Source organism: Homo sapiens, chromosome 5 (genome assembly GCF_000001405.40).
Source record: "Homo sapiens chromosome 5, GRCh38.p14 Primary Assembly".
Classification (NCBI taxonomy): domain Eukaryota; kingdom Metazoa; phylum Chordata; class Mammalia; order Primates; family Hominidae; genus Homo; species Homo sapiens.
The window spans coordinates 40,824,351-41,304,309 of NC_000005.10; the positions used below are offsets into that span (position 1 = coordinate 40,824,351).

Genomic DNA, 479,959 nt, shown 5'->3' on the forward strand with positions numbered 1-479,959 from the left:
CTTGGCCTCCCAAAGTGCTGGGATTACAGGCGTGAGCCACCACGGCTGGCCCAAGGTTTACTTATTGCAAAGAAATAAGAAAAACTTGGTTAGTGGGCTAAAACATGGTAGTTCATTACATACATATAGTGCCTGTCTATGCTTGCATCTACAGATTTTCAACATTGGTCTGAACTCAAGACGTTGAAAAATGCCAGAGGGCAGAGTGTGATACTATCCTTAAATCTCCAGGTAGTACATCTATTCAGACCCCAAGAGTTGTCTGATAAATATGAAATCTATTCAAAATTTAACTGTTCAAAAATTTTAAAACTTTTGAGGATTTTACTCCACAATATGTGCTCTTATAGAACCTTTCTTGTGGTTGTGGGGGGATCAGAAAAGGGCAGATTTGATCTAATCAGAATTACTGGAAAATGGCTTGCTATTACCTCTTAGATGAGCTAACCCAATGCTAAAATTACTATTATTGAGACAGAGTCTCACTCTGTCGCCCAGGCTGGAGTGCAATGGTGCAATCTTGGCTCACTGCAACTTCCACCTCCCAGGTTCAAGCAATTCTCGTCTCGGCCTCCTCAATAGCTGGGACTACAGGGGCGCGCCACCAAGCCCAGCTAATTTTTGTATTTTTTTAGTACAGACGGGGTTTCACCATATTGCCCAGGGTGGTCTTGAACTCCTGACCTCGTGATCTTCCCGCCTCAGCCTCCCAAAGTGCTGGGATTACAGGCGTGAGCCACCGCGCCTGGCCCAATGCTAAAATTATATGTGAGTGGTGTCTTAGATCTCTGTACTTTATGGCGTATGATTAGCACTATCATAGTATGGATCCTTATCATAGTATGGATATGGATATGGATCCATATCATAGTATGGATCCTATTTAAGACAAATTTGCTGCAAAAGTAGTATTTCATTGTACAATATCTTTATTAAAGAAATGCATTCCAGCAACACTGTCAGCATCTTTATTACCAAAGAAATACATAACTTTAACAGATAATCTCTGTATCTTAGTTTTTGCCTTTGCAAAACAAATGGAGATATATCAACTCTCATACAATTCTAAAAGCATTGTGCTGTGCTGCCTCACAGGGGTACGTTCCCAGAGGTTTCTCTCTCTAGAGCAATCCCTAATAGGACAATTGTTCACTCTGAGGCTTCTGGCTTCTTATCTCTCCTCTCTTGGGGAGCTGCTGCTTCTCTGTAGGTTGCTTCCCTGTGACGCAGGGACCATAGTTTCTGCTCTAATAACACCTTTTCCACTCTGACGTAGCTGAGCCATACACTACATTGCCTTAGTCCTGTTCACCCTTTGGTGATTCTGTTCCATTTGCCACCTGGCCTCTTCCTCCTCAGTCACTTTTTTCTTTTTTTGAGACAGTCTCGCTGTCACTGAGGCTGGAGTGCAGTGGTGCAATCTCAGCTCACTGCAGTCTCAACTTCCTGGGCTCAGGTGATCCTCCTGCCTCAGCCTTCGGAGTAGCTGGGATTACAGGTGTGTGCCACTGCACCTGGCTAATTTTTGTATTTTTAGTGGAGACGGGGTTTCGCCATGTTGGCCAGGCTGGTCTCAAACTCCTGACCTCAGGTGATCTACCCGCCTCAGAGCCTCCCAAGGCGTGTGGGATTACAGATGTGAGCCTCCGCACCCGGCCGCTCCTCAGTCAATTCTAAACAACTGTCCTCACTTGAGGAAGCTGGCCTTTCTCCTGTACTGTTTTACCAGTTGTCTTTTTAAAAAATAACTTTCCTCCAAATAACTTACTAATTTTATTCATATAACACTCCTCAGGAGTTCAAATAATTTTAATCATTTTTAAGGCAAAGAAAATACTTTTTACATTTGCTAGATGTTTATTTGCAGAGCTACATAAATATAACCTTATTAGAATGGGATTTTTCCTACTTTGGGTAACTATCAAAAGTCTCACACACACACACAACCCAAAGAAAACATATCCAAGAACGTGGTCAGTTTTCAGTTTTTATCATTATTTATTATTTTATTTTTTATATCCCAGCCCTCCCATGTAAGACTGGTCATTTTTTAGAATCCTCAGCCATATCAAGGATACAGAAGGGGTCTAGGATAGAGACCAATGAAGAAATTTCTTTGGAGAATTGTTAAGTGCTCAATTCAGCCTTCTTGGACAAAGGAGTTACTACCTTCTACTTTGAAACCCAGTGAAAGGAACTTCAAGGAAGCCCTTCAGAGAGCTTTGAAATGTGTTTCGTACAACCATTTAGCTGGGGAGCCCAGAGAGGGCTGCTGCCATGCGATCTCCCTGAAATTGTTTTTTTCAGGCCAGGGATGTGAGAATGTTTCCTGAGGACCAGATGTGTGACACTCAGGAGAGAGCCGGCATAAAATAGCCCCCAGAGGTAAAGAAAACCTCAGGACTGAGGCTGGATACTAAGGGTTAGGAAAGAATTACAGACTTTTCTTGAGACAGGGTCTTTGTCATCCAGGCTGGAGTGCAGTGGCACAATCAAGGTTCACTGCAGCCTTGACCTCCCAGGCTCAAGCAATCCTTCCACCTCAGCTCCCTGAGTAGCTGGGACTACAGGCACATACCACCATGCCTGGCTAATTTTTTGTATTTTTAATGGAGAAGAGGTTTCACCAGGTTGCCCAGGCTGGTCTCAAACTCTTGGGCTCAAGCCAATGGCACCTCTGAGCCTCCCAAAGTGCTGGGATGACAAGCATGAACCTCCGAACCTGGCAGAGTATTTTAAATTGAGATGGGTCCATCAGATACAAGGATAACTACCCAGCAGGGAACCTCCAAAGAGGTCATACAAATGCCTGAGACAGAAAAAGTCGATTTAATTATCTGCGGGGCCCAGGGATTATGAAGCCAGCCAGCCAAGGAAGAACTACCCTATCTCCTCACTCCTCACCTTTTGTACCTCCAGTCTACACTTTAATCCCACTGAGTTAACTTGCAGCTCACAGCTCCAGAAAAGTATAAGGAGAAAGCTGAAATCAGAGGAATCGTGCCCTCCACTGCCAGCTTGCAGTTTAAAGCACACCCAAGCTATAATTAAGATTACCTTCTGACGATTACATAGGACTGCACGTTTTACCTATTGAAATAAAACTGTTTTCGCAACTAATCATGATGAAAATACTTTTTGTTATCTGTGAGTAATCTAAAAATACATGGGTCAGGTCAAGTCTTCATCCTGGGGCACCAGGGTATACTCCCACCGTATAAAGACACAAACATAAAAGCAATGTTTTGATCTGAATCCAATCCACACACGATGCTTATTCTACATACTCGTGTACATGAGAACCATTTTTCCATTGCAACTTTTCTTGTCAAAACATCCTTCTACTTACAAGGAAGATTTTGCTTAAGTCCTTCCTTTATCCTTTTTTTTTTTTGAGATGGAGTCTCGCTCTGCCGCCCGCCGTTCTCTCAGCTCACTGCAACCTCTGCCCCCCAGGCTCAAGCGATTCTCTCGCCTCAGCCTCCTGAGTAGCTGGGATTACAGGTGTGCACCACCAGGCCTGGCCAGTCCTTCCATTCTTAGTTCTTGAGGTTATGCAGTGTCTTTGCCCTGTGCTTCTCTTGTATTATGATCCAAACTCCTTTGTTTAAAAAAAAATAAAACACCTAAATATAATCCAAATGTGCTAATAAATGTGAAACAGCCTCTTTCTCTGAAACAAGTTCTTCAGTAAAATAATTCTGTAATGTATTGCTTTGCTTTTCTTACATGAAGTTATGCTATTACAAAATTAAGTTTCAATTACAGGCAAGGTTAAACTCTGCAAGCAACCCAAAACTCAAAAAGGGCTGAATGATAAGTCATTCAGGTAAAGACAAAAGAATGGCTCCTTATCATTCAACTTAACCAACCTTCTAAAGGTTCCTCCATCCCCACTGTCTATTACGCTCGTGGTATCCTTGTCTTACACACTTATCACTATCTGCAATTGTCTATTATGTCACCTTCCACAAACATACATACAGTATATACATGATTGAAATCTGTCAGGGCAGGGTCTTTGTTTTGTTTTCCACTTAAAAGTTTCTGGGCCTAGATAGCTTTTGACACATAGTAGTCACTAAATAGATACTTGCTTCATGAATGAAGGGCACCATTTAGTCAATAAAAGGGAACCACAGAATAGGTAAACTTCCAAAAGTATCTAGTGTTGTCTTTTAAACTAAACTCCCCATTCCTCACTGCCCAATCTCGTGACCTCTTGGCAAACTGGTTTTTCTTTGCTGCTCTAACATGAGAGAGGTTTATGAAAAGTAAAGACTAGCCTAAATTTTGCCAAATCCAGAATTTTAAAATATATCTTCATTCTCTTTGGCCTCAGCCACATGTGACTGAGTGCCCCCCTCAAACAATCCCCTTCCTTGGTTTGTGTGACTCCATCCAATTCTAGTTCCTGGGCTAATTCTGCAACCACTGGAGTCAGAGGGCAGAAAACACATCTGGTTTTGCTCCCACTGTATCTCTAACATGGCTTGGCACACAGTAGGTGCACCATACATAAATATGTCAACAAATGAACTTCTCCCTCTCTCCACTTCTGTCTCCAATGGACATCTCCCCAAATCTTACTTTGAGACTCTAAATTATCTTTTTGTTTTTGGAGTCTGTAAATTCACAAATGGTTTCCACCAATACTAAGTCAAGGATAGTTACTGAAGTTCATCGATGAACTCAAGCCCTCTTGCTTACTCTGACTTCTACATGCCTATCAAATCTCAGTGTTCTCATTTTCATGCTTAAATTATACAGAAATGGGAAGCTTGGAAGTTAGCTACTCACTTGCACATTCAAGTTTTAGATGTTTTCTGTAGAGAACTCCCGGACAGCCCCACAGCCACTGCCTTAGTCTGTCATGATTTTCACATGAACTATTTAAGAACCTGTTACCTAGTTTCCAGCTTCAAGACTCATCACATGCACACTAACACTTTCCACATTCATCTTGCTAGAATAACTATTCCTAACATTCTGGTTTAAATCCTCTGTAATTTCTCAAGACAAATTCTTCATAATCTGATCGCTGCTCTTCCCTGAATTCTTTTCTTACCAACCCTACACCCCATCCTTCTAACCTGACAACCAAGGTGTCCAGTTTCATAGTTATGCCCTCCTCTGACTGGTTACCATTATGTCAGCTGTTTCATTGCTGGCAAAGCCACTTACCTTCTCTCTCATCATGATTCCTTCAAGTCCTCCCTGGCTCAGCTTAAATCTTAGCCTGGCTTCACCTATTGAGTGACAAACTCCTTTCCAATGCTCTCACAGAAACTCATGCATTTATCCATCATAGTGTGTGTGTGTGTGTGTATATATATATATATATATATCAACAATATATAATTGTGTCTCAATTAGAGGTGAGGCCTCTGCAGCTCACCGCAACCTCCGTCTCCCAGGTTCAAGCAATTCTCCTGCCTCAGCCTCCCTAGTAGCTGGGATTACAGGCATGCACCACCACGCCCGGCTAATATTTTTGTATTTTTAGTAGAGACGGGGTTTCTCCATGTTGGTCAGGCTGGTCTCGAACTCCCCACCTCACGTGAACTGCCCACCTTGGCCTCCCAAAGTGCTGCGACTATAGGACGTGAGCTACCGTACCCGGCCGCCACAGATTCAACCTTTCTATTTTTGTAACTTTACAGAACATAACCAGTTACATGTGGAAACAGGTAGTCTGCTTTGACAGCTGGGGGCAAATCAACCTGACTTTGTGAACTAAGATGGGAGGGAAGTAGGGGCTGGAGGGAGGCTTTTCAGGCAGAGGACAGAGTTGAAAAGCAGATGGGGTACTTAGGAAAAATAAATTTAACATTTTTGCACACCAACATATAACACTGCAGAGAAGATAAAAGCATAATTTCTGCTGAAAAATTTAAAGTATAATGGGTATCTATACATAACTATAACTTAAGGCAGGACTGAAGTGCTGTTAAAGATAGAAATATAGACAATAGGTGGGGTGTGGTGGCTCGTCCCTGTAATCCCAGCACTTTGGGAGGCCAAGATGAGAGGATCACTTGAAACCAGGAGTCCAAGACCAGCCTGGGCAACATAGTTTAACTCCATCTCCAATGCAAGATCCACTGCTTATTTTGTTTCATTTGAAAATTTGAGTCATTAGTTCAAGGATTTTTTTTTTTTTTTGAGGTGGAGTCTCACTGTGCCACCAGGCTGGAGCACAGTGGCATGATCTCAGCTCACTGCAACCTCTGCCTCCCAGGTTCAAGCGATTCTCCTGCCTCAGCCTCTCAAGTAGCTAAGACTACAGGCACATGCCACCACACCCAGCTAATTTTTGTATTTTTAGTAGAGTTGGGGTCTCACCATGTGGGCCAGGGTGATCTCGATCTCTTGACCTTGTGATCCGCCCACCTCGGCCTCCCAAAGTGCCAGGATTACAGCCGTGAGCCACCACACCGGCCTCAAGGGTTGTTTATATGGGGGTCAGGGTACCTTCACTAGACTTAGACTTCTGAAGCCCAAACTGGCCAAACTTCACCAGCTTTACATTATACCCACAGCAACTCAGCTGTCTTTCAAGGTCATTGTTCAATCTTCAACAGACTATCTTCACTTGAAAATTTGATGATGACAGCCGGGAGTGGTGGCTCACGCCTGTAATCCTAGCACTTTGGGAGGCCGAGGCGGCGGATCACGAGGTCGAGTTCGAGACCAGCCTGGTCAACATGTTGAAACCCAGTCTCTACTAAGAATACAAAAAGAATTAGTCGAGTGAATCTCCATCTCTACAAAAAACACAAAAATTAGCCAGGTGTGGTGGTGTGCATCTGTAGTCCCAGCTACTCAGAAGGCTGAGGCAGGAGAACCACTTGACTTGAGCCCAGGAATTAGAGGCTGCAGTGAGCCAGGATTGCGCCATTGCACTATCTGTAAACAAGAAAGGCAATGGCAATTGGACTCTAACCATACATCTTTAAAGTATAGTCTCACATTTCGGGAGGAAGCCCAAGAGAGATTTAATCAGCAGGGTTTCTTTATAAGTGAATGTTCTGAAGCTGAGACCTGAAGGGTAAATTAGGAGTTAAAATACAAGATGAGAGTAGCAATTAGCTAGCACATTATAAAGCCATTCCAGGTTACAAGTAAAAGTGATACCCTTCCAAGGCCAGGTTAAGAACCTCAGATGTTATTCTAAACACAGTGGAGAATTATAATTTAAATAGCATGACTTGGCTACATCACTATTTTATGTAGCTGTTCCAGCAATTCATGTTCCCTTCAACTGCCCCTGCCCTCTCACTCAGCAGTCCAGTTGACTTTGTCCCTTCATTTTAAAAAAACAAAAAAAACCCCCAACCCTGTCAATAAACCACGAAAACTAGGAAGGCACGACAGCAAGTTTCAGTGCTTTAACACAGAAACACCCAATTACCAAGTTGAGGGCTAAAAAAATTCGACCAAGTAGTCCCACATCATTGCCTTTAGTCTACAAATCTCAGGGATTATACTTGATTTTCCTTTATTTCCTGCTCAATCTTTACTTGCACCCAAGCCCTACTTTTTCTCAAACCTATTTACATATTCTTAAGTTGACTCACACCTAGCAGGCTTTTTTCACTTAGCTAGCCACCTTACACACAGCCCACAAGTCAGGTGTGCCAAGTGAGCATTACAGATACTAGGATAAGATCATCTTTTGAAAAACAGAAGCCACCTAAACTCCTACCCATACGTTTCCAGTGGTACTCCCAAGCTCTATGTGACTAATAATCATCCCCCTAGTCATGACAGCATAGCAGATGAACATGTTGCTAAAGGTAATTTAAACATCATACTCTTTCAAATTTACTCAAACATCTAAAATACCCACCTATGCCACATGAGCTGTGCTATTTTAATCTGCTATATTGTCTTCCAGTGCCCTCTGCTTCAAGGACTCCTGGAATTCTGCTTGTTTCTCATTGCCTTTAACCGTGTTACAAACCCAGTCCAAAAGTAAACATTCCAAAACAGTCACTTAACAAGTAAATCTGATATGAAGCTAGCCCAGTCCCTAAACCTACAGTATTTCACTGATACTACAAGCCTAATTGATTAAAAATACCTTACCAAAACCAGATATGTATTTTTTAAAACCAGAACATTTATTGCATGACTAATCGTTGACATTCTTAAGATGAACTGGATGCTGCAACAGCTGCCCTCTTGGGTTTAGGTGTTGTTCCTTCACGGAATCCATGCCTGCAGGATGTCAAAAACAAGAACAAGTTACTTCAGCAACATCGATGCATACATTTTAATTTTTGTTAAACAGATTTCAATGCGCTTATCTCAGTTAAATGCTGAAATCAATACTGCATTCATATGTTCAGACATTTATTTTTACAACATCACTGATAAGCTGAAATTCTTCACTTTGCTTAAAGATACCCATTTTCGGATATAGTTAACTGCAACTGCAATAAAGGCTCAAAAACTTATTTGGCTATACTAGTCATTGGGCCAGTATGTTTGTTCATATTTGGCAAGAGATCACAGATTATTTGTGAAAATGGTTCCCTATACTGAGAATAGATCCCAACTACTTTCACTAAGCAAGGAAAAAACAATTAGCATGTTTAATGGCAGACATTTTCTAAACCAAGAGCTTTGCATTTTAACTTATTTAACATCTGTATCTACTCTAAGAAGTATCTACTCTAAGAAAGGTCAACTATCCTACTTTTAAAAGCCTGGCTTCAGTTCAAGCTCTTAACTCCTATATTGTACTAACAGACCACTCAACATTAAGCCCACAAAAACGTTATGACCCTAAATGCAAAGAAAGTTGCTTCAGCACATGAACACACCTATGGGTGTCTACAAAGCCCTGAACTGTCTTGCTATCTTTAAAACTGGACACTCCGGAGACTGAGTGGGTAGAGGCTAGGGATTCTGCAAAATATTCAATTTTGCACTGGACAATCCCACCACAAAGAATTATCCAGCCCAAAGTATCAATAGCTGAGAATTGCTGAAATAGAACATAGTAACGGAAGGAGCACCAGCTTTATAGTTAAGTCTGCATCATTCTGAATCTTAGCTGAGATCTTAGATGGGTTAATCTCTTAGAAACTACTCTTTAATATGCAGGTTCTCTCAGCTAAGTCTACGGCGGAGCTGAGATTCTGCATTTATAACTCTAAGGCCAAGACTTGAGTAACAAGAGCCCAAGGCAACAGCAGCAACCAGGGCAATTTTCTACAGCACTCTTGCCCACAGCCACTATACTAAAGGTTGAACCAAGCCTGACTCCAGACCTTATTCACTACTGTCTTGACAAATTTTGACACCAATTAAACCTAATAAATATCAACACTTTGGGACCCTAGTTCAAACAATGCTCCTGTTATTTAATTTATACTACTGTTTAGTGAAAAAACTACTAATAAAATCCAAACTAACTGATGTCAAGGTTACAGCGGCAGAAGATAAAAGCTTTCAACATCTGGCCTGAGCCCAGGAGTTCCGAGATTATCCTGGGTAACATGACAATATCCCATTCTCTACAATAAATACAAAAATTAGCTGGGCATGTGGCAGCGCACACCTGTAGTCCCGGGTACTCGGGCGGCTGAGATGAGATTACCTGAGGCTGGGGAGACTGAGGCTGCACTGAGCCGTGATCGTGCCACTACACTCAAGCCTGGGCAACATAGTGAAACCCTGCCTCAAAAACAACAATAAATAAAAAGCTTCCAACATCTCATCCCCAGTAACCATCAGGGTACTGTTATCTTTTTACAAGTAAACACGAGGGTTTCATTCAAGCCCACTGGACCAATTATGATCGAACATACAAACTGTACCTGAATCTGCGGTATACAATTTTTAGGTGCCTCATTCGACCAGTTCCGGTGGTATTTCGTCTTTTAGCCTTGGCACTCCAGTTATCTAAAACATAAGTTCAGAAAAGATTTCAAACGGTGTTCTCCCACACACCTTGTAGGTGTTGTTAACACACGAGTTTTATGCCACCTCATCGGCATACAGATGTACGAGTTTTAAGATAGGCACCAAATAAAGTTCAAACCTATGCCCCCACTTAAGTGCAATACAAACAAAAGCTAACACAGTTGGCCTGAAAAATGTTACTTACACTTTCTCTTGCGCTTGGCAGGGTAGCCACATTTGCCACAGGTCGACTTCTGAAGGTGGTAGGCCTTAGAGCCACAGCGGCGGCACAACGTGTGCGTCTTATTGCGACGCTTTCCAAACGATGACGTTCCCTTCGTCTGCACATTAAAGGAATAAATAGTTCTGAAACCTGGCAACTTCTAGATTTACTCGAGTTCTCCGGGAAACCAATTACTGATAAAATTTAAAGGCAATCGTAAAGATCGAAACTGCGGGAGAAGCCTCTTTCCACGAATGCCAAGTCAGAGACCACTACCCGCATTTCACGTTACCTAAAACCCTCCGCAAGAGTTGCAATGTTCTGAAATGCACCTTATCTTTACAGACTCCGGCCAGAGAGCATCACCAATGAATTATTTCATTGTTACACAGAGCCAAACATTCCCAAACTCCTTCCCTCGGCTCCCAACCAAGGCTAGAGCCGTGAAAGGTCTCCAAAGGTTGGACCGAGGCAAAGGACACAATGCGGCTCTAGCACCACAATTACGGCGGGATAGGTCCCCCAGGCACCAGTTAGCAGTCATTCTTCTGGCTCTTGAGGGCCACCGCATGCCTCTTTCCAGCCCACCAGTTCCCCTTATCCGGAATCTTGCCAGCCCCCCAAGCACAGCAAACAGAGAGGCACAAAGGACGAGGATGGAACGCGATTCACAAACACCACAGTCACAACTCACCATCTCGCTTCTGCGGCCGAGACCAGAAAGACCGGAAGAGAAGGCACTTCCGCTATATCACGCTCAGAAGCTTCCGCCCAGGGAAGCACTTCCTGCGGGGCGCGGTGCAGCGTTCTCGAGCGTCCGTCGTCGTAGTGTAGGTGGGGTCAAGAGGAGGATGCGGTACCAGGCAGGGCCGATCGCGTTTCAGTGCCGGAAAGGCGGGCGGGACTCCCAGTTTTCTGGCGACCGGATGGGCGAGTCTTCGTCGGGCCTGCTTAGACCCTGAGGGCCGTTTAGATTACAGTTTTGCTTTTCGTGCTGCTGTTGCTGGTGCTACTGCTACTACTGATCGGTTTCGCACGTTAGCAGTCAGATCTGTTGCTATACCGTCGATTACTGTCTTCTAGGCACATGGAGAACCTGGAATGCGGGGCTGGCCCTGCCCAGGGGTACCCGCACCGACTGAGCGTCCCCGGCGTGTAATGACCGTGTGCGCCTGGGATAATCCCTTTTAGGAGAAAGCAACTTCTCCAGCAGCCTCCTCATTCCGATCCCGGAGGCTTTTGGCCGACGCTGACTTTCCCTGCGAGAGGTCGCTAGGAGTACGGAGGCATGGAGCTGGAGCTTAGAATATAAAGGGAAAAGCAGACAGTGATTTTGTTGTTGTTGTTACTGTAGTAAATCAGAGGCAAGTTATCTGATCCCATATTTCATTGTGCCAAGGAATCACACATGGAACTTGTTCAATATAGTTTCCAAGGGCCTGGCGCCGTGGCTTACGCCTGTAATCCCAGCACTTTGGGAGGCTGAGGCGGGCGGATCTCTTGAGCCCAGGCGTTGGAGACCAGCCTGGGCAACATAGGGAGACACTGTCGCTACAAAAAAAATACAAAAAATTATCCAGGCGTGGTGGCGCGCGCCTGCCAACCCAGCTACTCAGGGGGTGGAGGTGGAGGGAGGCTTGAACCCGGAAGGTGGAGGTTGCAGTGAGCCGAGATTGCGCCATTGCACTCCAGCTTGGATGACGGAGTGAGACTCTGTCTCAAAAAAAACTGAGAAAACTAAAAATAAAATGTTGCCAGAGCTGCTTTCCGTTCTAGGAGGGAGAATCTGTTTTCTTTCCTTTCTCAGCTTCTAGAGACTGCCCAAACTCCTTGGTTTATTGCTCCCTTGCATCTTCAAAACCAGTGATACTGTAGTTCCCCCCCGTTTCTGTGGGTTAAGTTCCAACACCCTCAGTGGATGCCTGAAACCACAATACCAAACCCTATATATACTGTTTTTTCGGTACATGTGTACCTGTGATGAAGTTAAATTTATGAATTAGGCACCATAAAAGATTAACAACAACTAATAGAACAATCATAACAGTATACTGTAATAAAAGTTATGTGAATGTGGTCGGTCTCTTTTTCTCAAAATATCTTATTGTCCTGTACTCAACTATTTTTAAACCATGGTTGGCCATGGGGTAACAAACCCTGAAATCCTGCAAAGGGAAACCTTGGATAAGTGGAGACTACTGTAGTCTTTCTCACATTGCATTACTCTTTATTCTGCATCTGTCTTATTCTTTTTCCTTTCCTTTTATTTTTATTTGTAGTAGAGACAAGGTCTCACTGTTGTCCAGACTGGTCTTGAACTCCTGAATCTTCCTGTCTTGGTCTCTCAAAGGGTTCGGGTGCCCTGCCATCCTTCTCCTACTTTTAAGGCCCCTTGTGATTACATTGACTCCATCCAGGTAACTTCCTTATCTCGAGTTTCGCTAATTAGCAACCTTAATTCCCTCTGCAATTATAATTGTCCTTTGCCACATAACCTAATTTATTCGTAGGTTGAGGGGATTAATACCTTGTTATCTTTGGAGACAGCCATTATTCTGCCTACCACGGGGACTATGAGAAATGAGGTCAGTGTAGAAAAGGTAGGACAGGTGTCAACCATTAAGGAACCAAGCAGTGTGACAGGCATTATGTCAGTCTCTTTACTCCAGACATTCCCAGAATTGAAGACAGGAGAGAATTATTTTTCCTCCTCTCTCTAGTGTTCGGTGGTTCTTTTTGGTGTATGTCAAACCATGTAAATTTTGCCCTGATCAAGTAAACCCTTGGCTTTCTTTAAAGAGGTCTATGAAGGCTAGTCAGACCCTCCAATTTTCTATACAATTGCTAGGTTTAGGTCAGGGCTAGTGACTGTATCAACTTTTTTTTTTTTTTTTTTTTTGAGACAGGGTCTCACCTGTCACCTGGCCTGGAGTGCAGTGGTGCCATCGCGACTCACTGCAACCTCTACCTCCCGGGTTCAAGCAATTCTTGTGCCTCAGCCTCCCAAGTAGCTGGGACTACAGGCGCACGCCACCACCACGCCTGGCTAATATTTTGTATTTTTAGTAGAGACAGGGTTTCACCATGTTGGCCAGGCTGGTCTCGAACTCCTGACCTCCAGTGATCAGCACCCCCTCAGTCTCCCAAAGTTCTGGGATGACAGGTGTGAGCCACCACGCCCAGCCAGGACTAGATCAACATCTGAAACGGATGATCTAAGGCTGTTAGCCTAGGCATTCACCCCCTGACATTTTGCTTTTTGGCAGTGATAGAAACTATGTTAAGTCCTGCATCCATGGTTCTGATACAATCAAGTCTCTTGACCACCAGGACTCAGCACTGAGACCTGCCTCTTTTTATTTCTACAATACATGAAATTACTGTTGACTTTTGTCTTTAAAACATCACATAAATTCATTAGGAGCAATTCAAGGGAGAATTTACTGTACATTCATACCTATGATAAAGTTTAATTTATGAATTAGCACGGTAAGATTAACAACAACTAATAATAAGGCTGGGTGCGGTGGCTTACACCTGTATCCCAGCACTTTGGGAGGCTGAGGCAGGCAGATCACCTGAGGTTGGGAGTTCGAGACTAGCCTAACAAAACAAAACAAAAAAAGCTCAAAAAACAACAATAATAAAATAGAACACATTTAAAACTTTTAATCCTGTGTTATTATTCTGATTTGAGGTCTATACTTTCAATTTTGTACCTCCTGGCTATATTTTATATAATAGAGAACATCCTGGTTACACTCATCCTTCCCCCACCTCACTTCCTTTGCATTCTAAGGCTGTGGTATGCAAATTTCTGTTATTAAGAAACAATTTTTTTTTTTGAGACGGAGTTTTGCTCTTGTTGCCCAGGCTGGAGTGCAATGATGCTATCTTGGCTCACCGCAACCTCCGTCTCCCGGGGTCAAGTGATTCTCCTGCCTCAGCCTCTCAAGTAGCTGGGATTACAGGCATCGACCACCATGCCCGGCTAATTTTGTATTTTTAGTAGAGATGGGGTTTCTCCATGTTGGTCAGGCTGGTCTTGAACTCCCGACCTCAGGTGATCCGCCCACCTCAGCCTCCCAAAGTGCTGGGATTACAGGCGTGAGCCACCGCACCCGGCCATCAACAAACAATTTAAACTAGACAGCCTGGCATGGTGGCTTACACTTGTAATCGCAGCACTCTGGGAGGCTAAGGTGGGAGGATCACTTGAGCCCAGGACAGCCTGGGCAACATAGAGAGACCCCATCTCTACAAATAATAAAAAAAATATGGTTCACGCCTGTAATCTTAGCACTTTGGGAGGCCAAGGCGGGAAGATTGCTTAAACCGAGGAGTTCGAGACCAGCCTGGACAATGTAGTGAAACCCTGTCTCCACAAAATTTTTTTTTTAAAAAGAGCTGAACAGGTTGGCGCAAGCCTATACTCCCAGCTGCTCAGGAAGCTGAGGGGGGAGGATTGCTTGAGCCCAGGAGTTTGAGGCTGCTGTGAGCTATGATTGCACCATTGCACTCCAGTCAGGGCAACAGAGTGAGACTCTGTTTCAAAACAAAACAAAAGGAAAACTTGTAGAAAGAAGTTTAAATTTCAGTGCTAAGTTTCCCACTTCAAGTGAACACTTTTTTCCCATTGGCTTTGAAATCTCAGAAAGGTTACTGTGAGAAAGGAGCATATTTAGGGTTGAGCATTGGAGAGGAGACTGGTGGTTTGGGACACCTGTTATTAAAGTACCTTCCTGGTCAAGTTGAACAACAACAACAAAAAATTGGCAATCTTTATGACAGTGCCAATCAAATTGTGGACATGAGGTGGGATGCATCACTTGAAAGCCATACTTTTGAGATACATATTTTAAAACTCTTACCTAGAGTATAATGGTGGTTACCAGAGAGAGGCTGGGAGTTGCGGGGAAGGGAAGGGTGCTGGTCAAAGGATACAAAGTCACAGACAGGAGGAATAAATTATAAGTATTGAAGGTGATGTATATGTTAATTTGAGTGAATCATTCCATACTGCATACATATAAAATTACTGAATATCCCATAACTATATATGATTATAATTGGTCAAAGTAAATAAAAATTTTAAAACTCTTCAATTTTATAAAACTCTTACCTAATATTAATTTTTAATATCATATGAGGATTTTTTTTTTTAAGAGCCTAGGCTAGAGTAACTTACTACAACCTCAAACTTCTGGGCCGAAGCAGCTCTCCTGCCTCAGCCTCCTGTCCCAAGCAGCTGGGACTACAGATGCGCACCATCACGACCAGATAATTTTTAAATTTTTTGTAGAGACAGGGTCTTGCTATGTTGCTCAGGTTGGCCTCAAACTCCTGGTCTCAAGTGATCTTCCTCAGACTCCCAAAGTGCTGGGATTACAGGCATGAGCCACCTCGCCCAGCCAGGATTTTAAAATTCTTTTTTAACCTTGGAGATACCAGAATTGTATTACTCATTATCCTTGGTTCCTAATAGCATTGGTTCATGCATGTTCTGCTTTTATTTACATATTAGCTATTTACCTTTAACAATATAGTAGCCCTGATAGGCCCAACTCCTACATTGTAGGACATCCATGATCTCCTCCCCAATCCCATCCCATCCCCAAGCTCCCCATATGCGAGGTAACCATCATTCTGAATTTCATATTTATCATTCTTTGCTTTTTGTTTTGTATAATTTTAATGACTTCATGTATACTCTTAAATGTAAGGGTGTGTTTATTTTCAACTTTTAAAAAGGTTGTCATACTGTATATAATCTTTTGGGATTTACAGTTTTTCCTTACTATTGTTATGATTTCTCTATATTGTGGGTCACTGAAGTTCATTCTTTTTGAATGCCATGTAATATTATGTTATAAGAAATATCACAGTTTATTCATCCAGTATCCTGTTGCTAGTTATGCAGATCGCTTTCAGGTTCTTGTGAACTATGAAGGAGTAAATAAAGACCAACCAGGTAATTTTCTTAAAATAAATAATAATAAAAAACCAAAAATGTAAAATATTAAATAGTAATGTTTAAAGTGGAAGTATAAATCTCCCTGTAGTCATATTCTCAGAGATAACCAGTGTTAAAATTTGGGATATCTCTTGTCTTCTTTAAAATATAATGCATATCTGCATATACATATTATATACATATACTATATACACATTAAGTTTTTTAAAACAAAAATGAGATCTATAACTTGCTGTTTCCATAGCAATATATCATGGATATCATTACTTGTCAATATGTAGAGATGTACTTTATCCTTTTTAACAGTTCTTTGGTGTTTCACTGTCGACATGTCAATATTTATTCCCTAAACCCCAACTTTGGTTATTTTCAATTTTGTACTGTTGTAAACAATGTTGTAATGCAGATTCTTGTACATACATCTTCGGGCATTTGCTCAATTATTTCCTTAAGATAATTTCCTAGAACTGGAATTGCTGGGTTGAAGGATATGAAGTTTTATTTTTGTCTGTCTTCAACTTTATTTATTTATTGCTGTATATTGCCATATTGCCCACCAAATATCAATTAATAATTTACATTCTTGGCATCATAGTATAGTTCTCTGAGCAGGGAATACCTAGTCCAACCTGAAGTTCAAGAGCGACTTCTTGGAGGAGGTGACCCTGGGTCTGAGTCATGGTGAGAATTTATCAAGACTTCAAAAGAGCAGATAAATAATCCACAAGGACCCCGGATCAGAGAGTGCTCCGAGCTGGGTTGCCCCACTGTGCTTGTATCTGCACTCTCCAACACTAGGCATCATTGACATGTTAAAGCTTAGCCAAATAGAATTGTTCTTTGTCATTCTTTTTTTAACTTTTACTTATTCATTAGGATGATTTCATAATATATTTCCTGGTTTAGAGGAAACAGGAACAATGGCTACCGAGAGTACTCCCTCAGAGATCATAGAAAGAGAAAGAAAAAAGTTGCTTGAAATCCTTCAACATGATCCTGATTCTATCTTAGACACGTTAACTTCTCGGAGGCTGATTTCTGAGGAAGAGTATGAGACTCTGGAGAATGTTACAGATCTCCTGAAGAAAAGTCGGAAGCTGTTAATTTTGGTACAGAAAAAGGGAGAGGCGACCTGTCAGCATTTTCTCAAGTGTTTATTTAGTACTTTTCCACAGTCAGCTGCCATTTGCGGCTTAAGGCATGGTAAGTTGACTTTGTATACTTTTTGGGGTGAGAGGAAGGGGGCAGACTTTCTGAAAAAGAAAACAAAATGAAAGAAAATTGTTGCCTTTTATTTTTGTTAGTCTTTTTCTGGAGATAATTTTCATTGAAATATGAAATAGGGAAAAACTGGAATTTAAAAAGTTTCTGAAATTTAACATCTTATTGGTCTACTGAATCGATAATTTGTTTTTCAGACTGTACTCAAAACTTGAAGTTGTTTTAGTGCTAACAAACTGCTCATTATTCTGGCAGTAACATGCTAAAATCTCACAGTTGGAAGGAAAATACTTTAATAATAACACAATCCAGGGTTTGTTTTTCAAGTAGATGAATTCGTGGATATTTACAGTGCCAAGACCACAAGCTGTATCTTTCACTTAGTATAGCCGTTTTGAAAATACAAGGAAAATAATTTTTAACACATAGATGGCAAATCAGTAGTTTCATTTTTTTGGTGATAAGAATGCCAGCAGCAGCTGTTTTCTGGAGCAATTCCAGTGCTAATTCTTAAATGGTTCAAAGATAACTAGTAGTCCATGAAAAAGCAATTCTTCCAGTTATTTAGCAATTCTGTAAATTACTACTAGGACTAGGTCTAGCTCTTTTTCTAGGAATCTAAAAAAAAATTCAAAATTATTTTAAGGGATGTTAGAGAGGTAGAGGCTCAGATAAAAAGGTGAATGTTAGTGATACCTAATTTAGGACAAGATTTATATGCTTAGAAATTTTTCTTTTATTATTTCTAAAGCACACTATTCCAAATAGAGCCATTTGCTTACTGATTAGAAATTATTTGTGATCAGATTTCATTAGCAATGACCCCAAGAGACGTGAGTCTGTTGTGAGTCACAGTAAGTCCACAAGTAAACACTGTTCATATGATTCAAATTTTTCGTTTTATTCACTTACCCTGTAAGGTTGCTAGGAAGGACTCAAACTTTAAGCAAGACAGTGGTGTGATCTGATTTTTTTTTTTAGTGGAAAAAAGAAAGTTCTGAAAGTTGACATGTTGACATGCAAGTTATATAGGAGGTGTTAGGTATTCCTGTCCTCCAGTGAAATAAGAGGTGGCTGGGCGCTGTGGCTCACACCTGTAATCCCAGCACTTTGGGAGGCCGGGGCAGATGGATCACCTGAGGTCAGGAGTTTGAGACCAGCCTGACCAACATAGTGAAACACTGTCTCTACTAAAAATACAAAAATTAGCTGGGCATCATGGCGCATGCCTGTAATCCCAGCTACTTGGGAGACTGAGGCAGGGGAATCACCTGAACCCGGGAGGTTGAGGTTGCAGTGAGCCCAGATCGTGCCATTGCACTCCAGCCTCGGCAACAAGAGTGAAACTCTGTCTCAAAAAATAAATAAATAAATAAAAGGAGAGGGATGAAGCTTTGAGGCCTCAGGAACTCTAGCTGTTATACAGCTTCTTTTTCTTAATTGGGAAAAACAATTCTTTTCTTTGCAGAAGTTTTAAAACATGAGAATACAGTACCTCCTCAATCTATGGGGGCAAGCAGTAATTCAGAAGATGCTTTTTCTCCTGGAATAAAACAGCCTGAAGCCCCTGAGATCACAGTGTTCTTCAGTGAGAAGGAACACTTGGATTTGGAAACCTCTGAGTTTTTCAGGGACAAGAAAACTAGTTATAGGGAAACAGCTTTGTCTGCCAGGAAGAATGAGAAGGAATATGACACACCAGAAGTCACATTATCATATTCAGTTGAGAAAGTTGGATGTGAAGTTCCAGCAACTATTACATATATAAAAGATGGACAGAGATATGAGGAGCTAGATGATTCTTTATACTTAGGAAAAGAGGAATATCTAGGATCTGTTGACACCCCTGAAGATGCAGAAGCCACTGTGGAAGAGGAGGTTTATGATGACCCAGAGCACGTTGGATATGATGGTGAAGAGGACTTCGAGAATTCAGAAACCACAGAGTTCTCTGGTGAAGAACCAAGTTATGAGGGATCAGAAACCAGCCTTTCATTGGAGGAGGAACAGGAGAAAAGTATAGAAGGTATGGAAATATCTTGTATAGTTAGTTAGGCAACAACTTAATAAGTTAATAAGCTTGCCATGACATAATGGGGATGGGGGATGAAAAAGGGACAGATGTCAGCAGAAAATCAACTACTAAGAAATTCCTCGTGCCTCTCTGACCTGGAATCTCCTCGAGGTAGGTGTTGACTTAAAGGAGCTCCCAGGACCTAGGAAATGATGGACAGCATAAGCAAAAGTAAATATTGATTGTCAGTTTGTAAATTTCTGTAGTTCGTATAAGGAGTTGCCAATCATTAATTTCCCATTATACGTACGAGGAGTTGCTAATCATTAATTTCAGGCTAACCTATTTCTCAGGTTAAACCACTTTAGTTATTTTAGTGCCTTTGTGACCAGAGAGATATGGGGATTATGGGTTTGACTATTTAAGTGAAAACAGTCAGTAAATGGCTAAGATCCCAAAATATTGTTACTTGGCTTGATCCAGTCCACATAATGCCATCTTGATGAGAATTATATTTGTATCTTGAATCTGAATATTTCTTTATTTAAAAAAAATTTGTTTTTAAACAGGGTCTCACTCAGGCTGGAGTGCAGTGGCACAATCATGACTCACCGCAGCCTCTACCTCCCAGGCTCGGGTGATCCTCCTACCTCAGCCTCCTGAGTAGCTAGCATTACAGGTGCCTGCCACCACGCCTGGCTAATTTTGTATTTTGTAAAGATGGGATTTTGCCATGTTGCTCAGGCTGGTCTCGAACTCCTGGGCTCAAGTGATCTGCCCACCTTGGCCACCCAAAATCCTGGGATTACAGGTGTGAGCCACTGCACCTAGCCAAATCTGAATATTTCTTAATGAAAATTCAAAATATGAGAAGTGTTTCATTGGAGTGATATTGCCTGGGAAAACAGACATCACTAAGTTCTGAGTAGAGGATGAAAATGTAGCTACCATCTCACATTAATTTCAAATCTTGGGGACTCATAATCCACTTATGGGTAGGAAGAGAGTCATTTCTTCCTCATCACACCTTGTATCAGTTTGTGAGGGATGCTGTAACAAAATACCACAAAATCAGTGGCTTAAACAATAAACACAGATTTCTTGTCTCACTCTTTTGGAGGCTAGAAATCTGAAATCAAAGTATCAAAGTACTGACAGGGTTGCTTCCTTCTTTTTTTTTTTTTTTTTTTGAAACAGAGTCTCACTCGTCGCCCAGGCTGGAGTGCAATGGTGTGACCTTGCTCACTGTACCCTCCGCCTCCCGGGTTCAAGCGATTCACCTGCCTCAGCTCCCCAGGTAGCTGGGATTACAGGTGCGTGCCACCACGCCTGGCTAATTTTTGTTGTTTTAGTAGAGACGAGGTTACACCATGTTGGCCAGGCTGGTCTCGAACTCCTAACCTCAAGTAATCCACCCACCTTGGCCTCCCAAAATGCTGGGATTAAGGCATGAGCCACTGTGCCTGGACAAGGGTTGGTTCCTTCTGAAGGATGTGATCTGAAGGATCCTAGCTTTCCTGGTGGTTTGCTGGAAATCATTGACACTGCTTGGCTTGTGCAAGCATCCCTCTGATATGCCTTCACCTTCAAATGTCCTTGTCCCTGAGTGTGCACCCCTTTGGCCAAAATAAAAAAGGACACCAGTCATATTGGATTAGGGCCCACCCTAATAACATTATTAAAACTAATTACATCTGCAATGGCCCTATTTCCAAATAACATCACATTCTGAGGTACTGGGGGTTAGGATTTCAACATATGAATTTTGTAAGGGACATAATTCAACCCATGCCTCTTGCCCCACCCCCAAATAACTTCTTAATACATGATTATTTTGGGGCCCCATTCTTAATTTTTATTTATTTATTTTAGTTGGTGCATAGGGTTGAATTAATTAATTCATTGCATAGTATCATCATTATTCTGCAAAAATCCCCTGTTTATCTATTCTGTTTTTTTCTCCATTTCCCATTTACCTTCTTCCGTAGGTAACATTCTAATATTGCAGTGCATCTCTTACATATTGTTTGGTTTTCATGAAATTTTTTTTCTGTATCAGGTACTGACTGGGTTTCACCACGTTGCCCAGGCTGGTCTTGAACTCCTGGCCTCAATAATGCTACATAACAAATCATCTGAAAATTCAGTCACTTCAAACACTGAGAGTTTATTATTGTTCACATGTCTGTGGTTGGCTGGGCAGTTCTGCTGGTCTTCCCTGGGTTCACTCATGCATCTGTGATGAGGTGGTTGAAGGCTGGTCTCTCATCTTCAAGCAGGCTACTCTGGGCTTGTTTTCAGAATAGATGCAGTATATTCTTTTTTTTTTTTTTGAGATGGAGGCTCACTCTGTTGCCCAGGCTGGAGTGCAGTGGCATGATCTTGGCTCACTGCAACCTCTGCCTCCTGGGTTCAAGCGATTCTCCTGCCTCAGCCTCCTGAGTAGCTGGGATTACAGGTGCCCACTACCACGCCTGGCTAATTTTTGTATTTTTAGTAGAGATGGGGTTTCACCATGTTGGCCAGGCTGGTCTCGAACTCTTGACCTCAGGTGATCCACCCACCTCGGCCTCCCAAAGTGCTGGAATTATGGACATGAGCCACCGCGCCTGGCCAAGTATATTCTTATGATGAGGGTAAAGGAGAGAGAAAGGGAGAGAGAGCAAGGTGGAGGGGGGGAGACAGAGAAGTAGTGAAGGCCTTTTGAGTCTTAGCTTTAGAACGATCATCATGCCATCTATGCCATCTGTATCTGTTTCCTAGGGCTGCTGTAACAAAGTACCACAAATGAGTGGCTTTAGAACAACAAAAATTTCTTGTCTCACAGTTCAGGAGGCCAGAAGCCTGATATCAAGGTATCAGGAGGGTCATGCTCCCTCTGGAGGTGCTAGGAAAGGATTTGTCTCAGGCTTCTCTCCTAGCCCCTGGTAGCTTCGTGCATTCCTTGACTTACAGATGGCCATTTTCTCCCTGTGTCTCTTCACATCATCTATCCTCTGTGCATGTCTCTGTGTCTAAATTTTTCTTTTTTATTAAGACACCAATTATACTGATTTAGGCCCCCCTCCATGACCTTATTTTAACTTAATTACCTCTGTAAAGATAAAGATGCTATTTACAAAATAAAGCCACATTCTGCATTACTGGGGGACTTCATATCTTTTTGAGGGGGACAAAATTCAACCCATAACACCATTACTTCTGCCACATTCTGTTGACCAAAGCAAGTCTCAAAGCCAGGTTTAGGGTTGGGGGAAAACAAGTTCTACTTCTTGCAAAATAAGATAGCAAAGACTATGGATACCAGAAAGCCATTAACTGGGGACATTATTACAATCAGTCTAACATCTTTAGTAAAACAGATCAAGAGAAGTCTTAATAATAATGTAGTTATGATCTGCAATGTAATTCTAATGGCTGCCCATCCACTCTAGTTGACTGGAGGCACGTGGCTATTCTTTGTTTCTTTCCCAAGTAATATTTGTCTGTGCAGCTGAGAAATGAAAAAAATAGTTCTAAATCAAAGGAAGGTCTTCATGCTCTTTGTCATGTGAAATTTTATGTAAAAAATATCACAGTGTCACAGTCTCAGAAAGGCTTAAACTATTGCCTTGTGTGCTCTGCACTATAGAAGTTCAACTTGTATAGACAGTATCAATTGACTCTCTTCCCCCTCCAGCTTGTTGTTGGGTTCAACCATTGGGTGGAACCAATATGTTTACCTTTCCCTGTGGCCTTTCTTTTTTCCTGAAGATCCAGGTTTTCATTTTATATTATTTTCCTTTAGCCTGAAAAATTTATTTATTTTTTCTCTTAGTACAAGTCTGCTGGTGGTAAATTCTCTTAGTTTTTGTTTATTGAAAGATATTTTTATTTTGCCTTCATTCCAGAAGGTTGCTTTTGCTGGATATAGGATTCTACAACTTTTGCCTTTAACATGTTATGGATGCCATTCCTCTGTCTTTTAGCTTCCATTGTTTCTGATGCTAAATCTTCAGTCATTTTATCATTGATCCTCTGTAAGTGCTGTGTCATTTATCTCTGGTTGTTTTCAAGATTTTTTCTTAATTTTTTTTGAGCAGTTGACTCTGATGTGTCTGGGGTGATTTTTTTTTTCTCTTAGTGTTTGCAGAGTTTCCTGAATCTATACAAAAACTTTTAATCAAATTTGGAAACTTTTCAGCTGTTATTTACCGAGATTTTTTTCTTTCTCACTTCTTCTCTTCTCTCTTTCTGAGACTTCGAGTACATGAATTTTAGAGTTTTAAAAATATTGTTCTACAGGTTCCAGAGACTTTGCTCAGTTTTCTTTAATATTTTTTCTCTCTGTTCTTCAGGTTAGATATTTACTTTCTTCTGTCATCTCCAATTTGTTGTTAGCCCATCTAGTGATTTTAAACAAATTCATATATTGTGATTTTTAATTCCAGAATTTCCTGTTTAAAAATACTTTATATTTTTTTCTGAGAATTCCTATTTAATCATTCATTGTGGACTTACTTAATTTTAATTGTTTTTTTTTTTTTTTTTGAGACAGAGTCTTACTCTGTTGCTCAGGCTAGAGTGCAGTGGCACAATCTTGGCTCACTGCAGCCTCAGTCTCCTAGGCTGAGGCTCAAGCCATCCTCCCACCTCGGCCTCTCAAGTAGCTAGGGCTACAGGCACAGACCGCCAGGCCTGGTTAATTTTGTATTTTTTGTAGAGACAGGGTTTTCACGATGTTGCCCAGGCTGGTTTTGAACTCCTGGGCTCAAGTGATCCTCCTGCCTCAGCCTCCCACTGTTTTGGAATTACAGGCATGAGCCACCATGCCTGACTGTAAAATTCTTATATGCTAAATCTAACATCTAGGTCATTTTGGATTCAGTGTCCATTGAGTATGAGTTACATTTCTTGTTTCTTCCTATGTCTATTAGCTTTGGATTGTGTTCTATCCATTGTATATAATAGGTCATAGAGACTCTAGATTGTTATATTTCTCCCAAGAGTCTGAATATTATTTTAGTCTGTTTTTGTCTCCAGTTAACCTAACTGTATTTAAATTCAAAATTTAGACTCCTTTTCCATGGGTGGCAGCTGAAATCTCTGTTTATTTCTTTTTGCCTTAGCTGAGTTATTTTTATGAATTTTTAATTTATAAAATTGAGATTAGTTTCCTGATATTATTGCTTACTTTTTTCACCTAGCTCTGTGCTTAATTAGATACATCTCTGTTTTGTGTGTACATCTACTCTGTTGCTTTGATCTGCTCCATAGTGACACTGTTATTACCTTGTCGACACACCTGGCTTGGATCCTGTGGGTATTGATGTCTTTCTTTTTTTTTGAGATGACAGGCTGGAGTGCAGGGCCACAATCTTGGCTCACTGCAACCCTGCAACCTCCACCTCCTGGGTTCAAGTGATTCTCCTGCCTCAGCCTCCTGAGTAGCTGGGACTACAGGCACCTGCCACCACACCTGGCTAATTTTTGTATTTTTAGTAGAGACGGGGTGTCATTATGTTGGCCAGGCTGGTCTCGAACTCCTGACCTCAGGTGATCTGCCGACCTCATCCTCCCAAAGTGCTGGGATTATAGGTGCGAGCCACTGCACCCAGCCATGGGTACGAATTTCTGGCTGAAGAAGTAGAGAATTGCTTTCCTAAGGCAAAGTATGAGACAGGAAAAAGCAGAACTTAAAAGCTGTCCTGCAACCTATTCTCTCACTGCTTCCTCTGTGAACTCTTTCTTCATGCTAGATTCAACTTCCCCCTCACCTTTTTGCCCCAACACATATATCAGTTCAAGCAACTTTGAGACTACTCAAGGGCTTCTTATAGTTACTTTTATTAATTCCTAAAATCTATGCTTTTCTCTTATTTCTGTTGTTTCTTCAAAGCTATTTTTAAGGGTAATTTTACATTTTTACACTAGCTGGCCGTCTGTCAGGAGTAGAAAATCTAGGCTGATCTTCTCTCTCTGTTATGTACTATCTCTGTATTTATAAGATGTAGGTAGGCCAGCCAGGGTGGCTCATGCCTACAATCCCAACACTTTGGGAGGCTGAGGCAGGCAGATTAATTGAGCCCAGGAGTTGAGACCAGCCTGGGCAAAATGGTGAGACCCTGTCTCTACAAAATGAAGAAATGAAAAGTTAGGTGGGGTTGATGGTGTGCACTTGTGGTCCCAGCTACTCCAAAGGCTGAGGCAGGAGGATCACCTGAACCCAGGAAGTTGAGACTGCAGTGAGCTGAGATTGCACCACTGCACTCCAGCCTAGGTAACAGTACAAGACCCTGTCTCAAAAAAAAAAAGTAGGTAGAAGATAGTTTGGAAAATGGGAGATCAGGAAAAATTAGGTATAGCATGTAAACTCCGAGAAAAACTTTGAAGGAAATAAAATCTTCAGTTCCTGTAAACTTCAGCAAGAGATAAATTTAAGAAAGAACCAGTATCGGCCAGGTGCGGTGGCTAACGCCTGTAATCCCAGGACTTTGGGAGGCCGAGGCAGGCGCATCACGAGGTCAGGAGATCGAGACCATCCTGGCTAACATAGTGAAACCCTGTCTCTACTAAAAATACAAAAAATTAGCCAGGTGTGGTGGCACCCGCATATGGTCCCAGCTACTTGGGAGGCTGAGGCAGGAGAATCGCTTGAACCCAGGAGGTGGAGGTTTCAGTGAGCTGAGATCGTGCCACTGCACTCCAGCCTGGGTGACAGAGTGACACTCCATCTCAAAAAAAAAAAAAAAAAAAAGCCAGGCACAGTGGCTCACACCTGTAATCCTAGCACTTTGGGAGGCTGAGGAGGGTGGATTGCCTGAGCTCAGGAGTTCGAGACCAGCCTGGGCAACACAGTGAACCATCTCTACTAAAATACAAAAAAAAAAAAAAAATTAGCTGGGTGTGACGGCGGGCGCCTGTAGTCCCAGCTACTCGGGAGGGTGAGACAGGAGAATCACTTGAACCCGAGAGGCGGAAGTTGCAGTGAGCCGAGATCGAGCCACTGCACTCCAGCCTGGTGACAGAGTGAGACTCCGTCTCCAAAAAAAAAAAAAAAAAAAAAAAAACCAGTATCAACCTAGAGTATTTCTCATAGATGTATATAATTTAACATTAATAAATTTTTTTTTCATTGCTGCATGTAAATGTTAGCACATTTTTTTAAATAAAAAACCTAAATGATCATCCATAGGCAATTGTTAAATAGTTACATCCATCCAAACCATGGAGTACCATGAAATAGCTAAAATGAGTTAGGTAGATCAGTATATATGCTGACTTGAAATAATTTGCAAGGAATACCACTAAGTGAAAAGAAGCTGAAGAATCATTTGTTTAGTATAATATCATTTATGTAAAAAAAAATAGCATGGGCTGGGCACGGTGGCTCATGCCTGTAATCCCTCATTTTGGGAGGCTGAGGCAGGTGGATTACTTGAGGTCAGGAGTTCGAGACCAGCCTGGCCAACATGGTGAAACCCCATCTCTACAAATACAAAAATTAGCTTGGTGTGGTGGCACATGCCTGTAATCCCAGCTACTCGGGAGGCTGAGGCTGGGAGAATTACTTGAACCCAGGAGGTGGATGTTGCAGTGAGCTGAGATCTTGCCACTGCACCCTAGCCTGGGCAACAGAGCCAGACTCCATCTAAAAAAAAAAAATAGAATCTACTAAGTAAAACTATATATTTCTATATATGCATGCATACTTAAGTACTTGCATAGAAAAAGGATGGGAAGCAAACATACTGTACCATATTGATATCTCCCCTAAAAACGAAGCTGACTTGCCAGAATGGTGAAAGGAGACTTCCACTTTATTTATATTGTTTCAGCTTTTTGCAGTGAAAATGTAGATTAGACCGGGTGTAGGGGCTTATGTCTATCCTAGCACTTTGGGAGGCTGAGGCAGGCTGATCACTTGAGTCTAGTTCAAGACCAGCCTAGCCAACATGGTGAAATCCCATCTCTACTAAAAATACAAAAATTAGCCGGGCATGGTGGCATACACCTGTAGTCCCAGCTACTTGGGAGGCTGAGACACAAGAATAGCTTGAACCCAGGAGGTGGAGGTTGCAGTGAGCTGAGATGGCTCCATTGCACTCCAGCCTGGGTGACAGTTTTCTTTCAAACTCTGCCTCAAAGCAAAAAATAATGCAGATGACTTAATTTTAAAAGTCAGGCTGGGCACAGTGACTCATGCCTGTAATCCCAGCACTTTGGGAGTTTCGCTTGAGATCAGTTCAGAGTCAGCCTGGGCAACATAGAAAGACCCCATCTCTATTAAAAAAAAAAAGTAGCCAGGCATGGTGGTGGGTGACTGTAGTCTCAGCTACTTGGGAGGCTAAGATGGTAGGATTGCTTGAGCCCAGGGTGATGATCATGCCCCTGGATTCCAGCCTAGGTGATGGAGTGAGACTGTCTCAAAAAAAGAAGTCGATGGGGAAAATTGAAACTCTGAACATGGCATTCACTATTATCTTCTCTCCTACAGAAAGAAAAAAGGTGTTTAAAGATGTCCTGTTATGTTTGAACATGGATAGAAGCAGAAAGGTTCTGCCAGATTTTGTTAAACAATTCTCCTTAGATCGAGGATGTAAGTGGACCCCTGAGAGTCCAGGAGACTTAGCCTGGAATTTCCTGATGAAAGTTCAAGCACGAGATGTGACGGCTAGGGATTCAATCCTCAGTCACAAGGTTCTGGATGAAGATAGCAAGGAGGATTTGCTGGCTGGAGTGGAGAATTTGGAAATTCGAGACATACAAACCATTAATCCCCTTGACGTGCTTTGTGCCACCATGCTGTGTTCAGATAGCTCTTTGCAACGCCAAGTCATGTCAAACATGTATCAGTGCCAGTTTGCTCTTCCCCTGCTACTGCCAGATGCAGAAAACAACAAAAGCATCTTAATGCTGGGGGCCATGAAAGACATTGTGAAGAAGCAGTCAACACAGTTTTCAGGGGGGCCTACAGAGGATACAGAAAAGTTTCTGACTCTCATGAAGATGCCTGTCATCTCTTTTGTGCGTCTAGGATACTGTAGCTTCTCTAAGTCCAGAATCCTCAACACACTTCTCAGCCCTGCCCAGTTGAAATTACACAAAATCTTTCTTCATCAAGATTTGCCTCTTTTGGTGCTTCCCCGGCAAATCTCTGATGGCCTGGTTGAGATAACATGGTGTTTTCCTGATAGCGATGATAGAAAGGAAAACCCCTTTTTCCAAAAGCCTGTTGCTCTGGCTAATCTCCGTGGAAATCTAGAAAGCTTTTGGACTCAGTTTGGTTTTTTGATGGAAGTTTCTTCAGCTGTGTTTTTTTTCACTGACTGTTTAGGTGAGAAGGAATGGGACTTGCTAATGTTTTTAGGAGAGGCTGCCATTGAAAGATGCTACTTTGTTCTCAGTTCCCAAGCCAGGGAGAGTGAAGAGGCTCAAATTTTTCAGAGGATACTGAACTTGAAGCCAGCACAGCTACTGTTTTGGGAGAGGGGAGATGCTGGGGATAGAAGGAAGAACATGGAGGGCCTTCAAGCTGCCCTCCAGGAAGTGATGTTCTCTTCTTGCCTCAGATGTGTGTCTGTGGAGGATATGGCCGCCCTGGCCAGGGAGCTGGGGATTCAGGTAGATGAAGACTTTGAAAACACTCAGAGAATTCAAGTTTCCTCTGGAGAAAACATGGCTGGGACAGCTGAAGGTGAGGGTCAGCAAAGACACAGTCAGCTAAAAAGCTCATCTAAAAGCCAGGCTCTAATGCCAATTCAAGAGCCTGGGACTCAATGTGAGCTCAGCCAGAATCTTCAGAATCTCTATGGTACCCCAGTATTCAGGCCTGTTCTAGAGAACTCCTGGCTCTTTCCAACCAGAATTGGAGGTAACTTTAACCATGTTTCCTTGAAAGCCTCCTGGGTTATGGGCCGCCCCTTTGGGTCAGAGCAGAGGCCTAAGTGGTTCCATCCTTTGCCTTTTCAGAATGCAGGGGCCCAGGGCCGAGGTAAAAGTTTTGGTATTCAATCCTTCCATCCCCAGATATTTTATTCAGGTGAAAGATTCATGAAATTTTCCAGAGTTGCTCGGGGATGTCACTCGAATGGAACATTTGGGAGACTGCCAAGACCCATTTGTCAGCATGTACAGGCCTGCCCTGAGAGACCACAAATGATGGGAACTCTTGAAAGGTCTAGGGCAGTAGCCTCCAAGATAGGTCACTCCTATTCCCTGGATTCACAGCCAGCAAGAGCAGTAGGGAAGCCATGGCCTCAGCAAGCTTGCACCAGGGTAACAGAGTTAACTGAAGCAACTGGAAAACTGATAAGAACATCCCATATTGGAAAGCCTCACCCTCAGTCCTTTCAACCAGCAGCAGCCACACAAAAACTAAGACCTGCTTCTCAGCAAGGAGTCCAGATGAAGACACAAGGTGGGGCTTCAAATCCAGCTCTCCAAATAGGGTCCCATCCCATGTGCAAGAGCTCTCAGTTCAAATCCGATCAGTCCAACCCATCCACAGTCAAACACTCCCAGCCTAAACCCTTCCATTCTGTGCCCTCTCAACCTAAATCCTCTCAGACAAAATCCTGTCAGTCCCAGCCCTCCCAAACTAAACCTTCTCCATGCAAATCTACTCAGCCTAAGCCAAGCCAGCCCTGGCCTCCCCAGTCTAAGCCTTCTCAGCCCAGACCCCCTCAACCTAAGTCATCCTCAACCAATCCTTCACAAGCTAAGGCACACCACTCAAAAGCAGGGCAGAAGAGGGGAGGGAAGCATTAAAGAGCTAACTCCAGAGATCTATAAAGCATATCCTTTACCCAGGCCATTCCTATCATATAGTAAGCAGAAGAGTTGCCATGAAAGTAAAAGACTACTGTCATTAGCATGTAAAACAAAGAAAGATATACATGACTGAATTGGATATCTTTGTTTGTTTGTTTGAGACAGAGTTTCACTCTTGTTGCCCAGGCTGGAGTGCAATGGCACGATCTCGGCTCACCGCAACCTCTGCTTCCTGGCTTAAAGTGATTCTCCTGCCTCAGCCTCTCGAGTAGCTGGGATTACAGGCATGCACCACCACACCCAGCTAATTTTGTATTTTTAGTAGAGGCAGGGTTTCTCCATGTTGGTCAGGCTGGTCTTGAACTCCCGACCTCAGGTGATCCGCCCACCTAGGCCTCTCAAAGTGTTGGGATTACGTGTGTAAGCCACAGTGCCCAGCCCGAATTGGATATCTTTAAGATATCTGTAAGTGTTATATCCCTAACCAAGAAGAAAAATATGAAAATAATTAAGACTAGAATCAAGCAGTAGATAATTGAATCCAATCTTGGGTATTATTAGATAATGTATAACTTGCACCCAGGGAATGGGGGTCTATGAGACAACCCCACTTGGAGAAGAATGGGGTTAGGGTCTCTAATTGCAAAGTGACTGTACAATAGGACGAAAGTTGCCTCTGTGTCTGAGAAAGTATCTTAGTTGTTGGCTGCTCCAGAGGTATCTTTGTCAAAAGCTTCTGGTTCAATATCAGCCACTGAGCAGATAACCCTGCTTATTTGGTGTGGTTAAATCAACTAGCTTCTGCTAATAGCCCCAATTTGCTTGAATGGGAAAACTCTCTCATTTGACCCTTATAGGTAGAAATAATGAATTAACAACCAATAAAATTAATCATTTGGCATTAACTTTGTGAAAGATCTATGTTTGTTTCATATTTGATATGGTTTGGCTCTGTCTCCACCCAAATCTTATCTCGAATTGTAATCCCCATGTCCCTCAGGAGGGACCAGGGACCTGGTGGGAGGTGATTGGATTATGGGGCCGGTTTCCTCCATGCTGTTCCTGTGATAGTGAGTGAGTTCTCACGAGATCTGATGATTTATTTTTATTTTTTTGAGATGGAATCTCGCTCTGTCACCGAGGCTGGAGTGCAGTGACATGAACTTGGCTCATTGCAACCTCTACCTCCCAGGTTCAAGCAATTTTCCTGCCTCATCCTCCCAAGTAGCTGGGATTACAGGTGTCTGCCACCACACTTAGCTAATTTTTGTATTTAGTAGAGATGCAGTTTCACCATGTTGGCCAGGCTGGTCTCAGACTCCTGATCGCAAGTAATCCACCTACCTTGGCCTCCCATACTGCTGGGATCACAGACATGAGCCACCAAGTCCAGCCGAGATCTGATGGTTTAAAAGTGTGCCACTTACCCCCTTGTTCTCTCTGTCTTCTGTCGCCACGTAAGACATACCTTGCTTCCTCTTCACCTTCCATCATGATTGTGTTTCCTGAGGCCTCCCCAGCCATGCAGATCTGTGAGTCAATAACTTCTTTCCTTTATAAATTACTCAGTCTCAGATAGTTCTTTTTTTTTTTTTTAGATGGAGTCTTGCTCCGTCACCCAGGCTGGAGTGCAGTGGCGCACGCCGATCTTGGCTCACTGCAACCTCTGCCTCCTGGCTTCAAGCGATTCTCCTGCCTCAGCCTCCCAAGTAGCTGGGACTACAGGCGCCTGCCACCACGCCTGGCTAATTTTTGTATTTTTAGTAGAGACAGGGTTTCATCATGTTTGCCAGGCTGGTCTCGAACTCCTGACCTTGTGATCTACCTGCCTCAGCCTCTCAAAGTTTTGGGATTACAGGCGTGAGCCACCGTGCACGGCCTCAGGTAGTTCTTTATAGCAGTGTGAAAACAGACTAATACAATAGTTTAAATATTTGTAATAGTTAAGAAAATTGGACTTATTAGAGGGTCTGGTATTAATATACTAATACCTCATGATTCAAATTTAAAATGTTATTGAGTTTTCTTTTTTTTTTTTATACTTTAAGTTTTAGGGTACATGTGCACATTGTGCAGGTTAGTTACATATGTATACATGTGCCATACTGGTGCGCTGCACCCACTAACTCGTCATCTAGCATTAGGTGTATCTCCCAATGCCATCCCTCCCCCCTCCCCCCACCCCACCACAGTCCCCAGAGTGTGATATTCCCATTCCTGTGTCCCTGTGATCTCATTGTTCAATTCCCACCTATGAGTGAGAATATGCGGTGTTTGGTTTTTTGTTCTTGCGATAGTTTACTGAGAATGATGATTTCCAATTTCATCCATGTCCCTACAAAGGACATGAACTCATCATTTTTTATGGCTGCATAGTATTCCATGGTGTATATGTGCCACATTTTCTTAATCCAGTCTATCATTGTTGGACATTTGGGTTGGTTCCAAGTCTTTGCTATTGTGAATAATGCCACAATAAACATACGTGTGCATGTGTCTTTATAGCAGCATGATTTATAGTCCTTTGGGTATATACCCAGTAATGGGATGGCTGGGTCAAATGGTATTTCTAGTTCTAGATCCTTGAGGAATCGCCACACTGACTTCCACAATAGTTGAACTAGTTTACAGTCCCACCAACAGTGTAAAAGTGTTCCTATTTCTCCACATCCTCTCCAGCACCTGTTGTTTCCTGACTTTTTAATGATTGCCATTCTAACCAGTGTGAGATGGTATCTCATTGTGGTTTTGATTTGCATTTCTCTGATGGCCAGTGATATGTTAATGAGTTTTCAGTTTTAGAGTTGTAATTTTCTTAAGTTAAAAGATAAGTTTACAAAAAACATTGAAATGTTAAAGAGAACTTAAGATTCACAAAATTTATACTTTTATTAGATTCATATTATTCTAAACATTTGGGTAAATTCTGCTTGTTAGAGGCATTAAGGAAAAATAGTGTATTAAATTTAAAATATTTAAGTCACATTTAGTTAACTAGGTTTGTAAATGACATCAAATATGGATAAAAGGACACTTTAAAAGTATCTGTTAAAAGTCACTAGATTAAGAATAAAATAATAACATTTATAAATTGAACTTAATAGCTTCAGTTTGTGAATTGGCAACTCTAGTAAAATTAATATTAATTTAAAGCACTACAGTAGTCCCCAAATAGTCTTTCATATGTAAAAAAAGTACCTTCAAGTACATCAAAAAAGAAAAAGTCATATTGACAAATGAATGAGAGCTGGTCTTTGAAAAGCAATAATTAATCCTTGAGAATGGTATCATATCACAACAGATATTTTTCCTTTGTGCATGTATTAAACAATCAATATTGAGTGTGTCCATGTTTTTTTTTTTTTTTTTTTTTTTGAGACGGAGTCTCTCTCTGTTGCCTAGGCTTGGAGTGCAGTGGCACAATCTCAGCTCACTACAACCTCCTCCTCCCGGGTTCAAGTGATTCTCCTGCCTCAGCCTCCCAAGTAGCTGGGATTACAGGCATGCCCCACCAAGCCCAGCTAATTTTTGTGTTTCTCAGTAGAGATGGGGTTTCACCATGTTGGCTGGGCTGGTCTTGAACTCCTGACCTCAAGTGATCTGCCCGCCTTGGCCTCCCAAAGTGCTGGGATTACAGGTGTGAGCCACCATGCCTGGCCCTAAAGGAAGTATTTCTAAAGGGCTGAACAAGATAAAGGGAAAGAAAATGCAAAGGAGAGTGCAGTACCCTGGATCCAGTAAAAGCACTCTAGAGAGGAGAAGAAAGTGCCTTCCCCAGTCAGAAGAGCTGTATGGAAATGGTCTTAGGTCTAGTTGGTTGAGGGATACAGCAAGCTACAGTGAGTGACCTGAAGCAAATAAATATCTCCTCCCTACCTCAGGTCGGCTGCTGGTGCATCTCCTTGGCCCAACCCAATCAGAAGCCAGAGGGTAAGGTAGCCCGTCCAGGCAGCCCATGTAGACCAGCCTTTTAGGATTTAGAGAAGAATGGACAGTGAATTTGCAGGGTCAAGCAGGAGACGTCCAGCAGATTCCTCCCTTTCCATCCCATTCTTCTTTCCTTTTCTTTTTTTTCTTTCTTCCTTCTCTAACATTTATTTATTGAGCATCTATTACATGCAAGGCTTTGGAATACAAACTGGGAAGACATGGGAAAAGAATGAGAAATCCCACGGTAGTTGTGACATCCTATAAATCTCCATGTTCCCTCTTTATTATAAAACTATTTAATACAAGCTCATTATAGATAGTTTTGAAAATGCAGAAATAAGGCCAGGCGTGGCGGCTCACACCTTTAATCCCAGCATTTTGGAAGGCTGAGGTGGGGGAATCGTTTAAGCCCAGGCATTCAAGACCAGCCTGAGCAACATAGTGAGACCCTGTCTCTACAAAACAAAACAAAAAGCCAGACATAGTGGAGTGCCCCTGTGGTCCCAGCTACTTCACAGCCCGAGCCCAGGAGGTCTAGGCTGCAGTGAGCTGTGACTGTGCTACTGCACTTCAGCCTGAGTGACAGTGAGACCCTGTCTCAAAAAGAAAAAAAAAAAAAGTATAAAAATAACCTGTAGTCTTTTTTTTTTTTTTAAAAGATGGAGTCTCGCTTTGTCACCCAGGTTGCAGTGCAATGGTGCAATTACTGCAACCTCCGCCTCCCAGGTTCAAGCGATTCTTCTGCCTCAGCATCCCGAGTAGCTGGGATTAGAGGCACCCGCCATCATGCCTGGCTAATTTTTGTATTTTTAGCAGATACGGGATTTCACCATGTTAGTCAGGCTGGTCTCGAACTCCTGACCTCAGGTGATCCACACGCCTCGGCCTCCCAAAGTGCTGGGATTACAGGCATGAGCCCGGTGAACCTGTAGTCTTATAATGAAGAGTAAGTAGTAAGGTAGTCCCATTACTCATGAATAACATTTTCCTGGACTTTCTCTCTCTCTCTCTATATATATATTTACAGGTAGCCTATTACATTTTTGAGTTTGTACTAGGGTTGAATGTGTCAAAGTCAAACATAGTGTTAGGAGCAGGCAGTATAGATAGCACAAAATGTTGGTTTGTTCAGATGTATTAAGAAAGTCTGGGCTGGGAGTGGTGGCTCACGCCTATAATCCCAGCACTTTGGCAGGCCGAGGCGAGTGGATCAACTGAGGTCAGGAGTTCAAGGCCAGCCTGGCCAACATAGTGAAACCCCATCTCTATTAAAAATACAAAAACTAGCCAGACGTGATGGTACACACGTGTAATCCCAGCTACTCGGGAGGCTGAGGCAGGAGAATCGCTTGAACTTGGGAGGCGGACGTTGCAGTAAGCCGAGATGGTGCCTATGCACTCCAGCTCAGGGTGATAGAGCAAGACTCCGCCTCAAAACAACAACAACAGCAAAACACAAAAACTTGTTTATGTATGTATACATATATATATTATTTACTACATTGAGAGCATTCAAATTTGTACTTGACTATTTTTGTAAGCAGATGCCACAGTCTACTCAATGATTTACCACTTTCGACACCTGAAAATCCTATTTTCTTCTTTCTATATTGCCCAGGCTGGTCTCGAACTCATGGGCTTAAGCGATCCTCCCACGTTGGCCTCCCAAAGTGCTGGGATTACAGGCGTGAGCCACCCTGCCTGGCCTGAAAATTCTGCCTCAAACATCTCAAACATCCATTTATATTTTGTACAAGAAAGTAAATAAAATTTTTCTTTTTAACATTAAAAAAATTGTGTTCTTTGTTGAGATGCTTGAAAGGCATGCATACCAATGTGATACAAAGACTGGGCGTTGGGACAAAGTTGTGCACTTAATGAATCAAATTAACTTCATAAACCTAGGTTTTACCTGTATTCACTTGATCTCCTACATTTCCTTAGGTCTTTGAATTTTTCGTAGTCTCCTCTTGTGATTAAGGTATAATCACCTTTCCAATGTTTGCTATATAGGATTCATGGAGACAAAATATTTGGTGCGGAAGATAAATGTCATTCTGATTGCCAATGGTTCAGTCTGACTTAATAAGTGCCTTTAAGTGCTAATTAGCTAAGGGCATCTTAGCCTTTACTCTAACAAATACCAGTGCCTTTAAGTGCTAATTAGCTACTGGTATTTGTTAGAGTAAAGGCTAAAATGCTGTAGTAAAAATAAGGCAAAAGTGTAATGGCTTAAATAATATGGGAACTTATTTCTCTCTCGTTTAACACTTCAGCCTGTCTAGGTTGATGGAGCAGCTTTTCTTAGTAGGGTTAATCAAGAACTAAATTTCTTCTAGTTTGTTGTTCTTTCATCTCCTTGGCATCATCCTGTTGTGTATGAATGAAGCTGGTCTTTCTCATTTCTTTGATTCAGTTTACAAAAACATTAGAAAAGCCAAAGTTCAGAGGAACCAACTTGAGTTTAAGTTAGAGATGACTTGGAAATTTTAGATGTTTTACAATCAGCTCCCATTGGCTCAGACTTGGTCATATGGCCACATGTAGCTGCAAGGGAGGTTGGGAAATGCTGTTACTAGTGGCAAGACCATGCATCCAGGAACAAGAGGAGGAGAAACAGTCAATCACAATATTGTAGAATATCAAAAATACTAGGCTGGAATAGTGGCTTATACCTGTGATCCCAGCATTTTGGGAGGCCAAGGTGGGAGGATCACTTGAGCCCAGGAATTTGAGACTAGCCTGGACAACACAGTGAGGCCCCATCTCTACAAAAAGTAAAGAAGATTAGCTGGGCATGGTGGCACGTGCCTGTGGTCCTAGCTGCTTGAGAGGCTGAGGTAGGAGGATCCCTTGAGCCAGGGAGGTTGAAAATGCAGGGATCCCAGATTGTGCCACTGCACTCTAGTCTGGGTAACAGAGTGAGATCTTGTCTCAAAAAAAGAAAAGAAAAGAAAGAGGCCCAGGTAAAGTCAACAGATAGTATCTCAAAACAAACATTGATCACAATTTACTACTTATTATAGACTATACATTATTTTACTGATGGGGAGTGGTAGCAATTGCCTAAATTGAAGAGCGAATTTTGAATGATGTTGCAATGATGAAAAGCTTTTAGCTTATACACTCATTTGATAAAGGAACATTGCTATTGTGATCTGGGTATGGCTGCTTCTTACCCTAAAGCACACATGAAGGCTGTGAAAGTTATCAGAATCAAAATGGAGTCATTAACATTAAGAAAACACTGATAAAGGGAGTGAGGGAAAGCTATAAAGAGAGAATTCTTGGCGGGGCGCGGTGGCTCATGCCCGTATTCTCAGGACTTTGGGAGGCCGAGGTGGGTGGATCACCTGAGGTCAGGAGTTCGAGACCAGCCAGGCCAACATGGTAAAACCCCGTCTCTACTGAAAATGCAAAAAATAGCTGGACGTGGTGACACGTGCCTGTAATCCCAGCTACTCAGGAGGCTGAGGCAGGAGAATCCCTTGAACCTGGGAGGCGGAAGTTGCAGTGAGGCTGAGATCGTGCCACTGCACTCCAGCCTGGGAGACAGAGTGAGACTCTGTCTCAAAAAAAAAAAAAAAAAAAGAGAGAGAGAGAGAGTTCTCAGGCGGGCACGGTGGCTCAGGCCGTAATCTCAGCACTTTGGGAGGCCAAGGCAGGTGGATCACTTGAGGCCAGGAGTTCAAACGCAGCCTGGCCAACATGGCAAAACCCTGTGTCTACAAAAAGAGAGAGAGAGAAGGAGAGAGAGAGAAGTCTCATGTATTATGCCTAATAACAAAAAAGACTACAAAAAACACAACCTTGCACAAAGACCATCTCAAACCTTATACAAAAAGATACTACTACAAGGACATTTGCCCAGCAACTGTCTATCTGAGCTTGGACTGATGTCACCCTTGTTATTGATCTTTGTAGTCAAAGGTAATTATCTCAAAACAATTACATAATCCTCCTCATTCTTTCCTTTAAAAACCTTTGTCTTCCTTTTCCTCCCCAAATACATAGTTTACCAAGCATGCCTATTCCCATTGCACACTGTATTCCCAGATTAACATTTTCCGTTAGAGAGCCTCTCTGCTTATAATTGAGGTTGACAGGGCCATAAAGATTTCTTTATTTTTTTCATGTTTAAAAAAACTTTATTCACCAAAAACCTTGCAAGGCCCTAAAGATTTCTGTTATTCCATAAACTAGACTGTAGACTGTCTTTTCTTTTCTTTCTTTTTTTTTTTTTTGAGACAGAGTCTCGCTCCATCGCCCAGGCTGGAGTGCAGTGGCATGATCTCGGCTCACTGCAACCTCTGGGACTAATTGCAACCTCCGCCTCCCAGGTTTAAGCGATTCTCCTGCCTCAGCCTCCAGAGCAGCTGGGATTACAGGCGCCTGCCATTATGCCCAGCTAATTTTTTGTATTTTTAGTAGAGATGGAGTTTCACCATGTTGGACAGCTAGTCTTGAGCTCCTGACCTCGTGATTCACCTGCCTCGGCCTCCCAAAGTGCTGGGATTACAGGTGTGAGCCATCGCACCTGGCCTTGCCTTTTCCTTCTTTCATTTTTTTTTTTTTTTTTTGAGATGGAACCTTGCTCTGACACCCAGGTTGGAGTGCAGTGGGCCATCTCGGCTCACTGCAACCTCTGCCTCCCAGGTTCACGATGTTCTCCTCCCTCAGCCTCCGGAGTAGCTGGGATATTACAGGCACATGCTACCACACCCGACTGATTTTTGTATTTTTAGTAGAGACAGGGTTTCACCATGTTGGCCTGGCTGGTCTTGAACTCCTGACAAGTGATTCGCTCTCCTAGACTGAGCCCAGACTAGATTGTCTTTTTTTTTTTTTTTTTTTTTTTTTTCTGAGACGGAGTCTAGCTCTGTCGCCCAAGCTGGAGTGCAGTGGCACAATCTCAGCTCACTGCAAGCTCTGCCTCCTGGGTTCACGCCATTCTCCTGCCTCAGACTCCTGAATAGCTGGGACTACAGGCACCCGCCACCACGCCCAGCTAATTTTTTTTTGTACTTGTAGTAGAGATGGGGTTTCACCGTGTTAGCCCGGATGGTCTCGATCTCCTGACCTCATGATCCACCTGCCTCGGCTTCCCAAAGTGCTGGGATTACAGGTGTGAGCCACCGTGCCCGGCCCCTAGATTGTCTTTTCTAATCTGAGGTGTCAATATTTTTCATACCCTCCTGGCCCGGTGCGGTGACTCACGCCTGTAATCCCAGCACTTTGGGAGGCCAAGGCAGGCAGATTACCTGAGGTCAGGAGTTCGATACCAGCTTGGGCAACATGGTGAAATCTCATCTCTACTAAAAACACAAAAATCAGCTGGCTGTGGTGGCACGCACCTGTAATCTCAGCTACTTGGGAGGCTGAGGCAGGAGAATTGCTTGAACCTGGGAGGTGGAGCTTGCAGTGTGGCTGAGATTGGGCCGCTGCACTCCAGCCTGGGTGATAGAGCCAGACTCTGTCTCAGAAAAAAAAAAAAAAAATCTAAAGCAGTGGTTTTAACATTTGAATGTGTGTAAAAATCATCTAGGGTAGATGTTAAAATTGCATATTCAGAGCTTCACCCTTAGATTCTGGTTCACTAGGTCTGGGCTGGGCCTGAGAAATCTGCCTTTTTTTTTAAATTTAATTTTTAAAATTTTCATTTTTTTGTGTGGATACAGGGTCTCACTGTGTTGCCCAGGCTGGTCTCAAACTTTTGGACTCAAGCAATCCTGCCTTGGCCTCCCAAAGTGGTGGGATTACAGGAGTGAGCCACTGTGCTTAACCTGAGAAATCTGCTTCTTAACAGGAACCCCTGCTGAGGCAGATAGCAGGGGTTCTCCGTGAAAAAACCAGATATAGCCTGGGTGAAAAGCCTGTTTTCAGGTGCTCAGAGAAAGATATTTCCATTTAGACCAAGAATCCTGGCTGGGGTAGTCTTTTTCGTTACTCTTATTAAACTCATTATTCATCTCCTCCTGGAAAATTGGGCACAAAAGCTGGTGAAATATGTTGCAGGAAGTCAGGGACCCCAAACAGAGGGACCAGCTGGAGCCGTGGCAGAGGAACATAAATTGTGAAGGTTTCATGGACATTTATCACTTCCCTAATAATACTCTTATAATTTCTTACATGTGTCTTACTTTAATCTCTTAATCCTGTTATCTTCATAAGCTGAGGATGTACGTCACCTCAGGATCACTGTGATGATTGTGTTAACTGTAAAAATTGATTGTAAAACGTGTGTTTGAACAATATGAAATCAGTGCACCTTGAAAAAGAACAGAATAACAGCGATTTTTAGGGAACAAGGGAAGACAACCATAAGGTCTGACTGCCTGCGGAGTCGGGCAAAAAGAGCCATATTTTCCTTCTTGCAGAGAGCCTATACACGGACGTGCAAGTATGGGAGATATCACTAAATTCATTTCCTAGCAAGGAATATTAATGTTAAGACCCTAGGAAAAGAATTGCATTCCTGGGGGGACGTCTATAAACGGCCGCTCTGGGAGTGTCTGTCTTATGCAGTTGAGATAAGGACTGAAATACGCCCTGGTCTCCTGCAGTACCCTCAGGCTTATTAGGGTGGGGAAAAAAACCGCTCCCTGGTAAATTTGATGTCAGACCAGTTCTCTGCTCTCAAACCCTGTTTTCTATTGTTTAAGATGTTTATCAAGACAATACATGCACAGCTGAACATAGACTCTTATCAGGAGTTTTTGATTTTGCCCTTTGCCTTGTGATCTTTGCTTTGCCCTTTGCCTTGTGATCTTTATTGGCCTCAGAAGCATGTGATCTTTGTTTTTGCCCTTTGAAGCATGTGATCTTTCTGACCTACTCCCTGTTCGTACACCCCCTCCCCTTTTGAAGTCCTTAATAAATACCTGCTGGTTTTGTGGCTCAGGTAGGCATCACGGACCTACCGATATGTGATGTCACCCCTGGAGGCCCAGCTGTAAAATTCCTCTCTTTGTACTCTTTCTCTTTATTTCTCAGACCGGCCGACACTTAGGGAAAATAGAAAGAACCTATGTTGAAATATTGGGGGTGGGTTCCCCTGATAGAAATGAGATGATAATGAGGTAAAAATCTATAGCCCTTTAAGATTAGGGCTGTTCTACCTATAAGTTTCTGTATCTAGCACTTTTAATTTTGTCTGCAAATTTTGTACCTGATTAAATGTAAGTGACCTCCTTATATTTTTTCAACATGTGCTTCTTTCTCCTTGCTCCATGGCTAGGACTTGATTTTTTTTTTCTTAAGCCTCAATCCTTCCTTCTTCTTGCCCAGTGTCACTGGGGAATATAATATCATTCTTTCAGTGTTGAGAGAATCACTTTACGAGGGTAACATGCAGTATAATTTTTGGCTTGGGGCTTGATTTGATACTGCCATGTCTTTAGGCCTCATGGACTAGATGAATTTCTCAGGGACGGTCAAGGCAAAGAGAGTGGAGAATAGATCAAGATATTGAGATACTGGCCAGGTGCAGTGGCTCACACCTGTAATCCCAGCGCTTTGGGAAGCTGAGGCAGGCGGATCACCTGAGGTCAGGAGTTCAAGACCAGCCTGGTCAACGTGTGAAATGCCGTCTCTACTAAAAATACAAAAATTAGCTGGGCGTGGTGGTGCATGCCTGTAATCCCAGCTACTCAGTAGGCTGAGGTGGAAGAATTGCTTGAACCTGGGAGGTGGAGGTTGCAGTGAGCCGTGATCGGCCACTGCACTCCAGCCTGGGTGATAAGAATGAGACTCCATCTCAAAAACATATTTCACCAGATACTGCAACATATTTCACCAGATACTGAGATACTGAGATGCTGTGAGTTCTCCTGAAGGGCCTCGGCTCCCTAGTCCCTGTCCTTGGTAATCTCCACCCCCATTTCTGGGTATCAGGATAAAGAATAAAACCCAAAGACAGGTTTGACTACTGCATGCCTTTAATATCTGTCCTATCTCCCACAACTGAATTCAATGAAGGGATGGAGTAAGAAAGCAGGAAATACTATTAATACAAAAATATGTCAACCAATACTTGAGATATCATCCCAACACAACAGTAGCCTGGGCCTTGGGGACAGAGTGGCAAGAGTGGCTTGAGCAAGGGCAGCCTGTAATGCACATTAAGAAGTCAGTAAGCTCAATTCCCCAGTCTGGGTGAGGTCTGGGTGGGGAAGAGGAGCCCCGAGGGGTGCTGGGAAGCCCTGGATGGGGCACTTTCAAGAAGACAATGGAGACTCAGGCTTTTTATCAGATTAGGGCCAATTTCCTTACTTTTGAACAAAACCTACTTCAGGTGCTTTTAAGATAAGGAATGAGATAAATGTTTCAGAAGCTAAGAGACAGCACCATCAAAGGAGTATTCTGCTGCGTCTTTACTCTGCCTAAACTATGTTTAAAATTATTCAGATATCACCAATACAGTTTCAGTCCAGGGCTGCTTGATGAGAGTGTTGCTTCGTTCTCCCTTCACAATAGCTCCTGTGGTAAGGAGTGTGCTTGGCCGGCTGTCCCCCTCCGTGACACCTTGGGGGTCCACTCTGCAGCTTTGCTGAAGCCACACTCTCATAAGCTGCTTCCAGCCAGTGACTGGGCATGGTAGTGTAATAGAGCTGGGCCAGTCTTTGTCATGTGGGACTCTTCTACCAGGCAATCTTTGTTCTGGGGCTCTTTGTTGGCCTGGTTGAGACTTTCTCTGAGCTGTGCTGTAGTCAGAAGCTCGTCCATTCCTCCATCCCCTCTCTTTCTCTTTATAGGTATCAGCCCCGCATGGCAGTGTGAGGCTATCCCTGCCTTCTCAGGCTCTATCCTCCCTTCATGCTTCAAAGACTTTTCTTACACTTCTAATTCCATCTCACCGTCTGCTTCCCAGAGGACCAGAACTGGCACAAGATCTTTGTGAAAAGTGTTTCTTCTTTTTTCAAATGTCTGGGCGGTTTCACATACTTACCCCACTCTCCTTTTTGTGAGAATCCAGACCCAGGGATTTTTGTCTGTAACTATTGAGATGGGATTTTTCCCTTGATCTTGACCCCCTTCGTGGGCAGGAACTGGAGTGTCTCGTTTCACTCAGCCTGCAGTTCATGGACGGCTAAGTGTTAACAGCTCAGTGAAGGGTCAGGGTGACAGCCTCCTGCACCTGCCCTTTTTCAACACCCAAGTTCTTGTTCGGTGTCCAGGAAGAATCAAGTCACAGGAACTCTTTGAAAGACAATGAATGTGGAAGACTTTATTGAGCAGTAGAAGTGGCTCTCATGGAAGGGGAGCTGGAAACGGGATGGTGCAGGAAGAAGGTGATCTTTCCCTGAAACCCAGCCATCTCTGGCTGGGCTCCCCTCCAAAATCGCACCGTCTGAAGTTAGCCACATTTATCCATAGTCTCTCATGCTCAGTTGTTTCTCTGCTCACCTCTCAACTGCTTGCATCCCCAAGGCTCAGCAGCTTGTATCCCTGAGGTTCAGCCACTTGTGTTGCTCTTTTTTTCCTTTTTTTTTCTGCCAGCTGGTCTGGATTTTATGGGCACAGGATGGGGGAGGGGCTGTTGAGGCATGTAAACCAGAGCAACTCCATCTTGAATGGAGATAGGTAAAATGAGGCTGAGACCTACTGGGTTGCATTCCCAGATGGTTAAGGCATTTTAAGTCACAAGATGAGATAGAAGGTCGGCACAAGATACAGGTTATGAAGACCTTGCTAATAAAACAGTTTGCAGTAAAGAAGCCAGTTAAAACCCATCAAAACCAAGATGGCAATAAGAGTGACCTCTGGTCTTCCTCACTGCTACACTCCCACTAGTGCCATGACAGTTTACAAATGCCATGGCAATGTCAGGAAGTTACCCTATATGGTCTATAAAAAGGAGGCATGAATAGTCCACCTCTTGGCATATAATCAAGAAATAACCATAAAAATGGGCAACCAGCATCCCTCAGTACAAGTCCCTCTTTTATTCCTCTACTTTCTTAATAAATTTGCTTTCATCTTACTCTATGGACTCGCCCTGAATTCTTTCCTGTGCAAGATCCAATAACCGTCTCTTGGGGTCTGGATCAGGACCACTTTCCTGTAACAGGGTGGGTCCAAAAGGCAATCATTTGGGCCGAAAAAAGCGGGGTCAGCTGTTTTCACTTAGGGCCAGAGTTCTAGGCTTGAGGGAGGTGTTTAACTGGGAGCCCAGCCATTCTGTATCATTGTGAGAGTCTACTTCAAAGAGTAAAGTGATTTGGCTCTGTTTAAATTATTTTATTTATTTATTTATTTGTTTTTGAGATGGAGTTTCACTCTGTCGCCCAGGCTGGAGTGCAGTGGTGCTATGTCGGCTCACTGCAACCTCTGCCTCCTCTGCCTCCTGGGTTCAAGCAATTCTTCTGCCTCAGCCTCCTGAGTAGCTGGGACTACAGGTGCTCACCACCACGCCCAGCTAATTTTTCATTTTTAGTAGAGACAGGGTTTCACCACGTTGCCTAGGTTGGTTTATGAACTCCAGGGCTCAGGGAATCCTCCTGCTTCAGTCTCTGAAAGTCCTGGGATTACAGGTGTGAGCCACCACACCTGACCTGACTCTTTTTTTTATTAACTCTCTTGGGGTGGAAATCATTGACAGAAATTATTAAATCCAATCTAAAGTAAGTAAATTGATTTGGAGTGGGTGAATGAAAAAAGTTTCTATCTTTTGGTGGTGAAGCTGCCTTTGCAAAAATTGTAGTAGTAAGGGAAATCTGACATAACTGACTCCATCTTGCTTCTACCAGGCTAAATTTCCTTTTTTTTTTTTTTTTTTTTTTTTTTTGAGAGTCTTGCTTTGTCACCTAGGCTGGAGTGTGGTGGTGGAATCTTTGCTCACTGCAACTTCTGCCTCCTGGATTCAAGTGATTCTCATGCCTCAGCCTCCCAAGTAGTGGGGATTACAGGCATGTGACACCACACCTGGTTACTAATTTTTGTATATTTTGTAGAGATGGGGTTTCACTATGTTGCCTAGGCTGGTCTCAAACTGCTGGCCTCAGGCAATCCTCCCTCCTTGGCCTCCCAAAGTGCTGGGATTACAGGCGTGAACCACCACACCTGGCCTACCATTCTATCTTTAAATAAAACCATAACAAAACTTCTCTATTGCTTCCAGTGGTTTTTCTCTAGAAAGTGCTTCTCAAATTTCAGTGTGCATATGAAATCCCAAGAGACCTTGTTAAAATGCAGATTAGGATTCATTAGGCAGAGAGGAGTGCAGAGCTGAGATTCAGCTGAATGTTCATGCTGATGCTGGTGGTTCACAGACCACTCTTTGAGGAACAAAGCCCTGGAGCAGTGGTCCTAAACTTGACTGCATTATGGGAATCACCTACAGAGCTTTAAAGAATACTGATATTTGAGTGCCACTCAGATTCTGAGGTCTTTGATATGGGCTGTGGGCTTGGTATCAGACTTTTTTTAAAACCTCCCCAGGTTATGTAATATGTAGCCAATATTAAAAACTCCTCTAGCGGCTGGGTGCGGTGGCTCATGCCTGTAATCCCAGAACTTTGGGAAGCCGAGGTAGGCTGATCACCTGAGGTCAGGAGTTCGAGACCAGCCTGGCCAACATGGGGAAACTCCGTCTCTACTAAAAATACAAAATTAGCTGGACGTGGTGGCTCATGCCTGTAATCCCAGCTACCCCAGAGGCTGAGGCAGGAGAATCACTTGAACTCAGAAGGCAGAGGTTGCAGTGAGCTGAGTTTGTGTCATTGCACTTCAGCCTGGGCAACAGAACGAGACTCTGTCTCAAAAAAAAAAAAAAAATGCTCCTCCTAGCTACAGGGGCATCCTACATCATATATTTCTACAGTGTTTGAAATTTTTTCCAAATATTATGTTGCTTTGGATTTTAAGAAAAGGAAGATGAATTGGAAGAATGAGGAGAAGGAAAAGGAAATAATTAAAGAAGAAAGGGAATGAGGAAGAAGGGAAAAGAAGAAAGGAAGAAAAACCTTTCCTGGCCCTACAGCCCTTTCCTTCTCAATCAAATTTCATAAATGTCCACTTCCAAACTTCCCATTCACACCTCAGCCCTTCTCAGCCTGGCTTCTGTGTCCTTTTCTTCCTTAAATGTACTGACAATGACCACAATGCAAGGAGACACATCTGTTATTATCTTACTGATTTTTCTGACTTATTTGATACAGCTGGCTAATGTTTTTGGAGCCCCTAGGAAGCAAAAGCACTGTCCGTTATTTTTCTCTTTATATGAGAATAATACATTATAAAATGATTATTGTCACCAAGCAAAGAACAGTGTTTAATGATACATGGGAACATAAAATGCTCAATGCATGCACAAAGCTCTAGTTAAAAAAAAAAATCTTCGTGTCCACAACTGTGATTGTTTTTTACTGTTCACCATTGCTACTGATAACCCAAATGAGTGACCAAGGCAAGGATCTCAATCAATCGAGGTTTATTAAGCCAGCTTTATGGTGTGCCTGAGAAAAGCACAAGCTACAGACACATCTGTGGCTGTTCTTTCCAAAGATGTTTTCGGGAAGTTTAGTATTTCTACATTTATACAGGAGGCGAAAGCATCTAGGAAGAGGGACAGGTAGGCAGTAAGGCAAATGGCTACATTCTTGTGAGACTTTAGCTAGTGCCCAGTAAATCTACACTTTATATATGATAAGGTGAATGTCTGAATTAAAAAAAGGGAGTAAGCAAAGAATCGATTATGCAGACCAATCTGGGTGAGTGGAGGAATGATTGATCTCTTCTTGTCTTTGTTCCACATCTGAAAAGATAGGCTTGCAATTGACATTATCAGTGTAGAATTGAACAGACTTTAGTTTTAGGAGCTAAACTTAGATGGCAAATCGAAAGTTACAATTGGCGTTTCCTTGTTTATGGGAGGCCAGAAAAGAATTTACTTATGAATGATCTGTGAGGGCTGTCATTCCCAGGTGCCTGGGGTTTTTACCTTTCTGCAGGAATCTGGCAGATGCATAGTGCTAGTAACAGCTATTCATTTGGAAGAGGGCGTTGCATGACTCAGCCTCCAGGCTTTACTTTCCCTTTGGCATAAGGAGGTTGAATCTCCTGAGATTTTTTATTTTCCTTTATACTGCTATTACAGCCTGACAGGTTCTTCTTGCCAGCTGCCTGAAAAAAACAAATGCACCGAGAACAGCAGGTTTTTCAGCAAAGAAAGTTTAATTATCCCAGGGCCAGCCAAGCTTGAGGGTGGGAGAAATTTCTCAAATCCACCTCCCCAATAATTCAGAGGCTAGGGGGTGGGATTTGTTTTTTTTGTCTGTTTTTGAGATAGCGTGTCATTCTGTCTTCCAGGCTGGAGTGCAGTCATGGTGCAATCATGGCTCACTGCAGCCTTGCCCTCCGGGACTCAAGCTATCCTCCTACCTCAGCCTCCTGAATAGCTGGGACTACAAGCGTGTGGCACCACACCCAGCTAAGTTTTGTATTTTTGTATACAGATGGAGTTTCGCCATGTTTCCCGGGCTGGTCTCAAACTCCTGGGCTCAAGCTATCCACCCACCTTGGCCTCCCAAAGTACTGGGGTTACAGGTGCGAGCCACCACACCTGGCAGAGGCTACGGTTTTTAAGCGTACTTTGGTGGGCAGGGGGCTGGGGAACTGAAACAATTGATTGCTGGAGATGAAATAACAGACAATCTAAATTGTCTTCACGCCGCTGATTCAGGTCATGGGAGGGGGTCTGAAGGCCTGTTGATGTCTTCTTGGTCTGCCAAAATGCTAAATTGGAAAAATATCTCAAAGACCATTTCTTTAGGTTTTCTAATAGTGATGTTATCTATAGGAGTAGCAGGGGAAGTTATAAATATTGCAGTCTCTGGTTACATGACTCTGGGGCAGTAAGCAACTTATAGAAGAGCAAGCTAGAGGCCGGGCACAGAGGCTCATGCCTGTAATCCCCGCATTTTGGGAGGCTGAGGTGAGAGAAGAGAGATAGACTCTCTCATATTGTTTTATATTGCTTTATACTCAGAAAAGGAAAGAGAAGCGAAACTAAAGGCAGGTAGCCTGGCGCCTAGGAACCAGACCCGAAACCAAGGAACCAGACTCGAAACCAGGCCTGGGCCTGCCTGACCTAAGCCTGATAGTTAAAATTCAACCTCTGACCTAGCAACTGATGTTATCTATAGATTCCAGACATTGTATGGAAGGACACTGTGAAACCTCCCGTTCTGTTCTGTTTCACTCTGACCACCAGTGCATGCAGCCCCTGTCATGTACCCTTTGCTTGCTCAAATAGATCACGACCCTCTCATGTGAACCCCCTTAGAGTTGTGAGCCCTTAAAAGGAACAGGAATTGCTCACTCAGGGAGCTCGGCTATTAAGACAGGAGTCCTGCTGATACTCCCGGTCGAATAAACCTCTTCCTTCTTTAACTCGGTGTCTGAGGAGTTTTGTCTGTGGCTTGTCCTGCTACAGAGGCGGGAGGATCACCTGAGTTCAGGAGTTTGAGACCAGTTTGGCCAACATGGTGCAACCCCATTTCTACTAAAAATACAAAAATTAGCCAGGTGTGGTGGTAGGCGCCTGCAATCCCAGCTACCACGGAGGCTGAGGCAGGAGAATGGTGTGAACCCAGGAGGTAGAGGCTGCAGTGAGCCGAGATGGTGCCAATGCATTCCAGCCTGGCGACTGAGAGAGACTCTGTCTCAAAAAAAAAAAGCAAGCTAGGCAGTGGCAGGTCATTATTTAACTATGTTTATTCTTTAGTAAAGGTCAGGCCCTTTCCATAATTCTAACCTGAGACCTATTGTTAGTTTTCACAAATATGGTTGCAATTTTTGAAAATGATGGGGATCAGTTCAAAGAAAGGACTGTTATGGCCTCAGCACAAGAATAAGCAAAAGTGGCCAGGCATAGTGGCTCACACCTGTAATCTCAGCACCTTGGGAGGCCAAGGCAGGCAGATTGCTTGAGGCCAGGAGTTCGAGACCAGCCTGGGCAACATGGTGAAATCCCGTCTCTACCAAAAAATTAGCCAGACATGGTGGCACATGCTTGCAATCCCAGCTACTCGCAAGGCTGAGGCATGAGAATCACTTGAATCCTGAGGGCAGAGGTTGCAGTGAGTCAAGATCACCCCACTGCACTCAAGCCTGGGTGACAAAGCCAGTCCCTGTCTCAAACAAAAATGAGAACAAAAACAAAAAAGCAAGAAGATAGAATGAAGTCATATATTTATAGGCTGAAAGGAAGAAGCTAGAAAGGGAGAGGAAGGGAAAGTGTAAGACAGAATGTCATAATTGGTAGGGCAACATCTCAGAAGAGGTGGAAGTAATAGAATTGACAGCCTGTTGAAAAAAATGAACTTAGAAAAGGAAAGGGAATTTGTCTTCTGATACTGAAAGGAGGAGGAGATGGATGATAGACTTACAAGTGAGTTTGAGGGTTGGGGAGAAGGAAAGTGATGGAGTTGCCTTCTGCAGGTCTTTGCTTCCTGTTTTTCTCAGGGAAGTAAGAGGAGAGGTTATTTGCTAAAAATGAATGGGTCAAAGATGAATAATGGCTATTGAACATTTACTATGTGCCACAGAGGGCTTTGCATACAAAATCATGCACAATCCTTTTGATAGCCCTATTACAATTCTGCTATACAGATGGGCACATTGATGCTCCATTGGATTCTCCTGTGCTCAGTCTCTAGCATCTATTCTGAGGTTCCTTCTCTATTTCTCCACTTCAGTGATATCCCTCAGTGGCCTGACTGTAAATATTATCTGCAAGACTCACCTCCAGATCTACACTTCTAGTCCTGACTTGTGCTGCAAATTCCACCCAATAGTTTATCTTGCATTTCCAAAAAGGGCTCTTGATAGGAATCTCAAAACTACCATGGACAAAATAGAACTCTTCCTAACCCTGCACCCCAGCCTCCCCACAACCTGTCAAAATAATGCTAAAAATTCAGAAATTATCTTGAAAGTGTATCTTCCCTTTCTTTTCCAACTCACTTCAACCCCATCCCAAATCATCAAGAAGTCTTGTCAATTTAATTTCCCTAGTATATTTTGAGACCATCCACCTCTTTAACATCTCCACCACCACCACTAGTCTAGTCCACCAGCTCTTCGTACATGGACCACTGCAACAGTGTTCTAACTGCCATCCCTGCTTTCACTATTGCCTCCCTGCAACCCATTCTCTGCATTTCAACCAGATTGAGGTATGTGTGTATACACGGGGAAATTTAAAAACATATATATAATATAAAAAATTAGCCAGAAGTTGTGGCATGTTCCTGTAGTCCTAGCTACTTGGGAGGTTGAGGTGGGAGGATTGCTTGAACCTAGGAGTTTGAGGCTGCTGTAAGCTATGATTGCACCACTGCATTCCAGTCAGGGCAACAGTGAGACCCTGTATTAGAAAAACAAAACAGAGGCTGGGTGAGGTGGCTCACGCCTGTAATCCCAACACTTTGCGAGGCCAAAGCTGGCAGATCATGAGGTCAAGAGATTGAGACCATCCTGGCTAACATGGTGAAATCCCATCTCTACTAAAAATACAAAAATTAGCTGCGCATGGTGGCACGTGCCTGTAGTCCCAGCTACTTGGGAGGCTGAGGCAAGAGAATCACTTGAACCTGGGAGGCGGTGGTTGCAGTGAGACGAGATCATGCCACTGCACTCCAGCCTGGTGACAGAGCGAGACTCCATCTCAAACAAAAAAAAAAAAAAAAAGAAAAACAAAACAGAACAGAACAAAACAAAACCAACAACTACCACCACCACTACCACCAACAAAAACACAAAAAACCCCACACACATAAATAGAATAGTATATCACTTTTCTTTATGCTACCACAGCAGTTCCAAAAGTTATCAATAATTTCCCCATCTTTATCTATTTTCCCAATAACACATTTTCTTTTTTTTCTTTTAAGTATTTTAAAGCAAATCCAAGATATATCATTTCAACCATAAATGTTTCAGTAGATATCTCCAACAGGTATGAATTTTAAAGAGTAAAACCAGTATGGAATAATTACACCTAAAAATGATCAATTATTTCTCAATATATGCTTTGTTATTTAATTATCATTAAATTAAACACATTGCATTTGGTTGGTATGCCTCTCTAGCTTTTTTTTTTTTGTTGTTGTGTTTTGTAAGACTATACTAGTATACCCATTTTATCCATTTGTTTTTGGAAAATAAAATGTTATTTATCCTGTAGAATACTCCACTTTCTGTATCTAGCTAATGGATTCCTTGTAGTGTTGTTAAACATGTTCTTCTAACCTCCAAATTTTCTGTAAACTGGTAGGTAGAGCTTGAGGCTTAGTAAGATCCGGGTTCAATTCATTTGGAAAGAATACCTCATAGGTTGTACTGGGCTTTTCCTATTGCATGACATCAGGCGGCACAAGTCTTGTTAAGATTGATGAGTATTTTCAAGTCAAAATCATTTCTAAAAAGTTTTAAATCACATCACTTATATATTTCTTGATTAAAACTATCTAGTGGCAACTAATTGCACTTAGAATGAAATCCAAATTCTGCAATTTAATTTGCAAAACACTAAACGGGCTGGGTGCAGTGGCTCATGCCTATAATCCCAGCACTTTGGGAGACCTAGGAAGGTGGATGGCTTGAGCCCAAGAGTTTGAGACAAGCCTTGGCAACGTGGCGAAACCCCATCTCTACAGAAAGTAAAAAAAATTAGCTGGGCATGGTGGCATGCGACTGTAGTCCCAGCTACTTGGGAGGCTGAGGTGGGAAGATCAGTTGAGCTCAGGGGGTCAAGGCTGCTGTGTCATGATTGCACCACTGCATTCCAGCCTGGGTGACAGAGCAAGACCCTGCCTCAAAAAACAAAACAAAACAAAAAAACAAAACAAAAAAAAAAACAGCCCCCAGCCCCCACCCACCAAACCAAAAACAAAGCACTACATGACCTGACCTGGACTGAATGTGTCTCCAAGCAGCATCTCATACCACTCATCCCTTTATTCATAAAATCTAGCCACATTGCATTCACAGTCTTCCCAAAAGAAGACTTCCATCTAAAATGTTCTCCCCGCTGGCTGCGGTGGCACATGCCTGTAATTCCAGCACTTTGGGAGGCCAAGGCGGGTGGATCACCTGAGGTCAGGAGTTCGAGACCAGCCTGGCCAACATAGTTAAACCCCGTCTCTACTAAAAATACAGAATTAGCTGGGCATGGTGTCACGAGCCTGTAATCCCAGCTACTCGGGAGGCTGAGGCAGGAGAATTGCTTGAACCTGGGAGGCAGAGGTTGCAGTGAGCTGAGATCATGCCACTGCACTCCAGCCTGAACAACAAGAGTGAAACTCCACCTCTGTAATCCCAGCATTTTGGGAGGCTGAGGCAGGTGGATCATGAGGTCAGGAGTTCGAGACCAGCCTGACCAACGTGGTGAAACCCCATCTCTAATAAAAATACAAAAATTAGCCAGGTGTGGTGGCCCGTGCCTATAATCCCAGCTACTCAGGAGGCTGAGGCAGGAGAATCACTTGAACCCGGGAGGCAGAGGTTGCAGTGAGCCAAGAGGGAACCACTGCATTCCAGCCTGGGCCACAGAGTTTGCTTTGTTTTCAAAAAACAAACAAACAAGCAAAAACTCCATCTCAAAAATAAAAAAAAAAAAATAAAATGCTCTTCTGCTCCTATTTTGGCATGATCTGCTCCTCCTTGTCATTAATAGTCAGATAACATATTTCAGATTCATTTTTCTTGTCATTCAGATTTCCCTGACCACTCCCTTTAGAGTATCTACCCTGTCATTCTCTATTACATCACCTTATGCTAATTCTCTGCATATAACTTTCTACATTTGCCTTTTTTTTGGTTTATTTATATGCTTGTAGTTTTCTTCTCCCAACATCTCAAATTATAAGTTTCATGGGTCCTTTAGTACCCAACATGAAAACATTTATATCGTGTTTTACTCCACGTTCGTTATTTCAATCAAACCTGAATCTTGTCTCTAGATGAACTGTCACCACATTCAGATTCTTTTATAACTTGTTCAAATGTTTAGGGTCTTTTCATTTATAGTCTCACTACTCAAAATGTGGCCCTCAGATCAGCAGCATTGACATCACCTGGGAGCTTTTTAGAAACATAGACTCTGTTATAAATAAAGTTTTGGTGCCACAAAATAAATGGCACTCAAATATAAAATTTTCTTTTTTTCTTCTCAGCAAGGCAATTTACTCCTATAGAAGGGTGCACCCTCACAGATGGAGCAATGGTGAGTGCACAGCTGGACAAGGGAGGGGAAGGGGTTCTTATTCCTGAGGCATGTGGCCCCTGCTGCTGTGTCGTTCCCCTGTTGGCTAGGGTTAGACCGCACTGGCTAAACAAATTCCGATTGGCTAATTTAAAGAGTGACAGGGTGAGTGGTACGGTGGGAAAAATGGTTATGGCAGAGTGGAAATCTGAATGAGTCAGGGTGGGGAATGAGTCAGGGCAGAGCAGGTAATCAGAGTGAGTCAGGGTGGAGCAGGTAATCAGAATGAGTCATGGTGGAGCAGGTAATCAGAATGAATCAGGATGGAGCAGGTAATCGAAAAAGATTGCTTTACGAGGAAATTAAGTTTAAAAGTAGAAGGCAAAGAATTGAACATACTGACATACTGATTCTTTGAAGAGAAATTCAGAACTCATATCTAACAACTCTCAGGCTACATCCCAGATTATGATTTAAATAATAATCTCAACGTGAATGATACCTGGAGGTTACTTGTTCACCTAAAGTTTGAGAAGCACTGGCATGTAGTCAGTAACTATTAGCCCTAATCTGTGCCTCTCTGTAATGCAACTCTAATGTACCTTATTTACCTAATTTCTTTCTTTCTTTTTTTTTTTTTAGACGGAGTCTCGCACTGTTGCCCGGGCTCTAGTGCAGTGGCGTGATCTTGGCTCACTGCGATCTCTGCCTTCCGGGTTGAGGCCATTCTTGTGCCTCAGCCTCCCGAGTAGCTGGGACTACAGGCACTTGCCACCACGTCCAGCTAATTTTTTGTATTTTTTAGTAGAGACGGGGTTTCACATGTTAGCCAGGATGGTCTCAATCTCGTGACCTCGTGATCCGCCCGCCTCGTCCTCCCAAAGTGCTGGGATTACAGGTGTGAGCCACAGCGCCCTGCCTATTTACCTAATTTCTAGAGAAGTCAAATTATTCATTGATGGCCTTCCAAACACACCCAGAGCTGTACCACTCCTACCTCTGAAATACCTTTTCTCTTCTCCTTCAAATATCAAATTATTTCCTTTTATTTTAGGTGAAGACTTTTCAGAGCATCATACTCGCTGGAGACCTTTTTTTCTCTTCACTGCCTTGCACTGTTACCTGCTTAGGTAATTCTTTCCCCACCCCTTGAGGAGGGAGGACATTCTCCTGTGTGTCTTATTACCCTTTTTCAAGATGTAGGCCTTTAACATAATAGGTTTTTATTATATATGTATGAGGCTTCTATTTCATTGTTTCCTAAACAATATTATTCTAAGTCTTGGAGTAGTTCCCTACAGAACTGCATAAAATAATATTGATTGGGCCGGGTGCGGTAGCTAATGCCTGTAATCCTAGCACTTTGGGAGGCTGAGGCAGGTGGATTACTTGAGGTAAGGAGTTGAGACCAGCCTGGCCAACATGGTGAAAACCCCGTCTCTACTAAATATACAAAAATTAGCCGGGTGTGGTGGCGCATGCCTGTAATCCCAGCTACTTGGGAGGCTGAGGCAGGAGAATCGCTTGAACCCGGGAGGTGGAGTTTGCAGTGAGCCAAGATTGTGCCACTGTACTGCAGCATGGGCAACAGAGGGAGACTCCATCTCAAAAAAAAATTGATTGAATGCTTGTTACATTCTTATGTTCCAGTGTGCTGCGTACATTTAAATAATTTATCTCGTTTAGTCTTCACAGTGGTCTTGTGGGTGGACATTGCCATATGATTTCACCTACAAGGAAACGTAGACTTCAAGATTAAGGGACTTGCCCAAGGAGCTGAAATTTGTAGCGAGTTCTCTAATTCCCTACCTGAGCACATTCCATCCCCTCACGGTTCCTCTTTCTGTAAGTGTGTGGAGGTTTCCTCCTCTTGTTCCTTAGTGCTTTGCATTTTATGATCGTGCATCACTTTAAGAAAAGAGAAAATAAAAATGGGAACAATCTATATATTTTCAGATAATCTGGGTCCAAAATTTAGGAAAACATTATTATACTGCCACCTTCTGGATCTTTTGAATACTTACACATTAATAACGGATATCTGAAACCAGGTCTGTCCAACTCTTTCAAATCTCGTGGTGACATATTACATTTTGTTTATAATTATTTTTCTTTAAAGACAGAGACAGTAAAAACATTTCTTTAGTGAATTGAGAGAGTTCTTCTCAACTTAATACATATCAAATATGGAGGATAAAATTAAATGTATTCAGAGGTTGGTTATTATTTTTGTTTGTAGAGGATGGAGAAAAACGTGTACAGTTAAACTTTACTAGTAATTCAACAGCCACTTTTTTTTTTTCGGAGACCAGAGTTTTATTATTACTCAAACCAGTCTCCCTGAGCATTCAGTGAGCAGAGTTTATTTATTTTTATTTTTATTTTATTTTTGAGACCGAGTCTTGCTCTATCGCTCAGGCTGGAGTGCAGTAGTGCTATCTCGGCTCACTGCAACCTTTGCCTCCCATGTTCAAGCGATTCTCTGCCTCAGCCTCCTGAGTAGCTGGGCTTACAGGCGCCCACCACCACTCCCAGCTAATTTTTGTATTTTTAGTAGAGACCGGGTTTCACCGTGTTGGCCAGGCTGGTCTAGAACTTCTGACCTCAAGTAATCTGCCCGTCTTGGTCTCCCAAAGTGCTGGGATTACTGGTGTGAGCCACCGCACCTGGCCCGGAGCAGAGTTTTTAAGGATAACTTGGTGAGTGCGGGGAAGCCAGTGAGCCAGGAGTGCTCATTGGTCAGAGGTGAAATCATAGGGAGTGGAAGTTGTCTTCTTGGGCTGAATCAGTTCCTGGTTGGGGGCCACAAGATCAGTTGAGCCAGTTTATTGATCTGGGTGGTGCCAGCTGATCCATCAAGTGCAGGGTCTGCAAAATATCTCAAGCACTGATCTTAGGAACAGTTTAGAGAGGGTCAGAATCTTGTAGCCTCCAGCTGCATGACTCCTAAACCATAATTTCTAATCTTGTGGCCAATGTTAGTCCTATAAAGGCAATCTAGTCCCCAGGCAAGAAGGAGATCTGCTTTGGGAAATGGCTGTTACCGTCTTTGCTTAAACTATAAACTACAAACTACAAAGTTTCCCCTAAAGTTAGTTCAGCCTATGCCAGGAATGAACAAGGACAGCTTGGAGGTTAGAAGCAAGATGGAGTTGGTTAAGTTAGATCTCTTTCACTGTCTCAGTCATAATTTTGCAAAGGAGGTTTCAATCCCTCCCTTTGGGTTTTATAACAACTTAATCTTCAGGTCAACAGCCACCTTTTGGCCGTTAGGTTCAACCTCTTCCAATTACAGTTTTTAAGATTAATGTTAATAAAGGTGTGGGTATAAAAGCACATTCACTGCATGTGAGGGTATAAATTATTATTGCCTTTGGGGAAAGCAATTATATTTTATTCATAAAAAATAAAAATAAAAGCCAGGCATGGTGGCTCACCCCTGTAATTCCAGCAGTTTGGGAGGCTGAGGCAGGTGGATCACTTGAGGTCAGGAGTTTGAGACCAGCCTGGCCAACATGGTGAAACCCCGTCTCTACTAAAAATACAAAAATTAACTGGGTTTGGTGGCTCATGCCTGCAGTCCTAGTTCCTTGGGAGGCTGTGGCAGGAGAATTGCTTGAACCCAGGAGGCAGAGGTTGCAGTGAGCTGAGATCATGCCACTGCACTCCAGCCTGGGCAACAGAGCAAGACTTCACCTCAAACAAACAAACAACAAACAAAACCATGGAACTTTTGACCAAGAAAATTTACTTTATGAATTCTACTTACGTATGTTCTTTTTAATGTCTGTAAAAATGTATATATGTAAAAGATGTACAATTTTACATTGTTTATAAAAGATTAGGAAAACCCAGAATACTTAAGAAAATGATGATACTATGCTTATGCAATGTCATTCTATGCAAGTGATGTGGTTTTGCTGTGTCCCCATCCAAATCTCAACTTGAATTATATCTCCCAGAATTCCCATGTGTTGTGGGATTGACCCAGGGGAGGTAATTGAATCATGGGGATTGGTCTTTCCTGTGCTATTCTCGTGATAGTGAATAAGTTTCACAAGATCTGATGGTTTTATCAGGGGTTTCTGCTTTTGCTTTTTCCTCATTTTCTCTTGTCGCCACCATGTAAGAAGTGCCTTTTACTTCCCACCATGTGGAACTATAAGTCTAATTAAACCTCTTTTTCTTCCCAGTCTCTAGTATGTCTTTATCAGCAGCATGAAAACAGACTAATACAGTAAATTGGTACTAGGAGTGGGGCGTGGCTGAAAAGATATCCGGAAGTGTGGAAGCAACCTTGGAAGTGGGTAACAGGCAGAGATTGGAACAGGTTGGAGGGCTCAGAAGAAGACAGGAAAATGTGGGAAAGTTAGGAACTTCCTAGAGAATTGTTGAATGGCTTTGCCCGAAATGCTGATAGTGATATGGACAATAAAATCCAAGCTGAGGTGGTCTCAGATGGAGATGAGGAACTTGTTGGGAACTGGAGCAAAGGTGACTCTTGTTATGTTTTAGTAAAGAGACTGGTGGCATTTTGCCCCTGCCCTAGAGATTAGTGCAACTTTGAACTTGAAAGAGATGATTTAGGCTATCTGGTGGAAGAAATTTCTAAGAAGCAAAGCATTCAAGAGGTGACTTGGGTGTTGTTCAAGGCATTCAGTTTTATAAGGGAAGCAGAGCATAAAAATTTGGAAAATTTGCAGGCTCTGTGATAGAAAAGAAAAACCCATTTTCTGGGGAGAAATTCAGGCCAGCTGCAGAAATTTGCATTAGTAACAAGGAGCCTAATGTTAATCCCCAAGAACATGGGGAAAATTTCTCCAGGCCATGTTAGAGACCTTCACAGCTGTCCCTCCCAATCACAGGCCTGGAGGCCCAGGAGGAAAAAGTGGTTTTGTGGGCCAGGCCCAGGGTCCCCATGCTGTGTGTAGCCTCGGGACTTGGTGCCCTATGACGCAGCTGCTCCAGCTGTGGCTGAAAGGGGTCAACGTACAGCTTGGGCTGTGGCTTCAGAGGGTGGAAGCCCTAAGCCTAGACAGCTTCCATGTGGTGTTAAGCCTGTGGGTGCGCAGAAGTCAAGAATTGAGGTTTGAGAACCTCTGCCTAGATTTTAGAAGACGTATGGAAATGCCTGGATGCCCAGGCAAAAGTTTTCTGCAGTGATGGGGCCCTCATGGAGAACCTCTGCTAGGGTAGTGCAGAAGGGAAATGTAGGGTTAGAACCCCCACACAGAGTCCCTACTGAGGCACTGCCTAGTAGAGCTATGAAAAGAGGGCCACCATCCTCCAGACCACAGAATGTTAGATCCAACAACAGCTTGCACTGTGCACCTGGAAAAGCCACAGACACTCAATGCCAGCCCATGAAAGCAGCTGGGAGGGAGGCTGTATCCTGCAAAACCACAGGGGCAGAGCTGCCTAAGACTATGGGAACCCACCTCTTGCATCAGTGTGAGCTGGATATGAGACCTGAAGTCAAAGGAGATGATTTTGGAGCTTTCAAATTTGACTGCCCCACTGGATTTCAGACTTGCATGGGCCCTGTAACTCCTTTGTTTTGGCCAATTTCTCCCATTTGGAACTGCTGTATTTACCCAATACCTGTATCTCCATTGTATCTAGGAAGTAATTAGCTTGCTTCACAGGCACCTAGGCAGAAGGGACTTGCTTTGTCTCAGAAGAGACTTTGAACTGTGGACTTTTGGGTTAATACTGAAATGAGTTAAGACTTTGGGGAACTGCTGGAAAGGCATGATTGGATTTGAAACGTGAGTACATGAGATTTGGAGGGCTAGGGGTGGAATGATATGGTTTGGCTCTGCCCACACCCAAATTTCAACTTGAATTGTATCTCCCAGAATTCCCACGTGTTGTGGGATTGACCCAGGGGAGGTAATTGAATCATGGGGGTTGGTCTTTCCTGTGCTATTCTTGTGATAGTGAATAAGTCTCACAAGATCTGACGATTTTATCAGGGGTTTCTGCTGTTGCTTTTTCCTCATTTTCTCTTGTTGCTGCCATGGAAAAAGTGCCTTTCACCTCCTGCCATGTGGAACTGTAAGTCCAGTTAAACCTCTTTTTCTTCCCAGTTTTTGGTGTGTCTTTATCAGCAGCATGAAAACAGATTAATAAAACAAGTGTCTTAAAAAATGGTATAAACATGCTGGCAATAATAACTGATATTATAAGAGCTTTGTAATGTGTTTTAAATATTGGCCTGAAACTGGGAAATATTATACAAAATAAGTACCATTTTCATATTTCTTACTAGCAGATATTTATGCAGTAAAAACTGCATTTTGGTTTCTGCTGCTAGAAGAGAGATGCACTCAGATTTTTAAAAATGGAACATGAGGCAGTAAAATATAATCTTAGCTTTATAATCTATGATACAATAAATAAGATAAAAATAAATTGAGTATAAGTTGTACTATGTAGTTTCTACTTAATACAAATATGAACTAACAAAAAGAAAAATTTAGTGCTCTGTGAAATGCATGCCATGAGGCTGAATCTACTGTACAATGTCTTTTTACTTATATTCATTTCTCTATGAATAAAATTTTAAATAGTTATGATAATGATGACTGATCTAATTTATTAAATCTTTTCTACATGCCAAGTGTTGTCCTAAGTGCTTAACAGGTAATGTCACTTGATCTTCTCTATGATTCTGGAAAGACTTGTAAAGGTAATATTCCTATGTAATAAAATTGAGAGTAAGGAAAGTTAAGTGAGTTGCTAAAGATCACACAGCCAGCAAGTGGTCAACTCAGGACTTGAGCCCAAATATTCTGAATTCATATGAAACGTTTTTTCTGTTATACCAAAATGGGTCAAAAGGGAAAAAATAGTGCAAATGCTATATTAGAATGTTTGGTAATGTATATGAAGTACTTAACTCACTGTCTGGCACACAGTAAGTACTGAGTAAATGTTGACTCTTCTTCCTTCTTCCTTCTTTCTCCTTCTCCTTCTCCTTCTTCTTTTTGAGACAGAGTCTTGCTCTGTTGCTCAGGCTGGAATGCAGTGGCATGATCTCAGCTCACTGCAACCTCTGCCTCCTGGGTTCATGCAATTCTCTTGCCTCAGCCTCCCTAGTAGCTCAGATTACAGGTGCCCACCACCACACCTGGCTAATTCTGTATTTTTAGCAGACGGGGTTTCACCATGTTGCCCAGGCTGATCTCGAACTCCTGACCTCAGGTGATCCACCTATCTTGGCCTCCCAAATTGCTGGGATTACAGATGTGAGCCACCATGCCTGGCCCTCTTCTTCTTCTTATGTTGAAAGAGAATAAGGGTAGGTCTTTTTCTAGTGATGTCAACAAGCATCTTTTCTGCTCAGCCCTTTCACTGAAAATCCTGAAGGGCATTTTCATGTTTTCACACGAATAAACAGTGTAAGCCCCAAGAGAGCAGGAGATTTGTCTGTTCTGTTCACTGCTATATTCCTGAGGCTTAGACGAGAGCCTTGCTCACATTAGGTGCTCAGTAAACATTTGACAACTAGATTGAGAAACCATAACATTTTCCTGCTTCTTTTTTCATCTTTTTGACTGTGACATTATTGACCTATTCTAGGTCTGCTATCTTGCAAACTTTGTGTGCTTTAGAGTAGTACTTTTCAAGTTGTAGTGGTGAAAGAAACCTCCTTGGCACTTGGATGGAGTACACAATGCCTTATGCCTCTGTTTTAATTATTTCTTTATTACTAAAAAAATTTTTGGCCAGGTGTGATGGCTTACTCCTGTAATTCCAGCACACTGGGAGGCTGAGGTGGGTGGATCACTTGAGGCCAGGAGTTCAAGACCAGCCTGGTCAACATGGTGAAATCCCATTTTTACTAAAAATACAAAGATTAGCCCAGTGTAGTGGTGGGTGCCTGTAATCCCAGCTACTTGGGAGGCTGAGGTGGGAGGATCACTTGGACCCAGGAGATGGAGGCTGCAGTGAACCGAGATTGCACCACTGCACTCCAACCTGGGTGACAGAGCAGGGCTCTGTCAAAAAATTTTTTGGGGGGTGGTTGTTCTATCAAGTTCTTTTTTTTTTTTTTTTGAGATGGAGTTTCACTCTTGTTGCCCAGGCTGGAGTGCAGTGGTGCGATCGTGGCTCACTGCAACCTCTGTATCCTGGGTTCAAGTGCTTCTCCTGCCTCAGCCTCCTGAGTAGCTGGGACTACAGGTGTGCGCCACCATGCCCCGCTAATTCTGTATTTTTAGCAGATGGGGTTTCACCATGTTGCCCAGGCTGATCTTGAACTCCTGACCTCAGGTGATCCACCCAACTTGGCCTCTCAAAGTGCTGGGATGACAGGTGTGAGCTACCACACCCAGCCAAGTTTTTAAGTTTTTTTTTTTTTTTTTTTTTTGAGACGAAGTCTCGCTTTTGTTGCCCAGGATGGGGTGCAATGGCGTGATCTTGGCTCACTGCAGCCTCCGTCCCCTGGGTTCAAGCGACTCTCCTGCCTCAGCCTCCTGAGTAGCTGGGATTACAGGCACCTGCCGCCATGCCTGGCTAATTTTTGTATTTTAAGTAGAGACAGGGTTTCACCATATTGGCCAGGCTGGTCTTGAACTCCTGACCTCAGTTGATCTGCCCGCCTTGGCCTCCCGAAGTGCTGAGATTACAGGCGTGAGCTACTGTGCCTGGCCTTTTTTTTTTTTTTTTTTTTTTTAAGACAAGGTCTCACTCCGTCACTCAGGCTGGAGTGCAGTGGCATGATGATCAGGGATCACTGCAGCCTCAAACTTCCAGGCTCAAGTCATCCTCCTGCCTAAGCCTTCTACGACTTGGGACCACAGGCACATACCACCATGCCTGGCTAATTTTTTTAAATTTTTTGCAGAGATGGGTTCTCCCTATGTTGTCCAGGCTGGTCTCTAACTCCTGGGCTCAACCAATCCTCCTGCCTCTGCCTCTCAAAGTTTTGAGATTACAAGTGTGAGCCACCACACCTGGCCTTGCCTTGTGCCTTTGGACAGGAGTCAGCAGCAATCTGTTTGCTCATAGCAATCGGTTGTAAATGACAGAGCAGCTTAACCCATTTGATTGAACCACTGGAGTCTTGGAGATAGCAGTGGTGGTGATGTTGCAGCCAAGAAACCCTTTGCAAAGTAGATGACCAGTTCAGTCATGGCAGCAGAGTGGACTGTAGGAGAAGGTGAGGTCAGAGTGGAAGCTTTGAGAGCCAGAGCTGTTGGCATTACTTGCTTGGCCCTGCCACAGCTGAGACTGAAAGACTAATACACTGCTTAATTGCTTTCCTGTCTTTCCCTTACCCCCTAATATAGTATGGATGCTTGTCCCTTTCAATTCTCAGGTTGAAATGTGGTCACCAATGTTGGAGGTGGGGGGCCTAGTAGGGGGTATTTTGGTCATGGGGGCAGATCTCTCATGAATGGCTTGGTGCCCTTCTTGTAGTAATAAGTGAGTTTTCACACTGTCAGTTCACACGAGAACTGGTTGTTAAACAAAAGAGCATGGCACCTCACCTCTCTCTCTTGCTCCCTCTCTTGCCATGTGACATACTGGCTCCCCTTGACTTCCCCCATGAGCAAAAGTTTTCTAAGCCTTCACCAGAAGAGCAGATGCTGGCACCATGCTTCTTGTACAGCTTGCAGAACCATGAGCCAAATAAACCTCTTTTCTTAAATAAATGACTCAGCCTCAGGTATTCCCTTATAGCACACAAAACAGACGAACACTCCCCTCTTTTCTCTTTTCTTCCACATGATCAGTACTCTTTTCTAGTATAATACTTTTAAGTTGCCCAGACTGGAGATGAATTGTTGGAAGCAAAGAATAAATTGTTAAGGCTATAATGTCAGGGCTCATGAGAGAGAATAGTTAGGTCAGGGGTATCTGGAAAATATGCCTGAAAGTGCATGAAAATTTACATGGAAGAATTTTTTTTTGGTTGAAAGAGAAGTAAAAAAAGGGAGGGCAGAGGACAGAGGCTGCGTCACAGTTAAGTCTTTTCAATGAACTTGTGTTACCAATAACTCATGAGAAACACTGCTTTAATGTATTCCAAAATAATCAGGATCAATAGCACCTTTCATTGCCTAGGAGCTTAATTCATCAGTGACATTCCTCCCATGATTTTTTTTGAAGGTTGCTCTCAGATAAAATATAAAATGCTTAAGAAACCCAATTTTAGTTATAGGCAGTGTCATATTTTTTATGTTCTTGCTGAAGGGACTTAGGGTGAATAGAGGGTCAATTTTATCTTTTTGCACTAGAAGGGCACACAGGCAATTTACTCAGCAGAGTATTTATTAGTTATGAGAGTGAAAAAAGTTCCCTTGGCATAAGGTATGAGGAATTTATTGGATTAGATTATATAATAAGCTTTCTCGGAATGGGCCACATCAATATACTTTATAGCACTTTACTGGGGTCATTCATCAATAATGGATCAAGCACTAGGTAAAACCTTTCCTAGTTAGAAACTCTCTGGCTGAAGTTGCAGCCCTGAGATCTGGGATTGTGTCTATGAATGTTAGTCAATGTGCAAAATGCTATGAGAACCTACTATGGGCCCAAAGGCAGAGCATCATCGAGTCTTAAAATGCAGATTGTTTGGAGGAATGCTTACAAATGTTTGCCAGAAGAAGGGCCACATAATTTCCCTGCCATGCAAAGTGAATTGTAAAGAGAGTAGGGATGCAGTCTCATGTGGTGCAGGGTTGTTCCTGAGCAGAGGTTTTAAGATGGATGAAGGCTGGCTTTTCAGGCTCTAATTGTGAGTGGACGAGATGGGATCTGGTATACAAGTGGAGGAATTTGCCTCAGCAAGGAGCATGTGGAGTTCACCTATGGTGACAAAACGTAAGGCAGAGTATTTTGGGCACAGATGTTGGTGGGTGGATGGATAGACAATAAGAATGTGTGTAAATACTCTTGCAATGGATTCCATTTTATCAATGACATAAGAAAATTATTGGCTAAGAATGAATATGAGACAGTAGATATTGGAGATATGAGGGAAAAATGAAGTGTGAAATGGTTATCCACAGTCTTTCAGTGTAAGAATTCTTAGATTCTTTCAGTCTAAGGTATACTTATCAACTTTCCCCATCACACTCACCTATCCCTGGCATCCAAATTATCAACATTATATAGAAACCAGTGAAGAAAGATTCACTGTGATGAACAAGAGAAGAATATCACAGGGCACAGACATGCAATGGTTAAGCTCAGTACCGATTCTACTAAGCCCCATGGGGCTGAGAGGGAGCTCTGTTCCTGTCACCTAAAGTCTTGGTAGCATCAACTCACCCATCTTCATGCCCATCCCAGTGCCCCCCAAAGACATCAGCTTGATTACATGGGTAGGAGTAGGGGCAGAGGCATTTTCCTGTCTGGAATGCCTGCACAAGAGTATTCTTTTTTTTTATCAGACAGGGTCTCACTCTGTCATCCAGGTTGGAGTGCAGTGGTGCAATCTCAGTTCACTGCAACCTCTGCCTCCCAGGTTCAAGCGATTTTTGTGCCTCAGTTTCCTGAGTAGCTGGGACCACTGGCATGTGCTACACAGATAGCTAATTTTTGTATTTTTAGTACAGACAGAGTTTCACCTTGTTGGCCAGGCTGGTCTCAAACTCCTGACCTCAAGTGATCTGCCCACCTTGGCCTCCCGAAGTGCTGGGATTACGGCATGAGCCACCGTGTCTGACCCTGCTCAACATTATTCTTAACCAATTTGCTCTGATAAGTACCCCAGGAATTCTAAAGATGGAAAAGACACAGTTTGAGTCCACACTTACCTTCCTTCCATTCAGGGCCTCTCAAGGAGAAACATGAGACAGAATTTCTAGCTACTGAGTTACGAACATACAGAAGTAATTCACTGTAACAGGAAGAAAGGCAGAGTGCATTGATTCAGTGGGAGCAGGTTTAAGTTTTTTCAGTTTGTTTTGCTCAATGAAGTAGGAAAAAAGATTATTACCAGAAAGTGAGTTTATGGGAATAGGTTTAGAGAAGAAAGTGTGAAATAATCGTAGTGAATTACTCGGTGGACTAGGCAAAGTGGTGTGATTGCCACTTGAAGGTCCACTTGAAGTTCATAATCATGAATTTAAAGTAAGACCAATCACAGAGTATAGTCAGCTAACAGGTGGACTGTATTTAAATAGGGCTGTGATTTTGACATACTACATTTTGACATGTTAGTTAGCATGGTAGAGATAAATGAGGGGTGGAATGAGGATAATTAACAAGGGTAGGTCAGACTGAAAGAATCCAAGGATGCTTAGACTGAAAGACTTATGGCTGTTTCATGATTTTCTTCTCTTCTCATAACTTCAAACTCTCTGTCTCTCTGTCTCTGTCTGTCTCTCTCTCTCTCTCTTTTTCTCACTCTCTCTCTCACACACACACAAACACAAACACAAACACAAACACAAACACATACATACAGGGAGTTTGCATATACAAATTACGTGTAAGAGGAGAAATAAAAGCATATATTTGTATTTTCTTTTCTTTTTTTTTTTTTGAGACGGAGTTTCGCTCTTGTTGCCCAGGCTGGAGTGCAATGGCGCAGTCTCGGCTCGCTGCAACCTCCGTCTCCCGGGTTCAAGTGATTCTCCTGCCTCAGCCTCCTGAGTAATTGGGATTACAGGCATGCACCACCATGCCTGGCTAACTTTGTATTTTTAGTAGAGACAGAGTTTCACCATGTTGGTTGAGCTGGTCGCGAACTCCTGACCTTGTGATCTGCCCTCCTCGGCCTCCCAAAGTGCTGGGATTACAGGTGTGAGCCACTGCGCCTGGCCTTGTATTTTCTTATATTTGTATGAAAAGAACACTGAAAGGGTGCCCCAAAACTAACACAAGTGGTTACTAATGAGAAGATAGGCAGGAGGATAGAGATGGGCAGAAATGGAGTCCTTCCAATCCTTTGCAAACCCTTCCAAAAAATAGAAGAGGAAAGAACATGTTCCAACTCATTCTACGAGGCCCCATATTACCTTGAAGCCAAAAGCAGAAAAATATATCAGAAGAAAAGAGAACTACAGACCAATATTCCATATTAGTATAGACATAACATTCCTCAAAATACTAGCAAACAGAATCAAACAGTGTATAAAAAGGATTATACACCATGGCCAAATGAGGATTTATTTTAGGAATGTAATGTTGTTTCAACATGAACACCAATCAGTGTAATGCACCATATTGAGAATAAGGGACAAAAAGCACATGATCATCTGAATAGATGCATACAAAATTTTGACAAAATCCAACAGCCTTTCATGACACAAACATTCAACAAAATAGAAATAGAAGGGAGCTTTTTCAACATTATAAAGGGTGTCTATGAAGAACTCGTATCTAAAATTATACTTTATGGTGGGGCGCGGTGGCTCATGCCTGTAATCCCAGCACTTTGGGAGGCCAAGGCAGGCGGATCACAAGGTCAGGAGATCGAGACCATCCTGGCTAACATGGTGAAACCCCGTCTCTACTAAAAATACAAACAATTAGCCGGGCGTAGTGGCGGGTGCCTGTAGTCCCAGCTACTCGGAGGCTGAGGCAGGAGAATGGCATGAACCTGGGAGGCCGAGCTTGCAGTGAGCCAAGATTGCACCACTGCACTCCAGCCTGGGCGACAGAGCCAGACTCTGTCTCAAAAAAAAAAAAATTATACTTAATGGCGAAGAACTTAAAGCTTTCCTTCTAAGATGAAGAACAAGACAAAGATGTCCTCTTTCAATTTCTATCTTCTATATAATATTGTACTGTAGTTTCTAAACAAGGTTATTAGGCCAGAGAGAGAGAGAGAGAGAGAGACATCCAGATTGGAGAGGAAGAAGTAAAATTATTTCTACTTGCAGATAACATAGTTTTAGACACAAAATTATAAAGAATTCACACACAAAATACTATTATATCTAACAAACCAGTTCATCTAGGTTGTGAGATACAATGTCCACATACAGAAATCAACTTTATTTCTATACACTATCAATTAACAATCCAATTTTTTTTTTTTTTGAGATGGAGTCTCGCTCTGTAGCCCACGCTGGAATGCAGTGTCGCAGTCTTGGCTTACTGCAACTTCCACCACCTGGGCTCAAGCAATTCTCATGCCTTGGCCTCCCGAGTAGCTGGGATTACAGGCACCTGCCACCATGCCCGGCTAATTTTTGTTTTTTTAGTAGAGATGTGGCTTCACCATGTTGGCCAGGCTGGTCTCAAACTCCTGACCTCAAGTGATTTGCCCGTCTTGGCCTCTCAAAGTGCTGGGATTACAGGCATGAGCCACTGTGCCTGGCCAGAAAAAAATTTAAATTCCATCTATAATAGCATAAAACAGAATAGAATAAAATGCTTAGGAATAAATTTAGCCAAACATCTCAAAATTTATACATTACAAACTTTAAAACATTGCTGAAAGAAATTAAAGAAGGCTTAAATAAATAAAAAGACATATCATGTTCATGGATTGAAAGACTTAATATTGTTAGGATGGTAATACTACCCAATGCAACCTTAAGATTCAGTGCAATTCCCATCAAAATCAAAATGGTGTTTGTTGTAGAAATGAAATAATTGATCCTAAAATTCACATGGAATTGTATGTAAGTAACCCCAAATAGCCAAAATAAACTTTAAAAAGAAGTATGAGTTAGAAGATTCATACTTCTTGATTTCAAACTTTATTACATAGTTGAAGTAATTGAAATACTGTGGTATTAGCATAAGGATAGACATTTAGATAAATGGAATAAAATTAAGGGTCTAGGAATAAACCCATATACTTATAGTCAATCGATTTTTGATAAAAGTGCCAAGAATATTCAATGGGTAAATAAAAGTCTTTTCAACAGATGGTGCTGGGATAACTGGAGATCCAAGTGCAAAAGAATGAAGTTGGACCCCTATCTCACAACCTATGCAAAATAAACTCAAAATGGATGAAAGACCAAAAAAGAGCTATGACACTCTTTGGAAAAGAAGGATTAAATCTTCATGACCTTTAATTTGTCAATACATTCTTAGATATGAAAACAAAAGCATAAACACCCAAAGACAAATTAGATAAATTGGACTTTATCAAAATTAAAAACTTTAGTCCATCGAAAGTCTATTAAAACTTTTCTCACCAGAAAGTGAAAAAAGAACCTACAGAATGAGAGAAAATACAAGCATATTTCATTTTATTGTGCTTTGCTTTATTGCGCTTTGCAGATATTGCATTTTAAAAAATAAATGGAAGGTTTGTGCTAAACTCTGTGTTAAGCAAAACTATCAGTACTGATTTTCCAATGGCACATATTCACTTCAGTAGCATTTTTTAGCAGTAAAGTATTATTATTATTATTGAGATGGGGTCTCACTCTGTCACCCAGGCTGGAGTGCAGTGGTATGATCTTGGCTCAGTGCAACCTTTGCTTCCTGGGTTCAAGAGATTCTCATATCTCAGCCTCCCAAGTAGCTGGGATTATAGGCGTATGCGAGCATGCCCAGCTAATTTTTGCATTTTTAGTAGAGATAGGGTTTCGCCATGTTGCCCAGGGTGGTCTTGAACCCCTGGCCTCAAGTGATCTGCCCACCTCAGCCTCCCAAAGTGCTGGGATTACAGGCATGAGCCACTGTGTGTGGCTGAGAGTTTGTTATATGCTTTGGGTTAGTCATATTTAAGTTGAATCTGTTTGATGTTCTCAGATCTTCTTGTGCCCAGATATTTATATCTTCCTCAAGTTTTGGAAAGTTTTCTGTTATTATTTCTTTGAATAAGATTTCTATCCCTTGTTCTTGTTGAGCTCTGGATTTGTTCTTTTAAGGTAATTCTCTATGTCTTGTAGGTGGTCTTTGTTCCTTTTTGTTCTTTTTTCTTTTTCTTCTCTGACTGTGTATTTTCAAATAGCTGGTCTTCAAGCTCATTAATTTTTTTTCCTCTGCCTAATCCATTCAGCTCTTGAAAGTCTGTAATGAGTTCTTCAGTTCAGCAAATGTATTTCTCAGTTCCAAGATTTCTGTTGGATTTTTTTTATTACTTCAATATTTTTGTTAAATTTCTGATAAATTTCTGAAGTGCTTTTCTGTATTATTTTGGAGATCACTGAGTTTCCTTAAAAGGGCTGTTGAATTCTTGGTCAGGGAGCTCACAAATTGCCATCTCATTAGGGTCAATCACTGGATTTTTGCTTTGTCCTTTTGAGGGAGGTTGTCGTTCCCTGTTTACTGTTGTTTCTCATGGGTATAAATTTATGTCTTTGCATTGAAGAATTTATTTATTCCAGTGTTCTCTCTCTGGCTTGTTTTGGTTTTTATTGGATATATTTTCTTAGCAAGTCATTACTGCTAGGTCACTGCCTTTTTTCAGCTTTGGGTGTCACCTTAAGTCCAGGGTCTCCTTGGCTCTAGAAAATGACTGCAGTGTTACCTATCCCAAAGGAATTATCTTGGCCATGTGGGTAAGCTTACTAGGGGTGTGCCCAAAGGGACCTATGAAACATACTTCCTATAGTGTGCTGCTGCTGAATACCCACTCTAATTTGGCATTTCCTTTGGCCAAGTTATAGAGCAGAGTTTCCAGGGCTGGGGATGCTAATCTTGCCTCTACCTTTTGTCGCTGCCCATTCTTAGGTATATTTCTCCCTTCAGACAGCTACAATGCTTCTCATGGGTTAAGGCAAGGACAGGTCTCCTGCCAGAAAATCCAAGATGTTGGAAAAGCTGGTTGACCACTTCAATCTCAGTTTTTCTAGTGTGGAAACGGTGCTTTGGGGGGAGATTTTTTTATGCACTTGTTGCTGGGCAGAATGGGGTGGGCCTTGCAGATGAGGAAGAATCATCTCCTACGACCTGCTCAGAGTTTTTTTTTTTTTTTTTTTCATTTCTCTGTGGCCCCAGGATGTGTCTCATTCTCATATTTGAGTTCTGGGTTGTTGCTGGCGAAAATCTTCGTGCTGTATATTTGTTTTAGGTTTTCTTTGGGGAGTAGTGAAGCCCGTTTACTTCTACACTGCTATTTTAAAACCTTCTTCCTGGCTTATTCACAAATGAGGTAGCCTCTTCTTCATCCTGCATTGGACTACATGTTTTGAGATACTTTTTTTTGATAATAAAGCATTTACTAACATAATTTGTTTCATCTTTTGCTTAATCAAAGTTATAATATATGCAAATGTTAACTAGACCTTCTGATTAATGTGAGCCATACCATCACTATCACAATGCTAGTTGATATAATGTTCAATCCAAAGAAAAGAGTTTTGATACTTTAATAGGCTGCTGCACTCTCATTTTGGATCATGTAAATTTAAAAATAACCCTAGGTACACAATGACTGTCTTCACAAACTCATAAGAATCTAATTTCATATAGTTGGCAATTACTCCGGTAGTAATTACAGTTGGGTTCTTTCTGGACTCCTGGACTGAGTGTTTGTAGGTTGATTTAGTTGTGTATTATTGAAGGCATATCTTTGGATAAACTGTTTTTTTTTTTTTTTTTTTCAGAGACAAAGTCTTGCTCTGTCACCCCGGCTGGAGTACAGTGGCATGATCATAGCTCACTGCAGCCTCAAACTCCTGGACTCAAGCTATCCTCCCACCACAGTTCCCAAGTAACTAGGACTATAGGCATGCACCACCACCATATCTGGCTTTTTAATTTTTTTTTACTTTTTGTAGAGATGAGGTCTCACTATGCTGTGCAGGCTGGTCTCAAACTCCTGGCCTTAAGCTATCCTCCTGTCTGGGTTTCCCAAAGTGCTGGCATTATAAGCATGAGCCACTGTGTTTGACTAATAAACTGTTTTGAGACGGAAGGAGTGAAGATGGCTGAATAGGAACAGCTCCGGTATGCAACTCCCAGCGTGATTGACACAGAAGACAGGTGATTTCTGCATTTCCAACAGAGGTACCTGGTTCATATCACTGGGATTGGTTGGACAATGGGTGCAGCCCAGGGAGGGCGAGCAGAAGCAGGGCTGGGTGTCGCCTCACCCAGGAAGTGCAAAGGGTTGGCGGATTTCCCTTTCCTAGCCAAGGGAAGCTGTGACAGACTACCTGGAAAAACAGGACACTCCCACCCAAATACTGCACTTTTCCCAAGGTCTTAGCAACTGGCAGACAAGGAGATTCTCTCCCGTGCCTGGCTCAGCCGGTCCCATGCCCACAGTTCCTTGCTCACTGCTAGTGCAGCAGTCTGAGATCGAACTGCGAGGTGGCAGCCTGGCTGGGGGAGGGGCGTCTGCCATTGCTGAAGCTTGAGTAGGTAAACAAAGTGGCCAGCAAGCTCAAACTGGGTGGAGCCCACCGCAGCTCAACAAGGCCTACTGCCTCTAGACTCCACCTCTGTGGGCAGGGCATAACTGAACAAAAGGCAGCAGACAACTTCTGCAGACAAATGTCCCTGTCTGACAGCTCTGAAGAGAGCAGTGGTTCTCCCAGCACAGTGTTTGAGCTCTGAGAATGGACAGACTGCCTCCTCAAGTGGGTCCCTGACCCCCATGTAGCCTAACTGGGAGACACCTCCCAGTAGGAGCTGACAGACACCTCATATAGGCAGCTGCCCCTCTGGGACAAAGCTTCCAGAGAAAGGACTGGGCAGCAATATTTGCTGTTCTGCAATATTTGCTGATCTGCAGCCTCCGCTGGTGATACCCAGGCAAACAGGGTCTGGCAAACTCCAACAGACCTGTAGCTGAGGGACCTGACTATTAGAAGGAAAACTAACAAACAGAAAAGAATAGCATCAACATCAACAAAAAGGTCATCTACACCAAAACCCCATCTGTAGGTCACCAACATCAAAGACCAAAGGTAGATAAAACCACAAAGATGGGGAGAAACCAGAGTAGAAAAGCTGAAAAATTCTAAAAATCAGAACGCCTCTTCTCCTCTAGAGGATCGCAGCTCCTCGCCACCAACGGAACAAAGCTGGATGGAGAATGACTTTGATGAGTTGACAGAAGTAGGCTTCAGAAGGTTAGTAATAACAAACTTCTCCGAGCTAAGGGAGGATGTTCGAACCCATTGCAAGGAAGCTAAAAACCTTGAAAAATGGTTAGATGAATGGCTAAGTAGAATAAACAGTGTAGAGAAGACCTTAAATGACGTGATGAAGCTGAAAACCATGGCACGAGAACTTTGTGACACATGCACAAGCTTCAATAGCCGATTTGATCAAGTGGAAGAAAGGGTATCAGTGATTGAAGATCAAATTGATGAAATAAAGTGAGAAGACAAGGTTATAGAAAAAACAGTAAAAAGAAATGAACAAAGCCTCCAAGAAATATGGGACTATGTGAAATGACCAAATCTACATTTGACTGGTGTACCTGAAAGTGATGGGGAGAATGGAACCAAGTTGGAAAACACTCTTCAGGATATTATCCAGGAGAACTTCCCCAACCTAGCAAGGCAGGCCAACATTCAAATTCAGGAAATACAGAGAACACCACAAAGATACTCCTCTAGAAGAGGAACCCCAAGACACAATTGTTAGATTCACCACGGTTGAAATGAAGGAAAAAGTGTTAAGGGCAGCCAGAGAGAAAGGTCAAGTTACCCACAAAGGGAAGCCCATTAGACTAACAGTGGATCTCTTGGCAGAAACCCAAGAAGCCAGAAGAGAGTGGGGGCCAATATTCAACATTGTTAAGGAAAAGAATTTTCAATCCGGAATTTCATATCCAGCCAAACTAAGCTTCGTAAGTGAAGGAGAAATAAAATCCTTTACAGACAAGCAAATGCTGAGAGATTTTGTCACCCCCAGGCCTGCCTTACAAGAGCTCCTGAAGGAAGCAGTAAACATGGAAAGAAACAACTGGTACCAGCCACTGTGAAAACATGCCAAATTGTAAAGACCATTGATGCTATCAAGAAATTGCCTCAATTAACAGGCAAAATAACCAGCTCACATCATAATGACAGGATCAAATTCACACATAACAATATTAACCTTAAATGTAATGGGCTAAATGCCCCAATTAAAAGACACAGACTGGCAAATTGGATCAAGAGTCAAGACCCATCAGTGTGCTGTATTCAGGAGACCCATCTCACATGCAAAGATGCACATAGGCTCAAAATAAAGGGATGGAGGAAGATCTACCAAGCAAATGGAAAGAAAAAAAAAGCAGGGATTGCAATCCTAGTCTCTGATAAAACAGAGTTTAAACCAACAGAGATCAAAAGAGACAAAGAAGGCATAATGGTAAAGGGATCAATTCAACAAGAAGAGCTAACTATCCTAAATATATATGCACCCAAGACAGGAGCACCCAGATTCATAAAGCAAGTCCTTACAGACCTACAAAGAGACTTAGACTCCCACACAATAATAATGGGAGACTTTAACACCCCTACTGTCAATATTAGACAGATCAATGCGACAGAATGTCAACAAGGATATCCAGGACTTGAACTCAGCTCTGCAACAAGCAGACCTAATAGACAGCTACAGAACTCTCCACTGCAAATCAACAGAATATACATTCTTCTTAGCACCACATTGCATTTTCTAAAATTGACCACATAATTGGAACTAAAGCACTCCTCAGCAAATGTAAAAGAACAGAAATCACAACAAACTGTCTCTCAGACCACAGTGCCATCAAATTAGAACTCAGGATTAAGAAACTCACTCAAATGCAAAAATAGGAAGCATTCCCTTTGAAAACCGGCACAAGACAAGGATTCCCTTTCTCACCACTCCTATTCAACATACTGTTGGAAGTTCTGGCCATGGCCAGGGCAATCAGGCAAGGGAAAGAAATAAAGAGTATTCAATTAGGAAATGAGGAAGTCAAATTGTCCCTGTTTGCAGACGACATGATTGTAATGGGTGCAGCACACCAACATGGCACATGTATACATATGTAACAAACCTGCACATTGTGCACATGTACCCTAGAACTTAAAGTGTAATAAAAAAATTTATATATATATATATATATATATATATATATATATATGAAAGAAAACCCCATCGTCTCAGCCCAAAATCTCCTTAAGCTGATGAGCAACTTCAGCAAAGTCTCAGGATACAAAATCAATGTGCATAAATCACAAGCATTCCTATACATCATTAACAGACAAACAGAGAGCCAAACCGTGAGTGAACTTCCATTCACAATTGCTACAAAGAGAATAAAATACCTAGTAATCCAACTTACAAGGGATGTGAAAGATCTCTTCAAGGAGAACTACAAACCACTGCTCAATGAAATAAAAGAGGACACAAACAAATGGAAGAATATGACATGCTCATGGATAGGAAGAATCAATATTGTGAAAATGGCCATACTGCCCAAAGTAATTTATAGATTCAATGCCATCCCCATCAACCTGCAAATTGACTTTCTTCACAGAATTGGAAAAAAATACTTTAAAGTTCATATGGAACCAAAAAAGAGCCCACATTGCCAAGATAATCCTAAGCCAAAAGAACAAAGCTGGAGGCATCATGCTACCTGACTTCAAACTATACTACAAGGCTACAGTGACCAAAACAGCATGGTACTGGTACCAAAACAGAGATATAGACCAATGGAACAGAACAGAGGCCTCAGAAATAACACCACACATCTACAACCATCTGATCTTTCACAAATCTGACAAAAACAAGAAATGGGGAAAGGATTCCCTATTTAATAAATGATGCTGGGAAAACTGGCTAGCCATATGTAGAAATCCGAAACTGGATCCCTTCCTTACACCTTATTCAAAAATTAATTCAAGATGGATTAAAGACTGAAATGTTAGACTTAAAACCATAAAAACCCTAGAAGAAAACCCAGGCAATACCATTCAGGACATAGGCATAGGCAAGGACATGATGACTAAAACACCAAAAGCAATGGCAACAAAAACCAAAATTGACAAATGGGATCTTATTAAACCAAAGAGCTTCTGCACACCAAAAGAAACTACCATCAGAGTGAACAGGCAACCTACAGAGTGGGAGAAAATTTTTGCAATCTACCCATCTGACAAAGGGCTAATATCCAGAATCTACAAAGAGCTCAAACAAATTTACAAGAAAAAAACAAACAACCCCATCAAAAAGTGGGCAAAGGATATGAACAGACACTTCTCAAAAGAAGACATTTATGCAGCCAACAGACACACGAAAAAACGCTCATCATCACTGGCCATCAGAGAAATGCAAATCAAAACCACAATGTGATACCATCTCATGCCAGTTAGAATGGCAATCATTAAAGTCAGGAAACAACAGATGCTGGAGAGGCTGTGGAGAAATAGGAACACTTTTACACTGTTGGTAGGAGTGTAAATTAGTTCAACCATTGTGGAAGACAATGTGGCGATTCCTCAAGGATCTAGAACTAGAATTACTGTTTGACCCAGCAATCCCATTACTGGGTATATACCCAAAGAATTATAAATCATGCTGCTATAAAGACACATGCACATGTATGTTTATTGCAGCACTATTCACAATAGCAAAGACTTGGAACCAACCCAAATGTCCATCAATGATAGACTGGATTAAGAAAATGTGGCACATATACACCATGGAATACTATGCAGCCATAAAAAAGGATGAGTTCGTGTCCTTTGCAGGGACATGGATGAAGCTGGAAACCATCATTCTGAGCAAACTATCACAAGAACAGAAAAAAAACACTGTATGTTCTCTCTAATAGGTGGGCATTGAACAATGAGATCACTTGGACACAGGGCAGGGAACATCCACACACCAGGGCCTGTTGGGGGGTAGGGGGATGGGGGAGGGATAGCATTAGGAGAAATCCCTAATATAAATGATGAGTTGATGGGTGCAGCAAACCAACATGGCACATGTTTACCTGTGTATCAAACCTGAATGTGGTGCACATGTACCCTAGAACTCAAAGTATAATAAGAAAAAAATAAACTGTTTTGATAAAAATTTCTCTTTGGTTCACATTTACTTATGCATATTTAAAAGAAACTCATTTATTGTTCATGAGTGTGGAGCTTATATGTGCTCAAGATGATGTACTATGGTTTTTATATATCTTGAATCTCATCAATCCTATAAAAAGTTTCATTCCCTTTGTTATGTAAGAAAATTGAGGCCTATGAGGATAATACAGATAGCAGATTGTGAACTCTAAATTTGAGACAAGATTTGTTTGATGCCTTTTTTGGCAAGCCACATTTTCTTTCCAGAAACAGGCCCAAATCAGTAGAAGATGAAAAGGAGAAAGAAGAGAATGAAACCAATTTCTTTGTGAGTCTGGGTAATTTATTACATTTCGTGTATATTTAATTACATAGCAGCAGTGATGTTTACTCATATGCTCACTTTGAGAGCTTGCATTTGGAAACTTGGTCACATAAATATCAAAGAAATAGATTGGTGGTGCACTAAAGTAAAGATCTATGAATTACTATATCTACCTTCCAGACCATCCTTTTGGTCCTGGTGACCATGAAGCATTTTAGTAAGATTGCTGTTACTTTTAGTGCTATGTGTATCCCTACAGTATCCCATGATTCATTCAAATAAACAAATGAACAAACAAGCAAACAAACAAAGGACAAAGAATATATTAGGACGCTTATTCTTTTTTTTTTTTTTTTTTGAGGTGGAGTCTCACTTTGTCACTCAGGCTGGAGTGTAGTGGTGTGATCTTGTCTCACTTCAACCTCCACCTCCTGGGTTTAAGCGATTCTCCTGCGTCAGCCTCCCAAGTCACTGGGACTAAAAGTGTGCACCACCACGTCTGGCTAATTTTTTTTTTGTATTTTTAGTGGAAATGGGGTTTCATCATGTCAGCTAGGCTAGTCTCAAACTCCTGACCTCAAGTGATTCTCCTGCTTTGGCCTCCCAAAGTGCTGGGTTTACAGGCATGAGCCACCACATCCAGCCAGGATGCTTATTGTTTTGTACTTTGAATTATAAAATAATAAAAGCTAACAAAATAAAATTAAGTAATTATATTTTTAAAAAATCAGAAATACATTCATTAATGTATTAAAACTATAAAACTAGTGGAAAGTAAAATTCTTAGTCCCACCTTTTTCTATTCATTCTGTTTCCATCTCTTCACCTAGTTTCCTTCCCACATTAATCTTCAGATAAGAATTTTTATTAGTTTCTTTGTGTATCCTATGAGAGTTTTTTCATGCAAATGCAAACAAATAGAATATATATTCTTATTCTCCTCCCTTCTTTTAACCCAAAATGCTATACTGTTCTGCACCTTTTTTTTTCACCTCTAGAGTATATTTTGTAGATCTTTCCATATCAGTGCATAGAGTGTTTCTTCCATTTATTTAGCTGAATAATATTCCATTTAATGTGTGTACATACTGTCGTTGGGTGCAGTGGCTCACGCCTATAATCCTAGCACGTTGTCAGGCCAAGACAGGTGGATTGCCTGAGCTCAGGAGAGCAAGACCAGCCTGGGTGACATGGTGAAACCCTGTCTCTCCTAAAAATACAAAAAAAATTAGCCAGGCATGGTGGCGCATGCCTGTAGTCCCAATTACTTGGGAGGCTGAGGCACAAGAATAGCTTGAACCCAGGATGTGGAAGTTACAGTGAGCCAAGATGGCGCCACTATACTCCAACCTTGGCAACAAAGCAAGTCTCACAAAAAAAACAAAAAAAGTGTGTATATGCTATACATTATTTAACCAATCCATCATTGATGACTATTCGGATTGTTTCACTGTTTTTTTTTGTTTGTTTGTTTGTTTTTGAGACGGAGTCTCACTTTGTTGCCCGGGCTAGAGTGCAGTGGTGCAATCTCAGCTCACTGCAACCTCCACCTCCCAGGTTCAAGCGATTCTACTGCCTCAGCCTCTCAAGTAGCTGGGACTATGGTGCATACCACCATGCCCGACTAATATTTGTATTTTTAGTAGAGACAGGGTTTCACTATGTTGGTCAGGCTGGTCTCGAACTCCTGACCTCAGGTGATCCACCCACCTTGGCCTCCCAAAGTGGTGGGATTACCGCTGTGAGCCACTGCGCCCGGCCCAATTTTTTGTTTGTTTGTTTGTTTGTTTGAGCCATGTTCTTACTTTGTTGCCCAGGCTGGAATGCAGTGGCACGATCATGGCTTACTGATGCCTCAATCTCTTGGGCTCATGTGACCCTCCCACCTCAGCCTCCTGAGTAGCTGGGACCAGAGGCATGCACCACCATGCATGGATAATTTTTAAAATTTTCTTGTAGATATGGGGTCTTGCCATGTTGCTCAGGGTGGTCTTGAATTCCTGGCCTCAAGCAATCCTGCTGCCTTGGCCTCCCAAAGTGCTGGGATTATAGGAGCAAGCCACTGTGCCCAGCTGGATTGTTTATGATAATTTGCATACTAGTTCATATTTATTGGAGTAAGCTCACTATATTCTGGGCATGATGCTATAATTGTTGTATTTGGATTATCTCATTTAATATAATACCCCTAGGGGTCAGATAATATGATTTCCACCTTTCAGATATGAAAACAGAAAGTCAGAGAGATGAACAAACCTGCCCAAGATTTGAACCCAGATTATCTGTTTTCAGAGCACATATTTGTATAAATGAAACACAAATTAGAGGCCCACAGCACTTTGGAAGGCCAAGGCAAGAGGTTCACTTGAACTCAGCAGTGTGAGGCCAACCTGGGCAACATGATGAAACCTTAGCTCTACAAAACATATAAAAATTAGCTGAACATGGTGGCATGTGCCTGTGGTCCCTGCTACTCAAGGGACGGCTAAGGTGGGAGGATCACCTGAGCTCAGGAGGTTGAGGCTGCAGTGAGCTGTGGTCACACCACTGCACTCCAGCCTGGGTGACAGAGCAAGACCCTGTCTCAAAAAAATAAAAAAATAAAAAAAACAAAACAAAAGAAATACAAATTAGTACTCATTTTGGTTTTAGAAAAATTTTCCTCCTAAGAAGTTTCTAGTTAGGTATTTGTGAATATTCTTCCCTGGTTACTAAGATTTTTTTTCACAAACATTTTAAGAGGTTGCACAATTCAGGATTTTACTTCTTTTTTTTTTTTTTTTTGAGACAGAGTCCCTCCCTGTCACCCAGGCTGGAGTGCAGTGGCACGATTTCGGCTCACTGCAGCCTCTGCCTCCAGGGTTCAAGCAGCTGTCCGACCTCAGCCTCCTGAGTAGCTGGGATTACAGGCATGTGCTACAGGTGTGCTACCACACCTAGCTAATTTTTGTATTTTTAGTAGAGATGGGGTTTTGCCATGTTGGCCAGGATGGTCTCGAACTCCTGACCTTGTGATCCACCCGCCTAGGATTTTACTTTTTTTAACCACATTGTTTATTCTTTCTTGGCCTGTGGAATATTTAACGATGAATCTGATATTAAAACATATCTGTTTAAAGATTGTTTAAAGAATTATAGCTTAAAATTAAGGGGTGGCCTGACATTTTCTGAGTGATTGATTTTTATTTTAGGTCTATTGCATGCTGAGCTCTTGGTATGAAAACAAAAACAACTTTCCGTTTAGGCACCACAAGTTTGAAGTGTAGATCAAATAAATGACCTTGTCCTTTTTTACCCTTCCTCCACAGGACTTTACATAAGGCAGTTACAGAACCACTGAAATCTTTGTATTTTATGTCTTCCTTCTCAGAGCTGTTTGACTTAATTCAAATTTAAACCAAATGAAATGTATCTTGTACTTGCAGGCTACTGCTACAATGTGCATTGCAATAACTGAAAAACCCAGATGCCATTCAGAAACCCAAACAAATCTGGGCCTTCTCCTAAATTTAGCAAATGCCTGTCGCTATTAAAAACCATAACGACAAAACTTCTTATCTCCTCGTGATTGTAATTTGATTCTTGCCATTTGCAGCCATCGGGGTCACCAGGGCAAAAGCTTGTCCAGTGTGGAAAAGTACAACGGCACCTGTCCAGAAGTCTGTCCAGAAGGGAAGTGTGAAACCTTGTATTTCCTAATCTATTTAAACCTTAAACAACTTTCCTATGAAGAACCGGATGCCAACAGAGAGTATTAATCTAGTGGCCTCACTTTAAATTAATGCACAGATCACAGCATTTAATGCAGTGCTTCCAGCAGAGATGGGCAGCATCTTATTATGTGTAATGATAAAGCATTTAATAATCATCATTTTACTGAAATCTTCCTTTGAATAAGGCATTGCTTGGCAGCCATTTTTCATTCTCAAACTGTTCACAGTGTGACACTTTAAATGGAAAAAGCAACACCACCTGGAGTACTTATTAGCTTAACAAGCACTTGCCTGGGAGCCTAGGAAGATTCACTGTGTTTCACTCCCTCCTGAGTGGTTTAACTCCAGAGCTTAATGGTATTCTTTGACTCTAGGGCCTGGAGCAGTCTGCCACTAGGGGATGCTCTTGCTTCTTCACTCCAACTCCTGGCCGGTTCAATTCTGACCTTATCAGCCTCAATACAAGAGAGGAGGAAAAAGGAGGCTTTTACTCTTCCCCAGTGAGTTTGTTCCTCTGAAACCCCCAGAGTCAGCTAAATCTGTTGGAACAATTCAGAGCAAAATGAAATGACTAGTAAATGAAATAGCTTCGTTAAAATGTTTTCAAATATCTCCCTGTGGTGAACCAGAATTGCTTCCTGATATCATCGGTGGAGTAATAGTTTCATTAGGGTTTGGGGATGTTAACAGTGTTTGAAGAGCTGCCAAGGGAGGTGAGGGCAAATGGGGAAGAGCTGGTGTCACAGGAGATGAGGAGAGGGCTGTGCCCTTATTGACCCTTCCCCAGTCTGGCAGAAATCTGCTTTATCCTTCTACTGATTTAGCTTTGGCTCAGACACCATTTATTTGCCAAAGCATGCCCATATACCAGTTTTGGGGTTTGTTAGAAATAAAAGTCCAGGGGGTCACATGAACTTGAGAAATTCTGGGTTGAAAAAGTTAAAAAAGTTTTACTTGTTACAGAACTTTCAGAACATTTAATTTACAATGCACTGTGCTTTGCAAATCCAAGCTGGGCATTTGCTGGGAGTAATTGTTGACTGGGTTCTTCATCTTGAAATTCTCCTGAATTGGCTTGATGTTGCACTGTTTTGGTTTTTCTTCTTTTTCTGTAACCTCTCCTTTTTGGGACTTTTTTTCTTCTTACTCCTGAACAGGGGCATTTCTTGTGGTTTTATGGTTCATTATGTTCAGTCTCTAGAAGATTCACTGAAGTCCATGATTTTAGTTAGATACCTCCATGCTAGCAGCTCCACCCATGTCCCCCTCCAAGAGACATAGGTGAAGCCTGTCTCTTCCCAAAGAGACCTCCATTATATGTTGGATGCTTTCCCCAAAGTAAAAATGTCCCCTCTCCAAAACCATCTCTTCCTTTTTGACTTCTAATTTTCTTCCTCCTTTAAATTTTTCTTAAATTCTTTCAATTCTCTGAGTCAATCAGACTTGAAACCATATTTAATCACTAAACCCTGTGAATTCTTCTGCCTTTTTTGTCTTTCCTTTTTTTTTTTTTTTTTTCCTGGGACAACGTCTTGCTCTGTTGCTCAGGCTGGAATGCAGTGGTGCCATCTTGGCTCACTGCGACCTCTGCCTCCCAGGTTCAAGTGATTCTCCTACCTCAGCCTCCCAAGTAGCTGGAATTACAGTTGTCCACCATGTTGTCCAGGGGTTGTCACCATGTTGGCCAGGCTGGTCTTGAAATCCTGACCTCTCCAGTGATTCACCTGCCTCGGCCTCCCAAAGTGCTGGGATTACAGGTGTGAGCCATCGTGCCCAGCCCCTTCTTTTTTTGTTGTTTCTGTTTTTGTTTTTGTTTTTGAAACAAGGCATTGCTCTGTCACCCAGGCTGGAGTGCAGTGACCTGCTCATAACTCACTGCAGCCTCAACCTTCTGGGCCACCTCAGCTTTCTGAGTAGTTGAGACTACAGGCATGTGCCATCATGCCCAGCTAATTTTTGTGTTTTTTGTAGAGACAGCTGTGTCAATCCCTTTTTAAATGAGGCCTTGATCCCCTTGTCTAAACTACTGAAATAAATTCCAAGTCACGCTTCCTGCTTCCTTTCCTTACCTATTCTATGTAGGCTGCACACAGCTACTGTTTCAATCAATCTAAAACACTGCTTTGATTCTTTCTTAAAAACTTCCAGTGGGTGAATTCTCAGTGACTCATTGTGTGAATAAAGTCCATACAACTTATGCTAGCAGTAAAACTTCCCACAGTGTTGCTCCCACCTGCATTTAAAGCCTTTGTGCTAATGGTTCCTCCATTAAAATTGCAGACAGAAGAAATGCTCTTGTGATGTTACAGATATGAAGGTAGGAGTGTGCAAGGCAATTGGGGAAAGGAAGTTTCTGTAACCCTTTCAGAATTGAATGATCTATGGGATACCTGAGCTGAACAATTCAAGTTCTAAATTACTATAAATATATCCAAATCATCCTCTAGATTAAGGATATTCTGTAAATGGGCTAATACGGTCCTTTATAGCATGTAAAGAACAAAAATAAGGAAGGATATAGCTTAAGGCTTCTACCTGTCAAAGCTGATAGCCTATCATATTACACATTTTAGAAAATATTGATCAAATTCAGGATGAAAAAATTAATACATGCATGTATATATAAATAAAAAGCTACTGTAGCAGATGCTGTTGGTACCCTACCCATATTCCTTCATCGCTCGCCTCTAAATGACAAAGGTAAACACCTGCAAATATTGCAAATGCTACAATTCCCTGCTTGAAAACCTTTACTTATGGCTGCAGGCGTGTGCTTAGCTTGCCCCCAGGGCAAGCTGGTAGTGCCAGAGAGCCAATGGGTTCAGAAGCTACCTTCATCATCAGCGATGGGTTTCCTTACCCCTTAATTGGACTAACTCTTTTTTTTTTTTTTTTTTTGGGGGACAGGCTCTCGCTCTGTCACCCAGGCTGCTCTTCAGCAGTGCAGTCTCTTCAGTGGTGCAATCTCACTTCACTGCTGCCTCTGCCTCCTGGGTTCCGGTGATTCTCGTGCCTCAGCCTCCTGAGTAGTTGGGATTACAGGCATGAACCACCATAACTGGCTTTTTTTTTTTTTTGTATTTTTAGTAGAGATGGGGCTTCACCATCATGGCTAGGCTGGTCTTGAACTCCTGACCTCAAGTGATCCACCCACCTCAGCCTCCCAAAGTGCTGGGATCACAGGTGTGAACCACCACACCTGGCTGGACTAACTCTTAATTGCAGAGTTCGTGTGCAATGTCTTTCAGAGTTCCTCATTAGAACTGAACTCAAATTGCCCACTGGAGTCTCTTGCTTGATAAAACACCCTTTATTGACTTTCTTTTCTCCCCAATCTCACTTTCCCACTTCCAGTGGTGCTTTCTAAGATTATCTCTTAAAACAAAAACAAAAACAAACTACTTGCAATTGAATTCTTGTTTCTGAATCTACTTCTGGGGGAACCCAAACTAAGAGAGCCGCTGAAATGGAATTGTATATTGAGAATTTAAGATGAGTCTATGGCATCTGGAATTTATGCAGTTGGAGCTGAATAAAAAATATTTCTTTCAGGAGTCAGGATCTTTGTCTCTGTGACAAAATTTCTTCCACACAAATCACTAAAGCTTTGAACAAAAGATGCGGAAGCTTTGTCTCTGGAAACCACCATTAATTTATGAGGGGAGGATAGGGGTTGTCTTTATTATTCCAGTGCTTTGGATATAGGAAGAAAAAGTCATTAAAGCTAGAAAATCTTCACTAATGGAATGTTTACTTATAAAATTATTCTTAACTCAAATTTTCTTTCCCGCTTAACATTTATTCTACCTCACTCATAATGCACTAGCAGCTAGTGTTAGAATATTTGGTCCAACAATACAAATAAAACTGTAGCTCAATTTTTTTTTTTTTTTTTTTTTTGAGATGGAATCTCACTCTGTCTCCCAGGCTGGAGTGCAGTGGTGCGATCTCAGCTCACTGCAACCTCCGCCTCCTGGGTTCAAGTGATTCTTCTCTCTCAGCCTCCTGAGTAGCTGGGACTACAAGTGCATGCTACCATGCCTGGCTAATTTTTTTGTGTTTTTAGTAGAGACGGGGTTTCACTGTATTGTCCAGGCTGGTCTCGAACTCCTGACCTCTTGGTCCGCTCGCCTTGGCCTCCCAAAGTGCTGGGATTACAGGCATGAGCCACCGCGCCTGGCCAACTGTAGCTCAGTTTCAATAGGAAATCTAAAATCTTGCAAAATAAGCAGCATTTTATTAAATGTATGAAGGTGATGTTGGGGACTTGCTAGAATCAATGCAAAGCTATGGGAAAATAAAGACCTGGTAGAATAAGACAAGATAAAAAGCAAAGGAGAGAAAATGGATGTGGATAATGACCCTGAGAAGAACTTTCCAACACAGTGATCTGATTATCAAAGGATTAAGTGAAGTTCTTGAGAAAATTAGTGATGTCCTCAAATATGTTTACAAAAATTGATATTCTTTCTGATTATTCTGTGAAAGTTAAGCATGAAGGGATGACTATTGGGTTGTATTAGGCTGTACTTTGGGGAAAAATTCTACTCCAGAACATTCTATTTAGATTTTGAGTGACAGAACTGCATTTAAATATTTTCTTTCATAAAATATTTAATCTCAAAGTCTGGCATATAACACCTTTTAAGAGAATCATGAAAACATCCACTTAGTTTAGTAGATTGAAACAAGAAGGAGGCTCATCCCTTGCCTTACAGAGTCTCCTTTGGTTGAAAATCACTTAAACATTGAACTGAGAACATTTGCTGTGTTTCCTGATTTATAGATATGTTTCTAAGAAACATATCTATAACTTCCAAACAGTCCCAGCTGGCTGTAGCTAAGGCTGTGTAATTGATAAGATGCATCTGGTTTCAAGGCACAGATTAAGTACAAGGTCAGGCTCTTGCTGTCGTTGGAGAATCCGGTTGGGGTAGGAGCTAAATCTCAGGACCACTTGCTCTATATATGAGTGCCAAGATAATCTAGAGCAGGGAGAGGCAGAGAGGCAGGCAGCCTGCTGGGCTCTTCCTGCTGTTGAAAACTTACCCGGCCCTTACAGAGGAAATCTTCCTCCTCTCTTCTGCCCTGAATGTTTTCCCAAACATGAAGGTAAGACAATAAATTCATTACTTTTGTAAATGAAGCTATCTTTTCAAATGAACGGGGGTAATATAAATGTAATTTAAACGAAGAGGTGTAATACCTAACTGAAAGACATCAAATAAATAGAAGGCCAGAGGAAAATACAGAAGAAAAAGACCTGGGGGTGATGTTTAGAAATCCTTATTTAAACATATTTAACAGTTCAGCCAAAGTGAATTCCTTTTTCTTATCTTGTGGTGAAATTATAGGTCCAGAGGTCTGGGAATCAGGAATTGGAGACAATGTTTATGAAAGTCCCGATAAAGTCATAAAGAAATACAATAGTACTATTGTTATTTCTTGGGAAAAACTTTCCTCTGGTGTATTTTTTTTTTTTTTTTTTGCTTGTTTGGATTAGGAGCCATGCAGTAGGGTCCTGCGATTTATCTAAGAGCTAATAGAAAAGCAAATTTGCAGGCTTGGAACTTGAGAATTTGAAATCCTGGATGAAAGAGTCAGCATTGTGAGAATAGAAGATATGAGTAGATGGAATAAAACTAAAGGTCTACCAAGTATACATGTTGGCCCAATGCAAAAAGGCCAAATATTAAAAAACAAAACAAAACACAACCAAAAAGCTATTCAACAAAAGATAAGACCAAAGATAGAAATCGCTATCATAGACTAAATCTCTGGAATGCAAAAATAAGTTGAGATTGCTATTCAAATTTTATTATTGTAAATTTTGGTATTTAAACTTTAAAAATGTTGCATTGTAAGACTGTAGGAATAATTTCACAGATCTGTCAGTGGCTAGATTGCTTCCATAGTCACTGTATTGTCCATTGGGGCACCGAATCCAAGCTCGCTCATTATTGGGGTTAGAGGAGGAGCAAGATATGGATCTTGATTAAGCCATGCCTTCTGTGAAATTAAATAATTAAAATTAAACACAAATAACAAAGTTAATTTGTTTAAAGTTATGATGGGCAGTCATAAAAAAGAATGAAATCATGTCCTTTGCAGCAACATGGAGGCAGATAGAGGTCATTATCCTAAGAAAATTAACGCAGGAACAGACAATCAAATACCCCATGTTCTTAATTTTTAAGTGGGAGCTAAATATTGGGTACTCATGGGCATAAAGATGGCAACACTAGACACTGCACTCCAGCCTGGGCAATAAGGTGAGACTCTCTCTCAAAAAAAAAAAAAACAAAAAAAAAACAAGAAAAGAAAATGATGCTCTTCTGAAAGTTATCTAGCCAAAATGTTTTTTCCTAATATTTGTGTTAACTATTAATCTTTTACTTTATTTTACAATAAGAAATCTTAATAATTGCTTTGTGCTTAAAAACATGTTTACAATCATTATTATAATATTTTACTGCTGTAATAATAAATATACTTCTATCCTTTAATTAGTTGACAAAATATCAACAAATAAAGCAATTAATTTTTTAAAAATTTTACATATAGGGGCTTTCCAGCAAAAATTGGGAAGCCTGATAGACAAGTTCTAAAACAACTGTAACACTAAAGCAATTATTTCACTCCAAGTCGCATGTAGAGTTCTTACCTGTATTTGAAAGTGGACATTCATATTTTTACAGTAAACCTGAAGGACATGCTTTGGTGATATGTGACAAAGAAGGGACACTTGTGAAAGCCTTGGGCTATCAAGAAGCTAGAAATGGTTTCTATGTCAGACTTTTTAAGAGGAAGCAATGTTTTGGCCCCACAGCCCCCACGTGAACTAAATTCAGAGAGACAGTCACAGGATTCCCTTTGGTTCTCTCTGTGTTCTTGGATAGGAAATAACTTGGATCTGAGGTGTTGGAGAAGGATGTCAGGGACAAGGGACTTCCCTCGGAGCTGGCTGTGGCCCAGCCATTTGTTCCGTCCCTCCAGGAGAGAGCTGAGCTTGGGGCCTGTGAATCTAGGGAATGGTCGTCACAGTGCCCAAGCACAGTGATGGTCAAGCACAGTAATGTCTCAAATCAGGATTGTAGCTGGGACATACTGGAAGAAGGAGGTAGAGCTAATGCTCATTCATTGATGATAAAGAGGAGAAGATAATTCAGGGGAATGTAGTTCCAGCTTAGCTACATTGACACAGAACAAAAATACCACACACTTTTTCTTTCTTTCTTTTTTTTTTTTTTTTGAGACAAAGTCTCACTCTGTTGCCCAGGCTGGAGTGCAGAGGTACGATCTCTGCTCACTCCAACTTCCGCCTCCTGGGTTCAAGCGATTCTTCTGCCTCAGCCTCCTGAGTAGCTGGGGCTACAGGCGTGCGCCACCATGCCTTGCTAATTTTTGTATTTTTTTTTTTTTTTTAGTAAAGATGGGGTTTCACCATATTGGCCAGGCTGGTCTTGAACTCCTGACCTCATGATCCACCTGCCTTGGCCTCCCAAAGTGCTGGGATTACAGGCATGAACCACCACGCCCGGCCCCACATACTTCTTCAACCAAGCAATTCTTTTATAGAGTCAGTTCAGATGTATGTCTATCACTGTCATTCACATGATTTATTTGTGTTTGTTCTATCTCTCTTGTTCATTTATAAGGTATTTTTTCCAAAGGTAATTATCCTAAGGCTAGCCAAATTTCAAGAAATGCTTTTGGTTAGTAGATTCACTTTGTATAACATGAACAGAACTGGTCTTGTAATAAGCAGACCTTGATGGGTTATAATGAGTATGTATATGAAGAAGGTGATGACAAAGGCATCCATGATGATAAAAAGTATATTTCCTAAAATTTCATTGAAATTCTTTATTTTAAAAAATGCTTTTAAATTTGAGACAAGATCTTGCTCTGTTGCCCTGGCTGGAGTGTAGTGGTACAATTATGGCTCACTGCAGCTGCTACATCCTGGGCTCAAGTGATCCTCCCACCTTAGTCTTCTGAGTAGCTGGGACTACAGGTGCCCGCCACCATGCCTGGCTAATTTTTGTATTTTTTGTTGCAACAGGCTGGCCTCAAATTCCTGGGCTCAAGTGATCCTACCACTTTGTCCTCCCCAAATGCCAGGATTACAGGCATGAGCCACCAAACCTGGCTGAAATTATTTTAAAACACCTGTGACAGAATGTTAGAAATAATTATTTTCATTATCCACATTTTGGCTGAGAGTCAAAGGCCAAGAACAAGTACTCAAGATTTTTTGAAATTTTATGGTTTTTTTTGGAAATTTTATTCATTTAGTTATTTTATTTGTATACATTTAAGGGGTACAAGTGCAATTTTGTTACATGGATATATTGGGTAGTGTTGAAGTCTGGGCTTTCAGTGTATCTATCTTCCAAATAATGTACATTGTACCCATTAAGTAATTTCTCATCACTCTTCCCCTTTCTATCCCCAACTCTTCTGAGTCTCCAATGTCTATTATTCCATACTTTTTGTCCATGTGTACACATTATTTAGCTCCTACTTGTAAGTGAGAATATGAGGTACTTGATTTTATGTTTCTAAGTTGTTTCACTTAATATAATGGCCTCTAGTTCCATCCATGCTGCTGCAAAAGACATGGTTTCATTCTTTTTTAAAAAATTGAACAGTATTTCATTGTGTATATACTGCATTTTCTTTATCCAATCATCTGTTGTTGGACACTTAGGTTGCTTCTATATCTTTGCTATTGTGAATAGTGTTGAGATAAACATACGAGTACGGGTATCTTTCTGATATAATGATTTCTTTTCCTTTGGGTAGATACCCAGTAGTGGGATTGATGGATCCGATGGTAGTTCAATTTTTAGTTCTTTGAGAAATCTCCATACTGTTTTTTATGGAAGTTGTACTAATTTACATTCCCACCAATAGTATATATTGGTGGGAATATATACTATTCCCTATTCTCACTTATCTCTGCATTCCTACCAACAACTGTTATTTTTTGACATTTTTAAAGAGAGATGGTGTCTTGCTCTGTTATCCAGGCTGGAGAGTAATGGTGCAATCATAGCTCACTGCACCTTTGAATTCCTGGGCTCAAGTGATCCTCCTGCTTCAGCCTCCTGAGTAGCTGGCACTATCTGGGCATGTGCCACCATGTGCAAATATATATATATGTATATTTTGTATATTTATATATTTTAAGATGGAGTCTTGCTCTGTCACCCAGGCTGGAGTGCAGTGGCATGATCTCGGCTCACTGTAATCTCCACCTCCTGGGTTCAAGCGATTCTCCTGCCTCAGCCTCCCAAGTAGCTGAGACTACAGGTGCGTGCCAACATGCCTGGTTAATTTTTTGTATTTTTAGTAGAGATGGGGTTTTACCGTGTTAGTCAGGATGGTCTTGATCTCCTGACCTCATGATTTGCCCGCCTCAGCCTCCCAAAGTGTTGGGATTACAGGCGTGAGTCACTGCGTCCGACCGCCCCAAATAATTTTTTAAGAATTATTTTTTGTAGAGACAGAGTCTTACTATGTTGCCTAGGCTGGTCTCAAACTTCTGGCTTCAAGCAATCCTCCTGCCTTGTCCTCTCAAAGTGTTGGGATTACAGGTGTGAGCCATCACATTCAGCCAGTTTTTTTACTTTTTAATAGTAGCCATTCTGACTGTGTAAGATGATATCTCCTTGTGGTTTTAATTTAATTCTCTGATGATTAGTGATGTTGAGCACATTTTCATATGCTTGTGAGCCATTTGTATGTCTTTGAAAAATGTCTATTCATGTCCTTTGCCCACTTTTTAATGTTTTTGTTGTTGTTGTTTTTGTTGTTATCATTGTTTGAGTTTCTTGTAGATTCTGGATATTAGTTCTCTGTCAGATGCATAATTTGCAGATATTTCCTCCCATTCTGTAGGTTGTCTGTTCACGCTGTTGATTATTTCTTTTGTTGTAGAGAAGCTTTTAATTTTAATTAAGTTCCATTTGTCTAATCTTGTTTTTGTTGCTTGTGCTTTTGAGGCCTTAGTTATGAATTCTTGGCTTAGACCAATGTCCAGAAGAGTTTTCCCTAGGTTTTCTTCTAGTGTTTTTATAGTTTCAGGTCTTACATTTAAGTTTTCAATCCATGTTGAGTTGATTTTTGTATAAGGTGAGAGACAGGAGGACCTTCACATTTTAAAGTGAGATGCTAGACATTCTATGCAATATTACAAAGAGAGTATTCCCAAATCTGTTTGGTAACCCTTGGGCCATCCCTATTCTCAAGAGAATACAAGATTGTGCATCGGAGATATAGGAAATGCTACCCTATGCACATTTGAGAAAATGTAAAGGTACAGACCTCCTTTAGCAGAGTAAATAAACCCAGCAGTATCAGTTACAGCGCGGACATTCAGAGTTTGGCAGGACACGGATGTGTGCAGGGATCCCATGGCCCGCATATGGATGGTTAAAAGGGAACCAGATTTGGACTGTCAGAGACACTGCCTGAGAGAGTGCTTGACTGCAGGATGAAGCAACCCCAAGAAATAGCATCAGTTTGGAAAGGACCCCCAGGAAGCAGGCATGGGTGAGAATCGAAAGTGATTAACAAAGGGATGAATCATTTGTGCCAGAGTACAGTGGCTACAGAGTAGTAGGAAGACGTCCAAAGAACCACAAAAACACTGGGAGAGATAAAGAATCAGCAGTCAAACGTCTAACACATTGATTTGCCATCACCAGACTCCAACTGGATCAGTCAAGCAAGATTCTGTTTTACTCTTGTCTCTCTCATTCCTGTTGCTCTGATTTTGGAGAGGAAAGAGGCAGCTTGGGGAGGTGGGGAAGAGGAGTCAGGTGGCGCAATTTTGAAGTGGACCCACTCCTCCCTCATTACAAGCACTCAGAAACTGAAAGTAAGAGAGACAGATTTAAAATTGGAGGATAAATTGAAGTTTGAATATTATAATAGATTGTTTTCTGAAAATGTGACTAGTGGTTAATGCCTAAAAATGACTAGTAAAGCTGTGAGATAGGCTTTCCCAGGGACAAGACAAAATGAGCTGACACAGCACGGAGGAAAGCCACATTATTGGAAAAGAAAAAACACACCCCACATAGCTTATAATTTAAAACAAAAACGTCTTAAAAACTTATACGATCCACATGTTTGTTGAAGTCAGAAAAGTATTCATAGTCTCCCCCAAATAACCTCCCCCAACATTGTTCACAGTTTCCCAACTCCTTGGCACCTTTTCACCCTTTCAGATATGCTAATCAGCACAATAGGCTTAAACATTTTTAGAACTCTAACAGCCAGAAGCAGGCAGGCAGAATTTTACAACTGAAAAAAAGATACCTAATAAGAGAATGGGTTATCTAAGAAGGATAGTGGAAAGATCCAGAAAATAATGTTAAGAAGACTTTTCATAGGTACATTGAGAAAAAGAGTTTTGGGGAGTTCAGGAAGAAGAGAGAAAATATTGGGCTATTAAAATGTGAGATGATTTTAAAGTCCTTTATCCAGAGTTATAAATTGGATGCATTTGATATTCTTAGAGAATCAGTAAAGATTTGAATTGTATCTTCTCCATCACCTTCAGCTATCAGTTAAAGTAGGAAAATACATACAGTTAAAGTAGGAAAATATATAATAGAAACTACCTATAATTTGACAACCAGAAATAAACTATTATGCTTTATTATATTTCTTTCTAGATTTTGTTTTTCAATGCACATTTGATTTTTCAAACAAAATGTAATCACATTTTATGTACAATTTTGTAACCTATCAGATCCTCTGTATTTATTTAGGCTTGTGCTATCACATAAAGATGATCATAAAAGGCCTCAGGAGTGTTTTAAACATCAAACGGACCACCCACAGTACTAAAGAATAAGATGAGAGTCACTGCCCCCTGCCTACTGCTGTGCTTCAACCTTGATTACCAACTTAGGAAGCTTGGTTTCTTTTTAAAATCAGCCATTTGCACTGCTACTTCATTCAGGTTTTCTCTCCTCTTGGTATCCCTCCGGAGTGCTGTAGTCAGAGAGAACCGGAGTGGAATAAGGGATTAAAAGATGATGGGACCTTAAGGAAATGCTCGAAACCATTTAAGTCTACTGAGTATTTTCAATTTGTGTGTCCATGGCATCACCCAACCCTTACTTGTCTTTAGAGAATTCAGCGGTAGGAGATAGAGTTTGACAGGATTGTACCAAATTTTTATTTTTTTTTTAAAAAAGCATTTATTTATCTTTGTAATTTATTTCTTTTAACTGACAAATAAAAATTGTGTCTATTTATTGTGCACAACATGATGTTATAAAATATGTATATATTGTAGAATGGCTCAATTGAGCTAATTAACCATATGCATTACCTCCCATACTTTTGTAGGGAGAATACTTAAAATCTACTCTCTTAGGAGTTTTTAAGAATATAATACATTGTTCTAGAGCAGCCTGGCCAACATAGTGAAACCCAGTCTCTACTAAAAATTCAAAAATTAGCCAGGCATGTTGGCGCTCACCTGTAATCCCAGCTACTTGGGAGGCTGAGGCAAGAGAATCACTTGAATCTGGGAGGCAGAGGTTGCAGTGAGCCAAGACTGTGCCAATGCACTCCAGCCTGAGTGACAGAGCGAGACTCCATCTCAAAAAAAAAAAAAAGAAAAAGAATATAATATATTGGTATTAAGTAAGTCACCATTTTGTATGATAGATCTCTTGAACTTATTCCTTCTATGTAACTGAAGTTTTGTAACCTTTGACCAACATCTCTTCAACAATCCCCACCCTGCCCCCATGGCCCTTGGTAACCATTTTACTCTTTACTTATTAGACTTCAACATTTTTAGATTCCAAATATAAGTATTTTTCTAGAAAGAAAAATACTGAATGTTTTATTTCTGCTTGTTTTATTTCACTTAACATAATGTTATCTGGGTTAATCCATGTTGTCACAAATGACAGAATTTTCTTCTTTTTTTAAGGCCAAGTACTATTTCATTGTGTCTCTTTACCACATTTTCTTTATCCCCTTATCCTTTGATGGACACTTAGGTTGGTTCTGTATCTTGGCTATTGTAAATAATGCAGCAATGAACATGGGAGTGCACATTTCTCTTTGATATACTGATTTCATTTACTTTGGCTATATACCCTGTAGGGGATTGCTGAATCATATGCTTGTTCTATTTTTAATTTTTTGAAGATCCTTCAAACTTCTATTTAAAATAGAAACTTAAAAAGATAAGCAGAGTCACTTAGCCTTCTCCATGGTTCTTTCACTTTTTATACTGCCAAGTCACAAATCTTGACTTGTACAAATGTAATAGTTTTCAAATCATTTAAGAAATGTAAGCTAGAACTATTAATGACAACTATAGTAACACTAAAATAACTTTTCAAAGGATACACATGATGTAAATTCTGACATCAAAAAAATATAAACTGTTTGACGGGAGAGTAAAAATGTAGAGTTGTATGCAAAGTTAAGTTGTAATCACCTTGAAATAAGCTGTTGTGATTATAAGATGTTCTCTGGAAGCCTCATAATAAGCACAAAGCAAAAATCTTTAGTAGAAGCACAAAACAGAAATAGTATTCAAAGAATACCACTATTGAAAACTGCGAAACCACAAAGACAACAAGACAGAAAGAAAGAAAAATGTATCTTCCAGCCTGGGCAACATAGGGTGGCCCTATCTCTACAATAACTTCAAAAAAAATTAGCTGGATGTGGTGGCACGTACCTGTGGTCCCAGCTACTCACAAAGGCTGAGGTGGGAGCATCATTTGAGCCTGGGAGGTCGAGGGTGCAGTGAGCTGTGATCACACTACCGCACTCCAGCCTGGGCAAGAGAGGCCCTATCTCCAAAAAAAAAGTATCTACAATACCACAACAACAACAACAAGAAAAACAACAACAACAACATAACAAAATGGCAGTAGTAAGTCCTTATCTATCAATAATTACCTTGAATGTAAATGAATTAAGTTCTCCAGTAAAAAGATATAGAGTAAGTGAATGAATAAAAAAACAAGAGCCAACTATACGTTACCTGCAGGAAACTCACCTCACTTTTAAGGGCACACAGATTGAAAATTAGGCAATGGAAGAAAGATATTCCACATCAATAGAAACCAAAAGAAAGCAGGGATAACTATACTTATATAAGACAAAATAGACTTAAAGTCAAAAACTGTAAAAAAAAAAAGTAAGGACATTATATGATGATAAAGGAGTCAACTCATCAAGAGGGTATAACAATTGTAAATATATATGCACCCAACTTCAGAGAACCTAAATATATAAAATAAATATTAAGGATATGATGGAAGAGACAGATTGCAATACAATTATAGTAGGGTATTTCAATACGCCACTTTCAACAATGAAAGATAATCCAGAAAATTAGTAAGAAAACATTGGATTTGAAAATCGCTTTAGACCTAATGAATCTAACAGACACACACACACACACACACACACACACACACACACACACACAGAACATTCCATCCAACAGCAACAGAATGCACATTCTTCTCAAGTGCACACAGAACTTTCTCCAGGACAGATAACATTTTAGGGGGAAAAACAAGCTTCAGCAAATTTAAGAAGATTGAAATTATATCAAGTATCTTTTTTTTTTTTTTTGAGTTGGAGTCTTGCTCTGTCACCCAGCCTGTAGTGCAGTGGTCTGATCTCAGCTCACTACAACCTCCACCTCCCAGGCTCAAGTGATTCTCCCACCTCATCCCTTCCGAGCAGCTGGGACTACAGGCGTGCACCACCACATCCAGTTAATTTTTGTATTTTTAGTAGAGACGGGGTTTCACCATGTTGGCCAGGCTGGACTCAAACTCCTAACCTCAAGTGATCTGCCCACCTTGGCCTCCCAAAGTGCTGGGATTACAGGTGTGAGCCACCACAACTGGCCTCAAGTATCTTTTCTGACCACAGTGATATGACACTAGAAATCAATTATGGGAGGAAGCTAGGTGTCATGTTATGCACCTGTAGTCCCAGCTAATTGGAAAGCTGAGGTGGGAGGATTGCTTAAGTCCAGGAGTTCAAGGCTGCAGTAGCTATGACTGTGCGAGTGCACTCCAGCCTGGGTGACAGAAAAAGACCCTGTCTCTAAAAATAAATAAATAAAAATAAATGAATGAATATAGGGGGAATTTTGAAAAATCCACAAATATATGGAAATTAGCATGCTCCTCAACAACCAATAGGTCAATGAAATTAAAAGGGAAATTAAAAATCTTTAGATAACAAGATAAAAATCTTGTTATCTTAAGATAAACAAAAATGGAAACACAACATAGCAAACATATGGGATACAGCAAAAACAGTTCAAAGAGGAACGTTTATAACAATAAATGTCTACATCAAAGAGAAGAAAGATTTAAAATAAATAAGCTAATGTCATACCTCAAGGAAACAGAAAAAGAAGAATAAACTAAGCCAAAGTTAGCATAAGAAAGGAAATAATAAAAATCAGAGCAGAAATAAATGAAATAGAGACTAGAAAAACAATACAAAAGATAGATAAAATAAGTTCTTTTTTGAAAAGATGAACAAATTTGACAAACTAGATTAATTTAAAAAAAAGAAGATTCATAATACCACAAAAATACAAAAGATCATCAGGGACTATCATCAACAATTATACATCAACAAATTGGATAACTAAGAAGAAGTGGTTAAATTCTTCTGTTCATTTAGGTCCTGTAAAGTGTTTCTGTAAAGTGTTGTTCAAGTTGAATGTTTTCTTATTAATTTTCTGTCTGGATGATCTTCCAGCATTGAAAGTGAGGTATGGAAGTTTTCTACTGTTACATTGCAATCCATCAGATCCTGTGGATCTGAAGAAAGAGATGGGTTGCAATACAATATTTACATATTGTATAAATATAAATATCTGTTTTATATGTTTAGGTGCTCCAAAGCATACAACATACAAAGACTGAATCATAAAGAAATGGAAAATCTGAACATACCAATAATGAGTAAAAAGATTGAATCTGTAATAAAAGTTCTCCCATTAAAAAAAAAAAAAAAAAAGCAGAGGACTTGATGGCTTCATGGCTGAATTCTACCAAACATTTATTTTTTATTTTTCCTCACTGTCACCATTTTTATTCAATATAATACTGAAAGTCCTAACGATAGCAATTAGGCAAGACAACAAAATAAATGGCATTCAAATTTAAAGGGAAGAGGTCAAGTTATTCTTGCTTTTAAACAACATGAACTTATATTTAGAAAAAAATGTAGGCTGGGCATGGTGGCTCATGCCCATAATCCCAGCACTTTGGGAGGCCAAGGAGGGTGGATCACCTGAGGTTAGGAGTTTGAGACCAGCCTGCCCAACATGGGGAAACCCCATCTCTACTAAAAATACAAAACTTCACTGGGCGTGGTGGTGCACGCCTATAATCTCAGCTACTCAGGAGGCTGAGGCAGGAGAATTGCTTGAACTTGGGAGGCTGAGGTTGCAGTTAGCCAAAATGATGCCACTGCACTTCAGCCTGGGCGACAGAGCAAGACTCTGTCTCCAAAAAAAAAAAAAAATGAAAGACTACACTAAATAAATCTTAGCAGTGATAAATTAATTCAGTAAATTTGCAGGCTACCAAATTAACATGCAAAAATCAGCAGCATTCCTACATGCTAACAGAGATGGTTCTGAAAAGAAAATCAAGAAATAAATTCCATTTATAAAAGCTATAAAATAAAATACCAAGGAATAAATTTAATCAAAGAAGTTAAAGATTCTACAAAAAATACTATAAAACACTGATGAACGTAATTTAAGAGAACACAAAAAAGGAAAGATATCCCATGCTCATGGATTGGAAAAATTAATACCATTAAAATATCTATACTCCCCAAAGTGATCTACAGATTCAATGTAATCTCTATCAAGATACCAATGAAATTATTCACAGACATAGAAAAAATTCTAAAAATTTATGAAACAGCAAAAGACTCCAAGTAGCTAAAGAAATTCTGAATAATAACAGTGCTGGAGGTATCACACTACCTGCTTTTAAATTATACTACAAAGCTACAACAAAAGTAGATTATTAAAAAAAACAAAAGTAGTTTATACAAAAAAAAAAAGTAGTATGCTAACAAAAATAGCATACTACTGTCCTAAAAACAGACACATAGATGGCTGAACAGGATAGAGAACCAAGAAATAAATTCACGTATTTACAACCAACTCATTTCTGACAAAAGTGGTAAGAACATACATTGGGCTGGGCATGGTGGCTTATGCCTGTAATCCCAGCACTTTGGAAGGCCGAGGTGGGTGGATCACGAGGTTAGGAGTTCGAGACCAGCCTGACCAACATGGTGAAACCCCGTCTCTACTAAAAAAAATACAATAATCAGCCAGGCGTGGTGGTGCGCAACTGTAATCCCAGCTACTCAGGAGACTGAGGCAGGAGAATGGCTTGAACCTGTGAGGTGGAAGTTGCAGTGAGCTAAGAACATGCCATTGCACTCCAGCCTGGGTGACAGAGCAAGACTCTGTCTCAAAAACAAACAAACAAACAAACAAACAAACAAAAACAACAACAAAAAATACATTGGAGGCCATGTGCAGTGGCTCATGCCTGTAATCCCAGCACTTTGGGAGGCTGAGGTGGGTAGATCACAAGGTCAGGAGTTCAAGACCAGCCTGGCCAACATAGTGAAAGCCCATCTCTACTAAAAATACGAAAATTAGCCAGGTATGGTGGCACACACCTGTAGTCCCATCTACTTGGGAGGCTGAGGCAGAAGAAATGCTTGAACCCAGGAGGTGGAGGTTGCAGTGAGCAGAGATTGTGTCACTGCACTCCATCCTGGGCAACAGAGTGAGACTCTGTCTCAAAAAAAAAAAAAAAAAAAAAAAAAAAGAAGAACATACACTCGGGGCTTGGGCGCAGTGGCTCAGAGCTGTAATCCCAGCACTTTGGGAGGCTGAGGTGGGCGGATCATGAAGTTAGGAGTTTGAGACCAGCCTGACCAACATGGTGAAACCCCGTCTCTACTAAAAATACAGAAATTTTGCTGGGTGTGGTGGCACGTGCCTGTAATTTCAACTACTAAGGAGGCTGAGGCAGGAGAATTGCTTGAACCCAGGAGGAGGAGGTTGCAGTGAGCCAAGATCGCACTACTGCACTCCAGCCTGGGTGACAGAGTGAGACTGTCAAAAAAAAAAAAAGAAGAACATACATTGGGGAAAGGACAATCTCTGTAAGAAATGGTTTTGGGAAAACTGGGCATCCATATTTATAAGAATAAAACTAGATTCCTATCTTCTGCCATATACAAAAATAACTCAAAATGAATTAGACTTAAATGTAAAATGTGAAATTATGAAACAACTAGAAGAAAACATAGGGAAACAGCATAGATCAATGGTCTAGGCAACGTTTTTTGGGGTAAGATCTCAAAAACACAGAAAACAAAAGTAAAAATGGGCAAATGGGATTATATCAAGCTAAAAAGCTTCTACAAAGCAAACAATCAAAAGAGTAAAGAGGAACAACCTATGGAATTAGAGAAAATATTTGCAAGCTGTTCATCTGACAAGGGATTAAGAATCAAAATGTAAAGGGAAGTAACTCAGTAGCATATGTTAATAATAATATTAATCTGATTAACAATGGGCAAATGCTCTGAATAGACATTTTTCAAAAGAAGACATACAAATGGCTAACAGGTATATGAAAAAATGCTCAATATCACTAATTGTATTAGGCCATTATTTGTGTTGCTATAAAGAAATACCTGAGACTGGGTAATTTATAAATAAAAGAGGTTTAATTGCCTTGTGGTTCTGCAGGCTGCATAAACATGGCATCAACATCAGCTCAGCTTCTGGTGACGCCTTCAGGGAGATTTTACTCATGGTAGAAGGTGAAGCAAGAGCAGACATGTCACATGGCAATAGTGAGAGCAAGAATGAGTGAGGGGTCCAGGTGTGGTGGCTCCCGCCTGTAATCCTGACACTTTGGGAGGCTGAGGCAGGCAGATCACCTGAGGTCAGGAGTTAAAGACCAGCCTGGCCAACATGGTGAAACCCTGTCTCTACTAAAAATACAAAATTTAGCCAGGCATGGTAGCAGGTGCCTGTAATCATAGCTACTCAGGAGGCTGAGGCAGGAGAATCACTTGAACCCAGGGGGTGGAGGTTGCAGTGAGCCGAGATTGTGCCATTGCACTCCAGCCTGAGCGACAGAGCAAGACTCTGTCTTAAAAAAAAAAAAAAGTATGCGAGAGGGGGAAAATGTCATGCACTTTAAAACAATCAGATCTTAATGAGACTCACTATTGCAAGGATGACACTGAGGGGATGGTGCTAAACAATTTATGAGAAATCCACCCCTTCCAACAGGCCCCCACCTCCAACATGGGGATTACATTTCAACATGAGATTTGAAAGGGACATCTAAACTATACCATTCCACCCCTGGCCCCCTGAATCTCATGGTCTTCTCACACTATAAAAGACAATGATACCTGCCCAATAGTCACCCAAAGTCTTAACTCATTCCAGCATTAACTGAAAAGTCTCAAGTCTCAAGGACAAGGTCCAATCTGGAGATAAGTTTCTTCTACCTATGAGTTTGTAAAATCGAAACAAATTACTTACTTCCAAGATAGAATTGGGGTACAGGCATTGGGTAAACTCTCCTTTCCCAAAGAAGAGAAATCAGCTACTAGAAGGAGGCTACAGGCCCCATGGAAGTCTGAAACACAACATGGCAGTCATTAAATCCTAAAGCTTCAAAATAATCTCCCTTGGCTCCAGGTTCCACATCCAGGACATACTGCTGTGAGGGGTGAGCTCCACTCCACCTCTTGGGCAACTTTACTTCTTTGGCTTTGCAGGGTTCAGCCACCACAGTTGCTCTCATGGGTTGGAGTTGAGTGCCTAAAGCTTTTCCAAGCTCAATATGCAAGCTACTGGTGGATCTGCCATTCTGGGGTCTGGAGGACAGTGATCCCCTTTCCACTAATTCACTAGGCAGTACTCCAGTGGGGACTGTGTGGGGGGGTTCCAACCCTGCATTTCCCCCTTTACAGCCCTTGTAGAGGTTCCCTGTGAGGGCTCCACCCCTACAGCCAGCTTCTGCCTGGGCAACCAGGCTTTCTCATACATCTGAAATCTAGCTGGAAGCTGCCAAGCCTCCTTCACTCTTGCACTATGTGTGCCTATGAGCCTAATACCACATGGAAGCTGCCAAGGCTTACAGTTTGCACCTGCTGAAGCAGCAGCCCAAGCTGTATCTGGGGCTCACTGAGCCAAGGCTGGAGCTGGAGAGTGGCCTGCATGCAGGGATCAGTGTCTTAAGGCTGTGCAGGGCAGCAAGACCCTGGGCCTGGCCCATGAAACCATTCTTTCCTCCCAAACCTCCTGACCTGTGATGGGAGGGGCTGCCTCAAAGATCTCTAAAGTGCCTTCGGGGCCTCTTCTCCATTGTCTTGGCTATTAACACTTGGCTTCCTTTTAGTCATGCAAATCTCTGTAGCAAGTGCTTGCTCCACAGCCCTCCTTGAATTCCTCTCCTGATGATCCTTTTTCTTTCTCTGCTGCGTGGCCAGGCTGCAGATTTTTCAAACTTTTGTACTCTGCTTCCCTTTCATGTATAAATTCCAACTTTAAGTCATTTCTTTGCTCTTAAATCTGAGTGTAGGCTGTTAGAAGCAGCCAGACCACATCTTGAAATTTGCTGCTTAGAAGTTTGTTCTACTAGATACCCTAAGTTATCACTCTTAAGTTCAAACTTCTACAGATCCCTAGGGCATAAACAGAGTGCAGCCAAGTTCTTTGCTAAGACAAAACCAGGTGACTTTTGCTCTAATTCCCAATAAGTTTCTCATTTCCATCTGAGACTTCATCAGCCTGGACTTCACTGTGCCTATCACTATCAGCATTTTGGTCACAATCATTTAACCAGTCTGTAAGAAATTTCAAGTTTTCTTTCATTTTTCTATCTTCTTTGGAGCCCTCCAAACTTTTCAAACCTCTGCTCATTACCCAGTTCCAAAGCTGCTTTCACACTGTTAGGTATCTTTATAGCAATGCCCCAATTCTCAGTACCAATTTTCTGTGTTAGCCTGTTCTTTGTGTTGCTATAGAGAAATATCTGAGGCTGGGTAATTTATAAAGAAAAGAGGTTTAATTGGGTCTTGGTTCTGTAGGCTGTACAAGCATGGCATCAACATTTGCTCAGTTTCTGGTGAAACCTGCAGGGAGATTTTACTCATGGCGGAAGGCAAACTGGGAACAGGCAGGTCACATGGCAACAGTGGGTGCAAGAGATAACCCAAACATTTAAAGTAGAGCTAATACTAATCATTTTCAAACCCTTCCAAAAAATTGAAAAGGAGGGAATACTTTCAAATTCTTTTTACAAGGCCAGTGTTATCCTGATATCAAAGCCAAAGAAGCACATTACAAAAAAAGAAAACTACATGCCAACATTCTTGATGAACATGGTGAACATAGATACAAAAATCTCAACAAAATAGTTGCAAACTGAACAACCCATTAAAAGTATCATCTACCACGATCAAATGGGATTTATTCCTGAAATGCAAGGATGGTTCAACACAAATCAATAAATATGTTGTATGAGATTAACAGAATGAATGACAAAAACTATATGATCATCTTGTTAGATGCAGAAAAACATTTGACAAAGTTCAACAACATTTCAAGATAAAGACTCTCACCAAGTTAGGTACAGAAGAAAAGTAACTTGACACAATAAATGCCACATATGAGAAGCCCACAGCTAACATTACACCCACCAGTGAAAAATTGAAAGCCTTTTATTTAAGCTCTGGATCAAGACAAAAATGCCCACTTTTGCCACTTTTGCCACTTTTATTCAACATAGTATTGGAAATTCTTGCCAGAGCAATTAGGCAAGAAAAAGAAATGAAAGGCATTAAAATAGAAAGGGAAGAAGTGAAAATGCCTGTGTTTGCTGGTGACACAATCTTATATGTAGAAAACCCTACAGACTCCACCAGAAAACTGTTAGAACTAATAAATGAATACTGTAAAATTGTAGAATATAAAATAAACACTAAAAAGTACATTTCCATAAACTAACAATGAACTATGTGAGAAAGACATTAAGAAAACAATCACATTTTCAATAACTACAAAAATATTTAGGAATAAATTTAACCAAGAAAGTTAAAGACCTGTACATTGCAAATTATGAAACATTGATGAGAAATTGAAGAAGACATAAACAAATGGAAAGGTATCCCTTGTTCATGGATTAGAAGAAAATATTGCTAAAAAGTCCATACTACCACAGTGATCTAGAGTTTTAATGCAATCTTTATCAAAATTCTAACATCATTTTTCAAAGAAATAGAAAAAAATCTTAAAGTTCATATGGAATCACAAAAAAACCCAAATGGCTAAGGCAATCATGGGCAAAAAGAACAAAGCTGGAGGTGTTACTCTGCCTGATTTTAAACTATACTACAAAGCTATAGTAATTAAAACATCATGATCCTGGCAAAACAATAGACCCATCAACCAGTGGAACAGAATAGAGAGCCCAGAAATGCACCCCACATATATGGTCGATTGGTTATTTTTGCAAGGTTGCCAAGAATACACAATGGGGAAAGGATAGTCTCTTTAATAAATGGTATTGGGAAAACTGGATATCCACATGCAAAAGAATTAAATAGGACCCTTATCTAGCATTGTATATAAAAATCTACTCAGAATGGGATGAAGCCTTAAGCATAAGACCAGAAACTGAAAAATTAATTGAAAAAAATCTAAGGGAAAAACTGTATTTTTCTAGGTGGGGATTTTTTGGATCTGACTCCAAAAGTGCAGGCAACAAATGCAAACATAGACAAATGGGATTACAACAAACTGAAAAGTTTCTGCATGGCAAAGGAGACAATGATCAGTTTTCAGAGATGTACAGATTGGGAGAAAATATTTATAAGTCATACATTCAAGAAGAAGCTAATATCAAAAATATATATGGAGCTCAAACAACTCAATAGCAAGAAGACAAAAAACCCAATAAAAAATTGGCAAAATACCAGGAAAGGGAGTTGGAAGTAAAGTAAAAATAAAAAATGGGCAAGAGACCTGAGTAAACATTTCTGAAGAGAAGACATGCAAATGGCCAATAGATACGTAAAAAAAGTGCTCAACATTGCTAATCATTAGAGAAATGCAAATTAAAATCACATTGAGTTATCATCTCACACCTGTCAGAATGGCTATTATCAAAAAGACAAAAGGTAACAAGCATTGGTATGGATGTGGAAAAAAGGGAATCCCTGTACACTTGTACACTTGGTAGGAATGTAAATTAGTACAGCTCTTATAGAAAACTGCATGGAGGTTTGTCATAAAACTTAAAAAAATTATCATATGATCTAGCAATCCTACTTTTGGGTATTTACAAAAGTAAATGTTCATTTTAGCACTATTCACAATAGCCAAGTTATAGAATCAACCTAAGTGTCCCTCAACAGATGAATGGATAAAGAAAATGTGGTGTGTGTACACAATGGAATAGTATTTAGCCTTAAAAAGGAGGAAATTCTGTCATTTATGACAACATAGATGGAATTGGAAAACATTATGTTAAGTTAAATAAACCAGGCACAGGAAGACAAATAGCACGTGTTCTCACTTATATGATGTAAAACAATCGAACTTGTAGAAGCAAAGTAGAATGGTGGTTACAGAGACTGGGGTAATAGGGAAATAAAGGTCAAAGGGTACACAATCTCAGTTAGCAGAAATATATTTTGAATTCTATTGTACAGCGTGGTGAATATAGTTAAATTGGGGTATCATACATTTCAAAATTGCCAAAAGTAAATTTCAAATTTCTTTGCCACAAAAAATGTTAAATATTTTAGGTGATAGATATGTTAACTGGCTTGATGAAATTATTTCACATTGTATTGAGAAATAATAACATCACTTTGTACCCCATAAATTTATACAATTATAAATTGTCAATTTATAGTTATAAAAAGAAATGCAAGCTAAAATAATACTTTATTGTTTTTCTTCTCCAGGTGATAAGCTTATTCATTTTGGTGGGATTTATAGGAGAGTTCCAAAGTTTTTCAAGGTGAGGACTTTTTGGGTTGTGTGTAAAAATCATTAAATTTAAAAAATGTTTTAGTAATTCTTTAGTCTAATTTTGACATTGCACTTTGAATCTGTGTATCCCTCCAACATATTTTCTCTTTCCATATTTTTATAAAAGACAATGATAACAAAAGCATGTGTTTTTAATTATTATTCTTTTACTTAAAGAAGAATAATTCTCTTGTAAAATTATTTTTAAAAATTGAAGACTAAAAGTATAAGTTTTTTGTCTCAGTGCCGTGGTTTTATCTGTAATGCAGATAATCACAGTGGACTTATATATCTTAGAGCAATATTTGATCTTTAAATGTAATCCTTGCAAAGCATCCTCTGGATTTTAAAGGTTGAGAGTTTTTTAAGAAAATAGTCTTACCAAGTTCTTGAGGCCTGGAAAAAAGCCAGCATCATTTATCCAAGGCTTTGTTATGCTCTCACTGTGTCAGATTGATGAGACAGAGCCAGGTCAGTTCATTTTATGGAACTATCAGAAAATGTGTCAGGGGCTGTGCTAGGTACTGGGGATACCACAAGGAGCAAGAAGGCACTGGGAGCATGCTGGGTGATTCGTATCTTGAGCCAGTTCATTGCAATATGAATGTGTTAAGGGCTCTGACAGAAGCCTGCTCAGGGTGATGTGAGAGCACAGCAGGAAGGTCAAGCAAACTTCCTCTCCTAAGTCTCCATGTTTGGGGAAGCCCTCTCCATTTCCCCAGGACAGAGGCTAGAAAAATAACAGTAAGTTCAGATTGTTCAAGGGTCAAAAGTATTTAGGTATTTTGATCATTGGTACCATACGAAAACCACAGGTTGGCAAGATTGGCCCTGTAAAAGCAGCCAAGGCACACACTATAGAATGAGAGTCATTACTTTCAGAGTAACCTGACCCTCTTAAGACATGCAAGAATCATCTTGACTCAAGATATTGCCCAGCCGAGGAATGTGCTGGGAATCCAGAAATCAGGAATACTAGTTCTTTTATTCTTCGTAGAGCATCATTTTAGGCAAGCCTTCCTTAGTCTCTTAAAGCTGACTCAGGTAGTCTTTTCCATATGACATGGCCAGAATGTGAGCATTTTATGAGAGTCAACTCTCCATTTTCACATGTACTTTATTTTAGTGGAGCTGTTTAAGCTCAGATTGTCCTCCTTGGTTGTGTGCTTGAAAAATGGCCTAAATGAACAGGGGATGCATTTAAATAAATTCCTGTCCATTCAGCCTCTGCCAATTTTTAGTTTTCCACTTCTCATGGGGACTTTTTATAGTTTCTTGTCTTTCAGTTAAGTGTTTCTGGATAACTTTTCAACTCATCATTCAGAATCCCTTCAAAGGCCATAAAACCTTGCTCCTTTCAAAGGCCATAAAACATATTTACATATGTTTTCACCTACCCTCTTAACTCAAACTCTCCCTTATCTATATTCCCATAACACATTATATTGAATGCATTTCTGTTCTGAAATCCATCAAATGAGATATATTGTACTATGATTATTTGTTTACACATCTGTGTCTCTGTCCTTCCTTCTATCAATAGTCAATGACCTACCTCTTTTTTTTTTTTTTTTTTTGAGATGGAGTCGCCCTCTGTCACCCAGGCTGGAGTGCAGTGGTGCAATCTCAGCTCACTGCAACCTCTGCCTCCCAGGTTCAAGCAATTCTCCTGTCTCAGCCTCCCAAGTAGCCGGGATTATAGGCATGCACCACCACGCCTGGCTAATTTTTGTATTTTTAGTAGAGACGGGGTTTCACCATGATGGCCCTGTTGGTCTCAAACTCCTGATCTCAAGTGATCTGCACTCCTCGGACTCCCAAAGTGCTGAGATTACAGGCATAAGCAACCATACCCGGCCAATGACCTACCTCTTTTATTATTTCTACAATTCTAGTGTCTTTAGAACCTGGTACATAATAGATTTTGTTTTTTTGTGATGGAGACTCCCTCTGTTGCCCAGGCTGGAGTGCAGTGGTGCAATCTCCAGTAACTGCAGCCTCCATCTCCTGGGTTCCAGTGATTCTCCTGCCTCAGCCTCCCGGGTAGCTGATATTACAGGCACGCGCCACCCTGCCTGGCTAATTTTTTTTGTATTTTTAGTAGAGACAGGGTTTCACCATGTAGGCCAGCCTGGTCTCGAACTCCTGACCTCAGGTGATCTGCCCGCCTCAGCCTCCCAAAGTGCTAGGATTACAGGTTTGAGCCACTGTGCCAGCATAATAGATGTTTATTAAGTGTTAGTCTCTAAGAAAGTGGGGCTCCCTCCATTTTTATATATTTTAGGATCCTTTTAGTGTCTCTTCGGAAAAAATATTTGAGGCAACATTTAACTATTTTTGACTGTTTTCACTATTCTTTGTGTTCCCTTGCGTATCTTTCCACCTGCTTTATGATGGACAATTTGACACTGTGGCAGTGCCTCCTCTCCAGTCAACTGCCAGTGGGACTTCTATGCCCCTTGGTCAGAATGCAATGGCTGTACCAAGACTCAGGTAGGACCATGCAAAACTTTGTATTTGATTATTTATTGCAGAAATACTTTGGCATGGCCAAAATGGTATTAACTTTTGAATGTTCATTAAATAGTGTCAATATTTTTTGAAAACTATGTTTGTAATTTTGAGGGGAGAAAAGTATGACTTGTTTAATAATTAATATGGTAATAAAGTAACTTGTAATATTGTAATAAAGTAACTTGTATATTCATTTTTCTAGATCTTATCTTGGAGCTAGAAATGTATATAGGCTAAAAGTTCAAGGCAATTTACTAACTCTTTAACTATGAGAGAAATAGGAATAACATAGAATGACATTTTTAGATAATGTAAAATGTTTTATGTTCACTGAGTTCAACTTTTCTTCTCATCTCAAACAAACACTAGCAAATAGCAAAATGGCTGCTTGATTTTACTTCACAAATAGCGAACAACCATGAAAAAAATTTTGCAAAATGTCTTAAAGTTTAATTGCTAAGTAACACAAATACAATGTTGGACTTAATGTGGATATTATAAAAAGCTTCTAAAAATGTTTGTATTCCTTATTATAAAATGTTCACTGGAGAGAATACAGAAAGTTATGAAGAAATAAGGCATTATTCACAATTCTGCCTTTTTCTTTTTTTGTTTTTGAGTCGGAGTCTCCCTCTGTCGCCAGGCTGGAGTGCAGTGGCACGATCTTGGCTCACTGTAATCTCCGCCTCCCGGGTTCAAGTGATTCTCCTGCCTCAGCCTCCCAAGTAGCTGGGACTACAGGCACGTGCCACTACACCCGGCTAATTTTTTGTATTTTTAGTAGAGATGAGGTTTAACCATCTTGGCCAGGATGGTCTCGATCTCTTGATCTCGTGATCCACCTGCCTCGGCCTTCCAAAGTGCTGGGATTACAGGTGTGAGCCACTGCACCTGGCCAATTCTACCATTTAGAAGAAACAAATTATATAACAGCATTTGGTATTTATTCCCTCAGCTCTGTCTACTTTTTCTCTGTGTGTGCTTATAATTAAAAAAATTGAGATTATTTTATCATAGTTTTGTATTCTATTTTAATCTAACATTATACTATCAGCAAAATAATTTATAACAGCAGTATTATGTTCCATGATATGAATATAGCCTTCTTATTTTTCCACTTTTTTATTGTTTGATATTTAAGTTGTTTCCATTTTTGTTATAAAGAAAACTTTAATAAACATTTTTGAATGTAGATATCTGTCCTCTTTTCCCATAATTTTCTGAGGATAGTCCTAGAAATAAAATGTTTATCTTAAAGTTTCTGAACATTTCAAGAGTTAAATATTCTAGAAATAGTCCAGTTTGGGTAAAATTATATTTAAAAATCACTTTTAATTATTAAAATAACAGAATCATACCATAGAAGATAATTATTATTTTGAAGCATCATCATTAAGATCAGGTATTTATTTAGTACCTACATGAGTAGTATTTTCAAAACAAATTACATGAATAAAGAATTTGGCTTCTAGCAAGTATAATAAATAACAGCTCTGATTACAGGCAACCAGGTACATGAATAACAAGCAAAGGTCAAAGAAACATCAAACACGTTAAATATTTTTATCATTTAAAGAGAAGAAAGAACACTAAATAGAAGCAGAGAGATAGAGGGTGTTTTTTATACAAGCAATTTTTTTCTTTGAGTGAAGGTCATTATGCAATGGATACATCCTAGATTATAAAAACAAAATTTTCATTCAGAAAGAGACAAGTGAAAATGAGAAAGGGGTTGTAGGGTCAGACTTTGACAGGTGAGAAGGAGACTGTGGAGAGTGGCTGCCATCAAGGGCTCCCTGGTAATATGGAGAAGAAAAACACTTTCTTATGCAAACAACACCATCTGGGCTCTGGAACTTCACAAAAGGACACTGTTAAGTCACACATGAGCGGTATCTTCATCACTTACAAAGGGACTAAAAATGGTATCAAGAAACCTTACCGAGTTCCATTCCCCACTCATATTCCTCTGTGGCTCCTTTGCTTAAACATGATGAAAGACACCAGAGCCATGCTCAGGCTGGTGCGTACCTGCTCAGAGTTCAAATTATGGCCACTGTGACCCCTCATGCCAAGGAATTCCCACTTCTAACCCAATTTAGGATGGATGAATAAGTTCGACATTGATATGTACAGCAACTCTTCCCTGTTGATCTTCACTCAAGGTTTAAATCCTCAGGACGCTCAGTTTTGGTTCCGTTTTGTTTGTTAATGGAGAAGAGGTGAGTAGAGGAAGAGGCCTGGAAGATGCTCACTGATTGCCAGGGGTAGATCTTTCTTTTTGTTTGAATGTTAGATACATGTCTTCATAGTGAATGAGGATTAAATAAACTTTAGTATGAATTAGTTGTAAGTTTCTCATTTAGTTTGATAATTTCTTCAGTTTTCCTATATTCTTTTCCCTCAAGAGGTTTGTATTTTACGTATTCCTTTGTAGATGTAGCTTCACCTTTGGATTACTTAGGCTTCTGTTTTGTAAATTTGACTTCCATATTCATGTATTTCTCTCTGAATTGTTTTTGCTTGCCTTTCTTCCTGAAGAAGGCTTACAGTTTAGCTGAAAGGAATCACCATCACTCTTCTGAAGGTTTCCTTAACTCTGCTTCATCTTAACCCCTTTCCCAGTACCTTATCCTCTCTCCAGAAAAAGTCATTTCACTTTCTCTAATGAGCTCTTGGAACACAGATTTGGTAAATATATTAATCATTCTATGCTCTAATGTATTTGCTTATGTGTCTACCCTCTAAGCTTTACTCAGGTTACTTTCTTTTTTCTTTTCTTTTTTTTTTTTTGAGACGGTGTCTCACTTTATTGCCCAGGCTGGAGTGCAGTGGCATGATCTCAGCTCACTGCAATCAGGTTACTTTCTTAAAGATTCACTAACATCATTTTTTTTTTTTTGCATTTAATCCTGAAAGTCAATATATGCCTGGGAGCTCTCTATAAATAATAGCCAACATGTTGCTTAACTCAAGGACAAATAGGTCTGTGAATTCATTGATTTTGAGGTTTTATTTCTGTAGAACACCAGAACAATTTTCCAGACGTTGTTTTTCTAATTGTATTACTTTTTCTCAGATTTTATTACTCAGATAAAGGAAACTAGAGATTTCTTTGAAAACAAACAAATAAACAAACAAACCACTGCCTGCTTTGTGTTTAGACTCGCAGGCGGTCAGTTGCTGTGTATGGGCAGTATGGAGGCCAGCCTTGTGTTGGAAATGCTTTTGAAACACAGTCCTGTGAACCTACAAGAGGATGTCCAACAGAGGAGGGATGTGGAGAGCGTTTCAGGTGCTTTTCAGGTAACTTGTTTTCCATAGGCTCAGCATGCAGATTGTAAATTCAAACGTTATTTGGTGAACTTGCTCGTTATATATTTGTTAAATTTTACTGAATTTATATTGGCCTAAAGTTAATTCCCCCAAATATCATCAGGATTTTTGTTGGTATGTTAATCATCCACTCAGCTATCATTTTTTCAAATGCAAGGGGATGCATCTGGTAATAAACATAGGAATGCTCTTTGTCTCTTTGAATGGAACTCTAGTTACTGACAGACCCAAAAAGTTCTTGACAGTGTATTTTGAGTAAAGATGCAGAGTGAGTCTTGTACATATATTGAGATTAGACGAAAACAATGTTACTGCCTAAATTATTATATCTACAAGAAAAGCAACCCTAATGAACTGATTAAGGAGCAATACAGTTCTCTCCTATGCATGGGGTGATTGAAACACCAGTTTTGGCATAGAATATTATTTGACCAATACTCTATGTTGCATTTATGCAGTCAGATTAATGTAACAACATTTAGTAAACATTTATGATTCTTGTTTCAAATAGTGGTGAGAGTTGTATATACAAGTGAAACACATGCCTCTTCCCTCACAAATATTAAAGTTTTATGGGCAGAATAGTACATAAATAATCCCTGTGTTAGAAGTGCTCCTCAGTGATACCTGTTGAACGCTTATTTTACTTTCAAAATCCAAATTAGATAACCACTCCTTCAGGAAGCCTGCCCTAAATCCCCAACTGATAGAAGTAATTAAGCAATCACTTCCATATTTTCCTTATGCATATTGTACCATCTGTCATTTGGATGATTCGTTGGCCTGAATGTCTCTCTTGGTGAACTGTGAACTCCTTGAAGACATGAATTATATTTCTTACATGTTGACTTCTGGAGTCCCTGGTACATAATAAGTTCTCAACAAATGTTTGCTGCATTGGATTGAGTGGCAGTATAGCAGGGTACATGTCCTATAAGGACAGCTGTGCACCAAACATCCTATGAGGACATAGAGGAAGAACATGCATCAGAGCCTGTGAGGCAGCGATGGTTTTCAAGAGGAGATAATGTTTAATTTGATTCTTGAAGGACAAGTAAGAGATAGGTAGAGAAAACCCATCTAGGCAGAGAGAACTAACCAAGCGCAAGATCATTGGAGATGACAGAAAGCTTGGCCTTTTATTCATGCAGGTAGTCTGGTATGACTAGGGTATAAGAAGCTAGTAGGAGAATGGCTGGGGATGATGCTGGGGAGATAGGCAGGAACTAGATCATCTGGTACTCTCCAGTGCTTCCTTGGTACTCTAGATTTATGGCTATCATAACAATTATGATCTATGTCTTTGTAGTATTTCCTATTAGATTGTAAAGTATATGAAAAGCTGGCAAAGGCCATTTTTATTCATATTCGTATCCTAGCCCCTATTGTGCTACGGAAATGTTGAATTTTAACCTTTTGATAAAATTGTCCGGCTCTTAAAGCTTACAAATTTAAATTACCAAAAAAAGCTCAACTTTGTCATCTTAGAATGACAGAAAAAAAGTGAAAGTTGAAGGGCAGGAAGTCAGTCTATTTTCTCAGTAGTCGGAATTATATAATTTAGACAAGCTGCTTGATGATTATGGGTGAGATCCTGAAATTCTGAATTCAGATCCTATTTTCAATTTTGTGTCTGATTGAGTTAAGAACCATTTCCATGTGCCATAAAATGGAGACAAAATACTCACTAGTCCTTTCCGAGACACTCTGAGGATTTATCTCCCATTTACATTGGCGTATCAGTGCAGTGTTACAGGTAGCAGGAAAACCCTTTTTGGTCCTGGGTAGTGTTTCTCCTCTTCCCTCTTTTACATTTGCACGTGGATTTCTCTGGTGTTCAGGTCAGTGCATCAGCAAATCATTGGTTTGCAATGGGGATTCTGACTGTGATGAAGACAGTGCTGATGAAGACAGATGTGAGGACTCAGAAAGGAGACCTTCCTGTGATATCGATAAACCTCCTCCTAACATAGAACTTACTGGAAATGGGTAAGGTGCTGGGCAGCCTCCTGAGTACATCAGTGAATTGTAGTTTTAAATTTTGTTTTATTTTATAGTTTGGTAAGTCTACGAACAAGTCTTCTAATAGGCAAGATTATTCATTGGCTCAGAGCTCTTTGCCACATCCTGAGACAGTATTTTTGTTCACACATGTATACCTGTAGATACATGTGGTAGATGCAGAGTGACCCCTTGTCCTGGGATGGTCCTAGTTTTAGCGCTGAAATTCTAATTCCAAGAAACCCCTCAGGCCCAGGGAAACCTGGACAGTTGGTCACTTCATGGGGGTTGGAAGGGAGGGAGAGAGAGAGAAAAAATACTAATTCAATAATGTGGGGCTATTCAAGAGAATGAAGAGACAATAGAATGAGAACAGGATGAGAAGAGAGACAGAAGCAAGTGTGTTGTAATATCCAGGCTGAACAGCAATTGTCTAAACTAGCCAAGAACCTGTTTCCAAGTGAAGGTTGGAAAATACTGTGTTTACGTTATCAAAGAGAATTCTGAAGAATTTTTAAGGGTCATATGACTTGTTAAGGTTTCAAGACCTAAAAATAACCTATTTTAGAGTGAAAGAAGTAATTTTTCTGAAATATTTTAAAATTTATTAACAGAGAAATAGGGTAAAATTATTTGAAAGAGTACACCATTCAGTATGCTAAGAGGCAATTAGTTAAAATTTATTATAGAGAGCTCTCTCTCCTCAAGAGTAACCTTAATTGTATTGGTTTTATCTACAGATTCAATTCAAAACCAGCTGTTGCCATAGATACGAAAGAGCCATGTGTTTCCCAAATATGTTCTTAGATGGAAAGAATGTTGGATTTTCTGAGCCATTAGTTTTAGTGATTATACCAAGCAGGGGAAGCTGGATAATGTATGGTGTGTATTAGGATGCTGTGCTCTTCATTTGAACTCTCTCAAAGAAGTGTTTAAGTGTAATGCATTTTAAGAATTTGTAGAGTTCTGTAATAAACTTTTTTCCCCACCAAGTGCTATTTCTGGTTTTTAACGGCTTTTTATTTCCTCCTTCTCCTCCTCCTCCTTTTAACAGTTACAATGAACTCACTGGCCAGTTTAGGAACAGAGTCATCAATACCAAAAGTTTTGGTGGTCAATGTAGAAAGGTGTTTAGTGGGGATGGAAAAGATTTCTACAGGCTGAGTGGAAATGTCCTGTCCTATACATTCCAGGTACTTACGACGTTATTGATTTCCAATCTGGAATTGTCAGAGAGCATTATTTATATGATATTGACTTTTACGTATTTGTTGAGAATTTACTTATGGCCTAATGTGTGGTCAATTTTTATAAATGTTTTATGTTGACTTAAAAAGTATACACAGTGTTTTTGCTTTGGGGTACAGGGCAATGATACTTTTAACATGTGTCATTCAAGCTGACATATCCTTATACCTCATTTGTAACTTCATGTTCTATATAGGCCCAAGACCTTATTGTCTGTGCTGGTGTAGGCATTAAACTGAAGACCCTGTCCATGACTGGTAATGATAGTCTCCTGACACTGCTACAGTGTCAGCTCACTTAAAATGCTTTTATTTTAAAATTGTGAACTATTTCATATATACAAAAGGGTGTGGATAACATATATGTGTAATTTGAAGAAAACTGCCCTTATATGCCCACCATCTGCCTTAAGAAATAGAATATTGCCAGTGACTTAAAGGCTCCTCTATGCCCCTCTCTGATCACATCCCTCTCACTCCTCAGGCAACTACTATTTTATATTTTGTATTAATTATCCTTGTTTTTTCTATAAATGCTTATTCTTTATATGTTTTTGTCCCTAAATATAAATTTGTGATTTAGTTTTGCCTATTTTTTCCATTTGTATAAATAGAATCATATCTATTCTTCTGTTACTTTTTTCACTAAAAGTTATGGATTTGAGATTTACTCATGCTGTTGCAGGTGGCATTTTTATTGCTGTTTCCAATTTTTTCTTATGAAAATGCCTTGAACATTCTTGTGCCTGAGTCCCATACAAATGAACTAGAGCTTCTCCAGGGCATACACCTGGAACTCAAATTGCTACCTCATAGGATATGTATGTACTAAATTTTACTAGGTAAAGTATCCAAAATGGCTGGATCATTTCATACCCCAGCAGTGGGGATGAGTGGCCTCCACTTCACATGCTTGCCAACGTTGGTATTGCTTAACTTTTTAATTTTGCTTATGATCTCAGATCTCCTCTGTCTCCAGGCTTCTGTTTCTCAAAAGCTATTTCTGTCATACACACCTAAACTCACCCGTGAGTAGGTTTTGATCAACACAATACGTACTCATGCAAAACAGTTATGGCTTTAGGAAACTTTACGGAAGATTTAGAAGGAAGATAGAGGAGAGATTTTCTGTTGCAGTAATGCAAACATGTTGAAGCAATAGCGGTTGGCATCTTCTATCTTAAAACACTTCCACAGCCTCAACACAACGAAATTTCTGGTCTCATCGGGTGTTAGCTTCTTTCTTGCTCTCGTCTTTCAAGATCCCCTCTCTCACTCCTTTTCCTCCCTTTGTCCCCAAACTCCAAAAATGTCTAATTCAGCTTTTAATATTGATTACTTCTAAATTTGTAAACCCAAACTACTGAAATGTTCAGACAAAAGGGCCTTTTGCTTACCCAAATTAACCTTCTCCAGAAAGCAGCTTTGATTATAAATAGCAAACATACCGTCTTCCAATTTACCATAGAATAAGTTAGTTGCATTTAAGAGTTGTTGAGTAATATAAATGAGAAGTAAAACAGATCTGAAAAATAATTGTAGCTACCAGTTTTTGAATACCTACTGTGGCATCTACACTATTTTAGGTGATTAGCATAGGTTTAATTCTCACAGCAGCTTTGGAAAGTAAGCAATATTTTACTATTTTATATATGTAGAAACTGAGGCTTAAGAGGACTTCAGCTGACATACTCAAAGTCACCAAATTAAAAAGTAGTAGAGCTTAGATCTGGTCTGTCAGATTTCACAGCCTTTTATTTTTCCATTACATTTTACTCTCCCCATGTGTTTCACTTATTTTTCAATTCTAAATTCAACGTGGTGAATAACATGTATTACAATTTAACCTTTGGCCAGAAAGGAGAATGTAAGACAGGCATATACAGATAATTTTTTTTCTCCCTCTATACCTTAGAGAATATGTTCCTAATTCTTTCATAATTATAATGTGGAGACTTGCATGTATATTTTTGAAAGGGTCAAATTTAGAAAGTTACAGAGCAGAGAAAATAATAAGAAAGAGCGTTTCTGACTTCGTTGGAAGGTAGACAGGCAGGAAGTCTGCATTTCTGAAGAAGAGGGATAATTTATTAACAACGTGATCCTGACATTCATTTTCCTCAGCAGGGCTTGGTCTTTAGATTGACAACTGAAATGCCTTCCCCATCACTGAATGTGAAGGTGTTTGTCAGAGTAGAGGGAAATTATAGCCTGCTATAGAATGAGGAACAGAGATGTTTTGAGGAGCAGTCTGAGGGAAGTGAAGTGGAAGCCACAGGCAGTGAGTCAGCCATGCAAATGCTAAACTCAGGTGTGGACGCGGAGGTGGTGAATGTCCTCCATGGTTCAAATAAATTCATCTCGGGCCCACTGGGTATTCAGCTCTCTTTGAGGTGGAAAGTGACTTTTGGCTTATTGGAACATAAATATTAGTAGTAAATATAAAACAGAATCGGCCAGTCTCTCTTATAATCCCTGTTTCGGTTTTTAGCATCGCGGTTTATCCAGGGCAAACCCAATTTCTTGTCGAGTAAGCTACTTAACTTTGATGCTGTGCACATTCTCTGTCTACTTATACATTTTATACAACAAGGAAGGCATTTATGGCTTGGGAAGGTGCCCCTCTGCCTTGTTCAGCCTGAGAGATAGCAGAGGACTATTGTGTTTATTCTCAGTGTGTGATGAATTGCAGAAGGGAATGAATTATGATCAAGGTGGAAAAACTTCATGGCTTCTTCTGTGTTTGGTCTTGAATATACTTCATTATATATTTTGAAGAGAAATCCTAAATGCATATCAAATTAAAAACAAAAACAAATTCTAAAGGCAATTTTAATGAATGCTGCATTATCTAAGCCTTTGCTTCCTCTGTTGGTATGAGGACTAGATACCTGAGATTTCTAAATCTACCTTGTTAAAGGAATAATTTAAATGATGGTTAAAAATATCTCACATATAAGAACGCTTTGTATACTAAGCACTGTTCCAAGAGCTTTACATGGACCTATTTTCCTTATAATAACCTAAGGAGGTAGGTACTGGCATCTCATTTTACAAATGATAAAACAGAGGCAAAAAAGCTAAATAGCTTATCCACAGCATAGAAGATGACAAAGGTGGGATTTGAACTTTAGAAGTCTGGCTCCAAACCCCCTCAGAGCAGACACTATACTTACAAGCATTTTATATAGTATATATATGTATGTATATGCAGTGAATATCTCTATATCTATATGTATATCGTGTCTCATTCTATATGTGGGTGGGAGTGGGAGAGAGAGAGAAAATGAAAAAACAAGAGTGCAAGAGGAACACTTCTTTTTTTTTTTTTTTGAGAGGGAGTCTCATTCACCCATTTGCCCAGGCTGGAGTGCAGTCGTGTGATCTCGGCTCACTGCAACCTCTGCCTCCTGTGTTCAAGCGATTCTCATGCCTCGGCCTACCGAGTAGCTGGGATTACAGGCGTGTACTACCATGCCTGGCTAATTTTTGTATTTTTAGTAGATACAGGGTTTCGCCATGTCGGTCAGGCTGGTCTCGAACTCCTGTCCTCAAGTGATCCACCCGCCTCGGCCTCCCAAAGTGCTGGGATTACAAGCGTGAGCCACTGACCCTGGCCCGAGGAGCACTTTTGAATAACTGAATGAAGTTCAAACTGGCTGGATTACACAGTGAAGTGTGAAGAGTTGTAAGAAATGAGGTTATGAGTGATCGGGAAAGTAAATAAAAAAGACTTTTTTCTGGTTAGTTAAGGAGATTGGATTAAAAAAAAGAGTCAGAGAGTTTAAGAAGGGTTGCTACTCTTATGAACAGTGGAGAATAGATTGGAGGGTGGCCAACTGGGGGAAAGAACCTTGGTTAGAAAACTGTTGTAATAATCCCTGAGAGACATAAGAGCGGCCTGAGAAAACTTGGTGAGCGGCTGAATGCGGGGTATGATGGAGAGTGAGCAGTCTGGGATATGAATGGGTTTCTGACTTGGACCAATGGCCAGATGAAAATACAACCCTCTGAGATGGGTAAAGACCCATTTGCAGGGAGAAGACAAATCCAGTTTAGGTATCTAAAGTATGTCCAAGTGCTCAGGAGAAAGTGTTTGAGCTGGAAATAGACATTTGGTGATTATTGGTATAAGAATGGTAATTGAAGCCACAGAGTGGAGAACACTGTTCCTCTTGGAATTAGCATAGAGGAGTAATAGAAGGAGATGCGTAAAGGAGTCTTAGAAGGAACAGCCAGAGAGAAAAAAAGAAAACTAGAAAGCCAACAGAAGAGAGTATTTCCAGTAGGAGAGAGTGGTCAACAGTGCCGAATGATGTTGAGAGAAGTGTTCACTGTCTGGTGAAATAAGAAAGGTGCCAGCAGCATTGCTGGAAGTCAGACCATTGTAAGCGGAAGAGTGAATGGGAGGTGAGGAATTTAAGATAATTAATTATAGTCAACTCATTTAAGGTGGTGAGATGGGAAAGTAGGAAAGAAGGAATATATAGTAACAGGTAAAGCATTTCTTATTTTAGTTGGTTGTATTAGAACATGTATGTTTTGATAGAAAGGAGCCAGTAGAGCAAGAAAAATGGAAGCTGTAGGAGAGGGAACAATCAATCCATCTAATCCACCCTTTGAAGAAGTCAGAGAGAATGCAATACAGAGAAGAGAGAGAAAATTTATCCTAAGACAAAGGGAGGGACACCTATAGAGAAAAAGAAGGAAAGAAAAGTTAATAAGTTTGTAGATTTGTTAGCCAGCAGTTTAAGAGGTCTCTGAAGATGGGAGTTTTTGTAAAGAAAGAGGTAAGATCATCTTCTGAGAGTGAAGGAAGTGTCTGTAGAATCGAGGAATTGAATTTTGAAAAATTTTCAAAATTTTGCAGAATTTAAAAATAGGTACTGTAGAGAATGGGAGGAGGGAACTGACTAGAGAAATAAAGTATTGTTGGCTGGTTTTGAGGATTCTACTGAAGTTGAAAAGCACGAATGGATTTGTAGTGGCACCAATCCGTACAGTTGTGCGATTTTCTTTCTTTCTTTTTTTTTTTTTTTGAGACAGAGTCTTGCTATGTCACCAGGCTGGAGTGCAGTGGCGTGATCTCGGCTCCCTGCAACCTCCGCCTCCTGGGTTCAAGCGATTCTCCTGGTTCAGCCTCCCGAGTAGCTGGGATTACAGGCACGCACCACCATGCCCAGCTAATTTTTGTATTTTTAGTAGAGATGGGTTTCACCATGTTGGCCAGGATGGTCTCCATCTCCTGACCTTGTGACCCGCCCACCTTGGCCTCCCAAAGTGCTGGGATTACAGGCATAAGCCGCCACGCCCATGCCTGGCCTAGCAAGCCCTGGCTGGGTTTTTGCCAGGAAAACATGATAGCAGGTCATCTAGGCAAGGAAGTTAAATCCATTGGCAAGAGAATGATTGAAGTCATGAGCCAAGAAGCCTAAGCTGAAACAGGAAGGAAGTGAAAAAACTGAAAGTATTGATAGGGAGAAAGGGGGAGAATAAGTGGAAGAACATGTTTCTATAATGTGAAATAATAGATGTGGCAATAATAAAAATGAGAGTTAAAAGAATAAGAGATGTTAGAATATAGGATGGTTGAATTTGGGATTTCAGAGGAAGAATCAGTCTTGGAGAATCCAGGATCTAAGCTGGAAGAAGGAGGGTATTAATTAAAGAAAATTTAATAAGACCACACCACTTTGAGAAAGATGATTCCTGCAGCTATGTGTAGGTAGATAGGAGTGAGAAGATGCTGAACTAAAGCAGCTGAGAGGTTTATTTGTATTTGAATTGTGGATATAAAGACAGGCGGAAATAGGCTAATTTTTTTTTTTTTTGCATTGAAAGGGATGTGTATAACTTTTCTTTCTCCAAAGAGATAATAAACTAAATATTTTTTAAATCAATAATATATATGTGTGTATGTGTATATGTGTATATACATATATGTGTGTGTGTGTATATATATATACACACAGACATATATATATTCTCCCAGCCCAAGCTGAATTTTTGCATCTGACTTTTAAACAAACCAATTTCATAATGTGATGGAAATAATGCTCTAATAAAAGATTTGTTGAAATCCATCTTCTTATCTTTCTTATCTTTTTAGCATGCATATCTAATACTCAATGGGGGTAGTGATAACAGTCATATTGTATTTTCTGGTATTTTGGTGTATTTCTGTCTTGTATTTTTTGACTGGGCATATACTTGCATGATTGTGGTTAATAGCATCTTCACACTTATACCTGTCTTCTTATTTAATGTGACAACATGAATATTTTGCTTTCACAAGCATCATTTAGTATGACTGTGTAATATTGTCATTTTCTTTCCTTTTAGTTTTCAAAAAAGTATATCATTTCCATCAGTTCAATTTCCTCTGTTCCTTATGCTTGGATCTCAAACGCAGATGTGTATGTATATATAATAAAAACACAAATGCTTGTGAAAGGAGAGCTCCCAATTTGAATATTTATATAGAACAAACACAGTGAGAGGGAGTCTTCTTGCCTGATTTGTTTCATTCCCACAGGGACTGACATTTTTAGCAAATTAGTTGTCTATAACTTTAACAAATCAAGAGAGTTTTACATGAAGAGTCAAATTTATCCCTTGGAAAAAATCAGACAATTTGTCAATACCAGAACCTGTAGTTACATCTAGTGACTGTCTAGTGGATTTGAGTGTTGTGTGTCCCTTTTAGACAGGGTACGTGTTCACTTTTTCATCACCATGCTGTCCACTGGAGGTTTCCAACATTGACATTACTTGCCAGTTCCCTGTGGGCATTTCATTTTGACACTTGATCTAAAGCAAAATAAAGGATAAATGAATGATTGTCTCTTCAATAAAAGCTGAAGCTGTCACTTCTCATTTAGCTACATGTGACTAACCTATTGTCTACTTTAAAATTCTTTTGGGGTGACCCTTTCTTCTATCTAGCAAAGAAAAAAATGCAATTTTAGCATTTATCCAAGTGAAACAGAATTAGAAAATTAAATCCACTATTGGATCACATAGAACATTCCAAAACAAAGTCCAAAAGAGCTAATTGTTTCATATCACCTATTTGCATCTCTGTTCCTCTTTGTTAGATGAAAAATCAAGAACGAAATTCTTTCTAGTTCTCTGTCAGTGTAGCTTTTGTTAATTTGCTCGCTTCTGGGCCAAATGCTGACATTAAAGGAACATGGAAGTTGTTTGTACCTAAATGCATTTTGTGAGTCACTTGGGATTGCCATTGTTGGTACCATGTGTCCTGCTTAATAAAAAAATAATCGTAGAATGAACTCTTTCCTTATAATCATACTGGCCTGGTCTTAATGAGAGTCACAGTTGCTTTGTGCCAATGAAGAGCTTTTCTCTTTGGGAAGATTGCATGAAGAAAGTATGCATGATAAAGGATCCAGCATTAATTTAGTCATAGCAAAATTTTTCATTTTCTTTGTAGGTGAAAATAAATAATGATTTTAATTATGAATTTTACAATAGTACTTGGTCTTATGTAAAACATACGTCGACAGAACACACATCATCTAGTCGGAAGCGCTCCTTTTTTAGATCTTCATCATCTTCTTCACGCAGTTATACTTCACATACCAATGAAATCCATAAAGGAAAGGTTAGTATAAAATGTCAGTTAACTTTTCCATGTTTTACTTTTTTAAGTATTGCTTACATTAATAAACTTGTATTTATCAAAAGGATCAGCTTTCATATTAAAATTAGTAATAGTAATAGTACTTCCTTTAAGAGTCAATGCAATATCTTTCTCTAAAAGGTACAATATTGTCTCATTAAATCTCTTTGATAATATATTTATTTATACTGGCCAGGCACAGTGGTTCACGCCTATAATCCCAGCACTTTGGGAGGCCAAGGTGAGTGGATTGCTTGAGCTTGAGCTCAGGAATTTGGGACCAGCCTGGGCAACATAGCAAGACCCTGTCTCTATAAAAACACAAAAATTAGCTGAGCATGGTGGTGCATGCCTATAGTCCCAGCTACTTAGGAGGCTAAGGTGGAAGGATCACTTGAGCCTTGGAGGGAGAGGATGCAGTGAGCCAATATCATGTCACTGCACTTCAGCCTGGGCAACAGAGTGAGACCCTGTCTCAAAAAAAAATACATATATATATATATATATATATATATATATATATGTATATTTAGTTATAGTTTTAAACTTCTCATTAAAAATATTTGTTTTTATTTGAAGATGTTTACAAAGCCCTTATTACCTTGAAATCTTCTATTTTAAACGATCTTAAATTTCTTAAATTTGTGATTACTGGTGATACTATTTTAAGTGTCATATACAATTTTAAAAAATCTAATTAATGCTTATATATGCTTCTTAAATGCAAATGCTAGAGGCTTTTTAGATGGTGCATGAAGATAAAATACTTTAAAAACACTTTATTACTTTTGAGATACCAACATTTTTATCTAAGGAAGTTAAAAGACATTTTTAAATACTTCATTGTTTTGAAATACTAAAACCTTCCTCTTGAGAAATCTGAACAGTAGAGATGGATTGTACTAATTGATATACAGTTATGGCTGAATAATTTTTTTAGGCTAATTATTATTCACAATCTGCACATTTCATCACATCTTAAAGTTAGTAACTTGATTAATAAATCACTTAGGAAAATATAAGGAATATTGATTTTATTTGTTTTATGACTGAGAAACTGACTATGGAGCTATGAGTTGTAAAAACATTTATTGTCTCCACATTATATTGTTCACAAAGTGGGGATTTGGCAAAAGTAGATCTGTGATCTGTCTTGGACATCATTAAAAGATGCTTAGGAAGTGTTTAAAAGACTTCATTATAAAGTAGCTTCACCTGCAAATACCCTAGCATGGGAGATAAATCATACCTACAAGTCATTGTCAAGATGTGGACCATAGGGACACATTATTTTATATACTTATATTTATCAGTTGATAGATTAATTCTCTTTTTCTAGTTGAAGATGGCATAGCAACTTGGTCTTGGGGTTTTGGAGTTTATATAAGAAATTATCATATAATTTCTTCACCTGTAATCTCAGCACTTTGGGAGGCTGAGGCAAGCAGACCACTTGAGGTCAGGAGTTCAAGACCAGCCTGGCCAACATGATGAAACCCTACCTCTACTAAAAATACAAAAATTATCCAGGCATGGTGGTGCATGCCTGTAATCCCAGCTACTCAAGTGGCTGAGGCAGGACAAAGCTGAATTTTCCTGAATTAATCCTGAACCCTGAATTAATGCTTTGTTGATTTCATATTGAGAGAAGGGTCCTCACTATCTGTCCAGATGTGGGAGGGGATGGTGGCTTAACATAGCATTACTCAGATTTTTTTTTTTTTTTTTTTTGATATTGGGTCTCACTCTGTTACCCAGGCTGGAGTGCAGTGGTGTGATCACGGCTCACTTCAATCACTGCCTCCTGGGTTCAAGCGATTCTTCTACCTCAGCCACTTGAGTAGCTGGGATTACAGGTGTGTACCACCATGGCAGGATAATTTTTGTATTTTTAGTAGAGACAGGGTTTCATCATGTTGGCCAGGCTGGTCTCAAGTGCTCTGCCTGCCTCAGCCTCCCAAAGTGCTGGGATTATAGGAGTGAGCCACCTTGCCTGGCCATTACTCAGATATTATTACTATTTGAGACTCCAAATATTCCTGATTGCGTCCAGTAAGTGGGCCCATAAGAGTGCTCATCATGCGTCAAAAATAAAAATTCTTGTAGTCTTGGTTGATTGGAGATGAGAGCTGATGAAGGTATTGAACAGAGAACTATTTCCATTGCCTTTTTATCTTCCACCTAAAACTCCTTGTACTCTTTCTTCTTTCCACAGAGTTACCAACTGCTGGTTGTTGAGAACACTGTTGAAGTGGCTCAGTTCATTAATAACAATCCAGAATTTTTACAACTTGCTGAGCCATTCTGGAAGGAGCTTTCCCACCTCCCCTCTCTGTATGACTACAGTGCCTACCGAAGATTAATCGACCAGTACGGGACACATTATCTGCAATCTGGGTCGTTAGGAGGAGAATACAGAGTTCTATTTTATGTGGACTCAGAAAAATTAAAACAAAATGGTACAGTATTAAAAAATTCGTTGTCTAAAGGCATTTCTGGGATTTTAATGGGGAAATAACATGTAGTTAATGTAAGCTTTTGAGCTTTAAAATTTGACAAACAGAAATTTAAATTGCAAAGGAATCTAAAATTGCAAGAATGTATTATTGTCTACTTAAAATCTTATATGGTTTAAGAAAAGCCTGTCTACTGTTTTGCATAGTACCTTGAGCTAAATCATTATCATTATTGGCTATCTCTAGAGGGTATTGGCTGGGTTTTTAGAATGCTTTTTAAACTTTCCACTTTCTCAAACTAAACAGCATTTCTCAAGAAAAACTAAATGAGGAATTTAGCAATATTTCAGAAATCAAGATGTTTAAATAAGTATTTCATTTACCTTTGTTTTTTACCCTCTCATTCTTTTAAAAAAATCCTCTCTGAATATCATAAGTTTGTTTACTACTTAATACTTGTAACAATAGCTTAAATTGATGGGATACCTTCCTCATGACAAGTGAGTTACATGTATTAGTAATAATCCTTACTACTACCCAATGAGATGGGCATTATAATCTCTGCCCCACAGTGAGAAATAGAGACTCAGTGCTATTATGAGACTTATCCAAGGTCATGAAGATTGCAAGGAGGGTATTTAAGGCTGGGTCTAACTGGCCTCAAAGTCAGTTTAGCTTATTCCTTATGCTATGTCACTGCTAAAATTGCCTGATTTTGGTTAGAATCAGGACATACCCCTGAATTAATGCTTTGTTGATTTCATATTGAGAGAAGAGTCCTCACTATCTGTCTAGATATGGGCAGGGATGGTGGTGGCTTAACAACCACTCCTCCTCTTCAGAGACTAGCCTTGGCTTACTAATGTTCCAAGTCAAACCTTTTTTTTCCTAACTTTGTCTTTTAGCTGATGCCCACATTTCCCTCTCTATTCCAAATCCCCTCTTCAAGGTCTTTCTCTTCAGAAAAGATTCTGTTACAACCTTGGAGAAGAATAAGATCTCTTACATAAGATTCAGAGGAAGTCTTTTAGCTTTTTAAATGGGTAAACTATAATATTTTTTCATTTCCACTGAGCTATTTTTTTTTGAAGTTCTCTACTACATAAAATTTAACTAGAACTTGATCTTTTCAAATCTTATAGGTTAGAAATGAGTGCACAAGTACAGGTTTTTGTAGCAACGACAAGGACACTATTTCTTTGGAGAATTAATCCAGCAAGTAGTTTGGTCTAAATTCAGTTTTACTTCTTTTTATTGCACTTAAAAGAAATGGAGAGGATTAAAAAAACATTCCAAGCTGGTAAAATTAAATTTTTCAGTAAAAATTTTACTCTTGAGCAGTTTATGTTTTTCCTAAAATTTTTATTTAAATATAATCATAACCTCTGGGATATAGTGTATGCCCCAAATAATTGTTCTTTAAGAAACATTAAGGTTATTGTAATATAGTTAGTAAATGAGAAAATATATTTGCACATTTTAGTATTTTTCTATCCTACTTTCAAAAAATGCATTGGCAAAAAAAAAAAAACACAAAAAACTCCCCTTGATAATGAGTAGAAATGATCACATTCTAAGGGTATAAGTCATGGGAAGGAGATGTTGGAAGTCACAGATGTTAAAGATGGAGAGATTGAACCAGTAGAACTTGAATTTTAGGAGTTAATTCCTGTGGAAACAGAAGCCAGCTTTGGGAGCCTTAAGTAGATTTGCTGGAAGAAGCTGTCATGCTCCTACTTTTATTGATTTATCTTATGCCTAAGAAGCTGACTGTAAATGGGTGAAAGATATCACTCTTTGGGGTGTTCAATTTCTACTCCCTGCACCTTTTTATGTAGAAATCTCTTCTGCCTCCCCTCTGAAGCTGATAGAAGGAAAATAACAAAAGTCAATTTTTTCTGATCTTTGACTCTTCTAGAGCACTTGAAAATGTTCATATCATGTCACTCTTGATTAGATGGCCATAGTAGCAGCAAACAACCTCTTATCCCTACTCTCATATCTGAAGATCTTCAAGGAATGCAGAAATTAAACATGTCTCTTTTACATTTTCTCCCCTAGATTTTAATTCAGTCGAAGAAAAGAAATGTAAATCCTCAGGTTGGCATTTTGTCGTTAAATTTTCAAGTCATGGATGCAAGGAACTGGAAAACGCTTTAAAAGCTGCTTCAGGTAAATGGAAAAAGAGCAGTTTGCATTGCAAGCTTAACTTCTTTTTTTTTTACTTTTAAGTTCAAGGGTACGCGTGAAGTTATGTAGGTAAACTTGTGTCATGGGGCTTTGTTGTACAGATTATTTTGTCACCCAAGTATTAAGCCTAGTACCCACTAGTTATTTTTTCCTGATCTTCTCCCTCCTCCCACTCTCCACTCTCCAAAATGCCCCAGTGTGTGTTGCTCCTCTGTCTATTTCCATATATTCTCATCATTTAGCTCCTGCATATATGTGAAAATACTCAATGTTTAGTTTTCTTTTCTTGCTTTAGTTTGCTAAGAATAATGGCTTCCAGCTCCATCCATGTCCCTGCAAAGGACATGATCTTATTCTTTTTTTATGGCTCCATAGTATTCTATGGTGTATATGCACCACACTTTATCCAGTTTATCATTGATGGGCATTTAGGTTGATTCCGTGTCTTCGCTATTGTGAATAATTACAAGCCTAACCTCTACTCCAGTCTTCTATTGTTAATTCTTGATCTCCAAAGGCTTTTGAGGCTTTATCAGGGGTTCTGCTTTGTGTTTTAAAAAATCTATTTGGTAATTTTTGTCTCTGCTCTCTCTTTCATGTGTCAAGGTAGTGAGACATCACACAGGATAGGGAGTTCACCAGGTTATCTCCTCTGTATTATAAATATGTTATCAGTGTGCAGCACTTTTCTCCTTTATGATGATTGGCAAACAAGCCTAGACAAGTGACAATATCAAGAGACAGTTCAGTTTCACTTGCTGACATGGCTACTCCGTGGAGGTCAGGTTTTTGGTGCATGCTGGTTGGCAGTGGAGATGGGGGGAAGGTGGTATGCTAGTCTTTGGGTGATTGAAGGAGGACTGAAAGGGTAAACTGATCTAGACTGTGAGGGTACCATGTTAAGGAGTTTGGATTTCATTCTGATGGCTATTGGGTTCCATTAAAAGATTTAATACATGGAGTGATGAAATAAAAGTTTACCTAAGTAAAGTTGTAGAGAATAAAGAAGAATGGAGAAGGAAACATTTGGCAGGATTAAAAAACAAGAGATGGAAAGTAAAGGAGGAGTGAGGTCAACAGAGTGAAGATAAGGACCAAAAAATGTTCACTGGATTTGGTGATTAAGACTTAGTTGCTGCTTTTGAGAAGTGTCCGTTCATGTCTTTTGTCCATTTTTAATGGGGTTATTTATTTTTTACTTGTTAAGTTAAGTTCCTTATATATTCTGAATATTAGAGTTTTATCAGATGCATAGTTTGCAAATATTTTTTCCCATTTTGTGGGTTGTCTGTTACACATTGATAGTTTCCTTTGCTGTGCAGATGCAGGAACAGGAAACCAAATACTGCACATTCTTACTTTTAAGTGGGAGTTAAACACTGGGTACTTATGGACATAAAAATGGCAAAAATAGTCACTGGGGACTGCTAGAGAGGGGAGGAAGGGAGGAATCAAGGGTTGAAAAACTAACTATTGGGTACTTACTCTCACTACCTGGGTGTTGGGATCAATCACACTCCAAAGCTCAGTATCACATAATCCACCCAGGTAACAAACCTGAACATGTACCCCATGAATCGAGAATAAACGTTGAAGAGAAAGTTGCTTTTAAAGGAAGAGATTCCATAGTATGGTAGGGGTGTAAGTGAGACTGCAATGCATTGTGTGAGGCCATAGACTGAGCAGTATCAGAGTTTAAATCCTCTTGGGGTAATGGCAAAAGTGGACACTGACCCATGTGTCATGGTTCTCAGTGAAGAAGCAGGGATTCTTGGGATATTGGTAGATGAGTGCAAGAAGGAGGAAGATAAGTAGTAAAACCAGGTTTATGTACTCATTCACTTGCTTCATTCATCAACTATTTATGGAGTCTGTGGTATGTGCCAGGAATCGTTTTAGACACTCAAGATATAGCCGTGAATATGCCAGAGAAAGTGCTTGTCTTCGTGAAGTTGACATGTCAGAGGAGGAAAAGTTTTTGAATGAAGTGGAAAAAGAATGATCTGAACATAGAAATGGAAGTGAGAGCTTTGAGAAGATGTTGACATCAGTCTTCAGTTGGGCTGGCAGTTGGAAGCTGCTTACCAATTTTATTTTATTTCACATTTAACAAACACAGGGCACCTACTGTGTGCCAGCACAATTTTAAGTGATGTACAAAAATAAACCAGTGTAGTCCTCCTACCTATGTGTTAAGTATTATTCATATTCTCATTTTACAGACAGGGACACTGAGGCCCAGAAATGTTGCCCAAGATTATCGTTAATAAGAATTAGATATGAAATGCAAATGCATAAAATTTGGCTTAACAGTCTGGGGTCTTGACTTGCATTGGGCTGCCTTTTCTAGGGGAAAAGAGTTAGCTGGAACAGAGAGCTCACTGGGGTATGGAAAGGGAGGCTAAAGCCTTAAAAAAACATCATGATGGTAGAATCTGTAATTCTTTTTATTTATTTATTTATTTATTTATTTTTATTATACTTTAAGTTCTAGGGTACATGTGCACAACGTGCAGGTTTGTTACATATGTATACATGTGCCATGTTGGTGTGCTACACCCATTAACTCGTCATTTACATTAGGTATATCTCCTAATGCTATCCCTCCCCCCTCTCCCCACCCCACTACAGGCCCCGGTGTGTGATGTTCCCCTTCCTGTGTCCAAGTGTTCTCATTGTTCAGTTCCCACCTGTGAGTGAGAACATGCGGTGTTTGGTTTTTTGTCCTTGCGAACTGGATTAAGAAAATGTGGCACATATACACCATGAAATACTATGCAGCCATAAAAAATGATGAGCTCATGTCCTTTGTAGGGACATGGATGAAGCTGGAAACCATCATTCTTAGCAAAGAATCTGCAGTTCTTACATAGGTGTGCTGGCTAAGGCAGTGATTCTCAAACTTTAATATGCATGACGCTTACCTGGGGGATTCTCTTAAAATGCTGATTCCAAAGGTTACTCATTCTCTCAGATATTCTCCTGTAGGTCTTGGTGGGGACTAAGAAATCTGCAGTTCCCTCAGATGATTGTGATTCAGTAATACAGGGATGGGACGTGATTCACTGCATTAAAAAGTGTTACTGTATATATTGAAAACACAGCTAACAATGAAGACGAGGAAGCATCAGGTGATTTGTTAAAACTATTAAGATTTACAGTCACAGAAAGTCAAATATTGCATGTTCTCATATGTGAGGGTTAAAAAAATTGATCTCATGGAGATAGAATAGAATGATAATTATCAGAAGCTGGGGAGGAGGAGGGGTCAATGAAGAGAGATTGCTTAATGGGTATAAACCTGTAGTTAGGTAAAAGGAATAAATTCGACTAGGCGTGGTGGCTCAGGCCTGTAATCCCAGCACTTTGGCAGGCTGAGGTGGGTGGATCATGAGGTTAAGAGATCGAGACCATTCTGGCCAACAAGGTGAAACCCTGTCTCTACTATAAATACAAAAATTAGCTGGGTGTGGTGGCGCACGCCTGTAGTCCCAGCTACTTGGGAGGCTGAGGCAGGAGAATTGCTTGAACCTGAGAGGCAGAGGTTGCAGTGAGCTGAGATAGTGCCACTGCACTGCAGCCTAGCAACAGAGCAAGACTCTGTCTCAAAAAAAAAAAAAAAAAAGGAATAAATTCTAGTGTTTGATAGCACAGTCAGGTGGCTATAGTTAACAATAATTTATTGTATATTTTAAAATAGCTAGAAGACAAGATTTGAAATGTTCCCAACACAAACAAATGGTAAGGTGATGGATATCCTAAATATCCTGATTTGATCATTACACATTCTATGCATGTATCAAAATATCACATGCACCCCATAAACATGTACCATTATTGTGTATAAATAAAAAATAAAAAAACAAAAAAAGAACCTGTCAGGCTTTAATGATTTCTGAATATGAGTACAATATGCTTATTTTATGAAATTGCAAAATTTGGACAGTTACAAGGAAATGAAAACCACTCAAAATCCGATCTGCAAGGTTGGAAATTTCTTGTCATGACCATTACAAATGGAGATAAAGTATTTCTAAAATTATGAGGCACATAAATGGAAAAGAAGCTTCCATTAGCATTTCACACTTTTCAGAACACTTTTCATGCGTTAAGTAATAGATTCCTGTTAATTAACAGCTTATTTTATTCATTGTTAGTATACCAGATGCAATAAACTGTTTTCCTTCCAATATTTTATTATGAAAATTTTAAAACATATAGACAAGAATGTTGTAATAAATACCCATATACCCATTTCCTATATACAATTAGTATTTTGTAATTTCACTACATATATGTACATATAATATTGATAATATTGACTGATTCTTTGAAATATATATTATGTATTTAAAGTGTTTATAATATTTGCTGAACTATTTGGAAGTAAGTTTCAGATATCATAATACTTCATCACTAAATATATGCATGTAACATCTAAGAAGAACATTCTCTTGCATAATGTGATACTCACACTAAAAATATAAAGAACATGAACAATAATTCCCTAATATCATCTGCTCTCAGGCAAGAGTTGTTTTTCTTTTTTAAAAAATATACCTTAGTTTTGGCTAGGTGCAGTGGTTCACACCTGTAATCCCAACACTTTGGGAGGCTGAGGCAGGCAGATGACTTGAGGCCAGGAGTTCGAGACCAGTCTGGCCAACATGGTGAAACCCCATCTCTACTAAAAATACAAAAATTAGCCAGGTGTGGTGGCGTACACCTGTAGTCCCAGCTACTCAGGAGGCTGAGGCATGAGAATTGCTTGAACCTGGGGGGCAGAGTTTGCATTGAGTATGCCACTGCACTCCAGCCTGGGCTACAGAGTGAGAATACTGTCTCAAAAAAAAAAAAAAAAAAAAAAAAAAAAGAAAACCACCAAAAATAAAATAAATATAGCTTAGTTTTTAGAACAGTTTTAGGTTCACAGCACAATTGAGTGCAAAATACAGAGAGTTCCTGTATATCCCCTGCTCCCACACAGGCAAAGCCTTCCCCACTATCAACATCTCCTAACAGAGTGGAACATTTGTTACAATGGATGAACCTACATTGACACATTGTCATCCAAAGTCCATAATTTACATTAGGGTTCACTCTTGATATTGAACATTTAATGACTTTTGACAAATGTATAACGACATGTGCCCACCATTGTAGTATTATACAGAACAGTGTCACTGCCCTAAATATCCTTTGTGCTCTGCCTATTCATCCCTCCCTTCTTTCTGACCACAATTTATCTTTTGACTGTTTCCATAGTTTGGCTTTTTCCAGGATGTCATACAATTTGATAGTTTTTTTAAATACTTGATAGACTTTTCACTTTTCATTTGCTTTCTTCTGTATAGGAACCCAGAACAATGTATTGCGAGGAGAACCGTTCATCAGAGGGGGAGGTGCAGGCTTCATATCTGGCCTTAGTTACCTAGAGCTGGACAATCCTGCTGGAAACAAAAGGCGATATTCTGCCTGGGCAGAATCTGTGACTAATCTTCCTCAAGTCATAAAACAAAAGGTATGTCAGGCTTTGTTTAAAGCAATAGGAAGCAGTCATGTTTATTTGCATGAGGAAAACGAAGGTGGTTAAATCAAGATGGTTAAACAGACATGGCTGTAATTAGCATTTTCCGTATCCCAATTATATTTTGTAGAGTAAAATGAATGCACACATAATAATAAGAAACAGAAGGTGTGTTATACTCATATTTTAGTTGCAAATGTTAAATGTCTTGCAATTTCCAAGATAAATTAATGACAAAATTTGCATTTTTAACTTTTGATCTAAGTTCGATTATGTCTTCCTTGGTCCCTAATTCAGAGGAGTTATAAATTCTAGCAAGGGGAAGGCATGAAGTTTTGCCTTCTGTTATGTTCCTATCACCTTTCTTTGTGTGGCCATGGCTTGTGGGCTCCTGAAGTCATACAAAGTAGGATAGTAACAAGTTGGCTGGCAGAATTTTAACATGTTTTATTGTTATCATCAATTCTTTTATAATGCAACAAATGTGTTTCTAAAAATCATTGAGCTATGCAAAATTGCACAATAAAGGGCTTAAGGAAAAAAAATCAGGTTAGAGACACAGCACTCAAATTTTCATCTGTCACACTCATATGAAAAAGACAGGTGCCAATAAAAATACTTGCATGGTTTTATACATGTTAAATTATTAAAAATGTATCTATACTACAATAAGTGTGGTGCATTACCTAGAAAAAGACCTGAAGCTTTCTGGGTTTTGGAAGGTTTACGGCTTGTGAGTTACTGTGAAGTGCTAGAAGGACGCCAGTCAGAAACCCGACAGACATTTGTAACAGCAGACATGAACAGTATAGTTTATAATGCAGGAAATGAACTGACATAGATGTTGAGGGGTGTGTGAGTGTGTGTGTGTGTCAACGCACATGCGTATGCATGAGTTTTGTATATTCCTATGTGGCTTGTTTCCACTGTGTGAAGCATTTTGTGTTCACCCTGTGTTTCATGTGGACATAGTTGTACATAAGAAAATCTCAAATCTGTGCTATACTCAAAATTTTCAGTATATCAATCTCAATGGAACAAATTCCCCTTATCAAAACAAACATTATAGCAGAACCGATTCTATGATTTATTCCCTGCATGAAAGTCAATGTTCCAGGCAAAGCCTGATTTTCAGAGATACATTTCATAAACTCAAAAATTGCAATAGGTCCTCAAGTCCCCTCCTAACACCCATAAATTGCCCATTGGCTTCCAAATATGGGTGAGGGAGGGAGGGTGAAATTTTCCTAGAAAGTCTTATCTTAAAGGACCATCTGTTAATATTCAAAATGGCCTGTATTCATTGTCAGCATCCCATACAAATCTTTAGAAACTCTTGATTACATTAAATTATTGATTAGAGAAAGACACATGTTCTTTAACAGTCTCCATGTACTTTTCCACATAGGACTATAAATTATCATATTTGTGCTACCTTTTTAGCAGGGCAAAAAAGGAACAGAGAAAGAAAAGGCACTATGCAGGTACAGGTACATGACTATGCAAAGCCATCGTGTTCGCAACAGCTTGGGCTCTCAGGAACCAATGGTGCATATCTCTTCCCAGTTCAGGCATCATGGTGGCAGCCTGAAATTGGCTATGGTGAGAGCAGTTACACTGCAGAAACTGGCAAATGCTACAAAGCAGAGACATTTCTGTTCCTGGGAGAGCAGACTGTTAAAACTGAGTCAGCACATCTGTGATTTCAAGGTTGCTTTTCTTCTGAAATAGCCAACGCAGAGTAATAATGTTTACCTGTTTTAAATTTCTCCATGAGGAAAGAATCCATGATTTCCACTAAGAGATATGTTAAATCTCTCAGTCAGGAAATTTAATTCTAAATTTAATTTCACTTGCTTCTTTGCTGTAACTAGAAAATGAATGTCCTATTTTATTTTATTTTATTTTATTTTGAGATGGAGTTTCACTCTTGTTGCCCAGGCTGGAGTGCAATGGCATCATCTTGGCTCAGCGCAACCTCCACCTCCCAGGTTCAAGTGATTCTCCTGCCTCAACATCCTAAGTAGCTGGGATTACAGACATGCGCCACCACACCCTGCTAATTTTGTATTTTTAGTAGAGACGGGGTTTCTCCATGTTGGTCAGGCTGGTCTTGAACTCCTGACCTCAGGTGATCCCCCCTGCCGCAGCCTCTCAAAGTGCTGGCGTTACAGGCGTGAGTCATCGCGCCTGGGCTGGTTTTTTTTTGTTTTTTTTTTTTTTAAATCTTACGCATGCACAGAAGATATATAAAAAATTCCTCCCCCATGTGACCCTAATTTTCCCTAAGTTTGTCTTGATTTTGTTGCAAAGAGAGTGCACTGTTTTCCTTTGTATTTGCATAAGAAACAATTGTAACAAACTTGCCCGTGGCTTTTGATTTTGTTTTAATGAGAGTCGTGCCTAAACATGAAAAGCAAAATATTCTTGCCTAAATCCCTGATTACTGACTATAATGTCTTTATCTCTATAGCTGACACCTTTATATGAGCTGGTAAAGGAAGTACCTTGTGCCTCTGTGAAAAAACTATACCTGAAATGGGCTCTTGAAGAGTATCTGGATGAATTTGACCCCTGTCATTGCCGGCCTTGTCAAAATGGTGGTTTGGCTACTGTTGAGGGGACCCATTGTCTGTGCCATTGCAAACCGTACACATTTGGTGCGGCGTGTGAGCAAGGAGTCCTCGTAGGGAATCAAGCAGGTCAGTGGGGTGAATTTTCTCTAGCCACCCTGTACACATTGAAAGGGAATTACCCTGTTTCTCTGCTCCTTGAGATGCTTCTTTGTGTATGAAGAGATGAAGTCTCAAATGAATTTAGAATCCTCCTTCCCTTTCCTACTTCCAGATTATAGCTACTGTGGTTAAGGCTCTTTGCTGTTATCTCTATTTATCCATCTGAAGTAACAGCCCCACTGTGCCCTCCACTTCCCATTCTCTATTAGAATAGAGTTATGATTAAAACACCTTCATCCTCTGTAATTACCTCAATAAGGTTTTGCTGTAGCAAAGGTCTGTGGAGCTTGTATATTTGCATTGCCTAATCTTTCTGATGGCATGCTCTTTGAAACATTTCTATTTCTATTCTGTGTGATGTACTATCAATCACTCACAAATATTTGTTGAACATCTGCTGTGTGCTCTACGGTGTATATGGTGCTTCAAGCACTTAGTACAGGGCTATGTGAAATTGACTTTATGAGTAGTCAAAGTATGACTACAATCTATATACTTTTGTTTCTATATTTATGTACATGTCTGTCTCTTCTAGAACGCTCATTACTTAAGGTCAGGGCTGTTTGATTCCTTTCTTTATTCCCAGAGCTTGACAAAAGGCTTGATTCATAGAAGTCACTAAATGAACGATAAATGAATAAATATAAGACTAAACTATAGAGGCTTATATACAAGCATTACAAAGGCATCCTTATCCCTAAATGTCTCTCCAAGTGGCCTGTTCTGGTAATTAAAATTCTACGACTGTGATTCATTCCTTTGTGGCTTGGATTTCCCCTTATCTGTTAAAATGGAAGCACACTCTCCTGCTGTCTAATTAAATAGAATGGTAACATTTCCTGCCCACCTCCATTCACTGTTGTGAGAAGTAAATAAATGATACAACGTACGTAAAAGTGCTTTGAAACAGTTGTAAAATAATCAACAAATTAAGGATATTATTGCAAGAGGTTCACTAATGCAACCTTAATATGGACATTCCTAGTCTGTATGTAGAGCCATTCTGAACATTGTAGAAAACCTCAATGAAGAGTGAAGGTAATCAATATCCAGAATGATCTCTTCCTCCAATTAACTTGTTAGCAGGAAGCATAGCACTAAGTTCCCAAGCCCTCTTTAAGAACTTATTGATCAACCTCTTTCTCATCTTGTAGGAGGGGTTGATGGAGGTTGGAGTTGCTGGTCCTCTTGGAGCCCCTGTGTCCAAGGGAAGAAAACAAGAAGCCGTGAATGCAATAACCCACCTCCCAGTGGGGGTGGGAGATCCTGCGTTGGAGAAACGACAGAAAGCACACAATGCGAAGATGAGGAGCTGGAGCACTTGAGGTAATGGAGACCCGACCCCCTGGCAGTTGCATAGAACACAGTACCCTCTGCAGTTAGCATGGAACACATGATTGCTGCTGTCGAGAGATTTAGAAGTTAAATGGCTATTTTTACCAGGGACTGCTTTGTCCCTTAGCACTAGGGTGAGTTGAAGGAGCTTGCTCTGTGTGCTTCAGGTTTTCCTGAAACAAGTGTTACAAAAGGCTGGGTAACTGGGAGTAGTCCTGCTGAGTGGATACGATCATTCTCATTCGTTTTGGCCACCTACTTGCTGTGTGACCTTGGGCAAGTTACTGGCCACATCTCTAAAATTAGCATGATAATAGCAGGTAAACTGATACTAAGATTATCTGTTTATTGTTACTGTCAGAATTAAATGAGATTAAGCACCCAAAGTGATTACTAAGCATTCATTAAAGTTTGTATTACTTTTCAGATACACCATTCTTACTCATTTATTTTTTGGATTAAGCATAGAGCCAGTTGCTTGAGATGGAGAATATCTTGGTGGGTAAACCCAGTAGCCTGGCACTAAACTTCCCATTTGTCAGGACCCTGCAAAAGCCATCTCAAAAATGCTCAGTTGATGAATCATAGCCCTGGGTCAGAATTCTTTATGCCACACCCTACTGTTTTACATTGTCCTTAGTAATTTTTGCTGACTGGACTTGGCAAAATATTCTAGTAAGATAATTTGAAGGTCATGTGAGTTGAAGAAAGAGATGAGGTGCTTGGGTATCTGGTAGAAGCGTAGGGTGAATAAAGAAAAAAGAATAAGTTGGGAAGCCTTATTCCTAAATCTTTGGTGCCTTGTAATCTGGCATTAATCAGTATCTCTTGACTGAGGAAGCTGGCAAGCATGTGAACTATGGTGGGAAGAGGATGCTGGCTGCTGTGCACATGTTTCTGGGAGGATGAGGGTCTGGGAGGAGATCTCTGAGAGGATGCATTTTTCCTGCTTTTTGACATAAAGCTAGGAGGAGAGGTACATCCTAAGAAAGTCATTGAAGAGATTTTTCACTCTTGGTGCTCAGGGGAGGGGAAGTATCATCTTTCTCAGTACAAATAGGAAAATTAAACTTGCCACAGTTTCCTCAAAGTATGGCAAGATTATAAGGAACTCAGATGAGAAGGAGGCCACACTCCCAGGCTATTTGTACTGCTTTCTCTCAGATTTTGTGTCTCTAGAGTGGAGATAATATTAGTGTTATTTTGACCTTAGAGGCAGTCTTGAAAACCATTGTTTAATGACAGATGTCATCATTATCATTATCTTTATTACAGGCTCCCCCAAGAGATAGTCATAGTGATGGTAAAGTGTCAGGATTGGCACTTGTGGGATGATATTAGGACTTCTGTTCTCCCATCTTCCTTTTAGGCTTAAGATTCTTACTCCAAGCCTTACTTAAACTTGCTTTCACCAAATAATGTGCTTTCAGTTATACACGTTCAGAAAAAAATGTAGACACTAAGACTTCGTATTTCTCTATTGCCTTGTGAGAGGTAGAAGGTGCACAATTGTAGGAGCCTAATTGACTATACGTAAATCCAGCTTTGGTATTTATTAGTTCATAATCTTGGACAAGTTATTTGAACTTTCTGTGCCATTGTTTTTTCCATGTATCTCATGGTGTTGCTGTATGAATTGAGATAATGCATATATGCAGAGCAACTGCCATGGTGCCTGACACATAGTAAATGCTTAGTAAAAGGTAGTTATAATTTTGTGTTACCTCTCTTTTGGGGTCACTAACTCTAATTACCTTCTTCTTTTTTTTTTTTGAGATGGGGTCTCACTCTGTCACCCAGGCAGGAGTACAGTGGTGGGATCTCAGCTCACTGCAATCTCCGCCTCCCAAGCTCAGGAGATTCTCCTGCCTCAGCCTCCTAAGTGGCTGGGATTACAGATGTGCACCACTGTGCCCAGCTAATTTTTGTAGTTTTAGTAGAGATGGGGTTTCACCTTGTTGGCCAGGCTGGTCTCGGAACTCCTGACCTCAGGCTATCTGCCTGCCCTGTCCTCCCAAAGTGCTGGGATTACAGGCGTGAGCTGTCGCATCTCGTCCAATACCTTATTTTCAATACAGAATTAATTCTGTATTAAATGAATTTCAGAACCAAACGGCAAGAGGAAAAATAGGTTTTGAAACAGGTGACCTCTAGAAAGCAGACAGTAGTATGTTGGCCAAAGACTTTCTTTTTCTTTTCATTCTTTCTGTTTGTTTTTCATACTACTGACCTAGCAGCTATTTAAATCACTGTCTTTTGTTAGCTTGAGTTTATGTTTGAGTTTTCTACCACAGGATGTAAGCAGATATTTGGTTCTAAGAATGATAAAAATATTACACCAATGTACTTAAATGAATGGAGTTCCTTCAGATACAAAGGAGAAATCCAACGTAATGCAAAATAATTATTATACTGTGCAAATCAATCACATTAATTACATTTTTTTTCCTTCCAGGTTGCTTGAACCACATTGCTTTCCTTTGTCTTTGGTTCCAACAGAATTCTGTCCATCACCTCCTGCCTTGAAAGATGGATTTGTTCAAGTTGGTTATGAAAGATATTTTTTTCCTTTATAATGCTCTAACTTCTATCTCTCTGCTGAGCCCATAACCTATTTTCTTCCTCCATGGTGAAGCCGTGCCAAAAATATTTTATATATGCATTTTAGTTTTAGTGGTGAGGGTTTTAGTGTGTGACTTTTTTTCTTTGGCCCAAGGTGATGTGAATTCTGCAGAAGGCAGTGTATCTTCTATGGTGTGGGAAATCAACACTGCCACCCAGTGAATCAAAAATGTAATCATGCCAGAGGGCTACTGAACACTGCCACCCTAAACACCAAACTGCGAATCTACAAGCTTGCTCTTTAACTCACAGAGCTTCTCTTATTTTTGCCACTGACTTTTTTTTTTCCCCCTCATAACTGTAGGCCCTGGGATGAAGTATTAGGTTTATTCCAGGAGTCAATAAGACAGTTAGCTAGAGTCTAGTGAGATATGGATCATTCTACTTTGAGCAATTGAACCTTCCTGTTCAGGAAAGAAGAGTAGTCATCTGCCATTTGTCATTCTAGGGACTTTTGTTGTTCTTGGCTTTTGGGACATTTTCGTTAATGCTGCTCTCAGTCTTTATGACGAGGCTTTGGCCTGAAGCCCCAGTGGTGCCTCTTCATGGCTCACACAGGATATTGTTCATGAGGACTCTCTCCATGTTACCAGCACTGCTTTCCTCACAAGGGATTTTGCTTTTCAAACCCCAGGCCCTTGAACATGCATTCACTGAAAATTTACTGTTTCCCCAAATGTAGGCACTATTGGGAGATGAAAGTTGTGTGTTCACGCAAGTGTGTGTGTGTGTTTGTGTAGAGAGAGAGAGAGAAAATCAACCTAGCATCTCTACCACCCATTCTGTCCTACCACAGCCACCGTAATTCATGGAGTTCCTGAATGGAACATATGCTCAGAGAATAGGCCAAGCAAACTCATGCATGTTAGCAAACCATGAGGCTGCTGTCCCCAACTGCAGTGTGTGTGGTGTTGTTTTAGGAGCCAGGAGTCCCAAATATTGCTCTGTGGACTGGCTGCATCCGAATGACTCAGGGAACTTAAAACTAGAGATGGCTCTTTCTCACTTGTCCTCCACGTTTTCTGATTTGATAGTTTGGGAGTACAGCCTAAGAGTCTATTTTGTAATTTCTACAAGTGATTATGATATACAGCCGCATTTGTGCACTGTTGAATCAGACTTCCTCATATGAAAGTTTTTGTTTTGTTTTGTTTTTGCAAGGTGGAGGAAGGAATAGGATCATGAGTCGAAACAGAACATGTGCTCCTCCCCATTTCCCTCAAACCTCAGCATCAGCCTGGCCCATTCTGTTTTCTACTAACTTCCATGATAGAGCCAGAGTGGGCCAGGAAGCACATACTGACAATGGGAAGGAGATATCAGGAAATCTTGTTCTAATCCCTAGAGCAGAGCTGGTCAAGGCCTGAGCTCCAAGCCCTCTCCCAGGCTTGAGTTTTTCACCATCCCCTTGGGTGGAAGACAATGAGAAGGGTAAGGAAAGAGAGACCCTAAATGAGTGTGATTACCCTTCATCCATCCCCAGGCTCAGACTTCAAATTCCACCTTGCTTCGCCATGAAAGCTCGCTTCCTGCCATTATAGGTTAGTGAAACGTTCTTGAATCTGACCCAGCCCCAGCAGCATTCCATACATATAGTGTGGAGTAGGAGGGTAGGATGGGAGAAGATCAACATTATGCTTCCCCTAAAAGTTATCAGCAAGAAACTTAAACTTTCATGAACATACTAATAGGATTGGAAAATTTCTGGGTGTTCATACTGACATTTTGTAGGCAGTATGGCAGTATTGTCAATGAACAGCTCATAATACTTTTTTTTTTTTTTTTTTTTTTTTTTTTTTTAGAGAGAGAGAGACAGAGTCTTGCTCTGTCACACAGGCTGGCATGCAGTGGCACTATCTCGCCTCACTGCAACCTCCGTCCCCCAGGTTCAGGTGATTCTCATGTCTCAGCCTCCTGAGTAGCTGGGACTACAGGCATGCACCACCATGCCCTGCTAATTTTTGTATTTTTATTAGATACAGGGTTTCACTATGTTGGCCAGGCTGGTCTCGAACTCCTGATCTCAGGTGATCCACCTGCCTTGGCCTCCCAAAGGGCTAGAATTACAGGCATGAGACACCATGCCCGGCCTGGTAATACCTTAATATGAAGAGTTGACTGACAAAGATGTTCTCCAAATCTAATAAAGAACTGATTTTTCCTAAAAGTTAAAGGAAAAGAAATTATTTGGACAGTGTCCAAATAATTTTAATAGAATGTAATTTTAGTAGAATGCTTAGTATAGTCCTTGGTATTTTGGGAGCAATCAATACATTATAGACAGTGGTATTAATAGTTTTATTTCAATTAATGGTGGTGCTAGTGTTACTAACTATATAGGGGAAAATGTTTTTATAGACACTTTTCTGAATCAATTAAATGTAGCTTGCCTGATGATTATGATTTATAGACTGAATATATGTAAAGAAACGTTTTGTTAATGCAAAATAGACAAACTCTTTCCTTTTCCATCTTTTACTTTTGTTTAGGATGAAGGTACAATGTTTCCTGTGGGGAAAAATGTAGTGTACACTTGCAATGAAGGATACTCTCTTATTGGAAACCCAGTGGCCAGATGTGGAGAAGATTTACGGTGGCTTGTTGGGGAAATGCATTGTCAGAGTGAGTGGCGTCAGTTGTATATAATTTAAGATGAGAAAATTACGTGGAAGAGAATGAATCAAGATAAATAACACTCACCATATGGCCCATGTGTTGGCCTTCCTTTCCTGTAAGGCTGACATGATCCTGTTCAAGTTTTAGGAGCGACTTGAATAAGCCCTCCGCCTTCTCTAGTTGGTAATGTTCCCATTCAGTGAGGTCAATTTCATTGCAATTTAAAACTTTCTGGTGCAAATTAAAGTAGGCCAGGGAATTCTCTTTAGATGAAGACCATTAGGATATTCTTTAGAGTTCAGTTACTCAGGATGTACCACAATCAATCAACTTTCTTAAATGCTTTGCCTCCTGTTCTGTTTGGATAGAGGCATCTGAATAACAGCATCTGCATGCTGCACCACCCTAAAACTACTCTGGCTTCCATCTCTCTTGCAATATAAGTTTGTTCAGCAAATGAATAGGCCGAGCTGCAGTGATACATTTTTCCTAAATCAGTTGCTCTGTGCTATATGAGGAAAGCGCTAGTGTACACACACACACATACATATATTTCTCCCTTTGGGAATATACCTATTGTGAAATTTCTGAGTAATTGGGTATTCATACATTGGGTATACATACATTTAGATTTAGTGGAGGCTGCCAGCCTTCCAAGTGGTTGTACTGATTTACATCTCTAGCATAATCTGATAAATCAAGCTTGCTTTTGTCCTTACTAACACTTGATAGCATCAGACACAGTGGTGAGTGTATAGTGATATATATATATATATATATATTTTTTTTTTGGAGACAGAGTCTCACTCTTTTGCCAAGGCTGGAGTGCAGTGGTGCCATCTTGGCTCACTGCAACCTCCACATCCCAGGTTCATGTGATTCTTGTGCCTCAGCCTCTTGAATAGATGGGACTACAGGTGTGTGCCAACACACTCTGCTAATTTTTTGTATTTTTAGTAGAGACAGGGTTTCACTATGTTGGCCAGGCTGGTCTCGAAGTCCTGAACTCAGGCAATCCACCCATCTTGGCCTCTTAGGGTGCTAGGATTATAGGTGCGAGCTACTGTGCCCAGCCTATTTTTATATTTTTTCTAATGACTAATAATGTTAAGCTTGTTTTCATATGTTCGTTAGCCATTGGTTATATTCTTTGGAGAAATGGCTGTCTATGTCTTTTGTCCATTAAAAATAATCGGTTTGTCTGTCTTTTTCTTATTTTTTAATTTAATTTAATTTTTAATTTTAATTTTTAAAAATTTCCATAGGTTTTTGGGGAACAGATGGTGTTCGGTTACATGAGTAAGTTCTTTAGTGGTGATTGTGAGATTTTGGTGCACCCGTCACTCAGGCAGTACACACTGCACCCAGTTTGTAGTCTTTTATCCCTTACCCCCTTCCCACCCTTTCTCTCTGAATCCCCAAAGTCCATTGCATCAGTCTTATGCCTTTGCATCCTCATAGCTTAGCTCCCACTTGTGAGTGAGAACATGCAATGTTTGGTTTTCTTTCTTTTTTTTTTTTTGAGATGGAGTCTCTCTCTGTTGCCCAAGCTGGAGTGCAGTGGCACAATCTCAGCTCACTGCAACCTCTGCCTCCTGGGTTCAACATTCAAACAATTCTCCTGCCTCAGCCTTCTGAGTAGCTGGGACTACAGGTGCACACCACCATGACCGGCTAATTTTTGTATTTTTAGTAGAGATGGGGTTTCACTCTGTTGGCCAGGATGGTCTTGAACTCCTGACCTCGTGATCTGCCTGAATCGGCCTCCCAAAGTGCTGGGATTACAGGCATGAGCTACCATGCCTGGCACAATATTTGGTTTTTAATTCCTGAGTTACTTCACTTAGAATAATAGTCTCCAGTCTCATCCACGTTGCTGAGAATGCCATTAATTAATTCCTTTTTATGGCTGAGTAGTATTCTATCGTATATATATACCACAGTTTCTTTATCCACTCATTCATTGACTGATGGGCATTGTCTTTTACTTATTAATCTCTCTCTCTCTCTTTCTCTTGGAATCCTTAAGCAGAAACAAATGAAATAGAATATGAATATGAATATTTGCTAGTTGGGAGTTAATAAAGCCAAAAGTTTGTTCTTTGAAAAGATTAATAAGAAACTTCTACTTGAAGGGCTTCTTTTCCTTTATTGTGAACCGACTGATGAAATGTCTGTCTTTTACCTTGACTTTTCAAAGGATTTTTTTTTTTTCTTTGAGATGGAGTCTTGCTTATCGCCAGGCTGGAGTGCAGTGGCGTGATCTTGCCTCACTGCAACCTCCGCCTCCTGGGTTCAAGCGATTCTCCTATCTCAGCCTCCTGAGTAGCTGGGACAACAGCCGTGCACCACCATGCCCAGCTACTTTTTGTATTTTTAGTAGAGATGGGTTTTCACCATGTTGGCCAGGATGGTCTCCATCTCTTGACCTCATGATTTGTCCGCCTTGGCCTCCCAAAGTGTTGAGATTACAGGCATGAGCCACCGCACCTGGCCAGGATATTTTTATTAGGTAAGACATTCTAAGCTAGCAGTTATTTTTTATTTTATTTATTTATTTATTTATTTGAGACGGAGTTTCATTCTTGTCTCCCAGGCTGGATTGCAATGGAGTGATCTTGGCTCCAATCTTCACACCATATTTTGGCAGTTCATGTGCATACACTGCACAGACTATCACGTTCCCTTCTACACAGGTCTAAGCAATCTGACAAATGATAACTCTGTTTGTTACATAAAATATCATCCTGTATTTGGGTGTGCTGTATTTATTTTTATCCTGTATCACCAAGCATTTCCGAACATAGTGATCAGTTTTACCCTCTTGTCATCTTCTAAATTTCACTTAGTATCTTTTAAAGTAGGCCTTATTATTAACAACTTTAACAAACCCCATCCTGTGGGACAGAGACCTGCGTTTGTGGCTTGACAGAGACCTGCAGGCCCAGTAGTGCTGGGGTGGGAAAAGGGTATTATTAATTGTTTTTTGCTTTTGGTTTTCTCCAGCAACTTTACTCTGATGTCTAGGTATAATTTTCTTTATATTTTTCTGGGCTTTTATTGAACCTGTGCTTTAAGTCTTTTGTCAGTTTTAGACCATTTCTTGACCATTATGTCCTAAAACATTGCTTCTGTCCCATTCTTCCTCACTTGTCCTTATGGGACACAAATTATACATTTTTTGGACCATTATATTTTTTAACATCATTTTTTTGTTTGTTTTCCATCTTTTCCCCCTCTGTTTCATTCTAAATATTTTCTTTTTCTTTTTCTTTTTTTTATTTGAGATGGTTTGTTTTCCAGGCTGGAGTGCAGTGGTGCGATCTCGGCTCACTGCAACCTCCGCTTCCCAGGTTCAAACAATTCTCCTGGCTCAGCCTCCTGAGTAGCTGGAATTACATGCATGCAGCACTGCATCTGGCTAATTTTTGTATTTTTAGTAAAGATGAGGTTTTGCCATGTTGGCCAGGCTGGTCTTGAATTCCTGACCTCAAGTAATCTGCCTGTCTGGGCCTCCCAAAGTGCTGGGACTACAGGCATGAGCCACCGCACCTGGCCTCATTCTAAATATTTTCAACTGACCTATCTTCCAATTTATTAATTCTCTGTATATTTCTGTATAATCTCCTTTTAAGAACTCTATTATAGAGTTTTAAATTTTATCAATTTTATTTTTCAACTTAAAACAATTATATATATTTTATATATATATATATATATATATATATATATATTTTTTTTTTTTTTTTTTTTTTTTTTTTTGAGACAGATTTTACTCCTGTCACCCATGCTGAAGTGCAGTGGTGCAATCTTGGCTCACTGTAATCTCTGCCTCCTGGGCTCAAGCAATTCTCCTGCCTCAGCCTCCTGAGTAGCTGGGATTATAGACGCTTGCCACAGTGCCCAGCTAATTTTGTACTTTTTAGTAGAGACGGGGTTTCACCATGTTGCCGTGGCTGTTCTCAAACTCCTGAGCTCAAGTGATCTGCCTGCTTCAGTCTCCCAAAGTGCTGGGATTATAGGTGTGAGCCATCGTGCCTGGCTATTTTTCAATTTTAGAGGTTTCATTTGTCTACTTTTTTACTGCATAGTGAATTTTTAAATTAATAACTTCATTTTTAGAGCAGTTTTAGCTTACAAAAAACTGACTAGAAAGTACAGAGAGCGCCCATCTACTTCCTTACTTCCCGCCCAGTTTCCCTATTAGGTATTAACATCTTCCATTAATGTGGTATATTTATTATAATGAATGAGCCTATATTCTTACATTATTATATTTAAAAATATTAAAATTTTTCACTTAAAATATAGTTTTTAAGCGATGTTTTGATATGTGTAAACAGTGTGTAATAAGCAAATCAGAGTAAATAACATCAATTACTTCAAACATTTATGTTTACTGTTTTATATTTTCTAATTCTCTGTTGTAATTCTCCATCTTGTCATTTAAAAAAATATATTAATTTCAGTTGTTTCAGGGCCTGTATCTGTTAATTTCATTCTTTAGGTAAGTCTGTTACTGTAAGTCTGTTTCTATTGTTTTTTTTGGTTGGAATTTGGTCAATTCTTGTCTTTTTGAATGTTAAATTAGTTTTAATTGAATGTCAGACTTTACGTATGAAAATTTAAAAATTGGATGATGCTATCTTCCTCTAGAGAAGACTAACTTTTGTTTATGGCAACCAGTGAGGCTGGCTTATGTCTGGGTTATCTCTATTCCAAGGATGTGGCCATTAAGGGATTCCAACTGAAGGTATGGGCTTTCTACCTGGCCCCTTCTTTTTGACAGGACTGGACTCTAGTTTTTAAAACCCTGGTCCTGTGAGACTGCTAAAAGCTGTTTATCTTTTTAGCCTCTGAGCTATGGTTTTCTCTTCAGTTTAGCAGCCTTTCAGCATATTTTCTTTTTTTTTTTAATTTACAAATACCTCAAGGAAAAATGTGTTACCAAATGTAAATGTAATCACCACATTAGACTTCCCTTCTCTCTGAAATCTTGGACTTTCAAACTTGCACTGCCTTGTTAGTGCTCTGATTCTTTCAGAAATAGTTTTCCTTTTAATTTTGTACAGTCTTTCTATTTTTTTTGTCTTGGTAGGAGATTTAATGTGAAAACAGCAAACGCATTAGAAACAAGCAGATTCAATACTAGATTATGAAGTTTTGGAAGGCATAAGATGTGACTTGTACTTTGCTGTGTCCCAAGCAGTGCACAACATATTTGGCAAAATATAGGCATTCAAAAAGTGCTGTGGATTTTTGTATATATTCATGGAGTATTAGCTCAATTTTGCTACACTGATATATCTCATTGTGATGAAGTCAAAGCTTTCAGTGCATCCATCAAATGCTGTTTTTGAATGAATAAATGAATGAATGGGTTTTCTGATGACAGTGCTGTAAAGATACAGCAATACTTTGTAGAATATTGTCCAAAGTCCATTAGGGATATTAGCAAGATTTTTTTTTTAATCATGAATTCTGACTTGCTGTTTATACTATGTGTGTTTTTTCTTTTTCTCTGTTCTTTTTTGAAGTAAGCTATTTGAGCTAATGAATGTAATTGAGTAAGAAAGAATACAGATGAAAAGTCAGGGAACACTGAACACTTTTATGTCTGCAAGTTTAAAGGTGGTGCTTTAGCTGGGTGTGGTGGCATGTGCCTGTGATCCCACCTACTCAGGAGGTTGAGTCAGGAGGATTGCTTGAGCCTAGGAGTTTTTAATTTTTTTTTTAATTTTACTTTAAGTTCTGGGATACATGTGTTGAATGTGCAGGTTTGTTACATAGGTATATATGTGCTATGGTAGTTTGCTGCATCTATCAACCCATCATCTAGGTTTTAAGCCTCGCATGCATTAGGTATTTTTCCTAATGCTTTCCCTCCCCTTGCCCCCCATCCCCTGACAGGCCACAGTGTGTGATGTTCCACTCCCTGTGCCCATGTGTTCTCATTGTTCAACTCCCACTTATGAGTGAGAACATGCATTTTCTGTTCCTGTGTTAGTTTGCTGAGGATGATGGTTTCCAGCTTCATCCATGTCTCTGCAAAGGACATTAACCCGTTATAGTATTCCATGGTGTATATGTGCCATATTTTCTTTATCCAGTCTATCATTGATGGGCATTTGGGTTGGTTCCAAGTCTTTGCTATTGTAAGTAGTGCTGCAATAAACATACGTGTGCATGTGTCTTTACAGTAGAATGATTTATAACCCTTTGGGTATATACCCAGTAACGGGATTGCTGGGTCAAATGGTATTTCTGGTTCTAGATCCTTGAGGAATTGCCATACCGTCTTCCACAATGATTGAACTAGTTTACACTCCTACCAATAGTGTAAAAGCGTTCCTATTTCTCCACATCCCCACCAGCATCTGTTCTTTCCAGACTTTTTAATGATCACCATTCTAACTGGCGTGAGATGGTATCTCATTGTGGTTTTGATTTGCATTTCTCTGGTGACCAGTGATGATGAGCATTTTTTCATATGTTTGTTGGCTGCATAAATGTCTTCTTTTGAGAAATGTCTGTTCATATCCTTTGCCCACTTTTTGATGGGGTTGCTTGTTTTTCTGTTGTAAATTTGTTTAAGTTCCCTGTAGATTCTGGATATTAGCCCTTTGTCAGATAGATAGATTACAAACATTGTCTCCCATTCTGTAGGTTGCCTGTTTACTCTGATGATAGTTTCTTTTGCTGAGCAGAAGCTCTTTAGTTTAATTAGATCCCATTTGTCAATTTTGGTTTTTGTTGCAATTGTTTTTGGTGTTTTAGTCATGAAGTCTTTGCCCATGCTTATGTCCTGAATGGTATTGCATAGGTTTTCTTCTAGGGTTTTTATGGTTTTAGGTTTTACATTTAAGTCTTTAATCCATCTTGAGTTAATTTTTGTATAAGGTATAAGGAAGGGGTCCAGTTTCTGTTTTCTGCATATGGCTTGCCGGTTTTCCCATCACCATTTATTAAACAGGAAATCCTTTCCCCATTGCTTTTCTGAGCCCAGGAATTTGAGGCTGTAGTATACACTGATTAGACCTATGAATAATCACTGCTCTCCAGCCTGGGCAACAAGACAGACCCTGTCCCTAAAAAATAAAAATAAATAAATAAATAAAAGTGGTGTTTTAATAATTTCAGACGGCAAAATATCCAACTGGATGAAAGTTAATGAAACTCTCCTGGTGGAACATCACTAGAGCACATAAATAAGTGACAGCTGTGAAAAGTTTGGTTTCAACAGTAGGCTGGGCATTAGGACTCTATTGGGGTTGTTCATTTTAAGTTGTCACATTGTTTTGAGGGGAGGGGTGGGAGAGGGGGAGCTGTTTTGGTTTTTAGATATTCATGGGTCAATTACGTGCCAGGCTCTGTGTGACATGTCTTTCAGTCCACCCTAACAGTGAACTTACGTCTTCCTCCTTGTCCTCTAATATGAAAAAGCAGAACAAGTGTGTCTGCATCACATAAGACTTTTTTAAAAAGATGGTTTAGGAGAGCAACGACCCTTATATTTTGCTCTCTTTTATCTTTAGAAATTGCCTGTGTTCTACCTGTACTGATGGATGGCATACAGAGTCACCCCCAAAAACCTTTCTACACAGTTGGTGAGAAGGTGACTGTTTCCTGTTCAGGTGGCATGTCCTTAGAAGGTCCTTCAGCATTTCTCTGTGGCTCCAGCCTTAAGTGGAGTCCTGAGATGAAGAATGCCCGCTGTGTACAAAAAGGTGAGTGGCTTCCATGTCTATCCAAGGACACTTGTACCCAGGCAAGTGAGAGTCCTTGTGGCGACCTTCATGGTACTGTATCACCATAGCTGTGAGTCATTCCCTCCATTCTTGCTCCTTAAGATAGGGTCAGTTTGTAGACTGAGTAACAGATTTTCTTCACATGGCACAGAAAGACTCATGAAAGCAAGGAAAGGCAAGGATAGCCTGGTGATTCTGAAACTTTTAACTTAAATCATCCTTGTGAAAGATTAGCTTTATATCTGTTATGGTGCCAAGACAATAAAGGATTTTTAAAATCTGTTTTTTGTTTGTTTGTTTGTTTCCTCTAGATTTTTTTCCCCTGCATTTTTCATAAGTACAGAGTTGAGATCATAATTTATTTAAAGTTCTGTATGTTTCATTTTTGGGCTTTCAAAGAGTTTATCAGTATTTCTGAAATTGAAAATTTAGAAAGCATTTTCATTTAACACTTTAAAGCAGACATTATTGAAGGAAAAGTGTTGTGATTCATGAAATTGTTCTTAATGTGGAAACCCAAAAATCCAGTATTTTAACACCAAGAAAATTAAAATGGTCTTTTAAGAACCTAAGGTAGAAAGGATTTAGAAAGCCAAATTATTTCTTTTTAGAGGTAATTTTAGATGAGATAGATTTGTTTGACAATAACCCCTTATTTATTCTTTGTTTACATTTTTTAAATAAATGGAAAATATTGTATTTGTAACAAAAATGAGAATGAAGAAAAACTCACTTGCATACTATTTTATGTGATATTATCTCTCTAGTATGTGATTTTTAATTAAACGCTGAAATTTATTTTTAATAGTGAGGATGAAGTACTAGATTTCACAGGTGATGGTGTGAGGTGAATTAGATGTTTCTAACTAAGTTCTCCATGCGACAGGGTATGGAGCACTCAGATACTGATGGTAGATATGGGCTGTGATGTGAAGTGGATGAGAGGCAGAACAATAGGCAAGACACACGTCCTTGGAGTGCCCTCCCTGCCTGTCCTGATGTGCTGTTAAGTTATCAAAGCTCCATCTCAGAGGACAGTTGTTTTGTGTTCTGTAAACACTGAAGTATAAACATGAGTTTACTTGGAATATTTAAAGTCATGGACCAGTACTTACAATTCTAAAAATGAAAGAGAACAATATACAGTTGATGAGGTTGCACTTTTGGTTCAAATGAGATTGTAGACTAGTCTGTCTAAAATGCTACTTCAGCTATTTTACAGCACAGTTTGGTATGAAGTTTCATTTACCCAGTAGAAAATTCTATTAAAGTGGGTTTTAATTAAGGATGTTTTTCAGATCTGTGTGTTTTTCTGAAGATGTGAATAACAGTAACTACTTCTAAGCCTATAACAAACAAAAAAATCCAAGACTTACCAGCTTCCAAAGTTGATGTTTTAAAATGTTGGCTGTTCTAGTATTTAGTCTTTTTTTTTATTATAATAAAGCATACATAACATAACATTTACCATTTTATCCATTTTTAAATGTATGTTCAGTGGCATTAAGTAATTCCCATTGTTGTGCAACCATCACCACATTTTTTTTCATCTTTCCAAACTGAAGCTCTATATCCATTAAACATTAATTCCTCACTTTCCCCTACTGTCCCCGTAGTTAGTCTTGATGGGAATAAATTTGCTTTTAAAATAGCAAAAGCACATACTTTCGGTGGGCCTTAAGAGTGTGTTTACTTGGTTAACCAAGCTGTAAAGGCAACAAAGCTATGTTCTTCTTAAATGCAAAAATTCTTTGGGCTAGGTAATTCTATCGTTTTTTTTTTTTTCCACAAAGACATTATAATACATTTTTTTTTTTTGAGATGCAGTCTCGTTCTGTCACCCAGGCTGGAGTGCAGCGGCACAATCTCAGCTCACTGCAAGTTCTGCCTCCCGGGTTCACACCATTCTCCTGCCTCAGCCTCCTGAGTAGCTGGGACTACAGGTGCTCGCCACCATGCCCGGCTAATTTTTTTTTGTATTTTTAGCAGAGACGGGGTTTCACCATGTTAGTCAGGATGGTCCCGATCTCCTGACCTCATGATCCGCCCGCCTCGGCCTCCCAAAGTACTGGGATTACAGGCGTGAGCCACTGCGCCCGGCTTGACATTATAATAGTTTAAGCAAACTTTTAAAATCTAAAATTTCAGGATTTGTCCTAAAGTAAATTTTTAACCACAGTGCAGAACTAATTTACATGGCTTGATCATTGACCTTAAGTTTTGGTACATCTAGATTAAGGCTTCTCAACCTCAACGCTATTGGAATTTTAGGTCTAATAATTCTTTGCTATGGGAGCCTCTTCTGTGCATTGCAGGGTGCTTAGCAGCATCCCTGGTCTCTACCCAACAGTAGCATCCTCCTATGTCAATAACATTCTGCAGTTGTAAAAACCAAAGATGTCCCTAGTGATTTCCAGATGTCCCCTGGGGGACAAAACTGCCCCTGGTTGAGAAGCACTGATGTAGATAATACCATTTTTAAAAAATTTCATTTTGGAATAATTTTAGATTTCAGCAAAGTCACAGATATAATTTCTACACACCCTTCACCCATCTTCCTTAATATTAACATCTTACATAACACAACTTGGTTAAAACTAAAAAATTAATATTAGTACAATGCTATTGACTAAACTATACACTTTATTCAAATACCTCATGTTTTACCACTAATGTCTCTTTTATGTTCTAGGGTCCAGTTCAGGGTACTACGTTGCATTTAGGATAATACCATTTTAAAGAGAAGTGTGCTTTTTTTTTTTTTTTGAGACAAGGTCTCGCTTGTCCAGGCTGGCTGGAGTGCAACGGCGCAATCTTGGTTCACTGCAACCTCCACCACCCGGGCTCAAGCAATTCTCCTGCCTCAGCCTCCTGAGGAGCTGAGATTACAGGCATGTGCCACCATGCCCGGCTAATTTTTGTATTTTTAGTAGAGACAGGGTTTCACCATGTTGGCTAGGCTGGTCGTGAACTCCTGACCTCAAGTGATCTGCCTGCCTCGGCCTCCCAAAGTGCTGAGATTACGGGCGTGAGCCACCGCGCCCAGCCAAGAGAAGTGTTTTAATAATGAATCTTGTTATTGAGACTGCTGACCATGGCAGGCATACTTCACATTGCCATCATTTTTACAGGTTTATGAATGCTCACAAGATTGTAATGTCATGTCCAAGGCTCTTGAATTTTCCAAAGTAAGGAAGTATTTCATAGTTTGTGTATTCATAAAAACATATTCTCCAGATAAACTACCTTTATAGATATAGTAAATGACTATCTAGTTTTATGATGCAAAAGTGTATGGCAATGAATTTCATTGTAATAAAGCTATTACGAGGTGAAAAAAGTCAGGATGTTTTTAGATCATTCCCATTGCAATCAGGGATAGCTGAGGGGATGGCAGTCACATTATGCTCTTGTAAGTTGGACCACGGTGTTTACCTGTCAAAACTGAAATGATGACTGAATTGTCAGTTTCTATAAAACACAAAGTTATAGAAAGAATTTTATTAACGTAATGACCTCCAGACATTTATTCACTGTTGAGGGAGACCACTTAGACATTCATATGTAAGAGGTTATTGTAGATCTTCTCGGCACACCAGGGAGTTCTCCATGTATAAGGCAAGTGATGTTGCTGCTTTTTGCCTCATTATGGGCACAGCAGGCAGAATGCAGTCCAAACAACAAACAGTTTATAAGCACCAGCTTCTTGAAAGGGAGCCACTTTATTGTCCTTGGATTCAGACCAATGTAGAATTAAATGCTGCCTGGGCCAGTTTGTTAAATGTGTGAAGTAGCACCAACTTCCTAACTCTTTTTACTCTTAATTTTCTGATTTCTTAGGTGGGCATGTGTTAGGGAGGCATGAATATCCCAATGTATAAAAAGTGCATGACAAATATAAATGTTCACGAGATGGTAGCTATTACTACCAATGCAGTTATTTGTAATGTGACTCTAGAAACTCTCTATAGCTTGTAAAATGTATCACACCTTGATTATTATTACTATTGTTACTGTGCAAATGCATTGCAGTTGGAGAATACTACAGACCCTGGTCCAGCAATTCATATAATACCTTGTTTACTATGAAGAGGCTTTTCTCCTAACGACCACATCTCCCTTATCCTTTTTTAGAAAATCCGTTAACACAGGCAGTGCCTAAATGTCAGCGCTGGGAGAAACTGCAGAATTCAAGATGTGTTTGTAAAATGCCCTACGAATGTGGGTAAGTGCCGCCTTTGCTCATTTCTCTGTTTTATTTTATTAATGATAAGGGATAATTTCTTAGATAATAGTGTCTGTTGGATGGAAGGTGTAGCTTACCAAGAGTTAAGGGTCTTTGTTTGCATTTCGATGTAGTCCATCTGCTGCCTGTTATTTGTCTGGGTCACTAGGGCTGACAGCCATGGCATTAAGCAGTGTTCTAATCTGGCTAGTGGAGAAGGCTGCAGGACTACTCGAGCACTGCTTGTTTTATATATAAAATGGAGCAAAATGGCAAAACTGTCAGCTGAGGATTTAGAACTTTAGAGGATTAGAGGATTAAAACTGAAATTCCTTTGGCACATAAACTCTTAAAGCAATACTGATAGGGAAACAGCAGCTGCTTTTGTTGATTCTTGAAGCATCTTCTCTAGATTTGCATGGTTAAGAATGCCACCAACTTGAAATCATTCCATTGTAGGAGGATATCTCTGAAGTAGTTAATAGATGTCTGTGTCATGGTCCTAGTAGGATAGAGATGGCACAATTAAATTAGGACAAGAAAAGCTTTATTAGCAGAAATATTTACAAAAATGTGAACAGAGGAAAGGAAACTACAAGTCCCATGGCAGTATTCCTAGACTGCTAACAGCTTGACCGTATAGCCATACCCAGGTCCAAGGAGTAAGGAGAGGGGCATTCAGGAAAAACTGGAGACAGAGAGGGCTGTGTGGAGATGGCCCTGAGGAGGAGCTGACACTCTCATTTTAGGGACTTCAGAGGTCCCACAGGCGTGAGCCAGGGGCATAAACACCTCAACTGCACTGTCCTTCCTGCCTCGAGTCTCCTGCTAGTCAGTGCTCACCACTGATCAAACCAACTGAAGCTAGAGGCCGAGGAAGTCCACGATGTGGCCCATACATGTCAGCTTCCCAGGCAGGTGGAGAAGAGTGGAAAGTGGATCTGGGGAGGAAATAAGAAATATCCAGCCCCTAGACTTAGTGGCCATTTTTAAAATTAAAAACCAACACATGACCTGGTGCGGTGGCTCACGCCTGCACTCCCAGCACTTTGGGAGGCCAAGGTGGGCCAATTGCTCGAGCTCAGGAGTTCAAGACCAGCCTGGGCAATATGGTGAAACCCCTTCTCTACAAAAAATACAAAAATTAGCTGGGTGTGGTGACTCACTCTTGTAGTCCCAGCTACTCAGGAGACTGAGGTGGGAGGATTGCTTGAAGCCAGGGAGGTTGAGGCTTCAGTGAGCCACATTCATGCCACCGCACTCCAGCTTGGGTGACAGAGCCAGACCCTATCTCAAAAAGAAAAAAAAAAAAAAAAAAAAGAACCAAAACACTAATTACTTGGTTTTCAATGATTTTGGTTATCAAAACCGATATCCAACTTCTTGAAGCTACAGTGGGTAATTGTTATTGTATATAGCAATTTCTGGTGTGAAGAGGAATATAAATAACTAAATGGCGTGATGGAAATGGTGGTCAGCCTAGATACATTCTCATTCTAATATTCTGACTTTGCTGCTAATCTTTAATAATTATTGTTTATTTTGAGTCATTTTCATCCTCTTTCCAACTTCCCCATTTCATTTAGTTGATCTGCAGCTCGTTGTTAATAGTTATGGTATACATTTCCATGTCATTCCATGGTCTCAGATACTGGCAACAAGGTGGTATTGTAAGGTCTTTACCCTTTCAGCTGTTATAAGTAGTTCTATTTAAAGTTTCAATAAACAGATGAAAAGATAGATTCAAAACAACAGGATTTGTTTCTGTTTTATAAATAACTCCAAGTAAATGTAGCTTTTGGTAGAAAAGGAAAATATTAGAACTAAATAAAGTGTGTGAATATAGACTCTTTCTGACTCCATCTGGTATACAAAAATGCTGTGTTGTCTAAGGTTTCAGTGACAGTAATGCCCTCCTTGTCTATCAGCATTCAGAAATGTGGAGTTTTCTGATAGTGACATTTCTAAATAGCTATTTTTTTCCACTATTTTAGCACCAATGCTAATGAGGAAGGTAACACATTTTATGGAAATTTTTTTTTTTTTTTTTTTTTTTTGGGACACAGTTTCATTCAGTCATCCAGACTGGAATGCAGTAGTGCAATCTTGGCTCACTGCAACCTCTGCCTCCTGGGTTCAAGTGATTCTCATGCTTCAGCCTCCTGAGTAGCTGGGATTACAGGTGTGCGCCACCACGCCCAGCTAATTTTTATATGCTTAGTAGAGATGGGGTTTCGCCATGTTAGCCATCCTGGTCTTGAACTCCTGACCTCAAATGATCCACCTGCGTTGGCCTCCCAAAGCACTGGGATTACAGGCTCCCAAACTTATGGAAATATTTCTAAACTATTTTGTAAACATAGATACTTTTAAAAGTAGCATTGAAAAATACAGTTTCATCTTCCCGTGATGATTTAGGGTCATCCATTTTTGGACAATGCAGTTTTATGGACATGAACTCTTGGCTGTTGGGCTGGGATGAGCTCATTTCTCCTGCAATTAATGGTCCCATTTGACTATGATCACATTGAATGCTTGGTCTCCACTGGCTTTCTGTCTCCTTTGTCAGCTGTTGCTAGCAGACCTTTTCTTCTCATCTAATTTGCTGTACCTGGTCTGTTCTAGATAGAACTAGATCAACACTAGATATCTACACTTAGAAAAATTGTGAGCAAATAATGAGTAAATACAAATATCTTCATTTTGAAGACCTAAGTGAGTTGGACCTAGGAATGAAGGGGATTTGAGTTTCCACCTTTTTTTTTTTTTTACTGTGGGTGATAACATCTGGGGGCACTAAGCTCAGAGCATCACTTTTCATTTCTCCTTCTCAGCTTTTACGAACAAAAATCTTGTAAATAATGTCATTAAAAATTCTTTTCAGACCTTCCTTGGATGTATGTGCTCAAGATGAGAGAAGCAAAAGGATACTGCCTCTGACAGTTTGCAAGATGCATGTTCTCCACTGTCAGGGTAGAAATTACACCCTTACTGGTAGGGACAGCTGTACTCTGCCTGCCTCAGCTGAGAAAGCTTGTGGTGCCTGCCCACTGTGGGGAAAATGTGATGGTAAGGGGCCTTTCATATTTGTAAGTATAAGAATGCTAAAGTCACAGTACTGAGGATTTAAAAAATGTGGTTTCTAGTTTAGCAGTGGGCCGAAGAAGATACTTGAGGATGTTAAAGACTCAGACTGATTTGACATGCACTGACCTCTCCTATACCCCTCACTGGAGAAGGGCACAGATCACAGACCTCAGAGGATAAGATTCCCACATTCCTGATGTGGAAATGTTCTCCCAAACAGGGGTGATTCCATGCCACCTTCATGATTTTTACTCTGTCCTTGTATTATCCATATTGTGTACTCATTTTTTAAAAGTCTGACATAAAAATAACTTAAAAATGAAAACTTTATATCATGTCCTTAAAAGGAGGTATCACTTGCCATAAATACTAGGTAACTATAAAAGTTATATGTAATGGAACTAAATAAAGTTGTGGACTCTAGCCAGATACTGGTCCAACATTGACTATGCTGTTTCTCTGTGAGTTTAGCAAGTGTTAGAGGGGTGTTAAAAACATACTAGCACCAAGCTGACACTTTCTTCTAGAAGTAATCAGACGGATTTGAAGAGAATAAAAGAAGAAGTTACTTTCTCACGTTGTGATTCAATATTTGCTAACACTATGTTTAAGTAGTACTTACAGTGATCTTGAACTCCCCCAAGAGCACAGCAAACCTCCCATGATTTGGGCAGTACTATGAAAGTGGAATGGCTGGGTCTCCAGAGCCAAGTCACTGTCTGGGCTTCCCTATCTGTAAATTTAGGAGCTGGACTCTATGACTTGTAAGGTCTCTGTCGTCTCTTCACTCTCTGCCCTCCTGGCCTGTACCCGCTGGCACCTGTCCCCTCACTCCCTCAAGGTTTGCAGCACAGACTGATGACATACATATGTGACTCTAGCCATGTCTGGGTCACTTTTGGTTAGGTGGTCACCATTGTCTGCTGGCTGACCTTGTTACTCATCTTTGGAAGACTCCTGGCTGGTGTATTCCAACCATGGACTTTCCATGCACAGACTCCTTGCCTCCTTAACTCATTTCTGGTTTGTTTTTTGGGATTTGTAGCCTTTTGCATGCCATGCTCTCTCTCAAAGCAAGTTAAGTTCTCTTTTTTTCTCTCTCTCTTTGTTTGAGTCTTGACTTGGTTCTTTGTTGAGGGCTTCTCATTTGACCTCAGTTGCTGGCTTATATGGACAGCAGCATGTATGTAGGAGATAGTTGAAGAGCTCTTGACTTGGATAAAACCACCCCATGTGGTCTAACCAATATAAAGCCTGCTACCAACCTCAAAACCTATTTCTTTGGAGTGGAGCAAAATGCCCCAATTTCCTGGTCCTACTGCTTTTCCAGGGGATAATTTATTATGTCATTCCAGGCAGGAGCTTCTACAGCTCTGATCACCACATTATTACTTTGGAGGTGATGTTCTTTGACTCCCCGACCTCCACAATGTACCATTAAGCCTCTTTCACTTACTTTTCCAGCTGAGAGCAGCAAATGTGTCTGCCGAGAAGCATCGGAGTGCGAGGAAGAAGGGTTTAGCATTTGTGTGGAAGTGAACGGCAAGGAGCAGACGATGTCTGAGTGTGAGGCGGGCGCTCTGAGATGCAGAGGGCAGAGCATCTCTGTCACCAGCATAAGGCCTTGTGCTGCGGAAACCCAGTAGGCTCCTGGAGGCCCTGGTCAGCTTGCTTGGAATCCAGCAGGCAGCTGGGGCTGAGTGAAAACATCTGCACAACTGGGCACTGGACAGCTTTTCCTTCTTCTCCAGTGTCTACCTTCCTCCTCAACTCCCAGCCATCTGTATAAACACAATCCTTTGTTCTCCCAAATCTGAATCGAATTACTCTTTTGCCTCCTTTTTAATGTCAGTAAGGATATGAGCCTTTGCACAGGCTGGCTGCGTGTTCTTGAAATAGGTGTTACCTTCTCTGGGCCTTGGTTTTTTAAAATCTGTAAAATTAGAGGATTGCACTAGAGAAACTTGAATGCTCCATTCAGGCCTATCATTTTATTAAGTATGATTGACACAGCCCATGGGCCAGAACACACTCTACAAAATGACTAGGATAACAGAAAGAACGTGATCTCCTGATTAGAGAGGGTGGTTTTCCTCAATGGAACCAAATATAAAGAGGACTTGAACAAAAATGACAGATACAAACTATTTCTATCCTGAGTAGTAATCTCACACTTCATCCTATAGAGTCAACCACCACAGATAGGAATTCCTTATTCTTTTTTTAATTTTTTTAAGACAGAGTCTCACTTTGTTGCCCAGGCTGGAGCGCAGTGGGGTGATCTCATCTCCCTGCAACCTCCGCCTCCTGGGTTCAAGCGATTCTTGTGCCTCAGCTTCCCAAGCAGCTGGGATTACAGGTGCCCGCCACCACGCCCAGCTAATTTTTGCATTTTTAGTAGAGATGGGGTTTCACCATGTTGGCCACGCTCGTCTCCAACTCCTGACCTCAGGTAATCCGCCTGCCTTGGCCTCCCAAAGTGCTGGGATTACAGACATGAACCACCACGCCTGGCTGGAATACTTACTCTTGTCGGGAGATTGAACCACTAAAATGTTAGAGCAGAATTCATTATGCTGTGGTCACAGGGGTGTCTTGTCTGAGAACAAATACAATTCAGTCTTCTCTTTGGGGTTTTAGTATGTGTCAAACATAGGACTGGAAGTTTGCCCCTGTTCTTTTTTCTTTTGAAAGAACATCAGTTCATGCCTGAGGCATGAGTGACTGTGCATTTGAGAATAGTTTTCCCTATTCTGTGGATACAGTCCCAGAGTTTTCAGGGAGTACACAGGTAGATTAGTTTGAAGCATTGACCTTTTATTTATTCCTTATTTCTCTTTCATCAAAACAAAACAGCAGCTGTGGGAGGAGAAATGAGAGGGCTTAAATGAAATTTAAAATAAGCTATATTATACAAATACTATCTCTGTATTGTTCTGACCCTGGTAAATATATTTCAAAACTTCAGATGACAAGGATTAGAACACTCATTAAAGATGCTATTCTTCAGAATTGTTTCATTTGTATGATGTTTCATTTTAGAGAAGATTTTCATGATGAATGGTTAATGTGTTCTTGCCTGAAGTTTTATGTCTGATCCAGATCTAGCTTTTTGTATCAAAGTGTGCCCTAAGGGAAGATGCAGATATAATATGTTGAAGTTACAAGGAGGCAGGTTTCAATTGGTTAAAAACAATGACATTCAGACATTGCAACTGCATTTGTTAGCGGTTATTACAGAGTTAATTTCTACCCTGGATGGGAGGACACATTTGAACATGCTAGGCCTGGATGCAGACCCTGAGACAAAAGGTTGAACAAGTAATTCATTTGGAAGGAAATACCTCAGTATCCTTCCAATAATTTCTCCTCTTAGCTTAAGCTAGTATGGAGTTAGATTCCTACCGCTTATGTATCACCATGCCCCCTTCCTAAATAATACAGAGGATATGGTCAGCATTATCACATATCATCAGAGATTGAGGTTTGAAAGAAAGGAAATGAGTAGATGTAACTAAGAGGTTTGAGAAAGGAATTTCAGCAGAGTTATTGAAGGAGAAGTCAAGGAGAGGAGAAGGAGAGGAGCAGTGAATGTTGTCGTGAAGAGGTGTTGTCTTGAAATACTGTATTTTTTTCCTCCTTTTCTTTTCTGAACATTCTTGTGCTGACCTTTCCTCTAGTCCAACAGAGGCATTCACAATTGCCTGTGGAGAATTAGGATTGTCGCAGCAGGTCAGCAAGGAGAAAGTCATTTTTAAGATTAAATTTTTAAAAATGTTTTGAAACTTCCAAAATAAGTTCTTGAACACCTATGGAGAGGCTTTGAGGAAAGTTAAGGGAATGATTTTATACCACAAAAATAAATGGAAAAAGAATAAAGACTGTGAGAATTCCATCTTCCTGCCCTTTCCTGTGCCTCAGATCAGGTGAGGGTCATCTGGGTTAGAAGGGGATAGAGCCTTGGAGGAGGCAGAGGGCAGAAAGCATTGCTGAGATTAGAGTCATTTGGCCCTCAGAAGGAACAGACAAAGAGAAGGAAATTGGCTGGTGCATTAATCATCACTAGCTTCAGGGAGCTATGTGGAGGCCAAGGCACATCCTACAGATCATCGCTTACCACTCATGAGGACGCTACAAGTTACCTGGGCAGAGAAGGTGCCTGAGAATATTTCCTAATCGTTTTGAGAAGTGCCTTCCTGTGACATCTTATGTATTTCCTAATTGATCAAAAGTAGTGCTGCTTCTCTAAGCCCTGAGATTTAATGAGCCCCATTCAAACTGTTATTAATGTAACCTTCTTTCCCAGTGCAGGATGACTTGTAATCACCTTGAAAGAGAAGGAGGGTTCTTCGTATTCAGGTAGGGTATGGTAGGGATGTGGAGTGCCAAGCAGGAAATCTGACAAGTGACCCCCGGAACTTTGGATTACCTAGCAACTAGCCAGGTAACTGGCTAATCTGATTGAGGGTTGCCCTCTTTGCTGGGCAGATCATGGCTAATCTCAGCTTCACATGAGTCTTGTGAACCATCTAGTTGTTTTGTAACTGCTAAGAGCTGCAAGTGCTGAGCAGCTGGTTTATACAGCATTCCCTGAAACAGCCTAGTATGTGTCCATTTATGTGCCCGGCTTATTATGTGTCCACTTATGTGTCCAATTAGTAATCACTTTTTCTTTCGGTCAAGGTATGTGTATTAATCAATATTTTTTGAACCCGTCCTGTCTCAGTCTGTTTTATGCTGTTATAACAGAATATCACCAACTGGGTAATTTATAATGAGCATAAATTTATTTGGCTGCTGGTTCTGAAGGCTGGGAAGTCCATGAGCATGGTGCTGGCATCTGGCAGGGCCTTCATGCTGCATCATCCTATGGCAAAACGTGGAAGGGCAAGAGAGAGCAAGAGGAAGCAGGGGCTGAACTCGTTTTTATAACAAAAGCACCCTCATGATAACTAACCCATTCCCGTTACAACAACACAATCCATTCATAGCAGCAGAGACCTCATGTCCTAATCACTTCTTATGAAGGCTTGCCTCCCAACACGTGCATTGGAGGTTAAGTTTCCAACACATGAACTTTGGGAAACACATGCAAACCACGGCACCATGGTTTATCATTATTCTGTATTTTCTTTATGTTCCTATTCACATTTCTTATACACACATACTCACCCACCACAGGCATTTGGATTATTTGGAGATAATACACACATACTCACACATAATACACACAAACTTACTCACTTATACACACATACTCACCCACCACAGGCATTTGGATTATTTTCACAGCATAATAGCTAGTGGAAGTGGTCATCATCATAAACTTGAAGAAAACTTAAGATATTGCATACTTTGGGCACAAGATGAAGTGGGTATTCAGGGGTATCCAATACTTCTCTTTCTCTTCTCTGAAGTAGAGCGGATAGACAAAGAAGAGAAGAGAAAAGAAAAGGGGAGGCAGGAGAGATAGAAAGAGAGAGATAAATTGGGCCATTCTTAGTATGGGATTGGCAGAACTGAGTAGCCATACCAGTCCACTGAGATTTTTCTTCCTTGATGGACTAGTTAAAGCGTACTCAATACTTGTGTTAGAAACAGAATGGCTTGTTTCTTTCTCAGAACACTAAGCCAGAAAAGCGACATCAGTAGGAGGCAATTTCCATTAATGTCTGAGAAAACAGGTTTATGCCTGCCTTTCAATTACCTTGGACTTTCAGGCCATTCACACATTTGTGGACGAGAAAGCTGATGCCATGATAGGAGCCCCTGCTGTGACAACCAAAGCACCTACAATTTGTCTTTTTATTTATTCCTGTCAGGCTGTGAAGGCAAAGCTCTAGATTTACATTCAAGATATCAATCACATAGAAAAATTTGCTTCCTCAGCCAGGGGTTAACAAGACCAGATGGAAAGACTGCCGTTGTTTGAAAGGGGTGGGCTGGAGGTGAGAAGGTGGGCAAGAGAAGAAAACATGAAAATGTTCTTTTCAATTCATAGGCTGAGGACAATTTCCTGTGAAAAGACAAACATAGGAACTGCTCTGTTATCACTGTTATTTCCATGCATCTCTATGAGAGGAGACTTGCACTGAATTCCAGGGAAGGGGACTTAGTTATACGGCAGATCAATGATGTCCAAGACAGAGAAACATTGACTGAAAAACGAAGCACATGCGATGTTGGCTTGAGGGTCTATTACAAAATAATCAGCTGCCCTAGTCAACTGGGAACACAGAGAGGTCAAGGAATTTTCAGCAACAGTAAAATATAATTTTCTTATTAAAGAAAAAGTTTTGCCTGGCATCCCTAAGAGAAAATGGATTAACATGAAAGGCTTAGGATTGGTGTATCATTAGGCCATATACAACCCACGTGTGCATTATGACAGTATTTAATAAGGGGCCACAACTGAACTCTAAGTCCAGAAACTCTTTTTTGCACAGGTAGCACCAAGAGCAACTCCTGAAGTCAGGCATTATATAAAGCTGTATTCAAGCCCACTGACTGGACCCCCTTGTGACCCTATAGAATTAAGCAGCTTTGGTATGATGATAATGAGCCTTCCAAAGTATCTTGAGTCTCTTAATAATGTAATGATTGGCTGTTTAGCATGGACATGGGCACAGATTCATTAAATGTGGCAGAGAAAGGCACTTTTGAGGAAATCTGGTTCCCAAATCCCCTATAGCTTGGTGAAAATAGTGACTTATCCTCATTGCTCAGTACACTGGCTGTATATGCTCAATAAAATGTCCATTTTACAGTCACTTTCCACAGTCTCACAGCTAGTTAGCAGAAAGTCTAGTCTTAAAAAATCTCTTTATCTCCCAGAGTAGAGCTCATCCTGTTTCACTCTAGCACTGGCCCCTTTACTGTCTTGTAGACCTTGCGGATATTGTATGCTAGTCGTGTCTTGCCAGACAGCAGCATAGTTAAATGAGTCGTGTAGGGGTGGTTTCTTGCTATAGCTAGAGTGCTAGTATTATGAAATGTCAGCATAGACTTAAATAGGCAAGACATTTCTTTTGTTCCATGAGTAGTATGATCCTCCTAATTATCTTCCTTCCTTGTTTTGAATATAGATGGAGGTTTCCTGTAACCTTCCCTGTGGAGCATTGATTGAGGGTAGGGAAGTTGAAAATTGTGGTAGACAAGGAGCCAGAAGGCTTAAGGAGGAAGCTTAGCAATTACTGAGATCTAAACAATGTTGACAAATAGGCCTAAGTTTTGGAAAAGTTGATCTTGGGACTTTGGCTTATGAAGAGACTGCTAGTCCTGCTTCTAACAGTGGAGGTGACTGGAGCTAACAGTTCTTTTGGATGTATACTGGGAATTATAATCTTGCAATAAACATTCTTTCCAATTTAGATGGGAGAAAGGAGGGGACTGTCTTAGTTGGTTCAGGTCTCTATAACAGAATACCACAGACTGGGTGGCTTAAACAACATTTATTTTTCACAGTTCTGTAGGCTGGAAAGTCCAAGATGACAAATTTAGTGTCTATCAGGGGCCTGCTTCCTAGTTTGCAGATGGCCACCTTTTCTCTGTGTCCTCACATGGTGGACAAAGAGGGAGCTCTGGTCTCTTACTCTCCTTATCAGGGCACTAACATCATCAAAAGGGCCCCACCCTCATGACCTCATCTATACCTAATATCCCCCAAAGAATCTACCTCCAAATACCATTGCATTGGGAATTAAAGCTTTAACATATGAATGGGTGGGGTGACACAAATATTCAGTCTGTAGTAGAGACTGTGAACTGGTGTGATTTTTTGGGTGAAACTGTTGCTTCATTCAGTGGGTTTCTGAGGAATTTTGCTTCAAAAGCTTGCCCTTTGGCAATCCTGGCAAGTAATGCAAAGAGATCAAACTAAATTTATAAATCAGATATATTGTGTCTGCAGATGCTGGGGAGACACTTTTCTCTCATATTGAAATAGCAGTGCCTCAAAGATCTAATACAGGAGCTCAGCAACGTAGGCTGGAATTACCATCTCTTCTGAGACAGAACACTGGTCCTCAATCTTCAGATGTGTAATGCAAAGACTTGAATACCAGAAAAGAGCAATGTTAACATTTAAAGCTAAAACTTCAGTAGTGCTTATCATGTGCCAGTAAATGCTGCTAGTTGCCTAGTTCCTTGCTTCTTATGAGTGGTTGATCAGAAATATCCAATGCAGATATTTCGTTTATCTCTATTACCAGTTCATGCCATGGTGTGTAAGTGCTTTCTTTACTACTGGAAATAGAGTCATTAGCATCTTTAAACTCAGATCCAAATCAGAAAACTTGTCCTTGAAATTCTGTTTCTCTAGAACCACTCTCAGTACATAAATCTTTATTAGGGTTCTTCAGAAAAACAGAACCAGTCGGATAGATATAGATATATGATATCATATATATCCTAAAGGATATATATATATAAAATATATATTTATATAATTTATTAAGTTTTTAATATTTTCTATTTTTGTCCTCATTGTCTTGAGCATATGGAGCACATTTTTAATAGCATTACAAGTTTTAATATATTAATTCAATCAATTTTGGCATTTATGGGTCCATTTCAATTATTTTTAAAAAGTTTCTTTTGGTTAATATTATTTCTTTTTTGAATGACTTACAATTTTTTGACAAATTTTACATTGTTTCATGCTGGATTTGATCCTAATGCACAGCTAACTTACGTAGAATAGGTTAAATCTTTTAGTGCAATCAAAAGCTACCATTAATCTAGAGTTTATATTATGTCCTTCCATTCTGGTTGGTACGAAATGATCCCTCCTTATGTGAATTTTAGGAATTGTTAGGCTTTCTGGTTTCTGGTACTTCTCTCCCTCACTTGTACACAGCTCAGCTTCCAGTCAGCACTCAGCATAGATCAGCAACGGTCCCACTCTGCTGAGCTCCAGAGCTCTCATTCCTCCTTGTGCAGCTCCTTTGTCTCAGGCAATTTACTCTATAAATTCTAATGCCTTGACTCCCCAAACTGAGGTTTTAGTTCTTCAATTCAGTGAAGCCAATGGACACTGTTTGAAATCCACCTACCTGTGCAGTGGCCTGGAAATCGCCACCGGGAAGTAAGCCGTGGCAAGTCTAAGTCTCACCTCATTTGTTTCCCTTCTCTTGGGGGTCATAATCCTTCAATGACTTTTGTCAAATGTTTAAAAACCATTGACTTTCATTTTTTTCCAGTTGATTAAGGTGGAAGAGGAAATCTAATTCCTGTCACTCCATAATGGTCAAAAGCAGAAATTTCTTAAATATAATAGCATTTAAAATAAGCCTCTCATTCAAGTCCAGACATGAACTGCATGGCGGTCTGCTTCACAAAAGTGGAATGCAACATCACTGAGGGTATTTTTTTTTATTTGTTTATTTTTGAGACAGTTTTGCTCTGTCACCCAGGTTGGAATGCAGTGGTGTCATCATGGCTCACTGCAGCCTCGACCTCCTGGGCTCCGGTGATTTTCTCACCTCAGCCTCCTGAGTAGCTGGGACTATGGGTGCGTGCCACCATGGCCAGCTAACTTTTTAAATTTTTGGTGGAGATGGGGGTCTCATTATGTTGTCTAGGTTGGCCTTGAACTCCTGGGCTCCAGCAGTCCTCCCGTCTTGGCCTCCCAAAAGGCTAGGATTATAGGTGTGAGCCACCGCCCCCGGCTTCTGAGGGTATTTTCTTATTTCCATGCTGTGCAATTTTGGGAACAAGCACCTATCTTGGGAAAGAAGCAGCTTCATTTTATTATCCTAGTCATTTAAGCTTAAATTCTCAGTTTTCTTTGATTCACCCCTTTAAATCTTCCAAGCAAAATTATCTCTGTCATTTCTTTTTTCTTTTTCCTTTTTTTTTTTTGAGATAGAGTTTTGTTCTTGTTGCCCAGGCTGGAGAGCAATGGTGCAATCTCGGCTCACTGCAACCTGTGCCTCCCTGGTTCAAGTGATTCTCCTGCCTCAGCCTCCTGAGTAACTGGGATTATTACAGGCATGTGTCACCATGCCTGGCTAATTTTGTATTTTTAGTAGACATAGGGTTTCTCCATGTTGGCCAGGCTGGTCTCAAACTCCTGACCTCAGGTGATCCGCCTGCCTCTGTCTCCCAAAGTGCTGGGATTACAGGTGTGAGCCACTGTGCCTGGCCACCTCTGTCATTTCTTTATATATTTCCTTAGTCTAAAAACCTATCAGCTAGTGTCTGATTTACCAGTTTATCTACTCTGTTAATCATGTCCTACAGCGCTGATTTTATCATTTTACTATATTGATCAAGAACCCCTTTTAGTTGCCCACTGTCTTCTGAATAAAGATTAACTCAATTTGTCATTCAACGTTTGGTCCCTTTGCTATTTGGTCATCTTTATCTCTTAATAAAACTTTTCTGCTATTGTCGAAAGGGCTTCATTCTGTCCTCTGTTGAATGTAACAGATCAGGAAACTGCCACCATCAAGCCCTGCCCACAGGCCTATCTGCCCCATCCACAGGGCAGGCACATTCCCACTGTTTCAACCCTGAGCACAGCCTCTGAGGATTGGATAATGAATGGTTTTCTTATGATTCCACTGGAAGCAGAGTAAAGGTAGATTCAAACACCCGCTATTCTCTTTGAAAAATTGAAAAAGTCCTAGTTAACCTGTACTGCAGGCTAATAAGCAGTTTCCCAGGCTCTCCATCTCCAAGATAGAGCCTCTTTTGACCACTGTGCAGTTAAGAAAGTTCTAGGGTATTGACTATTTTAATCCTCAGACCCAGAATATTTGGAGGTAGTGGTAGGTAATGTAAGAGAAGGGATTTCTTATCTTGTGTTTTTCAGTGGCTCCCAAATTGAAAAAGAAGCTATGAGTCACATATATTTGGAAAGTTATATTCCCCAAATTTATCTTGCCTTTAGGATAACCACATAACTCAATAAATAAAATCCAGGACAGTTCATCCAGAAGGAATACAAATAAGTAAGGATGTTTTTGTTGGATAAAGAAAGTCTGACAAAGTAGAGGTAGAAAGCAAGTGTCCTTTTTTCAGGTCATGACTTGGTGATTTTTTACACACACAGACACACACATGTACACACACACACAAACACACACACACATACATTCTTGTAATGAATTCCACTGTCCCTCCCTCATGTTCCTCGACTCTGTCACATTTTCTGCTTGTCATGGTTTAAGGGATACCAGCAATGCATAAGAAAGAGAAATCTGAAGAAATGATAATTCCCAGGCTGCAGCTACATAAAACTGTTATCAGAAAGTTTTTCTCTGCCAGGCTCCTGATGAGCTCACAGGTTACTAGCCCTTCTAATTGACTACGCATTCTCTATTTCTATACTCAGGAAATCTGAAGGATGATGGTGGGGTTGGAGACTAACTCAAGTAAGAGTAAAAACCATTAGAAAACTTTGCTCTAATTTTAGAGCCTGGTGAGTGCTTCAGAAGTGCCTCTTTCTGTACTTTATCCTTTGAAACAGTGGCAGTAACTGGGACAACTCCAGTTGAGCAATTTCTCTGGCTTCTTTCACTGGAAGCCTATTTGTTTCTTCCTGTCTGTGATCTTTGTTCTTCTTTTTTTCTGGTAAAACTGCCTCCATGGCAGGGTCAGCCAAACTAAACAGGCCTGATTTACCAGCAGAACACTGGCTTCCACTGTTGGGTTAAAGGGCAGAGTTCTGAGTAGCAAAATAATATGATTCAGAGTTCTTCAAAGCAGTGCTTAGCCACTAGGCAGTCCATGAACATTACAAAATCTCCATCCTAAAGTAAACAAAAATTGAAAAATGATTATATGTGCAACTAATAGTGAGAAAAACAACAGGAGTGAGACTAAAAGAAATCTGTAATTTCTTCAAGAATACTTGAACATGCTTTTCCTCTACAACTCTATTTCCCTGAGACTCTCAAGTAGACTGTATTAGTCCCTTCTCACACTGCTATGAAGAAATACCCAAGACTGGGTAATTTATAAAGGAAAGAGGTTTAATTGGCTCACAGCTCTGCATGGCTGGGAAGGATTCAGAAAACTTACAATCGTGGTGGAAGGGGAAGAAAACACATTCTTCTTCACATGGCAGCCGGAGAAAGAAGTGCTGAGAAAAGCGGGAAAAGCCCCTTATAAAACCATCACATCTCATAAGAACTCACTTACTATCATGAGAACAGCATGAGGGTCATTACCCCCATAAGAACTCACTCGCTATCATGAGAACAGCATGAGGGTCGTTGCCCCCATCATTCATTTAGCTCCCATCAGGTCCCTCCCATGATGTGAGGATTATGGGAACTACAATTCAAGATGAGATTTGGGTGAGGACACAGCCAAGCCGTATTATTCTACCCCTGGCCTGTCCCAAATCTCATGTCCTCACATAAAATACAATCATATCTTTCCAACAGTCCTATCAAGTCTTAACTCATTCCAGCATTAGCTCAAAAGTCCAAGTCCAAAGTCTCATCTGAGACAAGGCAAGTCCCTTCTGCCTATAAGCCTGTAAAATCAAAAGCAATTTAGCTACTTTGTAGATACAATGGAGGTACAGGCATTGGGTAAATACACCCATTCAAAATGAGAGAAATTGACCAAAACAAAGAGGCTACAGGCCCCATGCAAATCTGAAATCCAATAGGGCAGTCATTAAAACTTAAGGTTTCAAAATCATCTTCTTTGACTCCATGTCTCACATTCAGGGCATGCTGATGCAAGAGGTGGGCTCCCATGGCCTTAGGCTGCTCTGCCTCTGTGGCTTTGTGGGGTACAGCCCCCCTTCCTGGCTGCTTTTATGGGCTGACATTGAGTGTCTGCAGCTTTTCCAGGTGCATGGTGCAAGATGTTAGTGGATCTACCATTCTGGGGTTTGGAGGACAGTGGCCCTCTTTTCACAGCTCCACTAGGCAGTACCCCAGTGGGGACTCTGTATGGGGGCTCTGACCTCACATTTCCCTTCTGCACTGCCCTAGCAGAGATTCTTCATGAGAGCTTTGCCCCTGAAGCAAACTTCTGCCTGGACATCCAGGTATTTCCATACATCCTCTGAAATCGAGGCAGAGGTTCCCAAACCTTAATTCTTGACATCTGTTGACCTGCAAGCCCAACACCACATGTAAGCCACCAAGGCTTGGGGCTTGCACACTCTGAAGCAACGACCTGAGCTGTACATTGGCCCCTTTTAGCCATGGTTGGAGCTGAAGCAGCTGGGATGCAGGGAACCCTGTCTTGAGGCTGCACAGAGCAGGGTGGCCCTGGGCCCTGTCCATGAAACCATTTTTCCCTCCTACGCCTCCAGGTCTGTGATGGAAGGGGCTGCCATGAAGGTCTCTGATATGTCCTGGAGACATATTCCCCATTGTCTTGGTGATTAAAATTCAGCTCCTTTTTACTTATGCAAATTTCTGCAGCCAGCTTGAATTTCTTCCCAGAAAATAGGATTTCCTTTTCTATCGCATCATCAGGCTGCAAATTTTCCAAACTTTATGTTCTGCTTTTTATTGAATGCTTTGCCACTTAGAAATTTCTTCCTCCAGATACCGTAAATAATCTCTCTCAAGTTCAAAGTTTCACAGATCTCTAGGTCAGGGGCAAAATGCTGCCAGTATCTGCATAGCAAGAGTCACCTTTGCTCCAGTTCCCAACAAGTTCCTCATCTCCATCTGAGACCACCTCAGCCTGGACTTCATTACCCATATCACTGGTCAGCATTTTAGTCAAAGCCATTTAACAAGTCTCTAGGAAGTTCCAAACTTTCCCACATTTTCCTGTCTTCTTCTGAGCCCTCTAAACTGTTCTAACCTCTGCCTTTTACCCAGTTCCAAAGTCGCTTTCCCATTTTTAGGTATCTTTACAACAGCAACCCACTCTCTGCAGTACAAATTTACTGTATTAGTCCCTTCACATGCTGCTGTGAAGAAATACCCAAGGCCGGGTAATTTATAAAGGAAAAAGGTTTAATCGACTCACAGTTCTGCATGGCTGAAAAGGCCTCAGGAAACTTACAATTACCACGGGAGGGGAAGCAAAAACGTCCTTCTTCACAAGGCAGCAGGAGAGAGAAGCGCTGAGCAAAGGGAGAAAAGCTTCTTATAAAACCGTAAGATCTTGTGAGAACTCACTCACTGTCACAAGAACAGCATGAGGGTAACTGCGCCATCATTCAATTACTTTCCACTGGGTCCCTCCCATGACATGTGGGGATTATGGGAACTATAATTCAAGATGATATTTGTGTGAGGACACAGCCAAACCATATCAGGGACTTTCTCACTTGAGTAACCTGCCTGTGTTTGAACTATAGAAATGAACCACAGAGGGCCCTGGGGGACTGACTGGGAAGAGAAGTATCAAGGAGGACTAGTGACAACTCTCTGAGGGGGAATGGTAGGAATATTTGTTGGGGATGAAAAAGAGATCTAAATGTGTCTCCTGTTACAAAGCCTGACTGTGGTGTACTGTATGTTATGAGAGCAAGTAAGAAGACTTTGATGGGGTCTGGCAAGAGAAACAACTATGAAACAGGCAGAGCAGGAGCAGCAGATGCTGAGCTGAGGTCTCCTGAATTAGAGGGGCCACCTCATCTTCAGTCTCCTATGAAGGGCAGCAATATTCACAGGGCCAGGAATATGGCCACATGGGGCTGAGATCATCAGCTGGGTTTATATACCAACCATTGAGTTTATGCTAATATTTGTGATTATAATGATAAATTTGCTAATATCATAATATTTATATTGCATAGTTAACAATATAAATATTGATTAAACAATGATTCTGTGCCGGGCTTCTAAATGCTTTACTTGGGCTATAGTATGAATGTTTGTGTTTCTCCCTAATTCATTTGTTGAAACCTAGTGCCCAAGGTGATGGTATTAAGAGATGGAGCCTTTGGAAGTTGATTAGGTTCCACCCTCATGAATGGGATTAGTGCCCTTATAATAGAGGCCTGAGGAAGTTTGTCTGCCTCTTCCACCATGTGAGGACACAGCGAGAAGGAACACAGAAAGAAGGAACATATGAAGAATGAGCCCTCACCGACACCAAATCTACTGGCACCTTGATCTTGGACTTCTCAGTCCCAGAACTGTAAACATAAATTCTGTGGCTTGCAGATTACTAAGATATTTTGTCTCAGCATCCTGAATGGACTAACATATTTAGTCAGATAATAATAATCAAATTATTATCCTGATCTTACAGTTGTGGAAATTGAAGTACAGAGAGGTTAAGTGGTTTTTCGAAGTCAAATGGCTAGTAAGTGGTGGAACCAGGATTTGTGAGAAAGAGAGTCTTAGAACAAGGTGAATCTAAGATAAGGGTTTAGACAGTTAAAGGTTTCAGAGGCAATGTGTGTTTTGTGTGGCCATTCTACCTACTTTCGATCAATCAATCTATGAGAAAGGCCCTATGCTGCATGCCAGGAAGGGGGCTGTGGTGGAGATATACAAATACCCAACAAATTCCTATGTGAGTGAATTTACACTCCTGTCGAGGATGTCCTATAGTTCTGTAGTGGCTCAACCCAAATTCTATTAATACTTTTTGCCCTACATTCTGAAACTGTCCTGTGAAATACCATAATTACTAGCTATACATGACTATTTAAATTTCTGTTAATTAAAATTAATTAAATATTAGGTTTGATTTTTAAAAATTGATAAATAATAAAATAATTAAAATTAGATAAAATTAAAAATTGAATTCCTCAACTACCTACATTTCAAATGCTCAGTTGATACACATGGCTAGTGACTACCATGTTGGTCACTAAAGAAAGAAAAAATGATTTCCATCGTTGCAGAAGTTATATTGGATAGCACTATTTCACAACGTCATTTGACTTAAAATAATCTGCCAAAAGAGGTCAACTAAACCCATGTCTTTTGCCTTCTTTTTTTTTGCTCTGTTTCACATATGTTGTGCTTGGGAATAGCTTCTGACTCCACTAAGAAGTTAATGAAAGCCATTACCCAGAAAATGCACCTATGCGATTCTATACAGAAATTCGTATACAACTTTGCTAGGATCATGGACTCTCTGTGTAACAGTTACCTACTGGTGCCTAGCAAATTACCTCAAAACCCAGTGGCTTAAAACACTAAAGTTTTATTATCTCACACAGTTTCATGGTTCAGGAATTTGGGAATAGCTTGGTTAATGATTCTGGTTAAAGATTCTCATTAGATTTTGCTTGAATTGCTAGATTTTGCTAATAAAAATACAAGATGCTCAGCTAAATTTGAATTCATGATAAACAAGAAATAGTTTTTTAGTGTAATATATAACTAGGATATATTTTTACCAAAAAATTCAACATTTATCTGAAATTCAAATTTAGCTGGGCAGGTGTATTTTATCTCACACTCCTAGGTTTCAGTCAATGTGTGAGTGAGCTGGGGTTTCAGTCGTCTGTAGACTAATGGGCTCTTGGGTCCATTCCGGAGATGATTCACTTACACGCCTTGCAGCTCAGTGCTCATTGTTTGCAGGAGTTTTTTGCTACCTGGACCTCTCCACAGGGCTGCTTGAGTGTCCTTAGGACACATCAGCTAGCTTCTTCCAGAATGAATGAATCAAGAGAATGCACTATTACTTATGACCTTGTCTTCCAAGTCATAGTCCATCATTTCTGAAATATTGTATTGGTTGCACAGGTCAGTTTTATTCATTGTAGGAGGGGACTTCCCAGGGGCATGAATACCAGGAAGCAGGAATCACTGGGGCTATCTGGGAGGCTGGCTCCATTTCTTGGAATTTATACATAGATTTTATAGAATATGAGCACCCTGAAGGCACAATTTTTCTATTTTCCCTCCCTGTTGTAGTTCCAGTGGCTATAACAATGCCTTATAAAACTGTAGGCATTCAATAAATATTTGTTAAATGAATAAAGAAATGGACTCCTAGTCCATAATCTCTTACCCAAAAGATTCTACTGCTCCCTAGGTTTTGTAGAAACAAAGATGTTTCCCCAAACAGCTTGGAGATGAAGATATTAGAATATAAGTAATAAAAATTTGCACGGACATTCTAAAGTAATATATTAATAATGGTGCTAATAAATGATCATGATGGTGCTTTTAAATGAGTGCCAGTATCTGTGTTAGAAACTTCTTTTTAGGGCTGGGGGCAGTGGCTTATGCCTGTAATCTCAGCACTTTGGGAGGCCACGGCAGATGGATCACCTGAGGTCAGGAGTTCAAGACCAGCCTGACCAACATGGTGAAACCCTGTTTCTACTAAAATATACAAAAATTAGCTAGGTGTGTGGTGGTGGGCCCCTGTAATCCCAGCTACTCAGGTGGCTGGGGCAGGAGAATTGCTTGAATCTGGGAGGTGGAGGTTGCAGTAAGCCGAGATCGCACCATTGCATTCCAGTCTGGGTGACGGAGAGAGACTCTGTCTCAAAAAAAAAAAAAAAAAAGAAACTTGTTTTTAGGTATGTAATTTCATGTATGTAACCTTTCACTTATGCATTGTGAAAAACAAGAAAGAATAATAATCCAGATACTATGAAGAAATGAACGCACTCACACACACACACACACGTGCTTGTGTGCGTGCATATGCACTGTTGTTCTGGGATAAAAGTAGAAAGGAAATGATGATATTTAATAGAATGCCAGACAGGTTCTTTTGTAGAAAAGTACCTGGCATACTCTTGACACATAAATTACAACCTGGGAGAGAATAGGCAGGTTAAAGTTTATCATAAGACTGATTTTAAAAAGAGGAGTGTGGGTAGTAATTCAAAGCTGGCAAAGATCTGAGAGGAAAGGGCTACATGCGGAAAATAACAGTGGACCTCTTTTTAGTGGCAGCAGAATTATGTGGGTCAAATTCTGCCGCTTTTTGATATCTGCTGGGACTTACTTTCTCAAGACAGAGGGCTAACCTAGGCAAAGCCATGTGGCTGTCACGATCCAAATCACAGGTTATCCCTGAAGTGAACTTGTGGGATTTGCTTTTTGCTAATGGAAGCCACCAAGGAGATTCTAGAGAGGAAGAAATATACCACCACTTCTATATCCCCATCGTAGGCAGCATCTCTTTCCTCAAGATGCTCCAAGTTTGTGAGGTAATAGGATGAAGACAGGAGTCAGATATAGGAAAAGCCAGCAGTTTATTTCTTGATGGCTTACAGAGGAATGCTTGTCTCTTTACACCTTCTCAGGAGGGTTTGCAAAGCAGCCTCAGCTGCTCTCTGGACACTAATACACGGATCTTGACGAAGTGCTTGGAGTCCTGAAATGGCAAGAATAGCAAATAAGTGGAGGAGGAGAGTCAGAGCCCAGCAAGAAGGGCAAACCAAGCCAAGGCCCAACTTTTTAGCACTGAGGGTCAGACCCAAGTGGGGCTCAGGTCCTCATGCTCACATTTTATCCTAAAAGGTAGGATGTGGAACTACAAGAAATGATTTTAACATTGAAATAAGGGAAGAGAAGGCCCTGACCTTGTGATCAGTAGGTTTAGGCAATTGGAAAATCGTAGTCTATTGGTGTTTCTGATGCCTGCAAAGGGCTGGAGCTGGAGATTGCTTTGTACCCTGGAGAAATTCTAGTGTCTAGAGAGCATCAGAGACAATAATTGGTACTAAGATTTTCAAGTTCTGGGCTGACGTGGAACTTAGAACAGCAATATTTTCTCTTTTCCTAAGAATGTAACAATATGCTGGGAAGAAACTAGGTTGGTACTCACGTGTGGTCAGTTGTTCTCTGTCTAGTAACTCCACATATTGGCTGGTCAAATTGAGAACAACGGCATCTAAAGTTAATAGGAGACCATGTTACTGATTTCATTATAGAGGAAGAAGCCATGAAAAGTATAGCAGGTTAGACTCTGCACCTGGTGAGAAGGTAAATGGTAGGCTGGTGAATGAGCAAACTATATGACTTCCTTTGCACCCCCTAGAATGATGTCAGGGTGACTTCTATTGGGTCCCGAGTGCCATGTCTGCAAGTAGTCACTTATCCAGAGTATTTGGCAGAGTTCACACAATGATCTTCTAAGGAGGCTAGTTGTTGTTGGGATTTCAAATGTGTGTAAGATAGGGTCTCTGTCTTCAAAAATTTCATAATGTGTTGGTGGGGGGATCATATGTATGATTCAAGAAGGAATCTTCAGATTTTTAATTTGGCCTTAAAGGTGGTGAAGGGAGTGGGCCTGTTGTCTGTGGGCTGAATTAGTTGGAACAGGCTTCAAAGTAAGACTTAGAATTTCATGATAGAAGGATCTCTAGAGATTTACTTATGTTTTATTTTATACATCAGACAGAGAGGTAACATAAAGTTAAGTCAATTTCCAGAATCACATAGCAGAGCCAGGGGCTGCTGGCCCCCACATGAACATACTTCCCACTTGTATCATGTTGCCAAAGCTCTCAGCTTGAACTGAGCTTTGGATGTTGAGTATGGGTTATCTTATGGGATGAGGTGAAGAAGTGTTTATGTAAGGGCAGCAGCTGGGAGCAAAGATCTGGGGAAAAGAAGGAGCAAGGACTTGGAGCCAGAAGGAGCATGAAGGGCTCAGATGGGAGGAGAATGAGTGTAGGTGAGTCAGGAGAGGTTATGAGTTTTCACTGCAAAAGGAAGCAGGTTTCTTTGAGGGAGGATGTTACATGACGTAAGATAAAAGCCCTTTCTGGGCTTTAATAAAAAAGTTATACCAGTCCTACTAGTGTTCATACTGGACAGCTTCTGGTCAAAGCAAAACTAGGTGGAAAAAGCAGACATATCTGGGTAGGAAATGGGGATGTGTACTCACCTGTGAGTTTGACAGCTGCACTCCTGATCACCTCCCAGGTGCTGGTGAAGAAGGTGAAGGAGTGTGTGTGGAGGATCCACAGAATTTCCTGGTTTTTCTTGGCCTAGAAGAGATGTGAATTTCAAAGAGGGCAACTGGAAAGTGAACCTTTGTGACATTTGGCATCCTATAGGTCCTCAGAACGGATTTGTAAAGGCCAGTGAGCACTCACACAGCCATAAATTAATTGGCTGAAAATTGTCTTATGGGTATTTTGATCTACATTTAATCAGGAAGCCATCAGAGTTTAAGGGATTAATCAACAGATATGAATTTTAGGAACCAAGGAGAATATATCCCAGTCAGGACTTGGGAATGGAGCAGAGGGTCCTGTGGCAGGATACCTCTATGTCACTATATCCTGTGAAATCAGGATATCACTGCCATCCTTCCAAGGCAGTTCTGGCTCTGGCCAGAAATTCCTTGCTACATTGTTTGCCCTTCTGCGATTTGTCTAGACCCTTGTCCTGCCTTTTTTGGAGGCGGCATCTATTGGACACTCACCAGTTTCACACAGAATTGCCTGTAGAAATCCCTGGCCCTTGGTAGATCCTGATCAAGGAGACGGTCTAATACCCCATAGAGCTCCTGGAGGCCCAAAAAGGGAATGCAGACCATCAAGACATCACGGCAAGCCTGGAAAACAGAGTTTTCTGCATCACAGTCCAGAACGTTAGGATCTCCTTCCAGAAGGGAAAAAATGCTGAATAGTACTGGGAAAGAAGCACTAAAAGTCAGTGGTGTGAATGGCTTTATAGTCATTGCTGGCACCTTCCCAGTTTCAAGGAAGAGTAAGCTTGGGAAGAGATAGTAAGAAGAACCTAGAATTGGAGAAGAGGTTTTCAGGTTCAGCGCTAAGGGGTGACTTTAGATCTGGCTCCTGGTGCAGCTAGACCAGGCTTATTGGTACTTCTCAGCCATGGGGAGAGCAGGAGGTGCAGGTGTCTGTGGAGAGCACTTACAACTCCAATCTTGGGGTTGGGATCCCAAAGGTGCAGAAGGAATGAAATCAGGCTCTTTTTTATTTCTTCAGCAAAAAAAATCTTCCACCTTCTTCCTGTTAGGGGTGCCAGGTCCTCAAATAAGAAGATGGCAGTCAATCTCACATCATCCTGCTCCTGTGGTGACGAATGCATGTCGTGGTGAATATCCTCTCAGAGGCCATTCCCTGCTAGCACACTCTTGGCTCTCATCCCACCCTTCCCGCTTCAGCAAAAGAAGGCTGGAACCCAGGCACTTGTCCATCATAGTCACGGCCTCTAAATGTTCCAAGAACTTGCTTTCTTTCCCTGAAGCTTTCTCTCCATACTACATGAGTTTAAAAAACCCTGGGTCTGGGGTTTATGTGATGCCAGAGAATTGATTTCTGTCTTTGAGTAGCCAGTGGGGAAGTGTGACCAGGACCACAGGAATGATACACAGGGGTACTCATAGAGAAAGCCAGGGAGGGTTTCTGCTTGTTATGTATTTTACTTGGTTGCGTTACTAGCCTAGAATTATGGGACCTCTAATCTTAATTGTCCAAGGCTTGGTACTATTCTCCATGACACCAAATATTTTCTAAAGGGATTACAGGCAGCTTGGGAATTTGGGCCTTGGTTCTCAGAGAGGTTAAACACAGAGGTGCCTAGCTCTACTCTTGAGTATGTGAAATTATGGAACTTCCTTGTTTTTGGTCCAGGATGGCAGGCGATGATTTTAGGAAGCCAAGAGAGGCCGGGTGCAGTGGCTCATGCCTGTAATCCCAGCACTTTGGGAGCAGAGGCAGGCAGATCACCTGAGGTCAAGAGTTTGAGACCAGCCTGGCCAAAATGGTGAAACCCTGTCTCTACTAAAAATATAAAAATTAGCCAGGCCTGGTGGCACGTGCCTGTAGTCACAGCTACAGCTACTTGGGAGGGTGAGGCGTGAGAATTGCTTGAATCTGAGAGGAGGAGGCTGCAGTGAGCCAAGATCGTGCCACTGCATTCCAGCCCGGGTGACAGAGCAGGACTCTGTCTCAAAAAAAGAAAGAAAAAAAAAAGAAAACAAGAGAAAGGTGGTGGTGGAGGAAGATGGCCTCCTATTACCTCATTGGAGTTACGTTTCAGAGTTCCGACAGGGAAGAAACGAAGTGAGATGAATTTCATGGAGGTTTTTTTATTTTTAGACCCAGAAAACTAGTTTAAAATACCCATATGAACAAAAAGGGATTAAAGAAAAAGCAGTCCTGAATAGCAGAATATTATTTAGATAAACAATAAAGTTAATATAGATCTTCTAAAAAATGATGGCTTGTTGGGAAGAGGCCAGAAAAGCTCAGATGTGACTTTGTATAATGAAAATGAAAGTAGAAACACATTTTTTAGATTTATTAGGAATAAGGTCAGGATACATTTTTTAAAAGATACCTCTTTAGAAAGAGGAAGCTAACCAAAAACAAGGTACCAAAAAGGTAGAGAGACATTTAGTTAAAAAAGCTTGAATTTTGCAAAATCAATGAGCTAATGATAGGTCCAGGAACAATCAACCAATCGAGATGATGAAAAATCAGAAAGAAAAAGTGGCAAAAGGATTTTGGGTGCTGGGAGAAATATTAGAGAACGTCTAGTCCAATGTCCTCATGTTCACTTGAGAACATGGAGTCACAGAGGGTAAAGCGATTGCTCAGGGTGACAGTGTGGGGAATAGTAGCAAGAAGGGAATGGAGCATGGGGCAGCAGCCACATTTTCTGTTCTACCATTTCATTCAAGTGTCACCATGTTTTGAAAAGTCTAAGAAAGTATTTAAATATTGAAAGAAACAAAGGAAGAAAACTTGGAGATTATAGAAAGCTATGCTTAATCTACATAAAAATATTGGGGCAATAGATCATAGAGTTAAATATACTTATGTAAAAATGGCATTACTGGAGAACAAATAAGAGTCAAAGTTTTGTCCAACTTTACTTTTATGCAAACGTGATGGAGTTGACACCTATTAGAGATGAGCAAGGTCTGAGCTAACAATCAGCAAGGCTTTAGCACATTTTATCCTTCTCTGATGACACTGGGCAACATTATCTTGACCACTAAATTGTTAAGTGGACTTGTGATTTACTGGAGGCTCAGATCTAAGAGAATTATTATTGGATCAACAACAATCCAGGAAACTTAACAGCTGGGGTTCTGAAGGGGTGACTTCAGCCCTGAACAACGAAGAAAAAGAATATCTTTGTTATTTTTACCCCAGTAAGCATTTTTGAGGACAAGATAATTAAAAATTGCTTTTTTTTTTTTTTTTGAGATGGAGTTTCACTCTTGTTGCCCAGGCTGGAGTGCAGTGGCATGATCTCGGCTCACTGCAACCTCTGCCTCCCGTGTTCAAGCGATTATCCTGTCTCAGTCTCCCTAGTAGCTGGGACTACAGGCGCGCACCGCCACACCCAGCTAATTTTTGTACTTTTACTACAGATGGGGTTTCACCATGTTGGCCAGGCTGGTCTCAAACTTCTGACCTCAGGTGATCCACCTGCCTCAGCCTCCCAAAGTGCTGGGATTACAGGCGTGAGCCACCATGCCTGGCCTAAAAGTGATATTGGTTAATTGGAGGAAATAGTTGGAAACAAGCAGAAAGATGTTTTCAAAGGCCAGGTCTAGGCTAGCACATAGACAAGAAAAACTGCAAAAATACGAAACTGAAGAATGCTGTGGGCATATATTACAGACTAAAATCTAGAGGTTCATATAGTTAGCATGCCAAAATCAGGAAGGGCAAAATTAAAAAAAATAATGGAGCAAAGAAATGGGAAAAGGTTGGATTTGAGAGGTAATATATCCTTAGATTCTATTCAATACTTCTTGAGCCTCATTTAGAGTTCCAACTCAGTCACAGGCTTGCAAAATATTTAATGAGCAGAAAAATTAGGTTTATGATGAATAATGAAAGAAATGAAGACTTCTCAAGTCTGCAGACTGTAAGGTAAATAGGTAATCAAATAAAGCCTTAATGTTTATGAAGAATGCACTAGAGAAGGCAACTAGCAGTTTTCCATCTCCTCTGACAATACTACATGAGGAAGCAGGTTTAGATTACAAAATAATAGGTTTAGGTTAAAAATAGATTTTTACATTGATGGCAATGAATAACCAAAAAATAAATACTAAAATGTGCTTCCTGGAAGGCATAGAGGAAAATGACCCTTCTCTGCCTAGGACTGCTGACTGATCTTTTTTGAAATTGCGATTATGGAGTACATCAAAAGCTGGCAAACGTTTTCTCTAAAAGGCCAGACAGTAAATAGTTTAAACTCTGTGGATCCTAAGATCTCTGTAACAGCCAATCAACCCTTTCTGAGGGGTGAGGAAACCGGGAAATTTATCTACAAACTCTTGTTTCTTATTGTTTGAGGGTCCTTCCTAGGGCATTTCTTCCCCCAACAATTCTGGCTCAACTAGCTTAGATCAATCATGACTGCCAGGCCATAGAGCACCCTCAGGCAGAGAGATACAGGAAGCCAACAGCTTGTATAGAGATTGTCTGCAGGTGACCTGTCTGGGGCAGGCCAAGGAATATGGGTGGGACACTGACAATGTCTTCTGTGAGCACTACCTAAACCTGTTTCTGTTCACTCACTTCTGGGGAGGGAAGTTCCTAAACAGGCTCACTTACATCTTCAAAGAAGGTCCTTGTTTGCAGCACTATTTCCTTGAAGTAGAAGCTCACGTCTCGGTCTGTCAGCAGCTCCAGGATTTTTTTTAGAGCCTTCAAGCTTTCACAGACGACTTCAGTGCGAGCTAGGTGATACAGGCCTCTGATGATAGATTCTAGCATTAACTGCTTATGTTTCTTCACCTATTTTGAAATAAGACCTCTTAATCTTGAAAATTGTTCTATGCGTATCTGGAAGAGGGTAGGAGTCCTCAGACAAGAGGACTGAAATTTTGTCAGGGTCACATGTAGTTCAACCGAAGGACTACCACTTCAGCAATGTATCTGGATTTCCAATTAATTTGTATGCAACAACTAGGCGTGGGTTATTAAATCATTATTTCAAAACTCTACTTAAATGAACCATTTCCCCTTAAAACGCCTTTTACCTTGTGAGGAGCCCCGGATGCTGTGTTGCCGAGCCCTCGGATGGCCATCTGCCTCAGAGTGGCGTTGGAGTCCCAGGCACTTTGATCCATCAAGATCAGCACATTTCGCAGATTCCCATGCTTCCAAAGGATTGGTTCCTTCATGAGCTGAAATAATCAACACACTCCTCCCGTTTAGTTAAGGGCGTGGCCCCTCCTTCAGGAGAGTGCCAAAGACATCACAAGTACAATTAAAGAGAGGACCCCACTGCTTGTGCAGCGGAGGAGGAAGCCCTCTGGTGAACCAGCAAGCCTTGCTGAAGCTGAGCTCTAGATATGAGCAGCGCACAGGTCAAGCTTGCATGGTGATGTAAACCCGGTTACCTGCATAACAGATGTCTAGTCTCAATGGAAAATGGGGCAGGGAAAACAGGAATGACTGATAGTTTTCCTTCTCTGGATTGGCTGGAATAGTCTTCAGGCCGGAATTTGAAGCGTCAGTGCTACAATGCTTTGTTTGATCCCTCACAGATTTATTGTCCCCCTTTCTCTGCCTTCTGCAAACTAGAGGGCAGGAGGTGGGTGAGGTGGTTTATTTTCCTCTCTCACCCCCTGCTTAGGTACCATATATCTGGCAGTAGCTGGTCTCTCCTCTATGAAACCCCCCCCCCCCTTGAAGTCTCTCTTCCCTGGTTCCAGTGCACACTGGGCTCCAGACCATAAGAGAAATACCCTATGGGGACCCAGTGAGTGTGCTCTGAGGGCTGTTCTCCCTTGCCTCAGAGAAGAAAGCTGCGCCGGTTATCCGGTAGTTCTCCGAGGAGGAGGTAAGAGATGAGAGCAGCTGTTCCATGATGTCCAGTATGACTCCGTGTTGCCACACTGCCATGCTCCTAGAAAATGCACATTTTAGCAGAGACATATTTTACTAAACAATGGAGGAAATCTTAGTCTGTTTGTTCATCAGGCAAGTAATTTGTCTAAAAAGGAATGCTTGGCTGGGGGTGGTGGCTCATGCCTGTAATCCTAGAACTTTGGGAGGCCGAGGCAGGTGGATTGCCTGAGCTCAGGAGTTCGAGACCAGCCTGGGCAACATGGTGAAACCCCGTATCTACTAAAATACAAAAAATTAGCCAGGCATGGTGGTGTGCTCCTGTAGTCCCAGCTATTCAGGAGGCTGAGGCAGGAGAATTGTTTGAACCCAGGAGACAGAGGTTGCAGTCAGCCGAGATCGCGCCACTGCACACTCCAGCCTGGGCGAAGAGTAAGATTCTGTCTCCAAAAAAAAAAAAAAGAAAAAAGAAAAAAGAAAAAAGGGATGCTTGATGAAAGCCCACCAAGGCTTAAATTTTAAAATGGCCTATCCAATTGTCCAATTTAAATGCAGTTTGTCTAAACAATCCCATCAAAAAGCAGGCTAAGGACATGAATAGATAATTCTCAAAAGAAGATATACAAATGGCCAACAAACATATGGAAAAATGCTTAACATCACTAATGATCAGGGAAATGGAAATCAAAACCACAGTGCGATACCACCTCACTCCTGCAAGAATGACCATAATAAAATAATAATAATAAAAAAAAAGGTGTTGGCATGGATGCCGTGAAAAGAGAATAATTTTTCACTCTTGGTGGGAATGCAAACTAGTACAACCACTATGGAAAACAGTGGAGCTTCTTAAAGAACTAAAAGTAGATCTACCGGTTGATCCAACAGTCCCACTACTAGGTATCTACCCAGAGGAAAAGAAATCATTATACAAAAAAGATACTTGCACACACATGTTTACAGCAGCACAATTTGCAATTGCAAAAATATAAAACCAGCCCAAATGCCCATTAATCAATGAGTGGATAAAGAAAATGTGGTATATATATACCATGGAATACTACTCAGCCATAAAAAGGAGTGAAATAATGGCATTTGCAGCAACCTGGATGGAATTGGAGACTATTATTCTATGTGAAGTAACTTGGGAATGGAAAACCAAACATTGTATGTTCTGTCTCATATGTGGGAGCTAAGCTATTAGGACGCAAAGGCATAAGAATGATACATTGGACTTTGGGGGTTTGGGGGAAAGGGCAGGAATGAGGTGAGGGATAAGCCTACATATTGGGTGCAGTGTACACTCCTCAGGTGATGGGTGCACCAAAATCTCAGAAATCATCACTAAAGAACTTATTCATGTAATCAAACACCACCTGTTCCCCAAAAACCTACTGAAATAAAAAAATAAAATTTTTTTTAAAAAGCTGATTAAAAAAAGTTCAACAGAATTCTAGGTATGTGAATATTAAATATTTCTTTCAAAAAATAAGTGTAATTTGTCTAAAGATGTTCACCTGAATCATGTTTCTTGAGGTGAGTGGTGTGTGTGGGGCTGATCTTACCATCTCTTCCCATTCCCTTTTCTTTCTTTCCTGTTTGTCCTCCTTCGACTATTAGTCCTAAGTGAATCAATTATGCTCAGTGAAGTTGCCTGTATTGCACTTTTGTTTGTTTGTTTGTTTTTGTTTTCTTCTTTGTATCTGGTTCTAGAAAAAGTGCACATTACCTGGCCAGTGAACATACGCCTATGTGGTGGGTACTAGGACTGCTGAGTAGAGTCCATAAGTTGTCCCCCTCATCAGATTCCTTTGCAAGGCCTTCTCTCATGGCTTGGGCTTGCAAACATTTTAAAGTAGCAGTTGAAAGCCTAAAGGAGACAGTCAGCATTACAAAACTAAGTTGACCCTTATAGGGAATTGCAAATTCCCAAGTTTGCCTTTCCACTCCTCACAATGCTTTCCCACCCCTGGACTAGGGGATGTTGTGTAAGGGAAAAACAGGCAGCCCTATGCTCACATTTTAGCCTTGGGATCCATGGGGACATGCAGATGATGTGGGCCAGTAAGTAATGCCACAAAATCTTGTCAACACTCCCCCCATAAGAAAAAATAGGCCATAAGAATAAAAAGTGAAAAATACCATATTTCACTGATTCTAAAACACGATCTCTGAAATCAGGATGCATCTTGCAGTAGATGTGTGTTACAATTGTTCTTGGCCAGACAGTACTTGTGATGTAGTTGCTATTGTCTGTACATTCACATGTGCTGCCTGGTTCAGATATAGCTCTTTATATTACCATCATTTTAGTAAAGTTACACGTATTATTGGAACTATTACTTTTAATGGTAAAAACAGCAATTACTTTTGCACCAACCTAATACGTGTTGACTAAACGGTGTTTAAAGTGTCTTTAAAAATGTTGCACTATAATTTTACATTGGAATGAAAAGTTATGCAAAATGCAGGGAAACAGAATGATGGGATATGAAATGAAAATTCATACTTCATAATCCTAAAAGAGTTCTTTTGATAAGTACAGAATAAAAATTTTAAAGTTTAAGAAAGCATTGATTCACTGCTTACTTTGGAGTTCTTTTCTGTTTTCTCAATGGTATGCAAAAAATTGCTTTTTTTCAATTGCTGAAGTCTCAGAATTTATGAAATATGGTATTTATTTTTATTTTTCTTTTTTCCCTGGTGGCCTTGAAGATCACAAGATTCCAGCCTCTCTAGAAAGATCTCAATGATAGAAACCAAAGATAATATAGTAGTTCCTCTAGGAAAGAAAGCATAGCCCCTTATTCTTTAAGTGACTATTCTGTGTAGCTACACTGGATACTGGCTCAAGAAGAACTATGGTGTCACGGCTTAGGGAGAGTAGAGCCTTGTAGAGCCTTGTTTCTTCATGGACAATGGATGCTATGACAGAAAGCACAGACCCTGACTTCTGCAGCACCACTCCTGGAGTCTGGGATTAGGACCACTGTGGAAGATGCTTCCTGATTGGCCGTTTACCTGCAGGGGTCTGGGATCTGCTGCTGTTCTCCCTGCTGCATCACATGCCGCCTATGGCTCCAGGGACAAGTGAGCATCTTCTGGCCCAGTGTGCAGCTAACCAGCTTCAGGAGGAGAGTGAACAGCTCTGGATACAAGCCGGTGACAGAGGTGCCCATTGAGATCACTTCATACATAGCACAGGCCACCTGAGGGGAGAAAGGGCCTCTTGGTCAGGCAGTCTCATTTTCTCCAAGGCCATCTTCTCTCTGGGCTGATTTTCAACTTTGTTTTCTCCACCAGTAAAAACACACAGAAAAGGGAGGGTTTATTGTCTGGAAATTTCTCAACTCAGGGCCTGCCATGTTAGTCCTGTGACTGCCAGGGGACACTAGTCATGTAAAATAAAATGTTTTCAGCATTGGGGTTTTTCAACAAAAAGGGTCCTTTGGATATCTTACAGACTTATCTAGAAATATAGATACATAGGTTTTTTGGGGGGTTGATGAGAAATTTGCTTCTAAAAATGATCAGCCACAGACAAAAGTAGAGCCACAACTATAAACTGGAGTAAAGTTAGGGTATGAGAGAAGAAGGAGGTGTCATTAATGTGACAGCACCAAGCTCCAGGTGGGGATAGATCATAAAGATGGCGCAGTCTCAGGCAAGTGATGGGTTCAGGCTGTCCAACTCACTGAAATTGCCTCAACCCTGGCGATGTCATCTTCTAACTCAGTCTCCAGTTTGTCTATTAAGGCTTGCAAGAGTTTCCCACTGGAGGCTGGCTTTTCAGCCAGCGCCTTCCACAATGTCTTTGTGTCCCTAGGGTGGCAAAGCAGGAAATTGGTAGATAAGGCACAACCCCTCGGGCTGTAAGCTTTTCCATCTGACTCACTCTAAAATCACATTATGACTAATGACAATTTCAAGGGCAGATGGACATGCTGCCATGCCTGGGGATAAGAAAGATGTTTTACATAACAATTCAGCATTCTAGCCTTGGGTTACAGAACTTTGTTAAAGTCCACTAAGATGGGAACCTCTCATGTAGGTGCATTCTAGGCCACCAGAAAGAGGAGAATATTCACTTTTTAATATTCTCTTATTCCTATGGCATATTGTTAAAAATATTATTATGCAATACATATATATCTTATATATATGAAAAGCACTTGGAAAAACATTACTTGTGATTCAAATACCAATTGTTAAATTGTTATTCAGATGAGCTATTTTCAACCTTTGTTTGCTATCTTGCTCTCAAACCGTAAATCCCTCCCCAGTGCCTTTCAGAGTGGCCTTCCCTAGGAGAAGGAATCAGTTCAATAAGGATCTACCTGTCAAAAGGCAGAGGCTTCTGTAAAAGGTTGACAACAACTGTATCCATGTGAAAGCTGGCTATCTGGGAGATGGCTTCTAGAATGAACTGAAAACTTTCTTCTTTTTGTCTGAGGACTGGCATGTGATGGTAGATTGTGCCTAAGATCTCCAATAGCTAAAGAGAAAAAAGCCAAGTCAAACATTAAGTTGCCATTTTCCCTCTATGTGAATGACTCAGAACAGGTATCTGTCGTGGATGGGCAGCTGATGAATTCTAAATAATGTTAAAAATAATAATTGATTTCACATGTGGCCTATTTCTCACTCAGGAGGATTGTTCATGAATTGGCTATTTGTTCCTAATTAAATTTAGGAAACATTTTGTGAAAGGGTGTATTATGACAGGTGCTGTGTTTGCCATTGTCGGAATTTACCAAAGATGAAAAAGATGTACCCTTTTTGCAAAATGAGTGATCCAATAAAGAATATCAATCATAGACCTAAAGGCCTGTAGTCAAGGCAGTCTATGGCAAATGGTATACATGAGGTGCATACAACCGACAGGGGAATCCAGGAGGAACTGAGTCACATTGGAGGGCCATTTGGTTTGGGTCTTGAAGCATTTGTAGAAATTTCAAAAGGCAAGGTGGAGACAGATGGTGGGAAAGGGCATCCTTGTCAGAAAGAAGAACACAGATAAAGATGTAAAGTTAAAAGACATGAGAATAGGTGGAGCACAGAGGATTTTTAGGGCAGTGCAACCACTCTGTATGATCTTATACTGGTGGATACATGTCATTATACATTTGTCAAACCCATAGACTGTACAACACCAGGAGTGAACCCTGGAACTGCAGTCCATGGAACTGTGGACTTTGGGTGATAGCGATGTGTCAATGTAGGTTTACTGATCGTAACAAATCTACTCTGGTGGGAGATATTGACAGTCGGGAGGCTGTGCGTATGTGAGGGGAGCGGGTAGATGGGAACTGTGCTTAATTTTGCTGTGAACCTAAAACTGCTCTAAAAAATCTATTTTTTAAAAATCACGGGAACATGGGCATAAGAAAATGCTGAGATTTCTAGTGTAGGAGAATGGTCCAGGTTGGAGTGCAGAGAGAATGAAGATAATAAAAGAAAGATGACTTGATAGAAAAGATGAACCCAGATCTCAGAGCACTGGATGCCACCTTTAGGAATTTGGATGTTAATCTGTTGGCAGTAGGGAACGATATCATACATTTGGATTTTTGACATGGACACAGGCATATATCTATCTTAAAGTAACTCTGCTTCTAGTAGACATTTCTATTATTTTGGATAGACATTTAAGTTAGACATTTATTTTAAATATATTTTCTCTGAATTATAATTCCTTAGTTATAAATAGCCCCCATTTATGATTACCACAGATTTCCAGGTCAATGATGCTTGGAGAGGATTTAGGTCCCTATTGTAAGCCTTTACCTATTGTGTGAACAACTCTTTATGCTATACACACAAATATATGGGCATTCCACATTTATCAATTTTGGCTGTCTCATGTCTATCCCAGTGCCTACCACATAGTAGGTGCTCAATAAATGTTTTCAAAAACACTTATTGAAAAGTAATTAGCACAGAGGTAATTTTCAATGCCCTTAACACAAAAGCTGTGCTTTGGAGAGTTTTTAAATTGAGGGTAGTTGACTGGACTATAGGGACAAGAACTTCTTTCTCTTACTCTCTTTGAGTTGCTTTCATTTAGTGAAAGATTTTTTCCTTTTTCTTTTTTTTTTTTTGAGACTGAGCCTTGCTCTATTGCCCAGGCTGGAGTGCAGTTGCACAATCTCAGCTCACTGCAACCTGTGCCTCCCTGGTTCAAGTGATTCTCCTGCCTCAGCCTCCCAAGTAGCTGGAATCACAGGTGCTTGCCACCATGCGCAGCTAAGTTTTGTATTTTCAGTAGAGATGAGGTTTCTCCATGTTGCTCAGGCTGGTCTCAAACTCCTGTCCTCAAGTGATCCACCTGCCTTGGCCTCCCAAAGTGCTGGGATTACAGGTGTGAACCACCACATCCAGCCCATTTTTTCCTTCTTATTAATGTTTGAATAACTTGTATTCTATTTTTGACTTCAGAAGAGAAAAGAGAGGCATTTCCATTTGGAGCTCTTAACCAAGCTTCCTGAATTTAAATCCTGTTCACTCTGCTTAACTCTCCAGTTGGGAAGAAGAATTGAGGACTTTCCCCAATCCAGTGGCAGCCTTGCTTATCAGACAATGAACACTATGGGGTGTGGGAGAAAAGCCTGAAGGGTAGCAGTGAAATTAGAAACTCCTGCCCTTGACTCCTGCCCTTGGTGGTTGTCTCAAAGTCATCCACATGGTCACTCTTATCCTTACATCTCTAACAACCCTGTTTTCCATCATCCAAATGGCCTCGGTTCAGAGCTGCTTCCTCTAGCCAGAAAGAGACAGTTTGAACAGCTTTTATATTAAAAGACAAGAGAGGCAATTGAGACAGGTCCTCAACGTGAGCCTTGTTGTTAAACACACAACGTAGGTCTCTAATGAGGCCTCTTGAGGTTGTGCAAGCCTTTGCATGCTGCCCATCAGTGGACAAACAGAGAAAGTGGCTGACTTGGCATTTCAGAAGTGATAGAAATCTGTTCAGTTGTTAAAACTGGCTATCAGTTCACCTGATCTTCCAGAGCAGCTCCCTGCTGCTTCAGGACAGTGATCATCCATATGCCACAGGCCTTTGTACAAGTGGGGTTGAGGCTCTCCAGACCGTCCAGCATTTCCTCTAGGAACATCAGAATTTCTTCATTTGGGATGAACTTACTGACAATCTGAAAATGCACCCAGAAAGATTCGTGTAATCAACCACCCCATTTTATATCTAGATACTTACAACATGCTGTTGTGGTTTGTTTTGGGTATTAGAAACCACTGAACTTTTCAACAGTTTTGATTGAGGCCACAGAAACTAGAGAAAATACTAGAACAGGGCATAGACATGACCTTTTATTACTAAGCAAACTTTCCGTGGAGTTGCCTTTTTTATCATTTCATATTTATTGAATCCTAAGCCTGCTAAGGCAATTTTCTCTCCAAGCCTAAAGTTATAGCATACAGCATAGGGAAAAATAATGCAGAATGTTTACATAGCAATATGTACATTATAAAGTCCTTTTACAAACATTCATATATCATAGAAACATGACTTGAATCTGCCACATAATACCTAAACCTTGAGAATTCAGGAAAATCTATCAATATGTATTAAGTACCATGCTGAATACTCAGGTGGTGGACAGTGTACATATGGAGTATGGATTATTATGAGCCTTGTTTCTTGCTCTTCCATATTTCAATATTAAGAACAGTCCATAAAAGGTCAATAAAATGGAAAAACTTTGCAATTGTTGTCTCTAGGTACAAGAAGTATACAGAATGCTTGGTCGATAGCAGTGTGTGAATTTGAGTGTGTATGTCTGTGTGTGCGCATTAATGAAAAAGGAGTAGGAAAGCAGGTGAAAATTTGGTGTTTGAATGAGTTCCAGGATCATTATCTGGGGATTTAACTAAGCAAGATGGTAATGATTATGAGTTTGTAGACACTAGAGCGTTCCTATTTACAATGGTCTTCCCTTTGCATTAAGTAGCCAGATGATATTGAGAAAATATGAACTCCTTTCCTTGAATATTTGCACATCCAAACCATTTGCTGAGTTATTAGATCAAAGGACTATACCATGGCTACCATTCTATGTAACTCCAAATGCTTGCCGGTTGTCCAAGCTTCATGGTTAGCTGTTTTGTCTCACAGTGGGATGGATGTTGATTCAGGAGCAAAGGAAGGAAGGGAACTCATGTTTTTGAGCGCCTATTATGTGTCGGGCACCTTTTAAGGCATTTGACATATTTTCCCTTCCTGTCTCTCAAATGGCTTCTCTGTCATTTGCTGATCAATTACTCATGTCTCTGCTACAGCCACCTTCCTTGTTTCTAATTGCCTCATTTGATAGCTGGAGTCTTGCAGTTTCCTACAAACTGACTTCCCTAATTTTGCTCTTAACAGTCTATATTCAAGTCTCCACATAGCTGCCAGAGTGGCCCCTCAGAAATGTAAGTCTGGTTGTGTTTTTCCTCTCAGAACCACTGTTAGCCTAGAAGAGGCATTTGCACACTAGGAATATGAGCCCCGTCCTCAAGATATTTCACTTCTCTCTGTGAGTGTATTGTCATAACGTACTGATTTTGCTGGATCCTTTACTGCTACCTGTGGAAAATTGCCATAACACCAATATAAATCTGTAATGTCTACATTATGAATGATGTTGTCTTACATGAGGGTGCCCTTTTGCATTTCAAAATTGGCATAATTATGTGTGGTGGCCTGACTCTTCTGAGAACCCTCCATTGGCTTTTGATTTCAAATAGAGCAAAAAACAAGTTCCAAACACTGCATGTTCTCACTCATAGGTGGGAATTGAACAATGAGAACACATGGACACAGGAAGGGGAACATCACACACCAGGGCCTGTTGTGGGGTAGGGGGGTGCGGAGGGATAGCATTAGGAGATATACCTAATGTTAAATGATGAGTTAATGGGTGCAGCACACCAACATGGCACATGTATACATATGCAACAAACCTGCACGTTGTAAACATGTACCCTAGAACTTAAAATATAATAAAACAAACAAACAAACAAAAAAACCAAGTTCCTTAAAAAGGCCCAGAAGGCCCTTGGATCAGCCTCCAGTTATCTCTTGGATCTCATTAACCCCTCTTTCTACACTTCAGGGGCTTTGCACTTGCTGTTTTCCCTCTGCCTGGAATTCTTTTTTCCAGATATTTCCATGATTATCTCTTTCAGGGTGTTCTTCTCCAGAGGATCACCTCTTACCTCTTCTTTATTCCCTTTCTTGACTTTATTTTTCTCAGTTATCATTATCTGATATTATGCTTATTTTTGGATTTCCTTTACTAAGATACAAGCTCAGTGAAACAGGAATTGTATTTTCTGCTTTCTTAGTGCCTAGAATAGAGCTTTACATATGGTAGGTGCTCAGGAGAAGGAAGGTAAATGAATGCATGACTGAATGAGTGATTGAATTGATTGGCCAGTCCTCACAACAACCACAAAATGGTCTTTTGTTTTTGTTTCTTGAGGATGAGGAGACTGAACTTCAATCAGTGCACACAGAGTGCATCTGATTAACTCCAAAGCTCTTGTTCCTTCCACTCCAACCCACAGCATCCCACATTTTGGGAAAGGACACTTGGTCTACAAAGTTTCCCACTATCTGAAATGATCAGTAATGAGTGTTGACTAGGCATGTGTACTCTAAGTTAGAAAATGACAGGACCACGGGTCCCTCATTCAGCTTGAATATCTATCTTCTTTGCAGTGGGGAGTATGTAGCTTACTCATTTGGAAATCAATCCAGAATCTTTACATCCCCTGGCCACTCCATATTTATTACCTTAGCTATTTTAGAAGAAATCTTGATCTGAACCTGCACGTCATCACTTTCCAGCCCTTCCTGCAAACCCTGCAGTCTTTCCACTTCCAAGTGAATGCCTAAAATCAACAAAGTGAGAAATGTTTAAGTGTTCAAAGACCTGATAGGGGTTGAAGAGGCTGGCTATATTTTGATATGACACTAAATTAGCTGCTGTCTGATGAGATGGTGAACATAAGCGCTAACACATACTGAGTGGTTTCTACATGCTGGGCACCATGCAGATACTCTGCATACAATAATCTCATTTATTACTCATAAACATTATCTGAGGTAGACTCTCCTGTTCTCGTCTTGGTTTTGCAGATGAGAAAGCGGGAACAGAGATGTGAAGACATTGCCCAAGGCACACGGTGAATAAAAATAGGAGAGTCTGAATTTCAACCCTGGTCTGTCTGACACAAATGCCCAGGTTCCAACTACTCTGCTATGCTGCTATCTCTCTTGGATTTCTATTCTTCAGTGAGCTCCCTCATTGGGGAAACTGAAAAGTAACTACTGTAATGAGAAGTTTACATCAGCAACTGTGTAAGTGATTGTTGATATCAATTTATAAATGCAGACCTAACCAATAAAGATTTTCTGTTTATTATTTGAATGTATATTAATCATGGAAACTAACACATGAACCATTCTATGGAAGGCAGCCTAGCCCAGTGGGACACACGTGGACTTTGAAGTCAGATGCCCCTGAGCTCAAAGCCCAGCTACTCTACTTTCAGTGGTCCAAGTAACTGAAAACTTCTTAATTTCAGACTCCTCATTTTCAAAACTGAGAAGTGTCCATGAGTATCGATGGGTATTTAATTTAGTATCACACTTGTTACTTGTGTCTAGTAGGTGTTTTAGTAATACATGTTCTTTCTCTCCACCAAGCTTGTTTCTTCCATCGGCGAAAATGTCGATGTAAATTATAAAGTATGGGCGTTCTATTAACAAAGAGTGTTTGAGGACCTGAATTTTTCATATTTTAGGAAAATGAAGTGGGCTAAAGGAAAAATAGGTAGAACAATAATAGAATCCAAATTCCTTTCTTCCTATGAGTTCCCTACTGGCATATTTCTGTTACTACTGTAATGTTTTTTTTTTTTTTTTTTTTTTTTGAGACAGTCTCCCAGGTGTGATCTCGGCTCACTGCAACCTCTGCCTTCCAGGTTCAAGTGATTCTCATGCCTCAGCCTCCCGAGTAGCTGGGATTACAGGCATCCACCACCACTCCTGGCTAATTTTTTGTATTTTTGGGAGACAATGGGGTTTCACCATGTTGGCCAGGCTGGTCTTGAACTCCTGACCTCAAGTGACCCATATGCTTCGGGCTCCCAAAGTGCTGAGATTACAGGGTGACCCACCACGTCCAGCCTGGAATGGTTCTTTAGTTCTCACTTCCTTAATTCTATTTTTTTCCTGACTTGGTAAAAACATATATCTTTAATCAATTATCTTCCTATATCCCAAAGGACTTTTGTACCTACTTTGACTCTGCTGAAGAGTTTTTTCTTTTCTTTTGACTGATTATCTCTTTCCCCCAACCAAATCCTACCTTTTGGCTTTAACACACTTATAAAATGTGAATATTGGAACTGCAATATCTCTGTGTCCCCAGCATTAGAACAGTGCCTGACACATGGAAAGGCACTCAATAAATATTTTGAATACCTAAAGAATGATGTGTGGAACATAGGCAGGCATAAGGTGGCATTAAGTCTAGACTGTTTCTGGCTGCGTCTACTCTGCAGAACTGCACACACACAACGTAGGGCTGTCCTTGGTGAAACATGGACTCAATTAACCTGGACAGGGAGCCCTGATTGTTGGTTTCAGCCTGAGACGGAGGTTTAAAAATTCCTAATATTTTGTGGTATTGACAGTTATTCACATGTACTTGGAGAGCAGGAGGAGCTCCTGCTCTGAAAATTTCCACAAAGTTCTGTCTCTTAGAGAGCTTTGAAAGGCACTTAGTACCACGATAATAGTGCAATTTTCTCTGAAGAAAACCATGTGATAGAGGAAGCATTGCTAATATGCCCAATTGCTTAGTGATTTAAATCGGAGACTCTCAAAACATTTTACCTACTTTAATGGATCTTTATAATGCTTCAGTGTTATTATCTCTATTTTAAAAAATGAGAAAAACAGAGCCACTGAGGAAAGATATACCGGTTTCAGATCTAGGAGACAGATTCTGTGATATAATTAAGGTATTAAAACAGAAATTGCTGAACTATAGAGGGAAGGAGAAACAGAGAGAAAGAGAGAGAGAGACAGAGAGAGATGGGGAGGGGAGAGGAGAGGAGAAAAGGAGGAAAATGAGGAAAGAGGAGAGAGGAGAGGGGAGGAGGGAGAGAGACATAGGTGCATAAGGAGAAAAGCTGAGAATAAAAGAAGATGGGTTTCTTTTCTTCATTTGTGGGTTCCCCATCTTTCCCTCACCTTTTATATAGAACAGACCAATAGTTGAGCTAGCAGCCGCCTGACGGATGGTGGGCAGGGTATCACAGGAGTGAGGAGCCAGAAGTCCAAGCAGTGAACCAATTTTAAAGTTCTCTGGTGCCTGCAGGATAAAGGAGGCATCCTATTGTGATGGGGTAGCTTGGTCATATCCCAGGATGTTCCCAACACTGGATCTCAAGTCTCTTATTTTCTCTCTGCAGGTCCTTAGAATGAAATTTGATCTTGCACTTTCTCCTAAAAGATGCCTATTTTTAAGGGCAGTGGAGAAGTAAGCATGCATGTAAAGAAAACCCAATAGCTCAATTCGTGTGAGCTGCACTCTGAAGTTAGATCTCTCTCCAAAAGTGTTCCGAAAAGCACTTCACTCTGAGATGCACGATCCATCATGCAGGAGTTTTGGATTCCAGAGATCTCAGAGATCCCTGCTGTTCACAAGCAATAAAGTCTATTCATTCTAGGGGATTACTTACCTCAATATCATTTGTCAGCACTTTCGCAGTGATCTGGAAGGCTCTTTCTCTTTCCCACTCTTTTTGTGAAACAAGCCACATTTGGAGAAGCTGTTGGTCAAAGAATAAATGTTCTTTCCTTAGTATTCTTCATATTCATCTAGTTTCATATTCTCTTTTTCTGTCTCTGCCTCTTTTGTAACACGGTGCTCACCTCCCCACAAACAATTTTTAAGTAGATGGCTGTATGTGGGGTGTGGGTGGGTCCAGCTGGATGTCTTCATGTAAGGAAAATGCAGTAGAGTTTGGAGTGGACATTGAAGAACAGATTAGGGAGAATGAGAATCAGTTTGAGTGGAGGCTCTACTCACATTAAACATTTCTTGACAGTCCTCTGCATTCACATTATCCCACATCATGGTCTTCAGAAGTTTTCCTAGGGCGTCCATGGATCGTTCATAGAGAAACTGAAATCAAATATGTGTGTGTGAGTCTCAGGCTGGGGTGAGAGAGTAAGGCCCCACTGCAGACTGTCATCCTACTTAGGCCTCACTAGTGCATACTTGAATGTGCTCCTTGTCCTTGTCTGTCTGGCCTTCACTTTTCAGATTTTCCAGAGGTGGAAGGGGCAGCAGCCTCCGAATATTCTCCTCAAGAATGTTAAGGTGGTCTTGTAGTGAGAGCTGAGGTTTCAGTTTACTGAAATGAGAACCAGGTGGAGGAATGGATATTACAGTGACCATCAGAACATACCCAGTGGAATTCCCAAGAACTGCCAATCACATCTGACCAGGCAACTAACGTGTCACATTTTCTGACACGTTGGGATGTTGAGAAAGGTGGTGACAGGAGTAGGGAGAGATGGGAACACAGAATCAGACTGCATTGGTGAGCATACTCAATACGCCTCCATTCTTTAGATTAGATTGATGAACAAATCATCACTCACTTTGTGTTCCTTAACACTATTATATGATCTGTGACAGCATTACCTACTTGTTTTCTCCATCTTGTGTGTGTGTGTGAGAGAGAGTGAGAAAGAGAGAGAGAGAGAATGATAGAGAGAGATATGTATCTCCTCAACTAGATTGTAAGTCTGCAGCAGTGACTTTTATCAATTTCACGTCTCTTTTCATGTTCTAAATAGTGACACATATACTATAGGTTCTTATGAATGCACAAGTGAATAAATGACAATGGAGTGTTTCTTCCTTTCTGCCTTTCTTTCAAATGTTTACTATAGACTTCATGAGGATATGAAAAAGTCTAGATATGACTTCAAAAAATGCACATGTTCAATACCCATGAAAAACTCCATTTACTTTTAAATAAATGTAAGTTAAGACAATAAGATACCATTAGTCAGCTACCAAATTAGCAAAGCAATTAAAAATGATGACACCATCAGAGAAATAAGATTCTCTTAGAGAGGAATAAAATTCAGTACCAGCTGGGAAAGCTCTATGTAGTCTTCTTGTCTTTATTGTCTGGCTCACTGCTTTAAAAGAAATTAATGTATCAAAGTATAATTTATGTATAGTAAGCTGCATCCATTAAAAAAATTTTGAGAGATGTTCACACTCATGAAAACACTGATGGTTATATAACCAATATGGAATCTTTCTATGATACTCTATTTTTTTTTCTATGCTCCTTTGCAGGTTATCTTTTCCTCCCCCTTGACAACCACTGATTTGCTTGCCATCATTAGAGATTAGTTTTCAAGTTCTACAGCTGTGCTGTCTCTAGCCTCATAAGCTCGTGAACATGAGTTGTGGCTGATCTGGATTAAGATGTAACACATGGGATTTTGAAGATTTAGTATGAAGAATAATATAAATTATCCAATTTTAAAATAATGAATATATGTTGAAATAGTATACTAAATATATTGGATTAAATAAAATATAATATTAAAATTAATTTAATTGTTTCTTTTCACTCTTTTAAAAGTGGTTACCAGACAGTTTTAAATGACATATGTGACTTGCATTGTATTTCTACTTGACAACACTCTTCTAGAGACTGGTTAATTCTTAATTCAGCTTCAAGATTGATTTATTTGAGCTTTCTACAAACCTCCCTCATTTTTGTTAACATGGCAACCTGTGCTTTCTCTTATCCTGCCTCTTACCACATTTGGAGAAATTATGTGGGTGCTTCTTACATCTGTTTCTCCCAGTAGGCTGAAACTCTGTCAGGGGAGGGTCATATCTTGTTCATCATTGCTCTTTTACAACCTAGTTCACTGACTGATATGACATAGATGCCACTTAATAATATTTATTGAATAAAACTATCAACTATCATACTTAAAAGTTCAGAAATTTTTTTTTGCCCAAAGGTGTTTATCAAAGTATTATTTATAGTTTTTAAAACAGGCAACAATTATGTTATAGAAATAGGAGGTTGGTTAAGTAAGATGAGACATATTTATATAAGATATTAGGCAGCCATTAAAGATATATTTGTTACCTCAATATAATAAATGACATATGTGAAAGCTTATAGCTAACATTATATTCAATGGTGAAAGGCTGAAAACATCCCCTGTAAGATCAAGAGTAAGACAAGGATACCATTTTTACAACTTCTATTTAGCATAGTGCTGGAAGTTCTAGCCAGAGCAATTAGGCAAGGAAAAATTAAAAAGGTATCTAAATTGGAAAAGGAGAAGTAAAACTATCTCTGTTTAGAAATGACACAGTCTTATATGTAGGAGCTCTAATGACTCTACCAAAAAACTGTTAGAACTAATAAATGAATTCAGCAAAGTTGTGAGATACAAAATCAACCTACCAAAATCTGTTGCATTTCTATATACAACTGATTTGTTAAGAAATGAACAAACTGAAAAGGAAATGAACAATTTCATTTACAGCAGCATCAAAAAGAATAAAGTACTTAGGAATAAACTTAACCAAGTGAAACACAGAAACACACTAAACATTGTTGAAAGAAATGAAAGAAGGCACAAATAATGGAATGACATCCTTTGTTCACGAATTAAACAATATTGTAAAGATGACTAGATCTTAATATCATTAAGAATAGATGTACAGATTTAATGTAATTCCTATCAAAATACCAAGGGTGCTTTTTGTAGAAATAGAAAAATTCATCCTAAAATTCTTGTGAAATCTCTAGAGACCCCAAATAGCCAAAACAATTTTGAAGAAGAACAAAGTTGGAGGTCTTATACTTACTGATTTCAAAACTTTTTACAAAAGCACAGTAATCAAAATAGTATGTAACTGGCATAAAGACAGACATATAGGCCAGGTATGGTGGTGCGAACCTGTAATCCCAGCATTTTGGGAGGCTGAGGTGGGCTGAGAGCTTGAGCCCAGGAGTTCGAGACCAGCCTAGACAACATGGCAAAACCATGTCTCTATAAAAATAGAAGAATGAGCTGGGCGTGGTGGTGCTCACCTGTGGTCCCAGATACTTGGGAAGCTGAGGAGGGAGAATCACTTGAGCCCAGGAGGTCAAGGTGCAGTAAGCCGAGATTGTGCCACTGCACTCCAGCCTGGATGACAGAGTGAGACCCCGTCTCAAAAAACAAAAGCAAAAAAAGAGACATATAAGCCCATGGAATAGAATAAAGAGCTTATAAGTAAACCATTAAATGAACTACGACAAGGGTGCCAAGACCATTCCATGGGGAAAGGACAATTTTTTAAAAAACAAATTTTATTGAGTATATTTAAGGTATACAGCATGATGTTATAAGATATACATAGTAGAAGCGGTTCCAAGATGGCCGAATAGGAACAGCTCCAGTCTACAGCTCCCAGCATGAGTGACGCAGAAGACAGGTGATTTCTGCATTTCCCACTGAGGTACCAGGTACATCTCAATGGGGCTTGTTGGATGGTGGGGGCAGGACAGTGGGTGCAGCCCACTGAGTGAGAGCCAAAGCAGGGCGAGGCATCACCTCACCTGGGAAGCACAAGGGGTCAGAGAATTCCCTTTCCTAGCAAAGGGAAGAGGTGACAGATGGCACCTGGAAAATTGGGTCACTCCTACCCTCATACTGTGCTTTTCGCATGGTCTTAGCAAATGGCACACCAGGAGATTATATCCCGCGCCTGGCTTGGAGGGTCCCACACCCACGGAGCCTTGCTCACTGCTAGCACAGCAGTCTGAGATCGAACTGCAAGGTGGCAGCGAGGCTGGGGGAGGGGCGCCCGCCATTGCTGAGGCTTGAGTAGGTAAACAAAACGACCGAGAAGCTCGAACTTGGTGGAGCCCACCGCAGCTCAAGGAGGCCTGCCTGCCTCTGCAGACTCCACCTCTGGTGGCAGGGCATAGCCGAACAAAAGGCAGCAGAAACCTCTGCAGACTTAAATGTCTCTGTCTGACAGCTTTGAAGAGAGTAGTGGTTCTCCCGGCACGAAGATCTGAGAACGGACAGACTGCCTCCTCAAGTGGGTCCCTGATGCCCTAGTAGCCTAACTGGGAAGCACCCCCCAGTGGTGGCAGACTGACATCTCACACGATCAGGTACGCCTCTGAGACGAAGCTTCCAGTGGAACCATGAGGCAGCAACATTGGCTGTTCAGCAATATTCACTGTTCTGCAGCCTCCGCTGCTGATAACCAGGCAAACAGGGTCTGGAGTGGACCTCCAGCAAACTCTAACAGACCTGCAGCTGAGGGTCCTGACTGTTAGAAGGAAAACTAACAAACAGAAAGGACATCCACACCAAAACCCCGTCTGTACATCACCATCATCAAAGACCAAAGGCAGATAAAACCACAAAGATGGGGAGAAAATGGAGCAGAAAAGCTGAAAATTCTAAAAATCAGAGCGCTCTCCCCCTCCAAAGGAAAGCAGCTCCTCACAAGCAATGGAACAAAGCTGGACGGAGAATGACTTTGATGAGTTGAGAGAAGAAGGCTTCAGATGATCAAACTTCTCCGAGCTAAAGGAGGAAGTTCGAACCCATCGCAAGGAAGCTAAAAATCTTGAAAAAAGATTAGATGAATGGCTAACTAGAATAACCAGTGTAGAGGAGTCCTTAAATGACCTGATGGAGCTGAAAACCATGGCACAAGAACTACATGATGAATGCACAAGTTTCAGTAGCCGATTCGATCAACTGGAAGAAAGGGTATCAGTGATTGAAGATCAAATTAATGAAATGAAGTGAGAAGAAAAGTTTAGAGAAAAAAGAGTAAAAAGAAATGAACAAAGCCTCCAAGAAATATGGGACTATGTGAAAAGACCAAATCTACATCTGGTTGGTGTACCTGAAAGTGATGGGACCAAGTTGGAAAACATTCTTCAGGATATTATCTAGGAGAACATCCCCAATCTAGCAAGGCAGGCCAACATTCAAATTCAGGAAATACAGAAAATGCCACAAAGATACTCTTTGAGAAGAGCAACTCCAAGACACATAATTGTCAGATACATCAAAGTTGAAATGAAGGAAAAAATGTTAAGGCCAGCCAGAGAGAAAGGTCGGGTTACTCACAAAGGGAAGCCCATCAGACTAACAGCGGATCTCTCCACAGAAACTCTACAAGCCAGAAGAGAGTAGGGGCCAATATTCAACATTTTTAAAGAAAATAATTTTCAACCCAGAATTTCATATCTAGCCAAACTAAGCTTCATAAATAAAGGAGAAATAAAATCCTTTCCAGACAAGCAAATGCTGAGAGATTTTTGTCACCACCAGGCCTGCCCTAAAAGAGCTCCTGAAGGAAGCACTAAACATGGTAAAGAACAACCAGTACCAGCCACTGCAAAAACATGCCAAATTGTAAAGACCATCAAGGCTAGGAAGAAACTGCATCAACTAAAGAGCAAAATAACCAGCTAACATCATAATGACAGGATCAAATTCACACATAACAATATTAACCTTAAATGTAAATGGGATAAATACTCCAATTAAAAGACACAGACTGGCAAATTGGATAAAGAGTCAAGACCCACCAGTGTGCTGTATTCAGGAAACCCATCTCACATGCAGAGACACACATAGGCTCAAAATAAAGGGATGAAGGAAGATATACCAAGCAAATGGAAAACAAAAAAAGGCAGGGGTTGCAATCCTAGTCTCTGATAAAACAGACTTTAAACCAAAAAAGATCAAAAGAGACAAAGAAGGCCATTACATAATGGAAAAGGGATCAATTCAACAAGAAGAGCTAACTATCCTAGATATATATGCACCCAATACAGGAGCACCAAGATTCATAAAGCAAGTCCTGAGTGACCTACAAAGAGACTTAGACTCCCACACAATAATAATGGGAGACTGTAACACCCCACTGTCAACATTAGACAGATCAATAAGACAGAAAGTTAACAAGGATATCCAGGAATTGAACTCAGCTCTGCACCAAGCAGACCTAGTAGACATCTACAGAACTCTCCACCCCAAATCAACAGAATATATATTCTTCTAAGCACCACGTCACACTTATTCCAAAATTGACCACATAGCTGGAAGTAAAGCTCTCCTCAGCAAATGTAAAAGAACAGAAATTATAACAAACTGTCTCTCAGATCACAGTGCAATCAAACTAGAACTCAGGATTAAGAAACTCACTCAAAACTGCTCAACTACATGGAAACTGAAAAACCTGCTCCTGAGTGACTGCTGGGTACATAACGAAATGAAGGCAGAAATAAAGATGTTCTTTGAAAGCAATGAGAACAAAGACACAACATACCAGAATCTCTGGGACACATTTAAAGCAATGTGTAGAGGGAAATTTATAGCACTAAATGCCCACAACAGAAAGCAGGAAAATCTAAAATTGACACCCTAACATCACAATTAAAAGAACTAGAGAAGCAAGAGCAAACACATTCAAAAGCTCGCAGAAGGCAAGAAATAACTAAGATCAGAGCAGAACCAAAGGAGATAGAGACACAAAAAGCCCTTCAAAAAATCAATGAATCTAGGAGCTGGTTTTTTGAAAAGATCAACAAAATTGACAGACCACTAGCAAGACTAATAAAGAAGAAAAGAGAGAGGAATCAAACAGACACAATAAAAAATGATAAAGGGGATATCACCACCGATCCCACAGAAATACAAACTACCATCAGAGAATACTATAAACACCTCTACACAAATAAACTAGAAGATCTAGAAGAAATGGATAAATTCCTGAACACACACAACCTCCCAAGACAAAACCAGGAAGAAGTTGAATCCCTGAATAGACCAATAAGAGGCTCTGAAATTGAAGCAATAATTAATAGCTTACCAACCAAAAAAAGTCCAGGACCAGATGGATTCACAGCCGAATTCTACCAGAGGTACAAGGAGGAGCCGGTACCATTCCTTCTGAAACTATTCCAATCAATAGAAAAAGAGGGAATCCTCCCTAACTCATTTTATGAGGCCAGCATCATCCTGATACCAAAGCCTGGCAGAGACACAACAAAAAAAAGAGAATTTTAGACCAATATCCCTGATGAACATCAATGCAAAAATCCTCAATAAAATACTGGCAAACTGAATCCAGCAGCACATCAAAAAGCTTATCCACCATGATCAAGTGGGCTTCATCCCAGGGATGCAAGGCTGGTTCAACATACACATATCAATAAACATAATCCATCACATAAACAGAACCAAAGACAAAAACCCCATGATTATCTCAATAGATGCAGAAAAGGCCTTTGACAAAATTCAACAGCCCCTCATGCTAAAAACTCTCAATAAACTAGGTATTGATGGGATGTATCTCAAAATAATAAGAGCTATTTATGACAAACGCCCAGCCAATATCATACGAATGAGCAAAAACTGGAAGCATTCCCTTTGAAAAGTGGCACAAGACAGGGATGCCTTCTCTCACCACTCCTATTCAACATAGTGTTGGAAGTTCTGGTCAGCGCAATCAGGCAGGAGAAAGAAATAAAGGGTATTCAATTAGGAAAAGAGGAAGTCAAGTTGTCCCTGTTTGCAGATGACATGATTGTATATCTAGAAAACCCCATTGTCTCAGCCCAAAATCTACTTAAGCTGATAAGCAACTTCAGCAAAGTCTCAGGATACAAAATCAATGTGCAAAAATCACAAGCATTCTTATACACCAATAACAGACAAACACAGAGCCAAATCATGAGTGAACTCCCATTCACAATTGCTTCAAAGAGAATAAAATACCTAGGAATCCAACTTACTAGGGATGTGAAGGACCTCTTCAAGGAGATCTACAAACCACTGCTCAATGAAATAAAAGAGGACACAAACAAATGGAAGAACATTCCATGCTCATGGATAGGAAGAATCAATATCGTGAAAATGGCCATACTGCCCAAGGTAATTTATAGATTCAATGCCATCCCTGTCAAGCTACCCATGACTTTCTTCATAGAATTGGGAAAAAGCTACTTTAAAGTTCATATGGAACCAAAAAAGGGCCCGCATTGCCAAGACAATCCTAAGCCAAAAGAACAAAGCTGGAGGCATCACGCTACCTGACTTTAAACTACACTACAAGGCTACAGTGACCAAAACAGCATGGTACTCATGCCAAAACAGAGATATAGACCAATGGAATGGAACAGAGCCCTCAGAAATAATACCACACATTTAGAACCATCTGATCTTTGACAAACCTGACGAAAACATGAAATGGGGAAAGGATTCCTTATTTAATAAATGATGTTGGGAAAACTGGCTAGCCATATGTAGAAAGCTGAAACTGGATCCCTTCCTTACACCTTATACAAAAATTAATTCAAGATGGATTAAAGACTTAAATGCTAGACGTAAAACCATAAAAACCCTAGAAGAAAACCTAGGCCATAACATTCAGAACATAGGCATGGGCAAGGACTTCATGTCTAAAACACCAAAAGCAATGGCAACAAAAGCAAAAATTGACAAATGGGATCTAGTTAAACTAAAGAACTTCTGCACAGCAAAAGAAACTACCATCAGAGTGAACAGACAACCTACAAAATGGGAGAAAATTTTTGCAATCTACTCATCTGACAAAGGGCTAATATCCAGAATCTACAATGAACTCAAACAAATTTACAAGGAAAAATCAAACAACCCCATCAAAAAGTGGGCAAAGGATATGAACAGACACTTCTCAAAAGAAGACATTTATGCAGCCAACAGACACATGAAAAAATGCTCATCATCACTGGCCATCAGAGAAATGCAAATCAAAACCACAGTGAGATACCATCTCACACCAGTTAGAATGGCAATCATTAAAAAGTCAGGAAACAACAGGTGCTGGAGAGGATGTGGAGAAATAGGAACACTTTTACACTGTTGGTGGGACGTAAAGTAGTTCAAGCATTGTGGAAGACAGTGTGGCGATTCCTCAAGGATCTAGAACTAGAATTACTGTTTGACCCAGCAATCCCATTACTGGGTATATACCCAAAGAATTATAAATCATGCTGCTATAAAGACACATGCAGACGTATGTTTATTGTGGCACTATTCACAATAGCAAAGACTTGGAACCAACCCAAATGCCCATCAATGATAGACTGGATTAAGAAAATGTGGCACATATACACCATGGAATACTATGCAGCCATAACAAATGATGAGTTCATGTCCTTTGTAGGGACATGGATGAAGCTGGAAACCATCATTCTCAGCAAACTATTGCAAGGCCGAAAAACCAAACACCGCTTGTTCTCACTCACAGGTGGGAACTGAACAATGAGAACACTTGGAAACAGGGTGGGGAACATCACACACCAGGGCCCGTCGTGGGGTGGGGGGATGGGGGAGGGATAGCATTAGGAGATATACCTAATGTAAATGTCGAGTTAATGGGTGTAGCACACCAACATGGGATATGTATACGTATGTAACAAACCTGCACGTTGTGCACATGTACCCTAGATCTTAAAGTATATATAAAAAAAGATATACGTAGTAAAAGGTTACCATAATGAAACAAATTGACCTAGCCATCATCTCACATAGTTATCTGTTTCTCTCCTGTCCACTCCCACCTCTGCCCCGTGGCAAGAGCAAAAGTAGGAGCAGCTATAATCTACTCACTTAGCAAAATCCTTAATACAATACACTATTATTAAATATACTCCTAGGTTGTACATTATTAAATCTTTAGACTTATTCATCAGACTTACCTACTACTTTATATCTTTTGACTTACATCTTCCATTTCCTACCCACCACTGAGAATAAAACAGTAGCCACTGTTTTTTATTCTCCATTTCTGTATATCTGACATTTTAAAAAATTCCACATACAAGTAAGATTATACAATATTTTTTTCTGTGTCTGGCTTATTTTACATAGTATAATGTTGTACAGGTCCACTCATGTTGTAACAAATGGCATGATCTCCTTTTTAAAGTCTGAATAATATTCCATTGTGGGTATAAATATCACAATGTCTTTATCCATTCATTCATTGACAGACACCTAGGTTGTTTCTATATCTGTGCTATTGTTAATAATGCTGCAATAAATATGGTGGTACAGATAACTTAAAATTTTTTTAATTTAAAAAGCCATAGGGGTACAAGTGGTTTTTGTTACATGGATGAGCTGTATAGTAGTGAAGTCTGAGATTTTAGTGTACTTGTTACCTAAATAGTGTACATTGTACCCCAATAGGTAATTTTTCATCTCTCAGGGAGTGCAGATATCTTTACGAGGTGGTAATTTCATTTCCTTTGGGTATATACACAGAAGATAAATTGCTGGGTCATATAGTAATTCTATTTTTAATTTCTTTTGGACCCTCCATCCCGTTTTCCATAATGGATGCACCAATTTACGTTCCCACCAACAGTGTACAAGGGTTTCCCTTTCTCTCTATTCTTGCTAACATGTGTTAGGGTTTCTTTTTGATAACAGCTATCTTAACAGGTATGAGGTAATATCTCAGAGCAGTTTTGATTTGTATTTCCATAATTATGAGTGATATTAAGTATTTTTCATTTGCCTTTTAGCCATTTGCATATCTTCTTTTGAGAAATGTCTACTCTGGTCCTTTGTCCATTTTTAAATCAGGTTATATATTTTCTTGCTATTGAGTTGTATGAATTCTTTTTAATTTTGGATATTAACTCCTTATCAGATACATGGTTTGCAAACATTTTTTCCCAATCCATAGGTTGCCTTTTCATTTTGTTGACTATTCCCTTTGTGCTGCAGAAACTTCATAGTTTGATGTAGTGTCATTTATTTATTTTTGCTTTTGTAGGCCAAGATTTTGATGTGAGGACAACCTTTACAAAAAATGTTGTTGGAAAAACTGAATATCCACATGCGAAAGAATTAAGTTGGACCCTTATGTTACACCATATGCTAAAATCAACTCACAATGGATCAAAGATCTAAATGTAAGAGTTAAAACTATTAAACTCTAAGAAGAAAATACAGGGAAAAGCTTGAAGATCTTGAATTTGACAGTGATTTCTTGAAACACAGGCAACAAAAGTAAAAATAGACAAATGGACTACTTAAAAATTATAAATTTCTGTGCATCTCGGGAATACAAAAGAGGGAGTGAGAGTGAGGAGTAAGGGTGAAAAAAACTACTTATTGGGTACTATGCTCACTACCTGGGTGACAGATTCATTTGTACCCCAAGTCTCAGCATCATGCAATATACAAACCTGCACATGTACTCCCAAATCTAAAATAAAAGTTGAAAAACAAAACGAAACAAAAACTTTTGTGCATCAAAGGATATAATCAGCAGAGTGAAAAGGCAACCTATTAAATAGGAGAAAATATTTGCAAATCATATGTCTGATAAGAGGTTAATGTCCAGAATAAATTAAAAAAAATATTATAATTAAACAACGAAACACCAAACAACTTGATTTTAAAAATGAGGAAAGGACTTGAGTAGACATTTCTCCAAAAAAGATATACAAACAGCTAACAAACATATGAAATGATGTTTGACATCACTAATCATTAGGATAATGCAAATCAAAACCACAAGAAAATACCACCTCACACCCATTAGAATGGGTATAAAAAACAAAGTTTTGGGTCACAAAAATCAATATATACAAATCAGTAGCTCTGCTATATACCAACAATAATCCCTTTTACAACAGCTGAAAAAAAATTAAATACCTAGAAATATACTTAACCAAGGAAGTGAAGGATCTCTACAAGGAAAACTACAAAGCACTGCTAAAAGAAATCATAGATGACACAAACAAATGGAAACACATCTCAAATTCAAGGAAGGGAAGAATCAATGTTGTGAAAATGCCCATACTGCCCAAAGCAATATACATATTCAATGCAATTCTCATTAAAATACCATCATCATTTTTCATAGGATATAGGAAAAACAATACTAAAATTCATATGGAATAAAAAAAGAGCCCACATAGGGAAAGCAATAGTAAGAAAAAAGAACAAATCTGGAGTCACTACATTACCTGATTTATATAAAACTATAGTTACTGAAACAGCATGGCACTGGTATAAAAATAGGCACTTAGACTGATGGAACAGAATAGAGAACCCAAAAATATAGCCAAGTAGTTTTAGCCAACAATATGAATGTATTTAACAATACTGGACTGTACACTTAAAAATGGCTGATTATAAATTTTATGTTTTATTTATTTTGCCACAATTAAACATTAACAAAAACTAAAAACTAAGAAAAGTATGATGTTTATGAAGAATTGGTGATAATGTGGAACTATGTAAGGTGAAGTTAGAAAAAGCAGGATGAAAAATCACATGCAGAGTAGAATCTCAACTCTGTTATAAAAATGGAGGACTAGAAATAAAGACTTAAAGGAATGTATTAGCGCATTTTCACAGAGCTATAAAGAAATACCCGAGACTAGGTAATTTATAAAGGAAAGAGGTTTAATTGACTCACAGTTCCACATGGCTCAGGAAGCCTCAGGAAACTTACAACTGTGGCCAAAGGCAAAGGGAAAGCAGGCACCTCTTCACAATGCAGCAGAGGAGAGTAAGCATGTGAAGGAGGAACAGCCAAACACTTATAAAACTATCAGATCTCATGAGAACTCACTCACTATCATGAGAACAGCATGGAGGAAACCACTCCCATGATCTAATCACCCCACGCCTTTGACACGTGGAGATTACAGGTCTCTCCCTCAACATTTGGGGATTACAATTCGAGATGAGATTTGGGTGGGGACCCAAAGTCAAACCACATCAAGGAAATAGACCAAAATGCTGGCAATGGGGGCACTATGGGTGGTTTTTATTATTTTTTAAAAAATTTTTGTGATTTCCCAATCTTTACAGAGGACTTCTATTTCTGTTTCTTTTTGTTTCTTCCATCTTTTATTTTAGGTTCAGACGGTACATGTGTGGGTTTGTTTTATGGGTAAATTGCATGTCATGAGGATTTGGTGTACAGATTATCTAATCAATAAGCATAGAACCAGATAGATAGTTTTTAAATTCTCACCCTCCTCCCAACCTCCACCCACAACTAGGCCCCAGTGTCTATTGTTTCCTTATTTGTGTCCATGTCTACTCAGTATTTAGCTCTCACTTATAAAATTAGTGGTATTTGGTTTTCCTGCATTAATCTGCTTAGGTTTATGGCTTCCAGCTCCATTCATGTTACTGCAAAAGACAGATTTTATTCGTTTGTATGTCTGTGTAGTATTCTATAGTGTAATGTATCACATTTTCTTTATCCAGTCGACCATGGATGGGCATCTAGGTTGATTTCACGTCTTTGCTGCTGTGAATAGTGCTGCAGTGAACATACGCATGCATATGTCTTCACAGTAGAGCTATTTATATTATCCCCTGGGTATATACCAAGGAATGGGATTGCTGGGTTGAATTGTAGCTCTCCTTTAAGTTCCTTGAGAGATACCCAAACTGCTTTCCACAGTGGCTGAACTAGTTTACATTGCCAGCTGCAGTGTATAAGTGTTTCCTTTTCTCCACAACCTTAGCAGCATCTTTGAGTTTTTAGTAATAGCCATTCTGATTGGCATGAGATGCTATCTTATTGTGGTTTTAACTTCTATTTCTTTTACTGCAGGGTGAAAATATTATTTTTAAAATATGCCAAAAAGTATTTCCTTTTTCAGGTTTATTGCTGCTAACCAACTAGAATGTGATTAGGGCTTTCATAAGATTTTAATTGAAAGATTAAAATTTGCCTGGAGGCCAAGATCTAGAAAGAAGAATTTCCTTTTGCAGAGAAATTTTAGTCCTCATATATTAATACATATAATTCCTCTGAGTAGCTCTTCAGTCTCTGTCAGTCATCAAATGACCAATTTCTCAGCCAGATCCATAACTCTTTGGAAGGAGAAAAAGCCCCAGTTTGAAGCTCCCATTAATGAACTGTGTTCAGTTTTGGGAGTGTGTACTGAAGTCTGCACTAACAGATGTTAGTTGATCAGGAGGAGGATAAGGGGGAAAATACTTTTTCAATGAAAACAACTAAAAATTATCTACCTGAGATACCTAATGGCGATTAAGGCTTTCCACCGAATAGGGCTAGCTAAGGAATCCAGGGGCTCGTCTCTAATGAAGTCCTGAAACATAAATAAGGAGATTAAATGTTTCAGAAAGGCTCAGGAAAGTTACCAGATGCAGCTGCAACCTCATCAGACCATTGGGTGCCCTGGGTCATAAACAAGGCAGAGATCTGTTATGTGGGACTGGTGAAGTCTATTCACTTTTTAAAAAGATAGCCCTGAACTCTTGGTAATGGAATACTCAGGGCCTTTCTTATTCCCTCTCTGCACACTCACCAGCATGTAACCAATCAGCATCTCCTTGTAGGAAAACTGGAACCCCTGATCCTCAGCATCTTGGACAGCAATGCCAATCTCAGTGATGCTTCTTGTGAAACTCATTTGCAGATCCATGTCCTAAAGCAAAAGCATTTACAATGCAAGTCAAGGTCTAAGACACCACACTCAGGTCTATTAACATGTGACCTAGCTTTGAAATATGTTCCCAGACAGGAGTGAGAATCTTTGCTTCCTTTGCCATCTCTACTCCAGACTAGGGTCTAAGTTGCAGGGAAAGTGAGAAACAAATGCCATTTTTCCTCCCTACCACCCACAATAGAATGAAGGTCCTCTAGAGCAGTGGCTTTCAAAACTTTTTGACCATAAACAACAGTAGGAAACAGTTTACAATTCCACCTAGTACCTGTATGCCCCAAATATGTTTAATATATAACAGAAATAATAGTTATAGTTTTTACAAGTAAAGTACTCTGTTGTTTCACTAAAGAATTTTTCTGGTTGTGACCTATTAAATTGATTTCATAGTCAACTGGTGGGTCACAACCCAAAGTTTGAACACCATTGTTTTAGTTTATAGCTCAACTTCTAAAGACCCTGGAACCAGAATATAGTTCCTTGTTCTGCCCTGGATTAGGATCATGGATTCTGACTTCAGAATTGGATTGTTACATGTTGGAAACCTTTCAATTGGAATCAAATCAAAAGGACATCTTTGCTTGGCACACTTCAGGGGGGCATTATCTATCTATCTATCTATCTATCTATCTATCTATCTATCTATCTATCTCTCCTACCTTGTTCATCACAGACATGCCCAGAACCTAAAAAAAATCAAAGGCAAAATTAGATACTCAATGAGTGGCATTGAGAGATATACCCAACCCAACAAAAGGACTCACCCATCAACCTGAAGGACAATAGTAAAGCAGGAGGTAGAGCCTTGCCAAGGGGGGTCTTGCCAAGGGGAGGGGGGCAATTCACTTCTTCCATTTTTAAAGTGAGACCTTGTACATTTGCAGAGTCTTTCCCCCAGGTAAGTCATGAGTAAGCTGCAGAAGGCAGGGTAGAGACTTCGAGTCTTGTGTTTTCAGCCTTCACAATCATTTTAAAGAGGCTCAACAGACTTTGGTAAGGAAAAAGGGTAAAGGCTCTTAGGGAAATGAGAAGCGAAAAACTATAAAATGAAAAGTCAAAGGGCAGCTAACTCTGGAACTGTGAGTACAGTGAGTTCTGCTATAACATTTGTGTTGAAAATGCAGATTTGTTCCAATGAGATTGACATGCTGTATCAGAGAATACTTTTAGTACATGCTGAATTCACATTTGCTTGTGTGCAGTTTCCTCTGTGAGAGGAAAGGTGCACAGTTGAACTGAGCCACGTAGGAATACTCAAAGCACGCACGTGCACACACCCCATGAATCTACCAGCTACCTCAGTCTACTGTGTGTTATGAGCCTTTCCCATCCAAATCTGGTATTATAACAGTCCATTAGATTTCAGATAACCCTTACCATTTCATAGGAAGTTCCAACTTTCACAACTGACTTCAGGTGTTTCAAGGTAAAATGCCATTTTTTTGGGTAGCATTTGTGTATTTTTAATTTTTTAAAAAAAGATTCCTATTCACTGGCAAAATGAGTTAATACAGAGGAAACCCTAAAAACTCCACCAAAAGCCTGCTGGAACTGATTAATGATTTCAGTAAGGTTTCAGGGTACAAAGTCAATGTACAAAAATCACTAGCATTTTCATACACCAGTAATGTCCAGGCTGAGAGTCAAATCAAGAACATAATCTCATTTACAATAGCCACAAAGAAAATGAAATACCTAGGGATACAGTTAACTAAGGTCATGAAAGATCTTTATGAGAACTACAAAACACTGCTGAAAGAAATCAGAGATGACACAAATAAATGGAAAAACATTCCATGCTCACAGATAGGAAGAATCAATATTGTTAGAATGATCATACTGCCCAAAGCAGTTTACAGATTCAATGGTATTCCTATCAAATTACCAATGTCATTCTTCACAGAATTAGAAAAAAACTATTATAAAATTCATATGGAACAACGAAAAAAAGCCTGCATAGCCAAAGCAATACTAAGATGGAAGTATCATACTACCTGACTTCAAACTATACTATAAGGCTATAGTAATCAAAACAGCATGGTGCTGGCACAAAAACAGACACATAAACCAATAGAACAGAACAGAAACTCAGAAATAAAGCCATACAGCATATGATCTTTGACAAGGCTGACAACAACAACAAAAAAGCAATAGGAAAAGGACTCCCTACTCAATAAATAATATTGCTGGGATAACTGGCTAGTCATATGCAGATAAATGAAACTAGACCTTTACCTTTCACTATGTATCAAAATTAACCCAAGGTAGATTAAAGATTTAATTGACAAGTGGGATCTAATTAAACCAAAGAGCTTCTGCACAGCAAAAGAAAATACCAACAGAGTAAACAGACAACCTACAGAATGGAAAAAATATCCTCAAACTATGCATCTGACAAAGGTCTAATATCCAGAATCTATAAGGAACTTCAACAAATCAACAAGCAAAGAAAAAACAACCCCAATAAAAAGTGAACAAAGGACATGAACAGACACTTCTCAAAAGAGGACATATAAGTGGCCAACAAACATGAAAAAATGCTCATCATCACTAACCATCAAAGAAATGCAAATCAAACCCACAATGAAATATTGTCTTATATGGGTCAGAATGGCTGTTACAAAGAAAGCAAAAAAACAAAACAAAACAAAAAAACAAAAACAGACGCTGGTGAGGCTGGGGAGAAAAGGGAATGTTTATACACTGTTGGGGGGAATGTAAATTAGTTCAGGCACTGTGGAAAGCAGATGGAGATTTCTCAAAGAACTTAAAACAGAGCTACCATTCCATCCAGTGATTCCATTACTGGGAATATATTAAAAAAATGGATCGTTTTACCAAAAAGACACATGCACTCATATGTTCATTGCTTCATTATTCACAATAGCAAAGACATGGAATCAACAATGGAGGACTGGATAAACAATGTGGGAGATACATATATTATATATACACACACACACACACACACACACCCCACATTTATACATAGATATGGTTTGGCTGTGTCCCACCCAAATCTCAACTTGAATTCCCATATGTTGTGGAAGGGACTTGGTGGGAAGTAATTGAATCCCAGGGGCAGGTCTTTCCTGTGCTGTTCTCATGATAGTGAATAAGTCTCATGAGATCTGATGATTATATAAGGGGGAGTTTCCCTGCACAAGCTCTCTTCTCTTGTCTGCTGCCACATGAGACATGCCTTTCACCTTCTGCTGTGATTGTGAGGCATCCCCAGCCATGTGGAACTTTAAGTCCATTAAACATTGTTTTCTTCCCAGTCTCAGGTATGTCTTTATCAGCAGAGTGAAAATGGACGAATACAGTAAATATACCATGGATTACTATGCAGCCATAAAAAATAATAAAACCATGACTTTTGTAGCAACAAGGATGGAGCTGGAGGACATAATACTAAGAATTAATGCAGGGGCAGAAAACCAAATAAGTGTGAGTTAATATTGAGCACATAATCATGGGAACAAGACACTGTGGACTATTAGAGGGGGACAAGGGTAAAAAAACCTAACTGTTGAGTACCTTGCTCACTACCTGGGTGCAATACACCCATGCAACAAACCTGCACGTGTACCTCCTGTATCTAAAAGTTGAAAAAAAATTCAATGGGAAATAATTTTGTTCAGATCTATGAAAAGAAATAATCTGTCCAGGAGGGGCTTCTAAACTAAAAAGAGTGTATCACTGATGGAGTTTTTTGAGTGTTATGACTCAACCTCATTTCCTCTTTATGTTTTTACCTATATTATCTTGTGTATATGTTTTGTTATAGCAGAACTAACTGTACCCTGAAAGTGTATAGTAATCTTTATTTTAATCATTCTTATTTTCTTTCCTCTTTTATTTATCTACTTTTAGAGACAAGGTCTTGCTCTGTCAACCAGGCTAGAGTGCACTGGGACTAATGGTATGTACCACCCCACCTGGGCAATTGTTTTATTTATTTATTTTTATAGATGAGGTCTTGATACTTTGCCCAGGCTGGTTTCAAACCCCTGGCCTCAAGTGGTCCTCCAACTTTGGCCTCATGAAGTGCTGAGATTACACGCTTAAAAAAAATAGTTTCTTGTAGAGATGAAGTCTCACTATGTTCAGGCTGGTCTCTAATGATTGACCATAAATTAATGTAACATAAAACAAATTTTATTATGTTTTCTATTCTCATCACTGCTTCTCAGATTTTGGGGGCATCAGAATCAACTCTTGAGGAGCATGTTGAAAATGCAAATTCAGTGATTCAACTCTGAAGGCTGTGATTCATTAGGCATCTCTATTTTTGACAGGCTCTCCAGGCAATTCTTATGCAACTAAGGTGTGAGGATGAGTACCCTATACCCTTCCACTAACATGTACTGATGACTACAATTTCATGAGTCCTTATGAGTCTATTCTTATCACATGTACATAAGAATAAATGTGAAGAGCACTTATGCATCAACATGTGGTTTGTGGAGACACAGACGAGAAGCTAAAGGAGTCCCTAACGTCAAGGTGCTGACAATCTAACAGGAGAAGCAGATGTGCACGTAATCAATGAAAGCCTCCCACATTGATCTATAAATAATCACTTGAAAGTTTTAAGCATACAGATTTCCAGAGTTTTCCCAAGACCTACTGAACTAACTTCCCTAGAAAACAACTCTAGGAAGCTACATTTTACACTTGATTCTTGTGTGATTCTTAGGTGGCCAGCCTGGTATTTGTCAGCAAAATGGGTGAATTCACAATTGTATAAAGCAATTTATTAAAGATACAAACAAAATGCTATGGAAGACAGAATGATCAGATAAATTTCAACTCAGTTTGGTGGCTCCAAAGGTAGAACATTCTTGGTATGTTTGAGAAGCATCAAGGAGGGTCAGGTTGGCTGGGATGAATGTGGAGGGGGAAACAGTGCAACACAGGTGAACTGAATAGCTTGATGAATGACATATTTTATTCACTTAAAATATGTATATGACACTTACTATTTGTGAGACACTGTTCAAGGTAGTTTGTAAGTCTTATCATATAAAAAGTTAAAGAACTACCATGGGCTAACACTTCTGATACTATTACAGGGAAATAATGAGCCAGGTGCCCTAAAATAGTACAGGAGTAACTGTTTTAAGTTCAAACAAGGGTGAGATCACTACGGATATGATTGACCTGGGACAATCACTGCATCACAGCAGTGGTAGGACATGAACCGCTCAGGGCTTTAGGAAAGAAAATAGATTACCTGATGCTATTTTAAAATAAATTTTTCTGTTCCCATATGTTCTCATTTCCCAAACATACCAGATCCTACCTATCTTTCTTTTGGCCTGTGTCCTTTGAGCCTGAAGGATGCAGCCATCCATGTTGCTGCAAAACACGTTTTATTCTTTTTTATGGCTGCATAGTAATCCACGAGACATTTACTGTATTAGTCTGTTTTCACGTGGCTGATAAAAACATACCCAAGTCTGGGAAGGAAAAAAGCTTCCCAGGGACTGAGCCCCTGCAAGTTTTAGGAACCCCAGCCTAGAAATGGAGGCAGCCATGCAACGGGCATTACCTGAGAGCACTGGCCATGAAGAGACAGGACTTGGGATATGATATCTTGATTAAGTCTGGAGAGAAGTTGCTTCTTGGGAGCATGGAGGGCCACTGCTCCATAGATGACCATGACATCTGTCTTGGTCAGGCTCTTTTTCCCAGAAAAAAGGCTCTGAAGACCAGGAAAGGGAGACATGAAAAATGTGACTGAAGGAGTTCTATTTTCTCTCATGTTTTTTTCCTAATCCTGTGGACCACTATAGGGGATAAGAAACTGGACTGGGATGATTCGAATAAGTCTAAAATGAATATACTCTCGCCTGTTTAAATGTAAACAGCCAGGATGGTCCTGTGGGATGATCAGGCCTTCAGAGAGGTAACTGGGAGAAGCTTTTGTTTATTATATATACTTATCAGGCCCCTTTCCTTCAGGGAAAGCAGAGTATGCATGAGAGGAGCTATTCATGAGGGCCGAGTGGTTGGTAGAGGGACAAACTTAGGCACATGCAGAGCGCATTTAGGATCTTCCAGATCAGCTTTAGGGTCAGAGAAAATAAAGTAGACTTTTCATATAGCTAATCATCCTATAAAGACTGGGCTTGGACAGTTCTGACCTGGAATAAGAACCTGGGGACAGGAGTAAGTATAATATAAGAAAGGATATTCACTGAAGAAATCAGGGTTGTCTGGCCTTGCAATACTGAGAATTTGAAGGAGATGATTCTTCTTACCTTACATCGATTCATGAAAAACTTTTCCTGATTTTGGAATGTTTTAAGAACTTTTAAAACAATATCCAAATGGTTCTCGGCACAGTATCCTAAAATAGATGTTATTCCCTAAAATCAGAAAAGGTATGACATTTTGAGTTTAACCATTTATTTATTCAACAAATATTTACTGAGCACCTATTATGTGCCAGGTATCCTTTAGGTGCTGGGGGTACAGTAGTTTGCAGAACATACCAAAGTCCCCATCTTTGTAAGGTATACAACCAGGAGAACTGACAGGGAAGCAACAGGGAAGTGAAATAAGTAAACACATCAATTCAGTAAACAGGTAAATATACAGTGTGCCAGATGGTGATGAGTGCTATGAAGATAAGTAAAGCAGGAGTAGGTAGTGAGGATTGGGGGAAGTTTGCATTATTAAAATAGGATAGTCAGAGATGGTCTCACGGACAAGGTGACAATGAGCAGAGCCTTGAAATGAGTGAGGGAGTGAGCCATTAGACTATCTGGAAAGGAGAGTTTCAATCAGAGAGAAGGTAAGTGCAAAGCTCCCGAAGTCCACTGAGAGGGCTGAGGGAGCAGTCAGGGAGGAGAGCAGTGCAAAATGAGTCAGACAGGAGGTGGCGGGTTCATTACAGTAGGGCCTTTTAGGCCGTCCCCAAGATTTTGGACTTGTAATCTATGATTGCTGGGAAGCTAATGGAGGTTTTTTTTCAGCTTGAATTGACTGATGCTTTTAAAGAATCATTCTGTTCCTGAAACTTTACTGTATCTTAAGAGGTTAAATTTCTGAAAGTTGGCAGTTCTTGTTTCACACTCTGAGGTTATATATTCCCTCTGTCCCCACCTCTCTTGTCCAAAGCTGATTTCACCAGAGTTCCTTCATGGCAATTTGTTCCTGAAACCTGTTATATGTCATTCAGTGGCATAACCCTGCCAGAGCCATCATGAAAACTCGTAGACTAGACCATTCTTGTAGAGTCTAGATAATAATCGTTCTAGTATGAAGCTAGAATCAGAACTCTGGCCTCACATGATTGAAAGCATTATGCTTAGGAGATTGAAAACCAAGTAGGCTCAGTGGGTTATGAAAGTCACGTGTTAACACTTTATTCATCCAGAGGTCATTTATTAAGCGACTTGAGTATGTAAGACATATTCAAGGACTTAAAGTTAAGTAAAAAAGGTATTTGAGAAGCTCAATTGGACGTCACAATTTTTATTTTTTTTATTTTTTGAGATGGAGTCTCACACTGTCAACCAGGCTGGAGTGCAATGGTGCGATCTCGGCTCACTGCAACCTCCCCTCCTGGGTTCACGCGATTCTCTTGCCTCAGCCTCCCGAGTAGCTGGGATTACAGGTGTACATCACCACACCCGACTAATTTTTTGTATTTTCAGTAGAGATGGGGTTTCACTATGTTAGCCAGACTGGTCTCGAACTCCTGACCTCGTGATCTGCCTGCCTCAGCCTCCCAAAGTGCTGGGATTACAGTTGTGAACCACTGTGCCCGGCCATGATTTATTTTTTAAAGTTTGTGAAACCCTCAGACCTTGAATGAGAGTCTTATATGCTTATATTTAAAATCAACTTACTTTGTTTCCTAACCTATACCAGAGATAAGATGGAAAAAATGATATTAGAGATGGTGCCAACAGCAATAAATGATAATATCTGACAAGAAAAAGGAAATAATAGTAATATAAAAGCAGTTTCAAAAGTTCAGTAAAGTCTAGTGGTTTCTGGCCATTTAATGTGTGAGAAAGAACCCTAAATATCTTATAATTTCTGAGGAGAAAATATAACACACTATACTTTTTTTATACTGGTGGTCTTTATCAGCTTGGGAACTATTTTTTGTTGGTTTATTTGTTTGTTTTAAAAATACACATCTTCAGCGGGGTGCGGTGGCTCACACCTGTAATCCCAGCGCTTTGGAAGGCTGAGGTGGGTGGATCACCTGAGGTCAGGAGTTCGAGACCAGCCTGGCCAACATGGCGAAACCCTATCTACTAAAAATATAAAATTAGCCGGGCATGGTAGCAGACACCTGTAATCCCAGCTACTCGGGAGAATGAGGCAGGAGAATCACTTGAACCTGGGAGGCAGAGTTTGCAGTGAACCAAGATCGTGTCACTGCACTCCACCCCGGGTGACAGAGCGACACTCTGTCTCAACAACAACAACAACAACAACAAAATACACATCTTCTCCTTCCTCCACATTTATATATACTCTATAGCCACAGGCTATGGTAGGAAGTAAGTAGAGCTTTGCAGAAGCACTTTAGGTTATCTTTACATTCTCTCTAGATTAGTCTAGATTAGTCTATAAGTAATTTCAGCTTGTAAATTCAATCATTTTGATGCTCACAATCATGCTCTAAGTCAAGCCAAGGTCTGGTTAGGTAAGAATTATTGAAATTCATTTTTCAATATTTTCATAAACTTGGTTAAAAATGAAGTATTGATTTTAAATAGAAAAGCCTAACTTTTCCGAAAAATTCTGTTAGGCTATTCTGAGTGTATTAATTGATAATTATGATTAAGTAGAACATTATTATAAAAGCTGTCAGAGGTTTTGTGGATAGGATTAGTTGTGTTGTTATCATCATAAGAGGAAATTGAGAGCAAGGGGTCCCACCTGTCTTTGATCCCCCAGTTGGTTGGGAGCAGTCAGAAACTCCTTAATCTGTGAGTTTACAAAGTCTGAATCTTGGCAGCATGCTAAGGTGGTTCCCAAGGCTTTCCAAAGGAATTTCTGGAAAACAAAAGATAAGCAACAGGATTTTAAGGGTTGGAAAGCAAGACTCTGATGAAAAGTGGAAAGAGTTAAAATAATCATCTGAAGGAAAGAAATTGGGGTGACTTAATAACCATGTACCTCAAGTATTCTCTCTTCTTGAGAGTGTTTCCTTCCTCCAGGCTCTGCCCTCCATCTGTGCCCTCCTATATTCCTCTCTACCTTGTGTCCTGCCACTAAAATATACTTCACCCCCCATTGTAATTTTTTATTTTCTTGCTTGTCTCCATGCTTAGGATTTGGGTTCATTGTAGCAGAGGGTCTTATTCATTATTTCCACTGTATAGTTCCTGATTGTTAATATGTGCTCAACAAATGCTCAATGAACATGCTCAATAAAAAGAGGGTTTTTTGTTTTGTTTTGTTTTTTTAAGATGGGGTCTCACCCTGTTTGCCCAGGCTGGAGTGCAGTGGTGCGATCTTGGCTCACTGCAACCTCTGCCTCCTGGGTTCAAGAGATTTTCATGCCTCAGCCTCCTGAGTAGCTGGGATTACAGGTGTGTGCCACCATGCCTGGTTAATTTTTGTATTTTTAGTGGAGACAGGGTTTCACCATGTTGGCGAGGCTGATCTCAGACTCCTGGCCTCAAGGGATCTGCCTGCTTCAGCCTCCTGAAGTGCTGGGATTTCAGGTATGAGCCACCATGCCCAACCCATTATTTTGAAGATGGCTTTAATTTGTTTTATAAGGTTCAAATCATTCCTAGCTATATAGTAACAGATTGGCATTTATTTAGAATCCCCATATTGTCACACACAAGAGACAAAACTGGCTAATTGGTGGTCCAGGTCAAGGACTCTGCACAGCTGGCAGGACTTTTCCTAATGAGTGGTCATTACTGACAATAGGAAAATCTGTGGAGCAGGAGGAAAGGAAATTCTAATAGACACAGACCAAGTTAAATTAGTACATTCAGGAGTAATGTGCATATCAATCTGGCTTGAAATGAGAGGGGGGCATAAAGTTAAAAAGAGGTGGAGCAGTTGCTGTTATCTCAACTCCCAGAGTGACAGTGGCCTCAATCAGAGTGAGAATCTGACCAGGTTGCATCACCCCACTTTCACTTATTCAGGCCAAAGTCCCTATAATAAGGAAATTATAGTGGAGAAAACTGTGTACAATACAGAAGTAAATACGAATTGGGGACAAAGCTGCTAAAGTCTATTTAAGCCCACCTTGGGGGAAAGACTGGAAAGAATCTGGGAAAGTCTTGTGCTGCAGAAAAAAATTGGTCATGAAGGGAAAGTTTGACTTAGGTGTAAAATGTTAGTCTTAGTGCCTCCCAGTCCTGCTGACCTGTTGCTTCTCTGTGGATTTTGGTCCAGTGCATAGTACATCCCTGCTTTAAGGCTTCACATGGAATCCAAGAAATTAGAAGCCTAGCATTGGGAGAAAATGTGGTAGAGTGCAAAAATAGCAACTTTTCCATCCTATTTCTGTCCATGTCTCCTTACTATGGGGTGTTGCAGCTCCTTCAATCAAGAAAGGAGTCTATTTTCCCATTTATGTGAATCTGGGCTGGCTTTTTGACTTGCTTTGGCCAATAGAATGTGGCAAAAATGATAATGGGTCAGTTCTGAGCCTATACCTCAAGAGTCCTTGCATGCTTTGTTGCTATCACCCTGAGAGTTAGCTTGGGCTAGCTTGCTAGAGTATGAGAGAACAAGAACAACAGAAATCAGCTGTGCTAGTTAAGATGCATCATAGGCAGGTTGCGGTGGCTCATGCCTGTAATCCTAGCACTTTGGCAGGCTGAGGTGGGTGGATCATGAGGTCAGGAGATCGAGACCATCCTGGCTAACATGGTGAAACCCCGTCTCTACTAAAAATACAAAAAAAAAAAAAAAAATTAGCCGGGTGTGGTGGCACGTGCCTGTAGTCCCAGCTACTCGGGAGGCTGAGGCAGGAGAATCACTTGAACCTGGGAGGCAGAGGTTGCAGTGGTCCGAGATCGTGCCACCGCACTCCAGCCTGGGTGACAGAGCAAGACTCCATCTCAAAAAAAAAAAAAAAAATGCATCATGTACCAGCCAACCTCAAGTATACCTTGTGAGCCTAGTTGAGATTAGATGACTACCCACCTGAGCCCAGCCCAAAGTGTCAAAGTATAAAATTGTGACCTAAATAGGTGGCTGTTATTTTAAACCACTAGGGGTAGTTTGTGATGCAGCAAAAGTGAATTAGTACATTCTTACTTTACTCTTGTTCGGTGTAAGGCTTGAGAACATCTAGGCAGCTAATTACTGAAATTGCTCTGCCTACGGGTACCACCATTATTCTAGAGTAATCTTGTGGGTCTGGAAGCTGTTGAATAAATAGCATGATATGAGGTGCACAGAGCTAGTTTGTGTTATAAGAAGATGGAGCATTACTCGCCAAATTTTCCTAATGTGTGTTGGCAGGTTTGGTAAACCCATTTGGAGAATCAGTACTCTGCACCAAATTAGAGAGTCGATCAATGAGGAGAATTTTGAAAATTACATATGTGAGTTGAAGATTGATAATGATTACTTTGTGGAAAGAAATACTGAGTACTGGAACTGAGAAACTTAAATATTTTTCCAGGAAAATAAACTTATGAATGGTATTAGCATAATAAAGACCATGATCAAAGCTACTTTTATATGGAGCACATGCCCTATGTCAAGCACTTCACCAGGGACTTTATATACTTTATCTCATTGAACCCTCAGAATACTACAACCCTCAGAGGTGGGTATTGTTTCTATTTTACTGATGAGTATGGTGAGAATCCAGAGAGATAAAATAATTTACCTGAGGCCCCACTAGTAGTAATAAGGGGAAACTGGCTTCAAACCCCATTTGGAATGGATGGCTACAAGGTGGAAGCTTAGGTAGGGGCCATTTAGAGACAGAGGGATAGAAGAACTGACTTTAAAAACATGGAAAGGAATAATGTTTGAAAAATACTTTATTGCTCTGATTTGTCCTGTTAACTGACACATGGCTGTGGGTCCTTTAATCATTGTTATCCATGGCCATACCTCTTTGTCACTGGAAATAAAAACCTATTTCTTTGGGCGCCCTTTCCTAGAACTGGCTTTTGAGTACTCTTTTAGCTATAAGCTTTTGTTAAATTGTAGTAGATTTCTTTTTGATTGCCAGCCTCACAAGACTGGCATAATGGAAGCCAGGACAGAAGCTGACATTAAGCACTGCTGTTAGCCTTCCAGTATCTATTCTTCTTCCTCCTGTAGAAAGAACCTCTGAATATTAGTTAGGCACATATCTATCTTATCTACCTCTCAGTCTTCCTCGCAGATACCTGTGGCCATATGAGTAAATTTGGGCTAAAAGTGAGGTGCAGAGAAGGTCATATTCAACTTTCAGCTAGTGGCCTTAAAAAGAGGGAACTCTTTTTTTTTTTAAATGTTCCTCCCTCCCTTTGATTGTGATACAGACAAGATGGAGCTAGAGCAGCCATTTTGGATCATAGGTAAAAGCTAAGGTTTCCCCTCAGCTGAAAAACCAACCTTCTCAGTGGAGTTATTGCTGTAACTGCCCATTTGCTGTTTGAAATCCTGAGTCAGCTGAATGGTCCAGGCCACATCACTGATCTTCCATAAGGATTCTTTGAGCAACTGTTGTAGGAAGTGGAAGTTAGATGTGAATATGACCGTTTCATGTGCTTTCTTGGCATATTTTTGGTTATTTTATCTTTTAAAAGTTTAAATATATTTTAAATAGTATTATTCCCTTTTCCATAAAATAACTAATTCCTTCGAAACTTTCCTCTTAGTTTATTCTAAAAAACATTTTCTGATATGTTCTGAATTTGCACTGAGAATAAGATACACAGAATGTGGAAAATCAACTTCCTTTTCTTCCTTTAAATAAATATTGCTAAAAGACCTAAAATATAAACTAATCCAATCTGAAACTTAAAGTTGGCATTTTTCTAGTTTCGGTAGATTTGGAAAAACTCCATTTGTTGATATTAACTTAACTGATTACATACTAAAAAAAAAAAACCCCAAACACGATGGAGATTTTTGGAATCAAGAATTAAATGTCTTAAAGAACAGGCACATTTTGATGTACAGGTACATTTCTGCAAACTTCAACTCTAGTAACTAAAGATTCCTGGTTTTACTGATACCTATGAGACAGGGTCACAATCAGTCCTTTGAACCCATGTCCTTCTTCTTTGAACAATACATAGAAAAGTGTTTTTTTTTTCTTTTGGACAAACACATTGCAATATATATATTATCTCTCCTATATTTTTTCAACTTTAAGCTTAGAAAAGGACACAATGCCAAACAAAACCAATGAAAGGATGTGTATGCCTGTTCTTAACAGGAGCTCATTCATGGGTTCTTTAAAGAAATTAAACAGTTTCGGAAATTTAAGAGAAGAAGACATGTGCAGACAGTTTTGGAAAAAAAAGACCAGAAAATATTCAAAATTGGAAGAGGAGAAGGAACTGTTGTCAAGACTTCCTACTAGAAAAAAAAATATTTTTCTCCCTAGTAAAGACAGTTATTTTAAAATGGTAGCAGAAGGAAATCTGGTAGGAATTTTGGGAGAGGGAAGGGAACATAAAAGAACCATAAATATAGGAGGAGAGGTGGATCCTAGAATTGAGGACCAGGAGAGTAGAGCAGTCACTTTCAAATCTTATACTGGATAAGAATCACTGATGGAAACCTTTAAAACATGCCAGTTCTCAGGTACCACCCCCAGAGATTCTGAATCTGGAAGGGAGATAGGAGGCAGAGGGAGTACTGTGGAGAGATCATTGAAAATTGACTCTTCTAAGAAGCCATAGGTAATTCCTAGGTAGATGCCTTTTAATATAGAAAACCTTCTATATTAAAAGCTCCCTGTCTGTGGGCTTCGTCCCTCCTGCAAGTTTCTGAAGTCACATCTTTGTAAAGCCAATGTCCACTGCCTGTCTGCAATTAACTATTTCTGGGATTTGGTATCACTTGTGGCACTGTTTAGTTGTAAAGCTCCAAGAAGTTTATGGGTGAGAGAGGAAATTCGTTTTTGGAAATGGATAAAATGTGGCCCTTTGTTTTTTGGATATTAGGAAAAAGACATTAAGCCACAAATAGAAGAGGAAATACAGTTGTGTTTAGGGGCATGGAAGTGGAAATTATATTCATCTGCTTTTCATTATGTGGCTGGTAAAAGAACAAAGTTGCAAGAAGTAAAAACTTGAAAATTAGAGAAGATTTAAGAAAGACACAGGAAAAATATTGCTAAGTAAAATCTTCAAAACTGTCTGAAACTGAATCAAGTGGATTTAAGATTGTAGTTCAAATTATGGCTATTTAAAGAACATTATCCTTGAGTGATCACTTCTAACATTCTAATTCTTTTCCAAAGAAAGGAAAAGGTTGTTTATTATCCTCAGGAATCTAGTTCCTTTAATTTAGGATGGGTAACTTCAGCTGATTTCATCATGCCATTATTAAAAATTATTCTAGAAGCCAGCCTTACCTGAAGCAGCATGGTTTCCCATAGAACGGTACTGATGTTCTTTCCTAGAAACAAAAATTGATGTAATAATCGCAAAAAAACAAAACCACCCCAAGACTCAAATTCTCCCCTCCAGGCCTCCAGTGATACTGGAGTTCTATTTTAAGCTTTCTTTTTGCTCATAATGCTTATTTGAGATCAAATTTACTACACTGGCAACTTTAAAGTGCTAGGTAGAGAGAAGGTCTTCAATCTATCATAAAAATCTAGGCTTTTTGCTAATTTTGATGACTACTGAAATGACCATATTTTGATATTCTAACATGATTAATAACTTTTTAGAACAATGCTAAAATAGAATTTCTCTAGATACAAGAAAAAGACGAGAGCAAAAGTAAAAATTCCTGCTAAGAATGTTACCTACTAGGTCTTCTTGTAGTATGAATATTGGCAAGAAACAGAACATAAGGAGTTAAGAAGAAAAAAATAGCTATCTACCTTGCATATCAAGTTCATCATTTTTATTGCCTAAAATGAGCATTAATGGCTTTACACAGAGAAACGGTGCATTATTTCTTTATGTTCTTGCCCCCTGGGTAAAGACCTGGCCCCAATCCCTTGTACCTTCCAGAGGCTGCAGAAGCTCAGGTAAACGTGTTTTCCATAGGTCTACCAATTTTGGGTGAATTATCTCAGGCAGTATCTTCAAAAGCCCTATTGCACCAGCCCCACGTAACTCCCCTAAACTGGCAGGCATAGATATTACCTGAAGGATAGAAGAGAAGGAGCTCATCAATTTCAGGGGCGTTTAAAAGCCCCACTTATTTTTCCCTTTTTACCATTGTTCCAATTCCTTTGATTTCTGCATTGGATAATCTTTTAACAAATCATCACAGTCTATTCTTATTTATTCTAGAATGAAGCTAATACTTAGATAGCCCTTCTCCCATTTCTTTTTCCCTGAGGATAAAGGTGAAAAAAATACATGGAAAGCACCAACCAAAAATAAGTGGAAAGAATTAACACTTAGATATATCAATTAATTAAATAAAGGCATGAGGAAATAGTGCTTGAGTAAATCATCCATATGGGGCCAAAGAGAGAGATGGGAAATCCAAATAACAGATGTGGAATTTGTTTAATGGTACTTATGAATGAGATTCAATATATGCTTACTTTAAAATTATAAGTAAAGTTCAACAAGTATTTCAGAGTGGGAAGGTAATCATGTCAATAATAAATATTCATGAATGTCACTAGTATAGCAGAAAATTTATTATGCCTTTTTAGTGTTTCTTTTTGTTTGGAGTATCTATGTAATTTATATTAGCACTTATTTGGAACTGAACTATCCTTATCAGCTTAAATTTGTTCTACTTTGGTTCTTAGTAACTCACTCACCAGAAGTCTGGCCAGTAGCTGCTGTGGTGAAGGAAGTTTCACTAGAAAGAGAAAGCAATTTTCATCATCACTGCAGGGGTTAGAGATTGGGGTTGGGTTTAAGGTCAAAGCACTGTAGCCTTCCTGGAAATGGATCCCTCATAATAGAAAAGCTTTTCTGTGTTTATGAATGTACAGACCAGCTCCTGTAGAGACGACAAGTGCTGTCGACTCCTTGGCACTGTGCTGCTTCTTCTCCTCTGCCATAATCAGAATTCTGATGATACTAAACAGGGGCTCCAGAGCTTCTGTGTATTCTGCAGGTACCACAAAAGTCAGGATCCTTGGCCATAGCACCTGTGGAAAACAGGGCATGATGCAAGGATTGCTTATTCTTTTCCATTATTTCTCCCTGGTCCTCACTGCATGTTTTTCTCTGATTTAGAAGCTTTTCTCCTGTTATTATTTTGCTTTTTGGGCCAAGTCAAGATGAGATCATTAAAGGAAGCCTCTGCACAGCACATTGATTTTCAGGTGTTAGCTGTAGTGAGTGTTGGTCAGTATTTCTCCATGGGGACGTTGCTGGAATGTGGGGCAGGACAATTCTTTGTTGTGAGGGACTGCTCGAGACACTAGGGGAATGCTAGCATCCCTGAGCCCCACTTACCAAGTGCCAGTATTCCTCTTGTCAATGTGACAACCAAAAATCCCCCAAGTACTTCCCAAAACTCCAGGATTGGAGTGTGACTTCCCCAGTTGAGAAGCTTGGGAGAGGATAGTGAATGGGCTGCTGCTGTCCTCTGTGCTTCAGGCTCTGACCTGCCTGCTCTGGAAGTCTGAAACATTGTGGTTTCTTTAGTATGTTTTATGTCCCTTAGAAAACTCTCTTGTCCTAATGGAAACCTTGGTGTCAACTTGTACTCTTCTCTCTTCTTTGTCATCTATATTTAATCACCAGACTCAGTCCTTTTTTCATTGTAAGATGTCTCCTGCCCTTTCATGTCTCATTTCTATTGCAATGACATTGCTGTAATTGCTACAAGTTGCATCTGATCTCCTATATAGTCTCTTTGCTCTTAGTCTACTCATGTGTGAATCTACTGATTCCCTACAATTATCGTTTTAAATGTTTAGCTCTTGCTTAAAATTTTCATTGGTTTATCAACCATAAGGTAAAAGTTTGGCATTCCAGGCCCTTTAGGGTTGGACCCTAGATTATTTTTTTCATCATTCACTTCTATATCAGAAGGTCTTAAACTTTAGTATGTATCAGAAATATTGGAACTTAGTTGATTGTAGACTTTTGGTCTCTATGTCCAGTTTTGCTGATTCAGTAGGTCTGGTGTGTGACCTGGAAATCTGCATTTTAAGTAAATATCCCAGCTAACTCAGGATGAAGCTAGATGAAGCCTCTGATCTACCACTTAAAAGGTGTGGTCAGTTGGTTGTCTTCTGGCTGTGCTATGTACTTCCGGGCACTACAGATTCCAAGGCTCTTCCCCTTGAGTTTCAAATGATCAGGTCTCCAGTGAGGCCTGAGAATGGCTGCTTTTAACACATTCCCAGGTGGAATAGGGTAAGTTTGGCATTGGTTGCTTTAAAACCACTACTTAATATTACTGTATGCATTAGAGGAAGAAGAGAAATAGTATATTAATATTATATATATAAATTGTCATGAACTATCCAGATGTAAGATACTTTATATTAATTAATTCAACATCTGTTTTTGAGGAACCACTATGTGTTGGACACAGCGTTGCAATATACTTCCTCTAGTCAGAGCATCAGGAAGCTGATGACAAATGGAGAACAAACTCATGTCTTTATTCTTACACAGGCTGGGCTTTAAGAAGGTGATCAAAGTAACTGTAAGTGGTGACAAAAGACCACTTACCTGAGGCATTCCAATGACCAGTGGGTCCAGGGTTTTTAAGACCTCAAGGCTTGTTTCTCGGACAGATTCCTCTTCCTTTTCATTCTCATGAAAGTTAGTTTTCACTGGTTTCTCCTTTAAGAAAGATCAAACAGGTGACTTGTTAATGACTCCTAAGGTTGGTCCCCTCTGACTTTCCTTGGGTGTGTTCTTAGACTCTGGAGTAGAGGATGTAGTCACTCAACTTAAGGGGCTCATGGAACCTAGATATCTTGGCCTTCAACATCTAATCCCTGTTTGAAAGGGCCCCTTGGAGGAATTAGTTGGAAAACACAACGCTTGCTAAAAGAGAGAAACAGAAATTGTGAGGCTCCTTCAACTGCAGATATCCCCTCTCTTTCTCAGGCCTTTGCCATTTTCTTCAGGGCAAATTTTTCAAAGCATGCTTCTTTGTGGAGTGAACTGTTATTTCAGTTGTGACTAATTTGCTAAAATCACAGAGATCATAAGCTTGTATTTTTCAGCCTATTTATCAAAAGAAAGCTGACCTCAATTGTGTGATCTGAGTGTTTGTGTTTTCCCAAAATTCATATGTTGAAATCTGAACGCCCAAGGTGACGGTATTAGTAGGTGTGGTCTTTGGAAGGTGATTAGGTCATAAGAGAAAGTCCCTAGTGTTTGGAATTCATGCCCTCATGAAGGAGACCCTGGAGAGCTAGCTAGTCCCTTCCACTAGGTAAGGACACAGTGAGAAAGCACCATCTGTTAGGAAGCAGGCACTCATTAGACAATCTTGGACTTCCCCGCATCTTGAACTGTGAGAAATAAATATTTTTTGTTTATAAAACATCATTTTATGCTATTTTCCTTTCTATATGGTGTTTTTAAAGGATTTTAAAAGCATGCTCCATCAGCATACAGCTTTTTCTCATTCATATAACAGATACATTTCTGTTTGTGTACAGCAAAGGGTTAGAACCCTAATAAACTTATTTATGATTTCAGAAGTGTGCTATTTTAGAAATGCACTTCATAGAACTTACTTCACTGTTCCATGGTATTTTGCTATAGCAGCCTGAATGAACTAAGACACCGTTGCAGCAAGAATTGATATCTCTATTGCTTTCTCGGAAGCAATCCAGTCTCTGTGTCCCTCTCCAGACAACCCCAATCCAAGCTTTTGGTGGCTGGGTTAACTTAGGGAAAACTGATTTAACCTATCTTGTGTTTATTATAAGTTAGAGGTGATTTTAGAAAAAAAAAAAAAAAGAACTGAGAAAACTAGAGGCTGTAAAAATTATCAATAAAAGTGATAAGATTAAAATATGACTTCAAAATCAGTTATTTAATTGAATTCCAGTTATTTTTAATTTTTTTAAAATTTATTTATTTATTTTTTACTCTACTCCTGTGACAGATTAAGGATCCTAATCATTTTTTAAAAAGAAACATAGTTGAGCGAACTGTACTTTTTATAGTGCATCACTCAAAACTGTAGCCTCTGCATACCAGATTCCTGTTCAACGTTGCAAACTGGGAGAAGACATAATCAATCAATGGCCATCCTTCCCGAGCTTCAATATAGGACTTTTCACACATGGTTTGGATGAGGAGAAGAACAGAATTTCTTACCTAGGGTAAGAACAATGCAATAGCAACATTTTACTATGTTTTGCAGAAGGGAAATTTACCTTATTTTATTCTATAATCTTAAGGATAATTAAGTGGGAACATTTTTGAAAAAGGAACATAAATTGAATAGTGTTAATACAGATTGAATAATCCTTATCCAAAATGCTTGGGATCAGAAATGTTCAAATTTTGGATTTTTTTCAGATTTTGAAATGTTTGCATTAAACTTACTGGTTGAGCATTCCTAATCTGAAAATCCAAATTCTGAAATGCTATAATGAGCATTTTCTTTGAGCATGACCTTTGAGTGTCATGTTGGTGCTCAAAAAGTTTTGGATTTTGAAGCATTTCAGACTTCCTTTGGATTAGGGATGCTCAACCTGTATAAATAGAGGGAGAAGAAAGTGAGTGATAGGTTATGAAAGAGTCACCAGAAATGCTCTCTTTAGCCAAAATCTTTCTCCTTGGCTCTCAAAGGCATATTGTCTATCACCATAGATTATGAATTGTTGGGTAACTTTGGCCTAAAACACTGCTTTGCTTTTAAAATACTCAATGAAAGATAACAGACAACTGTTTATTCACAATTTCAGAGTCCAAACAACTATGAAAACTGGATTTTTGTTTCTTAAATTTAGTGCCAACTCATTTGGTGGCAAAACCCAAACTGAACGGTTTTAAAGCTGTTTGTAATCTTATTCTATGCTGTGTGGATATGCATTAATTTTCTTGCAGAAATATTCATGGATTTCCATTATGGGTTTCTATCAGAGTAATGTTTTTCTAAAAGCTGAAAAATTGTCAATTCTGAAATATATCTGGCCCTAGAAATTAGAGTGAAGTTTTATGAACTTGCATTATAGTATATATAATAATTTGGTTTTAATTTGTTTATTGTGTTGCTTCTCTGGAGGATAGAAACATGAGAACCAATCCCTTAGTGAACAGGTCTTTGAAAAGAGAGCGGGAAGAAAAAAACCATTTTGAACAGGGAAGCAGTTATATGGTGGCCAAAACAATTAGCATAAAGACTCTCAGTAGTCTACCTAGAGAAGAGGTACACCTTTTCTCTATTTTTGCCTGGGGAGTTGGCCTTCCTCAAAGATCTATGCTCTTTATGCTATCCTAAACTCTTCTCGTAATTCTTGTTTTGTCTTTTGTCAGTTACTAGGCCAGGTTTTTTTGTATAATCACTCTATTGCTTTTTATTGCAAAGCTTTTACTATTTTAAACATAGTCACTGGCAGTCAAAGCTTCTTAAAAGAATTTATTCCTCTTAATTGGCTTCTGTCTAGCATTTTATTCCAAACAAAATGTGGTATTCTTACAAAAATATAATATTTGATAATGTTTCTTGCTTTCCCAGTATAAGTTCTATAACTTCTAACATAGAACACCTTTTTTTTTTTAAAGAGAGAGTCTTACTCTGTTGCCCAGGCTGGAGTGCAGTGGTGCAGTCTGGGCTCACTGCAACCTCCACCTCCCGGGCTCAAGTGATTCTTGTGCCTCAGCCTCATGAGTAGCTGGGATTACAGGTGTGAGCCAGCACACTTGGCTAATTTTTGTATTTTTAGTAGAGACGGGGTTTCACCATGTTGACCAGGCTGGTCTCGAAATCCTGACCTCAAATGATTCACCTACCTCGGCCTCCCAAAGTGTAGGGACTACAGGCATGAGCCACTGCACCTTAGAACACTTTAATCAAATAATCAGGAATATTGAGCAATCCGCTATGTGCATGACTTGCTCTAGGTAGAGTCTGGTTGGAAAGTAGGATGTCTATGCTAAGACCAAGGTTTAGGGATTAATATTTCCTGGATGAAGATACATTATCTTTATAATTAACAAGTAATTTTTAAACTATTTGAAGTGCATTGGCATAGTGAGATACAGTCTCTTTGCTCTTATTCTACTCATGTGTTAATCCACTGATTTCCTGCAATTATTTTAAATAAGCAAAAATCTTCTTCTTTTCACTGAGACGTCCTTTAGCTGTGTGTACTTTAGGCCTCTACCTTGATGAAGTTTATCTCTTTGGAAAAGATGGAGTTCTTTTAAAAATGGAATTGACCACAGAGTTCTTTATAAAATAGTCTCATAAGTAGATCCTTAAAGAATCAAAATAATTTCATTCATTCTTAAAGCTACCATCGACAAGAGTTTCTATTAATTCTCTTACTTTTGTACTGAGATCACCCATGACGATTTTGACTGTTCTTTCTATTGAAATGATGTGATCCCTCAACCTGGGCTCTGAAAGACAGAGGGAGAAATTGAGAGGCCTGACTCAATAGAAGTACAGTATGTTCTAGGATTGATGAAAAGCTATTAGAATTATGGCACATAATTGTGAAATCTCTTGTTTTTAACAACCTATTTGTTTTTCAATGCCCTCCCATCCTCTTTGTTTCCAAATCTTTAATGATGTCCAATGCTTTCTTTGCTTCTTATTACATTTGTTTCATTTTGTTTAAAATGTTAGGTTCCATAGTGGTTTCAATATATCATTCCTGGTGGATCAGATCTAAATATTGTGAGACTGCTTCATATTCATCTGCTGATTCTTCAGTAAATCAAAGTGCTAACTGAATGTTAAAAAACTATACCATACTATGCAAAAATGAATTTTTGTATTTTAGCAAGTCTAAGATATCACCAATTTTATCATGCACCATTATTTCATATTGCACCAAAAAATAGTGGCTAATTATAATTAAAGATTCATTCAATTGTAAGATGCATTCAGTGTTATGAAAATATGTACTTTCTGGAATAAAATATGGCAATTCGTTAAATTCTGCTTTTTTGTAAACGTATCAATCTCTAGAGAATTGTGCACTCCCTCCCACCCACCCCTTGATATTGGACCATTTAATCAACCTACAAGAGCTTCTAAATTCGAACTTTAATTCTCAAAAATTCTACTCATTCTTCTCAACTGGGTGCATCCATAAATGTTACGAAAGAAGAGAAGTAACTAAAGATGCCTGTTGAAAGGAATTGTAGATTGTGGAAGATTAAGAAGACAGAATTTCATTTGCACGTGATGTTATATAAGCATCCAAAAGACATAGGATAGGATTAGAGAGTGCATAGGCTTCAGTCTGCTTCTTGGCATGAAATAAACCATGTTGGCTTCAACCCTCTTGCTTACCATCAGCATTGACAGCCAATCTTAACAAAGTCAAGATTCCCACTCGAATGGCTTCATTATTACTTCTTACTTGTTCATCAAAAAATTCCATCAGCTCTCCAGGATTGGAATGGGCTGCAGGTTCAAGAAACACTAGAGCTGTAACTCATTTTCATCCTAGGTAAAATACTTGTGAATGGGAGGAGGGAAATTCACCATGAAGATTATCCAAGGCACTCTTCAGTTGGTAATTTGATTTTATTACGTCCATGCTTCTTCAGTATCACAGAATTAATTGAGCAGTTTTGTTCATAAGAGAGCTTGCTGTGCCTAGGCCACTTCTGTTCATATCTGTGAATGTGGCCTTATTTAAAAATGAGGGTCTTTGCAGATATAATGAAGTTAAGAAGGTTATTAGAGTGGGCCTGAATTTAATATGACTGGTGTCCTTACAGGAAAAGGAGAAGAGACATGGGGCACAGTGAGAACACCATGTGAAGATGGAGGAAGAGATGGCAGTGATGCTTCCTCTGCTGTGAGAGCTGCAGTTGTTGAAGCAAGGAGGGGTGAAAAAAGGCCTGGTTGGAGGACAGTGGTTTATTCTAGAAAGCATCAGGGGTAAGGTGAATTAGTTAGCTAGGCAGGGGTCGGGGAGAAGAAGAAAGTATAGAGACAAAGGGGCCAGTCAGGAGAGAAGTAGAAAGGTATGCATACACATGACAGAAAGATATGCAAGGAGGTAGAAGTGATGTAGTATTTGGGGGAGTGCAGAGGTCCAGGAGGTATTGGATTGCTGCTGTCCCTCCTCCTCAGGGACTGTATGGGAGCATAGTTTTGTATTCTGACCCTGGGATTTTGGTGCCCCCCGTGCATCCCATGTCAGGCCTTCTAATCAGGTGATATAATGTAAGGTCAAGATAAAAAAGGATAGAGTGAAGGACAGAGAGAGAGAGACGGAGTGACTGATGGTTAAAGAGGTGTAGACACTAAGAGATGACCAGGAAGAGAAAAGGGTGACTTTGGTTTGACACAGACTCAAATAATCTCAAATACCAAAAAAAAAAAAAAAAAAGAAATTTCCTATTTTTAGGATTGTCAACTCACTCCAGTTTTCCAAGGACTTCCTTGGTTTGAGAACTGAAAATTTTATCTCCCTGGACCTATCCCAGTCGTGGAAACCCTGGCATCATTGGCCATTCTTCCCGTCCTGCTCCTCCTGGGAACTTGTGGGGAGAGGGGCAGGCACAGAAAACTGTGAGCTAAAGAAACAGTGTGTGTGTTTGTGTGTGTGAAAGTAAGTTAATGTGACAGTTTGCCCTCCTTTTACCATTGTCATCATCATCACTTGGGGACATTTTTATTAAAAGCCTTCTGGATGCTGGTCCTACCTAGAATGAGAAAACAGCTTGAAGCTTTCATTTCATTTTCCTTTACTGGAGGCTCTGGAGCTCTGCAGATCTGAATGGGGGTGGAAATCAGGTGGTAGATGTTAAACACAGAAAACCGGTTGAAATTAAAAATTGGAGTTGACAGCATGGTCTTCTTACCTGCTGGAGTAAATTGATAAAGATGGATCTTCTCAAGCTCCTTGGAAGGCCAATGTCATAAAGAACTGCTGCAGTCAGTATTTGTTTTAGGCTCTAAAGTGGAAACTCCCACAGGTTAGTTGGAGGCTGCCAGGGAAGCAGCTGCACAGGATGTGGAAGGCAAATAATTGTGTTTTGAGAGAAAAACAAGCTTCTCATCTTCCTGCAGTTACAAGTTTTCTTGAATGATTCTGGCCCCTTCCACCCTGTTCAGTGCCTCAGCAGCTTGGAATGAATGAATGAACGAATATCCCTCCTTTTTTTTTTTGAGACGGAGTCTTGTTCTGTCACCCAGGCGGGAGTGCAATGGCGCAATCTCGGTTCACTGTAACCTCCGCCTCTCGGGTTCAAGCGATTCTCCTGCCTCAGCCTCCCGAGTAGCTGGGGCTATGGGCATGCGCCACCATGCCCGGCTAATTTTTGCATTTTTAGTAGAGACGGGGTTTCATCCTATTGGCCAGTCTGGTCTCTCAAACTCCTGACCTCAAGTGATCCACCCGCCTCGGCCTCGCAAAGTGCTGAAATTACAGTTGTGAGCCACTGAGCCAGGCCCAGAATGAACGTTCTTAATCCGTTTCTGAAGTTCCCATCATCCAGCGATACAATCTTTTTCCTACCTCATATTCCTCAAGAGATATTGAAAGTCAGCTGCCCAAACAGGAGTTTAAGCTCCTTAGGGTCTTTTGAGACTTAAAAGCCTCCCGGAGGGTTGCATGCGGGTTCTCTGATTCAGTTCCTTTAGGGTATGGCTCTTACCTGAGTGACATGGAAATCAATCTCTTTGTCTTTATACTGGTTCAGGAGCCAGGGCACCTGGCCCAGGGCGTATCCACGGAAGTCTTCCCGATGCAGCAGCAAGCTCACCGTGGGCCCGTGGGCCTTAACGATGCTCAAAGTCTGTACAGGCAGCAAACAAATACCGTTTCTGAAACTTCCTTATGTTTTTCATAGGTTTTCAGAACACCAGGAGCTTTAGGTACTCCTGAAAACTTTCCTCACTGCTTTCAGCCAAGAAATAATTCTTTAAATTCTTTAAAATCTTTAAAAAATGTTCAGGTTAAGATCATTGCATGGGACAGAGCTATATTTGTATTTACATATGTATTTATACTGATACTCATTTCAATACTTGCCCTTCTCTCCTATTTTTTATTTTATTGTATTTTTTTGAAACAGAGTCTCGCTTTGTTGCCTAGGCTGGAGTGCAGTGGCACGATCTCAGCTCACTGCAACCTCCGCCTCCCAGATTCAAGCAATTCTCCCGCCTCAGCCTCCTGAGTAGCTGGGATTACAGGTGCCCACCAGCATGCCTGGCTAATTTTTGTAATACTAGATTTTATTTTATTTTATTGTATTTTTTTGAGACAGAGCTTTTCTATTTTTTAAACCTCTCTCTAATACTCACTTTCTTTTAGTATATTAAGCAATCTAGAACTTACCTCATCTTAAAGAACCTTCAAGCTGGCAGGATGGCTCACGCCTGTAATCTCAGCACTTTGGGAGGCCGAGGCAGGCGGATCGCCTGAGGTTAGGAGATGAAGACCAGCCTGACCAACATGGTGAAATCCCCGTCTCTACTAAAAATACAAAAATTAGCTGGGCATGGTGGTGGGCGCCTGTAATCCCAGCTACTTGGGAGGCCGAAGCAGGAGAATCACTTGAACCTGGGAGGCGGAGCTTGCAGTGAGTGGAGATGGCGCCACTGCACTCCAGCCTGGGTGACAGAGTGAGACTCCATCTCAAAAAAAAAAAAAAAAAAAAGAATCTTCACCGATTCCACCTCACTTTGACCCTAACTATTACCCCCACCTGACTCTGTTTCTCTTTCCTGCTCTTGGAGCAAAGCGTTTCCAAGGTATGGTCTTTATTTGCTATCTCTACCTCTCACCTCCCATTCACCTCTCAATCCACTAGAATCTTGCTGCCATTCAGTGTGGAAAATCATCAACTTCCAGAGTATGAAATATAAATGTGATAAATTCTGATTATAAAAATGTAGAAATCACAAATGTTATGTTGAAGAAAACATAATACACATAGGACCCATGGATAAACACTGGTATATTTTAGTATATTTTTTATTTGACTTATTTCCTATGTTTTCCATGAATTTTAATTTCTTAAAAATTGACATCATTCTTATAGAGTTCTATATTCTGCCTTTTCTATCTGATGTTTGATAAATTTTTTGTATCAGCTACATTTTACAACAAATCATCTCAAAACTTAGTGGCTAATGGCAACTATCATTTATTTCATTAAATACTATGTATTAGCTGGGTGGTTCTTCCACCACACATTTCCAAGCAATGGACACTTGTCAAGATTTTTCTTGAGTGCTGTAACACTCAGGACTACATCTTTGCTTCTTGAAAACTTCTCCTTTCTAAGCTTCTAAGACCTCATTCTACTTGACTCTCCTACACTCTTAGCACATTCCCTATTCTCCATCATGAGTTCTTCTCCCTTGCTTTCCCCTTAATATTGATGCCCTCCAGAACTCTGTTTTAGCCACTTTCCCACTCTATAAACTCTTTAAACAACTCCATCTAAATCCACTTATTTGGTTGTCACTTATGCAATGATGATACCCAAATCTATAAGTCCAATTTTTGCTCTTCCTTTTTAACTCCAAACCTGAATATCCTCAAACCTACTAATATCTCCACTTGACTGTACCATAGGTGTTCAAATCAAAATGTCTACATCAAACCCATTTTGTACTGTCCCACATTTGTAATTCCTCCTCGTTTAAATTGATGATCCCAAGATCACCTGAGTCAGAAACCTAGGAAACCATCCCAGGTTCCTCCATCCTAATAAGCATCCAACTGATGCCAAGTCCTGGTCATTCTATTCTTCAGCATCTGACTCCTCTGATCAGTTCCACGAACACTATGTTAATTGATCTCTTTACCACTTATGAGCTGGAATATTTCTATAGCCTCCTAGCAGGTAGTCTTATCTTAGTCCACCCCATACCCCTCTATTGTTAATGTTGATATTAGAATGATTTTTCTACTGCAGTACTCAAATCCTTGCTTAAAACCTTTCAAGGGTTTCTTGTTTATTAAAAAAAAGTCCAAACTTGTATGTAGCAGCTAAGGCTTTTCATTATGTGACTAAGGCCATCTTTCTGGTTTCATTTCTTTCTGCCTTATATCTTTTTTTCTCTCTTCCCTTCTCCATCTCCCATCACACTCACTCAGGTGTTCATGCTTCCCCATTTTCAACCTCTGCCTCAGTAGGTTTTAGTCCCTCTGTAGGGAATGCACCTTCGCTGTGGTGAGCAGCTTCATGGGCTGCAAGGATCAATTCCAATGTCGCAGCTCACCAGGGCAGTTAAGTGCTTCCCTCTCTGTGCACCCTTGTCACTTTGTGTACCTTCTGTTCACTTGCCTGGCCCTTCCTGCAGGGAGCAAGGAGAGTAGTCGTTAAACAGATGCATTGAATTTGTTTTCCAGGTGTCTTGAAGAAAAAACTTCCCTACAGGATATTTTTAAAGTTCCATGTTGCTAACGATTTAACTACCTCAGGATGTTAAAAAATAAATGCTTTAATAGTTTAAAGTGTTGAAAAGAAACTAAACTAGAGAAAGCTGCTAAGTGTTAAACCTTTTATAATAAAGCAATGAAGAGACCTAAATAGGATACCATTTAGCCTGCTTAAAAAAACTATAGCAATTAAGCAAGATAAAGGGAATATACTTTTAAAGCAAGATACATGTGAATGCACTTTGTAATTTATTCTTTACAAGGACAAGGCACTGCAGTATTTTGAAGCAGCCAAGAATATTCTTTAGATGTTATTTTATTTAATCATGATATTCATAGACACAAGAAGCACCTGTGGACTGCTATTTTTTCCTAATTAGTGACTCAGCTCATATATGAGTTTTAATACATAAAATGTGAAATATCTAACTTTCTGGGATTTTTACTCATTTTATCTTATTGATTGTTCTTTCCACATACTGAAATGTCAATTTCATGAGTGTGGGATTTTGGTTTATTTAATTCCTGCTACAACCTCGGCATCTGGAATAGTGTCTGGCATGTCATGGGGATTCAATAAACATTAACTGAAATAATAAATAAATAGGGATTTGAAATAGGTGGGAAAAAAGAAAAAATTGATAAATCTCATAAAATACAACCAATGGCTTCCAAAAATACTGAGCCTAATTATCATGTCACAAAGAGAAGAGAAATTTCAACCAGCATATAGGGACATCCAGCTTGAGGCATCCTGAGGCCCACTCACCTGCATGGGTGAGGCCAAAGGGGCCCACTTCTCCATTATATACCAGAACAGCATGAAGATCTTGTCAGACAGTCGGTTGGCATCCAGTCTGGGGTAGGGAAAATCTCTCCAGTGGTTGACATATTTGTAAATGGCTTTGCTGAATTTCTCAAGGGCTGCATTTAAAACACACAACCACAGACTGAGAAAAATATAAGGATGGGGCAGACGATAAAATAATTTGAGAAGAGAGTGCTGATGATTAGTAAATATGTAATGGTTTTTAGATGATCTTACGACTGCATCAAATACACATATAGAAAGTGCTCAGCCACAAAAGTGAAATGCAAATTAAAAGCATAATGAGCCACTACTATCCAGAATGTCTAAAATTTAAGATAGTCAATGCCAAGTGTTAACAAGACTAAGGTGCAGCTGGTATTCTCACTGCTGGTAGAAGGGCGAATTGGTTCAAGCACTTTGCAGAACTCTTTGGCACTATCTAGCAAAGTTGAATATGCATTCCATTTGACCCAACTATTCCAATCTTATGTATATAGCCATTAGACGTGTGTAGATATGAGCACTAAAAGTTTGTACAAGAATGCGTTCATATTAGCTTTTTGTTTTGTAATAGCCCCAAACAGAATATAGCATAAATAGCTGCTAATAGGTAGAATTCTATTACATTCTATAGACATGTAATAGAATACAGAAATAAAAATGGGCGATAACTCCACAGAACAACATGGATGAATCTTACAAACAGGCAAAGCTAATGGTGTTTGAAGTTAGGATTGTGGTTACCCTTTGAAGGTAACATGAGGGGGCTTCTGGGCTCTGACAATCTCCCACTTCTTGACCTAAGTGGTGGCCACATGGGCAACTTCACTTTGAAATAACTCATCAACATGGACACTTCTGATTTGCGTGATTTTCTGTGTCTGTGTCTATGTTTTACTTCAATAAAATTAAAAAGAAATCTTAGGACTGCCAAAATACCATTTGGGCCACGAATCCATATATATTTGCATGAAATGCATAAAATAATAATATTATTTTCTTCAGCCCTTGTGTGCCACTTATTTTGCTAGATGATAAAGAAAATTAATTAGTCCATTCTTCAGGGACTCCTCACATTCACAAAATACCCTGGAAAGGACCCTGAGCATGTTATAGCTGTAGAGCCGGCCATTTATTGGCTCATTCACAGTCTCTCCAAACTCCTTATAATTTCTTTAAGAATCTCTTACTATACTTTATAATAGTTTATTTCTTGGTGTATGTGTGTGTGGCTGTGTGTGTGTATGTGTGTACATGTGTGTATGTTTCTAACTGACCTGTAAGCAACCTGAAGTAAGGGATGATGTCTTGCTGGTTCATGGTATGTGAAGCAGCCAGCACAATGTCTGCTAATTTGCTGATTGATCAAATGACTAGGTATGGATGAATGGCTGGATGGCTGAATGGCTGGATGGATAGATAGCTATTACATTTGATACCTTTTCTTTAGTGGCAGTCAGGCAAAAAGGTGATTTAAGATCAAAGGGCACTTAGATAATTTTATAACACAGAGAATTCCCTTAGTAATGTTCATGAGGATTTCTAGTTTTATTTAATTTTACATTCTTGGTTGTTAATATTAAAGGTAGAAATGCTGTTAGAGGCTCCAAAGTTTATTTGCAGGAACACAGTGTTAGCTATGATAATGAGTAGGAATAGTAAAAAGTATTGAAAGTGGGTTAGTGTAGTATAGCTGCACAGGTCCTTGAGTCAGACTGTCATAGTTGACAGTCTTGGCTCTGCCATGTACTGGCTGTGTGACCTAAGGCAAGCTGTTTGAAACTTTCTAAGTCCAATGTTCTCACTTGTAAAATGGTGGAAAAAATGTTACCCATCTCATGTGGTTGCTGTGAGAGTTAAATGAAATAGTAATCTTAAAATACCCAGGGCAGTGTCCAGGCACATAGCAAGTTCTCAATATATATCAGATAAAAATATTACTTTGATGACAGAACAAGAAGAAATGGGAAAAATGGAATGGAAGAGCCTTTGTTTCTAGGTAAAGAAGACATTCCTGACAGCGTGGGCTTTTAAATTACAAAATAGTAGTGTTAGGTTATGTTGGAAGTGGAAGGGAACGTAGCAATCACTTATTCTGATGTTTTTAGAGTTGAAACTGGGACTGAGAGAAGGGCAGGGTCACCTGGTGGCTCAGTGGCTGAGCAGAGACAAGAGACCAGGTCTCCAGTCTCATCCAAGAAACTTCCCTGTACACTGCAAACACTGCTTCCTAGGAATTCCAGGGCACGTTCTTCTCTGTAGGCTCTTGATTTCTGTGACATATTTCAGTTTGGGGTAGAGGAGTTTGTGACCACAGTTTGCTTGCCTATTTTTCTTGATTTTATGATTGCTTGTAGTTTGATTACTTTGTTTAGTTATCATTATTACAATATTACATTATAATCAGATGCCAAAATTTAACCTATGCTAAGAGCTGGTAAGTGCTGACAATCATTGCCAAGAAAGTGTCGTCCAGTTAGAGAAGGAGGTCAGTCGAAATGGAAGTTGTACAGGGCAGTGAGGAGTGTAGACTGGGTGTTCCCACAGACCTGGGTTTGAATCCCACCTCTATATCTCATTGACTGTGTCACCATTTTGGGAAAATTCTTTACTTTCCTTGAACCTCAGTTTTTCCTCTATACAATGGGCAAATAGTACTTATCTTGCAGAATTTCTGTGATGATTGAATGAGATAACTCCCTGCTGAGGACTTTCCATGTGGTAGGCACTCAATAAGTGGCAGCTATTATTATTCAAAAGGACAAGATTGGAGTTAAAGGGAAAACAAGACTTTTGCTTAATTTGTAAGACAGTTCACAGCCTGGTTTTTAAGCAAAAAGGAAATCATCGGGATACCCACCAATACAGAAAGTCCCCTTCATCCTTTCATCCTCGGCCAGCCTGAGCATGGTTTGCATGGTGAGCAGGGTCATCATCATGAAAGGAATACTCTGGGACACTGGAGGGAGAGGCAGAAAGGAGACAAGTGTTATTTATCTTCTCAAATTTGGGGTTCTGTGACTCCAAATCAACAAGAAGCATTTCAGGGCTGCACGGAGGAGGCAGATGAGGTGTAGTAGAAAGATGTTTCTATAATTCCGCCATCTCTACCCCACCTTAATACCAGGCTGTAGTTAGATAATCAAGGAAGGGCTGGTTGAAAATAAGGTTCTAGCTACACAGCCACTTGTACCTCTTGTTAAGTGGCAGTCGCTTATTTGGAAGGCAGCTATGCTCACCACTATACCACCAGTGCTGCCAGCAATTGCTTAGTTGGATAATTAATTTATTAATGTCAATCTCTCCCACCAGATCTTTCCTGTATCCCCAAAGTATATGTAAACATATGTAACAGGTGATTCCTAAATATCTGTTAAATAAAGTAGTGTGGAAATAAATGGTAGGGATCCTTATTTCATGTAAGTGTTCAGTGGTTTATAGAATACACCTTACAGAAAATGTGCTTCTGCAAATGCAAAGCTGGATGAAGGGGAAGGTGAGGATGGGAGAGTGGCCAAATTCAGAGCAGTCTGGACTAGTGGCTGGGCAGCAGAATCATCCATGCTCATTTTAAACAGCTGCCCACATCCCTCTGTCAATATTTCTTGGTACAGAAGAAGGCAGAGATGCTATCTCTTCTACCGTTTGCTCCCATTTAGCTTTTAGACAATTAGAAGTTGTCATTTCCCAGGGAAAATTGGAGAATATTCCCGCTATACCATAGCTGGTTGCCAATTCAGCCAGGGCAAGCACAACGAATTCATCTGGTAGCTCTAAGATCCTGAAGTTACTTTGTACTTCATACATCACAGAGTTGAAATCATGTGCAGCAAGAGACACCAAAACCTCACCAGCTAGCATTCTGATTTCTCTGAGCATCTGAGGAGGAAAAGAAAAATAACAATAACAACTAGAAAAGGGGCAGAGTGAGTCTATGGAGGGGAACTAGTCAGCATAATATTTATATATGCATTTATTTATTTTTAAAATTATAGATTCAGGGGGTACATGTGCAGGTTGGTCACATGGTTCAACTGTGTAATGGTGAGATTTGGGCTTCTAGTGAACCCTCACCATTCCTCCCACCTTCTGTTCTTTTGGAGTCTGCAAAAACGTCTACTGACCCCCAAATCTGCAAGAACACTATTAAAACCAGTTTTTAAAAGTGCAATCAAGTTACCTCTGCTTTCCCAGCAACTGACACCTACCAAGAATCTTTCACCATGGTTTTCTAGCAGCCTGTTCTCTACTATACAGCCACACTATTTATAAGCTCCTCTAGCGTTGGGACGAAGGGAGAACAGGCTGTTACAAAACCATAGTGAGAAACTCTTGGTAGGTGTTAGTAGCTGGGAAAGCAGAGGTAATTAGAGTGAATTTAAAACGCTGGTTTTAATAGAGTTCTAGTAAACTTCGAGGTCAGTAGCTGTTTTCTTGCTGGTTGATCTGGTACCATGAACACAAGACTTACATTTTATGTTTAAGTGATGCAAATTACTGTGGTTGAAAGACTGAAAGCAAAAGTGAAAGGAAATGGGCTAGGAATTGAGAACTTTGGTTTTGATGTTAATCTGGCCTAATAATCATGTCCAGTATTGGTGGTATTGGGAAAGATTTCTGATTTTGGTGATGGCGAACTAGGTAAATTTGATCAAATCCCCTCCTGAGGAAAATACAAAGGACCCAGATAAGATATTAAAAATATATACTCATAAAACCATCAGCAAACTCACAATATAGGTTGGAATGAATTACTGAGTTGAGGCCTGAAAAAGATTATTGATCTAGAGAGATAAGCCCTGCATTTGAGACTGTTTTGTTGCATTTTGAAGCAATAGTCAGAGTTCAGGGCCAACCAGTGGTGAGACTCTGGTCATTCCACCTCTTGTCTTTTGGGATAAGACACCAAAGGGCTGTGTTCAAATGAAAAGTTAAATTGGTACTCTCATGAATGACAATCGAATTCTAAGTTATAGAAGAGACCCAGAAATCTCAAACCCTGAAAGCAATCATAAATTGTTAGTGCCCTTGGCAGGAACAAGTAATACTTCTTTCTGGAAGAAATAACATCATCCTAGGATTCAAATTACTTCTACAAATTATTATTTTTTTGCTATGTTGTCTATCAGACAATCTAAGATAGTAGGTACATAAAGAAATAAGTCATATAGAAGCCAAGAAAATTGGTTTCTAGTTATGTTACTAGTTGTCAATAGACAGCTGTGTTACTTTGAAAAAAACATATCTCTAATGGTGAACTTCCTCATCTAAAAGGAGGTTGGATAAAATCACCTTTAAAATCATTCTTATCTTTGCCTCAGTTTCCTCATCTGTGAAGGAGTAAATATCAGGCATTATAACGATATCCAAGTTACCACAAAGAACAAATACAAGTGATTTGTGGTCCTGGCAACAGTGTAGAAGAGCTTACTGATGTCCACATGGGTGCAGTTGGGTCACATAAAGACCCTTTTCACCATCATGAACCAAACTTACATTGTTGTCTCTCATATCCTTAGAAGCATAATAAATCAATCGTTGGACAATTGCATCATCCAAGATGTCAGTATTCTGAATAACAGAAGTGAGATGACTGTAAATGTCTTCCTGTGAATATACAAAGGCATACACAGAAATTTGGCTTGCAAAAATAAAGGAATCAAATGAAATCCTAATGAATAACACCATTAAAGTAAGCAATATATCTTTACTACACAATGGATTTCATATTATATGTCTTAATTGAGGCTTTCTTTTTTTTTTCTATTTTTTAAGATGGAGTTTTGCTCTTTTTGGCCAGGCTGGAGTGCAATGGCATGATCTCAGCTCACTGCAACCTCTGCCTCCTGGGTTCAACTGATTCTCCTGCCTCAGCCTCCCGAGTAGCCAGGATTACAGGTGTGTGCCACCATGCCCGAATAATTTTTGTATTTTTAGTAGAGACGGGGTTTTTGCCATGTTGGCTACGCTGGTCTCGAACTCCTGACCTCAGGTGATCCACTTGCCTCGGTCTCCCAAAGTGCTGGGATTACAGGCATGAGCCACCGTGCCTGGCTTTAATTGAGGCTTTCTGAACATAACATGCATCTTTAGGAGTCAAAGGCTACAGAGCAAAGTCAATTCTAAAAACTATTTTAACTTGGCTATATTTCTATGGCAAGATCTAATTGACAACCAGGAGAGGCTACCTGCCATTCCATGTCTTTTGAAAATCACTGTTGTGGGACACTCAGGGGAATGGAAATGCCTGTCAGCTTAATTGCTGCCCTTACTATCAGGGAGTGATATGGTACTAGGGAACACACTGTAACTCCCCAAGAGGCTGCTAGGCTATGAAACTGGATCCTAAGGGACATTTACAGGCCCTTGTTTCATTCATGCCTCTGCAGACAGAAAGTTGTGGACATTTTAGACAGGGCCTCCAGTTGTGTGGCTTGACTAGATGCCCTGTGTGAGGAATTGTAAATCTTTTAGGTGGCTATGTGTCCTCTGGATGATGAAAGAGAGACTGGTGTACTGAAATCTCCAACAGCTTCAACATGCACCTCCAGCCACTCCACCCATGCTTAAGTTGTTAAATAGCATCCTTTGCATTACTCCTCAGGGCTGGTCCTTGGGAAGTCTGAGAATAATGCATAATTTTTCTTTGCTTTCTTCCCTGTATTTTCTGGGCCTGCCTAACTATCTCTGTGAGTCCTTTTCTTGCTCCATGTGCTTACTATCCTGTCTGCAGGCCTTGTTCTTTGGCAAGGCTACCATTTATGGAGCTCTCACCACATTCCTGGAACTGTGCCAGACTCATTATCTGGAGCATTTTATTAACGCTCACAAGTCCCTGTCTTAGGTACCACAAATATATTCATTTTATAGATGAGGAAATTGAGTCCCAGGGAGCTTAATGTAGTTAGTGTTACGTACTGATGCTACAATTTGAAACCAACAGTCTGAATTTTAGCTGGCACCTTAACCTCTTGGTTATGCTGGCTATTATTATTCTTTAACTAGACTCATCATAAAATAACTAGGAAGTGCTTGTTAAAAATATATATTCTCTGATCCCTTTACTGGAAATTCTCCTTCAATGTTTCTGGGATCCGGAGGTTATTCTCTTAAGTGATTCCCAATGTTTGAGAAATAGTGTTCTTTCGGAAAGGTGACTTCTACTGAGAGATTAATGTAATGGTTTTCAACCGTACCTAAATGTTTGGATTACCTCCAGGTGCTTAAAATGCCCAAGCTTTTCACAGACTGATCCAATCAGAATCCCTGGTAGTAGGGCCTGGGTGTTGATATTTTCCCAAAACTCTCTAAGGGATTCTAATATATGGTCAGGGTTGAGAACCACTGAATTAAGAGATAAAGGTATAGGCACTGCCCTTCACAAGGAGACAACACTGAATAATGATTAGGAACATTTTTTTTTGGAGTCAGATGGGCTTGCTTTTGGATATAGTCCTGTTGTTCTTAGTTGAGCAAGTCATGTAACTTCTCTCTGCCTAATTTTTTCTCAGTTATCAAATGGAAATAGCAATAACTACCTGATAAAATTGTTCTGAGGAGTGAATATTATACAATACACTGTTGTTTGGAAAATATCTAGCATTTTACTTCCCAGATAAGTGTTCGATGAAGGGCAGTTATTTCTTTTATTTTATAAAAGGTTGTTGAAATGTGAAAAGCCTTCAATTCTTAGGTAAACTTCTAGCTGTGAAATAGCATTATAGATGAGCAGGGAAGAGCTTTTGGGATTTTTGTAACAACCCTCAAATTATAAAAGAAACAGTCTCATCCACATGTTTGTAAGTCTGACATACACCTTTCAACATCTGCCTGTATAAAGTTATAAAAAGGAACTTTTTTTTTGCTATTTTCTAGACATAGATGCTGTGATTCTTGAAATGCCAAATATCATTGCTTAAACATTACAATGACTTTCATTACAACTGCATTTACTGAAAAATCTAATGCCATGTAACAAGCCAGAGAAAAATGAGAAAGTTGAGACAAAGAAAAATATATACGAAATGTTGCAACAAGAAGACTGAAAAAGGGAAAAAGATTTTTCTCTGTTTTCCCTACCTTGTTAACAATATCTTCCTTGTTCAGCATGCCAAGAGTGAGGTTAATATCCCCAAACATCTCTAAAACGTACAGAAAAATATGAATTGAAATATATGCTGAAATGCCCTCCTGTTAATTATTTTGTAATCAACACAGAAAGTTCATTCATTCATTTATCCTCTCTCTCTCTCTCTCCCTTGACTGCTAGCTCTTTGATGGCAGGAACTGTTTTATTCATATCCATGACATAAATGAAACTAGCAGATGCTAAGTTATTATTATTTTTGAAACCTGAATCAAATGTGAAAGGGAAGATAAAAGATGCCGGATTCCTATGTATCCCTCCAGGCAAGTGGGCATTGCCTTGTAAATTCTCTCTTGCAGGATTTAGCTCTCAGAGTCAATGAGGTGAATTTCTCACTCCTGACTTAAGCATTAGAAGGCAGGGGTGCAACATAGCTGTTTATTTTTCACTGGTCCTCCCCTCAATACCTCTCCCATCTTCTTTTTCCATACCCTTTTCAACTCCACCTATTCTCCTGTGCCTGCCAACTCCCTCTTTTGGTCACATGCTAATGAAGGCTTCCTGTTTTCTGACAATGACCTAAATGTGTTTGACTTGCATTTTCTAGGAATATATGTTTTTGAATAAAGCACTCTAGAAAACTGGAAAAAAAATTGAGTCAAAGGAATTGAGCAATTTCAAGCTACATGGCAAGTTGGTAGGAGAAATACTTTTGGAGATGAAGATTTCTTATTAACCTCCACACCAAACAACATACTCATTTAGGGCAATCTTTTTGGCAAAGTAGAAAGGCAGCCATACCTGGAAATTGGGAGAAATACTTCCAAAGGACTCTTCTAGTATTTAAAATTAAATAACAAACTGCCTTTCTTTGATATGTAGCCACTTTCTCCTCAGGTAGACTCTAAATTTTAAAGCACAACCATCTCTTAGGCTTCCAGTCTATTATTGGTCCTTCACAATCAGCATGATTTTATTATGTATTTAGCATACCATTTCATAAATCCTTTGAGGTGTACAGTCCTCCCACAATGACGCGCCACTCCCAGCCCTCATATATACTTATAATTCCACAGAAACAAAACACAGGGAAGAGCCTTGGCTTCTCAGGATCTGATGATGCTTACCTATGGATTCCTCTGTACTAAGTGTCATGTCTTGGCTGTTTCAGGGTCTCTAAAAGATAGCACCTAAGTATTAGAAATAGTAAGGCTAAAAAATCAAAGAGGCAGGTTGGCAAGTTTCTCATATAAGGTTCACATAAGCCTCTCTAAATGAAAGTGCCTCCTCCACTTGATTGGCACAATGGTCTGGGAGCTTCCAGAGATGGGCTTGCTGTTGAAGTTGATACTGTATTCTACCACTATGACATTGTCTTGCGTCTGAACTCCTGCTAACCAACAAAATGGCTGCATCTCACCAAATATTGTCCCTTTGGTGACCAGAGTATTTGGGAAAGAAGTAATTAGAGACTGGGATTCAAACCATTGTTGCAGACCAAAGGTGCTCCTCTCCCTAAACTTGAGTCCATTGATCACAAATTCAGGAATGGTTTTCAGTAGTTGCTTTACTGTCCTGATGTTGGGAAAGGCTTTATGGTGAACTCGTTGATTGTTACACTTAGTGAAAATCAGTCATATGAACTGAGCATGCTCAGTGGACTGGAATGCACTTCAGGGGCAGTTGGATGGAATGTCCAACTGACAGCAGCAAAGTGAAGACCTCTCTACCTCCCTCTCCATTAATTCCTCCCTGGCATGTTCAGGATCTTGGCCTCACTCCAGGCTCAGGCTTTTTCTCTGTCTTCAGCTTTCTTTTTGTTTTCAAATTATTTTTTATCTAGATCAATTTTCCATAATGTTTTCAACTTATCTAGCATGAATTGAAATCTGGTCCCCAACTATAAATCTATGTGATGACAATCTTCAATATATGTCCAGACTCTATGTGAATATGGAGGATGATAGAGAAAGGGAAGGCAGTACTGCTAGTCTATAGGGCTAAATGTAGAATGGGCTGAGGAGGGGAGCTCATGACAATTTTCATCTGCTGCTGCTTTTTTGGCCATCTTAACTTCATCGGTGAAGCTTATTCCAGATTCAAAGGTCAACTGCTTCCAACTAAACCTTTGAATTCATCATTCTTCTCATAGACATTTTGCACTGTATTAAAGAGATCCTCAACATTTTCCGCTTCCCAAGTCAGCATCACTTTCAGAGTTTTGTCTCCAGGTGACTTTATCATGGGATTTACTTGGTATCCTTATTTAAAATGTGAATTCCCAGGCCCCACTTCAGACCCAGTAAATTAGAATGAGGGGGCAGCAATCTATATATTTAATGTGCGCCCCTGGTGATTCTTAGGTTCACTGAACTTTGAAAAGCACTGACCAAGGTCCTTGCCCAAACATTCATTAGTGGATCAGTAAATAGCAGTTAACTGAAGAATGTTTGTTGTGGTTGGGCAAGGAGCTCTTCCCCAGCATCATGACTCACTGAAGAATAGGCCAAGTTTGGTTAGTCAGGGAGGTACTGGGGTGATTAGAGGCATCCCGAAACTCTTAACATCTATAAGATGTTAAGTCTACTTGTAGTAAATAAAACAACAGATTCCCTATAAGGGAAAAAATGATGTTAGAAATTATGTGCTCTTAGAGTCTTAAAAAACAATGTACAGCAGAATCAATAATAAGAAAGCTAGCCATTTAGGTAATTGTTACAACCATTTTCTTAATATTTTTGTGAATGGTGACAAATGATTTTTCTGTATGTCTGTATATAAAGACTTCCTTGATTTCATAGAGATTAGAGAAGTTAGGAGATAATTGATTTATTTTGACTTTTAATTTATTCATCGCTGCAATCAAAACACAACTTTTTGCTAAAATCCTTTCAGACAAAGTAAATTCACTCATTGAAACCAATACTGCAGATAGTTTTAAAATCCCCAAATCCTCAAAATAGCTGATTTGCTGTCATTTTATTTCATTTTTCAGTCGCCTGCTTGTTACATCTTCCCATTATTTCTTCCTCTTCTCATTGCATGAGGCTAACACAATATGGATTTGATTTCTCTAAGACTCTAAGAGGATCCTAAACACGAATTCTCAAAGTGAATAGGATGGCATGTGCTAACTAATTAAGTACTGTTTCTAGATATTTGTGAGGGAGCCTAAATCTAGCCTGCTAAGGAATTAGAGTGTCTCACTGGATATGTGGTAGCCATCCCCTTTCAATGTAACTTGTCAAATGAAGCTACCCAATCCCAGGCCTACTATGTTCCCACATGATGTTATCAGACAAAAATATTAATAAGGCAGTAAAGGTAAAATATAAAGCTAAAGAAGAATAGATACATAGAAATAATACAGAAACGTTATAAAAATTTAAATTTTATGGTTTTAATAGTTTAATTGTAGATGATTTTAATGTATACTACAATTAATCTAAACTTTGATATTTATCCTTTTATTCTTCAGATGACGTGTTAGATTTTTATAAAATATATTAAAAGTGAAATTAGGCTGTGTTTTGTTTGATTTGTCAGTTTCATGAGATAAGCCTAATTTCTTTTTTAAAAATTTTATTATTATTATACTTTAAGTTCTAGGGTACATGTGCACAACGTGCAGTTTTGTTACATATGTATACATGTGCCATGTTTGTGTGCTGCACCCATTAACTCGTCATTTAGCATTAGGTATATCTCCTAATGCTATCCTTTCCCACTCCCCCCACCCCCCAACAGTCCTCAGTGTGTGATGTTCCCCTTCCTTTGTCCATGTGTTCTCATTGTTCAATTCCCACCTATGAGTGAGAACATGCGGTGTTTGGTTTTTTGTCCTTGCGATAGTTTGCTGAGAATGATGGTTTCCAGCTTCATCCATGTCCCTACAAAGGACATGAACTCATCATTTTTTATGGCTGCATAGTATTCCATGGTGTATATGTGCCACATTTTCTTAATCCAGTCTATCATTGATGGACATTTGGGTCGGTTCCAAGTCTTTGCTATTGTGAATAGTGCCGCAATAAACATACGTGTGCATGTGTCCTTATAGCAGCATGATTTATAATCCTTTGGGTATCTACCCATTTATGGGATGGCTGGGTCAAAAGGTAATTCTAGTTTTAGATCCCTGAGGAATCGTCACACTAACTTCCACAATGCTTAAACTAGTTTACAGTCCCACCAACAGTGTAAAAGTGTTCCTATTTCTCCACATCCTCTCCAGCACCTGTTGTTTCCTGACTTTTTAATGATTGCCATTCTAACTGGTGTGAGATGGTATCTCATTGTGGTTTTGATTTGCATTTCTCTGATGGCCAGTGATGATGAGCATTTTTTCAAGTGTTTTTTGGCTGCCTAAATGTCTTCTTTTGAAAAGCGTCTGTTCATATCCTTCACCCATTTTTTGATGGGGTTGTTTGTTTTTTTCTTGTAAACTTGTTTGAGTTCATTGTAGATTCTGGATATTAGCCCTTTATCAGATGAGTAGGTTGCAAAAATGTTCTCCCATTCTCTAGGTTGCCTGTTCACTCCGATGGTAGTTTCTTTTGCTGTGCAGAAGCTCTTTAGTTTAATTAGATCCCATTTGTCAATTTTGTCTTTTGTTGCCATTGCTTTTGGTGTTTTAGACATGAAGTCCTTGCCCATGCCTATGTCCTGAATGGTAACGCCTAGGTTTTCTTCCAGGGTTTTTATGGTTTTAGGTCTAACATGTAAGTCTTTAATCCATCTTGAATTAATTTTTGTATAAGGTGTAAGGAAGGGATCCAGTTTCAGCTTTCTACATATGGCTAGCCAGTTTTCCCAGCACCATTTATTAAATAGGGAATCCTGTCCCCATTGCTTGTTTTTGTCAGGTTTGTCAAAGATCAGATAGTTGTAGATATGCGGCATTATTTCTGAGGGCTCTGTTCTGTTCCATTGGTCTATATCTCTGTTTGGTACCAGTACCATGCTGTTTTGGTTACTGTAGCCTTGTAGTATAGTTTGAAGTCAGGTAGCATGATGCCTCCAGCTTTGTTCTTTTGGCTTAGGATTGACTTGGCAATGTGGGCTCTTTTTTGGTTCCATATGAACTTTAAAGTATTTTTTTCCAATTCTGTGAAGAGAGTCATTGGTAGTTTGATGGGGATGGCATTGAATCTATAAATTACCTTGGGCAGTATGGCCATTTTCACGATATTGATTCTTCCTATCCATGAGCATGGAATGTTCTTCCGTTTGTTTGTATCCTCTTTTATTTCATTGAGCAGTGGTTTGTAGTTCTCCTTGAAGAGGTCCTTCACATCCCTTGTAAGTTGGATTCCTAGGTATTTTATTCTCTTTGAAGCAATTGTGAATGGGAGTTCACTCATGATTTGGTTCTCTGTTTGTCTGTTATTGGTATATAAGAATGCTTGTGATTTTTGCACATTGATTTTGTATCCTGAGACTTTGATGAAGTTGCTTATCAGCTTAAGGAGATTTTGGGCTGAGACAATGGGGTTTTCTAGATATACAATCATGTCATCTGCAAACAGGGACAATTTGACTTCCTCTTTTCCTAATTAATACCCTTTATTTCCTTCTCCTGCCTAATTGCCCTGGCCAGAACTTCCAACACTATGTTGAATAGGAGTGGTGAGAGAGGGTATCCCTGTCTTGTGCCAGTTTTCAAAGGGAATGCTTCCAGTTTTTGTCCATTCAGTATGATATTGGCTGTGCGTTTGTCATAGATAGCTCTTATTATTTTGAGATACATCCCATCAGTACCTAATTTATTGAGAGTTTTTAGCATGAAGGGCTGTTTAATTTTGTCAAAGGTCTTTTCTGCATCTATTGAGGTAATCATGTGGTTTTTGTCTTTGGTTCTGTTTATATGCTGGATTATGTTTATTGATTTGCGTATGTTAAACCAGCCTTGCATCCCAGGGATGAAGCCCACTTGATGGTGGTGGATAAGCTTTTTGATGTGCTGCTGGATTCGGTTTGCCAGTATTTTATTGAGGATTTTTGCATCAATGTTCATCAAGGATATTGGTCTAAAATTCTCTTTTTTGGTTGTGTCTCTGCCAGGCTTTGATATCAGGATGATGCTGGCCTCATAAAATGAGTTAGGGAGGATTCCCTCTTTTTCTATTGATTAGAAAAGTTTCAGAAGAAATGGTACCGGCTTCTCCTTGTACCTCTGGTAGAATTCAGCTGTGAATCCATCTGGTCCTGGACTTTTTTTGGTTGGTAAGATATTCATTATTGCCTCAATTTCAGATCCTGTTATTGGTCTATTCAGAGATTCAACTTCTTCCTGGATTAGTCTTGGGAGGGTGTATGTGTCAAGGAATTTATCCATTTCTTCTATATTTTCTAGTTTATTTGCGTAGAGGTGTTTATAGTATTCTCTGATGGTAGTTTGTATTTCTGTGGGATCAGTGATGATATCCCCTTTGTCATGTTTTATTGCGTCTATTTGATTCTTCTCCCTTTTCTTCTTTATTAGTCTTGCTAGCAGCCTATCAATTTTGTTGATCTTTTCCAAAAACCAGCTCCTGGATTTACTAATTTTTTGAAGGGTTTTTTTATGTCTCTATTTCCTTCAGTTCTGCTCTGATCTTGGTTATTTCTTGCCTTCTGCTAGCTTTTGAATGTGTTTGCTCTTGCTTCTCTAGTTCTTTTAATTGTGATGTTAGGGTGTCAATTTTAGATCTTTCCTGCTTTCTCTTGTAGGCATTTAGTGCTATAAATTTCCCTCTACACACTGCTTTGAATGTGTCCCAGAGATTCTGGTATGTTGTGTCTTTGTTCTCATTGGTTTCAAAGAACATCTTTATTTCTGGCTTCATTTCGTTATGTACCCAGTAGTCATTCAGGAGCAGGTTGCTCAGTTTCCATGTAGTAGAGCGGTTTTGAGTGAGTTTCTTAATCCTGAGTTCTAGTTTGATTGCACTGTGGTCTGAGAGACAGTTTGTTATAATTTCTGTTCTTTTACATTTGTTGAGGAGTGCTTTACTTCCAACTATGTGTTCAATTTTGGAATAGGTGTGATGTGGTGCTGAAAAGAATGTATATTCTGTTGATTTGGGGTGGAGAGTTCTGTAGATGTCTATTAGGTTCACTTGGTGCAGAGCTGAGTTCAATTCCTGGATATCCTTGTTAACTTTCTGTCTCGTTGATCTGTCTAATGTTGACAGTGGGGTGTTAAAGTCTCCCATTATTATTGTGTGGGAGTCCAAGTCTCTTTGTAGGTCACTCAGGACTTGCTTTATGAATCTGGGTGCTCCTGAATTGGGTGCATATATATTTAGGATAGTTAGCTCTTCTTGTTGAATTGATCCTTTTACCATTATGTAATGGCCTTCTTTGTCTCTTTTGATCTTTGTTGGTTTAAAGTCTGTTTTATCTGAGACTAGAATTGCAACCCCTGCCTTTTTTTGTTTTCCATTTGCTTGGTAGATCTTCCTCCATCCCTTTATTTTGAGCCTATGTGTGTCTCTGCATGTGAGATGGGTTTCCTGAATACAGCACACTGATGGGTCTTGACTCTTTATCCAATTTGCCAGTCTATGTCTTTTAAGTGGAGCATTTATACCATTTACATTTAAGGTTAATATTGTTATGTGTGAATTTGATCCTGTCATTATGATGTTAGCTGGTTATTTTGCTCTTTAGTTGATGCAGTTTCTTCCTAGCCTCGATGGTCTTTACAATTTGGCATGTTTTTGCAGTGGCTGGTACCAGTTGTTCCTTTCCATGTTCAGTGCTTCCTTCAGGAGCTCTTTTAGGGCAGGCCTGGTGGTGATGAAAATCTCTCAGCATTTCCTTTTCTGTAAAGTATTTTATTTCTCTTTCACTTATGAAGCTTATTTTACCCAGATATGAAATTCTGGGTTGAAAATTCTTTTCTTTAAGAATGCTGAATATTGGCCCCCACTCTCTTCTCACTTGTAGAGTTTCTGCTGAGAGATCAGCTGTTAGTCTGATGGGCTTCCCTTTCTGGGTAACCGGACCTTTCTCTCTGGCTGCCCTTAATATTTTTTCCTTCATTTCAACTTTGGTGAATCTGACAATTATGTTTCTTGGAGTTGCTCTTCTCTAGGAGTATCTTTGTGGAATTCTCTGTATTTCCTGAATTTGAATGTTGGCCTGCCTTGCTAGATTGGGGAAGTTCTCCTGGATAATATCCTGCAGAGTGTTTTCCAACTTGGTTCCATTCTCCCCATGACTTTCAGGTACACCAATCAGATGTAGATTTGGTCTTTTCACATAGTCCCATATTTCTTGGAAGCTTTGTTCATTTCTTTTTATTCTTTTTTCTATAAACTTCTCTTCTCGCTTCATTTCATTCATTTAGTCTTGCATCACTGATACCCTTTCTTCCAGTTGATCGCATCAGCTACTGAGGCTTGTGCATTCATCACTTAGTTCTCGTGCCATGGTTTTCAGCTCCATCTGGTCCTTTAAGGACTTCTCTGCATTGATTATTCTAGTTAGCCATTCGTCTAGTTTTTTTTCAAGGTTTTTAATTTCTTTGCCATTGGTTCGAATTTCCTCCTGTCGCTCAGAGTAGTTTGATCGTCTGAAGCTTTCTTCTCTCAACTTGTCAAAGTCATTCTCTGTCCAGCTTTGTTCCATTGCCAGTGAGGAGCCGCGTTCCTTTGGAGGAGGAGAGGCGCTCTGATTTTTAGAGTTTCCAGTTTTTCTGCTCTGTTTTTTCCCCATCTTTGTGGTTTTTATCTACCTTTGGTCTTTGATGATGGTGATGTACAGATGGGTTTTTGATGTGGATGTCCTTTCTGTTTGTTAGTTTTCCTTCTAACAGTCAGGACCCTCAGCTGCAGGTCTGTTGGAGTTTGCTGGAGGTCCACTCGAGACCCTGTTTGCCTGGGTATCAGCAGTGGTGGCTGCAGAACAGCAGCTATTGGTGCGCCGCAAATGCTGCTGCCTGATTGTTCCTCTGGAAGTTTTGTCTCAGAGGAGTACCCAGCCGTGTGAAGTGTCCGTCTGCCCCTACTGAGGGGTGCCTCCCAGTTAGGCTACTCGGGGGTCAGGGATCCACTTGAGGAGGCAGTCTGCTCTTTCTCAGATCTCCAGCTGCGTGCTGGGAGAACCACTACTCTCTTCAAAGCTGTCAGACAGGGACATTTAAGTCTGCAGAGGTTACTGCTGCCTTTTGTTTGTCTGTGCCCTGCCTCCAGAGATGGAGTCTACAGAGGCAGGCAGGCCTCCTTGAGCTGTGGTGGGCTCCACCCAGTTCGAGCTTCCTGGCCACTTAGTTTACCTACTCAAGCCTCGGCAATGGCAGGAGCCCCTCCCCAGCCTTGCTGCTGCCTTGCAGTTTGATCTCAGACTGCTGTGCTAGCAATGAGCGAGGCTCCCTGGGCGTAGGACCCTCCGAGCCAGGTGCAGGATATAATCTTCTAGTGTGCCGTTTGTTAAGCCCGTTGGAAAAGCACAGTATTAGGGTGGGAGTGACCCAATTTTCCAGGTGCCATCTGTCACTCCTTTCTTTGACTAGGAAAGGGAGTTCCCTGACCCCTTGAGCTTCCCAGGTGAGGTGATGCCTCGCCCTGCTTCGGCTCATGCACGGTGCCCTGCACCCACTGTCCTGCACCCACTGTCCGGCACTCCCCAGTGAGATGAACCCAGTACCTCAGTTGGAAATGCAGAAATCACCCATCTTCTGTGTCGCTGTCACTTGGAGCTGTAGACTGGAGATGTTCCAATTTGGCCATCTTGGCTCCACCCCCCTGAGATAACCCTAATCTCTTATACTCTAATATATAAAAGAGAAAGAAATATTAGCTGGCAATGTCATATAGAAGTAATTATGCCTTTGATGTCAGTAGACCCATTTCCTTTCTTTCCTTTTTCCTTCCTCCTCACTTTCTACTTCCTTCCTCTCCTCCTGTCTCTCATGTCTTCTCCTCTCCTTTCCTATTCCCTGGTCTCTGTTTTCTCTCCTGTTATTATTATTTTTTACTCTTTTTCCTTTGCTTTTCTACTGGTAGTAAATACAACAACAGGATAATTTCCAGTAAAATTCACTCCAGCTGAATTCAGCACACATTTACTGACTACTTAGTAGGCAAGAAGCCCATGATAGGGATTCTTGGACAAATCATAAAAAAAGAACTTTATCCTAACCTCAAGGAACTTGCACTCTAGGGGAGAAGGCAGTCCACTGGTATAACAAATGGAAAAATGAGCCAGGATAGTGATCGTTATAATAGAGGAGTAAGCAAAGGTCATGAAAGAGTTTTGAATTTTGTCTGCAAAGCATGATTGTAGGACTTGAGTTGGTCCTTGAAAGTAGAGATGAGTCCTCTTCATAGCATTCAGAGGAACCTGTCTTCTTCTCCAAGTAGAAGACTGCAGATCCTCTAATTATTTTTTCTTCTTTAGCATGAGTAAATCATAGCAATTTGTTGATTTTTCTATTTGATTTAGGAAGATTTATTTTTTAAATTTTAATTTCTAAAATTCCAATAGCTTTTGAAGTATAGTTTTTGGTTACATGGATGAATTGTATAGTGGTGATTTCTGAGATTTTAGTGCACCCACCACCTGAGTAGTATACACTGGACCCAATATATAGTTTGGTATCACTCATCCGTCTCCAACCCTCCCCACTTCTGAGTCTCCAATGTTCATTATACCACTCTGCATGTCTTTGCATACCCATAGCTTAGCTCCTATTTGTAAGGGAGAATATATGGCATTTGGTTTTCCATTCCTGAGTTCCTTCAATAAGGGCCTCCAGCTCCATCCAAGTTACTGCAAAAGACATTATTTCATTCTTTTTTATGCCTGAGTAGTATTTCGTGGTGTATATATACCACTTTTCTTTATCCACTCATTGGTTAATGGGCACTTAGGTTGCTTCCATATCTTTGCAACTGTGAATTGTGCTGTAATGAACATTTGTATGCAAGTATCTTTTTGATATAATGACTTCTTTTCCTTTGGGTAGATACCTGTAGTGGGATTGCTGGATCAAATGGTAGATCTACTTTTAGTTCTTTGACAAATCTTCATACTATTTTCCCTAGAAGTTGTATTAATTTACATTTCCACCAGAGGTGTATTAAGTGTTCCCTTTTGCAGCACATCCCCATCAACAACTATTTTGTTTTGGCTTTTTAGTAATGGCCATTCTGGCTAGGATAAGGTTGTATCTCAATGTGGTTTTAATTTGCATTTCCCTGAGGATTAATGATGTGGAGCATCTTTTTCATGTTTGTTTGCTGTTTGTATCTCTTCTTTTGAGAAGTGTCAATTCATGTAATTTGCCCACTTTTTGATGGGATTATTTGTTTTTTTTCTTGTTGATTTGTTTATATGCCTTGTAGATTCTAAATATTAGTCTTTTGTGGATGCATAGTTTGCAAATATTTCATCCCATTCTGGGAGTTTTCTGTTTACTCTGATGATTATTTCTTTTGCTATGAAGAAGAAGCTCTTCAGTTTAATTAAGTTCCATTTATTTATTTTTGTTTTTGTTACATTTTCTTTTGAGGTCTTAGTCATAAATTCTTTGCCTAGGCCAACATATAGAAGAGTTTTTCCTAGGTTTTCTTCTAGCATTTTTATGGTTTCAGGTGTTATATTTAAGTCTTTAATTCATCTTAAGTTCATTTTTGTATATGGGGAGAGATGGGGATCCAATATCATTCTTCCACATGTGGCTAGTCAGTTTCCCCAGCACCATTTATTAAACAAGATGTCCTTTCCCCAATTTATGTTTTCGTATGCCTGTAGATCAGTTGTTGGTAAGTATTTGGCTTTATTTCTGGCTTCTCTATTCTCTTCCATTAGTCTATGCATCTGCTTTTATACAAGTACCATGCTGTTTTGATACTATAACCTTGTAGTATAATTTGAAATCAGGTAATGTGATGCCTCTAGATTTGTTCTTTTTGGTTAGAATTGCCTTGGCTATTTGGGTTCTTTTTTGGCTCCATATGAATTTTATGATTTTTTTCCTAATTCTGTGGAAAATGATGTTGGTGTTTTGATAAGGAATTGCACTGAATCTGTAGATTGCTTTGGGAAGTATGTACCTTTTCATGATACTGATTCTTGTAACCCATGAGTATGGGATGGATTTTTATTTGTTTGTGTCATCTATTTCTTTCAGCAGTGTTTTGTAGTTATCCTTGTAGAGATATTTTACATCCTTGGTTAAGTATATTCTAAGGTGGTTTTTTCTTTCTTTTTGTTTTGTAAAAGGAATTGAGTTCTTGATTTGATTCTCAACTTGTGATTTACCAAGATTTAGACTGTTATTGTTTTCAATTGCTTTTTATTGTAAATATATAGTGTTCAGCTGTTACTATGATAAAATATATATTCAACATCCTTTTAATAGAGCAGGCTTCATATCTGAAATAAAAAAAGAAGAGGAGAAACAGTATGAGACTTCAAGTTCAGAAACTTGAATTACCTTTAGATTCTGCTTCAAACTAGTTTTATTACTGTGGGAAAATCAACCCAGTTGATATGGTTTGGCTGTGGCCCCACTAAAATCTCATTTTAAATTGTAGCTTGCATAATTTCCATGTGTTGTGAGAGGCACCCAGCGAGAGGTAATTGAATCATGGGGGTGGGTCTTTCCTGTGCTGTTCTTGTGATAGTGAATAAGTCTCATGAGATCTGACAGTTTTATAAAGGGAAGTTCCCCTGCACATCCTCTCTTGCCTGCCACCATGTAAGATGTGACTTTGCTCCTCCTTCTCCTTCTGCTGTGATTGTCAGGCCTCCCCAGCCACATGGAACTGTGAGTCAATCAAACCTCTTTTCTTCATAGATGACCCAGTCTCAGGTATGTCTTTATTTGCAGTGTGAGAACAGACAAATACACCAGTCCCTGGACTGATACCTGAAAAAAGAGGAGATAAGGTTAGTTGACCTAAGGATCATTTCCTCTGCCAAGCAACTTTGTTTTCACATTCTTTGTACCACTAAAAACATTTGCAATGCTCTTTCTAATTCTAAAGCAGCAAAATTATAACTTTAAAATATTGGAACCTTGCTATGCATGGTTTGAATACATCTCTCAAAGTTTATGTGTTGGAAATTTAATCCCAATGCAACAGTGTTGTGAGATGGGACTTTTAAGACGTGATTAGCTAGGTCATGAGGTCTCTGACCTCATGAATGGATTAATGTGGTTACCAAGGGAGTGGGTTCCTAAGAAAAGGATGAGTTTGTTCCCCTTTTCCCAACCCCTCTCATCTTTCTTGAATGTGTGTGCTCTTTTGATCTTTTATTTCCTGCCATGGGATGATACAGCAAGAAGGCTCACCAGATTCTCGTACTTTGGTATTAAACTAGGCGTCCAGGATATTAAGAAGTAAGTATATATTGTTTATAAATTACCCAGTCTGTGGCATTCTGTTATAGCATCACAAAATGGACTAAAACAAATCTTATGTGAATAAGGAATTTCTTACACCTTTCCCCATATAAACCCAGTATGAAGATTTCCTTTTCCCTTGCAATGACAGCAGCAGCCAGTGATGTAGGGACAGGAGGTTAGAGAACTCTCTAAGGACTGAATGCACAGCAGCCATTGCTGTGGACAATAAGGTAAGGCAGGATAATACACCTCAAAGCTTAATACAATGACCAAGCTTTGGTTAATGTTTCTTGATTAAAAATCCTCGAGAGATATAAGCTATAAATTGCTAATATGAAAGTGTAAACAATAGCTACTTTTCTGTATGTCATCAAGCATGCTGCACTTTAAAATTGAGAGAATGGTTTGAAAGTTATCCCTTTAGGAATTTAGAAAGAGCTTAAGAATATAATCTTGGCCAGGCATGGTGACTCATACCTGTAATTTGAGCACTTTGGGGAGCCTCGGTTGGAGGATCACTTGAGCCCAGGAGTTTGAGACTAGCCTGGGTAACATGGTGAAACCCCGTCTCGACAAAAAATAATTAAAAAAAAGTAGCCCACCCACCATGGTGGTGCGTGCCTGTCATCCCAACTACTCAGGAGGTTGAGACCAAGCGCGGGGTGGGGTGGGGGGCGGGGGTTGGGGAGATTACTTGAGTCCAGGAGAGAAGCTGCAGTGAGCTGTGATTGCATCACTGCACTTCAGCCAGGGAGACAGAGCGAGACCCTGTCTCAAAAGAAAAAAAAAAAATTAATCCCTCTAGAATTTGCAAATGATTTAAAAAATGATTTCACTCTCAAGTGATAGAAAATTAAATTCCCTGTGGATAAGTAATTTACTAGTATGGTATTTCTCAGAGCCTCTTTTATTAGGCATATCTAGCTTTGCTACTGACAGTTGCTGAGAAAAGAACAGCCTATCTTTATAATTTGGGGTAGTGAGAGAAATAACAGAGCCCTTTACCTCTGAGGACGTTACCTGGTGGCTTGGCGTCATGATAATTGGGGCCTTCTGCTTTTTGGAGCTCATTATACCTTGGCCAGAACTTTTAGGACTAGATTTTAAGTGTCAGCTCCTGGACCTGTAAGTCATGTTAGTGAGAAATGAGACATGAGACATCGTGTTTTTTTTTTTGTTTTTTTTTTTAACTGAAGAACTCACTTTTTATGGCAGCTAAACAATTCAAAGGAGGATACTTTCATTATCTCAACTTCTTATAATGAATGACTTGGATCTCATAATTGCCCAGGTAAATAATCTTAGAAGAAAAAGTTATTAGTATTATATTTTTAAGGATTAAAATACAATTTCATTGCCTCTGAATGATTCTCTTACATTTTGAATTTTTTTTCCTTTTTTAAAAAAGAAATAAACATGTTCCCATTGTCTTTTGTTTACTTTTATAGGATTAAAAACATACTTTTGATTCCTGCTTTTGGTAGTTTCAATGGCCTCTAGATGTGCCATAAAAATGTGAATATTCTCATGTTACAGTTAGAGACTTTAGAATCCTAGAAATGGTCATTAAGTTTTATAGAAATACTTTGTTAGGTGAAACTGTTCAAAAACATTTAAATCAAAAAGTGATAGTAAAATATTAGATACAGTTTCAAATAGTAAATTTTCTGGTTACCAATAGTGTTCAAATATCATAGGAATATTTGCTGGAAAAGAAGCAAATAAAAAATAAAGTAGATCTAAAACAAAACATAACTTTCATTGCTGGTGCTAGTATTCATATATGTAACTCTTCATCTGCTTCTGTAGTGCACAGAAATGAGTACAGAAGCTTAGAAAGATAAACCTGGCACTCATTTCCATAGTTTGTACTTACTAAAAGAGGAAGTAGATATATATCCATTAATATTAGAGATTTTTTTACCAGTAAGATTATTTAATCCATCTGAGCCTTAGTTACATCATCTGTAAGATTGTTAGTTGTATAGATTAAGTGAATAATGCAAAGAAAATATGTTGTACCAAGTTAGCATTATTTGTTATCTGGCATTTTTGCTGTTATTGCTCTTGTTGACATAATTATACCAAAACAGCCTAATGAGACCACATCATTCCAGCAACTTTCTGCTCATTGAGGTCTTAATATTATGATTTCTGCTTTTAAGAAAATGCTTGTAAGCTTTGTAAAATGTTGGAACCAAACAATCTTAACATAGGGCTAATTTTAAGAGAAAGTGTTATGTATGTAATGTGTAGTTTTTGTTCTAGCTGAGTTTTAAGGTTCTTTTTATCACTTATTTTAAGCAATTTGGTTATGTTGCAGCTTGGTGTACTTTTCTTCATGTTTCTTTTGTTTGAAGTTTAGTAAGTTGCTTGAATATGTTAATTTATAATTTTTATCAAATTTGGAAATATTTTAGCCAGTATGTTTCCAATTTTATTTTTATCTCCTCTTCTTTCTTCTGCTTCACTTCATCAGGGACTCCAGTGATACGTATAGTAGGCCACTTGAAGTTGACTTATAACTCGCTGATGCTCTGTTAATTTTTCATCCTTTTGTATTTTATTTTGGATATTTTCTATTGCTTTGTCTCCAATATTTCTTTCAGCATTGTCTAAACTGATGTACCACCTGGTGTATTTTTTGTTTTTCTGTCCTCAGATGGAGTCTCACTCTGTTGCCCAGGCTGGGGTGCGGGGGTGCCATCTCATCTCACTGCAGCCTACACCTCCTGGGTTCAAGCGATTCTCCTGCCTCAGCCTCCCCAGTAGCTGGGATTACAGGCGCCCACCACCATGCCTGGCTAATTTTTATATTTTTAGTAGCGGCGGGGTTTCACCATGTTGGCCAGACTGGTCTCAAACTCCTGACATCAAGTGATCCATCTGTCTTGGCCTCCCAAAGTGCTGGGATTACAGGTGTGAGCCATTGTGACTGGCCTGTATTTTTTATTTCACACAATTGTTTTCATTTCTAGAAGTTTTATTTGGAGACCTTATATATACCTTTTGTGTCTCTATCTAATTGGATCAATTTTTCCTCTAGCTTCTTTAGTATCTGTAATAGAGTTATAAAGACTGTTTTAATGTTCTTGTCTATTAATTCTATCATCTGTGTCATTTCTTAATATGCTTCCATTTGTTTTTTCTTATTATTGTTGATTGTATTTTCTGCTTTTTTGAATGCTTTCCCTCCATTAGATAGTAGATATTGTGAATTTTATTTTGTTGGGTGTTAGATACTCTTGAGCTTTGTTCTGTGATTCACTTGTTATTTTGAAACAATTTGATCCTTTCGAAGCTTGCTTGTAAGTTTTGTAAAATGTAGGGACCAGACAATCTTAATATAAGGCTAATTTGGTATATTCTTTTGAGTATATCTGATGTCCCATGAAATATAAAGCTTTCCACTCTGGCTGGTTGAAAATATGAGTTATTCCTAAACCTGTGTGAACTTTGGAGATTATTGATTCTTTTCTTTTTGCATGGTTTGTTTCCCAGCTTCAGTTTTCCTTATATGCATATCCTAGTAGGTACTCAACTGAATTCTAGAGGGGAACACTCTGGAGATCTTCAGAGTTTTCTCTGTATGCACCTCTCTCCTGTCCAGTATTCTTCCACTTAAACTGTATCCACTTTGCCATTCCCAGACTCCCAGCTCCATCTCTCCAACTCAAGGATACCTCCAGCCTCCTTCTGGTTTCTCTTTCCTGTGCTGAAACTTAGAAACTTTCTCCAGAAAGTAAGCTTGGGCAATCATTGGGGCTAACCTCATAGTTTTTCCCTCTCTCAGAGATCAATTCCTGCATCAATGGTGTCCAGTGTCTGAAAGCTGATATTTCTTAGACTATAAGAATCTGGGTTGCTTTTTTTTTTCAGTTGTTTCAGTGGAAGGGTAAATTCAGTTCCTGTTACTTTATCTTTGTCAGCATCAGAAGTCTGCCAAGATTCTTATATGTATTTATGCTGTTCTAGTCTTATGAACTTCTGCTACCTATTTTGCTCCCAGGAATAGTAGCGTATAAGTTGGGAATATGTTTCCCTTCCCCTCCCACCAAAACCCCAAATAATGAACCCCCAAACAAAAAACAAACTCAGAAAGCACTCAACAGTTGCCTAAATCTATAATGTTTTTGTTTTCTTGTACAAAGCTCACCTGGAGACAGGTAGCCTGGGCTAAAACAGCTCTTCAGTAATGTATTATGGATCTATGCTCTTTTTCTTTTTTACTATCTTTAGCATGTTATTTGACCTTTAGTTACAAGATAACTGCTACATATCCAGAGCTCATGTTTGCATTCCAGGCAGGAAGAAGGTAAAATACAAAACTTTCTTCATGTGGGAGTTTACATTTTCAATTTGGAAAGAGAAGACATTCACAGTGAATTTCATTCACATATTGTTGGTAAGAACTTGGTCACATAGCCACTCTTCACTGCAGTGTAGGTTGGGAAACCATGTATTTTAGTAGTTTCAATGCTTCTCAAAAGAGGAAGGTAAGGAAGAAAAGGACTGTGAATATCTTTCAAATAGAGCATCTATGGTATCTATTAGAATAATAATTCTGTCATGTTCCCAACGTTTAAGGATACGTAAGATTGCCACAAGCCTAAATCTGGAACTATGACTAAAGATCTGTGGGAGCCAGAAGTAGCCACTTACTTCCCATGTTTGATAACATTTTTCTTCTGTTAGTCAGTCTTCCATATGTAAATCATGAACAGTGAATGAGAGTAGAGGCAGGATGATAAAATTAGTTTGGGTTATAAAAGATAAATTCAAATAGAGACTATACTTTATATTATTGTCCTAATTTATTAGTTTTACTCCATGTTGAATTATCATTTTATTTAATTCAGAAGCTCTCAAAGGTATTCATTTTTTCAACTCTTATTTAAGCTTTTGGGCTTCTTGATCAAAGATGTACAGATGCATATATTCATGTATACCTGCGAGTATGTGCATGCATACACACACACAATAACTTTGATGCTGTTTTGATAATAAAATTTTTGGTAACACATTTTCTTTGTTTAAAAAATCCTAGTGTAATGATATACAAGGAGAACCACACATAGGCTAGCTGATGAAACATATGTTTTAGTGTGAGAAGCAAGATATCAAGGGATAGGCTCTAAGCATAATTATTAATGATAATCTTTAATGTGCTCTTTCCAGGCTGGGGCTGGTTAGTAACAAGACTTTTGTTTTTCTTTTTGAGGATTATAAGTGTGAGGTGAGAGCGGAATTATTTGGGAAAATATAGGAGTTTGGAAAAAAATGCAGTGAAATGAGAAAGTTCGATGGTTGCTGGTTGAGGACTTTGGGAGACAAATGTCTAACTGAGATTGGACTTTATTTTTAAAATATGAAAATTATCAGACATATATAAAATAGAGATAATTGTATAATGAATGATTGTATATGTTTACATCCTAGTTTTAATAATTATCAAGTTATTGCTCATCACGTTTTATTTCTATCCCTATTTACTTCATTCGTGTATTATTTTGAAGCAAATACCAGATATTATATAATTCATTCCTAAATATTGTACATTTTTTTTCCTAAAAGGTAAGGGTTCAAAAGAGTATGCCAAGAAAAAATAAGACCTAGTCAGAGCTCAATTTTCTCATAGTATCATTATATTTAGAGTTTGTTTAAATAAGATCAAGTTATGACTCATCTATTGCAATTAGTTGATATGTCTCCTTTTTTTTTTTTTTTTTTTTGAGATGGAGTCTCGCTCTGTTGCCCAGGCTGGAGTGCAGTGGCGTGATCTCAGCTCACTGCAAGCTCTGCCTCCTGGGTTCACACCATTCTCCTGCCTCAGCCTCCCGAGTAGCTGAGACTACAGGTGCCCACCACCACGCCTGGCTAATTTTTTGTATTTTTTAGTAGAGACGGGGTTTCACCGTGTTAGCCAGGATGGTCTTGATCTCCTGACCTCGTGATCCACCCACCTCGGCCTCCCAAAGTGCTGGGATTACAGGCGTGAGCCACTGCACCTGGCCAATATGTCTCTTAAATCTCTTTAAATATATATATTTTAATTGGGACTTTATTAATTTGATTTCTATGTAAAGAGTGAAAAAATTTCTCCCTCATTGTCAAATTGAATCATCAATACAATCTAAATAATTTAGTTGTGCTATTTGGAACATATTAGTTTTTGATGCAATGAAATAATCATAGTATGAGAAAAAAAGCAGTATCAAGGAAAAGAAAAAAGTAAGTTTAAAGACATCAATACTGTACAATTCAGCTATAAACACTTATAAAGACAAATTGATACAATCTAAGAAGGAATTCCTTAAAAAGCACGCATGGATGTAAGTCTGTATACCTTATTTGCATTATAAATTGGCAAAGTATCTCATTGTACAGTTATGGTATTTAGACAGATTTGTGGTTGTAAAGTTGGCACTTAAATATTTATCTTGTCTGTCAAGAAATATCACTTAAAATTTATTAAATAAGTACTATGCACTTTTAAATGTATACAGTTTTATTTAGGTATTGAATTAGCAATTCTCACAGGGGCCATTTTGTTTCAATTTGTGCTGACTTCATTGTTGGATATAACTTTCTCCACTGCAGGAATATCACCAGGCTAATTACTAGGAAATCTCTCTCTTTTTTTTTTGGTATATGGAGTAATATGTATGGATGAAAGGACCTTAAAATTGGAGGATTTTTCAATCTAAAATTAGATGCTCATACAAGAGAACCTCTTTCCTACTATAGACTCCCTTCTCCTTCCCCTAATCCCCATCCTGTTCTTAGCAGATGGTGACTGGGCTTATGCTAAAAACTTCCAGGGACAGAGACTTTGCTACTTGTACACAGGAAGACTATTCCATTTTGACGCAACTCAAATTACTAGAAAGTTCAACCTTATGAGACAATTTCTTTAATTTTGAAAATCATATCTTTGGCCATACTTCTGTTCTTTGTAGTAGGAAAAATTTATGTTCTCTCTTCTGTATAGTGGTATTTAAAATATTTAAAAAGATTTTCAGAAATGCTCTACACCTCAAAGATTTTTTATTTTCTAGGGAAAAAGTTTCTAAATGATCTCTTAATAGTTCCTTTAATAATTTGATTTCCAACTCTCTTACTGTCTTTCTCACTTTCTCTGAATGATTGATAGTGTTTAGAGGCCCCTCTATGTTATCAATAACTGATCAGAATATTTCATACTGATACGAACATCAAATTTCTCTTAGTTTAGCCTAAGATGTAAGGTTTTAAACTTTGCAGTTCAATTGCATTGTGTTTCTATGCTCAAATTAACTCATAGATTTTTTTACTTGAACTGCCAAAATATAAGACCCTCCTTAATTTATATTTGAGTGAAAGAGATTTTAAATCCAATTAAAATCAACCCATCAAAAAGTGGGTGAAGGATATGAACAGACACTTCTCAAAAGAAGACATTTATGTGGCCTACAAACATATGAAAAAAAGCTCATCATCACTGGTCATTAGAAAAATGCAAATCAAAACCACAATGGGATGCCATATCATGCCAGTCAGAATGGCGATCATTAAAAAGTCAGGAAACAACAGTTGTTGGAAAGGATGTGGAGAAATAGGAACTCTTTTACACTGTTGGTGGGAGTGTAAGTTAGTTCAACCATTGTGGAAGACAGTGTGGCAATTCCTCAAGGTTCTAGAACCAGAAATACCATTTAACCCAGCAATCCCATTACTGGGTATATACCCAAAGGATTATAAATCATTCTACTATAAAGACACATGCACACATATGTTTATTGCGGCACTATTCACAGTAGCGAAGACTTGGAACCAACCCAAATGTCCATCAGCGATAGACTGGATAAAGAAAATGTGGCACATATACACCATGGAATACCATGCAGCCATAAAAAAGGATGAGTTTATGTCCTTTGCAGGGACATGGATGAAGCTGGAAACCATCATTCTCAGCCAACTAACACAAGAACAGAAAACCAAACACTGCATGTTCTCATTCATAAGTGGGAGTTGAACAATGAGAACACATGGACACAGGGAGGGGAACATCACACACTGGGGCCTGTCAGGGGTGGGTGGCTGGGGGAGGGATAGCATTAGGAGAAATACCTAATGCAGATGATGGGTTGATGGGTGCAGCAAACCACCATGGCACATGTATACCTATGTAACAAACCTGCACGTTCTGCACATTTACCCCAGAACTTAAAGTATAATAATAATTAAAAAAACGTAGCCTAGTGATGTCAGCAAGATGGTAGAATAGGATTGTTTGTGCTCATCCCTTTGCAGAAACATCAGTTTGAAAAACTCAGTGTGCAAAAATACCTTCATAAGAGCTAAGGAATTTAGGTGAGAGATTATAGCACCTGGGTATAATACAGAAATAAGAACAAAAAAATCATTGAAGAGATTAGGAATGACAGTTTCAAATTACACATGGCACCCTTTCCCACAGCCTAGCTAGCACAGCACAGAGAAAGATATACTCTGCTTCTGAGTAGGAGAGTGAAGTGAGCACCAGACTTTGTTGTGGACCTGACCACCAGGCCTGCCCCAATAAAACTGAGTGCCAGCCTTGTGCTCAAGGCTTCAGGTTTTAGATTGGCACTTGTGAATTGAGCTTCCAGGTCTTCTCCAATGCTAGACCAGACCCAGCGGCCTCAGGCTCCAGGCCACACCTACAGACTCAGACTCCAGACTGGGCCTCACAAATCCAGGCACATCATTATCCCTTGCAGACTTAGGCACCAGTCCTGCCTGCCTGAAGGCTCCAACAGCAAGCCTACTCATGATCTCTGAATGAGCTGACTGAAGAAGGGCTTTGCTGACCAAAGCCAATCTGTAAAGACCAGAATAAGTACCAGCTTCTTCAAATGTGCAGACACCAATGCATGGCCACAAAGATCAGAAATAATCAGGGAAACATTATATCACCAAAGGAATAAAATGAAGCTCCAGTAACCTTAAAAATGGAAATGCGTGAACTACCTGATAAATAATTCAAAATAATCATTTTAGTGAGATATAAGAGAACACAGATAAGCAACTAAATAAAATCAGAAAAGCAAAACACAAATGAGAAGTACAATAAAGAGATATAAATCACAAAAAACAAAGCAGAAATTTTAGAACCAAAGAATACAATGCATGAAACAAAAAATTTCATAGCTTCAACAGCAGACTTGATAAAGCATAAGAATTTGAAATTACTCAGAGAAATAAAAAGAAAAAATTGAAAAGAATAAGGAAAGCCTGTGATGGGACACCAGCAAATGAACCAATATACGTATTATGGGTGTTGCAGAAGAAGCAGAGAAAAAGAAAGGAGGCAGAAGCTGTTTAAATAAAGATCCCCAGATCTAAAGAAAATGAACATCCAGATCCATGAAGCCCAAGAAATCCCAAATAGGAGTTAAGTTAAATGTGATTTAACTCCAATTGAAGCTTTGACTTCCGTTAACTTGGCTAGGCACTTGCTCACTACTCTCATCTGTCTTGCCTAATTTTGCTTCTTTTAACTTTTCCTTCAAAAGTAATTCTCATTCATGGAGAGGTTGGAAGCCACTTAAGATTGAATCACCCAGCTTTATCCCTTTTATCTGTTATCAATGACCCCCTTGCAACACTGACATATTGTTCTTTTTCTAAGTCCTTCCTTCAAGCATTGTCCTCACAGTCCTGTGGTCTTTCATGCTTGCGTGCCTCACTGCCTTCTAAGTTTTGAACACCCCTGGATAATTCTTAGAGTCTCTTGCTTCTGTTTTGTATTTGTCCTTGAATATGAAGTACTCGAAAAAGAGAGGAAAGGTCCCACCAAGAGAAGAATTTAAATGTTGTTCCCCCCTTTATGCCAACTCTTTCTTTTGCACACCTAATAAAAACTTCACACGATAAGCTTCCATGGAAAGTATTTATTGAACACATACTGTATCTTCAGTTAAACTAGACTTCTTTATTCAGTCCAGCTTTCCCCATGTTGTCCCATTTTCTAAGGTATCCAATATTCCATATGGCAAGACCAAAATGAAATAATCTGATACAATTTTCTCTGTATCTGCCCTCCAGTTTCAGTTGTTACTAATACCGGGTAGATGTGTATTTTCAGAGAAACTTTTGAAGACCTAAATTCCAATCTAAAACAACAACAGTAACAGTGAAAATTGCAGGTATTACGATAAGCTGGTTTATATTGAGATTTGGGGGAGGGGTGAAGTCATAAAGACAGCAAGATTTTCAGGATCTTTAAAACATCCTATATCCAGTGTGTTTAGGGAATACCCTGATCCTCATTCCTTTGGCTTATATAGCATATGCTGTCATCTTCAAAGTGCTTTCATATACTTCATCTCATTAAAACCTCACAAGGTAAAGGAGGTCAGTCATTCTTAACTATGTTTTACTATTGTGGAGACCAAAGTTCCCAGAGGCCTGGCAAACTGTCCAAGTTCTCCTGACTTCAGGGATAATCCCCGTTCCTACTATCCTTACTGAGGCCAGCAGGTGCTCATTGTGTGTTAGAACATGGAATTCTTGGTTGTTTAAGTCATGTGATTTTGCTGAACACTGAGGAGGAGAGCAGGAGCAAGACGCTTGTGTGGGCTTAAAGGCAGAGATGAGAATTGAGTGAACATCATCCTGGAGCCCATGGGTGTCATGGCAGAGGCAACAGTGCGGAAAGAGGCAACTATTCCAGGAGGCAGGGGGTATAGAGTGGCATTTTGTAAGAGTAGTAGTCATAAGATATTGATAATAAAATAGAAAAATATTAGTGTGTACAATGAAAAACCCTAAAAACAGAAACCATAGTTCTCTAAAAAGTCCTTGATAACATATAATCTAGAGCTGCTACTTCATTTTGTACATTACTCTCCTGTAAAGGAAAACCTGTTTCTTTTTTTAGACCCAGAATCTTGGCACAGCAATGGCAATTTCCCAGCATACTCCTTCATTTCTGCAGAGCACTGATTGTTGGAGTACTTTTAATGAAGTCCATTATCATTTTGGCAGTTCAACAAGACTTCCAGGAGAGAAACAGAGAGCGTGGTTTGGAACAAACACATCCTTGAGCTGTTTTCTATTATTCATACAGGCTACTCAGCATTTTTTTTGAAGAAAACTATATTAGAGTAAAAATTAATTGCTATATTAATACATCACTCTTAACAGGTGTAGCTCTGTGGTGTCTGGAAGCTAATAAGCTAACTTTCTGAGTGGCATATTTTTTGGGAATCCCTTAGGTCTCCCCTCAATGCAAAAGATACACACAGAGAGCTAGAGTCAATGCTGGAGTGCAAAAGGAGAAGCTTTTTGTGGTCTCTGAGGGCTCATTTATCTTCATATCCCCATTGCCTACATAGTACCAAGCACTCTGAATCAACTTTAATTGCACTTACTTCCATTTGTAATCATGTTTCTATTTTTGCTTATGTGGTTGATATCATGAAGACAAGGATCACGTGCATTTTGCTATGTATCTGTATGCCCTCTGCCTCACAAAATGACTTGCCCATGGCTGTCCTTCAATAAATAGATGACCACTAACCATGTAGTGAATAAATACAATTCACTTGCCTGAGTATCATTTATGAAAGTCATACATTTTTTATTTCAAAATGAAGTTTACCCAATATTGATCCTGTGGTAGCAAGAAAAATCCTCTGGCCATTTCAGGCAGACTAAAATTATGGTCCTATTTTAAATATATTTCTTAAAACCTCTTTCCTCATATTTATTTAGTGGAAGTAAGGGAGAAAAGTGATTTGTATTAAAGAAATGTACATAAAGACAGATCTACTTATGAATTAACATGCACTGACCAAAGCAGAACGAATGTTTAAAAAGTTGTCAAAATGTTTATCTGAATGTTACACAGAGACTGTTAACTGTCTCTTAAATACATATTCTCTCCTTCAATAGCAATTGAAAAGCTTTAGCTAGGCGGCAACATTTCCTTAAAAACTACATTTCCCAGCCTTCCTTGCCATCAAGGAACCATGTGACAATGCTCTGGCCTTTAGGATGTGAGCAGAGGCATTGTGTACAACCTCAAGGTCATGCCTATTCAAGTAAAGGAGGCCAACCTCTGCTTCCTTTCACCTCCTTGTGGACTGGAATGTGGATATTGTAGTGAGTCATTTTGACTTAAGAATAATGGTGTCATTTAGGATGGCAGAAAAGTACTGTAGAAGACCTGTCTCTGACACTGCTGAGTCCGTGTACCAACCAGAACAGCCAAACAAAACCCCTAGAGAGAGAAATAAACTTCTTTATGAATAACGTTTTTAGTTATCCAGGATTAGTACTGCAGCCAACTTTGAATTGTCAGCTTGTTGCTAAATGAGATAGCTCCTACTTGTCTCAGAATACTCAATAGAGGTAAGACAGTGATGAAGAGGAGGCTTACCAAATTTCCCTTCAAGGGTGCTATTTACTTTTGTAGGGTTTATGTATGTAATAGTGTGTGGAAACTCAAGTTAGTTTACTCTAGTGATGACTCAGCATCGTTTTAAGATTGATCTGCCCGTAATCTGACTCTGCAAAATATGTTTTTTATCTTTCAAAAGAATAGATTTGATGTAAAGTGGCAGTTCTTAGGTAAAACATTAATTTTTTTTTCTGTAATGGACAGAATGTTTGATATTGCAAAGATGAGAAGGAAATTAAATAGAAGTACACTCACTATGAATGCCTCTCATGTAGGACAGTTCTCCAGGTGTCCTTGGACCAACCCATATCTCCCCACTTTCTTGCTTGTAGTTCTCAAAAATAACTGCAGAATGTGCTGAAGATGTAAGATCCTGAGATGAGGAGAAGCTGGCCAGATTAGCCTAGGCTCTGTTCCAGTCTCCCGCTGGAAACAAGATATCCTTCAATGATTTAGCCCAGAGAGCTCCACGACCTTGGTGTATAAAACCCGGGGCAGGCTGTTTTTTGGGGTCAGTTATCTGTGGTACAACTGGGGCATGTGCAGTTGAGAATCCATCTGCTCTGGGCAGCTTTTCTGAGCCTTGGGGAAATCCTAGGCTTCTGTTTTCTCTTGTAGTCTATCTGTAAGTAATAAAGCTGCTTTATGTAACTTGTTACATGTGAGTGTATTCTGTCTCATCAGCCTCAATTGAGTTGGTAAGCAGTGCACAGCGAACCTGTTTCACACTTCAAAAAGCTCCCAAAAAGTAATGGAGGTTGAGACCTAGAGGCTGTGAGTGAAACTTTGTTACCAGAATGTTTTGTGCTTTAACTTTTCTCTTAAAATGTTTGGCCAATTTTAAAAGTCAGATTCTAGACACAAAAATGTTGTGTTACAGTACAGCCCTGGAAATCTCAATGGCACACAACACATATTTAACTTTTTTGCTCCTGTGTCTTCAGGTCACCTGGGGTGACTCTGCTTGCAGGTCAGGGTTCAGGTCTGCTTCATGTGTCTCTCATTTTGTGATCAGATACTAATGGTGGCACATTTAAAACTCTGGTTAGACTTGGAGTACAATGTATAGTGAATGCCTTTCTTAGTGGGGCAGTGTATTGCACTCTGCCCCAAGAAAGTGGGTATGTAATTTTATAACAGGGATAGAACAAAATCAAAACAGTAATGAAATCTACCATAGCAATATCTTAAGATGAATATATTCACATAAAGTTGGGAAATTTTACATAAAAATGTGAATTTTTTAATCTTCTTAAAAATTGGAAGATTTGTCAACTCTGATGTTATGTTCTCCTGTTGACAAAAACTAGGTGGACCCAAGTGCAGTTTTCTCCCTTCTGATGGGAAATGCTCTTTTGTTTCACTAGAACCCCCACCACCCTTGATTGCCATTTGCCAGCTCTATTTAATCATCATTTTCATCCTGGCTTCTGGAGGCAGTTCAGCTTGTGACCTACTGTATAGCAGATGGGTTAGAATGCACAAAAATACCTCAAAACTCTACTGAAAAGCATTAAGAGGCTATAAAAAGGGGCAGATAAATTGCCATGGAAAAACTGTGACAGAGATTATTTTTGGCTAGTGACAAGTCATTAGGATAGAAAGGGAGACTAGCTGACAGCAATATTTATTAAAGAGAGAAAATTGGAGCTAAGTCTCCAAGTATGGGTAAAAGTTTGATATATAGCCACAAAGACCTATTCTAAGAGGTGGGCTGCAGCCACTAAAGAATATGTGGAATAGAAGCATTCCCTGAGTGTTAGTACAAGGGCAATAATGAGAAAAACTAGGAAGATTAAAAAAACTTTATCAACTTTAAATGGGACTTTTTATTTCATAGTTGTTTAATTGTGTATTATGGCTGGCCATTTCAATATTTCAAAGACTCTTAGGGAACACTTCTAGGATTAATTCTTTTAAAAATTTTCCTAAACTGTGTATAGAGACAATATTCAATCTTTCGTAAGTTTTGCAACCTGTAGGATTAAACAGAAAAGAAAAACATGCATCACAACCTAATTCCTTGTGCCTGCAGTATAGGTGTAAGGAGGTATACACATCAGCGATTGCCACAAAATTGTTGATAACAAATCATGTCAAAACTCAGTGGCTTGAAACAATAGCATTTATTTTCAAAGATCTGTAGGTTGACCAAAGTGGCTGAACTGGGAGTGGTGTGGCTGGATGGTTCTGGTGGTCATGGCTATGTTCACTCATGTGCCTGCAACTCACTGGGCTCACCTGGTGCAAGCTGGGTGGATTTGATTCACGTGTTTTTCATCCTCTCTCTGGACCAGTGAGTCTTTCCCATGGTGCTGTTGCTTATTTGCATGATTGGACTTGCCCTGTTGCACAAGTTCAATCATGCAGATGCTCTTCAAGCCACTGCTCACATAATGCCTATTAATATCCCGTTGGCCAAAGTAAGTCACATGTTGGAACTAGAATTGAGATATGAGGGTACCTCTTTCCACAATGACAGGGCCCTATGAAGTTACATGGCAAAGGGCATCTTCACAGGAAGCAGTGAAGAGCTGGGAGCATTAATGCAACCTACCACTGAGGCCAGATCACATGCTTATTCAACATACGCACTGTAGTACACAAAACTGAAAAGATCAGTGGTTTTGTAACAAACAGACCTCGATTCACATTTTGGCTCTGCTATTTATACGATCAGTTTTGTCATCTCTAAAATGAGGATTGTACTTTTTATGATTGAATGAAGTATTTAGAACCTAGCAGGCACTTAACGAATGGCAGGTCTCTCCCTCTGCAAACATTTTTTCTTTCAATTGTCTTTTCATCTTTCTTCATGGGGTTGTTCTTTATTTATCAGACTCATTTAATAATCTCTATCTTTAAATAAATCATCACCTAACATTGTTTGGTGACATGAATCAAATACCTAGGACTCTTTAAATTCTACCAGAGAGGTGCAGATGAACATATTCTAAGGCTATCATGCCTCCCTAGGAAATTAGTTGCTTCAATTATCTTTCAAAACCTGCTTATTGAAACTCTCCTGGCATAAACATTTTTGTCAGAACATGAGTCTAAACTGAGTTAAGATAGATTTGTGATTTCTAATGGAAGTCATATAACTCTAAAAGTAAACATGAACCATAGACAAACCACAGAATTTTCTGAACCTGCAGCAGATTGAAGTCTAAAGTAACAGAGAGCTATGCTGCACCCTGGGAGTGCATAAGGGGATGTGTTTAAAACTAAATTGACATTACAAAACTGGATGGAAACAGATTTTTTGTCAAGGGATGCATCAAATTCCCCCCAAACAAAAAAAAAATCAGGAATATTTTTATTGCAGAAGAATATAGGCTTTGCAAAGGATGCCAATTTGTGTAGATGAGGCAGAATGGAAGGATGAGACCAAATGAGTTTTCCACTCAAAATGAAACAAATAATTCTGGGAATAAATATACCCTCTATTGGGTTCCTTAGGACTATTCAAGATATTTTCCTTTCCTAGAGCACCTCAATTTTTATTTATTTTCTACAAGTTGAGTGGGAGTGATATAATAACTCTTATGTCAGAGATAAAAATAAACCATGACATTTTGTCTAAACTCATCAGCAACTGGAGTGCATTTATGAGCATGGAATAGAGGTCACACAGCTTTGAGGATATTGTGGGTATAATCTGGATAAAGTCAGTACTAGCTCCTAACGGCTGTTTCTGCAATGTCAGAGTTAAATTGAAAGATGAGAATAAACCTCTAGTGACACTCACTTGAAAAGGGTTACTATTAACTAATGTGCATATACAATATTAAATCAAATTGAAAGCTATGGAATAGGGAAAATGCACGTGGATTTAGAAGATTCATTTTAGTCTTCACTGGATAAATTCTTAATTGATTGGTTTTGAGCAAGTTACCAATGGAAATATCTGTCTTACCACTTCTACAGAACTGTTTTGAGTATCAAATGAAAGAAATAATATCTAACAAGAAAGTTTTTTTAATGTTAAATTCCAGTACATATTTCTTTTAGTTGTGAAAATTCTTATAGTGGAGTGCTCTTCCATTTTCAGGACCTTTTGGACTTGGAGGTTCCTTTGCTTTACAGAGTACTTTTCAAGTCAAACAAATGCCATGTTTTAAAAGTATTGTTGAGATTAGGCAGCATATACCAAGTGCTTTAGCAGTATTCATCCTTTTGTGACCTAGTTGCAATTTCACAAACAATGAAACAAGGATACCAATAACAGTGATGTTTATAAAATGAAAATATATTTAAGACCTTAATTGTGCAATAATAAGAACATAATTGAATCACTTATGGCATATCCATGACACAGGCATTGTGATAATTTAAAAAATGCATTACATGGGCATAGTGTACCTGTATGGTACAGGTGCAACTTATCAGATGGGATTCTGACCATTATGCTGAAGTAGAGATCTGGAACCCTCTGACAGTGTCAGAAATATTCCTCTAGTGGTTGAAATGTAAGGAAGTCCAGGAGTGGAGCTGAGGCAAGTTTCCTAGGGGCAAATGAGAAGACTTGGGCCAACAGCCATTTCTGACCACGGTGGAAATATTTTGATATTTTGGAAACTAAAAGGGTTGTACTGTGCCTTCTAGCTGAATATCAGCCCATTTGTGAACTCAAAAGGTTAGAATACAAAACTGCATTTATAGTATTATTCCATTAAATTGTATTTACACATAGGAAAAATACTGAAGATAACATTCTTATATTTTCTTCTTTATTTTTACCCATATTTTCTATAATGAGAATTTTTGTGACACTTTGGTTATTTCTAGTTTTTCACTATTACAACCTAGAAATAATATGGACTTTTTCTCATGTCTGCCAGCAAAAAGTACAGGAATTTCTCCTAGTTATACCCTTATAAGTGGAATTGCTAAGTTGTAGAGTATATGGCTGCTTAACTATACAGTATAATACTACAGTATGTTCCAAAGTGTTTATGATAATTACACTCCATCAGCCATACATAAAGGGACCCAATAGTAGCTATCCTCTTACGCTTGGTATTGTCAGATTTTATTTTTCGTAATAGTATGGGAGTACATTTATTTTTCATTGCGATTTGATTTGCATTTTCTTGGATATTTATTGATTTTTTCTATATTATGAAGGGCTGTATTAGTCCATTCTCATACTGCTGTAAATATTCTACCTGAGACTGGGTAATTTATAAACAAAAGATGTTTAATTTACTCACAGTTCCACATGACTGTGGAGGCCTCAGGAAAATTACAATCATGGCAGAAGGTGAAGGGGAAGCAGGCAACTTCTTCACAAGGAGAAGCAAGTGAAGGAGGAACTTGCCAAACACTTATAAAACCATTTGATCTCATATAGCAACTCCTTTAATGTTTCCTCACATAAGATCATGCTTGTTGTAGGTTAAAAGAAAATAGTTATCTTTCCATTTCTAGTTTTCTAAGAGCCAGAGCTTTATCATGAATGGGTTTTGAATTTAATAAAATATTGATCTCAATGTACTCATATAGATAGAAAATGGTATTTATAGATTTTCTAATATTAACTCAGCTTGTAATTCTGGGATAAACAATTTGGGGATGATACATTTTCATACACTTTTGAGTAAGGTTTGCTAGTATTTTCATTATAGTTTTTACATCTATATTTATCATGGATATAATGAGCTTGCAATTTTTCTTTTATATGCTGTATCTTGTCTTCTCTTATTGTTAAAGACTTGACAAGTGAATTGAAGTCTGTTTCCTCTAATACTATTTTCTGGAAGAATTGTTTAGATTACAGGGGTCCCCAGCCCCCTGGACCATGAACCAGTGAGGAGGAGGTGAGCCCCGGGTAAGTAACAATTATCGCCTGAGCCCCACCTCCTGTCAGATCAGCAGGAGCATTAGATTCTCATAGGAGCGGGAGCCTTATTGTGAACTGCACATGGAGGGATCTAGGTTGTTTGCTCCTTAAGAGAATCTAATGCCTGATGATCTGAGGTGGAACAGTTTCATCCCCAAACCATCCGCTCATCCCCTCCATTCTTTCCCTCCCTGCTCCATCCTGTGGAAAAATTGTCTTCCATGAAACTGGTCCCTGTTGCCAAAAGGTAGGGAACCACTGGTTTAGAATAAACTGTATGACCATCTAGACCTGCTTTTTCCTCTGTAGGAAATTTTAAAATTTTTAATTTATATCCTTTACTAGTTATAGGAAAATGCAATCTTTCTACATCTCCTTTAGTCAGTTTTGTTAAATTTTTAAAGGCATTTATTAATTATTCTTAAGCTTTCAAATTTGTTAGCATTAAATTGTATTCCCTCTATTTTCTTTTCAGTCTCTGCAGTATTTACAGTTATGCTCCAATTTTTCATTTAAAATATTATTTCTTGTCTCTCTGTTTTCCCTCCATGACCATTCATACCAAAAATATTGTCTACTTAATTAGAATTGTGAATTTGATTTGGTTGATTCCATTATATATTGAAAAAAATTTCATTTGTATCTTCTCTCATCTTTATGATCTTTTTACTTCTTTTAGATTTATTCTGTTGTTTTAGCTCTTTAATCTCTAGCCTTAAAGGTATGTGATCTAAAAATATAATTCTTATATATGAAGCACCACTGTCACTGCCTCCCAGAAATTTTGATAATATCAGTTTTGATTATCATTCATTTGTAAGTACTTAAAATTTTTTATTATGGTGTCTTTCTTGACCTAAGAGGTATTTAAAAATATATTTTAAAAGATTTTCTAATATGCAGGTATCCATAATTTATCATTTTTTTATTAGCTCCTATCTGAAATGTATTATGGCTGCAGAACACACTTTTTATGTCATCTATTCATCAAAATTTGTTGGGGACTGATATGTTTCAGTAGATGGTCAAATTTTGTAAATGTTGTATGCATGGTTTGGAAAAATCTTTACTTTAGCTGAGTGCACACTTCTATATATGTGAGAAGGGACAAACCTTTTGTGTCAAATGGCCATGAGGGCTTAGTTCCTCCCTTTCCTTTTGAGTGGCTATGTAGGGAACTGTACTTTAACATATCAGGGAAGGGAGAATCACAAGATCTCTGATTGCTATCAACAGCATTGGTATGCAAATGCCCTAAATGAACTCCAGGATCTCATCAAGATTACTTTCTGGACTGTGAGTCACATAAGAATATGTTCATGATGATACTTTGGTTGTGTTCAAACCATCTAAAACTCTTCTAAATTGTTTTCTGCATCACCTGTCAACAGTTTTGAGATATATAAAAATCATCTACTATAAAGATGATTTACTAAATTCCCCCTACAAGTTATCAACTTTTGCTTTATTTATATTAAGGTTACTTTATTTGATGCATACATGTTTTAAAGTGCTACATTTTCCCGGTGAATTGAACATTGTATAATTATGTAATAACTCATCTCCATGATAATTTTTTTTAAAAGTTAACTATACATATCTCTATTTGCATGATAGTTTTCTATTCTTTTACTTTTAACATTTCTTTTTTTAAAAAAAAAAACAAAATTATGGGGTGCAAGTGTAATATTGTTACATGGATACGTTAAGTAGTGGTGAAGTCAAGGCTTTAATTTATCACCTGAATAATGTACACGGTAGCCATTAAGTAATTTCTCCTCATCCTGAAATCATGTCTTTTGCTAGAAAACAGAGTATCAACATCTCTCCTGTCCCTTTGTTTCTTTCTCACCTGCCCCCACCATTCACAGTTAGATTTTTTTGTTATGTCTTCTTATGGGTTATTTGATATATGTAATTTTTTGGTATTTATTTCTTTATTTTTTAGCAATAAAATTAATGAATATGTTTGATTACCCTTAATTTCTCTCACAGAATCTCCTGTGTTTATTTGCTTTCTATTAATAATTTGAGTACTTTTCCTAAAGCTATCCAATAAGGGACTTTTTGTGACAAATCTTCTAAGGCCTTTTATGTCTAGGAATATTTTCATTAAACCCTTACATCTGAGTGACAATTTGTCTGGGTATACAATTCAAGGTTTAAGTTCTTTCCTGTTGACATTTTAAAACTGTTCTTTCATTTTCTTCTTGCATCCATTGATGCTATTTGAGGGTCTGATTAAAACAGATTCTTTTTCCTTTGTAGGGAATTTGCTCTTCCTTCCCGGAAGCTTTATTTTTTCTTTTTTTTTTATATTCTTTTTTTTGGGGCGGGGGATGGGGCAGGACGGAGTTTGGCTCTTGTTGCCCAGGCTGGAGTGCAATGGGGCTATCTTGGCTCACTGCAACCTCCACCTCCGAGGTTCAAGTGATTCTCCTGCCTCAGCCTCCCGAGTAGCTGGGATTGTAGGTATGCACCACCACACCCCGCTAATTTTTGTATGTTTAGTAGAAACAGGGCTTCACCATGTTGGCCAGGCTGGTTTGAACTCCTGACCTCAGGTAATCCACCTGCCTCAGCCTCCCAAAGTGCTGGGATTAAAGGTGTGAGCCACCTCAACCGGCCTATTTTTTATGTTCTTAACATTTACTATATTGCATCTAGATATAGTTTTAATCTCTCCTGTAGGGTATTCTCTGTATTCCTTCAATGTGAAGGTATTTATCTTACTTGACTCTGAAGGATGATAACAATTATTTTCTAAGTATCTCCTCCTCATTATTTTTATATTTTTCTTCTTCTGGAAGTTTTATTATCCACATGCTGGCAATTGTAATCTTATTGTCATTTTTCTTAAATTTTCTTTTTATATTTTTGCATTATTCTCTTCTTTCTATTCCATTAGGAACATTTCTAGAATTGCTAGAAAGAATTCATTAATTCTTTGTTCAGGTGTATTCATTTTAGTATTTATCTCATTGATTGTGTTTTTTCAATTTACCTTTTTCTGATCTAGTATTTCTAACTTTAATTATTAATTTAGAAAGTTCATTACTTTTATTTCCTACTCATAATTTCTTAATTTCCTTTTGTATATTTATCATACTTATTTAAGAATTCTCGGACTGTTATTATATTTATTTCATTTCCAATGGTATATGTTGATTAATTTTTTTTGGAAGAAGTTGTACTCCTTAAATTTATTATTATTTTGGGTTGTGAGTTTATATTCCTCCAAAGTATTAGCACCTTTCTCTGATATTGTGTATTAAGAGTGGTTAGAATCCAGTAAGCTCAATGAGAAAGAAAGTGGTGAGCTGTAGCCTAGAAAGTTCACAAAAACAATTTGGGCAGTTCTTTACCTTCTTATTTTGGTGGGATTTTTATTTGTTTTGAACAGCAGAAATTATATATTTTTTGGAATAAAAAAGGTCATTGTCTTCGTAATTTTTTCATTTATTTTATGCTTAAAAATATTTGTCACCCTTAATTTCCAATATTTTTTATAGCTATCATGAAAAATATATTTAATCCTTTAATCTGCTTGGAACTTCTGTTTGTGCCATTATTTATTGATTGAAGCTTTAGTAAGAAGTTGACAACAGACAGATTATTGAGGGTCTTTTTAGATTTTTGCTTCTTCCAAGCAGCATCAATTATAGTTGCTATTCTCTAATAGCATGTAAATGGAAAAATAAGTTAGTATGTGACCATAACTTATAAGTACTACTTTTTGTATGTATTAAATGTTTTTCTGAAAAATAGTATGCAACCCAAATAGTAATTGATGTCTTTCTGTGCTCAGATTGACAAAGGTAAAAAAATATATATATAGTAGCCAACATGGTGTTGAATAGAAAAGTGGGCATTTTTTAGAGCAGTTTTAGATTTACATAAAAATTGAGTAGAAAGTACAGAGTCCTCATACAATTTTCCCTCTCACCAGTTTCCTGTTATCATTATCTTTCATTCGTGTAGTATACTTGTTACAATTGGTGAACCAGTATTAATACATTATCATTAACTAAAGTGCACAGTTTATATTAGGATTCACTCTTTGTGTTGTATAGTTTTATGGGTTTTAACAAATGTATAATATCATGTATCTGCCATTACAGTACCATAGAAGATAATTTTACTGCCCTAAAAATCCTCTGTGCTCTATCTACTTAATCATCCCTCTCTCCCCCTAATTCCCTGGCAACAGCTGATCTTTTTACTATCTCCATAGCTGTGCTTTTCTCACAGTGTCATATAGTTGGAATCATATATTATGTATCTGTTTCAGACTAGCTTATTTCACTTAGTAATATGCATTTAAGGCTGCTCTGTGTCTTTTCATGACTTGAGCTCTTTTCTTTTTATTGGTGAATAATATTCCATTGTATGGATGTACTACAGTTTCTGTATCCATTTACCAATTGAAGGACATCTTGATTGCTTACAAGATTTGGCAATAATAAGTAAAGTCCTATAAACATTCATGTGCAGGTTTTTGTGTGGACATACATTTTCAACTCATTTGGCAAATACTAAAGAACATAATTGCTGGATTGTATGGTAAGACGATCTTTAGTTTTGTAAGAAACTGCCAGACTGTCTTCCAAACTGGCTGTACCATTTTGGATTCCGTCAGTAAATGAATTAGAGTTCCCATTGTTTCATATCCTTGTCGGTATTTGATGTTTTCAGTGTTTTGGATTTTAGCCATTCAAAAAGGTGTGTAGCAGTATCTCACTGTTGTTTTAATTTGCTATTCCCTAATGATGTATGATGTGGAACATCCCTTTGTATGCTTATTTGCCATTTGTATATCATCTCACTTGATATAGAAATCCCACTTCTAGAAATCTGATGCTTAGCGATACTTCTGGATGAAAATTTATGTTCAATGATGCTCAATACTGCATGATTTATAAGAGCCAAATGTTGAATGTTGGTTGCCTCTTAATTTCTAAGAATGTAGTAGAGAGAGAGAGAGAGAGAGAGAGAGAGAGAGAGAGAAATATGACTTCTCTGCATATTCCTTCATGAAAAATACTCCAAACATATTAAGTGAAAAAATAGTCACAGAACAATATATCATAGTGTGATTCAATATATATAAAAAGTATATACTAAACACTATAATGAAAATAATTTAAATATCTGTAGTTTATAAGAATGTTTTCCTGTAAGATGATTGCATAAATCGTTCAAGTTTGACATATAGTATTATACCATTCTTGTATAATGAAGTTGCAGAGTATCTTTTAAAAATTTTATTTTTAAAAGAATTTCAAAAGTTTTTGGGGTACAGGTCATTTTTGGTTACACGGATAAGTTCTTTAGTGATGACTTCTGAGATTTTAGTGCACCCATCACCTGAGCAGTGTACACTATACCTAATGTATAATCTTTTATTCCTCACTCCCCTCCCAATCTTACCCCAACCAAGTCCCCAAAGTCTATTATATTATTATTGTGCCTTTGCATCCTCATAGCTTAGCTTTCGCTTATAAGTGAGAACATATGATATGTGGTTTTTCATTCCTGAGTTACTTCACTTAGAATAATGGGCTGCAGCTCCATCTGAGTTGCTGCAAAAGACATTATTTTGTTCCTTTTTATGGCTGATTGGTGTTCTGTGGTGTATATATACCACATTTTCTTTATCTGCCCGTTGGTTGATGAGAATTTAGATGGTTCCATATCTTTGCAATTGCAAATTGTGCTTCTATAAACATGCATGTGCATGTGCCTTTTTCATATAATGACTTCTTTTCCCATGGGTAGATAATTAGTAAGTAGTGGGATTGCTGATCAAATGGTAGTTTTAATTTTAGTTCTTTAAGGAATCTCCATAGTTTTTTCCATAGTGGTTGTACTAATTTACATTCCCACCAACAGTGTAAAAGGGTTCCACTTGCATCACATCCATGCCAACATCTATTGTTTTTTGACATTTTAATTATGGCCATTCTTTCAGGAGTTAGGTGTATCTCATTGTGTTTTTAATTTGCATTTCCCTGATTAGTGATGTTGACCACTTTTTCATGTTTGTTGGCTGTTTGTACACTTGATCTTAGCCAAAAGGCCAAGAGCAAATGTTGTTGGCTGTTTGCATACCTCCTTTTGAGAAATGTCTATTCACGTCCTTTGCATACTTTTTGATGAGATTATTTGTTTTTTTCTTGTTGATTTGTTTGAGTTCCTTGTGGATTCTGAATACTAGACTTTTGTCAAATGCGTAGTTTGCGAATATTTTCTCCTACTGTATGGGTTGTCTGCTTACTCTACAGATTTGTTTTTTTTTTTTTTTTTTTTTTTTTGCTCTGCAGAAGCTTTTTAGTTTAATTAGGTCCCATTTATTTATTTTTGTATTTGTTGCATTTGCTTTTGGTGTCTTAGTCATGAATCCTTTGCCTAAGCCAATGTCCAGATCAGTTTCTCTGATGTTATCTTCTAGAATTGTTATGGTTTCAGGTGTTAGATTTAAGTCTTTGACCCATCTTGAGGTGATTTTTGTATAAGGTGAGATGGGGATCCAGTTTCATTCTTTTACACGTGGCTTGCCAGTTTTCCAAGCACCATTTATTAAATAGGGTGCCTCTTCCTCAATTTATGTTTTTATATGTTTTGTCAAAGATCAGTTGGCTGTAAGTATTCGGCTTTATTTCTGGGTTTGCTATGCTATTCCATTGGTCTACATGACTTTTTTTTTTTGAGACAGAGTCTTGTTCTGTTGCCCAGGCTGGAGTGCAGTGGCATGATCTCGGCTCACTGCAAGCTCCACCTCCTGGGTTCACGCCATTCTCCTGCCTCAGCCTCCCGAGTAGCTGGGACTACAGGCGCCTGCCACCATGCCTGGCTAATTTTTTTTTGTATTTTTTAGTAGAGAAGGGGTTTCATGGTGTTAGCCAGAATGGTCTCGAACTCCTGACTTCATGATCAACCCACCTCGGCCTCCCAAAGTGCTGAGATTACAGGCTTGAGCCACCGCACCCAGGCAGTCTATGTGCCTTTTTAAATACCAGTACCATCCTGTTTTGGTAATGATATCCTTGTCATATAGTCAGGTAATGTGATGCCTCTAGTTTTGTTCTTTTTGCTTAGTATTGCTTTGGCATGCAGGCTCCTTTTTGGTTCCATATGAATTTTAGGATTTTCTTTTCCAGTTTTGTGAATGATGATGGTATTTTGATGGAAGTGACAGGGAATCTGTAGATTGCTTTGGGCGGTATGGTCATTTTCACAATATTGATTCTTCCCATCCATGAGCATGGGATGTGTTTCCATTGGTTTGTGTTGTCTATGATTTCTTTCAGCAGGGTTTTGTTTTTTCTATAAGTTTTATCTGTAAGTTTTCCTTATAGATATTTTTCACCCCCTTGGTTAAGTATATTCCTAAATATTATATATATATATATTACACACACACACACACACACACACACACACACATATATATATGTGCAGCTGTTGTAAAGGGGACTGAGTCCTTGATTTAATTCTCAGCTTGGTCATTGTTGATGTATAGCAGTGCTACTGATTTGTGTACATTGATTTTGTAACCTGAGACTTTACTGAATTCATTTATCAGATCTAAGAGTTTTTTGGATGAGTCTTTAGGGTTTTCTAGATATACAGTCATATCATCAGTGAACAGTGACAGTTTGACTTCTGCTTTTCCAATTTGGATGCCCTTTATTTCTTTCTCTTCTCTGATTGCTCTGGCTAGGTCTTTCCAGGGTATCTTTTTAAAAAAACATTTATCAGTAATTGAACACAACTATCTTTTCTCAGTGAAATAATTGTGCCTCCTTTAAATACGATACAGAACATCCCTCAAACCATAAGTATCTTTTTTTATTATTATAACAATGACCATCACAGTTATATGAATTTTCCTCTCTGATTTTAAGTGAGATCCCCCTGAGTCCTAGGACATCTTCCCTCTTGTTGGAATGTTTTGGAATTGTTGGCTGATTGAGTTTGGATGATGTATTAAAGAGAGATATTCCCTGTGCACATAGATGGTATTGCAGTGTAAACATTTGTAAATGATCTAAATATTCACTGCATTAGTTTCCTAAGGCTGCCATAACAACATACCACAAAATGGCAGCTTAAAACAACAAAAATTAATCATCCTACAGTTCTGAAGGCTAGAAGTCAAAAAACAAGGCATTAGCAAATACATACTCCCTCTTGAAACCTTTAGAGCAGAATCCTTTCTTGCCTATTCCAAGCTGCTAGTGGTTTGTCAGCAATCCCTAGTATTCTCTCCTGTGTCTGCATCTATGTGTCTTTGTCTCTTACAAAGACACCAGCCATTTCAGCCCAACTTAATTCAGTATGCCTCATGATAACTTAATTACATCTGCAAAGACTCTATTGAAATGACATCACATTCACCAGTACTGAAGGTTAGGATTTTAATATATCTTTTAGGGAAACACAAGTCAATCCATGACATTCGTCAGTTGGAAAGTCATTAAGTAGAGCATGTTATAATTATAATATAAAATGTCATGAAGTAGACATATATGTACTGATATGACAAGATATCAAAGACCTATTGTTAATAGAATAAAAAGGTTGCAGACCAATATGTAAAATATGGCCCTATGTGTGTAAAAAAGATCTGTCTTTATAACTACATAATCTATATGTCTATCTTATTTTTATCTTTACTCATGTTTATATCTATACCCATATTATCTTCTCTCTTCTGTGACACTATCTAGGGAGAGAAGAATAGGCAAATGGAGAAGAATTAACAGTCTTTCATAATATGAATCTTATCATATATTACCAGTATAGTTTTTCAATTATTAGAGAAAAAAAAAATAAAACACCAAAGAAACAGTGATGGACAGAGATGGGAAAGATTTTTATTTTGGTAGTTGTCTTAAGTTAGCTTCATTTTTTTTTTTTGAGACAGAGTCTTGCTCTGTTGCCTAAGCTGGAATGCAGTGGCGTGATCTTGGCTCACTGCAACCTCCACCTCCCAGGTTCAAGTGACTCTCCTGCCTCAGCTTCCTGAGTAGCTGGGACTACAGGCACACACCACCACACCAGCTAACTTTTGCATTTTTAGTAGAGATGGGTGTTTCACCATGTTGGCCAGGCTGGTCTCGAACTCATCACCTCAAGTGATCCCACCTGCCTCGGCCTCCCAAAGTGCTGGGAAATTAACTTCATTCTTATTAATTTCAGCAATGTGGACAAATCATTTGTAGTTTCTGAAACTTGCTTTCTTTTCTAAATCTACAAAAGTTATTTGCTACTTTTTCTCTCTCAGCCTCGTAATTCACTTTACTTACATAACCATTTGAAAACTTGATTGAAGTATCTCAAAGAAAGGAAATGAATGCAGTGATATATTATCACTTGAGTTTAATATGTGGAACTTGCTTATGTGGGAACAAGGTCTTTCAATTAAAGTGAAGGCAAACAAAAAATGTTGAAGAGGAGGTATTTCAGTTATATATAAGTTTTTAATCTCCACCAGACCCTATTATATACAGGGCATTCCTTTTTTTCTCCCCCTTCCTCTTCCTTCTCCTCTTTTTCTCTTCCTCTTTCCTTTCTCTTCTTTCATTTGCTCTCCTCTTACATTGCCCAGTCTCACTACATTTAAACTTTTCTTTCTACCTTCCATTAAAAAAATCCAACATTGAAACTCCACAGGAAAATAAAATATTTGAAGCTTTCTAATGTCTTTTTGTTGTTTATCTTTTCATTTTGGATATATTCAAATATACACACACAAAAGAGGGAATCTAATATCATTATGGATATTTTCAAATATACACACAAAAGAGGGAAGACACATACTCTTATGTGTCTATCAACCAGTTTCAATGATTACTAACATTTTCATATTCTAAGTTCATTCAGCACTCTCCATGCATAAACATTGTATTTTATTTAGCTTTCTGTTGGAACATTGAAAGAAAATCACAGATATCATACATTTCAGTTGCAAATACTTTGGTTTGTATTTGCTATCTTTTTTAAAACAAAAGTAAGACTTCACTGACTTATGAATACTTTCTCAAACATGGGATTTAACACCCTGTCAGAGACCCTAGGGGATGGGTAAAGTTAACTGCTTGGATGGTTCTCAGAAGCCTGGAAAAAGTAGTAGCCCTGCTGAGTGAAATTGAAATGCTTGAGTTGCTAAGGCAGATTTTAGAGGAAGCAAAAATGCTGAGGGAGATGAGCATGCAGGAGTGGGTATATTATGAGGCCAGAAGACTCACCAGAGGATTACCTTACATGGAAAGACCCAGAGGACACTCTATTCATTCAGAACATTGGGTATGGCTCAGAAGGGCAGCCAATGAGAGGGACAGCCACAGAGGGTACTACTTACATTTACCATCCGAAGAAGGCAAGAATAAAGGAACTGAAGGCTGGGAAATGGCTGCCAAATAAAAGGTCATGATTCCTTGCTCAGCTGAGTTTTCTATGCTTAGCCAGTTGTCAAATTAGGAATTCAGTAAATCTAGGGATGGCAAGATCAAGAAGAAAAACCCTGCAATGCCATGGCAAGTATGTACTATAAAAATATCTCTAGGTCTTCCCCAAATGGACTTGGGGCCATTTACTTGGGTCACTATACACTGTACATAGGGGAAATGACAATGTCCACATATTTTTGAGGACTATTGGACACAGAGTCTGAGCTGACATTGACACCTTGAGACTTGAAGGATCACTGCAGCTTCCTTCTTAGTGTGGAGACACCAGGGAGGTGGATAAAATATGGAGTGCTGGCTAAAGCCTGCCTTATAACGGGCCTATTCCTTGTCACTGGTGAATAATTGGGATTGCCATGGTTGCCAACAAACCTTCACATGGCGTTTTTGGCTTGTGGGTTAAGAGCTACTATGTGGGGAAAGGACAAATGTAAGACTTGAAGCTGTCTAAAATGCCAGACAAGACATTAAATATAAAACTATTCTGGTGTGTATGTATGAATACTACTGTCAAACTTAAAGATCTAAAAGATGCATGGGTGGAGTTTCCTATCATATCCATCTGGTTAGCCACTCTGGCCCCTGTAGAAATTAGATGGTTGCTAAAGAATCCACTACTCAACTGTCACCCAAGGGACAGCCCCAACTGCAGCTGCCATGCCAGACACGGTATCATTGGTGGAGCAAAGCAATTATGTCTCAGGGACATACTGTGTGATCTTTTATTTGGTAAATGTGTTCTTTTCCATTCTTAGTAGAACAGAAACAATGTGCACCCATGTGAACAACAATTAATTTAGTTTTGCCTTAGATACTAACTCTACTACTTTCTGTCATAACATAGTTCAAGGAGATTGGAACCACCTGGACCATCTGGATATCCCACAGAAGACCACACTGACCCATTATTACACTGATGATATCATGCTGATTGGGCAAGAGAAGCAAGAGGTAACTAGGGCTTGGTAATGCAGAGAATGGAAGATACATTTATGGAGACTTATGGCCTTGACACATGGGTAAAGTTTTTAGGGCACATACTCAGGAGTGTGTCAGGATATCTCTTCCAAAATAAAAGATAAATTGCTGCACAATGCCTAATGGTCCTCTTTTGGTTCTAGAGGCAGTATATTCTACACCTAGAAACTGTGCCCTGGCCCGTATACACAAAAGGCTATCAGCTATGACACAGCACTCTTGCCCCTTGCACCATATGGTCCAGTCAACACTATGCTATTGGAAGTATGCTATGTTTAAAAAAGATTCATTATGGAATTTATGGCCAGCACCAGTGAAATAATTACAATGCAGGCTTCTGTTGTTCTGGAAAAAGACCAAGCCATATGCAGTACAGAATGACATACTTTCTGAGAAACAGCCCCTGGAGTGCCACTGAGTCCTGGTAGAATACTTAATCATGGTTACCAAGTGACCATGCATCCCTAATTTCTTATTATAATCTGGGTTTTGCCAGACCTGCCAAATCATAAGGCCAGAGAAGCCAGCTGTGGCCCGTTGCACAATAGAAGTAGTATATCCAGAATTAAGACTTTAGAGATCAAAATGATATACCCAGGATCATGTAAGTAGGGATGTTTTAACAATGGAAACAGGCACAAATGTATGATATTCCAAGGAATATGGAATCCAAGGGATTCAAGTGGGTCCATTTTGTTGCTTTCTTCCCCAGTTGTAATTGTGAATACACAGATGCAGCAACCTTGTCCTAATGAGAGTCTGATTACCAGAGTCTCAGACCTTTCAGAAATGAGGGTTTGGGTAGTATTATCAGATAAGCATTAAAACTCACAGCGATGATAGCAGAGGTTAAGGAGAATTGAGGATGGATAGTGAAGTAGGGACACAGTGAGCACCAGTTGCAGCCCATGGTCAACTGTAGTGGCAGGGGAAACAGTTTGTCTTACTAACTTTCCTTTTCTATGTTTTCCTCAGGAAGGAAGGCCCACAGAAGTTGCTGTGTGAACATGTGTGGAGATGTGAATCCATATAGCTCAAAGGGTGGACTGTGACACCTATGAGGTATGTTGCACAGATATTTTTAAGAGAGAAGCTACTGTAAGGAGTGTTGTTAGCTGACAGCCTCCAGCTGCTTTGGGATCTACTGCTGCATTCAGCCCAAGGTCATTCTTCACTTAGGTTGTTCTCAATCAATAAGTAAGCATGGCAGGGGTACTAGAGCCAAGCTTTATCTTTCCCATGTCTTGCAGTCTTTGCTCTGGGGCTCCACATCAGCCTGGCTGACTCTTCCTTAGAACTGCATTGCAGCCTGGCATTTTCCCCTCTCCATCCTCCTTCTTTCCTCCTATTTTTTTGTGGGTATCAGACCCGCATGGTGGTCTGAGACTCCTCCTGTATACTTCTGTTTTCTCTGCCCTTTTATTTTTGCCACTGAATGCTTTGTACCTCTCATTTCATCTTGGTACCTGCTTCATGGAGGACCCAAACTGATGAAATATACTTGTTTTATATTGAATGTAATTACTGATATATATTTTTTATCCTGATATTTGCCTTCTAGTTATCTTAACTATGCTTAATCTCTTTTTCCTCCTTTGACTTGTTTTAAATTTTATTTCTTACACTTAAAGTATTAAGTTAACTTATAACTAGATATGTTTTTACTATTGTTTAGGTGTTATTGATCCAGAGATTACAGTCTGCAATCCTGATTTATAAAAGTCTAATATAAATTAATACATGGACATGTTTTAGACAATGTGAAGACCTTAGAACACTTTAACTCCATTTATCCTTTTCTCAAATTATGTGGTGTCATTTTCACATATTGAATTCTGTCTTTATTTTTCTTCATATTTTATTTTAATCCCCACAAAGATATATCCCCACACATATTGTTTATTCAGTCTGTGTTCACTTACCCACAAATTAGCCTTGCCACTTGAATCATTTTCCTTCTATCTACATAATGACATTTGTTATTTTAGTGCAGCTTTGTTCATGAAAAATTCTCTCAGTTTGCGCTTTTCTTTAAAAATTTATTTTTATCAGTTTTGTTTTTGGAAGGTATTTTTGCTGTTTATAGAAATCGATATAGCAGATGTTTTCTTTATGTTCTTTCAAAATATAATTTTATTGTCTTTGGCTTCTACTAGTTCTGTCTAGAAATCAGCTGTGAGGTTAATTTGTTAATTAAAAGGTTAATTCCTTTGAAGGGTTTTTTTTTTTTTTTTTTTTTTTTTTTTTTTTTTTTTGCTTTACAGCTTTCAAGTTTTTGTTTTTGTTTTTTATTTTGTTTTTGTTTTTTATTTTGTTTTTTTTCTGTCTGGTTTTTAACTGCTTGACCATGATGAACCTACATGTGGTTTAATTCTAGTTCAGCATTATTCCTAGGGTGTAGCTCTATAAAATTTCAATCAAAACCATGTGGTATTTCTTAGGGATCTTCTTTGTGTGTGATCATTGAACTCAAATTTTTGTAGCCTCATGAATTGCTGTAAAGCTCCGCTCAGCTTCTCGGCCCTCAGCTGCCATTTTCAGAGTTGGCAATTCCCTTAAGGGGAAGAGCTTAGCTCTCTGGGCCTCTTTCCTCTGCTTAGACGGTGGCACCCCAGATCTTCACTTTCTTGGGACTTTTCTTATGCTTTTACATAAACTAAAAAAAAATTCCATACTTCTGAGTTGTTCTCAGTTGGAAGGATAATCTGAAAAACCTGTTGCCAGAAGCAGATTCCTATGTGAAGCACTCAGAGCAGTGTGCAGCTCCATGGAAACATCACTCTTACCACAATACAACTCAGCGGTGTGGATTTACTTTAATTTGTTCTGTTGTGCACCAATAATTTTCCTCCTGATGACTTCTGTTTTTCTTTAATTCAGCAAAATTTTCAACCATGTTCTCTGTTCTTTCATTTGGGAACAATTATGAGGTATATGTTGGAGTTTCTTAATCTATTCTCCTTATTTCGTATCTCTAAGTTTTTTTTTTTCTTTATCCTCTATATTTTGTTTTGGGTACATTCCTAACTACTATCCTCCAGTTCACCAATTCTCTCATCAGTTGGATTTTTATCCTAACCTTTCTTGTTTCAGTGATTGTATTTTTCATTTCTATGATTTTAGTTTTCCTCTAGCTCTACTTATTCTTGATTCATATCTTCCTGTCTTTGCTCCATAATTATTGATTTTACTTTTGGAAATGAGAGTAAGACTCAGGGGGGTGAAGGGAAGTCCACAAAGGAATCTCCAGCATTTGGCAGCATTTTTTTTTTCTCTTAAGGTGTTTGCTAATGCCAGTGTCTAGAAATTGAGAAGCTAAGTAGAGTTTCAGTGATTTAATGGTGCTCAGGCAAAAATTGCCGTTTCCCCCTATATTTTCCTCAGTGATTTGTTGTATTAAATAAGTCAGTCAACTTTAGTGACAAAAGTACTCAATATATTTTAGCTGCCATTATTTTGTGTCAATATTGTTATCATTTTTATTATATTTCTTTTCCTCCTCCTCATAACTAGAGGATTTTAAAGTCCCTCTTAGAAGAATGCTTTAATATTTGCTATTATTCTAGAGTAATTTCTCCTGTCTTTTGATCTTTATGATGCTCATTGTTCTCATGCGCTTGGAAATTTTCATTTCCAGGTTCATCTTGTGTAGAATTTATGTGTATGTTTATGTACACATGTATGTGTTTTTCCCTCCTTTTTCCCTGCACATATCTCTATGTTTGTATGTTACAACTGCCTTTGCCCAGTGTGCTGAAATCCTCAGCTTGGAATCAGACCTTATTTTGGTGGCATGGGTGTGTGATCCTGAAGCATTATGAGAGTCATTTCCTAAGTCAGCAGGTTTGCTTGACCCAAGTTTGGAATCTTAACTGTTGATACTCTCTCTAGCATGGATGGACCTTTTTATAAAGACTTTGGCCATGGCAAGGAGCCCCGGTCACCACTGGATTCATGTTACAAAACTCACCCTGATGTCTAAAATGTGTTTGGGGTTTATGGTTTCTAATCAACCACCTAGAAATTGATCACCTACATATTTGTTCTGGATTGATCTGGAAGCTCACGTGGTCTGGGGTCCTAACCCAACTTAATTATTTCTGATTTATGAATGTCTAGTTAATATCATCTTAAGCACAAATACAACTTCCAAAATATATGCACATATTTTGTCATTGCTATGGGTAGATAATAAAGTTGTTTATTTAATGGGTAATCTTATAATACTACTTTGACTAGAATCAAATATTGCTATTATTATCAGTGGAAACAGTAGTAACAGTAGAAGTAATAGTGGTAATTATTGCAGTATTGGTTCACACTAAGCTTGTCATCACCTAAAAGTCTCAGATTTTTTAATATGAATTATTGTAAAGTCAGTGTTTGATTTCTTATATGCGCACAATTTTGGTGTACACTCATATATTTTTGTAAGCAGAAGGGGGCAAGCTACCAAATTCAGTTGGGAAGCCATCCAGCTAAAATATTTCTTGACAGTTTTGTAATTTCTGAATTACAAATTAAGAATAAGTTAAGAATTAAGCATATAATCCAGGCATTTAGTCAAAGGCAAGTACATGGATCCCTGCTAAATTTGGTTCTATATTAATATATTTAGAAATTACAAACTGTTAAGAAATATTTTAGCTGGATGGCTTCCCAACTGAAACATAAACAATTAAACATTTTCTTTAAGCAAAAGTAATTTCATGGAATAGATGTAAAATAGTTTCTTCTGTGTCAATTTTTTTCCCCAAAGGTTTCTTGTTAAATACCCATATGATAAAATTGCTGGCAGCTTCTTCTTTGTGTTCATCCTTTTCTTCCTCTTTCTATTGTTTCTTCCCTCTGTGATGAGGTTGAGGATTCCTAGCATCATATCTTTAGGGAAAAATAAATGTATCAGGCAAGATAATCCCATTAATTAATTTGGATTTTAGTTGTAAAGTATTGTATTAATCATAATCCCTGCATTGCAATACATTTTGATCATTAGTTCAGCTAGGTGTGGCCCTCTTTTAGTTCTTCGTTTATGGAATAAAATTTGGACTTCTATTTTAAATATAAATATTCATGTAATTAGAAACACATTGCCGCCCGGGTGCAGTGGCTCATGCCTATAATCCCAGCACTTTGGGAGGCAAAGGCAGGTGGATCACCTGAGGTCAGGAGTTTGAGACCAGATTGGCCAACATGGAGAAACCCCATCTCTACTAAAAATACAAAAATTAGCTGGGCATGATTGTGCACGCCTGTAATCCCGGCTACTAGGGAGGCTGAGGCCGGAGAATCGCTTGAACCCAGGAGGGGAAGGTTGCAGTAAGCTGAGATTGAGCCACTGCACTCCAGCCTGGGTGACAGAGTGAGGCTCTGTCTCAAAAAGAAAAAAAAAAAAAAAAAGGAAAAAGAAACACATTGCCATTTTCAATAAGTGGTTAAGCAAAAAGAGAGTACTTAGACAGGAATTGCCTATCTTTTGCTTATGCTCAAAGGCAAAATAACATGGTACCAAACATATTTGCATCTAATTAGCAGGTAAACTGTATATAATAATCTGTTTTAGTTTCACCAAGAAAGTGGTTGAAAATATTTTAAAAATTGAATTTGGATGCCTCCTGGTGGTATATACACTGCAGGTTCATCAAAGGATGCCCCCACCCCATTCTCTATCATCATACAACTTGATCTTTATCCATCTTAGGTTTCCTATCTCTGAAAACATTTTCATTTGCTACCTATGTTGAAAGCCACAGAATTAGTTAGTTGACCACGCTTGGAAACTGGACTTCTAAACGCAAATTCTTCGTGTGTGTTGTCTTTAAAATACGTACAGATGTAATACTACTGAACACAATTCCTAAAGAAAAGTTAATTTAGTATGCTAGAGAGTACTGGACTAAGAGTCAGGAGACCTATATTCTAGTCCTTGTTTTTTTTTTTTTGTTTTTTTTTTGTGACATATTCTTGGTGCGAAGCCCAGGCTGAAGTGCAATGGCATAAACTCGGCTCACTGTAACCTCCACTTCCTGGGTACAAGTGATTCTCCTGCCTCAGCCTCCTGAGTAGCTGGGACTACAGGTGCATGCCACTAAGCCTGGCTAATTTTTGTATTTTTAGTAGAGACGGGATTTCACCATATTGGCCAGTCTGGTCTCGAACTTCCAACCTCAAGTGATCCACCTGCCTTGGCCTTCTGAAGTGCTGGGATTATAGGCATGTGCCACCACGCCCGGCCTCTAGTCCTTGTTTTGCTACTAGCTAGTTAGTAATCTTAGGAAAACCTCTGAACTTCAGTGGGACTTTCCTTTTGCTTCCTATTCTATTTTACTACCAATCTACTACATCTTGCTGAACCAGCAACCTGAGAGTTACCTTTGATGGCTTTCTTTTTCCAGTCAATTACATTCAATCCATCAGAAAGTCGTGTTGGTTCTACCTCCAAAATATATTTTGAATCCTCTACAACAATCCCAGTCCAAAGTACCATCATCTCTCACCTAGATAAGAGTTACAGCTCCTTACATGGTTTTCTTGATTCTGCTTTTTAAAATGTAAACTGGGTTATTTTACTTTCTTACTTAAAACCATGACTTAGAATTAAAAAAAATATATATATTTTTTACCATGACCTAGAAGGCTCTACATGATCAACTCTTGCCTATTTCTTTAGTCTTGTATCTCACTTGCTTATATGGTCTAGCTACATTAGCCTTATTTCCTTCTTCTTTTTTTTTTAATAGTCTGGAACATAATAATCATAGGTATTTTAATGTCCTATTTCTTTTTTTTTTTTTTGATTTTGGAAAGAATTTTTTTTTTTTTTGAGACAGAGTCACGTGCCATCGCCAGGCTGGAGTGCAGTGGCACGGTCTCAGCTCACTGCAACCTCTTCCTCCCGGTTCAAGCAATTCTCCTGCCTCAGCCTCAAGAGTAACTGGGACTACAGGCATGTGCCACCACGGCCGGCTAATTTTCATATTTTTAGTAGAGACGGGATTTTGCCATGTTGGCCAGGATGGTCTTGATCTCTTGATGTCACGATCTGCCTGCCTTGGTCTCCCAAAGTGCTAGGATTGCAGGCATGAGCCACCATGCCTGGCCGATTTTGGAAAGAATTTAATATATTCTTTATTGTTAAGTGTACTCGATGCTGCACTTCTGCAGTCAAATGCTCTACCCTTGAGCTATACCCACAGCAATGCTGGACTTCTGAAACAACAATTATGCTTCAGCATAATAGCATATTCTACATAAATTCTGTTCATGATGCTTGTTCCTCTGATTTGCCTGGAATCGATGAATCATGTTCCAAGCACTCTTCTAGGCACTAAGGATACACGGCAGTGAATAAAGTTGAATGCCTGGTAGGGAAGTCAATAAACAATCCAGTAAATACAGTATATGTCGGGCAAGTACAAGGGAGAATACAGCAAGCAATGGGTCTAAGGAAGCTTTCTTTCTCTCCTCTGTACTTCCATACTGCCTTGTGTGGTGGCTCCAAGCTTTGGGCACCATGTCTTTTCTGTGCTGGCACAGCACCTAGCACTGAGTGGTTGCTTAGGAAATGTTTGTAAAATGAAGGAATTCACTTCTTTGTTCCCCATTCAACAAACCTTTCCCGAGTCTAGGCCCAACAGCTTAAATGGGCTGGAAGGCCAATGAGGTTCGAAACTCGGAGGCAGCCAGTTGCGGTGGCTCACACCTGTCATCCCAGCATTTTTAGAGGCCAAGGAGGGAGGATCCCTTGAGGCCAGGAGTTTGAGACCAGCCTGGGCAACAAAGTGAGACCCCCGTCTCTACAAAAAGAAAGAAACCCAGAGGAGATCACACAGGTGAGAGTGCTTTATAAAATTTAAAAATGAAAATTGTTCTAGAGAAATAATAATGCAACAGAGGCCAGAACCCCAGGACCTCAGCTTCCATGAGGCTGTGGGGCCAAGGGAGAATCCAGGACCTAAGGCTATGGGCCAGGCACTGGAACCCTAGGCAGGCCCCCGCTTTCCACCACCAGGGACCACATTCGGCCTCGGTCCCCCGGAGGTGCCCAGGGGCACTCACCTAAGCTCGTAGAGGCAGACAGCAGACCGTGACAGCCCGCTACCTCTGGAGGTATACAGGCACCATGTGCCCACCAACCACGTTGCCCTGACAATTCCCTGTTTCTTAACTAATATTTGAGTTACATGACAAGATGGTCTGCATTTATTGTCCAATTTGTTTCTTTTAGTTATTGGTTACACAACTCTTATATGCTCCTGTCTCTTTACATGCCTAGTAATTTTAAATATCAAGTATTATACATTTAAAAAAAGTAGAAGTTCCAGTTGATGTTATTACCCACCAGGGAATTTCAACTCTTCCTTTCACTGGGCAGATAGGGTGTGGAGTCTATCACCTGGACTGTGATGGGTTGAGGCTGGGTTGCAGTATATTTCTAGTTCGCCCTTGTTCTTAGGGCTTGGTCCTCCAGGGTTTTTCATCAAAGAGTCTTTGGGATTTCTTCTCAGTGGTGAAACATGGTAAGAATTTCCACTCTGATTTTGAGACCTTTTTTTAAAAGCAACTTTATTGAGAAATAATTTACAAACGATTACATTCACCTATTTTGAGTGTACAATGGTTTTTAGTGTATTTACAGAGTTGTGCTGCAGCCATCACCAGTCTAATTTTAGATCTTCGGAGAGGTTTTGACTTCACTCTTTAGCCTACCCCATGTACCTTCAGCATTGGCAGATGTCTTAAGAAAATGACTTACTTTATAATGATGCCCCAGAAGTCTTCATTTTTGTCACTCCTGCCCTGTAAAACTGCCAGCTCTGCTGGCTTTTCTGTCCCCAGCAATAGCTCTTTGGTGGGGACCCAGCTTGGATTCTCAGCCTCTAGATTTGCTGACACTCCCATATTGGCAAATGCCCTTGTGAAAAAGTGAATGGAAACCACCAGAGTTATTTCATCACTCTCTCAGGGCTCTAACTTTTTTCTTTTTTTCTTTTTCTCTTTTTTTTTTTTTTTGAGACGAAGTCTCCCTCTGTCACCCAGGCTAGAATGCAGTGGCTCAATCTCGGCTCACTGCATCCTCCACCTCCTGGGTTCAAGCAATTCTCCTGCCTCAGACTCCTGAGCCTCCCAAGTAGCTGGGATTACAGGCGCCCATTACCACACCCAGGTAATTTTTGTATTTTTAGTAGAGACGGGGTTTCACCATGTTGGCTAGGTTGGTCTTGAATTCCTAACCTCGGGTGACCCACCCCCTCTTGGCCTCCCAAAGTGCTGAGATTTCAGGTGTGAGCTACGGTGCCTGGCCGAAGGCCTCCAACTCTTGTGATTTTCCTCCCAGACTTTTTGCTGTTAAGCACTAGGAAAGTACAGGAAAGCCCTGTCTGCTTTTCTGAGGCTTCAGCTTAATGTTTTAGCCTCCCACTCTTCACAACCAAAGATCCCACTGGTTCTGTTACCACTGGGGACTCCGTGCAGGGTCCACAGTCCTCAATTCTTCTCTTCTTGGGAGAAAGAATTTGGCCAAGAGACAGAAGTAGATTTAAGGCAGAAACGAGAGTTTAATGAAGCAAAAAAAAAAAAAAAAAAAAAAAAAGTACACTTGTAAGGAACCAAGAGTGCAGCTCAAAAGATTGAGTGCCCTGCCTGATTGTTAGCTCGGGGCTCTTACAGATTTACTATTTACTGGCTTTTTTCCCCAGACTCTTCTAGTCATCCCTCCCCCAGGCAGGCTGTTGGCCACTGGCGGCAAGCACAGTGTTGCCTCAGTATCTGGGAGGGTCTGCATGCACCCTTTGGTAGTTGAAGTTATGGGCTTGCTCCCCTAGGGCAATTTTCCCATACCAGTGTAGCGCCCCCAGAGGAAGGTCATATATGAGTCAAACTCCGCCAGTTTGCTCCTTACAGACATGTGCATGCCTGGACATGTCCCAGAGGAAGGTCAACGTCTGCCATTTTAAGTTCATATCGGGAAGTTGTTGCTCACAAGTTCAAGGTGTCTCTTGTTTGTTAGGAAATTTTCCCCTCCCTGTCGTCTGCTACCTGACCATTGCTTGGTAGTCACCCTTCAGCCCCCGGGACATTCTTTGGGGCCCTATCCTGACCGGCTCATATCTGCCTATCTACCTACTCTAACAGCTGGTCTGTCCCCCAGCAGTGGAACGCTACCTGTGTTCTTCATTTGTATCCTTTAGCCTATGTCCAAGACAACCTATGCCCCAGGAAGACAGTGGCAGAACTTTAGCTCACCTTTCGAAGGTTCCTTCTCTGAAATGTATTCCCTTTAGTCCTTGTGGCTTCTACAGTCCTCTTGTGCCTTAAAAACGTGATTTTTAAATTTTTCTGACTTTGTTGTTAGTGGCACATTGGCCTTCAACCTATGGACAGCAGAAGTTAAATTAGCCTTATTTCTTGGAAAAGCCCCAGACTCTTTTTTACTTTGGGGTCTCCACATGTGCTGTTCATGCTATGTGGCACCCTCTCCATAAAACTTCTGGTGTTTGGCTTCCTCCACTTCTTCGTTCTCAGCTTGGATGCCTTCTTCTCAGCAACATGTTTTCTGACCACTATTTAAAGGTTTTCAGTCATCATTCCTTCCCAATATTTTCTATCACAGCATTCTGGTCTTTTTTTTTTTTTTTTTCTTCTTAGCACTCATCACAGTTTGAAATACCTGATTAATAATTAATAATTTATTTTTTATCTTCTCCGTGACAGTTTATGCTCTATGAGATTAAGAATGATATGTGTCCCTAATAATGCTTTTAGTAACCTCTCGATTAAACAAAGAAAGAAATGCTGAAATGAATTAGTGAATAAATAATTCAAAAAACAAAATTGGGCTTCATTCTCTTAGGAAAATTATTTACTTATATAGTTTTTATTTGTCTGTCTTTTTAGAGATAGTGTCTTGCTATGATGTCCAGGCTGGCCTGGAACTCCTGGGCTCAAGTGATCCTCCCACCTCAGCTTCTGCAGGTGCTTGGGACTACATGCATATGCCACTGCACCCAGCCCTACTTACATAGTTTTTTTTTTTTTTTTTTGAACTGGTAAATGACTTCCAACCAAATATTTCTAATACAATATTTTCTTTATTTCTCTGCTTTTACCTTAATCAATTAAATATATTTTGATTGCTTGCCGTGTAAATAGCTCTGTGCCAGTTATTTTGAGGTAAAACAAGATTTAAACATAGCTCTTTTTCTCATTTATATTGTGATCAATTTTAGGAGATATGATTTGTAAACCTTACAATCTCCCATTATACATGACAGTTAAAATAACTTAAACTAAATTCATTTTATTACCCTAAGACCATTCTCTTTCTACAATCTATATTTCCATTAGAATCATTGTCCTAGATACTGAAGCAAGACATTTTGAAATCATCCTCAGTTCTTTTCATTTTCCAAAGCCTAACAGACCTATGCTAGCATCTCAATCAGGCCACTCATGTGCTTGGAAAAGTTATTTATCTTCTTAGAACTTTACCTATAAAATGGTTAATACATAGATCAAATAAAATACAGAATATATGAAAAAAGATATTTTTCTTGGTATGGCAATATTAAAGACAAATAGATAATGTCTCACATTATTGGATTAATGGACAAGTTTTACTGGCAAACTTAACCAGCAAAAGGTCAGCAGAGGAAGTATGTGGGGGTGAGACAAGGGAGTTAGTAGGTTTGCTCTAGAAGAACCCTCCCTACCCTCCTTTAACTCTCCCATCCCCACTCTGCACTTTCATGAGAACAATCCTGTATGCAGGTAATTTACTACTGGGGCTTAAGTGCCCCACTGGTACATGTCAACATGTCTGAGAGTAATACTTGTCACCCTTGGAAGAAGTTAAATGAGGGTTTCTTGTGGGAAGATAAATTTTCCCTGTCTTGATCAGTGTGTTACCAGAGAATCTGAGCCTCTGTGATCATTCACCAGACAGTCTTGCTGGTTTCTTTACATGATGTCACCCCCTGACACAACCTGAGATGGAAATCAATTGGATTTTTAATGGCATCTTCAGTTTTTGTTATAAATGAAAGTACAGGGCTGAAATAGTAGTATGAGGCCAATCATGAATACTTGCAAAGTCTCCCACAATCACCCAGTTGTGGTATCCATGCTGAGATGTGAAAAACAAATTCCAAAGCTTAGATGAAACAGTAGCCAGGAACCAGATTGTGTCCAAGAAAAAGGCATGATATATTTGTCTACTCCTCAGTGAGGAAAAGAGATCTGGGGTATACAAACATGGTGCTCCCCCGGAACCTGTTGAAAATTGACCCTCTGCATTCATTTTGCATTGCCACCATGAATGTGGAAGTGCGGGAGCACAACTGTTGGAAGCCCAGCCAGCAGGGATTGAGACTGCTGCCAAGTGGAAGCAGCACCTACTTTTATGAAAGGAGCAGGAATAATTGGCACTCAGTCCCTCTAGAATGTATGTATTAAGGCATAACACCTGAAGCTCTGTAAAATCTTCAGTAAAATCCTTCTTACTGAGTAACATTTTGGGGGATATGATAATATGCTGTTTTCTGCTGCAAGATGCACCCACCTAGAGTGTCCATATGGAATCTAGTTATGTCTGGGTTACATATGTGGAATACTTAATGCTGTGCCTGCTACAGCTGGTGCTTAATTATTCAGCTGAATTCTGTCTTCAGCACATCTCTGATATTTGTCCTTTCCTTTTGATTTCTCCTGCTTTGGTGAGACCCTCTTGTCCTCAAGGACTCTTTAAACAGATCTCCTTATCTCCAGTCTTTCTTGCCTCAAGCTGGCCTTTCATATTAGGCTAAGCGTTAACTTTCTAATCTGAAATCTAAATTCTCTTATTTCCTGCTTTAACATATCCAAGGACTCCTTTTATAGAGATGAGGACTGAGAGATCTAGTTAGAATAAGAGTTCTTGAGTGTTAACCTAAGAGATTTGGGTTCATTAGATTTCTAATAAGAGTGATGGATATCCATATCCCTGTGTGCCCTTGAGCAAATTATTGGAGTTATTTTTGTTTCAGTTTTTTTGTCTTTAAAAATGAAGAAAATATTACCCATCTCATAGGATTTTAGCCAGGTTCAAATGTATTAATTTATGTAAAGTGCTTGGAACCATGCCAATCATATAATAAATGTTAAGTATATTATTATTACTATTTTTGTTGCTGTTGTTTAAATAGTACCTTAGGTTAAGTATACTTAAAGTGCCTGTGTGAGAACAGATTTTTGCTGGTTTTCATGGGATGATGAACTTATAATAGAATGTATATAAACTTTATCATTAATTACATTGCTACATTTAGCCAACTATTTTTCTTGCAGCAAGATTTTGTGGATGAAGGAAGTAGTTTGATGATTTACATTCTAGTGCTATGTTATTATCTTGTTGGATACCATAATAAATAATGCACAGAGAGTTCTCTTTTAGTAGCACTATCTGAGGTGATTTTGGTACAGGTGATCTTGGCTCTATCTTTTGAAAAATACTGACTTACAGGATAAATTGCATAGCCCTTAATATGACACCCCAGTTTATCACAATATTCTCATTTTACCCATTCTCCATAATTTTCTCCTCTTAATTTGGCTGTATTCCTCACTGTTTTAAAGTAAAAAACAGTATAGAGATAATAGGCAAAAATGAAACACTTCACTTACAAGTGGAGGTGGATTCCTGTGATTCCTGAGCTTAAAGCTAGAGTTAGAGTTGGCCAACACAGTTGGTCAAGCTAGAGGACTCAAACATGATGGTTAAAGGAACACACTTTCAGTAAGAAGTACTGGTAACCATGTAATCTGATTGCATTGGCACAGATTTAGGAAAGGTAGCAAAGCCATAAGGTGGGTGTAAGAAAATGGATGAGGAATAAGAGTTTGGACTAGGGCCAGCATTCAAGAATTTGGAGCAGGCAGGCAGTGTGATTCTTGATATACATTGCTTGCCTCAGCCTAGATCTGAAAAAGTTTTCTTGATTGGGTTTTTAGCAACTGTGTGCTATTATCCAAGTTCTAGAGATTTTGTTTTAGTAGGTGTGGGGTGGAATTTGAGAATAAATATTTTTTAAAAGCTCTCCAAATGATTTTGATGACCACCAGGTTTGGGGACCACTACCAGGAGATCTCTTATTGTTGTAACAAATGTCCTCATTTCCTGAAGGTGGTATCATTACCCCAATTCAAGACCTTTCATTGTCTGGCAGGTCAATGGAAAGTTTGAAGTGTGGTTGTTGTATTGCACTGCTACATGTGTTACAGTAACCGATCTCAAGGGAATTGGACATCCCCATCACCTGCCTCCCAAACACGCTGCCAGAGGACTAGTGCCAGAGCTGCTTTGCTCTTACCTGAACTTGCCCTTTGACCACAGTTGACTGGTCTAGGAGTAAACCACTCATTGAAGTAGAACTAATGAGTCTTCTTTGAGATTTTTAACTTGAGATCAGAAAGCCAAAGTTTTCCCCCTTATTCTTTTGTTAAATTCTGGCTGCCACATTTTCTACTATGAAATAAAACTAGTCTGTGGAGTCAGAGAATAAAGAATGCATAAGAAAACTGAAATATGAGATGGGAAGATAGTCCTGGCAATATTCAAAGTCCAAGTATTTTGGAAAATTCTGGTAGCTCTGGACCCATCCTTTGGGGTCAGAAGCAAAGAGGTTAGGATACCCTTAGTATTAGCAGATATTTGATATTTTGATATTTGATACTTGGTATTTTGCTTTGTAAAATCATTTATAATCAATTAAAAAAAATCTCCTAATTTCACGGAGACCCTAAATCTAATGCTATCTGAAGTATAGCAGATATGGTAGGCAGAATAATGATCCCACAAAACATCCAAGTCCTAGTATCCCAAATTTGAGAATATATTACCTTACACGAGGAAAGATTATCCTAGATTATCTGAGTGGGCCTAGTGTAATCACAAAGGTTCTTATAAGGGAAAGTGGGAAGAGGAAAGAGCATGAGAGATAGAGGGAGAGATATGATGACAGAAGCAGAGTTGGAAGGATGTAATTCCTGGGTTTGAAGATAGGGAAAGGGGGCCATGAACGAAGGAATGCAGGAGGCCTCAAGAAGCTGGAAGTGACAACAAAAAAGATTCTCCCATAGAACTTACAGAAAGATTGTAATCTTGCTAGCACATTGCTTTTAGCTCAATGAGATCCACTTTGAACTCCTGCCCCTGCCAGAACCATAAGATAATAAACGTCTGTTGTTTTAAGCAATTGAGTTTGTGCTAATTTGTTACAGCAGCAATAGGAAATGCACCAGGCAAAAACAAAGGCACAATTAGGAATTTCTTAGTGTTAGTCAGTGGTCAGCCTTGTGGTGCTAAGGGCATGGTTTCCAGTAGCTGAGGGCCCAGAAGCACACTCCTTAGTTACTCTCAGTTCAGTTGCCCACAGTTCCATGAAAGCATGTCCTATGGTTATTAATTTTGGTGACTTTGCATTGGCAGAGGGCCTTGAGCTCAGACTTAGCCTTCCTTTTTTATTCCTGCCTAGTTACTCTTTGAGAAAGGAGGCAAGTAATAAAGTCCTCCAAAGATCAAAGGCATTGTTTAGAACTAAGAGCAAAAAGTCACAACAATCTGAAAAAGAAGTTTCTATTTGTGAGTAAAATGGCATATTGATCACCTAAAGAAGACAGCCACTCCATAACAGAGAATTCAGCCTCATAGCTCTGCTGTTAACCTCTGTTTGCTCAGGCTCCCTAAGACAGGCTTGTGACCAATTATGCTGTGATTACCAATGTTCAGTGTAGCATGATCAGCTGCTGTCAGCTCTCATGTGCAGCCAGGCAAAGAATACAAAACAATTCTTGTTCATAGTTTAATGAAACCCAGTTCTGAAGGAACTTTTTATTGTATTTTTTTTTTTCCAATTTGCTCTCACCTAGGTTTTTGAATTTGCAAGATTATAAAACTTGTCCAACTGATTACTTTTCTGAAGAGCCATCGACTCTACCCAGCTTCTTGGGTGCCTCTTGTCTTTTAAATAATTATACAAACAGGTGTTTTGAAGAGGAAACCATAGTTTTCTTACAGCTGAAAAGCCAACTTTCAGATTGCAAACGAGTACATGTTAAAATATGTCCCGTATTCCAGGTAAAATCATAATGCTGTTGTGATTAATTTCCTTCACTTTGAAATGGAGAAGAACTCTATTTTACTTCTCAATATATCCTTCCCAGATGAATATTGATGTGTATAAATGAAGTGATATGGTCTGTACCATGTAGCTTAGCAGAAAACTAGATATTGCATTGGGTTGTTGGCAATGGTTTTACACAGGTATGATGTCTCATTCATGTTACAGTGAAAAGTCCATGGGTTCTCTTTTTAAATTTATTTTAAAATAATGTTGAACCTAGAGAAAAGTCTCAAGAATAATACAAAGAACTCCGTATATATTCACTCAGATTCATCCATTATTTACATTTTGCCAAATTTCTTCTCCTTCTCCTCCTTCTCCTTCCTTTTCTTCTTCTCCTTCTTCCTCTTATACTTTTTTCTCTTTATTTCTTTTTCTTTCTCCTTCTTCCTTCTTCTTTCTCTCTCTCTATGTATAATATATAATATATTTTATATATATATATGTAACCTCACATGGCCAGAGTATTGGCTATGTATATACTTATATGTATAAAATTACGTTATATATGTGTATTATACTATCTTCTCTGAGTCACTTGAGAGTGAAATGTTAACATTATATCCTTTTATTCCTATACACTTCAGTGCATATTTTCTAAGAGTGGAGACATTCTCTTACATGACTGTTTTGGTCATTTATTGCTGTACAATAAATTAATCCAAAGTTAATTGTGTAAAATAACAGTTACTTTTTTTGCTTATGGAGTTCATGGATCAGGAATTTGGAGTGAGGACAGTTGAGATGGCTTTTCTCTGCTTTATGCTGTCTGAAACCTCAACTTGGAAGACTCAAACCTCAGAAGGTGTTTTAAACATACGGAATCTGGAGATATCTGAAGCCTTCTTCATTCACATGCATGGTGTCTGGATTTGGATGTGTCAAAATCTGGGCTAAGTTGTACCTCTTGCCAGAACCTCTACATGTGGCTTCTTCATGTGTCTTTTGTTTTCTCATGGTATGGTGACATCAGGGTCATTGAATTTCTATCATGGCGGTTCAAGGCATCAAGAGCAAATATTTCTGTAAATCAGGTGAAAGCTTCAAGGCCTTTTTTGACAGCTTCAGAAGTCACACAGTGTCACTTTTGCTGTACTCTATTAGTCAAAGCAGTAACAAGCCTGTCAAGATTCAAGGGGGAGGAGAATTACAGCCCACATCTCAATGGGAAGAGTAATAATTCACAGCCATCTTTGTAACCACTGAAATCAACAGCATAATTATAAAATCAATTAATTTAACTTTGATACAATACAGTCAGCTCCCAAGTTCTTCAGTCAGGCTGACCAGGTCTGAATTCTGTCTCTGCCTCTTATGAGATACCTGACATTTGGCAGGTAACTCTGGTTACCAAGTCCTCAGGTTCTTCATCTCTAAATGAGGCCAGTGACACCTACGTCTTTTAGAGTTGCTTCAAGGGCTAAATAACATAATTACATGATGAGTCTGACATAAATAGTGGCTTACTAAGCATTAGGTCTTCCTCCTCAGAGAAATAAACATGGTACTGAGTACTCAAAAGGCCTATAATTGATTACGGTTATTTGGGAAGCTTTAGAGGTGACTGGCTTTCTGAGAAATAATGGAGAAATTCATTACAAAATTAAAATGTTGCCTTACTAAGTTCTATTTCTGAAGATTTTTCTTCCTTTTGTTTGATGCTAGATAAGTATCTTCAACCACCAGAGAGAATCCTTCAAATTTTTTAATACAAATTATAGTCATTTTAAGAGAAAAACTTATTCTATTCATCTATCAACATCATGAAAGTACAAACCTCAAGAAAATGATTAATTTCTTTTTAAAATTTTTATCATTACCCCTATTTATGTATTTATGGATTTATTTATTTATATTTTTTATTTCCATAGGTTTTTGAGGAACAGGTGGTTTTGGTTACATGAATAAGTTCTTTAGTGGTGATTTCTGAGATTTTGGTGCATCCATCACCTAAGTAATATACACTGTACCCAATTTGTAGTCTTTTTATCCCTCACCCCCCTCCCACCCTTTCCCCCTGAGTCTCCAAAGTTCATTGCATCAGTCTTACGCCTTTGTGTCTTCATAGCTTAGTTTCCACTTCTAAGTGAGAACATACAATGTTTGGTTTTTCATTCCTGAGTTACTTCACTTAGAATAATGGTCTCCGACTCCATCCAGGTTGCTGTGAATGCCATTATTTCATTTCTTTTTATGGCTGAGTAGTATTCCAATATATATATATATATATATATATAATCTCACAATTTCTTTATCCACTCTTTGATTGATGGGTATTTGGGCTGGCTCCATATTTTTGCAATTGCAAATTGTGCTGCTATAAACATGTGTGTGCAAGTATCTTTTTTGTATAATGACTTCCTTTCCTCTGAGTAGATACCTGGTAGTGGGATTGCTGGATCAAATGATAGTTCTACTTTTAGTTCTTTAAGGAATCTCCACACTGTTTTCCATAGCGGTTGTACTAATTTACATTCCCACCAGCGGTGTAGAAGTATTCCCTTTTCATCATATCCCTGCCAAAATCTATTATTTTAAAATTTTTAAATTATGGCCATTCTTGCAGGAGTAAGGTGGTATCGCATTGTGGTTTTGATTTGCATTTCCTTGATTATTACTGACGTTGAGCATTTTTTCATATGTTTGTTGGCTATTTATATCTTCTTTTGAGAATTGTCTATTCATGCCCTTAGCCCACTTTTTGATGGGATTTTTTGTTCTTTTTCTTGCTAATTTGTTTGAGTTATTTGTAGATTCTGGATATTAGTCCTTTGTCAGATGTATAGATTGTGAAGATTTTCTCCTGCTCTGTGGGTTGTCTATTTACTCTGCTGACCATTCCTTTTGCGGCACAGAAGCTTTTTAGTTTAATTAAGTCCCATCTATTTATCTTTGTTTTTGTTGCATTTGCTTTTGGTTTCTTGGTCATGAAGTCTTTGCTTAAGCCAATGTCTAGGAGGGTTTTTCTAGTTATTTTCTAGAGTTTTCATAGTTTCAAGTTTTAGATTTAAGTACTTGATCCATCTTGAGTTGATTTTTGTATGAGGTGAAAGATAAAGATCCAGTTTCATTCTTCTACATGTGGCTTGACAATTACCCCAGCACCATTTGTTGAATAGAAAAGAACATGATTAATTTCTGAATCACCATATGTTTGGCTACAAGTAGCAGAAAACTCAACTCAAAAATCGCTTAAACAATGAAGAAGAAAATTTATTATTTTATAACAAAAAGACAAGAAGCATGAACATTCCGGAGTTGGTTAATTCAGTAGCTCAGTGATTTCATCAATGGTTCAGTTCTTTCTATGTTTCTGCTGAAACCTCCTCCATGTGTTGGCCAGACCACAACTGGAAATTTCATGGTAATAAGAAGGCTGAAGCAGCTGCCAGCATCATATTCAGATATGGTAACATTCATAAAAAGAGATGATTTATTCCTCTGAACCATTGAAGAGTAAGAAAAATCCTTCTCAGAAGTCCTCCAGAAGATGCTTCTCATCTCTCATTCGGTAGACTTGCCATGCATGTGTCTAATGCACATGGGAAGGGAAATGGGACCGCACTGACTGCCTTAAACCAATTGGAATTCACTTTTTGGGGCTGCGGTTGAGACTGGGACTAACATCTCCTAAAATATTGCCCATTGGGAGGCAGCTGAATGAGTTTTGGGAGAGATGGGGCAATAAATAGAACCTACAAAATATATGAACTAGATTTTATGTTTTATTCAAGCATTAGAAATCGGAATATAAATATCGGCATCATTTGTAAATGCCTGAAGTTCTTGTTTTTTCTTTTTTGAGACAGAGTCTTGCTCTTGGCCCAGGCTGGAGTGCAGTGGCACGATCTCGGCTCACTGCAAGCTCCACCTCCTGGGTTCACGCCATTCTCCTGCCTCAGCCTCCCAAGTATCTGGGACTATGGGCGCCCGCCACCACGCCTGGCTAATTTTTTGTATTTTTAGTAGAGACGGGGTTTCACCGTGTTAGCCAGGATGGTCTCGATCTCCTGACCTCGTGATCCACCAGCCTCGGCCTCCCAAAGTGCTGGGATTACAGGCGTGAGCCACCGCGCCCAGCCCTGAAGTTCTTTATAATGCATTTTTGACAAGCAATTGGTTTGAAATATAATTAAGATGATTTGGTAATCAAGAAATATGAAGCAGGTTCAATCAACTTTGAAATGCTTTTAAACATAATAAACATTTCCAAGATACTACAAAGTTATTCAAATATAATAAAGTGTTTCTTAGGAAAGTGTTCACTTTTTTTTTGCATTTATGTTTCTTTTTAGTCCTAGCAAGTAAACTCTATACAGAAGGATTTATTTTGTCTTTGCAACTTTAATGTTTCCTATTCAATTTCCCTAGAAAATAATAGGTACAATTCAGAATGTATTTTAAAACTAAACATTATCATTTTCCTCTTCTAATTTTAATTTGTTTATGAATTTTTCCACCCAAGTATATTAGTGATTATAGGCCATGTTCAAAGCAATGACAATTCTTACTTATTAACTTGGTAATGCCTGGAGAAATGTGAAATTGTTCTGTAATGCAATTTGGGGAAGTGAAAGAGATTAGCTTTTAATGGCATCATGTCATTTGTTACATTATAGTTAATATCAGACAGGTAGGCTAAGTAATGATATAAAAAAAAACCATCCCCAAATATCAGTGGCATAAAACAAGAAAGGTTTGTTTTTGGCTCAAGCCGCATACCCATAGAAATTCAATGGCGTATAATGGGCTCTGTTCCTATTAGTGACTCAGGAACTCAGGCTGATGAAGTCACTATCTCAAATGTGCCATAGAGAAAGGGAAACTGGGGGAATCTTCAGGCCAGCAATTAAATGCTTGACCAAGAAACTCCACACATATATCTGCTCACACTTCATCAATCTGTACCAGTTACATAGCACTCCTACCCACAAGAGCCAGAAGTGTGATCCAACCTGGTTCCTGGGAGATGGAGAGCCACCAATATTGGTGAGCAGAATTTTTGACTATTGCAGAGATGTACCAGTGTACGTCACTACTTTTCAACAGAAGGGTAGACATGGCCCAATAGTTAGTTTTCAGTTGTGATAAACAAAATGAAAATTATTCAGTTAGGGTACTTCTCTAGAAGCTGGCATTATTAGAAATACACCTTCATGAAGGACAACAGCTTCTAGTCTCATGGTTTTGAACTGTGATGTTACCTTACCCTCATGTTAAGGGTCATGTTTTAGTAAAATCGAGACTCTTCTAAATAGATGATGTCCTTGCCTATGGGACAGGGAGAGGGTGATAGCAAACAAGTAATCCTTGGAGTATATTTCCAATTACTCCATCTAATTTCTTCCTCATTTTCTATTCATGAATCTGCTGTCCACATTGCTTTGACATCATTGATTTTTATTTTTTTCCCCATTTTGTTTTCATTTGCAAACATCGGTCCATGTCCATTTATCTGGCATACACGATGAATACTCTAAAAAGAACTCAAAACTTTTACTTCTGTTGTTGATAAATGATTACAGTGAACAACCACATTTTATCTGCTTCGTTTGATATGGATTCTGAATATTCCAGCTATTTCTCTCCCCTGAGCAATCCACCATAGGGTCCTTAATAAATCAGGTTTCAATAGCAAGATTGGCAGTAGAGGAAATGTGTCATGTAATACAAAATAAAGTGTGAACTGCAGCCACTAATCTCCATTGTTTTTGTTAATAATAATAATAATAACAATAAACAACACCCAAGTAGTAAATGCACTTCTCATTCTAGGCTCTCCAGTGGTAATTGTGATATATACAGATATTTTATATATATAATTTTTTTTACTCCACTCAATCCTCAGAAGAAATAGAGTGAGTTAACTGGTGTTATCCCCATCTTTCATGAGAGGAAACTGAGTCTTGGAGAGACTTGTCCAAATTTAAACAGCTACTAAGTGTCTCCAACTGCTATCAAACTTTGAAGATTAATGCTTGATTTTATTAACTGCCTAGTTTTTAAAATTTATTCCTTTAAGACGTTATCTGTACCTACAATTATTTTAACAGTAACTCGTTGCTTTCTACTTTATGTAATACTGTTTTAAGTATACCTTTATAATCTTTTCATCATACTCTAAGTGCCTCCAAAACCTCTGCATGATTATAGCCCTAACTCCTGGGACTTAGCAGGTAGTCAGTGAGTGTTTGTGAATGAATGAATGATGTATATGAGGTTCACAAGTTTCGCTGAAAGCTGCCAAACCTCCTCATGTGGTCAAGTTCAGACCAGGGAAATCTCTACTATATAAGCCATCAATGTGTCCATACAAGCAGAATTAACTATCTACCTTTCTCACCTATGTAGAAGAGAAAAAGTTTTAAAATGACTTTTCATACACAACTATAAAAAATTGCATGCCAGTTGAAGAAAATCTTGAAATACAGAAGATATATAAATAAAAGTCACTCCAAATTCCAAGAGTAGATACTGTTTTCCCAATCATTGTTTTTAAAGCCATTTATATACACACACAATTTTCTTAGCTGTAATAATGTACAGTTTTGTAGTCTGGCCTTTCAGTATTTTTTTTTAATTATTATCCTTAAGTTTTAGGGTACATGTGCACAATGTGCAGGTTAGTTACGTATGTATACATGTGCCATGCTGGTGTGCTGCACCCATTAACTCGTCATTTAGCATTAGGTATATCTCCTAATGCTATCCCTCCCCCCTCCCCCCACCCCACAACAGTCCCCAGAGAGTGATGTTCCCCTTCCTGTGTCCATGTGTTCTGATTGTTCAATTCCCACCTATGAGTGAGAATATGCGGTGTTTGGTTTTTTGTTCTTGAGATAGTTTACTGAGAATGATGATTTCCAATTTCATCCATGTCCCTACAAAGGACATGAACTCATCATTTGTTATGGCTGCATAGTATTCCATGGTGTATATGTGCCACATTTTCTTAATCCAGTCTATCACTGTTGGACATTTGGGTTGGTTCCCAGTCTTTGCTATTGTGAATAGTACCGCAGTAAACATATGTGTGCATGTGTCTTTATAGCAGCATGATTTATATTCCTTTGGGTATATACCCAGTAATGGGATGGCTGGGTCAAATGGTATTTCTAGTTCTAGATCCCTGAGGAATCGCCACACTGACTTCCACAATGGTTGAACTAGTTTACAGTCCCACCAACAGTGTAAAAGTGTTCCTATTTCTCCACATCCTCTCCAGCATCTGTTGTTTCCTGACTTTTTAATGATTGCCATTCTAACCAGTGTGAGATGGTATCTCATTGTGGTTTTGATTTGCATTTCTCTGATGGCCGGTGATGGTGAGCATTTTTTCATGTGTTTTTTGGCTGCATAAATGTCTTCTTTTGAGAAGTGTCTGTTCATGTCCTTCGCCCACTTGTTGATGGGGTTGTTTGTTTTTTTCTTGTAAATTTGTTTGAGTTCTTTGTAGATTCTGGATATTAGCCCTTTGTCAGATGAGTAGATTGCAAAAATTTTCTCCCATTTTGTAGGTTGCCTGTTCACTCTGATGGTATTTTCTTTTGCTGTGCAGAAGCTCTTTAGTTTAATTAGATCTCATTTGTCAATTTTGGCTTTTGTTGCCATTGCTTTTGGTGTTTTAGACATGAAGTCCTTGCTCATGCCTATGTCCTGATTGTAATGCCTAGGTTTTCTTCTAGGGTTTTTATGGTTTTAGGTCTAACATTTAAGTCTTTAATCCATCTCGAATTAATTTTTATATAAGGGGTAAGGAAGGGATCCAGTTTCAGCTTTCTACATATGGCTAGCCAGTTTTCCCAGCACCATTTATTAAATAGGGAATCCTTTCCCCATTGCTTGTTTTTGTCAGATTTGTCAAAGATCAGATAGTTGTAGATATGCGGTGTTATTTCTGAGGGCTCTGTTCTGTTCCATTGATCTATATCTCTGTTTTGGTACCAGTACCATGCTGTTTTGGTTACTGTAGCCATGTAGTATAGTTTGAAGTCAGGTAGCGTGATGCCTCCAGCTTTGTTCTTTTGGCTTAGGATTGACTTGGAAATGCGGGCTCTTTTTTGGTTCCATATGAACTTTAAAGTAGTTTTTTCCAATTCTGTGAAGAAAGTCATTGGTAGCTTGATGGGGATGGCATAGAATCTATAAATTACCTTGGGCAGTATGGCCATTTTCACGATATTGTTTCTTCCTACCCATGAGCATGGAATGTTCTTCCATTTGTTTGTATCCTCTTTTATTTCATTGAGCAGTGGTTTGCAGTTCTCCTTGAAGAGGTCCTTCACATCCCTTGTAAGTTGGATTCCAATCAATAAATGTAATCCAGCATATAAACAGAACCAAAGACAAAAACCACATGATTATCTGAATAGATGCAGAAAAGGCCTTTGACAAAATTCAACAACCTTCGTGCTAAAAACTCTCAATAAATTAGGTATTGATGGGATGTATCTCAAAATAAGAAGAGCTATCTATGACAAACCCACAGCCAATATCATACTGAATGGGCAAAAACTGGAAGGATTCCCTTTGAAAACTGGCACAAGACAGGGATGCCCTCTCTCACCACTCCTATTCAACATAGTGTTGGAAGTTCTCGTCAGGGCAACCAGGCAGGAGAAGGAAATAAAGCGTATTCAATTAGGAAAAGAGGAAGTCCAATTGTCCCTGTTTGCAGATGACATGATTGTATATCTAGAAAACCCCCTTGTCTCAGCCCAAAATCTCCGTAAGCTGATAAGCAACTTCAGCAAAGTCTCAGGATACAAAATCAATGTGCAAAAATTACAAGCATTCTTATACACCGATAACAGAGAAACAGAGAGCCAAATCATAAGTGAACTCCCATTCACAATTGCTTCAAAGAGAATAAAATACCAGGTCTTTCACTTTTTATTATGTCCCTTAATATCATTTTAAAAAGATGCTTGTCAGTGACCTCATACTTTCCTTTATATTGAGGGGCCATGATTTATTATTGGACAGTTAGGGTCTGTCATTTTTTGATATTATAAATAATGTTGTGATGAGCATCTTTCTATATAAATCTTTGTGAGCATGACTTTCAGTGTGCCATCTGTTCCTTGGAGTCCCTTGATTGGTGACACACACCTCTCTTAACTGATATTTGACATTTGGAACTGAAACTGTGCAGCTAGAACTTGTCAAGAAGACAAATAGGGTAGCAGTGGCCTGTCTTATGTTCATAAAATGGACTGGATACAACTATAATTTTGCAGGCTATTTGTTTGGTTAGAAGCTCAATGCCTCATTGATTCCACACATGATGTCCAAAAGAATGAAGGTGACTTTGGAGAGAGCCAGCCATTTAGAATCCAATTAATCAAGCTTCGGGGTAGTTTTGTACCCAACCAGAAACATCATGATCTGTCAGATTCCTGTTACTCAGAATTGGATTTTAGGAAGGAATGTGGTTTAGGGATAGCTTATAGGTGGTCTTTTGGAAATAACAGAGGAGCTCAATCTTTAAAACTATAAAGTGTAGGTTGTAGGAGTTGAAGGCTTTGGTAGAAAGAGAAAAAACGGTAACATATTCTAAAATTTAGTGAGCTTTATTGAAGACTGCTCAAAAGAGGAAATCTTTGATTAAGCTTGACTAGCAGATAAAGAGAGGACTGGAATTTTAAAATCATAGTCTTAGAATTGTTTTTGTGTCTTTGCTTCCAGGACATCAGAAATACATAACATGCCTATTCATAAAGTTCTTAAGCTGGGGTCTCACTTATTTTGTCAATATATTGCAGAACCATCAACAATTCAAATCCATATTTAAAAAAGAGCTGAATTGATTTCCAGTTACTTAAGCTGCAAACACGAAGACTTAGTATTCATCTCTAATAGCCAAAGAGATAAAGATTTTACCTTTGATCTGGAATTTATTTAATCTTCTAGTACAGAATTGGAGATGGGAGGTCCAAATACCAGATATTTAATATGTTTCAGTTTTGTTCTTCACTTCATGTTGATAATTTTGTCACTAGCTCTTAACACTTATTGTACTAAATTGCTATCTTAATATTAACATCAGAGTGTAAAAATTCAGCTGGCAAATGGTATGCAAATCAGCCTAATGCAAACTTTAATGGATTAGTGCACTCAAAAAATTCTTTGAAACAAAGGTAGCTGAAGTGGTAAAAAGACCAACTAATCAAGAGCCCCATTACAGAATTTTCTGGGGTTTAAGTACCCTCTAGAGGTTTCCATTGGTTACTTGGTGTATGCCCTATGGAAATAAAAAGGATGAAGTAAAGTTACAAAGTCATTTACTCCGTGTACACACTAGGTAAATGGAGAGGCTATTTCCTGTCTTAGCTGAAGTGTTTCCATTTGGTTTAGTTTTAGGAAGTCAGCGTAAATCATGAATTGGCCTTATGTTCCTTACCTCCAGACCCTACTCTTCTGCCTCATTTAGGGTGGGCCTAGTTTAACAAGATTAGCATCTTTATAAGACAATGGAAATTTGGGCAGATATTGACAGAAGGAAGACAAAGACAGCCACGTGGTGATGAAGGCAGAAACTGCAGTGATGCATCCATAAGCCAAGGAATGCCAAAAATTGCTGGCAAACACCAGAAGCTGGAAGAGACAATGAAGGATTATCTTCTACAGGTTTCAGAGGAAACATGGCCCTGCCAACATCTTGGTTTCAGATTTCTAGCCACCAGAATTGTGAGACAAAATGTTTCTGTTTGTATGACTTTGTTATGTATGGCAACTCTAGCTTTCACTAGGGTCTGCCAGATTCCATTCTTCTTAGCTCTGGCACAGATCAGACAGATTTCTGGTCACTTTCTGTTTTTTGAAAGTTGGTCCAGTTTAAGTCTCCAATCTCATATCTGATTTTCATTTCATCTCCTTCTTCCCTCCAGTGCCAGTGCTGGCCTTTCCTCTTCTCTGTGCTCCACAGGAGCCACCAAGTTTTCATTACTTCCCTGTGCCATGGGATGCAGATGGAGAAAAGGGCTGTATCCATCTTCTCCCTAGTCAGACTGCAACTATGAGAGAGGGGCAAGCCACTCTTGTAAGCATCCTGCCTTCAGCACTTGCTAGGCAGGAAGTGGTCTTAGCTCACGTAAGGGAGAACCACCCCAGTGTGGATTAGCACCTTCCAGGTGCTAAGTGGCAGCTGTAAGATTCTACAGCCTCTAGCAAGCTAGGGCAGCACCATATATCCATACTGTAGGTAACCCCACTATAACTGCCCAATCAGTTCATTTTGTCCACTGCCCAGAGACAGCTGATTTATCAAGACAGGGGATTGCAATAGAGAAGAAGCTTAATTCACACAGAGCCAGCTGAATGAAAGACCTGAGTTTTATTATTACTCAAATCAGTCTCTCTAAAACTTCAAAGGCCAGGATTTTTCAAAGATAGTTTGGGGGAAGAGGGAGGATGGCTAGGCAATGGGTACTTGCTGCTGATTTGTTGGGAGTACAATTACAGGAGTGTGGGAAATGGTCCCCTTGTTCACTGAGTCACTTTTGGATGGGGCCACAGGAGCAGTTGGTGGTTCCAGGTGGAACCATTGGTCATCAGATGCAAAAAACCAGAAAAGACATCTCAAAAGACCAATCTTAGGTTCTACAATAGTGATGTTATTTGCAGGAGTAATTGGCGGAAGTTGTACATCTTGTGCATCTGGAATAATGTGTGGCTAATCATGTATGTCCACACCTTAGCAGAATCCAGGTTCCTCTCATCCTCCTAGTGTGGTGGTCTCTCATTAGCTTTACAAAGGCCACTGAGTTTGGGGGAGGGGCTATTATCATTTACACTATAAATTAAATGTCTCCCAAAGTTAGCTTGGCCCAAGCCCAGGAATAATTAAGAGTAGTTTGAAGGCTAAAGGCAAGATGGGGGTTGGTTAGATCAGATCTCTCTCACAGACATAATTTTCTCACTGTTACAATTTTAGCAAACGTGGTTTCATCACACCCTACAATTAATTGTCTTGGGACTTTGGTTGCCTGGCTTCAGTGGACATTTTCAGCATCCTCCTCCTCCTCCTCACCAAAGGGAGAGAATGGACTTAGGAGAAGAACGGGACTTCCACTATGAATGCCGCATTCCTGTGGCTGCAGATTCCCATGACTCCTTTCCCTACTCATCTAGTCCCATTTTATAGCCTGGAAAGTTGTAGAGCTGGCATGAGAGTTGGGTCAAACAGAGCCAATTCAATCCTAGGGAAAGTTTATTGATTTAATTGTTAGTGACTCTCCTTAGGATGTGGGAGTATTTAATACTTCTTTGCTCTCAGCTGATGTCTCGGGTGTGCTGAAGGCTTATGATGCTTACAGGAGTGGCCTGTACCACTTAGAGTGAGAAGAGAGTGGGGTGGTATGACTGGGAAATAGATGGGTTACTGACTCCTGGGAAAAGAAAAGGTCATGGTCAACCTCTGTTACACCAGGAAAATGTTTTTTTGTTTATAGGTGTTTTCATTCCCCATTCTTCTCCTTTAATATTATAATATATGTTAGATTTTGCGGACATCCTATGATCAATGAGATGGAGGAGGAGCTGCATGTATAAGGTCTGGGGATGGGGTTGGCAGGTAGCTGTGGCTCATAGACTCCTTCCAAGAGGTGGGGATCCCAGTGAGTTTTGCTGGAAGGGAATCTGCTTCCACTCACCTGCTTGGAGGTTGGCTATGGTTTTGAGATCAATTACTTAATCAGAGTTAGCTGTGTGATGACTCCATCTCTAAATTCGGTATGCTCAAAATGTGATGTCCTGATGCTCATAAGCAGTACCACCTGGAATGCTGTTAGAAACACACATTCTCAGGCCCCACCCCAGAACTACTGAGTTAGAAACTGGGGTGGTTCCAGGCATCTATCTGAACACACACACCCTCTAGGTGATTCTAATGCACCCTAATATTTGAGAACTGCTGCTCCAAAGATGCCTCTCTTCTCCAATTAAAATTGACACCCTAGCCTCGCTAATAAACTGGTTTCTGCTTTGTATGGCCTAATGAAAAGATATGACTTACCTTAAAAAATTATTCCTTCAAAATTCTCTGACAATTTTCTATCCATCACACACTTCAGCCTAAAACTTTAAGGTGCACTTTAGTTGAGGCAAAGGGAATCTCTTTTCTACTTTCTGAGAGAATAGAACTCCAGAAGTTTATTCTTAACAACTTTAAACAAGATAATTTCCACTGGAGCTCAATCATCCTTACAGCGATGTTTATTGTTATGGAATATTTCCTTGCATAAGATGATAATTAAGGATGGGACTCACCCTTCCGTGTTGTATTTTCTCCAAAACAATTATCACCATCAAACATGCTACATATTTTACCTGTTTATTTCATTTTTTGTGTGTCTACCCCTGAATGAATGTATGCTTCATGAAGGCAAAGGCTTTTGTCTGTTTTATTATCTGCCGAGTTCTCAGGACTTTGGTCAGTACTTGACATCCTGTATACACACTCAGAAATTATTTGTTGAATGAAGATATGAAAGCTGGGCTTCAAGAATGTGTTTCAGAGGTTCTGGAGATTTCTGTTTATTAACTCATTGAAGAAAATTATGGGTTTTATTCTTATTTCTAATTGCGAGAATGCTTAATGTCACAGGCTACATAAGGGCCTCAGAAGTCACATTATTTTTGTACAATGTGAACAGGAGAATTTACGAGACTGCTGTGGAAGTTGGTACCTAGGGGTATGCTACAGGGCGTCATGAGCTGGAACTGAATAAGACATGCCCAAACAGGAGAGTCAGGGGAGAATAATGATCTCAAACTAACAGAAAATAATTTTTGTCAGTAACTTTGAGCATGCCAGTCTGCTGTTTGTGCAAGAATTCTCATTTGTAGGAGTTGGTTCTTCGGGATGGTAAATCTGTTCATTGTGCTGGGCCTAGCAGTAATTGTGCTAGGCCAAACACTTTCCAGGATGCAGTATTTCCATCTTCCTGTTTGCACATCTTATAGTTCCCACTTCACAGATGTTCAATGTTTTCTCACTTGTTGATGATCCCATTTTGACACAGTAGAGTTGGTTTCCACCCTTGAAGCACTGTGGGGGCAATAGGCAGACACATTTGGAAGTGGAGGCTGTAATGAGAGAGAGAGAGACAGTGTGACTTACCACAGTACATTAGGGTTTGGCTTTATCTAAATCATCCCCAGGGTGGCGAGCTCCTTGATGGTGTTAAATTAAGTTTGGTCTAAAGCTTTCTCTAATGAATGAGAAAGCCAAAAAATAAAAATTAAAAACAAAACAAAACAAAAACAACAAAACAACCCACCAAAGGCAATGACCCCAAAGACCCAACTGTGACTGAATAGAGAGATCTGTATATAAGAGACTAGAGGGCACTAGTAAGCCAGTAAGCTTAAAGAGTTGGCCTATTTCTGGCACTTCCCCCGTCTCACTGTCCACATCCAATGAGGATTTGCACTATCTCTGGCACCTCCCTTTTACTCACTGCCTACATTCAATCAGGCACTAGTCCTATCAATCCATTTCTCCAATGTCTTCAGCCTGTCCTTTCTGTTTTATTTTATTTTTATTTTTAACATTGGCATTGCCTAACTACATTCATCGTTATCATTTGTAGAGCATGTACTGTGAAGCCACACAATATGCCAAGCACTTTACATGCTTTATTTTTTTGAACCCTTACAGCAAACATATGAATAGGCTATCATACTAATTCTACAGAAGAGGAAACTGAGCTCAAAGAATGTAAGCCCTTTGCGCATTGCCACACAATTAGTAAATGGTAGAAGCAGGATTTAAATAATACATGACTCACAGGCCTGAGCTCTTTAACATAACTCCATATCACATTTGTTTCTTTCTTTCTAGAATATTATTGGGTTATGCCTGGGGATCTGTATTTTTAGTAGGCAGTTAAATTGAGTGATTCTCCTATGAGGCCTGCTTTTGGAATCACCAAAGCACTTCATAATTCATTTAAGTCTTATGTTCATGAAATAGGTTTAAAACAATCATTTAGAGATAAAGTTACCAAAGTTGAGTATATCAAATTAATTTTGAACAAAGGTTTATAGGCTCATATATTCTACATGTATGTTTTAGTCAAAGGTCAAAGTCTTCCACTGTTTGGCCTCAACTTCCATTTTCAACATTATCTTTTTTACTTTCTCCATTTCAAGTAGTTTAACTGTCTGTTTCCCCAACAAGACCCCAAAAGTGCTCCAGTTTTTGTTCTTTCTCCTATGTCATCTGCCTCTTTTGCCAGACTGATGTGCTCTTTCCTACTTCTCCCCATACGTCCAGTTTCTACAAGTCTTGCCTCCTCAATGAAGCATTTCATAGCAACATAACCATATTCTGATCTTTTGATCGTTTCTTTTCTTTTTTTTTGAGACAGGGTCTTACTGTGTCTCCCAGGCTGGGGTGCAATGGCACAATCATGGCTCACTGCACCCTCGAACTCCTAGGTTCAAGAGATCCTCCCACCTTAGCCACCCAAGTAGCTGGGACTACAGGTGCACCCAACCATGCTCACCTAATCTATTACTCTTTGTAGAGATAGGGTCTCATTATGTTGCCCAGGCTAGTCTCAAACTCCTGAGCTCAACTGATCCTCCTGCCTTGGTGTCCCAAAGTGCTGGGATTACAGGCGTGGACCACAATGTCTGACCAGATTTTCTCTTTTTTCTTTTTCTTAACTTTTATTTTAGTTTCAGGGATACATGTGTTAAGTTTGTTATATAGGTAAATTGAATCCATAAGGGTTTGGTGTACAGATTATTTCATCACCCAGGTAATAAGCATAGTGCATGATGGGTAGTTTTTTAATCCTCTCCCTACTCCCACTATCCACCCTCAAGTCGGCCCTGGTGTCTGTTATTTCTTTGTGTCCGTATGTTCTCATTGTTTAGCTCCTGCTTACAAGTAAGAACACGTGGTATTTGGTTTTCTGTTCTTGTATTAGTTTGCTTAGGATAATGGCTTCCAGCTCCATCCATGTTGCTGCAAAAGACATGATCTCATTGTTTTTTATGGCTGCATAGCATTCCATGGTATATTTGTACCACATTTTCTTTATGCAGTTTATTGTTGATGGGTATTTAGGTTGAGTCTATGCCTTTGCTAATGTAAATGGTGCTACAATAAAATACCTGTGTATGTATCTCTATGATAGAATGATTTATACCCCTTTGGGTATATACCCAGTAATGGGAATGCTGGGTCAAATGGTAATTATGTTTTAAGTCCTTCAAGGAATTCTGTTTTAAGTTCTTTGAGGAATCGCCACACTGCTTTCCACAATGGTTGAACTAAAGCAGATCTTTTATTTAGCTAAATTTTAGTGGTGTAAACTTGTCATTTTACAAAAACTGACATTTTTGTATACATTCTTATTAGTTAGATTTTCATATGTCTTTTCCCCAAGACAATGATAAGTGCTTTTTTGGAGAGCAGTGTGGCTCATCTGTCCTATCAACTCTTAACAAGGCGCTCAATTAATTCTTCTGGATCAACCGACTTGAAATTCTGAATTGTGCATGCAGGTATAAGTGTACAAAAAAGAAATTTATTTAATGGATCTGGAATAATTCATGTTGCCAAAATACCTGAGTCAGCGTGAGTATTAGCAATGAGGTCATGAATGAATAGCTTATTTTAGGCAGACATCGATTCTTTCCCATGTGTCTCAACTGATGGGGAAAAATAGGGAAAGGAAGTAGGAGATACTCATATGCACCACATGCCTGGGCATCTTGCCCTTGGTAGGAAACATTTTATGGAAAAGCATGCATTTCCGTACTATGCTCTCCATCAACCAGCTAGAGAAGATTCTTGTTCATTGTTGGAAAGAATGTTCTTGTCCATTGATGGAAGGGATGGAGTTTGGTGAAAGACAGGGGACTATTCCACCTCTGGTTAGGACATCAGTTCCTTAGGTTTTTGGAAGGGCCATGGTCACTACCCTTTTAGTATGGATATAGCTTAAATGTTCTTTGCTTAATTATTTTCAGAACTACCAGCACCAAAAGACCCTTCCCACCACCTCTACTAATTCATCCTTCAACACTCAGTTCTCACGCTTCTATACTTAAGAAACCCTTCCAGACCAGAAGATATTTCTCTCTCTTAATGCTCTTATCACATCCTGACTTGCACTAAAGTGATTCATGTAATTATTGTCTAATGTTACTCCTCCAAAAATTTGACGGGTAAAAAGGGTGCCTCATCTTAAAACCATCATCATGGCTGCTAAATGGATGTTGGCTGAAAAAATTTCCCGTTCCTGTCGGTTGGTGGTAGATATTTCTGAAATTCAGATAAAATACTTAATATCTATAAAATAGGCTTCTGGGGGATTTCATTCATGTTGTAACTTTTGAAAGGTGACCTTCATATTACTTTGAAGTTCTATTTTAAAGTTTTTTAAAATTCCATTTTAGATAGAGAAGGAAAAGAGTAGCTAAGAGCACAATGTAATCAAGAACACAGTTTAATCAAAGTGACATTCAATTGAACTGAAAATTACTAATATTCCAACTTCCCATGAGTGGCCTGGGTATAAAGTACATTTTTAGCTTTCTCTGTCTTCATAAATGCTATCATTTGTATATTGATACTTTTCTATAGTGCTAATCCAAACAGAACCCTCTGTGACATTTACTTTTGCTCACCAATTAAAGAAAGCTAGCAGAGAAAGATCATATCTTTAGAGGAAAAAAATGCTTTGAGTTTCCTGATTGTGTGCAGAACCAAAAAATATTTTAAATTGCCTAAATATATCTTCTATTAAGAAGTGTTCATGTATTAGTTTGACTACCCAAAGCATTCTGTTAATTTCACAGTTTTTAGTACTTTTTTTTTTAAAACAAAGTTAAACACCTCAAGTATGTGAGGATTTAGATATGTGTACAGCAAAGCGGTAATAGTAAAGACAGGTATTTCGATAAAATTGTAAACTGTTATTTTTCACTCAGGCAGATTTGAAAAAAAATTTGTGGGAAGATAGCAAAAAAAGGGAAGATAGCAAAAAAAAAAATTATTTCCAATAGAAGAGTTCTCTGAAGACTGCTTCTCTATGATAAATAAGGAAGAATGGAAGGTAACACTAAATACAGCCCCAAATGCCTGACCTATCTATTACAGTACAGTCAGGGAACAGTTCTTAACTTCCCTGCTGACCAAATTTTATTTTCTCTATGTATTTTTGACAATAATGTTCTTATACTACATTTCTCAGATAAAAAGTTGATATTTAAAATAAAAATGATGTTGTATAATACTTTCAGCTCTTTTCTATCACAGATTATTGTTTGCAAGAGACGTCAGTTGAGTAATGGTGTTGATCAAGCATCAAAAAAATGAATAGTAGAGTTTTTGTCTAAAAAGTTATTTAATAGTGATTAGAATTAAGCAACGTGCATATCAGGCCCTAGTTTTCTGTAACTTATATGGAATTGCTTTGTTTAGACATGGCATGAAGGTTGAAAACCCCAGATACTGGCATCCTGAGTTGTCACCATCAGATGCCAGCTATGTCCACCCTCTGTCATGTTTCAATCTTGTGGCCTGTCAAGGGAGCTGAAGCTTGATAATCAACCTTAAGTGGATCGGAAAAGAACTGGTTTTGAGTAATAAGACCTCTCCCCTTTCCAGGACTGAGCTGAAGAACACTGGGCCACAAAGTCAAAAAAGAGTCAAGAGGAACAATATGGTTTTTGTCTTTCTTTTTGCAAAAGTAAGGTGGTTTCAGCAAAGATTCCTTTGCATACTTTATGCTCCAATTTAAGATAATTTTTTTGGAAAATGTTCCACAAAGGAAATATCTCTAACTGTTTGGGTTCTGTTGTAATCTCCAATCCGTCTTTTGAAAAAGAAATAAAGCTTAGTTGGGCTATTTCAGGGTCAAACTTCATCTTGGAGCAAATGTACTGCTGTGAAGTCCCTGCCTCGAAATAATTCACAACTGTAATGTCTATGGCCAGTAAACTTAGGGAAAATGGAAATAGAATGCTACTCCTTAAGTATTAAATTGGCAGAGATACAAAGGAGTGATAACTCCAAGGTTTGGTGAGAGTGTGGGAAAGCAGTCTTTACTATATGTTCTAGGAAATATAATATGGCAAAAACATTTCTGGATAGGCAGCCAACATATTGTATCAATAAAAAAAATTTAAAAATAATATTTACCTAGAAATGTCCCTTTCTAAGCTATATCTGAAGGATGTAATCTTAGCTCACAGATTTATTTGTGATAGATTTAGGTATGATGGCACTATTTATGATAGCAAAATACAGGAGAAAAAATTTAAATGCCTAACCAGAGATTGGTTAAATAAATCATAGAATACCCGTATAGACTTTTGCAGACATTGAGAATTATGTGGCCGAATAATATATGTTGACATGGAAACAGTTCCATGACATAGTAAGTGAAAAAACAGCAATATATAGAATAACATGTAGAGTATGCTCCGATTTTATATTTTAAAAATTTGTAGTATATACGGGGCCACTCCTGAAATGTTCAAGACCCAGGGGCCAATTTTTTTATGGGGTGCTTATCTATAAACTATTAGAGTCACCCCAAATTAGAGTGTCAGCATCATACTGGCTTTCTAATTTCAAGCAATCTTGAGCAAGAATGCCCTGCTGGCTAGCAGCAGCAATTTGTTCACCAAGCTGTTTTCTGAGAATGAGGGTCTAGTCTGGGCCAGAGATGACTCCACAGGCATGAGCCCCAGAGCTCTTTGGGGCATCTGGCTGACCCCACGCATGGTGGGGAGGAGAAGCAGTAGAGAGCTGGAAAGTATAACAGTGCCTGGGTTCATGTGGGATGCTGTCTGGGCTCAGGGTGTCCTGCCTGAATAGTATTGTCAGCCTTGGCTAGACTAAGGCACTGAAAGAAGACTGAAAGAAATTTCAGGAAGATGCTTTGGCAATGCAAAATCCAGTCCTACCTGGACAGCACTATTGGCCTCAGACAGTCCCAAACACTAGAAGGAAACTTAGACAATTCTGGTGAAGGCCCTCCAAAGCTGGGACTCGGAAGGATGCCTGAAACACGAGATCGGGACAAGTGCTCTTCCCACTGGGGCCTAAGGGTGGTACTGATTACATATGCATAGAGAAAAGATTGGCAAGATATACACCCACATTACTACAGTAGTTATTTCTACTTGTGGGTGATTATAATTTTCCTTTCTGTTTAAATCATTTTATGAATTTTTTTTACAATGAAAAGGAATTATTTTTGATTAAGGATAGGTTATTTTTAAGAAAGATGATGTACTAGCTGAGATGAAGGTTAAGTGAGAGCATTTAGTATGGTCACCATTGGAACTTACCTGAACATTTTTCCCAGTCATAGCAGGTGTCATAGCCACAGGATTCTTTCTTTGTGCTGTTGGATGAAAGTCTTGTCCTTTCAAGACCCCATTCTAACTGGCGGCCGTCTTGGCAGGAACCAATATGTAGAAAATGGAGTTGCTGATTATTTAAACATTTCTCAGCCAAAAACTTACAAGCGGGTGAAGTAAAGTAATCGTTGGAGTCTGTGTCAAACACACAGAGATCTTCTGAATGATGGCTGCCCAAGAGAGGAAAGCAAGCATTTCTATATGAAGATCAGAAAAAAACAGGGGGCACGTAGCCAATGTAGTGTGTTCACTCACCAACCAGTTTTCTTTTGCCTGTTTTCCCCACCCCACTCCAAGCCCTGGGCTTGAGTGAGAGGAACAGGAAAGTGTTGATATAACTGAGTTTAAAGTTTTTACATGTGCAGAAGTTAAGTCTTTAAAACCAAAATGAGACTGTTATAATGAACAATCTCATTTTAAACAGGGAACTGGGCTGAGAGATAATTAAGAAACTTGCTACCCAATGGGGAAGGAGGAATTCAGCAGAGCACAGGAATATCAGTTATGTGGAAAATTCATTTATTTCATGTCTGTGCTTCAAAAAGCTCAGCTCTTCCATCAAATTGGTTACACTAGACTGGTTTTCCCAATTTCCAGACACAGTCTGTAGGGTATCTCTTACCTACAGTCTTCTTCTGGAGACATACAAATGCATTCAGATCCTGATTGTTTCTGTCCCAGCTGACAATGGCCTTTTAATTTTGTTAGAGTATCTGAAACAAAAGAAAAAAGGAGAAAAGAACAGTGCACAGCATGGATTCTAAGTGATAAGCTTGAATTCAGAGAAGAGGCAGTGGTAAAGGATTCATATTTATCTCTTGGAGTTAGATCATTCATTTTGGCTTCTCTAAATACATTGTCATTAAATATTCCACCTGAAAGGTCCTTTCCAGTGCACATGAGGTGTCATTTTCCAACCTAAAATTGCGATTATGTTCAGATAACTAAAGAAAATGGAACTGTTGAAATTTTTGTTCATTTGTTTTTCAAATATTTATTGAGTATACATGATATTCTCATCACTCTGTAAGGTTCTGGAGAGAGTAGATTGAGCATAAACTGACCCAGATCCTGTGCTCACCAAGCTTATAGTCTTGTGGGTGCAGACAGACATTAATCAAATGAGCACACTAATATAAATATAGAATTGTTGCCTTTCTTAGGGCTATCAAAGAGAAGCATATAATAAAAAATTGATGTAGCTAGAAAGATTAGAAAAAGTAAAATGAAGAAAGGTGAGGCTGTTCAATACAGAGGAAACATAAGGTATGGAAAAGTTCAAATGGGAGGCAGTGGTCGGGCATAGTGGCTCACGCTTGTAATCCCAGCATTTTGGGAGGCTGAGGCAGGCAGATCACAAGGTCAGGAGTTCGAGAACAGCCTGGTCAATATGGCGAAACCCCATCTGTACTAAAAATACCAAAATTAGCAGGGCATGGTGGCATGCACCTGTAGTCCCAGCTACTCAGGAGGCTGAGGCAAAAGAGTCACTTGAACCCGGGAGGCAGAGGTTGCAGTGAGCCGAGATTGTGCCACTGCACCCAGCCTGGGCAACAGAGTAAGACTCTGTCTAAAAAAAAAAAAAAAAGGCAGGCAGCATGTGAGTTTCCTGGAACTGAAAGAACCCAGTGTGGTTGAAGTGCTGAAAAACAAGAGGATGGAACAAGATGTGGCCAGAGAGGTAGGTGTCTGGTAGGCTGTGTGGGAGGCTAATAGGGTCTTTGAAGGGTTTTGTCTTCATTTTATAAATAGTAGACAGTCTCTGATAGGTTTTAAGCAGGGAGTGGTGTAACAAAATCAGCCCTCGATTTTGAAAAAAAGAAATTAATTATGGCTTCTGTGCAGAGAATGGATTTGAAGAGGCATGGTGGTCAATAGGGCTCCAGGGAGCTAATCTATGAGGTTATTGTGGTAGTTCAGGTGAAAGAGGATGATAATTTGGACCAAGGTTCCAGAGGTGGAAATGGAGAAAAGTGGATAAACTTGAGACACAGCTAGCAGGTAAAACAAGTGATATTACCTATTATGTAAGTTATGAGAGCTGTCAATTATATGATTCTTCGGTTTCTGATTTGCATAAAAGAATATACATTAGTGCCTTACCTGAAATAGAAAATATTAGAAAATGCTTAGTTTTAGGAAGGAAGGGTGATGAATTAAGAGTTCCCTACTGTAGATGTTGAATTTATGGTATCTTTAAGACATCCAAACAACGTAGATATATAGGAATTTAGATATTCATGTCTAAATCTCAGTGGCGAAGTCTGTGCTAAAGATTTAAATCTGTTATTTGTCTATGGGGGAATCACTGAAGCTATGCATGTGGATGAGATTCTTCAGTAGGAGAGTGCAGTGTGAGGCGAGGGGACAGATCCAAAACTTGGGAAACTCCAGTGATTAATGTCCAAGCACTGGCAGGAGCCTACCAAAAATAGAGGGCAACAGCCAGAAATGTCGGAGCTAAACAAGAATATGAAGCCAAGGAAAGAACATATGTGCAGAAGGTCAACATTGCTGAAGGCTGCCGAAAGGCCACAGAAGATAAGGAAAAAAAAAAAAAGTCCATTAGATTTAGCAATATGGATGTGAATGGCTTGAAATTCAGATTTTCTTACAAGAATCAGTGGAGAAATGCAGCTCCTAAATGTAGCTATTAATCCCTGCATGGCATTCTAGGCACTAGGACATTATGGTGGGAAAAAAAAAAGAAAGGAAGGATGGAAGGAAGAAGGTGGAGGAGAGGAGAGGAAAGGAGAGGAAAAAAGAAAGAGAAAACAGATGTTAATCAAGTAATTATAATAACGGATTTATAATAAAGGGCTGAGACAAGTATTCTGAAGAAAGGGAACATGGTTTCAGGAGACCACATACCATAAAGACTCCAACTGGGAAGATTAGGGAAGGATTCATAAGGAAATTACACTTGAACCAAGATGAGGAACTGAATAGCATGTCGGTGAGGGAGGGGGATGAAAATAGAGGGAGTGACACTGGGGGTGTATTTATGAAAGAGGGAACCTTGGTTTCTTTGCTCATGTTGAGGCCCACCTAGAGAACCTGGACCTGAAGCCGAACTCCTCAGTCTATTGAATGAAACACATTTTCTTGATCTGGATCTGACTATTCAGGCATCCCAAGAACCAAAATGACCTCGTGAGCAAGTTAATTGTCAAGGCAGGACTGGAGGCTCAGCTCACTCTTCCTCCTCTTAGCTTATCAAGTAGAAGGTTTGATAAGGAAAGGTGGCTCACGTAAGAAGCAAAAATAAAGATGTAAAAAATTCCTAGGTTTCTTATTCACAGTTGTTTTCCTTTCCTTCTATTACCACCATTTTATCTGGTGAAACTTGGCCCGGAACTCTCCTGAACTTGGAGACCTATCCTTCCGGTAAGGCTTTAGCTACTATGGTTTACAATGTGGTGATATTGTTTACCTGTGCCTCTTTGCCCTTTGTAATTAGGCCTGGGAGGAGCAGCAAGGTATACATTGTTTCCAAAAAGAATCAATTCAGCTTTCAAGTGGCACACAGCCTTGCTCTATCACTACAGGTTTGAAATTGTCAATGATCTTATGCAAGGAATCTGCTCTTCCAATCAGCCTCAGGTTGAAGCAGTGCTGGGACTCAGCTGCCCACACCTCCCAGCACAGGAGCAACAAATACTCCACAGTCTGTAAAGTGCTCAGGGCAAGAGGATCCTCTGAAGGGCTAAGGGAGGTGTCCAGGTCTGGGAGGAAGGAAAAAAGTAACGGTGTAGCATCTCACATCTTCATGAAGCAGAACTTTTTCACATTGAAAGAATTAATAATGTTTCCCTGCCTGAAAGTGTCTTTACCTCACAGTGTCGGGTTTTATTTATGATTGTCTTTCTCTTTCTGTGACTCCCCTTATTGGTCTTTCTGTCAATATTATTGGAGAGAAAGTATATGAAATAGGCTATGTATTTCCTTTATCTAGCTGTGGAACATTTCCTATTTCTCAGTTTGGATTATAATTTTAATTTCTAATCTAAGGGCACGTGTGTGCACATGCATGCATATGCCCTTATGAGGATACTGCCTACAGTGTCTTAAAGATCCTAACTTTCTGAAGTCTATGGCTTCCACATACATTCATTCCACTGACACTTACATTCCTTGTAATTTATTATTATGATCAGGAGTCTAGTGAAACCAAGACACAATACTTAAACCTGAAGTTCTCACTAATTTCCATGAGATCGCTTTACTGATAATTTTATTTAAGGTTATTCAAAAGGTTAACTTTCTCCCTTTCTTTCACACGTTATAAAAGCCCAGAAGAGAATAAAGGACGCAGGATGGCAATGAGCTTAGGGAATTAGCAGAGCTATTGCATAGTTCCGGTTTGACCCACACTGTCTAAACTTGCATCTTTTTTAGCCTCTCAGTGCTTAAGAAATATAATGGCTATAGAGGCTATACTACCAATCTCAGGGTGCACCACCTTATCAGACCCCAGAACACTGAGCTGCTACTCACCTTTTTCACAGGTGAGAGAGTTTGAAATGGGTGGTGTCCAGGAATTCCCCTGGCATGTGTACCTTGATGGCCCAGCAACAACAAAGCCTTTGGGGCAAGTTAGCTCAATGGATTCACCAATTCTATACAATCTCTGAAATGGTGTAATTGTCAGGACTTCCTGCACAACTGGCTTGATGCACTCCGTCCCTGCAAGAGAGCAACATTTCATATGTGTTTAGTGGAGCAGAATAAACAAAAAATTTAGGCAAATTTTGTGCAACCAAAGAGGTGATTTTGATGAGATTTACTGCATCTGTTCAGCTTTGGTGCCTCCTTTTGATCAGAAAACCTGGGGGATAAGAATCCTGGGCTTTCCCTCAGACCCTTCATTGAAAAATTCCCTTTAGTTTCATTATCTGAGATTCCCTTGCTAAAGAACTGGCTCCAGACACATCCAACTTTTATGAAATCATTGGGACCTTTTCCTTTCAAGAAACACTTTCTTTTCTCTTATCCCTAGTGGATTTCTCCAAATGCAAGTTACCACGCTATGACTGATGCAGAGTGATGGGCATTCTAATTGACACTGGTCTCAACTCTGCTTCATGGTCTCCCACAATAAGTCTTTGGACTCTCATTCAAGCCTTATTTGAATCTTGTTTTTCACTTTACTCTAGCACAGATATGTGCAGAGCCTAAAGCTCATTCACTCTTTCTCAGTAAAGAATGTGAACATGAACCAAGGAGTAGTGTCTTGGCGAAAACTACGTCTTACACAAAATCCCATCTTACACAAATTCCCATTTCTGTTACATAAAGAGTGTAAATATCATCTTCTTGAGACTCAGCATTTTGCGTCAATTTGAACATTGGGCAAAGCAGATGTCTGTGGTTAGATACAGCTTGCAGACTTCCTGGATTTCTTTTGAAGTGCATACTTCACAGTCCTATGTGTGTGACAGTAATAGGTAGGAGCAGGAACACTGAAATATGGAGATAATCTGGAAATCCAGTTTTAGCAAATGAGCCCTTCTATTTATTTTCTGCTTCACAAAATCTTTCACCAGAGTTACTAAAAACTAGTAAAATGTATTGATCTAAGGATGTGATTTTACTGTTTTTATATTGGGCACATTCATTCTGTAAAGTAGTCAAGCAAAATTGTTTGCCCAGTTCTCACGTTGGCATTCCACATCCCCTTGTCTCCAGGTCCCGTCTGGTAAGCATCTGAAGTACTGGTATCCAACAGTTTCAAAGCCAGTAAGGCATGAAATTTCAACATCTTCTCCAACCAAGTATAGTTGCTTTTCATTCTTAATTAAAGCAGAAACCAGAAATTATTAATGCTATGAATAACACTCTCTAAACTCTTTAGTCTCACACTGATCCTTTCTATCCTTCACTTCTGGATCTACTCAGTCACCAAGTCCTCTCAATTTCTACTTCTAAAAACCTGTTAAAGTTCTCTGCTTCCTGTTGCCATCATTGTTTTTCTTCATGATATTTATTCTTTCTTACTAGGGCAACTTTATAACTGGTCACTCTTCTAATCCATCTCCCTAAATTGGTTAGGGTTTTGTTTGTTTGTTTTTTTAACTTGAAAACTTGCTCCCCTGCTGGGAATGGTGGCTTGTGACTATAATCCCAACACTTTGAGAGGCTGAGGCACATGGATCACTTGAGTTCAGGAGTTCGAGACCAGCTGGGGCAATATGGCAAAACCCACAAAATACAAAAATACAAAAAAGTAGCCAGACAGTATTTTCTGTCTCCACAAAAATACAGAAAAGTAGCGAGAAGTGGTGGCATGGCCTGTGGTCCCAGCTACTTGGGAGGCTGAAGTGGGAGGATTGCTTGAGCCCAGAAGGTTGAGGCTGTGGTGAGCCATGATTGTTCCATTGTACTTCAGCGTGGGCAACAGAGTGAAATCCTGTCTCAAAACAAAAACCAAAAAACAAACAAACAAACAAAAACCCAAAACAAAAAAAAAATAGAAGAAACCAAAAAACTATATATGGGATGTCCTACTATTGCTAGAATAGAAAAACCATATACTCACCATGTAGTGACTATAAACTGAATAAATAATATATCTTACATATAAAGCAAACATATGCAGTTGCTATTATGACTGAGTGCAGATCATTTAAAAATGTTACTCAATTCCTAGTAACCCATTGGTCATTATATATTTTCCCAATTAATGGATTGTACAACTACCTTCATGTTGCTGGGGGGTGGGGGTGATTCACTACAATTTTCAAGGTAAAGTGGGTCTTAGACTTCTTAGTTTGGAATATTTATTTTAACTTACTTTACCACCCTCACCTCCTGCCATTTCCTCCCATAAAACCTATGCTCTAGCAAAACAAAACCCTGCCATTCTTCGAACATAAACTTCTTTTTCATGCCTCCATGTCTCCACTTGGTTGTTTCTTGTATCCTCAACACCTTCTCTCTTCCCTTCTCTCAAGACCCAGCTCAAATAGAACATCCTTTGCAAAAATCTTTGATTTCCCTAGTATCTTGAGGTACAACGTCCTTTCAGTTCTGAGGGAAACTCATGCAAAGCTCTATTTTTATAGTGTTTATCACGTTTATCAGCCCCACCCCTGATCCTTTAGTGGCAACTCCACAACCAGATCTCTGTCTCATAAATCTTTACACAGGCCTTAATTCTTTGCTGAAAGAATACAAAACATTATCCTTCTTAAGGAGCTAGTAATGCAATACAATTTTCCTTTACTGAGAGGGGCAAGAGTACCAAGAATTGACTAAGCAGTTGTTCTTCTGAGAATTGAAGTTGGGAACTTTGAGAGCGGTGAAAGCTTAATTGTCAGCTTATGTTGTTACTTGGCCATATGGTTAAACTTGTCTCCTAGAAGATTCTTAATTTTCTGGATACAAAACTACCATCCTACTGTTGGTTATTACTGATATGGCTTTGTTTCCAAGGGAAATGGACTAATGATTTGGATGTTTTCTTCAAAGGCTGCACATTTTTTCTTGCATTTCTTCTGAAATAAATTTTTGCCTTAAACTTTTGTTTCTATTTCTTGTTTCTTATGAATCTGTAACATATAAGTGTATGTTGCAATAATCAAACTTAGGGAAGTACATCTAGTAGACTGACTAAACAAAAAACCTTGCCAAAAGTCCCTGTCACTTACAGAGGTTGGACTTGTCTGTTACTCATTAAATAAATATACTTGTGTGCAATAACATCATTGCTCTAGCCTGGAATTAGGCATATCTGCCTCTATTTGAATCTATACAAGGGGCATTTTGCCACTAGAAATTCCAGAAGATGCTTATTAGGAAAAAATAAAATTTTATTACATTTGAGTAAAAACTATTGCCAGACAGAGACCAGGCCTTTAGTAAAGAGCAAAATAAAATAAGAAATGAATTTATCCATGAAAATGGGAATATATAATCTAACCTTACGAAATGAGTTAGAAGAATAATGCATCACTGTTGAAAGCCTTCGTGTGTTTTAAAAATGAGAATGTCAATAATTTTAACGGTCTTTGTATGCAGCCAGAACAAATAGATTAAAAGTTATTTTGGTATCTGGATCTGCCAATATGTGATTTTAAGGATAATGTTCTAGGGCAGGGGCCAGTAAGCTTTTCTATAAGTGGCCTGGATAGTCATCTGTAGGCCATATGGCATCTGTTGAAATTACTCACTTCTGCCATTATTGTATGAAAGTAGCCATAGACGATATGTAAACATATGAATGTGGCTGTGTTCCAATAAAAATAAGACTTTATTTTTTTTTAAGTGGCAGGTCAAATTTGGCCTTTGGGCCATAGATTGATGGCTCTTGTTCAAGAGAATTTGTTCCCAAAGTGTGGCTCCTAAACCAGCAGCATCCATATTACCTAGGAATGTATTAGCAATGGATATTTCTGTGCCCTTCCCAAAACCTTCTGGATCAGAAACTCGAGGAGTGAGACCCAATGATCTGTGTTTTACCAGGTCCTTTGGCGCATTGTTGAGTTTGAGAACCTATTTTCTAGAGTAAAGACTAATTAAAATTACCTTCCTCTGAAATATTTCCTCCCCATAAACTTTAAGGTATGGTCCTTATGCATGGGCAGAAGATAAGTGAATATGGAAGATACATTAGCCCAGACTACACTCCATGAATAAAACTATTTGCTGGACTTAGAGAATTGAGTGTTATTGATCTTTTATCATAAGTGTGATACAGTTGGGAAAAGATTAATGTAAAGATATTACTAAGTTTAAGAAAGGTAAAATGAAATAGGAAGCATGACTTCTGTGATCACTTTTAGATATCATGTATCACCTGTAAAATTTATGTCAAAGGGCATAGATCTGTCTGACAAAATGTATTCAGCTTTTAAAAAAATCATAGAAACATGTTGTGGCTTGGTAAAAAAAAAAGTTGAAACTTAAAGGTATGTGAAAATGGTTTTGACTGATTAAGAGTTCTACAGGTTTCTAACCTAATAAAAACAATACAGAATTAACACCTCCATGATTATAGCCAGTCTAGTGTGTTTCTCTAAACATTCCTTAGGTAAGGGTATCAGTTTGCTCAGACTCTGAAATAGCCAGATCTTACTTGCAAATTCTCACAAGTCATACAATCCTATATTATACTGAAGTTCTATTACCTTTCCAAGAAACCCAAGCAATCTGCTATACTTTAGTCTAACAACTGGCTATGAAGACATCTCTAGGAAATTCAAGATGGAAGAGTGGCAAAGTGTTTCTAAATATTATTTTGTACTTTTAAAGTCAATAGGAGATTATTCGAATAGGAAAACAGTAACTCTAATTAAAAGACAAGCTATACTTTTCGAGGTTTTTAAAACTACAAACCAAAAGTGAGGTTTAGGATGCTGACCCGGATAAATCCATTTTCTGGAGGAACTGGCTGAGGACACCCGGAATCTGCTTCTATCTCAGGAAGATCGACCTCTTTCATTTCTTCGTCATCATTGATACATGGTTGTCCACTAAAAGGGAAACATAAATATGTGTGTATATGTATGTATGTACACACATTTACATGTGTGTATATGCTTATGTGTATACATGTGTACACATTGCATACATATATGTATTAAATAGAAAACATTACACACAGAAAAAGGCACGGCAGTAGACCCAGTGGCTCATTAATATTCTGTGTTGGCATAGGTAAAGTTCTAATTATTTCTTTACTTAGCAGTAGACTAATAACCATTTGAACTCTCAATGTTATTGAGAGTTAGGGCAAAATGACCCATTCTTTTCCCTTACCCGGCCTTACTTGTTTTCCATGATTGAAAATGTGCAGTCTTCCTCTTGTCGCTTCTCCCCCTCACAGCGTTTCCCTCCTCGTTGGGGGGCAGGATTATTGCATTCTCGGGTTCTCGATCTCTTATAAGTAGCATCACAGGTACTCCAGGAAGACCAACAACCCCACTGTCCGTCTACTGCATCTGGAACAAAGGAAGACTCACTCCCATGGATCATGGTGCAGCTGAATTTGGGTTTGGAAGTGAGGCCAACCTGGTTTCCTCACTTTTTAGCTCAGTAACTTCCTTTGTGGGATATGATAGGGTTCTTCTAAGGATTAAAAGAAATTACCTGTGCAAGGGGCCTGACACATTGCCTGATTTCCTTTTAGACTTTGTTCCCATAAGCCTAAATAAAATGGCAACAAATGGCAATCATTATGAATTATTTTCAACTGTTAAGAAACCTCTGTATTCTTGGCTTTGGAGGCCTTTTAAAAATGTGCACTCATATGTGTATAAATATAAACATCTTCTTAACAGAATGCATATTAAATTACACTTTTAAAGGAAGTAGTATACATTCTTACTCCCATGCCTTACCCTGTTTCTAAGGAGGATTTGAGGTAACTATGAACATACTTAGTCCTGTATGAAAACTTTGGTTGTGGCTTAATTTATTTTTTATTACAAAGCCATCCTTCTATATTACAATACATAAGAGGCTTATAATATCAGAATCATATATTTTATTTGATGTTATGTTTGATTTTTTATGTTATGAGCATTGTATATGTATTCTTGATATATAAATACGCATATAATATATTCATATTCCTTAGATAGATACTGGTGTTATCCTCATTTTATGGATGAACAGATTGAGGCATAGGGAAGCTGGGTAACTTTCCCAAGCTCACATAGTTGGTAGGTTACAGCTGAGACTCACACTTTTTGCAGGTTTATCTTCCCTCTGAGCCTGTACAAGGTGGAGGTTGCTAATAGAAGTTTTGTTTCTTTTTAATTGACCAACTTAGAATACTCTTTGGAGGGGAAAACTTATCTACCTCACAATAGATTCCTGATACTTACTGGATTTATAATCTGGAGACTGTTTCTCACAGTTCTCACCATAGGTGCCACTCTGACACACACACAGACATTCAGTCCCTGAGAGGGTGGGTCGGCCATTATTAGGGCATGGAGCACACTGGCAAGGATCGAACTTGGCTGCATACTCTTGCAAAGCTTTCCTGAGGTTGTTCCGTTTTGTCACTGCACAGGGGATGTTTCTTACCAAGTCCACGATGGGGGCAAGCTAGGAGAAAATGGGAGAGAGGAGGTCCAGTCACATCCCCTTTGGTAATAGGTTGCCATTACTGCCCAGTTCTCTGAAATGAGAGGGAAAGCCTGAAAATTTTACACTTCAAAGGGATTATTGCAGAATATAGTATTGCACCTGTTGAACCAGTAGGCAAAAGCCTTCTACCTGTGGACAGGTGTGATGTATATGGCACTTACCTTCCCTACAATTTTACTGTGAAGGAAGCATGGGAGGTGTTGCTTACTTGGTTATATATCATGTTATTTATTAAGTATTCTATGCATGCATCAAAGCACTGAGATAGGTGACCAAGAGTTAGGCAACTCTTTCCTGCTCTACTGAAACCTCATTAAATTTGATTCAAGCAGCAAAAAATTTAGAGAGGATAAGAGAAGCTTTCCATGTTCTTTTTTTCCAGGACAGTTTTGGCTTTTGTTGGAGTTAGATGAGAAAATGTGGAGTGGGAGAAAATGAAGAAATAAACTTGCCAGTAGGATGAATGGAAGAATTACAGTAACAAATAATAGGCTAATGATAAATCAGTGCTCATTTTATTAACATCATAAAACCTCAAAGAAATGACCTTCTAGTGCAATATGACTTGCAAGTACCCGGAGGGGCAGCTGGGTCTCATTTTTCTCCCATAACATGTAGAGCTCAACACATCTTCACGCTGCAGGCAAATGATTCTATTTTCATAATGATTGAAACCTTTTATCTTCATTTAAATGAAATGAACATAACAGCTTCTTTGGAGGCCTTTTAAAAATATGGATATGTTTGGGGGAAAACAGGTTCTAAATGGCATATGGCTGATACGTGGGTAAAGTATTCCATAAATAATAAATATCACCTTTTAATGTAATTACAACAAATACAAAACTGGTAAATTCAATCAATAGTAATAGAAATGGATCTAAAATCTCATTTATCTCACAGAGCTACAAATGAAGACTTAGGAGTGTTCATCAAATAAGGAGTTGCAAGAAGAACACAGAAACCAGATTTATTGTATACATGAAAAAATAAAAAGTACTACTCAAGGAAAGTTTGAGCATTTTTATTCACTAAGTTCCATTTCCTGGTGTTTCATGCATGCTAGGAATTCTAAATACTGTACTGTTGAATGCTTGTTTGAATAGCAAACGCATTAGACATGCAATTTAACATTTAAAAAAAGGTACATTGTGCATGAATACTAAAGAAAGGCATTTCTTTCATTGTCTGAGAAGAAAATGGAAAATAAATTGTGTGATGTGCAATTTGGGCTGCTAGAGAACTACTTTAGATCTCTTACCTGGAATAATTTTTACTCTTACCTCAAAGTCAATCACAGCAGGATTTTCCTTCACTGATTCTAACCACTCAGAAAATGTCTTCTCCTCCAGACCAGAGCTCCCTTTCTCCCATGCCAAAGCTGCTCCATATTCACTCCTTCCACCTCGAATCAGGGATATGGATTTCTCTGCTCCCTGTATAAATGAACCTGCAAGGTGTTTCAATAAAAATGCCCATTTAATTTTAGTGCAAATTCCTATTCTAAAACAAACAAACAAAAACCTATTTGTACAGAAGGGAGAAGTAGATGGTACAGTATGTAGCTCCATTAAGAAAGCTAAGTGAAAAAGCAAGAGAACACTCCTCCTCCCTGTAGGGAGTTTAATAATAGAAATAATAATAACAGTACTAACAGCTACCATTTATTAAGCATCTGGTAGATGCCAGGCACTTTACACACATCTTATATAATTCTCATGACAACCCTGAGAAGTAGGTATTATTATAAACATTGAAGCCGAAAGTAATTTGTCCTGGAACACATGGTTACTAAGAGACAGGACTAGGATGCAAATATAGCCCAGTCCTTGACTACTCTGCCCCTTACTCTTTAATGTCAACCGCCCTGCTTCTGATTTATGTTAGCATATGTTTTGGGTGCCCAGAATAAGATAAGTCACATGGCTTCTGATAGCCAGTCAATTGACTGTCATGGTGAAACTTCCAATTACAGGGAAAAAATGGTGGAATGATTTTATATTTAAAGACAGAGGTGAAAGCACAACTAACACAGAAAAAAACCCCCATCAGGTTAAGAGTTGGCACAATGTTTCTTTAGACACAATGACATTTACTGTTAAAGTATATAGCACAACTCTTTTATACAAATTGCCATAACAATTTCCACTAACCAAATGGTAACTCTAACTAACAGGGATAGAGACTGAGTAATAAGGAATTGCCATAAGAAATAGTAGCAAATAAAAAGAAGGCTAGTGATATGAGCGATAGTTAGTGGCATTAATTTGGTGTCTATCAGTAAGAATTAGCTATGATCCCACTATTTAGCAATTCTATAGTAAGATAGTCTAGAATGATTAGGAAATGGATGCAACTGTCTTCCTATGAAGAAAGTAGTATGGCTGCTTTTAGAGTCAAGTGCATAACACAACACAGGTATAAGGCGTAACAAAACAAAGGTATACAAGGAAAATTTTAGAGGTTTTTGTATTTATTTTTCATGGAAAAGTAGAAGCCAAATTAGAGTTTGCCAATATATCATGTACAGACTGACAGTGGCTTCGTCATGTTATTTCATATTTAGATTGATACCATGTATTTCATAAATGGATTGACACTGGTAAGGGTTATCTGTGAGGGGCATGGGATCCTGAAGAAAGAGTAAGTCTGTTTACTGTTCCATTAGCTTACTCTCACAAGTGAGCAAGTGCCTTAAAAAGATTCCAGAAAGAAAATGCAGATTGAAGATAATGCCAATAATGCAAACAAAAGAAAAAAAAAAACTAGTAAAAGACAGAATGAATATTTCTACTTATACAATCTTCTCAGAAGCCACATCGTAAGATGAACACCAAAGCTGACCAAAAGCATGTCAAAAATTTCAAGAAACTTTTGTAATATATGTATTTATCAATGAACTTTTTTTTTTTTTTTTTTTGAGATAGAGGTCTCGCTCTGCCGCCCAGGCTGGAATGCATTGGTGCGATCTTAGCTCACTGCAGCCTCTGCCTCCTGGGTTCAAGTGATTCTCCTGCCTCAGCCTCCCAAGTAGATGGGATTACAGGCATGCGTCACCAGGCCTAGCTAATTTTCATATTTTTAGTAGAGACAGGGTTTCACCACGTTGGCCAGGATGGTCTTGGTCTCCTAATCTTGTGATCTGCCTGCCTTGGCCTCCCAAAGTGCTGGGATTACAGGTGTGAGCCACTGCGCCCAGCCTGAACTTTGTTTTTAAGTGTGTGCAGCCACTACTATGAGGAAGATAAAAGTTCTGTTTGTTTCATATATGCTATTTAAAAAACAATTTCCATTTTTTACATTTGCATATTTTAATGCACATTTTTGAATAATACATTTCTACAATTCTTTAGTAAAAATGTATAAATTAGTGATATATCCTCAAAAAATTTTAAAAATGATATAATTACAGATTTGAGAAGTCTGAAGTCCAATGATTTAACTGAAATAGCTCAGGGTTAGAAATAGGCAAATCTATGTTCTTGTGTGTGTTTTGCTCTTCAATGTGTCTGTGACTTTGACTTTAGGCAAATTGTCATCAATAATTTGTTGAGAATCTTCTATATGTCAGGCCCAGATAAATATAAAATATCGTGTTAAGAACTCAGACTCTCAATGAGTATATGGAATAGGTATATAAATATGCTAGCAAGACTATGGAGAAATAAACAAGGATGGAAAAGAAGAAAGGAAGGAAGGTAGAAAGGGGGGAGGGAGGGAGAGAGGGAGGGAAAATGGAAGAAAAGAAAGGAAATTAAAAAGACCAATAAAATAGTTTTTGCTTAGTATTACTCAATGGTAAAAACAATGAACAATTACTGAGTTAGGAAAATGAAATAATTCTGTCATCTTTGGCAATTAAGGAGGATGGCGCTCTGAAGGAAGACTGACATGTTCCTGGAAGGAAAGGTGAGACCTATTAGGGAGATCATGGCCCTAATATTAGGGAGACAATGGCCTTCTAAGCATGGGCACACCATGGGCAAGGACCTGGAGTCAGGGCCGTTGTGCCATGCTCTGGAGACAGCACATATAGGCATGAGTTTGAGTTGAAATGGAAGGTCCAGGGAGGGGGAAGAACAGCAGAAATGAGAGAGTCTGGATGTAAAGCCAAGGAAATTAGACTTCATTCTTCAGGTTTAGAAACAATTGCATTCCCTAGAAACAATGAAAGGTTTTGAGGTGGGGATTTAAAATGATTCAGGAATATTAGCAGTATTGTGTCATCTGGGTAGCAATGGGTAATTGAAAAGCCAGCTTGGAGCCTATTGCAACGGTCTCTAACTTTGCAATGTCCTCTTGTTCCTACAGGCTGAAAACTGGGGTCCATATGTGATATTTTCTCATGTCAATTCCTCTACATTAACTCAGTTTCCTAAGTTGCCCTGATTCCAGTCTAGTATTTTCTTATATTTTAAGTAAATTTTTATACTGAAGTATAATATTGACACAGAAATGTACATAAATCATTAAGCATACAGCTCAATTAATTTGTAAAAAGTGAGCACACCCATATAATCACTGCCCACGCCTGGAAATAGAACTCTAGCAACACCGGAAAGCCTCCTTCATGCTTTTATCCAGTCATTATTCCATCCCCAAATGCAAACGCCAATTGTATTATTATTGCTATAGATTAGCTTTGCATATTTTTAACTTTATATGTAAGGTTTTAAAACATGTACTCTTTTGTGCCTGGTTTCTTTTGCTCAGTTTTATGTTTGTGGCATTCATCTATCTTGTTTGTAGTAGTAGTTAATTCATATCATAATTTGCTCATTTTACTCTTGATAGACATTTGAGTTGTATCCAATAAATGAACAATGTGGCTTTTCTTATTTTTGATCCATGTGTGTGCATATTTTTGTTGGCGCATATCTATTAGTAGAGTTTCTAAGTCATAAATATGTGTGCGTGCATTTATGTTTCACTTTAGTAGATATTGCCAAATAGTTTCCAAAATGGTATTACCAATTTATACTCCTACCAGCAATGTATGGCAGGTTGTGAAGTTCTACTGCCAATACTTGTTAATTTAAATTTTTTCATCATTTGCATGAGGTGGTATTTTATGGTTTTAATTTTATCCTTTTGATTCCCAGTTATCTTTATCATATTTTCATGTTTATTGCTTTTTAAAATATGTTCTTTTGTGAAGGGCTTATTCTATATTTTTGCTTATTTTACAATTTCAACTACAATTTTCCTATATTATATGTCTTTACTACATGTCACTTGTGCAACTACAAAATAATTATAGCAGACATGTATTGAATATTTAGTATAGCCTAGGCTTTGTCCTCATCAATTTATATGGATTGTTTATTTAATTCTCACAATAAGCATAAGTAAATACTATTATTATTTTTATTTTACTTACAAGAAGAAAGATTAAACTCTTGATGTTGATTACATAGCCAATCAACAGTGGAGCCAACACTTGAATATAATCTAGCCTGAAAATTTAGGCGATATGCAATGAACTTAATACATCACAGCATGAAATAATTTCTATAAATAACATTTTACTTTCCTACTTGGTAATTTTTACTGCTTTCCCACTGAATCAATCCAGTAAAGTGTTCTGCTCAATAGTAAGTCTGTGAATTTCTTGGCAAGGTATTTTAGGGGAAAACTGCATAGTATATCAGCTTCTTAAAAAACTACAATGTTCTTTATAATTTTAAAAGCTGAGAATTTCTCTTAAACACTGTTACACTCAAAGTTTTTCAATTTAAAGATGGAACTCCCTTTTCACATGCAGCACCTATTAACATTCTGTAGATGATATGTGGGATAGTGACAATATTTAATAGGATTAAGTCTAATTTTTTTAGTAAGGCATACAAGCCCTGTTTTGTATGGACTAAACCTACCTTGTCAGCTTTATTTCACAAATTTATGCTCAAGCTAAATAGAAATACTCATTTATTCATTTACACATTCATTCTTTTCCTCTCTATGCCTCTGTGTCCTCATCTATAAAATGGGGGTAATAATTGTACCAGTCTCATGGGGTTGTTGTGAGAATTAGAAGTTAACACACACAGAACACTTAGGACAGTGCCTGGAGCATAGCAAGAGTTCAATAAATGTTAATTACCCATTCATTTATTCTTTCAAGCATTCATGTGTTCAATGAGCACATCTATTAAACATTTATAATGTGCTAAACATGGTATGAAGTACTGAGGACATAAAGACCATGTCACTGTCCTGAATTTGCATACTGTGGAGGAAATAGAAAGTAAACATAATACAGTGTGATGAGTGCTATGATGTTGTGAATGCAGGTTGCAGTGAGTACGTCTAGGAGGGCACCTAACCTTAATTATGAACAACAATAGAGATGGTAATCAGGTAAGACTTCTTGGACTGTCTGCTAAAAATTTCAATTTTGAAATTTTTCAATTTTGAAATTACAATTTCAAGATTTTGTTACTTCAAAATAGCTATTACATCTTTAGCATATTTAACACTTAAGCAATGCAGAAAAGCACAATAATTATTCCCCTTGTTGTTTAGTCTTAGTTTTATACAGTAAATGAATCCAGTTCTCATTGCTTCATCTTTGCTCACTGTTTCTTTACTCCTGGGCTCTATATTTATCTGTTGGATTAATGTTTTAATATTAATTTTTTTATGTGTTTTTATATTTTCTTTATCTCTATTATTTCTCTCATAATTGAAGCTGAATCATGGGCTTTCTATATATACAGCCTCAGGCTGGAGAGAGTCAAGAGAGAAAAAGAGCAAAATTTTGTCTTTCGAGATCTCAAGTATACTTTTATAAATCTAGCAAAAATCATAGATTTGAAGGCTAGGGTTTTTAATGTCAAGGGCCAGGCTCTTGAGAGAGAAAAAGAATTCTTGAGTCCTTAATGCTTGAACTAAAATATCAAGAGCCACACATTTTAGGATTCAGAATCACAGAATTTACAACATCAACCACAGAATGATAAAAAATGTATACAACAGCCATTTTCCTTCTCAAAAGTAGGAAAGATTTTGAGCAGCTGGGAGAATGGGGGAATATTGGACATGTGGTAACTAAAATATAGACTTGATGGATTCCTTAGTGCAGGCCTAAGATTCCACCACTTTGGGGAAAATCTTGGAAATAATAGTTTGACAAGTAGAAGTTTGATAGAAGCTCATAAGAGGCTCTGCAATAAGTTAATGGAAAATGTGTATTATGAAAAAAATGCATAGCTTTCAAATTTTTTTGCACAAAAATAAACTCATACTAACTTATCATAACATAGCTGAATAGGATCAAGCTTGAGGCACAAAGAGGGATAAGACATCAGTTTGAAAAGAGTCCCTATCAGAGCAACTTGAAATTTGCTAAAATAGAAGTAAGACCAAACATCAAATTTATGGTGAAGCTTGGGAGGAAGAATGGTGAAATCACTGATGCCTTAGGAAAAGTTTATGGGGACAATACTTCAAGGCAATCAGCAGTTTACAGATTCATAACTCATTGTAGGAAGGGAAGAAATAATGTTGAAGAGAAAACTCCTAGCAGTAGACCATCTACATGAATTTGTGAGGAAAAAATTTACCTTATTCCTGCCCTAATTGAAGAAGACTGATGATTAACAGTGGGAACAAGAGCCAACACTGTAGAAATCTTAATTAGTTCAGTTTACACAATCATAACTGAAAAATTAAAGATGAGCAAACTTTCCACTCAATAGCTGCCAAAACTACTGTGTCCAGATCAGCTGCAGACAAGAGCAGAGCTTTCAATAAAAATTTTAAACATGTAGGATCAGATCCTGAAGCACTTTTAAAAAAGAAATGTACACAGGAGATGAAAAATGGATTTACTAGTATGGTCCTGAAGACAAAGCACTATCAAAGTAATGGCTACCAAGAGGTGGAAGTGGGCCAGCCAAAGCAAAAATGGCCTAGTCAAGAGCAAAGGTCTTGGAAATGGTTTTGTGGGATGCTCGAGGCATTTTGCTTGTTGATTTGCTGGAGGGTCAAAGAATAATAACATATTATGAGAGTGTTTTGAGACAGCCAAACTTTTAGCAGAAAAATGCCCAGGAAAGCTTTACCAGGGACACCTTCTCTACTGTGACGATGCTCCTACTCATTCCTCTAATCAAACAAGGGCAATTTTTTAGATGAGAAATTATTAGATATTCACCTTACAGTCTTTCTTTGACTCCTTCTGACTTCTTTTGTTTTCTAATCTTAAAAATGTCTTTAAAGGGCACCCTTTTTTTCAGTTATTAATGTGAAGAAGATTGCATTGACACAGTTAAAGTCCTAGGACCCTCAGTTCCTTACGGATGGACTAAATGGCTGGCATCATTGCTAACAAATGTGTCAACTTGATGAAACTTATGTTGATAAATAAAGTTTATATTTTCTATTTTTATCTTTTACTTCCAGTTCCCTGTGAACTTTTTGAAGTCCTCTCATGTACATTTAATCTTCTCAAGTAGTAGGAAGGGAATGGCAAGCCTTGTAGAGAATCTTTTGTATCCAACATGGCACCCAAGCAAGTAGTTCCTTAGTAGTCTCAAGGCCCTCACATTTCACTGTGATGTACAGAAAACAGGCAAGGGTTCCCTAAAGCCTGAAGAAGGTGAGAAAGTCTTGAGAAAGAGTGGTAGACAAAAGATGGCCTGGCCTTTTTGTGAGGAAGATTCAAAGGATATGGATCTAGTAACCAAAAGCCAAGGCAGGACCATCAACATTGGCAATAGGTGCCAGTGCATGATTGTGAGAACCAGAGGAGGCAAATGACCTATCAGATGAGGCTAGCCAAGGCAAAGAGAAACATGCTAACAAAGGTCTCATTCTCCCTGTGACTCTAGGATACTATCTGGCCACCCTTCCCCAACACATATGCATATGCATATGCATGTGCATGTGTACATACACACATACGCACACACACACAGGCACACACACACACGCACTCTTAAATTATCCCTGACAAGCAGCAAAGGAGAAAGGTGAGGGAATCCTGAGTTTGACTGAAAATTGAAAACTGAAACCCAGAACGGCTGGGTTACATTACACTGGCAATTTTATACTTTTTACCACTTAGAAGAAATAGGAATTTGAGAGTATATCAGTTCATTCTTTCATTGCAATAAAGAACTACCTGAGACTGGGTAATTTATAAAGAAAAGAGGTTTAATTGGGTCACCGTTCCACAGGCTGTACAGGAAGCCTGGCAGGGGAGGCCTCGGGAAACTTGCAATCATGGCAGAAGGTGAAGAGGAAGGAGTCACGTCCTACATGACTGGAGTGGTAGGAGGAGGGTGAAGGGGAAAGTGCTGCATACTTTTAAACAACCAGATCTCATAAGAACTCACTATCACGAGAACAGCAGGGAGGAATTCTGCCCCAATGATCCAGTCACCTCCCACCAGACCCCTCCTCCAACATTGGGGATTACAATTCTAAATGAGATATGGGAAGGGATACAAATCCAAACCATATCAGAAAGCTATGTTAAGTTCCATTAAAATATCCTAGCTTTGAACATCTGAATTATTCCAATTGGTTTTTCATTCATGTCTTTGTTGCATAGATTTTATAGTTGAGTAGTTTTTTTCCAGTAGGACTTAATACTGTATTTCTAGAATTTGTCTTGAAGTTGCATATTTGAACAATATTTCCCTGTATATAATCAAGAAAAAATTCTTCCTTTATTTCAGAGACATATTCTTATATAACATTTTTTAAAAATACAGTTTTTCTATTTCATTTACTGAGATCTCTTTTTCACGGATACTAATTTTCACATATTAAATTACATTTGTCATTCCATTTCCATCAAATTTTCTTTAATAATATCTAAATGTTTTTCCATGTTGAGATTACTTGATATCTTTCTTGTATGTGATTAATTTTATTAATTTTATTTTTAAAGAATTATATTTTGTCCTTGCATTGTATAATTTATTTATAATTATAATGATTATGTTTCTCAATGTTTGTTTTTGTACCTTAGCTTTGAAATCTGTTTTAATTAATTCTTGTATTTAATCTGTCTATCTCTGAGTTCTTGATTTATTGAACTCATATTCTTATTAAATTATTTTACTACATGATAAACTGATATAGAATCTGTATTCATATTTTGGTTAATATTACCAGATTATTTGCTTTGCATGCTATATGCCTTTGTGCCCTCTTTTTCTTCTTTGCTATAAGGAGTGTGCAGTTGTCAAGCCAGTTCTTCTCATTTTGCTTATGCATAACACAGTCATGTGTATGTAGACCATCTACCTGTTCTGATATCATATTTAAAATTATCTGTTTATTATTATAGTAAATATTATATTTTATTTGTTTCTTGTCTGTCTTCTCCATGAGAAGGTAAGCTTCAAATTTGGGAATGTCTGTGATTCTGCTTCCCTTTATTCTAAGTAGTCAAGCAAAATAAGGAAACAGAATTTTACAGAGAGGAAGGAGTTATTTATAATGGCAAGGCATAGGAGAGAGCATGACTTGTTTAGGAGGCTGTATAAAGTTTAGCTGTGCAGAGAAGGACAGGAACTTATGCTTAAGGCCATGTGAAACCTGACATGTTCTAAGTATGAAGGTTTCATGAATAAGATTTTCCATAGAGAAGATTCCTCTCAATAAAATGTGTAGAGTAGACTGGAATAAAACAGACTACAAGCAGGAAGACCACTTAGGGGGCTTCTAAGATAATCCAGGTTGGAAATACTGAATGGAAAGTTTGCCTTCCATTGAAGGTTTTATATCCATGGAAATAAAAAGAGGAAGACAACTTGCAGAGACATTCAGGAGGTAGAATGAATTGTGCATGGTTACTTATTAGATATAGAAAGAGGGTAGAATCAAGGACAGCAGCCAGGTTTCTGGTTTGGCTGATTTAGTTGACGGTGATGCCATCATCAAGGCTGGGACTGCTGAAGGAGAGGAAAGGTGAAAGGAGCCAACCACTGCTGGTCACTCTGCAAGGCTCCTTATAAACACCATGTCACTTAGTCTTCACAACAGTCCTACTGGGCTATAATGTAAAGGCTATGCTATTAGATATGAGTGAGAACCAACAGCAGCAGGGAGAGAATATGTGAAGCATTGTAGCCTATAGACTTTCCGGTAGAGATGTTTAGTGGACAGTAGATGTCTGGAGTTCAGAAGGGATGTCTGGGTTGGGGATTGGGATAGAAAAGTGAAAGCCTATTGGGATTGGGGATTGGGATAGAAGAGTGAAAGCAGTGGCTAAAATTGGGAAGGAGTAAGATCATTCTGCAAAACATAACTTGTATCTTCTTTTTTCAGTATTTTTTTGCCTGGATTTTCTTTCTCACTCTTTCCATTTGCCAAAGTCTTCAGCCATTTTTAATGCATGGCCCCAAAATAATTCTTTTCACAAAATCTGATGTATTTCAATCCCAGGATTTTCTTCTGCCCATAGTCCTTTATAGCCTTTTAGAAACTATACCTCTCTTAGACCCTTGTCAGTCTGTATTTTTAATGGATGTTTATATGTTTCTTTACTTTGTAAGGTCCTGGTTCACAGCCATATGCACTTCACAATGCCTAATATTGAGTTCTGTCCATGAGCAAAATCAATAAATTATTCATTAAACAGCCTAAGTATGAGATAAAGAAAACCTTAACAATTTCCTTTTTTAGGTAATGCTAATGCTATTTTATTTGTATCCCCTATTCCAACACACAGGGTTCTGAGGAAGAGAAATGAAATAAATGAAAAGCTAAAAATAGCACAGTCACATCCAATATGGTCTGTAAATGACAGCCAGGCTCAGGGCACACTGGATAAGCTGCTAAGAGAGAGTACTGTTACCTTCATGTTTCTCTGACAGCTTGTTGGTGGTGCACCTATGTTCCACTTTTGTTTTCTTAGCAAATAAAACGCGTTTCTTTGTTTCAATCCTGACACAGTGTTTGGCTTCTTCCTCGGTTAAACCTAGGAGATGAAGTACAAACAGAAACCACTGAGAATGCACCATTGACAATTCAAAGAGGAACATGGTGCTCTGGTCACTTCGGATCTACAGATACTTTATATTAGCCCCTCTCTTCCCCAGTCCCCATAATCTTAAGTGACAGCTCAAGTTAGTTTTACCTATAGATTCAATCCTGCATGGGCCCAGAGATGATCCTGAACAGGAGTCCCGTGAGTGCCCATCATCTCCCCTTTCAGCACTGACCCTCAGAAGCACATATGAGCCATTTTGGCCCTTCCCATGGGGATGGTGATGTCCTGTCCTTGTTGCCTGCCACTTGTTGCCACTTAACACAATGGAGCTTTAAGCTCTCCCTTTCTATTGGCCGCTGCACTGTGTAGCCCTGCAAATCAAAAGATTATGACGTGCTCTGATCTGTTCTCTACTCCAAGACCTACTTTCCGGGCCACTGCTGATTCTGTGAGACCTGAGTCCACTTCAATTGCTTCCCTGTTTGTCACCTAAAATGCAAATCTTCTTGGCCATGCTTCTTCCGTGAACACTCATTCTCATACCTCTCTGGGCTTCTTCTCCTTAATTCACCTGCTCACTCAGCCCCTACCTCCAAATCCTTTTTATTGTAATCTCAGAAATTCTGACTTCCTGACCTATGAATTATTTTCAGACTCCTCCTTGGCTATTCTATCTCTTCATGTTAATTCAAGCCTGTACTTGATACTGTTTCCACTGTCATCTCCAGCAGAAGTTCAAAAGGCCACATTCTCACCCCATTCATGTATGGGAATTGGGAATGATATCTTCCTAGTTTCTCACTGCTGCTTTCATTGGATGACTCCCCATGGTCTTATAACCTGCGAAAACCTTGATGCTCTGAGGCTCAGCCATCCGGTTTTAATACCTTTAGTCCTCATTATTCTCCTTTATCAAACTCTCTAGCATCATTTGTTGAAGATTTGGGCATCTGAACCACTCCCACCACAGTCCTGTGATCATTCTCAATGGCCTCAGAATCTGTGTGTTAGTGGAAGAGTGCAGGGAAACAGATGTAGTATTTTTGTAGGCTGAGTTAGTACTATCTGGGGTAATTGAGGGAAATCAACATTTTCTTTTTCTTAACAGCTTCCCCAGGCACCTGACTCACTGCTGGAAACATCAAAACTAAAATCCAGCTCTTTTGATGTTTAGTTAAAATTTGCCTTGCAGAATACGAGCACATGAGAGGTAGAGCTGTTAATATAAGCTCTTAAGCACCTAAAAGCAAAGTAGGTTATCAAATACTAGTATTTGGGGTTGCAGGTCATAATAGCAGGGATGGGTGTTTTTAGAGCTTGAGGTTCTGATTAGGTGTGATATTGAAATGGAAATCTGAAGGCATAGATCGCTGAGAAATGAGGCTGGGTAGATGTGAACTGGGCCTGTCTACCTCATTTTTTGTGACAGTTTTGAAGAGATGCATTGTTATTTGGGAGTAAAAAATTCTTGGTTTGAAGCCCTCATGCTTAGTTTGCATATTCAACCCTAACAAAAAGATGGTTGTTTCAGTCTGGTTGAATAAATATAATTCATTTTTCTTCTAGTAGGATTGTTTTTATAAGTGGGTTAGTCAAATATTTAGGCCATACTACGAATGTAATGCATTTATAGTGCATGACTCCTTTTCTTAACCATTCTTTAGGCTCTTATTATTTATAAGTAATAATTAAATTGTATGTGTCCAGTTAATTAACTATAACATAATGAATTAACTATAAACTTAATTTCATTTTTGAGGGCTATAGATGAATCTTCAAAGATTTGAATGATGAATATTTTTTATGACATTGGTCATGCAGTGATTAAAATATCTGGACTTTATCAATGAATTTCTGTGCAATCCTTTTCTTCCCTGCAGTATGTCCAGCTTTTTGCTGCTGGACCTCTATCTGTATGAACTAACAAGCTACTTGATACTGCAGTACCTCATCTCTTAAACCTCAGTGTTCCTCTGCTGTGGAGCACAGGAATGAGTATTTCAGTAATGTCTTTAGCTACCCTGATGCGTAAAAGACAGGAGTGTTAGTTGAAAATTTCACATTAGTAAGTAGTGTGGTGAATAATTTTTAACCTCCAATTCAGTGTAGAAGATGACTTCCCAATAAAAGGAGTTTAAAATTATCCTCTTGCATATTAGGATATTTTTATTGTTTGATGTTTTCACTGTGTTTATGAAACTCTTTTCACCTTGCACACTGAAGCAATGCCAACTTTTATTCAAGGTTTTAACTTGACTATGGGACATTGAACAATAGAGAAATAAATCAATGCATGCAAATAAAAGGCAATTTAATTTTGTTTTCTTTTTCTTGAGGGAAAGAAAGTACTATGAAATATTCAAGTCATTTTTCAAAAATTAACAACAGGGGATATAATTCTTATTGAATAAGGCATAGCAAAAATTAAATCTATACTTTAGTTTCATGTTATGATGAGGTAAAGGGAGAGAGAATAGGAGGAGAGAAAAGGGAAGAGGCCAGAATACATATTTATCTAGAGAGTTGGGAAAGCCAGGTAAGCACATGAACTGGAGAATTTCATTTTCTTGAGAAGTCATTTCTGTCTGGGTGTGCTTCATTTTAACAACAATTAAAATTTTACAGATAAATTATTCCATATAAACTTATTGAATACAAGAATATCGAATACATCTTACTGAGAGCTTGTTTGGAGGTTCTAGCAGGGGAGTGCAGCTACTCATATACCCTTGACCTAAGACCAGTCCTCCTCTGTTGGAGGTGGTCATCCTCTTTGACTGAGCATGCAGCTTTGGAGGGACACACATAAAGTGGTGAGGGAGGAAGGGGACACCCATCCAGCCAGCCAGATCAGCCAAATCAACCCTGGCGATCAAAGAAGTGACAGATGTCACAGCTAGATCATCCTCACATCCAGAATACATCTTACTGAATATATATACACACATATATATGCATATATGGACACACTGTCAATACATGCATACAGTGTATGTGTGTGTATGTATGTACTGTGTGCATGCATGTATATATGGATATGCATGGGTATTTATTTGGAATTTCCTATCACATCCCAAACTCCTTTTCTTTCCTTCATTATATGTAACTGTCAGTCTCTACCTCTACAGAGAAAGAGATGGAATGTGAGAAGGTTTCCGTAGGAAAGTATAGCTCATCACTCTTCATTTTGGTGATGGGGCTTTAACTAATAGTTGATTAAAGATTCACCCAGTTCTCAACTGACCTGATCCCTAAGCATTTAGGGGCTCTGCTCTGAATGCATGAGGATTATACTCATCAAGTGGGAAATTATTTTCTGGGCTATAGCAGAAGTGACCAGAATAATTTCTTCTGAGGGTGAGACAAAACCAAGTCAAGAGCAGAGATTTCCCCTAATTACTTCTGCTCAGCATTAGTGTTGATACTATTTGCAGTAGCAGAAGACATCAAATTCACATGCAAGAGTTACTCCAGTGGAAAGGATAACTGAAAGGAAACATAAAGCATGCAGGCAGTGTGGAAAGCCTACAATAACGCAAATCTTTTGCATTTAGTTTCAGGTTTCATCACCAGTAAGTGCTCATCTGGCCCACTCTAGCTTAGTCGCTTGTCAAGTTTTTAACTTTTCTTTCATCATATGTTTCATCTTGGCTTGTAGTTAAAATTATTACAGGAAAAAATTGCTATTTAATTCGTTATAAGGTATTGCTTTATGAAATTATATCCTATAAAAATGTTATTCATAAATTATCTTTTAGAATTTAGTGCCAGTACAAAGTTGGTTTCCCTTGAGATATTGGCATGCATCTTCCTCTTTGGGTAACCACTACTGTGTAAGCTTATGATGTTCCCAGATGTTAGGAAATTTAGAGACAAATATGATGCCTAAAATCACAGTGGTTAAGCATACTTATTTTTCTTTATTTTTTGGTCTTAGTTTTCTATTTTTGTTTTATTTATTTGAATGTGTATTTTTTATCATTCTTCATATCATTTTGGAAATAAAGCAGGATCTAAATAAAGTCAAAGCAGAATAATTAAAATGATAGAGTAAGAGAAAAATGTATTGCATGCTATCATACCAGTTAAAAAGAGTGAGGACTGAAGAAAGTTACCTGAGTTCTTTAGTTCCTCACTGCTAAACTGATAGAGAAGGTCATACACGCCTCCCAGGGAGCCAGAGGTGAAGTAATGAGTCCCAAAGTCATCGAATATTCGGCTGTACAAAGCAGAGTTGTATTCTAGAGGCAGATGGTTAAGTGCTTTCAAAAAGACATCAGAAAGGTGCAGATCTTTAGCTTTCGTTGTGAAGTTTAAGACTTTCATCACTTTATGGATCCTAATAAAACTAGAATCCTAAATGGAAGAAAGAAGTAAAAAGATGATTAAAGGTAATGAAAGTTTGAAGTACCTAGCATTTAAATGTCATTGATTTATCATTAGTTTCATTCCCACCACAGAATTACAATAATTCTCACTCTCTATTGCATGTTCTCACGTACAAAATTATAATTTTCATTTTGCTTTCCAATACCAATGTCCAATGTGCAAAACAGGTAAGATTATCTCAATAATGTAAACTGTGTAATGGGGGCACGTGTTCTCTAAGAAAGAAGAAATCAGTGATCAAAAAAGTCATCTTTCTCTCCTGATTGCCAATCATGGCTGCATTTCTACTGAGTTTTTATTTAGAATATTTGCTAATGTGAATAATTGAAAAAGAATTGTGTGCATTTTGAACTGGAAGTTATGCAACTGAGATGGAGGTTATGCAAGTGAGATTCAAGTTACAGCTTTGTCATTCTGGAAAAAGCGTTTCGATTCTCTAGACTTCAGTTGTCAAATGATAAGATGAGGGCTTGCACCTGGTAACACTTCACATCTCCTTTCAACTCCAAAATGCTGATTCTAAATTACTTAGTGGGTGAAATTAAGTAAAATTATTTATATTCTCTCTCCTCCACCCATATGCAGAAATATATGAGTTTTTTTGTTTACAAACTTATTTATTTATCATTTCTTTTTATGTCAGGTTAATTGAGAATTAGCTGGTCAATATTATGCTTAAAATCTCATTTCCTCAGATTATCTTTCTACATAGCCACTGAGGTTTATAAGTGTATTTATGTACATTGTTTTAAAAAAAATTTATATACTTTATCTGATCTCTCAATTTTAACAAATTGTAGTAATAGTAACAGAGTAAGGACCATGTTTTAGCAAAATAACTGTATTATAACTGTTAATTATTAACCGTATTCCTCTTTGCTATAAGTATGGCAAAAGATGACTGCTGACACAAAAGAAAAAAAATAATCCCAAGGATTGAAAAAGAATCAGCATTAATCTCCCTTCTGTCTTTCCTTTTCCCTGTCCCTCTCTTCCTTTATTCTACCTTCTGGCCTTCTATACATTCATTGCCTACCTATCTGAGATGCTGTAGATACAGAAGTGAAGAAGGCAGACAAAGTTCGTGCCTTTGTGGAACTTCCATTTTAGTAAGTGCTCATTAATTCTATTTTTAAGTTTAATACTTGAATTTTGTCAGAGAACCATAGTTTTCAAAAGTTGGAGAGCCCTTGTGCTTTTAATAAGAAGCACACTCACTCCCTGAGTATCTGAACTGCCCTTTCTGGAAGGTTCAATATTTCCAGGTTTCTTTAAGGTCTCAGTCGTGGAAAATACAAGTTAAACTTTGGTAGCTCAACTTAGCACAATAACCTCCATGGTGTTCTACTTGCTGGTTCATGATACCTGAAACTGGCTATTTTAGATTAAAAAAATACATTACTATAGGTTATTAAACCACATATAATCTATTTCAACAATGTGTGAGGTCCTGCTTTATTTTAATAATATTATTGTGGTTTCCATTTTGTAAAGTATATCAAGAAAATACTGAACCTGACTGAGTTATCTGGTATTTTGCTTGGAAACAGACTGTTTGTCCAACAAATGTCTAGTTTGATCTGTGAATGACGAAACAACTAAAGCTTTATGCTCTACTGAAAGACTTGGATTGATTTTCAATTTTGTGGTATCTTGTTTTCTCTACTTGAAGACTAAGAGAGGCTTCAGTAGTATTTTCTTTTTTCTTTTTCTTTTTCTTTTTTTTTTTTTTTTTTTTGTGAGATGGAGACAGAGCTAGCTCTGTCACCCAGGCTGGAGTGCAGTGGTGCCATCTTGGCTCATTGCAACCTTTGCCTCCTGGGTTCAAGTGATTCTCCTGCCTCAGCCTCCCGAGTAGCTGGGACCACAAGCCCCCGCCACCACGTCTGGCAAATTTTTGTATTTTTAGTAGATACAGGGTTTCACCATGTTGGTCAGGCTGGCCTCAAACTCCTGACCTCAGGTGATCTGCCTACCTCAGTCCTCCAAAGTTCTGGGATTATAGGCATGAGCCACCGCGCCCAGCCTCATTTCCTTAGACTGAAATTCCTTAATTCTGTTCAGAACTAATCAAAGATGACAGTAATGATGTTGGATTGAACTATATGAAGCTAACAATTTTTTGTTGTTGTTGTTGCTCTGTCACCCAGGCTGGAGTACAGTGGTGCGATCTCCGCTCACTGCAACCTCCGCCTCCCGGGTTCAAGTGATTCTCCTGTCTCAGCCTCCTGAGTAGCTGGGATCACAGGCGCACACTGCCACGCCCGGCTAATTTTTTGTATTTTAGTAGAGATGAAGTTTCACTGTGTTTCCCAGGCTGGTCTTGAACTCCTGAGCTCAGGCAATCTGCCCACCTTGGCCTTCCAAAGTGCTAGGATTACAGGCATGAGCCACCGTCCCTGGTGAGGCTAACAATTTTGTAAATCAAAAATGGTTGAATAACAGTAGTTTAATATGTTCCAACCTGATATTGTGAATAGCTCTAAATTTTTTAACTTTGGGACAGACTATTAGGAGATCAAACAATAGCTGTTTATCTACATATAAGGGTTTTACAAACGTTCTCTAGCATGTTTGAAATACATATAAATCACATACGTGAAGCAAGACATAGGACTGTACCTATGTCTCATACAAACATGTCTATCTATCTCCCTTCATCATTGACTATGTTTATAAGCAGTTATTTCCAATCCTGCATGCTATATTATACTGAGCTAGGGAGCTAAAAATAAAAAAGGCCATATTCCCATGCCCAATCCCAGGTATTCTGAATTAGTAGATTAAGGGAAAGTGCTAGAGATGTGTATTTTTACTTACAAGAAATTCTGATACTATCTTGTCTTACAAAGATAATTTGTTAAGTTTGGAGGGCTCTATAGGACCCACAGCCCATTCTAAACTAAGTTATATATATATAAAATATATGTTATATTATATATATAAATTATATATAGTTATATATAATTTATACATAAAATGAATCTATTTCATTGTCATTTTTACATGTCTGTGTCACCAGAACTGTGTTCTTTCTGTATTTTGCTAAAATTATGAATAAATAAATGAATGAATAAAGAGTCAAATATCTTGAAGTGTAATACAATGAATAAGAAAAGTAAGCAAAAATAAGACAAACAGATTTCAGTTCCCAACTCTAGCATTTATTTACTGTAAGATCACTGGAAGTCACTTAGCTTCTTGGACTTTAGTTAGTGCCTGACTCATGGTAGGTATTTGATAAATGTTCGTTGAATTAAAAATGCGTATATGAATTTCAATCTATTCATCTGCAAAATGATGTTTAAATATTGACTCTGATAATCTCTTAGAATTGTTTTGAGGATAAATGAAATACTTGGGAAAACTATCCACACAGTGCTTTAGGTCTTATATTTGTATAAGTGCATAAATGGTTGACTAAATAAAAGTAGAAGAGCAATACGATAAAAGTAGGAGCAACCGTAATATGGTGGCCTCCAGTTGCTGATCTCATTAACTCTGACATTGGTACCTCTATTTCCTCCCTCTCTAGTTCCATGATTCAGGGCTCATTCTCCTCATTCATCTCTTGGGAAAGAGCAAATGCTACTTAGAGTGGTGGTTGTAGTGAGCAATAGACAGTATTTTAAAATATCTTTGTAAATGTCTAAAAATTTCAGATAGAAATGTGTCTTCTAAATCATTTAAACACTGTGAGACATATCTAAGAGATTTAAAATGAAAATAATAGGAGAAAAAGGAACACATGAAGCTGTAGCTTTGTATATTAAAAGGGTTCTCTAAGTCCCTGGCAAGATTAACAGGAAAAGTCCAATACTTAGACATACCCTAAGTTCCAAGTGCAAAAAAGAATTGTAACTTTTCAAGCAGGGAAAAGAAAATGAAAAAATTTGCTCTGAATATGATTGTTCTTATACAGCAATGGAAATTAGAAGACAATTGAATAACATCTACTATCAAGAGAAGAAGATTATGATACAGTCAGGATATTCTTTATATTTATTGCTCAGGGAAAAGGCAGGCAATGTTAGATACAAAAGATTTAGAGAATATACCTTGCATGTGTCCTATATGAGGAATTAAAAAAAAAAAAAGGCAACTGAATGAGAACAGGGATCTCAAGAAAAGGAATATAAGAGGAAAAAAATGGAGATAGGTAAATGTGCGTGTGTTTACATAAATGTAGCAAAATACACATTTTGTTATATTTTATATATGTATTTGTATATGTGTACAAATATATACATCTATACAAATATGTATATAACATATAACAAAAATATAAAATACAGATTGTCATATTACATGAAAGGTCAAAGTTCTGTTGTATGGAGTTTATAAGAAGCACACCTACAACAATATGAAAAAAAAGTGAAGATAAAAAACATAACAATAACAGTCAAATGCATGCAAAATGGAACCATTAATATACATAATATTTCTATAACTTTTGAAGTGAGATATAACAAAAAATGGAAAAATTACTTAAATCTGTATTAGAAGTCATACTGGTACAATATCAAAACTCTCCCCTTCTTATTGCATGATTACTGGAATTACTGTTAATTTTCAAGAAAGAATAAAAGGTTGGAAACCATTTTTGATACCTTTTTGTGAGAGGCTTGAATGGCTTGTTTGAAGGCAGAATTATGGTTGATATTTTCACTTCTCTTTGAGGAATAAAAAATTGGTACACTGAAAGAGCTCCCCCCCTGACTTGAGAATGAGCCTTGTTGATTTTCATTGTGTCCAAGAGAAGTTAAATCCTTGTAGAAATCTGTTTTCAAGTCATCTTCTGCAGTTTGTACCTGGAGAAAAATCCATGTAAAATAAAATATAATTTAGGAAATACTGGAGCGACTTGTGGATATCTAATGAAATGATGATTTATTTATTTATGCACTCAGCCAGTATTTATTGAGGACACATTTTGCTAGAGAACAAAGAATAGTGTTATTTCCTGCACTGAGGGGTTAATAGTTTAGTTAGAGAGAAAGATAATCACCAACACTTAATGAGGTAAGTACTGTGTGACCAGTGGAATCCCACAGGAAATATAAGACCCTGAGAGGCAATATCAGGAAACCCTCCCTCAAGGAAATGCCACCTAAGCTGAGACTTAACAGGGTGATAAACAATGAAGGTTATTTTTAGCATGTCTGTGATTTTGATGCAGTGTGCAGTCTAACTAAGATACTTTTCAGTTCTGACAACTGGGCTTGTTCTTTATAACCAAGTCCCACCTTGTTTTATACTTTTTCAAGAGACGAGTCTGACTTCGGGATCACAGTTTCTGAGGTTGGGTTCCCATTGCCTGCTACCAAAGCTCCCAGTGCTGATCAACTCTTGATTGACCTTTGTGTTAGTCATTACGCTGTTTACAACTACTCTAGTCTCTTTCTGGGCACATAAAAAGCATGCATTTCCCTACTCTTTTTGGCCAATAAAATGTAAATATAAATGGTATCTGTCACTTTAAGAGTTGATGGGCAATATGTCACTTCCCCCCGCCCCTTTTTTTTTTTTTGCAATTCATCATCACACCAGTCAGGATGTGTCAAAGCAGGATCCCTTAAGTCCCTTGCTTTCTAAGTGACTATTATCAGTAGAACGTACAGTATGAGTGGCACTGTTTTAAGACACTGACATCTTAGTATTGATATTGCAGTGTAACCTAACTTGTCTTGATTAAAATGCTGAGTCTGGTGTCTGTATTCCATCATCTGTCCTGTAGTTATTCTAAGGTCTTCTAACTCCCTGCCCAGTTGCCTTCTCTTCCTTTCATGAGTCTCTTTAATCTTTGTATACCAGCCAGCCAATTATTTCATCTATCTTCATAAGCTACAATACTACAAAAGAAGGGAAGTGAGATGCCTGCTGAATTTCTCCTCCTCTATTGTTTTCAATAAGGTATAGCTTAGGTTTGCATAGCTGCCTGCTAAAAGCATGCCTAAAGAATGAAGTTATACAGAGATCAGTTAAAAGAAAACCAATAGCTTGTGACCTTGACTCTAGTCATTCCCAAATTTTTGTTTGAAGAAATACCACTATGACCTTCTTCAGCCATATCACTATGACTTCAGCCATACCACTATGGCAGAGTTAAAGATTAGCTCAGGTAGCTTCATAAGGTTGGACAAGTCTTAGAGCTACATTGATAAGGAAATGAGTTTAATCTGCTGTAAAAGAATTTTCAGGCTGTATTTCCTCATGTAACTTGTTATCCAGGCTTGTGTTATCAAGCTTTGTGGGTTAACCCAGTGATCTGTTAGTAAATGTTTAACAACTAGCTCTCTGGGAAGGGGAAGAAAGCCCTGATTTGCTATAGCATTTTTCTTTTCCATTGTGCATATATTCCTACCATGGCTGATTTCAAGCTACCTATGTGATGCCCTGAATTCATATTGGGAAGAGATGCACAGTGGCAAATTACAAAGTATTTTCATAATACAGATCCAATAGATGTAAATAACCCCAATAGCATGGATAATGGTAAAATGTAGCCAAATAATTGAAAAGTGATCAATTTTGAGCAATTATAACCTTTGTTTTTAATGTGTTTACCTGTGAGATAATATATTTGATATTTAATAATGGCTGTGTTTTGACCAACAAATATATGAAAAAATGCTCATCATCAATAATCATCAGAGAAATGCAAATCAAAGCCACAGTGAGATGCCATCTCACACAAGTCAGGATGACTAGTATTAAAAAGTCAAAAAAACAACAGATGTTGGCAAGGCTGTGGAGAAAAGGAATGCTAATACACTGTTGGTGAGAATGTAAATTAGTTCAGCCACTGTGGAAAGCAGTTTGGATATTTCTCAAAGAACTTAAAACAGAACCACCATTTGACCCAGCAATCTCATTCCTGGGTACATATCCAAAAGAAAACAAATTGTTCTACCAAAAAGACACATGCACTTGCATGTTTATCGCAGTACTATTCACAATAGCAAAGGCATAGAATTAACCTAGGTGCCAATCAGCAGTGGATTGGATAAAGATAATGTGGTACATATGTGCCATGGAATACTAGCAGCCATAAAAAGAATGAAATCATGTCCTTTGCAGCAACATGGATACAGCTGGAGACCATTATCCTAAGCAAATTAACACAGGAACAGAAAAACAAATACTACATGTTTTCACTTATAAGTGAGAGCTAAACATCGGGCACTCATGGACATAAAGATGGCAACAACAGACACTGGGGTCTACTAGGGGGGGAAGGGAGGGAGGGGCAAGAGTCGAAAAACTGTTGGGTACTCTGCTCAGTACCTGGGTAAAGGGATCATTTGTACCCCCAACCTCAGCATCACACAATAAAGCCAGGTGACAAACTCGCATATGTATTCCCTGAATCTAAAATGAAAGTTGAAAAAGAAAAAAAAAAATCTATGTTTCACAATTGGATTCCAAAATTCCTGAAAAGTTAACAGTTGACTCTTGTGAACTCAAAGAGCTGGGTCCAGCACATCATTGTCTAACTTCAAGGGGGATACATTTTAACTGATAGTTTATGAAGGTGCTCAGACTTTTAACCCACTGTGTGGAGTTTTAATGTCTTTCTTGATATACTACAAATGTCTCATCTAACATAGGCCGCCTCCGACTATAAGAGCCAGAAGCCAGGAATCCTTATTTTTCTGTGCCATTTATTTGCTGTATAACTCTGAGAGAGTTGTTTAACTCCAATAAGCCTAAATTTTCTTTTCTTTTCTTTTCTTTTTTTTTGAGAGAGTCTCACTCTGTCGCCCAGGCTGGAGTGCAGTGGCGTGATCTCGGCTCACTGCAGCCTCTACCTCCTGGGTTCAAGCAATTCTCATGCCTCAGACTCCTGAGTAGCTGGAACTACAGGTGTGCACCACTACGCCCAGCTAAGTTTTGTATTTTTAGTAGAGACAGGGTTTCATCATGTTGCCCAGACTGGTCTTGAACTCCTGACACCCAAGTGATCTGCACCCCCTTGGCCTCTCAAAGTGCTGGGATTACAGATGTGAGCCACCACACCCGGCTAAGCCTAAATTTTCTGTTAGTAATGTGGATGTAAACAATTTTCTACCTTTCTGGGGAGGTTGTTATGGGAATCAAGTAAAGCAATATATGAAAGTACTTTGAAGACTCTAAGGTATCATATGAGTATGAAGTGTTATCTAAGCCTCAATTTGCTCCAGCCTCATATACTTCCTTTATTTTGTTACTTGTAAAACTACATGAAATAGATGTTTGCTGAAAATACAGGCAATATCCTTTTGTGAAATGACCATATTTTGAAAGTAAACTTGTGGATTGGTTGTTTTGGAACTGGAAAGCAACTTCCATCAGAACAATATTACATATAAATGTTTAGGTTTTAGCTCTGTCTACAAAGCCTGTTCAAATACAATATATCTTAAGAGCAGTATTATCAGTCTTCCCAGAGGTATTCAAATTTGACGGTTAGTTCCCAAAGACATTCCCCACCTATCAGTATATATTAGATGGTTTTAAATTGAGTGAATTGAATTGGAAAATGCCTGTATTTATATGTATATAAAGGTCTTTTTAAAGGAAGGATTAAATGAGTTTTTGCTGAACTCATATTACCCATAAAGTGGTTCTCAGAAATAATTACAACTCTGAAATTCTCTCTAGCTTGTCAAATTTCTATGCATGAACGTCACCATTAAAACGTGTATTTTCTGTTCTTATCACAATTTAAAAGAAGCAGATTACTCACTTTAGTGCAACGAGTATGGAGCACTTACGTGTAAAGCATGAGTTAGATTCTGAGAGTAGGTAGTATGCTGCTCATTATAATTTACTAAAAGAAACAAATAAACCAAACCAACTAATAAAATAGGAAGAAAAGTAAGCAGAACTATCTCATTAGACTGACTCATCATGATTTTTCTTATGAGCCTGGCACTTTAAAAAAAAAGTCTATTTTTTGTGGTTATCTAAGAGCACTACCTAGGTTAGGAGAAAATTCTGAAGAAATCAAACTGTTTATCTGTGTGGAGCTATTTTAGAGCTGAATATTCAATGGAGAAAGCATGGACTCGAATCAGGAAAACCTGGCCCTGAATCTTGAATTCACTTCTTGCTAGCTGTTTGACTTCTGGAAAATTAGTTACCTTAGTTTTTTCATCTGTAAATTGATAACACTGGCCTCATTGTGTGTGCATGGATAAAATACAAACACATAACACGTGATTAAAATGGTTCACCACCTTTTTATTCTGTCCCTTCATTCATCACTAATTTTGCATGAGAAATTTAGCTTATAATCACTGACGGTGTTGGAGTTGCCACCATGCTAGGCTGTCATACCTCAAAGCCGACATTTTCCAGATTGGCCGGAACACGGTATGGATTACTTGTCCTACTGCTTTTGACAGTTTTACATATTCCTCCAGTGAAAGAGTTATCAAGGACTTCTCCTCTGGGCTCTCCTGCCAGAAAATGAAACCTAGAAACAAAGTAATTTTCAGGAATTCAACAGATGTAGAACAATCTTTAAAATTTACCTTAGTTATATGAAAGGAATTCCTCTTCTAAACCTTTTTGCCTCAAGACAAATGACTTGAAGGAATCCCCCACACCTCCGCTTTTTTTTCCTAGTCCATGGTGAGGCATGCAAGGAAGCTGGAAAGCCCAAACTCAGCTTCTCTGGCTCTATTAGGTTCTCCTATTCCACTTACTTAATTGTTCTTGGCTTTCAACATACAACAAAATCTGGATTTATAATTTTTTATGACTTACAAAGCCAGTGCAAAGTTTGGAAGCAGATTATGAAATAAGTTATTATATAATAAATGCTATCCCAGGTCTACTTCTTTCTGAGTGGAATTCTAATAGAGAGCTCATAATAAAATAGTAACAGCAATATTTTAATGGAATTGTAATAATATTATAGTTTTACTAATAACTGACTATAATATTTAAAATATATTTTATTTAACAAATGCTTATATACTATTTACTATAAGCCAAGCAATAGTAAGTGCTTTACAAATATTAACTTGGTTAAGTACTTTACTAATAATAACTTATATTTATTACAACCATATGATGTAGATATAATTATTATACCTGTTTTACAAATGAGGACATTGAGGCACATAGAGATTAATTAGCTTAGCATAAATCAACTATTTAAGAGGTTATTTTGTTATAGATAAAAAAACTTCTCCAAGATGCTAATGCTTTTCCAAATTCTAAGAGATATTAATATGTATTCTGTGAAAAAAGTAGTTTTTTTGTCAAACAGTTTGGTAATGCTGTATTACATAGATTATAAAAATCGTTTTCTACAGGTCATGTCACAGCCTTAAAAATATAAATTGTCAGTCTCCAAGTACATTTGACCAAATAACCTTGTCTTTCATAGAACATGTAGTGTAGTTCTACAGAATATCACTGGAAAATTCCATGTAGCAGAAGGAATAGCACCAATGCCCTTCCCTTCTCATGACCCTTCAGTACACCCATCCCTTCTGATAGTTGTGGGGGCTCAAGGGAACTCTAAACATCCTCAAGAATGTCATTGACCACTTACATGTCTGTTTCCCTTGTACTTCTATGGCATTAACTCACAAGACAAAATGTACCTGAAAGGCACCACCTTTACCAGAGCTGAAATATTAAGTTTTGTAACTATCACAAAGATCTGAAAAAAAGACAAATAGACTCATTCATTTGTGAGGGAATCAAGAAGCAGTTCACTATGGGAGGCTTTTGCGATCTATTAGACATTTGGATTTAAAGCAGAAAATTCGACCAATTACTCAGGCGCTTCTAACCAAGGGGCACAATATTTTTCTATCAAAGAGGAGCAAGGATAGTTTGAAAGTTGTAAAGTGATGTTAGAATACTGAAAAGAAAGTAAGGCTAATATAAATACTTGTAAATTCTCTACCAATAAAATTGTGTTAATGTAAAAGTACACAGACACACACATACACACACACACACACACACACACACAGCTTTTAAGTTTCTGAAATGGTTTCTTCACTTGAAAATGGAGCTAATTGCTTTTTTATAGTAGTTGTGGAAATTAATAGTGACTAGCACAGGCCTGGCCTGCCCTATGAAAGGAAACAATACATACTATCTCTCCCATTTTTTCCACCAGGGAAAGTATATTTTAATTTTATTAAAAGGTTGCATACTAAGTTCAAAAGTAATTGCTTGCAGAAACAAAATCAACAAACAAAAATCAAATGTATTTCCCTACAAATAGCAATGAACAATCCAAAAATAAAATTACAGAAACAATTCCATTTATAATAGCCTCTCAAAGAATAAAATCCTCAGGTATTTATTTAACAAAAGAAGTCTAAGACTCATATACTGAAAAGTATAAACAATGTTGAAAGATATTAAGTGAAATCTCAATGAATAGAAAGACATTCCATATTAGTGGATTGGCAGAATTTGTGTTGTTGAGATAGCAGTACTTCCCAAATTGATTTATAGATTCAAGACAATCATTATCAAAATCTCAGCTGCCTTTTTTTGGTAAAAATTCACAAGACAATTCTAAAATTCAAAAGACCCAGAACAGCCAAGAGAATCGTGAGAAAGAAGGACAAAGTTCAAGGAATTACCTTCCTGATACACAATTTACTTCAAAATTAGGGTCATCAAGACAGTGTAGTAGTACTGGCATGAGGATAGACAGACATATAGATCAATGGAACAGAAATGCATCTAGAAATAAACCCATACATCTATGGTCAATTGATTTTCAACAAGGGTGCCAAGACAGTTCAATGGGGAAAATAGTCCTAAATGAATGGTGCTGTAATGACCTAATGGTTATATTGCAAATGAATGAAATTGGGCCCCTTTCTCACATAATGCAAAAAAATTAATCAAAATAGATAATAGAACCTAAATTTAAGAGCTGAAACTATAGAACTTTTAGAAGACAATATAGGACTAAATATTTGTGAACTCCAGTAAGACAAAGCCTTCTTAGATATGACATTAAAAGCACATTCAACAAAAGAAGAAATAAATATATTGAACTCCACCAGAATTAAAAACTTTAGTGCTTTAAAGGACACCAACAAAAAAGTGAAAATACAACTCATATAATGGGAGAAAATATTTCCAAGTCACATATCTAATGAGGAACTTACACCCAGAATATACAAAAAATGCTTGGAACTAAATAAAAAAACCAAATTACTCAATTAAACCATGAGCAAATAATTTGAGTATCTAAATATATAGTTCTTTGAAAAAATATGAAAATGACTAATAAGCATGTGAAAAAATGCTCAAAGTTATTAGTCATTAGGAAATACAAATCAAACCTGCGATGAGATACCAGTTCATAGCCATTAGAATAGCTTTAACCAAAAGATGAACAGAAACAGTTTTGATGAAGGTGTGGAGAAGTTGATTTTCAATCATATGTAACTGGGGGAAATGAAAAATGGTGCAGCTGTTTTGGAAAATAGTTGGGAGTTCTTCAAAAATTAAATGTATAATTACCATAAGACCCTGCAATTCCATTCCTAAGTATATATGAAAGAGAATTGAAAATATATATCAATGCAAAAACTTGTACATGAATGTTCATAGCAGCATTACTCATACTAGTCAAAGTAGGAACAAACCAAATGTTCATTAGCTGATGAATGAATCAACACAATGTGATAGAATGATACAATGGGTTGTTATTCTCTCATACAATGGAATGAAGTATTAACATATGCTTTATATGGGTGATTTTTAATATTACATTTTTAAAAATTGTCACATAATTGTACATATTTATGGGGTACGTAGTGATGTTTAGATACATACAATGTATAGTAATAAAATCAGGGTAATTAGCATATTCATCACCTCAAACATGTTGGGAATATTCAAAATTTTCTCTTCTCGGTATTTGAAAATATGTACTAAATTATTGTTAACTATAGTCACCTGCAATGCTATAGAACACTAGAACTTATTCCTCTTATCTAGCTGTAATTTTGTAACCTTTAACCAATCTCTTCCTATCCTCCCCTTCCCCTACTCTTTCCAGTCTCTTGTAACCCTTATTCTAATCTACTTGTATGAGATCAACTTTTTAAGCTTCTGCATGTGAGTGAGAACATGTAGTATTTATGTTTTTGTTTCTGGCTTATTTCACTTAATATCCTCCAGGATCATCCATGTTTCTCCAGTGACAAGGTTTCATTCTATTTTATGGCTGAATAGTACTCCATTTTGTATATGTAACATGTTTTCTTTATCCATTCATCTGTTGATGGACACTTAGACTGATTCCATATGTTGGTTATTGTGAACAGTGCTGCAAATAAACTTAGGGATGCAGATATCTGTTCAGTATACCGATTTCCTTTGCTTTGGATGTATGCTCAGTAGTGGGATTGCTGGATCATATGGCAGTGCTGTTTGTAGTTTTTTTGAGGAATCTCCATACTGGTCTCCATAAGAGCTACATTAGTTTACATTCTCACCAACAGTGTATGAGCTTCCTTTTCTCCACATCCTTTCCAGCATTTGCTATTTTTTTGTCTTTTTGATAATAGTCATTTCAACTGTAGTGAGATGATACCTCATTGTAGTTTGATTTTCATTTTCCCGATGATTAGTGATGTTGAACATTTTAAAATATATTTGTTGGGCTCCTTTTGGTAAATGTCTTATTAAGTTCACTGGTGAACTTAATCCGTTAAATTGGATTATTTATTTATTTTTGAGGTGAGTTGAGTTCCTTATATATCCTGGATATTAACTCCCTGTCAGATGAATAGCTGGCACATACTTTTTTCCACTGTGTATGTTTATGTTGTCTTTTCACTCTGTTACTGTTTTCTGCACTGTACAAAAAGCTTTTTAGTTTGATATAATCCCATTTGCTTTTGTTGCTTCTGCTTTTGAAGTCTTTTTCATAAAATGTTTTCTCACATCAATGTTCTAAGGGTTTTCCCCTACATTTTTCTCTAATAGTTTAATAGTTCTGGAATTTTACATGTAAGTCTTTAAGCTATTTGGAGTTGATTTTTGTATAGCATGAGTGGTGGGGGTCCAGTTTCATTCTTCTGCATATGGATATCCAGTTTTTCCAGCACCATTAATTAAAGAGACTCTTGTTTCCCCAGTGCATGATCTTGGCACCTTTGTCAAAAATCAGTTGGTTGTAAATACATGGTTTTATTTCTGGGTTCTGTATTCGGTTCCATTGGTCTATGCATCTATTTTTATGCCAATAGTGTGCTGCTTGGGTTACCATAGCTTTGTAACATGTAACACATGTAACATGTATATTTTGAAATGTAGTAGTGTGATGCCTTTGGCTTTTTTTTTTTTTTTTTTTTGCAGAGTCTCTGTGTGTTGCCCAGGCTGGAGTGCAGTGGCACGACCTCTGCTCACTGCAACCTCCACCTCCCGGGTTCAAGCGATTCTCTTGCCTCAGCCTCCCAAGTAGCTGGGACTACAGATGCCCACCACCACGCCTGGCTAATTTTTGTATTTTTAGTAGAGATGGGGTTTCACTATGTTGGCCAGACTTGTCTTGAACTCCTGAACTCATGATCCACCCGCCTCGGCCTCCCAAAGTGCTGGCACAGGCATGAGCCAGCACTCCAGGCCTGTTCTTTTTGCTCAAGATTGCTTTGGCTATTAAGGTTTTTTGTGGTTCCATATGAATTTTAGAGCTTTGTTTCTATTGCTGTAAAGCAAGTCATTCGTGTTTTAATAGGGATTACCTTGAATTTGTAGATTGCTTCGGGCAGTTGAGTCACTTTAACAATAGTAATATTCCAATCCATAAAAACAGGATGCCTTCCCATTTCTTTTGTGTCCTCTTCAAGTTCTTTCATCAGTGTTTTATAGTTTTCCTTGCAGAGATCTTTCATCTCCTTGGTTAAATTTATTCCTAGGTATTTTTTTGTAGCTCTTATAGTTAGCTCTCTTGATTTCTTTTCCCTCTAGCTCGTGATAATATATAGAAATGCTACAGATTTTTGTATATTGATTGTGTATCCTGCAACTTTACTGAATTCATTTATCATTTCTAGGGCCTTTTTTTTTTTGGTGGAGTCTTTAGTGTTCTCGCTATAAAAGATAATGTCATCTACAAACAGTGACAATTTGACTTACTCCTTTCCAGTTTGGATCCATTTATTTCTTTTCCTTGCCTAATTGCTCCAGCAAGGACTTACAGGACTATGCTGAATAACAGTGGTAAGAGCAGGTATCCTTGTCTTATTCCAGTCCTTGGAGGAAAAGTTTTCAACTTTTCTCTACCCAGTATGATGCTAGCTGTGGGTTTGCCATATACAGCCTTTATTGTGTTAAGTTTCTTCTATTTCTAATTTTTGAGAGTTTTTATCATGAAAGGATGTTGAATTTTATCAAATACTTTTTCCACAACTATTGAGGTGATCATATGTTTTGTTCTCTCTGTTGATGTGATGACATTATTGATTTGCATATTTTGAACCATCCTTGCATCTCTGGATTAAATACTACTTAATTATAGTAGATATCTGGGATGTACTCTGGGGTTCTGTTTGCTAGTATTTTGCTGAGGATTTTTGCATCAGGGATATTGACCTGTAGTAGATTTGTTGTTGTTGTTGTTGCATCTTTATCTGGTTTTGGTATCAGTGTTATACTAGTCTTGTAGAATGAGTTTGGAAAAGTTCCCTTTCGATTTTTTGGGATAGCTTGATAATAATTGGTATTAGTTCTTACAAAGTTTGGTAGAATTCAGCAGTGAAGCCATCCAGTCCTGGGCTTTTCTTTTTTGGGAGACTTTTTGTTATTGATTTAATCTCATTACTCACAATTGGTCTGTTTTCTATTTCTTCTTGATTCAATCTTGGTAAGTTTTTTTTTGTATCCAGGAATTTATCCATTTCTTTTAGATTTTCAAATTTGTTGGCATATTGCTGTTTATAATAGTCTTTAATGATCATTTGTATTTCTGTAGTACCAATTGTGAGTATTGGGATGAATCTTAAAAACATTATGCTAAGTGCAAAAAGGCAGACACAGGCTGCATATTGTAGAATTTCATTTTTATGAAATGTCTAGAATACACAAATTTACATGAACAGAAAGTGAATTAGTGGTTTCCTAGGGTTAGGAGTCAGGTAGAAGGGGGAAAGAAATGAAGCTTGATATCTAATATGTACAAAGGTTTTACTTTGGGTATGTTGAAAACATTCTAAAATTATATCATGGTGATGGTTATATAAGTCTTTGAATACGCTGAAGATGGTTGAATTAGACACTTTCAATGGATGAATTGTATGGCATGCAAATTACATCTCAATAAGGCTGTTTTTTAAAATGAGTGAATTCTGTGGGTTGTCTAAGATGCATATTATATTCAAATAGCTGAAAGCATAACAGCGAGGACTAAAAAACCATTGACCTTATACTGCTTTACACTATGTACTTATGTTTGTCACAAGCAAAAAAGGGCTTGAGAAAAATGGCTCTCAGGTCATGAGGAATCTATGAAGGTGACAGCTATTTGTGGAGAACCTGAAGATAGGATTTTATGGAGGTATTTCCAGCAGACCATGCCTGAGAAATCTTTTAGGAGTTAAGCCAGCTATGAAGAAATTTTCAGTCTTATTCTTTCCTTCCTCCTCTCAGATGTTGATACTGACTTAAAATAATTTAGTGTTTCACATACAGCATTGTTTCTAAAGTGCTTTGATCTAATCTGATTTATGTGTCATACTTTGTAACTTTTTGAATATAACTAGAAATATATAAATCAAAAATATATATTTGTGTGTATGCATGTATTTTCACATATATATGTGTGTGATCCCTACTCACAGATCTCACTATTTTGCCACATAGATGAATGTGTCCTTTCAACTGTGTGTGTATCTATACACACACTAAGCCTGGGTAAAAACAAATAGCATGCTATTATTGCCTGATTCTTGCTTCATATTTAGAACCTAGTGACTGATGTTGGCAATGTAGAAATTTTTATATCTCTTGTTAAAATTTTTCTTGGAGAAATATCAGTTAAGAAGGTCAGCCACTCAGGAAGCTATTTTTTTTTTTTTTTTTTGTGGTTAGAAATATGTTGGATAGCAGGATTGGAGAGGCAGAGATTCTAAGGCCAGCAGATTAGAACAAGATTACAGTAAGCAATTCTCAAAACTCTCAGTCTCTGGGGAGGCAAGGAGAGGACTGGTTGTCCCGAGCCGGCAGGCTTTGCTCATTTCTCAGAATCACTGGGACAACAGCTCTGGTTGGCAGAGGGCCACGTCGTCCTTCAGCCAAAGTACACATAGCATGTGGTCCTCCCCATCTGTAACTCTAGAGTCTAGATCAACTGAACAAAAGGTGATTTTGTAATGTCACCCTTCATCAATCAGAACATTAGAAAATGTGATTATCAGTGGGAGTTTTTGGCTGACGTTTTCTTGTAGGCAAACCAAGAGAAGGAAACCATTTCTGCACATGGATAAGAATATGTTGTTGAAGCACTTTCATCGAAATCAGCACTAATTAGAAATTCTTAGGACAGAACATCACATCAGTTTATAGTCATCCAACATATAGATGAGGAAACCGAGGCCCAGAGTTGTTAAATAACTCGGCTGTGGTGTAGTGAGATAATGTAGAACTGGTTCTAGTTCTACATTAGAACCAGCTGAGTTATTTAGAACTCAGCTCCTCTTACTTTCAGACTAATGGTTTTTCCATTTTACTGGTGTCCTCGGGTTTGGTTCAATATTTTCTGGGTTTTATTCTAAATCAAATAAGGTTGTATTTGCAATTGTGGCTGTTTGTCTTTGGTGCCTCGAGTTTTCATATTATGCAACTCTGGCAGCATTAAGTGAAGATTCTAATTTTCTAAAGTCCAATATGAAGCAATAGAAATTGATAGCAAACTATCTGCCTTCTGGCCAAAAATTTAAGAGGGGTTTCTTTATTATGTAAAGGGGAGAGTATAGGAGATTATCTTTACTGATTTTTTCTTATGTTTCAAATTAAGGCTCAGTTTTTCTGTTTTCATAGCCTTCTCTTATATTTCCTAACATCATCTAAAACACAGGTTCAGTCTAATGAATTTAGAACCCCTGGTAAAACCCCCAGTGTGCTCATGATTGGGTATTCCTGTAGTAGGAACACTAGAAGAAAGAGCTATGTGATCTCCTGAGGTTTCTTCCAGGGTGTCTCATTTGTAAGGTAGATGTAGTCCTGAATCAGCATGAAATCATGGAAAAAGCCTGGGTTTTGAAGTCTGGATTTGAATCCTGGTTCCACCATTTGCTAGTTGGTAGACTTGGTCAGGTTATGTAAGCTTTCTGGGACTCGTTTCTCAGTTTGTAAGCTGAGACTGGATGGTAATATAGGTCTGGCTTCTGCCATTAGGCTCTGCTGACCTACCCACACGTCACACAGCCTATGGGAGAGAATACCTAGCTATATTCACTTCACCTCTTACTCTCTTACGTTTTCACACCCTTGTTGCTTAGCCCTCTCTTTTTTTCTATATTTGCTTAACTTCTTTCCTTTTGGCTTTATCGCTCATTATTTGACTCTGGGTTTGCTTTTCATGCTGGAAGACTGGTTTTGTTTCTCTAGTGTTTTGGCTTTCAACCCACCCATAGGCATACTTTTATCACACCCTCTTTCTCCATTTGCTCCTGACATTTCTGAGTGGTTACTCACCCATTCAAGGCCTACCTCCAGGACCCCACCCTGGCACCTCCCAGCTTGATGGGCTTAGACCAGTCTGCTCTAATCCATTCCAAAACTTTCTGAGAGATGTATGAGAAATAAAACAAGCCATGTTTATGAAGGGCCCATAGCATTGCCTGGCACAAACTATATTTGGAAATGCTAACTTTTACTTCTCAGGAGTGAGGATCATGGCCACATACCTCCTGAACATGGTAGCTAAGTATCAGAGATAGGGCTGGTAGGAGTAGTAAGAAGTTAATGAGGAAGATGGACAATGATGTATCTCATTGCTCCCTCTGACTCATTTGTTCTGATACCTGTTCTCCCCAAGATGATAAAAAGATGTTACATACCCATTGCCCATCAACTGTACACTAGGGATGGGATTATACTTCCGTGTGCATACTGCCTTTGTCCTCCCACAGTCCCTTTCATCTGAATTGTCTCCACAGTCATTTTCTCCATTGCATTCTAACTTTCTGGCAATGCAGCGGCCTAGTCAAGAAAAGCAAACAAAATCAATGCAACAAATTATCATTTTAGAAAGTATTTATTAATTTGAAACTCAAATGCTTTAAATTTCAAGGTAAAGTTGAAGGCAAGTCTTCACTGTTTTTGATAGAGTTTTAGGGAGCACATAAAAATGGAGCGATAAACTGATAAATTTCCACTTGTAAGATTATAAGGGTCACCACAGAATTATTTAGTTGCTGATTGTCTTTAAAAAGAGAAATAATCCTAGAATATAATTCCCATTACAGTGAGCCGCTATAGAGATCATGTTCAGTAGGAGAAAATTAACAAGAGGTTCAGAATTTTGTTTTGATCTAGGATGGGAGACTCAAGGTCACTGTTTTTATTTAAAAACCTGTAACTTTATAGACACACACACAGATGCACAGTCACACACAATAACATGGTTGGATCTCTCAAATTTTATGTTGGGTGAAAAAAGCCAGACACATGAGTCATGTCATGTGATTCCTTTATATGATGTCCAGGGAGAAGGAGGGGGAATTAACTAGAAAGGAGAAGGAGGGAGCTTTTTGGGTTTATGGGAATTTTCTATATCTCGATATAGAAATCTGTATTTTCTATATCTTGACATAGGATTGTTTACATGATTGCATAATTTGTGAAAGCAAAATTGCACACTTAGAATTGCATATTTTACTATATATAATTAGTACAGATTTTATTAAATATATTAAATATATCTACTATCTATTTTACTATATATAATTACTGTATATAATTGTTTTCCTGCATATAATTTGCTATATCTATTTTTTGGACAAGTTAAGTGTCTAGATACTACAGTAGCAAGTAGAGTGAGCAAATTTAGAAAATGGTACAAATTCCATGTACCCAAATAATTACCTTCCATTTCTGACTTACTGAATTTCATAAGGATCCTTGGAATCAGTATATAACTATATATTATAGAAATTGAAATACTTATGTGCAATGACAGATATCTCCTCTCCTGCCTTTTACCTTCTTGCCTGTAGTCAATGATGTTGGCATCTGTACCAGTATGTACAGGTCCAACTGACAATGATTAAAGGTTTTACTTGAGATTATCTGGTTGATTATTTTAAGATGTGATTAGCATCTCACTACAATTATGCATGACTGTTTTGACTAAAATTCTTGGGAAAATTGGGCATTCTGTTGAATTAATTTTTTTAATTAATAGTGGGTTCCCAAGAAAGTACTTGGTTTCAACTTTTTTGGTTAATAATCTTCACTTAGAAGGTAGAGTGTAATTAAAATAATTACATTTTCCATCTTGCATTATGTCAGGACTATTATTATAAAGAATTATAGCTACGAGCACTATAATCACACAGGACTGGAAATGCAGATTGAATTGAATGTCTGTTCATCCCATGACTTAACCTGAAAGATGCTCTATTTTTAAACAGTGCATTTCTAGTTTTTTTGTTTTGTGTTGTTTTCAGGACAGAACAGAATGGGCATTTTAGTTTGAAATAGAGAGGCTATTTATTAAAATATGAATCTATACATATTACATTTTTTAAAAAGTTTTGAACCTAGCACTTACAAATTTAAGCAAAGGTTTATTTTTGATATGGTTACACTAAAATCTCACTTTGTTAGACAGAAGGAGGGATACACATGTAGAGTATAGTTCTCATTAGCTTAGCTTTGTGAGCAGAGTACCAGATTTGTGAGAATACAAGAAATTCTATCCATTTAGTACTTATAGGGATATCTTAGAGAGTCCATTAGCAAGGGTAGGGATGAAGGGAAGAGGATACCTCTTGAGGGATGTTTAGGAATAGGCCTGATGTGACATGGGTGAGAATGGTTCCAGGTCATAAAAACTCTATGGAATAGAAAGCATAAGGGGAGAGATATTGTAAGCCATAAATATATTCTATACCAAAGAAGGAATGAGAAATTAAAGGACAGTTTGAATATTGCAGGATTTGCAGAAGTCAGCATGCTTAGCCAGCACATGCATGTATACATTTACACTTGGAACCATGCAATCATTTAGAAATTGCACGTTTTTCCTATCCATTGGAAGCGATTTGTGTCACTGCAATAGTATTATTTTTTAAAACCAGCTGCAAATTCTCTAGTCTTTTATGCTTAAAATTAGGACTCTGAAAGAAGAGTTGGTATATTGCATGGGAATTAACATAATGGGTAACTCTTAAAAATCCACGTATACATCAAAATAATCCATTTAGTCTTGGGGACTCTTGGGAGACTCTGAACATCAGTCATAATGGAGGAAAGGCAAGATGGTCAATCTTTTCAGGAGAGATAGTTCTTTGTTAATTGAGAGCCAAGTATCATCTTGAGTCAGAAAAACAATCATTCATAAACCTCTTACTCCCATTGACAGTGGCATTAGTAGATGCTTTTAGGAGAGCAAAACAGTATACCATCTTCAATGGAATATTTAACAACCAAAAGGCTATGACATCACCCAGTCCGAATGGATGCCAACTATATCTGTGACAAGGATTTACCAATCAGTTCCTGGATCATGAAAAGATCTAGGGATTTTGGGCTCTGGGAAGCAGGGCATGGGTTACTCAGGGAGTACGGAGTAGCAGCCGCTTAACAACCATTACAGACACATCTTCATAATACAGTTATTTGAAAATCAGTGGTTATGGACATAACTGTTGATGAACTGGCGATCAGCTGTGCTTACACTGCTAACCTTTCTAAAATTGTTCATTATAAATTGGTGACCAATGGATGCATCTCAAGGCTTCTCAAACTTTAAGTATTTTTGGCCTGAATGCAGATCCTTTGTAATTTTTCATAGATTTATCATCTACTGAATAAGAGTCTTTTTTGCTTATATGTAGTAAAAACCATCTTTCAAGCTTCAAATAGTTATACTTCAGTTCTAGAGCTTGATTTTGATACTCTGGATATAATGATCAGGTCTGTATTACCCTCAGCCATTCTCATTCGGATTTTGCTCTGATTCCCTTTTTTGTCAATTTGTGACATGACCTTATTCATATAGACACAAAATATATCTCCCTACCCACATCCTGCTCTCAAATTCCAGGTTTGGGGTGGAGGTGGATAGGGGAAAACCCTGACCCCAGCATTCCTGTCTGACATTCAGAAAAAGCTGGCAAAGCTGAGGGCAGGATGCAGGGAGTAAGAGGGGAAAACTTGGGTTCCAAGGTCTTGGGTCAATTTTCTGTGGAATTGGAAATTTGCTATCTAGTTATAAATACTTTACTTTTCAGGATATCTCAGAGTACACAGAAATGATAGAGATTTCATTCATCTGAAATTTAATTTTATTGTAACTTTAAGTTGACTGTTTAGATAGGAGGTCAATGAACTATGGCCTGTAGGCTAAAACTGACCTGAACTATGGCCAACTGTTTTTGTAAAGAAAATTTTATTGAAATATAGCCATGCTCATTTGTGTATGTGCTTTTGACTTACTCTTTTGGAATTAATTTTAGAGCCAGTCAAGAAAGTTTTCTACATCATCTCTAGTCATCTTCCAACATGATATCTTAATATTCTTGTCATAATAAATTATATTAAAAATCTTTTAAAATATGTCATTTCTTTTAAAATTATCCTGATTATAGATTTGTGCAGATCAGGTAAGTGGTCAAAATGGTATAACTGAAAAGCCATAATTTTACAGTGGAATATCTTGGGAATTGGCAGCATAACATTCCCATTCCACTCTGCTTAAAATGTGGTGGGATTTCTCTGTGATGGATTCTACTGTTAGTCAATTGGAGTAACTTTGATTTAGTCAAGCTATTTTTAGTGGGGACTGAACATTTCACAAAAATACATTACCACTGTCACAGCGAAATTTATTCTTGCAGTCAGCCTCTTCAATTTTGCAGAGCTTAGATGGAATGCATGGTTGAAAGGCTACCAGAGGCGCAGTGCATGGCTGTCCCCCAAACTGACTGGGACGCAAGACAGATCTAACTTTAGACTGAAAGGAAAGAAGAGAAAGATATAACTCTGAGGCAGGGTCAAGGTCAAAATGTACCTAAGAAAACTGGGCTCCTCAATCACAACAGTGATTTTTCCTATGGTAATATTTCTTATATTTTTACTAATGATTCTTCCAATTCCATTATTATGCTCCCTTAGGGAAATAATCACCTCTGTGGATCTCTGTTTCCCAACCAGTAAAATGAGGAAGTGGGTTAAAAAGGTTTCTAAGGCTTCTTATAACTCTGAAACCATATGGTTTATACGTTTTCAAAATAAAATATATAAATGTTTGCTGAGAGTCTCTTGAGTACAGTAAATTCCTCCAGGCCATAACAGTAGCCTTTCTGTATCTTAAAGATAGTGTGAAGGGATAAATGTGAAATAATTTTGAGGTTCTTTTGCATAAGAGAGTCCCTGTGAAAACCAATGCGAATGTAGTCTACACTTTAAAAAGATTTTAAATGGCGAGTAGTAAAATGGTGAGTCAAGGGAGAATAGAAATATGATAGGACTAAAAAGTACTGACTTTGAAGTCAGAAAATTCAATTTATTAATTAATGGGTGTATTCTTGGGCAAATTACTTAACCCCAAATGAGCAATAACTTTCTCATCTGTAAAATGGGTAGAGAAACACAATATGATGTGAAGTTTGAATAAGATGACACATGAAAGGGACCTAGAACAGTTCCCCTCAGAAAGTAGCTGTTCCACAAATGAGTTTCTTTTTCTTCCCTGCTGTGTAAATGCTCAACACGGCCCTAACTGTGGTTCACATTGGCCGATGCCCTTACAGGAATGAGTTTGTGGTGGGTAAATATTTCAATGGGGAACAATAAACAAATTGAGGGACTGCTGTGAGGAGAGGGAATGTAGAGGAAGGGCAAGGAGTGAAAGTTTTGATTCATTTCCCTCATTTCTGTCTGGTTTAAAATCTTGGACTGAAACCCTGTTTTTGTTGTTGTTGTTGTTGTTGTTTTTTTTTTTTTTTTTTTTTTTTTTTAGTACGAGTTGAGCATACCTAGTTTGAAAACCTAAAATCCAAAATGCTCCAATATCTAAAAATTTTTGAGTACCAACATGATGCCACAGTGGAGTATTGTATATGTAAATACTTATCATAAATTTGTCTCATGAACAAAATTATTTAAAATATTGTATAAATTATCTTCAGGCTATATGTATAAGGTATATCTGAAACATAAATGAATTTCATGTTTAGACTGTGTCCCATCCCCAAGCTACTACGTTATGTATATGCAAATATTTCAGAATCCACAAAACATCCAAAATCCAAAACACTTCTGATACCAACATTTTGGATAAGGATTACTCAATCTGTATACACTTTTGCTTTCAGAATTCTCAGAAGGCACAGGCAGTGGAATTCAGAACTGGGTAAGTACAATATCAATACTGGGAGCAAAATTTCCTTTTTGTGTTCTTAAGACAGTAAAATACATAAAATAAACCCCCTCTTCCCCCCACAAAAGTGCTAAATGGAATTTTCCCTCAATGGAAGCTGAGACAGTTGATTTTCAGAAATTGAAGTAATTCAGCATTACTATGCTGTTAAGCCTGTCAGGGAATCAGAGCCCTCTATTGTGATTCATATTTCCTGGAAATGCCCATGGTTGCCTACCTGTTTTTCAATACAAGGGTCACAGTCTGACCATGGTCCAAAATCTCCCAGGAGGCAGTTGATGGGGCATCTTTGCCAGTTACATTCTCTAGTCTCCTGCTTGCTGCAAATCTGTTCACAAAAGTTTTCCTGGTAGTACTTATCTACTACTATTTGTCTGTAACCATGAAGAAGAAGTTGCTTAGAATGAGTGTATTCACCATATATCCTGCTCCATAATCAAAGTATCATTGAGCATTAACTACAATAAATAGAAAAGAAAGAAAATTTTCATGGAAAAATTAGGCAGGTTGGCATATATGCAGTTCTCACCACTTAATAGAACTCAGGACATACTTTGTGAGGCTCAGCATAAAATGAAAATGGGAAACCTCTTGCTCAAAACTAAGAACTTCAAGACAGCAAAGGCAGATCATTAAGCCAAGCATGAAGCCCTTCTAAGTGTGGGGCCTGTGTGGCTGCACATGTTACACCATGAAGCCAGCCATGCTGGAGCTCCTCTAATGGACTGGAAGGCAAGGAAAGATGAAAGGAGAGAAAGATCCTGCAAACTGCTTGGAGGAGGACAACATAGGGGGCTGTGAGGCTAAAGATTCAAAGAGAAAGTGGCATGAGAGAAACATCCTGAATAATTCACGTGAATTCTCCAGGTAACAGAGGGAAGGGAATTTGGAGGAAGCGACATGTGCAAAGATTTGAGGCAGATGAGAGCATGTCCAGGTAGCTCTCCAGGGAGGAGCTTGTGTGACTGGCCAGGAATATTTGCTGTTCTTTTTAGGCAGCAGGGAGCTACTGAAGGACTCTTGAATAGAGGAATATTGTAAACAAATCTGTTTTCACATATATAGTAGATGGTTTATTGGGGAAGTAAATTGGTAATTTTAATGAGATTCACACTACATATGTAAACATAGTTTTCTAAAATAAGGATCCTAAAAAATTCTCTAATGGTTAAAACACATTAAATATATGCTTTTCTCCCCTAACATGTGAGCATTTCCATGGTACAGAAACATTTAACAGAGTTAAAGAAACTGTGGGGGACAAGAAGTCTGAATTGGTGAAAAGACTGAATTATTAAATGTTATCAAGAAAGAACAGTTTTGTTGCCATTTTGTATATGCCAACAATCAAGCTAATAGCTAGCAGTTCTGCTCAATTGAGGTCCTGTTAGACTCGATTTAATGAGTAGAAAATTCTCTATAATTAACTCACTAACTATAGGCAAGCAAAGTTGTATGCTGATTGAAAAAAGCTTGGGTAGTGATTCTAAGCAAGTTAAATATTCAACTGAAAGTGTTGCACAGATTCTTAATTAAATTTCTTTGAAACCCCTCGTTCTTGTAGAAAGAACAAAAGTAGACTTCCTTTCAACCTCATAAGAGAGAGACTTCAAATTTCATCCAAATTTGTAAGTTCTTACTTTGATATATATATGTTCCCATTGCTTAGTGTTGCACTCCTGATGTTGCTGACTTCATCCTTGAGTCCTTCCAGGACACAAAGAAAAGCCACAAAGCTCACACCCACCTGTGTCTGCTCTGGGTTCCAGAATTGCAAGTTTTTGAGCAGCTGGTCCACTGAGTCCATGCATAGTGATCACAGAAGCAGGCTTGGCCCTTGTTGATCAGAGCATTCAGCAGGATGAAGTACAAGACAGAGCGTCTGGCCATGCCTTGAGAGCCTCCAGGCCCTAAAATGAAAGAATACATAACACATATCAAATGCTTTTTTGAGGTAAACCTTCACAAGTCATCCTGAGTCAGAGATTCAAATGTGATTTTAGAAAATATTTGCATTTTTCTGCCTTCCTTAAGGCAAGTCAACACCTACAAATTCACATGCTCGTGAGTACAAATCCTATTTTTAAAGATTTTTAGGGTGGAGATTACCATAGGCACAACCTCCAGTACTAGTAAGTTTCTTCAAACGGTTAGTGATAGGCTACAAGACAAAGTATGTAGCATGTATTTGTAATCCATTTCATTCCAAAAAGTATTTTAGATTTATACAGTCTTACCCTTCTCAAAACACCTGCTCCTTTTGTGTGAGCAATAGCCTCAAGTACATTTCAGCTGTTCCTACTTTTCTGGGACTGGGAAAGAAGTTTGGATCATTCTTCTGGAAGCTCTTTTTCATTTCCTGACATGCTGGAAACCTGCTAAAGAGAACGTTCACTGACTCCATATAAAGTCAGAGAAATAAGAGCTAGTAAGGATCTTTGAAACCTCCAGGTCAAACTCCTTCATTTTATGGAGATAAAATGAGGCTCAAGGCAGTGCAATAGTGTTGAGGCTGCAGGTCAAGTAGGAGCTCACAAACCCTGGTTCTTGAATGAGGTGAAGCCCTTCACTGAGTTTCTAACAATCCTAAGTACTGTGTTACTGCAGTATCAAGATGCCTGGAGCTCCACCACTCAGGCCACAACAGGTTGAGCGGAAAAATCTTTGACCAGTGGTTCCCACTTATGGTCTTGAAGATCCATGAGTTATTTGCAAAACCATACCCACCCCGTTATTGCCAGTTTAATCGTTATATCCCTAATGAAACATGCAACATTATTAATATATGCATACATATCAATAATTCTGCTGTAATTAATATAGTAGTAACTTTTACTTTAAAAAGTTAAATGCCATTCGCCTAATTTTTCTGTCTCAGTTTCACTATCTATAAAATAAGAGTAATACCTACCTCATAAAGCTTTTGTTAGGATTCAGTAAGAAGGTTCATGTAAACTGCTTAGAACAATTATTGGCATAGAATCATCACTTAATAAATACTAGCTTTTCAAATTAGTAATAACTTTTAAGAATGTTACAAATTTAATAGTAGCTGTTGGTCACACATTTTTAATAGATATTTCCAAATTGCCCTGCTAAAATATGGCTCTCTCATGTCCCAGAGGATGAGTTTCTGATTATATTTCTACGTGATTAGTTTACGTTTCTTAGTTTTCATGAAAGGATACCTCAGTAAAAATAAATGGGGTTCATCATTTGATAAATCTTGGTTTAAGTCAAGAGCTTGAGATCAGATATAAAAATTGTTTTTTCAGTATGTTCAGAAACTAGGGTATTTCTTGTTAATAAATCAGTAAGCTTTTTTTTTTCTTTTTTTTTTTTTTTTTGAGATGGAGTCTCACTCTGTCACCCAGGCTAGAGTGCAGTGGTGTGATCTCGGCTCACTGCAAGCTCTGCCTCCCGGGTTCATGCCATTCTCCTGCCTCAGCCTCCTGAGGAGGTGGGACTACAGGTGCTCACCACCACATCCAGCTAATTTTTTGAATTTTTAGTAGAGACGGGGTTTCACTGCGTTAGCCAGGGTGGTCTCGATCTCCTGACCTCGTGATCAGCCCACCTCGGCCTCCCAAAGTGCTGGGATTATCAGTAAGCTTTTTAAACTCTTCTACAAGCTCAAAGAAAAATGCCAGAATAAAAGTAACCAAATCCATTGACGTATGGCTGAATATGTCTTTCAATTTAAAATGGAATGAACACACATTTGGGTATTCATTGTATGCTGCTAGGCATTGAATGAGACACAAAGAAATAGAAGCCTTTATCACTGTCTGGGAGGGTAGAAAGAAATTGAAAATACTACCTATGCTTTTTACCCAAGCTTTTTACTCCAACTCATAGATATGCTGCTAGAGTCCTAGATTATTTCAGTCATAAAAATGAGGGGCTTTTGGGCATTATTCAAGATGGCTGAATAGGAAAAGTTCCAGTCTACAGCTCCTAGTGTGAGAGACACAGAAGATGGGTGATTTCTGCATTTCCAACTGAGGTACTGGGTTCATCTCACTGGGGCTTGTCGGACAGTGGGCGCAGTCCATGGAGTGTGAGCTGAAGAAGGGCGGGACATCGCCTCACCTGGGATGTGCAAGGGGTCGGGGAATTCCCTTTCCTAGCCAAGGGAAGCCATTACAGACAGTACCTGGAAAATCGGGACACTCCCACCCTAATGAGGCACATTTCCAATGGTCTTAGCAAATGGCACACCAGGAGATTATATCCCGCACCTGGCTCGGAGAGTCCCACACCCGCAGAGCCTCTCTCACAGCTAGCACAGCAGTCTGAGATCAAACTGCAAGGCACAGGGAGGCTGGCGGAGGGGTGCCCGCCTTTGCTGAGGCTTGAGTAGGTAAACAAAGCAGCTGGGAATCTCGAACCTGGTGGAGCCCACCACAGCTCAAGGAGGCCTGCCTGCCTCTGTAGACTCCACCTCTGGGGGCAGGCATAGCTGAACAAAAGGCAGCAGAAACTTCTACAGACTTCAACGTCCCTGTCTGACAGCCTTGAAGAGAGTAGTGGTCTCCCAGCACGGAGTTTGAGATCTGAGAATGGACAGACTGCCTCCTCAAGTGGGTCCCTGACCCCCGAGTAGCCTAACTGGGAAACACCTCCCAGTACGGGCCGACTGACACCTCATACAGCTGGGTGCCCCTCTGAGACGAAGCTTCCAGAGGAAGGATCAGGCAGCAACATTTGCCGTTCTGCAGTGTGGGCTGTTCTACAGCCTCCGCTGGTAATACACAGGCAAACAGGGTCAGGAGTGGACCTCCAGCAAACTCCAACAGACCTACACCTGAGGGTCCTGACTGTTAGAAGGAAAACTAACAAACATAAAGGACATCCACACCAAAACCCCATCTGTACGTCACCATCATCAAAGACCAAAGGTAGATAAAACCACAAAGATGGGGAGAAACCAGAGCAGAAAAGCTGAAAATTCTAAAAATCAGAGCACCTCTTCTCCTCCAAAGGAACGCAGCTCCTTGCATGTAAAGGAACAAAGCTGAACGGAGAATGACTTTGACCAGCTGAGAGAAGAAGGCTTCAGACGATTGGTAATAACAGACTTCTCTGAGCTAAAGGAGGATGTTTGAACCCATTGCAAAGAGGCTAAAAACCTTGAAAAAAGATTAGACAAATGGCTAACTAGAATAAACAGCATAGAGAAGACCTTAAATGACCTGATGGAGCTGAAAACCATGGCACAAGAACTACATGACGCATGCACAAGCTTCAGTAGCCAATTCAATCACATGGAAGAAAGGGTTTCAGTGATTGAAGATCAAATGAATGAAATGAAGTGAGAAGAGAAGTTTAGAGAAAAAAGAGTAAAAAGAAATGAACGAAGCCTCCAAGAAATATGGGACTATGTGAAAAGACCAAATCTACGTCTGATTGGTGTACCTGAAAGTGACAGGGCGAGTGGAACCGAGTTGGAAAACACTCTGCAGGATATTATCCAGGAGAACTTCCCCAACCTAGAAAGGCAGGCCAACATTCAAATTCAGGAAATGCAGAGAATGCCACAAAGATGCTCCTTGAGAAGAGCAACTCTAAGACACATAATTGTCAGATACACCAAAGTTGAAATGAAGGAAAAAATGTTAAGGGCAGCCAGAGAGAAAGGTCGGGTTACCCACAAAGGGAAGCCCATCAGACTAAAAGCAGTTCTCTCAGCAGAAACTCTACAAGCCAGAAGAGAGTAGGGGCCAATATACAACATTCTTAAAGAAAAGAATTTTCAACCCAGAATTTCGTATCCAGCCAAACTAAGCTTCATAAGTGAAGGAGAAATAAAATACTTTACAGACAAGGAAATGCTCAGAGATTTTTGTCACCACCAGGCCTGCCTTACAAGAGCTCCTGAAGGAAGCACTAAACATAGAAAGGAAAAACTGGTACCAGCCACTGCAAAAACATGCCAAATTGTAAAGACCATCAATGCTAGGAAGAAACTGCATTAACTAATGGGAAAAATAACCAGCTAACATCATAATGACGGGTTCAAATTCACACATAACAATATTAACCTTAAATGTAAATGGGCTAAATGCCCCAATTAAAAGACATAGACTGGCAAATTGGATAAAGAGTCAAGACCCATCAGCGTGCTGTATTCAGGAGACCCATCTCATGTGCAGAGACACACATAGGCTCAAAATAAAGGGATAGAGGAAGATCTACCAAGCAAATGGAAAACAAAAAAAGGCAGGTGTTGCGATCCTAGTCTCTGATAAAACAGACTTTAAACCAACAAAGATCAAAAGAGACAAAGAAGGCCATTACATAATGGTAAAGGGATGAATTCAAAAAGAAGAGCTAACTATCCTAAATATATACGCACCCAATATAGGAGCACTCAGATTCATAAAGCCAGTCCTTAGAGATCTACAAAGAGACTTAGACTCCCACACAATAATAATGGGAGATTTTAAAACCCCACTGTCAACATGAGACAGATCAACAAGACAGAAAGTTAACAAGGATATCCAGGAATTGAACTCAGCTCTGCACCAAGCGGACCTAATAGACATCTCCAGAACTCTCCACCCCAAATCAACAGAATATATATTCTTCTCAGCACCACTTAGCACTTATTCCAAAATTGACCACAGAGTTGGAAGTAAAGCACTCCTCCGCAAATGTAGAACAGAAATTACAACAAACTGTCTCTCACATCACAGTGCAATCAAACTAGAACTCAGGGTTAAGAAACTCAAAACGCTCAACTACATGGAAACTGAACAACCTGCTCTTGAATGACTACTGGGTACATAACGAAATGAAGCCAGAAATAAAGATGTTCTTTGAAACCAATGAGAACAAAGACATAACATACCAGAATCTCTGGGACACATTTAAAGCAGTGTGTAGAGGGAAATTTATAGCACTAAATGCCCACAAGAGAAAGCAGGAAAGATCCAAAATTGACACCCTAACATCACAATTAAAAGACCTAGAGAAGCAAGAGCAAACACATTCAAAAGCTAGCAGAAGGCAAGAAATAACTAAGATCAGAGCAGAACTGAAGGACATAGAAACACAAAAAACCCTTCAAAAAATAAATGAATCCAGGAGCTGGTTTTTTGAAAAGATTGACAAAACTGATAGACCACCAGCAAGACTAATAAAGAAGAAAAGAGAGAAGAATGAAATAGACACAATAAAAAATGATAAAGGGGATATCACCACCGATCCCACAGAAATACAAACTACCATCAGAAAATACTATAAACACCTCTACACAAATAAACTAGAAAATCTAGAAGAAATGGATAAATTCCTGAACACATACAACCTCTCAAGACAAAACCAGGAAGAAGTTGAATCCCTGAATAAACCAATAACAGGCTCTGAAATTGAGGCAATAATTAATAGCTTACCAACCAAAAAAAGTCCAGGACCAGATGGATTCACAGCCGAATTCTACCAGAGGTACAAGGAGGAGCTGGTACCATTCCTTCTGAAACTATTCCAATCAATAGAAAAAGAGGGAATCCTCCCTAACTCATTTTATGAGGCCAGCATCATCCTGATACCAAAGCCTGGCAGAGACACAACGAAAAAAGAGAATTTTAGACCAATATCCCTGATGAACATCGATGCAAAAATCCTCAATAAAATACTGGCAAACTGAATCCAGCAGCACATCAAAAAGCTTATCCACCACAATCAGGTTGGCTTCACCCCTGGGATGCAAGTCTGTTTAACTTACCCAAATCAATAAATGTAATCCATCATAAAAACAGAACCAACGACAAAAACCACATGATTATCTCAATAGATGCAGAAAAGGCCTTCGACAAAATTCAACAGCACTTCATGCTAAAAACTCTCAATAAACTAGGTATTGATGGGATGTATCTCAAAATAATAAGAGCTATTTATGACAAACCCACAGCCAGTATCATACCGAATGAGTAAAAACTGGAAGCATTCCCTTTGAAAACTGGCACAAGACAAGGATTCCCTCTTTCACCACCCCTATTCAACATAGTGTTGGAAGTTCTGGCCAGGGCAATCAGGCAGGAGAAAGAAATAAAGGGTATTCAATTAGGAAAAGAGGGAATGAAATTGTCCCTGTTTGCAGATGACATGATTGTATATTTAGAAAATCTCATCATCTCAGTCCAAAATCTCCTTAAGCTGATAAGCAACTTCAGCAAAGTCTCAGGATACAAAATCAATGTGCAAAAATCACAGACATTCCTATATACCCATAATAGACAGAGAGCCAAATCATGGTAAACTCCCATTCACAATTGCTTCAAAGAGAATGAAATACCTAGGAATCCAACTTACAAGGGATGTGAAGGACCTCTTCAAGGAGAACTACAAACCACTGCTCAATGAAATAAAAGAGGACACAAACAAATGGAAGAACATTCCATGCTCATGTGTAGGAAGAATCAATATCGTGAAAATGGCCATACTGCTCAAGGTAATTTATAGATTCAATGCCATCCCCATCAAGCTACAAATGACTTTCTTCACAGAATTGGTAAAAACTACTTTAAGGTTCATATGGTACCAAAAAAGAGCCTGCATTGCCAAGACAATCCTAAGCCAAAAGAACAAAGCTGGAGGCATCTTGCTACCTGACTTCAAACTATATTACAAGGCTACAGTAACCAAAACAGCATGGTACTGGTACCAAAACAGAGATATAGACCAATGGAACAGAACAGAGCCCTCAGAAATAATACCACACGTCTACAGCCATCTGATCTTTGACAAATCTGACAAAAACAAGCAATGGGGAAAGGATTCTTTATTTAATAAATGGTGTTGGGAAAACTGGCTAGCCATATGTAGAAAGCTGAAACTGGATCCCTTCCTTGCACCTTATACAAAAATTAATTCAAGATGGATTAAAGACTTAAATGCTAGACCTAAAACCATAAAAACCCTAGAAGAAAACCTAGGCAATACCATTCAGGACATAGGCATGGGCAAGGACTTCATGACTAAAACACCAAAAGCAATGGCAACAAAAGCCAAAATTGACAAATGGGATCTAATTAAACTAAAGAGCTTCTGCTCAGCCAAAGAAACTACCATCAGAGTGAACAGGCAACCTACAGAATGGGAGAAAATTTTTGCAATCTACCCATCCGACAAAGGGCTAATATCCAGAATCTACAAAGAACTCAAACAAATTTACAAGAAAAAATCAAACAACCCCATCAAAAAGTGGGCAAAGGATATGAACAGACCCTTGACATTTGAGAAATGTCTTCTCAAAAGAAGACATTTATGCAGCCAACAGAGATATGAAAAAAATGCTCATCATCGCTGGCCATCAGAGAAATGCAGATCAAAACCACAGTGAGATACCATCTCACACCAGTTAGAATGGCGATCATTAAAAAGTGAGGAAACAACAGGTGCTGGAGAGGATGTGGAGAAATAGGAACATTTTACACTGTTGGTGGGACTGTAAACTAGTTCAACCATTGTGGAAGGCAGTGTGGTGATTCCTCCAGGATCTAGAACTAGAAATACCATTTGACCCAGCCATCCTGTTACTGGGTATCTACCCAAAGGATTATAAATCATGCTGCTATAAAGACACATACATACATATGTTTATTGTGGCACTATTCACAATAGCAAAAACTTGGAACCAACCCAAATGTCCATCAATGATAGACTGGATTAAGAAAATGTGGCACATATACACCATGGAATACTATGTAGCCATAAAAAATGATGAGTTCATATCCTTTGTAGGGACATGGATGAAGTTGGAAACCATCATTTTGAGCAAACTATCACAAGGACAGAAAACCAAACACTGAATGTTCTCACTTATAGGTGGGAATTGAACAATGAGAACACTTGGACACAGGGTGGTGAACATCATACACCGGGGCCTGTAGTGGGGTGGGGGTAGGGGAGAGGCATAGCATTAGGACATATACCTAATGCTAAATGACGAGTTAATGGGTGCAGTACACCAACATGGCATATGTATACATATGTAACAAACCTTCACGTTGTGCACATGTACCCTAGAACTTAAAGTATAATAAAAAAAAATGAGGGGCTTTTTTTCCCACTCCACTTGCAAGCTGATTCTAGTTCGTCGGTAAGTAACTCGCCTTTCCTGGTTTTCCTCAGCAACACAGAACCACAGGGTATTGGGACAATAGTAGCCAGATAGAATTTAAGTCGTGATCAGACATATAATGTGAGTCCCAAACATTTGGGAGCTGAGGCTCCCAAATAATGTGAAGCTTTCCTTTCAACCACTAGATAGACTAGAGAAGCCACTCCCCTATACCCTTCACCCTTGCCCCCCACTGCCAAAATTGGAATTTTCTCATACAGGGACCTTTTCAGCAAGAAAAACTAAATAGATACTTTGTTGTTGTTTTTTTTTCTTATTAGATGTTGGACAAGACAGATATCTTCCAGAATATTTCCTCAATTGTAGAGAAAACAAATTCTTAAAGCTTCTGGTGAAATTTTCATGTAAATAATTTGGAGAAGTTAAATTGCAAGAGATTACTAATTCTCAGTTCTCAGCAGACACTGTCTTTTAACTTCCAAAAGCTTGAAAGGTATGGGTGAGTTTTATTCCAATTATCATCAAAAACTGCAAAAACAGAACCCTTATAAAATATTCTGATCGCTCTTTAAGCTATAACTGTTCTGAGGCAATATGGAGCCTGATATAAATTAAGATGGTAACATTAAAACTTATTTGATGAGGTACTAATGAAAGAGCTAATTGGTAGCTTTTCTTTTTTAATATTCTATTATTAGGAATACAAATTGTTTTATGTTAAAACAATTTTATTTTTATTTATTTATTTTTTTGAGACAGAGTTTCATTCTTTCACCCAGGCTGGACTGCAGTGGCAGGATCTCAGCTCACTATAAACTCAGCCTCCTGGGTTCAAGCAATTCTCTGCCTCAGCCTCCCGAGTAGCTGGGATTACAGGCCCCTGCCACCACACCCAGCTAATTTTTGTATTTTTAGTGAACTCGGGGTTTCACCATTTTGGTCAGGCTCGTCTTGAACTCCTGACCTTGTGATTCACCTGCCTCGGCCTCCCAAAGTGCTGGGATTACAAGCGTGAGCCACCAAGCCCAGCAACAATTTTTAATCAAATAAAAATAATTACTTCTCTGAATTTTTTTGTTATGATGGCCTAGCATATTGTATTATATGGTTTCTTATTTATTAATTTCCACATCTCTAGGCATTCTGGAGGTATCTAAAATTACACACAGGCATTTTACCCATTACTGTACAATTTTCATACAAACATAGAATAAAAGAATGTTCGGTCAATAGAGGAAGATAGGAAAAAAGTCTTCCACTTCAGTGCCATCGTAGAAAAGCAGAAATTCTTCAGTTTTCTCATAGTTGCCATCCCCTCTTGAGTTTTCCAAAAATCAGTGATCCCATTGAACCATTGATGATAGCTTTATGAGCATTTAGAGAATTTCAATTAAAATGAAGCCCATCTTATTCTAACCTGTCACTTTCTAATGTATTTTACTCACATGAACCATTTGTCTGCAAGGCAGTTCAGCATATCTTACCCAACAGATTTCTGAGGATGCTCTAGTTTATCCCCAGCTATAGGTTCTTCCTTTACATCTCCATGTAAACTTACTGAATTTCTTATTTCTTATTATTTTTTTCTGTGCATGCCCAGAGGCTCAAGAAATGAGCCTTTCTATCTTTCTACCTTTACTATCGCCAAGGTAAGCTGGGTAGTCCAGGTGCATGACTGACCTTGGCTAAAGAGTATGTTTGCTTTACTTTTAACTAATTTAACTCATAGAGAAACTTGATCTCAAATGTCCTCTGGAATGACATTTGTTTAAAAAACATGACCTCTGGTTCTTTTCAGATTTAAACAAAGCAATTATAAAAAAGAAAGACAAAGAAATGGTTATAGTCTGAGTTACATATTTTTATGCATGAAATTGTAATTTTGTTGGAAACATGATTAACAATTTTGAAATATTAAGATTGAAAATGAAATCATCATATTACTCACCTTTAAGCAGAGTTTGTGGTGTCCTCGGACCTAAGCTGCAAATTATTGGGGAAAAAATAGGTATGCAGAATGAAGAGGGTATATATGTTAATCCAAACAAAGCTTCTTTTCTTATTGCTAGCTAACACAAGGCAATGCTGTCATATCCCAGAAGCCTAGCAACACCTAGAGGGTTGTCAAAATAAATGTTCTCTGGAACTTGAACTTTGCAAATGATTACACCAATCAGTAGTAACCCTGAAACTCTGGGTGTTGGATGTTACACAGAGTCCTGAATTTTCAGTGAGTTTTCAATTCAAGGGCTATTGTAGTAGCTATTGCTACTGCATAGAAATCTCTCTTTCCATTTTAAAGAATCCTTTAGATTAATTGCTTAAAATTGCTGCCCCCCTTAGGAATGTATAGATTCTTAGTTTTTGATTATAGAATAGTTATTGGTAACTATTTAAGAAATGTTTTTGGAGACAATGTGATTGTGTATGTAGAAAATTCAAAAGAATCTACAAACATTAGAATTAATAAATGAATTTAGTATGATTTATCAACACAAGTTTATTATAGTAAAAAGTGTTTCTATATGCCAGCAAAACCAAACAGAAAATTTAATTTGGAAAGAATTAAAATAGCAATGATCAAATGGGCTCTTTATATGTAATGATGATTACGCTTCTCTGAAATGGTTGCAATTTAACTTTAGATTGAAGTAAAATGGATTTCATCCTAAGGTGAAGCAGAACAAAATAGTGCAATAGAAAAGAAAAAAAACTATAGGGACTGAGAATGTGGATACATATTCTAGTCTTGTTTCTGCACTAAGCAGCTACCAGCTATGTGAGCTTCAATAAATCACTATACCTCATTGGAACACTGGTCCCTCATTTGTAAAACAAGTGTTTTTCAAACTTTTTTCAAAGCAGTAGAAAACAACTAAAACAAATATTCCTTAGACAGCTTAGATTTTTATCACATGGTGGGAAATGATGATCTCAGCAAGTCTAAAGATTACTTGAAACACAGCTGGGAACCCACCACTCAAAGGTCACATAGTTTAATATACATGGTAGTAACTTTCCCAAGGCCAGAGTAAGTCAGAACTGGAATACAGATGATCTGATTTCCAGTCTTTTTTCTCTCTCTTATACTACATTGAGATTTTAAAGATTGAAATTTGGGCCTAAAGAGAAAGTAGAGTGGTGTGCTGCAGACCAGTGTTGAAGCTAGTTTGGGGCTGGGATAGCAGCTTCACCCTTGATTACCTGAGAAGATAAACAGGAAAAGAAATATTTGGTGATTGGACAAGAATATATGTCATTTAATTTGCATATTTCTTTCTTTAATTGGTCTTTGAGGTCCTAAAATAAAATTCATTTGTCCTGAGTTCAAGGTGTTTGGAGCTAAAGGCAAATACTGGAAGTCATAATACAGAGAGATGCAAAGTTAGGTGCCAGTAGGATGAGCTTAAAGAGGACTTTATTTGTAATGTGGGCTATGAAGAGGACAGAGAAGTAAGATTGTATGCTGTGGCACTGGAAAAACACAGGTGGAGAGAGTTAAGGATGGTAAGGGGAAATCCTTGAGATGGAATGCGAATGTCTGTGATCCAAACACTAGAATTGACCCAGCACCAACTAAGAATCTAGAATCTTTTCAACAATGTATTTGGGTTCTCCATCTTGGGTTCTTTTGGAAGGTTAAATGACATATCTCACTCATGAGTCCTTTTTCTAGAGCAGGGATTGGTAAACTAGCCTGATGCCCGTTTTTGTAAATAACGTTTTATAGGAATAAAGTCACACAATTGGCCATTGTTTATGGTTGCTTTTGTGCTACAATGGTAGAGTTAAGAAGCTGGCAACAGAGGCTCTCCAGCCTGAAAAGCCTAAAATATTTACCGTCTGGCCCTTATAGGAAAAGTTGCAACCCAGAGAGAAATATTTCTGGTCTGATACATACAACAAAGTGTCCAGTGGCTTTGGGAAGTAGAAGTAGGCTAATTGGGACTGATGAGTAGGTGATTGTTTCAGAGCTAGGAATTGAATACTTGTGTGCAGTTGTGCTCAGGTCTGACTCTGTGCATGCAAAGAATATAGGTGTTCTCTAAACAATATTTAGATGTGTGCTGCTGAAAAACAAAGTCTGCTATGAAGTTTACTGGCACTGGCTGAGTTGCTTCAGCAACTGCAGGCCTTCTGAAGTTTTGGCTGGTAACACAGAAGACCTTCTCACACAAAATCTCCTATTTTCATAAGGTAGATAGTTGCTATTGACTGACCAGTAGAAAGCATATAATTGTAAAAAAACAGAAGGGTGCAGGAGAAAATGAGGGCCAGGACATGGAGAGTTAAGATGGAGCAATTATCATTTTACCAGAAGGAGAATATGTATTCTGTTAAAAACCATTATTCCTCTTTTAATGATAATAGATTCATAGCCAAATGGTATTTTCTGCCAAGAAAATAACCACAAATATAAAATAATGAACAATGGAAGCTGCTATCTGAAGGCTTTTTCACATGCTAAGTATTCACATGCCAACTTATCATTATAGCAAAAGTACTATAATTTCTTATTAGAGCCAAGGCTAATGACCCCATCTATTTCAAAAACTCTTCAGAGTGTGCTTTGTCAGTCAATATGTGAGTAGATAAAGTGAAATGGCAGATTGAACTATTTCAATTGGGGGATCATAGATCAAAACTCTCAAATATGGAGGAAACAGAAGGTATTTTGGACCTCAGGCTTCCACACTCTTTGTGTCTTCTCTTTCCTACTAAAATTATTAGAAAGATAGTCTAAATTGACTGCATTTGATGTTTTGCCATCTACTCCTCATTCACTTCACTCTTTGAAATCTATGTGATAAATACAACCAGCCTACACCAACTATTCTCTCAATGACCACCATTAACCTCCTAATTGCCAAACTGAATGACCTCTTCTAAATCCACTATTGGCTTCCTGGACAAAATATAATACATGTGTTTCTCTGAACACTTAGGAAATTCCTCTTCTGCCTTCCTCTATGATTCTCTTCCTACACCCATCTAGGATTTTATCCTCACCCCTTTTCTTTCATTTGAGATTTCATCTACTTCCATGGGGTTATTGATCACCTTTGTATTGATTGCTTCCTAGTCCACCTGTCTTAGTATTCTAATGTTCAGACAGATAATAGAAACATCATATCACAGAGATCACATCCTCACTCCCTGACTCCTCCTATCCTTTTAGATGCTAAATACATGAGGCAATTTTATCTTTTATTTAGCTTTTATCTTTGAAGTATCTCTTCTATGCATTCCTCATTTTTCCACCTTGCCATCATGTCTATGGCTACAGTTCCACTTCCAGCCATTATGAAACCATACCTTGAAGATTGCATCAGTGGCTTAGCTGGTCTCTGAGCTTTAGAACTCCTCCTGTAATTTCTTCTAATCTACTCTGCAAGGATACTCTAGAGTTCACCTCTCAGTAGCACAACCCTATTCAAAATCTCAGTGTTATTCTTTTAAGGAAACCACGAAATTAGCTACAGAGTCCCAGTCCCTAATATTGGAAACCTTGAGCAATTTTATTCCATATTACCCTTTAGACTCATTTTCTCTCCTTCATTTTGCATAGTCCACCATCTAGCCAAATTGGATAACTTGCTGATCCTCAAAATGGCCTATGGTTTCTCTTGCCATTATATTTTTTCCCTTGAAACTTTTTCTTCCCCAATCACAAATGTAGTGTATTGTGTACCTCTTCTTTGGGGGCCATTCCAAATGTATTTCCTTCTTAAATTTTTTCTACATTTCACAATCATTTTCACACTTTAGATCAGATGCTACATGATTCCTCCACCCTTTAAACATATGAATCTCTTTTTACCTTTCATATGGAACTCACTTACTATTGCCGGATATTATGATCATTGTGTGCTTTATTATTGCCCACTCTTAGTCCACTTAATAGATTCAAAGTTCCTTTATACTGAGCCTGAATAATATTTATCTTTATATTTGATAAACATAAAAGTTAAATCAATGTTGATTGAATTGAGTTGTCTACACACAAAGAGTTTGTGAGAAAATTGCTGAATACGCCTCTACAAATGTGCCCTTAGCTAAATTCCACTATGTAGATTCTCATGTGTTTGGCAATAAGAGGTAACAATCTTTCATATAGCAAAATGCTCCAAGAATTGCTTTTATTTATGTGTTTGTTGAGTTGTTGAACAATGCATAATGATGATATTAAATGGAATAAACTCTTTGGTGATTCTTTGGAATGGAAAGAAAATGAGCTACAATTTAGTCTCCAAATCTAAAACTGGTCTAACATAGTAATAGAAATCTAGTTTGAGACAATAAAGCCAAACTTCTGCCAAGTTTTGCCCCTTCTAGGATTATACAGAAACTTAGGTTGGATTCCAATTTAGAGCTTTGTGGGAAAAGGCAGAAAAAAAAAGCCTATTGAAGTCAGATGAATTGTACCTAGACTCTTGGGTCAGCTTTCTAGTTTGTTTCTTGTCCTCCTGTTGTCCCAAACATCTTGAATACATTACTAAGGTATTTTTTCTAAAGCACTACTACAATGAAAATCACAATCTAATGTTTTGGTAGCATTTTATGGTTTGCAAAGCACTCTTCAAAGTGCCATAGGAGGAACAGTATCTTGATTCATCCATTTCACTCAATTCACAAATATTTACTGATTATATACCAGGCATTATGCTGGGACTTAAGATACAAAGATGAATACTTTCGGTTAGTTCTTTCAAGAACTTCACCTCATAGTAATAGTAGTTGGATAGGAAAGAAAAAGAACGTCAAGAAGTACTAAAAATTATAAGAAATCCGTCTATTCACAGAAATCGTAACTTCCCTTGTTTATGCAGTCACGTATTCTCTTATCTTTTCATCATATTCACTGTAATTACCACTGTTGTCATTATCCAAAGGTTTTTATTCACGAATTTTGCAAAAATTTACTGCAAGGAACTGTTCTAGGCACTTGAACAGTAAACAAAACAGAAAAAAAAATCCTGCCTTTGTAAAATTTACAATCTCCATAAAGACAGGAGAGAGAAAACAAAATAAATAAATGAATTATATGGTTTTTAAGAAATATTTCTTTAATGTTTATCCAACTATTGTGTCTTCTTAAAATGCAGGTCATTCTTTCTGCCTCTTTTTTTCCTGGGTCTATGCTTTCTTGAAGAAAATCTGTCCAGCCCGATCTCACAAAATTTAATCCTGTAGGACCCACTGAGCTGGTTTCAGATCTCATGATTCTGCCCCTTGGACAAAGTGATAGGCCAGGATTGGGTATGGGTCATTCGGATTTCATGTGCCAGGGTTGGGGAGTGGGACTTAGAAATACTATTTAAACACAGTGTGAAGCTTGCTTAAGCCGCATGCAGGGAGAAGAAGAGAATGCCTCTGTAGAGAGAAAAAAGAATGAGGTAAGGACTGGAAAAAATGTACATGTGAGAACATGTGGCCTTAGAGAATATAAATACTGTCCCTGTGAAACTCAGCTGCACTTCCTTCTCTTGTGTTTCATAAGGCCCACCTTTTCCTTCTAGTAAACTATACTTTGAATACATTTTTGTTACTTGCAAGGAAGTTATCCTAACTAGGATGTATTTTATGATTTTCAAACAATTGCAAACAATTTCAAAAAAGATACTCCAACAATTTCACAAGTGGCACTGCTTAATCAGAATGGATGCTGTCCAGTTTATTCAAGCCATGTGTGCTGGCTGATGCCAGCCCTGAGCCTGATGCCAGCCCTGAGCCTGATGCACAATTATGTCACACAATCTCCAGCAAATGTAGAAATTAATAAATTAGTTGAATATTTACTAAGATTCTTTACCTCCTAGGGTGGTATAGAAAAAGGAAGCTGGAAATCATGCTTCCAAATCTGGACCTCTTCTTTTAGGTAGGGTCATCTAGATTTGTCTGTAGGATGGAAGTGGGGAGACTGAGAAAGAAAGGCCATTCTGTGGTCAGATAAAGCTGTTGAGAGAGCTTTGGGAGGGCTGTATTGAGCGCCCTTTGTTCTCTGGGGTGTAAGTAGCTAATAAATGAGGCAATGCAAGCAATGAAGGGACATGTGAAGTCCTTGAAATAACTCTGACAAAGTGCTTTGAGGGAAAATTGTTATTCTGAGTTCTGAGGTTGTGGGAAACTACTGAAAAACTAATGATAGCAGTGATATAATCCTCTGGGCACAGGGCAATACCTAAAGCATGAAGAAAAGAAGGAAGAAATAATTCCAGGTCAGAGGTTATTGAAATCTTAGCTAAGTTCGTAGTTACAAGGCAAAGAAAGACATGCTGTGTTGTCATGTAAGCAACTCCAAGTTTTAACATCTAAGGGAGAAAAAGGCAGTGAGAGATAGAACAGGCCACTCTTTGAGACATGAATCACACAAATAAATATCAATTTTTAAAAGTTCTTCCAGGAGAAAGGTTGTCTCAGTCAAATGCTTGAACGCCTGACAATCCCATTAACATCACATGCTCTGTGTATTGAATCCTGCATGGGAAGACAGCAGTTTCCAATCATCTTTCTACATATTATCAGGAGTGTGGCCAAAGTAAAGAGGGAAATGAAAGAACAGGAACAAATTGAAAAGTGTTTGAGGTGGTCATTTTTTAAAATAATCAAACTCTGATGAATAGTTGTATTTTTTATTAATGATGACAAGAAATAGTCTCACAGTAACAAAATGTCAACATCTACTGACCTGGGGTAGTGTGTAATACAAAGACAAATGGTTTCCTGATTTCTTGCCATGTTTTTCAAACACTTGCAAAAATGAGGCTGGCCATTTAGCTGTGTTTATTCTTTTTATGATAAAAAGCTACTTTGTCTTACCAACCTTCCCTGGACAGCCCTCATTTTTATGCAGATAGTGTATTATTTAAAAAGGAGAATCTAAGGCTCTGGATACTTAAGCAATTAGTCAAATTAATGCAACAAATAAATGGTAGAAGAGGAATTTGAGGTCTTCTGCTCTCTGGTGGAACTTGTTTTACCTTGTTCTTTATTTTAATCTTCCAGTATTCCCTAGCTCCCTCAAACCATCCTGTTTTGCTTACTTTCCTTCAACAGACTTACTAACGTTTTGTGTGTAATCAGAAAGAAGGCGTTTATATAAATCAGATTTATTTTTTATTAATTATTTTAACTGCCTATCTTTTTTACTATAACCATATGAGTGAGGTGCAGTCATATCTCATTTTGGTTTTGATTTACATTTCTCTAGTGATTAATGATGTTGGGCCTCTTTTCATGTGCCTGTTGGTCATTTATATACATTCTTTGGATCGCTAATTTTTTAAAAAATGATTTCAACTTTTATTTTAGATACAGGAGGTACACATGTATATTGTGTAATATTGAGGTTTGGGGTACAAATGATTTCATTATTTAGGTAGTGATCATAATACTCAATGGGTAGTTTTCCAGCCTTTTCCCTACTCCTTCTCCCCTGACCCAATAGGCCCCAATGTCTATTGCTCTCATCTTTATGTCCATGTGTGCCCAATGTATAAACAGATTTTTTAAAAAAAGAGCAAGCATCTAACATACATTCTTGGCAGTTTAATTTTAATATTTCATTAAAATGTTATCTTTTAAAACTAATATATTTATGTAGCTAAAAAAAAAAATAGAAACACAAGACTTAAAGCAGCAAACCAAAGCCACTACTCCACCCTGTCCCAGCCCTGCAGTTTTCTTTCTAGTACCAGTCACTTTAAAATTAGAGCTGTTTTATTTTTTTGCTGTTGTTGGTTTTCATCTCCATATTTCATAGTACTTGCTACCATGTAATTACATTTATCCTGAGCCCAGGCCTTTATGCTATAGTTTTCATGAAAACTCTACAATACACTGTCATGATTTTTGCTTTAAGCTATACATTCTCAACAGGGATGATATTTCCCTCCAAAAGGATGAAAATTGATGTTCGTGGGGTTGGTGAAATATTCTCAGTTATTACAATGGTGTATAGCCCTGTAAAGCTCAACCCTATCTGATGCAATCACATTCTTTAGAATTTAATTTCTCCTGTGTCGTTTTCATGGGTATCCCATGAGCAGCACTGACATTGGGCTCAGGGAATATACATAAAATGTATATAAGATCAGTGCTACAGCAAGTAGATGGCTTTCTTTCCTTAATAGATTGCTAGAAATGGCCTAGCCTACTCAAGTTTATTGGCTGCCATTGGCTACCTTATGGATGTTGTTTATGTTTGATCCTCATTGTTTTGGTGTGTGACTAGGGCTTTGAGAATTAAATAAAAGCAGTGTTTTAATAGTTATTTGGAATAATTATTCAATAGTTATTCAAAAAAGTTATTCAAGTCTATAAAAGTTATTCAATCCATCATTATACAGGTGAGGAAAACAAAAAAGTATCAACAATATATAAATGAATATCTGGCAGCTAGTTAAGTTAAAAGTTATTTTCTTATATTGAGCAGAAGTTAAAAGTTAAGTTCACTGGCCAGCGTGGTGGCTCACACCTGTAATCCCAGCACTTTGGGAGGCCAAGGCAGGTGGATCACCTCAGGTCAGGAGTTTGAGACCAGCCTGACCAACATGGTGAAACCCTATCTCTACTAAAAAATACAAAAATTAGCTGGGCATGGTGGCGGGCACCTGTAATCTCAGTTACTTGGGAGGCTGAGGCAGAAGAATTGCTTGAACCCGGGAGGCAGAGGTCACAGTGAGCCGAGATCATGCCATTGCTCTGTTGCCTGGGCGACAGAGAGAGACTCCATCTCAAAAAAAAAAAACAAAAAAAAGAAAAGTAATTTTGTAATTATTTTACTTTTGCTCAAAGTTAATAGTTTTGAAAACTATTACTGTGTATTTATATATGTTGCTAACTTTCATAATTATATAAGTAAATAAATTATATTGAAATTTGCAATAATCATGCAGTTACAAAGTTGTTATATGCTAATAGCTTTTTAATTTTTTAAATATTACATTTAACTTGTAAAATTTAGTCATTCTGAAGTTTGCATTAAACAGAAAAGTTTTATATTTTTTATTTTAATGTATAAAGCACAGATGTATCTATAACATATAAACAAGAGCACAACATATCTTGGGTATAAAAATGTCAAGGAAGGAATGAACAATTACAATGTAAAGTTTCTAACAAGTTTCCTTGGGGGGAAATAATGGAAAAAAGTTTGAAGAGTTAATTTAAACAATTGCATTATTTCAAAGAAATTAAAAGAAAAAATAGTTTATTTATATGAATCTCTATATATTTACTATTTCTGATACCTTTGTGCATATAGCTTCCCCTGCTCTTACGAGTCAGGTAGTATTTTACTACTTTCTGTTTTCCAAATTTTGTTAAAATATTATGTTTAGTGGGATCTCCTCTATTTTCCTTGTCCTTCGGGTTTATAGCATTTTATTTCTTTTCTCTTGTATTGAAAGAGTAATGAAATAAGCCCACATGGCTAATTACAACGTTCAATAGAAATTCATTTAGCCTTTTAAATGGGAATAAATTTAATATCCTAACTGTGTTCATTTAACCAGAAACTTTCCCTATCCCCTCTTCCATTTTAAACTTAAATATGCTTAAATTCTCTGGAATTTCTATTGTAAATAAAACCTTCCAATTTGTTTTGATCACAGATCTAAATTATGTAATTTATGTTATTGTGAGGGATAAATTTGTACTCAGCCTGGAGCTGAACTTACTTCAGATACCACTGTAATAAACAAAAGCTTGGTTTCTATGGTTTCTCCTATAACTAACATTTAGAGATTAACAGGTATTGTTACCACACTGGGCACTGGGGCGATATATGTCAGGGGAGGCAGGAAACAAAGAAAGCACCAGATAATTAGAGAAAAAAAACTGTGATGATTTCGTTATTCTCCAAGGACTAGATGGTTGAATAAATCTGTACTTGAATAAAAATGCTTTTTCTGCTCTTCTCTCTGGAGTAATTTAAGAGAAAACCAATGAGGAACAACAATTACACAATAGGCTGGGTGTCTGGGCAATCTCAGGTCCCAGGGTACCAAGCAAAACTCTCAAGCTGGCTTGGACATGGTACCTTCATAGCCCTACTCCACAGTAAAGGATAAATTGAAATACCTTTTCTTGTCATCAGGTAATATGTTTAATTGGTCTTTTGTGCGATTGTATTGGCTTAATCTTTTCTAACTGGTTAAGTTGGAGGTGGGTGAGAAGCAGTTTATTTTAATAAGAACTGTTCTGTTAGGCTTAGATGTATGAAAGATAGCAAAAATACATGTCATTGAAGGAAATTCACAGTTTATTTATGCAATCTACTTTTAAACCAAGTATAGTAATCAAATTTAGAAAAGCTGGCAACAGAAACCGTACTTTTATTTAATATAAGGTTTATTTTGTTAATATTTCAACAATGTTTCAATAATATTCTTTATTTTCCTTCTCCAGTACAGGATCCAGCCCAAGATCATGTTCTATTTAGTTATCATATCTATCTCTTTAATATAGAGAGCAGTGCCTAAATTTTCATTGTCATTCTAGATATTGACAATTTTGAACAATAAAAGCAAATTATGTTTAGAATATTCTTTACTTTGGGTTTGACAGTATCACATCTGGAAATAATGTCAACAAATCTACTATAATTTTCTTTAATTGACAAAAATTGTACATGTTTGTCTATATTTAAAGTGCACGACATGATGTTTTGATATATGTATACATTGTGCAATGGCTGAATCAAACTAATTAACATATCTATTACCTCACATACTTACCATTTTGTTTTTTGCGGTGAGAATACTAAATGTGCTGTCAGCAGTTTTCTTTTTTTCTCTTAAAATAGCTTTATTGAGATGTAATTCACTTGCCATGCAATGCACCCATTTAATGTGTACAATTTAATAGTCTTCAATATATTCACAGAGATGTGCAGCCAGCACCACAATTTAATTTTAGAACATTTTTATCACTCAAAAGAAACCCTGAACCCATTAGCAGCCACTCCCTATTTTTCCCTATCCCTCCTCCCCAGTCTTAGGCACTACCAATCTACTTTCTGTGTCTATAGTTTTCCTTATTCTTCACATTTCATATAATTGAAATAATATAATACGTCGTCTTTTGAGACTGATTCTTTGACTAAGTGCGTTTTCAAGGTTCATCCATGTTGACCATGTATTAGTATGTTCCTTTTTTTTTTATTGCTGAATAACACTCTGTTGCATGGGTATACTACATTTTGTTTATCTATTTATCAGTTGATGGTCATTTGTGTTATTTCCTCTGTTTGGCTATTATGAATAATGCTGCTGGGAACATTTGTGTACATGTTTTGTGTGAATATATGTTTTCAATTCTACTGAATATATATCTAGGAGTGGAGTTGCTGGGTCATATGGTAGCTCTATCTTTAACATTTTAAGGAACTGTCAAATTATTTTCTGTAGCGATTGCACCATTTTGCATTTCTACCAGCAAGGTATTAGGGTTCCAATTTCTTTGCATCCTTGCCAACACTTGTTATTTTCTTTTTTTTCTTCACATTTCCCTGGGAATTTACATTTACAGGAAATTTGCGTATCCTTGATGGCTAATCATGTTGAGCATTTTGTTTCATGTGCTTACTGGCCATTTGTATGTCTTCCTTTGAGAAATGTCTATTCAAATCCTTTAGCCATTTTTTAAATTATACTTTAAGTTTTAGGGTACATGTGCACAACGTGCAGGTTTGTTACATATGTATACATGTGCCATGTTGGTGTGCCGCACCCATTAACTCATCATTTAACATTAGATATATCTCCTAATGCTATCCCTCCCCTCTCCCCCAACCCCACAACAGGCCCCAGTGTGTGACGTTCCCCTTCCTGTGTCCATGTGTTCTCATTGTTCACTTCCCACCTATGAGTGAGAACATGCAGTGTTTGTTTTTTTTTGTCCTTGCGATAGTTTGCTGAGAATGGTGGTTTCCAGCTTTATCCATATCCCTACAAAGGAAATGAACTCATCATTTTTTACGGCTGCATAGTATTCCATGGTGTATATGTGCCACATTTTCTTAATCCAGTCTATCATTGTTGGACATTTGGGTTGGTTCCAAGTCTTTGCTATTGTGAATAGTGCCGCAATAAACATACGAATGCATGTGTCTTTATAGCAGCATGATTTATAATCCTTTGGGTATATACCCAGTAATGGGATGGCTGGGTCAAATTGTATTTCTAGTTCTAGATCCCTGAGGAATCACCACACTGACTTCCACAATGGTTGAGCTAGTTTACAGTCCCACCAACAGTGTAAAAGTGTTCCTGTTTCTCCACATCCTCTCCCAAAACAGCATGGTACTGGTACCAAAACAGAGATATAGACCAATGGAACAGAACAGAGCCCTCAGAAATAATGCCACATATCTACAACTATCTGATCTTTGACAAACCTGACAAAAACAAGCAATGGGGAAAGGATTCCCTATTTAATAAATGGTGCTGGGAAAACTGACTAGCCATATGTAGAAAGCTGAAAGTGGATCCCTTCCTTACACCTTATACAAAAATTAATTCAAGATGGATTAAATACTTAAATGTTAGACCTAAAACCATAAAAACCCTAGAAGAAAACCTAGGTGATACCATTCAGGACATAGGCATGGACAAGGACTTCATGTCTAAAACACCAAAAGCAATGGCAACAAAAGCCAAAATTGACAAATGGGATCTAATTAAACTAAAGAGCTTCTGCACAGCAAAAGAAACCATCATCAGAGTCAACAGGCAACCTACAGAATGGGAGGAAATTTTTGCAATCTACTCATCTGACAAAGGGCTAATAACCAGAATCTACAATGAACTCAAACAAATTTACAAGACAAAAACAAACAACCCCATTAAAAAGTGGGCGAAGGATATGAACAGACACTTCTCAAAAGAAGACATTTATGCAGCCAGAAGACACATGGAAAAATGCTCATCATCACTGGCCATCAGAGAAATGCAAATCAAAACCACAATGAGATACCATCTCACACCAGTTAGAATGGCGATCATTAAAAAGTCAGGAAACAACAGGTGCTGGAGAAGGTGTGGAGAAATAGCAGTTTTCAACTGTAGAGTACATTGTGATTAACTATAGTCTCCATGCTATACAGTAGATCTCCTGAACTTGTTCCTCCTGTCTAACTGAAATTTTATGTCTCATGAACAACATCTCCCCCATTCCTATCACCTCCCTCCTGCGGCCCCTGCTAACCACCATTCTAGTTGCTGCTTCTGCGGGTTCTACTTTTTTAGATTCCCCACATAAGTGAGATCACACAATGTTTGTCTTTCTTTGCATGTCTTATTTTATTTAGTGTAGTGTCCTCCAGGTTCATCCATGTTGCCTCAAAAGATGGGATTTCCTCATGTTTTAAGGCTAAATAGTATTCATTTTTGTATATACACCACATTTTCTTTATCCATTCATCTGTCGATGGACACTTAGGTTGATTCCATATCTTGGTTATTGTAAATAATGCCACAGTGAACATAAGAGTACAGATATCTCTTTGACATACTAATTTTATTTCCTTTGGATGTATACTCAATAAAGAGAATGCTGGATCATATGGATTTCTATTTTTAATCCTTTGAAGAACCTCCATACTGTTTTCTATAATGTCTGTACAAATTAATATTCCTACCAACAGTGTGTAAGAGTTTTCTTTCCTCCACATTCTCATCAAAACTTGTCATCTTTTATCTTTTTGGTAATAGTCAATTTAACAGGTGTGTGGTGATACCTCATGATGATTTTAATTTGTATTTCCCTAATGATTAGTGATGTTGGGCAGTTTTTCAAATTCCTGTTGGTCATTTGTATGTCTTCTTTTGAGAAATGTCTGTTCAGATCTTTTGCCCATTTTTTAATTGTTTTTTTTTCTAGCTATTGGATTGTTTGAGGTTTTTAATACATTTTGCATATAAACTCTTCATCAGACGTATGGTGTGAAAATACTTTCTCCTATTCCGTAGGTTGTCTGTTCACTCTATTGATTGTTATCTTGACTGTGCAGGAGATTTATAGTTGGATGTAATCTCATTTACCTATCTTTGCTTTTGTTGCCTGTGCTTTTGGGGTCACATCCAAAAAAATCATTGCCCAGACCAGTGTCATGGAACTTACCCCATGATTTCTTCCGGTAGTTTTATAGTTTCAGAGTTTTCTTCCAATAGTTTCAAATCTTATGTGTCTTTGATAACTTTTCAGTTGATTTTTGTATACAATGTGAGATAAGGGTCTAATTTATTTCTTTTTATGTGGATATCCATCTTTTCCAACACTACTTATTTAAGAGACTGTCCTTCCCCATTGTGTGATCTTGGCATCTTTGTGAAAATCAATTGACCTCAAATATGTGGATTTATTTCTAGGTTCTCTATTTTGTCCTATTGGTCTATGGGTTTGTTTTTATGCTTGTGCCATTCTGTTTGAAATACTATTACTTTGTAGTGTATTTTGAGGTCAGGTAGTGTGATGCCTCCAGCTTTGCTCTTTTGGCTAAAGATTACTTTGCTATTTGAGGCATTTTTGGTTCCTTACAAGTTTTAGGATTTGTTTTTCTGTTTTCTGTGAAGAATGCCATTATGATTTTAATACAGATTGCATTGAATCTGTAGATCGATTTTGGTAGTATGGACATTTTAACAATATTAATTCTTCCAATTTATAACATGGGATATCTTTCCATTTACTTGTGTCTGCTTCCATTTTTTTCAGCATTAATATATAGTTTTCAGTATACAGCTCTTTTACCTCCTTGTTTAACTTCATTCCTTTATTTTTGTGGTAGCTTTTGTAAATGGGATTATTTTCTTGATTTCTTTTTTGGATATTTGTCATTGGTGTATGGAAATACTATGATATTTTAAATGTTGATTTCATATCCTGCCACTTTACCAAATTTGTTTATTGGTTCTAATAATATTTTAAGTGCAGTCTTTAGGGTTTTCTACATATAAGATTGTGTTATCTGCAAGCAGAGACAGTTTACCTTCCTTTCCCATTTGGATATCTTATTTCTTTCTCTTGCTTAATTGCTCTGGCTAAGACTTCCAGTACTACACTGAATAGAAGAAGAAAGTGGGCATTTCTGTCTTATTCCTAATTGTTGAGAAAAAGCTTTCAATCTTTCACTGTTGAGTATGATTTTAGCTGTGGGTTTGTCACATATGGTCTTTACTGTGTTGAGGTACATTCTTTATATGCCTAATTCATTGACACTTTTTTATCATGAAAAGATGTTAAATTTTGACAAATGTTTTTTCTGCATCTATTGAGATGATAATATGGTTTTTGTTTTTCCTTATGTTAATGTACATTTATTGTACATTTATTAACTTCCATATGGTAAATCATCCTTGCATCCCATGGATAATTCCCACTTGATCATGGTGAATGATTGTTTAAACATACTGTTGAATTCAGTTTGCAGGTATTTTATGGAAGGCTTTTGCACCTATGTTCCACAGGAATATTGACCTGTAGTTTTCTTTTCTTGTTGTGTCTTTGTCTGATTTTGCACTTAGGCTAATGCTTACATTGTAGAATGAGTCAGGGAGAATTCCTAGCTATTTATTTGGGAGGCTGAGGCAGAAGAATCACTTGAACCCGGGAGACGGAGGTTGCAGTGAGCCAAGATAGTGCCACTGCACTCCAGCTTGGGCGACAGAGCACGACTCCATCAAAAAGAAAAAGAAAATCAACTCTTAATTTTATTGATCATGTTAATTTTTTTTCTATTTTCTATTTCATTTATTTCTCCTCTGATATTTGTTATTTTCTTTCTTCTGCTAAGTTTGAGTTTAGTTTTTCTTTTTCTTGTTTCTTGAGGTGGAGTTTGTTTATGTGTGATCCTTCTTTTTGTTTTAATGTAGGTGTTTATCTCTATAAACTTCATTCAGAACTTTTTTTTTTTTTGCTGCATCCATAAGTTTCAGTAAGTTATGTTACCACTCTCATTGTGTCAATATATTTTTAGCTTTTCTTTTTGATTTCTTCTTTGACCTGTCAGTTGTTCAGAACTGTGTTTAATTTACACATATTTATAAATTTTCAAATTTTCCTCCTGTTATTGATTTCTAGTTTCATATTATTGTGATCAGAAAAGATGGTGCAATTTGATTTCAGTCTTTTTTGATGTGGTAAGACTTTTTTTTGTGGCCTAACATGTGATCTATTCTCAGTAACGTTCAGTGTGTGCTTTAGAAGACTGTGTATTTTGTTGCTGTTGGATGGAATGTTTTGTATATGCCTTTAAGGTCCATTTAATCTGTAGTGTTATTCAAATCTTCGGCTTCCTTATTGATTTTCTATCTGTATAATGTAGTTACTGTTAACAGTGGGGTATTAAAGTTCAATACTATTGTTTTATTGCAGTTTATTCTTTCAGTTCTGTTAATATTTGCTTGATATATTTTGGTGCTCAATGTTCTTTTGTTGTGGGAAGTCAGGGACCCCAAACAGAGGGACCAGCTGGAGCCGAGGCAGAAGAATATAAATTGTGAAGGTTTCATGGACTTTCATCAGTTCCCAAAATTAATACTTTTCTAATTTCTTATGTCTGTCTTTACCGCAATCGCTGAACATAAATTGTGAAGATTTCATGGACATTTATCACTTCCCTAATAATACTCTTATAATTTCTTATGTCTGTCTTTACTTTAATCTCATAATCACGTTATCTTTGTAAGCTGAGAATGTACGTCATCTCAGGACCACTATTGTAAAAATTGATTGTAAAACATATATGTTTGAACAATATGAAATCAGTGCACCTTGAAAAGAACAGCATAACAGGGAAGATAACCATAAGGTCTGACTGACTGGGGGGTTGGGCAGAATAGAGCCATATTTTTCTTCTTGCAGAGAGCCTATAAACAGACGTGCAAGTAGGAGAGATATCAGTGAATTCTTTTCCCAGCAAGGAATATTAATAATTAATACCCTGGGGAAGGATTGCATTCCTGGGGGGAGGTCTATAATTGGCCACTCTGGGAGTGTCTGTCTTAAGTGGTTGAGATAAGGACTGAAAAAGCCCTGGTCTCCTGTAGCACCCTCAGGCTTACTAGGATTGGGAATTCCAGCCTGGTAAATTCTAGTCAGACTGGTTCTCTGCTCTTGAACTCTGTTTCTTGTTAAGATGTTTATCAAGACAATGTGTGCACAGCAGGACATAGACCCTCATCAGTAATTCTAATTTTGCCTTTGCCTTTGTGATCTTTATTGCCCTTTGAAGCATATGATCCTTGTGACCTACTCTCTGTTCGTACACCCCCTCCCCTTTTAAAATCCCTAATAAAAACGTGCTGGTTTTGCAGCTTGGGGTCGTCATCACAGTCCTACCAATATGTGATGTCACCCTGGAGGCCCAGCTGTAAAATTCCTCTCTTTGTATGCTTTCTCTTTATTTCTCAGACTGGCTGACACTTAGAGAAAATAGAAAAGAACCTACATTGAAATATTGGGGGCTGGTTCCCCTAATATTCTTTCCATATATAGTTTCTATTGTTATATCTTTTTGATGGATTAACCACTTTATCATACAATAAATTCTATTTAGTCTCATCTAAGTATAGCCATTCCTGCTCTCTTTTGTTTACTATTTGCATGGAGTATCTTTTTCTATTCTTTCACTTTCAATCTATGTGCATCTTTAAAGCTAAAGTGACTCTCTTGTAGACAGCCTACAGTTGGATCTTGTTTTCTTAAAATACATTTATTTTTTATCCACTTAGCTACTCTTTTAATTGGAGAATTTAATCCATTTGTGTTTAATTATTGAAAGATAAGGATTTACTTGTTTCATTTTTAAAATTGCTTCTTATTTTGTAGGGTTTTTTGTTTCATTCTTTCTCTTACTGTCTTACTTTGAGATATTTATGATTTTTTATGGTGACATGTTTCATTTCTTTTTAATGTACATACTATATGGCTTTGCTTTATGGTTACCATGAAGCTCACAGAATTCATCTTAACAGTTACAGTTAAAGTTACAGAATTCATCTTACAGTTAAAACCAGTCCATTTTTAACTGATGACAGCTTAACTTTGTTCACATACAAAAACTACACTTTTGCTTCTTCCATTATCGTGTAATCATAATACATGTAATATCTAAGCTAATATGCTGTTACAACCATCTAGTTTGTTTTTAATAGGTTATAGTTTTCATTTTGGGGTTTGTTTTATCTTTTTAAAAATAAATTCTGATCCTCTGGTAAAATTCTCCATTTTGACATTTATTTTTTTAAAGTACTAATTAGACTTATTTTAAAGTAAGTGGTGTGCCTATGATTCTGTTTCTAACATGTTATTCCCCTCTTGTTTGACATTTGGTTCTGTGTCCTGTCTTGCCTGGTAATTTTTTAAAAATGATAGACACTGTGTGTGAAAAAATCACATGTTCCTAATTAATAATTTTCTTTAATATAAGAATTTCTTTAATATACTTTCTTTAATACAGTTTTTTTTTTCTGGCACAGTTAGAGTAGTGACAAATAATACTGCTTTACTCAGTGATTGGGATAATTTGTGCTGAAGTTTAGTGTCTGTGGAGATGACTATATCTGTTTTTTCTGTCTTCTTCAGGTTTTACCTTTTAAGAATCTCAAAAGTTTGTTGTTCTTGTTAGGACTCCTAATTCATAGCTGTCTTTGTTGTATCCCTGTAACTATGAGATTTTCAAAAATTCTTCTTAGCTTTGTTATATATTGCTTTCTGCTTTGTTTCTTAACCCTTCAGGAATGAGGAAATATTTGAACATAAAAAGCTGAAACAAATACTGAGTTTACTTCTTTGTATGTTTCCCCCTCTGCGTATCCCTTGAGTTGTGGCCGTCTTAGTAGCCCTTACTCACTTCTGTTTCCTACTACACTACTCTGAGATAGTGGAAAGCTCTGATCTGCTGCTCTGTGCTAAATCTTTTGGCCTACTTCAATTATCAGTTAGTAAATCCCTTAAAAGAAAAGTGGCAGAGAATTTGTCTTAACCACATGGATTTTTCTTTCTCTGGTTTCTTGATCAGTAAAGTATATTTTGCCTTGGATATTCTCTTTTTAATTTTAGCTTTTATGGTTGCTTTTGCTAGGAAGCTTGTTAGTACTAATAAGTATCCTGTCAGTCAGAATCAGAAGTCATACGAGGTTGTTTTTTAAAAAGCAGGTATGCATTGTTTCTGATTAGTAAAGTTATGTGTGTTTTCTTAGGCATTTGGAAATACAGAAAAGTAAAAAAAATTTTAAGTCATTCATGATCTTTTTTGCTTCATTACCCTCTCTTGATTAATTCCTGATTATTTTTCTGTTTTCAGTCTCAATTAACTTCCTCAGAGTCAAATCAACTCTCATATTAATTAGATGCTATTCATAGCACCTTATTTTTTGTTCTTTTTTCTCATATTGTGTTGTCATGTTTCTTTTTGTGTTTATTTTATTAGCATTTATATCTCTCATTACATTATTAGTTTTACTGTGACAAGGACCATGTCTACTCTTTCTGTAAACCCAGTATCTATTACAGCCTTAAATACAGCAGATATTTTATATTTATAGAATCTGCTGCACTAGCATTATTTCTGCTTTGTATGCATATATTTTCAATTAATATTCTATTATGTATATAATTTTCATGTGTATTACTGTATTTTCTGTATTTAAAAATTAATTTGACAACATATTATAAACATTTATTCATATAAAGTTTTGTTTCTAATATCAGCTCAGTCACCAATTATTTGATCTTGGAAATTTTAATTAACATTTTTAGCAGTCAGTTTTCTTATCTGTAAAATAGGGAAATGATAACTGCTCTAACTACTCATTCTGGTCATTATCAAAAGTAAATGAGACCACTGATCTTCATGGATCTTGTGGCACAAAAGATATGGGATATGAAATGGATAAACAATAATGTCTTAAACTATTGTTACCATTGTTTCTTGATGGATATTCTACAAAAAGTGTAAATGGGCTATATGATGTAAAATCTATGTTCACTTTAGAACTCTAAGGAAGGCATAATTCTTTTTCACTATAGATGGAGAAGCTCTTCACATATAGAATATTTACAAGATGGCAAAGGGAAGACTGTCAGGAGCAATTGTGTAACAAAACAAAATAAAGCTAAAACGAGATGCAGCTATTCTCATTACAGCAAAGTAGGCAATAAGATTTTTGTAGAGCACTTTGGAAGGAGGCAGACACATTTGTAGATTTGTAATAAGCACTGAGTTGCTCCAATTTAGTGCATGAACAAAAAAATAATTGTAGTTATTAATAAGAGCTGAGAATAAAAAAGACCTATCTAATCTTAGAAGATTTGAAAGAAGAACACTGAGACAAACAGCAAAATCCAAATGAGACCTGATCATTTGCTCTAGCCACGTTAAGTTATTGGCAGGTTATATGAGAACTCCATCTATCTCTATATTTACAGTTTATTTAGTTCTTTTATAAAAGTTTTTATTATTTTCTTTTGGTCATAATAAATATATGACAGCATTAATAGTATCAAATATCGCTTAAATGATTTCCACAAATATTTCTGTTTCCATAGTAAATCTCTAATATTAAAATAAAAACCTTCAAAGTATTGCTATATATGATACATAGATGAGTGAACTTTGCTTAACCATAGTCAAGGTTTTGGTAAGCCAGAATTTACAAAACAAATTATATAATATTACCTACAGAATTCTTTCCCACAGGGGTCATTCTTTCCAGGTGGATCTCACATTACTACTTTTGAAGGAGAAAAGTAGAAAACACTATGTAATTGCAATGTATCAATATCAATAACTTCCAGGTGAAGTAAATTCCTCGTAACAATGATAGAAATTCCACTTTCCAATAATGTTCATGGGAAAATCCTAGAATATTCCAGTGTGGGATACTTTGTTATTCTACCCTTTCGTTTTTTTTTTTGTTTTTTGTTTTTTGTTTTTTTTTTTTGCTTGGAAGATGTTGCATAACTTAGGGAATGGAAATCATTTTGCCAGATAATTTGGCAATAAATATATTTCCCACATGCTTGGTCTTGTAAATCCTATCTGGCAAAGTAGCCATTTAATCAATAGAGTAAGAAAACAGAGATTTAATCTAGAAAGTGATTGAATTAGCACTGAGTGTAGAAGCTGGACAAAAGTGGAAATATCATTGCTCTGTAGTTTCTCCAATTTTATAAATGATTACTAATGACTAATGAACCAATTGCCTAGTTCCTCTGCACAGTTTGGGAAAACAGAAGAGCAGAAAACCCTCTGCCTTGAGATTGCTGTACTGTGGTGACTACAAGGGAATACAATTAGTCATGTTCACTAGTAACTTGTTAAATCAGCTTTATAATCATGAGAAACTAAGAAAGTTATGAGGAGCCAATAATGCCAAGGTGATAAAATATGAAGGCACATTTGTAAATGTGAATTACTCAGAATACAAGGTAGATAATTTATTGTTGCCTGTTGCTATAATAATTCCTTACTAATGAGACTTTATTAATTTGTAGTTTGAGATGATTTGGAATCTTGGCTGAGATTTGTCCTTCTATTCACTGTGAAGATGAGATTTGGAAAGCAAGTTAGCAGCCAAAAATGAGGATAATATTTTTGAAAGTCCAAGTCCTACATTCTCATTCTTTTTTTTTTTTTTTAATGTTTTTTTTTTTATTATACTTTAAGTTTTAGGGTACATGTGCACATTGTGCAGGTTAGTTACATATGCATACATGTGCCATGCTGGTGCGCTGCACCCACTAACGTGTCATCTAGCATTAGGTATATCTCCCAATGCTATCCCTCCCCCCTCCCCCGACCCCACCACAGTCCCCAGAGTGTGATATTCCCCTTCCTGTGTCCATGTGATCTCATTGTTCAATTCCCACCTATGCGTGAGAATATGCGGTGTTTGGTTTTTTGTTCTTGCGATAGTTTACTGAGAATGATGGTTTCCAATTTCATCCATGTCCCTACAAAGGACATGAACTCATCAATTTTTATGGCTGCATAGTATTCCATGGTGTATATGTGCCACATTTTCTTAATCCAGTCTATCATTGTTGGACATTTGGGTTGGTTCCAAGTCTTTGCTATTGTGAATAATGCTGCAATAAACATACGTGTGCATGTGTCTTTATAGCAGCATGATTTATAGTCCTTTGGGTATATACTCAGTAATGGGATGGCTGGGTCAAATGGTATTTCTAGTTCTAGATCCCTGAGGAATCGCCACACTGACTTCCACAATGGTTGAACTAGTTGACAGTCCCACCAACAGTGTAAAAGTGTTCCTATTTCTCCACATCCTCTCCAGCACCTGTTGTTTCCTGACTTTTTAATGATTGCCATTCTAACTGGTGTGAGATGATATCTCATAGTGGTTTTGATTTGCATTTCTCTGATGGCCAGTGATGATGAGCATTTTTTCATGTGTTTTTTGGCTGCATAAATGTCTTCTTTTGAGAAGTGTCTGTTCATGTCCTTCGCCCACTTTTTGATGGGGTTGTTTGTTTTTTTCTTGTAAATTTGTTTGAGTTCATTGTAGATTCTGGATATTAGCCCTTTGTCAGATGAGTAGGTTGCGAAAATTTTCTCCCATGTTGTAGGTTGCCTGTTCACTCTGATGGTAGTTTCTTTTGCTGTGCAGAAGCTCTTTAGTTTAATTAGATCCCATTTGTCAATTTTGGCTTTTGTTGCCATTGCTTTTGGTGATTTGGACATGAAGTCCTTGCCCACGCCTATGTCCTGAATGGTAATGCCTAGGTTTTCTTCTAGGGTTTTTATGGTTTTAGGTCTAACGTTTAAATCTTTAATCCATCTTGAATTGATTTTTGTATAAGGTGTAAGGAAGGGATCCAGTTTCAGCTTTCTACATATGGCTAGCCAGTTTTCCCAGCACCATTTATTAAATAGGGAATCCTTTCCCCATTGCTTGTTTTTCTCAGGTTTGTCAAAGATCAGATAGTTGTAGATATGCGGCATTATTTCTCAGGATTAAGAATCTCACTCAAAGCCGCTCAACTACATGGAAACTGAACAACCTGCTCCTGAATGACTACTGGGTACATAACGAAATGAAGGCAGAAATAAAGATGTTCTTTGAAACCAACGAGAACAAAGACACCACATACCAGAATCTCTGGGACGCATTCAAAGCAGTGTGTAGAGGGAAATTTATAGCACTAAGTGCCTACAAGAGAAAGCAGGAAAGATCCAAAATTGACACCCTAACATCTCAATTAAAAGAACTAGAAAAGCAAGAGCAAACACATTCAAAAGCTAGCAGAAGGCAAGAAATAACTAAAATCAGAGCAGAACTGAAGGAAATAGAGACACAAAAAATCCTTCAAAAAATCAATGAATCCAGGAGCTGGTTTTTTGAAAGGATCAACAAAATTGATAGACCGCTAGCAAGACTAATAAAGAAAAAAAGAGAGAAGAATCAAATAGACACAATAAAAAATGATAAAGGGGATATCACCACCAATCCCACAGAAATACAAACTACCATCAGAGAATACTACAAACACCTCTATGCAAATAAACTAGAAAATCTAGAAGAAGTGGATACATTCCTCGACACATACACTCTCCCAAGACTAAACCAGGAAGAAGTTGAATATCTGAATAGACCAATAACAGGCTCTGAAATTGTGGCAATAATCAATAGTTTACCAACCAAAAAGAGTCCATGACCAGATGGATTCACAGCCGAATTCTACCAGAGGTACAAGGAGGAACTGGTACCATTCCTTCTGAAACTTTTCTAATCAATAGAAAAAGAGGGAATCCTCCCTAACTCATTTTATGAGGCCAGCATCATTCTGATACCAAAGCCGGGCAGAGACACAACCAAAAAAGAGAATTTTAGACCAATATCCTTGATGAACATTGATGCAAAAATCCTCAATAAAATACTGGCAAACCGAATCCAGCAGCACATCAAAAAGCTTATCCACCATGATCAAGTGGGCTTCATCCCTGGGATGCAAGGCTGGTTCAATATACGCAAATCAATAAATGTAATCCAGCATATAAACAGAGCCAAAGACAAAAACCACATGATTATCTCAATAGATGCAGAAAAAGCCTTTGACAAAATTCAACAACCCTTCAGGCTAAAAACTCTCAATAAATTAGGTATTGATGGGACGTATTTCAAAATAATAAGAGCTATCTATGACAAACCCACAGCCAATATCATACTGAATGGGCAAAAACTGGAAGCATTCCCTTTGAAAACTGGCACAAGACAGGGATGCCCTCTCTCACCGCTCCTATTAAACATAGTGTTGGAAGTTCTGGCCAGGGCAATCAGGCAGGAGAAGGAAATAAAGGGTATTCAATTAGGAAAAGAGGAAGTCAAATTGTCCCTGTTTGCAGACGACATGATTGTTTATCTAGAAAACCCCATTGTCTCAGCCCAAAGTCTCCTTAAGCTGATAAGCAACTTCAGCAAAGTCTCAGGATACAAAATCAATGTACAAAAATCACAAGCATTCTTATACACCAACAACAGACAAACAGAGAGCCAAATCATGAGTGAACTCCCATTCACAATTGCTTCAAAGAGAATAAAATACCTAGGAATCCAACTTACAAGGGATGTGAAGGACCTCTTCAAGGAGAACTACAAACCACTGCTCAAGGAAATAAAAGAGGACACAAACAAATGGAAGAACATTCCATGCTCATGGGTAGGAAGAATCAATATCGTGAAAATGGCCATACTGCCCAAGGTAATTTACAGATTCAATGCCATCCCCATCAAGCTACCAATGACTTTCTTCACAGAATTCGAAAAAACTACTTTAAAGTTCATATGGAACCAAAAAAGAGCCCGCATCGCCAAGTCAATCCTAAGCCAAAAGAACAAAGCTGGAGGCATCACACTACCTGACTTCAAACTATACTACAAGGCTACAGTAACCAAAACAGCATGGTACTGGTACCAAAACAGAGATATAGATCAATGGAACAGAACAGAGCCTTCAGAAATAATGCCACATATCTCATTCTTTATTAATAAATAATAAATGGCATTATTGCCTTCTTTTAACCCAGGCGAAGAGGAGAATATGGGGCAAGTCTATTCACACCAGAAGCGAAAGTAATAAAACCCTTAGACCACTGGAGAAAAGAGGAAGAGAAGAGACAAAGGGTTCAGGAAGTGATGGAGAAGAGGTGAGACATGACCAGTGTTGTGCTGACAAATGATTAACACTTGCAGCATTTGATAATTTTTATGGTGTAATATCTGACATCATGAATAATTTCAAGTTACCAGCCTGATGTCATTGAAAGTAGAATTAGAAAGATAAAATATACACAAATAACCTGAAGGGCATAGATATTAGTAAAACCTATTTTGTTAGTAAAAATTGGTAAAAATGTATTAAAATTATTAGAATATGGTGAATTAGAGTTTTTATTACTTTTGTTTTTAATATAATTAATTTAAATTGGGTTCATAAAATTTAATTTAAAATAACTTACGTGTTTAACAGCAGGCTAATAACATTCCTAAAAATCTAAAAGTCAACTTCTTTGAATTTTTGTTGATACATAATGTTTGTACATACTTATGGGGTAAATGTAACATTTTGTTACATGCATAGAATGCATAATTATCAAGTCAGGGTATTTTGGGTATTCATCATCTGGCACATTTATAATTTCTTTTCTTTTCTTTCTTTTTTTTTTTTTTTTTTGAGACGGATTCTTGCTCTGTCGCCCAGGCTGGAGTGCAAATGGCATGTTCTTGGTTCACTGCACCTCCACCTCCCAGGTTCAAGTGATTCTTCTGTCTCAGCCTCCCCATGAGCTGGGGTTACAGGCCCGTGCCACCACGCCCAGCTAATTTTTGTAGTTTTAGTAGAGATGGGATTTTGCCATGTTGGCCATCCTGGTCTCGAACTCCTGACCTCAAGTGATCCACCTGCCTCGGCCTCCCAAAGTGCTGGGGTTACAGGGGTGAGTCACTGTGCCTGGCTGAGCATTTATCATTTCTATGTGTTGGGAATGTTTCAAGTCATCTCCTCTAGCTATTCTGAAATACACAATACATTGTTGTTAACTATAGTCACCCTACTATACACTATATATAGTATATAGTCACCCTACTATACTATCAAACATTAGAACTTACTCTAACTGTATGTTTATACCCATTTTCCCCATCCCCCACCCCTCAAAACACCTCCACACCTTTCTGAGCCTCTAGTACCTATCATTATTTTATGTCTCTCTATAAGTTTAATGATTTTTAGATCCCACATATCAGTAAGTTTTATTGTTCTGTGTTTTGATAATAGCAGATATCTTCCTTTCACTTCTGGGTGTTGGACTCCCTGAAGCATATCTTTCAGGTCTGGTTTAGTGGTGATAAATTCCCTCAGTTTTTGCTTGTCTAGGAAAGGCTTTATTTCTCTTTCATTTATGAAAGGTAACTTTGCTGGATATAGTGTCCTTGTCTGGCAATTTTCCTTTCATCACTTTGTATATATCATCCCATTCTCTCCTGGCCTGTAGGGTTTCTGTTGAGAAATCTGCTGTTAGTCTGTGGGGGTTCTCTTATATGTGACTAGACACTTTTCTCTTGATGTTTTTAGAATTCATTTTTTGTCTTTGACTTTTGACAGTTTGACTATAATGTGTTAGGGAGGATCTTTGAGCTTCCTGTATCTGGATTTCTAAATCTCTTGCTAGGCTTGAAAAGGTTTTTAGCTATTATTTTGTTAAACAAGTTTTCTATGCCATGGATCTTCATTGGTCAGGCTGCATTGTTAGTGGAAGCTCTGGTGAGGTTTTGCTGGAAACAGGGACACCAGTCCAGTTTTGTTGCCCCATAGGTGCTATTGGTGGGCCAAGAATGCCTGTTCTTGGACCCCTGAGCAGTGTACACAGCCACTGGTGGTAGCAGGTTTAGGCAGGCCAATTCTTGAGCCTCCAGGTGGCTTTCTTGGGTGCCAGTAGGAGCAGCTGTGGATCAAGCAGATGGGTGAGTCCTTGGGCCGCTGAGCAGCATGCATAGTATGGGCCATGGCAGTAGGGTGGCGGGATAACTCTTGGGCTTTCAGGCAGCATTCTCTGGTATTAATGGTGGCTGTGATGGGCCAGGTGGGCCATTCCCCATACCCTCAGGTGGCACATGTGGATGCTGATGTTGGTGGTGGCAGCAGGCTGGGCTGACCCATCTTCAGGCCCCTGGGAGGACTGCACAGATACCAGCAGTGGTGGACAGGGTGAGGCAATCCTCAGGCTTTCAGGCAGCATGCTTGAGTGCCAGCTGCAGGTTTTCTGGGCTTGTGGTTGGGGCCTCTGGTGGTGCACACATGTGCCCAGAGTGACCGATGGGGTGGGGTGATACCCCAGGTCCCTTAGTGGCTAGATGGGGAATACCAGGTGAGGTGGGCTTCTCTTTAGGTCTCCCCTCCATAGTGTGCATGGGTATAAGGTGTAGTGGGCACAGTAGGGAAGTCCTTAGGTCTCCAAATTGCGTGCTCGGATGACCGGCATTATTGGGCTGTTATTAGAGCCCCTGATGCTATGTGTGTGCACCTGGGGTGACTTACAGGGCAAGACAACTTCCCAGATCTTTGGGCAGCATGCTCGCAGGAGTGGTGGTGGTGCCAGGCCAGGTGTGCCTGTCCTGAGGCCCCCAGTGGCATGCATAGGAATAGGCTGTGGTGGGCAAAGTGGGGCAATTCCCAGGCCCTGGTTGGCATGCCCCAGCAGCAGCAGGCTATCCTCAGCATGTATGCAAGTGTGTGGCAACCTTGCTGCTGGAGGCGGGGTGGGGTTCTGCCAGTGGCAGCCAGTCTAGGTAGGTGGCTCTCAGGCTCTGTGGAGCTCATGCTACAGCTCTCTGGCAGTGATAACAGCAGTGGTAGTGGGTGGGAAGATTCTAACAATAAAATTTTATGAGCTTATATAAGCTGGCGCTAGCACACCACTGGATCTTGGCTTCATTCTCTTTACCAGGGTTGAGCCCCTGGGAGATAGTAAAACATGTCCAAATAAATTTGGAGGAATCAAAAAATATTGTACATTGAACTGTGATTCCCTGGACATAGACTAAAGACTTTACGGGTCATGCAGAGAAACCATGAATTCAGAATGGACCACAAGCAGCATGGTTGGAGAACAAGAAAGCAGCAATGTTGGAGGAAGTGAAAGGATATGGGGTAATATTTCAAATTTCATAAAGCCTACTTGTGGTTTCCACAAGCTCAGTGTGCTATATGGGGTGACAAAAAATTGTGAGAAAATTCATGGAACAGAAGAGACATTAACTAGATGGTATGATAGGAAATGTGGGTTTCAAAGTGGATGCTACTACATATAAAGCTTCAAAAGACCAGATAGCAAGACTGGTTCAATATGGATATTGTTTGAGGATGCTTAGTACTTAGGTAGGACAGAACATTCACAATAGCAGCCAGCACAGTGTGAAAAGACAGCTGGTGGACCAGTGTCCCCATCATTCCTCTTCCATGAGTATTTGGATGAATCTTGAAAAGGAGAAGGTAAAATAAAAAAACCTATAGCAAGACAAAAATAGTCCTAAGAGGGAGCTTAAGTTTGAGCTCATTATATAGTTACCTTGAATAATATTAATTGAAAAGTTTAAGACTTTTTTCCTCATTAATTGGCATAGGAGCAGAAAGGAAAAAAAAACTTGGAGAAAATAAAGTTACATTTTTGGACTATGATATGGTTTGGCTGTGTCCTCCCACCCAAAATCTCATCTTGAATTGTAATCACCATAATCCCCATGTGTCAAGGGTGGGACCAAGGGTAGAGGTAATTGGTTCATGGGGGCGGTTTCCCCCATCGTGTTCTCATGATAGTGAGTGAGTCTCACGAGATCTGATCATCTTATAAGCGTCTGGCATTTTTCCTGCTTGTACTCACTCCATCCTGCTGTCCTGTGAAGAAGGTGCCTGCCTCTCCTTTGCCTTCTGCCATGATTGTAAGTTTCCTGAGGCCTCCCCAGCAATGTGGAACTGTGAGTCAATTAAACCTCTTTCCTTTATAAATTACCCAGTCTTGGGCAGTTCTTTATAGCAGTATGAAAACAGAATAAACAGGGTACATCTGAGTTCTAGCAAAAGTTACATTTTAGAATACATCTGAGTTTTGATTTCTCTGTAGTTAGCACACATTATATGGAGAATGTTTTCTTAATTAAGAAATTGTTTTCAAACATCTTTATATAAATTATGTTTCATTTCAAAATAAATTTCTAGCCAAAATTTTTCTTTCAATTCTCTCATGTTTGCAATAACCTTAGAAATCCCACATTTAGGCTTTCCTGTCACCTCCAGAATGGTACGTCAACAGATGAATGGATTAAAAAAAGTATGTACACTCAATGGAATACTATTGATCCTTAAAAAAGAAGGAAATTCTATCATTTACAACATAAATGGAATTGAAAAACATTATGCTAAATGAAATAAGCCAAGTACAGTAAAAAAAAAAAAAAATACTGTGTGGTTTAACTTACATGTGGAACCTAAAACAATGGAACTCATAGACGCAGAGAGTAGAATGGTGGTTGCAGAGGCTGGGGATGGGAGGAGGAATGGGAAGATAATGGATAAAGTATACAACATCTCAGATGGGAGAACTTTTCTTTTCTTTTGAGTTCTATTGTACAGCTTGGTGAATATAGTGAATAATAGGATATTGTACATTTCAAAATTGCTAAGTGACTAAGTTTCAAATGTTCTCATCACAAAAAAAGTTAACTATTTGAGATGATGACATGTCAACTAGATTGATTAACTAGGTTGATTTAATTATTCCACATTGTATTCATAAATCATAACATCACTTTACCTCCACACATTTATACCATTATAAATTATCTATTAAACATTTTTATTGTGTGATTTTTATGTTGACACTCATATCTCATGATTTGTGAGCACATTTTCTATTATTTTGTGCCATTACAGGCATTTCAAATAATTGTTTACTTAGTGATTTGTTATGTTAAAAAATTTTTATTCTAGGCTCTTTAAACTTGTGTAGTGCTTCATAATAATCCATTAGGCTTTTTGAGCAGAATTTCTTGAATCTAGCTGCTTTACACATTTTTTTTAAAGTTCTTTTTGATTTATAAAGTTTCTTTGGGAACAATGAGACTAGTTACTAAGCTAGACATGACTGTTATTACTTAGTATATCCTTCGCAGAGTGTGGATATAGCAATAGCTGTAGGTGGTCTGTCATATCTCCTTAGCTCTCACTTCTACACACCAAAGCCTACTTAATGAAATCTCTGCTACTCTCTGCCTGAAGGCTTTTTAACAGCCTTGGGGAAACTCTTAGCATATGTAAAAGGCAATCCAGAAATAACAGAGAGTTAATGATGCTAAGTAGCACTCAAACTTGGACAGCTGGGGAGGTGGTAGAAAAATATTCTCACTTTCTCTTTCCTCAGTTGGAGTAACTCTGAGATGTGTTCTACATTGTCTTCTAAATGTGGAATTAAGTCACATTTGCCTACACTAAAAACCAAGGTCATAACACACAATATTGTCTTCATTTCTTTCCCAGTCTTATCACCTTCCATTCTATACCATTAATTCTTGGATCACCATCCATGTAAACTACATTTATCTCTTTGACTCAGGACCTGCTTTTGAGAAAACATAATCTAATATTAAAAGGGAGTCACAACTATAGAAAAAGATACTTTTGAACTTAATGTGTGAAAAATAAAGTTTTATAATAAAGTTGCAAAAGCAACGTTGTAAATATGAACATTCTAAACCAAATAACTTATTATAAGTTCCTCTCTTCTTTTTATTACGTTTTCTTTCTTTTGAGACAACAATAACAGCAGCAAAAGCTAAAATTTTTATGGTGTTTAGTAGTTCCAGGACATGCTCTAAATATTTTACACATAAAATTCTGTTAATTCTTATAACATCTTTATGGTTGGTAGGTGTATGATAATGGTAGGCATACAGAGAAAAAGTGATAAGTTGAATTTCATGCCCAGGATCATACTTCACAAATGGTAAAGACTGGGTCTAACTCAAGCAGTGAGATTTCAAAGCCCATACTAATAAATACCTTGCTATGTAGCTTCTATGCAACCTAATCTGCAACTATTGCTTCAATAACTACCTGCACAGACGTGGCTCCCAAATTTATAATTCTAATCTATGCCTTGTGTCTATGACCCTCCAGAACTGTCAACCACTGTCCCCCTTGGAAATTGTTCTTAGATGTCCCCAGGGGAAGAGCACTTCAAAGCCAAGGTATTAAAAGTCAAACACATTTTTTTTTTCCTTTAAATGTGATTCTCTTCTACATAATAAACTTTAGTTAATATCACAAAATTCAATGAGTGAATGTAGAAAGGATCAGGATATTACCTTATCTTCTTAATTTTCTGAGAGTTTTAAATCATGAATGAGTTATGAATTAGCAATGAATTTTTCTGCATGCTTTCTCTGCATCTAATGAAATGATTGTATGGTCCTCATTTTTTCAGTTAAAATGGTGAATCATGTTGATTGATTTTTTAATGTTAAACTAACCTCACATTCCTAGGATTTATTGCACTTGGTCATGGTTTATTTTCCTTTTTGTGTTTTGCTGAATTCTATTTGTTAACATTTTTTATAATTATTTTTGTATCTATTTTCATTAGTGGTCTGTGATTTTCTTTTATTGCAGTATCTTGTCTCATGTTGGTATCACAGTAATGCTGATCACATAAAATAAGTTGTGAAGTTTTGCCACCTTCCCTACTTTTCTGAAAGAGTTCATGTAACATTGGCATTTTTTTCTTCCTTAAAAATTTAACAGCCATGTGTGGTGGCTCACGCCTGTAATCCCAGCACTTTGGGAGGCCGAGATGGGCAGATCACCTGAGGTCAGGAGTTAGTGACTAGCCTGACTAACATGGTGAAACCCCATCTCTATGAAAAATTAGCTGGGCGTGGTGGCAGACACCTGTAATCCCAGCTACTTCGGAGGCTGAGGCAGGAGAATCGCTTGAACTCATGGGTGGAGATTGCAGTGAACTGAGATAGCACCATTGCACTCCAGCCTGGGCAAAAAGAAAAAAAAAAATTTAACAAGATTCACTAGTAAAGCCATCTGGACCTTGATATTTTTTTCCTGTGGGTAAGTTTTTAGTTAACATTTCAATTTCTGTACCTTAATTTGCAAAGTGGCTTTCAAAAAAAATCACAATCAGTTATTGAGTTCTATCAAATGCTTTTCCTTCATCAGTTGAGATAATCGTATTATTGTCTCTTTATTGTATTAATATAGGAAATTACATTGATTGATTTTTTTTTAAATCTTGAAATTAAAAACTTGGAAACCTGGAGTAAACCCAGGTTAGTTGTCATGTATTATCTTTTTAAACTACTGAAAATCCTTGCTTGATGATATTTTGTTTAGGAGCTTTGATATTTATTCATGAGAGATGTTGACCTATGATTTTCCTTTTTTAAAAGTAATGCCATTTTAGTTTGGATGTCACAATTATTCTGGCCTCCTAAAATGAATAGGAAATTATCCCTCTGAAGAAGGTTTCCTTCCCTTTAGGAGGGCATTTAGAGTAGAGGTAGATCATCTTAATACCCTCGAAGGTAGAGATGAGTTGAAGAATTAGTCTTTGACAATTCTTAACTTGTCAAAGTTAAGACTTAAACTTGACTCCTATGATGTTTACCAGGGCCTCCTTTTCGGCAAGCCATGAACTCCAAATTTTAGTCCCAGTCTAAAAGTCTGCTACTCTCTTAGTATCTTGGTGCTACGTTTCTCTTGGATTCCATGCCTCTTGGCTTCTTTGCTGTTAGATCTCTGTTTCTAGGCCATTGCTTGTAAATCAACAGATGCCTCCAGGTTAAAAGCTGGCCAAATGCTAGGCTCATTTCTGTACTTTGCTTCTCTCTAGGATCTTGTTCTTTTACATCCTCACTGATGCCTTCACACAGATGTTTTTGAAATTGCATCCAACTATTCTAATTATTCTTAGTGGGAGTGCTGTTCTGATAAAAGCTTCTCTGCCATATGTGCAGGCAGAGAGTGTCCAAAGTAATCTTCAGGTGCAAAAAAAATTAGTCATACCACTTAAAGCAATATTAGTTACATCAGCGTGACAGCACAGTCATAGGTGACTCATTGGGCCAGGGTGCATCTAACTAGGAGTTTTTGAAAAAGCCTGGAGATGCTGTGGGCCCATAAACCAGTCCAGGGCAGTCTAACTCTAGGCTGTTTCTTTGTGAGAAAAAGACATTCTTATGTGTTTATACTGTTGTTGTTGGATGTCTACTCCCAGCAGCTAAATGCAATTCCTACTTGATTGAGAAGAGGGCAAGACAAACAAACTTACTTGATGAGGACTAAAATGATGACTGTATGTTTGAGCTAGAAAAGGAAAATTTGGGATAAATAAGAGCAATACATCTTTACCTTCTGGGGAGTAATTCAGTAAAATATTTACCTCTAGAAGTAACATAATAAATTTATATGGTTATAAAATCAGATTCAGAAAGTTAAATCTGTGCAATAATGACAGATATCAGTTAAGTATTAATAATAAAAATTTTGGTTAGATATTATACTCTGATCATTACTTAGATCAAATGTGAGAAAACCTGTCTTTCCTTGTGCCTACATGCCATATAAAGTACTAGGCTGACTGGGCACAGTATTAGGCCTAGATTATGCTATGTTTATGCTGATTCTACCTCTCTAAATAAGCCAATTCAAGGAAGTCCTAGCCAGAACAATCAGGCAAAGGAAAAAAAATAAATAAAAGGCATCCAAATAGGAAAAGAAGAAGTCAAACTATCTCTCCTAATTGACAATATGATCCTATATCTAGAAAACCCTAATGCCTCCTCCAAAAGTCTCCTGGAATGACGTCAGTAAAATTTTAGGGTACAAAACTAATGTACAAAAATAAATAACATTACTATACATTAATAATGTTCAAGCTGAGGACCAAATCAAGAATGCTATCTAATTTACAATAGCCACAGAAAAGTAAAAATAAAATAAAATATTTAGAAATATACCTAACCAATTTGGGTGGATCATGAGGTCAGGAGATCAAGGCCATCCTGGCTGACATGGTGAAACCCCATCTCTAATAAAAATAGAAAAAAATTAGCTGGGCATTGTGGCGGGCGCCTGTAGTCCCAGCTACTCAGGAGGCTGAGGCAGGAGAATGGCATGAACCCGGGAGGTGGAGCCTGCAGTGAGCCGAGATCGCGCCACTGCACTCCAGCCTGGGTGACAGAGTGAGACTCCATCTCAGAAAAAAAAAAAAAAAAGCAATATATCTAACCAAGAAAGTGAAAGATCTCTACAAGGAAAACTTGTACAAGTGAAAACAAAATACTGCTGAAAGAAATCAAAGACACAAACAAATGTACAAATATTTTATCCTCATATATTCAAACCAAAAAAGAGCCAGAATAAGCAAAAAAAACAAAGCTGGAGGTATTATATTACCCAACTTCAGATTATACTATAAACCTATAGTAACCAGAAAAGCATGATACTGGTACAAAACAGACACATAGACCAATGGAACAGAACAGAGAACCCAGCTTGTATGCCTATAGCCATTTAATCTTCAACAATGTTGACAAAAATAAGCAATGAGGGAAGGACTCCCTATTCAATAAATGATGCTGAGATAGCTGGCTAGCACATGCAGAATAATGAAGCTGGACCTGTATCTTTCACCATATACAAAAATTAACTCAAGTTAGCTTAAAATTTTAAATGTAACAACTCAAAACTATGAGAATCCTAGAAGAAAACCTAGGAAATACCATTCTGGACCTCAGCCTTGGGAAAGAATTTATGATTAAGCCCTCAAAAGCAATTGCAACAGAAACAAAAATTGACAAGTGGGACTTAATTAAACTAAAGAGCTTCTGCACAGCAAAAGAAGCTATCAACAGAGTAACCAGATAATCTACAGAATGGGAGTAAATATTTGCAAGCTATGCATCTGACAAAGGTGTAATATCCAGAATCCATTAGGAACTTAAACAATTGAAGGAGCAAAGAACAAACAACCTCATTAAGAAATGGGCAAAAACATGAACAGACATTTCTGAAAAGAAGACATGCAAGTGGCCAACAAACTTATGAAAAAACATTCCACATCACTAATGATCAGACAAATGCAAATCAAAACCACAATGAGATACCATCTCACACCAGTCAAAATGGCTACTATTAAAAAGTCAAAAACCAACAGATGCTGGATAAGCCGTGGGGAAAATGGATGCTTATACGCTGCTGGTGGGAATGTAAGTAGTTCAGCCACAGTGGAAAGCAGTTTGGAGATTTCTCAAAGAACTCAAAACAGAACTACCATTACCCAGCAATCCCATTACTGGGTATATAGCCAAAGAAGATAAATCATTCTACTAAAAAGACACATGTACTCACATGTTTGTTGCAGTGCTGTTCACAATAGCAAAGATATGGAATGAATCTAGGTGGTCATCAATGGTGGATTGGTATATATACACTGTGGAATACTATATAGTCATAAAAAAGAACAAAATCATGTTCTTTTCAGCAACATAGATACAGCTAGAGGTCATTATTCTAAGAAGTTTAATGCAGAAATAGAAAACTGAATACTGTATATTCTCACTTCTAAGTAGTAGCTAATCATTGGGTACTTATGTACATAAAGATGGAAACAATAGACACTGGGGACTACTAGAAGGGAGACAGAAGTAACAGGACAAGGGTTGAAAAACTAACTATTGGTACCATGCTCAGTACTTGGGTGAGGGGATCAATGGTACCCCTTACCCAGGTAACAAAACTGCACATGCTTTCCCTGAATCTAAAATACAAGTTGAAATTACATTAAAAAAAAGTCAGTTCAAGTTTTTAAAAACATAACAATAATACCTGAGTATTTCTTTTTTTCCCAATAGTTAAAATAATAACAATTTAAATGCTTGTAAATACTGAAAATGATAGTAGAACTGTTATATTTGTATTTGCTCCTATAGATATCCAACCTCTACTTTACTTTGATGTAGTAAATCAACTTTAATTTTAAAGCTCTAATTTTGAGAGCCACAGAGGAGATTTTCTTTCATCCATAATCTTTCTGCTATAACCTTCAGCAAAGCATAAGAGAAATTAATGTTAGGGATTAGCCAGATGTGTTTTGAATATTGGCTAAATTGTTTTCACAGCTCAATCTATCATACCTTCGGCTTTATTTGAGCTCTCCCTTGCTGATGAGCTGAAATTCTACATGTGGGTAAAAAGTGTATTTTATCTGAAAGCCAGGAGTCAGAACTGAATAAAGCCATGGATATTGATTATTCCTCATTAACTTTGAGTTCTCAGAGCAAATAGGCTCATTTCAGATCTAATCCATACTATGGACAGAATGACTAACTTACAGGAGTACTCATAAGAAAACTGACAAAAATGTGTTTCAGAGTCATGTTTAAAAAAAGAAAAAGAAAGAAGAAAGGAAAACATGGATGGACAGCTTTTCATAAATAATGTACTACCCTCTTAAATGGAGATAATTATATGCTCCAAATTCTTTGGGTGGGTTTAGATTTGGACTTTTTCAGCTGCATGCACAGAGTCAATTCCTTCCCACCTTGTGGTCAACAGCTTTTAACTAGGGACAAATTATCCATAGTTAATGGTATCGGGGGAATTTAATATGTGGCTCCGGCTTTGCAGCGTCACACCCTATTTAACAGACTAGACTATATATTCCAGAATGGAAAATTCCACCTCCACTCTCACCCTAGGCTTGAGGAGAAACTTGAAGTTATGTTACCCAATAGTGGCACCAAACTCTGCGGAATTTGCATATGTCACATAACCTTGTGGGTCTCAGCTTTCCATCCTTTAAAATTACCGGCATGAGTTAGATGATTTCTAAGCACGTTTTTAGAGCTGTTGTCTACCTGTGGTCCTAGAATTAATGATTCCACTCCACAAATGTCCTTTAAACTTAATTTGTACCCAGTTATATTTTAGACCCTGGGATGAAAAAAATGAAAGTTATTGTCTCTATCTTCTCTGTCCCATTCATGTTGGGCCTAGTCAATGGAATGTGAACTGACCTGAAGTACATCATATCTGAGCAGGATTTAAATGTCCTGGCAGAGTTTGATTTGGCTTCTTGCATTCCTATTATCCACTATACACACTATATAAAGTGGCCCCCAAGAGCCACTGGTCCTCTAGCTGGGACCTAGAATGAGATCACATAGAGTATAGCCAAGCTTGAGCCCAGATGACCCCAGGTGAGCCCAGGTAAGCCACAGTAAACCTTCAGACTTGTGAGCAAGGAACAAATATTTGCTGTTGTAAGCCACTGAGATTGTGTAGTTGTTTCTTGCTACCTCAGAAGCTGACTAATATAGTGGTTTATTATTTAGTAGGAAAGAGATGTCACCTTCCCAGAAATAATTTTAGTGTAATGTGAAAAGATTCTATGTTTAAAGCCTTTCAATATCTTAATTTGGTATAAAGAAAATAATTTGACACATTACTTTTTTTGTCAATCGTTTGATCAGATTATTTTCTCTACTTTATATCTGAAGACCTTGAAGCTCAGAGATGATTTATTACTGGCCACAAATCACCCATCTTGAGTGCGGAGAACTATAATAAAATTTAGAATCTCTGAGTTTTGAATTGAAACTCTAGGTCCATCTTACATATTATTCTCCTGCCTCTGGCATAAGTATTTTAGTTATTATGCATTGAATCAGGTTTACATGCAAGTTCTTAAATAAATTGACAACAGCTGATTCAGGCCAAAAGGAACTTATTTAAGAAAAGGTTGAGTAGTCCAAATAAACAACAAGCAGGCTGAAAAATCTGGATAGGGGCAGCCTGAAATTGTACCCCAAATCATCCCAGAACCATATATATATATATATTTTCTACCAAGTACCAGATGCAATAGGTTGGATCACTGGCACCACTGGCACTAGACATTGAATGCTATTGCTGTTATTAGTGTGGCAGGCATATTGTCCTTGAAAACTTGATCTTGTTGCCACCAACCCTGTAGTCATGACCAAAGGGAATTCTTCCTGATATCCTCCTCTTTGTGTCCCTTGCCCTAGAAGAAAAGTTTGGAACAGCTGAATCTTAGGTCAAGGACCTAGGTCTTCGAATTTTCAGCTTTATGCTTACACTAAGAAGTTTCTCCCAAGTTAAGAAAAGGGTTCTGATGCTAGAGAGCTAAAACAATGACAGACGCTAGGCAAATACAAAATATATTTTTGCAAATGCTCTTCTTGAAGCTGCAATGTAGGACAGACTAGGCTGCGTGTGCCTTCCTTTCATTCTGGGATACTAGGTAGTTCAGGGATTTTACTGTGCTGGAGTCTCTGCATCAAGGCTGGGTATATGGGAAATGCAAATTTTATCTGTGGTTAGAAACATGAAGCAAAAAGCAAGTAAAGTCTCTGCTAAGGGAAAAGATATGGTTGGGAAATAAAGGGGCTGTAAATGCATGAAACTCAAGGAGAGAGGCAAGAAGCTAAATCCATATCCTAAGTAAACCTTATGGCAAAAGATTTTATAGCGTGGCTATCTTTTCCAGATGCTTGGGCCACATGTGTGTACACAGATTTGTTAAGGTAATATGCAAATTCAGATACCTAAGACCATTTAAAGGTGGTTTGCAAATATTCTGTGATTCACTTTCAAACTTGGCCCTATTTTAACTAATATAAATAGACATTCCTAAAGCATTGGAAAGCATGAGCATTGTGTATTCAAAGAAATATGTTAACCTCATTTGGCTGGTAGAGATTCTGGAAACAAGATGTAAGCCAAAAATTAAATTCTTAGCCTTCCACCAGTCTGCATGGATGGCCCCCCTCCTTGGCCAAGAGGATCTCAAAGAAAAATTAGTTCAGGCCTTGTTGGGAGGGGAGGTCAGTTATGCCTCATTATACCCCTCCCTTTGGAGTTGAGGCAAAACTGACCAGCACTAACATTAAAATAGAGACCATAAGACCTACAAGACAGACTCTTTGTAGCAGTGAGATACCCAACTCCAACCTGATTCTGATATAGATAGCATCTAATGACAGATAGCAGGTCCTGAAGAAAAGAAAAATATTTTACCTCAAAATGTAATTCTTTGATGTATTTTGAAATGGCCCTGCAAAGCCATCTCTTTTGGGAGAATTTTACCTTCTGTAGAGAGTCTCCTTCCCTTTCCAGGTCTTTTCCTGATTCAGGGGAAATTTAAGAGTTTGATACCTTTTAAGTTCTGATAAGAGACATTTACCATCTATTCTTTCTGAAGCTTGCTACCTGGAGGCTTCATCTACATAACAAGAACCTTGGCTTCCACAGCTCCCCTTATCTTAACTTTTTCAACCAATTGCCAATCAGAAAATCTTTGACTCCACCGTTGGCATGTGAGTGGGCTGAACCAATATATACCTCACATTTATTGATTTATGTCTTTGCCTGTAACTTTTGTCTCCTTAAAATGTGTAAAACCAAGCTGTAACTCAACCACCTTGGGCACATGTTCTAAGGACTTCTTGAGGTTGTGTTCCAGGCCATGGTCTGTCATATTTGAGTCATATTTGGCTCAGAATAAACTTCTTCAAATATTTTTGAAGAGGGGAAGAAGGCATGGGCTTGAATTGAAATCTGATTATATGTTAAGAATGACATGTAATTGTTTTAAGCATTTGATTATGAAGTCCCTTGGTATACTTTTCTTCATTTATGTTATGCATGGGATTTTTCCTTTCTGGCTGGTAGGAATATAAACATCTCCAACCTTGTTTGAGCTCTGTGGTTTTCACCTGTAATCCAACCTCTTGGGTGGTTCTTTGCTGGGCCTCAGGTGGTTTCCTCATACCTGTGAGCTGACTGATACTCACCCAAAGGCTGGAGGAGGGCCCTCACCAAATTTTTATCTCATAAATCTCTCTCTGTGTAGCTCTCTCCTTTTTGTTACCCTGCCCTGTGAACTCTAGTTGGCTGTACATCCTTACAGTCCCAAGTCTGTTTTCTTAACTCTGGGAGACTCCCAGGCTCCACTTGGGATTTTCCTCCTTTTCTTGAGGCCTAAAAACTTTTATCAAGGCTGTAAACTAGGGCAATTGTAGGACCCACCTAATTTGTTTTCTCTCTCCCAGGAATCACTGCTCTATAGAGTGTAGGGTCCAATGGCTGAAAAACCATTGTTTTATTTAGCTTGTTTTTAGGTTATTTTGGATTGTCCTTGTTACGCTTTCTTGATCCAGAGTGGAATGTAATTGTACGGATAATATGTGCTATTGTTTATATCAACATCAACAATAAAGAAAGTGTTTTTTAAAAATATGGTATTTTTATTGTAATTTCTCCAAAGCTGTAATTAAATTGATAGTGCTTCCTAAAGGTGTTTTTGAGTTGTAAAAAATACATTGTATGCAACAGTGAAAAAATATTTTGATAATTATGCCCAAAAGGCAATGTGTAATTTGGGATTTTATAACATTCCAAGTTCTCTAAGTATAGATCCCAACCTTAAAAGTTGCAAATATGGGCAAATTTCACACAGTTGGCCTTATTTATTAATAGTACATGTTTCTAGGAATAACTTATGTATAAAAGTACGTTCCTGACTGCAATATATATAGGAAAAAATTATTACATAGAAAAGAAAGAATAGTTTTGGCCAGGCATGGTGGCTCACACCTATAATCCCAGCACTTTGGGAGGCCGAGGTGGGTGGATCACTAGGTCAAGAGATCGAGACCATCCTGGCTAACACGGTGAAACCCCATCTCTACTAAAAATACAAAAAATTAAATTAGCCGGGTGTGGTGATGGGCGCCTGTAGTCCCAACTACTTGGGAGGCTGAGGCAGGAGAATGGCGTGAACCCAGGAGGTGGAGCTTGCAGTGAGCCGAGACTGCACCACTGTACTCCAGCCTGGGCAACAGAGCAAGACTCCATCTCAAAAAAAGAAAGAGAAAGAATAGTTTTATAATTTTTGTCTTCTCCTTAGCTAGTAAAATAGAGTTTCTACAGAAGTACCTACATGTATAGCCTCCATTTCTTAGGTTTAATTAAAATATTACTTATAGATTATATCACCAGCCTCATTATATAGCTACCAAGTGGAGAGTGAAGAGAACCTTGATAACTCCCTTTACAGAACCTTCACAATTATTCTAATTATTATCTGATAGATCAGAGATTACCACTGTGTATTTCAGCTCAATGTAAATGTTAAGTGATCCCTATAGAAAGGAAATCATAATACAGTGTTGGAATAGACTTTAATCAAATTGACAACATTTTATCTTTATAAAATTTTAACTGAAGAACAGTTGCAATCCAGAAAGCAAGATTTACAGGAAGCACACAGTGACTAGTCCTGCAAGAGTTTATGTGACTTCTGCTACTATGGATCTCAGTGAAAGCGTTTTAGTCTCCTAGATAATTTTGCAAATGAGTAGACAGGTATAGAGGGATTGTGTCACTTTAAATTTTGCAAGAAATTGGTGAAGACCCAGAGTATAATGCATAGGTGCTCATGTCTGATTCCTGGTCATCCACATCAACTTCCCAGAGAACAAATGCTTTGAGGGGCCAACTAGAAATTAACTTTAAAAAAGGATAAGAGTCTTGGCCAGGCATGGTGGCTCATCTCTGTAATTCCAGCACTTTGGGAGGCCAAGGTGGGCAGATCACTTGAGGCAGGAGTTCAAGACCAGCCTGACCAACATGGTGAAACCCTGTCTCTACTAAAAATACAAAAATTAGGCGGGCATGGTGGTGGGTGCCTGTAATCCCAGCTACTCGGGAGACTGAGGCATGGGAATTGCTTAAACCTGGGAGGCGGCGGCCGCAGTGAGCCGAGATCGCCCCACTGCACTCCAGCCTGGGAGACAGAGTGAGATTCCGTTAAAAAAAAAAAAAAGATAAGAGTCTTAACATGGTTACACAAGATCCACTTTCATTCTTTCATATTCTTGGTAGAAGGGAAATTGGACTCTTTGGGCTGCAAGTAACGGAGACAAGGGCTTACTTATAGGAAATATATATAGTAGTACAAGTGTGTCTTATGGAATCAATGACAGTCATGAAGCCAAGCCTTGGGAAGGGACTCTAATCAGGAAATAGGAAACTGTGAAGCCTGAACATATCTCCACTTCTCTCTGCCTACAATATGCATTCTTATACCTGCCCTGATTGGCTTTTGATTTTTGTGGTCTATGAAGGGAAGACAATGTTTCACAACTGAATTTACGTGCTATAGGTCTGTCAAAAGTAAAAACAAATTGGCAGTTCCAATTCTTAATTCCCAGAGAAGGGAATATGAGTGGCCAGCTTGGTCAGGAGTTGACCTGTGGTCCAATAAGGAGATTATATTACTGTAAAGAGCTTATTTTTATAGTTCAGCCTCTACAGAGGGAATAGTTCCCAGGTAAGGCAAAATCATTGTGAAAAGATGTCTAAGCATCTGTGAGTGGAGATGTGCTAACAGAAAGGAAGTATGGGGTTACATTCCCAACTTTTGACAAGTTAGTATCATGAGGTTGCTGTGCAGTGAGAGCAAATGTCATGTTAGATGTAATTTGGGGTTAAGAGTCTTAGATTCTTGCGATAGTTTACTGAGAATGATGGTTTCCAGTTTCATCCATGTCCCTACAAAGGACATGAACTCATCATTTTTTATGGCTGCATAGTATTCCATGGTGTATATGTGCCACATTTTCTTAATCCAGTCTATCATTGTTGGACATTTGGGTTGGTTCCAAGTCTTTGCTATTGTGAATAATGCCGCAATAAACATACGTGTGCATGTGTCTTTATAGCAGCATGATTTATAGTCATTTGGGTATAGGATAGCATTGGGAGATATACCTAATGCTAGATGACGAGTTAGTGGGTGCAGCACACCAGCATGGCACATGTATACATATATAACTAACGTGCACAATGTGCACATATACCCTAAAACTTAAAGTATAATTAAAAAAAAAAAAGTAAAAAAAAAAAAAAAAGAGTCTTAGATTCTACAGGCCTCAGGCTGGACTGCACCACCCAGACTGCTAAGCTTCCCTTAACGTCACCTTTTCAGTTACTGAAATCAGAGGGCCCCACTGCTGAGAGAATTTTGTGGTTTGATGACAGCTAATCTTTGTATCACACAGGGGTTTCTCAATGTTGGATATAAGTTCTCTGGCATAAAGCTTGCCTGGTTTTATGTTACGATATCCTGCCTCTAATGACCTCAATAATGTTGCCAACTGCACCGTATTCCAAGCCAACCTTCTTTTTTTCTGGAATATCTGTACCTTACGAGCAGATTGAGTCTCTTATTAGACAGATTGAAGGCCAGCCAGCTCCTTGATAAAAGGGAACACATTTTACAAATGGGTAAAGGAACAATTGCCTCATGGTGCAATATCAGTGGGAGGTTCCCATACCCACTTTCCATCCCCAAGTCCAATGAGGTGTGTTTTGTTTTCTGAATGAGGTAGGCTTTCTGCAGTTTGGATGAGGCTTTCATCTTTGTTTACACTAAAAATACTACAGAGAGTACTTCCAAGTTTTATTTATTTATTTATTATTTTTCAACTTTTATTTTAGGTTCAGTGATTACATGTTCAGGTTTGTTACAACGGTAAATTGCATTTCACGGGGGTTCGGTGTACAGATGATTTTGTCACCCAGGTAGTAAGCATAGGTAGTTTTTTGACCTTTACACTCCTCCCACCCTCCTTGCTCAAGTAGGCCCTGGTGTCTATTGTTCCCATCTTTGTGTCCACGTGTAAGCAACGTTTAGCTCCCACTTATAAATCAAAACATGTAGTATTTGGTTTTCTGTTCCTGCATTAATTCACTTAGGATAATGACCTCCAGCTACATTCATGTTGCTGCCAAGGACATTATTTCATTTTTTCATGGCTGCATACCTTTCCGTGGTATATGTATACCACATTTTCTTTATCCAGTACACTGTTAATGGGCATCTAGATAGATCCCATGTCTTGCTATTGTGAATAGTGCTGTGATGAACATATGAATACATGTATCTTTCTGGTAGAATGACTTATTTTTTGGGGATACATACCCAGCAATAGGACTGCTGGGTTGAATGGTTATTGCACTTGATGAATAAAGTGTTTGGGAGTAGGCTTCAGGCTTCTTTAGCTTTAAGGAAGGGTTACCACTATGAAAGTAGAAGCCATCGGAATAGAAAGCCACAAACAACCATATCACATCTACTCACCTACCTGCTTTTGTAGGCACATACTCTGCCCTCCCTGTTGTTAACAGTCTATTCTCCCATCTAAGGCTGACATATATACTACCTCCCAGCCCCCTCATGCTGAATTAGGAAGATTCCACCGACATATTCCCTTTTTATTTTTTTGGCTAATTATCAAATTTTCTTGCTTTTCTGGATTGTTCCCACCTACATGTATGTATTTGATATTATTTACTTAAAAGAAAGAAATAAGCTTAACAACCATCAGCATAAATTTTTTAAATCAAATTTAAAATTTCACATAGAAAAAAATCTTTTTACATAATTAACTCATTTTTTTCTACCCAATCATAAAACTTTACTTTTTATGACTTAAAAACAACAACAAAGAAAAAACCCACCAGGCATGGTCTTCACAAGCAAAAATTAAATTGCTTTAATTTTTCTTATTATTCTATAATAACATAGTCTTGGTATTATCTAAATGTTGACTTAAAGCTCTTGTTAATGTATTATGAGGAAAGGAAACATAAAACACATTTGAAAGTCATTATTATTGCATTGCTGTACAGATCTGAAAATTCAAAGGTGACTTGTGAAGTCAAATTTCATAAACTTCTTTATTCTATATGAAGTGAAGAAGGATTCTGACACTTATTCAATTGTTTTTTGTTTTTATTTTTGGCTGAAGTATCTACACTGTAGTAATTTCATGATTTGGTTTAATGATTTTATTAGCTGAAATATGAGACAACCACATTTAAATGAAAATAGGAAGGTTATATGTTAACAGAAAAAGTTTCTAACTGGAAGGCAGACATGCCCTTTTCTAAATGTCAGATCTTGGAACCCAGTCATTTAAGTGTTTTGATGCTGTTTGAGTCCAAAAAATATTTTTGAAAGCTTCAAAGAATTTACTTATATTGAACAGGTCTTAGAGGGAAAGACCTGTTGAATGAAAGTAACCACATCTATACGTACTGTATTAGCCCATTCTCATGCTGCTATGAAGAAATACCTGAGACTGGGTAATTTATAAAGAAAAGAGGTTTAATTGAATCACAGTATCACATAGCTGGGGAGACCTTAGGAAAATTAACAATCATGGCGGAAAGCAACTCTTCACAGAGTGGCAGGAGAGAGAATGAGTGCAAGCAGGGGAAATGCCAGACACTTATAGAAGCATCAGATCTCATGAGATTCACTTATTGTCATGAGAACAGCATTGGGGACCCACCCCATGATCCAATTACCTTCATCTGGTCCCACCCTTGACATGTGGGGATTATGAGGATTACAATTCAAGGTGAGATTTGGGTGGGGACACAGAACCAAACCATATCACATATACAGTGAGATCAACTAACATGTTTATGGGTTTTAAGTTCACTAATAATGAACTGGAGTCTGGGTCACTGTCACAGATGAGAAGTTTCATTTTAAAAGCTTTAAAAAAGAGAATGTAATAAATTGGTGTTGCCTTTAGGGGATCTTGCTCTAATGTACTTGAAAACATTTACTTATTCAAATTCAAAATGATTAAATCAAATGTTTGATGAAATTATGAAAAAGATATAAATCTAACCTTAGTTCTTCTTAATGGGGAAACAAAGAGTAAAAATAGCTGGCAAAGTGTGAACTAAATACGTGGCTTATTTTACTTTGCATTCCTTGGTGAATGTATATGGGTTTCTAGAATCTCTTGTATTTTATTCCATTGTTAATATAAGCAATGATGTCCAGGCTCTTGACAAATGTTAATTTCAATTTTAAATTCTATTTTTCAGGTCAGTCCAATGCCATTAAAAACTGCATAGTTGTCCCAATTTTCAGCCCCTGAAATTACCAAAAAAAAAAAAAAAAAATCTCTGTTTTCTGAGATAATAGCACTATTTTCCTACAACAAGACTTAAACTGTTTTCAGCACATTACCACCTTAAAAAAATCAATAAACCCCTTGGCATAAATATTGAGAATTTAAATTACCAATTGCTTATAAGTGGGCCTTAACTCTAATTTTAGGAAGAGGTTTCTGTTTCCTAATTAGTTCATTTTATTGGCCTGAGGCTGCACTTAAAAAGAATAAAATTATCCATTATTTTTTCCTAATATCTCCCAAATGTCGTACCTATTAAGAATAGGGACACCGTCAGCTTTCAGCTTTCAATAGGGGTGCTGTTGGCATTATGATGCGTCAGTTCTTCCTTAAACCAGAATGTCTCACAGAAATTGAGGATTATTTGGCATGTCTGGCCTGAACCCACTAAAAGCCTGGGCTGTCCCCACACATTTCCAAATGTCCTGTAGAGAACAAACCACTCTCAGCTGGAAATCTAAACACCTCTGAGGAGAAAGAATTGTTTTATTCAATTTATCTACTTATTATCCAGTTATGGATAATGATTTCTAGGTTATTCATGAGTTGCAGCCAAAGCTTCCTATAGTTTAATTTTTTTCCTCAAAAGTAATTCAGATGAATATTTTGCTTTTCGTCCACTATAAGCTTATTATAAGGTACAAAACACAAGTTGATTATTTTTTAAATTTTCATTTGCCTAGGCAAATGAAGTGGTAACTTGAACACACACACAAACACACCACACACACACACACGCCAGCTTTGTGACTTAGTTACATAACTTTCTTCAGAAAAAGGACATACTACAAATATTGGAGGCACAGACTTTCAAACACGTTATATCAAAACTTGTAATTAGTGCTTTCAGATCCCTTCTCTTCAGTAAATCCAGAATTGTTCAGTAAAAACAAACAAATAAACCCCCCCCCAAAACAAACAAACAAATAAAAATGCTGCAACTGCTGGCGCAGTGGCTCATGCTTGTAATCCCAGCACTTTGGGAGGCCGAGGCGGTCGTATCACCTGAGGTTGGGAGTTCGAGACCAGCCTGACCAACACGGAGAAACCCCATCTCTACTAAAAATACAAAAAAAAATTAGGTGGGCATGGTGGCTCATGCCTGTAAATTCCAGCTACTGAGGAGGCTGAGGCAGGAGAATCACTTGAACCTGGGAGGTGGAGGTTGTAGTAAGCCAAGATGGCGCCATTGCACTCCAGCCTGGGCAACAAGAGTGAAACTCCATCTCAAAAAAAAAAACAAAACAAAAACAAACCAAAAAAACCCCTGCAACTTCTCTAGTCTTAAACACACCAGTCCTATAGATGGATACTGTGGGTAAGGAGAAACAGAATGAATGAAAATGAAAACATGAACAAGTTAGATTTGACAAAATTACACTTCAATTAGTAATGACAAGATACTACACAAAGGTTTGTTTTCCAAATGTGAAATCTCCATTGACTTCACAAAGACATTGTCACACAGCAATCACATATTATAAAAAGCACCATCGCAAATGTACCCAAAACCATATTCTATAAAACTGAACTACTGCCTTTGTAAACTTTCATCTGGAAATCTTTTAACCAGCCATTTCAAGAAGCACCAACCTCATATGCATGCCCACCAATTAAAAAAAAAGAAGAAAAAAGTAGAAAACTTACTATGCATCTATGACTTGAAGAAATACCAGCAGATACTTCAGCACATCAAAATCCAAGTCCAGAGTAACTGGTTTCATATTTCTTATTATGAGCTCTCAGCAGGAATCTTACTATATGATGAAATATTTAAGCTAGAAACATCTCTCTTTAAAAGTATTTCAGTTTTTAAGACTCAGTTTCAGAATAAAATTTAATGAATGTTATGTTGAAGACATACAAAATTAAGAGAGACGGGTATATTTTAGGGAGAAACTCCTATGTATGCTAAACCGGATTGAGAATCTCTACATTTTAGTTTCCTTTTTAAAAGAAATTGCAACAGAGACTCAATGCAAATCCAGACACAACTGTGTTGTTCTGTTTTATCTTCCTACCCCCATCTCCTGCTTATTTTTATCTTTTAGTGCTTTTTTACACAAATTAAACATTGCAAAAACTATTCCAATTTTTAAAAATCGCAAATTCAGAAAGATTGGAGTTGCATCTCAAATATTTAAAAACAAATCTTACAATTAAAATTTTCAAATAATAAAAACAGTAGTTTAAAACTTATTTAATTGTCACTTATCAATCCAAAATTATTATCTTTCACTTCATTTTTAATGAGATTGATTTTCGTTTTTAAATAGCAATGTCACTACATCAGAATGCGGTGATTTTTTTCTGCATTCGAAATACTTTCAAATTCTATGTTTTTGACAGGTTTTTAGATTACATAGAAAATGAATAAAAAACATTCTGTTGAATAAAATATACTGAATTATATAATAAGCAAGACACACTCCTTTGGAGGATAAACTGCTGGCAAAACAAAATATCCTGTATATATATAAGTGAGCAAGAAAATTCTTTCTCTTTTTTCTTTTTTCTTCTTTCTTCTTTTTCTTTCTTTTTCTGTCTCTTTCCCTTCTTTCCTTCTTTCTTTCCTTTCTTCTTTACTCTCAAAATCCACTTTTCCTAAAGTATGTTCTACAAAACTGGAATTGAGAATTAAGGTGGGCAGGGAGGAGAGGGAAAATAAAAAGATAAAATAAAGACAGATAAAATTATAGCAAACAATTGGTAAAGGCTACAGTCACACTCCAGGATGGTAGGCACTGCTTGAAGTAATTTAAAATGGAGCAAAAGCTCAGATTTGTATTGTAGTATGAGGATCAAGGAGGAATTTAACACCTGAAACCATTGTGCCTTTTTATTGTAAATGCTGCTTCCTCCTTCCTACCTCCATAGAAAGGACTTTTTATTTCGCTATTTCTTCCTCTTTGAGGTCCTCTAGGTGTGCATAGTGAGCAGGAAGTTTGTGTCTTCTGGGATAACTCAAAAGATATCTTAAAAGTCTCATTTTTAAGACTGTGTATATCTGTATGGATAGGGCTTGTGTAACTGACTTCCCAGTTTTGGGGTGAAATTCAACCTTTTCTTTTGTTTCCATTCTTAGAAAACATGGAGAGGCATTCTTTGATTTAGAAAAATTGAGATTATTAGAAATTTTGCTTTTCTGTGTTCTGTAATCCATTTGGTTATGACAAACTTCATACGTGACTGCTGTTTGGAGTCAGTGTGCAAACAAGCATTATCATATTATGAAGAGATTTAATTAACTAGGTAATATGTTTGAATATCCAGTACAAGGTGAAGGCTGCAAAACAAATTAGTTTTACCCACTATCTGAAAAGCATTCCTTCAAACGGAGGGATTTTCAACGTACTTGATTCTTTACTCATAGATCAGGTGGTAAAATAACTAGTTTTATTTTTTTATTTTGGCTGAAGTGTTTTCATCTTTTCTTCACTACGACCTAAGGAAGAAAGCTATTATAACATAAGTATATGACTGGGTAATTTTTTGTCTTTGTTTTTGGGATTGAATTGAAACATGATGTCATTTACAAGGGTGTAAAGTGACCAAACTTGGAAATAAGCCATGGCCATCTCATGGAATTTGTTCCCCAACATTTACAGTTTTTGCAGTGACCAATAGAACAAGTGACCACGTGCAGGTAGTTTATAGGCTGATAGATAGTTCACTGTTCCATGTGAGAAGGATGAATCAAAACTTAAGGTAGATTGGGTGAAAGATATTTGCTGTTTTTAAGATTATTTGACTTTTTAAAAAACTGTAAATACAAATTTCACGTAATTTATTTGAACAATGTCTACTCCTTCCTAAGGTCATTTGATTTCCTCAAAATTCAAGGTCAGACAAGGTTATGCTTCAGCCAAGATTTGCTTTTGGTCCCGTCTTACCTTATCTCTCCTCACCACCATCACTCTCAACTTTGCCTAGAGTTCCCCTCCTCCTAGACCTCTCAGTTGTTTCTCTGTAAACATCGCCTTAGTACTCAGAGTATGTATGACAGCTGCTGAGTGTATAGTGTCCTTATTTTTACAACATACAAGATCTGACCTGCTTAGAAATCTTTCCTGGTTTCCTCCTCTGTCAGACAATCTTGCTTCTCTTTATGGCTTTAGATTCAGGCTACCCAATATTAACAAAACCTGTTAAAGTACTCTTTGGGAGCATCAATAGGTTGGTGTGTGTGTCTCTCCGTCTGGGTAACATCCTTATGTTTTCATAGAGGTCACTGGAACCAGAACACTTAACTCAAATATAGACTGTACTCTCTTCCCTCAATATTATGGCAGAAATAGGTGCCATTGGTCTCAATAAGGACCAACGGATGCAGTATATTAATAGATGGTTCCCATCACCCATAAGTAGCATGAAATACCTGCTTTTTCTGATGTATGATTGTTAAGTTATGGGATAGGGTTCAGCAAAAGCATTAATAGCAACAGAAAGCAAACTATTTATTCCTCTTTCATAACATGAACCAGAATCAAATAGTTGGAAGCCAATTTTTGAATCTGAAGCAGATAATGTTTCCTGTATCCTGCTATTATTTTTCTCCCCAGCATGTGTTCAATGAAGATAAGTCCCGTGAATAGTTATCTGACTCCATAAAAACCATTAGGCCAGAGTCCAATGAGATATCACAGCTGTGCTACGGATGAGATAATAGAAAAAGAACAGCATTCAAAGCTTTTCATAGTATCCATGTATACCTTGAAGAGGGTAGTGGACAGAAGACAGGACCCAGAGTGACGTGGTCCTGACTTCCCTGGGCAGGCATTGAGGGGATGGGATTGGAGTTGGAGCCAGGAAGAAAAGTTATTTAAAGAAAGAGCCAAGAGACTGTTCTATGTTATTTATCTCCTAAAACCTAGAGATTGGGATAGTTCTTTCTTTCCTCATGTTACTGTGGAAGAGTAGGATGCAACCAAGATGTTACAGTAAACTTCAGGCTCCTAGATAAAGCCAAAAAGCAGGATGAAATTGATGGTTCAGGGGCACAGACTCTGAAATTCTTTCTCAGGAAGTGCCTATCATAGGTTCAACCAAAACAAGTCATTAGAACATGTGTAATTCTGTCCTAGTAAGGTCTAAAAGTTGGCTAGTGTGCTGGTGCCTATATTGCTTCCTCTGGCCAAACTGCAATGTCGGGTTTATTTATTAATGGCTATCTTTCCATTAAGCCTGCTTCCACAACCAAATGGAGATTTCTCAGCCTGCCGAAAGGATAAGTCTGACCTCTGTTTGCCTATGTTCTTTAGGCTAGCCTTTTGCTTAATTTTTTAAAAGCTGACTTAAAGATATGACTTTAGGCTACATTAGTAACAGAGGGAAATCTTGGCAAATCTCACCGACAAGAGTGAGTGAGAGCTTCAGGGGTTTGTGCCCCAATGGCCAGGTTTCATCCAAGAGCATTTGTGTCTAAGTGTCAGAATCAGGATATTTTTTAAAACGTGTAGATGTTTTCTTCATGATTAGGTCAAAAGATCAGCTCTACTCACTGGGATCCTATGTTTTAAATAACAAAATGTTTTCTATCTAACTCAAAATACACAGAGTCAAGCTATGTCTATATCAATCAATACATAGAGAATAAAAGTGAAATATTTACTTCTTCTCTTAGATGATTTGTTTTTATCCTGTAAACATTTATGGTGCCTAAATGTTGTTCTGTCTTTTAATAGATTTGTACTGATACTTGCAAGAAAGAAAATGTCAGAAAGATCACGGTAAGATAAGAGTTAAATGTTTAGGAAGAAGAATGAACAAGAGAAGGAGACTTAGGAAGATGTAATGGTCTCTTATACCTAAATAAAGAGAAATAACAAAAAGACCACACATGCAACCACTGAGTGCAAATGTAGTCACAACTGCTGCAATGAGTGGCTGTCTCCCACTAGTTTTTGCTTTGGTTTACAGCATGTCCACACTAGTCTTGACTGAAGTTAAAGGAAGATCTGGTTTGCACAAATATTTATTATTAAAATGTAATATCAACAATTCCTTAATTTGGAAAAATATGAGGAAATCATCTGTGGGCAGAAAACAATGGCTCAAGGAATTTTTAGAGCAAACAATTTTGATATCAGCAACAAATTATTGAAGCAAAAATGGAAATCTCACTCCCTTTGTCTTACTTTTTTAAGACAAGTGGAATGTTTACCTATTATCCAGAGCATACCTTTGTAAACCAAGGAATCACTCGAGAATAAAACGTCCTTATAAATAAGAGGCACAGAGGGATTGGAAGCTGTTCCCTGATATATGGCAAACACTAGCATTCCTTCCCTTTGGAAGAGAATGACTTTAATCTCATTTTTGCATACATCCAAAATGAGAATGCAGTTTTCTTAGGATGCTCTAGCAAAGCTCTTTCATTCAGACATGGGCACTACCTGGGAACCAAAAAGCTGAACTCTGATTTAAGCTCTGGTCATTATCTATGGAGCCTTAGAAAAAAAAAAAAAAAACTATCATCTGGCTTCAGCTTCCATATCTGCAAAACATGGAGATTAATTTAGAGGCATTTAAGGATTCCTCCCAGTACCAATATTTTGGAAATCTGTATTTCTCCCTGAAAATTCAGAGAAAGAAAAGAGAGGTTCATAGAAACCATGTCTCTAGTACATGTCCTGTTGGTCATGGGCATTAAAAAATAAAGATAATACTGTGGTTTGAGTAATGAAGACATTTTTATGTTTGTGAACAATTGTGTTTTCTATGCGAATCTCCAGTTAGGAATTACAGAACAAATAGAATTAGAATTTGTGGTGGTATGCTTACCGTGTATATAGTTAGGGACTTTTCTCCATGGCCAAAGAAGTATATGTCAACATGTCACAGCCTAATTTTCAAAATTTGTGAAGGAGAGAGATTAAGATGTTCTCTTCATTAAAATAGCACAGGAATTTTGGAGAAGATAAACCAAGTACAATAATACTTACAAGGCTCTGGGTTTTAGCACCTCAGCGGGCAAAGAGATGCTGTACCAAAATGTCTTCATAGGCAGGCAGATCTGTGAGATGCAGAACATGCTGGCCTGGCCTGCCCTGTGAAGTAAACAAGTCCCTTAGCCTCTTTTTGTCCCAGATTCCTTGTCCATAAAAAAAAGGGTTGAATATCTTATCTTCCTAGTCACTTTCAGTTCCAGAGTTTTATGACTCTTTAAGAACAGATTAAAACGTGGTCAAAGTAATATATAAACAAATTGTACAGATGCATATTTTAAATTCTTAAGAAAATATTAATAAGTTCTTCAAAGACACTCATTTAAATACGAATTATTTATGAGCTAATTAAAACTCATAGAGTCACATCACTTTAGATATGAAAGAAACCTTCAGTGTTCCACACATCACTGTATATCATGATTATTTGTGAATGTGTCCCTTCCTTGAAAGCTTTTGAGGACATAAATAGTCTATGTTTCTTTGTATCATCAGTGCTTATACCAGTAAAGATATAGAGTGTTTACTAAATAAAAATTAGTTGAGTAAATTTTGCAGATAAACAGAAACTTGAAAATATCTGCTAAACTACTCAAAGTTTCACACATAGCTAGAATAAAACGTCTCCCTCTTCTGATACCCAATGCAGAGACAGCTGATTTCTTCTTAAGGCTAAATTGTGATGTTTTCTAAAATGTATCATCGGTAATAACATTTACTTATAAAAACAGGTCTTCTGAGGACTTCAAGGCAGGACCAATAGAACTGAGCAGAGAGTAAAGCGCACAAAAAACATTTAGTAACTATTGATTGATTGATTGAAACATGAATCAAATTACTCTTATCTTCTTAAAAGTAATAAAGTTATATCTCTGTGGTAGCCATCCCAAGATGGCTGCCTTTCTTTCTCCTGTGCCTGTATTATGTGCTATTCCCTTACCAAGAGATGAAGCTTATTCCGCCACATCCTTGAATCCCACCCTGCCACTGATTTAACCATTAGAGTACTGACACTATATCAGGTCTGGTCCTGACCTTTGGGAGTATAACAGCTTTCACCTTGGTCTCTTGGAGGCCAGAGCCACCATACATAAAGTTCACCTTCAGTGCTGAAGAGGTACTTAGACTACATGGAGAGAGAGAGAGGCCCATCTTAGCCCAAACTTCCAGCCACCCCCACCCTGGCTCTTGGAATGCGAAGAAAGCTGCCTCAAACCCTCCAGAACAGCTCATCTAGCTAAATATCGCAAAGTGACCACAGTCAATGCCTCAAGGAGCAGAAGAATTATACAGCTGAGTCCCGCTTGAATTAAAGTCAGATAAAATATTGAGATATAATAAAAGATTATTGTTCTAGATTACTTAGTTTGGGGGTAGTTTATTATGAAACAATAAATAACTGGAACACTTCTTTATTGAACAAGTATATAATTTTACTTTTCTATTTTTCTATATTAGGAAATTAGAAAATAATTCTAATTTTCTGTAAGTAAAATTTTGCTGACCCCCCTACTCTTATCCCAAATAAATACAAGTTAGAAAGATTTAATAATGCTAATTTCAAGCTTTGCTATGTTAAGAATATGTCCAGGATATCAGCATTAAGAAAAGCTATAGCTAGCTTCTTTATTTTATAGAAAGGAAGTTAATTGTAATGTGATTTATGGTGCATAAGCTACAGTATCAATTTCTTTCCCCATAAATGTGCCCTACCTTTTACAGAGAAGCCAATTGAAGCAGTAAAAATTTGTCTTAGTACAGGCATTTATTTGGCCAAAAGAATCCTGAAAGAATGACTGTTGTATGTAAGCTGTTTCAGTCCCTTTCTTCCCCTTTTCCTTATCCTTTATTTAATATTTCCATTTTCATTTTAGACTCCTAACTCACTTATGTATGGATTCTTTCAGGAAATCTTTATTGAATGCCTGCATTCCTGATACAGTCCTAGGCACTGAAAAAAAGGGTATGATTACTAAGAGATAGTCATGTACATCAAAGAATGTGAATTCTATTACAGGAGAAAAATATATTAATGCACAGTGTCCACAGGGTACAATAAGTATAAAATTGAAGTAAGTGCAAAGGTGAATGAGAACTTAGTGCCTACAACAGTAGGGGAAGTTATCCCACAGAAGGTAAAGTTGGGTCTTGCAAGATAAATTTTGCAGACAAAAAACAATAGAGACATTTCAGGCAGAGAGAATGACATCTGTAAAAGCATGAGAAAGTAAGGCAAAAATGGCAAAACTTCCATTGTTAATATAGCAAAGAATTGACAGGAGGGCAGGGGAATAATAAGAGATAAATAATGGGCTACAACAGTTGTGGGCTGAGGGCAAAGAGTGAAGAATGCATGCCATGAGCTGACAGTCAATTAATGTTTACCCAGTGCTCCCTACAGGGCCTACTAAGTGGGTAGCATGCCCACCACCACCTCCAACTGATTAGACCTGGCCTGCAGCTAGTTCATCTTTTGGCTTGAATGTGACCAAGCAGTTTCTCCTGCTTGGGCATTTGTCTTACTAGATAAGGTCAATGACTGTACCTGGTCATATAGTATGCTTAATTAAATGGTTATGTAGGCATGACGTCAGTTCTGGTGTCATGGCAAGCCAGGACCACAAGCAAGTGGGCAGCAGAAGCACTATAGACTTGCTGAGTCTGTGGATAGGAAAATGGAACTGACATGCTGAGAAAGGCAGAAATGAAGGACCATGTGATCACAGTAAACATTAGAGTGAGACAGAGCCATTAATAGATCCATGAGAAGAAGATCATATCTGGGAGAAGGGTGTGAGATTATACAGTCAGACCAAAGGTAGCAGAGACATCAGCCAGATGGGGACTTGGTTTCATCCATTGGCTCTGACAGTTACTTCTGACTTCAGAAAGAGTGCTTCTCAGGTAACCTGATGTCAGAATCTAGACACTATCATTAGGAGTCTGAGTCTACATGGAGTGTCTATGAAATAAGGCAAATAAAGTATAATGTATACTGATGATTTCCTATTGACTAAGGTGATGGGGAATGGCTGCAAGGATGAAGAAATTCAAAGCACATTCAAATGGGACACCTCTCTCTAATTATGTTATGATGGGCTGGCTTTCCCTTTCTTCCACTCAAGTCCTCGTATTTTGAGGAATGATTTGAGCTCTCCATTCTTCTGAGATGTGTTGCTTTCTCTTTTATCAATGATCACAGCTAACGCTGGTAATGTTCCATTGACTTAATCTACTTAAAACTCAGCAAGGGCTGGGTGTAATGGCTTACTTGAGGCCAGGAGTTCAAGACCAGCCTGGGCAACATAGTGAGATTTCATCTCTAATTTAAAAACAAAAAACAAAAACAATCCAATAAAACTCAGCAAGTCCTCACTTTAGTCTAAGTAGTGTTCATACATTGAAATACTGGACACAGGACCTCAGAAAACTTCACTTTTTTAAAGAAAATAGTGTAGCATGAGGCTGTGAAAAGCTGGAGTGAAGTAAGCTAGGTTTTGCATTGTGATTTTCTTACCCTTGGGATCTTCAGACTATGGTTCTGGAGGGTGCTTAATGTAGGCTATGGTGGTGTATCTAGTAGAACAAATGCCTAAAATATAACAAGAATTTCCTTGTTGATGGGATAGCTGTTGATGCCTTATCCACAGCTGTCCTTGGATTCTCTTTTTTTCTGGTGATACAGAAGAGCAGGAAGAAAGGGTGTAACAAGTAATCCATGGGAGCAGCAGGTATCTTTAAGGGGGTCCAAAAGCTGCTTGAGATCCACTGCCTGTTGTCATATCACGTCCACCCTTCAAAGGATCCAAGGCCTAAAATCTTTGAGAAAAACAGTTCTTGACTTTAGAGCAACAGTAGAAATCTTTACTTCTTTTCCAATACCGTTTAGAAGAAGAAATTAGAAAAGGGGGAAAAAAATCAAGCAATGAGCAATGACCAAAGGAAGGAAAACAACAACAACAAAAGAAAGTCCTCTGAGGAAGATCAGAGTTGAGTTTTATATGTTTATTACTGGCTGAGATATAATGGCACTTGAAACCACAGAGCTGCTTTCCCTAGTTGATATATTAGCCGAGTACCTGAAGTCTGACTGCCCTTTGCTTACCACCAGGGTGCACCAGTGTACACAGTATTCCAAACTTCTAACTCATCAGGGTTTGTTAGCCTTTAATAACTGGGCTAGTCAAAAGTTACTCACTTTTGAAAAAGACCATTTGGAGGGAATTGAACCTGTAAGATACTGTTTATCAAGCCACAATTCTGAAATCCTCTGGATTTTAAAAATTACATCTACAGTCTGCTTTGCTACAACAAGTATTTTAAAATGAAAGTTAACTCACATGCATTGGTAATCAGGGGAATTATGTAGCACAACAGGGCAGACAAATTGAACCAAACATGATTTTTCCCAGTATGTCCATCATTTGACATGATCAAGGGTAAGTTTCCTCACAGTTAAATAAAATAAAACTGTAATGACATTTGCAGATCTTAAAAAAAAAAAAGTTGAAAAATCTCAAAATGTCTTCTGTTTAGTCCAAGATAGCAGCTGGTTAATGGCCTTAAGAACTGCTATGCTGTCCACTGTGCTAAACTATCTGAGGGTAGCGTAAGTGAAGATTAGAACCTGGAAAGACATTTCCCTGTGTTAAAACAAAATGACAACAACAACAAAATACATTCCTGAATCATATTTTTATTTTGGATGTAACTGGCTTGTATTAAAGCAACTGTTTTTAAAGCCCTCCATTTCCAAGAAGAGAGCTTTAGACACCGGAGGGTAAACTGATTCAGGTTCTAGGGCGAAGGCAAGTGGAGATTTAACTCTGCTAGTGTTCGCTTTAGGATTGTTACTGCTTTTGTTAGTGCCCTGGCCAAAAAGTGCTGTAGGTTTTGAGGGATCTGTTTCTCACACTGTTTTTCTCCATGAACCCTATTATGTTTAATGCATGATTTTGAAAAATGTGAGAATGCACGTATATATAGTGATATGGCAGAAACACCTGTGCCGAGAATTTTTCTTAAACATTTGCTTAACCCTTACTAAATGCCAGATGTTTTTCAAAATATTTTATATACATTAACCTATTTAATCCTCAGAACAATTTAATGAGGTTGGTTCATTACTGTCTTCTTTTTTACAAATGGACAAAATAAGGCAAGGGAGAATAAATGAACAGCAAAAGGATGAATGTTTTAAAAGAATGTGAATCTGGATGGGTAGGAGGAGGAGGTCCTATTCTTTAAGTTATGCCCATGGGAGGGCTCTCTTAAATGGTGAGTTTGCTGGGAAATAAGGTTTCATTAGAATGAGGCTATGTAGAAGGTAGCATACAACCTCATTTGATGAAAACTGGTTTTTAAGCTTTGCCACATGTGTTTAAATGCACAAGCCATTTCGTTTTTAACTCAGTGAGGCACATATTCCTCTTTCCAAACTTTTCATCAAGTTGTCAGTAGATATTCCATATGAAGTAATGCTATGTGTGATGAACTACAGTGATTGCACAAATTCATATCTCTAAAACTGGTTATTATGGTAACTTAGAGTTTATTAACTGCATCTCCCTTTCCTCCCTCCCTTTCTTCCTTCCTTTTTAACTCCTAAGTTAGATTACCTACTGAGATTGGCTAAGTACAAAGTCAGGCCAGACATGGAATATGGAGACCCTATAAATCTCTGGTATATAAGCTTCTAAAAGGCTCACTTGATTACTTCTTTACATGAGAAATTGCTGCTTATAAAGAAATTCTTTTAGAAATTGATTTAATGTGAGTAAATAAAATTTCAATGGTAAATAAGCATTGTGTGTGAGCTGTCTATGGTACAAGCTTCAGACACCAGCAAGCAGAATGTGGTAGGTCATATTATCCTCAGCTGCCTTTCTGTGAATCTGAAGATTATTGAAAACGATTCTTGTTTCCATAATGAGTTCATAATGCAACAAAGAATGACAAGAGTTTACCATATCACTCTGATTGTATTCTGGGACTCTGGAAAGAGAAAATTCCATCATTGAATTACCATTTTATTTGACATTTCATAATGAAATGAGAATGCATAAAAATAGGAAAATAATGCATGTAAATTGATAAAGAAAGAAAAGTATGACATTGTATTTTACAATTCCCCCTTCCATTCTTTGTAACAAAATGCTTTTTTGATTTATTTTTAAATTTTCCATTTGGTGCCAAGTACCTGAGTGTTAGTTATACTGCCAAGAACCTGAGGGTTAGCTACACTCTTCTTTTGAGAACAAATTTGGACTTTAAGGCATCCCAGTAGTTACAGATTAGTGTTTAGCAAAATGTAGGCTAAGAATTATGTCTATCAGAATCACCTGAAGTGCTTGTTAAAAAACATAAATTCTTAAACCACAGTCCTATTTACTAAACTACAATATTTGGATGTGGGGGTCTAGATCTGAACTGTTTTTTTTTTTTTGTTGTTGTTGTTTTAAACGGAGTCTCACTCTGTCACCCAGGCTGGAATGCAATAGCGTGATCTCAGCTCACTGCAACTTCTGCCTTCCACCTCCCAAGTTCAAGCAATTCTCTTGCCTCAGCCTCCCAAGTAGCTGGGACTACAGGCACATGCTACCATGCCCGGCTAATTTTTTGTATTTTTAGTAGAGCTGGGGTTTCACCGTGTTAGCCAGGATGGTCTTGATCTCCTGACCTTGTGATTTGCCTGCCTCGGCCTCCCAAAGTAATCCTCACGCCTGGGATTACAGGCGTGAGCCACTAGGCTCGGCCTACCTCAACATTTTTTACAAGGTTCTTATGGCTTTTACACACACTAAAATTTTGTGTGTGTAAAATTTGGGTTTAAATCACTGATTTAGAAAATCCAGAGAATTTACAATAGGTATAGTTGTTGCAGCCAGGCAAAAAAAGCCATTGATTGATTAATTACTATAGATCCCAAGTTTTTTTCTGATTAGACAGGCTTTGTTTCTTTTTTTTTTTTTCTTTTAATTTGCAGTTTATTGAGTTTTATGTTTAGCCTTAAAAGGTCTTATCTTTTCCAAGATTATAAATAATACTCTTATATTGTTACATTTAAAGTTTTGATTCCCTTGTAAGTTATTTTTGTGAAAAGAGTAAAGGAAACATCCAGTTATATTTATTTTTCAAATGGCTGACCATTATCCCATCTCCATTTATTAATACAAATTAAGAGAATCAAATAATCTACTTAGTCATTTGAAGACTGAGGACCAAGTCAACAAATCAAAATCCAGTTGTGCAACCAATCTCAGAGGTCTTGTTTGACTGAAAAATGATATTGTAAACAGCCTATACCCAAAGTTTGTCAGGATAGTCAAATTAATTTATGAGTGCAGAAAGAGCCTTAAAACAATCACTACCATCAAGATTGTAGAAATGTTTAGGTTTATCCTAAAATCTTTAGTTGCAGAAGAGGAAACCTCCAAATTAAATATTGATACATGCAGGACCATGCTAAGTGTAAGAGACCCTTTTCAGTAGTTGTTTGACTTCTAAGCAGACTTTTGACATTGCTGAATACTCCTTTTCGAAACAGTCTCTTCTGTTGGTTTCTGTGATTTAACATTGTGTACGTGAAGGTGGCTGCACTTGGTGGCTTAACATAATTAAAGTTAATTTCTCACTCATGTTAAGTCCAATAGTGTTTTTCCCCAGGGGATGGGGAAGTTTTCTGGCTTCTTTTGGAGGCTGACATGAACTGACTAGATGGAGAAGAGAGAAATTGTTATGGGAAGATCTTACGTATCAGCTTTGAGAGTGGCGTTTATCACTATTGCTCTCATTCCATTAGTTAGGATTCAATCGTATAGCAATACCTAACTGCCTGGGAGGCTGGGAAATACAGCCTAGAAAGAAAAGTAAGCACGTTGGTGCTCAGTGAACAATCTCTGCTAGACAACTTCACCTTGTTTTCTTTCTCCCTCTTTTATGCTCTTTCTCAGATGCATCTGTGACTTTTTTTCACTACCTAACCCTGAAACATGGATTTTCCTCATGGCTCTGTCCTAAATCTCCAATCCTTTTGGTCTTCAAACTTTCCCTGGGCAATCTCGTTCTTTCACCTGACTTTAATGTGCATCTGTAGCCCCAGGAGCCCCCAAAGCAAAGTCCAGTTGCTACTGAATTTTTATCCGCCAGTGGCTCAAAGGTATGTCAACCTCAAATGTGCAAAAGTGAACTCTTCAGCATCCTGATTCTTTTCTCCTTCCAGCCTTTTTGGACACAGTAAATGGCAACGATCTGTTTCAAACTGCCCAAATCAGAGACCCAGGAGTGCTCCCTGACTCCTCCTACCTTTCCCTTCATCATTGAATTAGTCATTAAGGTCTGATGATTCTAGTTGCTAAATATCTCTTAAATATAACCATTACTCCATGTCCATTTCTGCTATCCTAGTAAAGTCCATCATCCCTTCCCTCTTTTCCTGGTTACTGCCCAAAGTCTTGCTCCCCCTCAATCTACTCTTTATATTGCCACCAAAGTCATTTTTATAAAATTAAATTATTTATTTCTCTGCTTTAACTCTTTCAATGAGTTTTCTGTGCCATCACAATAAAGTCCAAGCTCTCGAATATGATTTATAGTGTCCTCCATGATTTGGTCCTTCTATCCCCTTTCTTGACCTTCAATTCCTCCCCTCTTACTATTTTTCTTTAACATACTGTTTTCTCAAGCATAACATTTTTTTCTCTGGACCTCTGCTCATGTTGTCCCCTTTACTTAGATCTGTTTCCCTGACCCATTTGAAAGTCTAAATACTATTCATTTTTGGGGTTTTAACTTAAACATCACTTCCTTTTGGAAACCTACAAGAATTCCTTAGTTCATACTGATTCATATTAGAAACCTGTAAGGATTCCTTAGTTCATATTAGAAGCCCTGCTTATTCTTCTGTGACACTTTGCAATTTATTGTGTTTTCTTGTTTAAAATGTTTATTTACCCTCACTCTTCTGCACTCTCCAAGAAAGCAGGAGTTGAATCAGTTATGTTTACTGCTTTATCTCCAAGATTCTTACTGGGTATGCAGAAGTTTGCTGGTGAATGAATAAAGTTATTAAGTGAGAAACTCAGCCAGCTACTATCATATTTCTGCAAGTTCTGTGAAACAAATTGTTGCTTATGTGGTCCAGTTAAGTGATCTGTGAAACCGTTTTCCAGAAGTCCAACTTCTGATGGCATCTTCACGTAGCACCTCCAATCACTTTCTTTGACGAGAAGAATAGGATTGCTTTTTGTTTGCACACACTTTTTTGTTTCCATTACTATCAACTCCCTCAACAAACCCAGGCAAAGCTAAGGAGCGATTTCTATAACACTTCCCAGAGGAACACAGTAAAGGAAATCAGAGAGACATCTATGCATTGTTTTTTTCTTTTATCTCCATTAACCTTTTGTGAACCGCAAATTACTTGAGAACAGCTGGGCAAGAGGGAAGAGAGAGCTATTTTGTTTAAAAAAAGATGTGTGAACATAATGACTAATTTGATGCTTTCAGGTTTTATCATCTACAAAGTTACAGTAATTTTCTTAACTTACAATTGACTAGTATAATATTAATCAGGAGACATATTGAGTATGTACATACAGTGAGAAAGGACAACTCTAAAAATGCCAACTGACTTTGGAAAACTTAAATGGAAAAAATGTGTAACTGAGGTGGAAGCTGGCTATTGCCACACCGATCTTCCTTCCAGCATTGAAAAATTTATTCCCCTGGTTATGGAGTGCTCTCTGTTATATTTCATGATTGCTTGGCTGAAGAGAGCTAACCACCCCCAAGGTTACTTCCTTTTCTCAGGTCAGGTTGCTCTACTGACTAGGTTGCCTTGAGCATGTAACAGCCTGGGCCTCTTGACCCAGCTTGAGGCAACTCTTAAAGATTATCCGTTAAATGTGGAGCTTCCCACGTGGTTGGCTGGGGTCTCCATTTGAACACACCACAGCCCACGTTCTCCCTCTGTCCGATAGTGCTTCCTTCTCCCTTCCCACAGGTATCGGTCGTGGGAACACTCCCTAATGAACTTCCCATATGCTAATCTCCATGTGCTGTCTCAGATTCTGTGACACACACCTTCTATACTAGGCTGCAAATTTAGTCTCAGATAGGATTTTTTTTTACTCTGTTATCCACTAACTTCTGGATGGTAAAATTGGAAGAGGAGATATGGTTTGTGCAGCAAGAGGGGCAAGGGAGTAAGATTGGGTTTGAGGATGGAAGTAGGAACTGAAACACAAGGCAGAGGATAGATGGACTCCTAGAAACTTTAGCTTAAGTTAGGTAGAATTATTTAAACTTCCTAGGTAATTTGTAGGTTTTTGCTATGAGAAGAAATCTTTTCTGCTTCTGACCAGTAAAGAGCTCTGTGACTCTTCCCGCAAGTTTGCTTTTTATATTTTGTCTTATACTGCTAGTTTATTGTTTTTTTTAAAGTAGCTTATAACTCAAGATTTTTTAGAGTAGAATCTAGATCTTATGCCTCACAATTTCCACGGTTTCTACCTCAGTACCTTGAATGTCCAAATAGTATAATATAGATAAATTGTTATCAGATAAAGTTTCTTAAAAATAGATATCTACCTAGCTGTGCCTTATTCAATCTAGAACTGAATTTAACTTACTCCTCAGCCTGGCCCTTCCACATTATAACTTTTTTTTATCCCACCTGATTTTAAGATGCTATCAAAACCACTTTTCAAGCTTGGTTAAATAAAATAGCTTTTTTTTTTTTTTATCATCAATACTTCTTTATTTACTGTAATGACTAAATGTAACAATTCCATTATCATATAGAAAGTGACTCCACCTAAAGTTGAGAACCTAGTATGCTCCACGGGCTATGCAGAATACTCTACCTGCAATCTTGAAATACTCTCTGGAGTTTGAAGAAATATGTGCCCAGTGTCTTTTTTTTCTGTTTATTATATTTTATTGTGTTGAATTCTTGTAGGAACCAATTAGACAGATTAGATTAATCTTTCTTAATAAGAATGATTAACAAAAACTCATGCCTTACACTTGCCATGGAACAGGAAGTCAAGTTCATTGTAGAGTCAGTTTTTAGGTCCTGAGCATTCAGTGATGAGACCAGGTCTTGTGGGAGATGGCCGTTCATGCCCGCCTCCTGAATCTTATGTGACATTTTAATTTGCATGACCTGTTTTCATTGCTGTTGGAATTGCTTTTAGTTTGTCAATGAAAGAGTGAGTTAGTTTGTCAGTCACTCAAAGGAAGGAAAGCAGCACAGGAGACCAAGAACCACATCAAGCTAGGAAAGAATAACATAATTAAACACACATGAGTGACCTGGAGAGACTAGAGAAGGGTGTTGTAAATCTTCAAGTAAAAGAATAGATTGTAAGTATGAGCAAGTTTCTCATACTGTGAAGTACAGGAAACTGGCAAAAACTTAGATTAGAAACTTGTCTCATTTCAGCCTTTATTGAATCCCATTATATGTATTCCTTTCACTGTGCTACCCTCCCTGCCCTCGAAGAGGCAACAGTGGGGATAATGATGAATACAAATATGACATCACTACCCTAATGCACTTGCTGGCAGAGGAGGGGACAGAGGAGGACCAATACAATTCTGGAAACAGGAACTTGTGTCTGGGGGAAGTTGAGCTTTCAGTCTCGGTTCTTAAAAGGTTATTTCAGGATATTTCTTAGGAAAAAAATAGGCCCAAATGTTGCTGTTATTGAGTTATCTTTTCCAAATAATCTGCTTAAGAAAATTTTCACGTTTAAGTAGGAGCTTGCCCGAAGGAAATAAAACGTTATCCTCCTATTGATGGCAGGTTTACCAAAACCATATTCTGTGAGCACAACTTTACCCACAAAAGAGGTCAGTCATACCTATATTCCAGTGAAAATGAAATTCCTGTTTCCTGCATTTACTTGTATAACGTGGTGAAAATCACTCCACACTTCTCTCCCTTGTATTTTTACCTGTAGCAAGTCCCTGTGGATCTGAGATGTTTCTACAGCATCTCAGAGGAAGCAAGAGGAGAAAAGGAGGAGAGAAGGGGTGTGGCTGTGAAGTCAATGGCTTCAAGATGCCAGAATCTCAGACCAGACACAGGGGCACACCTATGGAATGTGTATAGGTTTATTTTCTGTTATCTGCCCTTTCTATTAAAAAAATCTTTGAAAAGTAAAGTAGACGGTGACTGTTAGCAGATTGTCCCCCTTTTTTTGAGACCTTACCTTACAAATAATTATTTTCTGTGAATATGAGTCAGTACAGGACAGAGAGCAGAGCCCTTGGATGCACACAGACTCGATTTGGATCCAGCTCGGCCCCTTAGTAGTTGTTATGATAGAAATTTATTATTCAACACCAATTAATTTAGTACCTGTAAATAGCCAAGTCTCGGGTTCCTAAGTTCTGTGTATACAAAGGAAGCAATAGCAGAAGAACTATATTTATTTATAGTCTGAATTGTTTTTGTAAATGTGGATAGATCTCGTTGGGCTTTGATTTGTTTGGTAGGCAGAGAGAATATATTTTTCAGCTGAGGGAAATCAAATTGTTTTAGAATTTAAATATCAGTGATTTAAGTCACTGTTCCCTCTTCCTGTATAATTTTTTTTTTCTGAAATGCAATAGGTCATCTAACCAGTAGATCATACAAAATCCTGTGATGATATTTTTTAAAACACTTTTCAGGAAGCTTATAAAATATGTAACTGGATTACTCAAGTGAAAGTAAGCTGTCAGAAGATGTGGAAGTGAGTCAGGCTGGAAGTAGAGGTAAGAGACGAAAATCACTATAGCAGCAGACTAGGGCAAGAGTCATTAATGCAGCCAACCACTATATTTAATTCTGATCTTCATCATAGACAAGGCCAAAAAACCAAAGGCAGTGAGATATGAAATAAATCTATTGGGGAAAACGTTCTCTTTCCTACTATTAAATCTTATAAGAAACTTATATACGCTTACATGAGACAGAGAGATGTTAAATTTGCTGCATATAACAGGAAAACCCCAAATAAAAATGATTTAAACAAAGTAGCAGCTATTTATTTCATGGGATATAGGGAAACCCAGTGTGCCTCAGGAGTCTTCGTGGTGTCATCACAGACCCAGGCTCCTATTTTCGGATCCATCGTCTTCAAGATTTGTGGCTTTCATCCTCACAGTATCCAGCAGTCCAAGATGGCTGCTGAACTCTGACCATCACATCTGAGTTTCAGGTGGTCAGCAAGAAGAAGGAAACTCCAAAAGTTATTTGTCCCTTCCCATTTAACAAAATTTTCCAGGAGTTGTATGCAACACTTATGCTTCTATTTTATTAGTTAGAATTTAGTCATGTGGCCACATCATGTAAGGGTATAGGCTTGGCTGGGAAAAGTAGTCTTTTTCTGGATAGTAATGTGTAACAGTAAAAATACTTCATAAGCAACTGATAGTCACTGTCACAGACAGGGAATAACAAAATGGATGATGTCTTTAATGATAGTTTTACAGAAAATTCAAATATGGTATTTATAGAAATGCGTTACCAGTGGCAAGAGAACAGAGTCCTGAGGCCACAAAATATTGGTGCATCTGTACTATTTTACTTAGCTCAGGTCTTGGGCATTTCTTCAGGAGAAGTAAATGCTGAAGCTCCAGAGAAATAATTACATATTTAACATGTTGGCTCTAGTTCACTTCCCTAGGGACCAACCAGCTTTTAAAACATGAAGTTCTAATAAGGAAAACATAAATCCAGTTCTTACCCATGAGATGTAATTGATGCATAGTCTTATATTCTTTTGGCCTTCTAACAGGCAATAGCTACACAAAACTTTTACCCGTGGTTTCTGTAATAATTTAATTGTGGAGAAAGTGCTTTGTCCAAAGCAAACAGGTAATCCAGATGTCAGGAGTTCCCCCTAACCCTTTAGGTCTAATGAAGATTGATTTGAGCCCCGTTGTCTGGACTGTGGAAGACCAGAGCCCTTTCCAAGATTACCATGAGCTTCAGAGGGACTCAGGTTCTTATGGTCACCTCTGGTTCTGAACACCTGCTGGTACAAATTGATTTTTTTGTTGTTGTATTTTTTTTTTTTTTTGAGACAGAGTTTCAGTCTTGTCGCCCAGGCTGGAGTGCAATGGTGTGATCTCAGCTCACTGCAATCTCCGCCTCCTGGGTTCAAGCGATTCTCCTGTCTCAGCCTCCCAAGTAGCTGGGATTACAGGCATGTGCCACTACGCCTGGCTAATTTTTAGTAGAGACAGGGTTGCTCCACGTTGGTCAGGCTGGTCTCGAACTCCCGACCTCAGGTGATCTGCCCTCCTTGGCCTCCCAAAGTGCTAGGATTACAGGGGTGAGCCACCACGCCTGGCCCAAGTTGTCTGTTTTTATAGATTAACTTGCTCATGTTGTTCTTCTTGCATACTGTGTGGAGGCTGAGGTAAGACCTGGATATTTTTCTTATTTTCCATACACATAAAAATGCAAATCAAAAGAAAATCTATAACAAAACCAGAAAACTCCCATACAAGGTAATTTGTGGGTCAAGGACTTTCCTGAAATATATCAGAGTAGAAAAGTACATCACATGTACACGGACAATTTTAAACAGTAGACATATTTTGGATAAAATGTCCTTTAGCCACCACGCCATTGGAGACATTTTCTTGGCAGCTTTATTCTCATTTCTGCTTTTGCTAATCCCTTCTTATATGGTTTGGCTGTGTCCCCATCCACATCTCATCTTGTAGTTTCCATAAAATCCCCACGTGTCGTGAGAGGGACCCTGTGGGAAGTAATTGGATCATGAGGGCAGTTACCCCAATGCTGCTGTTCTTCTGATCGTGAGTTCTCACGAGATCTGATGTTTTTATAAGGGGCTTCCCCACATCCACCTCGTTCGGCACTTCTTGCTGCCGCCTGTGATGAAGGACGTGTTCGCTTCCCCTTCCACCGTGATTGTAAGTTTTATGAGTCCTCCCCAGCCATGCTGAACTGTGAGTCAATTAAACCTTTGTTGTTATCACAGGCAGCCAGATTTTGTTGGTGTCATTCCTACATTGAACTACCTTTGATCTATGGCTGCTTTTAGGATTTTAGCAGTGAAAATGAAAGCCCTTAGGAGGCTGAAATTAGATTATGAATGTGAAAGACAAATCACAGTGCCTGCAAATAAGTGCACGGTAGTTATTTAATAAGTGTTAGGTATTGTTACTAAACAATCTTCAATCGATACTGCTTTTCTCATTGAGAGAAATGTTGAGTCTGTTTATTCTTCTGGTGCAGAGTAGTTTTAATTTGAATACAGAGACCTCCAGAATCTGGATTTGGGGACTGAGCCTAAGTCAGGAGTCGTGGTCGGCTGGTTCTCAGGATGTGTCAGTTCTTGAGGTGATTTTGTAGGAACACTGAACTAGCTAGTTCTCTGTTACGGCAATCAGTTTTGAAAATGCAGCAGCTAGCCATTTAAGAATCAACCAGGTGAGCACTGACCATAGTCAATTAACTAATGTAGCGAGAGGGAAAGGTGATAACTATCTTTTAAAGTGTCTAATATCTGACTAAGCTGATCTGACTAATGATAATTTATTTTGAGCTTCACAACCCAAATGAACAATAAAAAGTTACAACCAGCCAACATCTTGAAAATGTCTTCGCCTCTGTATCTTCACTTCTGCCTTGCAAACCTCATCTCTTACTCTCTTCACTAACTTCCTCTCTTAACCTGCCTTCTTTTTCTCCCTCTTCTACATTTATTATTCTTCTGCCTCTTTAGATCCCTTGCTTTAAGTCATGATTTAAGAACTATAGTGCTTTCCTTTTCCTTAGAATTTATTACACATATTCAATAAATGACCAATTTCACTTTTAAAAGTAGGTAGATTGAATATTTTCTTCTGTAAATAAAGCAAACTGTCTAGTTATTTTTTGCACTCAATTGATTTTCCTTGTACAATGTTATTCCTTAATTGAAAATGGCTTATTCTAATGGGTCCAAATGTTTCTCCTCCAGACTGTGTTTTGTTACCTCCCTATAGTTTCTCAAGTTATTTAACCACCATTTCTTGAAAATTTGTTAGATGTTGGACACCAAGACAGATGCTGTAGATTAGATTTGGCTCCCTTCCTCAAGGAGCATGTAGTATATGTGGAAAACAAGACATAAAATACACAATACACAATTTAAAATACTGGTTCAAGACATTATATGTAAACTCCCTACTGTATGTCTTGTTAAGAGGTTTAAAACTTAAATATGCCAGACCCAGGTTAGTGATACAGTTATATTGTCTCTAATCTCCTAACAGCAGACTAAACTATGATAAAAGGCACTTCCCAGTGCTCTTTACAAGGAAAGCAAAACATGGATTCATTTTCTTTTAGAAATAAATCTATAAGGGTGGCACAGTCATAAGTCCTATTAAGCAGTGATATTTTCTCTTTTCTGAAGATTATTACAGTAGATTTTGCCCCATATTCTAGATTCACTATCTCTGGCACTCACTCAAAATAGAGTATCATTTAAAAGAAAGACACTTCTTTCCTTATATATATGACTAATATTTCATCTAAAATGTCATTTTAGATCTAATAGTCAAGTCCCTGGTCTCAATTAGGCGAAGGTAGTCAGATTCTCTATAAAAGGAACTCAAGACAGAAAAAGTAGCTCCTTTTTTTTTAATGTAATAAATGGAAAAAAATACTTTCTTAGGTTACTCACTGGTTGTCTGGGATAGGTAATAAATTATGTAGCCTCAATAAGTCTTAACTAGCAAGAAAAAAGCATCCTTCCTTACTGAAATCTTCGGGGTAGATGAGAGAGGCTGACCACTTTCACCCTGAAGATATGTGTTTTAAACTCATCCTTGCACCTGAGAGGCTCACAGATGTGGCCTCACCTGAGATCACAGGTCAGTGTGGAGAGAGCCAGATAAGGATAGATCAACTTTCATACATCTTTCATATATCCACTTGGATTTCGATTTATTCTATAAAAGCAATTGATTTCTATATGGAGGGCAGGGGCAATATTACAGGGTAGGAGAAGTCATTGTTTATGTATCACAAGCAGTTCTCAAAAATAGTGCTTCCCTGATTTGCTTAACAAAAGGCAGATTCCCAGAGCATTTGAACTACCTTGGGCATAAGGAGAGAGGGAGTTGGGTAGGAGTGGGGCAAATGGAAAGCTAGAGATTATAGGCATTTGACACGTTAAGAAAGATGGTGCAGTAGAATGAAATAGCATGAGGAAGAGAATACTGGCTTGACTAAAGAGAGAAAATAACTGAGAATTTCAGGACCTTTGGTGTAAGGGAGAGCTAGATCTATGAAGGAGCTTGAAACTAAATGGGAATCTATTGTTTAGTGGGCCTGAGATGTTTCTGATTTTGAAGTGTGTGTGTGTGTGTGTGTGTGTGTGTGTGTGTTTAAATGGTAATCAATGCATATTTTCAAATGTTTTCGAGACTTACAAGGATATACAATAAAAGTGCTCCTATAATCACTGCCTCTTAAACCACCCAATCCCAATCTTGGAGGCAACTGATATTACCAGTTTTTTTGTGTGTCCTTCCAAAGATGTTTTATGCATGTATAATATGACTATATTTATTCTCTTCCTTTGCCAATATGGAGGAAAGCTTTTTGAGAGTTACATGCTTTGAATAAGAGAGAAGCTCCAGAGCATTAGAACTGGCCAGAATGCCAACTCATTTTCTTGAGAGATAAAAAGAAAACAGAAAAATAATCTGCTGAAAATGGAGCAATACATACAATAGTTTGAATGAGGGTGACTATTAGATGTCCCTATTTATTTGTATTATGGAATATATTGGGGTATTGTGCCCTGCCTGGTGTTACTAGACATACATTAAAATAGAGGAGGTATAACTTATTAAGGGAGTACCATCTGAATGGCAAGGTAACCTAAGCAAAGGAGGACTGTCCTTTAGAGCTCTGTCACATTATAGTTTAGATAGGTTTTCCAAGATTTATTATGCAATATTCATTTTCAGGACTTCAGGAATTTAATTTCAAAGTTATACCTAGAAAGAAGAAGTAAACGTCTTTGACCTATTGAGTTCTTTTTATCTCTGGTTATGATATAGCCTGTTTTCTCCTTAAATTCCAACTCCTCAAGGCCAGAAACTGAGCTTTATTTATCCTTCTATTTTCTACTTAGTCTAGTGATTAGAATATGGTAGATACTCTGTAAATATGTGATGGACGAATGACTAAATGAATACGTTTCTAAATAATCAACCAATCCATCAAACCATCTATGGCTTAATTTCTTTACTTTCCAACAGTGAGTATTTTCATTTCAGTTTTAATTAAAATATGGAAAAAGGCATAATCATTCAGTTTTTAGTATTGCTCTGTGGCAAAATTTCATGAAATTCACGGTGGCCATTCTTATGTTAGTTTTGCTAGATTAACATATCTTAAAATTCTTTTCTTTTTCTGTTTTATCTTCAGTTTCCAAAAGGGCAAAATATCTGTATCTGGAATAAAAAGCAAATTTAAAAAAAGAAATTAATTAAGCACTTAACATTTTTTTAAACATACATTTTAGCATTAGAGGGGTGATAAAATCAATCATTTCAAATGTGCTGTATGAGGGGGGTTCGATTTAATTCATTTACTTAAAAGGTGACGCAATCTGCACAATTAGAATATCAATAAAAACACAGCTGTTACATATAAAACAAACTCTGAAGGAATTTCCATTATTATGATTGCTAAAACCACAACAACAACAACAAAAAAACATGCTTTGCACAGCTTTGTTATCAGGAACCTTTGCATTTGACATTTTGGAAGCAAGAAAAGGGAATGGCTTGACAAGTTGAAAAGCCAATTCATCATGATGTCTGACATTTGGGAGCTGATATTATCGTCTGCAATTTAAAGTTCAGAATTGATAAAGTGCAATCATATAGCCCAGCAAACAAAGGGTCTTATTGAAATGTATGTACTCTGGGAAAACAACATCGAGTCACAAAAACTTGATGGTTTTGAATTTGAATGTTTATTCCTCCTCCTCTCATCCCCAATTTCTCCAAAAAAGTGAGTTTCTACCTTCTGCAAAAAACAAAATTGTACGTACAAAAAACCTGATTTTATATAGGGGGATTTATGAAGGGGGATTTTATATAGTGGATCTAAAAATACACTATATGACCTTTCTCATCATGGTTAAGAGACTTTTCTTAAACGTATATCATGTGATATTTGTTGACTATTTGTTGGCTTTGTTTCTTATCAAAATATGAAGGCACATGAAAATATGTTCAACGCCACTATGGAGATTCTGTGTAATAGTTCTTACGCTGCTGTGTGCTTATACATAAGGTTTACTGGTTAGGGATTCCTATCTGGTAACATTAGCAGGCATTTTTGGGAGCATTTGCATCAGAACATAACCAGTTGGAGAAATTCTTCAGCAACTACAGCCTCAAAAGTCACAGAAGGTGCCTCTGAGTGCTCAGATGATCTCCTGTCCTTGAATCTGGTCATCCACTTTCCTTTTCATCAAAGGAATCAGCATTAAGATTGGGAAATGGGCATCAATGATTTTATGTTCATTTCTGTCCTTGTCTAGCAGTGACGATTCTGCTGCTCTCTCAAAGTTTGGCTTGCTTCGTGTACTGTGCCCAGATTTCTTGCACTTACTCTTGGATCAACAAAGCAAAATATTCCTTTTATTCCTTTCTTACAAACACTGCAAGAAAAAGCACCTAATGATTTGTACAATTGACAACTGCAACCATTGCTCTAGGGCAGAGTGAGGAGAACTCATATTCTCTCTAATGTAATCTAGAAGTGCCTGTTCATCTACCTTATGACTGAGGCATGCATTTCATTGCTGCTCTGTGATCTAATTCAGAGGAGAGATAGCTGCTGCATTTACAATTGATATATAAAAATAGCTGGTTTCACTAGACACTATCTGACGTCAACGGAAACATTAAAAAGCAGTGACCAGTCTGCAGAAAGTCTTGGTTGAAGCTAGTGCAGCTCAGTCTGCAGATACTTAAGCCATACCATTTTTTCCTTTTGACAAACAGCCATCTTTTCCTATTGCAAGGTAATTTTCATCAATCATTTAGCAAATATATGGTCAAAGTTCAAGCTCTTTTCACTACACCATAGTGCATAATTCTGTGTCGAAGTTTAGCCACGTTTGAGAATGATTCATATTCTGTGGATATGTTAGGAATGGATTTATGAGGACCCTTGGAAATTTCTCAGTAGAATCCTATGTAATCTGAAGCCCACAGACTAACTTTTACTATATTAGCTTCCACCATTGGCTTTTCTAGAGGTGACTGATGCAAAAAGCCATTAGACTCTTAATAGTGACCAATGTAGTGCTGAGGTCCTCTTGCAAAATCTTTCCAGGATATGGAGCTTACACCAGGAACCAGATATGAATATAAAAATGCCAGACAGAGTCAGGCTCACGAGTCTGCCAAATCTGTTACTCTGTAAAACGTTCTGCTGCCCTTCCTCCAGTATGAAGTCTCTTCCCCATTCCTCACTATCAAGCTAAATTTGATTCTGCAAATGACCCTAACAAGTCTTGCCTGACCACTCTGACATATTATCTTTCCCCTTCCTCATCAGACTACTCCAGTTCTTGGTCATTGATCTAGCTGAAACTGTCATCAGCTCTCTCTTAATTGCACTTTCCCAAAAGAATGCCTGCCTGACTCCTGTTCACACCATCTTTCAACATACCTTAGTTGCAATTTTTCTTTTTTTTGAGACGGAGTCTCGCTCTGTCACCCAGGCTGGAGTGGAGTGGCGCAACCTGGGCCGACTGCAACCTCCACCTCCCGGTTTCAAGCGATTCTACTGTGCCAGCCTCCCGAGTAGCTGAAATTACAGGCATGTACCACCACACCTGGCTGATATTTTTATTTTTAGTAGAGATGGGGTTTCACCATGTTGGCCAGGCTGGTCTTGAACTCCTGACCTCAAGTGATCCACTTGCCTCGGCCTCCCAAAATCCTGGGATTACAGGCATGAGCCACCATGCTTGGCTGTAATCTTTCTAAAATACCAATCTGATTATGTTAGCCCCTGGCTTGACAACTGTCAATGTCTCGCTGTGTGAGAGATCCCCTACCTTTATGTCTTTTAACCAGGCCAACTCATCCATATCCTAGCCAGAGGTCAACTAAACAAATCTTTGGTCTTTTAGGCCTTAGAATTGTTGATTTTTATTCTCCCCTTGCTTCTGTTATCCAATCATTCCTGCAACCACTTGCCTTGTGATACTCTTCCCTTTTACCCCTCACCTTTGACAGATTTAGCTATCTTAATGTTGGGCAGTTGTGTTCTCTTTTAAACATGGTTTCTACTAGTCTTATGAATGCTCAGATGACCACTCTGCTTCACCAGTATCCAAACCTTGGCCTCATACTGGAACATGATTTACCACCTTCTTGGAAATGAATTAGGTACTCTCCCATTACATGCAGAATAAAACCCATGGCACGATACACAAAACCCCAACCCACCGTTCCAGACTCTCCTTCCACCAATTCCTACCATACACCTGTATATCAGCCACATAGCCCACCACAATCTTTCATTCTTTCATCATTGTGCCATGCTGTGTCGTATCTTGAAAACACTTCCACTATTCTCTATTTGACACATTAATCATTGAGTATCAAACTTAAATGTCATCACCTCCAACCAATTTAATTGATTCAATGTATATGTTCCCTTGAAAATGCATATTTATCTCTAGCACACGTGCTTTGTAACGGCTTCATGTTCATCTGTTTTCTTCCCTAAAACTTGACTTTCCATAATGAAAATCAAGTGGTATATCTTTATATCCCCAGCACACAACAGAGTCTGTCAAATGATGGTTCCTCAACAAAGTGTTTGTTGATTGAACAAATAACCTACACCATACATTTGAGCATATCTTGATTTTTTTACTTGTACTGTCCAATAATTAAGTGTATGTCATCTATGCATTATTGCCTTTGATTACTCACAAGCATGATGTGCTGCAGGTATTATTTTTAATTACCTGTATACTACCTTGGTCAGTGTTCAGAATTTACATTTGATGAACTATCTTTTTTGATATTATCTTCTGGTTTCGGTTTTACCTATAATATTTTCACTTATTAATATTTCCTTTCAAACTTAAAATTTTAGCCTTTATCATTTCTTAGGAAGGCACTTAGATGATGGAGGATTAAAGTTTGTTATGCCAGTTAACCTGGAGGCCCAGGTGGAGGAGAATATTTGTCACTATAGAGATGTGTAATGATACCTCCTTTGGTCATGTTTGTGTCCTGCAGTCATTATTTAATTCAACATTTAATAATTGAGAGATAGCTTTGTTTCAATCCAGACTCTGTTTCTAAATAGATCTGGAGATTTTCATGTTGTTCTTCAATTTGTGTGTTCAGCCAGTTCACGCAGCTGCCTACTCAAGACTATCCCATCACAAAAGTATCTAAAACTCATTATGTTCAAAATGTGAACCAATGATCCATCTTTCTAAATGTGTGCATTCTGGAATGTCTTCCATTTTTATATTTAACATAACAATTTCCTGATTTTTTTCTAATTAGAAACTTGAGAATACCTTTAAATCCTTTTTCTTCGTGACCACCCCCCATATTCAGTCTAGCATTAAATCCTGTGTTTTCAAACCCATCCATTTTTCTTCACCCTCATTGTCATTATTCTAATCCAAACCATCATTGTCTCTCTCCTGAATTCTTGCAAAGTCCTTTTATTTGCTTCCTCCAATTTATTCTGCACATAGCATCCTAGGAAATCTTTTAACAAACAAATATGATTACTTCCCTCTCTTACTTAAAATCCTTTAATAGCATCTGATTGCCTTTAAAATAAAGTCCAAAATGCTTCTCATAGTCCACATGACTTTGCATAACCTCTTCAGTTCCATCTCAGCCTCCTCCAGCCTCTGTTTTCATGAGCCTCACTGAAACTATTCCTGATATACAAGCATTTCATGCCTCTACTTAGGCTGCTCCCCATGCTCTTCCTGAATCTTCCTCCCTCTTCACCTGGCCAGTACCTACACATCCTCTGGAACTCAATTAAAGCACCACTTCTTCTAGAAACCTACTACGACCCCTAGATTAAGTTAGGTACTTCTTTTGTACGTGCATTCATCTACAACTCATAACTTTCACATATATATTTTATCACGTTTGTAATTATGTAATTGTGTAATAATTTCTTTTAGCTTTCCCTGCTATCATGCAAGTTTCTTCCAAGAGGACAAGTATGTTTACATATTGCTCACCTCTGTATCTATAGAATATAGGAGAGTACCTGACAAATAGTGGTGTTCAATTAAAATACTAATTCACTGAATGAATGAATGGATGTCTCTTTTCTGTGAGGGTTCAGCTATTAGTTGAGACTCTGAATTTTTAATTTAGGCTTGGGCGAAAGATTAACATCTCAATGGCCAAGTTGATGATACTGTCACAGGATACTTGGGGAGTTGCTTCTCCAGGCAGAAACCTCTGTGGCTGGCAGTGCCTTATGCCTGAATATTGCTTGTGCCTGCTGGGCTCATTCCACCCACTCAGCCTGGTAGGCTGTACTCAGCTCGTGCTACTGGCTTGGATCCTACACCTGCCAAGGGCCAGCCAGGTACAGAGAGGCAAGAGGTCTGTGGGTGAGTGAGCATGGGTTCCGGCCACTGCACACAGCCAGGTGCTGGCACAGGTGTTGGCTCTGTGCAAGGCTGTGGCTGGACCAGATGTACCACACATGGCTTCTGCTCTGGGCACGTGTGTCTGGATGAGGGGAATGTGGTGGATCCTGGAAGCTTGCATATGTCAGGAACCACAGAGTCAAAGAAAGTGTCACAGCCCTGGCTTGGGGAGCCCCTAGGTCTGGGCTCCCCAGAGGGCTGCAGCTCTACTTTCCATCTTGTTGCCTGCAACATGGTGAGGTGGAGTGGGGGGCGGGCTTCAGCCCTGTTTGTGTTAGAGCTCTTTCAGTCCCACCATTTGGCAGGTCCCGAGGTCTTGTCCTGCATCTAGGAAAAATGAGGTACACAGACAACTGGAGGGTGAGCAAGGTGGAGAGGAGCTTCACTGGATGACAGAACAGCTCTCAGGAGACCCAGAGTGGGTAGCTCCTTTCTGCAGGCAGGTCATCCTGATGAGTGTCCAGTTCTCAGTGAAGAGGAGGCCCGTAGTGGGTAGCTCTCTGGACCGGGGACTCTACCTGGAACTGGCAGCCTGGTTTCTAGGCTTTGGGCCATCCCTGCATTGAAAGTGGAATTTCACCTGGGACCCGCCTCTTTCTGCTGAGAAGCCTGTCTGCCTCCTGCTGCCATCAACATCATCACAATGTCACAGCGCCCAGGCTGTTCATGGCTCAGGGGTGCCTGTGGGCTCTTGCTGAGCCACCCTCACCCCTGCTCAGTCTCCCTCCCATGCTCATCAGCACTCAAAGTCTGGAGGGAGCCAAGGTGGCAGGGGGCTGGCCTGTCAGTGCCACTGGGAGTGTGTACACACCAAGTTGGGTAGTGACAACACCTGGGCTCGGCCACAACTTTGTTCCACCCAGGAGCAGGTGCTGGGAGGAGGGAGAGGCCAGGGAGTGGGAGCAGGTACTTCTGAGCCTGTGGGGGACAGGGGCATTTCCTGAGCCCCCAAGAAGGCAAGAATGCCCCCATACAGAGCCTCAGCTGGGTGCTGCAGTTGCTCCCAGGAGTATGGGGCTCCCACCCCCCAACTCAGTAAGGGGCAAGGCTCCCACTAGCTCCGTGGAATGTGCAGCCCCAGCTGCACCTACCCGGCTGCAGCTGGCATCTTTGCAGCAGCCACTCCGGATGGGCCACTGCTGCCATCAATAACGGGTAAAACATATTACAGGTTATTCTTTTTGGTAAAATTGCTTTCCTTTTGCTTGCCTTGGTGAAAGCTCTTCACACTTGAAAACAGCATATATAGGAAAACAGTAGGTTCTATCAAGGTTTTCTCAAAATAGGAAGAGATATTGTGATTCTGAACTTGTGTTAATTGCTGAGGTTGGCATATCATTGAAAAGTTGTACCTTGCCCTTTTGTTTAGGTGCTGCAGTAACTATGTTTGTATGTTATTGTGCAGATACATGTTTTAGCTAATCACTGAAAGCCACCACTAAGCAGCTGTCGATGGAAAATGCAGAGCAATCAAATCAAATCAATAAAGATGGCTGAGAGCAGTTGCAGAAAGAGGGTGGTACAGACTTCATATGGTCTGACCTGTTTCAGGCCACTTTGTGTTTTTGGCTTAAATACATTTATTGTAACCATTTTGCTATTGGTAAGTATTTCAGGAGTCTTGAAAAAATAGAATAACTTTTTTTCTTTCTTATAACTTCTATATTTAGTGCAAAGATCATGAGCTTTGGCATCAGGCAGTCCTGGGTTTAAATTCTACTTAGAGATTTTGTAATGCTGAGAACATTGTTATCCTTTAGGAGGCCTTGCTCCTTTTATTGCATGGTTATCAAGGTTGAAATAAATAACATGTTCAAAATAACCAGAAAGCTTGATAAATGTCAGTTTCTCATTCCACACACCATCCCTTGAGTTTTTACTTTTATTTTTTCTTTACCTAAACTCATTTACCTGGTTTTTCTGGTCTGTGGGGCCCTTGGTAACCTTCTTTAATTTCTAAGGTATTGGAAATTAAAGAAATTACTTTTCTACTTGAATATTGGGTTACAGATTCTCCAGAATTCTATAACTTAGGGAAATTTAAATCTTCTTTAAACATATTAGTAACTAGTAAAAGATACTAGTTCTCTATTTTTACTGATGAAGAGTCTGTTTCGACTGACTAAAATCTTTAGAATCCTTCTTTAATATGCTATATGGCCACAGTTGATCAATTTCTAGTTGAATATTGTAAGCTTAGGTGAACTAAGGTCATCTAGAATCTTATTGATTTAATATAGTGGGAGGGAGATAAATGGCTGAGAGAAAGATGGGCAATTATAATGGAGTCTAGTACAAAGATCATGGGATCTGTAGTCAAATCCTGGGTTAAAGCCATCTTTTGCTCATGTAAACTTGAATAGATAATTTAAAATCCCCAAAACTCAGTTTCTTTATTTATAAAATTGGATACTTAGTATACAATTATACAAAATAATTAGTAAACAGTCATACTAAATCATAGTATTTAGAATGCCTTCCCTGTATAAAGTATTTAAATTTTATACATGCATTATTTCATTTAACAGTCACAAAAACTTTACCAAAATTGGACACTAGAACTTTACTTAGTATCCAATTTTGGTAAAGTTTTTGTGACTATTAAATGAAATAATGCATGTATAAAATTTATATACTTTATACAGGCAAGGCATTCTAAATACTATGATTTACTTTTTTCACAACAGAAGGTAAAGTGTAGTTCCCAATTTAGGCCTTTTTCTTGCATATGCAAAGGAGTGTCTGATTATGTATCTGGGAAAGAATATAATGAAAAATAGAGGGCAGAGGAAAGGGGAAGAAAGCAAGCAATATTTTTTCAATTCTTTGAATTTCCTAGGGCATGATATTCTAACTCATGCTTATCTGGTAGATGCTTGGAGGGAAGGAAGATGACTTTGGGTGCATCTTCCATCATCACGGTGTCCGGAATTCCTGGATGCCTACCAGAGTAAACTGGTTCAGCTTTTTCTGAAGCAGACATTCCAAGCAACAAAAGAGGCTCCGTCCTACCCCTCACCCGTAGACTTGATCTGGTGTCTATTGAGCTGCTGGGATTGGACAAAAAGATGGATAAGCTGGTCCCAAAGATTTTTTTCTGAGATGGGGTCTTGCTATGTTGCCCAGGCTGGTCTGAAACTCCTGGGCTCAAGTGACCCGCCTGCCTCAGACTTTCAGTATTACAGGCATGGGCCACTGTGCCCATCTTCTACAAAGCTTTTAAGTGATAGGAACAGAGCCTAGTTTTAGCCCCATCCCAAGGGCCCCATGGGACATAGTGGAATTGACTGGGCAGTCATTTGCATAACCAGGTTCTATTCATTGTGATACCACTCCCTGAATTCTCCTACTCTGGTTACCATTCAGCATTGGTAATTGGGGTAGATGAGATGGAGGTAGGTATCTTAGAATTAATGAAAACTAGAAAACAAAAAGGATGATAGATGACTAATACCCTTTTAGCCCTCTGCTTACCTTCAACAACAATTCACTCTTCCTCTCTCAGCTGATAAATTTGCTTTCAATTTCACTGAGCAAACTGTGGCAATCAGAAGAGGTCCACAAGTTCCCACACCACATCTATCCACCAACTGGCATCCTCACCCTTATACTCACTTTCCTCTTGCTGTAGATGAGGTGTCCGTGTTCCTAGTAAGGACAGCCTCTTCAATTGTTTATCAGATTCCAGCCTTCTCACATTCTCAGGAATATTACTCCAGAAATGCTCCTCTCTTGCATCATCAATTTTTTTCTCCAGTTGAATTATTTTCATTCATCTACTTATATGCTATTATTTTAATAATCTCAAATAAACCCTCTCTTTACCCTATTTTTCCCTGTAGCCTATCACTCCATTTCTTTGCTCTCCTCTACCACAAAACCCCTAAAAAATATGGCATATAGTCACTTCTAGTTCCTCCTTTCTCATTCTCTTTTAAACCCACTCAAATTGTGTCTTTGTTTCTATCATTTTAGTAAAGATGCTCTTGTCAACAATGATTTCAAGTTACTAAATCCAAAGGTCAAATTCTCAATCCTCATTTTATTTGTCCTTTCAGCAGCATTCAACCTGATAAATCACATATTTCCTTTCTTTTTGAAGTGCTTTTTTCACTGGGCTTTCAAGACACCACTCTCTACTGGTTTTCATCCTCCTTATTGACCATTCCTTAGTCTTTACTGATTCCACTCTACCTCCCTCGTTTTAATATTGGAGTGTTCCTCGTCTCAGTAAATGATCTTCTTCTTTTCTCTAGTTGCACTCATTTCCTTGGTAATCTTATTGAATCTCTTGGTTTTAAGTCTTAATAACTCATTAATGATTATCAATCTGGATCTTTCTCGTGAAATCCAGACACATACATGCAACTGCTCTCTTGACATCTGCCCTTGGAGTTTCATGGGTACATTTAATTTATCACATCTAGAGCGGGTCTCTGAACTTTACCTGCTTTTTACTTTTCTTCCCCCTTTTAGCTCATATCAAATCAAGTTTTCTTAGAGTCGTCCATGCTTCTTCTTTCCTTCTCACACCATAAAAAAGTTCAAATAGATTTACCCTCACAATATACCCATAATCTACCACATATTTTCACTTCTGCTGTTACTGGCCGACGTCATCATCTGTTACCAGAATTGCTACAGTAGACTCCAAACTGGTTATCCGTTTCTACTCTTGTCCCCTTCAGTCTCTTGTTAACACAGTGCCCAGAGTCATCCTGTTAAATCATAATGCAGATGATGTCAACAACTTCTCATCTCAAATAGAACCAAAGACAAAGTTCTGTTAAGGTCTATAAGGCCCTACATGATGGGTCCTCCGTTACCTCTGGACAAAATTCTATTATATCATCCCCCTTGCTCTGTTTGATCTTACTACAGTGGCCTTCTTGCTGTTCTTTAGCATGCCAAACACATATCCATCTGAGGATTTTGCACTTCTTTTCCAATTTGTGCCTCAGCATGTGCTACCCAGAAATGGAGGCATAGAGCTTATGTGATGTTTTCAGGGAGTTCAATCCCAGGGCACAGGTGAGAAGGGCAAGAAGAGTGATGCAGGGAAGGAGGAAGAACCAGGGCAAGGACACGTTATTGAGCCTGCTTCCAGTTACTGCAGTTAGCTGCTCAGTTCACTGGCATACACTCTTGAGCAACCTTGAGTGTTCCTGGGGAACACAAAGGAAGAAGAGCTCATCCAGATGATCTTCTCTTGCATTGGTTGAAGTTTATCCACGTGGATAAACTTCCAACTTGCACTTCCATGCCCTTCCAACTTGCACATGTGTGGGTTTAAGTGCTCACGAGTCTATAGTACTATCAATGGGAAGCCCTGGGGCAGAATAAAAGAAGTGAAATCAATCAGAGCCCACACAGAGCAGGAACAAGACACATTGGGATCTCAGAGATATATAAGAGATGTTGGATAAACTCTTGCTGGAGTGTTCTTCTCCAGGTGTTGGTATGGCTCACTTTAGCTTTGAACAAAGGTGTTCTTTTCTCAAACGCCATCTTCTCAGTGAGATGTTTTCTCACCTTCCCTTTTAAAATTGTAGTACCCTATCCCCTTTCACTGCTTTATTTTTCCCATATCACTTTCTAAAATGCCATAAATCTACTTTTTTATTTTGTTTATTGCCAGTCTCCTTCACTAAACTTTAAGCTACAGGAGAGCTGTGAGTTTGGTGTGCCTTATTCATAGTTGTATCTCCAGCCTATCACATAAATAAATACATTCAGTAAGTACTTTGTTAGTGGATTATTTATAGAAATTATTGAAACTGAGGTGGTGAGCTTTTGTGATAAGCTTTGAATTAGATATATGAAATATGTTAATCAATGCATAGATTATGTGTTTCTTTTGTCAAATAATCAAATATCCTAAGCATTAAAAGATAGGGTGCAGTATTTCTTAGGTGGATTCTAAAGCAAATTATTGAATGAGAAGATACATTAATGTTCACTGATCAACAAGACATTTGTTTACACAGCTTCTTTATTTCTCTAAATTGCCTTTTATTGAGCGGTTTATTAAGTCTCTGTGGAAATAACCACAAGGGTTGGCAACAAACTTATTCTTTGTTCTGCCCTCTCTTGGATGTTAACAGTGGGTCCCTGTGAGTTAGACAGTGATAGAAGGCTTATTAACATCACTTTCTGAGAAAAAGGGAATGTGGAAACAAGAAGGTGAAATGAAAAAAATTAGTAAAATTAGATCCCATAAGCTTACTTAAGAATCATAAATTATGATATATGTTATTAAAAATAGTCATTATTGATCTTCCTTAGCTATTCTAATGCTGCCAGAAGTAATGATGTCCTCTGCAATTATAAATGAAGGGAAGGGAAGGAAAGCAAATAGTAGCAATGGCACAGCTATTTTATAATTTTCTTCTAATCATTGACATTATTTTCTTCAGGGGCCATTATAGAGTACTGATGAGTCATTGATGTAGACATGCCCACATCCTGATTCAATGATTTATTAGCTTATATGGACTTGGTCAAGTTATTGAACTTGTCTAAGTCTTGATTTCCTTATTTGTAACATAGAGATGATAATATTCAAGCTTAAAGTGTAAATTTTTGATAAATAAATTAGAAAATATAAGGAAAGCACAAATACATAAAAGATATTTGATAAACTCTGCCTGGAGTTTAGGTCCTCTACTGTTAATGTTTGTCAGAAAACAGCAATGTAAAAATAAACGGTACGAAAAGCATGAAGTAAGAAAGAATAATTTAGATATAATATTAATAAGACTTTTAAAATAGAAATAATAATTCTATGTAATGATGGTTTCAATTTTATTCATAATAAACATAAAAAGCATTGTAACAGGCTAAGCATTGAAGGTCACTATGTTTAAGTGTTATACAAATAGAACGTATCATGTGACATATTTAGCCTCCAGTATTTTGGTGTTCCCTTAGCACTTGTATAATTTAGAGAAACTCTCTTGTCTCCACAAAAGTTAGTGTCCTAGCAGTCTAGAATACCTCATTAAGCAAAACATGATTGAACTCAGTTTACAAAGTAAGAAAATTGGCTAACCAGATGTGCCAATTATCAGTTTATTGCCTCAGCTCCAAATTCATATTTTAGTGCCTGCTTTGTGATAATATAGACTTTAAATAGGTTTTCTTTGTTATCTGGCTCAATGTTAGGCTTTACCAGTGGAGGACTTGGAGGGAGTTTAGAGGAAGAAAGTGTCATTTTCTTCCTGGTCCCAGTTTGTTCCGCCTGCCAGGATCCTGCAGCATGGTTTCTCTAGTACTGGGCTTCTCAATGCCCAGCTCCTGCAGTGCCCAGTTCCTGCAGTACACGGTGCCCAGAAGCACTCACTGACCAACAGCTGCCCCATGGAGCCCCTTAGATGGTTTTTTCAGCAAGGCACCCATGAAGGGGCACATCTCTGTGCACAGTTTTCCCTGAACCCTCTTGTGCAACATTGCAGCAAATTCTGAGACATTACCTCTCCCTCTGGATGGTTTTCTTCAGAGAGCAGACTGCCATCAGGTTCCAATGGCACAGCATCTCAGCCCCTTTTCTGACATCCAGTGAGCCATTGTTTTGCCCTCCCCAGTGAAGTATGAATCTCAGCTCTTTGGGAAGTTCTTACTTGGATGCTGTACTTAAGCCCTAAGGGTGAGTATTGCTCCTTATTTCTGCTATTCTTATATTCCTTGTAGTTCTCCTTACTTCATGGTAGCCTGCTGAGACCAGCTCGGTCAGGGAGACCCTAACGCATCAGCGCTAGAGGAATTAAAGACACACACACACAGAAATATAGAGGTGTGGAGTGGGAAATCAGGGTTCTCACAGCTTTCAGAGCTGAGAGCCTCAAACACAGATTTACCCAAGTATTTATTAACAGTAAGCCAGTAATAAGCATTGTTTCCATAGATTATAGATTAACTAAAAGTATTCCTTATGGGAAATAAAGGGATGGGCCGAAATAAAGGGAGGGGTTTGGCTAGTTTTCTGCAGCAGGAGCATGTCCTTAAGGCACAGATCACTCATGCTATTGCTTATGGCTTAAGAACGCCTTTAAGCGATTTTCTGCCCTGGGTGGGCCAGGTGTTCCTTGTGGTCATTCCAGTAAACCCACAACCTTTCAGCGTGGGCATCATGGCCATCATGAACATGTCGCAGTGCTGCAGAGATTTTGTTTATGGCCAGTTTTGGGGCCAGTTTAAGGCCAGATTTTGGGGGGCCTGTTCCCAACAGTAGCCAATATCCCATTTCTTCAATCCTCTGTTACAGTTAATAATTACATATTAAACTTTATCTGTTCAACTTAGTGTGGTTTCTGTCTCCTGTTTGTTTCTAACAGAAACACCAGAGTCTATCTGGTGCTATATGAGACAATGAGAGAGCAAACATGTTCTGTTTAAATGTCACTTTTAAATTTGTTAACACAGGGTTCATTCTGTTATATCTCTTGAAGTGCAATGTTTTGAAAAATGGTAAAATTTATTTAAAGAAGGACTATTGATCATGTAATCATTCTACCTGAGAAGAGGTCTACAGAAAAATGCAATGAAGAGAAGTTGTAGAAAAAATAGACTATTTGAGCAGAGTATACGAAACCATTATTTTTTAAAGTTACTTAAAAATGTGAGAATGTTTCTGAAGTCCAGGACTTGTATTTCTTTTTATATTTTCAGCATTGTAAGAAAAAATATTTCAAATGAATTTTTATATACTAATAATTTAAATTCTATTTCATGCTATTTTGATTTAAATTAAGTTCACTGAACAACTAACCTACTGAATTGTAGAAGGATCTATCAAAAGAAAGATGGATGATATATATTATTTTGTAACACATGGTGAATATTTCAGCATTTCTTTAGGTTATATACCGAGTTTTAGTGGTCTGAACAGTATCCCTCCAAATCCTTGCATACCCTGAATCTCAGAATGTGACCTGGTAAGGAAATATGGTAGTTTCCCCTTACCCATGGGAGATATATTCCAAGACGCCCAGTGGATGCCTGAAAGCAGGAATAGTACTAAACACTGTACATACTACACACAAATTTATTTTTCCTTCTTTATAATTTCATGGATAGGAGATGCATTCTTGCCATAGATCTTAGCATCCTCATCATACAACTTATTTTTCTTAAGAATTTTCACCTTTTTGCTTAAAGGAAGCACTTTATGGCTTCTCGTTGGCATATATGAATCATCAGCATCCCTACCCTTGTGCTTTGGGGCCATTTTTAAATAAAACAAGAAATAACTTGAACATAAGCACTGCGATACCAAGAAAGTCGATCTGATGACCGATCAGATGGGGACAGAGTGAGATTCCTTATGCTACTCAGAGTGGCAGGAAATTCAAAACATATGAATTATTTATTTCTGGAATTTTCCATGTAATATTTCCAGACCACAGTTGACTGTGGGTAACTGAAACCTCAGAAAGTGAAATGGTGAATAAGAGAGGACTGTAGGATTTTTACAGATGTAATTAGTTAAGATGAAGTCATACTGCATTAGGGTGGTCCCTACATCCAATGACTGGTGCCCTTGTAAGAAAAGGAGAGGACACAGAGTTAAACACCAAGGGGATGATGTAATGATGGCAGCAGAGATTGGAGTAATGCCTTGACAAGCCAAGGGATGCTGAGAATTGCCAACAACCACCAAAAGCTGGAGGAGAAGCATGGGATGTTTTTTTTTTTCCTTTGAGCCTCCAGAAATAACCAATACCGTTGACACTTTGATTTCAGACTTTTGGTCTTCGGGACAGTGAGAGAATACGTTTTTGTTCTTTAAACCATCCAATTTGTTATGGAAGCCTTGGGGAACTAATGTGCAATTACCATACGAAGTACTGGGGATTCACAGGTAAATAAGACAAACATTCTTGTGCTCATAGGGCTGCTGATCATATTTTGATATTTTCAGTATTAGTTTAAAAACTTATTTTTATTATGTGCTTTTGATTAAGAAGGTCTTTTTCTTATAACTCCATAAGAAATTGTAACTGCTGAAATAGTGACCAGAATTTGGGAATGTGGCCTTGTGGAAGGCCTTATTAGATGGAGGCATCTGAATTAGATTTAAAAAATATCTTTTAAGAGAAAACCCTGCAGAAAATCCTATGGAGCATCTAAATATTAACACACACACACACACACACACACACATACACGCACACCCCACACTATATTTCATCCACTTTCCTAATTCAGCATACCTTATCTCAGGTATCAGGTAGATGTGGTTCTGCCAACTATTTTAATAGTGACCCTGATATGGTTTGGCTGTGAATGAGTTACAATTCTCTCGTAACTCATCAGGTCAATAGTGACCCTGACATGGTTTGGCTGTGAATGAGTTACAAATTCATCTTGCACTGTAACATCCACAATTCCCAGGTGTTGTGGGAGGAACCCGGTGGAGGTAATTTAATCATGGGGGCAGGTCTTTCCCATACTGTTCTCATGATAGTGAATAAGTCCCATGAGACCTGATGGTTTTAAAAATGGGAGTCTCCCTGCACAAGCTCTCTTCTCTTGTCTGCTGCCAGGTGAGACATGCCTTTCACCTTCCGCCATGATCGTGAGGCCTCCCCAGCCACGTGGAACTGAGTCCGTTAAACCTCTTTTTCTGTATAGATTACCCAATCTGAGGTATGTCTTTATCAGCAGTGTGAAAACGGACTAATACAGACCCCAAGAACTGAACTGATGACGGGATCTCCTGCAACTTGTATTCATTGGGGAGGAAATAATTTGGTGCTACCAAGGCTGTAATTTTCCCCCACTGTTGAACCATTAATTTGACCATATTGGCACCTTCTTCTGAAAGTTGTCTCAGAAGAATTGCCTGTTACTTCCTCCACAGTGAGAATTCTAGCCTGCATCTTATTCAGACTAAACAGCCCACCTAATACCTTCTCACATATTATACATGATCGAAACTTTCTTTTCCCCTCTTTTTATATAAACCATTGAGTTTCTTTTTATATTCTCTGTGGTGCTTTAGTATAATGTGAATTTTGAATGAAGACCTACTTCATTATATGAATGACTGTGGGGATATAGGTTTTTAAACTTTTCAATTCTGACCTCTTAATTAAAAATTTCTTTCTGGAATGTGAATAATCATTTAAAAGCACACTGTTTTCCAGATGATAAGTTAACATTGAAAAAATATTAACTAAAAAGTGACTCTGAGGAAAATATATATGGATGTTTTCTCTAATATTTTTGCAACTTCTCTGTAAGTTTGACATAATTTAAAATTAAAAAGCAAAAGAAAAAAATCAAAAAATAAGAGTTAAAATTTGATTTAATGTTAGTTTTTACTTTTTAATCTCCTCTGGGATTCAGAACTGAAGTCAAACAATCAAGGCCACCCTAAAGAGTAAATAAATGCAATGCCCACCTATATGGCCTGGTTTCAGAGGTATTGGGAAACTTATGTAGATGACATCTGCTATTTGTGCCTGACTAGAGCACCTTCTAACATCTTGCAGTAGCAGAACTTAGGTTTTTCTTGTAAGCCCCCTCTTCCTCATTTGCAGTTCACTCATAGGGATGGGGCTGGCAAAGTCTCAGCCAATCAGTCCATTCTATTCTCATACCCAGTGCTTGTTTGGGCAATTGCCTTCAGGCCCACATCAGATCAGTGAAACTCATTATGTTTCTAGGTTGAAACTATTAGGAAAACGTATCTTTGGTCATCTTGACTCAGTATGGAAAGATCCTCCTTAAGGATAGTCAGTGCAGACAGAGGAAAATAAAACAGATGGAGAAAACTCAAGCCCGGATGATACTGTTTGAGACCCCAGATCCAGTTATCCCCAAAGCTGCTGCTTTTTCAGTTCCAATTAGTTTGAAAAGTGTCTCCCTACCTCATGTTTTTGGTTAAATTGATTTTAGTTGGGTTTCTGTCATTTGCAAACTGATCAGGTTAAAATTAGATTGGAACTGAGAATGTATAATCTGCGTGGCCATTTATCAGGTTGGAATAATAGAAAGATATAGATAAAGCCAACTCTGCAAGGAAGGAGACATTCACACGAGGACACATTGCAGCTCTAAGGTGTCAATACAACCCCCTTCTTGAATGAGTATGGCTGTTTTAAATTCTATCAGTAAAAATAAAACATTCCACTTGTGCATGTGGGACTTAAGTCACTTTGACACAGAGAAGCAGCCTCAATTCACAGCCCAGGAGCAGAGCTTTAGATAATGAGCTTCTGCACACAACATTCCATAGCTACATCACTTTGTAGGGTGAAAAGAAGCAGGACTCTGAGTCCGCTTTGCAGTCTAGACTCCACTAGACTTTACAAAGCCCTACTTTGCTTTGAGTCTATCAAAATACTGTTTTGTTTAAATTTCATCTAAACTCCACTCTTACACAGAACTCTGTAACAACCTATATTTTTCTTTGGTGAGATGAACTTTGCAGTGGGTAAATAAACCTGATTTTGTTAGACTTCAAGTAGTTACTGGTGGTTTTGGTTTGACTAGGACTGGAAACAAAGGGGTTTTTAATTATTATAGCTCTCTCTCCCACAATAATTGTTGCATTCAAACTGTTTTTATAATTAGAGATCTGGTCATTTATTCATCTGCAAAGCAAATCTCATGAACATTTGAGACTATGAAGCAGGTTTTTTGAAGCTGGACTCCATAGCCTAGCTACTGACAGTGGGATGCCTATGACAGTAGCATCAATATCATTGGGAGCTTGTTAGAAAGGCAGAATCTGGGACCAGTCTCTGACATGCTGAATCAGAATCTGATCTTTTATGAAGATCACTATGTAGTTGTTTGCACAATAAAGTTTGAGAAGTGCTAGGAGTTTCCATAGAGCCTCTCAGGAAAGCTAGGGAAAGGGGACACAAAGCCACTGGCCTTTCCCTATGACAGCCATCCTGTAATATATTGCTTTGTGATTTCATTTTTCTGTAAACACTCTTGTATAGTAAAAAAAAAAAATTGAAAAACTGCTATTTTAAGCCACATTAAATACTTCATTGTAAATAAACTCATCATTTTGTGTGTTTGTGTGAGGGAGAGAATAAGTTTTGTTTGGGGTGGACAGGGGAAGGAAGAATTCTACTAAGGAAAAACTTGGAACCCAAACACAAAGCTCCCTACTCAATTTTATCGTTTGCCTGTCTGTGTGGAGATGGCTGCTAGCAGGAGCTGCTGGTTCTTTTAGACCACACACATGTGGGGTTCTAGAATGATTCTAAATAACAGAGCTGGGAGGGTGGGTCTCTCAGAGCCCTATTTTTATAAAAATTAAGAAATGAACTAGGATAATGTCTTGAGAGAATGAGAAGCCAGGAAGATAAATTTGACCAAGAAGAAAGCTCTGGTCCTCAAAGGGGAGTGACAATTTTGAGAATAGTACAGTGGTTGTCACTGGAATTCATTTCTGTCTCCAGGCCATAGATGAGAGAGAGGGAGAGGGGGAGGGGAATAGGTAGTGGAAAAGAGGGAGGGAGAGAGAGAGAACCAGATCTAAAAATGATATGCCTGCAATCCCAGCACTTGGGAAAGGTGAGGCAGGAGGATCACTTGGGACCAGGAGTTCAAGACCAGCCTGGGCAACATAGTGAGACCCTGTCCCTACCAAAAAGTTTTAAAAATTAGCTGGGAATGGTGGCGCATGCCTATGGTCCCAGCTACTAGGTTGGCTGAGGTGGGAAGATCACTTGAGCCCAGGAGCTTGAGGCTACAGTAAGCCATGGTTGCACCACTGCACTGCACTGCACTCCAGCTTAAGGAACAGATGGAGACTCTTGTCTCAAAAAAAAAAAAAAAAAAAAAGAAAGAAAGAAACTTCCACTCCTCTGATCTTGGGTAATTTTTAAAATGTAAGAGCCCTATATCTGAGCCCCTGTGTTAGAATATAACATAAAGGGAGGAGAAGCATTTCCTCACCTAGCTTTAGTTGGCCACAGGCCAGTCACCCCTTTAGTCCCAGAAGACTCCACCTTTGTAGGATGCCCAGCTGTGGATAAGCAGTGCTAAGTGGGCAGATCACTGGGTCTGGCAGAGACCAGAGACTGCAGTGGGCATCAAGATGAGAAAGAAGCACAGGCAGTAGCCAGAAGTAGTGGAGTTTA

General features: G+C 38.7%; 5 protein-coding genes, 3 long non-coding RNA genes, 1 other non-coding gene and 1 pseudogene across 28 annotated transcripts, besides 16 other annotated features; 4 read left to right on the forward strand and 6 right to left on the reverse strand.

Moving 5' to 3' along the window:
* Positions 1 to 911: 911 nt before the first annotated feature.
* Positions 912 to 10,872, reverse strand: RPL37 (ribosomal protein L37). Of its 2 annotated transcripts, NR_159993.1 has the most exons (5): positions 10,833 to 10,872; positions 10,121 to 10,256; positions 9,831 to 9,915; positions 8,092 to 8,223; positions 912 to 3,601 (listed from the first exon to the last, which is right to left on the reverse strand). NR_159993.1 is itself a non-coding variant. In NM_000997.5 (4 exons), the coding sequence occupies exons 1-4, from the start codon at positions 10,833 to 10,835 to the stop codon at positions 8,154 to 8,156; spliced, it is 294 nt and encodes a 97-aa protein (NP_000988.1). In that variant the 5' UTR covers positions 10,836 to 10,872; the 3' UTR covers positions 912 to 8,153. The 2 variants fall into 2 exon arrangements, 1 of the variants encoding a protein (NP_000988.1); NM_000997.5 differs by having other exon boundaries at positions 912 to 8,223.
* Positions 8,306 to 8,385, reverse strand: SNORD72 (small nucleolar RNA, C/D box 72). Its single transcript, NR_002583.1, has one exon. It is a non-coding gene; the product is annotated as a small nucleolar RNA, C/D box 72 (small nucleolar RNA).
* Positions 10,773 to 10,932: an enhancer, noted in NCBI's record as "active region_22504". NCBI's record gives its function as "activates an Ori minimal core promoter by ATAC-STARR-seq in GM12878 lymphoblastoid cells {active_cell/tissue: GM12878}" and the evidence as "EXISTENCE:reporter gene assay evidence [ECO:0000049][PMID:35858748]".
* Positions 11,451 to 12,274: an enhancer, noted in NCBI's record as "NANOG-H3K27ac-H3K4me1 hESC enhancer chr5:40835903-40836726 (GRCh37/hg19 assembly coordinates)". NCBI's record gives its function as "activates a minimal SCP1, AML or CMV promoter by ChIP-STARR-seq in primed H9 embryonic stem cells {active_cell/tissue: H9 hESC(primed)}" and the evidence as "EXISTENCE:reporter gene assay evidence [ECO:0000049][PMID:30033119]".
* Positions 17,017 to 31,004, forward strand: CARD6 (caspase recruitment domain family member 6). 3 transcript variants are annotated; one of them, NM_032587.4, is made up of 3 exons: positions 17,017 to 17,315; positions 18,802 to 19,359; positions 27,824 to 31,004. In NM_032587.4, exons 1-3 carry the CDS (start codon positions 17,033 to 17,035, stop codon positions 30,094 to 30,096), a joined length of 3,114 nt encoding a protein of 1,037 aa, NP_115976.2. In that variant the 5' UTR covers positions 17,017 to 17,032; the 3' UTR covers positions 30,097 to 31,004. The 3 variants fall into 3 exon arrangements, with proteins under 3 accessions (NP_115976.2, XP_016865478.1, XP_047273792.1); XM_047417836.1 differs by lacking the exon at positions 17,017 to 17,315 and adding an exon at positions 20,545 to 20,660 and having other exon boundaries at positions 19,284 to 19,359; XM_017009989.2 differs by lacking the exon at positions 18,802 to 19,359.
* Positions 35,646 to 35,847: a silencer, noted in NCBI's record as "fragment chr5:40860098-40860299 (GRCh37/hg19 assembly coordinates)". NCBI's record gives its function as "represses an EF-1alpha promoter that drives an FKBP-Casp9 reporter gene in an ReSE screen in phorbol 12-myristate 13-acetate-treated (for megakaryocytic differentiation) K562 erythroleukemia cells {active_cell/tissue: K562(+PMA)}" and the evidence as "EXISTENCE:reporter gene assay evidence [ECO:0000049][PMID:32094911]".
* Positions 40,343 to 40,543: a silencer, noted in NCBI's record as "peak5236 fragment used in MPRA reporter construct". NCBI's record gives its function as "represses an SCP1 promoter by STARR-seq MPRAs in K562 erythroleukemia cells {active_cell/tissue: K562}" and the evidence as "EXISTENCE:reporter gene assay evidence [ECO:0000049][PMID:32103011]".
* Positions 40,703 to 40,903: a silencer, noted in NCBI's record as "peak5237 fragment used in MPRA reporter construct". NCBI's record gives its function as "represses an SCP1 promoter by STARR-seq MPRAs in K562 erythroleukemia cells {active_cell/tissue: K562}" and the evidence as "EXISTENCE:reporter gene assay evidence [ECO:0000049][PMID:32103011]".
* Positions 52,915 to 54,114: an enhancer, noted in NCBI's record as "BRD4-independent group 4 enhancer chr5:40877367-40878566 (GRCh37/hg19 assembly coordinates)". NCBI's record gives its function as "activates an origin of replication core promoter dependent on BRD2, P300/CBP, MED14 and CDK7 cofactors, and independent of BRD4, by STARR-seq in HCT116 cells {active_cell/tissue: HCT116}" and the evidence as "EXISTENCE:reporter gene assay evidence [ECO:0000049][PMID:35650434]".
* Positions 71,387 to 72,036: an enhancer, noted in NCBI's record as "H3K27ac-H3K4me1 hESC enhancer chr5:40895839-40896488 (GRCh37/hg19 assembly coordinates)". NCBI's record gives its function as "activates a minimal SCP1, AML or CMV promoter by ChIP-STARR-seq in naive H9 embryonic stem cells {active_cell/tissue: H9 hESC(naive)}" and the evidence as "EXISTENCE:reporter gene assay evidence [ECO:0000049][PMID:30033119]".
* C7 (complement C7) lies at positions 85,147 to 160,293 on the forward strand. Its single transcript, NM_000587.4, has 18 exons — positions 85,147 to 85,266; positions 104,230 to 104,285; positions 106,714 to 106,789; positions 109,975 to 110,116; positions 111,988 to 112,135; positions 113,202 to 113,340; positions 120,848 to 121,018; positions 123,252 to 123,495; positions 125,554 to 125,664; positions 131,037 to 131,203; positions 133,683 to 133,911; positions 135,099 to 135,270; positions 137,735 to 137,822; positions 140,391 to 140,523; positions 148,053 to 148,244; positions 152,400 to 152,490; positions 155,375 to 155,559; positions 157,042 to 160,293. Exons 1-18 carry the CDS (start codon positions 85,261 to 85,263, stop codon positions 157,221 to 157,223), a joined length of 2,532 nt encoding a protein of 843 aa, NP_000578.2. The 5' UTR covers positions 85,147 to 85,260; the 3' UTR covers positions 157,224 to 160,293.
* Positions 86,717 to 86,778, reverse strand: RNU7-161P (RNA, U7 small nuclear 161 pseudogene; annotated as a pseudogene).
* Positions 91,821 to 92,356: an enhancer, noted in NCBI's record as "OCT4-NANOG hESC enhancer chr5:40916273-40916808 (GRCh37/hg19 assembly coordinates)". NCBI's record gives its function as "activates a minimal SCP1, AML or CMV promoter by ChIP-STARR-seq in naive H9 embryonic stem cells {active_cell/tissue: H9 hESC(naive)}" and the evidence as "EXISTENCE:reporter gene assay evidence [ECO:0000049][PMID:30033119]".
* MROH2B (maestro heat like repeat family member 2B) lies at positions 173,670 to 246,992 on the reverse strand. Of its 3 annotated transcripts, XM_011513952.2 has the most exons (43): positions 246,475 to 246,992; positions 245,341 to 245,402; positions 242,758 to 242,868; positions 240,981 to 241,140; positions 240,122 to 240,220; positions 237,220 to 237,374; positions 233,713 to 233,853; positions 232,918 to 233,010; positions 232,759 to 232,828; positions 231,392 to 231,505; positions 230,417 to 230,490; positions 228,115 to 228,237; positions 226,627 to 226,740; positions 224,930 to 225,086; positions 224,751 to 224,791; positions 223,974 to 224,115; positions 223,371 to 223,414; positions 221,396 to 221,503; positions 217,742 to 217,858; positions 215,098 to 215,205; positions 214,386 to 214,538; positions 209,488 to 209,514; positions 208,691 to 208,810; positions 208,392 to 208,471; positions 194,533 to 194,668; positions 194,341 to 194,436; positions 193,991 to 194,080; positions 193,500 to 193,620; positions 191,031 to 191,128; positions 188,233 to 188,385; positions 185,572 to 185,729; positions 184,930 to 185,056; positions 184,256 to 184,443; positions 182,964 to 183,104; positions 181,181 to 181,295; positions 180,424 to 180,570; positions 179,996 to 180,178; positions 176,328 to 176,483; positions 175,870 to 176,001; positions 175,327 to 175,429; positions 174,262 to 174,327; positions 174,017 to 174,127; positions 173,670 to 173,808 (listed from the first exon to the last, which is right to left on the reverse strand). In XM_011513952.2, the coding sequence occupies exons 1-42, from the start codon at positions 246,500 to 246,502 to the stop codon at positions 174,033 to 174,035; spliced, it is 4,746 nt and encodes a 1,581-aa protein (XP_011512254.1). In that variant the 5' UTR covers positions 246,503 to 246,992; the 3' UTR covers positions 173,670 to 173,808; positions 174,017 to 174,032. The 3 variants fall into 3 exon arrangements, with proteins under 3 accessions (XP_011512254.1, NP_775760.3, XP_011512255.1); NM_173489.5 differs by lacking the exon at positions 174,017 to 174,127; XM_011513953.2 differs by lacking the exons at positions 174,017 to 174,127; positions 245,341 to 245,402.
* Positions 184,075 to 185,274: an enhancer, noted in NCBI's record as "CDK7 strongly-dependent group 2 enhancer chr5:41008527-41009726 (GRCh37/hg19 assembly coordinates)". NCBI's record gives its function as "activates an origin of replication core promoter dependent on BRD2, BRD4, P300/CBP, MED14 and CDK7 cofactors, with strong dependence on CDK7, by STARR-seq in HCT116 cells {active_cell/tissue: HCT116}" and the evidence as "EXISTENCE:reporter gene assay evidence [ECO:0000049][PMID:35650434]".
* Positions 239,751 to 240,319: an enhancer, noted in NCBI's record as "OCT4-NANOG hESC enhancer chr5:41064203-41064771 (GRCh37/hg19 assembly coordinates)". NCBI's record gives its function as "activates a minimal SCP1, AML or CMV promoter by ChIP-STARR-seq in naive H9 embryonic stem cells {active_cell/tissue: H9 hESC(naive)}" and the evidence as "EXISTENCE:reporter gene assay evidence [ECO:0000049][PMID:30033119]".
* A 14-nt stretch (positions 246,993 to 247,006) lies between the features above and the next one.
* On the forward strand, positions 247,007 to 337,066 carry LOC105374739 (uncharacterized). Of its 2 annotated transcripts, XR_001742650.2 has the most exons (6): positions 247,007 to 247,578; positions 258,171 to 258,229; positions 258,623 to 258,683; positions 288,278 to 288,384; positions 289,387 to 289,473; positions 336,963 to 337,066. It is a non-coding gene; the product is annotated as an uncharacterized LOC105374739 (long non-coding RNA). The 2 variants fall into 2 exon arrangements; XR_001742651.2 differs by lacking the exons at positions 247,007 to 247,578; positions 258,171 to 258,229; positions 258,623 to 258,683 and adding an exon at positions 259,879 to 259,980.
* Positions 297,660 to 298,859: an enhancer, noted in NCBI's record as "MED14-independent group 3 enhancer chr5:41122112-41123311 (GRCh37/hg19 assembly coordinates)". NCBI's record gives its function as "activates an origin of replication core promoter dependent on BRD2, BRD4, P300/CBP and CDK7 cofactors, and independent of MED14, by STARR-seq in HCT116 cells {active_cell/tissue: HCT116}" and the evidence as "EXISTENCE:reporter gene assay evidence [ECO:0000049][PMID:35650434]".
* Positions 297,660 to 298,910: a biological region, named in NCBI's record as "MED14-independent group 3 enhancer GRCh37_chr5:41122112-41123311".
* Positions 297,909 to 298,410: an enhancer, noted in NCBI's record as "H3K27ac hESC enhancer chr5:41122361-41122862 (GRCh37/hg19 assembly coordinates)". NCBI's record gives its function as "activates a minimal SCP1, AML or CMV promoter by ChIP-STARR-seq in primed H9 embryonic stem cells {active_cell/tissue: H9 hESC(primed)}" and the evidence as "EXISTENCE:reporter gene assay evidence [ECO:0000049][PMID:30033119]".
* Positions 298,411 to 298,910: an enhancer, noted in NCBI's record as "H3K27ac hESC enhancer chr5:41122863-41123362 (GRCh37/hg19 assembly coordinates)". NCBI's record gives its function as "activates a minimal SCP1, AML or CMV promoter by ChIP-STARR-seq in primed H9 embryonic stem cells {active_cell/tissue: H9 hESC(primed)}" and the evidence as "EXISTENCE:reporter gene assay evidence [ECO:0000049][PMID:30033119]".
* Positions 317,766 to 437,119, reverse strand: C6 (complement C6). Of its 13 annotated transcripts, none has more exons than XM_011514116.4 (20): positions 389,026 to 389,182; positions 379,228 to 379,365; positions 378,738 to 378,900; positions 377,208 to 377,364; positions 375,418 to 375,562; positions 371,442 to 371,583; positions 361,720 to 361,858; positions 357,009 to 357,209; positions 352,125 to 352,365; positions 347,875 to 347,997; positions 337,343 to 337,509; positions 335,792 to 336,017; positions 335,052 to 335,108; positions 334,732 to 334,903; positions 334,324 to 334,435; positions 330,622 to 330,754; positions 329,460 to 329,648; positions 325,585 to 325,675; positions 324,891 to 325,159; positions 317,766 to 318,656 (listed from the first exon to the last, which is right to left on the reverse strand). In XM_011514116.4, the coding sequence occupies exons 3-20, from the start codon at positions 378,878 to 378,880 to the stop codon at positions 318,475 to 318,477; spliced, it is 2,889 nt and encodes a 962-aa protein (XP_011512418.1). In that variant the 5' UTR covers positions 378,881 to 378,900; positions 379,228 to 379,365; positions 389,026 to 389,182; the 3' UTR covers positions 317,766 to 318,474. The 13 variants fall into 13 exon arrangements, with proteins under 13 accessions (XP_011512418.1, XP_047273643.1, XP_011512419.1 ...); XM_047417687.1 differs by having other exon boundaries at positions 379,228 to 379,368; XM_011514117.4 differs by having other exon boundaries at positions 379,228 to 379,384.
* Positions 405,968 to 406,469: an enhancer, noted in NCBI's record as "NANOG hESC enhancer chr5:41230420-41230921 (GRCh37/hg19 assembly coordinates)". NCBI's record gives its function as "activates a minimal SCP1, AML or CMV promoter by ChIP-STARR-seq in primed H9 embryonic stem cells {active_cell/tissue: H9 hESC(primed)}" and the evidence as "EXISTENCE:reporter gene assay evidence [ECO:0000049][PMID:30033119]".
* Positions 428,145 to 428,677: an enhancer, noted in NCBI's record as "NANOG hESC enhancer chr5:41252597-41253129 (GRCh37/hg19 assembly coordinates)". NCBI's record gives its function as "activates a minimal SCP1, AML or CMV promoter by ChIP-STARR-seq in naive H9 embryonic stem cells {active_cell/tissue: H9 hESC(naive)}" and the evidence as "EXISTENCE:reporter gene assay evidence [ECO:0000049][PMID:30033119]".
* LOC124900969 (uncharacterized) lies at positions 457,018 to 475,830 on the forward strand. The gene is made up of 3 exons (XR_007058749.1): positions 457,018 to 457,080; positions 473,350 to 473,496; positions 475,593 to 475,830. It is a non-coding gene; the product is annotated as an uncharacterized LOC124900969 (long non-coding RNA).
* On the reverse strand, positions 460,400 to 470,414 carry LOC102723740 (uncharacterized). 2 transcript variants are annotated; one of them, XR_007058748.1, is made up of 2 exons: positions 470,299 to 470,414; positions 460,400 to 460,623 (listed from the first exon to the last, which is right to left on the reverse strand). It is a non-coding gene; the product is annotated as an uncharacterized LOC102723740 (long non-coding RNA). The 2 variants fall into 2 exon arrangements; XR_925953.3 differs by lacking the exon at positions 470,299 to 470,414 and adding an exon at positions 469,467 to 469,713.
* Positions 475,831 to 479,959: the final 4,129 nt, after the last annotated feature.

Excerpts from the sequence above, each read along its gene's own strand:
- RPL37 (NM_000997.5), bottom strand. Across the intron at positions 9,916-10,120 it reads TGCCAAGCGCAAGAGAAAGT|ATAACTGGAGTGCCAAGGCT; the intron begins GTAAGTAACATT and ends CTTATGTTTTAG. Across the intron at positions 8,224-9,830 it reads ATTGTATACCGCAGATTCAG|GCATGGATTCCGTGAAGGAA; the intron begins GTACAGTTTGTA and ends GACATCCTGCAG.
- CARD6 (NM_032587.4), top strand. The coding sequence starts at position 17,033 with ATGGCTACCGAGAGTACTCCCTCAGAGATCATAGAAAGAGAAAGAAAA. Across the intron at positions 17,316-18,801 it reads CATTTGCGGCTTAAGGCATG|AAGTTTTAAAACATGAGAAT; the intron begins GTAAGTTGACTT and ends TTTTCTTTGCAG. Across the intron at positions 19,360-27,823 it reads ACAGGAGAAAAGTATAGAAG|AAAGAAAAAAGGTGTTTAAA; the intron begins GTATGGAAATAT and ends TCTCTCCTACAG.
- C7 (NM_000587.4), top strand. Across the intron at positions 152,491-155,374 it reads AAAATGCCCTACGAATGTGG|ACCTTCCTTGGATGTATGTG; the intron begins GTAAGTGCCGCC and ends AATTCTTTTCAG. Across the intron at positions 155,560-157,041 it reads ACTGTGGGGAAAATGTGATG|CTGAGAGCAGCAAATGTGTC; the intron begins GTAAGGGGCCTT and ends TTACTTTTCCAG.
- MROH2B (NM_173489.5), bottom strand. The coding sequence starts at position 246,502 with ATGACACTTAGTACAGAGGAATCCATAG. Across the intron at positions 231,506-232,758 it reads AAGCTGTTTTCTCATTCTAG|CCCATTCCAATCCTGGAGAG; the intron begins GTAGGACCAGCA and ends TTGAACCTGCAG. Across the intron at positions 228,238-230,416 it reads TGGGTGATCTCAGTACAAAA|GTAAGAAATTCTGTTCTTCT; the intron begins GTAAGAGAATTA and ends TTCTTACCCTAG.
- C6 (XM_011514114.4), bottom strand. Across the intron at positions 337,510-347,874 it reads GCTGTCAGAGAAACATGAAG|GTTCATTTATACAGGGAGCA; the intron begins GTAACAGTACTC and ends AACACCTTGCAG. Across the intron at positions 325,676-329,459 it reads CTCTCTCACCTGTGAAAAAG|ATACTCTAACAAAATTAAAA; the intron begins GTGAGTAGCAGC and ends CTTTTGTTTCAG.